This window comes from Alligator mississippiensis, chromosome 10, assembly GCF_030867095.1.
Source record: "Alligator mississippiensis isolate rAllMis1 chromosome 10, rAllMis1, whole genome shotgun sequence".
NCBI lineage: Eukaryota > Metazoa > Chordata > Crocodylia > Alligatoridae > Alligator > Alligator mississippiensis.
The window spans coordinates 34,188,996-34,723,357 of NC_081833.1; the positions used below are offsets into that span (position 1 = coordinate 34,188,996).

The 534,362-nt window shown below is 47.8% G+C and overlaps 6 protein-coding genes and 1 long non-coding RNA gene across 19 annotated transcripts; 3 read left to right on the forward strand and 4 right to left on the reverse strand.

The window, feature by feature from the left end:
- Positions 1–60,907: 60,907 nt before the first annotated feature.
- Positions 60,908–66,491, reverse strand: THAP11 (THAP domain containing 11). Its single transcript, XM_019488978.2, has one exon. It carries the CDS (start codon positions 64,249–64,251, stop codon positions 63,448–63,450), a length of 804 nt encoding a protein of 267 aa, XP_019344523.2. The 5' UTR covers positions 64,252–66,491; the 3' UTR covers positions 60,908–63,447.
- Positions 66,492–66,808: 317 nt separating this feature from the next.
- On the forward strand, positions 66,809–108,041 carry CENPT (centromere protein T). 5 transcript variants are annotated; one of them, XM_019488971.2, is made up of 15 exons: positions 66,809–67,146; positions 68,775–68,868; positions 69,921–70,014; positions 70,990–71,123; positions 74,884–74,917; positions 77,457–77,602; positions 80,117–80,530; positions 80,640–80,837; positions 83,099–83,314; positions 88,065–88,232; positions 96,508–96,723; positions 99,796–99,892; positions 104,918–105,082; positions 106,117–106,221; positions 107,575–108,041. In XM_019488971.2, exons 1-15 carry the CDS (start codon positions 67,018–67,020, stop codon positions 107,696–107,698), a joined length of 2,334 nt encoding a protein of 777 aa, XP_019344516.1. In that variant the 5' UTR covers positions 66,809–67,017; the 3' UTR covers positions 107,699–108,041. The 5 variants fall into 5 exon arrangements, with proteins under 5 accessions (XP_019344516.1, XP_014454765.2, XP_019344518.1 ...); XM_014599279.3 differs by having other exon boundaries at positions 66,811–67,146; positions 70,987–71,123; XM_019488974.2 differs by lacking the exon at positions 66,809–67,146 and adding an exon at positions 67,223–67,296 and having other exon boundaries at positions 70,987–71,123.
- Positions 83,311–177,614, reverse strand: TSNAXIP1 (translin associated factor X interacting protein 1). Of its 4 annotated transcripts, XM_019488976.2 has the most exons (18): positions 177,528–177,614; positions 160,266–160,356; positions 153,164–153,270; positions 151,270–151,393; positions 151,104–151,175; positions 146,778–146,871; positions 135,929–136,125; positions 135,350–135,485; positions 133,165–133,334; positions 128,756–128,915; positions 123,505–123,635; positions 122,970–123,098; positions 121,912–122,073; positions 120,612–120,721; positions 118,524–118,647; positions 116,838–116,944; positions 110,586–110,880; positions 83,311–83,601 (listed from the first exon to the last, which is right to left on the reverse strand). In XM_019488976.2, exons 1-17 carry the CDS (start codon positions 177,554–177,556, stop codon positions 110,625–110,627), a joined length of 2,199 nt encoding a protein of 732 aa, XP_019344521.1. In that variant the 5' UTR covers positions 177,557–177,614; the 3' UTR covers positions 83,311–83,601; positions 110,586–110,624. The 4 variants fall into 4 exon arrangements, with proteins under 4 accessions (XP_019344521.1, XP_019344520.1, XP_059569615.1 ...); XM_019488975.1 differs by lacking the exon at positions 83,311–83,601 and having other exon boundaries at positions 110,117–110,880; XM_059713632.1 differs by lacking the exons at positions 83,311–83,601; positions 177,528–177,614 and adding an exon at positions 154,103–154,128 and having other exon boundaries at positions 110,117–110,880.
- Positions 177,615–178,241: 627 nt separating this feature from the next.
- Positions 178,242–385,502, forward strand: RANBP10 (RAN binding protein 10). 3 transcript variants are annotated; one of them, XM_019488979.2, is made up of 14 exons: positions 178,242–178,529; positions 179,553–179,664; positions 218,070–218,122; positions 323,425–323,592; positions 341,464–341,486; positions 352,869–353,053; positions 359,044–359,156; positions 363,161–363,269; positions 367,207–367,355; positions 370,323–370,518; positions 372,074–372,198; positions 373,370–373,512; positions 373,940–374,051; positions 376,159–385,502. In XM_019488979.2, the coding sequence occupies exons 1-14, from the start codon at positions 178,325–178,327 to the stop codon at positions 376,287–376,289; spliced, it is 1,824 nt and encodes a 607-aa protein (XP_019344524.1). In that variant the 5' UTR covers positions 178,242–178,324; the 3' UTR covers positions 376,290–385,502. The 3 variants fall into 3 exon arrangements, with proteins under 3 accessions (XP_019344524.1, XP_006278149.1, XP_059569616.1); XM_006278087.3 differs by having other exon boundaries at positions 178,244–178,529; positions 373,367–373,512; XM_059713633.1 differs by lacking the exon at positions 323,425–323,592 and having other exon boundaries at positions 178,244–178,529; positions 373,367–373,512.
- A 68-nt stretch (positions 385,503–385,570) lies between these two features.
- LOC109283541 (uncharacterized) lies at positions 385,571–391,462 on the reverse strand. Its single transcript, XR_002090740.2, has 3 exons — positions 390,999–391,462; positions 388,009–388,507; positions 385,571–386,470 (listed from the first exon to the last, which is right to left on the reverse strand). It is a non-coding gene; the product is annotated as an uncharacterized LOC109283541 (long non-coding RNA).
- Positions 391,463–391,616: 154 nt separating this feature from the next.
- On the forward strand, positions 391,617–463,531 carry GFOD2 (Gfo/Idh/MocA-like oxidoreductase domain containing 2). 4 transcript variants are annotated; one of them, XM_019488980.2, is made up of 3 exons: positions 391,617–391,743; positions 429,618–429,959; positions 454,679–463,531. In XM_019488980.2, exons 2-3 carry the CDS (start codon positions 429,701–429,703, stop codon positions 455,575–455,577), a joined length of 1,158 nt encoding a protein of 385 aa, XP_019344525.1. In that variant the 5' UTR covers positions 391,617–391,743; positions 429,618–429,700; the 3' UTR covers positions 455,578–463,531. The 4 variants fall into 4 exon arrangements, with proteins under 4 accessions (XP_019344525.1, XP_059569618.1, XP_059569617.1 ...); XM_059713634.1 differs by lacking the exon at positions 391,617–391,743 and adding an exon at positions 449,751–449,897 and having other exon boundaries at positions 429,879–429,959; XM_059713635.1 differs by lacking the exon at positions 429,618–429,959.
- Positions 463,532–465,276: 1,745 nt separating this feature from the next.
- Positions 465,277–472,826, reverse strand: C10H16orf86 (chromosome 10 C16orf86 homolog). Its single transcript, XM_059713290.1, has 4 exons — positions 472,741–472,826; positions 469,456–469,661; positions 468,009–468,176; positions 465,277–465,628 (listed from the first exon to the last, which is right to left on the reverse strand). Exons 1-4 carry the CDS (start codon positions 472,824–472,826, stop codon positions 465,483–465,485), a joined length of 606 nt encoding a protein of 201 aa, XP_059569273.1. The 3' UTR covers positions 465,277–465,482.
- Positions 472,827–534,362: the final 61,536 nt, after the last annotated feature.

Genomic DNA, 534,362 nt, shown 5'->3' on the forward strand with positions numbered 1-534,362 from the left:
AAGGTGAATCAGGTAAACTGTGGGTCCCTTACTGAATGGGGGAGACAACCTTGTGACGGAGGATGCAGAAAAGGCTGAAGTGCTCAATGGATTTTTTGCCTCAGTCTTCACAGGCCAGGTTAGGTCCCAAACTACTGCACTGGGCAGCACAGTTTGTGGAGAGTGAGCAGCCAATTGGTGGAAGAACAGGTTACGGACTATCAGTGGTGACGTGTAGGAGGTGCACAGGGGTGCACAAGCACCCCCGGAGAATGCTGGTGCACCTGCTGACAGGCTGCGTTCCCCACTTAGGTGATGGGCATGGGGGGCAGGCGGGAGCACTGATGCCCCCCCCCCGCAAACACCAACCAGAAAGTGGGTGTGCTGCATGAAGTGCCGTGGCTGCTTCTTGGTTGGCGTGATTGGTCACGGGGGGACCCCCCCGGTCACTGACTGGTCTTTGGAAGGGCACGTGGTCCCCCTGACTGAGGTGGTACAAGTCATCCATAGGGACTATTTAGAAAAGCTGGATGTAGACAAGTTCATGAGGCCAGACAGGACACACTTGAGGGTGCTGAGAGAGTTGGCCAATGGGATTGCAGAGCCATTGGCCATCATCTTTGAAAACTCATGATGATTGGGAGAGATTGTATGACTGGCAAAAGGCAAATATAGTGCCCATATTTAAGAAAGAGAAGGAGGAGGGTCCAGGGGACTACAGATCAATCAGCCTCACCTCAGTCCCTGGAAAAATCATGGAGCAGGTCCTCAAGAAATGCATTTCTAAAGACTTGGAGGAGAAGGTGATTACAAACAGTCTGCAGGGATTCACCAAGGGCAATTCATGCCTGACCAACCTGATTGCCTTTTATAATTAGATGATTGGTTCTGTGGATGCAGGAAGAGCAGTGTATGTGGTATACCTTAACTTAGGGAGGCTTTTAATATGGTCTCCTACAACATTTTCACAGGCTATCTAAGGAAGTACAGGTTGGATGAATTGCATGTAATGGGGATAGAAAACTGGCTGGTTCATCGGGCTCGGAGGCTACTAGTCTATGGCTCAATGTCTAGATGGCAGCCAGTATCAAGTGGAATGCCCCAAGGGTCAGTCCTGGGGCCAGTTTTGTTCAATATATTCACCAGTGACATGAAAGATGGCATAGAGGGCACCCTCAGCAAGTTTTCAAATGACACCAAGATGGGGAGAATAATAGGGTAGGGCTAGGATTCAGAATGACCTAGACAAATTGGAGGACTGGACCAGAAGAAATCTCATAAGATTCAACAAGGACAAGTGCAAGGTCCTGCATTTAGCATGGAACAATTCCATGCACTGGTACAGGCTGGGAGATGACTAGCTAGGCAGCAGCTCTGCAGAAAAGCACCTGGGGTTACAATGGATAATAAGCTGAGTATGAGCCAACAGTGTGCCCTTGTTGCCAAGGCGGTTAATGGCATACTGGGCTGCCTTGGTTGGGGTGTTGCCAGCAGATCAAGGGAAGTAATTATTCCCCTCTGTTCAGCACTGGTGAGGCAACATCTGGAGTACTGTGTCCAGTTTTTGGACCCCTAATACACTACAGAAAGCATGTGGACAAAATGGAGAGTCCAGTGGAGGGCAATGGAAATGGTTCAGGGGCCGGGGCACACAATTTATGAGAGGCTGAGGGAACTGGGCTTATTTAGTCTAGAGAAGAGCAGACTGAGATGGGATTTAATAGCAGCCTTCAACTACCTGAAGGGTGGTTCCAAAGAGGACGGAGCTAGACCAGTGGTTCCCAAACTCTGACAGATTGCACATCACCAGTTTAAAATGATACAACCTTAAGTACCACCACAAATTTTTCAGTTCAACCTTACATACCACCAGCAAATTTTGATCATATAAAGTAATTATAATAAATCTCTTAACAGTACCCCTGACAGGTTGTCTGCATACCACTGATGGTACGTGTACCACAGATTGGGAATTGCTGAGCTAGATTGTTCTCAGTGGTGGCAGATGAAAGAACTAGGAACAATGGTTTCAAGTTGCAACAAGAAAAGTTTAGGTTATGTGGCAGAGCACCTTTGGGGTGCTCGCCACATGGCAGGGGCTACAGTAGGCTGGGGCAGAGCCCAGCAGGGAAGGCAGCCACGTGTGTGGTGTGTGGTGTGTGGCGTGTGGTGTGTGAGGTGTGTGGCGGAGCACCTTTGGGGGTGCTTGTCACTTGAGGGCTCTCACAGGCTCTGAGGGGAGCCTGCTTTGGAGAAGCAGCAGGGGAAACCTCCCCCAGGTACCATTTTAAGGGGGGAGGTGTGTGACAGGGCACTGTTGGTGCCTGCCACTTTAAGACCTGAGCCAAGCAGTCAGCAGGTTTGCGGCAGCATTTTAGATCCCTGGCTGCCTATATAAACAGATCAGTTCCCTGCTGGCAGGCCAGGTAGCAACATTGCCTGGTTGTAAGGTTTCATGTATCATCCTGGAGGTAAGGAGGAGTTGTAGGGGATGGCTAGGAGGCTCCTGGTCTTGTGAATGACCTAAAACTGCACCCTGCCGGGAATGGGTGGTCTGGTGGGGCTCTCAGTGGTGTGGGAGCCCCCAGGAAATGCCAGTCCAGTGATCACCCTGGTGAAAGGCAGGTAGGAGCACCTTAATCCTAGCCCTCACCTTCAGGTGGGTTTGTATAACACTGGAGGCAGTTGGGGCCAGGCATAGCTGCGACCACCTGAGCCCTGTGGGATGCAAGACCCTGAGGAGGGAGAGTGGGGGCCAGGCACGGCTGTGGCCATCTGAGCCCTGTGGTATGTAAGACCCTGTGGAAAAGTAGTTGTGGCAGGGAATGGCTATGGCCACCTGAGTCCACCGGGGAGGGAAGCCCCATGGCCCTGAGTGAAGGGGGTGGAGAGGAGGAACCCCTGTGAAGGGTGGGGGGGAAAACAGAGGGCTGAGAGCCCAATATGTTTATCTAGAGAGAGCACAATGACCTGCTGCCCCAGGTGGGGAGTCAGAGTCCTCGTGAGACCCTGGAACATCATAGTTTCATAGATGGTAGGGTCGGAAGGGACCTGAGCAGATCATCAAGTCTGACCCCCGGCCATGGCAGGAAAAAGTACTGGGGTCAAACGACCCCAGCAAGGTGTTTATCTAACCTCGTCTTAAACTCCCCCAGGGTAGGAGCCAGCACCGCTTTGCTTGGAAGTTGGTTCCAGATCCTAGCTGCCCTGACAGTGAAGTAGCGCCTCCTGATGTCTAGTCTGAATCTACCCTCTGCCAGTTTGTGACCGTTTTTTCTTGTCACTCCTGGTAGTGCTCGGGGAAACAGGGACTCCCCCAGTGCCTGCTGGTCCCCCCTGACTAGTTTGTAAAAGGCCACTAGATTCCCCCTCAGCCTTCTCTTGTGGAGGCTGAACAGGTTCAGGTCCTTTAGCCTCTCTTTGTAGGGCTGTCCTGCTGCCCCCTGATCATGCAAGTGACCCTACTCTGGAGCTGCTCCAAATTGTCCACATCCCTCCTGAAGTGCGGCACCAAAACTGGATGCAGTACTCCAACTGTGGCCTGACCAGTGCCGCATAGACGGGGAGGATCACCTCCTTGGAGCTGCTCAAGATGCATCTGTGGACACATGACAAGGTGTGGTTGGCCTTCCTGACCGTGTCCCCACACTGCCGGCCCATGCTCATTTTGGCACCAATAATGACTCCAAGATCCTCTTCTGCCTCTGTGCTGATGAGAAGGGAGTTCCCCAGCCTGTAGGTATGCTGCTGGTTTTTCCCCCCAGGTGCAGTATCTTGCACTTGTCAGTGTTGAAACCCATCCTGTTCTCATCCGCCCACCCCTGTAACCTGTCCAGATCTGATTGCAGCCTATTCCTCCCTTCTAGCGTGCCCACTTCCCCCTACATCTTAGTGTCGTCAGCAAATTTGAACAGGGTGCTCTTTGCCCCATTGTCCAAGTCACTGAATAAGATGTTGAACAGCGCGGGTCCGAGGACGGAGCCCTGGGGGACCCCACTGCCCACATCCCTCTAGGTCGAAAATGACCCATCCACCACCACTCTGGGTGCGGCCCTCCAGCCAGTTAGCAATCCGTTTGACTGTGTAGGTGTCGACACCACAGTCCCCTAGTTTTTTAATGAGAATGGGGTGGGAGACAGTGTTAAAGGCCTTCCTAAAGTCCAGAAAGACTATGTCCACTGCTGCCCTTGTGTCTAAGGATTTCATGACCTGGTCATAGAAGGCCACCAGGTTGGTCTGATAGGACCTGCCTCTAATGAACCCATGTTGGTTGCCCCTAAGCATAATCTCCCCTGTTGGTTCCCTGCAGACATGCGCCAGGATAATTCTCTCGAAAATCTTCCCCAGGACCGAGGTAAGACTAACTGGCCTATAGTTTCCTGGGTCCTCCTTCCTCCCTTTTTTTGAAAATGGGAACCACATTGGCCCTTTTCCAGTCCTCTGGCACCACACCAGGGGGCGGTCAGGAAGGCCAAGGTGGAGATGGAACTGGGACTAGCAACCCGGATCAAGGACAACAAGAAGTCCTTTTTTAAATACATAGGGGGTAAAAAGAAGGTACCAAGTAACATGGGGCCTCTGCAAAACATGCTAGGAAATCTGATCATCACACCAGACGACAAAGCTAACCTATTTAACAATTTCTTTGCCTCCATTTTCCTGAGCAGGGACTGGGTCACTGCCCCCCCCCCCCCCCCGGGACTTCTGTAGCCCCCAGGAGAGGTGCACCCAGACCTAGGGTCAGTGAGGATCTAGTCAGGGAACTTCTGGAGGGACTGGATGTATTTAAATCAGTTGGTCCTGATGATCTCCACCCCAGACTGCTGAGGGAATAAGCAGAGGTCATTGCGGGACCCCTGGCATGGCTTTACGAGCACTCGTGGTGCTCTGGTGTGGTGCCAGAGGACACGAAAAGGGCCAATGTGGTTCCCATTTTCAAAAAAGGGAGGAAGGAGGACCCAGGAAACTATAGGACAGTTAGTCTTACCTCGATCCTGGGGAAGCTTTTTGAGAGAATTATCTTAGCGCATGTCCATGAGGGGCCAGCAGGGGAGGTTATGCTTAGGGGCAACCAACATGGGTTCATTAGAGGCAGGTCCTGTCAGAACAACCTGGTGGCCTTCTATGACCAGGTCACAAAATCCTTACACGCAGGGGTAGCAGTGGACGTAGTCTTTCTGGACTTCAGGAAGTCCTTCAGCACTATCTCTCACCCCATTCTCATTAAAAAAAACTAGGGGACTGTGGCGTCAACACCTACACAGTCAAATGGGTCACTAACTGGCTGGAGGGCCGCACCCAGAGAGTGGTGGTGGACGGGTCATTTTCGAGCTGGAGGGATGTGGGCAGTGGGGTCCCCCAGGGCTCGCTCCTCAGGTCCGCATTTTTCAACATCTCATCAGTGACTTGGACGATGGGGCAAAGAGCACCCTGTTCAAAATTGCCTATGACACTAAGATGTGGGGGAATGTGGGCACGCTAGAAGGGAGGAATAGGCTGCAATTGGACCTAAACAGGTTACAGGGGTGGGTTGATGAGAACAGGATGGGTTTCAACACTGACAAGTGCAAGGTGCTGCACCTGGGGGGGAAGAACCAGCAGCAGACCTACAGGCTGGGGAACTCCCTTCTTGTCAGTGCAGAGGCAGAAAAGGATCTTGGAGTCATTATTGATGCCAAAATGAACATGGGCTGACAGTGTGGGGACGTGGTCAGGAAGGTCAACTGTACATTGTCCTGCATCCACAGATGCATCTCAAGCAGGTCCAAGGAGGTGATCCTCCCCCTCTCTGCGATGCTGGTCAGGCTGCAGTTGGAGTACTGCGTTCAGTTCTGGGCGCCGCACTTCAGGAGGGATGTGGACAACTTGAAGAGGGTCCAGAGGAGGGCCACTCACGTGATCAGGGGGCAGCAGGGCAGGCCCTACGAGGAGAGGCTACAGGATCTAAACCTGTTCAGCCTCCACAAGAGAAGGCTGAGGGGGGATCTAGTGGCCGTTTACAAACTAGTTGGGGCCGGGGGGGGGACCAGCAGGCACTGGGGGAGTCCCTGTTCCCCCGAGCACTCCCAGGAGTGACAAGGAATAACGGTCATAAGCTGGCAGAGGGTAGATTCGGGCTATATATCAGGAGGCGCTACTTCACAGTCAGGGCTTGTAGGATCTGGAACCAACTTCCAAGAGAAGTGGTGCTGGCTCCTACCCTGGGGGTCTTTAAGAGAAGACTAGATAACGGCGTTGCTGGGGTCGTTTGACCCCAGTACTCTTTCCTGCCATGGCAGGGGGGCGGACTTGATGATCTGCTCAGGTCCTTTCCAACTCTACCAACTATGAAACTATGATTCCAGTAGGATTTCTGTATTTAAATATTTTCCTGGATCAGGGCTCTAGTAAAGTCACAGATGAAGATTTTTTTTTTTAAATTAATCCATGCATGAAAATGTTCATGTCATAAATTGGTCCAGGTCAGTTTCTAGTTCTGGGCCAGTGTCCAGTTCAGACTTAACATCTGGTATCTTTTTTCATCAGCAGGACCAAGCAGTAGCATCTTGGAACCACTGTTCAAACCATGAAACACTCAGAATTTGCTTATACGTATGGTCCCACCACTAATCATCCAGCTGTGGCATCTCTAGTTTCATACTCCTTTCCTCAGAGGCATCAAGGCAGTTAAATAATGACCCATGGGCTTGGCAACAGAATTTCTTGCATACATTCTAGGCATATCTACACATGCAATTAAAGTGCAAAAACCTTACTGCTCAGTAAAATACTGTGCAGTAAGCTTTCCCTGACAGCATATCTACATGTGCACCTGTTGGAAGCAAATTTATTCCTGATTCATAGATTGTAAGGCTGGAAGGGACCTTGGAAGATCAGTGGGTCCAGCCCCCTGCACCAAGCAGGAAAGATAACTGGGGGTCAGGTGACCCCAGCAAGGTGACCGTCCAGTCTCCTCTTGAAGATTTCCAGGATACGGGCTTGTACCACCTCTGAAGGGAGCTTATTCCACAGTCTGGACACCCTGACTGTGAAGAAGTTTTTCCTAATGTTGAGCCTGAATTGATCTTCCAGGAGTTGTGGCCATTACTCCTGGTTTTCCTCTGGGGTGTCCTAGTGAACAGTTACTCACCGAGCTTTTGATGTACTCCCCTAGTGTAGCAGTAAGCTGCTACCAGGTTCCCTTTCAGCCTTCTTTTCCTCAGGCTGAAGAGTCCCAGATCCCTCAGCCTTTCCTCATATGGCTTGCCTTTTAAGACTCTGATCATACAGGTGGCTCTTCTTTAGACTCTATCAATCTTGTCCATGTCCTTGTTGAAGTGTGGTGCTCAGAACTGGACACAGTGCTCCAGCTGCGGTCTCACCAGTGCTGAGTAGAGTGGAAAAATCACCTCCTTGTCTTTGCTGGAGATGTATCGATTGATGCAGGCCAGAGTATTATTTGCTGTACTGGCTACAGCATCACACTGCCAGCTCATATTCATATTGTGGTATATTATTACCCCCAGGTCCCTTTCATTCATGGTGCTAGTCAGTTTGATGCTGCCAACCCAGTAGGTGTAGTGGGGGTTGCTCATCCCAAGGTGGAGCACTTTACATTCCTCAACGTTGAACTTCATCAGGTTCTGATCCGCCCAACTCGCTAGCATGTCTAGGTCCGCCTGTATCTGCAGCCTACCTTCAAGCGTGACCACGCTTCCCCATAACTTGGTGATGTCCGTGGCCTTAGCCAGTGAGCTCTTCACCCCCACATCCAAATCGTTAATAAAGATGTTGAAAAGTACTGGAACGAGCACTGACCCCTGCGGGATACCGCTGCCCACTTCTTGCCACGATGACATAGATCCATTTACTATGACTCTGTGTCCTATCCTGCACCCTGTTTCTCACCCACCTGACTGTCTCAGAGTTAAGGTGGGAGCAGCTCAGGGAAGAGCTACTTCTCTCCTGCTCTGCTCTCATATGGCAGCCAGGTGGAGCTCTAGGCTCCCCTGCGTGCCAGCTCTGAGCTGGCAGGGGAACTGGGGTCAGGCCTGGGCTCCAGGGGGCAGGGGGAGATATCCCATCTCTAGGGCAGCTGCCAACCACCCTGCACCCCTGCCCAGGCAGCTGCCTGCTCCCTAACCCCCACTCTGATCTCAGCTGGGGCTAGGAAAATGTCCTCTGCCACCATAGCAGGCAGCTGCCAGGACCTGGCTCCAAGATTGTACCTGCGGCTGGGACATTGTCCCTGGCCACCACAGCTGCTTGCCGCAGGGGCTGTCTCTGATCTTGGAGCTGAGGCTGGGATAATGTTCCCTGCCCCCATATCAGCCCCAGATCTGAGATTGGAGCCAGCCCAGGCAGCAGGCAGCAATTTTTTTTGCAAAGATCTTGTTGGTCTAATAAAAGGTATCATCTCTACCATGAGTCCTGATTGCCTTTTCCTCTAGACCAATACAGTTACAACCTGGATACCTGACACATAGAAAATATCGAATTTTAGCTGATTTTTAAAAATGAAATCATATTTTCCCAAGCAGGAAGCAACTGTAACCACCTGAAACCTGAGATCCTGCTCCGCCTTTGTTTTAAGGTAATTTCATAGATTTCATAGACATTAGGGCTGGAAGGGACCTCAGAAGGTCATTGAGTCCAGCCCCCTGCCCCAGGGGCAGGAAGTCAGCAGGGGTCATAGGATCCCAGCCAGATAAAAGTCCAATTGACTCTTAAAGGAGTCCAGAGTAGGTGCTTGCACCACCTCAGGCGGCAGTCTGTTCCAGGCCTTGGAGGCTCGGACAGTAAAGAATTTCTTCCTTATGTCCAGCCTGAATCGGTCGTGGTGGAGTTTGTGACTGTTCGATCTTGTCATCCCTTGGGGCGCTCTGGTGAATAGATGTTCCCCCGGATCCTGATGAGCACCTCTGATAAACTTATAGGTGGCCACCAGATCACCCCTGAGCCTGCGCTTTTCCTGTCTGAAGAGTCCCATGGCTCTCAGCCTCTCATCATAAGGTCTGTTTTCCTGACCTCTGATCATGCGTGTGGCTCTCCTCTTCACCCTCTCAAGCTTCTCCACATCCTTTTTGAATTGTGGAGCCCAAAACTGGATGCAGCTGTAGCCTGACCAAGGCCGAGTACAACAGGAGAATGACGTCCTGAGATTTGTTTGAGAAGCATCTATGGATGCAAGCCAGCATTTTGCTCGCTTTACTAGCTGCAGCATCACACTGAAGGGACATGTTCATCTTGTGGTCAATCATGACCCCCAAGTCCCTTTCATCTGTAATGCTAACCAGCGTAGCACTACCAAGCCTATAAACATGCTGGAGGTTTTTCCTGCCAAGGTGGAGAACCTTGCATTTTTCGGTGTTGAACACCATCAGGTTCTCGTCTGCCCATTTTATGAGCCTGTCAAGATCTGCCTGGATCACCCTCCTGTCCTCAGGTGTGGATGCTTTACCCCAGAGTTTGGTGTCATCGGCAAACTTGGCCAGTCCACTTCTGATACTAACATCCACATCATTGATGAAGATGTTAAAAAGTACAGGCCCTAGGACAGAGCCTTGAGGGACCCCACTGGTGACCGTGCACCAAGATGATTGGCTCCCGTTGACCACCACCTCTGGGAACTACCACCGAGCCAATACCCCAGCCAGCGGACCGTGGTGAGGTCAAGGCCGTAGTTAGCCAGTTTAGCCAAGAGGTAATTGTGGGATACCAAATCAAAGGCTTTTTTAAAGTCAAGATATATAACGTCGATCTCTTCCCCCTTGTCCAGATGATAGATCACCTGGTTGTAAAAGGAAATGAGATTGGTGAAGCAAGACCTACCCACAACAAACCCGTGCTGGCTATCCCTCAGGATGTTGGCATCAGCCAGTCTGTTAAGGATGGCCTCTTTGATAATCTTTTCCAAGACCTTCCCCAGGATAGAGGTCAGGCTGATGGGCCTGTAGTTTGCCGGATCTACTTTCCTCCTTTTCTTGAAGATAGGCACGACATCGGCCCTCTTCCAATCTTCGGGCACTTCACCAGAGCGCCCAGAGCTCTCAAAGATCCATGCCAGGGGCTGAGTTATGATGCTTGCCAGCTCCCTGAGTACCCTTGGGTTTAACCCGTTGGGGCCGGCTGACTTGAAGGTACCCAGCCTCTCAAGGTCAGCTTCGGTGGAGGGCAAGAAATCTCCCTCACCTGGGCCTCCCTGACCCACAGTGGGTAGGGCTGTCCCATGGGACTGGTGAAAAACTGACGTAAAGTACCCATTTAGCAAGTTTACTTTTTCCTGGGCATTGGTTGTCAGTTGCCCCATCTGGTTTTGCAGGGGTCCAATGTTGCCCTTGCTTTTCCTCCAGCTCCCCACATATCTAAAAAAGGACTTTTTATTGTCCTTGATATTTGTAGCTAGCTGGAGTTCCATCACAGCCTTGGCTTTCCTGGTTTGCTCCCTGCAGGTCTGGACCAGAGCAGAGTATTCCTCCTTGGTAGTGGTTCCAGTCCTCCATCCTTTGTAGGTCTTCCTTTTAAGATGCAGGAGGTCTGCCAGTTCCCTGGAGAGTCAAGGGGGCTGCTGTGCCCTTTTGCTGCCTTTCCTCCGAGACAGGATGAACTTTGCTTGCACATCCAGGATTGCTCCCTTGAGGAACAACCACTCGTCCAGAACTCCCCTCTCCTTTGGGTTGTGGCCTTTTAGGGTCTCTCTGACAAGCCTCCTTAGCTTGTCAGAGTCAGCTTTCCTTAAGTCAAGGACTTCTGTATTACTGACTGTCTTGCCAGCTTTACAGAAGATGGTAAAGTTGATCAGCTCATGGTCACTGTCACCTAGCTTCCCTTAGATTGTTAGGTCACTGATTAAGTCATCCCCAGTTGCCAGTACAAGGTCAAGCAGCGCTTTACCTCTTGTTGGCCCGTAGACATCCTGCATCAGATAGAAGTCAACCACACATGAGAGAAAGCTTTGCAACTGCTCAGATTTGACTGAGCGCTCCTCCCATGAGATGTCTGGGTAGTTAAAGTCTCCCATGATAACCATACACTGGGAGTGTGCAGCCTCAGCCAATTCCCCAGTGAACTCCTGGTCAAGGTCTTGACCTTAGGTAGGGGGTCTGTAATAGACTCCCACCACAAAATCCTTGGATGCAGGTGTCGCGGTGGATGTAGTCTTGCTGGACTTTAGGAAGGCCTTTGACACTGTCTCTCATCCCATTCTTGTTAAAAAATTAGGAGATTGTGGTGTCAATGCCTACACAAATGGGTCACCAATTGGCTAGAGGGCCACACCCAGAGAATGGTGGTGGACAGATCATTTTTGACCTGGGGGGATGTGGGAAGTGGGGTCCCACAGGGCTTGGTCATCATCGGGAGATGATTGTTCAACATCTTTATCAGCGACTTGGACGAGGGGGTGAATAGCACCTTGTTCAAATTCGCAGATGACACTAAGATGTGGGGGGAAGTGGGCACGCTAGAAGGGAGGGACAAGCTGCAATCAGATCTGGACAGGTTACAGGGGTGGGCGGATGAGAATAAGATGGGATTCAATACTGACAAGTGCAGGGTACTGCACCTAGGGCTGAAGAACCAGCAGCATACATACAGGCTGGAGAACTCCCCTCTCATCAGCACAGAGACAGAAAATGATCTTGGAGTCATTATAGACTCCAAGATGAACATGGGCTGCCAATGTGGGGATGCAGTCAGGAAGGCTAACCGCACCTTGTCATGCATCCGCAGATGCATCATGAGCAGGTCCAAGGAGGTGATCCTCCCCTCTATGCGACATTGGTCAGGCCACAATTGGAGCACTGCATCCAGTTTTGGTGCCGCACTTCTGGAGGGATGTGGACAACATCGAGAGGGTCCAGAGGAGGGCCATTCGCATGATTAGGGGGCAGCAGGGCAAGCCCTACAAGGAGAGGCTACGAGACCTGAACCTGTTCAGCCTCCACAAGAGAAGGCCGAGAGGGGATCTGGTGGCCATCTATAAACTGGCCAAGGGAAACCAGCAGGCAGTGGGAGAGTCCCTGTTCCCCCAAGCACTACTGGGAGTAACAAGGAATAACAGCCATAAGTTGACTGAGAGTAGAATCAGGCTAGTCATCAGGAGGCACTACTTCGCAGTCAGGGTGGCTAGGATCTGGAACCAACTTCCAAGGGAAGTGGTGCTTGCTCCTACCTTGAGGGTCTTCAAAAGGAGGCTAGACAGACACTTTGCTGGGACAATTTGACCCCAGCATTCTTTCCTGCCCATGGCAGGGGATCGGACTTGATGATCTGCTCAGGTCCCTTCCAACCCTACCTGCTATGAAACTATAGTATCCCCTGAGAGGAGATCTGGTGGCCATCTATAAACTGGCCAAGGGAGACCAGCAGGCAATGGGAGAGTCCCTGTTCCCCCGAGCACTACCAGGAGTAACAAGGAACAATGGCCATAAGCTGACAGAGAGCAGATTCAGGCTGGATATCAGGAGACACTATTTCACTGTCAGGGCAGCTAGGATCTGGAACCAACTTCCAAGGGAAGTGGTGCTTGCTCCTACCCTGCGGGTCTTTAAGAGGAGGCTAGATAGACACCTTGTCAGGGTCGTCTGACTCCAGCATTCTTTCCTGCCCGTGGCAGGAGGTCGGACTTGATGATCTGCTCAGGTCCCTTCTGACCCTACTAACTATGAAACTATGAGACGTGCGGGTGTAAGCCTGCTGCACCCTTGTGAGCCTAGGGACCCCAGCAGCGACCCCAGGACCCCTGACGAACCCTGGCCTGCCCACAGGTAAGCAGGGGCCCCTGGAGGGAGGGAACTAGTCAGCTGGGAGTGGGCTAAGTGGGCCAAGGAGGGTCAGCCCCCCCCACCCCCCCGGCTCCTACTTGGCCCAGCCCCCCAGGGAGCCATGCAACCTGCCTGCAGGCGCGCTGCTGCCCCTGCCTGCAGGGGAAGTGTGGCCAGGGCAGTGGGGAGCTCAGAGTGGCAGGCAATTTTCTGCACCCCACACTGTACCCTGCCATGCCAGGTCCCACACGCTGCTCTGCAGAAGCAGCAGTGAGGGCAGCACAGCAGGGAGCATCACCGGTATCTGCTGCCTCCTGCCATGTAGCCCCTGCCGTCGTTGTGTTTTTCTGCCATGCCAGCACTCTGGCACCTTCCAAGGTAGACATTGTGGTTTTTTCAGCACTCCGGTCAAAAAATGTTGCCTACCCCTGCTCTAAACCAATATGGCTACAACCTGGATACCTGGATACTAACACTTTACTGCATAGTAGATTAGTCTACTGTGCAATAAAAGTTATCACATAGACACACCCTCTGTTTTCTACTTTAAAAGAGGATAAGAGTTGCAGATCTATGATGAACAAACTCCTGAAACTGCCCCCATCACTCTGGTATTATGCCATTTGTCATAGTCTAGGTTTGACCCATCCGTTAGTGGAGGCAAAGCCCTCAAACTACCACATTTGGTCTTCTCTTTCTAGTGATCAAATGGCCCTTTTGACTGGGGAGAAGTTAATTCTGAACCAGTCTCTGCACTTGGTAGGAGAAGCCTGTAACTGCCTGTAAAAGGGGGCAACAGGAGATTTCCTCAATTACTACATGTCAGAATAAAAGAGTGGAAGGGGAAGATAACCCTCCCATACTTACCTCAGGCAACCGGAGAACTGCTGCTGGTGAGCTCACCAGAACACTGCACTTCTGGAGTCAGTACTTGCTCTGGATTAGTCCAGGATGAGCTGTGTTCTGGCCCCAGTAAGGGGCAACTCTGGGAAGAGTCCAGCATCAAGGAAGCAGAGGTATCGGAGAACTCCTCTCACGATGTGTGTCTGCAGCAATTGGAGCTGGAGCAGAACGTCGGAGAGCTAGCAAAGGAGGTCATAGGACTTCTGTTAGTGGAGATACTGCATCTGGAACCCAGAGTGACGAGGTCAGGCTGGGGGAGCACTTCACCTGAAAGTAGGTGGGAACCGGGGAAGGGAAGAACCAGCAAGGTCAGCCCTTTTGCAAGGCAGGACTGCCCCTTGGGAGCTTAAAGAAACAGTGTATGATTTTTTTCCTTTTATTTTGTATTTTCTCTAGAGGATTCCTTTTTTTCCCTTTTTTTCCCCCTTGTTGGTACTTACCTCCACTGAAAGCTTGTGTTTGTGTTTGGGGTCTGTACCTGAATGTGTCAGCCTGACCCCAGAGGGGCTAGATTCATAGATTCATTCATAGATTGTAAGGCTGGAAGGGATCTTGGAAGATCATTGGGTCCAGCAGGAAAGACAACTGCAGTTAGCTGACCCCAGCAAGGTGCCCATCTAGTCTCCTTTTGAAGATTTCCAGGGTAGGCAATTGCACCACCTCTGGAGGGAGCTTATTTCACAGTCTGGACATTCTAGTTGTGAAGTAGTTTTTTCCTCATGTTGAGCCTGAAACAGTCTTCCAGGAGTTTGTGACCGTTACTCCTAGTTTTCCCCAAGGGTGCCCTGGTGAACAGTTGCTCATCAAGCCTTTGATGTACGCCTCTGATGTAGTGGTACGCTGCTACCATGTCCCCTCTCAGCCTTCTCTTTTTCAGGCTGAAGAGTCCCAGGTCCCTCAGCCTTTCCTCATATGGCTTGCCGTGCAAGTCTCTGATAATATCGGTAGCCCTTCTCTGGACTCTCTCAAGCTTTACCACATCCTTGTTAAAGTGCGATGCTCAGAAGTGGATGCAGTACTCCAGCTGCAGTCTCACCAATGCCAAGTACAGTGGGAGAATCACTTCTTTGGTTTTGCTAGAGATGCATCAATTGATGCATGCCAGGGTATCATTAGCTCTGCTGGCTACAGCATTGCACTGCCAGCTCATCTTCATACTGTGGTCAATTATTACCCACAGGTCCCTTTCATTCGTAGTGCTGGTCAGGTTGGCATTGCCAAGCCTGTTGGTGTGCAGGGGATTTTTCATCCCCAGGTGGAGCACTTTACATTTCTTGACATTGAATTTCATCTGATTTCAGTCCCTAACTTGCAAGCCTGTCTAGGTCCACCTGTATCTGTAGCCTATCTTCAAACTTGACCACACTTCCCCATAACTTGGTGTCGTCTGCAAACTTGGCCAGCAAGCTCTTCACCCTCGCATCCAAATCATTGATGAAGATGTTGAATAGTACCACCCCTGCAGGACATCACTGGCCACTTCCTGCAAAGATGATGCAGATCCATTCAAGGCGAGAGAGCAGGAAGACTGGGATTCAGTACTGTTGGTCTGTTAGAACTGGGCTTAACTAGCCCAGTCAGGAGAAGATATTTACACCAACTGGTGTTTGCCATGTGAGATTCAACAACTAAGGTGTGGTTAGGTCGGGGTGAAGGACAGGAAGGAACCCCATTAATTGGTCCTGCCAAGGGCCCAAAGTGATTCTTCAACTGAGAAATATAATCCCAATAATAATCTTAAGAAATATAGAAGACGTGGCAGGTGAGAATAAAACACTAGGGAAGGGCTGAAGGAGGTGGTTGCCACACCTCCTGGCTCGCTAAGAACAGAGAAAATGTCAACGCACCAAGAAACAAAGCCCTACAGCACTGTTGCACGGTACTAAGGTATGCCTGCTCCTTTGAGGGCAGAATCAACCTAGAAAAAGAGCCTTGCAGGCTAGGCAGAGCTCCACAGCTTCAGGTTGCCTGAGTAACAGGCTAATAAGATAATTAGTTGGCACCTGCAGTTGGTCAGCTGACCTGAAGGAGGCAGAACCCAGGGAACATATAAGCTAAGTGCTGGCAGGTTCACTTTCACTCTGGCAACAGCCAGGGGAAGGTTCTCCTGCACAAGAGAGCTACCCAAGACACTGTGCTGCCTGCTTTGCTACCTCCAAATGCAGTAAGACTCTAGGAGATTACAAGGTACCCAGGGCTAAGGGGTATGCTATTCCAAGGGTGGACGTTTGCCCTCTTAAAGGGGCATAGTGCTGCCTTTATTGTTAGCATCATGGTATAGCCCAGGGGGCTTAGGTTTGTGTTACTGTTTGAACTGGTGGTTTTGGGATGAGGCTATAAGGCAGGGATGAGCAAAATGTGGCCCGCGGGCCAGATGCAGCGCACCAGGGCATTCTATCCAGCCTGCAGGACCCCTAAAAAATTTAGAAAATTAATATTAATCTGCCCCTGCCTACCTGTCATGTGGCCCTTGATGGCTTGCCAAAACTCAGTAAGTGGCCCTCCACCCAAAATAATTACCCACTCCTGCTATAAGGGAAGGTGGAGGCCTCATTAGTGCCCAGAGGGGGCACACAATTGTGCCCTAGTGCCAGGCGGGGGTGCAGGTTCAGAGGGCCAGAGAGCCCAATGCTGGGGCGGGACGCAGCTTCAGAGGGCCAGAGAGTCCTATGCCAGGGGGTGCAGCAGACAAGGGCCAGGGGCCCAGTAACAAGGCAAGATTGATAGAGCTCGTGCCCCAAAACCAGGCCTGGAACAGTGGGTCTAGGTGAGATGGCCTAGCTATATAAAAGGGGTGGAGGCCAAGTAGGCCGAGGCCCCAACAGAGGGTATAATGTCTGTGTAACATCTGTGAGGCATGGGGTGCATGGTAAAGGGAAGGATGGAGCCATGCAATTGGCCCATAAGGCCTGAGGTGCCCCATGCAACACAGTACTGAAGAGAGGCCTGGCAAAAGGGCTCTAAGACCAGTAAGCCTTAGTGAGGTTCAGTGGACTGAGACCAGGTGAAGGCCCGTGAGTAGCCTCCCAATTTATTTTACCAACAAGACATAGCAGGAGAGATGAGAGGATGCACTCAGGGCAGAGCTTGCATGGTCACGGAGGCCACCCCTGCAGAACCCCCTCCGTGACAAGTACCTATCCTCGACACTGCACTGGTCATTTCTTGAGGAAAAAGTGTGTTGCAAAATGTTATGTCATTATAAAGGTCTTGCTCAGATGTTTGTAAAAAATTCTTGGAAACAGAATGAGCAACTTGAGTAATGGTTTCTTCATGCTTTGTATGTAGATGTTGCTCTTCATCTGCAGCTGGCACAAGACTGGTTTTATGTTTGGACAGGACTTCTTCCATGGCTTCTCTAAGGTTTTCAGCAATTTCATTCACTTCAAGTCCTGATAAACATCTTTTGTACTTTGGGCTTCTGCTATCAGCTGAACTTAAAAATTTTGAAAGGAATTTACTTAATAGTTTTTTCATAAATGTCACAGCTACCATGGGAATATGTGAGTTTAAAGTTTGCTTTGGTGTCTTCATTATTGTGCCAAAATCAGTAAGATTTTTTTAATGATGTTTACAGCTTCTGGTTGTCATAACCCAATGATTTTTAGTGCCTCGGCACATTGGAATTTTTCCGCCACGTGGAGCTTTCTTTGCATGGTGGATTTCTCAGCTGCAGAGAGAAAACCCCGGTGCAAAAGAGTTCCTGCCACACGTATGCAAATTTGTGTCCCACTATTGGTCAATTCTAAATTATTCCTACCTGGTGGCTAGCGATTGGTTTGCTAGCCATATAAAAGGTTAGAGCAGTTTCCGCCCAAGTTGGAGGACCCCTCAACCATCTCGTGGGGAACTCTAAGCGCGCTGTGGAGCCTAGCAAACTCCGCGTGTGTCTTGGAGGAGAACTTAGGGGCCTGATCAGACTCTAACCACTCCCCGTCATCGTGGAAATATTGATGTACCCCCGTGTTGAGCGCTCGTGGAGTCGCACACCGACAACTCATCTCGGTTCGGTTCGAAGAGAGATCTCACCCCTGTGTGTTTGTGTGCAACTGTAATTCAAGCAAGTTTTCTTCCTGCACTGCGACCATCGGCAGTGTAAGTAAAGCTTTCTTTATACAACCAATACGCTTCCGTGCCTAACTCTATTCCATCGTGGAAAATACCCACCTGATGGTCCGGGCTACTGGCCATAGCCTTAGACCGCCCTCGGCTCCCACATGGCGTCACGAACAGGATGCGGGGAAGACACGATGGAGTTAGAGTTAGTTAGAAACTGCCCTTGGCAAAGTGGGAAATGGCACGTAACAGACGCCGAAGAGCTAGAGGCGCATATTGCTTATCATCAGGCGGCGGAACGGGTGAAAGGCTCATCAGCAGCTACTTTTCGCTGAAGGGAGAAGAGAAGGAAGCACATCTTCACCCTGGAGCTTTCGGGTGTGTGATGGGTGGAGAGCGGGTCCTATTTAGATCCCGAGAGGAAGGGGGCACCGTATCCTCAGTCCGAGTGAAACCGGCGGGCGCAGTAGACCCGACCCTTGACCCAGAGTATACCCACTGCCTGCGATATGTGCAGGAGACGGAAGACCAGTTCAGTTCCCAAGCAGTGTTGTCTAGATTGAGGACCCGCGAGCTCCCGTCTGACCTCCGTGAGAGTTTGGAGACAGAGGGATGCGCCGCAGCTGAAAGGGCAGCCCCAAAGTATGACAGGGGAAAAATGTTAAGTGTAATGTTCCGTACTATGATAACTCTAATGCGGGAAAATGCAAGTTTAAAAGCCCAGCTGCTCGCAGCCGTTCAGGCGGCTAAAGATGCGGCTGTGAGAGAGGATCCTGAGACGCCATTTCAAGATGGCGCCGAGCAAGAAGGGAGCCACGCGGAGGAGCCGGAAAAGACGGGCGGAGCTTCAAAAGAACAAGTGAGAATCCGTCCAGCGGTCCTGCCCACTGAAGTGATGTCGCTTCTGGCGGCCCCGCCTTCTTGCCACGGGGAGGGAGCATCGAGCGAAGGAGAGCATCCACCCCTCCTACCAGAAGCAGTAATGGCTCTAGCAGCAGTTCGCCCTGTGACAACGACCTGCCAGGCAACTGATCCACCGAGTGCAGCTTGTACCACCACCTATCGTGCTTGTACTTGGACTGAGTTGCAGGAACTGTACGAGGAGTCAAAGATCAACCCTGAAGAGACCCTAGCCGTGTGGATGGGTTGCCTAGTTGTGGAGTTTGGGTCCGACTTGCTGGACTTGGAAGAAGCAAGTTTCCTGATCCAGCGGGCCTCATGGAGCGGAGGGCATGCCACTAACATCAACACAGTGACGTTCAACGCTCATTGGCCCGTTCTGCTTCCGGCACTTGCCGCAGGACAAGTTGGTCAGGAATCTCACGCATGGCATGACGGCCGGCCGGAGAAAGACAGCGCGGAGCAACTTTTGCTGGCCATAATCGGGATCTCATACTGCTCCTGTAACCCCAGAGCATGTGTATTGGGACTAACATCATCCCAGCAGAGAGGGCCATGGCCTCACCGCCATCTGCGAAATCCTGGAACTGTTCCAAGAAATCTGAACAGCGTAAAAGCTTGTGTTGAGGTCTATGGAGGAAAGAACACCGTCGTCCTCCGGATTTTCCTCAACCCAATGGTTGGTCAACCTGCAAGCAACCTTTTGCGTCAGCTTTCACAACTGCGCACCCTTATGAAGTCGAAAACACCCAGCGACTGGGAGCATCGATCTACTGCATACCCAATCGAAGCTCAGGGCACAAGCCATAGCGAATCTGATCATCAACCGTTGCTGCAGAGAATGCCCGAAGAGCGAATCATGTTTGGATTCCTCCTAAACCATTCTGGGCTCACTAAACAACAACTCCAAATCCTGGGAGACGCAGGCCAATGGCAACTGGCCTATGAACTAGGTTTTCAGTATTCAGAAAAGCCAGACGACGACTCCTCGACGTTGTCATCGACGTTTTCATCTTGCTGAACATGGATAAAACCCTGCAGTGTTTGCCATCTACTTCCGTGTCGGTCGTATCCACGAGCGTGCGAGAGAAAAATCGTCCAAAGCGGAGCTGTGCCCAAGCACCTGTATTGTGTGCTGTGAAAAAGCGGGAAGCAGTGACAAATCTAGCTGACTGCCCTATCGTGCGTAGTTCCATGTAAATATTGTAATATAGGTTAATTTATCGTTTTGAGGATTTTCTTTTCACAGGTTCAGGACTCAAAGTGCATGGTGGAGGGAAGTCCTGAGAGAGAGAGAAAGAGAACATCATTGGAGAAGCGAGGGCTTGACTTGTGACTTTGCCATGACACCTACTGAAATCCTGATAGTTAAATTTTTTGTTATGAATATAATTATGTGTCTGTGTGTTGGTGCCGGCTATTATTTGATTCGATCCTTAGAGGACGAACTTATTTTGTTGTCTAAATTTGTGTTTAACCGTTTAGCTTATGAACCAGCTGAGAGAGCTTGTAACGACCCAAACGACGCGCATGTGGTTTAAATTCCAGCTGTGCCATCGGCAAGGGGGCATGTCATAACCCAATGATTTTTAGTGCCTCGGCACATTGGAATTTTCCCGCCACATGGAGCTTTCTTTGCATGGTGGATTTCTCAGCTGCAGAGAGAAAACCCCGGTGCAAAAGAGTTCCTGCCACACATATGCAAATTTGTGTCCCACTATTGGTCAATTCTAAATTATTCCTACCTGGCGGCTAGCGATTGGTTTGCTAGCCGTATAAAAGGTTAGAGCAGTTTCCGCCCAAGTTGGAGGACCCCTCAACCATCTCGTGGGGAACTCTAAGCACGCTGTGGAGCCTAGCAAACTCCGCGTGTGTCTTGGAGGAGAACTTAGGGGCCTGATCAGACTCTAACCACTCCCCGTCATCATGGAAATATTGATGTACCCCCGTGTTGAGCACTCGTGGAGTCGCACACTGACAACTCATCTCGGTTCGGTTCGAAGAGAGATCTCACCCCTGTGTGTTTGTGTGCAACTGTAATTCAAGCAAGTTTTCTTCCTGCACTGCGACCATCGGCAGTGTAAGTAAAGCTTTCTTTATACAACCAATACGCTTCCGTGCCTAACTCTATTCCATCGTGGAAAATACCCACCTGATGGTCCGGGCTACTGGCCATAGCCTTAGACCACCCTTGGCTCCCACACTGGTGTTGAAGATGAAGTGGGTAATGTCTCCTTCTCTGCACTGGCTTGAAATTCATGTTAATCAACTTCTGTGGCCATAAAGCTGTTATTCTGTGAGCTAAAACATCTTTCCTACTTGTAAGGTCTTTGCAAACAAAAAGTTCAAAATCAGAATGCTCTACAATACTTGTGCCAACACAATGGACCAGGTCTCCCATAGGTTGTCTTCAGTGTGCAGAAAGCTCTCTCTGATTTTCATTCATCTTCATTTGATTTTTTTGAAAGGAGTACTTGCAATACATACAGTAGTTTTCTGGTTATATTGTTCACTAACAAAGTTATTTTCTGCATCTAAATTCATAATGGGAAATTGGGGGAAAAAATCAATAGAAGATATTCTGCTATTTTTTTCTATGATAAGAGGTGATCTTTTACTAAGATCCAGTGATAAAGGGCTTGAGTGATTCAAGGGCTCAGTAAGGTCTCTTAGCATCTTTTCAACAATAGTGTCAGCTTCAGCATTCTGGTGCAGTGTTAATTCTCCAGAAAGAGAGTATGGCAGGCCCCTGTCCTGCTTACCTTGGTACCATAGCCCTGGTGGCTGGGCTGCAACCAGCACAGCTGATGCTCTGCAGCCAGAAGGCCAGCTCCTGATTGGAGTGCAGCCCGGTAGCCTCACATTGAAAAGCAGCCCAGAGGCCAGGAACGTGGTAGGAAGTGGGGTGCCAGATCTGGAACTAGAATCAGATATAGATGTGCTCCCCATTGCTGGGAGCACCCTGCTGCTGCCTCTGCCAGCTGGCAAGCCAGGAGAAATGTCCCAGGCCCACCTGAGCCTAGAGGGGACCAAACCAGGGGGCATACTGGCCCCAACCAGAAGAATTCCTGGAGGTAGCTGAGCACATTTCCAGTAACTCGTCCAGGGTCAGACCCACTTGTTGGGACCAGGCAATACAGACCAGAGCAGTGTAGCCAGCCAGCCTGCAAAAAACAGAAGCCAACAATGATAAAAGTCAAATGAGGATGGGAGAGGGTGGCCCAGTGGGCCCTGACAAGGGTGCACCCTGGAGGGACAGCCCACCATGCCCCTGCCTCCTCACAGTGCAATCATACACCTGAAGTGCACCATCAGGGGACAACTACCACATCTGGCCTTGAGCAGGCCCAGCAGGGAACACATGGAGCCCCTGGGACACCTGGCTAAGAGGCCATAAAGAAAAGCCCCAGGGAAAAAAGGGGCCTAATAGAAAAGGGGGAACAAAGGGTCAAGGAAGCAGACCCTTAAACTCTAACACTTGGGAGTGAGCAGCTCAGTGTGTAGGCAATTGCGCCCTGTCCACCACTCGGTTTGAGCTACATTGAGTTATGCTGTTCTTTTTGTTTGTTTTCTGGTTTTTGTTAGTATTTTTTTTCAAAGTGTGACAGGAACTCCCTGTGACCTTGGTGCTTTATCTCATCAGTACACCAAATGACTTGTGATGACATCAAGACAGCTTGGGTTCTACAATAACACCAGAGTGGAAAGGAGTGGAGTGGAAAGGAGTGTCCCAGGGGAACACAAACAGAGGTACCGGAGCACCTTCTCATGGTGGGACCCAAGGCAGGGTGGAGCTGCCTGAAGAAAGAAACAAAAAGCCCTGAAGAGAGGGCTCACTTACCTTTTACAGGAAAAGCCAAGCCATGCTGAGAAGAGCCACCGGTGAGGTTCATCAGCCACTTTCGTTTGCAGCTGGGAATGGCGCCGGTGAATGACGTTATCAGAAACTGCTGCCCGGCTGATTTTAAAAGCCAGCAGTGGGGACACAGGGATGGGGGCAGCCACGCTGGAATCAGAAGGAAAAGCTGCTCCCCAGGCTGCACAACAGGATTGTCAGTGCAGCAGGGGGCCAGACAGGGACCCACAGGAAGGGTCTTGGCTTCCCTACAAGGAATACCCACCCAGTTTGGCAGGGCAGCCAGGCCAAGGAGAATGGCATCAAGGGATCCTGAGGACTGCAGATGCCGGATCTGCGAGTGGGGCGGGCTAAGGCCTATACCCTGATTGTTCTTTTCTTCTCTTTTCTTTTAGTTTATCGTTTTGAAGGGGACACAGAGCCCGAACTGGGAAAGGCATCCCCAAGTGCCCCTCCAGGTCAAGAGGAGGCGCAGAGTCGACACCGTGGACTGTGACACCTCAAAAGGAGAGAGCAGACGCTAAGGCAGGGACAATCCCGCACCCTGTTATCACCCAGGGTAAAGAGACATCGAGGGACAGGCAAGAAGAGACAAGAGCAGGAGGAAACACCAAGGAGACAGGCCGGCGGTCCATAATTCGGTTGTCCTGAGAGATGGTGTATGGCTGGGGTGTGAAGGAGGTGGAGCCCCAATAACACCCACAAAGGGCAGCACCTGGTTTGTGAGATTCCGCAAGGGGCAGCCCCACCACTGAAGAAAAGAAGATCAAGTCATGGCAGGCGAGTGTTGGGGCCTCCCTTGGTGAATGCAGCCCAACACACAAGTCCTGGGGACACACCCCGTGGTTGGAACCGGGCGTGTGCTCTAAGGTCACTAGAGAGTGCCTATACAAGACCAGACGGGTGCAAAGTGGTGCATTGGCCGGGAACTTGCAAGGGAACCCATCAGAAGTCAAAGACCTCACAATGCAGGCAGCAGCAATGACCACTCCCAATCTCCTGGGCCAGAATCTGCAGGCCCTCACCCAAATAATACATACACAACAACAGATGATGGACCAGCAACAGGATTGGCTGCCCCATAGTCTAACTGCTTTCAAGATGCCCAAAATGACCTGAGATGATGACCCGGAAGTGTACATCGAAGCCTCCGAGTGCCACACCCTTATGACAGGATTAGAGAAGGGGTATTGGGCCAGTCAGTTGGGGGCACTCATCATAGGTAAGGTGCAGGCAGCATACCGGGCCTTAGCCCGGGACAAAGACTGGAACTACGAGCAAGTTAAGGCTGCTATCTTATACCGGCTTGAGCTCAATCCAGAGTACAACAGGAAACAGTTCCAGGCCAAGAAGGCCCCTGACAAGAAACGACACTGGGTCTTAATGCAATTGCTATGAGACCTTCTGAACAAGTGGGTGAACCCGACCAAATATTATGACCGTGAGGCACTGGCTGACCAAATACTCCTGGAGCAATTCCAGAATGACCTAGATGAACGTACTTAGTGATGGGTCCAACACTACTCGCAGACCAACTGTGAGGAGGCCTTAAGATTGGCAGAGGCTTTCGCCGCATCCAAAATGGTATATAGCCGAGAGAAACTGGTACCAAACCCCAGGAATGCTCACCCTCATGAGGCCAAGAAAAGGTGGAACCCTATCAAGAGTGGACCTAGAGAGGTGGTCTGCTTCCAGTGTGGGAGAACAGGACGCTTTTCACTGGAGTGCCCAAGTAGCCCCACAGAATGTTGGAGACCTGATAGTTCCCTGAAAGGGCAAACAGAGAGACGGAGGGGAACAGACACTGTCAAACCAATGGACTGTAGTTATGCCTCTGGGGGAGACAACTCCGTATGGAGCCATTCCGTTGTGAGGGCATGGGTGGAGAGCCACCCCATTCAGGCCATGTTAGATTCAGGGTGTGCCCAATTGTTACAGTGGGCCGACCTTGTACCACCCCAAATGGACAACTGGATAACCCCGGTGAGGATGGCTTGCCTCCATGGTGAGACAGAAAGGGTCAAACGCCAGTGGGTTTGACTTTGAGTCATGGAATATCGAGGCAAGCTGTTAGTGGGGGTGGCCCCACACCTAGCATGCGATATGTTGTTAGGACATGACTGGACCGATCTATGACGTCCTAGAAAGGGTGCAAGATGCTGAGACCAGGTGGCGGCGACTCCAGGCTCACGACGGATGGCTCGGGGAACTTGAAGATGGTGGGGAGCCAGCAGAAGATGCAGAGGAGGTGGACTTATGATTAGCGGGCCCCAGTTCAGGGAATCACAAGAAGAAGATGAAGAACTTTGAGCAATCAGGGCTCAGATCCTCAAAACAAGGGGTGACCAGCCAGAGACCAACACCAGAATCCCACAGTATGAGGTAAGGGACCAGTTACTTTACCAGGTCCAGAGAGGGAGGCAGGTGGGGGCAGGAAGAAGCCCAGTTGGTGGTACCCGCCCAGTTTCATCAGCAGGTATGGCAGTTGGCCCATGCAAATGCTATGGGAGGGCATCTGGGCCGGGACAAAACGATAGCCAGAATAGCCCACTGTTTTTTTTGGCCAGTACTGGGAGAAGACATTGCCAACCGGTACGCAGCATATCCAGAATGTCAGAAGACATGAGAAGACCGCCCCGCCCGAGCACCACTTCAGCCATTACCAGTTATTGATGTGCCATTCTCTCAGATAGTGATGGACAGAATGGGGCTCCTACCCCAAAGTAGCACAGGACACCAGTACGTGCTAGCGTTCATTGACTATGCTACCTGATATCCAGAGGCGATCCCGCTTTGGGCGGCGACAGCCCCATGAATCACCAAACAGTTAATAAAATGGATCACCCAGGTAGGAATACCCAAGGAAATTTTGACCGATCAAGGGCAAAATTTTATGTCGGGGGTCCTGCAGGTCGTGTGTCGCACACTGCGGATAAAACATCTAAGAACCTCTGTGTACCATTAGTTTATCATTTTGAAGGGAACACAGAGCCCAAATCGGTGAAAGGATCCCCAAGTCCCCTCCAGGTCAAGAGGAGGAGCAGAGTCAACACCGTGGACCATGATGCCTCAAAAGGGGAGGGCAGATGCTGAAGCAGGGACAATCCCACACCCTGTTATCACCCCCGAAGGAGGCATTCACCCCCTAGGGAGGCGGTCCATCATCCGGTTGTCCTGAGGGCTGGCGTATGGCTGGGGTGTAGGGGAGGTGGAGCCCCAAGAATGCCCACAAAGGGCAGTGCCCAGTCTGTGAGATTCCATGAGGGGAAGCCCTACCACTGAAGAAAAGAAAATCAAGTCATGGCAGGAGAGTGTCAGGGCCTCCCTCAGGGGTGAACGCAGCCCAATGCACAAGTCCTGGGGACACACACTGCCATTGGAACCAGGCGTGCAGTCTAAGGTTGCTAGAGAGCGCCTATACGAGACCAGACGGGTTCAGGGAGAAGGCGCCTCACAGAAGATACACCAAAGAGGGTATTCCTGAGCCAGTAAGAACCACAAAGAAGCATCACAGAGGCATAGATAACACCCAAAGTCGTGGTGGATAAGTAGGCTCAGGGCAGTCTTCCTCCAGGTGGCAGGGTGAGGGCCTGTCACACAAGTTATGCAATCAATTCCCAGAAACCTCACAGAAGGCCAAGTAGCAAACGGCTTCAGACACCCATTTCTTAAACACTTCTGCATGCTTGAGACTGAAACTGTCAAAAGCTTATTACAGACCGATTCAGCAATTGTTTGAATAATATCATCCGTGTTAAAATGCAAACGTTTTTGATATCCTAGCTAGAAGAGATCTCATGTTTAGTTATTTTTGCTATAACTATACTGACTAGTTTCATCTGAATAAAGTAAAATTCTGCAAATTCAGTTTCCTTTTCTATAGAGGAAGATAGGCTGGTGGTGGCAGGGAGAATGTTAGATAAAAGTCTGCTGGTTATATCTTCCAAAAATCCACGAGATACTTTCAAAGTACATGGTGTGGAAATTTGGCACCAGGTGCTGCCTTTGGTAACCTCCTCTAAAATCTTATAAGTTCATAGACACTAGGGCTGGAAGGGACCTTGGAAGATCATTGAGTCCAGCCCCCTGCCCCTGGGGCAGGAAGTCAGCAGGGATCATAGGATCCCAGCAAGATAAACATCCAAATGTCTCTTGAAGGTGTTCAAAGTAGGTGCTTAAACCACCTTCAGCAGCAGTCTATTCCAAACCTTGGGGGCTCGGACAGTAAAGAAGTTCTTCCTTATGTCCAGCCTGAAATGGTCATGGAGGAGTTTATGACCATTCAACCTTGTCATCCCTTGGGGTGCTCTGGTGAACAAATGTTCCCCCAGATCCTGGTGAGCACCTCTGATAAACTTAGAGGTGGCCACCAAATCACCCCAAGCCCATGTTTTTCCAGGCTGAAGATTCATAGATTCATAGATGTTAGGGTCAGAAGGGACCTCAGTAGATCATCAAGTCTGACCACCTGCATAGGCAGGAAAGAGTGCTGGGTCTAGATGACCCCAGCTAGATGCCTATCTAACCTCCTCTTGAAGACCCCCAGGGTAGGGGAGAGTACCACCTCCCTTGGGAGCCCGTTCCAGACCCTGGCCACTCTAACTGTGAAGAAGTTCTTCCTAATGTCCAGTCTAAATCTGCTCTCTGCTAGCTTGTGGCCATTATTTCTTGTAACCCCCAGGGGCGCCTTGGTGAGTAAAACCTCACCAATTCCCTTCTGTGCCCCTGTGATGAACTTATAGGCAGCCACAAGGTCACCTCTCAACCTTCTCTTGCGGAGGCTGAAGAGATCCAGGTGCCCCAGTCTCTTCTCATAGGGCTTGGCCTGCAAGCCCTTAACCATACAAGTGGCCCTTCTCTGGACCCTCTCCAGGTTATCCATGTCTCTCTTGAAGCGCGGTGCCCAAAATTGAATGCAGTATTCCAACTGCGGTCTGACCAGCGCCTGATAGAGGGGAAGTATCACCTCCTTGAATCTGTTCGTCATGTATCTGTTGATGCACGATAAAGTGCCATTAGTTTTTCTGATGACTTCATCACACTGACGACTCATGTTCATCTTGGAGTCCACTAGGACTCCAAGATCCCTTTCCACTTCCGTGCCACCGAGCAGGTCATTTCCTAGGCAGTAGGTATGCTGGACATTTTTCCTCCCTAGGTGCAGCACTTTGCATTTCTCCTTCTTGAATTGCATTCTGTTGTTTTCTGCCCATATGTCCAACCTGTCCAGGTCTGCTTGTAGTTGTTCCCTGCCCTCCGGCGTGTTGACTTCTCCCCACAGTTTTGTGTCATCCGCAGACTTGGACAGAGTACACTTCACTCCCTTGTCCAAGTCGCTGATGAAGACATTGAAGAGTATCGGTCCCAGGACCAAGCCCTGCGGGACCCCACTGCCCACACCCTTCCAGGTCAATACCGACCCATCCACTATGACCCTCTGGGTGCGACCCTCTAGCCAATTTGCCACCCACCGGACTGTGTAATCATCCAAGTCACAGCCTCTTAACTTGTTCACCAGTATGGTGTGGGATACCGTATCGAAGGCCTTCCTGAAGTCTAAGTATATGACGTCAACCCCTACTCCTGCGTCCAGACATTTTGTAACCTGGTCATAAAAAGAGACTAGATTAGTCAGGCATGATCTGCCTGCTACGAACCTGTGCTGGTTTCCCCTCAGCATAATTTTTCCTGCCGGGCTCTTGCAAATGTGAGCCTTGATCATTTTTTCAAAGACTTTGCCAAGGATGGAGGTGAGACTGACTGGCCTATAGTTGCCTGGGTCCTCCTTCCTCCCCTTCTTGAAAATGGGGACCACATTGGCCCTTTTCCAGTCCTCCGGGACCTGGCTCTTGCACCACGAGTGTTCAAATATTCCCACCAGTGGCTCTGCAATGACGTCAGCCAGTGCCTTCAGTACCCTCGGATGGAGCTCATCCGGGCCTGCCGACTTAAACGCATCCAGTTCCTCCAAGTGACTCTGCACCATCTCAGGGTCTATGCACGGTAGTCTGGCACCCTGCTGCTGCCTCTCTGCCATCCCAGTGAGAGACTCATCTTGCCCCTCACTTAGGAACACTGAGGCAAAGAACTCATTGAGGAGTTCAGCCTTGTCCCCCCTGTCCATCACCAATTGCTTCTGCCCATTTAGCAGTGGTCCTATTCCACCCTGGGCCTTCCTTTTACTCCCTATATATCTGAAAAACAATTTCTTGTTATCCTTAACTTGGGATGCCATCCTCAGCTCCATGGTAGCTTTGGCCCGTCTAACTGCCTCCCTACAAGCGCGAGCAGAGGAGGTATACTCCTCTTTGGTAATCTCTCCCTGTTTCCACTTTTTATATGCTCCCCTTTTAGCCCGTAGGCTGCTCTGGATTTCTCTGGTCAGCCAGGGAAGCTTTCTGGCCCCTTTCCCTCTTTTTCCTTGCATCAGGATCATCTCCCTCTGTGCCTGAAGGATCATTTCCTTAAGGCACAGCCACCCTTCCTGGGCTCCCATCTCTTCAAAACTCCAACTCTGCAGTGCGTCCTTGACTAATCACCTGAGTTCCTTGAAATCAGCTTTCCTAAAGTCTAGCACTTTCACCCTACTAGTTACCTTACCCACTCAAAGTCTTATGATGAATTCTATTATTTGGTGATCATTGTCCCCCAGGTGACCACCAATCTGTAGGTCCCCTACCATGTCATCCCCCGTTGCCAATACCAGGTCCAGCAAGGCATTCCCCCTAGTGGGACCATGTACCTCCTGCATCAGATGAAGGTCCTGTACACAGGATAGGAACCTGCGTGAGCGGTGTGACTTTGCTGTCTGTGTCTCCCAGCAGATGTCTGGGTAGTTTAGGTCCCTCATGACTACTGCCTCCCTAGTTTTTATGGTCTCCAAGAGCTGCCTCAGGAGCCCCAAATCTAGCTCTTCCCCTTGGTGTGGGGGTCTGTAGCAGACCCCTACCACGAAATCCCTTTCTCCTTGACCTCTATGTAATGTAACCCACAATCCTTCTACTTTCTCCTCCTTTGATTCCGTCTTGATGAGGGTCGATGTATATTGCTCATTGACACAGAGCGCAACCCCTCCCCCTTTCTTCCCCACCGTGTCCTTTCTGTACAGTTTGTAACCCTCAATATGTACCGCTCAGTCGTGGGAAGAATCCCACCAGGTTTCTGTTAGCCCTACTAAGTCGTAGGTGTTTTCTGCAAGCAGGAGTGCTAGTTCATCCTGCTTGCTCCCCATGCTCCTTGCATTAGTGTATAGGCACTTGAGCCCTGTGACTGCGCCTTTGATGCCCCCCGGCTCTGATTCCCAAAGGGCCCCTTATTGCTTACCTGCTTATTGCTTACCTGTGCTGTTCTGCTGGCCGCCCCATGGATTGCAGGTTCCCGATGTTCTCCTTCTTCAGGCTGGGCTGTCCTTGTGGGTGCCACATGGTTTGGTGGTCCATGGCTTCCCCTGCCCTCATCTTCCCCTCCCCCCGATAAGCCTAGTTTAAAGCCCGCCGGAGGAGATTCGCCAACCTAGAAGAGTCCCATGGCTCTCAGCCTCTCATCATAAGGTCTGTTTTCCTGACCTCTGATCACGTGCATGGCTCTTCTCTGTACCCTCTCAAGCTTCTCCACATCCTTTTTGAATTGTGGAGCCCAAAACTGGATGCAGTACTCCAGCTGTGGCCTGACCAAGGCCAAGTACAATGGGAGAATGACATCTTGGGATTTGCTTGAGAAGCATCTATGGATGCAAGCCAGTGTTTTGCTCGCTTTACTAGCCACAGCATCACATTGAAGGCTCATGTTCATCTCGTGGTCAGTCATGACCCCCAAGTCCCTTTCATCTGTAGTGCTAACCAGCGTAGCACTGCCAAGCCTATAAGCATGCTGCAGCTTTTTCCTCCCAAGGTGGAGAAACTTGCATTTTTCAGTGTTAAACTCCATCAGGTTTTTGTCTGCCCATTTCCTGAGCCTGTCAAGGTCTGCTTGGATAACCCTTCTGTCCTCAGGTGTGGATGCTTTACCCCAGAGTTTGGTGTCATCGGCGAACTTGGCCAGTCCGCTTCTGACACCAATGCCTACATCATTAATGAATATGTTAAATAGTATAGGCCCTAGGACAGAGCCTCAAGGGACCCCACTGGTGACTGTGCACCAAAACGATTGGCTCCCATTGACCACCACCCTCTGGGTCCTACCACGGAGCCAATTCCCCAGCCAGCACATCATGGTGCGGCCGAGGCCACAGTTAGCCAGTTTTGCCAAGAGGTGATCATGGGATACCAGATCAAAGGCTTTTTTAAAGTCAAGATATACAACGTTGATCTCTTCCCCCTTGTCCAGATGATAGATCACCTGGTTATAAAAGGAAATGAGACTGGTCAAGCAAGACCTACCCGCAACAAACCCATGCTGGCTATCCCTCAGGATGTTGGCATCAGCCAGTCTGTTAAGGATGGCCTCTTTGATAATCTTTTCCAAGACCTTCCCCAGGATAGAGGTCAGGCTGATGGGCCTGTAGTTTGCCGTATCTACTTTCCTCCTTTTCTTGAAGATAGGCACAACATTGGCCCTCTTCCAATCTTCGGGCACTTCACTCGAGTGCCAAGAGCTCTCAAAGATCCATGCCAGGGGCTGAGCTACGATGCTTGCCAGCTCCCTGAGTACCCTTGGATGTAACCCATTGGGGCCGGCTGACTTGAAGGTATCCAGCCTCTCAAGGTGTTCCTTCACAAGGCCAGCATTGATGGAGGATAAGGAATCTCTCTCACCTGGGCCTCCCTGTCCCATAGGGCAGGGGCATCCCATGGGACTGGTGAAAAACTGACACAAAGTATCTTTTCAGCCATTTCCCCAGAATCTAGAGGTTTATATAAAGATGGTTCTTTTGATAAGGGTCCTTCCTGTTAGTAATCAATAATTTCTCTCCATATCAGAACACTTAAGATCTCTGCTGATGCTCTCTTGTCACTTTTCATGTCTATACAAACTAAGATTTTGAAAGCACTTTCTTGCAGAAGATCAGATAAACTGGGTTGAATATTTTTGGCCACCAATCTGTCTGTGTCAAGGGAGAGAACCTAATCTTCAGAAGGCTGTGAGGGCTGAGACTCAATAATGCATGTTGGCAGGGTCTTGCTGTGAGCTCCCTGCACTGGCTTATGTGGCACATCCTTTTTTTGGGAAATATCTTTTTGCTCCCTCTCTTGACACATCCTGGTGGCCTGGTGGGCATTCTCTTTCTGTCTGTGAAAAAAACCTGTTTTGGCACTGGCCTCCTCCTCTCTCATGTCTCTCTCAGCTGTTTTTCTTTCTTTATACTGTATTACTGCTGGATATATGATGTTTGTTACCATGGACAGAAAGCAGGTAATTATATCTGTAATTTTACCATTCAGTTCTTTGGTCTTGTTCGTGTGTAGTGCGAATTAATGAGGCCAATAAATGTGTTTATTAATTCCTCCAGTCTCCCTTTACATGGCAACAGTTATCTACTGGATGTGATTCAGATATTTAGGATAGACAATAACAATCACCCATGAAAAGAAGCAATGTGTATGACCAGAGGCTTTTGAATAGGGTGATATATAAATCTAACAAAATAAATACAGGAAATAAATAAATAGCCAGTTCAGGAAAGGTCACTGAATGACAAACTAGGAAAAGCATCACTTTCCCTTGAATTTGTTTCTGAAGGGCCAACTGTTGGAGGGGCATGATGTATGGGTGTGGTCCTTGACGTCACAGAGTCCTGTGGGCATGCATTGCGAGTCTCTGTCCTAAATAATCAACCTCTAGCCTCAGCCCAGTTCTCGCTTGCCATGTCTTGATGTAATTTACAACTTGGGAGGTGTTGTTCTGCTGAAGTTTAATTATTGGAGCATGCAACTTGCTCTTACTGGGGCTCCAATCTCCCCTTACACTCCAGCTATACACCAACCAGTTGTTATGCCACAATTGATAGTTGCCAACTATTTCTAGTAATGAATCTCTCCTGTCCAAAATCAGCTTTTGTACCTGTATTTTTCACAGGTTTTCTTCAGTCTGCTTTACCCATCACGCCTTTTGTAAGGAAGCCATCTGCCTCACTGAAAATAGCTTGGAAAGGCACCTTGAGTGACTAGAGACAGGTAAGTATTTATCCCTTGGGGATTCACAGTCTTATCTGATTGCCCCAGCAGTTTACTTCTTTGTATATTTCTTTACTTCTGCAGCTTTTTTGTTTGCATTTCCTGCTTTACCCACCAGGGTTTGGATTTCCAATCAAGCAACAACAACAAAACTCCAAATCAAACAGCATATCCTGTGCTGCTACCGCTAGACGTTTTTTTTTTTAACTTAGGATCTGTCTCTGTTTTCTTTAGGAGCTCAGACCAAACCTTTCTCACTGTCATTAATCTTGTTCACTCACAGTTAAATAAACCTGAGGTCCCCAAAAGAAAGAAACAAATAACATTTTCCTGTCTATCTGGCATCCTTTGGTGGATGTTCCCTCACTTTCAGGTCTCGCTCTCAGGCTGCCGCGCTCTGCAGAACACTTCTACAACATCGGAGCTCCTCCAAGCTCTAGGACTGGTATCTGGTCTTCACCTCGTTCATGGGCTGAGGCTGCCAAGGCTTTATGGAGAGGTCCTGGCATGCTCTGGCTCCCTTCTGTCTGGTAATCCTCCTGCCCGGGTGGACTCCTTCCTGGAAATAGGGAAGGAGCAGTGCAAAGCACCAATGCAGAGAACACAGCGGTTTGATAAGTGTGGTTCTGGCCACACCAGCATTCCCCACATCAGCGTCATTGCTGGGTGTGCCAGTGAGTTCTCCCTTGATTCCCTCTTCTTCTCTGAAGAGGTGTAGGGAGCATCTTCACACCAACATGCAGCCTGGCCTCCTTTAGCTTCTGAAGACCATAGGAAAAATTCTGACCACCTTGAATCCCAAGGGAGGTTTGTTGCTGACTTCAGCAGGGCCAGGATTCCCCAACATGAGCCTAGAGGTGACCTACTTTTGCTGGATTGCCCTATTATGTGTGTCAGGGGGGCTAGGAGTTGGATGCACCTCTGGACACACTATGTGGAATGGATCTTGTGTCCAGAAAATCTGCCATGTGCTGAGTGGGAGATTACAACAAATCTCACCTCCATGTTCCATATTTGAACAGGTGCTGAGGCCTGATGTTGGGACTGTCTCTAATCCAACACACCCCCCCCCGCCCCCCCACCCCAAGAAACCACTTGTCAACTAGCTCACTTCTCCATAGGGAAGAGAATCAGTTCACTCGCAGACATTTCCTTCATCTCATACCAAATCTCAAAGGCTTTGTTTTCTCCCTGAGCAGTGCTGCTCCCTGCTCTTCCACATGGGGCATCTAAACACCCTATATGCTGTGGAGCTTTTATGTTTTTCAAGGACTACATGGGAATTTGCTAATTAGTGCCCCAGCCCTTGGTGCAGGAGGTAAACAGTTTTGTCCCCATTTTACAGGTAGCAGAACAGGCTCAAAGCTAGTGATTTGTGTCCACTGGGCTGTAGTGCCTCCTGGGTAAGTTCCTCTGTTTCCCTTGGTGTTAAGAAAAGAGTATCCATCACAGAACCACTCACAACACAGTCCATCTTCTAGCATTATATCCTGCTCACTTGGCTCAGAAAAGAAAGTTTAAGATTGTGTGTAACAATGCCATCTGGTGACTCCTGCTGACCAATACATGTAATGGCAGGGAGCACTTGCATCCATCATCTTCTTTCGGTTTTGACATCTTCCCATGCCAAGACCTCTTACCTAAGAGGATGATCTTTTCTTTTTTGTGCCTTTATTAGCAATTGGATCAGAGCTCATATACAAAGCTGAAAGGATCTTTTCAATCTCTGAATGTCGAAAAGTGTTAGCTCCTGGAGGAAAGGATAATAAAAATGTGTAAATGTGATGTTCTGTTAGGCTAAAAGAGATTATTTCCATGAGCCTTGCATGAATGCGCTGCTCAGAAAAGGAGGAGCCATTAATGAGCTGTGCAGAATATTCCTAAACTAAGTTACATTTGTTTCTTGAAATACATTACATTCTCTGGAAAGAGATGCATGTGCTCCATGTAGTAATATCTACATCCCTGGACATTTTGAAGTGCAGGTTACAGCCCTGTTTGACCATGGTTTAGTCAGGGAGTTGGACTAGATGTCTTCCTGAGGTCCCTTCCAGCTCTATTATTCTATGCTTCTACAAGTGCAGTGTAACATCATTTGAATATTCATTCAAAATGTATATTGAACTCAAATAGTTTATGTGATGGTTAGGAAGAACCCGTAAGAACAACACACTTCCTGGCAGTCATACAGAGCATTGGTTCCATGCTGGCTCCAGAAGGCAGGCCTTGCCTGCATGAAAGAGTTGCACAAATTTACCTGAAACTGTGATTTTTGAAGCAATGTGCGACCCTGCATGAATTCTCTTGTTTTGATTTAATAATGGCTTATTTTGAAGTAGCTTTAACAAATCCCTACTTGAGCTACTCTAAATTAGAACAAACCACTTCTAAAAGTATATATAATCCATGTGGCTCTGTACTCATTTAAGTAAGCTAACTTAAAAACCAATGCCCCTGCAACCTCTACAGTTTTTTTTCAGATGGATACAGTCTCATTAGCTGCATACTCAGATGCAGAGTAAGGAATACAAATAATATTTTCAAATTTTGACCAGAGGTTTGGGTTCAAGGACATGTCATCTTTCCTCAAGCCCATTTTCAGAAGAGCCAGCTCAAAAGGAGCAGCTAACACTTTTATGAATTGACAAGCTAGAGAGAAAGAGATGGGTTCTGAGAGGTATAAACATACTGCATTTCCTTACTTACCACATGCATGCTCCAACATGCTATAATTCCAATGTGTCAGAGCAGCCTCCATGCTCATATACAGGCACCCTGAAGGAGCAACTGAGCTGGCTCAGGGCAAGTGAACTGCTGCATGCAGTCTGCAGTATCTTGATAAAGCTTGTGGTGTGGAAAAACACTTTATTATCTACAGGCACTTACATAAAGAACTATTTACAGTCAAGAAGCAACAGTCCTGCTACTGCTTGCACAAGGGTCTGGGACCTAGCCTTTATGATGTCTTGCCACACCAAGAAGTTCCTGCTCATGTGGTCTCCTTGGATACCATACTTGAACCACTCATGTGGTCTCCTTGGATATCATACTTTTTAGGCACTCTTTACCCTATGTCACTCACTTGGTGACAACTTCAGAACATTGTTTTTTTCTTTTCATTCTGCCTTCCAAAAACATGGTGTGTGTCTTAATTGGGGTGGGGGACAGGGGTAGTACCTGAGAAAATATGGCAGAGGACCTTGCTCCAGGTTGTGGAGGCAGCCTGGGGAGAAGTTTTACTCCTGTTGTGGAGCAACGAAGAAAATCTGGGAATGGAGAAATAAAACCTGGGGAAGTGAAGACACAAATGAGTATGGGGAGAAGACTGGTTGAGGTGCTGTGCTGTGCTGTGCTGGGTAATGAGGTGCCTAGTAGAAGTGCTGGTATCCCTATGTGAAGATTTCAAAGATGAAGCAGGACACAGAAAGTTGTTATATCACATTTTGCACATATACCTTGCTTTTTGATCGCTTGGTCTTCCAATAATGGCTTATCTCTTTCCCTTATTTGACTTAGTTCTCTGCTTCGATAAGCTCCCTCCTGTGATTTTTCTCAGGTGGAACACCATATTTTCCTCCAGCTCGACTTGTTTCTACAATACTTTTAAAAGACTTTGTTTTATAGACTCACATTCTAGGGGTGCTTTTCCATTTGGACTGCACACAAAGAGAGACTTTCAGGTAAAAAAAAAACTACCTACATCACAGAGGATTGCTAACAAACCAGTAAAATTAGACTGGACTTTGCAATATTCAATACCTTGTGTGAATCAGACTATTTCATAGTATGTAAGTTTAAGCACTTGTGGAAGGCTTTGCAAGATTTGAAGCACTTTGCTATAACAACAGCAACCCATAAAATGCTCTGCCCTCTGATTGGCTGTTTATCTCACTGAATAAAGGCCAAAGCCTTCCTTGCAGTAGGGTTGGAGTTATGTTGTGGCCATAATGGTCCAGGCAATATGCAAGAATGAAAGTGATTTTAGTGACATCTTTTCTTGGACCAACTGTATAGTTGGAAAAGAATTCTTCACTTCAATTTCTGTTTTGTTTGTCATGTTTTTTCCCCAGTCACAATCTCTTTGCCCAGTGTGGCAGGACACCTTTCGTGCCTGCCACTTTAAGAGGCTTGAGCAAGCTGTGGAGCAGCTGGCAGGTGCAGTACAGCCTAATGAGGTGATCACATGACCGCAAGAGGGCTCCTGGATTAGAGGATGGGGCTAGGCAGCCTCAGTATAAGCCCAGACCCTCATTGCTTTAGGGATGCTGCTGGAGTAACATTGCCCAGCCAGAGATCTGCTGCTTGCAGAACACCTGAAGGTTAAGGCTAGGAACTATGGGGATGGAGAATGTTCCTAGTCCTGAGGAATGACCTAAAACTATGCCCTGCTAGGGTAGGATGGTGTGGTGGGGCTGCCTGTGGTGAGATGGTCCCCAGGTAATGTCACACCAGTGCCTCCCTAGTGAAAGGCGAGTATGGGGCGCCATATAGCCTCAGCCCCCATGACCTGGTGGGTTACTCCATAGAGGGGACAGGCAAAGAGGTTCAGGCATGTCATCAGACCTGAGACCCAAGGGGCATAAGGCCTGAGAGCCCCAGTGAGGGGGTGGAGTACTGGGCCCAGTGAGGGAGGAGTGTGAGAAAGTAGTAGACTGTGTAGAGTAGGGTCTGCGTGAGGAGCCCGAAGGACTGCGCATGGGCTGTGTTGAGTAGGTTCCACGCAGGTGGGCCTCAAGGACTGTGCATGGACTGACCCTAAGTAGAGCAATCAAGTGAGTAGGCTGTATAGAGTAGCATCTGTGTGGGCGGGCCTGAAGGACTGTGTGTCGGCTGTGTAGTGTAGGGTCAGCATGAGCAGGCCTGGAGGACTGAGCATGGGCCGGTCTCAGTGATTTAGTGAGATATGTTTGTAGGGGCCCAAGAAGGCAGACCCCTATGGGAGAGAGTGAGAGAGAGCCAATCAGTAACCTACCTGGAGTAACCTTGACTGACCCATGCTGGGGCCAGGACCAGAACAGTCAAAGGGCCAGAGTGCCCACCGCGACGGACGGCCAGAACCAGGGGCCTGGAGTTCTGACTGGCCTACAGACGAGGCCAGGGCCTGTGTGGCCAAAGGTCCTGGAGAGGGCCACTTCTGAGAGGGAAAAGGGCTTAGGGAGTTTTGCAGCCTAGAATGAGGGAAGAGATTAGAGCACCTGGGGAGGAGGGATCCAGGTGGGGTCCAAATGTCAGGTGGGCATAGAGTAAGGTCCATTGTTGGGCTGGAGCCATTTAGTAATGCCATCTTAGATGCACTGGACACCTTGTCCACTAGGGGTGGTATGGAGTTGTGTATTACACCCTTGGCATCGGACGGTAAACGGGCAGCCTCCCACCTATGAGCAACTAATTAGTACAACAAAGGCAAGGCAGGTGGGCAGACTGCCCTAGACAGGTGGGCGAGCCAACAGTTGAACTGGCCTCATGACAGCCCCCTATCATACCAGTTAGAGAATTTTCTACCCCCTTTGCTTTTTGCTTGTACTGTCTTTGTCAGGCACAGAGGGTGCAGACAGACGTGCAGCTCCCTGCTGCAACTGAGAACACTTTGCAGGAAGTGTTCCGATTTACAACAACCCTCTGGAACAAGCAGAAGTTCACAGTTGGTTCCAGTGGGGAGCCTGCAGCCTGTTTCCCCTAGGAATGGCCCTGCTCTCTGCTAGACTGGAATTTTTCAGAATGGTAGGGGGGAAAGGGAGGAGAGGGAATTCATTCTAGGGTTTTCCTAGCTGGCTCTGGCTGGAGAGTGTGGGTGAACTGGAGATCCCCATTCTCAGAGGGAGCTTCAATAGACATGCCCCAGCCTCCAGCAGGGGCTGAAACCCCCCCCCCAGACCAAACTCCCTCTGCTCCCTTTCCTCCTTCCCATTCTGAAAACAGCTTGAGGTTGGCAGGCAGTACAGACAGAAGTTACAGATGATACTTTGTTTTTAAACCTCTTTATCTGACCCCTCATCCAATGAGGGGTCAGATTTTCACTGGATCAGCCATTTTTAAAGCTGTCTGCAGCTGTACATTTGTTTGGTCATGGCTATAAACTGCTTTCTGTGGCCAGATCAAATGAAAATTGTCACTTCTGTCTGAGACCAGAGATACAGAGTCCCTAGCTCCATTCTTGACTTCCTCAAACCCCTTCTTCCTCATACCCCATCCTTCTTTCCCTGGCCCTGGGTCTCTGCCATTCCCTCTGAGCCCTCCCTGGAATGAACCTAAACAGAATCCCAGTCCTTTGCTGACTCTCTCCCAGCTCCCTTCAGGCACAGCTCAGCTGCTCTGAAGAAACAGGCATAGGAATGGAATTGGCTGGAGTAGGGTGGAGGGAAGAACTAGAGGAGGGAGGAAAGGCCCCTGTGAAAGTCAGAGGAGTGGTGGGGGGAGCCCTTAGAATCATACAATCATAGAAACAGAACCAGAAGGGACCTGTAAGATCATCAAGTCCAGTCCCCTGCCATGGGCAGGAAGTTACTGGGCTCCGATGAGCTCAGCAAGGTGCCTGTCTAGCCTCATCTTGAACATCTCCAAAGAGGGTGATTGCACCACCTCTGCTGGCAGTTTGTTCCAGATTCTGTTGACCCTTACAGAGAAGAAGTTTTTCCTTACATCCAACCTGAATTTACCCTCTATTAGTTTATGCCCATTGGTCCTTGTCCTCCCTTGAGGTGCCCTTCTGAATAGTTGCTCTCCTAGTTCTTGATGCTCTCCCCCTGCCCCCCAATGTACTTGTAGGCAGCTATCAAGTAACTTTTCAGCCTTCTCTTCCTCAGGCAGAACAGCCCCAGTTCCTGGAGTCTCTCCTCATAGGGCCTACCCTCCATGCCCTTAACTAAATGGGTAGCCTTTCTTTGTACCCTCTTGAGTTTATCCACATCCTTCTTGAAGTGTGGTGCGCGGAACTGGGCACAGTACTCCAGTTGAGGCCTCACCAACGCCAAATAGAGAGGGAGAAGCACCTCCCTGGATCTGTTGACCACACATCAGCTGATGCATGCCAGAGTTTTGTTTGCCCTTTTGGTAGCCTCGTTGCATTGTTGGCTCATATTCATCTTCCAGTTGATTGTGACCCCCAGTTTTCATTCAGATGCCATGCCAGCCAGTGGACCACCTCCCATTATATATTTGTCGTGGGGGTTCTTTCTACCCAGGTGAAGGACCTTGCACTTCTCTCTGTTAAACCTCATCTGATTTTGTTCCACCCATACATCCAGTGTGTCAAGGTCATCCTGGATTTTTGCCCTATCCTGTGGTGTGCCCACGTTTCCCCACAGCTTGGTATCATCCGCAAACATAATCATTGTGTTTTCCACCCCCTCATCCACACTGTTAATGAATATATTGAGTAGCACGGGTCCAAGCACCGATCCCTGGGGGACACCACTGGAGACAGCCCTCCAGCATGAGGCCATGTTTCAGACTCAGCAAGAGTCTGAAACATTCTGTCTTGATCCCCAGTGTCTGAGACTTGGAGTAGCCCCTCCTGTTTCCAGCAGCACCCAAGTCAGTGACAAACAACTGGGCATACAAAGAGCTGCAGGGGAATGTGGGGATCAGAGAGAGCCCCCCGCCCGGTACAACTGGGTATTTTGTCCTGAGCCCAAACATTTTTGGGGGAACGAACTGGCTGAGATTTTGCAGAGCTCACAACTGGCTTTTATGCTAAAGTTACTACCATGTTGTTGCATGCCAGGGACTGAATTACAGACTATAACTGAGAAGGGCCACAACCTTGAACTCATTAACTACAAGGAGGGGTAGTGGGGACTAGGCAGAGACTGGGGCCCAACTGTACCACTTGGTCCAAACCCAAGAGTTTCTTGAGCCAGAGGGAGGGATGGACAGATGAGAAAAGTGGCCCTGGGACCACAAATAGAAGCGAGATTCTCCCTCACCTGTATCAGCTTCAGCCAGAGGGACCTACCACCATGAAGGTCTGCTCAGGTCAGAGCCTCTGACCTGGGGTTTTGGAACTTGCCCTGCAGGCTGATGTCAGCCCTTTATGAGGTCACTGTCCCTCTGGACTCTGATATCCTGCCAATGTGTCTCTATGGGCACTTGTACACGTGATGTCATTACCATGTACAGATGATGAAAATTTCCTTGTGTGTGACTTAATGGTGTTACGTTGTACATGTGCAGGAATTTTGGGGGTTTAAAATGGGTTTGCATTGTTGCAAACTAAACTATATCACAATGTAGTTTAGTTTGCAACATTGCAAATTGCAACCATGCAGCTGTCAGCTTGCCCCCACAGCTGGGAGAGAGGCAAACGGTTCCTCAGAAAAAAAAGATTGGGCCCCTCACCGCTTCTGCCTTCAACAGGCTCCTGCAGTTGGCAGGACGGCTGGGGCCAGCTGGGAATGGGCTGGCTTACTCCTGGGGCAGCGCAGGAAGGTGGTAGGAGGGCAGCTGGGTTTGCTGGTGGCCAGGGAAGGCGGCAGGGATGGTGAATTGTAGAGGTGTCCGAAGTGGGCCCTATTCAATTTGGATTCAGGTTTGGCCCAAATCAGGGACAGTGATTTAATTTGTTGATTTGGATCGCTGTCCCTGATTCAATTCAGCCATAAACACAGCTTTAAAAGTTTTTTCTACATACCTTGAGGTAGCAGGCGCAGCTCGTGATTGCTCCTGATTGCTGCGATGCTGGGGCGCATGGAGCCCCCCTGTAAGATTTGAAGATTATAACCTGAGGGGTTAGAATTCTAGGGGAGTAGGGCATTGTGATGGGCAGGCCAATGTTTGGGGTTTTTTGCAGACCCCCCACAAGAGTCAAAGTGTAATTTGAACCCTGCCCACGGCCAGGGGCCCCTGCCAGGAGCAAGGCAGGTAGGCCCCCAACTGGCTGGGACTGCCTGAGTGGGACTGATTGCCAGAGTGTGTCCAGCTGGCCCCAGTTCAAGTGCTTGGGTGTGGCTATTTCATATAAGCAACTTGCTCTTCCCTGTGGCTTTGCAGGAAGATGGGTATTTCTTCTAGCTAGCCCCAGTGTTTTTGAGTCCTAGTCCTAAACTTCCTAATCTGGTTCCTGATCCTTTGTTCTTTTTCCCTAACCTGGCTACTGCTGCCCCTCAAACTCATCATCTCCAGTGCTGCATGCATCTTTGCTTAGCCCAAGTGTCTGGGATTCCTGGCTTGTGACCCTTGTCCTGGATGCAAGTGATAATGGTTACTGATTGAGGAGGAAGCTTCTTGCCTCTTGATTGGTAGCTGAATGTGAGCCCCTGCTTGGTGCCATGTGGTCAGTTACTGTTGAAGTTCTGGTCTTCTAGATGTGACAAAGCAGTTCTGCTTAGTACCTAGCTAGTACCACAAGGAACTATTGTGCCTTGAGTTGGTGTCCTGCCCTATCTCCAGCTAAATTTCTCCTGTGCTGTCTCAGTGTTTGATGCTTTCCACCCCATAAGTGAGCAAAGTCCTTGTTCTTTTTAAAGCCTGGAAAAACTCTTATGAGAGTGAACTGTTGTACATTCCCATCCTGGTCTGGTACAGAAGGGAAGCAAGTTAGCAGGGCAACGCTCCCCACACCTACCCAGGCCAGGGGCTGCTGTTGCAGGGTATATGGGACTTGAGCAGGCTATGAACCAGGCTGCAGTGCTACCAAGAAACAAGACTGCTGCAGGAACAGGGGTCTTGTTTGAATGCAGACATTAAGTCCTGTGCGATGTGGGAAAGCCATGGGCGATGCAGCTGTGACCAGCTTGCTGGAATGGCTGCTCTTATAGCACTTGCTTTTGCATACTGCTCTTGCCTGAATATCAGAGCAATGTGAGGGGCTGCTCTGGGCTACTCAGCAATGCTGCAGTGGAAGCAGAAGGGAAGATGGATTCAGGACGTGGTGAAAGTGTCACTTCTGCTGTGATCTCCACTAGCTGGGAGTGCAGCAGGTTGGAGCTCAGATTAGCAAGGCAGCTGTGAATGTAGGCACATTCAAATTAATGGAAACTGAGTGTCTAAATCCCCTTGGCTGCCCTGAGAATTTCAGCTCCACCTTTTGGCACTGGAGAAAAACCTGGGCAGGTGTTCCCAGGCACTGGCTGGGCTGACTGTTTTTAAACTTAGTCACATCAAAAAAATACCAGACATGACAAAAACATTTAAAGGGCCACAGTTGAGATTAGCACCATGTAAATAATAATACATGATAATAGCAACAACAGAAACAAGCTTCCCTGGGTCATTCCCACCCCTGCAATAACCTTCCATCTCAAAAGTTGCTGACCCCTTGAGTAGGTTTATGTATTTGAGTGGTGCCTTTTTTTTTTTTTTTTTGTATAGCCCCTGTTCTCATGCACAATGGAATAAAGGAAAAGCAAACTTGATTAGAATATTCCAATTACAAATAGACCACGTGAAGAGAGGATCATCAAGGTTCTGTGACTACTCTGCTCTCCATAGCCCTGTGTGGTGCCCTCCCAGGAATTTCAATCCAGCATAGACACACAAAAACAGCAAAGGAGGCAGACACATTTTGGGGCAGACTGGCTCATGAGCTTGGAACAGTACTGCTCACCTGTCCCTGCAGTCATGGGAACAGGAAATAGCTCAGACACCAATTGCCTGCTTGTTCTTGCAGTATGTGGCTGGTCAGAGCCCCTTCTGCATGGTGCTGTCCATGAATAAAAACAAACAAAAATACCCAAATTCAGAGCCTTTAGCCTGCAATGAGAGGCAATCTAGGGAGACAGAGCAAAGAGAGGACAGACTTGGCAGCCCCTGCATATCTGCCTCCCAGCTGGTCTCTGCAGTGTGGTGGAAGGGAACCTTGAGAAGCAGTTGGGAGGCTTTGCAGTTGGGAGCTGTACTCTCCGATATGTAAGCAAGGACCAAGCATTGACGCTTACCCTACTAAGGTATTTAGCCCCCACATGGAGTTCTTCCCCCATCTGTCCTGGTGCAATCTATTAAGATCCAAAATGCCTCTGGTAGCAGTGGCTGTGCATTGATTGGGCTTCAAAAGCAAGGAGCCCTCCTGCTTGAACTAAGGAACCAGCCCTACCTGATCCAGTCACTAGAACGGGCCATGTAGTGTTAGGGTGGGGAAAGGCCTGTTCCCCTTGCTGTACAGAGTGGGTGCTATGGGGTAGACCTGACACATGATATGCCTCAAGCCAGGGTGCCTAGAACCCAATTGGGCATAACGTGTTGCCCGGTCTTGCTAATCCACCCTGCCTCAGGCACCCCTGGTTATCACACACAGGAGAAAAGGCTCCTCCCTGCTGCCCAGCTGGGAATGGGACCTGTGCTCCCTAGGACTGTGCTCTCTAGGACTGTACTGCAGTTACTGAGGGGAGGTGCAGTTCAGGTAATTATTGTGTCAAGGATCCATGTGCTGGGCAGGAGCCAGCCTTCCTGTCCTGAGGCAGTGCCAGCTCTGCAGGACTCTGACCAGACTGCAGGACTCTTTCCTGCCTATGCAGGGGGTCAGACTCAATGTTCTATTGAGGTCCCTTCTGACCCTAACATCTATGAATCTATGAATTAGAGGAAAACCCAATTTAGGAGAAGTGTGGGGGAAGGGGGCGCAGGGGAGTGGGCACATAGGCTTTTCCCCACACTGAGGGAGCTGGGTGCTGTTTCTGCAGGCCCTTTGCAGAGTCAAACCTTACAGAAGTAGCAGGGCAGCTCAGCAACTCCATATCCCAGGTGGCAGCACTGCTGGCTGATGAGATCCAGGTGAGTTTTGAGAAGACCAGAGCCCTTACCCCAGGCTGGCTGGGTAGGGAGGCAGAGGCCAGGACCAAGTCTTTTTACCCGTAGTACATCCAGGAGTGAAGGCTGGTGCATGATTTGCCTAGTAGGAGCTTCCTGAGGGCTGCAGGAGGTTATAGCACATGATGAAGGCATGGTGTCACCAGAGAGGAACTTTTGGGGATTAGAGGAGGGTGGTATGGCTGTTCCTGTCCTGGACCATGCAGGATCTCTGGATCTGTGGCCCTCACTTGCACAGCAAGAGCTGGGAAGCCATGGCTAAGAATAAAGAAATTGGGCACCTTTCTTTTCCCTAGAGCTTGAGGCTGTGACAATCCTTGCCCCATGCCAAATGCTTCAGGGATAGGGCCTGAGGAGGCTGATGTCCAAAACAAATGCCATTTGCATTGGTTTTTACTGATTACTGTATACTACTACTACTGACACTTGCAGACTTTAGTAAGGACACTGAAATATTTGATTTTTTTCTGCAGCATGTATTCTTCAGCTGTCACTCTCAAAGCATCTCACCAGCACCCTTTTTATCTTAAAGATCAGCAGTATAACCAATGGTAGTGTTTTAATAGTGAATCTCACAGTATTTGATGCTTTTTCTACCATTCCCAACTTAGAGTCATGCAGCTTAATGAATGAAAGTTTGCTCAATTTTTTTATTTAAGATAAATAAATTCCTAATCTTGTTGGTTGCTGAAGACTAGAAAATCAGTACCTGGCAGGATCAGTCATGAAAAGATGTAGTATCATTGTCCTAACTCTATTCATTATTAGTCAATGAAGTGCCTCTATGCCTCCAGACGTGTTCATTGACAAAGTCCCTGGTTCTGTGCCTTGCCCACATCTCTTTAGTTTGCTTGTTAAAACAATGGAGGAGGAAGACTGATGTGGTAGCTGGAGCATTTGTTTTCTTTCATCAGAAAAGTGGCTTGGCATTGTTTGATAAATATTGGGTTTGTTATTAGGAGAGGTAATTGAACACTTTCATGAGGCTTTTTCTGCCTCGCCCCTGCTCACTTCCCCCAGTCTTAGATGTGCTTTATTTTACTTGTCACAAGTTCCCAGTGTACTGAAACTTATACTGCCTGAAACTTGTCAGGGTTTGCTTAGGGAGTTCTGGAATGCATAAGTAAGCAGGCTGTTTTTGTTGAACTCTATGAAAATTGCTCAGTTGACTTTAAATAGGTAAATAAGAGCTGAGCATGGCTTTCTTAGCCCATGGCACCTCTGCTGTCTTTCTCGCATGCCTCTGAAGAAACTTGCCTGAGTGGTTTGTTGTTATTGGAGCATGGGGTGAACAAGCTTTGCACCTGTGTTAGCAAATGGCACTGGAGCTGCTGATCTAAAGGTTAGTGAAGTGATGTTGTAGGAGCAAAAGAAGCAAAAGGCAGAGCCAAATGTTTGTTGAGTCCTGCCTGAAGATGTTTGAATAGTTGGTAAGCGTGCTGTTTCAGTGGTATATAAGGAGCAGAGCAATGTATTGGGTAGTGGAACCCAAACTTCCTGAAATAGCCAGCTGATCACAATAGTTGTTTACAACGTATCAAATATGGTTGTCTGTTTTGACTTGCATAATATAACAGCTGAAAGAAGCTTCTTTTCTGTCATCTTGCAGGTTCTTAGTCCATCAACAGGTCCTCACGCACAGAATGCCTTCCATCCCGCTTCCTGAGAAACAAACTCAAGTATGCCCTTACAGGCAGGAGGTCAAGAACATCTGCATGCAGAGATTTGTCAAGATTGATGGTAAAGTTGGCCCCAAACTCTTCTACCCTGAAGGCTTCATGGGGACAAATCTTATGAGAGCTGGAAAGAACTGGGGGCAAATGGGAATGTCTCTTAACAAATCATTCTTTTTATGTTTAGAGCTGGATGTCATCAGCATTGAGAAGAGAGGCAATCACTTTTGTCTGGTGTATGATATAAGGCGCCTTTCCCATTCATTGGTGCACAGCTGGAGAGGCCAAGGTGAGTCCTGCTTCCTGGAAGTGTGAGAACCTTTAGAGAATTACAAAGGTTAGTGTAGCCAAGAGTAGATCTGGGTTTTTCTGAGTGTGTTGGAACCATTAGGGACAAGGTTTTGGTTTGCACTTCTTTCTCTGAATGTGGGCTGCCAGGTGTCCTGTCCAAATGACTGATTCAGTATCCACTGTCATGGTCTGATTTACAAAATGGAGACTATCATTCTTTCTGAGTGACAGGATGGGAAGAACTGGGGACTGCTGGTGAAGAGGATGGTGCTTGCAGAATCCCTGCATGTAAAATGGAGCAGCACTTTGCAGTCTGAGAGCTGGTGGGATCCAGAGCACTCTCCTCAAAACTTAGCTTTGTATACCCTGCCTTGGCACCTTCTGAAAAGGCAGTGAGTGCAAATCCTTGTGGGGGTGGTCAGCAGGTGTGTGCTCAAGGAAAAGCACGATATTGGCTGCATTGCACAGTTGTGCTGATGGAGTGACATCGTCTTGGGGTGGGAGAAGGCTGCATGTCCTGGCCTCGAAGTGGCCATTCTGTGGCCTGTGTGCCCCAAGTGGCCCAGGCAGCCTCCATGGGGTTCTGACAGATGTGCATGCCCTGCTCTAACTTGAGTTAGGCAGAGCGGGGGCCAGGAATCAAGCTTCAATTTGGAGCTGATCCAGCTGAGGAGCCTGCCTACAGCTTCTCTCCCTAGCTCCCCCCAAAAGTTCCCCTGCTGTCTGCAGGAAGGGAGGGAGAGAAAGGAGGGGGTGCAAGCTGTAGGCTGGGGTTTGTCCAACTTGAGCTGGAAGTGGGGGGAGGGGCTGGCAGGGGAGGGCTGTGAGACAGGGGGGCTCCAATCCACCTATCCCCCCACAACTCAGGCTTGGCAAACCCCAGCCTGCAGCTCGCTTCCCCTCCCTTCCTGCAGACAGCGCTGATGCAGCCCAGCCCTGATCATGGAACAAAAGTTCCCTAAGCAACTCCAAAGTGGAGTGCCTTCATCTGATCCCCCACTTGATGAGGGTTAATTTGTTGCCCGATCAGCCACTTTAAAGAGCTCTGCAGCCATGCATGTGTGTCACAGCACAGCTGCAGGGCGCTTACAGGAGGCTGATCACATGACAAATAACTTCTGCATCCTATGTGTGGTACACAGCATATTAGAAAGGGAGCAGGCCACACATTATCAGATAAAACAGTAGATCAGGTGAGGAGCATATGGCAGGGAACAGAAAGCAGAGGAGCACATGAAGTGGGGGGAAGGGGCATCTGAGTGGCACTTTGGGAGGGTGCAGGGCTAACTTGTGACACTTGCTAGAAAAGTTGGTCCCCTCTGTCCAAGCCAATGCAGCTGTCCTGGGAAAAGTTCTGATATGGGCTTTTGGGGAACTGCTGTAGTTGTCAGCAGAACACCGCAGCTGGGCCTTGTAAACCTATGCTTCTGGCTGCAAGATCAGCTGTGCTCTTCGGATGCTAAAATGAAATTTTTTCAGTTGAGTTAATGCTTCCCAAACTGGTCTGTATTTCCCTGGTGTTTGTCCCTTCTGGTCCCCCAAGTGGCTGGGCAGTACTATGTTCTCCTGCCTCCATGGCAGACTAGCAACCGTGCAAGAGGAATGCTGCTTTCCACCATGCTCCAAGATAATGCTTTAGGTATAATCTGTAGTCAAAGACTAAAATTTTGCACTAGTTCAACACTAGTTGAAGACCTGACAATGGCAGGAGGACTTAGAAAGAAGCTCTGAGTGAAGGGAGTTGGTGGATGTGCATGGAAAACAAGTTAAGTACACCCTGTGCATGTTCTATTTTATTTTCTTTTTGTTTGGAGTCCATGACCCAGGGGGAAGTGAACCCCTGCAGGATATTGCACAATGGGGCAGGTACAAACAACATATATTTTTTTTCTTTGTTGTTGTTCCTTGGAGAACCAGATTGTGGCTAAAGGGGAGGTAGAGGCCATGGAAAAGGGTGACTGGGGACACCCTGAACCTGAGCTGAGTAGGCAGAGGATTTTTAGGACCAATAGTGGATGAGATGGAATATTATGTATTTTGGAACCTGGGGTCACAAGACATGACCAGTGATGAGTTGGCAGCCCTGAATAGTGGGCCCCAAACTAGAGGGCTCAGCTAAAGCACAAGTGGGATGGGGCCAGGGAGCACCAAACCAGATAAGGGCCCACGTCTTCAAAGTGTGCCTCATTCTCCAGGCAGCCTCCTCTACTCAGTCTGTATTGGGATGCAACAGGTGAGAATGCAAAAAGGGAGAAGAGGACAGAGGATACAGGCAAGAACCTGGTAGCGACACCTGTGGTGTGCCTACAGTGATCTTGTAAAGGAGACAAAGTAAAGGACCCTAATCCCTTGTATTATAGACCTTGACTGAGTGTGGCTGTGCTGTAAAATAACATCAGGTGGGTCCTGTCTTTGTGGTAGCAATTCCTGCTTCATTTGTTTTACTTTTTAAGTGGAAAAGGAATGTGTGTTTTGGCCTAGCATGGCTAGAGGTAGCTGTACTAATTTGCCAGAACTAGCATCAAATACTGAGGACAAATTAAATGGCTCATGTCTTCACTGTTCTGGTTTTGGTTAGACTTCTGAGTATAATGATCCTGTCATGGACACCCACTCTCCTAATGTGTGTCATACAGCCCTTCGTGTGTGTGTCAGGGGTGGGGAGTAAAAGTTGCATTTGGGTCCTGACAAGAAGGTGAAGAAAGAGGTCTCTGCTTAGAGTTTTCAGAATTATGGCCTTTGCATTGAAAAGGCAAATGGAATCAAGCTGTGGGGCTTGTGACTGACCTGTGCTGTCACTATAAACCTCTCTTAAAAATGCAACCGAAGAAACATCAAGATTGACCTGTGACAGGGATTTCTGAAGGTCAGGACCCATCAGGGGACTATCTGTGTTAACTCTTCCCTGGTGTAAATGGCAGTTATGAAAGGCTGTGATGACATGGCCTATGAAGTGCTCCCTGGACCCTCATCTGGTATCCCCTAGAAGCCAGAACATCAGTTAAATGCGAGTAGCTGGCATTGCCCTGCAAAGAGAGAACAGCTCCAGACCTGGTTTCCTTAGACTTGCACAGGGCATTGACAGCTTTGGCTCCATGTGGCATGCTGTCATTGGAAGTACAGAATGAATGTCATGATTTCTTAGACTGATGGGTGTTTGTGGAATAAAACTAGGCACAGCTCCATCAAGCAGGCAGGAAGACTTAGGCTATCCCCGTGTGCCAAGAAGGAATAAAACAGGCACCAGTTTTCCCCAAGGTAAGTGGTGTGGGGGCCACCTCGAGGCCTTGAGAGGCCTGCCTTTGTTCAGGGCTAGTGCATGGAGCCTTCATTGTTTGCCAAGGGATGAGCTGCTGTGCCAGGCTTGCATTGTATTTGCTGTTGAGGCTTCTCTGAGATGTGGCAGGCAGTTCATGTGTTGCCTCTTTCCTTAGCTGAAATGGAAGCGGGGTGTGTGTGTATGGTGACTTCTGCCTATAGTAACAGACCCAAAAGCATGAGCAGGGTTGATGTCTGAGACTTCTAATATCTCAACACTAGTGATAAGTGGGTTGTGCTGGGTAATGCATGTGAACCGTAGAGTAACTAGAGATGGGTGAGAGGGGTACTTGTCCCATGTATTAAGTGAGGATGGGTGCCACAATTGCCCCCACCCCCACAGAGTCCAAGCCCCAGCAACATTGCTATGCTGGGAGTTTCAAAACCATTCCTGGCTGCTGATGTGATCCTCAAAACTGGGTGTTTACTCTACTCAGGGAGCTGTCCCATGCTGCTCTTCTGCTCAGAGAGCTTGGGTCAAATCCCAGCCATCTTATCTAGTGACTCAGAAAATTGTTCCCTTGACTGGCTCTGAGAATGACGTGTCAGCACCTGTGATCCCAGGGTGCTTCTAATTCCCCTGTGATTCCAGGTGGAAAATGCTGCCATCCCCAGATGGCATTGTCTGCTAGCTTGGAACTCCCCACCCTTGCGAGGTGGCACCTCCAAGTTACCTCAAGGAGCTCCTTGACTGCTTGTGGCAATACCTGCTGGCTGGGCAGGCTCCTGATCTCTCTGTCACTCTGTCTCCTCCTGTGGCACAGCCAACTGCTTTGGAGTGAATCTTAATTCCTGAATAACACATCCTGAGAGGAGCCTGCCTCCTCCTTGTGGAGTAAGCCTCTTGTCTATCTCCCCTGCCTACCTTCTCTGAGTTTAACTACATGATTGCAAGCAATCACAAAATAGAATTGACAGCCTGCACCAGCCTGCATTTTTTACTACAACTATTTTACCTAAAACAATTTAGCGTGTAGGTATTATCTCTGGTGTGACTTTCTGAAACTTCCTTTGGTATGTTAGGCAGTTTGAAATAAGAGAAAGCACTTGAACACTCTGGACAGGGCATTCGGTATCTTTAAAAAAAGGAAGACTGTTTTCTTGGAACACTGGCAGCAGCAGCAGCTGCTGTGGAGAAAAGGAAGTAGTCATTTAATATTATAAAAATAAAGCAAGGGTCTCAAAAGATCATTTAATCCAACCTCCTTCCTCAAGAAACAAGGTCCTCATGTGGACAGGATTTGATGCTGTACAGGGAAACACCTTTGGATTTCCAGTCAAGTCTTGTAATCACTCAGCCATTGCAGTTAGACAAAATGTAGTGTACAAGCAGAGTGAATAAGACATATATGCTATGAAGGTGTGTGTCAAGATGGGGTACATATAATCAACTTGGCTGGATCTTCTGCTGTGGCCACGCTCTGTAGAATTTACTGCTTGAAGACCAGTAACTCTCTCTTTACTGCAAGGCTGCATGCAAGATGTTCGGTAAGGCAGCAATGATGGTTTCCAGATAGGTCAATTAATGGAGATTCAGGAGGCCTAGTGTTAGCCCCTGGCTTCCAGTGTGACTTTGGGTACATCATGTAACTTACTTGGTGTGTCAATTCCTCATGCATACCTGTATCACCACCCATGTCCTCTGGTATGGGTGGATCTTTCTTTCTAGCATCTTCGTCTTAGTTTTGGGGGTTTTTTGCCCCTGTGACAGGCTAGCTGGTAGTGATTTACTCCAGGGGTTTTGAAAGGGTAAAAGATGATTGGAGGGCTTGGGATTCCCTTTCCTTACCAATCACTCTCAATGTCCCCTGATTGGCCCCTTGGGTCACCTGGAGGGGGATAAAAGGGGCAGCGTGGCTGACTCAGGGGAGACCAGCAAGGGGACCACAAGGAAGGAGTTTCAAAAAGCTGGCAAAGAGCTGGGCCAGCGGGGTGGGAGCAGTTGCCTCAGAAGAGCCAGAAGGAGCAGGACCTGCGGGCAGCAGTAGACCCTCAGCAGCGCGGTGCGCGGTCGACAGGAGAGGCTCCCCACTGGGCTCCAGAATCCCCTACGAGAGGGTGTGGCCAGCATGAGAGGCTCCCCAGCTCCAGCAAGGATCTGAGCAGCCTTTAGCCTCTCCACTCTTTGGGCAGTCACGCTTCTCTTTCCTGCCACACCTTGATGTATCTATTTTAGATAAAGGAGGCTGCCCACAGGCTTCCTGAACCTGATCTCATCATCATGACCACCAGGTGCCCATGGTCATTGCCTTAAGGGCTAATTGTATGGCTGCATCTGCCCCTATGCCACACGCCAAGCCTTGCAGGTGTTACCACTTTTGGTGTTTATTCTACTCACTTACACTCTCTCTCAACCCTGGGCTCTTGGACCATGTGACTTTACCCTCAGCCCCTCTCTGGGCTCGTGGACCCTCTAGTCTGGCTCCCAGCACTCCTCTCTGGGCTCATGTATCCCTTGGTCCCACAAACAGCCCCCCCTGTGGGCTCCTGGATCCTTGGATTCCCTAGAAGCCTCCTCCAAGTGCTTTTATGTCAGGCTGTGCGGGACAGAGCCGTGAGTCTTGTTCTTAATGAAACAGATTGAAAAAAGGGAGGCTGCCCATGGGTCTTGGAGTGAGTCCTAGTCTATTCCTACCAGCAAATCTCCTCTCTCTCTCTCTCTGACTCTGCTGGTCACACCAATCTCTCACATTCAGTGGGCCCTCCTGGCCTGCATGTGCCCCAAGGCACCCATTACCCTATGGGCTAATCACAGCCTCCATACCTCCCTTACAACTATGCCCATGCTTTGCAGGTGTTTCGTATCATCAAGCGGGACACTTGTTCTCCAACCACCAGGCCACCTCAGGCCTTTACTCCCTTGTTGGGGTTTCAGTCTTCCTGGTTTCCACCCCTTTCCTCTAGCTGGTCCCTTAGCAAAGGCCCACTTTCCCCGACCTGACTTCTAGGCTTCACTTCCAGGGCCTTTGTCTCTGCCCTGCCTGGGCTTCAGGCTCTTTGATCCTGTTGCCTCTCACAGGCTCTTAACTCTCTGCCTTTCTTGGGGTATGGGCCCCCTGATCCCAAGCTCCACCTCTTTCTGGGCTCTCTCTGCCCTTCTCAGGTTCTGGGCCCCTGGCCCCAAGTTCTGCCCCTCTCTGGGCTCTCTGTCTGCCCTTCTAGGGCTCCAGGTCCCTTGACCCCAAGCTCTGCCCTTCTCAAGCAATGTTGGGCTCCATGGCCCTTGTCTGCACCTTAAGTCTGACCCCTGGCAGGGCTCAAGGCAGTCATGTGAGCCTCTAACACTAGTAGGACCTCCAAACCACCCCTTTCTAGTCTCACCCAAACCATTGATGTAAATCTCTAACCCAAAGTAAGCCCTTTGACTATAGCACACCTTTCTAAATGGGTCTAAGGACAAACCCCCAGCTCTTATGCTGTACATCCTACAAGTATTGGGACACTTATACACATACCTTTTTTCCTGCAAGGTACTGGAGATCTGCCGCTTCAAAGCAGACTTGATTCATCGAGTCTGCTCCACATGTGAGCTGAGGCAAACTGCCCAGCATCCCATGCAGTTGTTTAAGCAGTGAAATACAAGTCAGTAAGTACATAGAAAATGTCAGCGGTGTGCTTTTGAACTAAATTGCCTCCAAGGTGTTTTAGTTCAAAAGTACGCCACTGCCATTTTCTCAGCGCTGACGTGCATTTGGCCACTTTATCCTACCCAGACCCATCAGTCTGGGGCTTCAGAACTTTTTGCACACACACACCCCGCTATACCATTACCACTCTGTCTCCTGACCAGGGATCCGGGTTTTCAGTTTCCCACAGAAAAACGGAGTAAAACACAGATTTTTTTCCCCCCTTACTGGAGTAAAACACAGATTTCTCACTTAAGCAGAGAAACCCATGGATTTTTCATTTTTTTGCAATAAGCCTTCTGCAGGCTGGCAGAGTTGCAGTCTGCAAGAGGCTGGGAATGAGCAGGAGGCGAGTAGTCGGAAAGGGGGCACCTCGGTCAGGTAGCCTGGGAAGCAACTCCTGCAGATAAATTGCGGGGGCTGGGAATTGAGGCCCCCATAGAGAGGGAGTCGGGCAGGGCTGGGGCTGCTGCCCAGCCAGGCGGTGCATGGGCCTTGGGGCCTGGGGCTGCTATTAGTGCTGGATTTAGGCTTAAGCTAGTTAAGTTTCGAGCTTCACAGTATGAGGGACCTCTAAGAAAAAAAACCTGACTTGATATCAAATTTTATAATAATTTGTTGGTAAATAAAGGAGATATGGGAAAATGGCACTCTAAATATGGACATTTTTGTTCTAATATGGCAAATGTATACATACATTGGATTATTTTTATTGTATGGGGACTCTTAAACTGGACATAGTTTAGGGCCTTGGCATGTTATAATCCAGCACTGGCCACAATGCATGGCTGCAGGACCCCAGCAGGGAGCGGGATGGGGCTGTGGGTGGCTCATCTGGGGGGTGGCTCCCTGTTGTTACACGCTTTCCCAGGGGGTGGGGAGGACCTGTGCCCCCCAGATCTGTGCAGGGGATGGGGGTGAGCATGGGCTGCAGGCTCGGGTTCCCACCCTGCTGCCCTCCCCCAGGGTCTCCGCAGTCCAGTGGGTATGACCTGGCGCTGTAGGGCACAGTGCAGCCATGCAGAAAAGCTGCTTGCCACTGCAAACTCTGCATTGCTCTGGCAACACATCCCTGCATGCAACCTTGTGCTGCAGCCTCCACTCATACAGGGGATGTGTTGCCAGGACAGTGCAGAGCTCGCAGAGGCAAGCAGCTTTCCTGTGCAGCTGCGCTGTGCCCTGAAGCACTGGGTCACACCTGCTGGGCTCCAGAGGCCCCAGGAGAGGGCAGCACAGTGAAAGCCCAAGCACACAGCCCATGCCCACCCCATGCACAGATCTGGGGGGCCTGGGTCCTCCCTGCACCCCCTGCGTGCATGCACAGTAGCAGGGACCTGCCCCCCACCCCGTTCAACATCATCATCAGCAACTTGGATGAGAGGGTAAAAAGCACCCTATTCAGATTCGTAGACAACACTAAGATGTCGGCATGCTAGAAGGGAGGAATAGCCTCCAATTGGACCTAGACAGATTACAGGGGTGGGCAGATGAGAACAGGATGGGATTCAATACTGACAAGTGCAAGGTACTACACCTGGGAAGGAAGAACCAGCAGCATACCTACAGGCTGGGAAACTCCCTTCTTGTCAGTGCAGAGGCAGAAAAGGATCTTGGAGTCATTATTGACGCCAAAATGAACATGGGCCGACAGTGCGGGGACGCGGTCAGGAAGGCCAACCGTACCTTGTCATGCATCCACAGATGCATCTCAAGCAGGTCCAAGGAGGTGATCCTCCCCCTCTATGCAGCACTCGTCAGGCCGCAGTTGAAGTACTGCATTCCGTTCTGGGCACTGCACTTCAGGACGGATGTGGACAACATGGAGAGGGTCCAGAGGAGGGACACCCACATGATCAGGGGGCAGCAGGGCAGGCCCTATGAGGAGAGGCTACGGGACCTGAACCTGTTCAGCCTCCACAAGAGAAGGCTCAGGGGGGATCTAGTGGCCTGTTAAAACTAGTCAGGGGGGACCAGCAGGCATTGGGGGAGTCCCTGTTCCCCGAGTACTACCAGGAGTGACTAGAAATAATGGTCACAAGCTGGCAGAGGGTAGATTCAGGCTAGACATCAGGAGGAGCTGCTTCACTGTGAGAGCGGCTAGGATCTGGAACCAACTTCCAAGAGAAGTGGTGCTGGCTCCAACCCATGGGGGTCTTTAAGAGGATGCTAGATGAACACCTTGCTGGGGTCGTTTGACCCCAGTACTCTTTCCTGCCATGGCAGTGGGTCGGACTTGATGATCTGCTCAGGTCCCTTCCGACCCTACCTACTACGAAACTGCCCCTTCTGCTAAGCAGAAATGACTCAGGTGCTCGAGTGAGGTACCTGAAGATTGGAAGAGGACCAATGTGGTGCCTATCTTCAAGAAAGGGAAGAAGGAAGATCCAGGGAACTACAGGCCAATCAGTTTGACCTCAATCCCTGGAAAGATCTTGGAAAAAATCATCAAGGAAACCATTAGCAACAGGCTAACAGAAGGCAACACTCTGAGAGATGGCCAACATGGCTTCATTGCAGGTAGGTCTTGCTTGACCAATCTCATTTCCTTCTATGACCAGGTGACACATCACATGGACAAAGGAGAAGAGGTTAATATCATATATTTGGACTTCAGGAAAGCCTTGGACCTGGTGTCCCATGATGTCCTCGTGGTAAAATTGAGGAACTGTGGCCTCGACAACCTTATGGTCCAGGTGCTGGGAAACTGGCTCCATGGACGGACCCAAAGAATGATAGTTGATGGAACCAAATCAACGTGGTGCATGGTGACCAGTGGTGTCCCCCAGGGCTTCGTCCTCGGACCTGCATTCTTTACTATATTTATAAATGATCTGGACTCTGGTGTCAGAAGCGGACTGGCTAAGTTCACTGACGACACCAAACTATGGGGAAGTGTGGTCACTGTAGAGGATAGACAATTGTGTCTCTCTCCAGTTTTCTCTCACCAGCAGGACATGTATAACCTCTTCCTTTATGCTGGCTGCCTCAGTTTTCTCCTTGGTACCCACTCCTCCCTGCAGAGTGGCTTGCTTGCTTTCTCTTCCTCCCTCCTTCTTTGGCTGGTTTGCACCAACCATTTTCCCTCAGGTATTCTTCCCCTGGGAGATCAATTTGGACTTCTGCGGGGGGTGCGGGGCAGGGAGATCTGCTCTGTCCTTTCCCCTGTCCCTGTTTACTTATCTTTTGGGGGGTGGAGTTGATCCCTGCTTGGGACTTGTCCCAGTCTTGACAGCTCCCAAGGGTCTGGTGCACAGATCTTCTTCAGGGCTTGTCCCCTCTGGCCATCTCTGGTAAGGTTTTTCCTGCTGGGGACACCAAACGCCAAGCTCTCCTAGGCATCCTCCCTTCGAACTGCCTGCCTCTCACCACCAGCCAGTCAGGGCTGGTTCTCTGAATCACGTGTTCTCATGCTACCAGGATTGCTGGCAGCTGTGTTTCCCTGTGCAGTGGGGCCATGCTGTGTGTCCAGATTCAGATAGGTGAGTCTCTAGCCAGCATGGCTGTTGCCATGGGAGCGTGGCAAGGGCTGGGACCCTGCCCCTCCCAAACCACCAGTTGTACACGTTCCTTACAGCATAACTCAAATATAGACTCACTATTACACTTAACCAGCTCAAATGCCCCCAACCTGGGGTTCCTCCTTCTTGCCTACCTGCAGGGGTTTCCATCAGAGTCAGTGGGTCACTCCAGAGTAGCCTTCTCCTGCTGCTTTGGTGGCCTTAACAGGACCTTCTCAGTGTCCATGGTTCCAGGTCTGCTCAATCCCTGCAGCCTGCCCAGCATGGGCATGGTTTCTCCCACCTAGGGACCCACGTTCTCTGGGACCACCTCCTGCTGGTACCTGGTATAATACACACCATCCTGCACCTTTCCACAGGTACAGGCCCCCATTCTTGTCTCCTCCTTTTCAGACCACTGGGATGGATTTCTGCCTGTGCCTATACCCCATCCCAGAGTCTCTTCAGCCCCAAGGCAATTGGGGCTCCACCTGGGCCTCAGCTTGGCCATCTCTATCTGGAGCAGGATTCTTGTCCATCTTTACCCCAGCAGGCCTGCCCCACAATATCTGTCCATTAAACATGGCCACCACCCAGGTGGCTTCACCAGGGCCTTCAAATGTAATTGTCCCCATGCCCCTGCTTTTCCCAAACTTGTTCCTCCAAACATCCACATACTTCACTGGTCTTGCCATCTGGAACACCTGTTTAAGTCTACTTCAAAGCAGAGTTTCTTTATAAATACTAAGGTCCCCAAAGTCCCAGTCTTCCCACTTGGCATCCCCATGGGCTGGACACCTGGATCTTTCCACACTCTCTTGGCCAGTGTTGTCACCATTTTCTTGCTCATCTTTGATCTCTTTTTAGTTGTCCCTGAAGTCTCCACCCCTGTCACTGGTTCAGGACTGCTGGTGGCACTGCTCCCTGAACTCTCCAGCATCACCCTCCACACAGATTTATGGCTTCCTGCTTTTGGACCCTTCTTCCACTTCCTTCTTAATTCTCCAAGCTCCAGCTTGTGCCTTGCTTCCAGCTTTTCCAGCTTTAAGTCTAAGCATTCTAGCAGAAGTAGTTTTAAAACTCTAATTGCTTTGTCTGATGCATGTCTCTTTTCCTTTGCTTTCCCTGGAAGCTGTGTTCTCAGCAGTGTCTTCTGGCTGCTTCTGGATTTCAGTCTCCAGGGCAACAAGCTTCTCTTTCTCTGAGAGCTACCACCAACTTTCTTCTAGTATGCTCTCTACTTCTAGTATTTGGATTTTCAACAGCTTGACTTCCCCTGCCTGGACTTCACTCTGCTGGCATCACTCTGTGGGCTGCTGGACTTGGGTTTCTAGGTGTTGGGTCCTCTGGCTCACCTCAGCCTTCTGTTCCAGAGCTTCTTCCAAGGCTTGAGTCAGGGAAAGTGCTTTGACCTCTTTCCTCCATGCTTTGGCTTCTGCACAGTCTCACTCTTATACATATTGAGCATAATGATTCCTCTCCTCTGTCAGGAGTTGGCTAAAATGGGAGACTGTTCAGGGAGCAGTGCCACCAGCAGCACCTCTGCTTGAGGTGTAAAATGAAGTTAGTCCCACTCCTGCTTTAGTTGTGCCCTTAATTTCTCCAGCTTGCCAACCATAGTGGCTTTCTCTTTGACTCTCTGGTGCATAGCCTTCAAGTCTTTTTGTAGCTTCTGCTTGGTTGCCTTCTCTGCCTCCAAGCTGCCCTGGGTTTCACCCATGTGCTTCTTTATATCTGCTAACTCCTTCTGGAGGGCTTGCAGCTTCTTCCCTCTCTGGTCCCTTTCAGCTTCTGCCACAACTACCTCCTGGAACTTTTTCTTATTTCTGCCTCCATGACCAACAGATACCTCTACTCTTTATTTTTATACTCTCTCTTCCCTGCAGTCCTCTGTTGCCTTAACAGACTGAGGCTGTGGTAGATTCCTTCATAGCCATGGTGTTCAGTCTTGAGCTGCAGCCACAAGTGTGCTGCCTCCTTAGCCATCTCATCAGAAAACAGCTGGGCTTCTAACAATTTACCTCTCAGCTCCACTGGAGTCCCAGGGTCAGCATTCACCTTTGCTTCCCCTCTGTATTTCACCCTCTAATACAGGGCAGAGAACTATGCCCACTCACTTAGCAGGGGTTCCACCTCCATGCTGCTATACTGGCAGGGAGGCACCAACATGCCCTACATGGGTGACCTCTGTGGCATTGCAGTGGCCACCCACACCTTCCGCCTCCTGACCTGCCTGGATGAGACGGTGAGCAGCATCGCCACCAGTGCCCTGAAAGAGACTGACTGCAAGAGGTTCATGAAGCAACCCACCAGACATGACCTGGCCATCTTACTGAGTAGCTCACTAGAAAGAGAGCTTGGCCAAGACGGGAAGGACTTTGCCTCACTGTGGACCTGAGCCTTCAATGCCATGCACCACCTTAGGAAGTGCATCTGCTGCAACTGGATTTGGACTGAGGAATGCCAGAAGCTTGGGAGTCTTGCTGCTCCTGGCCCCCAGTGCCAGCCACATCATTGTGACCCCCTGCATGAGGACCCTCCTGGAGAGGTTCCTGAAGGACACCATCCAAGCGAAGTATGCTGACAACCTGAGGGCAAAATCTGACCAGGACAAGGTCTTTAAGCTCACCTCCAAAGTGGGACTCAAACAACCATTTCATGTCCAGTGGTAGCTTCATTCAGTTCATGAACTGGCACTTCATCCACTGTGCCTGCCTCAACAGCCTGCCACTCAATGGAACCGTCTGGTACAGGAACCATGATAGGAGGTGCCAACTCTGTGGCTACGAGGTAGAGACTCTCCCCCACATACTGTGCACCTGTAAGCCCCACACCAGTGCATGGCAGCTGTGCTACAATGCTGTTCAGGACAGACTGGCCAAGGCCATCCTGGCCTCAAAGGAGACAGTGTCCATCAACTGCACCATCCCAGGCTGTGAGAGCCAGTTGTGCCCAGACATTGTTGACTGACGAGGACACGTGCTCTGTGATAGTAGATGTCACCATTCCATTTGAGAACTGGCGATTTTGTTTTTTTGTCAAGGCCCAAAAATGGAAGCAAGAGAAGTACCAGCCACTGGTGGACACCTTGAGGAGCTGGGAATACAATGTGATGGTCGAGGTGCTGATTGGTGGAGTGTTTGGAGCATGGGAGCCCAGCAACGAGAGTGTCCTGTGGGCCTGCCATGTCCTGCTGCTACACCAAGCTGATATGGCACCTCTTACTGTCCAACACCATCCAATGGTTGAGGGACATCTGTGTAGAACACATCATGGGTCAGCACCAGTATTTGGACTCCATCAGACCGCTGGCCAGAAGTGATGCAAAGGGGACTACCTGATGTGTGCCCTCCACCCCCTGCTACACCAAATAGCCTCCAAGGACTTTTAATCCTGGACTCTTCTCCAACCCCTGCAATTGTATCCTGTGTGTTGTTATTTGTAACTGTGTATGTTTTTTTTTCTAAGCATTTCCCTATTACAACGCAGGATTGTTGGGTGGGGTCTCCTATATATTCTCTGCTTTGTAAGTTCCCCACTGCTGCCTGCACCCCCGAGCAAGGCATGGGGGGCATGTGCCCCCTGATTTGTGTATGGGGTGAGGGTGGGCTGCCCACTGTGGGTTTGGGGCCAGTGGCTACACTGGCTTCTTCCCAGCAGGGAGGCTGGGCCAGGTCTGTGGACAGGGCAGGCAGCAGCAGTGCTGGGGGGGGGGGGGGGGGGGGGGGGGGGGGCTACAGGGGAGGGATATAGCCACCCCAAAACCCCCCACTCCTCTTGACTGTATTTAATCAGTTTCATAGTTGGTTTCCATGACTGAGCAGATACTGCTTTTGGTAGCAGTTTAATGATAGATAAGGTGCTCAGTGAGATTTCCTTTTATGCAGTTGTAAGATGAGGAGCTTTTTCCCCCCCCAACCTAACTGGGGGGGAAAAAAACTTGTATTCAAGTAAATACAATACATTGTGGTTTGCATGTGGGGTACATTATAAAAGTATTAACACTACACTAAAGAGGATTTGTTGAATTAACAACTACAGGCTGAACCTGATACTCATGATAGGTAGAGAAGGCTATTTTGTAGTAAAGGATACAGTCCTAAACTTGCATGGAATAGGAAACTTTGAAAGCACATAAACTGGACTTTTTATTAGAAAGGCAGCCCCTATGAGAACTTTCACAAGTAGTTAGCATTGAGAAAAAAAAAACATAACAAAACAAAATAGACTTTATTAAAATTAAGCATGTTAGCACCTCAGTGTAACCTGGAAAAATGGAACAGTCCAGCAGTTAACCAGTCCAGCGAGCCAAATGGCTGAACATCCTGAAGTGCATTACAATGGTAGAAAAAATACCATGACTGTTACAACACGCACATTCTAAACACTCTCAAGCAGCTAGGATGCATAAATAGTCTCATTTACAATACAAGAGTGAAAGAGACATTGTGCTGCCTTTTGCCTTGATGGAAGCATAAGATTTGACTGACCAAACAACACATGTGCTAAATTAGGCACAATATAGCAAGCATGCCTGCTGGTCCTTCCCCCCACCAAAACCTACTGCTGATACGACTTGCACAGAAGTCAGCACACTACACAGCTGTAGTTAGACCCAGTATCAGATTGGGAAAAAAATAAATAAAATGAAATAATGGTACACACTTAATACATGAATAGATCTGTAGCATCCTCATGGTCAACCACCCAAGTCACTACACATTATAAAAAAAGACCCATGCATCACATAGTTAGCTGTATCTATGGAAGTCTCTAGCTGAGCTGGCTGGATACTCAATATAGGAACCTCCAGCTGCCAAATCCCAGATGCACCCTTCAGACTCAGTCATACCAGCTACAGGGACAGAATGAACTGGACAGTTGGCCAGGTAAGAGTTGTCTAGTGTTACAAAGACTACAGTATTTCCAAACTAAAGATACTTTTTACAATTAGAAAATATTTATAAAATTAGTAAAATCTTCAGCTCAGCCTACTGAGTGTAATGCACGCTAGTTGCAAGAGAAAGATCTCAGGAACCCAGATCTGTAGCTGTCCATGTCACTTGTTTCTACTAACTTAGTTGAAACACAAAAAAAGTCTGAGCATTTTCTGGCATAATTATAGGGCACACTGTGGTGAACTACTTTTTTCTAAAGCACATCACTGTCCAAATTCAATGCAGTAAATAAGCATCAAGATGGATCCATTCAGGTGTACCAGATCTCCCCCCCTCAAAACACTGAGCTCCCAATCTCACTGGTTTTTTGATAATCTGGGAACATATGAGGCTGCAGTAATATCACTGTCCCCCTCCACAGTTTCTGGCTTCTTTTGTTTCTGTTTGTTTGTTTTCTGTCCATGGAAATCTGGGACTGATACTGGCTGGAACCAAAAACCTGCAACCATTCTACAGAGATTTGTTACAATGTTTCTCAGTATTGCCTTGGAGCATCTAAAGACACTTAAATTGTTTGAGTGTCTCCTAAACAGAGACTATTGGTCATATAAACTAATTTAGGATTGAGCAGCTATATTAATTTCACTTAGAAAAATTTCATCCCAAGTCTTTCCAAAGACTATTCCAATCAAAATTTCATCCCAAAGCTTATAAAACTCAATATTGCCTATATCCTCAGCTATATTAGATAGAGGCATTTTTAAACCAGTGAGATAAGCTGTAACTAATAAATGTCAACAAGGCAAGACACTGCACCAGATAAAAGCAATCCTTATCAGCACTGAGAGGATCAAGACATTTGTAACAAATATATGTCCAATGCAGAGAGAGAGAGAGAGAGAGACAGAAAGCAAGCCCAAGAGAGTGCACAAGCACAAGCGCAAGAGCGCAAAAACTGTATGGCACATGAGCACTCTACTTTTGGGGATACTCACACTTGAAGTGGCAGACTTACAGCATCATTCGTTTACTGAAGAAACATATTACCCGTAGAGGGTTTTTAAAGCTTTCCTCACACCTCTACTAAAGGAGGCCTTACAAAACACCATTGTAACACTTCTACAGAGCATACAGCGCCAACTGTGGTTTTAAACATGCTTTTTTTTATGGAGTAGAGTTACTGCTGTACAAGCTAGTTTAATTGCTGATAACTGATGCTTGTCACCCTACATCTGCTTAGTAGTAGCCCAAGTCCCATCTACAATAAAAAAAAAGTTGCAAACATTTCCCCGCTGTGGTCAAAATAAGGTTAGCTCATCCTAAAACAACAGCATTGGTACCCCCAGTGTAGGCAGAACACTGGTGCTATAACGACACCTGCTTCAATAACCTGGCAGCCAAAACTAGAGTGCCCAGCGGTGCTAACACAGTTAGAGCTAAAGCAGCCCGGGCAGCAGCAAGAAGGAGAGAGATCTGGTAGTGCAGACAGCACGATGGTGACTGCTCCCAGGGGCAAGGGTGCGAAGAAGCCTTTCTGAGTCCGAGCAGCCCTTCCTCCTCCGCCAGATACCTCCTTGCTTGTCAGACCCTGACCGCAGCGGCACTGGCGGGGGCGGGGCAGAAATCCTCCTACTCCCGGTTACCCAGCAGGGTGTCAGGAAACGAGCTGTCCTCCGGCGCCGGGTAGTTGCTGGGGGCCAAGCCTGGCTGTGCTGGGGAGAGGCATTTCTCCAGGGAAGGGCCCAGGGCAGAGTTCTTCCGACCCGCCACCCTAGGCTCCTTCCCCGGCATGGCAGCGCCCCCGCGGAAGGGGCCGGGCCGGGCCGCGCCGCGCCGGGGGAGTGTCCCAGCTCTCAGAGGCCGTGGCGCTTGCGGGCGCCGGCGCTGGCGGCGTGCAGCAGGCGGTCCTTCTCGCGGATCTCCTCGCGCAGCTGGGCCTCGGCCAGGCGCAGGCGGCGGATGCTGCCCTTCATCTCCTTCATCTTCACCTCCAGCAGAGCGATGATGTCCCGCTGCTCGTTCAGCTTCCGCAGCAGCTCCTCCGACGTGGTGCCCGACGACAGCGAGTACGAGTGGTCCGGGGGGCCGCCCTCCAGCGGGCCGTCCTCGCCCAGCGCCCCCGCCGCCACCAGCCGCACGGGCACCGGCCCGGCCGGCGGCTCGGGCCCGAAGTCCACCTGCACCGTCAGGTCGATGGGCTTCACGTCCTCGCCGGCGCCCCCTGCCGGGGCCTGGCCCGGCTGCAGCTGCTGGGCCTCGGCGCCGTCCTGGATGGCGAGCAGCAGGGCGGGCGCGGCGGCCACCTGGGCCGGGGGCTGGGGCGGGGCCGGGGGCTGGGGCTGGGGCAGGGCCGGGGCGGCGGGGCGAGCGCGGCGGGGGGCGCGGGCGCCCTTGCGCTCGTTGACGCCGCGCAGCGGGAAGATGGTGGGCACCCGCACCAGGTAGGACTTGCGGCCACCCTGGAAGTGCTCGCTGCAGACGCGGTGGCCCGTGGTGGGCTGGAAGGTGCTGAAGCAGCCGCTCACGCCGGCGCGGGACACGTTCTTCAGCCAGAGGCGCCGCAGCTCCTCGTCCTTGGGGAAGGTGTAGAAGTGCAGCGCCTTGTCGCGGTGCGAGTTGTTGTAGCAGCCCGGCACGCAGCACGTGAAGCCCGGCATGGCGGGGGGCGCGCGCGGGGCCCCTCGGCGGCCCCGGCGGCTGGGACGGCGGGCGCGGGGCCGCGCCGAACTACAGCTCCCACAAGGCCAACCGCGGCCTTCGCCGCCGCCAACGCCGCCCGCTCAGGGGAACCGGAACTACCCGGCCCACAATGCACCGCGCGGGCGGGCTCGCCCCGCGCCGGAACTACCCGGCCCACAAGGCGGCGGGCGCGGGCCGGAAGTGGGGGCGGGAGCAGCGCGCCCCACGGCGCTCCAGTGCACGGTGAAACTACAGCACCCACAATGCACTGGGCTCCCGCGGCTTTATTGTGCCGGAGCCTCCTCCCACCATGTACGGGGACGCCCCACCTAAGGAGGAGCCGAGCGGGCGGCGGAAGTGCGCAGTTCCCAGGATTCTAGAGCGCAGGCGCGTGGCTTGCGTCACTACAAGCCCCACAACGCACCCCGCACCGTTCCAAGGCGCCGGGACAACCACCAGTCGGCGACCGCGGCCGCTAGTCCCACAATGCTGCGCACTACGCAGGCGCACGCGTCGTCAGCCTGACCTAGGCGGCTGCGGCCAAACCGTATTCCTCGGCAAGCGCTGGTGGCGGGCCGGCCTCGGGGCTTGTTGGCGCCGCTTCCCCTAGGCTCGGGGGCGTGGGGCACCCAGACCTGCTGCGAGACGCGCGTACGCTGCTGTCAGCTGCGGGCGGGAGGTGACGGGCCCCGGCGTGAAAACAGGCACCTTGCAGCCGTCGGTCTGCTCGGCAGGCTCCTACTCCAGCCGCGTCTGTCCCTTCTGTTACTAGTAGTGTCTGCGTCAGGTGCCTCCTCTCGATTAATACACTGAAAAGCCATGGCAGGCTGTGAAGGCCGTCAGTGCCCAGCCATTATTTATCTATATTATTACAGCACCTTGAAGCCCCAGCTCTGCACCAGGATCCCACTGGCGTACAGTACGTGCTGTTAAGAAAGCAGAGTTCCTAGAAAAGGAATGCTTTAAAACTCGAATCTGACCAGCAGCATCCGTGTTACTTCTCATGATGCACGTGCCAAAAATAAATGCCTTGATTGCCACTTCATACGGGTGGCTGCTAAGGGGGCTGAGGGGCCCTGGACAGCCCTGCTGTTTGCTGCTGACTAGGGGGAGGCAAAAACAAGTTTAAAACCATGGTTTCAGCTTCCCTGCTGATCAGGAGGGGGGGGTTCTCTGTTAATTGGGGATGGGGGGGGAACAAGGTCCATGCAGGGGAATATGCAAGATTAAAAGAGCCACCACACTCTCCTTATGCTGTGAATTTGATTGGCCTCTACCTATGTAGCTTGGCAGTTGCACCACACCGCCATGGCCACCAAGGTGAGGTGCCCCCCCATCCACCCAGCAGCAGTTAGGGCACAACTCTGCACCACCATGCCTCAGCATGGCACCCCCTCCCATGCTGGGTCCACATGCTGGGCTGTGAAGGTAGTTCCTCTGGAGCTGATCCAGTTTTAGTGCAGCCTGATGCCCACTGTGGGTGCAGAAATCTTGGGGGTCACATGTCTCCACTGTCCTCCCAGTTTGTGGCCTGTGCCCCTCCCTGCCACACCTGCGTGGCTGGTGGTCACTGACTTACAGGAGCTGCTTCCCACTGCTGCCTGACCACCACATGCACGAGCTTGCGCACACATGCATGTGGTACCCCCTGCGTTGATTACTCCTCCACCTCCCTGCAGCCCCTTGTAGGCTGGAACTCTGCCAGCCTCCAAAGGGAACCTACCATATTCTGCATTTCTCTTTTAAGGAAGAAAATCTGATTTTTCACCTTTAAAAGAGAAAATCCGCATTTTTCTCCATTACAGGAGAAAATCCACGTTTCTGCAGCAGATGGAAAAAGCTGGATCACTGCTGCTAAACAATATGTCTCTGAACATTTACCAGTACTGTTTTTCAAGTTTCATAGATCTAGTTCAGTGCTCAACAGAGTATTTTTGAAAGCGCAAGGTAGGTCAGGGTCTGAAGAGAGAGCTCTACCCGTTTCTCAGACGGCAGGAGCAGAGGGCTGCAGTGCCTAGGGAAACCCTCTGTATTAAGTCATCTAGACCCTTAATATATCTGGGAAAGATGCAGGGAGCGGAGATTTAATGCATTTGTTTTTCTTTTTCTAAAGTAAGCTCAACCTCCAGAACCCCGGGGGGCGCCAGCCTGGGGTGAGCTGCCAGGCCCCACCTTAACTGGGGCGGGGAGGCCTTTGTAGGCCTCGTTATAGGATGATCCCTGTGGGGCTCAGAGCGGCAACCAGGCCGCCCCCGAGAGCAGGGAGGTGTGATGCGCGCAGGCTGGACCCGCGTCCCGGGAGCGGCCTCGTCCAAACCACGCAGCTGCGGACAGTCCCGCAGCACAGCTCGTCCCAGCCTACTGCGCATGCGCGAGGCGGGCGCCGCTGCTGCTTACACGGCCCTACAGTTCACGCCGAGGAGCGGGAGGTCAAGGGTTCTGGAATCACGTCTCCCATCAGGCACCGCGCTTCTCGCGAGACTTGGCTTGAAGCAGCAGGCGGGAGAGTCGGCTGTGCCGTTGGGCTGAGGCGGAGGCACGGCGGCAGGAGCGGGCCCTTGGCGGGGCTGTCTCTCTCCGCCTCCCGCCCGCGGGCCAGTCCGGGCGAGGCTGTGTCCTGCTGCTCGGGGCCGGGGCTGCCTGGCTTCTCCCACCCGCATCCCTGGCCGCGCGGGGCGGGGTGGCGGGTTTCGCTCTTGCCCCTCGCTTGGTGGCCGGCGCCTCTGCCCGCTGTAGCCGCAGCCATGCCGGACCCCGCGGCTGCCCCCAGGACCAGCGCCTCCGCTGGGCTCGGCCACGACTCTGGCGTGTCCCCGTCCGCGGTCCCGCGCCGCGCAGCGGAGGAGTGGGCCCGGCCGGCGCCCAGGCGGAAGGTGCTTGTCGATCCGCAGCGCCGCCCCCTCGCCTCGTCCCGCTCCGCTCCGCTCCGCTCCGCTCCGCGCGGCGGGGAAGCCGCTTCCCCAGGCGTTTCGGCTCCTCCCGGACCTCCCCCAGGGCCCGACCCAGCTTGGTTCCGACCGCGGGTGAAAGCCAAGCGCGCTCGGGACAGCGGGGGGGCGGGGCGGGCCGCGCGCGGCGAGGGAACGAGTGGGTTGATGAAGTGAACTGGGGTGGAGGCAGTTAATACCTGGGGGCACGAGGGAGGAAACGGCCAGTCCAGGCAATGAGATGAGAAACCATAGTCCCTGCGGAGGCAAAGCTTAACTCAGTCCAGTCTGTGGGCGATTTCTTTGCAGTGGGGTCTAAGTTGCTTTTTCAAGTTTAGTTGTTTAAGTACAGCTGCTCAGAGGCTGGTGAGGGAATGTCTGTGTGGTTACACTGCTCCACCACAGGCTTTTGGCTGTTTCTGAAATAGATGTTGAAGCTCTTCCAGGGCTTTCTTCTCTGGAATTGATAGTTCTTTAGTTGACTTTCCATAGCAGATCTTCTCTGTGATACACGGCTCGTGCTCACTCATGCTGCTGTCTCTTCTGCAGTAATGTACTGAGACTGAGTTCTGTTGTGTGGGCACTGCAGTCTCAGAGATTGTCTTCACCCTGAAAAACTTAGGACGTATGTCAAGGGTGTCAAACATGGCCCACTCACCTGGGTCATCTGGCCCCAAACTTTTGCCTTGACTCTGGCCGCAGTGCTGGGATTGGCATGGCAGCTGCAGCAGCACCTTGGGGAGAGCAGCATGGCTGGCAGAAGCCTTGCTATTGTGACCGAAGCCAGGAGAAAAGACTTGGCTCAGCAGGCACTGGCCCCAGTGCTACTGAAGCTGTCTGCCTCCCAGTGAAAGCCAGGGCACCGTCTACTGCCATAGAAAGCCTTGCCATGGCCAGGTAACGGAGATTTTCCACTCACCAGGGCATGGGCTACTGCCATGGAATCCCATGCCTATCTGTTGCTTGGGCACTAGTTGCCAGTCTGGCACCACAACCAGAGGCCTAGAACCTTGGATCAGGTTGCAGTAAAGGGGCTTCTGCTTGTGATGCTGGTGGAGCTGCTAGTCCCCCAGCAAAAGCTGGGGCTTGGGCTGTTGCTGCAATGGTGCAGTTCCTGGCCACTGTGACGCTTGAGTTGAAATCCTTTTACAGCCACCTCTTCTCCCCTGCCCTCCATGCCTTCTGAGACTGGGGTGATTCCTAATCTGAGGAAGGCTGGGGAGATGTGCCTAGTCATTCCTGATCCCAGCAGGGAGTGGAGCAGCAGGGAAAGACTCCCTGTACTTGCCCCAGACTGGACTCTGGGGGTTTGGGTGGAGCAGCCTCTTCTACTCTGCTTGTAGTTTCTAAGAGCGGGGGGACCACTGGGGCAAAGCCTCTTGCTCCTACCTCAAACAGGGCAATCATTCTGTGGTACAGTATTTTTGTGATTTTCAAAATATAAGAACTCTGGTTCTGGGAGTTTCACAAGCTTATCACTAGAAAATATGTCCTTAGCATGTTACTCTTAAGGTTCTGATTTATTGATGAATGTGAATGCTTAAAGTAGTTCTCTTTTTGCTTTCTCTACTAAGCATCTGTCTGATTCGAGGAAACAGAAACCAACTATGGCCCCTGACCTTGAAACTGCCACACCTAGGTTGCTACTCAGAAAAATCTTCCAGACTCGTAAGTATAACCCCCTTTTCTGGAAAATCAGACATTTCACAGACATTAGGGCTGGAAGGGACCTCTCGAGATCATTGGGTCCAGCCCCCTGCCCAAGGGGCAGGAAGTCAGCTGGGGCAAATGATCCCAGCAAGATAGACATCCAAGTGTTTCTTGGAAGTGTCCAGAGTAAGTGCTTACACCACTTCTGGGAGGAGTCTATTCTAGGCTCTGGGGACGTGGATGGTAAAGAAGTTTTTTCTTATGTCCACCTAAAATGGGCTTTCCGGAGTTTGTGACTGTTAGACCTTGTCTTCCCTTGGGGTGCCCTGGTGGAACAGACATTCTCCCAGCTCCTGATACACACCCCTTATGTAGTTGCATCTAAGATGCAATTTTAAAAGAGTTGAGAAGAGAGAGATGTTCATAATTTTTACTCTGTTGGGGGTGGGGGAGAGAAATTCAGACCTTCTTTTACGAAGACCATGCTTTTATACAAAATGTTAGCTATAAGGTTATTAGAACTGTGAAAGGCTTATACAAGAAATTTTCACTTTCAAAGGTAAATGCTTGACCTTTGCAGAACAGCAAAAAAATCTTGCCTCTGTGTCTCCTGTTATCAGAATTACTGAACAAGTAAATCATTAATGCCTTATCCCACCTACTTCATAGGAATTGCATGAAAATTTCCAACTTATGACCGCCTTGGGGTGGGCATTTATGAGCTACCAGCTGTTTCCTCATTTGTGTGTTTGGTTTTTTTTTTTGTTTTTTTGGTTGTTTTTTTTTTTTAATTTTAGTAACCCTAAATAAGACCTAAGCAGCAAGATGCCTTTCTGAAAAAGCTTATTTTTGAGAACACGTTTCACTTTCATTGAGGAGCAGATCTTAAATGGTTCTCTCCATCTCGACTCCATTGCTGCACTCTTAATTGGTGAATAAATATATATTTAAAAAAAATTTGTGACCACTACTTTGAAAAAGAACTGAAGCATGTTTCTCTTGCTTCACTTGCATCTTACCACTTTTCCTAGGTTCATTTGTGGTAATGAAGTACTTTGTTTTGTTTACAGAGCCAGAGGTTTCACCTGTGGTTCCTAAAATAACTGAGCCCTGGGAACCTAGAGAGTCTGGATCAGAAACCCACTCAGAAAGGCTTTCTAATACGTAAGTACATTTCTGTTAGTCATGAAGTTGTAGAGGAGGCTGTTTTGCCTCCCCTGGCAGAAAGTTCAGAGTTCCAATGTGGTGTGCAAATGCTTCAAAAATATCTGTTTAAAGGTCTGTAATGTAAATCGTTTTAGCTATATGAAGACATGATTTCTTAGGATGTGAGCACCAAGGGTGCTCACTCTTCAGACCACAGACCAGATCCAGCTTTCCATCTAGCCTGCAGGGCCTCCCCATGGGTGTGGTGCCAAATCTCGGGACCCATGAGGAGCCCCAGGCCCTGTGTGCTGGATGGGATGCCCAATTCCAGTGTGCAGGGCTGGCTGGGTTGGGGCAGCACCAAGCCCCTAGTACTCAGTCCTGCACGGTGAGTGGAGGTAGTGCCATTCTTCTGAATGAAGCAAAAAGGTTGAGCACCATTGCAGTAGACAGGGTGCAGGCCTGCAGTGCCAACTCTGGCCAGTCCAGGACTGGACCTGCATGCAGTGCTTGCCCCAGGTGGACTGGGGCAGGCGTTGTATATAGCACAAATCTGTGACCAGCTGGGGTGAGAGCTGTATCTGGCATGTGGAAGACCCACGGACCTATCTCCTCCCCAACTCTGCATGCCAGATCCCATTTTAGCCAGTCCAAGGCTTTACTACTTGCTCCAGAACCTGTACTACACATAGCTTGTGCCCCAGAGTGGGTCGTGCAGTCCCGGACCAGCCAGGTTGGTCACTGGATCCAGCATTGTTGGGGGGAGGGTGTCCTGAACTGGACCTGCACAGGTGCTGCATATAGCATAGGTTCTAGAGTGGCTGATGTGTGTGGCGCACTTCTTGGGGCCTGCGCATGGACCCTGTGTATTGTTTGTGGGAAATTTCAAGACCCAGGGCCAGCACTGGGGGCAGAGGGGGGCAGAGGATATGGCTTCATAGCCTGGATCTTTAACATTCCTGCACTATAAGTTTCACTGCTTTGTTTTAGTAGCATGAAGATACAGCTGCCAGACCTTGTTTCTGAGGATACAGCTATAATTACATTTCACACGAGTAGGAATAAAAGGAAATTGAGCATTTCTGAATTTGAGAGAGCAGTGGATAAGCGATCTTCTCAAAACCTGGGTAAGGCCTCAGTCGGGGGCTCCTTGCTTGAGTCTTCACATCATCATTTTCAAAGAGCTTCAAAAGATTCCTTTTGAACTTCGTAGCTGCAGTAGTTCGCTGCTGAGTGTCTCTTTCCTATGCTTTTCAGCACCAGTGGGAAAATGTTTGCAACTTTTTTTTATTGTAGATGGGACTAAGGCTACTATTAAGCAGATGTAGGGTGACAAGCATCGGTTATTAGCAATTAAACTAGCTTGTATAGTGGTAACAGGCCCTGGTGCATGTTGGAAGTACAAAAAAGACACTGGAGTAGGTCAAAGGCCATCTTTTTTATATTAAGAATATAGGTGGTTAGGCTTTTAAAGCCGCTAAAATTACAAGTACTGTACTTACCCAGATCCAAGACATCTTCAAATTTAATATGACCCCCACCAATAATTGTTTTCCGTACATGGAAAACTATACATTTATTATTATTTTCCATGTATAGTATCTAATTAGTGGAAGGTCATCTTCAGTTTATCCCCCTCATTGCTGTGGTGGGCAAAGCAGTGGCAGGGGGTGAGGGGCCAGATCCCTGCTCGTTGCCCCCTGCCCCTCTGTGCCTGTGCTTTCCCCCTGCTCAGTGGCGTAGTGTGGGTCTCCGGGGGCTAATGCTTGTGTTTGCAGTGCCCCCCCACCCCCGTCTAAAGGAGGGGGGCAGGGGGTCCCCTGGTGGCCAGTCACCGAGCCTAGAAGTGCCTGCAGTGAAACCAGAGGTGCTGGTTGGGGACCAAATACCCCTGGAGGGCCCGGCTGGCATGCCATTTCCTCCCCCACCCTCCCCGGTCACTATCGTACTGCCCCTGCTGCCTTGCTATGGCTTAACTGAGGTAGGAAGGGGAGGCAAATTTGCCTAGGTTCTTGCCTGCATCCATCTGATGTATTTCTAAAATGCGAGAGTTAAAATGCTCATGCTCTGTTATAGTATGAAAAGTCATGACTAAAAGACAAAACTCCAAACTTGCTTTCCCTTTTTCTGGGATTGTATGGCAGGGCACATGTTTTGGTAACTGCTTCAGCAAGGCTTACGGTGTGTTTTATTTTTCCAGTATTTCTCCAAAGGCTCCAGACTTTTCCTTATTTAGAAGGAAAATGGTTATGAAGGAATGTTATGATCAGGCTGAAATTTCAGCAGGTTGTGACTACTTTGGGGTTAATGTGAATGAAGTGGCATTGCCAGTAAGGCTGTGCTAAGCTTCAGTCGCCGATTTGATCCGAAGGAGATCAGGCCCAATTTGGCAGCTGAATCTCTGAATCAAAATCAAATCGAGAGATCCATTAAAAGGTCCGAATTGAATCCGAAGCCTCCGAATTGATTGGGAGATTCAGATCAGCCGGGGAGAGAGAGGCACAGCTGGGCGGCTGCAGGTTCCCCCCGCGGCTCCTCTGGCTGTGCCTGCCTCTCCTTAGGTTGGGGGAGCAATGGGAGAAGCCCCCATGGCTGCCCTGCCTGGCCCCATCCCCAGCCTACTGGCACTTAAAAGCTCCGCACTCACTGGCTGTAGCAGTCTGGGAATGGGGGGGGAAAAAAAAATAAAAAATTAAAAAAGCCCCATGCTCACCAGCTGCAGCAAGGGCTGTGCGGGCTCTGGTGCCATATGGCAGAGCCCCACCATGAAGCCCCCTCTCCCCAGTGTCTGTCCTGCCTGGGCCCAGCATCCCAGCAATTAAAAAAAAGCCCACATTTACCAGTTGCAGCAGCAGGGATCAGGGCCTCTCGGTGCTTGTGGCAGAGCCCACCCCCATGCAGTGGGGGGGCAGCGGGGATTGCCCCCCACTGCCTGGCACCCACGCGGCAGCTGCCCCATGGTGCAGATGTAGCACAGCTTCCTGCACTGCCTGGGAGCTGGGGCTGAGCGCTGCTGGGCTCCGGGTGGCTGCTGGAGCCACCCTAGCTCCCAGACAGCGCATGGCATCCTGCCGAGCCACGCTGCACCCACAATATGAGGCAGGTGCCAAGCGGGGGGGGGCAATCCCTGCTGCCCCCCACTGCCCCGCACTGTGCAGGGGGGCTCTGTCATGAGTTCTCAGACAGAGACCCCGGTCGCTGTTGCTGCTGCAGCCTGGGGGTGTGGAGGGGTTTTTTTGGTGGGTTTTTTTTTTTCTTGGTTGTTTTTTTTTAAGTGCTGGGAGGCTGGGGCCGGCGGGGGATGGGGCCTGCAGGGCAGCCATGGGGGCTTCTCCCATGGCTCCCCCTGCTTGGGGAGAGAGGCGGGCACAGCTGGAGGAGCCACAGGAGAACCTGCAGCCGTCCAACTGTCTGCCTCTCCCCAGCAAATCCGAATCTCCAGTTCGGTGTTGAATCAGCGCTGAAACTCTGATTCTGATTCAGCTGAAATCAGAATTCAAATCGGCCAAATTCAATCAAATACTTCACTATTCACACAGGCCTAATTGCCAGCACCAAGGTGCATATAAAATAAGGTTTATTGCCCTTTCAGTAGAGGTGCACTGATAAAAGGAAAAGTGACATTTATCAGCATTTTTCGGCCAGCATAGCTGATAATGTCATCAATAAATGCAATGTGAACGTGTGCAGCCACAGCATGCACACAGCCAAGAATGCATCCCGGCAGCTTGGAGAACAGCATCTGGCTGGTAAGTCTGTGGGGTGGTGGGGTGCAATTGAGTTCCCCATGGTAAGGCAGGGAGTGGGACTGGGGCAGGGTCAGGGGCAGCTACTGCCCAGCCACAGTGGAGCAGGATGCGGGATGGATCCATGGGTGGCTCATCCAGGGAGTGCGGAGGGGTGAGGAAGGGGGGCAGTTCCCCACTGCTGCATGCAGCCCCGAGGAAGGCATGGGGGGCATGTGCCCCCTGATTTGTGTATGGGGTGAGGGTGGGCTGCCCACTGTGGGCTTGGGGCCAGTGGCTGCATCGGCCTCTTCCAGCAGGGAGGCTGGGCCAGGGCTGTGGATGGGGCAGGCAGCATCAGTGCTGGGAGCGGGGGCTATATGGTGAGATACAGCCACTCCAGAACTCCCCGCAGCCCCCCTCCCAGCACTGCTGCTTGTCCTGCCTTGGGTGCAGCCCATCCCAGCACCCCTGCAGGGAAGAGGCCAGCACAGCCTCTAGTTCTGAGTGCACAGTGGGCAGTCCAACCTCACCCTGCACACAAATCTGGGGGGCACATACCCCCACCATGCCTCCCCCGGGGGTGTGTGCAGTAGGAGGAGCTGCCCCCGGATGAGCCGCCCACAGTTTTGTCCTGGGCCCCGCTCCAGCCCCACTCCCCAACTCACCATGGGAAACTTGATCTGCTCCCAAGCCTTTTTCTTCCCCCATGCCCCTTCCCTCCCCTCTCCCCCCCTCTGCGACTTACCTGCCAGATGCTGCTCTCCAAGCTGCTGGGCTGCATGTCAGCTGTCAGATCAGTATTGGGTGATATGGCTGGTTAATAATTGGCAAAAAAAATCGTTATCAGTGCACCCCTACCCTTCAGAGCTGTAATGTGTTAATCAGCAACTCTGGAATTCAGAGTAGGAATCCTGAAGTTGTCTTGTTACTTTATTTTTCTAAGAAAATAAAATTCCAATGTTCTTCACTGTTATATCTGTTAAGTATTTTTCCTTCCCTTCCCAGCACCATACTGGTGCCTAGATACAAGGTGGTATGCTCACTGTTTTTAGAATAAATGGCTCTGGAAGGTTGAAAGCGGATCTGTTTTCTAGGGTGTAATATCTGTATAAACTATGTCATACATGATTACAATGACCCGTCTTCCACTTCTTTCTAGCCAAGTCAATGTCAGATGACAAATCTTCGACAAGGTGAGTTAAACCTCAGTTTTTGCCTGTTTTGACTACTACTGCTCTGATTCTTCCCTAGCTCTGTGTAGCAGAATGGATGGGCATGTACAAAGTTTCTTCCTCTATATCCAGTGCCTCCCTGGCCACTTTTCTTTCTGTCAGTCAGACGTGATAGAAATTGAATTACAGAATAAGGCAGCCTTGCAGTTTGATATGGGGGTTGTAGTGTGAGGGTGACCACATCTGCTTCTGTTACCTTGAAATTGTGGATATAAAAGATTAAGTTCTGGTTTTATTCCTTCTCATTATGCCCCACACACCTAGGCTGGATCTGCATTTTGCTGTGGTTGCTTTATTTACATTTCTAAAATATGACTGCCTTTCTCCTATCTGCTAACATTCATCTATAACCTTCTGCAGTTTACATGGCATACTCCCTCTCTTCCTCACTCATTTCTTATGTTGCTGTTCTCAAAATCCATAAATTAATGCAATGAAGAACTGTCTTTGCATGTTCATCTTTAGATCTTTCAATCAGTACTTTCTCTTTCACTGTGTCTAGTTCAAGACCTGAAAAGCTCTTCACAGTTCTGCCTGCCTTTGTGCTACGCCAGTGATGTGAACCTGGGATTGTCCCCACCCACACTTTTCTTCCAACATTCCTATGCCCTCTCTCTTCCATGCATACCCCTATATAATTCAATTCTGTGTATTCTTCTTCCTTAAAGTATTTTTTATGACCCATTTCTACTGATGGAAAGAATCAGGGGTAGCTGAGAACAGCTTTGTATATCATTCCCATGCTTTGCATTGTTGTCTGTCTTATTCCTTGCTTTGAAGAGTTTATAAACCTTTTTACATTGTGGGCAATTTCTAATACCTTTTGAGAATTTGCTTTGAGGTTTTTTTTTCCTGTTTTTCCCTTCCTATATTTTGTAACCAGACCTGTAGGTTCCCTCTTTCTTTTTTCAATGTTTAAATATTTTAAGAGCTTAATTTTTTTTTTTCAGGCACATCAGCACTGCAGCCTCCTCTAGGTAGGAGTCTGTAAAAGGGGTCATAGTCATTCTGATTCTTCTGAAATGTGTGCCCTACGTGCTCTACAGAATTTTCACCTTGCTTTTAGCTTGCTTCATTTTGCTGATTAATATCCAGCTATTTAAATTACCTAAGTGTGTTTTTGGTACCCCTTGAGTTGAAAAGAAAGGGTAGATGGTGCACTGGAGAGTATTGTCCAATGATCTGTAAGGTCCCTTCCAGTCCCTAACAACTGTGAAAGGGTCTAGCCTTCTTTTCCGTTTCATCTGTGAAAGGTACAGTTCATTGAAAATATTTATATCGTGGGGTTTTCCTATGCTGCAGCAGTCCTATGGAGGGTTCAGATCACTTTTTTATTTTAGACTGAATCTTGTGCCTTTCTAGAGGTGCCCCTCTTGATGTCAGTTCCTGTTGGTGAACCATTTTGACTTAATACGTGCCACACTATACAAACTGGGAGCATGGCAAGAGACCTCTTCCTATTTCATCCTCTTTCTCTCAATGGGTTTCCAGTACCTAAAGCAAATGTGAAAAGACAAATTGGGATCTTTGCTCGGCAAGCAAAATCCTAACCGCAGATTTTCCATAGTACAACCTAGAGGAATATGTTTTTCTTGTTTATCGTCTTCTTCCCTGAACTTTGAATGTATCTTGGCATGGGTTGAGGAGAGAGTTCTACACGAAAAAAGTATCTATCAGTCTTCTTGGGCTTTCAAAGCTTTCACTTGCATAGCAGTTATGGTTAGACTAGGAGTATGAGCAAGTTGGGTATTATTGCCCATGCTGTTGTATATAGTTATTTCATGACCTAGCTTTTTGACTGTTGCATTGTTTTCCTCTGAGTTGTGTACATTATCTAATCTAGTTAAGGGGCTTAATTAATATTTTAAGGCTCAACTCTTGGCCAGCAGCAGCAGATCTGTAATTTAGGGAGAGAAGAGGAGATAGTAGCTCTACAGCAGCAGTGTTAAATTTATTTGGCCCTGCAGACCTCCCAGCATGCTGAATCCAGTGGCATGCAGCACTCATTCCATAGCTCCCCCGCCCCCCTGTGTGCCAGATCAAGTGTTTGCTCCTGTAGTTTTGGGGCCTGTGCTGCATGTGGCACCCACCCCATAGCAGGTGCTGCAGACTGTGAATCCAGCTTGGTGAGGAGACACTGGACTGGCCCCACATGAGGCGAGCATCAGGGGCTGGCTGGATGATGTGGCTCTGCCATATTTTTGACATCCCTATTTTAGAGCAGGGGTTGTTAACTGGGGATACACATACCCATGGGGGTACTTTGAAAGGTCCCAGGATGTATGCAGGGGCGGGCAGGGACTGAGCACAGCCCCCGCCATGCAGGAGCAGGGTCACAAAGACACTGCGCTGCCGCCGTTCACCACACCCCTGCTCCGCATCTGGCTGCTGCCCTCCCCCCCGGTACACTTACTAAAAAGGGGGCTGCCAGGAGTACACTTATTAAAGAGGTTGAAAACTGCTGTTCTAGAGGGTCGTTATCATCTTTTCCCCTTTTCAGATCCCTACAAGCTTCTTTTTCTACCCCGGTTCCACCAAACACTATTGAAAAAAGAGGCTTACTCCGGAGGCCAAAGAATCGCAAAACTGTCAACGTGGATTCTTTTGAAGGAGGCGTGGAGCAAAATTTGTTACAGATAAAAGATGGTGAGTTTCTCTTGTTATTCTCCTAGTTTGGGTGGTAATGCATCCCATATAGGGTGCTTCTTTGGAAACCAATCTCTGTGCTGTGCTGAACAGGGTTGCCAGGGCACTTTAATTTTTAGTGACCTGTAAGTGATTCTAAACACTGAAATTTAAGAATGGCACAAACCTTTTATCTAAAATCTGTGATGTCTTAACCTGCTTCCAAGGTCTGAATTCACTTCTCATTGCTACCAGATCATTGACTAGCAGTGACTGCTACCAGAATAGGAGTTGGGACCTTGAAGTTGTTTGAATTGCTTCACCTTTTTTTGCATCGTCCTAAGACTGGGTCTTAAGAAATCTTGGACTGTGGGAGAAAGTGGAGAGAATTGAAGTGTCTAGTGATTGTCAGTTTGCTATCTGACAACAAAGCAGCTTATACTCTGGTTCCCCTCTTCTGTACAGGGCTTCCAGGGTGGTTGCGCTGTGGTCAGTGCACATTCATGATGCTTTCACACCGTTAGAAAGTGTTGAGACTACAACACAGCAATTTCAGCTTCTTTCTTTTTGATGAAATCATATGGATGAAATGCAGTTAGTAGTATCACAGGTAGTGCTGATGTCTGAGACCAGAATGAAAGAGTTTTAAATAGTCTTGACTAAAGATTGGGTTACATTTAAATTTTTACCAACAAAGCTGGGCCCAGAGTGAAAAAACAATAGCATCCCTAACTGGTAGTTAGTTCTACCTGCCAAAGCTTTTATGTGAATTCAGTTATACCAGCATAGAGTGTTCTTTAGCTGGCATAAACTGCCTCTGCTGCACTGATCATCCAGTATAATAATGCTGGCAAATCCTTTTGGGTATAGGCAAGCCCCAAAATATTTATTCTGCTCTGCTCCTCAGCCTATACAGGGAGCACTATTGACCTTCTGGCTCTTATGGTCTTTTTTTATTAGTTCTCCAGCTTCCATTTTCACCTACCATGAAGAAGAAGAAAATGAGTGCAAAGCAGTGTTTCATATAAATAAATGCACTTATTTTAGCTATTGCGTGATGTATGAACATTATTTACTAAAAGACCAAATAAAAAAGGGCATCCCTAAAATAGGCTAATTAACTCCTGTCGCCATTCAAGACCATCTATTCTGAAGGCTCCCATTATGTATTTTAATATGCATTTCTTTTAAGTAATGGCTAGAAACTTAAAGCCAGAGAGATCTTGCTGTGTCTTCTTCCTTGTGGCTGATGAGCTTAATTGGGTCATAGATGGTGAATAGAGGGCAGTTGAGGAGAATATGGTAAACTTTGAAAAGTTTTAGCAGCATCAGGTCTGTATCTTTTTATTCTAAGTTTAATAGAACTGTAGCTTAAAAGAGTTGCTGGTCAGGGAATGTAACACTCGAAGTCTGACCTCCATGTTCTTGCTGTGTCAGACAAATGGAGGAAACAAATCTCATAGTTTGAGGGCCTGTCTCTGTCCAACCTGCAACACACTCAGGAATGGCCAAATGTAGAGATAACTGGGTAGGTACCCCAGGTGCTTTCATGATACCTCTGTTAAAGCACCAGTCACCTTAGTGCTGAAAACTCAGGTAGGAAAGGAAGTGGCTAGGACCCAAAGCATTTTAGAGCTTCATAAATATTCTTGGTAAACTGGTGTGACCTTGCATCTGGTGGCTGGCACTACCAAGCAGGTGGACAGCCTGTTCTGTTCCAAAGCAGGCAATTATCCAGGCTTTGGGACAATTGATGAAGAACGCAGTCCTGACAAATGCCAGAGTACAGACTGACTGATTTCAACTTTGTTTGCAGCTGAACTGCATTTGTACCTTTCTCCAGAAGGTGGTTGGTTGAGGTGCTATTAACATTTCTGGTAATTCCTAACATAATTCCACTGAGCCCTCAATTCCTCACCTGGAGTATTTCTGCTTAAAGAGATGTCTGATTCTTGACAGTTCCCATTATAGGCTGCTACTGTACTGAGACTCTGGAACTACCACAAGAGCACTGCAGACAGCTTTCTGGGAATTTTACCTTTCTCCCCACCTTGGTTTATAGGCCATTTAGTTTCTTATCTGGGAGGTTTCACTTGTAAGTTTGTTTGGAAGTCTCCTGTTGGCAATCCAGCTAGATAAGAGGAAGTGCATGAAAGAGCTGTTCATTTGAGTGCAGACCTGAAGGTGAGCTCCATAAGAACCCTTCACTAGCTCCTGGCAGAGTAATGTCTTCCAACAATAGTATGGGAACCTTGGGATTTAGTCGTTGGCTGCACTGCTTTGCAGCTGACATGCAGAAGGCACCTATCTCTTTGTCTGGATTTAAACTGGTAGAAAAGGCTCTTGGATCAGTGGAGTTTTTCTTTTTCTCTTTTTTTTTTTTTGTGGGGGGATGGAAAGTGGAGAAGGTCAGAGTCTCTTTTTTTGTGTGTGTGTGTGTGTGTGTGTGTGTGTGTGTTCCCTGCTAATTTGCATAGTATTTTAGGTCCCTGAATAATTCCCCAAGTTAAACTTGTTTTAAAACTTTTTAAACAGCAGAAAACTACCTTGTGGATTCACAAGCAGTATCCATGATTGGGACAACTGTGATGATGAATGATACCAAAATCGCTTTGAATAACACAGAGCTCTTCGTTCAGCCTCAGCTCAGTGAGAAAAGCCAAGGAAGACTCTCTGCTCTTGAACCACAGCTCTTGGCAAGAAACGTTCTAGAACGAGGGAGTAGAGCTTTCAACACAGCTGAGCCGGAGTCCCAGAAAGAGCACTTGGCATCTAATGTGGATCCAGAGGAGGAAATGGTACCAGAAGACCATGAAGACTCTGCCCTGGATCATGCTGATAGGTCAGGCCCTGCATCTGTGGGGAAAGCTGGAAGCCCACCCAGGGACCATCAAGATTATGCTCAACAGAGCAGTTACGCAGAACAGGTTTCTGGACTGGTATCTGGCAGTAAGTATCATGGGAGCTAGGGTGGGAGGAGATTGAACTGGGACCTGCTGCATAAGCTGCTTCCCACTAAAGGAATAGCTGTTGTAAACTTGTTTCCTGAATACTTTAGTCCAGAAAGAGCCCTTGACATTGAATGTGAATCCAGAGGAAGAAATGGTACAGGGAGATCATGAGGACTCTGCCCTGTATCATACTGATAGGTCAAGCCCTGCATCTATGGGGAAAGCTGGGAGCCTACCCAAGGACCAACAAGATTGTACTCAGCAGAGCAGTTACGCAGAACAGGTTTCTGGATTGGTGTCTGGCAGTAAGTACCATGGGAGCTAGGGTGGGAGGAGGTTGAATTGGGACCTGCTGCATAAGCTGCTGCTTCTCCTTAAGGGATTGCTGTTGTAAACTTGTTTCCTGGATTCTTTAGTCACATCTAGATCCAGTGTCCTTTTTGTCCTGTAGAGAAACATGTTTTCCCTTGACCAGTCATATGGGCTGTCAGACTTTGTCCCCTAAACGTGAGTTTAGGACAGCAGCTACTGCTGTTTAAATTGTCAGTGCTTGCCTTTCTCCTCTCTACCCTAAATCTTCTCTTACCAATGAAGTTCTGCCACCAGTTCCTTGTCCTAAAAAAAAAAGTCTTTGTTCAGTGGGGACCAACACAGATTAGTGGGTTTTTCTGCCTGATGAGGGGTAACCCTGTCTTAGTGAGGGGAAGACCTGCTTACCTGCCCTTTCATCTATAGTTACTCTCTGTACCCTGCCTTTTGCCTGATATTTGAGGAGTAGTAATCAAGTAGGACATGTATGTCCTTACTTCTTGCCAGTCTCTAAGAGAGCACAGAAGTGAGAAGTCCGTGTGGTGTCCTCGTCCTCCCCCCCATGGAGAAGAAAGGGATTTGAAGTCTTCCCCCAAATACTGTAAAGAATTGTGGACAGAAACTATGGTGGCACAGTAGGGAGCGCTACTGTGCAGAGCGACCTGCCTTGTGTGAGACCCAAAAACCTTGCTTTGGGAGTCTCCCACAGGATGCCTACCTCCAGCTGTCCTGCTTCCTGGAGAATACCCACAATCCTGCAGTAACACTGGCACCCCCCTGGCATTGGTCTCTGTTAGGGCTCCGGGGCGCACAGACTCTGCAGGCCTTGGGGGTGCTTTGCCCCCTGATAATATTTCTGGGTGTCTCTTTCAGCCCAAAGCATCCCCAGATAACCTCAGATATGACTGAGGGGAACATAAGCAGACAAGCTCTGAGGCTGGGCTAGGAGCAAAAGGCTTGCCTGTCACCCCTACAGTGAAATAGCCAGGCACACTGTAACCAGATACCTTTTATTGATCAGGGCAGTGGGGGGGGGGATGGGGGGGGGGTAGAACAAGGAAGTCAGAATATACTTTGCGCAAACCTAATCAGTCAGAGTCTTGCACAGTCTTGGATGTAATAGCCTTTTTTTAAAATGCATCCGCCTAGACATAAAGCCTAACTCCTGGCTAATTTCCAAGTGTTTACTTACAGGAATTCATCCAGGCTGCAGCTGAGGGAGAGAAGCTGGCAATTGTTGCCTAGTTCTGGATTTGTAGCTAATGCTTTTGTTACTAGCTTGTGTTGCTGAAACTTTTTTTTTCATCCATCTTCATTTCAAGGCTTTAGTTTGAAGTGGTTCTGAGTACAGAACAGTCTTTTAACCCCTTGCTTAGATTTGGGTTTCTTGAGTTTTTGCCCCAGCAAAACATTGTATGATAAGTTTCAGTTCCCAAACTATTTTTAAAATGTTTACAAATAGGCGCCTTCTTGGTGTGATAATTAAACCAGTCAAATTTGGAACCAAAAGAGCTTAATACCTGTGTTTCATGAGAGGATGAGAGTAGTAACTTGTACTGGAGGCAAGGGTAGAAACAAATGCAGATGGCTGAAATGTGGTCTGTGTAGTGTTCTTGCTGCCCCCAGAAAGTGAGACAGTGATAAAATGCTGAAGAGGAGTAAAAATTACTGCAAAATACTGGAGATCTTGATCAATGTGCCCTCCCTTCTGGCATTTCTCACAGTTTTGAGACCATGACTTGTCAGCCAGTCCACACATGACTTAGCCAGATTGGTACTTACGGTCCTACCAGCTGTGTCCAGAGAAATTCTCTACTCTCTAAATCTTATAGTTTAACTAAGGCACAATGTAGTGCAGCACAGGCCAATAGTATTCCGGCTCTTGAAGGGTTATTGCTAGTGGGCTTGGTGGAAGAAATAGGTTGAGTGGGGAATGTGAATGGACAGAGAGATTGCTGTATGTTCTGAGTAAGAAAATTTCAGCCAAATGGTTGGTGTGGAATCAGAGTAGGGATTGGGTCAAGTGACGGGTGTAAGTAGACGGTACTTGGGAGCATATACCAAGGACACAGGAGTCAATGCTATACTGTAGTCCTGTTGAAATCAAGCAGGGCAAACAACTGTTCTGAGCAAAGTAAAAGACAGATGTTTGGTTTTTGTTCAGATCCCCTTCCCCCTTTATGCCTGAAGTGCAAAAATCAATAGGAAAGGGATACTGGCAGAACTCCCATGTGACTATAGCTTTCTGAATGTCCAGCTTTTCATAGACAGACCCTTTCCACCCCTGCTGTCACCACAAGTCGAGGCAGACATTTGGGCTCCCTGTCAGCTCAGAGATCCACCCGCACATCATTGAGGGAATTTGTTGCCCATGTAATTGAGAAGCTGAACTGTGGAAATGAAGATGGGATAACTGATACAGAGCAGGAAATAGTGAAGGATGGAGCTGAGAAGGAAGGAATTGCCAGGGAAGGTAAGAAGCACTTTCAATGTAGTGATGGAAAGTACGTGGATGCACTGTTCCAGTCCAAGGCAATAGGCTGCAAAGAGTCTTGAGCAAAGCATGAATTTGTTATTCAGCAGGTTGTGGAAATTAGCTCATCCAGGTGAAAACAAAGGCATTGCAGGATATTATTCTTGGTCAGGTTCTCTAATGAAAATCTCAGGCTGGTTGTTGTGGTCCTTTGTGCATACCTGCTTCTTGCATGGTAACTGCGTCTGAGTTTTCTCCTCATCTGCCACTGGCAGATCTGTCAAGCTCTGTGGATGAAAATATAGATCCATGGGAAAGATGGGTAAATTTTTCTTCCTGGGCAAGTCATGCCCCTGCTCCCACAATCCCATTCCTCTTGATTATCCCAGTGATGTAGGTTTGTCATTAGCTACGCATTTGACTCTCCTTTAATTGCCTTAAGGCATCCTACTTGGGTCTTGGGGTTTTACCTGTCACAGTCTTCAGGTGTCATAAAGAAGTAGGGCTAGAAGAGACCTGCAGAGGTCACCTAGCCCAACCCCCTGCCCGAGGCAGGATCATCCCTATCCAGACTATCCCATATAACCATAATCTAAACTCCGCATAAGACTACTCTCAGCCCTGACACAAGATAGACCTAACACCCTAGCCTGGTAGGTAATGCAGGGGAGCCACGGCAGCCAACCTCCTGCTTCTTTAAAATGTCAATTAGGGGTGCACCTACAGGCATTTTTGGGGCCAAAACCAATAGCCAATTTTAAGGAGGCATATTGTCCGATACCAACCTGATTTCCAATACAGCTGCATGCAGCAGGTAAATCTGGTGTGGTGGAAGGGGAGAGGAGAAGGAAAGGGTATAGGGCAGATCAAGGCCCCCATGGTGAGGAAGAGAGTGGGGCTGGGACAGGCGCTGCTCAGCTGGGGTGAGTCGGTGTGGGATGGAGCCATGGCTCATCCAGCGGGGGCAGGGGCTAGGGCTCTCACTGCTGCACGCACCCTGGGAGGGCAGCATGTGTGTGGCCTGCAGAAGGGCACAGCTGCCCTTGCCCCCTCTGGCCCTGCCCCTGGGAGCGGGCACAGAGATGCACTCTTTTCCCCCTACTAGTTGGCCAGCTGTGGAGCTGCAGCTTCTCCTTGCCCCCATGGATGGAGCTGACGCTGTGGACCTCTCCTGTGCCTGGATCCTGCTACTGAATGGAGGGAGGGAGGTGCCAGGCCAAGAACAGTAGTCAGGCAGGAGCTTCCCACCACAGCAGCAAGACTCCCAGCCATATGGTAGATCTGCCCAGCCCCCCTGCAGTAGCAGGGCCCAGGCAGTGTATCAGGCTCCTTGCGCCTTCCATTGCACTTGTGCCACTGGGGCCTGGACCTGAAAGGCTCCTCCATGCTGCTGGGCCAGAGCCTCCCCAGCTCGCTGTAGAGAAAGTATGGGGATCTGGTCCCAGCAGGACAGCCTCTGCTTGGTGCTGGGGCTGTGCAGAACCTGGCCCAGCCGGCTCAGCCTACTGAGACACTACTGCAAGTGGAGCAGGCAGCCCTGGGTTTGAGTGGTTACTGCCACACCCTCACATGGCGAGTGGTGCCCCAGGGCATTCCTGAGTGGCAGCGTCGCAGCAGGGATCCCAGGGAGAACATTAGGGCTCCAACAGTGGCCTCCCAGTCTGAAGCTGCTGAACCACTGCTCCTCAGGAATGCCTTGGGGCACACACCATGTGAGGGGCTGGTGGCAAACCCTCAGACCCAGAGCTGCCTGCTCCAGCTTCCACAGCACTGCCTTGGACTAAATCAGTCACGGTCTCAGCCCCGTCTCCAAGCTGGGCCAGGCTCCACGTGGCCCCAGTGCCATGGGCAGGAGGAGGCGCCAAGGAGCCCATCGCATGGCCAGGAGTCTCATTGCTGCAGCAGGAAGGCCCTGCATGACCCCTGTGGGGTGCCCAGCACCTTCTTCTCTCCCTCCTCCCCCCCCCCAGTTGTTGCAGGTTCCAGGCATAGAAGAGGTTCATAGCCCCAGCCCCTCCCCATGGGGGTGAAGGAAAGTTGCAGCTCTTCAGTTGGGCAGCACCCCCTAATGGTTCAGCAACACCTGGCACCTTCTGCCCATGGCTTCCCACTAGTGGCCTGGGGCCCATGTAGTGCTGGGCACAAGGTGAAGATATAAGCAGCTGGGGCTGGGGCCATTCCTGCCAGAGATGACGAAACTAGGTGTGATCTATCGGTTAACTGTTTAACCGATATAATTGAAGGAGGGTAAATGGATATTTTTTTTATGTTATTTACATCTTTAAGCTGGAGGTGGGCTGGCCATCTAGCCCTGAGAGCTATAGAGAGAGGAGTTCCTGGGCAGCAGGGCTCCTGGGTGACATCTGGGCTGAGGTAAGCAACTCTGGTGATTTGGGGAAGGGACTAAGGGGAAATAAGGAGGTCCCTAGTGGCTCAGGGAGAGAGGGGCCAAAGGACCCAGAGAGAGTGGAGGGCCAGAGGCCCTGGGGAGCAGGTAGGGCTAGGGTGTGTGTAGGTCTCACTGTCCTAGAAGTGGGGCCAGGGCTCAGGAAGGGCTGAAGGCCAAGAAGGGACAGCTAGGGACTTGCAGGGCTGGAGAGTCCATGAGTTTCAACTGGCCCAGGCACAAGGCCAGGGTCTAAGGTGGTGGTCTCCAGCCTTTTTAAGTAGGAGATCACCTTTGGCATTTAAAAGCAACCCATGATCTACTGTGCACTGCTGCTCCCCACCCCCCACCCAGTAGGTAAATCTGTGGGGAGGGAAGGAGTGGGGGAACAGATAGAAGCAGAGGGAGAAAAACTATTTGGGGGCACAGCTTCACAGCAGGTAAGTTCTACCCGGCCAGGGCCCCACTCAACTTACCCCTGCTCCTGCCTCTGTGACACTGTCCCTCATTGCAGGGGCCTCAATCTAGCCCTCACCCCTTCCCTCCCCCATGGATTGACCTGCTGGGCTGGGGTGTATGTGTACATGCATGCGGGCACTCAGCCCCCCACCCCAGCCTCAGATAGACTCTAAGAGGCTCCAAAATCTACCAGTGGATCGAGATCCACTGATTGGTGACCACTGGTCTAAGGGGAAGGACCAAAGGCCAAGAGGGCCACAGCTAGAGATTGAGAGGACCATAGTGCCCGTAGCCCAGAGGGGTTGGTGTAACAGGCAAACAAAGCCAGGAGCCTGTAGCCCATAGGGGCCGTTATAATTGATAAGTATGTGTATCATGTATGAGGCAGGGGCGTGGATATTGGGGAGGACAGAGCCCACATATTTAGCCCTTAAGGCGATGAACAGTGACACCTTCATGGTAGAGAGTGAGATCTTAAGGGAAGCCCTGGGGTAGCCTCCCATTTTCTAAAATCATAACAACATCAAGGTGTGGCAGGAGAGGAGAAGGGGAAATTGCCCAGTGACAGCAAAAGAGCACAGTTTCTAAGGGCTGAGGGAGCTCTGGGGTATCATGGTCACCCGTGGATCGGGACCTTGTTGCAGCAAAATTAAGTATCATGTTGCTTTGTTACGGGTAACAAGCTGGCCAAGATTTTGTCTGGGGATTCCCTTTAAGCTAGCTGGGGAGTAATTATTCTGTGATTCTAAAGCTATATGCTTTGCTGTAGATTAAGGGGGAGATGACTGTTTTCATCCTGCTTCACTTTTGTCTAGGGTGTCTCCATTAAATACGTGCCTAGAAACTGAGGGTGGTGTCAAATGTTATTATTAACTGTTAAAGAGAATCTTGTGAGGATCATGGTTGTGGGCCATGCAGTATTCTGGGAGCTGCAGTGGCTGCCTGGGTGAAGTTTAAGGTGTAGGTTTTGACTTATAAAGCCAAAAATGAAATAAGCCAAGATAGAAATCCCCTCCCTTGTTGTGCCACCTTGCCAAAGTTGTGATCAGCATAGGTGCCTGGTAAGTGGCAGAATGTCCTGCTGACCATGTCTCTGGGCGGGAAAAGCGGCCCCTGCCCACCCCATGGCCCACGCTCCCTGCTGCAGCCGCTCGCAGCCTATGCGGGGCTGTCTGGAGCAGGCATGGGCAGCCCCACGTGGGCTGCAAGCAGCTAGTGTGGGGCACTGGCCATGGGGGGGGGCTCCCCCCCCCCCCCCGCTCCTTCCCTGCCTGGGGTCCCCCCCTGCCCTTCTTCCCCCACCTTACCTGAGGTTCCAGTGCAGGACAGCCTTGTGCTCCCAGGCCAGAAGCCCCTGCTGGGGCTTGGGGCCGGGTGGACCCTGCTGTTGTGGGAGGCCGCTGGGCTTTCCCTGGGTCCTATTGCCCTTGGTTCCTGTCGTTTTTGACAGGAACCAAGGGCAGATAAATATTAATTTTCTAAACTTTTTAGGGGCCTCGCAGGCCTGATAGAATGGCCTCCGGCCCGCAGGCTGTATTTTGCCCACCTCTGTGCTAGGGTGACGAGCAGCAGTGGCAGCAGGGTCCCAGTACCCACCTGGCTGCCTGTATCTGACCCAGGGATTAGTCATTCTGGCCAGTAGCTGGAAAAGGTTTTCTACCCCTGAGCTAGGTAGAACAAACAAAATTAGGTATCCCTTAGCCACTGGTTCTTTTTATATGGATTATACCTGCTTGATTTCTTTGCAGCTTGTGGCTTTTGCTCAATTGTTAGAGCTTCATCAGACATCAGATTTATATGCTGGTGCTTTAAACGGTTTTTTGGGGGGGTTTTTTGCAGGGGGGGGAGAGAAGTGATAACTTAGAGGGAGTTGGCTGGTCTTTTACCCTTACCCTGTGAATCTAGTTACAGAGCTCCAGTCAAATATGGAATATTCTGAAAAGCTGGGGGAGAAACTAAGAAAACAAACAACATCACATATTAATGAAAAAAGGCAAGCCAGAACTCCGGTGACCCCAGTAGAAGAGGAAGTGATGATCGAAGATGCTGAAAACCAAAACTCTGGCAAAGATGGTAAGAACAGCTTTCACTGCAAAGACATAAGCAGCAGAACAGCCCCTGCAACTCTTGTTAATGACTTGTTTCATTTGTGTAAGAACATTAATAATCATCATCTCCCCAGATTCTAGAATGCAGTGCTGGAAAAACACATCCACCCAAATCCTAGAATTGCTGCTGAAGCATTACAAATGTGTGCAGTAGCCTCCAAAGAGTGCCCAGAATTAATTAAAACATTTTGACCCATCACTTGCTCCAACCAAATTCTGGTGCCCATGTTTCCCTGGCAGTTTCAGCGTGGCTCAAGCTGTCTTGGACGTCAGAGTCTGGCCTGTTTATAACTTTTAGCAGTTAATTGGAGAACTATTTTACTTGTAATTTGAACGGTCGTTTAATCACTCTAGGCCAGGGATGCTCAACTGCTGGTCTGCAGGCTAGGTATGGCCCGTGGAGCCATGACACCTGGCCTGCATGGGTCCCAAAATTTGGCAGCAGGGGAGTTGTGGCAGCGAATTTCTTAACCTGTGGGGAACAATGCAGGCCAGAAGCATGCTAGATCATCACATGGAGGTTGCCCAGGGCTGATTTGGGCATGCAGGGGCTGGCTGGAGGTGGTGGGGGGCCAGTCTGGCCTGTACCACCAGGATGGATTTGATCTTAAATCACTGGTCAGGAAGCCTCACTTTAATCATCTTTTTTTTCTACAAAAAATGTATTCTTGTTGTGTGATATAACCTTGATACATATTTTCACAACTTTGGAGAGAGATGTAAGTTTCATTTTTAGAAGGTCACACCTATATATTTTAAAGCAGTGATTTACTTTGATATTTTTTTTCAGGTTATTTTTGCAGCTACATCAGAACTATAATTTGGTTATTTTATTTACCAAATCTAGTTGAAGCAGATACTTATGAAGTCATTGGGAGGTGAACAATCTCCAAGTCACCAGATTAATCATGGCTATTTAGGAGATATTTTTGCCACACTATCTTAAGAGGACATCAAATGAGCACTGCAGCCATATGTTATTAGCTTTGTGGCTTTCTTTACTTTCTTCTAGATTTCTTCTCATCTTTGATTTCTTCTCTCTTTTACGGCTTGGCAAGCCTGCTGCCATGATAGGTTTTCCCTTCTGCCATACCATCACCTCACTAGATCTCAAATAAATGGAGAGGCTATACTCAGAAACTTATCCCTCAAGACTTCTGGAATTTTCTGCTCAAAATGTTTCTCTTTTCTTTTTACTGCCCCTTCCTCCTCACATTCCTCTCTAGGCTCCTCCTTGCCCAGATCTATTCCACCCTTAACAATGCTCTATTCATTTAAGTTCTTGAAACTGTACTTTCAGAGAGAGGTAAGGGCCTGACTCTGTACACAAATTTGCAGAGACACAATAGGGCTGATGGGTAGGTAATCATCAGGGATCCAGGTTTTCTGTTTCCCTGTTTTCTTTGGAGAAAACGCAGGTTTCCCCTTTTTAGCAGAGAAATCCATGGTTTTTCCACTTCTGCAAAGAGCCCTGGAGGCAGGCACAGTTCCAGCCTGCAAGAGCTGATTGCATAAAGGGCAGGAAACTCCCAGCCCTGCCTGGAGGGGGAGGAGAGAGGGAAGGGCAGGACCTGAACCTCTGAGTTGGTCAAGGCTGGGCTTAGGCGCAGGCTTGCCCTTCGTCCTTCGCCCCTGGAGGTAAGTGGGGCTTGGGGGTTGTGGGGCAGGGCTAGGGGTGGAAGGTGGCTGGGTGCTGAGGTAGCAGGTGATGCACCGGGTGCCACAGGCCCCAGACAACACACCGCAGTGCCTCCCTGTCCCCCACCTCAACCTGCTCCTAGGAACAGGGCCAGGGGATAAGGGCAGGGGTGACCCTCTGTGGGCTGCAGATGCACTGGTCGGCTGGTGGGGGGTTCGCACACAGTGGCTGCTGCCCTACAGCTTTTCAGACAAGTGTCTTGGAGCACAGCAGTGGTAGCTGCTGCGTGCAAGCCGCACGCGGGCTGGCTAGCTGGCAGCAGAGTGGGTGTGGCTCACATGCAGCAGCCGCCACTGTACTGCTACTGCTGCCCCACGGCTGGTCACAGCTCCGTGAGCACAGCTCCACGGGCACAGCTCTGCAGTGGTGCAGTGGCAGTGAGGGATAGTGACTTTGGGGGGTGGGGGAGGGCTTGCACATGGCAGCCACTGCCACTTGCCTGCAGAGTCGTGCCAATGGTGGGGGCTGCTGAATGCAAAACCTTTTCTACACTGCTGCGGCGGAGCCATGCCTGTAGAGCTGTGCAGCCGGCTGCAGGGCAGCAGCAGCAGTGTAGTGGCAGCCAGGGCTGCCGTGTGCAAGCCCCTCCCATCTGCGAGCATGGTTCCTTAGACAAGCGGCAGCAGCAGCACGGGATGATGGTGGTGGTGATCGCGTGCTGGCCAGCGGGGGCACAGGGGTTTTGCATATAGTGTCCACCACCACCTTGCACAGCTACTGCCGCTCGTCTGCAGAGCTGTGCCTGCGGACAGAAGGGCTTGCATACGGCAGCCACTTCCACGTGGGCACGGCTCCGCAGGCAAGCAGCAGAGGTGGTGGTGGCCACCACATATGAGGCCACCAGGCCACAAGTGTGCGGATCACACATGGAAGCCACCACCACATGACCACTGCTGTGCCACATGTCATTTGCTTGCAAAGCCGTGCAGCCAGCTACAGGAAGGCAGCATGGGGTGCAGCAGCAGAGTTATGGTGGTGGCCACTGTGTGCAAAATCCCCTATTAAGCTGGCCAGTGTGTGCGGCCCACAGAGGGACACCCTTGTCCTCACCGCTGACCCTGCTCCTGGGAGTGGGCACAGGGGCACGTTCCCTGCCTCACCCTACCCCTTCCTCCCCCACACACTTACCTGCTGGGGTGGATGTCAGTGTGCATCTGTGTGTCTGCCTGTGTATGTGGGGCTGGGGGGCTGTTGCGTGGGAGTGAGGGACACCAGCAGCACCGGGGCGGGCTGTGGTGGGCCTTTAATTTTAATCTCAGATTTGGGGGTTTTAATCAGAGAATTTGCAATTTTTAATTGGAGAAAACCAGGATCCCTGGTAATCAGGACTGTTATCTCTCATCTCCATATACTGCTGTTAACAAGGATGTTATCTCTGGAGACACAAATCCACAGTTTGAGAACTGAAACTAAGCATCACAGAGATGCTTAATGGGATTTTCTAGAATAAACACTGAGTTCCTTTGGATAGAGCGGTTTTCTTTAATCTTTACTGATCTATAGAAGAGCCTCTAGGAACCTCATAAGATTGGGCCCCTAATATAGTCCATTACCTGTTGCGACCTATTTATAAAACTTTTCTAAAAAGGTTACATGAATATATTGTCTCAAATAGTATACAATTAGAAGTTATAATTCTTATTACATGATGATATGTTTGAGATTTTAACATAACCTATATATAGTTTTAATTTGATTTTTTTTTTTTAAAAAGCATCTTAAAAATAAATAATTTGATTAAATAAAAAAATTCCAATTAAATTTAAAAAAGAATGTTTTTTACACACTTTGCGCACCGCTCATTGGACCTGCAGCACCAACAGATCGAGCACCACTGCTTTAGGCTATTGAGTTCCCTTCACCTTGTATATTCTCACTGGTTTTATTTAATTACTGTCTAGGAGCCAAAGCTTAGGTCACAGTCCTTCGTGCTGCATGCTACTATGCATGCAAACACCTGAAACCCTCTCTAACTGTGTAGACAAGGTTCTTTGGGTAAATCTGATATCTTTTATTAGACCAACTAAACAGTTGGATTGTTTTTTTTCTTAGCAAGCTTTTGGGTTTAAAAACCCTTTGTCAGGCTGAGGAAGCATCTGTAGTTGGTGTGCATGCAAGAAAGCCAGTCAGTGAAGATATAAACCATCAGAGAAACAACACCAACACCTTACAACGTTCCAACCTCAAAATTGATGAAACTGAAAGCAGCAGCTAACCCTCAAATATCAATCTCTCCACGTCAGGGTGTCCAACCTTTTTGAATGTGGGGCCAGATCATGAACTTTTTATCACCCAGTGGGCTGGCGAGCCACATTCAAAGACCTCACAGGAAGCGGTATCGCATCAGGAAGTGATGTCATGTGACCTTTGACACCAATGAAGTTGCAGGAAGTGACAGTGAAATAGGTCTGGAAATGTGGTTTAAAATCCAAACTAAAACAATATAAAAGCAACAATTAAATAATACCAAACACTTGACTAAAATAAACATTTTCGCATAATGAAAGAAGCAAAATGCAAGTCAACAGATCAAATGTGGAAAAGATATCAGCCAGAGTGGAAACTAATCAAAGGTGGAAGGATGTGTCTTGGCAGGAGACAGCTGCGCGGCAGCTTGTAGCCTCTGCTGCTTGCTGCCTTGCAGGGGGCAGACGGGCAGGGAGGGAGCGGGGGCTGCTCAGTGTATCCGGGAGGCTGCGAGAGAGACTTGCAGATCAGCTGGGCACGGCCGCAGCTGCAGCTGGACATGGACTGGAGCAGGGTGGGAAGAGTCGCTGCCACGTGCGATAACCCCAGTCTGGGCTCCTCCTCGTCCTCCCAGCCGCAGCCTCCTCGGGATGTGCAGGAAAGGCACCCTCTGCTCCACTGCCACCTGCCTTGCTGCTCTGGCAGCCGCGGATGCCCGTGCCGCCCCTCACTCCCGCCTCAGGCCCACGTGGCTCTGCCGCTGAGCCCCAGCCCTGGCCCTGCACCACTGCCTCGGCCTGCTCTCAAGGATACCCGGTAAGTCGTCCGGGCACCAGGGAGCACGTGTGTGCTCAGGCCCCGCCATGGGGTACTGCGGGCTGCATGTGGGAACCTTGTCCCTTCCCCAGCCCTTCGGCAGCTATTAGGAAGCTGCTGAGGGACAAGGGGTGGGAACAAAAGTAAACAGTTTACTTTAGTTTCCTGTAGCAGCACCTCGGGCCTCAGAAAACAGCTTGGTGGGCCGCATGTTGGACAAGCCAGTGCCACGTACATGATTACCAAAACTGAAAAACCTGTCCTTTCTAAAAGCCTAAATTTCTGTCCAGAAAAATACCCTAATAAAATACTTCAGTGTGGAAAACTAGAAGAGGTCTTCCTCAAGGAATATTTCCACAACCAAAATGAATCTACTTCCAACAACTCCTTGTCCTTTGACAACATTGAGGAAAAGATCAACCCCAAAAAACATCGGCTTGGGCACCTCACAGTAGATGAAACTCTAAACTTGACTGCTATATTAACTGCTTCAGGGAAAGAATGAACAATGAAATAATCAACAACACACAGCACCATAACAGCTTCTCCCTATCGGAGAGAGAGACCATAGAATCTCTAAGATATAACCACCAAATAGTAATAGAACCAGCAGGTAGAGGAGAAGCCATAGTCATTCTAATTGTGAAGACTACATAAAAGAAGCCAACAGACAACTCTCTGGCACCACCTACTATAAAGAACTACAGGAACATCCTATTCCCCTTTTACTTTGAAACTCAAAAATTCCATCAAATCATTTTCATCAGAACTACAAGAAAAACTACAGACCTTGATTTCCGCCCCCCACCCACTACCTGATCCAGGGGCCTTTTACATGCTCCCTAGAATCTACAAATAAGGGAACCGTAGCAGACCTCTCATATCCAACCATGAAACCTCAACTGATGAAATACCAAGTTTTGTCAAATCAATTCTAAAAACGCTTATCACCCAAAGAGCAGGTTCTGTCCAACTATTTCTTGAGTACTCCAGCACCAACATATCCTTTTTAGACACGATCAGTATCCAGAACGATAAAATACAGACCACGCTATACAAGAAACCCACAGACCAGCATGCATATCTGCAAAGAACCAGCAGTTGCCCTACGCACACTCCGAAAGCTGTGACATCAGCCAAGCCCTCAGATGCCACTGAATTTGCACTAAGGAGAACACCTGGATTATCACCTCACAAAATATTAAAAAGGCTCAACAAGGATACTCCTCCAGAGAGATGAATTGCACATTTGAAAGAGCTACCTGGATAGCATGTGAAGAATTGCTGGAGTACACAAGGAAACCCCCCCACGAATCGCACACTGCTGGTTATGACATATCACCCCTCTCTTGAATCTATATGGAAAATCCTCAAACAATTGCAACCCATACTAGAAGGAGACCCAATTCTTAAAGAGATCTTCCCAGAACCACCCATGCTAGCCTTCAAACAAGCACTGAACCTCACTAACCTCATCACCAGAAGGAAACTTCCTGCTGCCCAAAATACACCAAGTGGGTCCAGACCATGCCATGACAAGCAATGCAAAACCTGCCAACATATCTCTACCACCCCCACAACAGAACCATCAGCATTCCTGGATCTTACAACTATGCCTCCAGAAATGTAATACATCTTATCCAATGCACCAAATGCCCTGACGGAAAATATGTAGGAGAGACCAAACAACAACTGTGCACCAGAATGAATGCATACCAGAAATCTATATTTCTGCTGTGACAAGAAAACCCAATTACCAGTGGGCATAGGCGATGTGTGGGGGGCACGTGCTCCAAGATTGGTCCTGGCTGGCACTGAGAAGTGCTGGCGGCACTGACCGGCCCTCCCCCCCGGTTGGCAATTGGCTGCTGGTGCCCCAGCAGACTCTGGAGACCCATGCACAATTCTCACAAGGAAACCACTCTCTCTCTCTCCAATCCTCAAAGTTCTAATCCTCAAAAGGGAATTTACAAAACACTTTTCACAGGCGAGCCTATGAACTTCACTTCTTCAACCTCCTGGATAGAAAAAATCATGGACTAAATATAGACATTGGATTTATGATGCATTATAACCTGCCTGACATGCGAGTCCCCAAGTACCTCTCCACTATTTACCTGCTACATTCCTTCCCCCCCCCCCCCCCCCCCCCCCGAACCTCTCTCTCACCCACTGACTCCTCAGTTTACATCTTCACTGGCTGGCTTTCTTGCATGCATACCAGCTTCTAGCTTCTTTACCATTCATTGCATCCAGGAAGAACACACACCAACTGAAGATACTTCCTCAGCCTGACAAAGGGTTTTTAAACCTGAAAGCTTGCTAAGAAAATTTATTTCCAACGATTTAGTTAGTGTACTAACAGATATCAGATTTACCCAAAGAACCTTGTCTGCCTATGTCCTTAGACCAACACAGCTACAACCTACACCTCTCTAACTATCTGAGATCTGTTCTCATGCTTCCCATCTGCCCTGTACTGCTGCTCGGTCTTCATCCAAGAAATATGCTACGTATATACCAAAATTGGTAGAAGCTGAACTGTCAGAGGTTAGATACAAGAGGACTTGTGTCTAATAAAAGAAAGATCTCTTCTGGCTTGCTTCCTGATCCAGGCCACTGTTCATAAATGACCCATTCTGATTGAACCATAGTTGACCACATAAAGGTTATTGACTTGGAGTCCTGAAAGGGGGTGAGTTGTCTTCCTGTTGTTGCTGGTCTGGTTCCTACTAGGTTACCTATTGCTCCTTGGTATGGTTTAGTCACAGTTCATTAGAAACTAAAATATCAGCAAGTAGCCAGTAAGAAGGCGATACCTCAGACTCATGTATTTTTGCACAACTGTCATGCTAGCACTGATTCAGGACCATAAGGATTATATTTGCTGTGTACAAACTAACATATATTTGATCATAGGTATTAGTTCCCCACTAGGCATTTCTGACCTCTTTTTTGCAAAAATATCATTGGTTTCTAGCTCTATGGGGTCCAGCAATAAGATAAGTAAACCAATTTCCCTCAGTCTTTATTATTGCTTTAATATCTAAACTGCAATGAATGTAGAAAAGGTCTCTCTCTAGTTGCATAAAACTATTTTGGTGTACTGAAGCAGATAAACTCGTACAGAATCTGACATTGAGCTGCTTCTACCTTTTGCTGCAGCTGCTCTGCTGGCATTGGAATGTCCCTTTTTAAATGGGAAGATACTGATGAGAAGCTCAGATGCTTTTGTGAGCTGAAAACCTCATTTGTGCTTTTCCATGTTGTTAAGAGCTTCCCATGTATTCCTTTCAGAAAGCTATCCAGAGCAAAATGGATGGCCAAGTAACTTAGACTGTATCTGTTTACCTAGCCATTAAATTATTTTTTAAAAACTGCATCCTAGACTTATGAAGCATTTTACATCCTTGTTCAGATATTCTTGGTGACCATCTCACTCAAGCGGTAGCATGCACTTAATGCACATGAGGGTTCTGAGATCCTTGGCTGTAAGGTCTGGTACTATAACATGTCTGTTATCGTTTTGAACATGTAGTTGTTGAGTTTCCTGAAAATGCTGGAGCCAGAAGGTTAAGCAGGCAGTCCAGTGCCGCCTTCACTCGGTATTCTGAACCTACCAGGAAGAAGTCCATAGAACCTGTGGAACAGACAGTTGATATGGATGATGGAGCTGTTGTAGAAGACACGAGTGAACTTGAAGAGCACAAAACAGAGGAAGAGGAGTTAAGTGAGGATGGTGCTAAAAGTGAAGGTAAGAGATCTTTGTAATGGCAGAAAGTGGCTGGATTGTCTTCTTCCTAAGGCCAGTCTGTAGACTGTAGAAGGATTTTGGTTAAGACTATTATCAGTTCTATTGTCCTGATTGCACAGAAGAATGACATCCAGAGAGATCTTGCAGCTGATGAATTTTCCAAAAGTAAAAGGGTTTTTTTTTTATGTTGTTGCCATCTTCAGTAGGCTAAATCTTCAAATTTGTCAAGGACTACAAATCAGTGGGAATATTCAAACCACTTTGCTCCACACTACAGAGTTGGAAATCAACCAGAGCTGCCAAACTTTAGGGTTTTTCTCTGAGGCCTGAGGGTTTTGCTGCCACAGGCAGTCTGAACTGTGGGCTCCATGCAGTTCCAGCTGTGGGAAGATGCAGTTTTCACATTTCCCCTGTGCACAGCTCCATGATGCCTTTCTGCTCGAACACTGAATGAAAAATTCTGATGCCTTGCATCTGCTGTGGATATCTAACACCCACTGAGCAGTGCTGTAATGTCAGGGCAACATTCTAATATTATAAAAGTCTCGATTTGTCTGTCTGTCCATAAAACTTTATTTGTGCTTTTATTGGCTGACAAACAGCCAATTAGAGTGTGAAGAAGCATTCAACTAGGAAGCGGCGAAGTGCTGCCATGATGGTGGGGGGGGGGGGGGGGGGTGGTGAGGCCAGCTGTGCTACCTGCAGGCAGCAGCAATGGAGTAGAGGGGAGTGGGGGATGCCACCAGAGCTGGTCTTGTTGGTCGTATGTCCCGTCTTCCCCCACCTTGCTCCTTGGAGGTGATGGGGGAGCGGGGGAGGAGAGCAGGGTCAGGATGCTAAGTGGGGGTGAGGCCACCAGCGCTGGCCTCGGCCCGTCTCTCCCCCCCTTCCGTTGTTTCCACCTGCAGGACCAGTGCGGTAGCGGTGGGGGGAGGAGCGGGCCTGCCACGGCAGTGGTGGTTGGGGGAGGGAAGGAGTGGGCCCAGGCCTGATGTTGGGGGAGGCGGGGGGGGAGGTGAGAAGTGAGCCTGAGCTGGGGGAGAAGCTGGCTTGCTGCGGTGGTGGGAGCGGATCTGGGGGCCCAGACAACATGGCAGTGGCTGGGGGAGGGGAGGAGGAGGCCTCCTCCCCCCCCTCTCAGGCCTGGGCCCACTGATCCTCCCCCGTGTTGGCCCCAAGCTCACTCCTCCCATCCCCTCACTGCTGCCTGGTTGGCTGGGCTTGCTGCTCACCCCCTCCGCCTGCTGCAGCAGCCCAGCTTCTCCCCACCCTTGGGCCCGATCTTCCCACACATCAGGCCCAGGCCCACTCCTTCCCTACCCCCGCCACTGCAGCAGGGAGGGGGGGCATAGAGCTCCATCACCGCCCCCCACCCCCAAATCATTCCTGATGGGCAGTTGGCTAGTAAAACTATAAGTGCCATGTTAGGTCAGACCTATGGTCCATCTAGCCCTGTATCCTGTCTGACCATGACAAATAGTAGTTGCTTTTAAAGGAGACTATGTCTATGGACCGTTATTTCTAGACTAAATCAACTTGTTCCCAAATTTACCTGTGAACTGGGAAAGCAAAGTTGGGATTTTTTAATATAACAGGAATGGAATACTGGTCAGTTTGTGGGGATTTCCTCAGGAGTTAAGTGTAAAAAGAGCTAGCTTCAACTTACTGTGGCATTTCCCCCCACCATGGCCCTAGAATAAAAAAAGTACCAGGTATGCAGACAGCTTGCCAGGCACTAAGTCTAAGTGAGGAGCAGGAAGAGACGGTGATTAGCATGGTTTAAACAGGAGGAAGCTCTGAATGCATTAAAGGTAGAAGACTTCTTGACAACTGCTGCTGTAGGTGTGAAAGACTTGATCAGGCATGAGAGGGGGAAGTGGTCATGAGATGCTTACAGTAACAGTACACAGATGGAGATTTTTGGAGCTGATACCAGTAGCTGGTTTTTAAAGAGGCTTATCGGCCAATACCAATCTGATTTCCGATACCAGCCTGGCAGCTTGAAGACCAGTGTCCAGCTGGTAAGTCTGTTGTGGTGGAAGGGGAGGGGAAAGGGATGAGGTGTGGTGGTGCAGATTGAGGCCTCTGCAGTGAGGGAGGGAGTGGGGCTGGGGCTGGGACTGCCCAGCTGGGGTGGGGCAGGGTGCAGGACAGCCACAAGCAGCTCATCCAGGAGGCAGCTCCCTCTGCTGCATGCACCCTGGGAAGGCACAAGGTGGGGGCATGTGCCCCCAGATCTGTGTGGGGTGGGCTGGGCCCGGGGCTGCACTGGGCTCTTTCTGGTGGGGGTTGGGCCAAGCTGTCCTCAGGGTGGGCAGCGGCTACGCTGGGAGAGGGCTATGGAGGGGGCTTCAGCTACCTTGAAATTTGCCGTAGCCTCTGCATCCCTGCAACCCTCCCTCCCAGCACTGCCACTACCCACCCTGAGTGCAGCGCAGCCCAGCCCCTCACTGGGAAGAGCCCTGCGCAGCCCCAGCTCGCCCTGCACAGATCTGGTGGTACATACCCCTCCATGCCCTCCCAGACCAGCAGTGGGAGCAGAAGCAGGAGGTGCTGGATGAGCGGCTCTTGGACAAATGGCGCACAGCAGCAGGAGCTGCCCCACGGACGAGCCACAGCTCCGTTCTGCACCCGTCCCGCCCCAGCTGGGCAGCGCTTGCTGCAGCCCCACCCCCTTCCTCCCCACAGGGGTCTTGATCTGCCCCCCAAGCCCCTTCTTTTCCTCCTCCCCTTCTACCACACAAACTTACCAGCTGGACACAGCTCTCCAAGCTGCCTGGCTGTGCTCCTTGCCACTTTCGTGTTGCGCTGTGGCTGCGCGCAGCATGGGCCATTTATCGGCCAAATTATCAGCCATATCAAGCCAATTTCTGATACAGACAGTTGTCTTTATATCGGTGCTGATCTGATATTGGACCAATGTATTGGTGCATCTCTAGCTTACAGTGTGGTTTGCAGTGGAAAAATCCTACATAGCATGCCCTGTCTTGGATGCTTTGGCAGCCCGTGCAGCAGGAACTCTAAACTGCTGGAATCCAGAGTTTATATGTGTGTGTTGCTTTCTATCCTCAGAACTTTCCATGGAGATGCCTGCATTTGTCCACGCTATGGCCGACCAGGTCTCTCTTTCGCTATCAACCCCACGTTCTCTAAAAATGGCTGTGCCCAAGTAAGTGCAAAACCAGGCAGCAAACTGGAAGCTGATGTAGCTGCCAGACTGGAGTCCTGAGGGCTGCTTCCCCAGTCGTTGTCTGTTGTAGGCAGGGCATCTCTGTAGGCTGTTATTGGATGCTTTATCACTGGTAGCAAGGAAAAAGAGATCCTGAGTGCAGTCTTCAGTAAGCACATAAAGGGAACTGGCAAATTAATGTATTTAGTTAAATACTTCCCAGAACAGTTCTGAGATCTTTCAGTGAGTGTTCACTGAATCTTCCTTTTGAAGCTGCTGCAAGAACACTGGGTAGAGAGATCTGTGGCCCAACACTCAGGTGATTAAATGTCTTGCATGGGGAGGAAAAATCACAAGTTATCTTGCCTTGCTAAATGAACAGTTCTATATTCTGGGCGCTGCAATTCAAGAGGGATGCGGATAACCTGGAGAGGGTCCAGAGAAGGGCTGCTCGTATGGTTAAGGGCCTGCAGACCAAGCCCTACGAGGAGAGACTAGAGAAACTGGATCTTTTCAGCCTCCGCAAGAGAAGGTTGAGAGGCGACCTTGTGGCTGCCTTTAAGTTCATCACGGGGGCACAGAAGGGAATTGGTGAGGATTTATTCACCAAAGCGCCCCCAGGGGTTACAAGAAATAATGGCCACAAGCTAGCAGAGAGCAGATTTAGACTGGACATTAGGAAGAACTTCTTCACAGTTCGAGTGGCCAAGGTCTGGAACGGGCTCCCAAGGGAGGTGGTGCTCTCCCCTACCCTGGGGGTCTTCAAGAGGAGGTTAGATGAGCATCTAGCTGGGGTCATCTAGACCCAGCACTCTTTCCTGCCTATGCAGGGGGTCGGACTCGATGATCTATTGAGGTCCCTTCCGACCCTAACATCTATGAATCTATTGGTTTGGAAATGTGTTGTAGCTCAGTGGCTCAATAAGAGATGTGCCTGGCTGAAGATGAGGGGAACTTCTTGTCTAGTCTAGTCTTCCTGGCCAGTCAACCCCCTAGCCAACAACGTGCTTTCTGAGAACCTATATTAGCAAGCTCTGGGGCCAGGAGAACCTTTTCTTCAGCCATGTAACTCTCTTGGCTTGGTCTAGCTCGGGTGGGCAAAATACGGCCCACGGGCCACATTCGACCCACCAGGCCATTCTATTGGGGCTGCAGGGCCCCTAAAAAATTTAGAAAATTAATATTTATCTGCCCTTGTTTCCTGTAAAAAAAAAAATAAAAAAAAAAAATAAAAAAAAATGACCAGAACCAAGGGCAGTAAGACTCAGGGGAAGTCCAGCAGGCTCCCACAACAGCAGGGCCCTCCTGGCCCCGCCGCACTCAGCTTTTCCCCAGGCTCCTTCCCAGTGTGGAGGAAAGCGGCCCTTCCCTTGCTCTGCAGCCAGCGCCTCGCGCTGCAGCTACTCGCAGCCCATGCAGGGCTGTCCAGAGCAGAGACAGGCTGCAAGCAGCTGCAGTGCGGAGCACTGGCCACGGGGCAGGCAAGGGGCCGCTTTCCCCCTTGCCCTATGCTCAGCACCACCTTGTAACCTGGCCCCACTGCCAGCCTGGGCCCCGCACCGGCTCTGGGCTTGCCTGTCGGGGCTGCACATGGCAACAGCAACTGCGGTGCCCCCGTTTGCCATGCTGGGCAGTGTTTGCCACTGCTTCCTCAGCTGCCCAGCGCGTGAGCTCTGGGTGGGCAGCAGCAGCCAACACTGCCTGGTGTGGCAAGCAGGGGGGCTGCAGCTGCTGCCACTGACAGGCAAGCCCAGAGCCAGCTTGGAGTCCAGGCTGGCAGCAGGGCCAGGTTACAAGCTGGTGCTGAACATGGGGAAAAGCAGCCCCTCGCTCGCCCCATGGCTGGCGCCCTGCACAGCAGCTGCTTGCAGCCCCTGTGGGGCTGCTTGTGCCTGCTCCAGACAGCCCCACGTGGGCTGCGAGTGTCTGCAGCAGGGAGCGCCAGCCACGGGGTGGGTGAGGGGGCGCTTCTCCCCACACTCAGCACCAGCTTCTTCCCTGCCAGAGAGCAGGGGGTCGGGGCTGTGTGCTGCCCACCACCTGTACCGCAGGGCTGGGGGGCACTGGGCGTGAGGGCACGGGAGCCAGTGGGAACACGGGGCCAACACTGGTGTCCTGGGGCCAGTGCCGGCGGGGCCCAGAGCAGGGTGGCAGGAGCGTGGGGTCCCAGCTGGCAGGGGCTCTGTAGAGCCAGGCCAGCTCCCCCCTCTCCCTGCTGGTGTAGCCCAGCCCAGCTCCACAGACCCCTGTCAGCCTGCTTTGGGCCACCGGTGCTGGCCCTGGGACATTGGTCCCAAGATGGTGGCACCCATCAAGGGGCGGGGCTACCCATGCAGCCCTCCACAGCCTGCCAAAACTGGGTAAGTGGCCCTCTGCCCAAAATAATTGCCTGCCCCTGGTCTAGCTTCTCCACTGAAACAGGGAATGGTACTGAGACTTGTATGACACGCTGCTCTGAACAGGGTGAGTGAACATATTTTGCAGCCTGCCTCTACACTGTATGAGAGGGAGTGATCTAACCATCAGCAAAAAAAGCACAGTGGTATGTGATAGTCATCCCACACCTTGCAGGGCCACAGCTGAATCCCACCATGTGCATGTTTCTGCACTAGGATTGTTCACTGGGATGTGTTCCTTCCACATCCAGACAGTGAATGGGTGTAAATTTTCCAGTAGAGAGAGTTGCCATTCTCCATTGACAAAGGGAATGCAGGTGGTGGATGCAGTTTTTGTATGCTTCTGCAGGTGGTACAGGTAGTTTAAAGTTCACTAGGCTCTCAGCCCTGGGACAGTGCCAAGACTATTATCATTGGTCCAAATCCTGGCTGTTGAAGATTATCACACAAGAAAGGTGTCTTTGAACCCCCCACCCCGCCCCACCCCTGGCAATGAGCCGGCCTGGCAGTCTTCCGGTGTAATTAACAGGGATCCAGGTTTTCTGTTTGCTTCAGGAAAATGCAGATTTTCTCCTTTAACAGAGAGAAACACAGATTTTCTCTTTTAAAGGAGAAAAACACTGGAAACAGCTGGCACAGTTCCAGCCTGCAAGGGGCTGCTTGGGGCTGCAGGGAGCAGGAGGAGGGTGATTTCAAGCAAGGGTTGCCATGTGCATGTGGCAGCCAGGTAGCAGTGGAGAGCAGCTGCCACAGCTCCCTCCAGGTAAGTCTTTGGGGAGAGGAAGGAGCACAGGCCATGTGTTGGGAAGGGGTGGGGGGAGGGGGTACAGCCAGTGCCTGGGGGTTGGGCAATACCTGGGGGTCTGGAGCAGGTTGGGCATGCCCCCTGAGATTTCTGTGCCCACAGTGAGGTGCAAAGCTGCGGCAAGGCTTGACCAGCTCCAGAGAAGCTGCTTGTACAGCCCAGTGCATGGGACCTGGTGTGGGAAGGAGCACTGTGCTACCAAGATGAGGCACTCCCTGCCTGCCCAGCAGCAGCAGGGGACAGAACTCCATGCTACCGCTGCACCTCACCATGGTACTGCAGTGCTCTCTCCAGCACAGGTCCCACCCAGTAGGCCACAGAGGCAACTCCTTTCTGGAGCTGGTCTTGCCCCGCTGCAGTCCTTTGCCCCACTGGGTGCAGAAATCTCAGGGGGCACATGCCCTTCCACCACCTTTTCCACACCCTCACTCTGTCACGCACTGGGGGGGTGAGGAGCTGTAGGTTTGAATTGAGGGGCACCAGTATGGGCAGGGCACTGGCATATCAGGGCTGCTCAGGGCCACAAAGTGGGGCTACACAGCTACAGGTAGTTAACATTTATTTTATTGTAATGATTGAGGCAGTGGTAGCATTCCAGATTGCTTTAAAAATGTAAATATATATCAATAAAATCATGTTCAACTAATACCTAGATATATTTTGTGGTGTTTCACTTTAATTGTGGAAACACATGGGTATTTCACTGTTTTTATCATAATTTGCAATTTTTAAACAAAGAAAACCAGGATCCCTGATCATTAGAATGGCCCCATGGTTGTCAGTCAGCAGATGAGACTCTGGAGCATCTTGTGGCCATGCAATAAGGTAGGGCAGGAGATAGCGTAGGAGCTTGAACTGGCCTTTGAATTCCCATATTGGCACAATTCTCATGTGGCCTCTATGCAGGGTTAGGGGAATAACATCTGCTTTTAGAAATGTAAAATACAACTGTTGCTGAGCTTCAACCCTTTCTTGTCCCCATGAATCAGCATCCATATACCCATTGATGGGTGGGTAACAAGCGTGGTGTGGCTTGGTTTTTTGCCCAACATTACACAGGTTAGAATCCAGGTCGTTAGTTCATTTTCATGCTCTAACTGCTGCATGCACTTCATTCATATCTGGAGCCAAAATTTTCCCAGCTGCATGTACCATCTCCTTATCATACTGCAGGAGTTGTGACCAAAGAACATGTAGATGGGCATGTGAGGGTGAATCAGAGAAACTTCTTGTGTGAGGTCTCTGCTAACCGTGTCCTGAGACTTAGGACACCTTAGGTTCTAGTGTCTGATCCACACTGGCCTGCTGCATGAACTTGGACAGAAGGGGGAAGAAATCTGCCCCTGCTTTACCCTCTAAAATGTGACCAGTGAATTATTGGCTCCCTGGCTAAAGTGTTTTGGGATTTACAGAGAAATGCAATAAAAGAACTAGATGGTATTAATATTGTAGCATGGGGATTCTGTTCTTCATAGGAATCTTTTTGGTATAAGGGCTCCTTCTGAAAAGAGCTATAAGATGGTGCTAGAGTGTAAAGGATGCCAGGCTCTTATGCTCTTTTATTGATAGGAGAGAATTAAAATATGCAGCTTAGGAGTCAGAGGAGGAAAATGAGTACTTAGGAGAGAGATCACTATGTGCTGCCATTAAAGGGGATCTAGTGTGAATGGGTGTCAGTTTCTCCGATACCAACCTTCTAGGGAAGCAGAAGGGATAACACCTGATAATGCCTAAGCTGGCCCCCTCTTGGCCATAACTCGCTTGGGTTCCTGATGTTCCTCTACACATCTTAGCTGGTTTGCTTGGCATTTTGTTTCCTTGAAGGTTATCCCCAAAGCCTCCCCCAGCCAAACAGGCTCCAAAGAAAAATAGAACAGAGCAAAGAAGAAAGCGGGAGCCTGCACTGCCAAGCAGCCTGGTGAAGAAGATATTTCGCCATTATGTGAAAATGCCAGTGGCCAGAGATGTATTCAAGGTTGTGGAAAAGTGGTGAGTAGCAGCAAATTCTTCCCTCCTTGCCCTGTTCTCTCCTCAAAAAAATGCCTGTCAAGAGACAGACAGCATCAAGCTGCTTGGTCCCCTGCAGCCTTTCCTGGCTCAGCTGGAAAAGAGCTGGCAGGAGGGAGAACCACCACAGAAGGGTCTCCTGCTCACTAAGAGATGGTATTGCCAGCACAGGTCTGGCCTGCTGCTGTGTGTTGCGGCTGGTGTAGTGATCAGTGCTTGTGCTGCTGTACAGGAGCCTCTGGCTCAGGGCCCTGTGTTTCACTCTAAACCAGCGGAATTTGTGCCATTTGGTGTCATGTCTTGCCAGCCATCTGGCAGGCTCCTCTCTGCTCGGCTGACAGGTTGGCTGCAGAAAGGGCCCAGGTGTACCAAACCACAGGGGTGGAGGGAGGAGGGTGACAGGAGACAGAGTTCTGTAGTTCAGTATCCCAGGAAAGCTATTCTGGGATAGACCACACAGCAGAGCCAGTGTTTCTCAACCTGTGGGTTGCAACCCAAAATTGGGTCTTAAGAATATATAAAAGGGTCCTGAACAAACTTTTAAAGATGGATTCTCCTTTATAGAAGAAAAATGTGGGAAATGTGGTTTTCCCTTGTAGGCTGGCAGAGGTCTTGCCTGCTTGGGGGCCCCCCCTGTCCTCCTACACACCCATACCCTGCCCCACACACTGGGGGTGGGGTCAGTGGGTTAGGAGTGAAGGGCCCAGGCAGGGCCAGGTGGCTTTTTTCTACTTAAACTATTTACTGGGTCAGGACTGGCAATTGATGTTTACAAATGGGTCCTGGTACAAGAAAGGTTGAGAACCACTGGTCTACCCCATACCAGCTGCCATGTTAGGAAGCCGTCCTTCTGCAGTGGGGGTAGGGAACTTTATCTCTGTGTCCCTGGAAGGCAGTGACCTGAAGTACAAGCAGGTGCAGTGTATGGAGAGATGGTTGAATGGGAGACTTTGACGAGATGGTTATACGGGAAACTCCCTTTGCCCTTTAACTTTCCCCTTATCTCCTTTCCTTAGTTCAGAGCAGTACTTCAAGCAGCTGAGTAATGACTTGGAAGCTTACACCAAGCATGCTGGAAGGAAGACAGTGGAGAGAGCTGACCTGGAACTCCTCATGAGAAGGTAGAGTGGAGTTTACTCTATGCCAGTAGTTACCTGATGTGGAAGCCCCAGTAGTTTTCTCATCTGAACGTTTCAAACCCTCTTCTGCTTCTGGGCTCCCAAAAGTTGGGTAGCTCTAAGGCCACCACATCATTATTCCCCATTGCTTTCCCTGCTTCACCCTCTCCCACCCGGTCTGCTTGATGATGAGCACCATGCCCACTGCTTGGGCCACTCAGGGGATTCTCCAAGTATGAGATCTTCCAGATTACACACCTACTTCCCCTGTGTCCTGAACAGCCTGAGCTCTCTTGCTCCAGATTCCTGCCTGGCTGGGTTCCAGGTATGTTGGATATAGTGTGGGCAGGTTGTGTGTCCCTGGAATGACAAGATGTCAGTGGCCAACTCTGGAGATTCTGCATGTTTACATTTCAGGGCATGTTTTTGTGTCTTTGTCTCTTTGTGCCCTCAGCCTTAGTTCAAGAGCCCTTATTGGCTCATAATGGGGGGTGGGCATGGGGCAGAGGTGGGCTGCCCACTGTGGGCTTGGGGTTCTCCACCCTGCTGCCTTTGTCCCGGGAGCCACATGCTGGCTGTGTGCCTCCCTCAGCTGGAAAGGTAAGGGACACAACTTGCTACTGCTGCTGGATGGGCAAGGGATGCAGTGTGGCCAGCATGGGGCTCCCAGGGCAAAGGCAGCAGAGCAGAGAGCCCCAAGCCCACAGCAGGCAGCCTTCCTCCACCCACTTGACTGTGCTCCAGTTAGAAACATCCCTGTGCTTAAAAATGAAGCTCATTCCATGAGCTTTCGTTCAAGCGCCCCTGCCACCACTTTTAAGCGCCAAAACACTTGATCCCTTGGATAAGTCACCCGTAGCTCTGTCCTGCCCCAGCCCCACTCTCCACACTGCCTGGCTGTGCTCCTGTAAATTGGTTATGATTGGTATTGGCCAATTATGCACAATGAATAATCAGCTATCGGTATCGGCCAAGAAAATCTTTACTAGTATAGCTCTAAAAAATACCTCTTCTGGAATAGCTGCCCTAGCAGATGTCCTTTTTGTAGAATGAGAAGGGCTACCCAGGGAGCTATGCCATAATAACTATTCCATTCAATTTCCATGTAGACAGGTCCTGAAAATGTACGTTTCTGACACATACTTGTCTGCTTTACCTGTAGGGTGCAAATACCCCCATGAAGGCAGCTGTGTGGATCTGTATTTCAGATATCAAGAGTAAAAAATGGCTTCCTTAAGCATGCCCCAAGGAATTCTGGGTACAGCATTCTGAGTCTGGGGGGGTGAAAGCACTGCTTTCTTTACAGGAATCTTGCATATTTGTTTTACTTTCTCTCCCTCTCCTCTTCAATTGAAGACAAGGGCTGGTGACAGACGAGATGCCCCTCAACGTGCTGATAGAGCGCCACCTTCCTCTGGAATATAGGAAGCTACTGATCCCAGTTGCCACAAGTGGAAATAAAGTGATCCCTTCCAAATAGATGTGCGCTGCCTGCAGTGTCACTCAGATAGATAGAAACATTGCAAACCAGGAGAGACTGACTTACACTGTGTGACAGTAACAGTTTGTTTGCCTCAGTATGGTGGTGTTAGTGCCATTCTGGGTTTCTAAAGGCCACATGAGGTTATTCTCTTTTAAGTTGACCCACAGAGGTCTGTTAAGACACCACACCAGTTTATTATTAGTCAAACTGGTCTCCTAAAAATGAACAGTGAAGACCTGCCGTTTTAAATAACTTCCTTTTCCTGCATTTATGTTCCAGCACATCCCTGGAAAGCCATGTCTGTTAGTGTATAAATGGAAATAAAAGGTGGTGCATGTTTTGTAGAGTGTACGTGGTGTTTGTTGCCATGATCAATGTAGTCTCTGTATATGTTCCATTCTGTCGGTGCACTGTACATAATGTTCCTAGCAATTTTTTTTATCTGTGCTGATGTTCTCCAGTGTAATGGTCTGCCTGCTGGAAGAAGAGGGAATGTTCTATGCTGGAATCTGTGGCCTGTACCTAAGTGCCCTGCTTGCCAACACGTCTGTATCTGCTTGAAGGAACTGAGCAATAATCACTGGCTCTGATTATGCCTCCGTTGATTTCTCAAACACAACGAGAACCCTGCTTTATTTTGAATATGGAGCATAGAACACCTCACTGGGTTGCTGGCCTTGGATGTCCCCATACACTTCTAGCTAGAGAGAAACTTCTACTATCTGATCTCCCTAGCAGGGGAAAGAGGGCTGCCTAGTTCCTGAATTAAAGCAACTTCTAGCAGAGGGTGGAGGTTATAGCACTGAGAGACTGGGAAAGGAATATGCATTACACTGAAGGAAAGGAGTAAGGGCCCGATTTCCAACCAGACATCTGAACCAACATAATCTCTTGCAGCTAGATGCAACATTTCACAGCAGTTTAGAACTCAAGCTGTTTTTTAAGGGTTAAACAGAATCAAGATTTTTAGGGACAGAACTTGACCTTTAATGTAATAGAGATAAGGAGAGGAGGAAATACTCTATGTTCTGAATTCCAGATACTCCTTTTAAACCTACAGTTCTCAAGTCCATTGCACTGCAGGATGTACTGAAGCTGTTCTGACTGTTCTGTGTCTTTATATGTCTACTGCTTTCTCTGGTGCGGTGTTAGGTACTTTCAGTGATGGAGCTTGCACCACTTCCAACAGAGGCTGTGATTGTTCATTCATCAAATGTTTTTGCTATTTGCTCCCCCTTATCTGGTGTTTGTGTTGCACCTGCTTTATACTTATTTCATGGTGTTTCTAGAGTTCTTTGCATGTAGTTCAAGAATCAGGGTGGGGGGGAGGTATTGCCTTCAGTCCATAATTGTTCCTTTCTGGCACTGGCCCTTTTTCTGCCATGCAGAACTGAATATGGTGTTTCTAGTATAAGTTTGGTGGAGAGCATTTTCTATGCAACTCTATCCTATGCCATTTGGCTGTGATGCCTCTGCATCCTATAGACAGTCTGTTTCAAGCTCTCCTTTAGCTAATGCTGTTATCTCACCAAGAGTAGTCTCCCCCATTTTTTCAGCTTTCTTCATTCCTCCCATTTATACTGGTCATTTTAGGGAAGGGAGCAGTCTACCTGTGCTATATTTTCCCATGGTACCTTGTCTGCTCCACTGTTTAGCAGTTCAGGTTCTAACTGAACATAACTGTTTCTTACCAGGGTTTTCCTGTCCCTGATCCACTTTTTGCTTTAGAAATCTGTCTGTCCCCATTGATATTGGGGTCAGGAGGAGGAGCGTGACAGTGTTGGAGATGAAAAACACTATAAGCTGCTTAAGGACTAATAAATGACTGACTACGCTTGGAGGATGACTAACTCAGGCACAAAATCATCAGAAGTCTTGGTACTGTGTTGCATAGGACAAAGGTTGGCATATCCAGTTATGGAGCTATAGTAAGCCTGCTGTGTGCTATACTTAGGACCCTACTGAATTAATGACAGAAATGGGCTGCATAGTGGCTCCTTTAATCTTCTAGGTTCCTCTGTGCCCCCCCCCCCCCCCCCCTTGCTAATTTGGCTATAGGGCCCTAGTGGCCCTGCTGCTTGCTGCTGACTGGCCGGCACCATAATTAAAACCATGGTTTTCACCTTCCTACTGATTAGGAGCGAGTGGTTGGGGCCCCTCTCAATCAGCCAAGGGGGGTGAAATCTGCAAGATTAAAGAAGCTGCTGCGCAGCCCACTTCCACCGTGAATTTGGTAGGTCCCTAGCTATACTGCTATAGCTGTGTCTAGAGGCGCAGGTTTGGTGATGCTGCTTTTTTTCTCTCTTTTTTTTTTCCCTTCCCCTGGCTTGGCCTAGAGTGCTTTCAACATGACTGACTACACTGAACAAAACCTGCTTATAGTGGGTGAAGAAAGTTCTCGGGGAAAGACGCACCAAAGTTATTCTAGTGGTTTATTATTATAACTTTCCCTTGTAGGCAGCCTTTCCTTTGAAATTTCTTATAGAATCTTGCCTGACCCCTCTAAAACAAAACAAAAAAAACGGGAGAGGGGACTTAAGGAGGCTTGTAGGCTTTAGCAGTTGCTGCACTTAGGCTATTAGTGGAGTGTTTAACTAGAGGTCCCAGCTCACCACTTGCTTGGCTCCTTGCCTTTCAGCTTGCAGTGGAAGGATGGGCTGCCCCTGCCAGGGCTACAGACTGGACGTCAGGTGAACCTTGCTTTAGTAGGGAGCTGAAATTGAACTATTAATACAGGTATCTTACCTGCCTGAGCTGTCTGTATTGCCAAATACCCAAATCAGTCTAGATTTCTCTGCTGTAACTATAAGCTGGACCCATTCAGGCACAGAAACAACATTACAGTGCAGTAGCCCAGAGCTGTAACTTGTGTAATGTTACATACCAAAGCGCTTAGCTGAATGTGGGGCGGGTGAGGATCTGTTTAATAATAATCATAGTCTCTTGGTTCTCCCTCTTCTGGTGCTGGTCTGCTTGCCTCCTCAGGTAAGGGGCCTGCTCGCCTTATGTCTCCAGCCAGCAGTTTCTCAATTATTGTCTCCAAAGGCAGAGGGACAGCCTGCTCCAACTCTTCTTTTGGGACCTGGTAAGCCAGGTAGATGTAGTTGTCCATTGTCAGGTCGTCAATAGTAGGATCAATTGCATACAAGGCTGTCTTCAGATCATCCACTTTCACCTCTCTGTGTTCAAAACAGATTCCTTTAATAAGGCAGCAGACACTACTGATTAGCTTATCTGCTAATGCAGGCCTGGGAATCCTGGCCTGCAGCTCAGAGACCCTTTTCATAGCTCTTATCTTTATCTTACTTATGCCATAGAGAAACCAAGTAGAAATTAAACATTACCAGGAATGGAATCCCACTGACTAATTACTCGAACCCTGTGTACTTGGGGGTTACACTGGACTGAGCAGTTACCTTCAAAGCACGTTTAGAGAAGACAAAAGGGAAAGTCAGTGCCCACAGCAATGTACTTAGAAAATTGCTCACCGCAAAGTGAACCCAGCTATCGTACAAACCACTTGTATTTCCTTGTGTTGTTCAACACTGCAGAATATTCACGTCCAGTATGGGAACAAAGCTTGTGCCAAGAACCTAGGACCAGTTCTAAATGACAGCTGTCATGAAATAACAGGATGTCTAAAGCCAACACTAAAAGCCTGTACTTACTGGCTGGCATTGCACCACCTGATATCAGAAGAAATATAGTGTGCCAAAAAAGACTGCAGCAGATGGAAGACCCCAGGTATTAACTCAGTGGTCACAAAGAAGTAACTAAATGGTTTAAAACACGAAAGAGTTTTGTGACCAGTGTTGCACCATTAAACATGATGGTTGACAGGGCATAACTGAGGTTATAGACGGAAAGATTACATGCAATCAGGTGCTCTGAAATAGATCTGGAACCCCTGGAGGACCTTCCCAGAGGGGCTGATCTAGGCTGGCCAATATGGCCATGCCTGAATCACCTGCTCATGCAAACTGGAAGTTCAAAAACATGATCAATGATGCTACTCTAATGACATGAATATATGCGAGTACAGCGAAGTGCAGACTATGGAGCACCTGCTTGTTTGCTGACTCCTTGGTGAGACATGTATGAAGGAGGACCTTGCTGTAGCAATAGAAAGAGCCACTGCTTGTGCATGGTTCTGGAAAACATCTAGTTTATGGCAAGGACACAAGAAGAAGAAGATGACCTTTGGCTGCTTCCATATCCTGTGTCCTTTTCAGAAATACAAAAATCTAAAACTCTTGGTTTGGAGATGATACCTTTTTATTAGAACAGCTGAGAAATTGCAAAAAACCCCTATCTTTTTCTGCAAGCTTTTGGGCTCACATGCCCTTCATCAGGCTCAGGGAAAGTTAAAGGTGGTAATCTTTAAAGGTAAACCTTTAACTTTCCCTGAACCTGAAGGGTGTGAGAGCCCGAAAACTTGCAGAGAAATATATATTTTTTGCAATTTCTCAGTTGGTCTAATAAAGGTATCTGAACCAAGAGTTCTAGATGTTTGCATTTTGTCTCACACCAACATGGCTACCAAAACATCCCTTTTTCTTTTCAGACACTTGTGCAAGCTTAATGTTTAATATGCTTAGAAGCCAAGCACTCCAAAGCTGGATGCCGGAATTTGATATGGCTAACTAGTCTTAATTGCCCCTGTCCCTTTTTGCACCTGCACTGTGATGTGACTATTAATGGCATACGCACATTATTTTCCCCAAAGAAACCTGCTTTTCTTGGATAGGATGGACAATACTCAGTTCCTAGACAAACACAATTTTGTGTTATCCTTTTTGGTCAGTGGGTGGCCAAAGGCCCCCTTTACTGCCTGCTGCTCTGAAGCTGGAATTAATTTCCTCAGATACTTTTTATGTGGTAGTCAGGCCAAGTGCTTCACACTAGTGATACCTTTATAGTTGTTATGCTCTTCTCACACACCCTATGGAATAACTCATCTTGCAGGCAGGGGAACTGAGGCAGAGAAAGATAAAAGCTAATTGCATCTGCTAGTTTTAGGTGCCCAGTTCTGAGGTACCCCAGCTAGTTTTTCACAGTATTTGGCTCTCTATAGAGCTCTCTGTGGTCAAACCTCGGTGCCCTTGGTTTCAGCTACAGCTGTGAATGCTTAGTTCTTAGACAAATCAGATCTAAGGGTCCTACGTGGGGCACCCAGAGTGCAGAACACACAACTGCCTACATGAGGAAAGTGTTTTAAGTGACTTGCCTAGTGTTTACAAGGGAACCTGGGGCAGAGGCAGGGACAGAATTCAGTTCTGCCCAGCAGCCTGCAGCCGCTGTAACTGCAGGGGTTCTAGGGACAACTGTCTTTTCTCACTGCATGTCTTGGCTTCTTCCCCAGACCACGTCCCTTTAGGTACATTGGGTGCCACAGGATGGGGTCCTGTAGAAGAAAATAACGTCAACTGTGCGGTACACATTGAGGGCTATAAGCTGCACAGAAAGGATAGGAGTGGGGAGAAGAGGGGGACAGGTTGCGCTCTATGTCAAGGAGCGTTATACATCGACCCTTATCAAAATGGAATCGGAGGAGGAGAAAGAAGGATCGTGGGCTAGGATACATGGAGGTCAAGAGGAAAGGGATTTGGTGGTAGGGGTCTGCTACTGACCTGCACACCAAGGGGAAGAACTAGATTTGGAACTCCTGAGGCAGCTCTCGGAGACCATAAAGACTAGGGAGGCAGTAGTCATGGGGGACCTAAACTACCCGGACATCTGCTGGGAGACAGACAGCAAATTCCCACCATTCACGCAGGTTCCTGTCCTGTGTAAAGGACCTCCACCTGACACAGGAGGTACATAGTCCCACTAGGGAGAATGCCTTACTGGACCTGGTATTGGCAATGGGGGATGACATGGTAGGAGACCTACAGATAGTGGTCACCTGGGGGACAGTGACCACCAAATAATAGAATTCACCATAAGGTGTAGAGTGGGAAAGGTAACTAGTAGGGTGAAAGTGCTAGACTTTAGGAAGGCTGATTTCAGCAAACTCAGGCATTTAGTCAACGACACACTACAGAGTAAGAGATTTGGCGAGATGGGAGCCCAGGAAGGGTGGCTGTGCCTTAAGGAAGCGATCCTTCAGGCACAGAGGGAGATGATCCCGATTCAGGGGGACAGGGGCCGAGAGGCTTCCTTGGCTGACCAGAGATATCCAGAGCAGCCTAAGGGCAAAAAGTGGGGCATATAAGCAGTGGAAACAGAGAGCGATTACTAAAGAGGAGTATGCCTCCTCAGCTCACATTTGTAGGGAGGCAGTTAGAAAGGCCAAAGCTACCATGGAGCTGAGGATGGCATCCCAAGTTAAGGATAACAAAAAATTGTTTTTCAGATATATAGGGAGTAAAAGGAAGGCCCAGAGTAGTATAGGACCGCTACTGAACGGGCAAAAGCAATTGGTGACAGGGGGGACAAGGCTGAACTCCTCAATGAGTTCTTTGCCTCAGTGTTCCTAAGCGAAGGGCAAGACAAGTCTCACAGTGGGATTGTAGAGAGGCAGCAGCAAGGCCCCAGACCACCAAGCGTAGACCCTGAGATGGTGCAGAGTCACTTGGAAGAACTGGATGTGTTTAAGTCGGCAGGCCCGGATGAGCTCCATCCGAGGGTACTGAAGGCACTGGCTGACGTCATTGCAGAGCCACTGGCAGGAATATTTGAGCACTCGTGGAGCACGGGCCAGGTCCCGGAGGACTGGAAAAGGGCCAATGTGGTCCCCATTTTTAAGAAGGGGAGAAAGGAGGATCCACGCAACTATAGGTCAGTCAGTCTCATCTCCATCCTTGGCAAAGTCTTTGAAGAGATTATTAAGGCTCATATATGTGACAGCCCATCAGGAAAAATTATGCTGAGGGGAAACCAGCACAGGTTCGTAGCAGGTAGATCATGCCTGACTAATCTAGTCTCTTTTTATGACCAGGTTACAAAACACCTGGACGCAGGAGTAGGGGTTGACATCGTTTACTTAGACTTCAGGAAGGCCTTCGATACGGTATCCCACCCCATACTGGTGAACAAATTAAGAGGCTGTGACCTGGATGACTACACAGTCCAGTGGGTGGCAAATTGGCTAGAGGGTCGTACCCAGAGAGTCGTAGTGGATGGGTCGGTATCAACCTGGAGGGGTCGATACCGGGCAGTGGGGTCCCGCAGGGCTCGGTCCTTGGACCGATACTCTTCAATGTCTTCATCAGCGACTTGGACGAGCAAGTGAAGTGTACTCTGTCCAAGTTTGCAGATGACACTAAACTGTGGGGAGAAGTGGACACACTGGAGGGCAGAGAACAATTACAGGCAGACCTGGACAGGTTGGACATATGGGCACAAAACAACAGAATGCAGTTCAACAAGGAGAAAAGTGCTGCACCTACGGAGGAAAAATGTCCAGCACACCTACTGCCTAGGAAATGACCTGCTCAGTAGCATGGACGCGGAAAGGGATCTTGGAGTCCTAGTGGACTCCAAGATGAACATGAGTTGTCAGTGTGACGAAGTCATCAGCAAAGCTAACTGCACTTTATCGTGCATCAGCAGATGCATGACAAACAGATCCAAGGAGGTGATACTTCCCCTCTATCGGGTGCTGGTCAGACTGCAGTTGGAGTACTGCATCCAGTTTTGGGCACCGCACTTCAAGAGGGATGTGGATAACCTGGAGAGGGTCCAGAGAAGGGCCACTCATATGGTTAAGGGCTTGCAGGCCAAGCCCTATGAGGAGAGACTGGGGCACCTGGACCTCTTCAGCCTCTGCAAGAGAAGGTTGAGAGACGACCTTGTGGCTACCTATAAATTCATCACGAGGGCGTAGAAGGGAATTGATGAGGCTCTACTCACCAAGGTGCCCCTGGGGGTCACAAGAAATAATGGCCATAAGCTGCAGAGAGCAGATTTAGACTAGGCATTAGGAAGAACTTCTTCACAGTTAGAGTGGCCAAAATCTGGAACGGGCTCCCAAGGGAGGTGGTGCTCTCCCCTACCCTGGGGGTCTTCAAGAGGAGGTTAGATAGGCATCTAGCTGGGGTCATCTGAACCCAGCACTCTTTCCTGCCTATGCAGGGGGTCAGACTCGATGATCTATTGAGGTCCCTTCCGACCCTAACATCTATGAATGTATGTCGGTGTGTAATTAAGTGTGCACAAGGTGACCAAATTAAGTTCTCTGTTCTGGCATTTCCTAGCTTTTGAATAAGTCTTTATGGCCTGTGTGCCACTTGTTACAGACCAGGAGTATACTGTCCTCTGGATGACAGGGGTCTGCAGTAATTCTTTACAATATTAAGCCACTTTAAATGAAAAACTTTTGAAAACAGAAGAGTGAGTCCCATTTCTCTACAGCAGGGAAGATCATTAAGCAGCACCCTTGTGTGCTCCAGTGTGCTGCTGTGAATGTGCTTCGGGCACAGGCTTGATCAGAGTGGTTCCTGCTACTGCCAGCCTCCACCAGAAAATGCATCTTGAGTGTGGCCCAAAATAAGATTTGAGTCGCACATCCTGGTTTACACAGACACACCAAAGGGTACAGGGGTATGTGGAGCAGGGTGAGCAGGTAGAAGCTATGTGCTCCTTATCAGTCATCCCACACATTTGCAATCAGGAGCGCTCTCCTGAAGGTTGCAGTGGTGCCTTTGGCAGCACTAGGCTGATGGCAGCTGGAAAGGTGGTTTGATTGTAACCAGGCAGGTGAAGGCAAGGAGAAAATCTGATTCTAAAAAACATATTGGTTGGGCAGGACCAGCTGTGACAGCTGCTCCCCACCAGCCAGGAATCCTTCTTGTCTTCCTAGGCTGATTGCCTGCCCCAGCACCCTTGTCTGCCTCATCCAGTTGCTGCATCTTGTCTTTAAAACTGTGAGTCTTTTGAGGCAGAGGCAGTTACTTATGTTAGTAATGTGGCTCACACAGCGGAGCTCAGCCTGGTTGCGATCACTGGGTCTTACTGCCACATGGCCTCTGGGTCATGCTCTTGCCAAAGCTGACTCAGTCTTTGCTCCTTCCCTCCCTCTGAGGTGCTATCTTTACTTGCACACCCTGGCTCCCTTCCAGGCAGGAGCTCCCACACCAAGGTTCTCCACAAATAAAACAGCAGTGATGTTGGAATCAATGGCTGCAACACTTACATCACATGTCCCAGCTCATTCTGTAGCTCTCTCAGATAGTCCTGCTTCTCGGCAACGTACTGGTTCCAGACCTTCACAACAAAGGGCTCAGTGTTCCCCTCTGCATCCTTCAAGAGACCAGAGCCCATTAGTACTGGACTATGGCTCTCACGCACTGCTCTACTCCAAGCCCCAGATGGACGTAGGTAGCCACACTGCCATGGGTATACGGAAGGCCTTGGAAAGGGAGATACTTAATGCACTGGTGGTGCATCCTTTCTGCCAGCAGGACCTGTTCAGTTAGCTCTCCAGCTGGCAGAGCCAACCACTCAGAATAACGTTAACAGAAGTTCTTGGCACGTCTGTGCATTGGCAGAAAGACCAAGGCTCCAACAGAATCAAGCACTTAGTTCGCACAGCTATGTTGAGCAGAAGCTCTCTAAGTACTGCTGAGGTACTAATGAATGAAACCTCTTTATGCTCCAGGGCAGCAGACAGCAGCATCCCTGCTACCCAGAAGACAGAAACTAGGGTGAGACTCTGACAGAGGCAGAAGCAGAACTCAGGCTGTCCTTGTCCTTGGGAATGTCAGCTGCTTCAGAACTGCTTCATTTCAAGCAAGCTCTGAGCCCAAGCAAATACTCAGGACAAATTGGCATCTATGTTAGTTTACAGCTCAAACAAGCAGCTTTTGGTAAAAAAATTTCCCTTCACCCATTTGTTTCTCAAATGTACATCTAGGTGTACCATGTGCTTGCAAACAAATGGGCCACTGGTATATACAGCTGTCAACATCCATGTTTTCTGATGCCTTCATTTAAAACTGAGGAATGACTGTGCCAGCAGCATCAGCTTTGGCTTCTGCTACATTATGGCAGATTACCAGCAAAAACCTGCTTCTAAACCTGCTTTTGCTTTGTTCTGATGAACACGGGCCTGGGAGGCATTTGTCAAAATTAATATAAACATTTAAACCTTAGAAACACATACCACTTGTGCTCCTCCCTGGGTTTGTTGGAGGGGCTCACAACAGTTATCACATTGCTCCCAAAGGGGTTGGAATACAGATTCTGTAGTTGGCTTCCATCCCCCATGATCTTAGCTAGTCACCATATTCCAGGAGGTGTAAACAAACCCCAAACAACTTTACACAGGGTGCGTTTACAGGTGCACTTTAATGTGCAGTAGAATATTTAACTGCACATTACAGCATCACATAAAAACTGTGACATTAGGCTAATGCACAGTACAACAGTACTATGCATTGTCACTAAAAAAGCATGCAAATGTGCTACTGTGCATTAGCACAGCCTAATGTGCATGAATATAGTATTTCTCATTGGAGGTGCCAAATTTAATGCGCATTAGAAAAGGTGCATTGGCACATATAGACACATCCACAGTCAGCAGAATCCTTTCCTTCTTGACTCAATGCTTGTGAGGTCCTCACTAGTTCTCTAGGCACCAGTAAGTCCCTCAGGGAAGACAAGGCCTACACTTATAAAGAGAAAAGCCAAGATGGAAAAAGCCTCAAGGCCTTCTTTTCCCATCACAGTTCGGAATGGACCCAAGCCTCTGCAGGCCGCCTTTAGGACATACCTACTCCAGTGGTGACCCCAGTTGCATTAATCCAAAGCAAAATGCTTGCATTCAACCATTCTTCCTTCACTGGTGAAACCTCAAACAGAATGAAAATTTTCAGCTCACCTCATTGAATAAGGCTGTGTAGAATATGAGGTCCTCAGCGCTCTCTGCCTTGCACTTGCTGGCTTCTATTAGTTCTTGGACGTGCTCATTACTTTTCAGTGGGAAAGCTGCCCTCAGTGCCAGACTGTATCAGGAGAGACAGGATCATCGCCAGTTAGTTGTCTGTTGCTATAGACATGTACACAGAGCACTCATCCCCTCCAATGCCACTTGGCCATCTGTGGTAGCACCCACACTTGCCACTATTCCTGGTGGCAGATTTTCAAGAGCTTGGCATTTGTGATCAGGGCCTGATTTCCATTCAGGCACCAAAATAATGTCTGGATTTTCAGCAAGAACTCAGTGCGTTGGAGTTATATTGGATGCTGATATCTTGCAATTCTGGCTTCAGCTGTGAATGCTGATGGTCTGACAGTGCCCCAGTAAAACCAACAGCTCTGTAACAATGTGTAACACTGCACACATTTCCTCCTGAAGGGCTAAGTCTATTCCACTTAGATGGCTATGGGACATCTCTAAGGGATTCTCTTGTCATCTGGCAGTTACCACTTGCTACAGCATGGTTGCTTGACTGGAAAAAATACCCTGTCGCAGAGCACTGAGGTGCTTCTCCTAAGAAGGGAGAAAACTGCTAGGGAAGGAGCCCTAGCAGGGAGGGACAAGCCCAGCTGCTGGTTGCCAGGGCAACCAGAGGAGGTCAGCTGACCAGAAGGGGCAGGGCCTGTCTCCCTTATAAAGTCCAGGGGCTGAGGCCAGGCTAGCACTTTTCTGCCATTGGCCAAGGGGGAAGGAGCTCTCTCAGGGAAGAGAGGGGAAGCCTGACTGAAGGAGCAGCGTCTGACACGGCTGAGGGATGGAGTATTCCCCGGTAGGCTGGAATGTTGTTATAGCCAGGCGGCTTCAGTTTGTGTTATAGCCAAGGGGCTTGCGTTTTGTTTGCTGTTTGTCACTGGTGGTTTGGGTGAGGCTATTAGGGGTTGGAGGAGGCCTCACAGGGGACCCACAGCAGTGTGGGGACCCCAGTGCCGGCGAGGGCGCAGCAGTTGGGGTGCACTGACCCCAGCCCCAGAAAGGGGGGGCAGTTGAGAAGCCCGAGAGAGGGGATGTTGAGGAGAAGCCCCAGTGTGGGTGTGGTGAGCCCCAGGAGAGTGGGGCATAGAGTGAGACTGGGCCATGGAGAGCCCTAGCGCCAGAGAGAGCGCAGCTCAAAAGAGGCAAGGCCTGGAGTGGACAAGGGGGCCAGATTATAAACAAGGCCCTGACCTAGCAACGTCAATTCCAGCTGCGCAGCTTGGGGCGTGGTAAAGGGGTGGTTGGAGCCACGCATAGTCCACAAGGCTAGGGTGCCCCTGAAGCACCCATTGCAAAGTGGGACCCACGAGGGGTCCAGGAAACCACGGGGTCCAAGTGTCTAGCAAGACATGACCAAGAGGACATAAAAGGCAGCCTCCCGAATATATTTTGTCATCAAAGACGTGGTGGGCGAGAGTCGGGTGCCCATCGGGTCAACTTGGCATGGTAAAGGGGGCCTTAGGGAGATCACGGCCATCCTATTGGACCCCGTGCGTGACATACCCCTACAGCAAAAGTGCTTTGCAACCACAATCAGGGCCAGGTTTTCAAAAAGCTGAGACTCAGTTAGGTATCTGATTAAGTGTCCAGACTTTTACACCCCTCAGTACAATGGAAACAAGGAGGTGTGCTAAATGCTTCTGAAAGTCTGCTGTTAACTGTAGGCATGGGCACCTGGAAGTGTGATCTGGAGTTTTTCAAAAATCCTATCCCTCATGGAGACTCATACTGTCACTACCAGGATACTGCATGGTGTTCAGGCTAGGGTAAGCTTGATTCTTATAAAGAGGTGTGTACATAAAGGTAAAAGCTAGGTTCTGCCCTCAGAGTGGTATTTGTACACAACTGTCTGTGGGAAGAAGTTGGCTCTAGAAGGAGAAATGAAAATTGCTCCTAGTGATCTGTGTCCTTTGTCAGCACAGTGCATATGCCAGAGACTTAGGCCATGATTGGAACAGTATAAAAGTACAGCAGGGCTCGAACAGAAGTAGTTTACCCAGCCCACTGGTCTCTCACTTGAACTGTTTACTGGTAACAGCTCCGCTGTTTGAGCTGTCTATTGCAGTCAACTCCTTTAGCAAGTTGGATAGCATCTGGTTCAGGCCATGGTACACGCCTTCATCCACCTGTGGGAAAGCAAGGGTTGGGACTCAATACAAACACTAGCTTCCACCTCTGGACTATCTTCAGGATGCAGAATCAAGGACAAGGCAGTAAAGGGAAGGTGGACCATGACTTCTGCTGGTACCACATAGAGACAGCCTTCCTCTATAACACCTTCAATCTCGGCATTTTCAAGTGACTTACAAATAGTTAAGAATGCTGCGTCGTGCCTCACCAGGATGTTGTTAAAATAATTAGTTGCAGAACACCCCCATGTTCCAAAGTGGTTCACTTCCCATAACATGCAGGTCCAACAATGTGCAACCCATGCTGGGGTGGGCAATGGTAACAGATAACCAGCACGCAGTACAGCACAATGCGGGCATGCTGGCCAAGGGCACTGCAGCAAACCTTCACTCTAATGAAAGCTGACTGGAGCTCTGCTTTTAAGACCTCATGTGAGAGGCCCATGTGAAGTGAATACACATAACTCAGCTTCCTGGCCAGGGACGATAGAGGCCTTTGCTGGACCTGATGGTGCCTGGTAACCATGTCTGATCTCCATTTTTGATCAGGGCACATATAACTTCCAACATGCTGGTTCTCTATAGTACCAGAAGCAGCTGCAGGTACAGGATAACAGTGCAACAGTGTGAAATGCCTAAGAGCCCTGAGAAGTAAAGCCTAAGGCATCCTGAAAGGTAGTAATACTTCTTGCACCTATGGAGTTGAGAGGCAGCAAAGGAGCTGGGCCCCTGAGCTCCAAGCAACACTAGTAGGGAGTTATGGCTTCTGGTAGGGGAAGGGTCCAGGTGTCTGGAATTTCCAGGGTGACCCACCAAAGTGAACGGAGTTGTAACAATATTACTGAGTCAAATATGGAGTCTGACTGCCAAGATAGGAGAGAGATGATGGAAGCAGGGCACCTAAGAGAAGAGAGGCTAGCAGTAACAGCTTGGTTGTGTGTCTCACACTGTAACATAGGACATGGTTGCTCTCTGGTAACTCTGGTTGCTCTCTCAGTAACTCCTGTTACTGATATTTACTTCTCCCCCATCCCTAGTCTGATCCCCAAAGTACTGAGTGTCCTCAGCCCCACCGCTTTCCATGAGAGATGAGGGTGCTCAGCTCCTCACAGGACTGGTCTCCCATTGACCTCTATCTCACATTCAAGGGAGCTAAAGTCTTTCATGCAGGTGCCAGAGCTGCTCACCTTTCCAGTCAGTATGTCATAGGACAAATTCATGACATGATTTGATCGATACAGCTTAACACTTTCATAGATGCTGTAAGCCATCTCGAAGGCAGAGGCATCTCCATACCTCTTCTGGAGGTAGCTAAGGAAGAACTCAGGAAGGCTAGACTGCCACCCTGTCTGGAGGGGAAAAAAAAAAAAAAAAAAAGTTGAAAGCTCCAGAAACCAATGTGAGGCCACTGGGGCTTGATCTCTTCAGAAATGCAGAAGAAGAACCAAACCACCTTCCCACTCCTGTGCTCATCTGCATATAGGCAGAGCACCATAACTCCAGCATTTTCCTGGGTCTGGAAAGTATCTGTCACACCTCACGTCTCAACAAAATAGAGCTTCACAGCCACTTTCCAGATGGGGCTGAGCCCTAAATCTCCCATTACTCCTTCCCCACCCTTACTCTGGTAGGGCTCTCCATGTCCCTGTTGAAGCGTGTTTTCTCCCCGCTCTACCTCCCAAATTCTGCCAGCACATCTGGGCACTGATCTGCTGGTCAGAGACGGGGCAGATAGGATTTCCTTCAGATTTCCACTTGTGTCACACCAAAAGGTGAGCACAAACCTATACAACACAGTCAGTCCCTGCTGGACAAGCAAGGGGAACTGAGCCAGGTCTTTGTGTAATAGCAGAGCACCTTGCCAAGGTCACTCTAAAAATGTCTGATCTGTGCTACTGACTGCAATTAAGCTTGTAGCTTTCCCACAGTCCACAAACCTGTACTTGGGTGTGTTTTATGCCTATTAAGCCTGGGAGAATGGCTGGCACAACAGCAGGGCAGCAGGACACTGCACAATCATCCTGGTGTCCTTGTTTTTTAGGTGCCATCACTCCCCACATCAGTACCAAACAGTCCCCAGCAGTGGCCCTGGGCCTTGGGGCTGAAGGACAGACTCCTACAACCTCCTCTACTGATGTGTTCAGGAAGAGACACTAATGGACTTCCCAGATGGCAGGATTGTCACAGGAACTATGAGAATAGCATCATGCGGTCGTTAGTGGTGGGGTAAGGGGGAAAAGAGAACCTGCTGGTGTGCTGAGATTCTCTCTTTCCACAGGTCCTTCAGGATGTTCACTACATTCTTTTTGTTGAGCTTCCTGTTCTTGACCTGGCCTTCATACCTCAGGTACACAGGAACCTTGTCACCCTTGCCCTACATAACACAAAAGAGATGGACACAGCATGAATTTGTATCAAATGGAGTATTCGTATCAAATGGAGCCAGCAGAGAACCCATGTTCACAGAATACAAGAGCTAGGGCTCATTTGTGAGTAACTTTCTGAGGTATAAGCCATCTGAATTCTCTCATCCCGATAGCTTGTGTTAATTGCTGTGGTTTCACCTGTAATGGGAGTATTTAAGTATTTAAGTTTGTGTTATGCAAGTGGCCTATTTCCCTTGAAGAAGGACTTTACAGAACTGCTGCTTCAGCCATGGAAGCAGCTTTGGAATTTCAAAAAGGAATGGTCTTCCTTACTTGGCTAGCAGTCAGATGTGTATTACCAACTAATCATGGGAGAAAAGTGCTGCCTGTTTGCCACAAGCAGCTTGTCTGTACCAGCCCAGGGAAGAAGTCCTTCTCTCTCAGAACTGCTGCTCCCATTTCCTCCAGAAGCAGGTCCACCAGCTGGTTACTGGTCTTCCCCTCTGCCAGAAATCTCCACCGGTCCACACCACCAGGAACAACCCCTGCAGGAATAGAAACAAACATCTCACCAGCATGCCACAAGTTGAGCATGAAGTTGAACATGAACATACACCAGAACCCAGATCATTCGCATCCAGGTGTTGCAGAGTCTGTGGGGCAGAGCTGTACTGCTACCCAGTACATCCACAGGTGGCAGACAGTGGAATGACCTTCAGGGAAGGTTAGCTGTGAAATAAGCAGGGGCAACTCTGATGAATAAGCAGTTGCAGACTAAGCAGAGGCAGCACCACCAAGATGTGGTGAGGGCAGGAAGTGGAAATATGTAGCCTTTGACGGTGCTGTGACATGCAAGTACAGGTCATCACTATAATAAGCATGCCTAGCCCCAACCTTAGGTCTACAATTCCTCAGTGGTTGAGCAGGTGGAAGAAGATGTTAAAATCTCAATGGCTGCAAAGGCAGATGAAAGTTACAGTGGAACAAGACCTTCAGGTGTCTTGGTCTCCTTGCCACTGGATCAAGGTCCCTGTAACAGGGCAATCTTGGGCCCTGTTATGGTCCAGAGAGCCTCACCAGACCCAGACATGCTGGGGGACCTAGCAGGAGGTGAAGCACCAGCAGAAGGAGCTGAGATGATGACATCTGGGGAGGACATGGCAGCCTCCGTGGCCAACATGTGGAAGAGCCAGGTCATGGGACCCCAAAGCCAGCTCCTATTGGCCAGTAGGAGCCCAGCCATAAGATAAGGTGGTGCCAACCCTAGAGACACTTCCCTGAAAGGTATCAGTTGATTGATTAAACTGCTGGCAAAGTGATTAAGGAAGACACTGATGGACTTTATAACAGGCCATCCCGGGGGGGGGGGGGGGGGGATGGATAGAGTAAAGACTAATTCATGAGTCTAAATAGTAAGACACACCATCATTTTTGGGACGTGGAACATCAGGACCCTCATGGACAACCCTAATAGTGAACACCCAGAGCACCACACTGCAATCATGGCCTGAGAACTCAAGTGACACAACACTGATGTAGCTGCGCTGAGCAAGACCCAGTGAGCAGGAGATGGATAGCTCAAAGAACATAGAGGTGGCTATACCTTCTTTTGGAAGGGTAAACAGGAAGGAGAACGCCAACTCCACAGAGTTGGTTTTGCTATTAAGGAAGAACTCATAAACCAGCTCAGTGAGTTCCCTATTGGAGCTAATGAGTGCCTCATGACTCTCCATCTTAAATTGGTGGGCAGCCAATATGCTTCCATCAACAGCGTCTATGCCCCAACTCTTGATGCCACTGATGAAACCAAGAAGGGATTCTACACCAACCTTAACCAAGTCCTTTCTGACATTTTGGAGGAAGACAGACTTATTCTTCTCAGTGATTTCAGTGCCAGAGTCAGAAGGGACCTTTGGAATGGAACTATTGGCAAAGAAGTAGTAAAGGTCAACTCCAGTGTCCTCCTTCTCTTGACCAAATGCACAGAACATGGACTCATCATCACTAACAACCTGTTCCACCAGAAAAACAGTCAAGACATCATGGCAATACTCAGGATCTAAGCATTGGCACCTGATTAACTATGTCATCGTCTGTTCCCAGGATCACAAAGATGTCCACATCGTCCAAGTTATGTTAGGAGCTGATGATTGTTGGACTGGTCACTGACTCATTTGCTTAGTTATGTCACTCAAACTGGCTCCCAAATGATGGCTGCAGCAGAAGCAATGCTGATGGAAGATCAACATTGAAGGACTCAAGAACCCAAGCAAATGAGACTTCTTTCATCGGTGCCTCAATGAAAAGCTGATGAATTCTAATCAACAACAATGGGAGAATGTCAGCAGTGTGTGGGGTGTCCTCAAGGCCACCATCATCAGTGCCTGTAAAGAGGCACTTGGATTCTCTGCTGGGAAATATCAAGACTGGTTTGATGAGAATGACTGGGAGATCCAAGAGTTGATCAATCACAAGTACAAGGTCTTTTGTGCTTGGCAAAATGACACCATCTACAAGCAAAAGAAACTGAATCTCCAACAAGCCAAGGCAGAAGTTCAAAGGAGGACCTGCAATATGAAGAACAGATGGTGGGAAAACAAGGCTAAGGAGATTCAACATCTTGCTGACAGCCATGATACATGCAATTTCTTCAGTGCCACCAAAGCCATCTACAGTCCAAGTACTCAGGGACCAACCCCTTTGAGATCTAAGGATGGATAAGACCTGGTCAAAAAAACAGGTATTGATGGCTCCTTCCAACAGGAGCCATCAATACCTGTTGGAAGGAGCATTTTGAAGACCTCCTCAATCTAGACTCTGTTGTTGATGAGACTGTTCTCAAGTCCATCCACAAGACCCAGTCAGAGACAATCTTGGAATCCTTCCAACCTTGATGAGGTGAGAAAAGCCATCAAACAAATGAAGAATGACAAGGCATCTGAAGTGGATGGAATCCCCACGCAAATCTTCCAGTGGGGGGAAAGGAATTTGTATCACAGCTTCATGCCCTCATCTTAAGGAACCAGAATAATGAGGAAATCCCAGACAACCTCAGGGATGCCATAATTGTGACAATCTTCAAGAAAGGAGACAAGTCTAACTGTGGAAACTATAGAGGGATTGTCTTGCTGTCCACCACAGGAAAGATCATTGTGAGAACCCTCATGAACTGTCTCCTTCCACTTGCTGCAGAGCTCCTCCTGGCTTCTCAGTGTGGGTTTAGGGTATCAAGAGGCACAACTGACATGATATTCACAGCTTGCCAGCTGCAGAAGAAATGCTGGTAACAACATGAGCCTCTTTACATCGACTTCTTTGACCTCATGAAAGCTTTCAACTCTATCAGCCAAGAAATGTTGTGGAAGATTCTTCTGAAGTATGGATGGCCACCAAAATTAGTCACCATTCTCTACGTGCTCCATGACAGTATGTAAGTGGTGGTTCTCAGTAATGGATTTATCACAGATCCCTTTGAGGTTAAAATGGGAGTTTAATCAAGGCAGCATCATCATTCCAACACTTCTCAGTATTCTTTGCGATGATGCTACACTTGACCACCAACAGCTTTAGTTCCGGAGCGGAACTAAACTACCAGATGGATGGTAAGCTGTTTAACTTCAGCTGACTCGGAGCCAAAATCAAGACCACCCCAACCTCAGTCATTGCATTCCAAGTATGCTGATGATGCTGTAGTGCAGGGGTAGGAAATTATTTGGGCCCAAGGGCTACATAGGGAGTTGTGATGAGTTGCTGCAGGCTGGGTTAGCAACCTCCCTCCCCCTCCAAGCAACAATTCACCAAAAATCCCTATGGAGCTTTAGGCAGGTGGGGAGCAGTGTTCGGGAGGACAGGTATGATCCGCTCATGCTCTGCCAAGTGCATGCAGCTTTCAGTGGGGCTGTTCCTGGTGCAGCTACAGCTGGCCAGGTGGTGTTCTGCTCTCCTCGCCTCCAGTGGTGGCTCCTCCTCCCACTCCTGCCCCTACTGCACTGCTCTGGGCCGGTGGGATGGGGAGAAGTTTCAGCTGGACAGCACCCACTGGAGGCAAAGGGAGCAGAGCAGCACCAGGAACAGCCATGCTGGAAGCTGTATGTGCTAGTTGGGGCCCGGACCAGTGGATACGACCAGGAGTCTGGTGCAGGCTGCCTTGGCAGGAGCGTGTGAGGTATGACCCCATGTGGAGCGCTGCAGGGGCAGCCACAAGCCAGATCCAGTCCATTGGTGGGCTGTATGCAGCCTGTGAGCTGTATTTTGCCCACGCCTGCTATAGTGTGTGCTCACTTGGAAGCAGACCTTCAGGGAATCATCAATGTCTTTACTGTAGCATGCAAGAAAATGGGACTGATGTTTCACATTTGGAAGACTAAGGTCCTCCACCAACAAGCTCCTAATGAACAGTCCCCAGGTCCAGTAATCCATTCCATGGTGAGACTCTGGAGGATGATGAGTATTTTTCATACCTTGAAAGCCATCTCTTGCAGAAGTCTGACATTGACAAAAAAATCCAACATTGCCTCAAATGTACAAGTACAGACTTTGGACACCTGAAGAAATGGGTATTTGAAGATCGCAATATCAGATCTAAAACCAAGCTCATGGTTTATCAAGTAGTCGTGATCCCCATGTTGTTGTATGGAGATGAGACATGGACAATGTATAGGAGACATCTAAAGTTGTTGGAGAAGTACCATCAATGCTGCCTGCAGAAGGTCCTCTGAATTCAGTGGGAAGAGAGATGCACCAATGTTAGCATCCTCCTGCAAGCGAACACCATGAGTATCGAGGTGATGATCATCCAACATCAACTTCGCTGGGCCAGCCATGTAATTTGGATGTCCAACTCCAGACTCCCAAAGCAAGTTCTATTCTCCTAGCTCAGCCAAGGCATACACTCAAGAGGAGGACAGAGAAAGTGCTTCAGAGACATCCTCAAGGCCAACTTTAAAAAATGTAACACTGATGTCAGCTCACGGGAGACTATCACTCAGGACCACCCTAAATGGAGGAAGAGTCTGCTGCAAGGATCTCAGTACTTTGAAACTTCACAACAACAGGAGATGGAAAAGTGGGAGCAGAAGACAGCGTGTCACAGACAAGACCAAGAATTCAGTGCCATCCACCCCACGTGGAAATGTGTCCGAGCTGCAGGAGAGTCTGTTGATCCCAGATAGGCCTTATCAGCCATCTTTGAACCCACAGATAAGACTATCATCCTTGACTGTGGGAGATTGCCGAAGAAGATTCACAACCTACTCAATTTACAATGGGTTGTTGAACTAAGGATGAGCTCACTAGCAGTCCCACACAGCTGATGTGAAAAGTAGTGCCCTTTTGAAATAAAAGCCACAGAAAACATCTAGGGCACCTCAATGGCCTGCTGCAGATGTCTGCTGTGGCTCTGTGCACTTCCAGATGCCTCACAAACCTTCATCTGGAGAGGATATAAGGAACCTAACTTTATGAAGTATCCAGGTTCTACTCTATGAGCCCCCTGTGGGTGCCTAGACCCTGCACTAAAATGTACAAGATAAATGACAACCGAGACCCTCCACTTCTAAGTCCACCTCTTCACTCAAGGTCTGGAAGGAAAAATGGGGTGCCCAGAGGTTAACAAATCCAGCATCTCACAACACATTGAGATGGGACTCCTCAGAGAGCTTTGTACCTGCACACTTTGCCCAGTCAGGCCGGGGTGTTGAGCTGCGCAGAACTTGCTGGAGTTCATTGTAGAACCGGTTTCGCTCTTCTACAGTCTCTCCATGGACTTCCAGCAGAGTGTCATACTCCTTCTGCAGCTGATCAAAGTCCTTCTGCAGGGTCTCTGTCTAAACCATAATGGCAAGCAGAACAGAGAAAAACCTCAGCTCTCTCTTATTTAGTCACTTTGTTTTTCTCTGGACTAAAGTTTTATCCTGCAAAGAGCAGCTCAGATGAGCTATGAATAGTCTGCAGCCCTCTAAAGAAGGGGTCCATTGCTACTCCTCTTCAGAAAGGAGAGGCAGGACAAAGAGGCAGTGTGGCCTGCGTTCAGTCCTTCATGTGGCCACCTGAGACAAGCAGAAAATTGTATGCTGGGGTCTGTAATCTCTCAGGCTAGGGACAGACATTACACACAAACTGGTTTAAACCTGTAACAGAGCAGATGTTCTGTGCCCATAAACCACTTTGAAAGTGGCTGAAACTGGTTTGAGATAAACCTGGTTGAATGTAGTATCAGACTTAACTGATTTGGGACAAACCAATTTATGCAATGACTGTCCCAGATCCCTTGCTGGTTTAAGATAAATCAGATTCCCCCAGTATCCCAGCATGCTCTCTGAGCTGGGTAGGGCTCTCTGCTCCACAGCAGGGCTGGCCCTGCCCCTCTGCTCCCTGGCTGCAGCTCCGGCACAGACTGCAGGCTGCTTCCCCCTTCACCACTCCCGGGTGAACAGGAATTCCCCCCTCCCCTTCTGCCTTGATGAGAGCTGTCTGTGTATTAGCTAACAGACCACATGCTGGCTGCGGTCTGTGCTGAGTCAACAGGTAGACTCAACAGGCAGAATCAACAGGTAGCTGGTAAGGTCCCTCTCTTGTTTTCTTAATGAGGTGATAAACACTGAGTCAGGGGTGATTAAACATTGTTATTGATTCCCTGCTGGTCTAAACAAAGCATCCTGCTGGGGCCTGGCCATGCTGCCCCTCAGCTCAGTACTGTAGAAGGGAAGGGAGGGCTGCTCTAGTGTCCCGCGCACACCGCCTTTCCTCCCCCACCCCACTGGCTTCTAGCCTGAGCCACTGAAGGCATGTGCCTACATGTCTGGGATGTCTTTGCAGCTATAAAGTGATTTAACCTAGCCAGGTTAGACTAACCTGTAAAGATTGAATCAATTCAGGCTCAGGCTTTTTGAATGTCTGTTCCTAGCCTCAAGGGTTTGCGCTGATTCTAAAAGGCAGAATTGTTCATTTTTAAAGATGAACTGCAATAAATTAGGATGTTTTTTACCTACTTTATTTTTATTCTATTGACTGTTTCTAGGAAAAAAATGTTGTTTGATGCCCACTTTTTCCTTTTTAAGTAAAGAACACAGAACAAATATAGAGAATTCCCACTCTAAATATCCCATTTTGTTGCCAGACTTTTCAAAGGACTGGTGCATTTTTGGGATGATGGTATTACAAGAGACAAAACCCCAAAGCCTTGGCAGGGAGGGAAAAAAGTTTTGTTTTAAACTTAATATTTGCTGCCATCTGTAACTCAGACCCCTAATAGCCTCTCAGAGGGTGTGTCTACCATATTAATACACTTGAATAAACACCAGTGCTTCTCACACCAGAGTTTACATGTTCATCTTAGTTCTTTGTTTCACTCAGAGAAGAAGAGGTTAATTTTCAGAGGATCCTCCATTCTCTCCTTTCTGTCCAGCACCTAGGACCCAATGCACAACCCAAAATGACACTCTGAAGGAACCAGTGGGACTGCACTTATGTCTCTTTGGTTGTTTGTTCTCATCCCACCCCCACAGCTAAAGTATCTGAACACCTTCTAGTTGTGCACTAAGTGCTGTGACTCCTGTCTGTTTTATGTGGTTTGTTCTCCCCCTCCCTTGGGGGTGGACTGTGTGACCTCTGGAACACTAAGGGCTTGGGAGCAAAGCCAAGATTAAGTCTTGGACTTCGCTGGTTGTCACCCATCATTCCTGTACTGTCCTGTAGGACAGACACCATTGCTCCTGCATGGGTGTGCTCCCACCCAGGTGCTTAAAATGTGCTCAAGAAAGAAGAGACAAGTATAGCAAAGGCTACATTAGTCATTGCCACCATACAGGAAAATATCTCTAATCAGATTTCTAACATATTAACAGCTTGGTGACCCTTGAGCTGCAGCAGGCTAGAGACTGTCTGCTAGCAATGGGACAGACAGCTGCATAGCCAGGCAGGCACAGAAAATTGCCAGATGAGTGATCATTTCAGTTACATACAAACACAAGAGAGGAAAGTATCACTTGGGTCACTGCAGCTAAGCTGTAACAGGATCGCTTCCCCATTACTGAAGACAGGGGAAGTAGAAAGCTGTGAGCAGGCCCCAAGGCACTACAAAGATTGCTGGGAATAAAGAAAGATGGGACCATTCACTCTGGCACAGGTGCGCAGGAGGCAATCAGGCTTCAGAGCTCAGAGGCTGCAAGGTGGGGTTAATGTGCATAATGGCATAGAGGTTAGTCAGATGACCATAGAGGGTGGGTCTGGGGTCTTGTATAGGGCCAGTTTCCCTAGGGGGACCTCAGTCTGATCCTTGCCAGCCATGGGAAGGAGCTCACCACAGCAAGACTGGCAGACACTGCCCTGTAGTTCAGGGATTTGAGTTGCATATTTGTGTCTATTATTGTACCACCTGAAGATCAGGTTGTGTCTATGGGGATGGGAGGAGGCCGCTGAGCAGCTGGAGCCTAGATACTGAAAAAGGGTGGGCCTGGAGCCCAGCAGGCCTCAAAGGGAGAGGACCTGAGCCCATGGACCTGATAGAGAGGGCCCAGGGCTCCACTAAGATAGGGTTGGAGGATCAGAACAGACTAGTGGCCCAATAATAAGTGGTGTGGAGCAGGCACCTAACTCCAGCTTTCTCTGAAGGCAGCCTCCAAGTGTGTGTGTGTGTGTGTGTGCGTTAAAAATGTAAAAAATAAAACTAAGATCAGGCACTGGCAGGCAAATTGGGAGGTTGGTGCTAGAGCTGAAATAGGAGTGCAGCCCAGTGTGATCACTAAGGGGTGCCGTGGACAAGCCTGGAGGCCTAACAGCCCCTGCAATCACAGGCAACCATGGAATACATTAAACAACACGGGGTTAGTGAGCTATACTGTGACATGCAGTTGCCTGCTTCATCCATTCATTCAGTATTGTGGAGAGCTCTGTGGAAGTCTTTTTGTCTCGGTGGGTGCATCTACATGCGAAACTAGTCAGACACCATAAACTCTGGCACAGTTCATGCCAGAGTTTATTGCTCCCAGGTGCAGTATTTACACTTGTGACCAAGACCACAGCACATTTAGCCCAGGTGGCACAGCCCTGGCTGGCAGGGGGCCCCAGGGGATCAGCCTGCCAACTCGGGGCTGCTCCGACCCAGCTCAACATGCTGTGAGGGGCTGGCTGGGGCATGAGGGTGCTACAGTGCAGGTTAACAGGCAGGCAGCCCCTGTACTAGAGCACCTTCATGCCCCAGCCAGCCCTGTCACCACCAACAAGTGCATTGCAGTGCAGTAAATAGCTGTCATAGGATAGTATTTGTCTCGGGCAGTACTAACCTATGACAGAGCTAATTAGTTTACTCCGGCCTAATAGCTTTGCAGGAAGATGCTTTACTGCAGAGCTAATTAGGCAATTCTGCACTAAGTGTCTCCTACAGCTGCCCCCAGTAAGTAGCTGAAAGAGAGCAAGGAGGTACTGTAGTTTGAACACAGGGTTACACTGTGCAACCTTTATCCTAGAAAAAAAACACACTTAAGTTTGTACAGTACCCTACTTGACCTTGGCCAAAAGGCAATCAAAGCCAGCAGTGGGTGAATCCTCTCAGGTTCTGCTCTATATTTGTTCTATGGCAAGCACATTTACCTAAGAGCAAGGGCTATCGGGGACCTTCTGGATCATCGAGTCCAGCTCCCTGCTATCACAGTTGTGTAACCCTTCCAGAAACATACCTAACATCATTTTAAAAGTGATTGGGGTTCTGCCACCCTCTAATCCCACTGGAGGCTTTTACAGAATCAGACAGTTTTATCAGACCTTCTTCTTCTAACTTCCAGTCAAATCCCCATAGCCAATTTGTGGAGATGAATTACATGCATTAAAATACTGCTATGTTTAAGATACAAACTATCAACAGGGCTAACAGGTGGAAGCTTCTTTGTTACCAATTCTCTTAATTTATGCACACCTACCTATTGTCAGAGACACTATCAAGTCCCAGATGCACTGTGGGATCAACTGGAATTGGAGAGATTACCCTCTAACTTTGTTTTGTTTCTGCCTCAGCCTGAACACTGGGAGTTGGTATTTGCACAGTATGGTTTGAAAACTAGGGCATAGCCTCATGATTACCTGTTGACACAAGTCAGAATATTTTTTCTCCTGTGATTCAAAATCTCTCCGAGGTACAACATCTCCATAGTCTGCTTTCATGGTGTTCAGCTCCACCTGGGCTTTCGTGAGGTCCCGCCGAGCTATCTTTAATGCCAGCGTTAACTTCACTATGTCTTCACTCTTTATATCTTTAAACAACAATTGGTAACACTGTCAGGCAAAAGGTCAGAAGTGCAAACTTGCACTTGCAACTTTTGGAGGGTGGTATTCCCCATCAGTCTCTTAGAGTATCATTAACACGGTCAGACACTCTGAATGGCTGAGCTCCCCACCTCCACAACTTCAAGACAGTGCAGCCTTTCCAGCTCTCATAATTTCTTTGGGAGTCACAATTGCAGTCACACAATTTTCACTGTAGCCAGTGTTACAAGCTAGTGTATCCCTCTGCTTGGTTGACTGTCCCACTTACCTGTCTTTTTGGGAAGAGCAACCAACCAGGGCAGCTGCAGGAAAGGGCCAGAGCCTTTCCCCTCCTCTTCAGAAGATAGGAGGTTTTGTGCAGGGAGGAGAGAAAAGAGGAACCCATACTGTATGCACAGAAAGGGATTGGGAGGACAGAGCAAAAAGAGCTTGGCAGGTCGAGATGGCTTCCTTCCCCCCCACCTTGCTAAGAACAACAGGTCTTTCTGCTCTCTCCTCCCTCCCCACTCTGGATCTCTACACCTGACTTGGGGAGGAGGAGAGGCAGGTAAAGAGCCCTAAGAGCTGCAGGAGTAAGGTGGGAAGAAGGCAGAACTGCTGCAGAACATGTTCAATTACTGGACTGGGGGAGGGACAGCTGGAGGAGTGGGGACAAAACATTAACAAAGAAGGTGGTTTGTGTGGGGTGAAGTGATGAGCGCTGCACGTTCAGGCAGCCAGAAGAGCTCCCGGGGCAGGGAGCTGGCACCACCAGCATCACCTTGCTCAATGCCTTCCAGAGAGCTGGCAGCAAGATTGTCACATGAATGGTGGGGGTGGGGGATGGGCAGGAGAAGTCCCAAACTTTTTTTAAGTTTCATGATTTGGGGGCTCTAACTGATGACTTCTGAACTGCTGGGGTTAGCCCTGTTGCAGGTCTGGGCATTAATTCCCTTCTGTAGTATCATGCAACTCATAAGATTGATCTAACATCTCTCCCTGTTCCCATTTCAAGAGAGCCTCTATTCAGTTCTTTCTCCTCAGCCCTTGTCCATGTGATGTGTTCTGCTGGTTACGGAGTAATGATCTCGAAAGGCAGATCTCTTATGAGGAATCAGAACTCCTGCCTCATTGTACAAGGGCTGTACAAGCATATATGATGATCTGACCCAAAGGATCTTATACCACAATAACAAAGATTGCACAGGGGTTGGGAGTAGGAGGGTTACATACTGATATACACAGCACCTAAGTCATACAATTCTTCAACTGAGCATTATAAATAATTGAATGGAGGTTGGCATTTATTTCCTCTTTATATTTTTTAAACTGTGTGAATGTATATATCTAACAATATTCTTCCCCTTGATAGTGTATATCACCTGTCACCTTCAATTTTAAGTGCATATCTGTCTGTGCAGGAAGTATCTATGTATTTACTTGCCTAGTGCTCAAGTCCTCACTGGCACCCCTGCCTGTTGTTCTAATGCCAAGATTTAATAAATTATAGTTCCAGGCAGGCAAGGAGCCTTTATTGTGTTTAGAGTATGATCCTTTGAAGGCCTATACCTCTACCCTCTTTCTCTCCCATATTCCAAGCCATAGGTTGGATCTTAGATTAGTGACAGGGGACAAATCAGGAACAAGGATGTCTGAAAATTCAAATCCCCTTAGAGGGAGCTCATGGGGACACTATGGCTGCTGGTGTCCAATATCTAGCAGATCAGCAGGTGTAGTAATGCAGGAGCCATTTTACTCAGTGTTGCCATTGCTGGCAGGCAATGTTGCTGTCACAAACTCGAATCAGTTTTGTAAATGCAAGTGCTAAAGACCCTTGAACTCCAGGTTGGTCCATTCTGAGGGTTTGATCCCGCAGGCTGCCAAGTGCCTGACTCGGCTACCTGCTATTGAGTCAAGAGACATTAAGGACACTCAGCACTTTGAAGGGTCTGGCCCCAGTTCACCTACTGCACAAAGAGGAGGAGTGCTCTGTGTTTGGGTCTTACAGGGGTTCCTTCTGTACCTTGTGTTTGGTGGAGTGTCATCTCCAACTGTTGACTGCGCATTTCGTTCAGGTCTGCTAGAAGCAACTTGCGGGCATCACACTCATTACGGTAGTGCAGATACTCCTCAGCCACATTCTTCTGCAGCTTATTCACCTGAAGGAGACAGAAGGCTGCACTGATCTCAGAAACCAAGGACCTCCCAGGACCAGCGTGGCAGCATGATTGGTATAAATAGTTTCTCAGAACTCGCAGGTGACAACCTAAATAACTCATTCATGGCTTTGTCACTGCTGGTCTAATGCCCTCTGTCACAGTTGCAATTAAATGCAGTGGCAAAAGGGACACATATACATAGCTCAGAAGTTCTGACAGTACAGCACAACTGAACACATGATATATAGGGAATATAATATTTGTTAGGAATGATGGGGACCTAGAATCATTGTCAGACTGAGTTCTCCATCATACCACCACATTTTCAAGTAAAGTAAATGGAGAAGTGTCCAATGCCTTCTGTTGGAGCAGGGCCAAGATGTATGTCTCTATACAGCATAGATGGTCTGGGAAATGTCTGGCTGATCATAGACCCAGTTTACCTGAGCCTGAAGGGAAGCTTTCTCTTCTTTCATTTTATCAATGAGCTTTAATAGATACAGTTTCTCTTTCATCAATGTCTTTATTTTAGCATTTTCCTCTTTCTTGAGTGCTGAAATCTTCTGAGTGCATTTATCTGACACAGTTGCAAACATAGATTTCAGGGGCTCCAGGGCACGGATCTTCTCTCTCTGGACATCTAAAGACAGTAAAACATGGGCTTTCATCAGTAAGCACCAAAACCACCTTTTTCTCAGCAGCATTATGGATTTGGGAAAATAATCAATCAAAGAATTATTCTCTAAGATGAATTCTAGACAGCAGGCTTTTGACTCTATCTGCTATGGTGAGTGGCTGAGGTATGGATTTCTTTGGAATTTGATCTTTGGGACTGTATTCTGTTTTAATTACTGGGTACACATACAAACTCCATGTGGACAGCAACTGCTATTTATATGGGGTACCAGGCTAAATGCAAGAACTACTCTGGCTTTTTTGTTCACTCTGAATTTTCATAAGAGGCAGCCAGCCCCATTATGGTCTGCATTATCTCACAGGGTGACCAGCTATCACCATTTCAGGACTGTAGACCTAGAGTCAGCTGGTAGCTGACCCTCCTGTTGCGAAGTGGCAGTCTTCATAACACCCCCTCCACCCTCTTTTCCTAGTGGAGGTATCTACATCTGGAAACATGCCCCTGAAACATTCCTGATAGTCCTACTGATCAAAAGCTCCCTTCCTTTTCAGGTACACTTCTCCTTCTCCTCAGATCTTCCCTTTGGTTTCTCTATAAGATTGTCCCTCATGACACAAGACACCTCACCACCCTGCTCTCTGGATCATTAGGTGGAGCACATAAGTGCTCTTCTTGTTTCCTCTTCTATAATTTGGATGCTTCACCCTGAACAGAATCTCACCTTTGGCTGAAATATATTTAAGTAAAACCCATCATGGTGAGGATAATGATTACACCTGACTTGGTTTCCAACATGCCAGCTACAAATATAGAAGTAGGTGCCAGAGCATTTATTTGATTTTCCTTTCTCTCCTAGGGAGGCCTACTTCTGTGAACAGATGTAACATTGCCAAGAGGAAAAGAACTTGCTCAGTGACAGAGTGCAGTGAGCTCTAGAGAATGCCAAGCAAGGGTTCTTCCTTGGTAACTACCACAGCTACCAAGTATCCACTTCTCTCTTGAGAATGAGAGAGAAGGTCTTAATACCCTGACTTGCTCTTTTTCTCCTCCCAAACAATAATTTGTTCTTGGTATTGATGCACAAACACTATAGGACAGCAGTAGGCAACCTTTTCCAGCTGTAGGCCTACCTTGGGTCTGATGCAGGTAGGTAGGTAGGTGCTAGGACTGCCCCCTCCTCCCCAAGCTGGCACTCCTCCCTCACAGGGAGAGCATCCATGTCTGAAATCCCTCACTGGCAAATGCCACCAAAATCCCATGTCTGCAGGCTGGATCCAATGGCTCTGCAGGCTGTATAAGGCCCACAGGTCATAGGCTGCCAACCCCTGTGACAGGAAGTTACACGTTTTATAACTTGAAATACATGGAATGGCAAATGAGTAGGAGACACATTTTTCATTGCACTTGACTAGACAGCTTCCCCCAGTGGTAGCAAGGGGGAGAATACTAGTGTAGACCAGCCACCCAGGGTTTTGCTACTGTGTGATTTACTCTGCTCATTGGCAGGCTAGGGAATGTTCTGTTAACGGCTAACCCCTACATTTCTCCTCCGGCAAGTCTATACTACCACTCTCACAATCACTGCTATAAGCAGAGCTGTGCCATTGTTACTGTAGAAGAACATATAGGATATCCCAAGTCTACCCATCATCAGATCCAGCTATATTAACACAAATACAGGCAGTCCTCGGACTTAAGACACGATTGGTTCCTGAAAACCGTGTCTTAAGTCAAAATGTTGTAATGCAGAACCAATTTTCTCATAAGAAACAATGTTATAAATGGGGGATTGGTTCCTGAAGCAAGGCCCAATACCCTATTTTCACCAGAAATACCCCAGAATCTTGTACTTGATCAATTATAGATGAGTAATATCTACATTAATGTATTCATATTGTAAATAGCAATCAAATTGATGGAAGGACTTCTTTGAGGTGACTTTGCTGGACTTTTTGAAAGGCTCTTGGCTGGACTTTTTGAAGGGTTCTTGGCTAGAGTCTTCTCAGGAGTCTTGGCTGCAGGTTTTTCATAGATTTCATAGACATTAGTGCTGGAAGGGACCTCGGAAGATCATTGAGTCCAGCCCCCTGCCCAAAGGGCAGGAAGTCAGCTGGGGTCATAGCAAGATAAGCATCCAATTTACTCTTGAAAGTGTTCAATGTAGGTGCTTGAACCACCTCCGATGGCAGGCTATTCCAGACCTTGGGGGTTCAGACAGTAAAGAAATTCTTCTTTATGTCCAGCCTGAAACGGTCTTGCAGTAGCTGATAACCGTTCGACCTTGTCATCCCTTGGGGTGCTCTGGTGAGCAAATGTTCTCCCAGATACTGATGGTCACCCCTGATAAACTTATAGGTGGCCATCAGATCACCCCTGACCCTGTGCTTTTCCAGGCTAAACAGCCCCATATCTCTCAGCCTGTCATCGTAGGGCCTGCTTCCCTGACCTCTGATCATGTGCGTGGGTCTTCTCTGGACTCTTTCAAGCTTCTCCACATCCTTTTTGAATTGTGGGGCCCAAAACTGGACACAGTACTCCAGCTGCAGCCTCACCAAGGACGAATACAAGGGGAGAATGATGTCCTGGGATTTGCTTGAGAAGCATCTATGGATGCAAGCCAGCGTTTTGGTCGCTTTACTAGCTGCAGCATTGCATTGAATGTTCATGTTCATCTTGTGGTCAATGATGACCCCCATGTCTTTCTTCTGTAGTACTAGCCAGCATAGCACTGCCAAGCCTATAAGGGTGCTGCAGGTTTTTCCTCCCAAGGTGGAGAAACTTGCGTTTTTCAGTGTTAAACACCATCAGGTTCTCATCTGCCCATTAGCTGAGCCTGTCCAGGTCAGCCTGGATTGCCCTCCTGTCTTCTGGTGTGGATGCCTTGCCCCAAAGTTTGGTGTCATCAGCGAACTTGGCCAGTCCGCTTCTGACTCCAATGTCCACATCATTAATGAAGATGTTGAACAGTATGGGTCCAAGGACAGAGCCTTGGGGGACCCCACTGGTCACAAGGCACCATGACGATTAACTTCTGTCAATTACCACCCTCTGGGTCTGACCACAGAGCCAGTTTCCCAGCCAGGGGATCGTGGTGGACCCAAGGCGACAATTGGCCAGTTTCACCAAGAGGTGATCATGGGATACCAGATCAAAGGCTTTTTTTAAGTCAGGATATATGACATCAATCTCTTCTCCCTTGTCCAGGAGATAGGTCACCTGGTCATAAAAGGAAATGAGATTGGTCAAGCAAGACCTACCCGCTACAAACCCGTGCTGGCTATCTCTCAGGATGTTGGCATCGGCCAGTCCATTAAGGATGGCCTCTTTAATAAACTCTTCTAAAATCTTCCCCGGGATAGTAGTCAGGCTGATGGGCCTGTAGTTTGTCAGATCCACTTTCCTCCCTTTCCTGAAGATAGGCACAACATTGGCCTTCTTCCAGTCTTCGGGCACTTCACCAGAGCGCCAGGAGTTCTCAAAGATCTGTGCCAGAGGCTGGGCTATGATGCTTGCCAGCTCCTTGAGTACCCTGGGGTGTAGATTGTCAGGGCCAGCTGACTTGAAGGTATCCAGCCTCTCAAGGTGTTCCTTTACGAGGTCCACATTGATGGAGGGCAGGGGATCTCCCTCACCTGGACCTCCCTGTCCCGTAGCAGGCATGGGCGTCCCATGGGTCTGATGAAAGACCAACGCAAACTACCCATTTAATAGGTTGGCTTTTTCCTGGGCGTCAGTTGTCAGTTGTCCCATCTGGTTCAGCAGGGGTCCAATGTTGCCCTTGCTTTTCCTCCGGCTCCCCATATATCTGAAAAAGGACTTTTTATTGTCCTTGATGCTCAAAGCTAGTTGGAGTTCAGTTGCAGCCTTGACTTTCCTGGTTTGCTCCCTGCAGGCCCAGACCAGTGCAGAATATTCCTTCTTGGAGGTGAATCCCATCCTTTGGTAGGCCTTTCTTTTTATCTTCAGGAGGTCTGCTAGTTCCCTGGAGAGTCAGGGACTGCTGTGCCCTCTTGCTGCCTTTCCTCTGAGATGGAATAGAATTAGCTTGTGCATTGAGGATCACTTCCTTGAGGAGCAACCACTCTTCCTGGACTCCCCTCCCCCTGGGGTTGTGGTCCCTTAGGGCCTCACTGACAAGCCTCCTGAGCTTGTCAAAGTCATTTTTCCTGAAGTCAAGGACTTCATTGTTGCTGACTGACTTGCCAGCTTTACAGCGGATGGTGAAGGTGATCAGCTCATGGTCTCTGTCACCCAGCTTCCCTTCGATCACTAGGTCGCCGATTGGGTTATCCCCAGTAGCCCATACCAGGTTGAGCAGCGCTTTACCTCTCGTTGGCCCGTAGACTTCTTGAGTCAGGTAGAGGTCATCCACACATGACAGGAAGCTTTGTGACAGCTCGGATTTTGCTGAGCGATCCTCCCACGAGATGTCTGGGTAGTTGAAGTCTCCCATGACAACCATGGTCCTGGAGCATGCGGCCTCAGCCAGTTCCTGGGCGAACTCGTGGTCAAGCTCTTGACTTCGGGTGGGAGGTCTGTAGTAGACTCCCTCCATTGTGTCTCCTGTGCTGTGTTCCCCACAGATTTTAACCCAGAGGGTCTCCAGTCGTCCACCCTGGTGGTCAACATCAGCTTGCAGGGACACATAGCTTTCTTTAACATAGAGAGCTACACCCCGCCCCTTTTATCTACTCGATCTCTCCTGTACAAGGTATCGCCATATATACCTGTGGTCCAGTCATAGGTGGAGTCCCACCAGATCTCCAGTCATGGGTGGAGTCCCAGCAGATCTCCGAATAAGCAGAGTTCCTCCTGCTTATTCCCCAAGCTCCTGGTGTTTGTGTACAGGCAGGCAAGTGTCCCCTTGGGGGCTCTTGCCTTGCCCACAGATTGTACCAGGACTGGGGCAGGGGTGGGCTCCCTTAAGTGCCTTAGCCTGCTGGCTTTGCAAGGGTTGCTCAGTGGGCCAGCAGTGGTGGTAGTCCCCCCCCCACCCCCCAGCGGGCTTAGTTTAAAGCCCGGTGGAGCAGGTCAGCCAGCCCCAGGGGAGAGAGGTGGAGGCCGTCTCTTCCCAGCAGCTTGCTGCCTCTCTCACCAAAGAGCAGGCTGTGGTCATGGAAGCCAAAGCCTTCCTGATGATACCAGCACCGCAGTCTTTGGTTGACTATCTGGATCCTCCTCTCCCTCCTCAGTCCATATCCCGAGACTGGGAGGATTGAAGAAAATACCACCTGTGCTCCCAAATCCATGTAGCGCCTCATGACCCAGCTGGGAGTGCTCCAAGCCATGTCATTGGTGCCCATATGAATAAGGAGCATGGGATAGTGGTCTGTGGGCTGGAGGAGCTTAGGAATCTTTTCCGCAATGTCTCAGATGCAGGCCCCCAGGAAGCAGCAGACTTCCCGGGCTAAGGGGTTGGAGCGGCAGATTACCCCCTCAGTCCTCCTCAGGATGGAGTCTCCCATGACAAACACTTTGTGTTTTGTCTTGGGGAGAGCAGGGGCAGTAGCTACAGTTGAGCCTGTGTTGCCTGCAGGAGCTGGCAGCTTAGCAGGCTCTGCTGGGGCTGCAAGAGGTTTGTACCTGTTGCAAAGCTCCAGCGGGGCAGGGACCTTGGTGAGGCGGGCCTTGGGGCCCTTGGCCACCTTGGTTCAACCCCCTGGCTGGACAGAATGGGAGGTCTCCAAGTCCTCCCTTGTCCTGGAAGGTGACCATGATCTGCCCTCCACCTCCAGAGGGAGAAGGGCCTGGCAGTAGGCATCTATCTCCTGCTCACCATCCTTGATGGCACGCAGTCTCTGGACTGTCTCCTGGAGCTCCTCCAGCTGGTGTGCCAGAGACCCCAAAAGGCAGCAGATCTCACAAGGGGAGGTGGCCATGCTCCTGGACCCCAGAGCCTGAAAAAGTGCCAGGCAACCCCCGTAGCTGAGAGCCAGGGGCTCTGTGTGCGTGGAGCCCAGAATCATGGGCTCTGTCTGGGTGGAGGCCTCTGAGGCGCCAGAGGGGGAGACCGCAGACTCCAAGGGGACCCTTGGAGTGCGGTGCATGCCCATCCACGTGGTGCTGCTGGTAGGCCAGCTACGGCTGGGACTGCCTTCCCTAGGGTGTACTGGCAGGGCCTCAGGCCCTCTCACTCATCCTCCTGAGCAAACTCCCGCAACAATTCGCGCGCCGGGCCCAGAAGTGCACCTGTTTGTGTAGCCGGATTGCGAGGTTCGGGTCATGCAGCTCCCTGGGGGGCTGGGCGAAGTAGGAGCTGGAGCAGGGTGAGGCCCTCCTCAGCTCCACTCAGCTGCCCTGCAGCTGGGCTATGTCCCTCCCACCATGGACTCTGCTTAACACCAGCAGTGCTGGGGGTCAGCGGGATGCTCTGCCATTGCTGGGGGGGCCTTGAGGTGCGGGGGCACGACAGACTTGCACCCATGCATCTCATGCCACTCCCGGGGCCAAACTGAGGGTTTCTTTCCCGGGTGGCGGGCCCTTTTTCTGGAGTTTTGTCTGCTTTCTTAAAGAAAGTGTCCAAGGAAGTTTGGACAGATGTTCTCCAGGGAGATGAGTGATGCAGTGAACTTGTTCGCTGGCATGGCGTTGCATTGGATCAAGTGTTGTAAAGTTGAAACCGACATCAGAAAGTTGAAACAGGTTGTCAATTTTTAAATGTTGTGTGAAATGTTGTAATTCGAAACGTTGTAAATTGAAGACTGCCTGTAACTAATTGTTGAGGAGAAGGGAAATATCCTGTGCCTGTGTTAAACTGAGAATCAGACAAACTCCTGATAACAGTAAATTAGATATATAGCAAGGAGGTTCCCAACTGGCACCCTGGGCCATGGCATTATGGGGCATGCAATGCTTTAGTCAAATAAAACAAATTAAAATTACTGGAAATCATAAAGCTGTATTTCTGGCTTAAAAAATATCTCTATAAACAGGGAACTTATTAGGTGATGGCACCTGCCTCTTCTAACCTTCATTAGTTTCAGTTAATTCTGATATATAGAAAAGTAATTTGTCCCAGAGGAAAAAAGAATGGCATCTCACCTGGGAAAGTGTTATCCTTACTTTCACTGCAAAGTTAACTTGATTTCTAACTTGAGTTTCCCCCTGGCTAGAGTCCTGCTCACCCACAAAACCCCTTAATTTGATCTTGCTGGGGCTTTTTACTGAAATTAGAAGACATTCATGGTAACACTCCATTGAACACAACATGTGAGTTTCTGAGTCTGTGGGGTGAATGTAGCCAATGTGCTGCTAGAGTACCATTCGACCTTTGATTCCTTCTTACACTTCCTTCCATGTGCCAAGAAAGGAAGACAGGCTCTCCCACATTTTACTGGGCAAGAATTCATAGAGGGTGCATCTATGGTGATGTAGCATCCATGGGCAAAAACCATGATGCTATCGCTACATCACCGTAGCAACGTGCTCCCTCAGTATAGTGCATTGCTACAGCGACAGAGGCTAAAAATAATCATGCGCCACTGACACGGCACAGCACAGGCTGCTACTGCGCTATCATTTACTACTTCCAAAAGGAAGTAGTAAATGATGGTGCAGTAGACACTCCCAGAGTCTCAGTTTATTGCAGCACTAACAACCTTGGGAGAGGCCCCCAGGACTCTTAATGCCAGTGCATGCCTACAAATGCCAGCAAGATTAACACAACTGGAATATTACTTCATAGTGTGATGGTTCTCATTCAATTTACGCTAATCTGAGAAACATAATTCATGTGTAGATAACTCAAGTTAACTCTGAAGTGAAGACATGTCCTGTTACAGAGCCAATCAGGCATTAATGTTGCCAGTACCATTAAATGTTTCTCTGAGTTAGGCACTATCTGTGGCAATCCTCTGTCCTCCACAGCTTTATTTTCTGACTTGCGCTTGAGATCTTCACATTCACAAGGATTTTTTCCTTTAAAAGCAGTTGTTTTTTGAGAAGCAAAGGTCCAACTACCAGTTGCACAAGCCTAGCCTGCTCTAGTTACTCACAAGAACTAAGTGTGAAGAAGACGTAGGGCATGTCTACATGTGCCTATTTATATGTAGCACATGCACCTGGGATCACAACCTGTTGAGCTGAGGCAGAGCAGCCTTGGCTGGCAGAGGGCCCTGGGGGTGAGCCTGCCAGCCTGGGGCTGCTCCCCTTGGTTCAATATGCTGTGGAGGGGCTGGCTGGGGCAGAAGGATGCTTCAGTGTGGGGTTAGCTGGCAGGCGGCCCCCACCCTGAAGCATCCTTGTACACCTGCCAGCTCCTTCAGCATCTACGTATGCACTGCTGTGGAGTTTTTTTATAAGTACTATTTTGCTGCAGAGTAAATTAGTTTACTCCAGCCTAATAGAGGTACATGTGTAAACACCAAGACATTTACTGTGCAGCTTACTAGTCTATTTAGTAAATGTCTCACATAGACATATACATACAGTAGCAAGATAAGCACCAACTGGCTCTTGTCTTAGAACGTGGCATTCAGAGTAGAAATACATTGCCATGTTGGAGGCTCAGATTCAGTTTCAATAAGAGTTGAAGAATTATAGAAATATGTTCATCCCTTAGAGGGGGAAGGCATCTCATTTTGCTCAGCCCATCCCACTCATCATCCAATTAAAGGGTGATTTGAACTTGCTGAATTTACCATATTTATTCACATAGAACCCAATTTTAGAGGACTGATTTTAGGGGACATTGTGTATATGCTATGTCTTAAGTTGGGAAGCTAATTTTTCGTCACTGAAATAGAAGCACAGAGACGTGATCTAATAGCTGTCAAAATGATTGCCACTTCTCTCTGCCCCAGCAAACAGACAGGGCAAAGTTCAGTGTTAACCACTGCATAGCCTCTACTGGCTCAGCACTATAGCTTGTGCCTGAAGCAGCAATTTGAACTAGCTCAGGCCAAATGAGCTACTGCATGTAGTCTGTAATATCCTGATAATGTTTGTGGTGTTGAAATAACACTGCTATTTATAGGAATTTTATACATTTACAGCAACAAACAAAACAAAAACAGTCTTGCTACTATCCTTGCAAAAGATCGAGGCCTAGCCTTGTTGCTATCCAGCCACACCAAGAAGATTTTGCTGTTTTACCCAGCCTGCCTCCTGGAATGCCCACACTTCCTAGACACTGAGTTTCCAGGAGGAGTTATTCTATTTCACATGTCAACCATGACTCTGGAAAAATCTATTTTGCTATATTTTGCCTTCCAAATTTAAGGTGTGGGTCTTATTACTGGTTTTGTATGTGATAAAATATGGTAATTATTTCTGTGAGCACATCAAATGCAGAGCTATTCAACTGAGTTACTCTGACAGCTCTATCAGATGCAACTCATTAGATCCACTTCAGAAGCTAGGACTGCATAGTCTCCTGCGGCAAGAGACTGTTGAGAGAAGGTATAATATCCAGGCTCAGTGGTTAAAAGGATGGTGGCTGCCACAGGAGGCCTTATAGATAAGGTGCTGATTTTAATAGGCACAAATGGGTTAGTCCTCACTATACAGAGAGATGGGAGGATGCCCACCCTAAATAAACATATAACAAAATCCCTGCTCCGCTCCTTTTTTTTTCTGAAAGCTTCTAAGTCCATTTGTTACCATGGCAGCTAGATTCTCCAGTAGTGCCAATGTATTCCAGTTGGTTACCAAAAATAGTTATATAATAAAAAACTCATTGTTATTGGGTCTCTACAGACTCTAAGGGGACTCACAGAGCAATGTCAGACAAGTAATTTATATGCAAGAGCATTGCATGTAAACATCTAAGGATGAGTCACTACAAAAAGTAGCATGGTATGGGCCACATTATGTGGAAACCACCAAACCCATGAAACTCAGTGGAAGTCCAGGCAGACAAGTGCCAAGGAAATGAGGCTGTCACACTACTTGATTCTGACAGTGATTTAAACTAATGTGTAAAAACTGACTTTGTTGATGCTGGATATGAGCACACTCACAACTGTTGTTATAGATATGCTAATATCATGCAGAGTACTGTTGCCCAAAGAAAGATATTTGTCTACAACAAGGGGACTGTTACTAGCTAGTTAAGGGAATGGGACAGAGAATATCTCATCTCTAAGGACACTGCACCAATGGAGGATGAATACTGTGCCCACCTGACCGCTGTTACAGTGCCCAGTGTGAGGTAAGGTGTTGGTTACAGTCCATCTATAGTTGTTTATAAAGTGTGTGTTACAGTGGCACTGTAGCATCTGAATGCAAAATTCAGTGAAATAGCTGCTTGGGAGCAGGCAATTCAAGGCTTGCCCTATCCTGCCCTGCCTTGCCCTGCAGTAATCCAGGCCCCAAGTTCCCATACAATTGCATCCCGGTAATTAAAAATGGCGGCAGCTTCCATGATAAAAGTGGTCCCTCCAGGGCAATTTTGAGACACAGCTTGTGCATGGATTGCATATGTTCTTGAGATAAAGACAACTCCAGGCTATCCATCAACAAGGTATATTCCACAAATTAGCTAGACACATTTTCCATTTGCAAGAGGTAGCAAAAAAAGCCAAATTTTTAAATTTTGACACCGAGAGTGTTCTCAGCTGTTAATCCTGTCAATGTCCAATATGGCTCATCAGCTGTGTAAAGCCACATATTTGGGATGGCTGTTACTACTAGCAAAACAGAATCCAGTATCTTACCCAGAGTAATTTCATACTCGTTCTTTATCGCAGACAGCAAAGGTTTGTAGGTTTTGAAGGCTTCTATGAAGAACTCAAAGATCTCTCTGTAAGGCTAACAGAAGAAAAAGAGAGAGAGGGAATACAATCAAGGAAGTTAATTTTCTTTATCTAGAATTCAGGGCTGGCTGTCCAGGCCTGTACAAGTGCTGTCTTAATGAATGTTTGGATTGTCATGTAGTTGCCTATATACTTAAAATTCAGTAAAATAGGTACTATTTTCGTATATGCATATTAGATCCCAAAGTATCTTAACAAAAATAACTGTAAAGATTCATCACTGATATGCAACCATACCCCTCTGCTTCCCACCTTGGATGGAATGTGATAGGAAGGCATGGGACCAAGGGCAACATACAGTCTTGGCAGCTAAATTATTTGCAGAATAATGGCTAACCTTTTTCCCAAAGCTGTGATCAAGCAGGTTTGAATCTTACATTTAAAGATAACTACAGAATGTTTATTTTCAGTATCTCTAAGCAGAAGTCCCAAATGCAAATAGTTTTAATATCCATGGAAGTCCTGGAATCAGAATTTCCTAGTGACACTAAATTCCAGAAGAAATGCTAAACCAGACCTTGCTGTAATCTAACATTATCTATAGCTTTTACTTTGTTTAACATATACATTTACTAGCTAATGTAAACCAAAGCAGCCTACAGCGATGATAAGTAACTGTAAAAGGAACATATGTCTACAGGTGTAACTGAAACAAACTGCTCATATTTGTTCATTTCACTGTAACTAAAAACTGTTTATAGACAATGCCCCTGAGATTCACTACAGATCCCTGGGTGTGCCTCCAGATTAAATATTTGTGAATGAAGGACTGCATTGTTGTGTCCCCTCTTGGTGTGTTTTTCTATTTACAGCGGTGGTGGCCAACTGGCAGAACACATGCCGTAAGTGGCACAGGCAGCCAGAGTGAGTCCCTATGTGACAAAAGGAGCCTACTAGTAGCCAGTCACCATACCGGCTGCCCCTCTGTCTAAGGCAGTCTGCCCTGTTTTGTCTGCCATGACTTGTTGGAATAAACCTGATGTAATAAGTGGGAGGCTACCCCTTTAATGCCCTGATACCAAGGGGTTTATACATGGCTCCAACCTTCCCTTACCATGTCCCATACCTTGCAGATGGCATCCATATTGCACAGTGCCTCACACCGACCCATGCTGTAGGGTGTTACTTGGGACTCTCATTCTCCCCTGGAGCTCACCATCACTATTCTGCCACACTGTGTATTAAGTTACTCACTATAACTCCCCTGGCCCCTTACTGGCTGCCATCAGCTTTTGGCTCTGCTTGTCCCAGGTAGCCTTAGACAAGCACTGCATGCCCTCTCACTGAGGCCCAGCTCTGCCTCTGGCCTACCTTCTCCTCCACCCCCTCATTGGGGCAACAATTTACTTTCCTCACTGGAGTCCATTCACTCGACCACTTTAGTGCAGCCCTTCAGGTTGCCCCTTGCCACCCTACTCTGCACCCAGCACTGCGGAGCCTTCAGGCCTCCCTCGCAGCCCTACTCTGTGCAGCCCATTCTCTTCCTCTGCCCCCTCACTGAGGCCAACACTCTGTCCCAATGCTGGGGCCTTGGGGTCTTACACCCCTGAGCTCAGGTGCCTCTTCCTAGGCATGCCTGGTCCCACTGCTTTCAGGGTCTTACACCCCATGGGCTCAGGTGCCTCTCTCTATGTATGCATGGCTCCACTGCCTGTTCTTCTTGCCATAAGCTGTGGGGGCTGGGGTTATAGGTGCCCCTACCCACCTTTCACTGGGGAGGCAACTGGCCTGGCATTTCTAGGGAACTACCCCATCATAGGCAGTCCCACCAGGCCATCCTTCTCCAGCAGGGTACAGTTTTCGGTTACACACAGGACCAGGAGCTTCCTACCATCCCCATAGCTCCTGCTCTTACCTGCAAGATATTCCTGAGCAGCTGCTCAGCTGGGTAGCGTCTTTCCGGCTGCCAGCAGCAGACTGCTCCCTCAGCCCTGAGGGCCTGCATCTAAAATGGAGGCTGCTCAGCCCCCTCCTCCAATCCCAGGGCCTTCCTGCAGTTATGTGACTGCCTTATTACCCTGACATGCACTTGCCGGCTGCCCTGATGTCTGCTCTGGCCCTTAAAGTGCCAGACACCAAAGATGCTCTGTCATGAATGACTGGTGCCTCCTGAGACTGGGGGGGCACCATGGCAGTGAGCAGGGGCTGCCCGCAGACATCACATTGGTGTTGGCGGCAGGGGTGGGGGTGGTGAATGGCAAGCAGGGACCACCCACAGATGCTGCTAACCATGGCAAGGGGGGAGGGGGTGCGAGTAGTGACCAACTGCACAAGCCGGTAGTGGCTTATCTCGGGGCAGGGTGGGGGGACACATGCCCCCTGTGCTCCCACTATGTGTTGCCTATGTGCTTTGTCACACCCCAGTACTGAGTTAAAGGGGGTGCTGATGACAGGAATCATGGCAGCACTCAGAGAGGGGCAGGGGATCAAAGCAGCAGTAGAGGAACGGTAGGTGTCACAGGCTGGTGGTAGCTCAATGGTTTGCCCCCCGAGGGTGTCCCAGTGGTGACAGAATTTGGTGGCACCAAATGATTTAAACAATACATTTTGGCCACCACTGATTTAAACAATAAATTCCATAAGGCAGGTCCTGTCTCCCACTCTGTATATGGACAATAACCAGCTCAGTAGGATCAGACTTGGCTGGCAACAGCTTTGTAGTCTTACTGGTTGCAGGATGCATCTCTATAGTGACAGTTGGTAAGTGTTTAATTTAAGACAGATGGGGACATCTTCATGAGTGAATATATTTATGAAATCTCTCTTTTGTCCATTTTCTTCCCTGACCATTCCACCATAACCATTTTCCTTTATCATCACCATTCACCTGTTCTGTTTTGCACAAAGGAGTTCAAGATTCATTGGTGGAGAAAGAAGAAGGGAACATGACTGCAGCCTAATGGTTAGGGCAATCACCTGGGAGGGAAGACATGAGTCCTTGTCCATGCTCCGAGGACTGTGGCTGTGCTTCATCAAATGAGTGTTTAATATAACATACAAAAATATCTTTGAATTAGGGACCACAATTTATGTCACCTTCTCCCAGGTAAATACTTTAACTACAGAGTCATGCTCATTATCTTCCTGCTCTTAGTCACAATGAATCTTTTATTTTTTTATGCAACGTGAAGGGTGGAAATGCATTCATAAAATATCCTATGGTTATGGCACTTTCTAGGAGGCCGGCACTATTGATTTGAAAACCATAGTATGAAGACAGATACCTGAACCTAGATCTCTCGCATCCTGGCCAAGCATTCTAACCACAAGACATTGTATAAAATTAGGGGGCCACCACCTCCTTCATCAGTATATTTCAATGAAAGTGGTGGCTACTATCTTGAACTCCTTTGTGTAGAACAGAACAGGTGTATGGTGATGATAAAGCAAAATGGCTGCGGTGGGATGGTTGTGGAAGAAAATGGACAAAAGAAGAGAGAGATTTCATATATATATATATATATATATATATATATATTCACTCATGAAGATGTACCCATCTGTCTTAAATGAAACACTTACCAGGACTGGGCTTCTCAGGGCAGACAGGCATTGAGACTATGGGATGCCTAGTTTGAGGAGTTTCTCTATCTGGATAAGAGCAAGGTGCCCCCAGGCATGAACAAAGCAGACATCTAAGCACCCAGATAATTTTACCAGTGAGATTTCAGATGCATATGGATTTAGGTGTCTGCAAGGTTATTAAGTGTTTTGAGGCTCACAGTCTTGGACATAAGTACCTAAATTCCACCTAAATCTAAGGGCACCTATACATGAGTGCGGAGGCTGCTCCGACACACTGGAATTCTAGTGCGTCGGAGCAGACTCGATTAATTAAGTTTGCTGGAGCATGGCAATTCCTGTGCTCCAGCAGCCTCCTGTGTCTTGTGTATCAGTGTCCCTGCACTTAAAAATGGTGGTGGGGGCAACTGAACTAAAGCTTGTTGAATGAGTTCAAGCAACCCTGCAGCCATTAGGCATGGGGACACTGATACATGAGACTCAGCGGCGCTTTAATTAAAGTGGCTGTCGAAACTGTTCTAATTAAAGCACCCCACCCCCAACCCCTGGAGCACATGTAAAAGTGCCCTAAGTGCCTAAGTCCTTTTGTAGATCTTTACCCTGGGGTTTTGAAATGTGAAGGGTTAAATGAGATGGTAAGTGAAGGTTTATATGAGATATACAAGCAGATGCACTGATTTCTATGCAGTCCTTCCTTCAAACTACCATGCAAAGTTTGTTCTCTTCCAATAAGGGCCAAAGATGTCTTCTTTTTCCATGCACTTTTCCTTTAGGAACCTAAAAGTGTCCAGATAAAAAAAAAAAATCCATCTTGTTCTATATTGTTGTTTCGAGTCCCCAGTACCCCCTTTCAAGCAGCTCACTATCAGACCTGAAGCTTCAGCTCCTGGGCATTATCTTTGGTGAGGTCCAGAGCCTGCACTTCTTCTCTTAAATAGGATTCCATTTGCTCCAGGTATCGTGGTTTTGCAATTGTCAGGGAAGCCTGTTCACTGCTGCAGAAAGACATAAAATGACAACCAAAATTCTAATACATCTATGAATTTACAACCAATGAGCTTTAGTATCTGGGTTCTTTTCCCATCCCTTACCACTGCTTTACAGTGGATTGTTTTACCACAGTTGTACAGCTCTCCAAAAAGCAAGAGAAAAATCTCGATGTTCCAACTTTCTCAAAGAAAGAGTGAGTAGATTAGAATGCTATCTAAATACCCTTCATCTAACAGCTCAGATTCAGTAAAGCTGTACTTGATGTGAAGGTAGCATTACAGAAGGGGTCAGGTAGTTCCCTAGTAAATATATGTGATAACAAATATTGGGGTCAAACTGTATTTTTGTCTGGTGGGAGTACAGCACATATTGAAGGAGGGGGTAGGTTTTCTTCCATGAGATTTTCTGTATTCCCACCTATGCCAAAAACTGTGGTAGGCATTTTAGTCCTCATTAAGGTAGGAGAAAAAAAATATTGCTGAATTAATTAAGATTCATGTGTGTTTTCCCTCTCTCTCTCACAGCTTCACACAAATCCACTTCCCATTACTAATCTTGTGAACAATCCAAACCTCCAATATCCCACCTGCCTGACCAGGTTGCTTCTTTCAGGAAAGGGATTTAAAAACTCTAAATTGCTAACAACACAGCTCTCAGCTGCAGTCTGCTTTATCCAGTCACTTATCAAATTAATTCTAGGAACTGTAGTCTATTCTCTCCTGTACAGACATAACAGTGCAACCAGATGCCTGGGGCAGCTGCAATACATGGGGGGCAGCTGTGGCATCTGGCTGAGGCCAGCACACCTGTGTTGCTACAGTGGCAGCTGAGCTGTTTCTTTCTGCCCTCTTTTCCCAAAGTCAGTGTCCATGCTCCTTCCTACCATAGGAAAATGGGAGCTGGGACTGTGAAGTTCTACATGGAGAAAGGATTACTTCAGACCCAGATACTAATATTTTTTCAGCCCTCCTACAGTACATGTTCCCATGGGGAATCCTTTTGATATAAAAAGCAAGACCAGCGGTTCTGTGCATGAGGATATGGTAAATGCTAAACAATTGGTTTGAAGTGACTCAGGAAAAAATACCAATTATTTGAAAAGGGCTTCTTCAGCACTGCATGCCCTCTGGAGATCCAGGGAAGTATTCCTTTCCTTGTCCCCTCAAGCACACTGCATATACTGTGCTAATTAAAACAGTTGCGGTTAAAAACCTTCAAGCCTTTTTAGTAAAGTATCATCAGCAATTCTTGGTGGCTTATTGGCCTCATATAATGTGCACTGGGGAATCAATATAGAATTACACTGGCAACTGCAGAACCAATCTGAGGTATTTCCTAACAAGAGGAACAATGAATATTAAATACACCCTTGATACTTCCTGCAGTTGCTGCTCAGGATTGGCTATGCTTCATTTTTTATCTTGAGGGATGCTGCCCCTATCTGAGGCTAGAATTCTCACTGGTGCAATTTAACCAGCAATCACAATGGTGGGGAATTTGTTTTGGAGGTGCTGAGCACAGGGGGGCCCAAGGGCCCTGGCACCCCTCAGGAAAAGGGCTGTCACCTGAAATGTGTAAAACTTTCCATGTGTCCATCATCTTCCATGTGTCCCCCCTAAAAAGTCAGCACCTATGACTTGTTCTGTGATTCCCTGGTGTAAGTAAAACCTCTTTCTGCTGTCCTGGTACTTCTAAGCATATTTCCCAGACCCAAAGTTGTATTTTCTCTTTCATGCTGTAACTCTTCCTGCCTAAAGCTTTGTTCTTACTCGTACCTTCTCTTCTCAGGATCACAACAGGGTTGACTGTTCTGTAGGACTGCTTGCCCAGATGCATAGGCAGGCCATGTGGATAAATGACTACCAGCAGAAAACTGAAAGGGCTGAAAAGAAAGCAGAATTAACTTGTGAATCCCTGTGCACAGGGTTTCTAAAAAAAGGGGATGAAATAATAATCATTATCTTAATTATTAATTATATTGCAGTGTTTGGAGTGATGCTGTGACTGTGATGCTCCAGGAATTATGTGAGAGGCAAAATTTTTGGGGTGATATCTTTTATGGGACAAACTGTATGGTTAGGATAACATTAGACAAGCTTTTGAATGAAAATTATTCTTCCTCAGGTCTGAGGAGAAAAGCAAGTAAACGTGCCATAGAATGCACACAACTGGAGTGGAGCCTTATGAAGGGCACAGAAGGGCAAGCATAGCTACATAGGTTGAAATTAAATCTGAAATCAGAGCAGTCTTTAAACAAAAAAGTGGAAGAAAGCCAGTGGGTGCAAAAGAGCATGCAGACTGGGTTAACAGAAACCCAAAGTGGGACATCCTTCAGATTCAATACTGTTTTGAAGAGAATAGTTGGGGAGTTAGAAGTATAACTGTAGATAACAGTGAGGACAAGCCAGAACATCTAGAGTTCCAGACAAATAGCATGAGCAGTAACAGAGAGCTAAGCAAGGACAACATTTATAACTCTCTCTTTACAAATGCAAAATGCCTAAAAAATAAGATGGGTGAACTAGATTGCCTGGTATTAAATGGTGACTTCAACAAAATAGGCATCTCAAAGTCTCGGTGGAAAGACGATAATCAATGGGATACCGTTCTAGCAGGTTAAAAACCATGTAGAAATGACAGAGTAGGATGTGCAGGTGAAAGAGCAGCATTGAGCGTTAAGGATAGTATAGATAGTAACATCATAAAAATCTTACCTGAAAGGGAAACTACCATAGTATATCTGTGGGTAGAAATTCCATACTTGAATAAAATATATATAGTATCTGGATTGTACTACCGACCACCGAATCAGGAAGGTGAAGAGGATTATGAAATGCTCAGGGAGTTTAGAGAAGCTGCTAAAATAGGACAGGTAATAATAATGGGAGACTTCAACTATCCACATATAGACAAGGTAAAAACCTCATGAGGGTGAGATGTGAAAATAAAAGTTCTGTACGTGATAAATGGCTGCTTTCTAGAACAACTCATCTTGGAACCCGCAAGAGGAGGAGCAGTCCTAGACCTAACCCTGGGTAACACACAGAAGCTGGTTCAGGAGGTACCTGTTGGTGAGTCACTCTGTAATAGCGACCATAACATAAACCCATTCAATATTTGAACAGAAGGGAGTAAGCTAGAAAAGTCCGTTATAGCAATATACAACTTTAGGAAATTAAACAAGAATGAGGAAGTTAGAAAGATGTTTAAAGGAGCAGTCAAAAAAAGTTAAAAGCCTGCAGGCAGCTTGAAAGCTGTTTAAAAATACCATATTAGAGGCTCAGGAAAAGTAAATACCACATACCAAAAAAGGGGTATCAAGTGGACCAATAAAACCCTCACATCATTTAATAGCAGAGGCCATTCAAGGGAAAAAGGCATCCTTCAAAAAATTGAAGGTGTGCCTAAATGAGGAAAATAGGAAAGCTCACAAACTCTGGCAGATCAAGTAGAAAAAGTGAAAGAATGCAGGCCAGAAAAGAATGTAAGGAGTGTCTAGCAAAAGATACTAAAATTAATAATAAAAACTTTAAAAAATATTTCACAAGCAGGAAGTGAGCTAGGGGATCAGTGGAACTGTTGGATGACCAAGGTGTAAAAGGTGCACTTGGGGCTCTAGCATCAAAGGCCCTAGCAGAGAAGCTAAACAAATTATTTGCATTAGTTTTTACAGCAGAAGACACTGGGCAAGTTCCTATGTCAGATCAATTCTTTCTCTTAACCAGAGAAGATTTTAAAGCACTGCCAGAAAATTAAGGATCTTCTCCATCCACTCCTCTCAGTACCTCCAACCTCCCATCCTATATGGACATTTAAGGAACAAGATGCTTCCTGGTTTGATAAAGAATGTGTAGAGCAGAAAAGACCATTAAATAGGAAAGTCAGGGAATTAAGGAAAACTGGGTACATTGGAACAACGTTTTGGAGTGATATTCGAAAGTTATGGAAAGCATATAAACTACTTCTCCAGAATAAGAAAAAAGAATATTATAATCAGCAATGGGATAAATTGAGGCCAGCAATCATTGCTAAAGATAGTAAAAGCTTCTGGCTACTTGCATCAAAGGGAACAGCTAATTTTAATTATAAATTGAAAATAATATTACCACAGACAGTTGGGTAGAATATTTTTCCAATCAGTGTACTTCTTATATGGAACAAATAAATAGAAATCTAGGGGATAATAAACCCCCCACTGATACAATTAAGTATCAGGTAACAAAGGATCAAATAGCACATCTCCTCAAATCACAACAGAAGAATAAAGCCCCAGGTCTAGATAGAATACCAGTGGAAGTTTACATTGATAACATCAAATGGTAGACTCCGATTTTGGAAAAATGGTATAACTCTATAATTGAGCTGAGCCAAATCCCAGTGTCCCAGAGCACAACCACGGGGGAGCTGGAGACCCTCCCCTTGGGGGACCCTGGGATGGGGCTACACAACTCGTGGGAAACCCCCCCCCAAAAAGAAACTACTTACTGGCCACAGGACACCAGACACCAAAAGAACAAAGAGTGAAGCTCCACATACAAGCTGGGGAGCTCCCCCCTTGTGAGCACAGAGGCGGAAAGGGATCTTGGCGTCATTATTGACTCCAAGATGAACATGAGCCGCCAGTGCCAGACTGCAGCCAGCAAAGCCAACTGCACCTTGTTGTGCATCCAAAGATACATCTCAAGCCGGTCTAGAGAGGTGATACTCCCCCTCTACGTGACATTGGTCCGGCCTCAATTGGAGTACTGCATCCAGTTCTGGGCACCGCACTTTAAGAAGGATGTGGCCTGCCTTGAGAGGGTTCAGGGGAGGGCCAACCGCTTGGTTGAAGGGCAACAGGGCAGGCCCTATGAGGAGAGGCTGAGGGACCTGAACCTGTTCAGCCTCAGCAAGCGGAGGCTGAGGGGGGATTTGGTGGCTACCTACAAACTCGTTAGGGGAGATCAGCAGCAAAAAGGAAGGGCCCTATTCCCCCCAGCAGCACTTGGGGTGATGAGGAACAATAGCCAGAAGCTGCTGGAGAACAGATTCAGGTTTGAGATTAGAAGGCACTATTTCACTGTCAGGGTGGCTAGGATCTGGAACCAACTTCCTAGGGAAGTGGTCCTCGCTCCTACCTTGGGTAAATGCAAAAAGAGGTTGGACGAACACCTGTCTGGGGTCGTGTGATCCCAGTGTGTGCTCCGGCCTGTGGTGGGGGGTCAGACTAGATGATCTATTTAGGTCCCTTCTGACCCCTAACTACTATGAAACTATGAAAGTATGAAAGACCCATCCCTTAGGGGACCCCGGGATGGGAGCTACACAACTTGTGGGAACCCCCCCGCCAAAAAGAAACTACTTACCAGCCACAGGACACCAGACACCAAAAGAACAAACAGTGAAGCCCGCGCGGTTCACGAGCTACGCCTATATACAGCTGGAGACAATGGGTGACATGAGGACCAATCACCGGCTGGCGAAGATAAAAGGGAGCGCCAGAACAGCAACGGGGAGAGCGGGAGAGGCAGCAGAGGCTGTGAAGGCTCTCCACACCGGTTACAGACAGCACACAAAGGAAAGAATCCAGACCAGAGAGCAGCAGTGGAGGCTGTGGAGGCTCTCTGCATTGGCAGCAAACAGCCCTGGTACAAGGGGGCGGATTGCACTTGGGGAGAGGTACCCCGAGTGGCAGAGAATAAACCCCGTGCCGGTCATGAGCAGCACCTGCGTCCAGGGGACGACCTCGCTCCCGAAGGAGCCATAGCAGACCCAGAGGCAGCGGAGGCTTCCTACTCCAGGTTCTCATAGGTACCAAGCCATGGAGGAAAGCTGACCTGGGGAAAGGCAGAAGATACCCCAACAAGAGTGCAGAGTGGAGCAGCACCAGGGGGCGCCACCTGGTTCAGGCTCTAGGGCAGAAGGAGGGAAGCAGTAGTGGATCCTGATCTCATTCCATTCTGTCCGCCCTCTTATCCTTTTCTTTAAAAATCCTTTTTTCTCCTCAGTTACTACTGGGCTGTATGTGGTCTTCCATGTGGCGGTTGTAGTCTAGTTTTTTTTTAGTCTTTGGGTGCCTCAGTGGTTAGGTCTGCCTTGAGGGGGAGCTGGCTGACACCATTCTACCTGGGTGATCAGGAGGTTCAGCAAGTAGCCATTGACGATGGGGAAGATAGACAAAACAAGCTTATCCAGTAGGCCTACAGCCTATCAAAGAAATGAAGTTAATAACCAATTCTGAAGACGGCGTGAAGATCAAAGGTCATCTAAACCGGAGAGACAGCCGCATTAGCATCAAGTGGCCCGCCGGAGGTTGGTGTGAGGAAGGGGTGTAAGGGAGGTGGAGCCCCGCAAATATCCGCCAGGAGGAGTGATCAACTCCAAGGGACCTACAGAGGAAGACCCCTCCACTGGAAATACATTCAAAGTCATGGCAGGTGAGTTTAGGGGCTTTCTCCGGGGTGATTGAGATCCCTCTCAGTGGCCACACGAATCCTCACTGAGCCCACCACTAGGGCAGCGCATGCGTGGGTATTTGAAGCGAGGTAGGCACACCCAGATTCCTGGAAAGGAAGTAGTATTGTACCGATTTTCAAGAAAGGTTTAAAAGATAAGCCAGAATCTTATTGCCCTATAAGTTTGATAGACGTTTCAGCTAAAATTTTTGGGCACCACTTGTTATATCATCTCAAAGCATGGGTACAAGGGGAAAACATATTATATGAACATCAGACTGGATGTAGGGACGGATTAATAACATATTTATTCTTAACTAATATTATTATTAGAATGGCAGGATTTTGGTTTAAAATCCTGCCCCTTTTATCATCTTGCCTGCTTAAATTTTGCTACATAAAAGATATTAATAATCCCCCTCCTCTCCAATCACCCTGGTTATAGCTTTTCTTTCCCACACTTTTGCACGTTGCCTGACAAAATAGATTGATGAAGTGAAGTTCATAGGCTCCTCTGTGAAAGGTTTTCAAATCAATCTACTGGATACAAAAAATCATGGACTAAATATAGACATTGGATATGACACATAATGACCCGCCTAACATCTGACTCCCCAGGTAAACCCTCCACTTTTTACCAGCTAGTCTCATCCTGCCCCCCCAACCACTGATTACAGCTACATTCATTTCCCCTCTCCCCAACTGTCTCTCACCTACTGACCATCTCAATTTACATTTTGATTGACTGGCTTTCTTGCATACATACTGGCCTCTAGCTGCTTTACTACTCCATCCAGGAAGAGCACAGACCATCTGCAGACACTTCCTCATCCTGACGAAGGGTATTTGTACCCAAAAGCTTGCAAAGAAGAATTTTTCCAACTATTTGAGTTTGTCTAATAAAAGATATCAGATTTAACCAAAGAACCTTGTCTGCCATGTCCTTAGGCCAACATAGCTACAACCTACACTCTTGAAGGTGTTAACAAGGATGTGGACAAGAGGGATCCAGCTTACATAATATATTTGGACTTTCAAAAAGCATTTGACATGGTCCTTTATCAAATGATTTTTAAAGAACTGTCTTATCACAGGATTGGGGGGAAGGGTATTTTGTGGACTGAGAGCTGATTAAAAGATAGGAAGTAAATGGTAGGGCTAAATTGTAATTTTTTAGGATGTGGGGAGTTCAAATTGGGGTCCTGCAGGGATCATTGCTGGGCCCTATTTTGTTCAATATTTTCATTAATGACCTGGAAATGGGGGTACACAGTGAAATCTCTAAATTTGCAGATGTTACCAAATTATTCTGGGTAGTCAAGCCCAAAGCTGATAGAGAGGAGCTGCAGAAAGTACTCACCAAGCTAAGTGGGCGGGAGAAAAAAGGAAGATGAACTTTAATGTTGACAAGTGCAAGGTAATGCATCCAGGGAAAAATAACCTCAACTACATGTACACAGTGCCGGGGTCTGAAGTAGGTGTTACAACGCAAGGAAAGAGACCTTGGAGTCATTGTAGATAGTTGTCTAAAAACATCAGCTCAATGTGCAGTGACAACCAAAAATTCCAATTCAAAGTTGGGCATCATTAAGAAAGGAACTAAAAACAAAATGGAGGACATCATCATGCCACTATACAAATCCATGATACACCTCATCTTGAAAACTGTGTGTAGTTCTAGTCCCCACATCTCAAAAAAGATGTATTAGGATTAGAAGGGTACAGAGAAGGGCAAGGAAAATGACCAGGGATATGGAGTGGTTGCCATATCAGGAGAGACTGAAAAGGCTAGGACTCTTCAGTTTGGAAAAGACAAGGCTGAGGGGGATATGATAAGAGGTCCATAAAATCATGAAGGGTGTGGATCAAGTGAACAGGTAACTGTTATTCCGCAAGCCCAGAATACTAGAACTAGGGACCACCCAGTGAAATTAGTGGGTGACAGGTTTAAGACTAACAAGAGAAAGTATTTTTATGCAACATGTAGTTAACAAAAAGGGACTGGATAAATTAATGAATGATGGATTTATTGATGGCTACTGAACAGAATGGCTGGAGAAGTTCCCTCTGGCATCTCTAAAACAATAATGGTGGATACCAGGAGGATATTGAAAAGAGGATAGGTTACTCTAGAGATATCTGGTTCAATGCTCTCCCTCTATAGTATCCATTTCTGCCACTGTTAGGAGAGAGAATACTGGGCTAGATGGACCATTGGTCTGACCCACTTATGTTCTTATGTAAGTGCCAAGCCTTATGTAGCTACATTGTGACATGCAAACAGCATTTCAGTGTGGCCCTTTGACCCATGTAAATTCTTGTTGCTTTGGAGGAAAACGCTGGCAGATTAATTTAATTTTATAAAGTTTAGCATAGCATTTGCGTTTCTGGCAAGCTGGCAATACATTGCAAGGGTATGCAAAAGTATGAGCACTCCACTCACCAAAGTTTTCCATTTTCCTGAATGGATGCATTTCAGGCTCCTAGGCTGTGATTGGTAACTTGAACTTTTAGTTGGAGGTGGGAGAGATTCCCTGTGTAATGACAGTAAAAAAAAATATTTATTTTTAAAAAGTGTAACATCCAAAAATTGTTTTGAATGAAATTTGGCAAAAAAAAGGAAATTCTATCACTAATTTTGTAATTCTAGGATCCTTAACACTACAGAAATTGCTGGCTTAGTGATTTGTCACAGTAGGAAGGGGTGACTGATTACAATATAAGAAGACAGATTCCTGTGAGAAGATTGCTTACTTATCATGCCTGTAAACGATTATATCTTTCTTATGTCAAATCTCCCACTTACTGCTACTAGTGAGATTCAGCATTTACAATGCTTTATTACTTCAAAGCTCCATACAAACATTCACTAATCAAACCTCAACATCCAGCTGAAGTACTCTAGTTTAGTGGTTCCTATCTTTTAGACAGTAGCTGTGAAATACAATATTGTCAATTAGATCCACATCACTTGATAGAGAAGTAAGTTAAATGAACTCAAGTTCCACGTTGATGAAACACCTATCTTCCAGAGCTGAAGTCCTGTTGCTTTTGGGCTGTGGCAGATTTGTAATTTCATAGTTTCATAGTAGCTAGGGTCAGGACCCCCTGCCACAGGCAGGAAAGAATGCTGGGTTCACAAGACCCCAGACAGGTGATCATCCAACCTCCCCTTGAATATGCCCAAGGTAGGGGCGAGGACCACTTCCCTGGGAAATTGGTTCCAGATTTTGGCCACCCTAGCTGTAAAATATTGCCGTCTGATCTCCAACCTAAACCTATTCTCCATCAGCTTATTTAATTGAGCAGTTTCTATTTTCTCCCCTTTCACTTTTTGTCACCTCTCTTGACAGAGTTTTCTGAGTTAGACTTGTCGGCTGTGTCCACACAAGCATGGACATTTGTTTCCCCAGGGACAAGAAGCAGTGGCACACCTTGTGCCACTGCTATTTGTGAGCCATGCACCCTCTGGCATGTGGTAAGTTACCCTGGGTGGGGTAACGGGGGCTGTGGCCAGCACTAGGCTAGCCCCAGCAACCTTATCTGGGGTCCTGGGGGTATCCTGGTGCTGCAGCAGTGGCAATCCTGCTGCTTGGAGCCTAGCCAGCAGACGGAGCATGGCTCCAGATGGCCAGGCTCCAGTTTTGGGTGGTGCGTGCTGCCCCTGCATGCATTGCTCCGCTTTTTTTTTGCATGGGTTTTTTTTTACCCTGGGATCTCTGGCTGGATGCGGCTGTGAAGGTTATAATCTGGATAATGGTAACTGTAGATGAACTGTTTTTGTAAAGGATGTAAATATGGCTCCATGCGTATCTTATAGGGAATTAGGGTTGACACCTACTTCGTCCTATGGTACCATATGCTGGACAATACACTGAATTTGCAGTGTTATTTTGTCACACATTGGCACAATTTACCATGTCACTTGGTTCTCTAATCTGGAGGTCATCTTTGCAGGCTTGTTGCAATCTCAGGGTTCTCAGATCCAAACCACGGCTACTTTTTGCTGATTCTTTCTGCCAAACATCTCTAAGAAAGGACCCTTCCAACTCATGTGCACAGCTAAAACTATGCTTTCCTATTTTACATCTCAGTTAGTGCACATTCTTTTCTCTAGCTTGACAAAAGCAACTGTACCATTAAAGAAGCTTGCAAAGATAATTTTCCTCTTGTCACTTTGACCATGTCCTCTATCTTTGCATCCCTCCTCTGGCTCTCACTTCATTATCACAACAGACATCAGCTACTTGTCCTCACTTTCAAAGCCTTCAAAAGTATATCCCATCTTTTCTATCATCACTTCCTCCTTCATCTTCTTTGCCATGATGCTAAACCCTTAGCAATGGCTTGAAGTCATGAGGGTGCTGACACTTAGGGTGGCCATCGTAGAGGACATTCTGGTTTTCTGCTACTTTGTCCTCTATTGATACGAAACCTGATGCCTTTATGTCCTCTCTTTTTCTCTTCAAGAGAAGAGAGAAAATAGAGGACATAAAGGTGTCGGGTTTCATATCAATAGAGGACAGAAAATAACTGGACTGTCCTCTATGATGGCCACCCTACTGACACTATTGCCTATCATGCCAACCAGTGTTGTCTCATTGTTTCCTTATATTCCTCCCTCTGCCTCTTTATATAACCATTGTCTCTGTCTTTGAACATGAGTCTTTTTGGGGCAGGGATCTTCTTATTGTTTTGTGTTTGTACAGAGCCTATTCCTATGAGGTTCTGGTCCATGACCAGGGTTTCTATGCACTACAGTAATACAAATAAATAATAATGAATTTCAGGGCAACAAGAGAATGAGGCTAGTTAACAAGGAAATCAGTAATGTTTGTACATAATTTCCTGTCAGAGCTGAGCCTAATAGGCTTAGATGAAGAGAAATCTGGCTGGTTTTTAAGCTTTCAGGCTGGCTAAGCAAAGTGTGGGTGTCTCATAAAAAAGCTGCTGAGACTCTCCTTTGAGCCAGTTTTAAGTGCCAACTCAACATTTTAAAACATTTAAAACAATAGGATCCTACCAGGTTATCCTTGTTGTCCAGCTGACCCATGTTTGTGGAACACCTTAAACTAGTATCAGTGCTTTCACCTGTCAGTTCTCAAAGGGAAAAGCAGCTCTTCATTCTGGCAGAGGTTTCAGCAATTGATACTGGGGAGAGAGGTGCTGAACAAATAATTGATACTTAGTGGTCTGTGCTATTACATTTCTACTCTTACAATGGAAAGATCTACTGTAGCAGGTTGCTGTAGCTGCCTGAACCTTGCAGGGGCTGCAGGCCAGCTGCAGGTGGTAAGCAACTGATTGCAGGCCTGCCTTGGAGGACTTGGCCAGCTGAGGAAGATAATTGGCTGGCCAGAGGAAGTTAAAGCTCTTAGGGAAGAAAGCTGGGGGAACTTGCTAGGGAGAGAACAGAGAAGTGAGAGCGAGAGCTATTAGGCTACAACACTGAGCTGGGGTACTCTCTTGAGGTCTTGAAAAAGACCTCATCAGAGAGAGAGAAGACTCTGAGGCTAGAAGCTGCAGCACAGAGCCAGAGTGGTCCTCTTGGAGCCTGGGAAAAGACCACAGGGTGAATGAGGGGGCTGTGAGACTAGAAACAACAGTGAGCCAGAGAACCCCTTCAGGGTCTAGGTCAGTGGTTCCCAAACTGTGGATTGTGACCCCAAATGGGGTATCAACATCCATGGTTGGGGTCATGAGGTTTCTGCACCTGCAGCAGGCTGGGGGGCTGCAATGGGGCTGGACCAGTTCCAGACAGGGACTGCCTCTGCAGTCCAATGGGTGGAACCCAGCACAGAAGGGAGTGCCATACCATCATGGTTACCAACGTGAGGTGCAGCAGCAGTGCAGACTTGTGCCCGCTCTGCAGTTGGGTGGGCAGGAGGCACCTCAGCTTGGTTGTCATGGTAGCATGGTGCTCCCTCCCATGTCAGATCCTGCTTGCCTGATGGGAGGTGCGGTCCCTGGGGGGGTGGGAAGGAGGAATGCAACAGGGCAGGGAGCCCTGAGCCTGCAACAGTCAGTCTGCATTCTTTTCCCCCTCTTCCCTCCATGGGCTCTACTCTGGTTGTGCCACCCACAAAAGAAGGGGCAGAGGGAGGAGGGGTGGAAGCCTGTCACCACTTTCTGCTCTGACAAAAGCAGCTGCTGCCTCCTTGCAGGTGGCAGATGGGGCTTAGGCACTGGTGGGGGATGGCAGGGCATTGCGGGCCCTGGCTCTGGGGCACTGAGGAGGAATGGGGGGCTGTGGGTTGGGAGTGAGGGGTTATGCTGAAGAAAAGCTTGGGAAGCACTGGTCTAAGTGATGAGTATGAATCTGGAAACTCACTCCAGAGAAAGAGAGAAAGCAGCACAGAGTCAGAGTAACCTTCTTGAGGTCTGGGAAAAGACCCGAGGTCATGAGTTAATTCTGTACTGGCTATGTCTTTGACTGTTCACAGACTGATGGTTTTTATGATGTGTGTTGTGGGGCAAGTGTTCCCAAAAAATATAAAAACTGTGTTATTTGTACTGGCAACCCACTACACCTACACTTTAAGCCAATCAGGTCAAATAATCTTTATAAGTAAAGATACAAGCAGCCCAAGACACGCATGTGGAAGCACTTTAAAAACCAAAAAGTCAAGTAAATAAACAACTTCAGATAACTTGTTTTCTAATCTGTGAAAAGTTCCAAGCAGAAAACAAGCCTGTGATATTTTGAACTCCTGTACTATGGTAGAAGTAGTAAAGTACTATTGGCTAGTGGACATGCAGTGTAGCTGTATGATGGTAGATTCCTCTTATACCTCTGGCATAGCACAAGCTTTAAAACATAACAATGTTCATCTTTTAGAGACCTGCAGTCATCAGATTATGGAACTGCCATTTTAGTGCATTTAAGCAAAATGGTTCTTGACTATCCAGAAACATGAAATCATGCCAGCACACTTGTGGCTAAATGTGTTAGGAGAGTGGCAATGGCAATGTATTGAGCAACTTAAACACACTGGGCACATCTATATGAGACACTTACTGAAGAGCTGGCTAATTGGCTCTATAGCAAACATCTCAGTATCTACATGTGCAGCCCTATTAGTCCGCAGGAAATTAATAAACTCTGCAGCAGGTTAGTGTTTGTAAATACAAGTACTATTCTGCTGAGGAAGGGTTGTTTGTTTGTTTGTTTGTTTTTGTCCAGCAGTGTACATGTAGACTCCGACAGGGTTGGCTGGGGCACAAGAGTACTTCAGTGCCTGCCAGGTCCACACTGAAGTGCACTTGTGTCCCAGCCAGTCCCTCTGCAGCATGTTGAGCTGAGTCAGAGCAGTTCCAGGCGGGCAGGCTGACCCCCAAGGACCCTTGCCAGCCTGGGGCTCCTCTGACCCGGCTCAACATGCTGAAGGCCCAGGCACACATGTAAACGCAGTGCCCAGAAGCAATAAACTCCAGCATGATAGGAGCCAGAGTTTATTGCTTTGCATTAATATGCAAATGTAGACCCACCCATCATGGAGACTTGGGTAGCTTTAGCAGCCTGGATAATGTGCTTAGGTTATTGCAGAACTAATGTTAAGTTATTGGCAATCCACACAGGTCAATAACACAACAGACAGGAAAACATTAATTTTTCAGAGGCATTGCTGGCTACGTGCATGGAGTATATTTATTTCTGACAAAGGCAGGCTATGAGATGGACTGTACTTTGGTAGGGCTCTGTACCCATGCTCTCGTACATAGTAGAATGTAACCACAGAGAACATAAACATAAGACTCACAGGGAGTCCTTGGCTAACAAGTCCAGTCCCCTGCATTTACAAACAAACACTTGCCAAAAGAATCCCCAAACCATCACTTAAGCTGTCACACACAACTACAAGACACAATACCCAAAACACAAAGGGCATCCTATAATATGCCATAGGGTCAGAGGAGGGAAGATAAAAGCACTGCCAATCCTCTGTCACAACAATGATAGAGAAATTCCTGGTTGGTTGCTCAGAAGACCCTTAAAAAGAACCATGCCTCATGCTGCAGAGGAAGGAAAAACACCCAGAGCCTGTGCCAATGGCTGTGGCAGGAAAATTCCTGCCTGTCCCCAAACTTATTGATTAGTATGACCCTAACTGGAAGAACAAGACCTTATAACCAGAAATCTGTGGGTTTTCTAGGTACTGGCAGGAACTAGTGTACCCCACTCAACACCCCCCACCCCACATGCACACACACCCACAGCCTTAGCTGTGGGTCAGTGGCACACAGCTTCAGCAAGAAGAGGCAACATCACCAGTAGTAATGTTCATGAATGGAAAAAATTCCTTCCTGGCCCCTATAGGTGACCAGCAAAAGCCCTGAAGCATGGAAATTCCATACACTTTCCACACTGCAAGAGAGTTACCTTTATACTCCAACTTTGGGATTATAAATATATGATTTGACATATCATTTGTATGGATTGTTGAGCCAGACCTCCCTGTCTACTATAAGAGATTCAGATCCTTTGCCACTCCCTCTCCTGACCGTGCTTGGAAGACCATTCAAAAACTTCACTCTCATTGTTAGAAATCCTTTTCTAATTCCAAAATGTATTTGTCCATAGACACAGTTTGTACAAATTTGATGTTGCATCAGAACTGCTTTTCAGCTTAAGCATCTTCTCTAATACTACTTGCAAAGTGTATAAAGGCTAGTAAATAACCACAAATCTGCTGGGGGGGAAATTAAATAAAATGTTTAATAAAATGCAAGAAAACCACAAGAACAGATCACTACCAAGAGTTCAAGAGAAGAATCACTTACAGTGGGGCATTTGCAAAATTGGCTGCTTATCTACTGTTTCTAATTGTCAGCATAACTAATGAATCACTTCTAGGCTAGGCCTGTGTGAAGACACTAGTATTCACTTCGGATTCGGCCGATTCAGCAGACAGTGATTCAATATGGTGATTCAAATCACTGTCCCAAATTGATTCAGCCAGATCACCCACACTCATCCCCTGCCCCCTCTTCCAGCCCTGGCAATGGCTGCCCTGCCCACCCTAGTTCCAGGCACTTTGAAAAAAAAAAGCCCCCACTTACCAGGTGCTACCGGGGGGGGGGGGGGGGGGGGAGGGAAGGCGATCCCCACTGCCCCAAGCTGCATGGGGGGGCTCTGTCACAAGCCCCATGACTGCCCCCCCCGCTGTCCCAACCTGCACCCTCCATGGCTAGTCTGCCTGCCCCAGCTCCAGCCCTTTAAGAAAAAAAGCCAAAAAACCCCTGCACTCACTGGTTCCTGCCCAGCAAGGGGCAACTCCCACTGCCCTTCACTGCCCCATGCTGCATGGGGGGCTCTGCACAAGCCCCTAGAAGTCCCAAGACTGCTGCAGCAGCTGGTAAGTCTAGGGTTTTTGGTTTGTTTTTTTTCTTAAAGGTCCGGAGCTTCCATGGGGAAGTGGGGGGTGGGGCCAGAGGAGCTAATGGCAGAGCCCCTCACATGGTGTGGAGCAGTGGGGGGCAGTGGGGATCACCCCCCCCACCTGGCAGCACCTGGTGAGTCTGGGCTTTCTTAAAGGTCCGGGAGTTGGGGTGGGTGGGGCAGCCATGGGGGGTCTGGGGAGTGGGCAGGGGTTGATGGGCCTGGGGGGAGCAGGCAGGGGATGGGGCCTGGCAGGGGTCCCCTCATGGTCCCCTCCCTGCTCCTCCAGTCTCCCCTCCCCCGCCCCCTACTTACCAGCTCCAAGTCTGGCTCCAGCTCCCTGCTGCAGTAGGCAGGGACTGCCTGAATCATTGAAGCTCTGAATCTTTTCTGAATCGATTCAGAGAGCTTTGAATTGATTCAGACCTTTTAATTGGTACCCTGATTTGATTTGGATTTGGAGATTCAGCCACTGAATCAGGTCGAATCTCCTCTGAATCATGTCAGCACCCGAAGCTCTGCGCAGCCCTATTCTAGGCTATGTACAGACTGTCAAAAAGTCCAAGGCTGAATTGATTTAGTCTTTGCAGGTTAGTTTATGATGCAGAGATTAAACTGAGAAACAACTGGACCGACATTCACTTTTGATTCAGGAAATGCAGCCACATGCCTGGAGAAGCTCAGGCCAAAAGCCAGGGGGCACTAGAGCATGGCTCTGGCATGAAGCCAGCATGGGCTGTGTGTTTGCTTTTTCTTCCTGCTACCCCCAAGGTCTCTGGGATTTGCAGTACACAATCACAGTAGCAGGACTCTGCAGGGTAGCTCATTACTTCCTCTTCCTGCCTCCAGGTGCCTCTGGGATTTGTAGTCCACAGTTGCAGCCAGCAGTAACTTTCAGTAAGTTTAGCAGGGCAGAGCACCTCTGTACTTGGGGGAAATGGGGTGTAACAGGGAAGCGGGGGATTAACTCCCCTCCCTGGCCCCAGATAGGGTTTGCCTGGGGGTGCAGTTCCTGCCTTTCTTCTTCCCCCTCACACCTCCAACCCTTCTCTTCTGGATAGCGGTGCACCGATAGAGATTTTTTGGGCCAATACCAATGGCCCATTTTTAATGAGCCATATCGCCTGATACCTATCTGATTGTCAATATGTGGACTGGCAGCTTGAAGAGCAGCATTAGACTGGTAAGTCTGTTGTAGTGGAAGTGGAGAGGGAAGGGGAGTGGGGGGGAGACAGACTGAGGCCCCTGCACTGAGGGATGGAGTGGGTCTGGGGCAGGTGCTGTCCAGCTGGGGCAGGGCATGGGATGGAGCTGTGGCTCATCCAGAGGGTGCGGGAAAGTTGCGGGGTGGCACCTGCTACTGCACACACCCTCGGACGTCACGGGGGCGTGTGCTCCTGGATCTGCACATGTGATGAGGACAGGCTGCTGCTGAGGGCTGGGGCGGCACTGAGCTTTTCCCAGTGGGAGGCTTGGCCAGGCTTCACTCAGAGCAGGTGGCAGTGGCAGTGGGAAGCGAGTTATGGGGGGCTATGGGGGATTTTGGGATGGCTTCAGCCTCCTTGTAAATCCCCTCCTACCACCACTGCTGCCTATTCCAAGTGCAGCCCAGCTCAGCTTCCCACTAGGAAGAGCTCAGCGCAGCCCTGGCCCCAGCCTGCAGTGGCAGCCCACCCTTCCCCGTGCACAAATCCAGGGACACATGGCTCCTATGTTCTCCCAGGGTGCGTGCAGTGGCGGAAGCTGCCACCCCACCTCCCCGTGCCCTCTGGACAAGCCACTCACGGCTCCGTCCTGCGCTTTGCTCCAGCTGTTCAGTACCTACCCCAGCCCACTCCCTCCCTCACCACGGGGGCCTCTATCTGTCCCAACCCCCTGTCTGCCCCTTCCCTCACAACAGACTTACCAGCTGGACCTGACTGCTCTCCATGCTGCTGGGCTGCGCTCCTGGCTACCTGTATGCTGCACTGTGGCTGTGCACATGCACGGGGCATTTATCAGCCACATTATTGGCCACATCAGCCAAAAAAAGCTGATGGCCGATAGTTAGTTTTCCTTGTATCAGTGCCGATCCAATATGGGACCAATGGCACCTCTACTGCTGGAACAAACAGTCCAGCCCAGGGCTAGAAAACATGCTGGGATTCTGGGAGACTCTAATTTAACTTGAACCAGGATGAGGTCTGGGGCAGAGGTTGCATAAACCAATTTGACCCAAATCAGTTAAGTCTGATACTACATTCAACCAGGTTTATTTTACACCAGTTTCGGCCATTTTTAAACTAGTTTATGTGCACTGAACTTATGTTCTGTTACAGGTTTAAACTAGTTTATGTGTAACTTCTGTCCCTAGCCCCAAGGTTGAAGTGAGACTCATTATAGGCAACTAAGTAGTGGTTTGTAACTACCAGTAGATAAAAATACATGAAGGGAGATAGAGGAGAATATATAAACCCAAATGTATCTCTTATGTGTATGCTCCAGCATAGATAAGCGTTTCTTGTTAAGATCTGCTGTGAAACTGTAAGCTTGAGTGCTTTTAAAAATTCCTTAATATTTCATTAAATATATATATTTTTATATTTGATCTATGTTTAATGTTAGATATTGCTTGAAAGTCAAAGCCATTGGAATTCTATATTTTTTGCTTTAGATTTAGTTTCATCTAACATTAACGTCTTCCTGGGTTTTGCAGTCTCCTTGCATCTCCAGGTTTTCACCCATTCTACAAACTTTATGAACTTACTGAATAGTTATTTACTAGGGGTGTGTGAAGTGGGCCCTATTCAATTTGGATTTGGCCTGAATCAGGGACAGTGATTCGATTAATTGATTCAGATCACTGTCCCTTATTTGATTTGGCCAAATCTGAATCTGAAGATTCAATGCTGATTTGCAGAACAGCGATTTGGACACAGACACAACTTTAAAAGCTTTTTCTACATACCTTGAGGTAGCAGGTGCAGCTCATGATTGATGTAATGCTGGGGCACATGGAGCATCCCACAGGAGGGTGGCAGGGGGAGGCAGAGCCTCCATACGCTCAGCAGTGGACCCAGAAGTGGACCAGAAGTACTGGGGGGCCCCCCATGCCTCCCTGGCTCTGCGATTGGCTGCAGGGGGACCCTGGGTGCCCCCAGCACACCCAGGAGGCACCAGTCACCGAGCTGGGGAGGCGCGGAGGGGCACAAAGTGCTTCTGGTCCACTTCCAGGTCTGCTGCCAAGCGTGCCAGGGAGCGCCCCTGTGCTTCTGTAGGACGCTTTATGCACCACAGCATCGTAGCATTCATGGGCCCCTGCTACCTAGAGATATGTAGAAAAAACATTTAAAGCTGTCTCTTATGTCCAAATCTCTGAATCTTTCCAAATCTTTCCAAATTGATTCGGAGGGTTCCGATTCGATTCAGAGAGATTAAAGGGTCCTCGGATTTGATTCAGATATCTGGCCACCAAATCAGGCCGAATCTCCACCGAATCGAATCAGGGACTGAAGCTTCACACAGCCCTATTATTTACAAAATTCTGGTAGAATTAAAATTGGTTGATATTCTGTTAGTTACCTTGTTCCAAAAAAGAGTGAAAATAGGAAGGCAAGTGGTTTTGATTCTCATATTCATGAGAGATTTTTTAGCATTTTTTTCTAGGATCACTTACCAAAATACTGCTTAAAATCTGCAGATGTTTCTTTTCCATTTCAATCACAATCTCACTTAATTTTTCAGGAAATTTAAAAATATTAATATTTATGTTCTTTCAAGGCTACATGATTCTAGTAACAGCTTTATAAACTCCTTGCAACTGTAAATGTACAGTTAAATAGTGCACAAATAGCTCATGAATCAATTGACTCCTCCTCCTGTGACCCTGGAGATTAATTCACATCTCATTATTACCTTATTTACATAGTATGGTCCCTGGGGCAAAATGCAAAAAATCAGGTCACTTTATGATTGCTTATTATCACAACATGTCTTTGCTGTGACATTTAGTAGATGTATATGGGATAACCTGCAAGTTTGTGGAAACATAAAGGTAGTCCATAATTGCCATTTAAAAATCCACACTATTCAAAACAATAATTGGTTCAGCCAAGCTCCCTTCCTAGATATAGTTACAGGTGGAACTTTAATTGAAGGAAATGTACTTACACTGATAAAATCTAGAAAAAAAGACTGTGTTCAAAAGGCCATCACTGCATCTGTAACACTGAAATGGCAGCTGATTATTACTGCACCCCCATGGATCTGCCCCTGGATCTGTTTTATATACTAGCCTTGCAGCTTTCAGATGCAAGCATATGTCAGAGATAAGCTGAAGAAGTCATTTGGGTCCTAGATTAATTATGGACAATATGGGAGGTGCATTTACCAGCTGGTAGTGCAGTGTGATAGAATTAATTGTCTACTTATGTGTAATGAAGCAGTTTAGCCCTTAGGATGGCTACCTATCACTATAAGTAGGTAGGCAACATTCTGAAAGACCTGGTAATGTGTAGACCAGGGGTGGACAATTATTTGGGCTGGAAAGCCATTTAAGAAGTTTTGGTGAGTTGGGGGCTGGGATGCTGACTCAGCCCACCGCAGGGGTGGGGTGGGGTGGGGTGAAGGGCAATTGATCCTGTCCAGCCCTGGGCCTGTCCATCTCACAACCACTGCTGGGGGAGCCAGACAGAGAAAGCAGGTGGGTGGGTGGGAAGGGTCTTCATGGAGAGCAGCTTGGGACCCCTGTGGGCAGGGTGTACTCAGCTAAGTGGATGGGACAGGGCCGCAGGTAGGTACGGAGTGGCAAGCAGGAGCAAGATGGGCAGGGTGGACAAGCTGAGGTGCCCGAACAGTGTGGTCAGGTCTGGCAGCAGCAGTCGGGCAGAGTAAGCTGATTTGTGCACAGGGTGAGGGCAGGCTGCCTGATGCAGGCTTGGGGCTGGGGATCGCACTGGCCTCTTTCCAGTGGAGACTGGACCAGGGCTGTGCTTGGGGTGAATGGCAGTGCTTGGAGAGGGGGCTACGTGGTGAGCTATAGCCACCCAAAAATTCCCCATAGCCCCCTCTCCCAGTGCTGCTGCCACCTTCCCTGAGTTCAGCCCTAGCCCAGCCCCTCCGCTTGGAAGAGGCCGGCACAACCCCCAGCCCCGAGCCCACAGCCCGCCCTTACCCTGTGCACAAATCTGGGAGGCACATGACCCCCATGGTTGTGTGCAGAGGCAGGGAGCTGCCCCGCTACTTCCCCCCCCCCCGCACCCTGGATGAGTTAGTTGCCCATGGTTATGTCCAGTGCCCTGCCCTGGCTGGGCAGCCCCTTGCTGATAATGTCAATTTTTCTTTTATCGGTGCCGATCCAATATGGACAGATATATCAGCGCACCTCTAATTACAGATTTCTGTTTGAAATCTCTGGCTTTATCTTACCACCATAACTAAAAAAAAAACTTGGGGGTAATGACTGACCACACAATGAATATGAGCCACCAATGTGATGCCGCACCTGGCAAAGCAAATAAAATCCTGCCTTGCATCTACTGATGCATCTCAACCAAGACCCAAGATGTCACCTTTCTGCTTTATTCAGCCTTAGTGAGGCCGCAGATGGAGTATTGCATCCATTTCTGGGCTCCACGCTTCAAAAAGGATGTGGAGAAGCTTGAGAGAATCCAGAGGAGAGCCATACGTATGATCAGAGGTCAGGAGAGCAGTTTTTATGAGGAGAGGCTGAGAGGCATGGGACTTTTCAGCCTGGAGAAGTGAAGGCTCAGGGGGAACTTGGTGGCAGCCTATAAGTACATAAGGGGTGTGCATCAGGATCTTAGAGAATGTCTGTTCACCAGGGCACCTCAAGGGAAGACAAGGTCAAACAGTCGCAAACTGCTGGAAGGTCGTTTTAGACTGGACCTAAGAAAAAACTTCTTTAACGTCCAAGTCTCCAGAGTCTGGAATAGACTCCCCCCAGCAGGTTGTAGTGTGTCAGAATTCTAATGTCTATATTGAGTCCATGAGTTTTTATATCCAGTAGATTTATGAAGTGAAGTTTGTAGGCTTGTCTACAAAAGGTGTTTTGTAAATTCCCTTTGAGGATCAGGACTGAGAGACTGGAGAGCAGTTTTCTTATGAGAAATGTGCCCTCACTGGTAATTGGATGTTCTTGTCTTTATAATAATGTCCAGTGTACATTCATTCTGGTGTACAATTGTTGTTTGGTCTCTCCTACATATTTTCCATCGGGGCATTTGGTGCACTGGATGAGAGAGATAACATTTCTGGAGGTGCAGCTGTAAGATCCAGGAATGGTGATGTTTTTGTTGTGGGGTGTAGTAATTGTGGGGGTACTGGAGATACGTTGGCAGGTTTTGCATTTCTTGTCATGGTATGGTCTGGATCCATTTGGTTTGTTTTGGGCTGTAGGAAGGTTGGTTCTGGTAATGAGGTTAGCAAGGTTCAGTGCTTGTTTGAATTTCCAAACTACTTTTCACAGACAAGCCTAAACACCTCACTTCATAAATCTACTGGATATAAAAACTCATGGACTCAATATAGACATTAGAATTTTGACACACTACAACTTGCCTGACATCTGACTCCCCAGGTACCTCTCCACTTTTACCTGCTACATCCCTGCGCCCCCATCCTGTCTTTCACCCCCTGACACCTCAATTTACATTTTCACTGACTGGCTTTCTTGCCTGCAGCCCAGCCTCTAGGCTTCTTTACTATTCATTCCATTCACACCAACTGCAGATGCTTCCTCAGCCTGATGAAGGGTTTTTAAACCTGAAAGCTTGCTAAGAAATATTTCTCCAACTATTCAGTTGGTCTAATAAAAGATATCAGATTGACCCAAAGAGCCTTGTCTGCCTATGTCCTTAGACCAACACGGCTACAATTTACACCCCTTAATACACACAAGCGATATGAGTTTTGCTTTCAACAGGTTGAGCAGCACTTTCACAGAAACATCTGCACCTATCTCCTTGGGACTCAGCAGGCTTCATGCCCTCATAAGGGTCTACCATCCCTGCTGTGTTAATCCAAATTGGCAAAAAAATGACAAAATTATAGGTATTTTAGTGATTCCCAATTATAGTCTATGGCTGAATCTCCGAATCCAATTCGGCCGAATCAAATCAGAACAGAGACTTGAATCACCAAATCAAATCACTGTCCCTCTGAATTGGCCGAATCCGAATTGAATAGTTAACACTTCACACAGGCCTATTGAATTTGTCAGCCTTTTTAACATGTTTTTCATTGATTATCAAATTTCCAGCATCAAGTGCCTCAGAGAAATCACAGTGTATATAGTCCGTTTTGGATAGACTAATCTTCATTGCTCTTCCCTCTAGCACTTCTCTCCATTGGTCCAATCCAGTTTACACTTCCTCTAGACTCTCGTTACAAATGACCACATCATCTGCAACCATCATGTTCCAGGGTGGTCTCCTTCTTACTTGTTCAGTAAACATATCCATCGTGACTGCAAACAGGAACAGGCTCAAAGCTGACCCTTAGTGTATGCCCACCTTCACCTCAAAACTCCCTCTCTCTCTCTTGAACTGCTCCTCACTTTCAATGTACATTTCCAATACATGTCCTTGACAGTTCTGGCATATTTCTCTGGCACCTCCTTAACTCTCAGACACTCCCATATTTCCTCCTTGGGTACATGATTGTAGGCTTTCTCCATATCAATACAAATGAAATGGATATCTTTATCACCTTTTCTGTATTTTTCCATCATCTGTTTTATTGCAAAAACCACATTCATGATACTTCTCCCCAGCATGAATCTGTACTGGCCTTCTCCAATGACTATCTCAGTCCTTAGCTGATTCTCCACCACTCTTTCCCATGCTTTCAAAGCGTGAGACATCAATTTGACTCCCTGACAGTTGCCACAGTCTTGGACATTACTTTTCTGCTTGAATATCGCCACCAACACACTCCCTCTCCATTCATTTGGCATCTTCTCCATTGCAAATATCTCTTTAAACAGCTTACACAATATATTGATTCCTTCTTCCCCCAAGACTTTCTAAACTTCCACTGGTATATCATCAGGTCCTGTTGCTTTACCATTCTTCATTTTGTTCAGTGCTCTTTTCACCTCCATTCTGCTGATGTCAGTCACCATGCCTTGGTTTTCTGTGGCATTTGCTTGCAAACTTCTTGGGTTCTCTTTGTTCATCAGATCTTCAAAATAGTTCTTCTACCTGTCCTTAATCTCTTCTTCGTTCGCCACCAGTCTCCCAGACTTGTCCTTGATCGTTCTCACATTACATCTCTCATCAATTTCTCTTCTCTTAGCATTCCTGTACACTTCCTTCTGTCCCTGTTTTGTTTATAGCCTTTTATACATATCATCCGTTGCAGTGTTTTTGGCCTTAACAACAGTCCTCTTTGCACTCTTCCTCTCTACTTTGTATACTTCAAAGTCCAGAGGGTCCCCTGTATCTTTCCATTTCTTACACTTCTCCTTTTTCTCCTGTACCTCTTTCTGGACTTCCTCATTCCACCACTATGTTTCCTTCCTGATAGGCATCTTTCCAGATGGCGCTCCTCAGATTTTTTTCTTGATCTTATCCACCACCTGTTGCCACTAACTTTCAGGGTTTTCTATTTCTTCAACCTACTTCTTCCAACACTCCTGTTCTGAAGGCCTCTCTTAGTTTCCTTTTCCTGCTGCAACCTCCAGCACTTACTAAATATCAAGGAGTTGAGAAAATTATGTCTTACAGCTTTCACCTTCATGTCCATGACTACCATCCTGGGATCACCTTACAGTCTTTCACCTCTTTCCAACCCCATTTCCTCACTAGCAAATAATCCACTTGAGTTTCTCTAAGTCCACTCTTGTACACGATCAAATGTTCTTCTCATTTTTGGAGGAATGTATTTGAAATTGCAAGACAGTAAGATACTGCAAAATCTACTATCCTTTCCCCCTCTGCATTGAGGTCTCTGAATATATGTCCCCCATGTAGCAATTTCTACTTTGCCCAACTTATCCATTGAGGTCTACCCCCTGCCCCTATTTCACTGTCTGGAACCTGTTGCGTCATCTCATCCACCTTTTCCCAGTTCTCCTTCTCTACTGGATTCCCTATTTGTGGGACATACATGCTCGTCACGCTCATCAATTGGCCTCCATTGTCCAGTTTCAATCTCACAATCCTGTTGTTCTTCCTTTCAACTTCCAACATTTTGTCCTTCAGTTCTTTGCACAGGATCATCTTGACTCCATTTCTTCTGTCTCCACTGCTATAAATCCTCCACCAATCTCTCTGTTTCCTGCACACATACAATATGTACTTTCTTCCTTTCCAACAAGAACGCCACTTCTCTACCTCTTCCTGTCATACTCCCCACATTGAGTGTTGCAACTCTCAGATCCTTTCTTTGGACCAGCTTCTTTTGCTGCACCCATCCTTGGTGCGGTAGCAAAATTTGTAGATTCATTGGAATATGACAGGATTGCACCATAAGCACTTCTACTATAGCCTCAAACTTGCAACCTTTGGACTATCAGCCATGCACTTTAGCACCCACACCACCCCCATCCCTGTTCATGGGGCAACACAGCAAAATAAAACTGCCAACTTTTATACTAAGTGGCCCTGCTTCAAGATGTCAAGTTGAAAGATGCCATTTGTATGAAACATGAGGGTTTATCCTTTAAATACCAGAATGCAGCTGAAGCTTACCCAGGTTGTGACCTATGGCTGAATGAGGAAAGATACTGTGCAACTTTACCTTTTGTTACTGGATGTGTCCCAGCACCAACAAGGTTAGGCTGACGAAAGTATGCAGAACCTGGAGGCAACAGCCAATGCCAAAAACAGATAAATTGCTATAGTATCCTACTAGCTCTTATGTTATGGCCTGAGAAAAGGGAGAGGATCTTGATAAGAAGAATCCTAAACCTACTGGGGTTTATACCTTTGGGATTTGATAATTCAGGGACATCAATTGGATAATGTCTCTCTCATAGCCAACAGGTTTGGACAAACTGTGAATCATCTGGATAATAACGCTCTCAAAATATTAACAGTTGTTAAAACTTGTCCATCGGCTGCCGACGCACCTCGCCCTGAGCCACCACCCGCGGCCCGAGAGCGGGGAGCGCAGCGCTGCAGTGGGCCCGGGCCCGCGTGTCCCCGTTTCCCGCCCGGCCCGGCCGTGCCCACGTGCGGCCCCGCCGCCGTCAGACCGCCCCCCCCCGGTTTCGGCAGGTGCTGACGTCAGCAACGCGAGGGCTCCTGGCCGAGCGCCGCAGCCGTAGGGAGCCGCAGCCGTAGGGAGCCGCCGCCGCCCCCGCCCGCGCCCGCCGGCTCCTACCCGCGCGACGGCCCCCGGGGCCAGGCCATGCTGGCTCAGCAGCGGCGCGGGCTGTTTACACTCGGTCTCCCTAGAAACAGGCCCCGCCCCGCCCCGCCCCCCGCAGGCCCCCGCGCAGCTGCCCGCGCCGCGCCTGAGGAACGAGCTTCCCAGCGGAAGCAACGGCACAGCCCTGGGCGGCGCAGGGGGCAGGTCTCCTGGCTGAACCCATTCCCCGAGGGGGTCCCGGGGTCTGGCGCCCCCGGCAGTGCCGCCGTGCCCGGGGATGACGAGTGCCTCAGCCGCGGCCCCCTGCCCCGCACCGGCGTGGCCCCTGCCTCCGCCGCAGCCCCGCAGGGGAGCGGAGTGGGGAGCCGCGTCCTGCAGGAGAGGGGCGAGCGCACCCAGGGCGGTCCTGGCGGCGGGGGTGGGGCAGCCCGCGGTGCAGGACACCGGCGACCCATCGCCCCGCGCCCGAGCTGGGGAGCCCCGAGCCGGGCTGTGCGGAACAGTCAGTGACTAGCTCACGGGGCATTCTGGGACTCGTAGTGCAGGGCCCCCCTGGCCGATGCGAGCCGCCCCGAGAGCGAACTCCTTTTCCCAGCATGCTGCGCGGCGCAGGGATGGGGCGGGGCTTGTGGCGCGGAGCCTATCGGGAGCTGCAGTCCGCGCGTGCGGAGAGCGGCGCGTGCGGGACGGCCCGGGACTCTGTTTTCCGGCAGGCACTGCGGCCCCATTGTGGCCGGAGTCGCGGCCCATTGGCTGGCGGCCGGAGCCGGGCCTCGCTCCCCGCCCGGTGACACAATAGCGAATCCAAGATGGCGGATCCGGGCGCAGGAAGCTTGCACGGGGGGGACGCGGCGCTGCCGTGCCCGCCCGAGGAGCAGGAGCTGAGCCAGCGCCTCCGCCGCCTCTACCCGGCCGTGAACCAGGACGAGACGCCGCTGCCGCGGTCCTGGAGCCCCAAGGACAAGTACAACTACATCGGTCTCTCGCAGGGCAACCTGCGCGTCCACTACAAAGGTGCCGGGGGCTCGGCCGGGGTCGCTGCTGTCGCCGTTCTCGGCCGCGACAGCCGCGGGGGCCGCTGGGGCGCGGCGTCGGGCCGGATCCGGGCGCCGGGCTGGGTCGGTCGAGCGGCAGCCTTCGCCCCGCCGCTAGAGGGGGCCGCGCCGGGGCCCGGCAGCCTCGGCCTCCCTGCCCGCAGGGGCTGGACGGCCCCCGGATGCGGGGCGCGGCGGAGGGAGCTCGGCGATGCTCCTCCGCCCCGGGGGAGGAGACAGTTTCGGGACGGGGGGGCCTCTCGGCTCAGGCCTTGCAGCCGGCTGCGCGAGGGCCGAGCACCCGGCCCGGGAGCTCCCCTGCCCTAGGGAGAGCTCGGACGGCTCCGAGCCCAGCTCCCCGCCCCCCTCCTGTGTGGAGCCTTATATAACACTTTGCAGTGTCATTAGCTTGGGCTCCCGCTGCTCCCCCATGCTGCCTGGCCCTGTCTTCGTTCCCCAAAGGGCTGATATCTCGTCTGCTGCTGCTCCTAAATACAAGCTTGCAGGGGCCGGGGGTTGTTTGCACTGAGGTGGGGCCCCTTCAGCACTTGAACTAGTGAAATTGTCAGGTTCCCAGCTCCAGGGCCCCACTGGGAGCTTTAGTTGTTCCTTCCTCATTATGCTGAGGGCTGCTTTCTCCAGTATCCACAGCGACCTTCTTCTTGTTAGCCAGTAAACTGCTGCCGCTTGTACCTTGAGCCATTTGCTCGTTGGCTGTTTGTGCGCTGAGGCCTCTGCGTTGGAGGGAGCCTTGTGCTTCTGTCTCAGAACCTTAAGAGTGGAGACAAAGGAAAAACTACAGAAGCACGTACTGTAGGCCATGTACATGGTGGCAGTGCAGGATCGTATATTTTAAGTGACTGAGGAATCCCTTTTATTTCCCTGCTTGCAGAATTACTTTTGCTGTTGCAAGTCCTTTCCTCTGTTCAGACAGTGTAATTTCAGAACACAAGGCCTTGAGACCTCATAGCCCTTAAATATTCACTTTTCCATTGTTACTTAGGTCATGGAAAAAATCACAAAGATGCTGCTTCAGTCAGGGCCACACATCCCATACCTGCAGCTTGTGGCATTTATTACTTTGAAGTGAAGATTGTCAGTAAAGGTAGAGATGGGTAAGTACACTGCTCCAATTTGATTTTACTGGTGGTTACATGCATCTTCTGTGCTCACTCTTGTTTGCTGAATGGGTTAGAAGTTTATTTGACAGCTGATGTTTGTAACAGACAGGTATGTGTTAGTGGGTTATATCTGCATAGTCAACAGGTGGCACACCAGTAATATGTATTGGAATGAGGTGCCCTTATGTAGCTGCTCCCTACATAGTTCTATGTGGGCAATAAGTACTACTCAGGAAGTACTAATCCTTTAAGACAATTTCAATTTCACCGGTGTTTACTTTGTTTCAGTGATGTCTGCTTGGTATTCAGACAGCTGGAAATGGGAGGAGAGGAGGGACCTGAGAGAAGAATATTAGATGTCCTTGTTAGGGAACATATAGGAAACCAGTCCAAGTAACTTCACACAGCATGGAAAAATTCTCTATTTCTAAGGTCTGAAAACAGACAGTCTATAAGCCTAAGAATTTCTTTTCATGATTTTTTTCATCAAAATGTGTGGAGGCTTTTTTTTTAAATGGTTATGGGGACAGGGCTAGGGTTAGGGTTAGTGAATTGAGGGATCAAGAGGAGCCATTAACTAACAGGGAGTAGCTACTGTGTAAGCTACAACTCAAGAGTTAGATCACTAGCTCTGTTCATCAGCCCAGTCAGTCTTCTGAAAGACCAAATTGAAAAGTTAGGACATCTTTGAATTGGTTGAGTGACTATACTGTTTTGATTTGGTTCCTGCTTTTCAGACTGGCTTGAGGCAGCCTTGATGTTTTGAAATGAAGTGTAAGAAGGTGCTTTTAGATTTGGAGGAGCTGTGAACATTATGTTTTGACTGTCATGCTTTCTGGATGGACAACAAGTAGCAGTAATTGAGCTCTGGAACATTAGCTTCTCTCATCTTGTCTGGAAACTGCTTATGAACAGCCAGGGAAAGGATTATTTAAAATAGAGAAAAAGAGGCCTTTGTAAATGTATGCAGGATCTAGGTGTTTTCTATCATTAGTTGAACAGGTGCTGGCTTATGACAGGCAGCAGTTGTGCAGGCTTGGGAAATCCTAGTGTTGGACACAAAATACAAAAAATTGAGTTCTTCCAATAGATGTAACTTTTGATATACTGTAGGATACTACCAGCTAACTGCATTTATTCTCTAATCCAGGGGTTTTCATCTAGGGGTACACGTATCCCTGGGGGTACTTTGGAAGGTCCCAGGGGGTATGTGGCAGTGCATTTGAGGAGCCACTGGCACTTCGGTTTTGTCGCTGCACAGGGGACCCTTCCCCCTAGCTTGTCAACTGGCTGCTGGGGGACTCCCTGCTTCTTGCCTGGCTGCTGGGGGTACCCCGACCAAAAAAGGTTGAAAGCCTCTGCTCTAATCCATTCTCGTGCAGAGCAGCTAGAAGCACAACAAAGGCAGCATATCCTGTCTGGTGCTAGAAGCAGAATATGAACCATGTCACTTTGCAGTATCCACAAATAGGCAGCTCACTGAGTGGTGTTGTTGACTGCTTAGTTTGGCTTCTATCCAGCCTTCTACTTGATTGTGATCCCTACATAAGGTAATGCTCTGGACGAAAGTCTAAGAGTGTATGAGAGTGAGGGGAGTTCTATATTTTTCCAGGGATGTTGGGAGGAGAGAGGAAGAAATAGCGTGTTTAGCAAGTTTAGCAGTAATATTGCTTCTGATCCTCATGACCTGGCTTGTGTAGATGTTAGCCATAAGGAAACAGATGCATATTTTCTTTATATGTATACCCTATAGCAGTAATTTATAGGATTGTGATGGAAATTAAGGAGCCATCTTTACCAACTCTGTCATCTCAAAGGCTAAGATCCACTAGACCCAGATACCCCACTGGGCTAACACGGTTAATGCACACCAATTTCTGTAGCCGATATTACTCAGAAATGATGTGGCTGGCATCATGTCTGGTTGCCTTTGACACCTGAGCCCAAGTTACCAGGTACCATTGACAGTTGGGGCAAATGGGAGAGGTGCTTTGTCTGAGCCCAGAGTAGGGCTTGAACTTGCTTCCACAGTTGAAGGAAAATGCATTGATTGCTCTTCCACAGTGCTTTGCTACCGACTTGCAGAAATGTAGAAATCAACTTTTGTCATTTCCAGGCTTACAATGCCATCCTACTAGAACAATGCAATGGCATGTCTGCAGTGATCTTGTTCCAAAGTCAAAATCAAGCCTATGCATTTTGGAGGTTTTTTTTTCCTGGTGCTGAAAGAGGGAGAAACTAGACAGCTGCTGGGAGTGCTGAGGCTGAGACATAAAATCATAAAAACATGTACGTTCTGTGTTATGGCTGCCATAGCACTCGCAAAGAAAGCTTCTCATCATGGGCATTGTAGTAACAGGCCCTGTGTTGGAGGTTCTGTAGCACTTACGCGTGCTGTGTTAACAGTTTTCTCTTATCTATTCAGAGTGTAACTTCTCTCAGTTTTGGGACTTTCTTTTGCTCAATTATATGCTGCAGGATCTGGCAACAGTTAGACTGCTACAACCCCTTTAACTTAGAACCTGCTTTTGTAGAATTTGTGTCGTCCTTGATGTTTTGTTTCTTATCCTACTGATTTAAGGCTCAGTCTGTTGGTTTATTTGTCAGGCAGGTGACTTACTCTGCTGCTGAGTTTGCCAGTGCTTGGGATATTGGGATGCTAATGACTTCTGTTTAAAAAGTGAAAGACCAGAGTTGGGTTGGGGAGAGAGAGGGAGTGCTCCAACATTAGAAGGGGTTAACTTGTATCTCCTGGGATTCTATCTGTAATGTCCTCTAAAGGGCATCAGGAAGGCTTTTTGAAATTGTTTCCAAGCTGTTTGCATCAGATCCAAAGTTTCTACTTTGTAGCTTAATAACTATTCTCCAACTATTTGGGTTGGTCTAATAAAAGATATCAAATTCACCCAAGGAACCTTGTCTGCCTATGTCCTTAGACCAACATGGCTACAACCTAAACCCCTACTTCGTAGCTTGTTGCTCTGAACCTAGAACTGTTTCTTGCTGTATTAACCAGCATTTAGCCTGAAAACTGGGAGAAGACTATTTAATATTGCTTACCCGCTCTGTATTGCTTGATGCTGTGTTGCTTACTTTAACATGTTTTGAAGTGGCTATGTGATCAGCCTTCAAAGGAAGGCTGGAATTGATTAGGTGCTGGTAGAACCAATTTTGCTAAATGTGTGGTGGGGATACCTGAACGTGATAGTGTTCAGCATGAAATAGATAATTTTTTTCTAAATCTGTTCTTTAAATTTCAAGGTATGACATGTGGCATTTTGACAAGGCTCATTGACCAGGCTCAACTGAAATGTTGGCATTTGCCAGTACGTAAGGCAGTTTAATTTTGTGGGTGAAGAAGTAGGGTAGAGGCCAAGCCACTATTCTGCAGTCCCCACTGACAGCTCTTTCTGGTTGTAGGAAAATAGCTGGAGGCTCACATTTCTAGCTGTTATTTCATAATGTGGTGTCAAATTTTGCTTTCCTAGAATATAGTTTTATTCTGTGATTTTGAAGTAGGATCAAAGACTGTGCTGTTTTAATGCTGCCATTGTGTAAAGGTTATCTTATGTCAATGGTATATTTCCACAGGGAAACAGAGCAAACCTTCTCTTCCTAAATGCCCTTTTCATCAGGACAGTTCTTTTTTCTTGATCCTAGACCCTGAACTGGAGATTCTGGAGTCTGTAAGAGCTACAAATTTGTTATGTACCTTGGTGAACAGCTACAACAGCAATATTGCCTTTACTAACAGAGCAGCATCTCACCACATTGTTTTCTTAGCTCCCCTGCTGTTTAATGCCACTGCTATCTGAAGGTGGTTTTGTGGACCACGCATGCACGGACCTGAAGTCACTTAGCCCACTTGTTGTTCAGCTTCCCTAGGCTGCTTTGTCTGAGCATGGGTAAACGTGGGCTTGTCTCCCAGGTCAAAGTTTCAAAACAAAGTGCAAGATCCAAAGAGCACTGTCTTGCAGGAACTACTTTTCCATGCAAGAGACTTTAGGATTCAGCTATGCTTCTTGGTTTATTCCGTGTGCCTTCCAGGCTTTGGCTCATAACCTCTCTTCTACTGGCTGAAGAAAAATGAATGGGATTCACTTTGGTGCTACTGTTCTTTGATTATTTGGCCAATGTTGGTTCCTCGCTTTGGCCTGGGGAGGGGTATACTGCAACTGCTACTGGCTTGATGTTAAAATATTAAGACTTGAAAAGGAACCAAAGTGCTTTACATGGTACTTCAGATGTACCATAGGACTGCACATTCTCTGTCATGAGTGTAAAGTTTCTCTCCAAGAATTGTGCACCATCTTGTCTCTTAGGTCAGCAGGTTGGTTCACCTACCAAGAGGTCCATTTGTGATTGGGTGCATGGTAGAGTGTCACCAAGTGCATCAGTCCTCTGTATCTCAGAAGAAGTATAAGGGGGGGGGGGTAGAATGGGCTGATTTGCTTTCACAGCTCCTTCTTTCAGAAGCTACCATGCTTCTCACTTCTGAGAAGCAGGAGATAATCTGAATTCATTAGCTTTGCACCATGGATATTTTGTTGCATTTGATTCCAGCCCCCCACCAAGATTTACTGGGTCTGAACTTATTGTGACATTGCAGCATACTCCGAGCAGTTAGAATTACTTGAATCCGGATGCATACCAGGACTGATGCAGTTGAGGAGAGTGGGCAGAAGTATTGGACTATTTTTTGTTCGTGACTAGTCCATAGATTGCTTATGATTTTATCAGCCGGTTGTTTGTAATTGTTCAGTCTGTAGTTTTTATAAACATGTTTGGCTTTTAAGAACCGTTTGAAGTCAGTGCTCTTGCTTATATTTCCTGGTTTGTGTAGTGTGATTTGTCACTGAGTCTTACAGCCTGTTTCCTACTAGATCATCTACCTTCTGAGTACAGAAACTGTGCCTGAAGGGATCTTCAGAGCATGGAACTTATCAGGGAGCGTGTTGGGGAGTTCTTTGCTGGCTTAGTTTTAGGATGCTTAAGATCCTTCCCAGTGTTTTCTTGTACAAGAATGATTATCATATTTGGTTAAGTACATTATACCCCAGATTTAAAAATAACTATGTTTCTTTCTGGCTAAAGAGGAAATATGAAGGCCAGATTTATTGGCTGTCTAGCATTAAGTAATCTTTGCCCCCTTCTCCCTGATTTACTTTGCAGCTTGCCAACTTTCCATTGCATTTTGGCACATAGTGGGTCTGATGTTTCTCTCCCTCTCAGTCATCCTTTGACAATGTAACAATGGGTTCCAGATGCCAGAGGCCCAAACACATAGCATTCAGACTCCCTAGAACGAGTTTTATGTCTTGGTGGTTCTGGAGCATCTTTATTGCCTGGTCATACTGCAAACACACTTCGTATTTCTGGATGTGCTTGAGACCAGGGACTTTTATTTGGTCTCTGCACATTCCTCACAGCTGCTTGTGCTGAATGATTCCTTACTTGTATCTCATTAGTTTGTAAGTTACTGGCTTTCTCCTCTTAGCTTTATTTTCTTGCCTCTGATGCTGTCTGGCTTCCCAGAAAAAGCCAGTATGTATAGAGATGGCAGGGTAAGCAGCACCAGAAGGGGTGCTCTTTTGCATGCTAATAACTCTCTTTGCTTGAATAACAGTTTGCCTTAGCCTTTTTAAGAATTAATTGGATCATTGGCATTTGAGTAGGCTCCCCAATTCTACTGGAGCTTGAGGTTGATTAGTTGGGGTAGGAGGAACCCAAATGCAAGCACTCTGAGGGCAGTTATACCCATGTTTATTGTAAGTAAAATGAACAACATTGCAATTACAGATCAAGAAGAAAAGGAATATGGGGGCAATGTCAGTAATTTATCTAGTGTTACCCATAGTTGTACCAAAGAGATCTGGAGTTGGCTGGACACACAGCAGTTGAAGACCTTTGCATTTGACTTCTCCCTCTATCTCTACTTTTGGAAACTCTTTTATTATGCTTTCTTTCTGCAGTTTTTGTACGTACAGGTTTCCCTTGCCACCCACAGGTTTAAGTATCCATGGTTTTGCTCCTTCAGCCCTGCCAAAGGGCTATGGACCTGGGTCCACAGCCCCCTGTCCCAGCTCCTACTCTGCTGCTTGCCACCATTTGTACTCCTGTGGGGCGGGGGGACCAGATCTGTATGTAGGGCAGGCGCAGGTTGTGGGCATGGGCTCCCGCCCTGCTTTGCTCCTCCCGGGCTTCCACCACCTGGCGGGCGCAGCTGGGGACAGCAGGGCCATGTGGGGATCTCACTGTTGCTCCCCTTGGAAGCTCCAGGGGAGTGAAGCAGGGTGGGAGCCCACAACCTGTGCCTACCTTGTGTACAGATCTGGAGGGTGTGGGTCCCCCTCTTTCACCCAGGGAGTGCGTGTAGTGTCAGGGAACTGGTCCTCCCTTGGATGAGCCACCTGCAGCTCCATCCTGCTCCTCGCTGGGGCCCTGCAGCCGCTCATTGCAGCCCCAAGCACTGTCTGGCTGGCCAGCCGCCTCAGCCCTGACCAGCTCCCTCCCTACATGGGCCTCAGTCCTCCTCTCTCCCCCTCTTACCTGCTGGAGCTGCTCTGCAGGCTGCCAGGGGTCATGTGCATGTACTGTACGTGCACGTGGCACCTCCCATCTCGCCGCCTTCCCTCCACTCCCTTCGAGCTCCCTGCAGGCTGGAACTCGTATTCAAGTCCCTAACCCCATTTTTCCCATAAGCGTTATGTTTTACCAACCACCGTTTTGCCAACCACGGGAACTTTCTGGAACTTAATCTCCATGGTTGGTGAGGGAAACCTGTATTCACGAGCACCCAAGCCGTTAGAGATTAATACCTACCATTCTTTTACTGGTTAGTACTAAACTTTAATTTATACATGTATCATTAAATTTGTCACATGTTACTGGGACAGGTATACTTTATACCACTTGTGAGTGTCTGGGAGTTGTTGCATTCTAATAATACGAAATTATAAATTCTGATCCTAGCCATTTGTGAGGCCTGAAGTTAAGGTTTGAGGTGGATCAGCTTCCACTGGAGGCCTGAGACACCAGTTCTTCTCTTTATACTTTTTCAATTGTAAGACCTTTTTGACCTCAGCCTTGTGCCTGACTTCCTCCTTGCTATGCTTTGCTTTGGTTTAGTTGTGATTCCTGGAGTACACATGGAGTGTGGGATATTTTCCAGGTTTCATGCTGGATTAGTTTCTCCCCTCCCATTGAGGATTGCCTGTGCCTGAACACACCACTCCATCATTCTTTTGTCGGAAGAGTACCTACCTCTTCCTGGATTAGGCCTGTGACACAGCAAATTGCTAACTATAGACCAGGAAAACAGTCTCTCTGTCTCTTCAGAGAATCAGGTAAGCTATCCAAGTAAGCAGTGATGGTAGCAGAGTGTATTTCTCTAATTCCACGGTCACTTTTGCATTGCTTCCATGTTTGGATGGGGAGAGCAGTGATCCTGTCATAGGTGCAACCCAGACATGGGAGGTTAGGGGAAGCAAACCAGGAGTCCAGAGCCAAAGGGTCAAGGCAGAGGGAGCAGGTAGGAAAAAGACAGGGAATGCAAGCTAGGAAAAATTTCAGGCAGGAACAAGGCAGAGAAAACGGAGCCAAAGATCATGGAACAGGAATCCGGAGCACTGGGGTGAGGCAGAGGGAAACCTGTCTTGTTGGAAACCCTCAGAGTACTGCGAGCGCTATTGCTTATATGCAGCTGCTACACCAAAGCACCCTAATGCCAGCAGCAGTCCCATCTAGACTGTCAGAGCAGTTGGAGCTTGTCTGGGCAGCAAGCAGACTCTTGACACTACCCCGCTCTTTCAAAGTGCTTCCCAATGCCCAAGGACTAGGGTTCTTGGGTTGTGCTTGGTGTAGGGTCCTGAGGAGATTGGGGACATATACATCTTCCCCTGCTCCCCCAGGACTGGTCAGCCAGGCTATGTCCTTCCTACACTCTAAGTATTGTGTTTTCACTCTGTGGCACATGAACATCTCTTTTTCTTCTGAAAGCCACAGTGGGCAGGGTGCAGAAAATTTCTGTAGCTCACCAGGGAGGACAGGGATAGACCTGAGGGCCTCTGGAGAAGGAGCTGGTGCTAGAGTTGACACTGGATTTTGAAGCTTCAAGAGTGGAGCAGGCATTGGAGCCTGGGCTGGGCATGGATTCAGAGGCACTGAGAACAGAGCTAGTCCTGGAGTTGAGGCAGGCTTTGGATATTTCAAGAACAGAGTTAGAACTGGAGTCAGTACTAGAGCTGAGGAGGGTTTGGGAGGTTCCAAGAATGGGGCTGGGGTTGGAGTGGACTTCATATGTTCCAGGAGTGGAGTGGGAACAGAAGCCAGATGCAGAGCTGGATTTATATGCAAGAGTCAAGGACTTCTTGATTTCATAATTTCTGGACTATCATGGCTACAACATAACTCTTACACTACCAATATTGTCAGTTTCACTAGCAAGCTTTTGGAGTCTTCAGTGAACAATGTGTTCCTTTTTATTTTAAAGTCTTCTTCAGAACATTGGCTTGTCTTTGCATCCTTAATATAAAGGTGTGTTTTTGTTTGACAGTCTTCGGGCTTCATATACGCTAACAAAATTACTTGTTTCTGACACTGTTGATCAGGAAACACATGGGACTCTCTTGAGCTGATGAAACTGGTTGAACTGCCTATAGTACATGGGGCAAAACTTAGTATGTCACTAGGACCAGGCTTTGCTAGTCTGCAAGACAAATTGGATTTTAAAAAAATGTGCTCATTTGGCCTGCCACCAAAATGAATAAGCAGTGAATGAATGTGGTTTGCAGTAATCAAAGTGCTGGGGCTATTTCTGAACCTTTAATGTCCCTGACATGGTTCACGTGAACTTTGTTGAATACCAGACTTTTAAGAAAACAGTTTAGCTGCCAAGAGTGGAAGCCCAAAGCAAGAACCTAGTTAATTTGATAGTTGTAGCTCCATATATAGCTTCAGCATGATGGAACTCAGTTACTGTGTCCCTGCTGTTTTGCTCTTTCGGGTGTGATGGTACCAGTGGTTTTAACCAGTGAACAGAGAAGAGACTGGAGTGCTGTAGTCATCTTAGGCAGGTAGTAGCTGAGTCACTTACATCAGTATGGGTTTGAACTGTGTCCTGATCTAGCTAGATGGTACCCAGGCAACCCCGTATCTCATCTTGATTATAATCTTTCTGACTTTAGATGCATGATTCCCAAATTAATATACACCATCCAACCCTTTCCTAGCAGATGGGCTCTCCTACTTCCTCTGCCAGAGAAGTGCCAGGTTTGACTCCTAGACTACTGGTGGTCAATTTTTTTTTTTTTGGCAGGTGTGCCACAAGTTAAGCCCCACCCCATCCTTGAGTGCTGCTCTGATATTTTATATTTATTTTTTTTTCCCCTCCCCTCCCCTCCCCAGAGGCCTACCTGTTAATAAGAGTTTGCCTTTTGGACACCAGAATGGAGGCAGCCAGGTTTGGTATAGCTGCATAGAGCAGTATGAGGCCAGGACACTGCTATGAGAGGTGTCACTGCCTGGAGCTAGGTTAACCCTTCCCTATTCTGCAACCACCACAGTTTTATGTGGTGAGCAGGGATCCGAAATCCTAAATATGCCAGCGACTGCAGGTCCAAGGATAAGGTTTACCTGGTTCTTGATGGTGCCACGTGACACCAGCTCTAGTAGCAGGCCTGCCTCTAATGTGGCATTTTCCTTTATTGCATGCACAGGGCTTACATGCCACACAAAGCAGCTGCCTGTGCTACTTGTGGCATGCATGCCATGAGTTGGCCACCCTGTTCTAGACCAAAAGATAGGTCAGTCCTTTTGCTTTCTACATGAACTGTCTGTGGTGCAAATGATTCTGGAATTTGTAGGAGGTTGGGGGCCTGAAGGGAAGAAAAGATGTCCATTTCCTGAAAACAGTTTTGTGGTGCTGGCAGTATTCAATCAGTCTGTTGGGAACTGAGCAGATATGTTGTGCTTAATTCTGAATGTAATCCTTCACTGTACATTTACTTTGGGTTTTTTTTTACTAAATGTTGGGGTGTTAGCAATAGGGTTCCTCCAACCCTTGGTCTCTCTCTCACCCATCTTTGTTCTTATGAATTCTCACCCTTCCCTGCCTTTCTGCATTTTTCCCTATCTTGGGACTTAACTGTCAAAGACAGTGACAAAGTAATCCATGAAAGCTAAACTTGGATTCTTCTTGAAGGCAAGCAATGCTAATCCTGGTTATACAGCAGCACAACACCAGGAAATAAAAGCTACGCTGCCTTGAGACTTTCTGTACTCACTTACGGACCAGAGCAAGAAAATGGCACTGAGGGGCCACTAACAAGTTGAATGTCCTGTATTTCCTGTACCATTGGTGCTGAAACATTGTCTACATTTGGAAGGTTGGCATTCTGTGTTTTGCTGGTATAAAGCATGCCTGTAGCACTGGCAGGGTGTTAAGTTTCAGAACTTATGCCATTCTGATTACCATGTCATTCCTCACTTGAAGTCTGACCTGATTTCAGTGACTAACTCAAACAAGATGAATTAAAAACCAAAGCTCTGCACCCTGTGAAAGTAGTGTGGGTCCCAGCATTCTGACAAAGCATACCACTAAGCTTCAGATCTAGCAATTCGTGAGAGCAGTTTCAGCTGAAGGGGGGAGAGCTGTAAAAACAGACTGCTTAGAAAGGCAGGATTTTGAAGTTTGGTAACTTACTGTTTGTGGAGGAGTACTGATGCTTTTGAGGCCCATAAGCTTCCCAAGCACTAGACCAGGGCTGTCCACCTGGTGGTCCAGAGGCCACATGCTGCCCCTAAGGGTTAATTGGCAACTCCCAGGCTTCCACCCAGCCATTGTCCTCCCTGCTGCTCCAGCTGCACAGCAGCACCCAGGGTCTCCAGGCTTGTCTTCCTGTCCCACCTAGAGGGCACTGTGGTGTAGCACAGCGTAGCCCACAGCCTGGGCCCCTGTGTGGTGCAGTGTTGTAAGGAAGCATGCAGTGGGAGAGCTGTGGGTGAGGCTAGGGCACCTGTATGGCATGTGGCTAGGGGAACCTGTGGCTTGCACTATCCAACCCATGCAGTGTTACGGCCCCCACTGCTGTAGCCCAGGTGTATGTGGCCCCTGGCTGCTTAGAAACTGGATAGCTCTGCACTAGACTACTTCAAATAATCAGTTCTTGTGTTGAAATTGGTGCGATGTGTGTTAACAGGCTGTTGTGTCAATGTAATACTGGCAATAGAAACAAAACCCTTAGGCCCAGAGCAAGAAACAGTCGACAAGAAATAAGTGCACATGTTTTTCCACCTATATTTCTTTGTCTTTAAAATGAGTGTGAACCTTGCCCACCTTATAAAGACTAAGGCTATTTTAGCATTTGGAAAATAAGAGAAAGGTATTGCTTATTTCATCTGTTAGGCCAGTGATGCCTTTGAACAGATTAAGTCCTTGTCTGTAGTTATGTGCATCTCTCAACAGACGTTGAAGTGGCAGATTACAGCCATCAGAGCATGGGCATGGGCATGAACTTGTCCATATGCTTCTGCTGGCTCCTTGGGGCTCCTCTCTGCAGCTGTCTTGCCATCATACAAAGTGTGCCCTGGGAAGGCTAACTGAAGGGATGGAATGACTGGCAAAAAGCAAGGGAGTATCTACATGCATCTCCTTGCTCCTGGTTTGTGGGAGAAGCCTCACTCTGCTCAGCAGAGATGTTGTAACTTGGTTTAGAAGAACTTTGAGTATTGCTGGCAGTACTAGTCCTAAGAAATTAACAAAAGGGAACTGTGTGGTGACTCTGTCTGGCGAGAGAGACTGGAAAATAGCTAATTAAACAACAGTGTACAGTCAGCACATATCCTTGTTTTAAAGCTTTTTAGAGACAGAACTTCATGTGCTGAAGAATAAAGAAAAACTTTTTTTTAAATAACTAACTCCAGGCACTACAATTTTTAAGAGCCAGATTGTTCATGGCTATGAATTAAGCCCCACTGTATTATTATTTTGCTGATGATAGGCACTAGTCGCATACAAGGGCCTTCACTTCAAGGACCTGAGAATCTGAAGATAGCCACGGCCATGCCTTTTTGCTAATAAGTTGTCGAAAGAAGTTTCTCTGACTCCCTCCCACTGTGGCAGCATGTGCCCCTGAACATGAGAATGTTAATAAGAGGTTGAAATCAGTGGACTTTCAGGCTGTATGTTTAGCATCACAGGGCAGGTTGGTTGGTTGTTTTTTTAGCTTCCATGCTGTGCTCATGTGACACTGTGGGTAGCTTACCTGAGTGAATGTTTTGGCTGGTCTCTGCAAGCTGTTTTCCTGTTAAAGGCAGAGGAGCTATTAATACAATAATATGCTGCAAGTGGGGAAGTTGCACAGTAATTTAATATCCATATATATAGCCTGGACTATGTTTGTGATTGAATGGTTGAACCTTATAATATCCCCTGCCAAGTCCATTTTAAAAGCATCTGATCTATTCTCCCATTAATTTTTTTTCCAAAGGGTCAGTGCCAACTACCAGATGAGGACCTTTCTATGTTCTAATATTTTGCTGTGAAAGCAGGTTTTTTGTACTGGCATCTCTGCTTCTGTTGGGCCCCATGGGAAGTTGTGCTAGCTTTTATACTTGTCTTTTAGCTGCTGGGGTTGCCTGTCACATGGATAGGAGGCTCTCAACTCCAGGTGACTGTCTTGCTTTGACTTCTCTTGAGGCCTTACTTGTTGGTCACTAGTGGTTTAAAACATACATTTTTTAGGTGTATATATAGATGTTTAAATAGGCCATTGGGAATATCCTGTTCTGGTTCTGCCATGGGCTCCAACCTTGGGCAGAACGAAGGCTTCAGAGAGGGCAGTTGAGGCAGTGGAATTGTATAATGTGCAAAGCGAGTATAATTTTATTTTTTAGGAGCTTGTCAGGCTGACGGGCATGAGAGAAGAGAGAAGTGAATTACCGTCTATGAAGCTTCCAAGCTTCTTCCATGAGGTATATTTCCATTTTGTTAATAGGAACCAGATAGGCTGTATGACCTACTTTAGAGCTCTTCGAATGTAAGTAGTTTCTTTTCTGCTAAAACCTGCTGTGTCAGTCAGGTGTTCAGGTCACGGAGGTGATACTGAAATGCCATGGTGATAGGCTCTGTATGTTAACTTTCATTCATTATGATGGTTTGAGGCAGGGCTGTCAAATGTATGGCCTGCGGATGAAGCCAATCCATGCGGTTTGTTGCAGCAGTTGCTGGAACTGCTGTGTTGGTGCAGGCCAACACCCAGGGAGCTAATACTGCTGCTGCTTGTCCTTAAGCACCCTCACCTGCTGCCGAATTTCTGGTTTTGATGACTGATTGGTGATTTTAAATCAGAAGCAGTTGGCAGCGAGAAGAGGAGGAAGAGGAGTGAGCACCAGTGGTAGTAATCCTTTGGTTGCTGGCTGAGCTGACATAGTGGGTCTGAAGGCAAGAGTGAGAAGCCCCATGGACTGGCTTCCAAGGTAGGTGGTTTGGCCTACAAGAAGCCCTGTGGGTGGCATGGCTCTCCTCCTCCTCCAGCTGCTGGCAGGGAATATGGCATACTAACTCACTTGAGTTTAGCACCTCTGGTTTAAGCCACAGCTGAAACTGTTCTTGGTTTCTTTCTGTTCCCTTCATGGATATTTGTCTGCCTACAGCTGCTGTTGTTGCTGGGGTAACCTTGGCTGCTCTTGCTGGTGCTGTATGTCCTTACTATGAGAGCATGTGTTGGTAAAAGACATGGCAAACCATGGTCAATAACTCAGGTGTTTATACCTGCAGAAATTGTTGGGCTACTGAAGTATATTTGTGCTGTATATTTGTGCTGCATAGTATTGACAGCTACATATCAGCTGAGTGCTTGTTCTTCAGGAAGGTGGTTCTATTCTGTGATAGGCTGAGATTTTGTTGTGGTGTGTGTGTGTGGATACAGGCATTCCTGTGGTCATTAAGGGCAATACCTGTCTGCAAGACCATAGTTGTAGGTCAGGCCTGTGAATCTTTGGCCTGCAATATTGTCTGTCTTGGATTGAGAGAGCAGCAAAATGTCAATGGATCCTAGAAGTGCTAGTTGAGCTCAGTGCTCACTGCCTTCTTGTATATGCATAGATTTTTAGCTAGTGTGATCTAGTTTCAGGCATTCCATAGACCAGCTAAATTACAACTTCCCTTCTTAAAGCCCTTAGCAAACCATATGCAGCCAGAAACTTGTCCCACTGGTTATATGACTGTGAACAAAAAGCAAGGATTGGAAGCTCTTTGAGTGGTTAGAATTAAGGAATGTTTTATATAAGGTGGCACAAAGCATGCTGGGGATGCTGTTCTTGTTGAGAAGTGGAGTGGAGTGAGAGGGCTTTAGGTGCTACAGGAATACAAAACAATTCTGAAGCCTCCACTACTGTGTTACCTGTGTAGGTTATAGGTATTATAAAGGACTACGTGGTTTCCAGCACGTATTTTGACTGAAATAGTTGTTTATAACTTCTTTGGCTGTCTTGTGTGCTGGAGCTTTGGAGTATGGCCTCTTGGCAAGGTGAATGGAGAAGCTTGATTTGACATTTGTGGGACTCTCCTGGAGTGGGCATAAAAGACCTAGAAGACTCAGCTATATACAGTATTTCTCCTCTCAGTCTTAAGGTGTTTGTCTTATATGGCAAAGGTTGTAGTTCTGAATAGCACAGTTCCTTTTGAAGACTCACCCCACTCCTTCCCACTTCTGCCTGCTGTCAGACTACGCAATAAAGACATCTTTGTTGACTGTGAAGGGGAGCTGCAATGTGATTCTTTGGCCCATCCTCATCTGCTGTACTGACACTCCTGCCAGCCACATTCTCCCTTTCATATAGGACCATGAGAGGCCCAAGTAAGGGGAACCTAACTCATGGGGAGCATATTTTCTCACATATAATCCAAACCTTTTTTTCCAAATATAAGCTGCTTAAAATCTGACTGCATGTGGTATGCAAGCAAATATGGGAATGGTGTTTAGTTGCCAGCCAAGGCAGAGAGCTGTGAGCAGGGCACTAACCTCAGTGCGCCCTGGAGTGACCACACCTCAGGGCTGCTGCCGGGAGTCTGTCCTCAGCTTGAGTTCACAGCATGGCGCTCACAGCAGCCTGGGTCAGAGCAGGCAGCCTGTCTCTTGTCTGGATTACCCCTTGCTCACAGAAGCCTGGGTCAGAGCAGGGAGCCACTGCTGAAGCAGATAAGACTACCCCCAACCCCCTCCAGTGGTCACGTGATGCCATATTTCCCCCCTCCTTCCTCTTTACCCTCTGCCCAGGGTACCAGACAGTTGCTTCACCTCTGATTTCTCTCCCATGCCTACTCTTTCTCTAAAGAGTTACTCCTGCTGCAGCGCCTGACACTAGCAACTAGGGGGTTAATGGAGCTAGTCACTACCAGCCGGGGGAGTTTAATGGAACAGTGACAGGTTCCCCCACACCCTTGCAGCTGCTGGTGTTTCACTGCTGGCTACAGTAGGATGGCTTCTGTGGTAGAGACATGCCACAATATTGTCATGGGGGATGTGAAGTATATGGGAAGCCCATGGTTTTTGAGGCTTTTTTCATTTTATAACCTATTCCATGTAAGGTATTTTGTGTTTTAATGATTTGTTATATTAAATTACTTACTGGTATTCTAATGGAAAAATCTTTTTTTCCTTTCATTGCACCTTCCCAAAACAAGATGCATGTTATATTTAGGAGTGTGTTATATGCAAACATACATGTTATTCTACAGCAGGGAAGGACCAATATGTGCATTTGTCCTCTGTCTTTTGGAACTCTCAAATGTGGCACACTTGCATATACCTGAAGTAGTATTTTTAGTGAAATTACTTAAAAGAAGCAGTACAGAATCCCTTTTCTGTGTTGCCTACAGGCATTTGGTTTTCATTGTTTCATAGTTTTGTACTGTATACGCAACTGCATTGGGGAGTACTGAATGTTTTGAACTTTTGGCATCTAGGAAATAAAGAACACTTCTGTTTTTTTCACATTCAGGAGGCAGTTGAGGCTTTAGGTAATGGAGAGTTGATACTGCATCCTTGTAATCACACTGGGGTGGACAGAGGAAGCTCTGAATTTTGGGGGTATTCATGTCATGAAATTACTTTCCCCCACCTAATGTCTCGATAGCCATTAACAAAATAAGGGAATTAGCTGGCTTTTGTTGAAAGACTCTGCAGTGAAACAGGTAATAATAGCATTGACATTTTGATTATGGCCCTCAGGCTATGTAGATAATATTCACTGAGATGAGGCTACCATAGCTTCATTGTAAGAAACTCAGTCTTGTCAAGTACTTGGAGTAACTAGGGTGGAAAGTGTTGGTATTACAGGGAGGGAACAGGGTTTCCATGGAGACATTGTCCCATGTGTTTCATAGTTTCATAGTAGTTAGGGGTCAGAAGGGACCTGAATAGATCATCTAGTCTAACCCTCCGCCGCTGGTTGGAGCACACACTGGGATCACATGACCCCAGACAGATGTTCATCCAACCTCTTTTTGCATTTACCCAAGGTAGGAGTGAGGACCACTTCCCTAGGAAGTTGGTTCCAGATCCTAGCTACCCTGACAGTGAAATAGTGCCTCCTAATCTCTAACCTGAACCTACTCTCCAGCAGCTTCTGGCCACTGTTCCTCATCACCCCAGGTGCTGCTGGGGGAATAGGACTCTTCCTATTTGCTGCTGATCTCCCCTAACGAGTTTGTAGGCAGCCACCAGGTCCCCCCTCAGCCTCCGCTTGCTGATGCTGAACAGGTTCAGGTCCCTCAGCCTCTCCTCATAGGGCCTGCCCTGTTGCCCTCCAGCCAAGCAGGTGGCCCTCCCCTGAACCCTCTCAAGGCAGGCCACATCCTTCTTAAAGTGCGGTGCCCAGAACTGGATGCAGTACTCTAGTTGAGGCCGGACCAATGTCGCTTAGAGGGGGAGTATCACTTCTCTGGGCCGACTTGAGATGCATCTTTGGGTGCACGACAAGGTGCGGTTGGCTTTGCTGGCTGCGGTCTGGCATTGGTGGCTCATGTTCATCTTGGAGTCAATAATGACTCCAAGATCCCTTTCCGCCTCTGTGCTCACAAGGGGGGAGCTCCCCAGCTTGTATGTATGCTGTGGATTCCTTCTCCCAAGGTGCGGCACCCTCCATTTATCTACATTGAAGCCCATTCTGTTACCATCCGCCCACTTCTGTAGTCTGTCTAAGTCTAATTGCTACCTCTCTCCCTTCGAGCGTGCCTACCTCTCCCCACATCTTGGTGTTATTGGCAAACTTGGACAACGTGTTTTCCACCCCTTTGTCCAAGTCGCTGATGAAGATGTTGAACAGTGTAGTCCCAGGACCAAGTCCTGGGGGACCCCACTCTTCACATTCCGCCAGGTCGAGTACGATCTGTCCACCACCACCCTCTGGGTGTGCCCCATCAGCCAATTTTTGACCCATCCAACTGTGTAGGCATCAATGCCACAACCGCTCAGCTTATTAATGAGCATGGGGTGAGAGACAGTGTCAAAGGCCTTCTTAAAGTCCAGAAAGACTATGTCCATGGTGACACCATCATCCAGGGATTTAGTTACCTGGTCATAAAAAGCCATCAGGTTGGTCTGGCAGGACCTGCCTTTGATGAACCCATGTTGATTTCCCGTGGGCATGATCTCCCCTGCTGGCCCCTCACAGGTGTGCTCCTTGATAATTTTTTTGAGGATTTTCCCCAAGATCGATGTCAGGCTTATGGTCCTATAGTTTCCTGGGTCCTCCTTTCTCCCTTTCTCATAGATGGGGACCACATTAGCTAATTTCCAATCTCCAGGCACCTGACCCGTGGACCACGATCGCTTGTACAGCTGGGCCAAGGGCACAGCAGTGACCCCTGCCAGCTCCCCCAACACCTGTGAGTGGAGGGCATCAGGGCCCGCAGATTTAAAAACATCGAGCCCTTCCAGAAGATCCCTAACTACTTCTGCGCAGACCCGAGGCTTGGCAGTGCTATCCTCAAGATTGCCCCTACCTGTGGTGGGAGAGCTGTTGATACTGCTGGTGCTGGGAGAGGCAAGTATTTGGGCCAGAGGGCCACTTGAGTTCAGTGAGCTGTTGTGGGCCAGGTGGGAGGTGCTGACCTGGCCCGGCATGGAGGGCAATTGATCCTATCCGGCCCTGGGCCAACTGCCCTGCACCCACTGCTGGGTCACTGGGTGGATGGGAAGGATCTCAATGGAAACTGGCCTGGGACACTGCAGGCAGGGTGCACGCGGCTAGTTGGATTGGACGGGGCTGTACGTGGGCAGGGAGTGGTATCCAGGAGTGGGACAGGCAGGCAGGTCTGGCCTTGTGGGGCAGTGACAGTGTGGAGCCAGGACCTGGGGCAAAGTCACGATCTGCTGCCCTCATGTCCCTGCAACAGGCACGTTTCACAGGCACGGATGTGTGGGGAGTGAATCTCAGCACTGCCTTTGGCTGTGGTCCCGCACTATCACTGTCCTGTGATCCTGATCCTGGGGGGCCCTGCCTGCCCATCCTGCTCCCAGACACTGTTCCCCAGTCACCTGCAGCCCCATCCCATCTGCCTGGCCAAGTGCAACCTGGCTGTGGGGGTCCCAGGCCAGTCTCCATGGAAACCCCGCCCACCTGCTCCGTCCAGTGCCCCAGGCAGTGGGCGTGGACTGACAGCGGCAGCTGAACAGAGTGAGTCACTGCAAGGAAGCTGAGTCCAGCTGCCACATCACCCCTTCCCCACTGGGCATGCCATGGCCCTGATTACCTCCTGCATCGGGGCTGGGCAGGACCGAGTGACCCACAATGGGCCAGATAAAATCCCTTGGTGGGCTGGATCTGGCCAACGGGGACCGCATTTTGCCTGCTCTTGGGCTAGTGGGAAGTTTCTAATGTTAATGTACTAGAAACTCTACCCTAAACATTTTTAAAATAGGGGAAATGTTTTTTAAGAAATGACTTGAAATGTATCTGTCTTAAACTTTCACAGTACCTTGAATTTGGTAATTTTGTAAGTGTGGAATCTGGGAAAATTGAAATAGTCTCAAATTAAGGTCTTATTTAAAAATGCAGTTAAAGTATGGAGCTGAGACCAATGCCTATAACTTTATTTATGTGATTATAAAAGCTTTGAGGCTTGTGTAACACTTGACGTTAATGTAGTTTAGTGCAGAGATGTTCTTACTCAGCCTGTGCCCTTTCATGTTGCAGTGAAAACAGTTTGGGCCTAGAGAAGGGAGTGAGTACTAGGAAGGAAACCAAAGGATTACTGCTTTTGATCTACCACCGATATAACTGAGAGTGGGGGAAGAGTTGTTATTAATTAGTTCCAATTGAGCTACTTTTGTGTTGCAGAAAGCCTCACATTTAACTTCTGTAAAAGTTAGAGTTCAGTTAACGTTGCGGAAGTTCAGTGCAAGATGTCATTTCTCACATGTATAAAATCTCAGTTAAGTTGTGGATGGTTTTGGATTATGTCATCTGCCTGTTAAAACAAGAAGTCATCTTTAGTTCTCACAGGGTGCATCTACACATGTGTTTTACTGCAGAGTAGACTTATTCATAGATTCATAGATGTTAGGGTCGGAAGGGACCTCAATAGATCATCGAGTCCGACCCCCTGCATAAGCAGGAAAGAGTGCTGGGTCTAGATGACCCCATCTAGATGCTTATCTAACCTCCTCTTGAAGACCCCCAGGGTAGGGGAGAGCACCACCTCCCTTGGGAGCCCATTCCAGACCTTGGCCACTCGAACTGTGAAGTTCTTTCTAATGTCCAATCTAAATCTGCTCTCTGCTAGCTTTTGGCCATTATTTCTTGTAACCCTTGGGGGCGCCTTGGTGAATAAATACTCACCAATTCCCTTCTGTGCCCCAGTGATGAACTTATAGGCAGCCACAAGTTCGCCTCTCAACCTTCTCTTGCGGAGGCTGAAAAGGTCCAGTTTCTCTAGTTTCTCCTCGTTAGGGCTTGGTCTGCAGGCCCTTAACCATACGAGTGACCCTTCTCTGGACCCTCTCCAGGTTATCCACATCCCTCTTGAAGTGCAGCGCCCAGAATTGCACACAGTACTCCAACTGCGGTCTGACCAGCGCCCGATAGAGGGGAAGTATCACCTCCTTGGTTCTGTTAGTCATGCATCTGCTGATGCACGATAAAGTGCCATTAGCTTTTCTGATGGCTTCGTCACACTGCCGACTCATGTTCATCTTGGAGTCCATTAGGATTCCAAGATCCCTTTCCACTTCTGTGCCACCCAGCTGGTCATTCCCTAGGCTGTAGGTGTGCTTGACATTTTTCCTCCCTAGGTGCAGCACTTTGCATTTCTCCTTGTTGAATTGCATTCTGTTGTTTTTTGCCCACTTGTCCAGCCTGTCCAGATCTGCTTGCAGCTGTTCCCTGCCCTCCGGCGTGTCCACTTCTTGTTTTGGCTTTGTAAACAGAGCATTGGATCATGGGCGCGCTTTCTTTTTTCTCATTGCATGTATGATTTTATTCCATTACAATAGACAGGGTGGGCATAGACCACAGAAGAAATTCATTCGTGCAAGAAATATGCCCAGGAAGGGTGTAGTAGCTGTTGTTAATAATAGTAATAATAATAATAAGGGTGTGGAGAAAAACTAACCACTGTACTGGGGAGTATGTAATTATATTACTATTATGGAAATATTTAGACTGATGATGGTTTGGGAGTAGATACTATATTATTACCTCTGCCTGGCAAATTTGGTTGTAATTCATTTTTGAGGCAGCTTCCCCAACGTTAGAGCTATGGTGTTGATGGGACTTGGGTTTTTCTAGCAGTGCCATCTAATCTTGATCAGGAATACTTAAAAATAGTGTCACTTTGCTGCCTGATGCTGCAACCGGGAACTTTTGGGGCTGAGCCCCTGTGCCCTCTGCCAGCCTGGGCCTGCTCCAGCCTGGCTCAAATTGCTGCTGTCCCAGGCACACATGTAAATGCTGTGCACAGGAGCAGTTTACTTTGGCTTCGCCTTAATTTCATGTGGAGATGCACCTGGTATATGCTAGATTTCCAAACACTTATTAAGAACCGTCCCCTCTCAGAAATCTCATAATTCAAGAAATCTCTATTATCTAATTTGGTCAAAGTGGGGGAGGGTGTTACTCATGCATAAATCTCTGCAAGATACCATGTGCCCTCTCCTTACATGAGTTCCAGTTGGAAGAACTAAGGGCATTTATACACATACCTTTTCATCCCATGATGCGCTGGAAATGTGGCGGGTTGGATCAGACTTGATTAATCAGTTCTGCTCTATGAACGAGCTGACGCTCACTGCACTGTGCAGTTGTTGTGTAAGTGGCGAAATGTGCATCAGCCCACAGAAAACGGCAGTGGTGTGCTTTTGAACCTTTGAGGTGTTTTAGTTCAGAAGCACACCACTGTTATTTTCTGTGAGCTGACGCGCATTTCACCACTTGTACAACTCTATGCGCCACAGCACTGGATGCTTTTAAAAGCGTCCAGTGATGTGTCACAAGCATGTGTACAAATGCCCTAAATGTTTTCCTGGGTTAATGTTTGTGCAGCCAAAGTAACTGTTCCATGGCATTTAAGCCACATGTATCTGTTTTGCAATACAAGGTAATACGTGGCTGTGAGGACTTTAATTGATGATGTTAGGAGAAGTTGAACCAGCCCTGCTGTGTTTTCCTGCAGCACACTTGTACATTATTCTTGGCCATCAGGTATGCCAAGCCAGGCAGTTGTTTGTGTTTTATTGAAATCATGGAACTGGAATCATCCAGAATTCAGGGGTACCTTAAAATGTTGATCTTGGTGTATTGCCATTCCACAGGAATGATCGTGTGATGTTAGTTTTCTTACCAGTGAATAACCACTGTGAGTTTGTAATTAATGTATGGCATAACTACTATCTAATTTGTGTTTTGACTCACTAAGCAGAAGTTTGCTCCTTGTAACTGCGTTAAGTTGAATCTTGCCTATGTGTGGATAAATGTTAATCTAATTTGTAATATGCTAAATTGCATTCCCACGTATTTTATTTTAGGGAAGTCAATGGAGTGGTCATCGTTCATTCACTGGAAATGATGCCCCCAAGGGAATAGTAAAACATGGATGGATCTAACCTCGTAGGCAAATGCATTAGCTGGTGGTTTGTCTTTCGATGCTGTGATTAGCAGTGAAATAATTGTTCTAATGCAGGGGTGGGCAATTATTTTGGGCGGAGGGCTGCTTACTTAGTTTTGGCAAGCCATCCACATTTTGCCCATCCCTGCTCTAATATCAGTACTGAGTTTGGGATAACAAGCACGCTCCCTTTAACTTAAAGGTGATGGGAAGTTTTACATGCATTTTGGTGCTGTTGTTCATTGTTGCAGACTTTTCGTGATATATAAACTTGACAGTGGTCATTTGCTACCAAAAGAATTAATAACTTGACAATGAACATTTACGTTCTACAGGTTCTGACAAAAAGCTTTCATAGCTCACTAAAAACCCATATTCCCAACTTTTGGTACCAGAGGATGCCTTTCAGTTGTGAACAAGTAAAATTTGATCTTACCACATTCCTCAGTTTTAAGCTCTCTTGGGGCAAGGATTTAATTATGTGCTAGCATAATTTGATACATGACCGTGCACCACATTCATGGGAGATTTGCTTTTCAAAAGAACTTGCATTGTTGGGGGTCACATTATGTGCCTTGTGCCTCCTTGTGTTCTATGCAAGGGCACATAGACAGGAGTGACTAGGAAGAGCCTGGAGAAGCCTCCCAGCCCCAGCGGTAGCCCGCCCTCCCCCACACTCAGAACCTGGACTCATGGCCCCCATGCCCTTTGAGGGGGAAAACTGTGCTGGGCTTTTCCTGGAGTGGGGGGGCTGGGCCCTGCTGTGCTTGGAGTGGGCAGCGGTGGTGCTGGGAGGTGGCTGCAGTCCCCCCATAGTTCCACTGCCTGTGCCGCTGCTGCCTGGCCTGAATGTAGCCTAGCCCAACTTCCCCACTGGGAAGAGCCCAGGGCTCCCTGGCCCCAGCCCACCTCACCCCACGTGCAGATCCAGAAGCACACACCCCCCCATACCCTTCTGGGCTGTGTGCCCCTGGACGAGCCGCTCGTGGCTCCATCCCGTGCCCCACCCTGGCTGTGCCGGGCCTGCCCCAGGTCCACTCCCTCCCTCACCACTGCTTCAGCTGCCCATCCTGCCCTGCACTGGGGGGCGCGCAGTATGTGCCCCCTGAACTGTGCATGGGGCAGAGGCAGCTGCCATTGTGAGCTGGGCTTTGTGCCCCCAGCCCTGCTGCAGTGGGGCTTGGGGTGCAAAGCCCAGTGCGCAATGGCAGCCGGGGGTCACGTGCCCCCCCAGGCTCACCCCCTGGGGTGTGCACAGCATTGGGAGCCCCCCCCAACGCTCCTGGATGAGCCGCCCAGGCTTGATCTGTCCACTACTTGTCCAGCCAGGGCTTTACTCACCTTACTCCTGCTCCTGCCTCTGCTGCAGTCTGTCCCTCACTGCAGGTCCTTGATTTGGCCCCCACCACTTCCCTTCCCCACAGGCTGGCCTGGGGGGAGGGGGTATGTGCACACACATGTGCATGTGCTCAGCTTTCTGAAATTTCTAAAAATTTTTTATTTAATGGATGAGGAAGTGCTGTTTACTTTTTATGAAAGTGCCCTTCTGGGTAATTTTTACAAGACTTTGGTTCTCGAATGCATTTATGAAAAAAAGTCTCCCCCCCTTTGTTTTTTTTTGTTAACTGCTTACTGTCCCTCCCAGCTCTGGCTGCTACTCTAGCTCCAGCTGCTGGCTTGGCCATATAGCAGTGGTGGAGGCAGCTCTGGCTCTGACCCAGTCACAGTCCCAGTCTTGGACTGGAGCTACTGCCACCTGGTGAAGCAGGGGCCGGAGCCACCATGTACTCTGTGCTCTAGACTGGAGCAGGGCCAGAGCTACAGCAGCAGGAAGTGGTGAGCTGCTGCTGGGTGCCAGAGGGTGATGGTGATGGTAGGGTCACAGGGGGATGGCAGGCATAGGAGGGCAGGCAGCAGGGAGGTCAGTGCCAGAGGGCAAGCAGACAGTGGGAAGGACAAAGGGGCAAGGGACAGGCGTCAAGCCACCTGACTGCGGCCCATGCCGCCGCCCACCCCCGCCCCTCCCCGGGCGCGCCTTCCCTCCTGCCATTGCTTTCCCCTCTGAAGTCATGCAGGAGATAAGGGGGTGGAATTTAAGATGACCCTCAATTCAATTCTTTACATGGAAAATTATTACAATTTTAGAAATTTTCCATGGATAAAAACTAATTATTCAGGGGTTGTCTTAAAATTAGAGTTGTCTTGGATTTGGGTAGTTAAACCCTTGAACAATAGCCCACACTGTTCTTTGCCCACCCTGCTGAATATGCTCAGTGAAGCTTCTGGAGAGGTAATGATTTTGTTCAAAGACAATACCTTTGTTCATGAATAGGTTGGATGGGAGAGGTGCAACCGGCATTGCGCTGCCTTCCTCTGGGAATGTGGCTCGAAATTATATTCAACCCCCCAAGCAGTGAAACCCTGAGAAATGAGCCTCTTCCTCTCTTACTGCCTCTACCCTAGGTCTCTGAACGCCCCAGGCAAAATTTCTAGACTCTTCATAGTAGTCCCCTTCCTCCTGTCCTCCAGCAGTGAATACTGGGCACAGAGCAGGCCTTGGTGCCTGTTGCTGGTTGAAGAAAAGAATGGGGTTAGTCAGGCTGACCAGTAGGTGTAGTGTCCAGGTGTTCAGGTGACTGGTGCCTCAGTACTGGGACAATGAAGTGAGGGTGATCCCCAAGGTCTTTGCCACCTGTCCTGTCTTACCCTGATGGCTTATATATCTCCTGCTTTGCAGTTCTGAGCAGGAGTTACTTCCTAGCTCCCTTCTGGGATTTGTCTTGGTTTGTTTTGGGTTGGAGCCTCTTCACAGTCCTGTTGTCTGTGATATTATTGTTATTGGATGGTTCTGGGTCCACCTGTGAGGCAGTGATGAAGCAGGGCTCAATGATGCTATCTAAGGCTCTGGGATGGCTCCTCCTGAGAAGAGGACATTGTCTGTCAGGCACCCAAAACCCTGTTGACATCTTGAGCCCTTTAATTCTGTGCCTTCAGGACCACTTCTGCTTTGGCCTAGCACTGATGCCAGTCTCAATTGTGCCCATAATAAGCTGCCATCTCTGCCCTGATCTGCATGCAGCATTTATCGGTGACATTATTGGCCACATCAGCCAGAAAAAGGCCGATTGCCGATGCAGTCATTTTTCTTTATATTGGTGCCTATCTGATATGGGACCAATATATTGGTGCACCCCTACCTAGCATGATTCTGTGGAGAGGATAAAGGTCATCCAAAGATCTTTGCAGTGAAATAATCCAGAATTATCTCAGTTTTCCTATGCATGGTTTATCCACTCACTCTTTGTTAGTGCTTTTAAGCTGCTTAAAGCAGTATAAATGTTATGGCTGTGCACATGTCTGTTTTTTTGTGAAAATATTTAGACCTACAGAGTTCTTGAGCATGTGGTATGCAGAAGGTCAGAATAAATCATTGCTGCTCAACCTTTTTGGCCATCAGGCTGGTTGGGCAATGTCTGATCCTTCTGCAGGCTGAATCTGGCAGGGCCCCATCCAGCTGCTCAGAGTGGGGAGAGGAGCACCCTGGCTCCCATTCAGTTGTGTGGTGGAAGAGGGTTTGTGGCAGCCCCAACCTGGCTGCATGGGTGGAGAAGACGGCATGGCTCAGCTTTAACTCATCTGGGCAGAGGGAAGGGTGCATGGCCCTGTCCTGTGGGGGGAGAGGGGCATGGCCCAGTCCCAACCTGGACAGGCAGAGGGAAGGTGGTGCGGCCCGGCCCTGCAAGTAGAAGGCGGCCCGCCCTGGCCTGGCCCCACCCTGGCTGTACAGAGAGAAGAAGGTGTGTCCTGGCTCTGATCTGGCTGTGCGCAGGGATGCAGGTAGTATCTGCCCCAGCTCTGACCCACCCTGTGGGGCTTGGTATTTTGGCAGTGCAGAGAGGTGGCAGTGCTGCCACTGCTCTCCCACTGCCAAATTTCTCAACCCATGGGTAGCCTTGATGGCTGGATTCCAAGGCCAGAGGTTGAACACCCCTATCTCTGGATTAGATGATCTTTTGTCTTTTTTTTAACTTAATTTCTGTGAAGCTTCTTATACCCACTGTCCTGAAGGATCCTACTTGCCAGTCCTCTATAAGAGGATTTACCCTTATACACTTGAAAACGAGAGGTCTTCACTTACCTTAGACCAGGGGATGGCAATGGCAATTATTTGAGTGCAAGGGCCATATAGAGTTCTGATGAGTTGCCGTGAGCTGGATCAGCACCCCGCTCCCTTCCCCCCGTGCCACAGCAACTCATCAAAACTCCATATAAAGGATGGGGCCGTAGGTGGGTGGGGAGTGGTTTTCAGGAGCAAGGTGAGCAGGTGAGGCCAGGGTCACAGGGCGGGGACAGCGGGCAGCCCTGTGTGGGGGAGGAGGGGAGCTGCCTGGGTACTAGGGGGAGTTTGTTGGCCAGGGGTGAAGGAAAGATGGAGGGGGCAGGGAGCATGCACAGCAAAGCTCACCTGGGTGGTGCAGTTCATGGCGGTCTCCATAGCACTCCACATGGAGCTGATACCTATCCAGGGCAGCCTGCAGGAGCTGGCTGGGGACAGGCTGGTGGGTGCAGGATGCCCCTCATGGGGCAGCCGAAGCCAGATCCAGTGAGTTGGCAGGCCACATCTGGCTCATGGCTTGTATTTTGCCCACCCCTGCCTTAGCACCTGAAGCAACATTGCTAGTCTATAGTCAGTGCTGATCCTGTCATTACCCTCATCTTCACATTTTTATAGTCCTTTGCTTACACAAGCTTGACATTTGAGGGACACTTAAGAGATGGTCGGTGGTACAAGGAGGCAGGAGTTTGTACATGGTCCTGACAAATGTTGCATTTCAAAAGAAATCCAATTACATGTATGCAGCATGTAAGTCCAGTGGGATCCATGCTGACTGTAATGTCTCAGCAAACCACAGTTATGATAGAGAGCATAGAAGTATGTATGTTGTGGCAGGGGGCTGGTAGTAGTGGTTTTGTTTTTTGTTTCCTGGACACTAGCTTCTAGCTGAAAAATAACTTTGTTTCTCCAGTATCTCTAAGATGCAGCTTGAATAACTTTTAATATGGAGTCTGGACAACGGTGAAACCATCAGCATACATTTAATTTGGAGAGACATAAAGGACAAAGACCTAATTCTGGCAATCCCTGACTTTTTATTAGAAGGGAAGCATATTTGTATTGCTTTGGGTTTTTTTGGGGGGTGGGAGTAGGGAGTGTATTAACCTACTAGGATGCTTGCCAGCCAGTCTGAGCAGCCAAACTGAGGTTTTCAGTGCAACTGTGCACTTAGAGAAGAGGAATTGGTTGGCACAGACCATTCTACTTGTTGCTAAGCCTTTTTCCTGTACATTTTCATGTACTGTGCAGCTTTGATCACATTTGGTGCTAAACTAAATTAAAAAATATTGAAAGAAAGTTCAAGTCTTTCTGCATATCACTAGGTCTAAAGTCTTCACTCTTCCTGCAGAATGAACTGCCTTTCTAACAATACTTAATATAGAAGGCTATTTCCTTGATAGTTACTCAAAATGCATCACTTCAATAAATAAAAACCTATCCCACCCCACCCCTTCAGTTGCAATAATACTGTTCTGTAGCATATTAGATTGAGTGCTTGAATATCTCAAACCATTAACAGTGTGGATGTGTAAGCAAAGGTAGTGGTGGCCTTACCTTGTTTCTTTTGTCTTGAGATTTTTGAAGAGAAGTACTCAATTTATCCTGGTTTAGGGCTGCACCAGCAATCTGCCAGCCATCTGTAGCAAGCTCTTGCTTTTAAACACTTGTTTCACTTGTGTTTTTTCCTAAAAGGAGCTGACTTTTTACTCATCTTTTACAAGTTTGTATTATTTTATTGCTTCTTTTTATTTGTCACTTTCATTTATGTGTTTCCACTTTCCCTGAGCTTGTCTATGCAGGAAACTAAGCTGAATTGACTACAGTTCTGAATGTTTGCAGTACTTTTGAAGTGAATTAAGTTAAGGTGATCTACAGCCTTTGTACTTTGCATGACAGTGTCTACAGCTGGGAGCAATGCCATTTCAATACATACCTTTCAAAGTGGAGTAAGCTAGTTACTGTGTACTAAAAATGTCCTCAGGGGGAGTTCCTCTGGAGAAGCTAGTGATCTATAAATGCACAGTCTCTGCAACTTACTTGGTGGTAGATTCCCTATATAGACAAAGCTTTAAATCGGGGTGGAATGTATGGCTCATGGGCTGGATCCACTCTGTGGAGCTATGTCATCTGGTCTTTGGGACTTGTAGAGAGACTGGTTATTTTGGGGTCGGGCCTGCTGCCTAAATTCAGGGCGCAGAGCCCCGTTGGGGTGCATGTTAGAGGCGGGGGTGAGTGGCAGCTGTTGCTGTTGCTTGCCCTACCACCACTGCCATGTCCAGATTTGGCCCCCACAGGGATGATTTTGACACCCCATAATTCATCTTCACTTCCCATATAGACAAGTCCCTAGTGTTTCTGTTGCAGCAGAAACCTACATGGCTTCTTTGTGTTGACATACATTTCAGGAAAGAAGAGGGTTGATAAATCACTGCTACTCCAAGATGGAAATATTCCACTAAATTGAGACTATATTATAGGAATCTTCAGCCATACAATATGATTAAAATGGAGGGTAAATCTGAAATGTTGATCCAGACTTTTTAGGAATGCATACAAAGTTGTGTGCAGAATGTTGTGTGTACAGCCATTGTATAAATGCAGTCAGAGAAGTAGACTGGAAGGGACCTCCAGAGGTCATCTAGTCTAGTTTTCTGCCTGAGGCACTAACTGTGGATACAAAACACAGACATTGAGCTGTTTTACTTAACATGTACAAATCATATTATAGAATCATAGAAAATTAGGGTTGGAAGAGATCAGGAGGTCATCTAGTTCAATCCCTTACTCAAAGCAGGACCATTCCTAACGATATTAACCCAGCCAAGGTTATGTCTAGCCAGGTTATAAAAACTTCAAAGGATGGAGATTCCCCAGCCTCTCTGAGTAACCTGTTCCAGGGCTTTACTACCTGCCTTGTGTGAGAGTTTTTCCTAATATCTAACCTAAATTTCCCTTGCTACAACTTGAGACCCTTGTTTCTTGTTCTGTCATCTGCCACTACCTAGAACAGTCTAGCTCATGGGTAGGCAAAAATATGGCTGGCAGGCTGGATTCGGCTCACAGAGGTATTTTGTCTAGCCCGCAGTGGGTCCCTTGGTTCTTCCTGGCCCAGGTGCCATCCGGCCCGTGGTGTATCCTACCACCCCTTAGGCATGCAGTAGGTCTGGGGTGGCAACACAGTTGGACTGCTTTTCTAGGCAGTCCAGGCGGTGGCAGCAGCTCCTTCCGGCTGCCGCTGGCTCCAGCCCCGTGGCACTGGCAGAGACCCACACGCACAGCCCCAACCCCAGCCCACTCTGCGCCTACTCTGGACTCAACTCGGCGGAGCAGACCAGCTCTGGACCATCCTGAACTGATGAGTACAGCCCCGGCCTGCCCCATACCTGCTTCAGACTTGACCACCCATGCCAAGCATCAGCAGCTGTAGTGGTGGCCAGGCAGAAGCTGCTGCTATGTGTGGGGGAAAAGCAGCCCCTCTGCCTCCCCTTTGCTGCAGCTGAACCCTTCTTGTTGCAGCCACCTGGAGCCTATGCCTGAGCTGCCCTGTAGCTCCTCTGCACTGACACTGCTGCCCCACTGCGTGGCCCAGAGGTGATGGTGCTGGCAGATAAGAGGAGCCTCAAGGCAGCCTGGGTGTGGGCTCTGGGCAGTTGCAACAAGAGGGGCCCAGCAGCAGTGAGAGGGAGGGGCTGCTTTTCCCCCACACTAAGCAGCAGTTTCTGCCCAGCTGGTCCTGTGGCTCAGCATGGGTGGGCAGTCTGGAGCAAGCGAAGGGTGGGGTGGGCCAGGGTCAGGGCTAGGGCTGTGCTCTGTGTTGGTGGTGGGGAGGAGCTGCAGCGTGTGTGGGCTCCGAGCTGTTGTGGAGAGCGGGGAGAGAGGGTACTGACTGGTCAGCTCCCCAGAACTGCCTATGTGGCCCATGGTCCCAAATAATTGCCCACCCCTGGTCTAGCTCCATCTTCTTTGGAGCCACCCTTCAGGTAGTTGAAGATCTTATCTCTTCTCCAAAATAAATAAGCCCAGTTCCCTCAGCCTCTCCTCGTAAATCATATGTCCCAGCCCCCGAACCATTTTTGCTGACCTCTGCTGGACTCTTTCCAATTTGTCCACATCCTTTTTGTAGTAGGGGGTCCAAAACTGAACACAGTACTCCAGATGTGGCCTCACCAGTGCTAAATAGAGTGGAATAATCCCTTCCCTCGATCTGCTGGCAACACTCCTACTAACGCAGCCCAGTGTGCTCTTTGCTTTCTTTGCAGCAAGGGCACACTGTTGGCTCCTATTCAGCTTATTGAATCATAAGATCACAGGTTAGGGACGCCCCCCATCAATTCTTCCCTGTTTCTGAGCAGCAGGTCAAGAAGAGCACAGCCCCTAATTGGCCTTTCCAGCACTTGCACCAGGATCTTGTCCCCAGTGCTCTACAAAAATTTCCTGGATTGCCTGTGCATTGCTGTGTTGCCCTCCCAGCAGATGTCAAGGTGATTGAGGTCCCCTGTGAGAGCCAGGGCCTGTGATCGGGCAACTTATGTTAGTTATTTGAAGAAAGCCTCATCTACCTCATCCTCGTGATCTGGTGGTCTATAGCAGACACACACACCACAACATCACCCTTGTTGCTTTCCCCTCTGACTTTAACTTGGAGACTTACAACAGGCATATCGCCGTTTTTATAGTGGAGCTCTGAGAAACTGTACAGCTCTTCTACATAAAATGCAACTCCTCCTCTTCTCCCCTGCTTGTCCTTCCTGAGCAGTTTATATCCATCCATGACAGTGCTTCAGACCTGCGAGCTCCCGCCAAGTCTCTGTTATTCCAGTCATGTCATAGTTCTGTGACTGTGGAACTTCCAATTCTTCCTGCTTGTTTCCTGGGCTCTGTGCATTCATGTATAGACACCTGAAGTAACTAGGTTACTTTCTCAGCCCTACTTCCTTAGGAAGGATGAGAAGGCCTCCCCTGTTGCCCTCTCCTGCTTGTGCTTCCTCCAGGTCACTCATTTCCCCACTTAGCTCAGGAGGGCTTTGGTTTCCATCCCCCAGCAAACCTAGTTTAAAGCCTCATCACTAGGTTATACCTTTCTTCACTGGGGATGAATGGCTATATTAAAATATTCCTGAAATGGCTTCATAGCGAATGTCATTGTGTGGCTGTATTTCTGAAAACAGACATGGAACAGAATATAGCGACTTCTCACAGATGTGTCTGAAGCATAGATGTCTAGGGTGAGACCAAGCTACTTAAGAATGATCTCAAATTACTGAGTTTGTACTAACCAAAGATTTGGTGTTAACTGAAAAAATATTAGATAGCTTGGACAAGCTAACATCATTCACTTCACTACCAATAAAACCTATCATGAGCCAAAAAAGTAGAAAGGGAAACAAACCTTATTCTTCACTTGGCTATCTACCACATATACCCTTTGGTGAGTATAGATGGAAAACATTTCAAGGCTGTAAGTTCTCAAAATCTGTCTAAGGTCAGGTGGATGTTTGTTCCTGACCTTGCTTATGTTAGTGGGAAGGAAGTGCTGTAAAGTTAGGCCTATAATGAGGCTTTAATGAAACTAACAACTTGAAGCATACTGTATTTACTTGAATCTAAGATGGACTTGAATTTAAGATGACCCCCGAATAATTAGATTCTTTACATGAAAAAATGTATAAATTTGTTAGAATTTCCCATGTATAGAATCTAATTATCGGAAGGGTGTCTTTAATTCTACCCTCCCTCCCCCAGGCTGCAGCAGAGCAGACAGTAGACAGGGGGATGACAGATGATGTGGGGAGGTCAAGTAGTTTGCATCCTGCCTGTGCTTATCTTCCTGCCATCTCTATTTCCTGCCTGTCCCTGTCTACCTCTGTCCCACTTCCCCCACCCCTCCCAACCTCTGCTCCCCCCCTACCCTCCTCAGCCTCTGCTCCATGCTCTTCGACCCCCTGCTACGTGGAGGAAAGAGGCTGCAGGGAGGGGGAGATGGTGGTGGGGGAGGAGGGCAAGCAGCAATTGAGGCTGAGCCATAGCAACTGCATGTCCTCTTCACCCTTGTACTTGATTCTAAGATAACAGGATCCCTCCCATGTTAAATGGGGGGAAAAAACCCTCATCTTAGAATCAAGTGAATACAGTAATTGCTGCACAATATGCAACCAGCACAGTTTTTGGCATAAAGACTTTAGTTTGTTCATTCAAGCTTCTTTGGCCTTGTAGCCACTGGGGAATGTTTACTGGTATTAATAAATGTGCCTATCCTGATCTCTAGGTGCTGTTATAATCATTACATTCAGTAAATTAAAATGATGACAGACTTCCTGCCCTACCAAAACAGAGTGTAAGAAACATCTCTGCATATGCAGAGAAATGGATTAGAAAGATTACCTCATGAACCTTTTTCACCTTTCTGTTGTACAAGTCATAGCTACACTTAGTACCTGAAATAGAGTACTGGAGTAGTCATCTTGCTCCACATGTCAAAAACAAGATAGATAACAAAGTGGTCTTCAAGTGGAGATAGAAAAGTGGCACATTGGCAGGGATAGTCAGTGGGTGTTTGTGTTCATAGTAAAAGATTAACAAAATGACTGTTAAGTAAAAATAACTTTGAAGTGTTTCCTTTTAACTAGAGGTGCACCGATACATCGGTCCATATCGTATCAGCACTGATAAAAGGAAAATTGACATTATTGGTAATTGGCTTTTTTTGGCTGATGTGGCTCATAAATGCTGCATTGGGGGGGGGGATCAAGGCCCCTGTGGTGAGGGAGGCAGTGGGGCTGGTGCAGGGGCAAGTGCTGTCCAGCCAGGGTAGGGTGCAGGACGGAGCTGCAAGCAACTCATCTTGAGGGTGTGTGTGTGGCGGGGATGGCTTCTGCTGCCCTGCGACTTACCAGCTGGACACTGCTCTCTAAGCTGCTGGGCTGCAGATCAGCACTTGTGGCCCGTCAATAATTGGCCATCAGTATCGACCCAAAAAAATCTTTATCAATGCACCCCTACTTTTAACAAGGGAACTAGCACCCCACAAATGGTTTCTTTTCCAAGATGAGCTACCTAACAACACTGCCATTTTTGCCAGGCATTGTGACAGCACCAACTTAGTAATATAAATCTGGAGGTCTTCAACAAGCCAAAGGTATTTCAGACAGTGCCACTTTATCAGTTCATTTTTTCAGGACATAGAAAGATGATGGCAAATGGCCCATATGGGACTTTCCCAAGGATACTGAGGTTCCAGAGGTAAAATGTAATACTACTAAATGGAGCCAGTTCCAAAGCAGTCTTATCTGTTTGTTCAAATCAGAAACATTATGTGATTCTTGCAGTACAAACAGATGCTTATACTGGCATGGAAGACGCTTCCATCACTTAAGGTTTGTCTTCACTGCAGAGTTGTCTTGAGTGTTGTGATCTGGGTCTTAAAATCCATCTTGATTCTGTCCAGTTGTGAACAGCCACACTGCAGGTTTTACCTGAGTTACTTTGTCCTTACTAGAGTCAAACATGGCTGTGCATGTGTTGCTAGGACTCATCAGGCAAATCTCGTGATATTTTGTTATGAAGCAACCTGAGCTATTCTGGTTTTTAGGGAGTTGTGGGAAAACTTGACTGTCTGGAGCACGTGAGAAAGGTTTTAGGGTACTCTTGGCACACAAATGATTTAGCCTAAGTCCTCACTGAAAAATTAATTGATTACCAGAGAGGATAGACTCGCAAAAGAACTTTAGTACAGGTGTCAGGACTGAATGTGTCCTTTGTCCAGATTCAGTGGGATAATAGCTGGCTCCCAGCTTCATAAGCCAAAGACTGCAAACTGTTGTTGTGGACTGAAATGCTATCAGGATTCAACCAGGATATAGTTATGTGTTGTGTACTCCTGTCCCTTCTCTGCCTATTCATGAAAGATGCCTTTATCAGTGCTTAAGGGTTTTTGGTAGGTTCTGGAAAAATAGCTTATCTGCTGATGTGCCTAGGTGTGTCAATGTCTCTACTAGCCCGAATAATTCTTCTGAACAATTTTGTGAGGGTCTGTGATTAGCGGTGTTTGGGCATAGAACCTCTTACACTCATTTCTTTACCTCCAGAATGACCATATGCAAACTTGAACTTGTCATTGTCTTTACCTGCACTGTCACCTTCCTCCCTTTATTCAGTTAGCAGTTACATTGCTGCCTGCTCTGGGAAGGAGATTTTAGGAGCTGACCTAAATAGAAGGAAGCTAGTTGTCACAGTTTTTGAACAGAACCTGGAAATTCTCACCTTACTTGGGCTGGAGGAGTTTTCTTATTCACTTGGAATCGGTTGATCCCAGATTCTCTGAGGGCAAACATGAATATCTACTTTTGAATGGTTAAATTGGTGTTGGGTTGTCCTGACCTCAGATTATTATGGTTTGATTGGGGCTTTTGGGGTATCTGTATATGTGTTCTGGGGTGGGTTGGGGGGCACGCTTTAATTAGAGCAGTTCTGAGAGCTGCTTCAATTAAAACACCTGCAGCATCGTATGTATTCAGTGTCCTGAGCTTCAAAATAGCAGCAGGGGTGCTTTAACTAAAGCTCATTGAACAAGCTTTAAAGCGCCCTTGCCATTTTGAAATGTGGGGACACTCGATACATGTGTCTTGGAGACTGCTGGAGCATGCTAATTAGCATGCTTCAGCAGACTCATAGCAGATTTGATTAATCAAATCTACTCCAATGCGTGTATAGGTGCCCTTGGGTAGCATAGAGACCCTTCTAAATTCAGATCTGTATTGAAGATGTAACCCACTTGCATGCATTCCATAAGAAGTGGAAAAGTTGTTGATTCTATAATATGTAAAGGTGCACCGATACATTGGTCCATATTATATCAGCACCGATAAAAGGAAAATTTACATTATTGGCTTTTTTGGCTGATGTGGCTGATAATGTCACCAAAAAATGCTGTATGCATGTGCGTAGCCGCAGCATGCACATGGCCAGCCTGGCAGCCTGGAGAGTAGCATCTGGCTGGAAGTCGGGGGTGGTGCCTGACTCTTCCCTGTGGTGGGGCTGGGCTGGGGCTGTGCTCGGGGCGGGCAGTGTCAGCACTGGGAGTGGAGTCTGTGAGTGGGCTACAGCAAATTCTGGGGTGGCTGTAGCTCATCCCATAGGCCCTCCCCCTCTCTCCTAGCACTGCTGCCGTCTGGTCTGAGTGCAGTCCTGGCCCAGACCCCCACTAGGAAGACCCTGGTGCCACCTGTAGCGGCAGCCCACCCTCACCCCATGCACAGATCTGGGGGGCATATGCCCCCATGCCTTCCCCTGGGGTGTACACAGCAGTGGAACAACACCCCCCCCCCCCCCCCCCCGTGGCTCCATCCTGTGCCCTGCCCCAGCTGGGCAGCGCCTACCCCAGCCCCACTCCCTCCCTCACCATGGGGGCCTTGGTCTACCCCCTCATGCCCCTTCCCCTCCCTCCTGCCCCCCAACAGACTTACCAGCTGGACGCTGCTCTCCAAGCTGCCAGGCTGCATATTGGCAATCGGATCTGTATCAGCTGATACAGCCATTGGTGTTGGCCCAAAAAATCTTTATCAGTGCATCCCTAGTAATGCGCACGTGTCTTGCTAATTATTTGTAAATGCCTGTAACGCTCACTTCTGCAGATTTCAAGAGCTGTGCAAAGAAGCCCATAATTTGAAAGGTACCTTGGCATACCAATGTGGACAAAAGCTCAAAAACTTTTAGCCAGTGGTCTGCCAGAGAACACTGCAGACATGTAAAGGATTTAAAATGTTGAACTGAATACACATAATGGCTTCTTAAACACCATTAGTCACTTGTGTCTTGCTTACATCTTTTATTACGCATAAGAAGTTAGGGATTACTATTGAGTCATAAGGGAATTCATTTTGCTATACAGAAAAACTGAAGTTTATGACCCATATCAGATGCACCATTGATTGTGGTAAGGGATGATGGCACGGGAGGGACTGGGAAGGAGAAGCTGCAACACCAAAAGATTATGAGATACTTTTTATATTTAAACTTGCTTGCCTCTTCTGTTTTTAAATAATTTTTATTATGTTTAAATTTGGTTGAGCTAGGGGAAAAGGCAGTGTGCTTTGTTATAGCTGGTGAGCATCATAGGAACCTAAGTAGTTGGATGATTCTAAGTTGATGTTATAGCTACTTAATTAATCATATTTTTACTCTAAGGGTCTCTATACACAAGTATGGAGGCTTTAGTTCAAGCACCCCGACTGCCATTTTGAAGTGCAGGGACACTGGGGCTAGGGCCCAACATTACACACAAACTGGTTTAAGTGTTCAGAAACTGGTTTAAACCTGTAACAGAACAGATGTTCAGTGCACATAAACCAGTTTGAAAATGGCTGAAACCAGTTTGAGATAAACCTGGTTGAATGTAGTATCAGACTTAACTGATTTGGCTCAACAGGTTTTTGCAGTGTTTATCCCAGACCCCTTGCTGGTTTAAGGTAAACCAGATTCCTCCTATCTCCCATAGCACAGACCCTAGCCCCGTAGACCCTAGGCACGTGGTATGCTAGCTAATGCTGAGAGGTGTCTGTGTATAAGTGTCTCTAATTTCACTGGGACAGGCAGATAGAACAGTGACTGCTTTGGGCTTTTTGGAGCTAATTAACGGGTCAGCCAGTAAGCTGTTTAAGAAGTGTTTGAATTAATGGAGAGAGGCTGTTGTTTTGCTATGAGGTGATAAACACTGTTACTGGGGAGGGTGGGGAGGGCCTGGGCTGGCTTGCTAACTTGTCAGTTTGCTGCAGTCAGTATATAGAAGCAGGGAGGGAGACTGAAAAGCTCGGTATCATCAACAGCTGCATGCACTGCAACCCCTCTCCCCCATTGCTTCAGAGTGCTAGCAGGGGGCTGGGGTCTGGCAACACTCCTGCCCCTTGAGCAACAAGTGGGGAAAAGCCTGGGATGGTGCAATTAGACCTCCCTAATCAGAACATCCTGCTGAGGCTTGGCCATGACTCTAACCCTAAGCCTAGCGCCCCCCCCCCCTCCCCCCCCAAGCTCAGTGTTATGCAAGGGAAGGGAGGGCTGCTCTAGTGCCCCCTGGCTTCTAGCCTGAGCCACTGCAGGCATGTGCCTGAATTTCTTCAGTCCAGAGAAAACGTCTTTCCAGTTATAAACCAGTTCAGCCTAGCCAGGTTAGGCTAACCTGTGAAGATTGAATCAGTTCAGGCTCAGGCTTTTTGAATGTCTGTCCCTAGCCTGATGCACAAGATGATGTGGTACTTTGATTAGAGTGGCTCTTGGAGCTGCTCTAATTAAACCACGGCCTTCCTCCCCCACCTGCCCAGACCACGTGTAAAAGTTCCTGAAGAGCCTAATTTAGTTTGGGTGGATTATTTCTGCCTTCATTTTCTAATTTATGCGTGCCTGCCTTAGAGAATCACACTCATGTAACTAGGTACACCCACACAACTTTTATAGTAGTCCAGGTCTGAGCCTCTTTGAGAGAATATTGTTATCCTTGTTTCCCTTTTGTGGCGATAGCAGTAGGCAGCCCCAGCAATAGAGCTTGCTGTAGGATCCATCTTAATTATGATGTAGACTTACATTTGGTGAGAAGCAGTAGCCAGTCCATGAGGAAACCTGTATGGGCCTAGTATGCAAGAGGCTTAAAATTCTTGAATGCTTGTAGCTTGTTCGCTCTCTTGTCAGTTGCTTGTAAGTCGCCACCTTTTCCAGATGTGAGAAAACCAAAAGACTTGCTGCTGATAAAGTGAGCTGCTGGCTTTCATACCATTTAGGAATTGTAGGGATGTAGTTGCACTTGGTAAGCAAAGGGAACATCTGTTCCCCAGGCAGATTAGAACATTTTCTCTCTGATTCCAGAAAAGAATCAAAATGCTATAGGGCTCCTATACATGTGCATGGAAGCTGCTCTGACATGCTGTAACTATAGCATGCCAGAACAGACTCGATTAATAGAGTCTGTTCTATTAATTAACAGAGTTTGCTCTGTAATTACCGTGCTCTGGCAGACTCCAGCATGATGTGCATCAGTGTCCCCCTCCCCCACTCCGCCTCCTGGAGCACACTATAAGTGTATTTTAAATGGTTACTTGTTACCCTCTGCTTCTGTGGGTGGCAGGAGGAGGGGAACTCAGGTACCTGGATCATTTTGTGCATAACTAACAACATTTTGTTTGTTTTAAGGTACATGGGAATAGGCCTCTCAGCCCAAGGTGTCAACATGAACAGACTTCCTGGTGAGTTGCTGTTAAGAATTGCTTGTACACATGCTCTGATTCCCACAATAATGCAATCTGTTGCCTGTTTATAAATCTGGAAAAAGGAAGCCACAGAGAAGAGTGTATATCTGAGCTGCAGCTTGTGTATTTCCCAGAACAAATGAGTATAAAGGCTGTACTCATTGGTATGGAACTCATGACAGTAAGTGGGAAACCTGCCCAACACTGAGGTGACCCTGGTTGTACACTTCAAACTTGAACTGTTCCCTGCTATTGTAAAGCCTCTTCAAAAAAAAGTTATATCTCCCTCCTTCCCCAGAGACTAAGCCTTTGATAACAAGCAGTTGTCACAACTACATTGCCTCCTTACTTTTTTATTATATTTATATTTATTTTTTATCTTTATTTATTAGATTTATATACTGCCTTCCCCCAAAAGCTCAGGACAGTTTACAGTAAAAGACAAGAACTTATAACAACATATCACATACTAAAATAAGAGGTTATATATTAAAACACACCTCCCAAAGAATATCCCAATTTAGAATTGTTTGCTAAATGCCTGTCCAAATGAAAAAGTCTTACATCGTTTGCAGCAGATGTTCAGGCTCATGCCCTAGTGGGCCATGAAGGGAAGGGAGTTCCAGAGCAAAGGCTCCCAGTTGACCATAGCGATTAAGGTGGGACATAAGGGTGAAGGCAGTCCTTTAGGCACTTGGGGAATTTCTACACGTGTAAGTGTTGCAGCACTGGACGCTTTGAAAAGCGCCTGGCGCTTTTGTAAGTTGTATAAGTAGCGATATGCATGTCAGTACTGAAAAAATGGCGGCAGCATGCTTTTAAACTAAAACACCTTAGGAGGTACTTTAGTTCAAAAGCACACCACCACTACTTCCTGCGTGCTAATGCGCATTTCGCCACTTATACAACTGCACATGGCACAGCACAGTGCATGTCAACTCTCATGCAGAGCAGACTCCATTAATCGGGTTTGTTCCGAAGTGGCAGATCTCTGGCGTCGCTGAACCAAAAAGTATGTGTATAAATGCCCTTAGTGCCCAAACTGTTTGGGGCCTGATAAGTTAAAGTTCTATTGTGTCCAGAAATATATTGGAGCATATAAGTAATGAACTGCTGGCAACCCATCCCCATCAGAAAGTGGACCACCACATATTACACCATCTGGAGCTTCCAGGCAGTCATCAAGGGTGTTCTCAATTAGAGCATATTGCAGTAGGCCAACCTCAAGGCTAGACTTCTGGAAGATGATAGCCAGATCCAAATCTGAAAGAAGGGATTTTAGTTCTTAAGACTGGAGCTAGTGAGACAAGTTGTGTGCTTAGAAGATGTAATTTAAATGAATTATTATAATTGAGGGCATTAAATTTCTAGAATTTGTGCCAACAGAGTAACTTCCAAAGCTGGAGTTCCTTTTCAGCTGGCTGCTACAGCTAGTGTTTTGGTGTGTGAATGCTAGAACGTTTTGGTATTTAGCAGAAAAAAATGGATACTAGCAGAGGAAAGGGGGAAGCATTAGACAGGAAGAGGAGAGGTAATCGCAGGAGATTAAGGAAGTTTAAAACTCTGGTTGCCTAACTAGTGGGATAAATGTTGCGGGATAACCATTTGGTTGATAGAGACACTGCACTTTTAAGTAATTGCTTACAGTTGAAGCACACAGATAGGAGAATGGCAAGAGTCTCAGGTAGTTCCCAAATTTGCTAACTTGCTCAGGGACCAAATAAAATTTCTGAAAATTGCGCTTTGTTTCAGGGGATGATTTGAAATTTCATATAATCCAAAGTGTGCACAGCTGACATTTAATATAAGTGATGCTGCCTTTCTACTTGTTGCTTGTTTGAAAGTTTTTTCTTGTTTGGCTGGGATCCTTCTCAGACATTCAGAATTGTCAGTTTTCTCCCAGAGAAGAAAGATGAAGGTAAAGCAGTATAAAATTACTAAGTGGACATAGCATTCAAGTCCTATGGGGGAAAAATGTGTTTTAAAGAAAAATATTTTGTCTGTTGCAGTAACTGGAATGTACCAGATAAAACAAATGCATATAGAACATGAACGAGCAGTCAGAATTATAACAGCCCTTAATAAACTAGTTAATTTCTAGGTGGCTAATGCCTTTTTTATTTGTCTGCATGAGAGATTTTGCCCATTTACTGTGAGGGTGGTAGGGTGGGGAACATGAAAGGACTTTGGCCTGGGACATGTTGTGGTTCCTTCTTTTGCTGCCATAAATTTGCACTGATTTATGTCACAGTAGTCCAGACACAGCATGCTCTCAGCCAAACCCTCTACTTATGAAAAATGATGGATAACTGAAAATTAATGTCTGAATTGATATGCAGAACTGCATGCAGCCAGATTGTGGGCAACGTGCAGAAGATGGGTGGGTGCACAGTGTAGCTGATTGCATTGTTGAGCAAGGTGCTGGCAAGAATTTGGAAGGGCTAAAAGAGATGGAAAAATCAGCACTGTGAAGGTGATAGGAAGGGAAAAGCTGACTGTTTTCTCTGTCTTTAAGGGTGAAGTCAAAAACAAAAGAACATTTTGCCAAACCTTGCTTTTTTGCTCCAAATATCTTTTGTTTAGGCAAAGTTTCAGAAGCTAATCAAATGTTTGGCACTTTAGATCTGTGCATATTGAAGTTTGCAAAGTAGCCACAGTGACTGGCCCTACAGATTGCAGCTGCCATCTTTTATATTTCTCATCACTGGCTGAGCCATCAGGAATGCTGGGAGGGGGTAGAATGTGCTTTGCACTGCTTTGCAGTGTTTCACTTTAGCTGACCCATGAGTGGCCTTGAAGGGGTTTAAAGAGAAAATCTGAGGAATGAATAGTGATGACACATGATTAATGCAGCAGGTAAATACCGAAGTTACGCGTTGCCAGAAGTAAGCAGTTCCGGGGTCTCACTAGTATCAATGCTACTTAAGTTACTAAGAAATTATACCTGTGTGTATGGGGCTGGGTTAGTGGCATTAGCATTTTTACCAGGCACTGTAATGCTTCCTTTCTTGGTTATACACAAGGGCTTCATGTACTCTGTGGTGTTCTGGAATTTCCTATAGAATCTGCTCCTTTCGGTAGAACTGTGCTAAGATTTCATTAAATCGTTTCCTCACCTTTTTGGTTGCAAAGATAACCTAACATGAACAAAGTGCATGAGGATGTGGTAATATTTGCTGATAGACTGCAACAATGGTTCTAAATTATGAATGGGCTTATTTATTTCAGTGAGGGTTACTGTTGAAGCATAATGATTTAAGTGCCAAGTGGACCGATACTCTTCAATGTCTTCATCAGCGACTTGGACGAGGGAGTGAAACGTACTCTGTCCAAGTTTGCCGATGACACAAAACTGTGGGGAAAAGTGGACACACCGGAGAGCAGGGAACAACTACAAGCAGACCTGGACAGGTTGGACATATGGGCAGAAAACAACAGAATGCAATTCAACAAGGAGAAATGCAAAGTGCTGCACGTAGGGAGGAAAAATGTCCAGCATACCTACTGCCTAGGAAATGACCTGCTTGGTGGCATGGAAGTGGAAAGGGATCTTGGAGTCCTAGTGGACTCCAAGATGAACATGAGTCGGCAGTGTGACGAAGTCATCAGAAAAGCTAATGGCACTTTATCGTGCATCAGCAGATGCATGACGAACAGAACCAAGGAGGTGATACTTCCCCTCTATCGGGCGCTGGTCAGAACGCAGTTGGAATACTGCGTGCAATTTTGGGCACCGCACTTCAAGAGGGATGTGGATAACCTGGAGAGGGTCCAGAGAAGGGCTACTCGTATGGTTAAGGACTTGTAGGCCAAGACCTATGAGGAGAGACTAGGGCACCTGGACCTCTTCAGCCTCCGCAAGAGAAGGTTTAGAGGCGACCTTGTGGCTGCCTATAAGTTCATCACGGGGGCACAGAAGAGAATTGGTGAGGTTTTACTCACCAAGGCGCCCCTGGGGGTTACAAGAAATAATGGCCATAAGCTAGCAGAGAGCAGATTTAGACTAGGCATTAGGAAGAACTTCTTCACAGTTAGAGTGGCCAAAATCTGGAACGGGCTCCCAAGGGAGGTGGTGCTCTCCCCTACCCTGGGGGTCTTCAAGAGGAGGTTAGATAAGCATCTAGCCGGGGTCATCTAAACCCAGCACTCTTTCCTGCCTATGCAGGAGATCGGACTCGATGATCTATTGAGGTCCCTTCCGACCCTAACATCTATGAATCTGTGAATAAGCTGTTTCATTGCATATATTTGTAGCAGAACCATCAAACAAATGTGGGAGTGTTTTTGGGGGGGGTTGTTTTTTGGGGGGGGGTTTTACCCACAATCCCAAAAAGGCTTCCTACAGCTCTCCTGGCACAAAAAGGCCTGGATGCCCCTGCACCCAAATGTCAGAATCTCTCAGGTTTCTCTAACATTTCTGTCAGACAAATGTTTTGATCATGAAATTCAGCCATGTATTTACAGTGAAAAATGTTGGGCACTGATGAGGCCTTGTAAAATTGTATTATTTCAGAAGACATTCAAAGTCACTGTTCCCATTATCTTAGTTGCCTTCTTAATTTATCTGTGGCTGCTGCAGAATTTCTTATCTGCTGCACAGGAGTGACTTTGTAAGGAATTCAAGTCAAGCATGCTATGGAGAGTGTACAGGGATTTGGTTTGTATATTAGGTCTGTGTAATGGTAAAAAAGTTTTGCTTCTTGGTCTCTGCTTCCATATTCAAACTTCTGTATTCCATGTTCTGAAAGACTCCCTTCTTTGAACTCAGGCAAAGTACTTGTGACTGTTCTTTGCTCAGTCATTCTGTGCTGGCAGTATTCTGGACAGATAACTCAACAGGCCTTTCATAGTTTACTGGTCCCTAAAACTAGTTACCAAACTAAAGTGTTTAGCCTGTTTTGTCTTGCATTTTCATCTAGCTCCCCTGTTTAGGTTTCATGCTGATTGCCAGATAGTTATCATCCCACTAGACTGTGTACTTAGTTTACTTCATAGCATGCACATTTCCATCAAGATTTTAATACATTTCCATTGACATCAATAGGACTATTCTCACTGCACAGATTAATTATTTTAACACCTCTTTCTAACATTCCTTTTCCAGTAGGCTTTGAGTACTATTATCAAATAACTACCAACATGGACACCAAGCACTTTTAAGTAATTTGTTAATTTAATAAGGAAGACTGGTCACCCGAGAGTGTCTGTATGTGGAGTTCCTATGGTTCCTAACCTTATTTTAAGCTTAATTACTATAGTGAAGGCCTGAGACACATGGCAAGTTAATGAATTGTACCTGGAATGTTACATTCAGTTCTGAGTACTGAATTACCACAAGGATGTTAATTAGTTGAAGGAAATCCAGGGAAGGGGAGCAACAATGATCAGGATGGGTCTAACAGGGTAAGAAGATTAAAAGCTAAATGCCCACAAACTGGCTGCTAATGTGGGAAGTAGAAGGTGATGTGTAGGTACCAACACACAAGAAGTGGCATTATTAGGCTGATGCATAGTATTAAAGCAGGGAGTTACTTGTTGAAATGAAGAAAAGGCAAACTCGGTTTGACTGTCAGGAAGAAATCTTCTAGACCGTAGCAGATTTCAAATGTGGGTGGTGGGATCCCCATGGCACAAAACATTTGAAACTAAACTGTAAAATTCAGAGCTGCCCTGGAACTAAGTGTTTTCTATCAGTGGCATTTGTGGCTCTGCAGAAGAACTAAAATGCCTCTATACTCACTTTTTGGGATTTAAAGGATCTGTGGGATGCCAATGAAGGTGTTTTGGAGAGGGAGGCAGGGTGAGTGTTGAATTTCTGCTATTTCTCACTGTTTTTATTGTTGTCAGTATTATTTAGCATAGTGTCTAGAAACCCTAGCCTGGGGATGAGACTTTACTGTGCTAGATGCTATACAAGCACAAAATAAAAAGACAGTGCCTATCTGGAACAGTTTATCATTAATGTATAAGCCAAGAGACAGCTGATGGACACAATCAAGACTGACAAAGATGACCCCTTTGATCAGCATGAGAAGCAAAAGTCTCAAAATAGCCTAATCATCATCATGGTTTTGTAGGTGTCATGAAAGATGTGTTTTACAAATGTTTCTCCAAAGTAGAAAGGGCAATATGGAAAAAAGCATGAAGGTACTTTTTTGAAAGTTAAAAGGTGCATGATGAAGGCTGGTGTTGTTGGTTAATTAGAGGTAGAGTCAAGATTTTGATGTAGGCATTTTAGCATCAGGCACAGATTTTGTTTTGTATGGAAGAAGATGGATGAGGAATCTGCATAGGGATAATAGTTTATTTCACTTGTGGATGAGATTTACCCAGAGGGTAAATAACTGTATAGAGAAGAGAGGCCTCAAACCAGAAGCTTTTGAAACCTTGACAAAGTTGGGGAGTGAGAAGGATGATGCAAAGTAGTGAAAATCAACATTTTTGGAAAGCTTGTCACAAATTAAGCCCTGTGCCCTCTCCTAGTGCTATTCTGGTCCCTTTCTCCTGCCTAATTTTCCACTCTGCTTTCTGCTCCCAACCCTGTGCTTCCTGCCTGACATGCTGCTCTGCTTTCTGCTTCCTGCCCTATCTCCTTCTGTGCTGCATGCTGCAAACCTGATCTGCTGTGTGCCTCACAGGCTGCTGATGCCACTTGTGGCATGCATGCCACAGGTTGGCCATCCCCGATCCAAAGGATGTGATAAAGAAGTCATAGAAGCAGAAGCAGGAAAGGACAGCATTTCCAGAAGAGCAGCTGACAAGCTTAGGAGGATGAGGATGGGAGCATGGGAGGATCAAGGATTTTGAAAAGTTGTGGGGGAGGGGATGTAGATGTGCCTCATCACATATAACACAATGCATATTTTTCTCCAATTAAACTAGAAGCTTTACTTGCATGCTAGGGATCCGGGGTTATATTAGTCAGTTTAAGATTGAATCAAAAACAAATATAACTAATGGAGTGTTCATTAACTTGCTATGTCATGTATCATGTGTATAAGCACAGAGAATTAAGCAAAAATAGTCAAAATATGTTGTTTCATTAGTCATGAAGTCAACAGAATTAAATGTACATCTTTTTCATATTTATAAAATACAATCTAGCCTTCTTGAGTATCTTGACCATGCATCCAGTACTTCACTGAAAGTTATTTCCACACCTGGTTTAATGTTTTTTTTACTGGAATTAAAAACAGTCTGCAGGGCTGTGAAATTGGAGCTAGTTTACCAGGAGCAGTTAAAAGACTGCAGAATTGCAGAAGAAAAAATAGCTCAATTAGTGAAACATTAAGACCATTAAAATGGAGAGAGGGTTGTTAACACTTGTGGAATGAAGAGTTTAGTAGGAATCTCCTAGATTATAAGGGGCTGTTAAGTCATCTGACTCCCTCACTGCTGCCTGAGTAGAAATGGTGCAGCCACTGCCAGGCAGTTGTTTCTAAATGTGGGGCGGGCCAAGAATCAAAGCGTGCCACCGCTGCATCTCTCCTGTATCCGCTCCTGGATGGGAGTACTAGTTTTGAAATTTGACTAGGGAAAAGTCATTGGAGACTATAAAGAATGGTTTCAGTGGAATGCAAGGAGCAGAAGCTAGGTTGGAGAGGAATTCCAGATGGAATTGGAAGAGATGACCTCCAGACCTCAATTGTAAACTGTCTGTTCCTCCATTAGTAAGATCTGATCAGGTTGTGGACGCACAGGATTCCCTGCTACTTCAAGCAGCTTCTCCTGTCAGGCAGGTAGTGTCTTGTCCTCTGGGGAGAGCTGGTTGGACACCAGGGATGAAGGAAAGCAGCTAAAGGAACAGAAGCAGTTTCTTGGTGTTTGCGGCAGCTTCTGCTATAAGGGAAGTTTGACTTAAAATCATAGAATCATAGAAAATTAGGCTTGGAAGCAGCGTTCCCTCTAAGCTGTGCGGTATGCACAGCCACGGAGGTGTGCTCATGCTGCGCTGCCAGGCATGCCTGCGCGGCTGCTCACGTCACACAGCTTAGAGGGAACGCTGGTTGGAAGGGACCTCAGGAAGTCACCTAATCCAACCTCCTGCTCAAAGGAGGACCATCCCCAACTACATCATCCCAGCCAAGGCTTTGTCTAGTCAGGTCTTAAAAACCTCCAGGGATGGAGATTCTCCCACCTCTGTAGGTAACCTGTTCCAGTGTTTTACTACCCTCCTAGTGAGAATTTTTCCTAATATCCAACCTAACCTTTTGTTGCTATAATTTGAAACCATTGCTCTTTGTTCTGTCATCTGCCACCACTGAGAACAGTCTAGCTCCATCCTCTTTTGAGTCACCCTTCAGGTAGCTTGAAGGCTGCTATTAAATTGTCCCTCAGTCTTCTCTTCTGAAAACTAAATAAACCCAGTTCCCTCAGTCTCTCCTCATAAACCATTTGCCCCAGCCCATAATCATTTTCATTGCTTTCCGCTGGACTCTCTCCAATTTGTCCACCTCCTTTCTGTAGTGGGAACCCAAAACTGAATACAGTACTCCAGATATGGCCTTGCCAGTGCTAAATGGAGGGGAATAATGACTTCCCTTGATCTGCTGGCAACACTCCTACCAATGCAGCCCAGTATGCTGTTAGCCTTCTTGGCAACAAGAGCACTGTCAGTTCCTATTCAGCTTATTGTCCACTGTAACCCCCAGATCCTTTTCTGCAGAGCTGCTGCCCAGCCAGTCAGTTCCCAGCCTGCACCGGTGCATGGGATTGTTTTATCCTTATTGAACCTCATGAGATTTGTTTTGGTCCAATCCTCCATTTTGTTTAGATCTCTGATCCTAACCCTACCCTCCAGTGTATCTACTCTCCCCAGTTTGGTGTCATCTGCAAACTTGTTGAAGGTGTACTCTATGCTGTCTTCCAGGTCACTGATGAAGATACTGAGAATTAAGTGTGAATTTACTTGAGAGAATTTCCTGTCTTTGCCTCTGATCAGTCAGTCTGAAATTTTTGCTTGAACTTTTCTGCTTGGATTTAAGGCAGACTCTTATCATCATTTGGACTTATCTTTTATATGTGAATAGTGTATCAGTGATGGACTAGTTGGTAGCAGTCTGTATTAACCCAGATTAAAAAGGCCTTATAAATATGGAGGCAATGAACTTGGCTGAGGGAGCCCTGCTGTGCATTTATGTAGGCTGTCTTTGCCAGAGGATTTTTGTATAACTGTCTTGAAATCCCCGTGAATGTAGTGTGTAGAGTTAATTTCCTGTAAATTTTTAATTAGTTCTTGGTCTTTATCTGTTTTAATTGTCTAGGCCTCTTTGTGGGCTAAGATCAAGTGTAGCAGCATTTTCCTTTCCATGCACTTCTGTAAGCTGGTCTTCCCAGCCTGTTATCAGAGGAATGTAATTTTTAAGGAAAAAACAATAAACTGCAGGAACTGCAGTAAAAACTACCCAAATCAACTTGCTGTATTAGCTGAAGAACTATGAACGTAGCATGCAGTATTATACCGTATTAACACAATATTGATTCAGCCTACAGCACACAGCTGTAAAGGGCCTGTCACTATTCTTGGCACTATTTCTGCTTGAGGAGTTCAATGGTGAAATTGTCCTTTTAACTACTAGATTAGAGCAAACAAAGGTCTTTCATGTGGACACTCTTGTTCCCTGCTGCAGAGTAATCAGTTCTCTGGTAACCTGAGCTTCAAGTTGATTGATGACCTTTTTGTGAATTGTTCATACATATGTATTCTAGTGTAATCCAAATACTTCCATGGGTTTCTTGGGAAGCCCTGTGTCACATAAAGAAGCATTCAGAACCACATGCAGAAGTCAGAATTCTATATCGCTAAATGATACTTTGACAAAAACTGATAGGGTACGGTCTTTAGGAGCTCTACTGCCTTGGCCCATTCCAGACAGGGAAATTATATTCTGTTTTCCTCAAAATTGATTAGTAAAAATTTACTACTTTTCTTTTGTTTTATACTTCTCAGCTGACTGCCCAAACAGCCATCTGGTTAAGCTAGGGGCGGGCAAAATTTGGCCCTACAAGAGATTCTCTCCAGCCCATGGTGAGTCCCTCAGCCCAACTCAGGCTGTGGCACCTGCAGCCTGTTTGGCTGCCCCTGAGTGCACGGCAGGGCAAGGATGGCATGGTGGCTGGACTCTGCTTCCCAGCAGCCCCTTCGGTGGCAGCTTACTCTGCCCTGCTGGTGCTGCTAGCATCTCTCTCACTGGACCCAGCCTGTCTGCCCCCTGCTCACCCTTGGGGGCACTGGACAGAGTGGGCAGGTGGGGTCTCTGTGGAGACCGCCCCAGGACCCCGCAGGCAGGGCATGCACAGCTGGATGGATGGGATGGGGCCGTAGGTGGGTGGGGATCATAATGGGCGGGCAGGACCAGGGCCGGAACCATGTGGCGGTCACCACACGGGGCCCTGACTTGGGGCAGAGCCATGACCTGCTCCCCATGTGTCCCTGCCCACAGAACTGGTGCCCATTTCGGTGACGTACAAGAAGCAGATCGCAGCTTGGCCCTGGCCCTACACTGTCACCTCCTTGCAATCCTACCCCCCCCACATCTGTCCTGCTCCATCTGCTCCCCACCTGCAGACCCATCTTATCTGTCTGGCAGAGTGCGCCTTGCCCATAGGAGTCCTTGACCTGTCACCATGGAGACCTTGCCCACCTGCTCCTTCTGGGCCCCCCAGCAGTGGGTACAGGGCAGACAGGCCGGGATAGCACCAATGCACTTATAAGTTTTAGTGAGCCTGCGACAGCTCACCAAAACTTAAGTGACCTTTCAGCCCTAATAATTACCCACCCCTGGTTAAGCTATGGTGGAGAATCATTTCCAAACATCAGCTTTCCATGCTAAGTATACTTTTTATCATTTTGTCTTTGAAATATATTATTAATCCAGTGTATTAGGTTCTGTACAGACTAAACAAAACATTGTTCGTGCCTTGAAGAGTTCTCAGTGTAAATATAAGACAAGACGAGATGATCATAGACAGCTAGAGGTAAAATGAAGATACAAGACAAAACAGGATTGTTCAATATGATAGACAGTGGTCGTGGTCAACCAGCAGACCAGCTGTTGTTATTTTATTTTTGCAGGCATAGCAAAAAAAGAGAGTTATAATGTATTTGAGTTCAGTTTCCTAGATCATGTTAACCTCTTGAGGTTGAGGTATACTAAAACTTATAAGATGTCTTTATGCTGGATAGTGATATTAAGTGACAGTGGAAGTCGGGACTAAATCTTAGCTTAATAGTACTTTTTTGAGACCCTGTCTACAAACCTCTGCATAAGCATTATTTCTTCATTTTTATATAAGTCACTTGGGATCTTACTTAAGCTAAACAAAAATAAGCCACTCAGACTGAAAATTGCTGTTGACGTGAGCTTGCAATGCTTTAACCATTTTTATCTTAAAACTAATAGGTTGGTGGTGCAGCATGTCCATGTAGACCAGACTTTAAGCTTTGCGTGCAGAGATTTTGTCTGGGTGTAAGTCTTTTGGTTCAGAACATTCTCTTTCAACCAGAATTACATCCTGCAGGCCCTATATTCTGGGCACAGTTATACATAGTACTTCAAAAGTGTCTTATACTGGAGCTGCTTTAGTCCAGAAGCCAGTGGGACTGATACGTGAATATAAGAACCAGTAAAATGGGATACCTGCATCCGTGGTAAGAGGTTGTTACCTCTTTGGCTATAAAAGTATACAAAAAGCAGTATAATTTGTGTAGACAAGGCCTTAGTGTTTCATTTCCTTCTGTCATTTCTTTCCCTATAGGGGTTATTTTGATTTTAAAACCATGAAGGTTCAACTGAAAAGCACAACTTCATGTAAGTGGGAGGTTTCATTCCTTTAACAGTGGACACCATAAAAATTCATTCTTCAACTTGTGTCTAGGGAATACTGTACCATGCTCTGAACAGATTTCTTACGTCTGAATTTTTTTCTGTTACCATGGGTGCTATATGCCATTACGGACTTAACAAAATGACCAGCTACAGGGGAAATTTTCATTCAAACTCAAAACTTTTAAAGTTTCTTGAAAATGTTGTGCCATTAGGATCTTACCAATTATGTAAATGTACCATCACTTTTTTAGATAATGTTGTGATTCCCTGTTTTACGAGAGTATGGGTGAAAACACTTTTCTGGGTAGTTGACCTCTTAAATGTTTTATAAATCCACATACCCTTTCATGTGAGCATCTGAAAGAGCTTGACAGACGCATCACTCCTCAAGTGCCCTGTGAAGTAGGTGTCAGTTATCCTGGTTCTGTGGCAATACAAACTGAGGATCTGATGCAGGCTTAGCCCCACCAACCTGGAATTTTGTTAGGGAGCACAGGATTGGAAGGGCCTTAGCAGGCCGTTGGGTCCTGTTACTTGTATTTGCAGGCAGCCATTTACTCCAGGCATCACTTCAGACCCTCAAACGACTACAAGGCACAAAACCAGCAGTAGTTGTTATCTGGAGACTGACTTTTTAAATACTTCTCTGAGATTATTCATCTTGGACGTCTGATGTATAATGTCCTGATTGAAGGTCTTTTGGGCCATATCTGTATCGACTCCCTTCCAAACCTGAGGCTGCTAGCTAGGAAATATGTTCCACCCACTTGCCCAGCTCCACATGCACCAAAACGTGGCAGCATAGACATCTTGGAGCAGCCCTGAGTGACTTGGAACACATCTGAGCATGCACTTCATAGTTGCTCTTAAGCTCTCTCTGAGGCTGTCTCTGCACTTGGGGTGGGAATGAATGGGCAAGGCATATTTCCTTGTGCCAAACAGAGAGATGGTATGAACATGGGTTTTGTCAGCACAGAAAGGCCTTTTTCTTCCAGGTGTTGAATTAACTGATCCTACTTCTGACAGCAGATGAAACTAAACCCTATGGTGTTCATGGGAATTCCTGCATGTGACAGGCTTTAGGCTGAAAAATTGATTGTCTTGTTTTTTTAATGTCTTTAATTTTGGAATCTGCTTGTTTAATGGTTAGGGCTTCACTTTTTGAGCATGGTAGCTGTGATGTGAAGTCAATGAGTGTTCACACCTTGTAGCAGTTTCTCATTTGGTGTAGAACTGTACAAGCTGAAGCCCATGATCCTGCTGTTATGAGAGATCACATGCAAATTGCCATGTCAGGAGAAATCTAGACATAATTAGAGTGAGCCCATGTGAGCTACATTAAATGCATTGCATGGTAATGAATTACAGGTGTATTTTTACTATTTAATGCTTTCATGGCTGTTGAGAAATCCACCTGACAATAATTTTCAAAAGAATATCCAGTAGAGTGATTTGAGTGTCTGGGTATGTGTCAAGTTTAAGCCATAGTCAGCTGTTGGCCAGTGAAAGACATTGCTAGGGCTCACTTAGAAATGGCAGACTCTGTGCCATTTAGAGGCCTGAACTGATTTCCAGCCAAGATGAGCTTTTGCCTGTGGTGGATTCACACTGGCTAACAAATTTGGCATGACCAGATATTTCTAAAGTTTTTTGTGCTGTTTGTAGCATGACTTGAGCAGCTGTCCTGACTAAGCTCTCTAACAAGATAGGGGATAGGCAGCAAAGTGGCAAATACAGGGCAGGGATCAGAAAGCAAAGCAGGGAGTAGAGTTGGGAGCAGAAAGCAAAGTAGCAGATTGGGGAAGGGCAAGGAGATTCGAGCGGTACTGGAGGAAAGTGCAGGCCTAATTTGTGGCACATCTGCCAGAAAAGGCTGCCCCTTCTGATCGCCCATGGTAGTTCTGGCATTTAGAGCCTAGTGTTGGGACTGGCCTCTTACTTTCAGTAGCAGGGAGGATCTCTGCAAGGCATCCGGATCTTCAGTCCTAAGTCAAGAGGCAGTTTGCCTGCAAGATTCCATGTCTGTTATGATTTTCTGTATGAATGAATAGTTTGGTCATTCTAGTATGAGGGTAGAGTGTCTACTTCATGCTGAATTTGCTTCGGCTTCAGCTCCAACCAAACCAGGGCAGTGTGGAATGGCTCTGAGCAGATGGGAATGTGCTTTGGAAGGAAGCTGAATGCTTCCCAAAACAGTCCACTTCCCAAATACAAACAGAACTTTTTGTTGAGAGAAAATATCCTTATTTCCTAGTTTAGCAGGAGGTTTCCATTGAAGATGGGCTGTGCTGTGAAACACAGTCTACAAACCCAGATTTAGTTTAGGTTCCTTAAAGTGTTGAGTATATTGCCCTGGTATTCCTGGGTGACTGGTGATCTTTAACAGACCCTCCATGACATGTTAAGGAGTTTTAAAGTACTGGCATCTGTTCAAACCTATCTAGTGCTTACATTCTTCTTTCCAGGTTATAGTTTCTGTTTCAGGTGTTTCTAGTGTGATCACCACTGGTATCTGAATACCAGGTTCAGTTAGGATAGTTTGCACAGATCTGCTTATAGTACCCTTTATTCTTCTGTGAACCCGGGTGTTTGACACCTTTTGCATATTGGGTTTTTATCTGTCTCTTCTGTTCTTTATAGAACACTCATGATGGCATCCACAACTAGAATATGTTGCGTATGCAAAGAAAATACTAATGCTTTGCAAAATGTAATTTCCCTCTCACTGGATTTTGAGTCTCCAAACTGAAATTGACTGCAAAAGATAAGCAATCCTATTCATGAGATGCCTGGAGGTGTATGAGTAACACTATTACAGTGTGTTATTTTAACACTAAACCATCTGAACCTGGCCTGGTTTATAAAGATTGCACTGAAATACATAGATTTCATAGACATTAGGGCTGGAAGGGACCTCGGAAGATCATCGAGTCCAGCCCCCTGCCCAAAGGGCAGGAAGTCAGCTGGGGTCATAGGATCCCAGCAAGATAAGCATCCAGTTTCATCTTGAAGCTGTTCAATGAAGGCGCTTGAACGACCTCCGGTGGCAGGCTGTTCCAGACCTTGGGGGCTCAGACAGTAAAGAAATTCTTTCTTATGTCCAGCCTGAAACGATCTTGTAGTAGTTTGTGACCATTCGACCTCGTCATCCCTTGGGGCGCTCTGGTGAACAAACGTTCCCCCAGATACTGGTGGTCACCCCTGATAAACTTGTAGGTGGCCATCAGATCACCCCTGAGCCTGCGCTTTTCCAGGCTAAAGAGCCCCAGGGCTCTCAGCCTGTCATCGTAGGGTCTGCTTTCCTGACCTCTGATCATGCGTGTGGCTCTTCTCTGGACTCTCTCAAGATTCTCCACATCCTTTTTGAATTGTGGAGCCCAAAACTGGACGCAGTACTCCAGCTGCGGCCTCACTAAGGCCGAGTACAGGGGGAGAATGACGTCCCGGGATTTGCTTGAGAAGCATCTATGGATGCAAGCCAGCGTTTTGGTCGCTTTACTAGCCACAGCATCGCATTGCAGGCTCATGTTCATCTTGTGGTCAATGATGACCCCCAAGTCTCTTTCTTCCATAGTGCTAGCCAACATAGCACTGCCGAGCCTATAAGGGTGCTGCAGGTTTTTTTTCCCCGAGGTGGAGAACCTTGCATTTACCGGCAAGGTAAAGAATTTTATCAGATTCTCATCCGCCCACTTGCTGAGCCTGTCCAGGTCAGCCTGGATCACCCGCCTGTCTTCTGGTGTGGATGCTTTGCCCCAAAGTTTGGTGTCATCGGTGAACTTGGCCAGTCCGCTTCTGACTCCAGTGTCCACATCATTAATGAAGATGTTGAACAGTATGGGTCCAAGGACAGAGCCCTGGGGGACCCCACTGGTCACAGGACACCACGATGAGTGACTTCCATCAATGACTACCCTCTGGGTCCGACCCCGGAGCCAATTTTCCAGCCAGTGGATCGTGGAGGACCCAAGGTGACAATTGGCCAGTTTCTCCAAGAGGCGATCATGGGACACCAGATCGAAGGCTTTTTTGAAGTCAAGATATATGACATCAATCTCTTCTCCCTTGTCCAGGTGATAGGTCACCTGGTCGTAGAAGGAAATGAGATTGGTCAAGCAAGACCTACCTGCAACAAACCCGTGCTGGCTATCCCTTAAGATGTTGGCGTCAGCCAGTCCATTAAGGATGGCCTCTTTAATAAACTTTTCTAAGATCTTCCCCGGGATAGAAGTCAGGCTGATGGGCCTATAGTTAGCCGGATCCACTTTCCTCCCTTTCTTGAAGATAGGCACCACATTGGCCTTCTTCCAGTCTTCGGGCACTACACCAGAGCGCCAAGAGTTTTCAAAGATCCGCGCTAGAGGCTGGGCTATGATGCTCGCCAGCTCCTTGAGTACCCTGGGGTGAAGATTGTCAGGGCCGGCTGACTTGAAGGTATCCAGCTTCTCAAGATGTTCCTTCACGAAGTCAGCATTAATGGAGGGCAGGGGATCACCCTCACCCGGACTTCCCGGCCCTGTAGCGGGCATGGGCGTCCCATGGGGCTGATGAAAGACCAACACAAAGTACCTATTTAATAGGTTGGCTTTTTCCTGGGCGTCAGTTGTCAGTTGCCCCATCTGGTTCAGCAGGGGTCCAACGTTTCCCCTGCTTTTCCTCCGGCTCCCCATATATCTGAAAAAGGACTTTTTATTGTCCTTGATGCTCAAAGCTAGCTGGAGTTCAGTTTCAGCCTTGGCTTTCCTGGTCAGCTCCCTACAGGACCGGACCAGTGCAGAATAATCCTGCTTGGAGGTGACTCCCATCCTCCATCCTTTGTAGGCCTTTCTTTTTAGCCTCAGGAGGTCTGCTAGGTCCCTGGAGAGCCAAGGGGGCTGCTGTGCCCTCTTGCTGCCTTTCCTCCGAGATGGAATAGACTTAGTTTGGGCATTGAAGATCGCTCCCTTGAGGAGCAGCCACTCTTCTTGAACTCCCCTCCCTGTGGTCATGGTCCCTTAGGGCCTCACTGACAAGCCTCCTGAGCTTGTCAAAGTCGGCTTTCCTGAATTCAAGGACTTGCGTGTTGCTGACTGACTTGCCAGCTTTTCGGCGGATGGTGAAGGTGATCAGCTCATGGTTGCTGTCACCCAGCTTCCCATCGATCGCTAGGTCGCCGACTAGGTCATCCCCAGTAGCCAGTACCAGGTCGAGCAGCGCTTTGCCTCTCATTGGCCCATAGACTTCTTGAGTCAGGTAGAGGTCATTCACGCACGAGAGGAAGCTCTGCAACCGCTCAGATTTTGCTGAGCAATCCTCCCACGAGATGTCTGGGTAATTGAAGTCACCCATGACAACCATGGTCCTGGAGCAAGCTGCCTCAGCCAGTTCCTGGGCAAACTCCTGGTCAAGCTCAGGACTTTGGGTGGGAGGTCTGTAATAGACTCCCACCATTGTGTCCCCTGTGCCGTGTTCCCCACGGATTTTAACCCAGAGGGTCTCCAGCCGTCCACCTTGGTCGCTAATATCGGCTTGCAGGGAAGCATAGCTTTCCTTAACATAGAGCTACACCCCCGCCCCTTTTCTCTACACGATCTCTCCTGTACAGGGTATAGCCATCTATCCCCGTGGTCCAGTCATGGGTGGAGTCCCACCAGGTCTCCGTGATCCCTATGACATCGTAATTGTTTGCACTGAGCAGGAGAATGAGTTCCTCCTGCTTATTCCCCAGGCTCCTGGCATTAGTGTACAGGCAGGCAAGTGCCCCCTGGGGGGCTCCTTCCTTGCCCACAGATTTTACCAGGGCTGGGGCTGGGGTGGGCTCCCTTGAGTGCCGTGATCCGCTGGCTTTCCAAGGATTGCTCAGCAGGCCAGCAGTGGCGGTCGTCCCCCCGTCCCCCAACGGGCTTAGTTTAAAGCCCGGTGGAGCAGGTCAGCCAGTCTGGCTGAGAAGAGCCTCCTCCCTAGGGGAGAGAGGTGGAGACCATCTCTTTCCAGCACCTCGCTGCCTCTCTCTCGCCAAAGAGCGGGCTGTGGTCATGAAAGCCAAAGCCTTCCTGACGACACCAGCGCCGCAGTCTTTGGTTGACCACATAGATCCTCCTGTCCCTTCTCAGCCCATAGCCTGAGACTGGGAGGATCGACGAGAACACCACCTGTGCCCCCAGACCCTTTAGCCCTGCTCCCAAATCCCTGTAGCGCCTCATGACCTGGCTGGGAGTGCTCCGAGCCGTGTCATTGGTGCCCACATGAATAAGGAGCATGGGATAGTGGTCTGTGGGTTTGAGGAGCTTGGGGATCCTCTCCGCAATGTCCCGGATGCGGGCCCCTGGGAAGCAGCAGACTTGCTGGGCTAAGGGGTCGAGGTGGCAGATTGGCCCCTCCGTCCCCCTCAGGAGGGAGTCTCCCACAACAAACACCTTAAGTTTTGTCTTGGGGAGAGCAGGGGCGGGAGCTGCAGTTAGGCCCATGTTGCCTGTGGGGGCCGGCAACTCAGCAGGCTCTGCTGGGGCAGCAAGAGGTGCGTACAGCTGAAATACAGGTGTTTCTCTGTTCTTTGTTGGAGTTTCATAGATTTTTGTGAAATTTAAAGTCCATTGGTGTCAAGTATACTGAAACCAGCTGTGGCTCATGAGCCTACAAGCACCATAGCTTATTCACTGAGATACTCACTGCTGAATACTTTTGTGTGCTTGAGAAAGATAGGAACCTTGGGTGCCTATACATGTGCTGTGATGCATTCTATTTATTATGTGTTGGAGCAGACTTGATTAATCTTATTTCTTGAGGAAAAGTGCAAAGCCCTGCACTTAGGACAGAAGAATCCCATGCACTGGTACAGGCTTGGGACTAATTGGCTAAGCAGCAACTCTACAGAAAAGGACCTGGGGGTTACAGTAGACAATAAGCTAGTTACGAGTCAACAGCATGCCCTTGTTGCCAAGAAGGCTAACTGCATACTGGGCTGCATTAGTAGAAATGTTGCTGGTAGATCGAGGGAAGTAATTATGTCCCTTTATCCTGCACTGATGAGGCCGTGTTTGGAGTACTGTGTCCAGTTTTGGGCCCTCCACTACAGAAAGTATGTGGACAAGTTGGACAGAGTCCAGCAAAGGGCAGCAAAATGGTTAGGGACCTGGGGGGCATGACTTCCGGGTGAGAGGCTGAGGGAACTGGGTTTATTTAGTTTGCAAAAGAGAAGACTGAGGGAGGATTTGATAGCAGCCTTCAAGTACCTGAAGGGTGGTTCTTAAGAGGCTGGAGCAGACTGTTCTCAGTGGTGGTAGATAATAGAGCAAGGAGCAATGGTCTCAAGTTACAGCAAGGGACATTTAAGTTGGATATTAGGAGTAACTTTCTCACTATGAGAATGGTGAAGTACTGGAACAGGTTACCTAGAGAGATGGTGAGATCTCCATCCTTGGAAGTTTTTAAGACCTGGCTAGACAGAGCCTTGGCTGGGATCATCTAGTTGGGGGTGGCCCTGCTTTGAGCAGGGGGTTGGACTAGATGACCTTCTGAGGTCCCTTTCAACCTTCATTTTCTATGATTTTACCCATTTCTGCAATTGGCTTTAAACATCCTGGAAAAGCTGTTAAAGTCGGCAAGTCAACCTTACCCCAATGGAAAGATTTCAAAACTTTTCAGACTTAAAAAAAAATCTTTTACTAATTTTGAGAGAGAATGAAAACTTGATTCCATTTTGTGGTTTTCATGCCCACCGTATGGAAGTGCAGTGTTTGAATTTCTGGTTCTGGCACTTGATTAACGAGTTTAGAGCAATTGGATTCTTTTGAAGTTTGCCTTGCTTATTTACTTGTAATACTCCTCTTCCTGTTTCTTGTATATGTACTCACCCTAGGATGTACTTTGGGCTAAGTACAGGTAGTCAAAAAGCCCAAGACTGAATTGATTCAATCTTTGCAAGTTAGTCTAAGCTGCATAGATTGAATGGATAAGCTAGTGAATAGATGTTCACTTTTGATTCCAGAAATGTAGCCACATACCTGTAGTAGCCTAGGCCAGAATCTGGGAGCACTAGAGTATACCTCCCTGCTGAGCTGGAGCAGACTGCTTGGTCCATAGCTACCCTGCGGGGGTGGGGGCAAGGGGTTGTGGGGGAGGTGCAAAGCATCCTGGGATGCTGGAGGACTGAGAGTTAACTGGAACCTGGAGATGATCTGGGACAGAAGTTCAATAAACTGATTAAATCAGTTAAGTCTGATACTACATCCATCCAGGTTTATCTTAAACTAGTTTAGGCCATTTTGAAAGTGGTTTATGTTTACTGAACTTCTGGGCTAAATACAGACATTTGGGGGATGTTAGGGGGAAGTTAAATCAGTTCATAATGACTTCCCAATATCAGATGTCAGTCAGGATAGGGGGTGAAACTAGCAGAGTGTTGAGGGTCCAGCAGGCTTGCAGAGTCCATGGAGGGGGGCGGAGCTTTGGGAGTTCAGGGTCTACTTTTAGCCCTCCTTCCCTTCCCCTCCACCCGGCATCCCCATCCCTCCTGTCCCTTCTGCACTGGGACTTATTTGCTTGTCTTCGGCAGCGGAAATGCTGATAATAGTGGCTGTGCCTTGCGCGTCTTGTGGCATGGGGGTTGAGGGGGGTAGCTGGGCTAGGTGTAGGGTGAAAAGAGCAGCCCCGGGGTTGGGGCCAGTGGCTGGGTTTTCCCAGCCCCAGGACTGCACAGGAAAGTGTACAGAAGTTCCATGTACTGGTTTCACATAAATCAAATTAGTTTGCTACTGCATAGATCCAGATTTATCTTAAACTGGATTCTGCAATTTTTAGGCTGGTTTGTGTGCATGGAACTTTTGTATAGTTACAGGTTTAGACTGATTGCTGGTCACTGAGACCAGGGTTGTAAGTGTAAGTCCAGCACCAGGACAAGCTAAGTTTAAATCGGGTGGCTATTTTGAACCTGATTTAACTTCCTGAATGTCTGTACTTACTTAGCCCGTTTATGTTACAGATTTGAACTGGTTTCCAGTCACTTATACCAGTTTATATGTAATTTCTGTCCCTAACCTTGAAGTGCAGGTGAACCTGGGTTAGTAGCTTACCAGGAATTAAATGTTGCACTATGCCCGTGAAAAATGAGACGGGAGACCTTTGTCCTCAATATGGAAAAGAGATGTGATTTCTGGAGACTACAGTTCCTCATGTGTAATATTCTGTCTTTGTTCAAGAGGCCATGCTGCTATTAAATTAAATGAGGTGGTTTCATTTGCTGTACCATAAGGCTCTATGGAGGTAACCCTGGGCTGTGTTCTAAGTGTCTCTTTTTGTGGCCACTGTTTGGTAATTATGTGACTTAGGTTGCAGATCTTGACTTTTTTTCTCTGATGTGTTTGCTCAAGTCCCATTAATATACTTAGTATCACAATCTCTTTCACAGATTATCATCAGGATAGTACCAAAATTGTGCTGGGGACCTTTGGATAAGTGAGGGGCATGTTCCTTATACCAGAAAGTTGAGTATCTACAAAGAACAATGTAGGAAGTGATGAGAAACAGGTTATCTGGACTCTGCTAATTTGCACATGTTCAAACTGATATATAACTAAACAAAAATTTCAAGAAGCATCAAAGTGTAAGTAAATTTTTCAGATTAAGAGAGTCTGGTATTAAGCCATACCGCCATTTAAACCTCTTGGAAACATGCACATACGTAGACCAAGCTTAGGTTAGCATAGCTCTGAATGTGTAGCATAGGCATAGTAGTTATTGCACTACAGTAAACAATAGGAGTGCAGCTGTAGTGAATTGACAGGGTCAAGTAACTTTTATGACCCTTTTTCATTAGAATCTTTAAAATTTCCAGAGGTCAGTGCTGCTTATCCTTTATTTGCTTTGAGCCTTGGAAAGCCTAAGGGGCTTCTTTTCCCAGTCCCCTCCTGTTTTATCTGTTTCAGGCACAGTGTCGAGTGTTCCAGCACCTGTTCTAGGAGGTGGTGAGATATTCATTAGGCACCCATTGCAGTAAAGGACTGCCATGGTTACAGGTCTGAAACCATGGAATTGGTGTCTAATTTATATTTATTGATTCAAACTTTAGCTTGAAAGCAACAGCCAGTCATCATTAGGGAAAGGTGAGAGATCCTCTCCTCACAGTTGCTTGGCTTTATTGTGCAAAGAATAAAAGTGGACAGTGCCTTCCTGACTCAGACTACAGACCTCCATTCATTTAAAAAAAAAAAAAGTATATGATTTTTACCTTTAAGCTTTACATCAGAAGTCCATGTGGTGATTTAAAGACTATGTGAAGGAGCATGGCATTCCCTTCTCTTTGTTCTAAAATTGCCCCTCCTAACCTTTTCTCAGTATAACGCTCTGAACCACTCCGACTCTGCCCTTCATAATAAACATCTCTGAGAAGGCCCTTCCAAACTCCTCGTATTCCTTTGCTAAACAACCCTGGTTTTTACAATACATTTGCAGTTTTCAGGTTGGTTAACAAGATCTGTTCTGCGAGTGAATTCTCCTATCGGGTAATACAGACACAACTCCTTTTCTGTCATTAGGTGTGAGTTGTATTGGAAAAGAGATCTAGAAGACCGCAGACAATGCATCTAATACCAGATCTCACTCTGATCATGTTTTCATTTTGCAGTGAGGTAAAAACCAAGCCATAATGTGCTAGATCGGATTGGTGTTGGAGTGTGCATTAAGGACCCTGTGCACTCCAGAAAATCCTTCTCTCCCCAGTGGAAGACCCTGATAAAGGGGCTGTTTGCAGTTTTGCTTATGGTAGTCACACATGGAGTCTGTGTATATTCCTTCCTGGAGATTCTGCAGAGGTACAGATTGTAGCCATGTTGGTCTAAGGGCATAGGCAGACAAGGTTATTTAGGTAAATCTGATATCTTTTATTAGACCAACTCAAATAGTTGGAAAAAATTCTTTGTAAGCTTTTGGGCACAAGCATCCTTCATAAGGTTGAGGAAGCATCTGCAGTTGATCTCTGCTCTTCCTGGATGGAATGAATAATAAAGAAGCCAGAGGCTGGTGGAGGTTCTACAGTGAGGAGAGCTTACTATGTAAGTTTTCAACTGGAGATTGCATCCATTCCCCCTCTCATTTCACACGTACACTCTGCTTGGCATGAGTTTACCAAATAAGGAAGTTAGGGCTTGGCTAAATGTGGAAGTTATTCTGGAATAAGATAAAATACCTTTAGGAAAAAGGCATACTTATTCCAAAGTAAATGTGCTACACATGGAGATAATTCAGTATAATTCTATTTTAAATTCACCACCTGCCTTATTTTAGAACACCTGGCATGGAGAATTAGTCCCTCGGCTAAAGCAAGGATGTCAAACTCACCTGGGCCTCTGGGCCGGGCAGCATCCAAGCAGCCACTTGCCATGGTGAAGGCAGCACAAGCATCAGTTGCACAGGTGGCCACAGGGTGACCAGGGGCTACAGCTATTGCTTGTCTGCTTGGTGCCACAGGCCAAGAGATGGTGCTTATGTCCAGGCCTGGGATTCTTCATCAAGCCACGCCTACCATTAGCCATGCCCCCCAATTTCCAGTGGCCTGGTGAACCAAATCTTTGGCACCCCTAGTCTAAAGTCTTTATCAACAGCTTTCTGAAACTCCTTAACTGAAGTTCTAAAATAAATGTTCTGCCAGTGAATGAGGCTGGTTAAAGGGGCCCCTGCTTAAAGCACTGGGCAAGTGAATCCTGGCCAAAAACTCACTCTGCTGTAACTGAGTTTGTCGTAAGCAAATTAGGCTAGGTACAGACATTATACTTTTACTAGTATAAGTGATTGAAAACTGGTCTACACCCCTAATGGAACAAAAATTCAGCACACACAAACTGATTTAAAAGTGGTGGGACCCAATCTAAGATTTGGCTACCTCCCCTCCCCTCCCCTGGCAAATGTTTGTTCGTTTTGCTACCAATCTAAACTATGCTGCTTACAGAAAACCATGTAACTTAGATAGATTCCGCCTCAAGCTTTTTTAATGTCTGTACTTAGCCTTAGAGTACAGCTGGGATCAGCACTCTGCTCGCTGTGTCTGGTCAGTAAGGGGGCCTGGAGAATGACCCCTGCCCATGGTGATGGAGATGATAGTGAAATGATTGCTAGGACACTGATGGAAAGGAACATCTCTTGGCTTCTCTTCCTCAGTTAGCTGCAGAGATGAACCATCAAGTCTCTAGTTTTCCTCCCCTATACTTCTGTTAAAGTTTGAGGCCTCTCTTCTCCCCTGCATGCCCCCCCCCCACAAGGACTGTTTCTTCATTAAACAGCAAAATCAGATGGTACCATTCTAGCTACCCTACAGACCAGCCTTCAAGTGCCCCTACCATAATAAAGACAAATGTATTTGAGGTTAAACAAAAAATATCAAGGAAACAGATTTTAGCTTCTTGGCTCTGGATTATAAACAGCATGGGGATGATATTTAAAAGGAAAGCCAGATTTACAGTTTCCAGTGTTGCATGTTTTCCTTCTGACATTGCAGTGAAATGCCCAGTGTTACTGGGGGACAGCATCCTATATCCCTCACTCCGGTCTGCCTTTTCATCGCTTTAAAATGGCCTAATGTTCCTTTTAATGACTGTGAAGCAGAGGCAGCTGTATTGGGACATTTGGTGGAGAGCAGATCTGTTGAAAAAACAGCTGCTACCTCCCTGCATCTGTACCAGGGGATGGACTTATTGCCTAAGTGTCATTCTCCTCTCCCCTTGGCAGTTTTGCTAGTGTGTTAATGGACCCCTTGACATGAGTCTCTTCTCTCCCTGACAAAAAGATGTACCCTTCTAGAAGATGCATTAGTGAACATGATGTAAAGAAACTCATTTAGAATCAGCTTGTGTTACTTGCTTGAGTCACACTCACCAGAGCTAATTGCTGCCTTACAAACAGCTTGCTATATTCCATACTTTTAACATTTGAACTACAGAACTCATCTATCTGGGAAGGAAACAGCAGATTTCAGGCCTGAAGTGCTTTCTCAATAGTACAGTGGCAGTGTAAGCCTGCTGCCCAGCATGACATCAACTGAAAGAATGCCAGTCAGTTCTTAAGTCAAGGAACTCCAGTTTGGGGTATTGATGATGTCAGTTTGGTAATGGACTCACTGGCCCTGCTTTTTGTGGAAATACCTGCCCTGTTTTATCCCTGAGAACTGTGGTGTGGCATTGAGCCACTCTTGTCTTTGTGTAAATGCCTAGAGTTCCCTTAAAGCAAAATGAGCTGCTGTGGCAGAGCCGCTAACAGATGGCAGCTGTTGTTTGAGATAATAGGCTCCCAGTTTTCTCTTTGATTAGTTTTTTCCTTAAATAAAATGCTTCCAGTAAGTAAATGATTCTTTGTCTTGTTCAGCGACTGCTTTGGTATTATTATTCCCCTTTCTGTGACTGCCCTGGGAGTCTGCAGCAGGTTAACACAACCAGCACAATTTAGTGCTGCATACAGAAATCACCTGCTGCAGAGTAATCTTGGACACCCTTTTGAGAGAGCCTGGAGCAATATCTGCAGTATAGGGAATATGTTTTTAGCAGTAATGGTTAAACCTAGGTGATGAATACAGGAACTGCTAGAAGACTGTAGTGTCGTACTTTATTGAGATAGCATTGGACCTAGACCTTATCGGTTGCTCTAACAATAATTGTGGGAAGCCAGCAGTGAACAAACAGAGTTCCAGTAAGGTGCTTTGCAGTTCACCTGACTGAAATGCAAGTTGACACTTAAGTAGGAAAAGGTAAATAAGAAAGACTGGTTTGGCACTCCCTTGCTATTAATCCTCTTACTGAATTATTTCTAAAAACCCTGGCAAAACTCAGACTTCCTTATGGCTGGGGTGGGGGGAAGATCATGTTTGGAAGTGAATGTTCTATGAAGAACATGACCAAATAAGTGATGGTTGTTGGGCATGTTTTCTTTTCTATTCTACTTTAAAGATCTTATAGTACTTTGAGAGTATTACGGCAGTGCTGGGAGGCTTCCCCCCCACAAGATATGGGCCTCTTTGTGCTAGTGGATACTTAAATATAAAGACCATGCCCCAGCCATAAGAGTTCACAATCCTAAAGTAAATAGCTAAAACAGAGGCAAGGTGCAGGAAATGGTGGAGAGATGAGGAGGAGCTTTTGGTGGGGGTGGGCAGGGGCAGGCTTAGGTATGGGGGGGATGACAGGGGGCAGGCACAGGTACAGAGGAGCAAGTGGGCACATGGAAGAGGGCAGGCACTGGGTGGGGCAGATGGTTGGTGGGACAGGCACTGAGGCAAGGAGAAGTAGGGGCAGTCAGGAAGTGGGGGGTGGCAAAGAGTGGCGATCTATCTGGTCCCCCATCCCCCTCTGCTGCTTTCCCTGCCACAGCAGTGAAAGGGACAAATTTAAAATGACTTTCTACTAATTAGATTCTATACATGGAAAATTTTAACACACTTATAATTCAGTTATTGGGAGTTATCTTAAATTCAAAGTTGTCTTAGATTCAGGCAAATAAAGTATGTTATCTGTTTAGACTGAGGCAGCAACTAAGTGGTGTCGGCCGTGCCCAGCACATTGGGGCTAAAACCTGCTAGCAGCCTTCCAGCATTACTGCAATGCAAATAAAAATGTACTTGGAAGTGTAGCAAGCATTTAGGTATACCATGTCAACATCTATAGCTGGTTCAGTCTTTTATGGTTTTATGGCATATTGAGTGCAGTATTTAAATTGAAGAGCTGCTTTTACTGCATTTGTTAATTGGCTGGACAGACATCAGATGACTATACCTTTTAAACATTGTAACATCCAGTGGAATTTCCCATATGTAACTTGACTCCAATGTGGCCCAGCTGTATTCTACAGATCAGCATTAAAATCTATACTCTTGCCAATGGGAGGAGATTTGGCTTTGCTGGATTTGTTTTATTTATGCAACTTCAGTCAGGGCATCTCTCTGTAACTTTTCAGAATTTAATGGATCCCTATTTCAAAAATTAATGTATTTATTACAGTGGGTTAAAAAATATGACTGAAAACACATTTTTAAACATACTGGAGAAACATGCATGATTCACAGATTGTAAGGGGCTGGAAGGGACCTCATTGGAAGATAGTTGGGTCCAGCTCCCCTGCATTAGGCAGGAAAGACATCTGGGACCCCAGCAAGGTGACCGTCCAGTGCCCTTTTGAAGATTTCCAGGGTAGGTGATTGTACCACCTCTGGAGGAAGTTGATTCCACAGTCTGAACACCCTAACTCTGAAGAAGTTTTTCCTAGTGTTAAGCCTGAAATGATCTTCCAGGAATCTGTGGCCATTACTCCTGTTTTTCCCCAAGGGTGCCCTGGTGAACAGCTGTTCACCGAGCCCTTGTTGTATTCCCCTGATATGGTGGTAAGCTGCTACCAAGTCCCCTCTCAGCTTTCTCTTTTTAGGCTGGAGAGACCTAAGTCTCTCAGCCTTTCCTCATATGGCTTGCTGTGCAAGTCTTTGATCATATGGGTGACTCTTCACTGGATTCTCTCGAGCTTTTCCGTGTCCTTGTTGAAGTGCAGTGCCCAGAACTGGATGCGGTACTCCAGCTGCAGCCTCACCAATGCTGAGTAAAGTGGAAGAATCACTTGTTTGGTTTTGCTTGAGATGCATCAATTGATGTATGCCAGAATATTGTTTGCCCTCCTGGCTACAGCATCGCACTGCTGGCTGATGTTCATACTATGGTCCCTTTCAATCATGGTGCCGTTCAGTTTGGTGCCACCGAGCCTGTAAGTATGTTGGGGATTGTTCATCCCCAGATGGAGCACTTTACACTTTTCAATGTTGAACTTCATCTGGTTCCAATCCGCCCAACTTGCCAGCCTGTCTAGGTCTGCCTGCCTTTTTTCAAGCGTGACCACGCTCCTGCATAACTGCGAATTTGGCCAGAATGTGATAAATAACCATATTATTATAACATTGTAATTTATGAGACACTTGACCCTGGCGGTTCTTGCAAATGTCTATCAGGTAAAATTTATAGCTTCTCTCATTCCTTGGAGTCTCAGAACAGCAGAGACTCCCTATGCCTAAAGAAGGGTGACTGCACCCGAAAGCTTGCTAAGAACTTTTTTCCAACTACTCAGTCGGTCTAATAAAAGATATCACATCTATTCAAAAAACTTGCCTCAGTTTCATAGTGTTTAGGGGCGGAAGGGACTTGAACAGGATCATCTAGTCCAACTCCGTGCGTTGGGCAGGAACGAGTGCTGGGATCATAATAACCCAGCCAGATATCTATCCAACCTCCTCTTGAAGACCCCCAAGGTAGGGAAGAGCACTACCTCCCTTGGGAGCCCATTCCAGAGCCTGGCAGTCCTAACCATAAAGTAATGCCTCCTGATATCAAGCCTAAACCTGCTCTCAATCCATTTGTGGCTGTTATTCCTTGTTATCCCAGGTGGTGCCTGGGGGAACAGAGCCTCACCTATTTTCTGTTGTTCCCCCCTTGTGAGTTTATAGATGGCCACCAGATCCCCTCTCAGTCTTCTCTTGTGGAGGCTGAACAGATTCAGATCCTTTAGTCTATCTTCGTAGGCCCTGGCCTGCTGCCCCCCAACCATGCAAGTGGCCCTCCTCTGGACCCTTTCAAGGTTAGCCACATCCCTCTTGAAGTGTGACACCCAGAACTGGATGCAGTAGTCCAACTGCGGCCTCACCAGTGCCGCATAGAGGGGAAGGATCACCTCCTTGGACCTGCTTGTGATGCGTCTGTAGATGCATGACAAGGTGTGGTTAGCCCTACTGACCACTTCCTCGCATTGGCGGCTCATGTCCGTTTTGGGGTCAACAATGACTCCAAGATCCCTTTCAGCCACTGTGTTGTTGAGAAGGGTGTTCCCCAGCCTATAGGTATTTTTCAGGTTCCTTCTCCCTAGTTGCAGCACTTTGCACTTGTCTGCATTGAATTCCATTCTATTCTCATCCGCTCACGTGTGACCTGTCTAGATCTAGTTGGATTCTGTCCCTCCCCTCCAGTGTGCCCACTTCTCCCCGCATCTTTCTGTCACAAGCAAATTCGGACAGTGTGCTTTCCACGCCTCTCTTTCCAGGTAGCACGTAAGGGGCTAGACTGGGAAGTGGCTGAAACAGGAGGGGGTGGTTTTGCATGCATTAGGTTTATCTGATAAATCTGTTCAACCTGGTTGCAGTGTTGCTGGTGGCAGTGGCAGCGGCAGCGGTGGTGCTGACCCTGGGTCTGAGGTACCCTTGAAAGGATCTCATGGCACCCTAATTAAGAGCTGCTCTTCTAAATCAATCCAGCCTGATTAAATCCTCCACTCTTCCCATGCAAGGAGAGTAAGTTAGAGGTAGTAAACATGGGGAAGTTTTAAAGACATGCTTTATACTTACGGCATATTCAGACAAAAGAATGTGGTAGTCTGTCTTCATGTGCAAATACAGACAGGAACAATGGTGGGCTGTTGTTATGTATTGCCCCACTGGATACTTTGGAAATCCCTCTGAAAATATTAATGGGAAAACAATCTTGGTCAGGTTTAATAAGAGATTATTTCAGAATGGGCAAGAATCTGGGATTTTAATACATGCGAATGAGATCTTTTTATATAGGAAATCTGATGTGATACCAAAAATGTGCCTTTTGCGATTGCTCTGCAGAGAAATGTGTTGACTTAAACCTTGTATCAAATATTTATTCTACAATTGGGAGGGAGCAGATGGGGAGAAGAGCCAACCAACTTTAAAACTGTCACATGGCTTTGGAGAAATGACAGAAAACCACAGACTGAGGCATGTATTAAGCCCTTGTGTGCTAGTCTGGCACTGTATTGGGCACAAAAGTTAGGGAGTGTCTTTCTAGCTGCTGGATAAAAGGTGGAGATTTATAACTATCTTGCTCTATCCATATCTCGCTTTAAGCTAAGTACGCTACCTGCCACATGGGCATTAGGAGGCCTAAGTGGTGGTTCTGTGGGGCTTTGAGCCTGCTGGTGGCTGTGGCTTATACTTCGCTTGGGCTGTATTCATAGTGGAACTGCTGTAAGTATCAAGCTGAAAGAACTGGCCCTCAAATATGGTATTTGAAGGTCTCTGTTACAAACTCTGTCCATCGTACTGAGATTACTTTTGACAGATTAAAGAATGATTTTACCTCTAAAGTTATTTGGTAAATGACTTAAATTAGTAGATGTTTAGGATTGTAAATCCAAAAAAGCTGGCAAAGCCGATAGGGAAATACATAGCGCCCAGGCGAGGGACTAACAATAGAAGGATGGGGGCAAGGAGGGGAACGCAATTAGGTTACAGGCGATATAAAGTTAGCCAACTAAGCCCGGGGGGAGGGGGAGGGGGGGAAGGGGAGGGGAGGGGGTACGTGACGCTGAGAGAAAAAGAAGATAGATACACACAAACCTGTTACAGTCGTCCACAATGGTGGAAGAAGTGGTCCAAAGAAAAAGTGTCTCAGTCCATATACAGTCTCATTGCGGGGGTCCTCTTCAGGTGGAGCAGGGTTGTCCGTTGCTGAAGAATCCTCTTGAAGTGAAGGTCCGTTTGGTGCGGGGGGGGGGAGTTCAGGCGGTCCCCTCTGGGTCCGGTCCGGCGGCTGTTCTTCTGGTGGGGTCCATGTACTGGCAGTGGCCCGTGATGTGCTCGACGTAGATGTCACGGGACCACCGGATGGTGTCGGCCACCATGAGGCAGCGCATCAGCTTGGCGTAGCGGCAGGAGACACGGCAGGCCCGCAGGATGCTCTCGTTGCTGTCTCCCAAAATCAAGAGTCCAGCTGATTTGTACAGATTGTGTACTGCTTGGCAAAGCAATCCTCTGGGCTGAATTTCACTCAGTTCTGTACCCTAGTCACTGGCCTTTGGTTAGTCATCCCCCTAAAAGGAGTTTTATTCTTAGCTTTTCTACTGACTAGTTAGGGCAGGTTACTTTCTTTCTTTTCTCTAGTTCTCTCTCTCTCAATCGGTAAAAAAGGATAATGATACTTGCTTGCTGTTTGAAGGTCTTTGAAACCTTTGAATTCAAAAGCCCTGTCTGTGCAAGTGCCCGGTAAAACAAAATAATGGAATTGAACATGTTTGGAATTTTTTTTTGGATTGTGTTTAAAAATGGGCAGACATGCTTTTTCTGGTAGCGTCTGATGTCTAACAATCAAAGTTAATAGATGGTAGAATATTTGGGGTACCTTTATTGTTCATGAAATGGACAGCTGGTTTGATGTTAATACTTGGCGTGAATCACTGTCTGGTGTGCTTTACTGCTCCCAGCCAGATGTTGGCCTGCGTGCTTTTGTTTTCCTAGCCCTGCGCCTCCATTGCACACTGCTGCCCATGTCAGATGCCTAACAATTTCCCTTTTGATCAGGATTTGATCCCCGTTTTAATTTTCTTTTTTAAATAGAATTTGTGTGAGATAAGCATAGTGCTATCAGATTGTCTCAAAGACAGAAGCTAACACTGCTTGGAGATGTGGAAACTCATTAAGTTGGTTCTGTTCTAGGATTTTGGTTTCATTGCAATATGTGCTAATTCAGCAGGTACATTTATTGATACATAAAGCTTTAATAGGTGTTTTTCACCACATCTTGTGCATAGTAGTGCGAAGCTGGCGATTACTGGAATGGACCTTGGAAGCATTACGAACTACTGAGAACCTAGGAGGTTCAGTGATGATTGAGGAGGGAGGATGTGATGGTGAGTACTCTGAGTACTCTAGTCTTTTCACCACTAAAATTATCTGGGTATTGGTTTCAGAAAATAGATTGTAGCAAAAGCTGCTTTCAACATCTTTAAATGAGATGATTATGAGCTAGACGTGTGTTTAGAAATCTAGTTCACTGCCCTGCACAATGGGAGGTTTGGTGAGCTTTCGAGGGCTGCCTGGGTAGCCCTGCCCCTTGATGGTTGCCCTGCCTCCTGGTCGCCATCTTGGGACCGGAAGTCCCGCCCTTAACCCCTGACCTTTGCCACCAGAAGTCTCTCCATTTGTCCCCCAGAAATACTTCTTTTGGGAGGGAGCGTTGCCATTTTAGAACTAGAAAAAAACCCAACTCATACACTAAAAGTCGAACACCTACTATAACATACTTTAATTTTACTTCAAAATTGTTTTTCATAATTTGTGTTCGTGTAGTGTATATAGAGGTGATTTGCATAGTAACTCAAAATAAAGTCTTGTATATTGCATGAGTGGGGTCTGGAGTGCGTGTGTGTGTGATGGGGTTTGTGAGGGGGTGTAGCTGTGGGGGGTAATAGGGTATGTTGGGGGAGTGTGTGTATGTGGGAGGGTTATAGGGGCAGACTGGGTGTGTGGCATTTATGGCATGTGAGGGAGGATGGGGGGTTTGGGGAACCCCCCCTCCACGACCTCCCCCCCACTTTCCCCATGGCGCACAGTCCCTGCAGGCAGAGACGCTTGTGCCTGGTGCAGACCCTGGCTCTGGCCAGCGCTGCACATTGCGGCGAGGAGCGCAGTCCAGCTGGGCTGTCTCTATCTCAAGGGCTCCCTGCTGCGCACCTGCAACTCCTGCACTGAAGCAGGGGACGGGGCTCCCCTGCACTTCTGGTGGAGTCCTGGAACCTGTGTTGTGGGGGCGGGCGAAGGCAGCTGGCTCCAGTGCGTGGAGCTGCACTCTGGTCGTGCACAAGTGTGGGAGTTATTTGTGCATGGCAGGGAGCCCCTGTGATAGGTGGCCCGGCCAGGCTGCATTCCTCACCACGATGTGCAATGCTGACTAGAGCCATGCACCACTGGGAGCCAGCGCCTGTGCCAGGTACGAGCACCCCTGCCTGCTGCTTCTGCTGCCACCTGTGGGAGCTGCATGTCATGGGGTGTGTGTGTGGAGGGGGGGTCCCACATCCCCCCACCCTCCCTCGCACCCTGCATACCGGAGCTTTGCACTGCCGCTGCCCCCCTGGGCATGGGCTCTGCATTGCCGTCAGCCCCTGCCCCACGCTCTGCTCTCCTGCCCAGCTGCAGCTTCCCTCCCATCCCCACCACTTCTCTACTTCCTGCCCTGAGTAAGTGGGATGCCAGGGAAGCTGAGCAGGTCCCCTGGTGGCTGCAGCAGTGGCCTTTCAGTGTAACCAGAGAGAGGCTGCTTCTAGTCTATAAATCACTTATGGTCTGCAGCATCAAGGCTCCAATTTATCAATCTACTTGGAAGCTTGGGAATTGGAAAAGGCACAAGGTAATTCTCAGTCCATTCTCCTTCAGGGCTGAACTGCTGTTTGGTTTCAATGCCCATTTCTTTTCTCTGTGCCCCTACCATGCGGGCGGTGAAAACATGGCTTGCAGGCCGGATCAGGCCTGCCGATGGGTTCCGTTAGGCCTGTGCAAGTTGGCAGCGATCTGATCCGGCTTCGGATCCGGCCGCTTTGGATGGCAGTGATCCGATCTGGAGCTCCAGAACGTGTTTCCGCCTCGATCCGGCTAAAGCAGCTTCGGATCTGCCTCAGAGGTCTGGCCATAGGGTATAATGGGGGAATCAATGAAATATCTGTAACTTTGTTGTTTTTTGTCCGATTTGGATGAAACTTGCAGGGATGGTAGTCTCTGCTGAAAGCATAAAACCTGTCAAGTTTCAAGAAGATTGGTGCAGGGGTTTGGGGGGAACTGTACCCCAAATTCTTGAAAGCCAAACTCATGTCACGGCTGTGTGTTACACCACAGGGGGGTGAAAACTGCAGGGATGGTGGCCCCCAGTGAGACCACGGAGCCTGCCAAGTTTCAAGAAGATGTCTTGGGGCAGTTGATTGTTTTTATTGATTTTTTTTCCTCTCGTTAGTCTGGTTTTGTAGGTGCCAATTGAGGGCAATTAACTGGCTACGTTAGCTAGGTCCTGTGTATTGAGCTGGTCCCTGAGTGAATTATGATTGATTGGTAACTGGTAACACAGTACCTTAGCAGCCAGGTCTGCAGTATTGTTTTCCACCCCAAGACAGAGACAGTCAGTCCCACAAGCACCCATGTCATGAGTTTTGCCTGTCAGTAGCTAGGTGTGCAGGGCCCTAGAACCCCCCTGCACCTTATCTCTTCGACAGCTGGCAGGCTTTGTGATTGCATCAGGGGCCACGATCCCTGCAGCTGTCACCCCGCTGCACCTTAACACACACAGTGTTACCTATGGCACAAGTTTTGCTTGTCTACAGCTTGAGGGGCAGTTCCCCCAAACCCCTGCACCGATCTTCTTGAAACTTGGCAGGCTTTGTGACCTCAGCAAGAGCTACCACCCCTGCAGTTTTGAGTCCCCTGTGATGTAACACGCAGATGTGACAGGAGTTTTGCTTTCAAGAATTTGGGGTGCAGTTCCCCCCAAACCCCTGGACCAATCTTCTTGAAACTTGGCAGGCTTCATGCTCTCCACATAGTCTACCACCCCTGAAACTTTCATCCAAACAGGACAAAAACCAACAAAGTTATAGATATTTTATGTTTCCCCATTATACCCTATGGCTGGATCTCCCAGGCGGCTCTGAAGTGTTTCAGAAGCTCCAAACCGCTTTGGGAAGCTGAACGAGGCCAGCACTTCAACCCAGACATGCTGCTTAGGACCCTGAAGTGTCCAAAGCTTCTCTGGATCCGAAGCTCTGTCTGAAGCCTCGCATAGCCCTAGATTTTATCCAGCCCATGGCAGGTCCCTCAGTCCCACCCAGCCCAGGCATGGCAGGCAGCCCTGGCCATGACACGTGCGGTCAGTCCTGCCACCCCTAGGTGCACAGTGGGGCAGGGATGGCATGGCAGCCAGACTCGCTTCCTGACAGTCCTTTCAGTGGCTACTCCTTCCAGGTGCCCCTGCCAATCTCCACTGTTGCCACCAGACCTAGCCCCACTGCCCGCGTACCCTGACCTGTCTGTCCTGCACTCACCACCAGGGACGCTGGATGGAGTGGGTGGGTGGGGTCTCCGTGGAGACCGGCCCAGGACCTGCTCGGCTGGGCATGTGGAATGGGGCTGTGGGTGGGCTGGGAGTGGTGGCTGGGAGCAGAGGGGAGCTGCAGTTGGGATTGGGATCAGGATTGCAGAGCAGTGACAGTGCAGGGCCAGGGCCCATGGCAGATCTCTGATCTGCTGCCCGCACATCCGTGCAACAGGCATTGGTTCTGTGGGCAGGGGTTTGGGGAGTGGATCATGGCACTACGCTGGACCCTGGCCCTACGCTGTCATTGCTGTGTGATCCTGATCCCAGCCTTGCCCGGCTGGCCTGTGACAGCTCACCAAAACTCCCTAAGTGACCCTCCCCCAAAGTAGTTGCCCACACCTACCATACCAAAAGCTTGCTCCTTTACAAAGCTCTGTCTCACCCTGGCTTTTGGAAAACGTGTGTTCCTTCAGGACCTTTGAAACTTGACTTTGTGCCCTGCCTTGCCCTGCCCCACTGCCAGCCACTGACCACTCAACCCTACTTACTTGCCCACCAGCCTCCTCCCTGTACTTCTCACTTCCCATATAAATCTATGACTTTTAGCTTCCTACTTTGACATTTTTCTAAAAAACCCAGGGTCTTCCTACACAAACTTCAACTCAAGTATTAAGGTTTGCTTGGATCCATTTCCCATGCATGATTTCACTAAAAGCAGTTGTGAGGGTCCCACCATCCACAGTTCTCATACTGTACTTCCCATCTGGATTGAGATCCCCCCCCAACACTTACTTTTACTTCATCTTATAGTTCACTTGTATTGTGCTCAGACATCCTGAACCATGGCCTCAGGCTTTCAAGGTGGAAAGTTAGAAATCTTCAGATATTTGTATTGACAATCTGAATCTTAGTCGTCTTTGTAAAGACGCACTGGAAGGTGATTAGAAAAATTAAATGATAGATGTATGGTAGGTGCCTGCGTCTTGGTGTGGAAAGACTGTTGTGGAGTAAGTCTGTGTGGGTGGTTGTAAGAATTGAGATTGAGGTGGGTGTTGAGGCTGCCTCAGCACATTCAATTCCTTCCATTTGTAGAGATTAGTTTGCATTCATAGTAAGTGCTCCTGAGCAATCTGCACTCAAAATGAGCCAAATTATTTGGTGTAGGTTTATGTAACCTTCATGAAGACTATAGCTGAAACTAGAGTTTGTTAGTTCCTATTACCGTCCTCGGGACTCTATTTCCATTCATTCCTCTGGGGCAGGAAGTGGTACATGTGACTGACTGTGAGTGTCCTCCTTGGCTGTGAGCTCCAACTGAGTTGGGTAAAGGATGCCAGCCGATGTCTTGTTACTTTCCTGACGGCAGTGAGAGAAAAGCTTAATACATGTAGCAGTTAATGGAGACATGATTATAGAGGGTTTTTCATCCTTGAGTAAGACCCTCCTGAATCTCTACCTCAGCAAAAGGTACCTAAATATGTTTCCGTGTAGAGCTTCCCAAATGCCACTCAGTCTCATGCTGTGAGTTCTGCTTACAGTCTAAGGAGATTTGTCACTCGCAGCTCAAATGTGTTGTCTTCATAGCAGTTCCAGTCCCTAGTGGCCTTGGGAGCTTGGATATTATATTGGGTAGGTCCTGAATAGATGGTCTGCTTCCATAGTGTCTGTGCATCTTGTTCAGAAAATAAGAAATACCTGGCACTGTGTCTTGGTGCATCTAAAATCCCCTTTCCTAGCTGGGAGCATTTCATGGTCCCCAAGACACAAAGCTGAAAAAGTCCCCTTCCCTATGTTGGTACTAAGCAATATGGTTTCTCTCAATTGTTATAAGCTTTTTGACAAAAATAAAGTCTAGATTTCTCTCCTGAACTCAGCCTGCATCCTGGTTCTTTTCACTTCTCTTGCAGTTCAATTATAGGCCCTTCTTTCAAATTACCTTCTTTCAAATTAGTTTTTGAAGGTATAATTTTAAAATGGTTACTCTGCTAGCCAAGCAGAGAACCTCGTATTTGTGTAAGCATCTATAGCTTCATGTTTGCATTCCTTATAGGTTGTAAAAGTACCAAGAATTGGAGGTACGGGTCCCTGTACACTTCTGGGCTCTGCTGATTACATGTGCTTCCCCTAATTGACTCATCCTATGCACAGCTGGGTAAAATTTTGTTTAGGTGGGGCACTTAAGAGTGAGCCTTCTGCTAGCACCTGATAACATATGGCTTGGAAGGGAGATGGACAGAAAACATAGACCAGTGTTTAGTCCTTGTCCTTGGAGCATGGAGTTATTTAAGGACATTTATTACTTTTGTTTGACCTGAGCTAGAATGCACTGACATACCCCTGAAATAAGATTGAAGAGATTTTGAATTTGATTCAATTCTATCTCATGTTTAATTTATAGATATTTGTTTGAAAATGTGACCCTTGAAAGGTAAAAGCCCTTCTTTTCCCTTTCACCTTCCAAACTCATCCCAGTTCACATAACCATTTGTGTTGGCTGCATCTTCTCTGCTGTGTAAATGGAAGGTTAGAGGGTCTCTCTTTCCCTAGTGAGTCTGTGGTGCATTCAATAGTTCTTTAGGACTGTGGATTTTATTACAAGTTGCCATATTTCACCAGTATTACAGGTCCTTTTTTGTTTTTTGCTTTTTCACATCCAATGCATTATGTCATTGTTAGTGGATCAACTCTGGCTCACAATTTAAAACACATAGTAACTAATACAAAAAGCCCAATTTAAGAATTCTAACAGCCAACCCTCTAGACAGCAGATCACCCTAGTGCTTTGTCTTGCCACGAGACCCAAACTTCCTTCACAATCAAGTTTCTTTTAATATCTGGAAAAATAGAAGGGTCTTATGTGTCCTGAAAATCAGTGAGTTTGGGATATTTTTGAGTAAATGTCAAAGCAGAGAGTCTTTCACAGAAGATACCCTGCCCTCAGCTATCTCTTTAAACTATAGGGGTGGTGGCTTGAGTGCCTCTGCTAAAGTTGCAGATACCAATATCTTAAAGAGAATGATTCTCAAGTAGGGAGCTACCAGGCTACTTGGAGGCAGATTTTCAAATTTAAATGTTTTTAGTCCTACCTGGAATATATTGCAGTTTTCCTTTTCTTTGTGACAAAGGTACAGAAAACATTCAAACTAAATGGGTTTAATCTTCCCAAAAGGTGCATATCTACCCTGCCTTTAACCTTCTGGCCAGAGGGATGTTCTCTTAGCTTTTGTTTTTAGCTCACCTAAAACCAGCTCTGGGGTTAGAACAGGGGCAGGCAATTATTTCGTGCAGAGGGCCGCTTACTGAGTTTTGGCAAGCTATTGAGGGCCACATTACAGGCAGCCAGGAGCAGATAAATATTAATTTTCTAAATTTGTAGGGGCCCCGTGAGCTGGATAGAATGGCCTGGCAGGCCGCATCCAGCCCATGGGCTGCATTTTGCCCACCCCTGGGTTAGAATGATTCCCCAGATTACAAACTCAAGCAGTAATGATCATGATGCCTCCTTAATCAAGGATTTTATCTACAGAGGGAAGTTTCTGGACAATGAAGGGGATGGATTTATAGCTCACTAGCTGCTCCACTAGTAAGCTGTTTTATATTAGTCAGTACAGAGTAGCTTGTGCACTGTAGATCCACACCCTAGTTTACTGTGTGCTGGCTTTTCTGTGTGGACGTATCCAAAGAAGTCAACATTATCTCCTTTCCTTCTCATTGCTTCTGCAGCCTACCCACCTCATATCAGTCTCTTCTTGATTAAACTTCTTCCAGGTGGCTTTAATTTGTGCTTAGTCTTAGCTAGATGCTTGTTAATAAGGTCAGCTTGAACTACTTGAACTAAATACTTGACCTGTCTTGTCGTGGTTAGGTTTGCTATCTAGATTACAGGTAACCTTGCAGGCTGACTACTGATGAAAGAGGCAGAAAAAGGTCTACAGCCTGATCTTTTATTTGCTTGTACTAAAAAATACAAAACCAAACATTTTCCCAAAGTCTGTCTGGCTACCCATGACAGCACCACATAAATAATTGCCTGGCCCTGATCTTGGGCGGAGGGCCGCTTACCAAGTTTTGGGAAGCTGTCGAGGGCCGCATGGATAGCGTTGCCCCTTGACAGGTGCCCTGCCCCCTAGTCGCCATCTTGGGAGCAGAAGTCCTGCCCCCTAATTAATCCCTGACCATTCATAGTTGACTCCAAGATGAGCATGAGTCATCAATGTGATGAAGTGATCAACAAGGCTAACCGCACTTTATCATGCATTAGCAGATGCATGATGAACAGGCCCAGGGAGGTGATGCTTCTCTTCTATGCGACACTGGTCAGGCCGCAGTTGGAGTACTGTGTTTTGGGTGCAACACTCCAAGAGGGATGCGGAGAAGGTTCAGAGGAGAGCCACTCTTATGGTCAGAGGCCTGCAGGCAAGGCCCTACGAGGAGAGACTGAGGGACCTAGATCTCTTCAGCCTTTGCAAGAGAAGGCTGAGAGATGATCTTGTGGCTGCCTATAAATTCATTGGGGGAGGGCAGCAGGGGATAGGAGATGCTCTATTTACTAGAGCATCCCCTGGAGTAACTAGGAATAATAGCCACAAATTGATGGAGAGCAGATTTAGGTTGGACATTGGAAAGAACTTCTTCACAGTAAGGGTTGCCAGAATCTGGAGTGGGCTTCTGAGGGAGGTGGTGCTCTCCCTTACCTTGGGGTCTTCAAGAGGAGACTGGACAAACACCTAGATGAGGTCATCTGCTCCAACGCTCTTCCCTGCCCAGGGCAGGGGGTTGGACTTGATGAGGTCCCTTCTGACCCTAACATCTATAAAACTGTGAATTAATTTAATTTCAAAAAATATTTTTGTCGTGCTTTACATGTATTTGGGTAGTGTACATAGAAGTGATGGTATAATAGCTTAAAATGAAGTCTTACTCTTGTATGTTGTGGGAGGGTGTGGGTAGGTGGGTATAGGTTTGTGGGTGTGTGTGGATAAGCATGGAGGATTTGTGGGGGGATGGATAGGCATTGGGGGGTGTGGGTAGGTGTGGGGTCTGTGAGGGGCTGTGAGTGTGTGGGGGGAGGGTGGCTGGGGAGGATTGTGGCATGTGTGGAGGGGGAGGATTTACTCCTGCTGCTTCTGGTGCAGGCCCTATGCTGCCGCTCGCAGCCACTTCCCCTCTGTTTGCCACGGCTGCCCTTCTCCTGCCACTTCCCCGCTTAGTGCTCTGGCACCACATCCCAGCTGCTCCTGTGATCCCGGTGCTTCAGCCAGGAACCATGTAGTACTGGAGCAGCTGGGAAGTGGTGGGGGATAATGGCTGTAACAGGCAGGGGGAAGGGGCAGCGAGCGGGCATGCAGAGCACAGGGCCCATACCAGTACACCAAGACCAGCACCAGCAGGGTCCAGGGCGGGGTGACAGGAGTCTGTGTAGTCGGGCTGGGTTGCACCAGCAGGGAGAGGGGGAAGCCGGCCCGACTCCATAGAGTCTCTGCTGGCCTGGGCCCTGCGCTTCTTCCACCCCTGCAGACCGGAGCAGGCCCCATGCTCCTGCCCAGCTGCTGCTGCGCTCCACTCACCTGCTTGCTACCCCTTCCCCCTGCCTGCCGCAGCCATTTCCCCACTCCCACACTCTGGCCAGCTGCTCTGGCACCACGTGGTTCCCGGCTGCAGCACCAGGACCGCAGAAGCCAGCCTGACCCGGCCCTGAGGACTGGGGCAATCACCCACGGTCCTTATCTGTATTTCCCTCGGCACGGAGAGGCAGGAAGAGCCGCAGGGTCCCAGGTCAGAAGGCCTTGGTAGGCAGAGGCTTTCAGCTGGGGGGGTGCTGGGGACAGGGTAGAGCTGGCCTTGCTGCTCTGACTGCTTAATCCTGCTGTTGACTCGCCCTCCCCACCACCCACTGGCACTGGCTCCTGTCATCTTTGACAGACAGTCAGGGCAGATAAATATTAATTTTCTAAATTTTTTAGGGGCCCCGCAGGCCGGATAGAATGGCCTGGCAGGCTGGATGTGGCCCGCAGGCTGTATTTTGCCCACCCCTAACATAGATTCTCACTTATACTGGCTGGGGAGACTTGAGGTGAGAGGAGGGTGGCAAATAGATTGGCAGCAGGTCTTCTTGAACTTACCTGAGTTCTCCAATTTTCCTTCAGGCCTGTACCCCATATTTATAGATGGGTGGTTCTAATATTCTAATAAATTACCTTTGATTGGTTTTATTTACATTTCTTTCTTTCACTGAAACTTTTGGAACTGGACTGAACCTGATCTTTTGTGAACTAGGAAGGTGTCAGTTAGTTAGGATTTAAATCCATGGGAAAGTAAAAGGGAGGGTTTCTTATCTCCTTTCTTTCCCTATTGTGAATTCCTGTTTAGCACTATCCCATTTCTTTACTCTAGTTTATGATCTTCTCTAACAAGGCTGTTTTATTTTTACAAATTATCTAAGCATCTTAACAAAACCGCATCTGTTATAGGAAAACAGCATGTATACATTTGATTACATCAATTACTATAAACCAAAGCTATGATATATTATATTTGGATTATTTAATATATGGTCTTTCATTATAATGTCTCCTTATTTAAGATGCTTAGACAAGGCCTTCTGCTTTGTTTAATTCTAACTCATTACGTATTTAGTTGGACATATTGATGACTTTTTTTACTTTCCTGACCAAGCCAGTTGTAACATCTGCAAAGGTTTATGCTATGGTCACTCCAAAAACAGACTTTGGGGCCTTCTGCTTAGCTACACTTCTGCAACTTGGCCTAGGTCCCTTGAAAATTGCCAAGGCTAGCAACAGGTGGGAGATAAGTGTTTAGGTTCCCGCTCTGCCATAGATCTACTTTGTGATCTCAGACAAGTCACTTAGCCAGATTGTCTCAGTTTCCTGGTATTAATGGGAACAATACTCTGCCTGTCTCCCAATGGAGGGTGTGTGGATAAAAGCCACTAAAGATTATGAAGCACCTTGATGCTAGAATGTTGGGATCAGAAAAAGTGTCTTAAGACACTAGTGCTCTTAACTGTGTGACCAGTGTGAGAAACAGTTTCTGTCCATTCTTTGGTCTGATCTTAGATTTATGCAGGGCAGAGTGATCTCAACCAGCCAGACAATGAACTAGCCCTGCAACCTTCTGGAAAGGCAAAATCCCCAAAGCGGTTCACTGGTCAAATTATTAGGATAAGGGAGTGTCGTGGGATGGGGTCCCCAGGGATGGCTGTGACACCCCTAGGGCTCTGCGACCATGCCCATGTTGCCCAATGGGCACCCTTTTCCTCGTCTGCCAAGTCTTGTTGGTAATTATAAAAAATAGGAAGGTTGCCCTCAAGTTTGTGCTTGGACATGGTCCTTATGGACCCCACTGAACCCTGTGGGTTCTTGGACCCCTTTTTAGGTCCCGTTCAAAATGGATGCCTCACAGGACACCCCCAGCCTTATGGGCTAAATGTGTGGCTCCAAAGCCACCTCTTTACCACACCCCAAGCCTTGCAGATGGTATTTAAACGTTGCCTCTCTGGGGTCCTTGTTATAGCTCGGCCTCCTGTCATCACTGGATTCTCCATAGCCCCGTCTCTGCTGGCGCTGGGCTCTCTGCAGCCCTGTCTCTGCCTACGCTGGCACTGGGCTCTCCGCACTGTAGTGGCCCCCCCAATGAGGCCTCTTCTTCCCCCAATAGCCTCTTCCTTGTCCACCAATTTATAAACAGCAACCAAAATATGAGCCCCATGGGCTATAACATAATACAAGCAATTCAGGGTGCGCTTTGTCCCTTTAAAAGAGTCAAACTTCCCCCCAGCACTAAGTGCTTTGTAGGCCAGTGTACCTGATGAGCTCCTGGAGCCCCTTAATCCTACCAGAAGCAGAACAGGCAGTCAAGCCTCTTCAGTTAGCTTCCTCTATGAGAGCTCCTTTTCCCCTGGCTGCTGACAGAGAACTAACCCTCTAGTCCCAGCCCTGGAGTTTATGTGCCTGCCACCCTGCCTCATCCGGTCAGCTGACCAGCTGCAGGAGCAGGCTAATTCCCTCATTAGCCTGCTGCCACAGTAACCTGCACCTGTGGGGTTCCTGCCTGACTGCCAGGGCCCCCTCTCTCGGCAATTTAGTCATTCCACTGTTTTAACAGAACTTAGTAGTTAAGAACATTATTGAGGTCTGGATCAGTGCTGTGTTTTTTGGACTTTATCCTTCACAGTAGTTAAAGTTAAGATATTGGATATTTTGTATGATGAGATTAATGTGAAACAGAGAGAGTTTCAATACAGTGTGCTATCTATCATGGGTAGATAGCAGAGGTCATTTAAACTGGTTTTGTAACAAGTTGAGAAATCTTGCTTACTGGCAACTGGAAGTTACTACCAAGCCCTCTTACTCAGATCTACCTCTCACTCACAGTAATGACCTCAACAATTAGAATAGGTTCAGCTCTTTGCACACAGAAAACTAAACAGATCTCATGGCAACAGAAACACAATTGGCATGCTAAAATATGGCTAAAGATATTTTTTGTCCTCCTTTGTCTCAAGTACTCTTGAAAAACTGTCTTTACTACATCATCCTTTTGCATTTGACAAATAATGAATTTTCCTTGTTACCTCTAAAGACTTTTCTATACTTGAAATTTAATTCTGATTAAGATAGGCTGCGAAATAAGAGAGACATAGCTATTCTGGAATAACTCCATGTGGATGCTCTCATGCCTACACTACATAGTTTTTGCAAGTAAAATTCAAAGTTCATCCACTTTCTCCTAGCAAAGTAATACTACATTTCCAATTGACAGGAGGTTTTTGTCATGATTCCTTCAATACCTAATGCCTTCCTAGGATTCATTTTACCCCTGCTGGCACAGCTGCTGAGATGGAGGTCTAAAGAGCTGTCAGAAGCTGCGTGGATGGACCAAGTAACTAAATCCTTGGATGATGGTGTCGCTGTGGACGTAGTCTTTCTAGACTTTAAGAAGGCCTTTGACACTGTCTCTCAACCCATCCTCATCAATAAATTAAGCTACTGTGGCATTGATGCTTGCAGAGTTGGATGGGTAAAAAATTGGCTGATGGGGCGCACCCAGAGAGTAGTGGTGGACGGGCTGTACTCAACCTGGTGAGATGTGAGCAGTGGGGTACCCCCGGGCTCGGTCCTTGGGCCCGCGCTGTTTAACATCTTCATCAGCAACTTGGACAAGGGGGTGGAAAGCACGCTGTCCAAATTTGCTGATGACACTAAGATTTGGGGCAAGGTGGACATACTTGAAGGGAGAGAGAGGCTGCAACTAGATTTAGACAGGCTACAAACGTGGGCAGATGAGAATAGGATGGGGTTCAACGTAGACAAATGCAGGGTGCTGCACCTTGGGAGAAGGAATCCACAGCATACATACAGGCTGGGGAGTTCCATTCTTGAAATCACAGAGGCTGAAAGGGATCTTGGAGTCATTATTGACTCCACGATGAACATGAGCCTCCAATGCCAGACCGCAGCCAGCAAGGCCAGCCATACCTTGTCATGCATCCAAAGTTGCATCTCAAGCCGGACCAGAGAGGTGATACTCCCCCTCTATGTGGCACTGGTCAGGCCGCAGTTGGAGTACTACATTCAGTACTAAGCGCCGCACTTCAAAAGGGATGTGGCCAGCCTGGAGAAGGTTCAGAGGAGGGCCACCCGCTTGGTGAGAGGGCAGCAGGACAGGCCCTATGAGGAGAGACTGAGGGACCTGAACCTGTTCAGCCTCAGCAAGAGGAGGCTGAGTGGAGATCTAGTGGCTGCCTACAAGCTCATCAGGGGAGATCAACAGCAAATAGGTAGAGCCCTTTTCTCCCCAGCACCACCAGGGGTGACAAGGAACAATGGTAATAAGCTGATGGAGAATAGGTTTAGGTTAGAGATCAGAAGGCAATATTTTACAGTTAGGGTGGCCAAAATCTGGAACCAACTTCCCAGGGAAGTGGTCCTCGCCCCTACCTTGGGCAAATTCAAGAGGAGGTTGGATGATTACCTGTCTGGGGTCTTGTGAATCCAGCATTCATTCCTGCCTGTGGCAGGGAGTCAGGCTAGATGATCTGTTCAGGTCCCTCCTGACCCTAGCTACTATGAAACTATGATGTGAATGTGCAGAAATTCTGGTGACAGAAGCAGCCTAGTATGGAGAAGGCCTTAGTATGCAATATAAGACTCCTTGATCTGCTTCAGTTTAACCCACAAAGTGGAATCAGTTGCAATGGAACAAAACCCCCTTCTGTACTGAGTGTTCATACATGGAATGGCTCAGGAGTAGTGTACCCATCTGGCTTCATGAAGCCTCTCCCATGCGGCCTTGAAGCAAGAGCTCAGAGACTGCTGCAGCGGTGGCTCCAGCTGCCTCAATGTTTGCTCACGTTCTCCCCAAGGAAGGCTTTGATGCACCTGCCATGCCTTGTATGTTAAGTTCAGTTGTGCCTTTCCCTCCAGGAGGGAACCCCATATTGGGCAGCGTTGCCAGCAGATGCTCCTGGGGCTTTACCTCCCCTACACTCCAGCTATGCGCTAACACGTTGGGATGGCCAGATCATAGAATCATAGAAGTAGGGTCGGAAGGGACCTTGTAGATCTTCGAGTCCGACCCCCTGCCTGGGCAGGAGGAAAACTGGGCTCAAGTGACCCCAGCCAGGTAGGCATCGAGCCGCTTCTTAAAGACCCCCAGGGTAGGAGCCAGCAGCACTTCCCTTGGAAGTTGGTTCCAGATCCTAGCCGCCCTAACTGTGAAGTAGTTCCTTTGGATGTCTGATCTAAACCTGCTCTCCAACAACTTGTGGCTGTTATTCCTTGTTATCCCGGGGGGCACTAGGGGAAACAAGGTCTCCCCCAAATCCTTCTGGTCCCCCCTAGTGAGTTTATAGACGGTCACAAGGTCCCCCCTCAGCCTTCTCTTGTGAAGGCTGAACAGGTTCAGGTCCTGTAGCCTCTTATTGTAGGGTCTGCCCTACTATCCCCCGGATCATGCGGGTGGCCCTCCTCTGGACCCTCTCAATGTTGTCCACATCCCTCTTGAAGTGGGGTGCCCAGAACTGGACACAGTACTCCATCTGTGGCCTGACCAGTGTCGCGTGGAGGGGGAGGATCACCTCCTTGGCCCTACTTGAGATGCACCTGTGGATGCACGATAAGGTCCGGTTAGCCCTGCTGACCATGACCTCTCATTGTCGGCCCATGTTCATCTTGGAGTCAGTGATGACTCCAAGATCCCTTTCTGCCTCCGTGCTCTCAAGAAGGGAGTTTCCCATCTTATAAGTGTGCTGCCTGTTACTACTGCCCAAGTGCAGCACCCTGCACTTGTCCGTATTGAAACGCATCCGGTTTTTGTTAGCCCACCCTTGCAACCTGTCCAGGTCTTTCTGCAGTCTTTCTCTCCCTACTAGCGTGCCCACCTCACCCCAAATTTTGGTATCATCAGCAAATTTGAACAGGTTGCTTTTCACCCCGTCGTCCAAATCGCTGATAAAGAAATTGAACAGTGCGGGCCCAAGGACCGAGCCCTGGGGGACTCCGCTGCCCACTTCCCCCCAGGTCGAATATGACCCGTCCACCACCACCCTCTGAGTACGACCCTTCAGCCAATTAGCAATCCATCTGACCGTGTAGGCATCAATGCCACAGTCGCCTAGTTTTTTAATGAGGATGGGATGGGAGACAAGATGATGGACTGTCTGACCCTGCTTGGGTGCCGTGATCAGTGGCATCCCAATCTCACTCTCTCTTGCCCTTGGCTTTTGTTGGAGTGTCAACTTGGCCAGCCATCTCTTTCTTGATGGCTCTGGCCTACAGCCTGTAGTCTGTGGACTGGCTATTGTTCAAAGCATCCTGCCCCATGGGTTTACATGGGTGGGATAGTGACCCCCGTGATGGATTGGCTTAGTGTTGTTGGGAGTCCCTGAGCAGCCCCTGGGCACTCATCTTCTGACGTTGAGTCCTGCGGCCTTTCTCCCAGCCTCTGGGACTTCAACAGAAAATCAAGGAGTGGCCTCAGCCTCCTCCCTATTCACACGTCCCATGTTTGTGGAGCCTGATGTCTTTCGACATGTTCCTGGGACCCAGCTCCCTCACCAGTCTGGGTTCCTGGTCCCTTTAATTGGTGCCTGGACCCTCTGCCAGGTCATTTGCCAGCCCCTCCTCTGGGGGATTGAGAGGCTGCTGGTCGGCACAGGGGGAGCTCTCGCAGCTTCCTCCCTGATGTGTGTCCCCCCAGCTGTTTCCCCACTGCCAGCTTTTATCTCAGCTGGGTGGCGGTTTTCAGTGACTTCATCTCCACGCTGGTTCCAGCTACACAGAAAAGCGGCTGATGAACCACGTAGGGGCTCCGCTACTCTGCAGCTCATCTGGGCCTGCTGCATCTGGGAATGGTGAGTTAGCCCTGTTACAGGGTTTTTTTTCTTTTGTGTCGTGGCAGGATGTCCCTGCTGTGACCCTAGCCAATGGAGGGGTTTTCCACCCCTCTTATCTCCCTGGGACGAGTAGCTATTTTTTAATATTGCCATATATAGATGAGTCCTAATGCAGCAGAAATTGATTTACTCCCTGGTTATGTGCTTCAGCATCACAGATGAGACCAACTTTGGGAGTAGCATGTAACCACTCCTGTGGACCCAGCAGGCAGAATGTTTCCATTATTTAATTAGTCAGCACAGTTTGTGCAAAATGAGCAGGGGTGGGTTATCTGATTTTTGGTGGCAGAGTCTTGTTTGCACTTGGCAGCTGGGCAGGGAGGAAAAGAGGCATTGGCAGCCAGCTTGGAAAGACTAAGCTGCCTCAAACCAAGCTGGGTTATTTCAGCCCATTGACCTGAAGCATTGCTGCCCCCTGGTTTAGAGGATGGTAGGTCCTTCACACCACTTGATTAACTTTTAAAAGTCTATAACAATTTTGGTTTGTACTCTTTGAGCATTCCCCTTGTTGTAGTTATACTCCAGTCAGTGGATGCCTATCATCTTTGTAGTGTCATCACCATACAGCTCTTATGGAGTAATTTCTATTATAATCGACCTAGTACTTCCTTAAGACTCTCAGATTAATGCTTGTGTCATCTTTAGTTAAACATCACAACACCCTTTCAAGTTTAAACCATTTACCACAGGAATAAATCAAGACCCCTCTAGAAAGCTCCATTATTTAACTTGGGTTAGAGAGATGTAGTTAGCCATGTTTATCTGAAGTCAGGCAGAAGGAGGAAGGGTAGATGCACACCTTATAGATTAACTAAACAAGATGTATATAGAGCACAAGTTGGGTCAGGTAGCAATTGGTCAAGCTGGGTTTAGAAATGAGGAGGTCTCATCCCAGCCTCCTGTTCAGAGCAGATCACCCTGTATGCTCTTTCTGGAATGCTTAACTCAATTAGATGACTGTGTGCAATGGTTGCATACATCTTATTTCTCATCTGTAAAGACTTTTTTCTAGGCATTTGTGTTTAGCAGAGACTGGAAGCAACAGTTCTTGGGTTCTGTGGTATTTTACTGAGTTACCGGGTGACCTAGACCAAGTTGTTTAATTGCTACCTATCCATCTGTAAAATGGGTAGTGTCTTTCTGGTTTGTTGTGAAGCTGGCTTAATGTTTTCTACAGTAGTTCTTGATCTTCAGTTAAAAGATGCCGTGGTGCAGCAGTGTATTGTTACATATTTGGATGAGACTGGGGGCCTGGCTCCATTACAAAGGCTTTGTTACTTAAGCTATGTTAACCTAATGCCTTTGCAGATGCTTTTTATTTTAGGAAAAGGAGTTTTTCTTTTGTCATAGGTAAATTGCTTATTTGAACAATACACACTGGCAGCAGGACTCTATTCCGGTGCAAATTTTTGGAGAGGCCTACATGAGGATTTTGCCATTATAGCTGTGTTAGCTGTGGATGGGTCTGTTCAGTTTTTTTTCAGTGCTCCTGACAGTGTAGACCTCACAGTACTATATTGTAAAGAATTAATATGATCATTAGCTAAATAACAAACCTCCTGTACTGTTTTTTAGTTTATACATTTTAGGTTGGTTTGTGCATTGTTTTAAACCCGATGTGTACAAGGAGGGTAAGTGAGCTGGCTATGCTTGAGTACAGCTTGGCCTTGTTGTGATAGAGCCAACCTTTTTGTAACTTTGCTTTTGAAACGTGCTGGAATTTTTACTGGGCTGTCAAATGTCTTGTGTGTCTGGGCCTAATCTACATTAGGAAGACCTAGCTCATGTTCTAACTCTGGTGGGGTGTTTATTGAGTTATACCACAGCTTTCTGACACACAAACCCATAGGTTAGAAATGCTTTTCAGCTCCAGTGATTTACATAAATAGGATCATCTCTGTAGTTGCTGACAGAAATTGCATTCAGTGGTGGGCTGAACAATAACTGGCTGTAGAAATGGGTTTAAAACTGTTGACCATCTTGGGATGAGTCAATCAGGCTTACCTGTGAGTCTTTGCCTGTTGTTTCAGTGTATTGTTTTCACTGTCTCAACCATTTGGAGTGTTCCCTCCTCGTATTTTCTCCGTAGGTCAGGGGGTAAGGTAGTTTTGTATAAATAAACATAGAAACCATCATAGTCCATTTCTTTACTGCAGTTTAGCTCAAAGCATTGTTTTCTTATGCTTGAATAAAATTGTTATTAGTTGCTCATGATGTGGAATCCATGTAATTTGTGACCTATCAAATGAAGGGAGTTTTGTATATTTTTCTGTACAGTACTTGAACTAATCCTTCTTCCTTGCTGACATTAATGGGAGAAACAGAAGTTCATTTTGGTTCTTAACTTGTAAAAGTGTTCCTGGCAATGTCAGGGACTTCTCTTTTCTCCTCTGCTTCCTTTCTCTTTGACTGCCAACCCATTGCATAATCTGGGCTGTTGTTTGACCATTTTGCCAAACAGCATTACCAAAATAATGTCTTTCTCTGGGTGGCTATCTTCAGTGAAGCACCAAAGGACTTGATTGGTTTGATTCTTTTCTGGAGATGGCTACATCTTTGTGCCCAATGACTGTTGGGACTGTTCAGTTCCATAGATGGTGTGAGTGTGCATGCCCAGGCTCACACTCCCTCACATTCTTGCTTTCAAAGTGTGGACCAGCTTGTGTACAACCTATCTCCTACCAAGTGGCCTCAGGCAGCATGATCTGCCTGGCCAGTTTCTTGCAGGCTAAGATAGTAACTAAAAAGCCACTGGGGGTATCTCCAACGATACCCTCTGTATCTTCTGCTACCTGGTGTGGGCAAATGCCACATTTGAATTTGGACACTTCACCTTGCAACATGGACTAGTTTGTTGCTCTGGGCCACCAAGGGGGTCCTCTGTAAGACGACAGAAGGACAGCTGATAACCCTGTGAGGAGTGAGGGGAGGGGTTTCAGTCTCCAGTGACAGTGTCTTTTGTTGCTAACGAGTATTTCATGCTCAGCCCCTGGGGCTACACACTTTTGCACTTTCACCATTTGTTTTTAATATTTGTTTAATAAAGTTTTTAGAAAAGTAAAAAACAAAAAATGGTTTTCCCCACCACCACCACGTTTCCGCCTCTCTGTATTCCCTTGGCTTTCAAAATGGAACAAAGTGAAGACAAATTTAGAAAGTAAAGAAATATGGATGTCCAGCCCTCTCAAGTTATGGGAACAAATCCTTTGAGGGATTATTGTGTCTGTAAAGATCTCTGAAAATGTTAAAGGAAAATGTCTAAAGAAGAACAAAAATGGTTAGTACTCTAAAAACACAGAGCACCTTGAAAGTTAACTGAAAGTCAAAGGCTACTTGTGCTCAAATATTCCTGAGATCTCTTTAAAGGTTTAGGTAGGACAAGGTCTTGAATCATGCTGGTTAAGAATGGACTCTGCTCCAGTTGCTGGCAGTCATCTGTAACACTCGGTCTCACCTACTAAGATAATGTTGCGTAAGTAGTCTGTAACTCCTACTGCCCAGGGCTGAAAAATAGCCCATGTGTCAGAAAAGGAAGCAGTGTGACAGTGAGATGACAGCAGCGCCTCTGCATAGAACAGCCGCAGCTGTCTGTTCTCAGAAAGTTGTTCTCTCTTCCTGGATGATAGATATTGGTCCAGGACAGCTAAGTACAGCACTAAAGCAAATAAGCCTTCCTTGGTCCAGGAAGGTTGCTACAGAAGCTGAAAATTACAAACATGAATTACATTAGAGTGGGCAGTGTGTGCAGGGTAGGGTGATGTACGTGGCTTCTTAGGGTTAGTACCACCAGGTAGAAGCCTGTTGAGTTCATTGTCATTTAAGAATCCAAGTGCTGCTGCCTTTGGTATTTCCTAGTATGTGAAACTAAGACATTACCAAGAAACTGTCTCCAGACTGTTTGATAGGGTTCAGGTTGGAAGTAGCTGGTGCATACAATGGCAACAGTCTTCACTGTTCACTAACTTCTGTTTAAACTGGGAACATGGCACTTGCATCCTAGTTAGAAGACGGAAGTATAGGGCTTGGTAAGAGGATGTGAGCAGGTTACAGAAGCGATATGTATGTTGCCCTTATTTCATGCTGCCATGTGCAGATGATTCTGGTGTCAAGGAAAAGCTGTTGAATGGGGTGCTGTGACTCAGCAGACTGGGAAAGCAATTTGGGCACCTGGCATTTGTTTGTGGAGTTCAGCTCATGTAACATGGATCATAGTGAAGCAGTAAGCGCTAGCTTTCTTAACTCTGAGTCCTTCTAGAATGGGTGGGCAAAATATGGCCTGTGGGCTGGATGCAACCTGCCAGTGGATTGTATCTGGCCCACAGCTGCCCCTGCAGCCTTCTGTGTGGGGCCAAGCCCTGCCTGTACCTGCCCTGCACCCATCCCACACCCACCCTGTGCCCACCCATGGCACTGCCTCAGCCCCAGCCTAGCCAGCTTGCATAGCTTCCCAGCTAGGCTGCTGCCACTGCTGCTGCAGCTGCTCAAGTACTGCTTCACTCCCCTTGCCTCCAGTGGCTCCTCTTCCTACTGCTGCTGCACCATGTTGGGCAGCAGGTTGCATAAGGAAGCTATGGTGGCTGTGGGAGCACATGCTGGGCACCACACACCCAGCTGGGGGGGGAGAGGGGTGGTAGCCAGGTGGCTTCTGCCCCAGCATGCAAGGCTGTAGCTCCAGTTCCAGCTCCAGCTCCTGGCTGCGTTCCACTGATTCAGCTGCCCAGCGTTTAAGCTGGGGGGGATCGTGGCTCTTCCCTGCACAGTGGTGGAACCCCTTGGGGGGCCGCCTGGGCAGGCTGCGGGCAGGCTGGGTACTGCCCCAGCTTGGAGCTAGCACCTGGCCCGCTAATGGCCCACCTGGGCAGCCCCAAGGGATACCACTGCCATGGAGGGAAGAACTGGGTCCTCCCACAGCTCAGGACCTGCTGGCAGCAATCCCCCCCCCCGCAGACGGTTGTGAGCAGGCTCCACTAAAAAGAAAAAGGACACAACAATGATAGAAAACCCTCAGTTGAAATGGTGGGGTTTTAATTGTCACAAGTAAAAACGCACTATTTCAATTTAGGGGAACTAAAGCCCTGTCACATGTACATGTGACCCTAGAGGCACAGTTTGCCTTTTTGCAAGTTTAGACTGTTTCAGTGTATTACTTTGGTGGAAATTAGTCAGAATAGAACTTTCTAATGCCATGGGTGCTCTGTGTGCATGAGGGTTAAGAACTTGTACTCTGTTTTAGTGAATAGTTTGGGATACCTGGGACTCTTCTTAATCCCAGAGCAGTTTCACTAAAGTCAAGCTATTCTGAATTTATACTGATATAAAAGATCAGAATCATTCTCTGTGTACAGGGGGACATTACAAAATGCTAGATTATGGTTCAGTGAATGGAGTGATGAAATGCTCCTGCCTGGCAGACTAGGGAGGGAGAGCAGCTCTTCAAGTTCTCTGTGAAGTTCTGGATATTTGCAAGAGTCTGTCTGGATAAATATGAGCTCTGCTTTTATCCGCAGTAATGGAAATCTAGGCAGAGGCAGAAGCATAATTGGTCTATACTAGGTTTTGTTAGTGCGGGGATAAATTCATACAGTTCACACATAATGATACTTGCTGAGAGAGCTGTGTGCTTGGAATCAGCACTGGATGAAACATTTCCACCAACAACATAATTTGCATTGGTTAAAACTTCTTGAAAAATTGTTTTTTCAAAATTATTTTATTTAAAAAGAAAACTCTTAAACAGTTTGGGGATTCCATCTTGACTTTTTTTTTAATTAAATATTTTACATTTTCAAGCAACATATTTCATTATGATATTTACTTCAATTTTAATAAAAACAATAAAAAATTTAAAGGTGCAATCAATTATATGTTTCATAGATTTCATAGACATTAGGGCTGGAAGGGACCTCGGAAGATCATTGAGTCCAGCCCCCTGCCCAAAGGGCAGGAAGTCAGCTGGGTTCATAGGATCCCAGCAACATGAGCATCCAGTTTGCTCTTGAAGGTGTTCAATGTGGGCGCTTGAACCACCTCTGGTGGCAGGCTGTTCCAGACCTTGGGGGCTCGGACAGTAAAGAAATTCTTCCTTATGTCCAGCCTGAAATGGTCTTGTAGTAGTGTATGACCATTCGACCTAGTCGTCATCCCTTGGGGCGCTCTGGTGAACAAACGTTCCCCCAGATACTGGTAGTCACCCTGATAAACTTATAGGTGGCCATCAGATCACCCCTGAGCCTGCGCTTTTCCAGGCTAAAGAGCCCCAGGGCTCTCAGCCTGTCATCGTAGGGTCTGCTTTCCTGACCTCTGATCATGCGTGTGGCTCTTCTCTGGACTCTCTCAAGCTTCTCCACATCCTTTTTGAATCGTGGAGCCCAAAACTGGACGCAGTACTCCAGCTGCGGCCTCACTAAGGCCGAGTACAGGGGGAGAATGACGTCCCGGGATTTGCTTGAGAAGCATCTATGGATGCAAGCCAGCGTTTTGGTCACTTCACTAGCCGCAGCATCGCACTGCAGGCTTATGTTCATCTTGTGGTCAATGATGACCACCAAGTCTCTTTCTTGCATAGTGTTGGCCAACATAGCACTGCCAAGCCTATAAGGATGCTGCGGGTTTTTCTTCCCAAGGTGGAGAACCTTGCATTTACCGGCATTGAACACCATCAGATTCTTGTCTGCCCACTTGCTGAGCCTGTCCAGGTCAGCCTGGATCACCCGCCTGTCTTCTGGTGTGGATGCTTTTCCCCAAAGTTTGGTGTCATCAGCGAACTTGGCCAGTCCGCTTCTGACTCCAGTGTCCATATCATTAATGAAGATGTTGAACAGTATGGGTCCAAGGACAGAGCCTTGGGGGACACCACTGGTCACAGGACACCACGATGAGTGACTTCCATCAATTACTAGCTTCTGGGTCTGACCCCGGAGCCAGTTTTCCAGCCAGTGGATTGTGGAGGACCCAAAGCGACAATTGGCAAGTTTCTCTAAGAGGTGATTATAGGAAACCAGGTCAAAGGCTTTTTTGAAGTCAAGATATATGACATCAATCTCTTCTCCCTTGTCCAGGTGATAGGTCATCTGGTCATAGAAGGAAATGAGATTGGTCAAGCAAGACCTACCCGCAACAAACCCGTGCTGGCTATCCCTTAAGATGTTGGCGTCGGCCAGTCCATTAAGGATGGCCTCTTTGATAAACTTTTCTAAGATCTTCCCCGGGATAGAAGTCAGGCTAATGGGCCTATAGTTAGCCAGATCCACTTTCCTCCCTTTCTTGAAGATAGGCACCACATTGGCCTTCTTCCAGTCTTCAGGCACTACACCAGAGCGCCAAGAGTTTTCAAAGATCCGCGCTAGAGGCTGTGCTATGATGCTCGCCAGCTCCTTGAGTACCCTGGGGTGAAGATTGTCAGGGCCGGCTGACTTGAAGGTATCCAGCTTCTCAAGATGTTCCTTCACAAAGTCAGCATCAATGGAGGGCAGGGGGATCACCCTCATCCGGACTTCCCTGTCCCGTAACAGGCATGGGCGTCCCATGGGACTGATGAAAGACCGACGCAAAGTACCTATTTAATAGGTTGGCTTTTTCCTGGGCGTCAGTTGTCAGTTGCCCCATCTGGTTCAGCAGGGGTCCAACGTTGCCCCTGCTTTTCCTCTGGCTCCCCACATATCTGAAAAAGGACTTTTTATTGCTAGTTGGAGTTCAGTTGCAGCCTTGGCTTTCCTGGACTGCTCCCTACAGGACTGGACCAGTGCAGAATAATCCTGCTTGGAGGTGACTCCCATCCTCCATCCTTTGTAGGCCTTTCTTTTTAGCCTCAGGAGGTCTGCTAGGTCCCTGGAGAGCCAGGGTGGCTGCTGTGCCCTCTTGCTGCCTTTCCTCCGAGATGGAATAGACTTAGTTTGTGCATTGAGGATCGCTCCCTTGAGGAGCAACCACTTTTCTTGAACTCCCCTCTCCCCGTGGTCATGGTCCCTTAGGGTCTCACTGACAAGCCTCCTGAGCTTGTCAAAGTCGGCTTTCCTGAAGTCAAGGACTTGCGTGTTGCTGACTGACTTGCCAGCTTTTCGGCAGATGGTGAAGGTGATCAGCTCATGGTTGCTGTCACCCAGCTTCCCATCGATCACTAGGTCGCCGACTAGGTCATCCCCAGTAGCCAGCACCAGGTTGAGCAGCACTTTGCCTCTCGTTGGCCCATAGACTTCTTGAGTCAGGTAGAGGTCATCCACGCACGAGAGGAAGCTTTGCGACCGTTCAGATTTTGCTGAGCGATCCTCCCACGAGATGTCCAGGTAATTGAAGTCACCCATGACAACCATGGCCCTGGAGCATGTGGCCTCAGCCAGTTTAGCTAGTTCCCAGGCAAACTCCTGGTCAAGCTCAGGACTTTGGGTGGGAGGTCTGTAGTAGACTCCCACCATTGTGTCCCCTGTGCCGTGTTCCCCACAGATTTTAACCCAGAGGGTCTCCAGCCGTCCACCCTGGTCACCAATATCGGCTTGCAGGGACGTGTAGCTTTCCTTTTCATTTGACCAAAAACATTTTTTGTAATTTTTTGCTTCTCCAACAACTTTAATACTTGGGCTGATTCAAAACAGTTCTTTCATAACTTCAGGGAAACCAAACAATCAACAATTTCCATAGTCCTACATGGTATACAGCAGCAGTTCTCAACCTTCTTAGACTTGATGCACCTCTCAGAAAATGGCAGCTTTCCAAGAAAAATCAAATGTTAGTTTTCGCTCCTTTTCCACTGTGTAACACTTTGTGGCACCTTGAAAGGATCTTAAAGTACTCCATGGAGCTGCAGCTCCCTGGTTGAGAATCATTGGTGTAGACTCTCAGCAAGTAAGACTCAGATCTTACAGAAGGCAGGTTAGATATGCACCTTATATCTTAGTTAGTCTGTTACATATAGAGCACAGGTTTTGTGAACTCAAGGTCACTTCATAACATGCTGTAATGAAATGAACTGGAGTTCATGAAAGCTTGTGCTCTGTTGCTATAGACCAAGGGAGACCAGCCAGATCCAGCCCACAGCACCATGTCATCTAGCCTGCATGGTTCCCCATGGGTCCAGAAGTTTGGTGGTAGAGAAGTGATGGCACTGGTCCCCTGCTGCCAAATCTCCAGACTCATGGGGACCAATAGTTGGATTGGGCAACCAATCCTAGCGAACAAGGTAGGGCAGTACCAGGCCTTCAGGGCCCAATCTTGGCATAGAGGGGCCGTAGAGAGTGGCTCTGGGTCCCTGGGGCTCAATCCTGGTGTATGGGGATGGGTCCCTGTGCCCCAATCCCAGTGTATGGGACAAAGGAGCAGGTGGTGCCAAACCCCAGGATCCAATTCTGGTGTGTGAGGCTCAGTCCAGTCTGCATACCAGTTGACTGCCCCTCATTTGACCCATGGGGCCAAAGGTTGAGTACCAGTGATTATAGACTAAATAAGATATAAGGTGCCTATCTACCCTGCCTTCTGCCTGACTTTAGTCTATTTAACTGCCTTTTTCAGATCTTACAGTCATGGGGCGTGTCCAGAAGAGCATGCACATGCCTCTTGCCCCTTCTTTGTGCTGCAAACTTGCAGCGTGGGGAGAAAATTAGACCCTTGGTCTAAACAAAAAGGAGTTTTAAAAAGTGGGGGCTGGGTCCTTTTGCTGCCACAGCATCTCTGTGGTTGGCCCCTGGTCCTGGTGCTGAAGAACGCAGCCTGCCAGGCAGCTGCTTCAGCAGCAGGGCTCCAGTGCCAGTAAGTAAGGGGTGGGATGAGGCTGCAGGAGGGGGGAGGGGACCCCTGCTGGCCCTGCCCACTCCCCCAGCCCCCCATACCTGCTCTGCCCCCCCGCCTGGCCCCAGTCCGCCGCCGCCGCATCCCCATAGGATAAAAAAACAACTCCCCCTGGCACTTAGCAGCAGTCCTGCTGCCATCTGTATCACTGGGACCCTGCCTGCACAGTGCAGGGCAGAGGGACAGCCTCAGTGGCCCTCCTGCCCCTTGTTCTTCTCTGCTGCCCAGGGGGACTCTGCTAGGAGGCCCTGGAACCCCCCAGCCCCTGCTTCTAGGGTAAGTAGAGGTTTTTGGTTTTTTTTTTAAGTGATGGTGCCTGGGGTTGGGGGTGGGGGGGAGCCATGGGGGCCTGGGAGTGCATGTGGATGGGCAGGGCAGCCATTGGGGGGGTCTGGGGGAGCGGTGGGGATGGGGGTGGGGCTGGGTGGGGCAGCCATTGGAGGGGGCTGCAGCAGCTGGCGGGAGATGGGGCCAGATGGGGTAGCAGTTGGGGGGCTGGGGTGGGGCATGGGGACCTTGCAGGGGCGGGGTGGTAGCCCCTGTGTGGGAGCCATAGCCCTTGTGGGAGAGGGCAGCAAGATATATATTCATGTATTCATGAAACATTTATTTAGAGTTCACGTTATTATTATAAGAGACGCTGGTAGAATTCCACATTGCTTTAACGCTGTAGATATATCAATAAAACATTACCCAACTGATCGCTGTCTCTGTCTTTCTCTCTCTCTTTATAGTGGTCTTTTGTTTTTGTTGTGGAGGAACATGGATTTTGAGGTAATTTACAGAGTGACTTTGGGATTTTTTTTATCAGGGAAACTCCTGCTAGGGAGGCCAGTGGCAGGACCTTGCCTGCTTAGAGCTGGCACCTTGGACCCAGCTGGCTGTGGCTGACCTTCTGGCCAGTTGGGCCAGGAGGACATGCTTTGACAGTTCAAAGCAGGCCACTGCATGTGGAACATCTTCCAGGCGCTGGCTGCCCAGATGGTTGGGCAGGGGGCACGCATGGCAGTAGTGCCGCACAGAGGCCAACTTGTTCTGCTTCCTTTGTAGTGGAGTGCCAAGTTTACCTATCATGGGCTGTATCCTCCCAGGACATTAAGTCCAGCTTGGCAAACTGTATGTACCACTTAATGCAGTCCTTGTAGTGGAGTTTGGGATGGCCAACCTTCCTACTGCCTCTTTCAAATTCACTGTACAGAACTCTTTTTAGACAGTCAATTGTTGTCCATACATATGATGTAACCAACCCAGGTCATTTGTCTCTGTGCTAGCATGGCTTCCATGCTTGTCATGCCTACCAGTTATAGTACTTCATTGTTGGTGATTTTGTCAGACCATTTAATTCCCATTATGCTGTGTAGGTGACGTTGTTGCAGACAGTTAAGTTTTTTGATATGGCAGCGATAAAGGGGACAGGTCTCTAATGGGTATAGGAGACAAGGGAGCACAACAGTGTCATTTTGTAGACACTTTGACACCCCCCCCCGGCGCCCTGTCTTGTCCATGGTCTTTTTGTAGGCAGCTGACTTCAAGCGTGCTGAAAGTTCTTGGTCAATGGCGGTGTCATTGGTAATTGTACTACCTAGGTGGCAAAAGGTCTTGACATTGTTTAATTGGCTGCCATTCCATTTTATTTCTGGTAGTGATAGGTTTCTGCCAGAAGGTGGTTGGTACAGGACTTCAGTTTTCTTCACATTAATATAGAGGCCAAAAATGGATGCAGCATGGGCAAAGGAATTCAGTAAATGTTGCAGGTCATTCTTAGAAAGGGCGACAAATAGTATATTGAATATATTGAATTGAATGAAATTAATCATAATAAATGTAATTATCTGAATGGAACAGTCTCTTGGACACTGATTTACATTCCTTCCCTCTCAAAAGGTTTTATGTGAACTTTAAAAATCATAGATGAGGCAAGACCTGACTTTTGTCTTATCCAAAACTTTACATCTTCAGCAGTACAGTATTCCTGACAGTATTGCTTCAATACTGAATTGGAAGGTGATGCCACTTTCTTAGAACTTGGCTGTTTTATGGATGCCAGTCAAAATACTGATCCAACTCAAGCTTGCTTAGCATGAGAGCTGACAGAATCCAAAAGGGATGATTTGAATCATTCATGGAATATAAAAATACTAAGAAACTTGGACTTTTAAAAAGTCCTCAGTAAAAATGAGCATGAAGACTCACCTTTCGTTGGTAAGAAAGAAAATATCTTACTATCAGCCACCTCACAAATTGCACATCATGTCCAAAATAGCATCGATGTCTGGAAAATATGCCTGTGCCGCATCAGAAGCCATTTATCACAGGTGCTTGTAGGTGTTGTTAGAAACATTTGAAGGTGGTATTCTTTGGGATTATCTACAGACAAAGTATTTGCATTAGCTAAGTGGCTAAAAGTGTTACTTTAAAGCAGATTAGCTGAACCTCATACATTCCTGGATGGACGCTCTTATTCAGTGGCTTAATTCACCTTGGAAGTAAATTAATTTAAACTGCATTAAGGGCACTGTAATTTAGAATAAGTTGTGTCCACACAGCGATTTTAATGCAGTTTGGTTTATTCTCTCCAAAAGCTAGTTCAAATTAATTTCCCTGAGTGTCCTATAGATAAGCCTTAAAATCCTCTTGTATTTACCACTTAGTTAAGAAATCAGTTCAAAGTCTTTGGAGATTCCCTCCATTTGTCCCATGATTTACACAGCTCATATGATGCCCCAGCAACAGAGGGGACTCTATAGTTTAGTCAGTAACCAAGATGAATTTAGACTATTTTGAGGACACTTTGTCTCAAGACTAAAATCTTGACCTGCCCAAGCACTGGTTCTATTAGTAACGGTAAATAAAAGGCCTTGTTGTTCTCCATGCTTGGGTACACCCTCCAGGTCCTCTGAGCTAGAGCATTTAATCCATACAGCACCAGCGTTGTCAAGCTCAACACAAACATAGGTATTTTTTAGTTTAAAACTTGACAGGTCCTCAGAATGAGGGCTGAAGGATCCTAGTATAAAAGAAATATAGCCTAATCCAGAAAGAAAAAATTAACCAATTGAAATTTCTTAAATAACTTTCTGAAAGTCACTGACTTTCTGTCCCCTTTTTTTATTTAGGTAATTGGTCCCTGTTATTCACACATGCCATATTGGGCCCTTAAACATCAATCTAGATGCCACAGCTAACTGTGGGCACAGAACCTACTGTATTCTCACAACCGTAGAACACGTGGTTGCAAATTAGACATAGGCCATGGACAGACATGCATTTGAAGCACTCTGAATCTTGGAGACCTTCAGACATGAGACTCCACCCCCACTTACAGAGTGCCTCAAAATGTCCATGAAGGCACACTGCAGTACTGCTCCCTAGCTAAGATGCTGAAGAGTAGGAGTCCCTGACAACCTTTTGGCCATTGGTCTCTGGAGGTTCCTGAGGATAATCAGGTACACAGGAGATCACTCCTTGGCTGTCTGCCCCACTCTCTGGAGAGCAGAGCAGAGCACTGTGAATTGCTGGAGGGTGCAGACATTTCAGAAAGTGCTCAAAAATTAAGTGCTTCAAAAACATTCCTACTTTTTGGGGATAATATCTGATGTGCTTTTTTGGCTGTGCACATCTGCACCATAACTGTTTGGAGTACTTCAAAGGTACTTGGAGCATTTCAAACAACACATCTGTCTATGGGCATGCAGTTGCACTTATTTTATAAATTTCAGGCCTTAAATGTTAGGGCTCCTCTGTGTTCTGATCCTCTCTGTTGCTTCTGGAACACTTCCATGAAAACTTAGCAAATTAGTAAACTACTGTTGCACTTCTCCTGTTGGGAGTTCATCCGCATCCTTTAAGTTGGGCCTGCAATGTCCTTTAGTCGTGAATTTCTGTATATTCATCTGAATGAGAGTCAGTGCATTTAAAAAGCAGCCTGCCAATGGAATGTAATTTGGATGTTCAATTCAAAGGATCTTTCTCCCCATCCCTTTGTGCTAAATTTCACTTCTTTGTTATCTGCCTTCTGGTTAGTGATTCGGAGAAATGAGGGAGGGAGTAGTAGCTCCTTCCCAAAGTGTGACCTCACCAAAGCTCAGTGAATGCACTAATAACCAGGGATCTGGGTTTTCCATTCCCTGTGGAAAAATGCAGATTTTCCCTTTTGAAGGAGAAAACAGCAGATTTTCCTCTTTGAAACATGAAACTTCAGGTTCCCCCTTGCAGGCTGGCAGTATTCCATTTTAATCATGGAAAAACACAGGTATTTGGGGTTTTTATTAGGGAAGTTGGGATTTTTAAATGGAGGAAACCAGGATCCCTGCTAATAACTCATCTGTTACCTTGAACAGATGTTAATGGAAAGTCATCCCCTTGGCAGCAGTGTGTTTAGGTTGGTTTGACTGGACAAATGAGCAATTAAAATAAACTTCTTCTGGAAATGTCTGCCTCAAGAAGATGTACATTGGCACCACAGTAGAGTAGATATTGTAAACTAAGCGTCTTTGATAACTGAATTGGCATGTTGTCTTGCAGTCACCCTAGTTACAAGGGCTCTGACCGGAAATGTTTGCAGCCTGCATGTTCCACACAGTAGTTTTGAAGGGGAAAGTTTTGGCTCTGTAATTTGGAGAGCAACTCATGGCTGTGCTAGTTTTTCTCTCCTGTAATTATCCTGGTTTTTTTATTTCCCAACTTCCAGGACATATCTTTTTTGATTCCACTGAGCATTCTAATATTATAAACGCCTAAGTCTGTCTGTCTGTCATGCTTTATTTGCGCTCTGATTCGCTGATGGAAACAGCCAATCAGAGTGCTCCAACCGTGGGGGTGTGCTGCCATGATTCTGAAGCCGCGCCGAGGACCAGACGGGGTGGGGGAGCTGCCTCGGCTTCCCCACCCTGCTCCCTGCAAGAGGCAGAACAACGGCAGCATGGGACATTAGGTGGCGGCACTCCATCCCAGCCCCCTCCCCCTGCCCCTGTCATTCTTGACGGACAGTTGGCTAGTTCTAAGATAATAAAAGCCTTAGTCTGTCTGTCTGTCTGTCTGTCATGCTTTATTTGCACTCTGATTGATTGTCGTGGCAGCCAGTCACAGTGCTCTGCACAGACGGACACATATGGTGGAGTGCCATCATGATGGCAGAGACTGAGGGGCTGGAGCAAGGCTGGTCTTGCCCCCCTGACTCTCCCCCTGGCACTGCTCCTTGGAGGCAGATGGTGGGGACAGAATGGGACTGAGGGGCCAGAGCAAGGCTGGCCTTGCGGGCCCCCCCTCCCCTCCCCTCCCCCCCCACGCAGCCCTGTTCCTGGAAGTGGTGGCAGCACGGGGTGCTGGTGGCATAGCATTGGCCTCACCACCGCATCCAAGGGGTGTCTATGCTGCCCCCAGCAAACAGACAGGAGCAGGGGGGAGGGGGGGGGCACAGGGCCAGAGGTGGAGCAGTGGCACCACCCGCCCCTTCCACCCCCATCATTCATCACAGGCAGTTTGCTACTTTACCCTATAGAAGTTTGGGAGTACTAAACAACATATAGGTGAGCTGGAGGATGCACAACCTGTAATAATATAAACCAAAAAGGACCACTCTGATCATCCAGTCTAACCTGTCGGTTTAGTATCTGTTAGATCCTCTAATTAGAGACAATGGATTCTTCAACTTACTACTATGGGACTTTAAAAATAAATGTTTGCAGCAATGGACAAGTCCCCAGCACAAGCATCTAGGTTCCAATTCTATAATAGCTTGGAGAAGTGTAAATTTTCTCTAGCCCTGTTTAGTCTAAGTGTTAAACGTCGGATTTAGTCCAAGGAGTTGTCTTCTTCATCCCAAAAATTTTGGCCTGGCCTTGGACACACGTGTGATTATGCATAAGAGAGAAGAAACGTTCTCTTGACAGTTTTCCCCCAAAATGCAGAGCTTGTCCATTTCCAGGTGTATGTAGGCCCCTGGGAACAGGGATGATTTTTTTCTAGGCATGCCATTTCTTGCCAGTTCCAGCCTGCCAGGGGCTGCTTGGGGTCCCCCATGTCCCACACACCCACCCCCTGACCTCACACACTGGAGGGCTAGGGCCTGGGGGCAGCAGGTCAGGAGTGAGGGGCACCAGCAGCGTCAGGGGGCTGTTTTCTTCTTAAACTATTTACTGGGTCGGGACTGGCTGTTGATGGTTACAAGTGGGTCCTGGTACAAAAAAGGTTGAGAACCACTGCTGTAGACTACAGTTTGTTTCACAGATTTATCTCCAGGCCATACATTTGTACCAGAGAAGTGGTACGTGGTGTCTGCTTCTTCCAGAATTTCCTAGATACCGGACTAAATTCTTCTATTCCCAGGTAGTTCTCACTTCTTGTGAAGTTATAGGCCTGCCATCTGCCTCCCTAAACCTTTTTTTTCAGTGAAAGTTATTGTTCAGTCTCCCAAAGAGAGATGGCAGGATAATTTTGCCATATAGCACCAAGCAGAAAAGCATTGCATGACTCCTCAAACTGACATGCAAAGAGAGTATGCAATAGCACTTGGTGGGGCAGAGGAAGTGTGCTGAGTTCCCAAAAGGCTAAGATTAACTCCTCAGCTGGAAAATAATTGGACTATGGGGAGGGCAGTGTACCTACTTTTAGGGGTGGAAGGAAGGGAGTGTTAAACAGGAATATAAATTGGGATGCTGAATATGCTAATAGGAAGACATATGTCCATCAGAGTAGGATTTATTCTGTTCGCATTCTCCAAATATGTTTCCGAGTTGAAAGGCTATAGAACAGTGGTTTTCAGCCTGCGGTCCACAGACCTCTGGGGGTCCAGACTTGTGTCTAAGGGGTTTACAAGAGATTACTGTGATCAGTCAAAAGTATGTGAATGCTTACACTTACTATTCATATTTTCATTCAGAATTTCCAAAGGGTTCTGCACCTCCATTCAAAAATTTTTAGGGGTCTGCAAATGAAAAAAGGTTGAAAAACACTGCTGAAGAACTTACATGCAGCAGAAAAATGCCACTCAATGCCATTGAAGCCCAGACTATATCCCATGCTACTGAGGTCATGCACTGAGTAGCTAATAAGAATTTCTGCTGTAAGGTGGGAGCTCATCAGTTAGAAATGAGAAGATGAGAAAGACTTATGTGTATTAATCAATTTGAGGATGGTTATGTAGTGGTCAGTTGTGCCACAGCTGTGAAAATTAATGGAATTCTAAGCTGTATCAAAAGTGGTATTTTCAGTAGGGTTAGGAAAGTACTAATGGCATTATATAAGACCTTGGAAATATTTCATTTGGAATATGTGTATGTATCTGGTGACTTGGGTTCAAGAAAGATGAATGTAAGCTCAAGTAAGGTGCAGAGAAGGGCACCTAGGATGATCAGTGAGCTAGAGAACTGGTCTTGGGAGAGTAGGTTTGACTTGCTTAGCTTAGAACAAAAACTGAGAGGAGATGTGATAGCAGAGGACTGGATTTGATGACCTATGACAGGAGTAGCCAACTTTTGGCACAAGTGGCATGGGTAGCCTGTGTGCACCACAGGGGTGGGTGAAATACGGCCTGAGGCCATTCTATCTGGCCCGCAGGGCCCCTAAAATAATTTTGAAAATTAAAATTTATCTGTCCTTGCTTCCTGTCAAAAATGACAGGAACCAGGGGCAGTAGGACCCAAGGGAATCCTTGGTGGGCTCCTGCAACAGAAGGGCCCAGCTGGCCCCGCCTCCCCAGCTGGAAGCCCCAGCAAGGGCTACTGGCCTTAGACCACGGGAAGCTCAGGTAAGGGGTGGGGAAGGGCAGGGGAGGAGCTGGTGCAGAGCACAGGGAAAAGCAGCACCTCCCCTGCCCCGTAGCCCATGCTCCCTGCTGCAGCTGCTCGCAGCCTGTGTGGGGCTGTCCTGAGCAGGCGTAGGCAGCCCCACTTGGGCTGCGAGCGGCTGCAGTGCAGGGCGCCGGCCACAAGGCAGCGGGGGTTGCTTTTCCCCCACACTCAGCACCAGCTTGTAACCTGGCCCCATGCCAGCTCTGGGCTTGCCTGTCAGGGCTCTGCCATGGCTGGAACAGCTGTGGCCCCCCTGCTTGCTGCGCTGGACAGCGTTTGCTGCTGCTGCTGCCTGCCTGGAGCTTGTGCCACAGAAGGCTGTGGGGAGGCTACTGCCACCGCCTTTGGGCTGCCTTGCACGCAAGATCCAGGCAAGCAGCAGCAGCAAACATTGCCTGCCGCGGCAAGCAGGGGGGGGCGGGCGCTGCAGCTGCTGCTGTCCTGTTGTGGCGCAGCCCTGAGGGGTGAACCCAGGCTGGCAGCAGCTGTGGGTTACAAGCTGGTACTGAGTGTGGGGGAAAAGCAGCCCCTCCCCTGCCCCATGGCCGGCGCCCCACACTGTAGCCGCTCGTAGCCCACATGGGGCTGCCTGTGCCTGGTCGGAACAGTCCTGCGTGAGCTGCGAGCAGCTGCAGCAGGGAGCACAGGCCATGGGGCGGCGGAGGGTTCACTTTTCCCCATGCTCTGCATCAGCTCCTTCCCTGCTGGTGAGCAGGGGGTCGGGGGCTGTGCGCTGCCCCCCAGCCTGTACTGCAGGGCTGGGGGGACACTGGGATTGAGCAGGTATGGGAGCACAGGGCCCACACTGGTGTCCCAGGGCCAGCACCAGCAGGGCCTAGAGCAGGGCAGCAGGGGTACAGGGTCCCAGCTGGCAGGGGCTCTATGGAGCCGGGTCAGCTCCCCCCTCTCCCTGCTGGTGCAACCCAGCCCAGCTCCACAGATCCCTGCCAGCCTGCACCCTGCTCTGGGCCCCACCAGTGCTGATCCTGGGACATTGGTCCCAAGACGGTGACCAGGGGGCAGGGCACCTGTCAAGGGGTGGAGCTACCCACAGAGCCCTCGACAGCTTGCCAAAACTGGGTGAGCAGCCCTCCGCCTGAAATAGTTGCCCGCCCCTGCCCTAGACAAACCAGGCATTTTATTAACAGTGACTGGCAAACAGTTTTCAGCTCTTAGATGCAAAGACTGATGGGGTCAGTATTTGGTTCTGTTTCTCTGCTGACTTGTTTTCCAGAAGTCTGGGCAGAAGTGATGTGGTTTCCAAAAAGATAATGGGACTTCACCTAAGGGTGGCATTGTGAATGAAAAAATTGTAGATGTTGTCCACCCACCCTCCGCAACACAGGTGTTACAAAAATTGCTGAATGAGCACGAAGACAATACACTGTGGGCTGGATGCTGCCCTGCAAATATCTGCTTTCCTCTACTCCAAGAAAGCAGGTAACTAGCTAATCTTGTAGAGAAGCTCAGTGACCATGTGGCTGGAAGGTTCATCGCCAAGGACATCAGACTAATGTAGTTTCACTACAGACATTAATAGCTACTGCTGACCCTCTGTAGATTTCATAGACTTTAGGGCTGGAAGGGACCTCGGAAGATCATCGAGTCCAGCCCCCTACCTGAGGGGCAGAAAGTCATCTGGGGTCATAGGATCCCAGCAAGATAAGCATCCAAATTTCTCTTGAAGGCGTTCAATGTAGGTGCTTGAACCACCTCCGATGGCAGGCTATTCCAGACCTTGGGGGTTCGAACAGTAAAGAAATTCTTCCTTATGTCCAGCCTGAAACAGTCTTGTAGTAGTTTATAACCATTTGACCTCATCATCCCTTGGGGCGCTCTGGTGAGCGAACATTCCCCCAGATACTGGTGGTCACCTCTGATAAACTTATAGGTGGCCATCAGATCACCCCGAGCCTGCGCTTTTCCAGGCTAAAGAGCCCCATAGCTCTCAGCCTGTCATCATAAGCTCTGTTTTCCTGACCTCTGATCATGTGCATGGCTCTCCTATGGACTTTCTCAAGCTTCTCCACATCCTTTTTGAATTGTGGGGCCCAAAACCGGATGCAGTACTCCAGCTGCGGCCTCACCAAGCACCAACGCCGAGTACAAGGGGAGGATGACGTCTTGGGATTTGCTTGAGAAGCATCTATGGATGCAAGCCAGCATTTTAGTCGTTTTACTAGCCGCAGCATTGCTTTGAAGGCTCATGTTCATCTTGTGGTCAATGATGACCCTCAAGTCTTTCTTCTATAGTGCTAGCCAGCATAGCACTGCCAAGCCTATAAGGAAGCTGCAGGTTTTTGCTCCCAAGGTGGCAAACCTTGCATTTTTCAGTGTTAAACACCATCAGGTTCTTGTCCGCCCATTTGCTGAGCCTGTCCAGGTCAGCCTGCATCACCCTCCTGTCTTCTGGTGTGGGTGCTTTGCCCCAGAGTTTGGTATCATTAGCGAACTTGGCCAGTCCGCTTCTGACTCCAGTGTCCACATCATTAATGAAGATGTTGAACAATATGGGTCCAAGGACAGAGCCTTGGGGGACCCCACTGGTCACAAGGCACCATGATGATTGACTTCTGTCTGTTACCATCCTCTGGGTCCGACCACAGAGCCAATTCCCCAGCCAGCGGATCGTGGTAGACCCAAGGCCACAGTTGGCCAGTTTTACCAAGAGGTGATCATGGGATACCAGATCAAAGGCTTTTTTGAAGTCAAGATATATGACATCAATCTCTTCTCCCTTGTCCAGGTGATAGGTCACCTGGTCGTAAAAGGAAATGAGATTGGTCAAGCAAGACCTACCCACAATAGTCCCGTGCTGGCTATCCCTCAGGATGTTGGTGTTGGCCAGTCCATTAAGGATGGCCTCTTTAATAAACTTTTCTAAGACCTTCCCCGGGATAGTAGTCAGGCTGATGGGCCTGTAGTTTGCCAGATCCACTTTCCTCCCTTTCTTGAATGTAGGCACCACATTGGCCTTCTTCCAGTCTTCGGGCACTTCACCAGAGCGCCAGGAGTTCTCAAAGATCTGTGCTAGAGGCTGTGCTATGATGCTCGCCAGCTCCTTGAGTACCCTGGGGTGTAGATTGTCAGGGTCAGCTGACTTGAAGGTATCCAGCCTCTCAAGGTGTTCCTTCATGAGGTCAGCATTGATGGAGGGCAGGGGATCTCCCTTACCCGGAAACAAGGAAACAAGTTACAGAATAAAATACATTTCTGCTCTTACTAACCATTTTGCCAACTCAGACATGGTTACGGGGCAAGAGCTTTCTTTTACAAATTGCTTGCATGGGTCTCAAGCATTTTGTGTATTCCTAGTATTTTTCATTCTGTCTAAAGTAGAGGCGTGCCTCTCACTGTCAGACGGACGGGGGACATAGCGTGGCCAGCGTGTGGCTCCCGAGGCAAAGGCAGTAGGACAAAGAGCCCCAAACCCATAGTGGGCAGTGTGCCTTGCCCTGCTCGGCTCCACTCCTTAAAGTGTCCGCGCACTTAAAAATGGTGATGGGAGCTCTTCATTTGGTGCCCCCACCACCATTTTTAAGCAATGGGACGATGATCCCCTGGATGAGTCATCTGTGGCTCTGTCCCAATCCCTGTCCCAGCCTGAGGTGCCATTCACTGCCCTGGCTGGGCAGTGCCCACAGCTCCTGCTCCTGTCGCTGCCCCTTTCCCTGCCCCATTCTCTCCCTCACTGTGAGGACCTTGATTTGCCCCTCCACACCTCTTCCCTCCCCCTGTCCCTTTCCCTCCACAGACTTACCTGCAGGGTGCTGTTCTCCACACTGCCTGGCTGTGCTCCTGTAAACGATGTAATCAGATTGGTATCTGCTAATATACCTGGTGATTAATTGGCTATCAGTATCAGCCATGAAAATCTCTATTGGTGCTTATATACATTAGCAGTGTGTGAAGGAGTGGTAGATAGCAAAAGCCCCAAGGTGCCTTACATGCTGGTCAGGGGAGGTCAGGAGAAGAAAAGCAGCTAGCAGCAACAGACAGGAAAAGTGAAAGCAATCAACACTTACAGCATGGAGGGCCGGTGTGGCTGCAGCTGGAGACTGGAAGGGAAGAGAAGCAATCACCACACTTCCAGAGCAGCATCTCACACCGGATTGGAGGAGGGAGGTTGCTCAGAGGTATTTCTGGCCCCGGAGAGGGGAAGAGTGGCATTGATTCCCTGCAAGCTGCAGACAGAGGAGTGGCTGAGGTTCCTGGAGGCAGGCGGAGGCCTGCACACACAAGGCTTCTGATAATCCCTGGAGCGGAGTGACAGCTGAGGATCCAGGGGAGAGGCCAGAATTGCTGTTTTAAGGATAGAGCCTCGCTGCACATGGGAGAGATCCCATTGGGACTGTGAATGCTCACAAGTAAACTGGGACAGGCCTGTGCAGAGCAGTGACTGGATTAACTGATGTTTTTTGTTGTGATTTGGACAATGAGAGCCTGGCCCCAGGTGAAGGGGACATGGACTGAGTCTGAAAAGAGACTGAGAGCAGTCAGGTTTTGTTTTCTCTTTTTTTTGTGGATATTTGAGTGCAGGCCAAGGCCAGCCCTGGAAGGGTGTGTGCCTAAGTAAAGCCGATGGTAGTGGCTGAGGGTGGAACAATAGACCAACAGGCAGCATTAAGATCTGGCTGCAGAGAACTACAAGTGCCATCTGGAGAGGCTAGGGTGGGGCAAAGGGGAGGTTTGGAGCCCCACAGAAGAAAACAAAGATTGAGACTGGGTAGGATCACCTTGGGCATTGCCTCCTGGCAATATAATATCATAAAAGTCGTGGCAGGCGAAAAACTTAAGACCAACTTCCTGGCTGACCAGGTGATCCAAAGCCAAGGTCCACCCTGTCACTGCCTGTAGGAAAATGAGCTCAGGGCAGTGGTAGCAAGCCCTAGAACACCTACAGTCATCACACAGTGTTAGGTCAAATTACTATGATCTGACTTCTCTTTTCTAATACAGAAGTGATTAAACTATGCTTGGCTTTCAGTGCAGCCTGCAGCAGTTGTCTTTATTATTTTGGTGAGGTCTCTGGAGGCTGAGTCTCAGTGTGCACTTAATTTCTTATTTTCCATGCTGGAGCTTTAGTCTCTGCATACAACACTGCCATGTTAAAGAGGAGGGTTACCATAATCTGCTCCTTTCAGCAGATTAGAGATGGTCCTGCAGTTTCTAGTAAATAGTCGAAGTGGCGTACTCTTCGGTGTTCCTGAAGTAATGGAGGTTAAAGTGAACTTATCTTCTATTGGTCACTTTGTCATGGAAGTTGTCACAATTTAAGGCCTAGCTGGAAAACTTGTATTGCACAGCTGGCTGTGGTATTCAGATTGTGAAAAGGCCAAAAGGCAGTGATGACTATGTCTTTGGCTGGCACACAGTGATAGGCTTTCTTTGATTATGGGTATAGAATCAAGAAGCTCTGCAGCATATTATAACAATTTAAAGGTGCAAATCTTAACAATGCCAATTATTATTATTATAACAAAATTTAAATCCACTATTACACAATTTTTCCCATCTACCCCCCCAGAGATGTCTTGTGTACCACCAGGGGATATACGTACCACAGTTTGGGAACCCCTGCAACATAGCATCTAAAAGTTCAGAAAGAGTTTAAGAATGTAGGATCACATATGTGAATGTATTTATCTGCCTAACTACCACTGAAATCAGTGGAAGTTGGATGCCTAAAAACCTAAACATTTAAAAAACTCAACTGCTAGAAAAATGCTACTTGTTTGGAGGGTAACCCTTAGTTAAAGGGACTTTGAAAGTGACTTAGAGAACTCCAGACCTTTCCACCACAGCTTTGACTTACAAAATAGCCACCTTAATCATGCTTGAAAAAGCAGGTTCTAAATTGACTCCAACAATTGCAGCTGGTCCTTCCTTACCCAAGATTTGGCTTCTTGTTAATATCTGCTGAAATTGTCCTTTTAGTTTGTGTGCAATGCCCTGTATCATTTAGAAACTGGATGGGAAGTGAGGAACAGTGGGCATTAAAAGGCAAAGAAGCTCTTCTGGCTGTAGACTGAATTATCAGTTTGGATGATGATCCAGGCAGCCTTTCCTCCTTGGACTTCTCTAGATGTCCCTTACACAAAGGGTATTATAGACAATTTACCAAATTTATGGTCAGTGACGCCACAAAATCTCACAAATCCCATTTGCTACAACAGCCTACCAAGTGCTCTGGGATGTAATTAAGGATAAGTCCTCTAACCCAGTGCAGAAATTTGTGCCTACCCAGTTGGCAGAGGAAAACCAAAACATTAAGCACCTCACCCTGATTGATGCTGGATTTGAAACACTAAGGCTAGGGACAGACATTACTTAAACCAGTTTAAGTGATCAGAAACCGATTTAAACCTGTAATGAAACAAATGTTTAGTGTACAAAAACCAGTTTGAAAATGGCTGAAATCAGTTTAAGATGAACCTGGTTGGATATAGTATCAGACTTAACTGATTTGGGTAAAACCGGTTTATACAATGTCTGTCCCAGACCCCTTCCTGGTTTAACTTAAATCAGATTTCTGCAGCATTCCAGATGCTTTGCTGCTCTGCTACAAAGAGCTGAGCTGGCCACTCCCCTCTGCTCCCTGGATGGAGCTCCAGCAGAGACAGCAGGCACAACAGCGTCTGCCTGGCTTCCTCTTGCCCCTCTTCCTGCCCACTCCCTGCTTAAGCAGGGATTTCCCCACCTCCCCTCTCCCAGAGCACAGACTGCAGCCAGCATGTGGTGTGCTAGCTAATGCTGTGAAGTGTCTGTGTAAGGCAGACAGGACAAAGGCAGATGGGGCAATGTCCGCTTAGGGCTTTTTGGAGCTAATCAACAGGTCAGTTGGTAATGGTCCTCTGTTTCTTCCTTGGAAAAAGTTGTTTAAGAAGAGCTTGAACTAATGAGAGAGGCTTTTGTTTTCTTGATGGGGTGTTATCAACTCCCTGCTGGACTGGTCAGGAACAGCAAGTGGGGGGGGGAAACCCTTCCCTAATCAGAGTGTCCTGCTGGAGCCTGGCCACGCCCCCTTCAGCTCAGCATTGTGGAAGGGAAGGGAGAGCTGCTCTAGCGACTCCCAGCTTCTAGCCTGAGTCACTGCAGGCACGTGCCTGCATTTTCTCAGTCCAGAGGGGATGTCTGTATGGTTACAAACTGGTTTAGCCTAGCCAGGTTAGACTTACCTGCGTTGAGTGAATCAATTCAGGTTCAGGCTTTTTGAATGTCTGTATCTAGCCTAACTGACTGGAGAGAAGTCTCAGTACCCCAGATTCAGGCTCTAATGAAGCAGGGATGGATTGTAGCTTCTGTTATTAGTTAAAATATAAAATGTATGCTGGTGGGGATACACATGCAGCTGGTAAATCTGGAATGCAGTATGCAGTAAAAAAAAGTTTGAGAACCTCTGCTATGTCGTATGGATCTGGGTACTTCTTTATATTTTTGTCAGCTTGCTTCAGGATCTCTTCTGACACCTTGATCGCTAATCTGTTAAATATTTTGCAAAGTTTTCATTATTGGAGCGTCTTGAGTCCTTATTAGCTTGTTCTGTAGGACTGCTTGCATATGTTAAAACACGCTTTATTGGAAGTAGCAGAGCATTATTTCAGTCTGGCTCTGCAGCGTCTGTAAAGATTGGGCGCTTCAGCAGGGCTTTTTGGCACTTTTAGCGAAAGCTGATTCAATCAGCTATTAGGTAAAAGGGCCAAAAGAGCCCCAGTAAAGCACCCGATCTTTAAAGGTGTCAAGCAAGCCAAGTTGAAATAACACACTGCTTCTTCTGGGCATGCACAGGGCTTGGCACAAGAACGCATCACATTTAAAGTAAAGTGCTGTTTTCTGGGGGTGGGGGGGTGGGTTACATCTGCAAGCACCCTAGATGTCTAAAGTTCTGTTTCTGCACATACATTGTTTACTCAAATACAAGACAAGGTTTCTCCCACCAGTCAGCGTAGGGAAGAAAGCTCCTTGTCTTATATTTGCATACCAGCAACTCTTCCCTCCTCCCCATTAAATACATTGTCTATCATTAAACTGCTGCTAGAAGCAGCATATGCTCAGTCATGGAAACCAACAATGAAGTTAATTGAATGTAGCCTATGCTGAGCATGCCCATAAAACGTATGGGCCATATTGGGCACTGATGGGAACCCTTTTTGTCTCGCCCTAAAAAAAAAAAAAAAAATGGCAGTTGCTCCCCCAGAATAGAGCAACCACTGGGCCTGGAGGTACAGGTCGGTTGCATCTTATGCGGGGGTTACGTTCTAAAGGCAGCGCGTAAGGCGAAAATCGCATATAGTGAAATCACATATTACTGTATCAGTGGTGACTGCCTCTGCCTCCAAAACCTCCTGCCGCTGCCGTGGAGCCGTGCTTAGAGCTGTGCGGCTGGCGGCAGCGGTGCGGGGTGGTGGTGGGGATGGCTGAGTGCCGCCCAGCCACCACCATGCTGCTGTCCAGCGGCCGGCCACACAGCTCCGGGCACGTGTGCAAACTCAAGCCCCGCCCCCCCTCCCACCCCGCGTATAGTTGAATTTGCGCAAGTTAAATGTGCATATAATGCAACTGACCTGTACTTCAATACCAGACTGGCACTCAGAGTTGCTGGAACAAGCTCAGACACCCTCTTCAGGTGCCAAACATGCAGTTTGTTTTGTTTTAAATAAAATTTATTTTTCAGGGCCACATCAATTCTGAATTGAAATCCAAATTTTGACTGAGCAGAGCCCAAGTGTTAAACTGTGTGGTGCTACCATTGGCAAGTATTCTACCTCCCAGACTCATCAGTCTGGGGTTTCAAATACTTCCAGAGCTGTGGCAGGCATCCTGCATGCTAGCTGCAAGCCTGGAGGCCCTGGAGCTCAGATGCCCCCTAGTTTTGCTTGCCTCTAGACAGAAGACCAAAGGAGCAAGCTAGGGGGAAAGCCCAAAAGCAGTACCCCATCGCCATAAATTGTGTAGCCAAGATCCTTTAATTTGGAGGCATTTGTAGACTCTCAAAGGGGTCAGCCTGCCCACAACACAGGGATCAAACTATCCATGCTTTTAATTCAGAGTCAAAAGACTCATGACTTGTCATACAGTTCATTGGGCTGAGCCCCAACAGAGTCAAAAGTTTAAAAGTATGGCAATCCCATAGCCCAGCACTGCTCAGTATGTGTTTGCTCCAGCTACTCCCCACAAAGGATCCATGTGCTAATTAGTAGGGATCTGCTCATTCACAATCTTGCAATTTTTATGGAAACTGTGAGAAAAGGTAGCTTCTGCGATCACCATAAAAACTGGCATTCCTTGCAATTTTGCATGTGATCGCTTGGGGTGGGGAGACTTGCTAAAAATAAAATGCTGGCTCCCCAGCTAGAGCCAGTGGCCACTGCAGTCTGGCCTTGCAACCTGCTGTGGGGTGGGAGAAGCTGCCAGCATGAAGGGGAGCAGCCAACATGGCGTCCACTCCTCCTCCCTCTGCTTGGCTGAGAGGACTGCAGCCCTATCCCTTTCTGCCAGTCAGCAGCAAGGTGCAGCGTCGCATGAATGGCAACCCTCTCAGTCAAACAGTGGGGAGGGGTGGGGCCCAGGGGTCCTTCAGCCAATCAGTGGCAGGGGGCAGGATTGCCATGAAAAAAAATGGAAAATGGCACCAAGTGCTTCAAGTGGTCTGCAATTTTTATTCCCCCCCCCCCCCCCCCCCCTCATGCTTTAAGTAGAGCCCTGCTAATTAGCCCGTCACTTACAACAGGAACTTGTCCCATGCGACAGGCTGAGAGAGAGACTGCAGAGCCTCTTGGCTACGCATAAGTCTGGTGTTTGCCATACATTTAAAGCACATGAAGAAACAGGAATCATTGGAAATGGGGAAGAAAGACACTGCTCAGCTGTGGGAGTAAAGAGGAAGTATTTGATGTAGTGGTTCACCGTGACTATAAAAGAGTTTCTGCTAAGGGGGATTGAACACAATGGGCTTTATATCTTATTCAAATGGGCTGCAATGACTTATCCTTGTGGTAGGCTTCCATCAGCATTGCAAAAGTCTACTAAAGCCTCCTCATGGGAGGATCTTGGCTGCACGATTTATGGCAATGAGGGATTGCTCTTGGGCTTTCCCTCTAGCTTGCTCCTTTGGTCTTTTGATTAGGGGGCACCTGAACTCCAAGGCCTCCAGACTTGCATGTAGGATGCCTGGCATGGATTTGGGAGCATCTGAAGCTCTGGGCTGAAGAGTCTGAGAGGTAGGATACTTGCTGGTGGTAGTGCCTCACAGACATGAACGCTTGAGCTCTGATCAGTTGAAATTTGGAATTTAATTCAAAACTGATTTGGCCCTGGAAACAAAATGTTATTTAAAAAAAAAAAAAAAAAAAAAGATTTGTACTGTGTATAAGTACATAGAAAAGTACTACCCAAAAGTCTGTTTATGTAGTGCCTGTGCTGAAACTTGCAGCAATTTGCAATAAATTAAAATGCATCAATTCTAGACAAACTAAATTACTTTGGGTATGTTTATTTCAAAGCAGTGTTTTTTGGTCCATTGCATTTCAAGTTTTCAAGGGGGGGAAGGGAAGGTATGTACCTGCTGCGGATCTGTGTCTGGGCCCACAGCAGTTCCCTGCCACGCTCTGCTTGCTCTCTGCAGCTTCTGCTTTCCCTTCTGTCCCTTCCTCCTTCCCTTACTGTTGTACAGCTTGCTTCCATGTTGTGCTCAGGGGAGGAACAGGTTGAGCAGGGTCTGACAGTAAGGGAGGAGGGGGCTTATAGGCTATATATTCTAATATAGAATCTAATTATTGAGGGGTGTCATATATCCAGGTTCAACTTATATTTGAGTAAACACGGTACTTACAACTGTTGCCATTTTGGCAGGATTGAGCAGTTTATCACCTATCTTCTAAGTCTGTTTGTGATTCTCAGGTTGTGCGTTCTTCCACCTGTCTTCCCTGAAGGCCCATCAGCAGGCATGCTCTGAGCTTTCATAACATATACCAACAAGAATGAGTTGTATGCAAGACACAACAACCATAGTCACTTTCATTAAAAAAAACACTTGGCTGGAAGAGAAGAAGGTGTAGTAATGGTGACACCTTTTAACAGTGCTTTAGTGGCTAAAGCACTTGCCCAGGGGTTGGTACACCTGGGTAGACCTATGCATGGGGAGATTCAGGAGGGTTATTGGTTATTGAGTGCCAAGAGCTAACCAAGAATGTGGCTTACTATGCTGGCCACTGTATTAAGACTGATCTTGCTACATCCAAATAGACAGAGACACAGGACGTTGATCTTTCAAAGGCTTGACATTGATCTTTCAAAGGTCAGTGATTCTTCAAAATTGTATTGTTTTGTAGGATGCCTTTTAAAATATTCAAGGCTATTCCAAGTAAAGTGGCTGAGCACTGTAAAATGGGGAAGCTAGAAAGTCTCTCGAAAGTCTGTGATAAAAGATCTGGACAACTTCCCATCTTCACTACATCTACTAGTTCAGCAAAGTTCATGTATCCCTGCAGCATTGCTAGTTAATTAAAATTGGGTGTATTTTGGGTGACAGTATAAACCACACAAACTCTCCTATTCCTTTTGCTCATATCACTGCCTATCATAATTGTATTCATTGGTTCTGATTGCAGTCTGGTATCTTTCAAGTCTTCAGTGTGTTGCTAGGCTTTCAGATGAGCCTTGTAGTGGATATGACAAGTAACCTGCTTTCTTCAGTCAAAATTAGCCTACAGAAAAGTGAAACTGGTAGTCTGGAGAAGGATTTTATTCTCTGTGGGTACCTGTGGTGCTGCATTTAGGGCTCATCCTAGGAGAAGTAATTGTGGTTTTGGTCCTTGTGGAAGCTAGCCCTTGCCTCAAAACCACTGATAAGTGTTTCCTGTGAACTGTCTCAGAGCCCAAATGACAAATGATGCAAAATCTAATTTATCTTGTACTTAAGCTGTAAACAGTAAATAAATCATTGCTTTATAGTATCAAATAAAGTGGAACTACACCACAACAGAAATCAGATGTTTAGCTTCAGGTGAATAGGTTTCCTGGTCAGCTACCTGGATGTTAATAGTCAACACTTCTCTAATGCTTGGCATATCAAAGCATTCCAAAGAACTGTGTACTAATGTATGAGCTTCCAATAAGTACATGCATACCTGATAGCTCTGCTTTGTCCTCCAAGAGCCCTGCTGTATCCCTGTTTTATAGAGAAGGAAAGGAATGGTCAGAGAACAGATTACATTTTTAAAGATTGCATAGTTGGAGCAAGAAAGAACCCAGCAATTGTGACTCCATCTTCTTACCACTACACTGTGTTCTGGGATGGCCACGTAGCTTTGGGGATATGGTGCTGTAGCGTTAATACTGATATGGATTGGAATGTCACCTCATTTGAGATTAAGACTCAAAAGTAGTTTAACTGGTTTCTTGAGTCTATTCTCTTGTATCTGCTAAGAAAAGCCCTAAGCCAGGATGTGACAGAGCACCACTGGTGTCTGTCATGCTAAGAGCCTGATGAGGCAACTGGCAGGTGCAGCTCAGCTCTGAGTGGCCATTTTAAGAATCAGGCCGGCAGAGCCAAAGGCAGCAGTCTGTTGCCTCGCACTGAGGAAACAACATCTCCCAGTGGAGTTGCTGCTCCAGTAACACCAGGAGGCAAGGGCAAGAGCTGATGTAGCTGGTTAGGAGGCTCTTGGTCCTGGGCATGACCTAAAACTGCATCCTGCTGGGGATGGGTGGCCTGGTGGGGCTGTTCATGGTGGAACAGTCCCCCAGAAATGCCAGACCAGTTACCACCCCAGTGGAAGGTGAGTAGAGGCACCTAAACCCCAGCCCCTGCCTTTGGGTAGTTCATTTAACATCGGAGGCAGTTGGTGACCAGGCAGGGCTGCAGCCACCTCAGCCTGTGTGGGGTGCAAGACTGTGGAGAGTGGGGTCACACACATGGTGAGTGGCACCTGAGCCTGGGGGGGGAAGGGGGGGTGTTTGACCCCAGGCCCCAGCCTAGGGGGCGCAGTATGTGTCTCGGTGGAGGTGTAGAGCAGGGTGCAGTGGGGCTAATGGCCTGCACCAGAGGGGCAGTTTTGAGGCTTGGAGAGAGGGGTGAGTAGTGAGGCCCTGTGAACGGGGGGACCTGAGATGAGGTCCTGTGAGGAAAGGATATGAAGTGGGCCCCGGTGACCAGGGGGCTTGAGGGTAGGCCCTGCTAACATGAGGGCCGAGTTTGGGTCCAGGTAAGCCTAGGGCACCTGAGGCTGCAGGTGGGCCAGAGGCTGATTGGGTGGGGCGGCTGAGGTAGTGCTGTGAGTAAACAGTGGGGCGAGTTAGGAGCCCCTAATTTAGAGCAGCTGGGTGAGCAACCCGGTGAGAGACCAGAGGCAGAGTGACTTTAGTGTTCTGCAAACCGTCCCAGTGCTCGCTTGGATGAAGGTCGCGGGAGAGGCCCAAGAGGCCGCACACTTGCTGGCTGGGGAGTGCAGGGAAACAAGCCCCAGGACCTTCCAGGTGAGGGCAGGGTGAGTGTGGCCCTGGGAAGAGGTGGGACAGTATGAGAGTGGCCCAGAATGGGCAGTATGAGAGAGACCGTGTGAGAGGTGGTGGAATGAAAGTCCTCAGTGAGAGGGAGGCATTATGAGTGTGGCCTGTAATAGGGTGTGTCCCAGGGACGCTGGTTTAGAAAAGGGGGAAGCCGGGGTTACAGGAAAACCCCAGTCCAAAATAGAAGGGAAAGAAAGCCCCAATCTACCTTTCGCAGGGGCCGGAAGGAGCAAGGGAGCGCGCGCCGAGAAACCGGCCACGTGGTTCATTAGCCGCACTCATATTCAACTGGGCCCGGGTGACATCAGAAGGAGACACCACCCAGCAGAAATAAAGGGCAGCCCCGAGGGCGCAGGACCCTGGCCAGTGATCGGAGAACCTGCAGGGAAACCCCAGGCCAGAGATGCGCAGCCGTGGACTCTGACTGCCTGGGGCGGCGGGGGCAGCTGCAGCAGTGGCGAGAGCCGCAGCGGTGAGGGGAGTGGCAGAGAGTCCCTGAGCCAGAGAAGACTGGCAGGGATCAGAGAAGCCAGCAGTGGGAGCAGCAGAAGCAGTGGGAGCAGCGGAAGCAGCGAGAACAGGAAGCAGCGATAGCGGAGGGAGCAGTGGAAGCAGCAAGAGCCACGGGACCAGAAAGGGCAGCGAGACCCGCAGAAGCAGTGAGTGTCGGGAAAGCCGGAGTAGCTACGGGGGAGCTCGGAGCCAAGGAACGGCAAAGAGCGAAGGCGACGGAAGAGAGACCAGCAGGAGCCCCACATGTGATAGCTGCAGTAGAAGTGACGGGAGATCCCGAACTGGGGAAGGCCAGTGGGGATTAAGGGTGCCAGCAGAGAGGCCCACAGTGTCTCCAAGAGGAGTCAGCCCTAGCGATCGGACCTCAGGTGACTGTAACTACATCCCCGAATAAAGGCTGAACCTAGGGGAGAGAGAAGAGTCCCGATTGGGGCAAGCGCCCAGGTCTTGAAACACTGAGGCACCGGGGAAGCACAGGGTCCCCACAGGCTGGGGCACTATTTTCCTTTAGGGCTCCTTCTTTTCCGACGGTTGCACCTCTTCGGCAGTCACGGTGGTGGGTATTCATGTTGTGTCACAGCTGGTGTTGGAATAGGGGTAAGGGACAAGGCAAGGGTCATGGTACCTCTTGTTATGAAAGGTCCATAGAGCTCTCGGCTCGGGGAAAGGGGCGCACGGGGAGCCACTGCTGGTGGAGACTGAGGCTAGGGACACTGGATAGTTGAGCCAGAACCTGAGGGCCTCTTAGCCTTCACGCCAGAGCCCAGCCCAGGACACCAGGGCCGGTGTAGGGGAGGTTGGAGCCCTGTGAGTGCCTGCCAAGAGGCGTGATGACCCTGGAGGCTCCCTCAAAGGGGACCCCCTCCACTGAGGATCCATTCAGAGTTGTGGCAGGCGAGTTAAGGGGATCCCCTGACATCAGCTGAGGTACCCTCTGGGGTCCGCTTGCAGGCCCGGGACAAATCAGATCAACCGCTCGGGCAAAGGCAGCTCCGGAGCACCTAATAGAGCAAAGGCAGGCACAGGGCGGAAAGCGAGAGGCCTAATGCTGGGATGAGTAGAGCCTGGCCCAGGCTGGAACAGACCTCAGCTGTTAGGAACATCTGCGAGGCTTGGGATGCAGTATAGGGGTGTTTGGAGCTGCATACATAGGCCCAGGAGAACAGGGCATCTGAAGGGCAATCTCCTGCCTAATTAAGACCTTAGTTTTTGAACAACAAGGTGTGGAAGACGAGAATGGCAGGAGGCGTGTTCAAAGGTGGGTGGGAGACTAGCACTGTGGCTGGTCAGGGAGTTCCCACTTTGCCACACAGGACTGTTTAGTTGGCAGTCTGTGGGCTGCATCCAGCGTGGGGCTCCCACCTATCTGCCACTGCCTCTGTCGCTCTGGCTGGGGTCTCAGGACTCCCCTTCCTCCTGCCCCTGCTTTAGGTGTTAGAGCAGTGCAGCCCTCAGTGCCAGGGGAGCTGGTGACCGAAGGCATATGTATAGAGGGGGACTCTGCGGCCGAGGAGCTAACAGCGAGTTGGGACTTCCGTGCAGGTGAAGGAGTAAGGTCATCGGTTTGTGCGCAGAATGTAGCCAGGAAGGCCTGAGTGGCCCATGAGTCATGCAGCCTCTGGCCACTTAGAAGTTGAATAGTTCTGCCCTAAGCTGTCCGGTAAACCATTGTCCAATCTGTGTAGAAACAAAGAGATGAAATTACGCAACCTGGTTATTACTAGCATAGTTTGTCCAGGACTGTTGAGGGTGGCTACAGACAAGATCACTTTAGGGAACATTTAAGGTAATGAATGGGTCAGCAACGTTTTTGGGCAGAGCAGAGAAGTGGGGCAGAAAATTTTCCAGCGCTTAATTTTTCCGTGGGAAATTTTTCATTTCTAAAAATTCATTGCTTCATAAAATTCTTTAGTAGCAATGAATGGATGCCAATACAATATTAGGCAAGGTTGGCAGTTTCAAAGTTGTAATTAATGTTTTTCAGGTGATTATCCCTAGGAAGTGTGTGAGGGAGTACAAATATGTTTTATTGATTTGTAAGCAAGGGGCGTAAATACACTCACATAATGATCCAAGCCAAAAATCAAGTTATGAATTCACCTAATTGGCTGTGCAGGTCAAATCAAAACCAAAGCTAAAATTCTTATTTCATCTCGAACTGCAAGAGAAAGCAAAACCAAAACTAAAACTGATTAATTTTTGTTTCACTTTCAGTTCAGCAAATGCACAGAGCAGCGTCTCATTTCTTTTTTTGAGTTCGGGAAGTTGGAAGTTTTTTGCATAAGATCTATTAGTTTTTTAGTGCTTTTGGTTTGAAGTAGACATAATAATACCTCATCAGAAAAAAAACAAGTGCGTGCCATCATTATAGTGAAGTTCAAGCCACTGAAGGAAGGAAGAAAGTTGGTAGATGTCAATGTTGCAGGCAGGAGTATGCTAACAATGCAACAAGAATGGAGAAACATTTAATAACAAGTGTCCTGAAAGAGTACAAGCCATATACAGCAAGCTAATACAATGAAGTGGTGGAACAGCATAATCTGAGAAAAGTCTACTTCAGGAATCCTATGTAAGTAAACAAATTAATATGCTAAACAACTCACAGTATAGACTAGCATTTATGTTGTTTTAAAACATTGTATTTTTAAAAGTTGTTAATGCAACTCTGGACTATTATTTATTTATTTATTTATTTAAAATATTTGTATCCTGCTTTTCTGCTTGTACTAAGCGCCCAAAGTGGCTTAGGTTTAACAATATTTTAAAAAAAATACATAAGAGATAAATAGTTAACTATTTCAAACCAGCAGAGCAAGCTTAGTCTCCTGGCCAATGGCAGAGGCCAGACTGCAGTCACAGGGCAACAGTTGAGCAGCAGAGTGTTCTTACTGGCAGAGAGGGGGGAAGCAATCTCCCTGCTGCTTCTCCTTCTGATGGATTAGGCCAAACTAGAATAGGCTAAAATAAAAATCTTTTCCTCCTTTTGTTGCAGGAACTTGGTAGCTCAAGTGAAATAGCAAATTTGCAAAAATGGAAAATTAAAATATTGAGCTGTCAGGTATGGGGGAAGAAGCAGGATTCTCACTTTCCAGATCATTGTCACCAGATATTCGTTGTCATGAATAGCTGTTTAAGACAGTCAAGTATTTAATCAGGCTTTGTGGACAAAATGTCAAAAGAAGATCAAGAAAAGCAGATGAGGCATTAACTTGAGCTATATTTGTAAGTGCTACACCTCTTTCCATAAGTGAAAATCAATACTGGAAGGACCATTACAAACTAATTCACCCATCATCTAAGTTACCATCACATTATCGCTTATTACATTCTCTCTTAGATAGAGAGTATGACAGAGTTCAAACAATGGTTATTCAAAGGATTGGTCAAGCAGAATCACTGACTCTGATGTCAGATGGATGGACTGATCTACAAGGAAATCCTTTATTGAGCATTATGTTAGCAACACCTGAACCAACATTCCTGAAAGCAGTTGCTACCAAATGTTCTCGTCATACAGGTGAATACATAGCCAAATTACCGAGTGAAGAGATTGGAAGTGCAGGTCACTCCAGGGTACAAGCCCTTGTAACTGATAATGAGAGTAACGTGAAAGCTGCATGGCAAATATTAAAGGGAAAGTATCCTCATTTAATAGTATTTGGCTGTGTTTCTCATGGGTTGAATCTTCTGGGAAAGTACATAGTAAGTGTGAATACAATGAAGACAATATTGGCAAACTGCAAAGTGATTGTGAAGGTATTCAACAATCATCATGTTGCTAATCAGACTTTGAAGAAATGACAGAAAGAGAAGCAGGGGAAGGAAAGTGCACTCTTATTGCCAGGAGTACCTAGATGGGGCTTGGCTACAAAGTGTTTACATAGTTTGCAGCGCACAAAACTGTTTGCAGTGTGCTTCAATAGGTGACACAATATCCCAGATTATTCCCGTGAACATTCGGAAGCAGATTCTCGACAAGGATGCGTTCTGGGTTTGAGTTCAAGGAGCTTTCAATTTGCTACTACCAGTTTCAGTGGCTATCAAGAATCTTGAAGGAGATACCCCAGGCCTTTCAAATATTCCAGAGATATTCAGACAACTGAATGAAAATCTAATTGAGCTTTTGCCTTCACCTCTATCCAAAAACAAAGTAGTAAAAACAAATGTTTACTAAGAGATCTGAGTTTTTATCTCATTCAGTTCATCTGACAGCAAACCTTTTGGATCCGCAACGTGGAGGACAACATTTACCAGAAGATGAATTACCTACTGCTCTCAATACAATTATGGAAGTAGCTAAGAATGTCCCCAACATGGACCAAATAGCTGTGATGACAGACATCGCTGGTACTGCTCAAAAGAAAAAGGCTGGAGCAAAGACATCTTTTGGCAGGCAGCAGAGAATGTCTCCTCTCACATGGTGGAAGGGATACTGTACCACCCAGCTGTTGTCCAGGATTGCTCTGAGGATCCTAAGTATTCTATCAACAGCAGCTTCTTGGGAACAGAACTTGAAGGCTTCCGGCTCAATCAAGACAAAAAAGAGAAATAGACTAACAAATGAAAGCACCACTAAGCTTGTTTCTATTTCTCAAAAGCTCTTGCTTCTGGTGAATCAGTCAGAAGCACAATTAGTGAAGAAGATGCAGCATGATGATAAGTTGCCCTTGCCCATAGACTCATTGGTAAAACCATCCTTTAGCAAAAGAGAATATGGTTCAAGTAGTTCTGAATCAGATTTGCCTCAATCTGATTCTAAAATGGAACTAACAAGTAGTGCAAGTGATTCTACAGATGGTGACAGTAAAACTGGAGGTGCTGCAATGACCTCAGTGGAAGAGAGTTAAACTGTTGAAGTAGATGATCGGACAACCACAGCATATCATGCACAGTTCTTTGGGTGTGCTAAAATTAGTGTGTCAACAGTTTTCAGTGCCTTCATTTTTTTTTCCTCAAATTTAAACAAATAATGTAAGGGAAATACATGCTATTGTGTATTGCTTTAGATTTTTACAAGTATTCCAACAAAAATAATTTCTTTCCACATAAAGCTTTGGATTTGTTTGAATATAACATTTAAACCACGTTGTGTGCTGTATTTAATTTTTCTCCTAATCAAATATTTCAGTTCAAATACTTGTAGCTATTAGGACATAAAATTAACATGGGGGTACTTTTTTAGTTTTGTTTACTGAATACAAGTCAAATAAACATGTTAAATCAGATCACACTCTGCTTAGGGCATTGGAAAATTTTCCAGAAAACCCACATCTCTGGGGCAGAGTGCCAAAAATACCCTCAACCTCGACTTTTAAGATGCTGGCATGCCAGGGGTGGATGGCGGGGGAGCTGTGAGGGGCCCAATCCTTATTGTGGCAGTGCAGCCCTTGCTCCTTCCCTACCGTCTGCCCTGAGGCTCGCATGCCAAACAAGCAAAATATTTTTGCGTGCCATGCTCTGGCACCCATGCTGCGGGTTGTCTACCCCCGAGGTAATTCATTAAGCAAGTTTTCTTTCCGTTCAATCCTTTAGCCTTCCCTTTTCCTCAGTGGTTTTCAGGGCAAAGTGTCTCAAACTCTGTGGGATGAATGCTCCTCTTTTCTGATTTATGACCATTATCTTTGTCCTTCCCTCTTGTGACGGAAGATATTTATTTTAACAGCAATTGTTTCCATGATGCACTATTTTCCTAGTGTTATTGTATGTATTTTTAGTTGTATTTCATGTAATTTTGTAGCTGTAAATGATTAGAGCTAGTATCCTGTGAGTGACCAGGGTTCCTGGACCCATGCTCTGGAAATCGTGCCTTAGCAAAAGACTATTTGCTTTTGGAAGGGGAGTTAAAGAATAGATTAGATCCTTTTCTGCACTAGAATACAGTGTTATAGGCCCAAGTGACTTTAGTATATCTGGTAGTGTAAAAGTGAGGATGGTAGCTGTCTGTGTCCAGAAATTCTGTGAGTGGCAAGGTTTTCTTAAGGTGATATCTTTAAGCCCCTCAGTTGGTCCAATAAATCAGTAACCTAATAATGCTACATAGTAGTGTGCCAGTCAAAAACCATGCTAATACGCTACTGTGCTATTAGGCTACTGCACAGTAAGCATCTCAGAAAACCCATGCGCTAGTGCTACTACACAGTAACTGTAGTTGCTGCGCATTTAGCTAATACTTCATTAAGCAAGTATGAAACTAAATGTGCAGTAACTATTGTGCATTAATGAATATGTAGATGTGACCACTGCATCATTGGGATAGCTAGACAAGCTTTTGAATGCATAGGTGGCCCAGCAAATATCACTCTAAGAAATCCTTTCCTCTCGGTGTATCTGTAAATAGTACCTTTGCTAAGGTCTGTGAATGCCTTTTAAAGTACTATCCTTCTTGTGCAGAATTAAGAGTTTGTGCTAACTCAAGCCAACTTCTGTTGTCCTGGTGACAGTCTGTTACATGTCTAAGCAGAAAGGTGAGAGATCGGCTGGGCGTGGCTTTTAATACCCTGATGATGAGGCTTGTGCTTCCTGCTGTAAATCTTGGTGCCTGTGTGGTAGTTTGGGGGAGGACACTGGATGGAAAATTAAACTCTTTCCTTGTTTGGGGCCAGAGCTATTTTTAGCTGTTACACTCTGTGCCTGTGGAGCTGGGCAGAGTAGGACATTCTTGTGGATCTGCTGAAATTGTGTTGTTTTTGTTTAAGCCTATAGAATTGGATGTGCTTGTTGAACTTGTTTGAAGAAGGTGGAAAGTTCATTCTTTCACCTGTTTAAAAACTGAGTGAATCATGCAGGTGGGAAGCCAGATCATTTGGTAAACATGCAAATTGCTGAACCTTTGAAATTCAGTTGTGCAATAAGTGGGTGCTGTGGATGCTGTTAAAATGTTACCAGGATTTTTACAAGCCAAGTAACCTGCTCCCCTACAGTAGGGGTTGGAAATTCAAGCTGCACATGCAAGTAGTAGTTGGAAGAACTACCACTTAGGTTTTCCTTAAACCACCTTTAGCTGTTTTACTGAGCACTTGTGTTTACATCCTCTTCATCCTGAGTGGCTTCACTGTAGGACAAATTTTTTGAATCGGCAACTGTAGCTGTGTATCTTGTTTGGAGTAAAAGCTGGGCAAACAGTTTGTTGTGAAAGAAAAGAATCCAACATTCTGGATACAGACCCGGGTGCTTAGCTGATTAGATAGAAAAAATGGTATTGCCAGCAGTTGCTCTGGTTTTACTAGTCAGTTTTCCTTGGCAATAAATGAAATCAAATAGTAATATTGATTTTTGTAGATCTGATATTCACCTTTGATACTGTTAATCATGAGAAGTTGTCATGTCTACAGGCATCAAAGGGATGCACGGAGTCTGCCTGGTAGGAAGTTTGTCACTTTAGTTCTTACATGTTTGACTGTCTGCCTGCTTTTCTTTTGGAGAGAAGGTAGAATCAGCTTAGACAGGTGTTTTCTTGCCAGAGAGGGTTCCAAATAATGTGCAAAAGATGTCATTCCTCCTGTGCATCTGCCAGGAAGTTAGTAGGAGGGTATGGGTTACAATACCATCAGTATGCTAATCCACTTATGCTAAATTTGTTTGCATTTAAAAACAATTTTAAATAGTAAGTATTGGATTGTTTGTTTGTTTTTTTGTATGGGTGGGCTAAATGGGCACATCTAGTTCCAACATTTGGTTGAGTCCATAATGTCAAGGGAGAGAAGGAAGAGAATAGATGATTCCTTTGTGAACTTCCTTAGAACTCATGCATTGTGAAGTTTTTTTCTTTTTTCTGGTCTGTTACATTAACTTGTCAAACACCAGTTGCTAAAATCATGGAAGGGAAAAAACTAAACTAGGCATAATTGACTCTTTAGTTAATTCCTTCCACTCTCAAAAAGCAATGATGCATTGCTGAGTCCAATGGAAAACGGACATCAGTAGAGCTTCCCCGCTTGCTGTTTCAATTCTAGGCCTGTGTCAAAAAGGAATGGGTTGGTTGAGGCAACTTTTTATTTGATATCCCATGTGGCAGCAGTGTGGTCAATGTATACTGCCTAGTGCTAGTTCTTTTCAACAATCAAAAGCCCAGTCAGGTCGCAGGCAATCCAACTATGAAGTCACGTCATTCTAATTCCTGTCTTTTTTTTAACATGATTCTGATGTTACTTCAGCAATTGCCATGTTGAGCAGCTAGGGCTAGCAACCAGTGTTGATACAAAGCAATAATTCCTAACAAGCAGTCTGAAAAGAACTGCTGTAAAAATTGCATTGCAGTTCGATAAGTGAGCATGCTGGCAGTTGAAGTGCTATTCAGGCAGTCCTCGACTTACAACGTTTCAAGTTACAACGTTTTGCACTTACAACCTTTATAAATTGACACCCTGTTTCAACTTTACAACACCAGTTTCAACTTACAATGCTTGATCTGATGATGCAATGCTATGCCAGCGAACAAGTTCTCTGCATTGCTCATCTCCCTGGAGAACATCTGTCCAAACTTCCTTGGACACTTTCTTTAAGAAAGCAGACAAGACTCCAGAATAACCTGCAGCTAAGACTCCTGAGAAGATGCCAGCCAAGAACCCTTCAAAAAGTCCAGCAAACTCACCTCAAAGAAGTCCTTCCAAATCAATGTGATTGCTATTTACAATATAAATACATTAAAGTAGCTGTATTACTCATCTATCATTGATTGAGTGTAAAATGCTGGGGTATTTTTGATGAAAATAGGGTATCGGGCCTTGTTTCAGGAACCAATCCCCCATTTATAACATTGTTTCTTATGAGAAAATTGGTTCCAAGTTACAACGTTTCGACTTAAGATGTGGTTTTCAAGAACCAATTGTGTCGTAATTCTTAGGATTGCCTGTACTTTGAGCTGGGGGACAGTCTCATGATTTGTTGGGGCTGCCACACCATCCAGCCCCATGGACTACTAAAACAAAGGATTTTAGCACCAATAACCTCTTCTAGTCACTGATCCTGGATCGGTGATTGAAGAGCAACTTTGGGTTCCTGGCATGACTAATGGAGACATGGTTAAAACCAGACTGCATCTGTACTCTTCATGATGTCCAAGACACCCAAATGGTATCAGGAATTCTCCACACGTGGTGATAAACAGACATGCTGTAAAAACCACAGAGGAAGTTAAATGCACAGCAAAAGCCTATTCAGCATATCCACCAGTCAGAAACAGCCCACAAAGTTCTACCAAAAGGCAGGTGCCTGTCCAACTTTCACATAGAACAAGAAGTGCATGAAGGGTCAGATCCCAGCATAGAATGCTGTCTTTGTGCAGGTGGTCCACATGGTTGGCAGCTTTTTGTTAAAGATGAGAAAGCTGGCAGGTCTCACTGTTGTAGAGTTTCATGGTTTGCATGTTGGCACGCGTGTGTTAGAGCGCAGGTTGGCATCCTTCTGCTTGTAATCTGGCTGTGGCTGGGGTTGGATGTCTCACCCCATTTCGCCCCTCCCTTTTCCCTTCCTCCCTCTGCCTTGGCTGCCTATATTTAGGCAGCAGGCTCTGTAGCAGAGCGGAACACTGCAAAGGAAATGGGAGGCATGGTGCCACCTCCATGTCACCAATCCCCCAAGCCATACTAGATCTCTGCGGGCTGGATCTGGCCTATGGGCCATAGGTAGCTGATGCCTGTGTTAGAGTTCCCACTGAGTGAGCTGCATCCATTACAGGAGTGGTTCTCAACTTTTTGGACCTGAGGCACATCCCTCATTGGACTCGAGGCACTCCTTCATAACTTCTGTGAATTGAGTGGCACCCAGTTTCAAAAACGAATTTATATATTGCAGTACTACTTACCTTCTTGCAGTGGGACCAGGGCAGGGGATTGGCCAGGCAAGGACAAGCCTGAGCTTGTGCTTATCTGCTTAGTTTGTCTACTTATCTCCTCCATTTTGGGGCAGTCTTCAGAGGATCTAGCACAGAGGTGGGCACTTATTTTGGCTGGAGGGCCATTTAAGGAGGTTTGCTGAGTTGTTGCGGGGGAGTGCTACCCCAGCCTTGGATCCCTGCCATGGGTGTTTATGCCTCACGGTGGGAGGAGGAAGTTAGGGAGATGCCTATCTCCAACCCCAGGCCCATCCACCCCGCACCCACTGCTGGGAGCACTGGACAGAGTGGTCAGGCAGGTGCGGTCTCCAGAGACCAGCCCAGGACCCCCATGGGCAGGACACGCTTGGCTGGGTCGGTAGGATAGGGTGGTGGGTAGACAGGCAGGGCTGGGCCTAGGATTGTGCGGTAGTGACAGTATGGGACCGGAACCTGGGGCAGAGCTGCAGCCTGCACCCTACGTGCCCTGCAACTGGCTCCAGTTCCATGGGCAGAGGCCGGCTGCTGCCTGTGGAACTGATGCCTGTAGTAGGGACATGATGGGGGTGGATCACAGCTCCAGCCCAGGCCCTGACATGACACCGTTACTGCTCCATGACCCCAGCCCGGCCCCGTCCACCCATTCTGCTCCTGAATGCAGCTCCTTGGCCACCTGCGGCCCCATCCCATCTGCCCAGGTGAGTGCACCCTGCCCATGGGGGTCCAGTGCAGTTCTTAATGGAGACCCTGCCTGCCCACTCTGTTTGGCTCCCCAAGTGGTGGATGCAGGGCAGATGGGCCCAGGGTTCCTGGGCAGTAGGGCCAGGTCTGGTGGCAGCAACGGAGACTGTCAGTGGCAGCTGAAAGTATGAGGGCAGGGCAAGCCACTGTCACAGGGGCTGCTGGGAAGCAGTGTCTAGCCACTGCTCCATAGTCACTCTGCTGCCACACCATCCAGCCCCATGGACTACTAAAATTCCTGGTGTGCCCAAGAACCATGTGGGGATTAGGTGGGCTACGCTCTGTGCCAGGTGGTATCTCTGTATCAAAGGAGTGGGACTAGCTGCATGCTCCATGGCTTGGGCTGCCCCTTGCACCTGGGCCTGGTGTAGCAAAGGGATCCACTTTGGGCTGAATACAAACACTTGGCAGGCCGGGTCTGTCCTGTGTGCCATATTTTGCTCACTCCTGATCTAGTGGCACCGTAGGATGGCCCTGCACCCTGGTTGAGAAGCAGTGCACTGCAGCATGGAAGCAGAGAGCTTTGCTGAATTCCATGGTCAAATCTTGGCGTGATGACTTGTTGGATTTAGACACTGCCAAAGCCAAAGTTTATGTACATACACCAGAATGGTGGATAGATCCAGGCAAACAGGCAGTGCCGAAGATAAGTTTCTGCTTTTGCTGAAGAAGCAGCAGAAGCCTTCACAAGAGCACCATATTGTTCTGGGGGCTGTAGTACAAACTAATGGTGGCTTTTCTGTTCCTTGGCAGTGGGCTGGTAACTTTTATGCATATGCATGAATTCAGGCCCAAAGGATGTTACAGTTTAATGGGAAACAAACCATAGGAACCCAAAGATTATAACCAGGCAGAATGGTGTTGTGCCATGCACTTGGAATGAGGCATATGTTTCATTCTCCAGGCTCTAAGCTTCTGGGACTTTTTGTTTTGAACAAGCTGCTGGTTATTTCCGTAGCTCTCTAACAGGTTGGAGGATTCTGCTCTTTGGCCAGCCTCAGTGATCCACTGGAGCATCATGGTCACAGGGTATATTTAGCTCTTGCTGTTTGTATGGGGCTTGTGTAACATGATGCTTCAATACCTCCTTGATTGGAATCTCTGGGTGGTTTATATAAAAAAGGAAAAATGCCTCTCCAGTGTTTGTCTGAACATAAATCTGCCTAAAGCAGCAAAGAGCCTGTTCTGTGAATACAAGGCTCTTCTATTCAAATGGGGCCTTCTCTCCAGCTGCTGAAAGAGGGGCTTTTAGATGCGCCTTGTGGCTTTTTTTCCCCTTAGTCCAGGGCAGGTGCTTTTCTTGGTTCTGGCTGGCAAGGATCTAGTGCTTCAGGCAGGGCTGTAGTCAGCCCAGTCCAAACCTCTTTTGTCTTGAGCCTTCAGCAATCCATTTATAACTGTGGATTTAGAAGGGTACAGCTACCCCACTCCTCACTCTGGGCTCTTATTGTAGGTGTTAGACCCAGAGTCCTTGCCTGTCAGGTTGTTGTTCCCTTTCTGTTTAATAGGTGAAAGGGAGGAGGGGATTAAGCTCTCCCTGTATTGCCTTCTTCCTACCTTCTGTGTGGCTGTTTCCCTGTGGTACTATTTCAATCTTCTATCTGCCTTGTGTTGTCAGCTGCTGTCTCTACATTTGCCACGGTGCTTAAAAAGCAGCTCCATCTTTGTCATTGTGCAAGTAGCAAAGGTGCCTTGGGAGAAACTGTGCTTTGCCCTCAGACTCCATCCCTATCTTGGCTGGGCTTCTTTTTCCTCTTCTCTTACCACACGTGCTCTCATTCCCATTTTGGGTAGTGAGTTATGCCCAAGCACTGTTGTTGTTTTGTGAAATACTGGTAGGGATTTGGGTCTTTAGGAGGATAACCAGGGCTTGAAGAATATACTGCTTGTTCCAAAGGTCTTTGTTTTGAATTTGACTGTGGAGGATCAGCTCTAATACTGTTAGTTGTTCTGTGATCCCTCAGAGGTAGGAGAGGGGGAAACTTTGGCAATCCACCTGTATGGAGTGTTTCACATGTGTATTTTTGTCTTCGCTTGCCCTGTTGCCAGTAATTGCACCAGTGTTCTGTTAATTTTAATAGGTGAATACATCTCTTTGGATTTGAACCAAAAATATTTAGGTCATGCATCACTGATGTGCAGGGGCCTGTGCTCTTATCACCTCAATGCTTGCTTTGTGCTGTATTTATCCACTGAAGCAGCCTGATGATATAAGACTCATTGTGCAACATCCCATAACACTGTGGTGGTGGGGGGAGGGTTTTGAACTTGATGCTTTGCATTCATGTTGGTATTTCTTGAAGTGGCTGCTGGAAGCAGCCATGAGCCTCGCCTTAGAGCTGGCTATACTATTTTCAGAAGTAGAATTACTTTTCTTTATTTTGATCATGCTTTGTTAAGCCAGTGGAACAACTGACTGAAAAACTTGTTTTTCTCTTATTGGGCTCCCTTCCTGCCATGTTGCTTCTTACTCACAAGTTTTGTTGTCCATGCATACCCAACTAAGAATCTTTCTTTTTCAAATTCCTGTCCTGAGTCTCATGGTGATGAGACCTCATTATGCCTGTTCTATGAAGGGTCATTTTGAATTAATGTCCCCACTCCAAGCAACCCAAGTGCCTGTCCACTGTTGCAGAAGCTTGAGGTGCTTTTTTCAGTTGCATCCCATGTGACCTTCCCAGAGTATAGCTGTATTATTTATCTGAGATACCTCTGCTCATTTTAACCCCAGAGTACAGTAAGACTCGTGTCTTACTGTACTGCAGTTGAAATAACAATGAAGCAGAGAAGCAGAGGAAGGAGATATAGCCTGAGTTTAAATGAAGTACAAAATTCCCACTCCCTGGTTTTTGAAACAAATACTTTAAACAAGAGAATCCCGCAGCCTGAACACACTCCTGGGCAGTATCAATTACCTTTCAGGGTCAGATATAATCATATAAAAATGGGTCATTTTTCATGCTGCTAATCTTTGCTAGTTTCCAGGTATAGCAGAGCAGTGGAGTTGTTCTGTTGCTTGGCCACTCCATTTAAAAAGGTTGGGAGGAAAGAGAGGGGAAAAAAAATCTAAAGGAAACAAGGGAAGTAGAAAGCTTATAAATATGAAGAGAGAGGTGTGAGTAATAAGAGCATAGGGAGACAACTTTTAGCATGTCTGTCTGAAAGTATATGTAAAGAAGAGATTGTGCCAGAGAAATGAAATTAAAAGGGAGCTGGTAGCAACACCCCTATATAGGTTGCTTAAGTCATCAAGGATTTTGAGACCTTTCTTGAAAAGCTTTGACATTTCAGGTGCTTGTAGCAAGTTATGAAGTTTGTCAGGAAAAAATCCCTTGGGCTAGTGAAATGCCCTTTTTTGTTTCATGGTATTCTGTTTAGGATTGGCTGAAACCACAACCTGTTTAAAAATATCATTTCCTTCCTCTCACACTCATTCTTCAGAAAATGGTGGCCTAATAAAATACCTGAGCACAAGGACTTCCCAAATCACTCAGCCTGCCCTACAGCAGTCACTGCACTGGGAGCACATGGGACCTACCACAGCACCTGTAACAGGGGCTGAGGGGAAGGCTGGGGTGGGCAGGACCCCTTCTGTTACACTTGGGGCTAGGATGTGGGCGGAGCATCCCTTTCCTATCTCTGAAGACACCACATTGAACATAGACCCTCATTTCACCGGGGGAAGGAGGCAAAGAGAGGACTTGGGGTCCTTCCAACTACCTCCTGAACACATCACATTGTGCCAGTAGTCTATTGCTTCTCCTAGAGAACAGTTTTTCCTTGCAGCTTAGCTAATGCAGCTAGTTCTGTAACACAAGCATTATTAAAAAAATATTGTAGAATTTAGGAGCCCCAGTTTCTGGACCAAGAGCCTATTTTGTTAGGCATTTTACAAACACAGAACAAAAAGACTGATAGTGGGGATTGATGGTTCAAGCCCTAGTAAATGAAGCACATGACAAGTAACATAAAATACAGTGCAAACATGATTTAATTTTATAGTTGAACACTAGAAAGTTACAAAATACTAGAATGAATTTCCCATACAACTAATTTTTTTTCCTTTTGGGTCTTTGAATTAGGACACAACTTTTTGGCCTTTAGTTTCATAGTTTCATATTTGATAGGGTCGGAAGGGACCTGAGCAGATCATCAAGTCCGACCACCTGCCATGGCAGGAAAAAGTACTGGGGCCAAATGACCCCAGCAAGGTGTTCATCTAACCTCCTCTTAAAGACCCCCAGGGTAGGAGCCAGCGCCACTTCGCTTATATCTTGGTTCCAGGTCCTAGCCGCCCTGACTGTGAAGTAGCGCCTCCTGATGTCTAGTCTGAATCTACCCTCTGCCAGCTTGTGGCCGTTATTTCTAGTCACTCCTGGTAGTGCTCGGGGGAACAGGGACTCCCCCAATGCCTGCTGGTGCCCTCTGACTAGTTGCATAGTCACAATCTGTTTCTTCTCCTAGGAGCCTTATCTCATTCAGTACACAAGGTGGATGATGCACAAGGGGACAGATTTCTAATATTTTAAGTCTTTGTCTGTCTGTCTGTAATGCTTTATTTGTACTCTGATTGGTTGTCTCGATAGCCAATCGCAATGCTTACTGAAACAACCAATCGGAATACTCTGCACAGACAGAAGCGCCTCCATGACAGCGGGGACTGAGGGGGCAGGGTGGGGGAGGCCAGCGCTGTTGGCCTGCCCCCCCACCTTCCTCCCCACTCTGGCCCCTAGAGTCCCTGCTGTCATGGCGGTGCCATCCCCCAGCAGGGCCAGAGCAGAGGGGCAAGGCCAGCAGCACTGGCCTCTCCCCGGCCCTGCTCCTTGGAGGCAGAGGCAGACGGAGGGGATGGGAAATGGGCCCGGACCTGATACGGCAGGGGGAACATGGCTAGATGAGAAGTGGGGGGCGGGGCTGGATGTGGGGCTCTGTCCCCGTCCCTTCCCTCCCACCCCTCAGGACAGCAGGGACTAAGGAGCTGGAGGGGTGGGCGAGGCCATCAGCGCTGGCCTCTTCCCCCCAGCTCCAGCCATGACAGGGGGACTAAAGGGCCAGAGTAGGTTGGCGAGGCCAGTGGTTCTGGCCTTGCCCCACCCTCCCCCTCCCCAACCCCTCAGTCCCTGCTCTCATGGGGACGGCCTGGGACAGTAGAGCACCTCCATGATGGTGGGGAGGCAAGGCCAGTGGTGCTGGCCTCTTCCCCCCCGCCAGCCCTGGTCCTTGGAGGTGGCAGCGCGGGGTGTTGGTGGTGCATCACTGGCCATGCCCCGCACCCGATCTGGCGTATGGGGCTGGACGTAGGGGGTTGGGCACATGGGGCCAGAGGTAAAGCAGTGGCAGCTCAGGGCGTTGGGTGGTGATGCTCTGTCCCCACCCCCCATCATTCTTGACGGGCAGTTGGCTAGTTAGTTATGTCAACCATAAATCTAGTGTTTCCTGACTTTTGAGTGTTTTTCTTTAAACCTATATAACTTTTAACCGAGTTTTTTGTGCGTGTATTACACACGCTGCCTGTCCTGTACTCTGATGTTTATCCTTTCTAACTCAGAAAACATGGGAAATGTCAGAGTGAGTCATCCCTGTTTACCTGGGTGCCCCTTGGGGTTACTAGGAACAACAGCCATAAACTGATGGAGAGCAGATTTAGATTAGACATTAGGAAAAATTTCTTTATGGTGAGGGTTGCCAAAATCTGGACTGGGCTTCCAAGGGCGGTGGTGCTCTCCCCTACCTTGGAGGTCTTTAAGAGGAGACTAGACAAGCACCTAGGTCATCTGACCCCAGTGCTCTTTCCTGCCCAGGGCAGGGGGTCGGACTTGGTCTATGGAGGTCCCTTCTAACCCTACAAATCTATGAAATCCATGAAGTCCCCAGGTCCTTTCCCACTATGTCATCCTGGTTTTGGTATGAACACCTACCACATGGAAAAATTCTTTGTTCTGACTTTATCAGTTCCAACTTATTGACATTTCTCATTTGGCCTTTGCCTTAAAAACATCATCGTAATTCAAGATTGGTCTCTTATTCTGTTGCCCCTGTTGTATTTAAAAAAAAAAAAAAAAAAAAGTATTCAATATGTGAACATGACAAGGCTGTGACTTCCTAATTTAGTGAAAACCACTCACTCTTTAAAAAACAAAACAAGCAGGAAAATCCAGTGGAAAACAAAACACATTAAATGCTCTCTACGGAAAGCTCACAATACTGTGGGTAAGACTCTGACATGATATCTGAGTCCCACATGTGTGTCTACACATGCATTAGATCCAGGAGCAGTTTACTCATGAGTACATTACTCGTGAATAAACTCTCCTAGGCAGATCTCTACACATGGAGGAAAGCTGGAGCAGATTTGCTACTAATAGCAAGAAATTGCCCTTGCTTTCTGGGGCCTTGTAGTGGGCCCCTGCTGCCACCAGGCTCCCCCTGGTGCTAGCTCAGGGGCTGACAGGAAACACCAGGCCAGGAGACAGCTGTCTCCTGGCCAGAGCTGGGACATCGCTCCCTGCCCTCGGGTGGCTGCCTGCTGCCAGAGCAGAGAGCTCCAGGGCCGGGGACTTGGTAAGAGGTGTAGGGGAGGGGCAGGTCCCAGCGCTGTGCCCTAATCCACTGGTGGGGCAGCTAGCACTGAGCCCCCAGCTGGGCTGGAACCCAGCCAACCAGGGACCTCTCTGTTAGCTGCCACACCAGTGGATTGGAGCAGGGGGTTGGGACCTGCCCCACCCCTGCACTTCTTTCCAAGGCCTGCACTTCGATCGCCTGATCAGGGTGCTGTGCTGGTACCTGGTCCTGACCGGGACAGTTCCCAGCCCCTGCTCCACAATTGCAGGGCCGGGACTGGAGAGCCTATTTCCTGCTCAGGTCCACGAGCACAGAGCTAGGTGGAGAACAGGCTGGGGATCTTGTGCCCCACTTAGCTGCGGGAGTGCAAAATTGAGTGGAGAACAGGCTCCCCAGCCTCCACCAGCAGGGAACTCCCAGTGCCAGCTCCTCAGTCACCGGGCCACAGCTGGGAGATCCTTATTTCCCAGCACCAGCCCTGTAACTGTGGAGCTGGTGCTCGGAGATAAGGATCTCCCAGCCCCCCAGTCCCAATGATGAAACAGGGGCTGGGAGATAAGGGTCTCCCAGCCCCTGTTCGCGATCTCAGAGTGGGGGGATTGGAGCTCCCTGCTGCTGGGACAGGGACATAGTCCCCCACTCGGGCTCCAGTGGCAGATCCTGCCCTAGCAGCAAGCAGCTTTCACGGACAGGGAGCAGTCTCTTGCCCCCTGGTGGCCAACTGACTGGGAGCAGATTTGCACCTGGTCAGGTGTCTAAGCACTACTGTGCAGTTAGTAATTGCAAGCAAATATAGTACTTGCATTTGCAGGTAGGAAATTTTACTTGTGATTAGCAAGGTTTACTGTGCAATAAGCATGTGCATGTGTAGACACACGTGCTTACTGTGCAGTAAGCTACGCTACTTTGCAGTAAAGCGTCTCATGTAGATGCACCCACTGAGTAGTTGTCTGCTCCCACACACTTCTGCCTGCTTTAGACATTGGCATATTTTTTCTACCTCAGCTGTTTTCTCAGCATTCTACCCATTATGAAAGTTTGACCTGGAATTACCATAAACTGCTCTATTAATGCTGAGCAAGCTAGACAGGAGTGGGCAGCTTTAAAAAAAATTGCTATATTCCTCTGGGTTTGACTTGTGTGTGTGTGTCCTGTTGTCTACAGCTGGTTAGCTGTGTTAGTCTGAATTTAGGGAGGCTTCTGATGAAGTAGGTTTTGCCTGCAAAGTTTATACCTCTCTGAATCAGTTAGTGTCTTAAGTGCTACCCTGCCCAACCTTCTGCCTGTCCGGTTGTCCTTGATTTTATATCTAGAGCTTGCTGCATTTTGATAACCCAGCCTCCTTCATTGATGGACCTGGGGTACAAGCCTGGATCTTTCATTTTAAATGCTAGGAGAGAGAGGACAGAATTGAGCCGAGTTTCAGCCTCTTCTTTCTGGTATGGGCTTCCCTTACAAACTCTGTTCTTGGGTTTGGTCATGTGGGTTAAGTAATGGAAAGATTCCACAGCTTCTCTGAATCACTTTCCAATTTTTCTTTTTGTGGTTCCTGTTTTTCTTTGTAAATTAGATCAATCCAGATTTCCATAGAGACTGACAGGAAGATCAGTGACTTATGATCTGCCTTACCCTTCTGTTATGTTTGGTAATATTTATATCTCTGTGTGGTTCTTTGCTTTGTTGTGTTTGGGTCAGTGTTGCCATTCTGCCCAATTCAACATGCTGATGGTGGGAGTTGGCAGCAAATGTGAAGACATTCTTCTTGAGAGTTCTACCCTCTGTGATTTGTGAAGTATTCTAACTGTGAAGCATTCAAGCATTTATTTCTAACCAGTGAATTGCCCATCAAAAATGATGAGGTGGGAGTGGGGGTGGAGGGGAAGCTTGCTAATCCTAACCCCAACTCCTGCTCCGCACCGTCTCCCAGGAACAAGGGGTGGGGGAGAGAAGTGTGCTCCACCAGCCCCTCTGTTCCCCTCTGCCAGCACCCTGCGCAGCTGCCGTCACCAAGGAGCAAGGTGGGGGGGGAGGCCAGCAATGCTGGTCTTGCCCTCCACCCCCCACTCTGTCCCTGCTGTCATGGCAGCACTCTGCCGCGCTGCCACCACCTCCTGTCCGTAACGCTTTTGGAGCACTCTAATTGGTTGTTTTAGTAACCAAATAGAGTGCTCCAAGAGCGTTACAGACAGACAGATGGACTAAGCCCTTTCGTATATTAGAATTTATTACGTTAGAATACTTTGACCTGGTGAGGGTTTTGCAGCAGATGCTTACCAGCTCTAATAATTCTAGCAAGTCTACCCATGACAATGGGCCAGGTCCTCCATAATCACGCTTGTAGGTTTATTACACTCATCTGTTTTCTGCAAGCTCTTCAGTAACAAAGAATAAATTAGACATAGCTTTGAAAGAGCCAAAAGCTGCTAATTGGTTGAGGTGAGCATTAATCCTTTCTTTGTACAACTAAATGACAAGTTTATGGGCAGCATTGCATGTTGCCTGCAATAGGAGGGTCCTCGACTCAATGACCCAGGAAGTCAGTTTCAGTCATATGTTTCTATGACTCCTGACAAAATCATTAGGGAAGCGAGTCTCTCAGTAATTCTCAACCATCCAGCCTGCTGCCTATTTCCTTCCCAGCCCTTTACCCTGCCCACCTTCAATCCCCTGTCAAGGCCCAGAGCCTACTTCACTCATGGTCCTCTTGCCAGATATGTTAGAGAGACACTTTAGCTAGCTCTGCATGTGCTAAAACTGGAACAAATGTAGCGGAGTCATCTGGATGCAACGCTGTACCTGGGCTTATCAACTGTTCTTGTCAGCAGCATTAATTAGCTTGCTTGGAACACCAAATTAAGTAGAGGTGCACAGATACATCAGTCTGATATCAAATTGGTACCAATATAAAGAAACCTGGCTGTATTGGATATTGGCCTGATGAAGCTGATAATTTGGCTGATAAACACCCATGCTGTGCACAGCTGCAGTACAACACTCAAGCAGCAAGGACCAGACAGAGCCAGCAGCATGGAGAGCTGCCTCCAGAGGTTAAGTCCAGTGTGGTGGAAGGGGAGGGAGGAGGGAAAGGGTGCGTGGGGGGCAGATCAACGCTCCCGTGTCAAGGGAGGGGGCAGGGGCAGGCGCTGCCCGGATGGAGAGGGGTCTGGAGCCGCAGCTCGTGGGGTGGAAGGTGGAGGCAGCTCCTGCTGCTGCTTGCACCCTGAGAGGGCAAGTGGGCGGAGAGTGTGTCCCACTGGATCTGTGTGGGGGTGGGGCAGGGGGGCAGAGCAGGTTGCAGCCAGGTTGCTGCCGCTTTGCTCCCAGCGCTGCTTCTGCCAGCTACCCAGCGTGGCCCCAGCTCTTCCCAGTGCATGCGTGGAGGCGGGGCATTGAGCCGGGGCTGCGACTGGCGGTGGTGGCACTGGGAGCGGAGCAGCGGCAAAATTTGGAGTGGATGCAGCCCCTCCCAGTGATTCTGGCCTCCGCTCCGAGCCCAGCCCCCACTGAGAGGAGCCCCATGCAGCCCCGGCTGTAGCCTGCCCCACTCTGTGCAGATCCAGCACCCCCCTGCTCCCCCGCAGGGCGCAAGCAGCGGCGGGAGCTGTCTCCCCACCCCCAAGCTGCAGCTCCGCACCCCCCACTCCACCTGGGCAGTGCCTGCCCCCTTTCTCACTGCAGGGGGTGTTGACATGCCCTGCCATGCCCTTTCCCTCCCCTCTCTCCTTCTACCACACAGGACTTACCAGCTGGAGGCAGCTGTATTGGAAATCGGATTGGTATCAGCCAATATGCCTCAAATATTTGCTATCCGTATCTGCCCCAAAAATCTCTGTCTGTGCACCCCTAAAATTAAGGGGTTTCTGCCACTTTCTTTTCAGCAGGTAGCATGTATAGAGCAGCCTTCATGGATGCTTGTGTTTAGGAGTGTTTCGGTTTTTTAGTTCCTTGCTCTCCCAGGTTGGCAGGCATCACCTTAGGAATTCTCTTGGCCATGTGGATTCCTTGTGGCTGGTACTGGCCATGATACCTGTGGCAGTGGTGAGTGTAAAGTTTGGTGGAGGGATGGGGGACTCTGATGCAGTAGATTCTATTCGTGTAAATGTTGCTGAGACCTACCATGGACGCACTGAACAGTCTCACATTTTAGGTTATTTTTCAGAGGGAACTCTGTCACAAGGGTTATCAACAAGTTTTCTTGGAAGGATGGAAAGAGGGTGGGAAACTGAAAGCTAGCAGGCCTGTCTTGTTAAGTAGGGAATTCAGGAATTGATGAAAGAAAATGTTCATCTTGTGTAGACTTTTCTTTGTTGCAGTGTCCTTCACACCTTTAAACTTAGACCTTGCTCCGAAGCACAGATAACCTTTGACCCAGACAAGTTTTAGAGCTGGTAAAGGACCTAACCTTTCTGTTGGCATTATTAGTGTGTTGTGTTAGAATGAGAGAGGCAGTTCAGGGGTTAGGAGCTCCTTTAATGTTGTCAGTTACCCTAAGAATCTCATTTTGGGGAGCTGGAAGGTTTGTCTTTTCTGAATCAAAAGGTGGGCGTGGGGACAAGGAGCCAGACCTTATGCAGCTGTCAGTACTGTGGGACTGCAGAATAGTCCCAGATCTAATCAGGAGTGAGTGTGCAAAGCACCATTTCACAGAAACAAAATAGTCAAGTCATCTTATCGTTATTTGTGTGCATGTGCATACTATGGCAGTGTCCTACTCCTGATTCCATGGTTGCGGCCTGCCCACAGCAATATGTCTTCCACTCCCTTGGGGCAGGAAGTTTTTTAGTCTGACCATTCCTCTTTTGCACCCTTTTCCCAGGAACCTTGCTCCAATCTTGACTTCCTTTTTCCCGTCTCAATTCACTCTTGTGAAGGCTAGTAGGGGGTAGAAGTGGCTTCTGCTTCAAAGAGTTTGGCACAGGTCACTGTGAAATGTCTGGGTGAGATCCAGCCCTGTCTCTGTAGGATGAGGCGGTTTATTTTTTTGGCTTGGGCTTTTCAACACATGGTCTGCTCGTGATGGTTGTGGTTTGGATTGTGTAATTCTTATGGAGCAAAATTAGCCCCAACCTTCTCCTCCCCCCAGCACCTCCCCTGCCACATCCTGGGCAGCTGAGAGCTCTTCTCAGGGCTTTGCCCTTTTAAAGGGATTCAGGCTTCTGATAGGACCAAGTCTAGTGTTGGCAGTACAGTCCTGCCTCAGTGCTGTTGTGCTGCCCCACAGAAGCGAGCTCCATTTCAAGTGCACTTGTTCCTCCCTCCCACTGCAGAGGCTGGGAGTATGCAAGACAGGGAGAAAATAGCTCAAACCTGATGGACTCACCGTGCTTGAACAGAGAAGTCCCCCTTGAAATTGGTTCTTAGGAGGACTACAGCAGAGGAGGAGGAGAAAGGGAGGAAGTGTCTGGGAGCAGAGAGCACTATTAGGGACAAAAGGCTTCTGAACACCAGATTCCAGTGTGTAAAAGAAAGTAGCCCCCATACTGAGTCTGGCTTCCAGAGCAGCTGGGACGATTTACAGCCCTTTGAAGTGTTGTTGTTATTATGAGACAGGGATTTTGCCTGAGTTGCAGGTTATTTGAACTGGGAAGAATTAGACCCGTTTATCATGCTTTGCTACAGAGCTTAGTTGGTCTCCAGAGCAAAACATCAAGCCCTCTTGAACGCACAGAAAGCTTGGGCTTCTACTAGGTTGGGGTGAAGGTTAGATGGTGTTGCTGGATCACCGTGGTGCCTAGAATGTGAGGTTTTCTGGTTCTGTCTCCTTTGCTCTGTATGTTAGAAAAATGCAGCCCTGAAAAAAGTGGACCATTGTTGCTGAAAATCACTTCAGATTTTCACTAGTGGCTTAGTCTTTTTTGTTTAGCAACTTGGTGGTTGCGTTTTGCATTTTTAGATGCAGCGAGCCAGTTTGGAAACTATTCATGGCTCAGTTTGTCATTAATTGTTTTAGTTGTTTTAATCTTCTAATTGGAATCATTTAAACGATGTGTAGTGGGCATTGTGGGCATTATGTGTGTACCTACTTGTTTCTGTGCCACAAGTGTAGTAGGTGTAATTAGCACCATGGGCATCAGGGTAGGGAGCAGGAATGCCACGTGCTTCTTCCATGGTGGTTGCTGCAGCTGCTGCAATGGTGCGGGCCATTCTGGGTCTCCCTCTAAATCAAGGCTGTGGGGCTGGTGCCATGCGCAAAACCCTTGTTATATGGGGTACTGGTCACAGGTTTCAAAATTCCTGCCTCTCCTTTTCTTGCCAGCCTTTTCCTGATGCCTTGTGCATTACGAGCAGGCTGAGGAAATGAAGCTACTTTGACAGCACTAAATGAATGAATCTCAAGCTCTGGTTTCCTGTGCTGCCAGCATTTTTGTGTCCTGATGTAAGGTTTAGTGTCTGCTTTCTGCCCTGAAGACAGACAACACATTTGCAGGGCCCCTCCTAACAGTGGTTTTTCCTTTGTTCTTTTAGAAGATGCCATGGCAGCACGTGCACTTTAACAGACCTTCTCCTTTTCTTAGACTGGTCTGGGATGAGTTTCCTGGGGGAGATGCCTCTTACCTTTATTCACAAACTATGGCACAAGATGCCTAGGGGTGCTGCGGAAACTGCTGCGGAGGATGCCAAGTCCATCTGGCAATGTATGCAATACTGCATTTTACTGACAAGCCACCTAAACTGGGGTTTTGGTGAAGATGTAAAAATAACCCCACAAAACTCAGAGTATTCGGTAAAAATATTAAAACTTGAAATATTTCAGAGAAGCGCTGAAGCGTTTTAGTTCTGAAGTGCCTTCATGGTGCCTCGTGTACTAATCCTGTCAGTTGACTAAAAAAAAGCCTATGGCGTGCCTCAGTTTTCCCTCAGCGGGTGAGGGAGGGAGAGGTGTGCATCATGGGGGATGAAGTTCAGTAGGGCAGGTTAGGACTGTGAGGCACCTCATTTACATCCCCACCGCCACAACTCTTGGTATTCCCAGACTGAAGAATTTAATTTTTCAAGTGAATGTCTTTTTCCGTGGAAAGCTGACACTTTTCACAAAAATAAGCAATCAAACAAATAAGTCTGTTTACTCAAAAATCCAGTTTTCTGTCAGATCCAGTAGAGAATTTTTGACCAACGTACTCAGGGGCCTTTTAGGTATGCAGGAGACTCGGGGTACAGGGGCAGGCTCCCTACTACATCTGATGGAGTTTAGGTTACTGGGTGCAGTGTGCTTGGGCATCTGGACAACAGGAACTTAAAAACAAGGGCATGTCTGTAGTGTTGTCAGTCTGTCTCATCTGCTAGTCAGGAGAGCAGTAATATTCTCCTCCACTTGGAAAGAAGGACCTGTTATTGAGGTATATGTATGAGGAGGTGATAAGTATTGGAGATTCACTGCCTGCTTGAATCTTTCATGTGTTAGCTAGCCTCGTAAGTGAAGGGGACACACCATAGTTGGAGGTACAGGATTGACACCAGCTCTTTCTAGGATTGATGTTCTCTTATTCCGGCTCCCCCTGCAAATGCAGGTAAAGGCACAATGGGATCTAATGTGTGATTCACACATTGGCACCTCCTGCCATGCCACATGTGCATGGCAGGAGGTGTGATAGTGGGATCACATGTTAGATCCCATCCTGCTGATTCCAGACTGCCCCTGCACCTGCAAGAAGCAAGACCCTGCAGCTGGAGCCCTGTGCATCAGTCAAAGACTGATAGCAACCAGCTATAAAGCTAGTACACATTTTTGGAGCTTTTTATTGTGTAATAGCTATTCTGCATGTGTTGCTGGTCTCCAGTTAATTGAGCAATACCTGTTATGTATGGAGGGGCCTCAGAGTTTGGGTGAAAAAGCAGGGATGCAGGAGGAAGGGAGGGACATTGCACCAATCGATCTAATCCTAGCCACTGCTCCCAGACCCAGAGATTCCAGTTTTCTATTAAATCATAACCAGCAAAATTAGCTATGTTGATGTTATAATTGAGCTTTGTGACATAGGTGTGCACGGATATATTGGTTGGCTGTCGGATCAGCACCGATAAAAGGAGAAATTATGTTATCAGCTATTGGCGTTTTTTGGTCATTGTAGCTGATAATTACGGCTGTGTGGCTGGAGCACCTTGGCGAGTGTAGTCTTGTCCCCGTGCTTCACTGCTAGCCCAAGCCTGCAGCAAACTACAGGTCCTGGCAAGCAGCAGGAGGGGGAGGGGACACTAACAACAAAGGGACCCTTACCAGCTGCTGCTGCTTCCATAGCAACACTGTGCGCTCAGCAGCAACTTGAGTGCCAGAGCTGCTGCGGAGACCCTGGGTTGTGCACAGGTTGGGTAACGTACTGTCTGCATGAGGGTCCTCCGCACCTGCCCAGGACGGCAGCACAGGCTGCTCTAGGAGTGGGGCCATGGGTAGGAGCCATGGATGAGAGGGCAATGTGCACGGGAATAAGGCAGTCACTGCCTTACTCATTTAGGGCAGGCAGGAAGAATGTATGTGTGAGTGAGTTATACATAATGCCTTGCATTATTACTAAATATTGGTGATTGGATAGGTATTGGTCAAGAAAATCTTTATGGGTGCACCCCTATTATGAAGTATCAGAATGAACACCGGTTAAGATGGCAAAAATGTTCTCAGGCCTTGGAGCTATCCCACCCTTTGGGTTGCCTATAAACTGGTATCTCTCCACTATTCATCCCCCTCCCCCCACCGCCCTCCCCCGGTCTGTCTCACCCATTGACTCCTCAAACTACATTTTCACTGACATGCATACTTGTCTTGTATGCAGACCAGACCAGCCGCTGGCTTCTTTACTTTTCATTCCATCCAGGAAGAGCACACACCAACTGCAGAAACTTCCTCAGCCTGACAAAGGGTTTTTGAATCCTAAAGCTTGCTTAATAATTGTTTTCCAACTATTTAAGTTGGTCTAATAAAAGATATCAGATTCACTCAAAGAACCTTGTCTGCCTATGTCCTTAGACCAACACGGCTGCAACCTACACCCCTATAAACTAGAAGGTATTTTTGCCTTAGAAGCATGAGATTTCTTTAATTTAGAAGTACTAGAAGCTTACATTTAGGGATGCAGAAATGCCTCTGGCCACCCTGGTGTTCCCGTGTACTACACTGAGTCATCAGTGGAGCTGGTTGAGAATTGTTCAGTGAAGCATACCAATCTGTTTGAAACCAACAGTGTTTACAGGAAAGTGCCATATTCAACAAGTTCCTCATTTTAAAAAACGTTGGAAAAAGGTTTTGACTTTTCTAACAAAGAATTCCACTTTTGATTGACACTTGTTTTGAAATTTAAACTAATTGATTAATTTTTCGTATAAATAAAAAAAAATCTAAATTAAATGTTTTCATTGACCAAAACAAAATATTTAAATTTTATGTTAAAAATTTTAGAATTAGGCTTTTCATCCCAATTGGGCACTAGAAATTATTTCACAGTCTTGGAATTTTTCCACCCAGCTCTAGGCTGGGAGAATTGTTTCCCACCCAGCTCTAGGCACTATATACAGCCCCTTCTAGACTCTTTACTGACTTGTTCTTCTTTCATTCTGCAGGCTGGGATAAACACTCATATGGGTACCATGGTGATGATGGGCATTCCTTCTGTTCTTCGGGGACAGGCCAGCCCTATGGTCCTACGTTCACTACTGGAGACGTGATTGGCTGCTGTGTCAACCTCATCAACAACACCTGTTTCTACACAAAGAATGGCCACAGCTTAGGTAGGCAGAGGGGGCATCTCCCAGAGAAAGTATGAGCCACCCATTTCTGCTGTTCCTTCTGACACTAGCTATGCAGCTTTTCAAGAGGGTTTGATGTTTATTCTCTGAGTTAATACACATTGCAATTCTATTCTGCAGTTGGGAGCAAGACTTTAAAAACAAGTGAGAACACAGTGACAACCAGGAGCTGTAAGGTTCGCTAAAGCCATGAGCAGTTCCAGTACAAATAACAGTTCCTGTAACTGCAGGTGCCATAGTTCTTTAACCAGATTATAAATGTATGCCTGGGTCCCTAAACTGCTGGCTCTCCCCTGTGCTTCTGCACAGCCAAAGTTAATGGGGGTGAGTAGAGTAATTAGTGGCTAGGTGGCACTGCCCTGGGTGAAAGGGCAATATAGTTACAGAAGTTTTGGCTTGTGTATTACCTAACAAACTACAAAACCACTATATGGCTTTTAAAGGGACTTCTTTGAGTCTCACTCTGGTGAGCCAAGAACTGAAGCTCTGTGCATTAGCCCAATATTATGTTTCATTTTAACGCTGTCTTATATTTTGGTTCATTCCTTAATCATCTCAGCCAAGGACGTTCTAGCTTTACCCAAGTCACTGTTGGTTTGGGAGCTTATGGGAGCTTGAGAGCTGTACCTGATTTGTATAAAATGTGTGTTTGTAGGCACCTTCAATATGTTTCTCATAGAGGCAACAGACCCAGTGTGCAACGCTCACTCATTCTGCTGGAATTCACTGTAACTTGATTGGTTAGAATAAAGTGTTTAGCTTATTTTGATTAATTCCTCAAACTTTCTCAGTCATAATGGTTTTGATTTGGCTGAGCACAAACACTCCCTGTTTCCTTTGCTTCTCTTTGCTATGTTGATCCTACTTTGTTTAATTTAAGCTGAAGAGGGTAGCACAAAAATGCTCCCCCTCTCAAAAACTGTATAAGGACACAACCAATACTGAGGGAAGAGAGCGTTTCTTAGCAAATAAAATTTTGTGAAAATTCCTGTTTTCTGGCAGCTTGTAACCAATTTTAACTTCAGCTAATGATCTTTATGCATTGTCCTCATCAGGTCTGTGCTATGGAGACAACCAGGAGGTGTGTGGATGTGACAGCTGATGGTCAGAGAGTAGAAGCTATAATTTGGGAAGGGGATGGGTTCAATAAAAAAAAAAATTACTGGGACATTTGCTTTTTTGTCAGGAATTTAGGCAACGCAGAAACCACCTGGGAAGGAAAACCATTGACAGTACTAGCCTATGATAAGTTAATTATTGAGCCTGTCATTTCAGCCAAAGTTACTATAGCAATTTCAAAAATTTCACAAAGTCTGTTTTTTAATCTTTTTTTTATCAGTACATGTGCACTGGAGTAATGTAATGAGGTAGCTAGACTGGCCCCTCTAGATTCATATTGTGTCTCTTTGTGGCTGTTAACTGAAGAGCTATCCCAGCTTTCCCCACACTCTCTGTTCAGAACTGGGAAGTGAATCTCACCTCATCAGCAGCTTCCCTCTCTGTCCTTTTGTGCTGCAGCATTATTTTTTCATCCTTGTTTCTCCTTTGCTTAAATTACTGGGGTCCCATTTTTGTATTTTTCCAGTTCGGCAACATCAGTTTCCCACCAGCACATCTTTGGTGTTGCTTATAACAGCTGAATTCAGAATTGGGTTATAGCACACACCAGTTAGCTTCAGAGTAATGAATCAAGGAAAGCAAGGAAGCTACAGAAGCCCTTGTTGAGGGAGCTATTTGTGTAAGCTACAGGTAGTGCACTGCAGCTGGGGAAGGCATTTGCATTCACTTGATGCACCTGTAGCAGTGGTGCTGCTTTCTTCCATAATGAAAAAGTAATTGCTAAAAAGAGTCTGAGTCTATTTAATGCTAAATGTCTGTGGTAGTTCCCATACTTAATTTGCTTGCCTCTGTACCATGATGTGGCCATGTTGCTTTTCACTATCTGAGTAGATATGACAAAACAAGGGGAAATAGATCAGCAAAATGTTGTGCATCTACAGATGCATCCCAAGCAGGTCCAGGGACGTGATCCTCCCCCTCTATGCGGCATTGATCAGGCCACAGTTGGAGTACTGCGTCTAGTTCTGGGTGCTGCACTTCAAGAGGGATGTGGCTAGCATTGAGAGGGTCCAGAGGAGGGCCACTCACATGGTCAAGGGGTAGCGGGGCAGGCCCTACGAGGAGAGGCTAAAGGACCTGAACCTATTCAGCCTCCACAAGAGAAAGCTGAGAGGATCTGGTGGCCATCTGTAAACTAGCCAAGGGAGACCAGCAGGCAATGGGAGAGTCCCTGTTCCCCTGGGCATCACCCAGGGTTACTAGGAATAACGGCCACAAATTGTTAGAGAGAAGGTTCAGGCTGGACATCAGGAGACATTACTTTATGGTTAGGGCTGCCAGGCTCTGGAATGGCCTTCCATGTGAAGTGGTGCTCTCTCCTACCTTGAGGGTCTTCAAGAGGAGGCTGGACAGATATTTGGCTGGGGTGATATGACCCCAGCATCTGTTTCTGCCCTGGGCAGGGGGTCAGACCTGATGATCTGTTTAGGTCCCTTCCAACCCTAAGCACTATGATACTGTGAAATTACATTAGACTCAGTCATTAGAATCTCCTGGCTGTGTCTCATATTTTGCCTGGAGTTCTTTATGCTCAAGATGCATTCAGAGGTATTTACAGTGGTGGTGTACTTTTTTTCTCCTTTTGTTGCCATTTTGTTTTAGTGATAGTTTTCTTCCATGGAAAGCTTGTGGGAGTGTGGGCTGCTTGTGAGTACCTCTCAGGTAAAAGTTGAAAAATTAAGTGAGTAGAATTCTCTTCATAAAGGAGTTCTGTGGACTAGTTCATCAGGATTTACTGCATGCTATCTCTTAGGAGATACCCTAGATCTCCCTAACCCAGTATCTTACTGCTGGCAGGAGAGATGTGGTATGTAGGACAGAAGTGTGTGGGGAAAAGGTTGAGCCATGACTAGTTTCCTGCGAGTCTTATTCATGTGTTTAGATCTCTCTCATCTGGGGTGGCAGAGTGACTGTGCTTCCAGAGCAGGGGGAAGAAACCCTTAAAAAGGCAGATGAAGCGATGCTTTGTCTAGACAAGGATTTAGAGAAGTACTATATTCAGAAAAACAGAGGATTATAGCACTTCAATCACAACATTTGATCTCCTGCCATCAGCTGCCACCTCTTCTTGCACTAAAGGTGGCAGAACAAACACTTCACCCTGCTCTGTGAAAGTGCAACTACAGTCTCATCCAGAAGGTGGTGGCTAATGGCAAGTGGTGTCTACTACTTCATAAAGGAAAGTAGCATGGGGCCATGTGGAGAAGTTTCCATAATTTGAGCTGGGGAAAACCTTTCTTGGCCCAAGTGATCACAAACCCTTGAGCAACCCATCAGCCGTGCCAGAGTTCTTCACTGGAGATGGGCAGAGTGATTGCAACAGGAAGGTGCAGAACATGCAATTCTGCTGTGCAGCTGATGCCAGAGGACAGCAGGAGTATTAGTTTACTTTCAACCCAGGGACCTCTGAACCCTGGGCATGCATCTGAATGAAAAACCTAAACATTGCACCTCTCATCTTAATGATAGACTGAGAATCCGTTGTGGGTGCATCCAGATGAGCGCATACGTGCATCTTGCAGGCCTTTGAGACACTGCAAGAGGCAAATGTGGGAACAAAAAGATATTCCCCCTGTTGCAAATCTGCAGTGCAGGGGCAAAATTACATCCCTGGATATCTAGGGGTCAAAAAATGCCCCAGTGGAAAAAAGCAGGAAGCAACCAGAGGCTCTGGTCCTCCACAGAGACACTCTGGTAGTCAGCCAGAGTATCTCTATGGTTGGCCCACAGCCAGTGCTGAAGTATATAGAGAGTCATAGAGCCATAGAGAGTTGGACACTGGCTCTGTGCTGGTAAGTGGGGGGGAATGGGGGGGGGGCATGGGGAGACTCCTGGTGGCCCCATCCCCTGCCTGCTCTCTGCGCCCCCAGATCGCTACCCTGCCCCGCCCCACCCCCGCCCCCGATCACTGCTTCACCTGGCCCCATCTCCCACCTGGCCCCCAAGCCCCCTGATGGCTGCCCTGCCCGGCCTCATTCCCTGCTTGCCCCCTGAGCCCCTTGATGGCTGCCCTGCCTGGCCCCAGCATCCCGGCAATTAAAAAAAAAAATAAAAGCAAGCCCCCACACTCACTGGCAGTAGCAGCTGCCATGGGGGGTCACTGGGGCCTCTTGGCAGAGCTCCCCGCCCGGCGGGGGGCAGCAGGGACCGCACCAGGCACCTGCACGGCCACTGCCCCATCGCGCATGTGCGGCCTGGGTCAGCAGGGCACTGCGTGACTCCACACGCTGTCAGGCAGTTGGGGTGCTTGGGCTGAGTGGTGACAGGCCCCAGCTGACAGACACAGTGGCCCCAGCTGCCTGATAGCATGCAGAACTGTGCGGCGCCCTGCTGACCGAGGTCTCACCCACACGATGGGGCAGTGCCAGTGCGGGTGCCAGGCAGCCGGGGCTGGTCCCCACTGCCCCATGCTATGCAGAGGGGCTCTGGAAGGAGGCCCCAGTGAACTGCTACTGCCAGTAAGTGTGGGGCTTTTTTATTGCCGGGATGCTGGGTCCGGACAGGGAGGCGACTGGAGGGGCAGGGGGCAGGCAGGGGCTGGGGCTGGCTGGGGTGCTCCGTGGTCCCCTCCCCTCTCCTTCAGTCGTCTTCTCTCCTTTCCCCCCCCGCCTTACCAGCCAGGAGGCCTCAGTGACCCCCACAGCTGCTGCTACTGCCAGTGACTGTGGAGGGTCTGGGGGTGCAAACAGGGGATGGGGCCAGGTGATGGGGTCTGGGGGTGTAAGCAGGGGGTGGGGCCGGGCAGGGCAACAATCTGGGGGGCTGGGCAAGCAAGTCGGGGTGGGGCATGTGCACCTTTCATGGAGGTGGTAGCCCCTGCAGGGGCCATGTGGCCCTTGTTGGGGGGGCAGTCTGTGAGCTGTGCGGGGGGGCTGCACCCTGTGGGTGGCAGGGACCCACCCCTCCTGAGCAGAATTCATTTTATGGTGATGATAGAGATACTAGGCTTCCAACTTGCTTTAACACTATAAATGTATCAATAAAACATTGCCCAACTGATCGCTGTCTCATGTGCGTGCTCTCTCTCTCTAGATATAGATATATATCTGTAGTGGTCTTTTGTTTTAATTGTGGAGGAATGTGGATTTTGGGGTATTTTACAGAGTGACTTTGGGATTTTTTTTTATCAGGGATTTTTCAGTTTTCAGATAGGGAATGCCAGAATTCCTGCTAGAGAGGCAGGTGGCAGGACCCAGGCAGGGGAGCCTGCTCAGAGCTGGCACCTTAGACTCAGCTGGAGGTGTCTGACCTCCTGGCCAGTTAGGGCCAGGAGGACATGCTTTGACAGTTCAAAGCAGACCACCACACTGAGAACATCCAGGTGATAGTGGTCCAGATGGCTGGGCAGGGGCACACATGGCAGTAGTGCCACAAAAAGGCCAACTGAAGCCACAGCCCACTGGCAGCTGGCGCAGAGGGGCAGATAGATGCCTCTATTGGCTGTGCATTCCCCATCCGGCTCTGGCAGGTGTGCAGCAGGTCACCGCAAGGCAGCAGCCCCCACTGCCAAACTGCTGCAGTGCCAGACTGGTGGAGGAAACTCTCAGGGCTACTTCAGCAGTCCAGCTTGCACAAGGAGTAGTGTCCCCAGGTACCAATTGGCCAGGCCTCAGAAGCTCCTGAGAGCAAGTAACCCTGAGCTACTTGCCAGGGCAGCTTTTTGAACTGATGAGGCCATATCAGGGCAGGTTTTTACACAGCTGGGGCCAGCACAGGTGCTGACCCCAGGCTCTAGCTCCCTGTGACTGCAGATCTGGGAGGAGCCAGGCAGTGTTATTTTGCCCAAAGTGGCACAACTTGCACCACACCAAAGTGCATGTCTGGGCACATCTGCTGAGGCAAAAAACCCCGGGTCGAATTTGCACCGCTTCTATTTGAGCTGCTGCAAGTGCATGTGCCTGCCTGTGTGGATGCACCCCGTGTGTGTTGTGAAAGGCAGAGATTGATCCAGACAGAAGTAGCATGTCTTGGTGTTCCCTATCATAAAGTTTCTTGAGCCGTGGAACCTCTAGATCCCTGCTCAAATGAATGACAACACTGCATACCTCCCATGTGGACTCACAAATGCTTTGTGGAATATTCAGACACTTTGCATTTCTACCGGGAAGTTCCTTGTTGCCTCCTGGGGCAGACAGCAGTCTGAAAGCCCTGATGCTGCACCTGACTTGGATGCTTCTTGCAGCAATTGCTCTTTTTTCCTCATATCCTGGTCCTGAAATGTAAATGCTCTCATTCTTTGCTTTCTTGGAAATGTTTTCGCGTCCCTGGTCTCCCTTAGGCTACAAACAGACATTGTTTCAGGGTACAAACAGACATAGTTTCTTTGGTGGCATCAGCTGTCCTGGCACAGTTTATCTAGACTGGCAGAGACAGATGTCACCTGGAGCTGTTGTTGCATAAGGTTGGGCCCCTGCTACTCCTTGGGTTTCAGAGGCTTGATTCTGTAGGACAGTGGCCCAACTAGGGGCACTCCAGGGAGCTCCATGCATTTCCTGCTCCATGCTTGCAGATGCACACCCCAGGAATTCCCCTGCAGAGAATCCCAAGGGATCCTGTGGTGTTCACTTCATGCTGCAGATTCTGCAACATGATACACATTGCCCAGGTAATTCCTATATCTGCAAGCATGCAGCGGGGAATACATGGATTTACTGGGTTACTTGCTGAGTTGGGGCCTGTCACCTAGGGGTGTTGTCCTGAAGGAACAGGCCCCTAAAGCCTCAAGAGCACCTGTCCAGGTTGACTGAAGAGCACAGTCAACCCTAGGTTGCCTCTTCTCTTGTGCCATAAACTAACAGATGTCTGCTTCAAATAGGTGGCACAGACTATTACTAGGAATCATAGCACTGCCATTTATGGGCGCTTGGGGCATGACAAGGGGCAGGGATGTCTGATTGCTTGGGTTTTTTATAGCGGCACAAGGGCAACACCTGCTTGCAGCTATAGTCTCTTTAGCTTTTCATGCTGTCTCTTCTATCAGCAATAATCCATAAGAGCTAGTGACTCAGCAGCATGTTACAGTAAGAGACTCTTGTCACATTTATGAATCTCACTAATTCTTGGCATTCCCATGGAGGTTTGAAATTGGAGCAGAGAGGCCTCAAATTTACATTGGGAGATTTTGGATGGAAGGTTTGCTTTGGCATTTCATTCAGCATTACTTGGCCCTGGGATATGACTTGCATATCTTCTTCTGGCTCTTGAAAGAGCAGCATTGGAAAGTTCTGAAGGGGGTCTTGGCCAGAAGGAAGATGATTTTGCTGTCTTGGATTCCCCGAGTGGTAGGTGTCCATCAGTGAAGATAAAGGCAGAAATAGGTGTCATCCAGAAAGAAAAGAGTTTGTGGAAAAAGGGGATATGGCTACATAATATGGCCCAGTTAAAAGACCTTTGTGTGTTTGGTTTGCCATTTTTGCTACAAAATGCACGAGATGTTTAGGAAAAGTGTTTTAGCTCTTTTACCCTTTTAAATGGAGGAGTGCTCAGGTTCCAGCTGAACAGGTCAGTGGGGTTATAAAACATTGTGTAATCCTTGAGTGGTGCAGAACAAGAAACCTAAAGTCTATATAATATCCAGTGCAGGTACTTGGAAAGCCCAGGTTCTCTTTCTACCCATTCTTCAATGTACTTAAAAAATTATCGGGAAGTTGGTGTAATGTGCCACTTGGTTGGCTTTCTGCTGTTTGCCAGATGCAGTGCGACAGGCAACTCAAGCAGACCAGGGAGATAATTCATAGTATATTATACAGCTGGGGTATACAGCTAGTGAGAATTAATATTTACAGACCTGATTTCCTGGCTTTTCTTATTAATGCTTTCATCTGAAGACATTGGTTGTGAGTGATGCCTGTTTGTCATAAAGCCAAACAAACCCCCTGCCTTGTGACTTGACTTGGGTTTGGCAGGCTGGCCCAGAGCAAAGGCAGCTTATGGAAAGCAAGGCCAATGAGAGGTTTTGTCCAATCAGGCAGAGAGCTCTATACTTCAACCATGGCTTGAAAATTGGACTGTGTATAAAATTGGTAGAGAAACATCACTACATTTTTTTTTTTCTGCACGATGGCTTTCCTTGACTAGTTGGATGGAGCTATAGCCATCTGGCCATGCCGCAGCAGTTTGACAGCTCACAGAACAAGTGCTTGTCACCAGCAGCAAATTGTAGGATATATATTTTTTTTATTCAAGTAATTACAGAAGACTGTGCTAAGCTTATTCTCTCGTGTACCCACCCCGCCACATATGTTGGTACCTGCTATTACAGGGGTGTCCAACCTTTTTGAATGTGGGGCCGGATCATGAACTTTTTATCATCCAGTGGGCCGGCGAGCCATATAGACGTCACAGGAAGTGGTATCATATCAGGAAGTGATGCCACGTGACCTTTGACACCAGTAAAGTTGCACGGGGTTGACATGGTGCTGGTTGACATGGCATACATGCCTGGGTTGACATGGTGCTGCAGGAGCCGCTTGGCTACAACTGGGTTGACCTGGTGCTGGAGAAGCTGCGGGGCCAGGCCAGGGTTAACCTGGGGCCCACCTGGCCTGCCGGTGCCATGCCCAGGTTGACATGGTGCTGCAAGACCCGCCTGGGCAGAACCGGGTCGGCACCGGCCGGAAAAAGCAGCATGCAGCTGAAGCCAGCTTTCCATGTGCTGCTGGGAACAGGAGTAGGCTGGCCAGGTCTGCACCGGCCAGCAGAAGTGGCGGCGGAGCCGTGTGCCGTTCAGGACTGACTGGTGTGGGCTTGTCCCGTCCTGAGCAGCACATGACTCTGCCACCGCTTCTGCTGGCCAGTGCAGATCTGGCCGGGCTCCTCCTGCGCCAGCAGCACATGAGAAGCGGCCCCCTCGGGGCCTCACCCACGGGCGGCCGGGCCCGGAGAGCTGCAGCGCCCGGGGAGGGAGACTGGCTGGGGGAGCAGACATCGCCTTGCTGTGGGGCAGGGCAGCGGGGCTGGCTTGAAGTGGGCGGGTGAGGAGGCAAGCAGCCACTGCTTGGCCTCCCGCACAGGGCCGTTCCCCCAGGCCCTGCGGGAGTAAGGAGCTCCCCTCCCCTCGCTGCCGGCTGGGGCCCGTGGGCTGGCCCTGCCTGCCTCGCCGTGGCCCCGCCGCCACCATGGTGCCACCGCAGGCCAGATAAAATGGTTTGGCGGGCTGCATGGCAGCCAGCAGGCCGTATGTTGGACAAGTCTGTGCTACTGGTACCTTGTGCACTTTCACCTGGTACTCTGAGGTACAGATGTCTTTGCTGTCAGTACGATGGCCACCTGACCAGACATCAAAAGAATTCCTTGACACCTTACTTTTTTGACACGTTTTTGGACATTCTGTGTAAACTCTGGAGCCTTGCCTAGTATGGAGGAGAATGGGCTCAGGTTATTTGGATGTGAGCAGAAAGGAAGATGTAGTAAGGCACTGAGGTTAGCTGTGTGCAGACCTTGTGCAAAAGTCTTTTCTTTCTGCTTGTCAAGTTGTGGATGAGCCTGTGTGTAGGAAAGAAACCTGAAACCAACAGTGAAGAAAATCACTAAATATGGGGGTCATGCCATGGACATTTGGGACTATAATGAGGAAGGAGAGGGGGATTTGGCTTAGAAATCTTCTGGACATTTTCTATGTGACTGTAGAAAAGAAAGTCCTTCATTAAAATTTAGCTGTGAAATTCTGTTTATAAGATGTTCAGACCTACCCTGCTAAAGAGCAGGATAGTTGGAACTGTTCTTATCTCAATTCTCTTCCCAAAAGGTATCTGTTCCCTCACCTTTGGTGAAGGGAATTGGACACTTTTCCCATTCTTTGAGAGATCACACCAGCTCCAGAAAGGGCTCATTGTGGGGTGTGAATAAATACATAGTCTGAGGTTTTAATGGAGGGTTTGATTTTTATTTTAACAGATAATGCAGGTATAAAAGTGCCATATTTCACTTACACTGCAGCTGGAGCTCAAGTAACTATTCCCAACTTTTAACAACAAGTCTGTACTTAGCTTGTGCATAACGAGCCTGCCTTCTGGGGCAATAGGCAAGTGTATGGAGGCTGTATGCACATGCATTTGATTTTCCTAGTTATTATAGTTTGCATTGCTACTGCCTGTATGTGGAGAAGATGCTGCTCTCATCTGTGTAACTAGGAACTCTTCTGTCCTGAGATGCACTGTGACACAGTTTTTAAAATGATTCAAGGAGTAGCTGTGCCACAGGGGAGTAGTGTCTTCATGCGCAAACCACAGTCCATGCAGTTATGTGCATGGAAGGATGTTCCAGGCCTGGAGGCAAAGCTTTTTTTATGTCATATCTTGTATATTTTCTTGTACTAGTCCTTATGCTCTTTCAAAGGCTTCAGAGAGACATCCATTCTTGACACCACCACTTCCTGATGTTTTGGGGAGTTCCTGTTGGATTATTTTCTGTCATCTGCTAGGAAGGGAGTTCTCAAGGAATCTGCTAATCCTATATGAATCTAAGAGTGGCTTCTAGAAAGCCCAGCCATCTTTCTGTGTGTTTATTTAGTACTTGGCCATCTGCTCAGCTTGACTTGTATAAAAATGTGGCTGAAAGAAGGTAACTTCTGTTTACCAGTTTTCCAGTCTTCATCCCTCTTGGTCATTTTCTGTAGTCATTCTGCTAGCTAATTCCTCTCATTTAGATAAAGGTAGGTATTTCTGCATTGAACAGCTAGTATCAATGCTGCCTGGAAACTACTTGGTTATCTTTTAGTGAGGCATCAAACTATGCTGGGGCACTTAAAATGTGATTAATAATGACTATAGTAGATATGATGGGGAATGAACCCTTGATCCTCCACAAGGACAGGACAGCCAGTCCTTTCTGGCTGATTCTAAACAGATTCTGTTCTCAACATTAGCTAGAAGACAAATTGGATAAGGCAAGATGAACTGCGTGAGCCACACCACCCATTCAACATACAAAGTGCATTTAAGCAAATAAGACATTTCACTAGGGCAGGGGTGGGCAAAATGGCGGATCCAGCTGGAAGCTGGACTCCATTTCCCAGCAGCCCCTGCCTTAATTACTGTGGCTAGTTTTCATGGAAACCCCAGGAATGGCGGGTGTGATGGTGCAGGGCAAGGGTTTCCATGGAGACTGGCCCCAGCAGCACTGGCAGGGCACACAGCTGGGCATGGAGCTGCTCTAAGACCAGGACTGGAATATTGTGGCATTGATGGCGTGGTCTGGAGCCAGGGCCCTTACCTCTGCCCCCAAAAGTTTTACCAGCCGGACATTACTCTCCAAGCTGCCGGGCTGGCTGTGTGCATGCTGCAGCTGTGTGCATGCACGCAGCATTTATCGGTGACATTGTTGGCCAAATCAACCAAAAATGCCAATTGCTGATGATGTCACTTTTCCTTTTATCGGTGCCAGTACAATATGGATCGATGCATTAGTGTATCTCTAGTCCAGTGGTCACCAACCAGTGGATCTTGATCGATTCATCAGTTGTGGAACCTCTGACAGTTGATCTCAGTCTAGGAGGGCTGAGTGTGCACGCACTCAGCACCTCCAGACTGAGATCGACTGTCAGAGGCTCTGCGGTCAGGAGGATGGGATGCACTTCTGCAATGGCTGGGATGCAGTCCAGGAGCGGTGGGACACACGTGTTTGGACTGAGCTATGCCCCCTGCCACTGGGGCCAGGCTGAGTGAGCTGTGCTCTTCTGCCATGCGGTAAGGGAGGGAGTGTGGCAGGGGTGAGTGGGGACCCGGCCAGGGAAGGGTTGGAGCCCAAGTGGCTTGTGCAGGGGCGCTCCTTCACTGTACGCACTCTGGTGGAAGGCCGGGGACCACGTGCCCTTCACATCTGTATGTGGGCAGAGGTAGCTGCTGCTGCATGCTGGGCTTTGCGCCCTGAGCCCTGCACACAGATCGGGGGGACATGTGTCCCCCAGGCCTCTGGCAGGGTGTGTGCAGTGGCGGGAGCTGCCTCATGTGCCTGGATGAACTGCCCAGGCTCCAAACCTCGCCTGCCCCAGCTGGGCCCCTACTCCCCAACTCTCCCAGTGGCAGGGGACACGGGCATACATGGTGGAAGGGCAGGGGGCCAATGGGGCTTAGCCCCAGTCCCCCCCCCCATGTGGGGCAGCAGTAGGGCTGCAGACTTCCTGCGGCTGCAGCAGGGGTGGGAAGGGGCCTGTGTGCAGTGGTGAGGGGGGGCACTGGAGCAGGGGCCGACGCTTCAGAGCCGGGGCGGGTGCAGGATGGAGCCGCAAGTGGCTCGCCCGGGGTGCAGGGAGAGGGGAGCATGCAGCCGAGGGGCGGCAGATTAAGGCCCCTGCGGTGAGGGAGGGTGCACTTGTCCCACCACCCAGACCAGCCAGGCCCGCTCCCCCCAGCCCCTGCTCCTGCCTGTGCCCTGCTCCCTCCCTCACCACTGGGGCTTTAGTCTGCCCCACCTCATGGCCCTTTCCCCTCCCCCTTCCCCCACAGACTTACTTGCTGGGGGGGGGTGTGCCCCCATATTATTTTTTCTCCCTCTGCCTCGATCTGCCCCCACTCTTCCCTCTCCACAGACTGATCTGCACAGTGGGGAGGGCAAGTGGCGGCAGTGCAGGGTAGATCTTGGGTTGCTTTTTAATTCAAAAAGTGATCTCCTACCCAAAAAGGTTGGAGACCACTGCTCTTATCTTTTTGGAAACTGGCCACAGTGAGGTGGGCTGGAGCTGCTGGGCAATGGAGTCTGCCATGGGCCCAATCCAGCCCGCGGGCCGGATCTTGCCTACCCCTGCACTAGGGGCACTTAAGGGGTTGTAATGGGGCACACTGTTTAGGAGAGATCACATCTTGGAATTCAGATATGCCATTCTGTTTCTTGCGTTACAGTGGAGGGGCTTGATTCTAGACCTCACTGTTTGTAGTTTCAGCTGTTAAGCACTGGTGAATTTCACAGCAGTTTTTCATTATTTGCCATACTTTTTTGTGCCAAATTGCTCTTCATCCCAGTAAGAGATTTATGCGGCCCTTCCTGATAGTAAGTTTTTTATTTGAGTTACTAAAAATGACTTAAAATAAGTCCCTAATATATAAACTTTAAGGAAAAAAGTAAAATTTTGGCCTTGGAACATCTCCAACCCTTCCTTATTCTATTGCATTTTTCACATGTCTAAATGGAAAATGTACCAAGGACTGGGGAAAAGAAGCAGAACCTTTTTTATATGATGTAAAATTATTTCATAAAATGAGTCACTGTCTTGACAAAGCAATATTTGAGTAATTTAAAATTACTTCTGTCCTCCAATGAACGTTCATTGTCTTAAAGCATGTGGCTACGCTAAGATGGAAGATGTCTTCTGATTTCCTCCCCACCCCATTTCAATCTTTAGCCTTTCTTCTCTCATCTCTTGCAAATTTATCTTTAAGAGAATAATTATAACTGATCTCAGGCTCTCCCTGTAAGAATCAAATCATAGGTTTATTCCTTCATCTGGGATTGTTTGACACTTGTGAGTGAAATAGGTTGCTTATGTACTGGGTATCGTCTTCCTACAGCATACAGTTCCATAGACTCTTTAATGTATACCCGAGAAGGGAATAATTTAGCTAAAAATAATTTTCTAGTGCAAGAAAAAAATATACAATGAAGTGGAAAGCTGAGTACTTCCGTCTTATAACTTCACACGATTGGTTTGCAGGGGGCTGCACAATCCATCTGTGATCACATCCTTCCAGAATCTACCAGGATCCTTTTTCTAGTGCATAGAAATGATGGCTCATTTTATCTCAGCAGCTTCCTCCTGTGAAAGGTTAATGAAATGCTGGGGCATTGCAGTCATCATTTTGATTGCTGGCTAAGTGGTCCTGTCCCTTGAAGCATCCATTGATTTGACTCTTCATTTGGCCCTGCAGCCAGCTGTCCCATAGCTAAACATTTTATTAATCTGTGCTGGAAATGCTGCCTTTCTCAGCTGAGGAGGACAGCAGCTAGGAGGGCCCAATATTGTCTTTCAAGCACACTGTCAGTGCAATTGAAAAATGCTTGTGTGCAGAGGCTGCCTATTTACATCATTCTTCCAGGATAGAGTCACTGTGTATGGTATCATTCTGTGTCCTGTTCATGGTTTGGCATTCTCTGATGAGATTGCCAAAATTGGGATTCTGTGCAAGTGCTGTAGTTATACTCGCTTTCAGTACTCCCTTGTTGTAGACTGGGTGTGTAATTCCATTTCCTGTTGAGAGACCTGCTCTACAGCATGTTTTGAAGCAGAACGTGAGCAGAGATCTAGCTACCTTGAAAGCTGTAGTACTGCCAACCTGTTGGCCATAATTTCTGCTTGTGTGGCTGCTGAAATGCTATTAGGAAAACCGTATGCACATGTAACTGACATAGCCCTGGTGCAGCCCTGGAGTTCAGCCCAGCAGGTTAATTGAATTTTGTTGTAAGGGTGTGAACAAGTTTTCAGCCAGCTGGCCAAATCAAATGGGAAACCAACCAAATATGGTGGAGGAAAAACTTGCAGAAAGCAGTTAAAAGGGACAGCATGTGAGTGGAGAGACGAGTGGGGGGATGGGAAGGGAAGGAGAGAGGTAGGAGACTGACCATACACAGAAGGGAGAGTGGGCAGACAGCACAAGGCAAGTGATCAGATGGGGGAAATCTTCATTTAATTTTTCCCCCACCATGTGTTCAGATGTGTTTTGCATATAGAGCCTTAATTTTGTTAGACTGCAGTGAAGCTGTCTACTAGAAAGACACTTCAAACTGTGTGGTGGTGTTAATTAACCTTGTGGCCCACTAAGCTGTTCAGCTTATTTCAGTCCAAGATTCTCTTAGTTTATTTGAATCGTGAATCTGTTTCTGCAAATAGTCCCTGCATCCTTTTTTAGATGGCTGGATAAAGTATTCTGCAAATAAATAGTTAAACCTTAAAAGTAAAAAGCACAAAGACTCTCTTGCTCTGTAACAGGCTAAAATGTGTTTTCTTGTCTCTAGAACGCTTACGTTTGGGATCTGGAAGCAACAACTTAAGTAGAGCAGAGCAATCACTCCTAGTCTTGATTTCATTTTTTATAACTGATCTTTGGAAGTATTACAATTCTGTGTCTGCAAAGCATGTGGTATTTACCATATCAGGATGAGTTCGTAGTGGCTAGAAACCCACCCACCCACCCATTGTTTCTGAGTCTAACCTGTCTTTTCTTCAGCAGGCAAATGGGAAAACTTGTGATTTTTCCTAAATAAGTGTATCTAGTTCTGACATGCCCCAATCACTGAGGCATGCTGATTCACTTTTTCTTTATACCAGTAGTTGGGTTTCTCTGCCATTCCAGCAAAGCAAGTCCCCCCTCTGCAACACTAACCATTTTCTTGATTATTACTGGGTGTAATCAAAGAGCATTGCTTACTAGAAACATGGCATCCTGTGGCCTCAGCTACTCATAGCTGTTGGGCCTTGTGGGACCAGAGTCCTACCAGGGCTATGATTGTGGTCTATCCCTGAGAGCTGTTGCCATAAACTTAATACTGAAGACCCAAAAAGCAGTCTTGAACAGAGAAGTGCAGCTTAGATGGTTGGGGCTGCTACTCTCAGGAGTGGAGGAGATTTTTGTGTCACAGTGGTTGCAACTTGTTGAAATGTCTAGGCATGCTTTAGGAGGGTTTAGGTGGTAGCCGTGTTGGTCTAAGGACGTAGGCAGACAAGGTATGCTTTAGACATTCCATCTCTGGCTTTAAGGGAAGACATTAGCAAAGGAGAAATTTGGGGGCATGAATTTGGACTCTTGTGGGGTAGTTATACTCTTAGAAGTTTTAATAGCGTTGATCACGGAAGAGTGTCAGGGTATCTTGTCAATCCCAGATATTCGAAAAGGTGGTGAACAGTTTATAAGTAGGGACCTACCTAAGTTGTGCCAAGACAGGTTTTTTTGCAGCCTGCTCAATGCATGCAGAACCGATCTTGCAGCAGTCCCATCCCTCTCCTCTAATGGGTGGGGGGCGCCTTCACTCAGTCTACATTACTACAGCTTTTTTAAGTGGTCCTTTCCTTGTGCTGTTGATTTGTTTTGTCCTAACACTGGAGCGGGGGCTGTTGTGGAAGAAGTGAGTTGCTGCTGCATTTAAAAGACACTTGTTTGGATTGCTCAGTAGTAGGGGGTACACCAGTCAATATATTGGTTGTCTGTAAGATTGGCACTGATAACAAGATAAATTGTATTATCGGCTATTGGCTTTTTTGGTTGTTGTGGCCAATAATTATGGCCACGTGCCTGGAGCACCCTGGCGAGTATAATCCAGTCCCCGTGCCCTGCTTCCAGCCTGAGCCTGTGGCAGACTACAGGTCCTAGCAAGCAGCAGGAGGGGGTGCCAGGGAGCAGTCACAGGGCACTGCATTCAGCAACAAAAGGACCATTACTGGCTGCTGCCATGACAATGTTGCATGTGCAATGGGGGTCTGAGCACCAGGGCTGCCACGGAGATATTGGACTGCACGCGGGTGGCTGGGGTAGGGCACAGTGTGAGGGATATTCTGTTCTGCTGGGCACTGGGAGCCTTTGCAAAAGTTGCTTCACCCCAGCGGCCGTGGGAGCTCAGCTGTGTGGGGCCCATCAGTGGTGTGCTCGGGGGCTCCAAACATGCCTGGCATCACTGTCCACAGAAGGGTCTGCCCTGTCTGCCCAGTACAGCAGCATGGGCTGCAGGTAGGAGCCATGAGTGAGAGGGCAACATGTGTGGGAATAAGGCAGTCACCGCCTTCCTCATTGAGACCCAGAGTAGGCAGGAGGCATGTGTGTTATAAATGCAAAACAAACAAACAAAGGTTTATTTATGTCAGTAGTTTAAAATATCTTGCGCTATTACTAAATATGAGTTATCGGATCAGCATTGGCCAATATGGTTGGTTAATCATTGGCTACTGGTATCAGCCAAGAAAATCTTTATTGATGCACCCCTGTTCAGTAGAGCTTGGAATTAGTTAACAATATGCCTCAGACACAGGAATGTATGGTGCAGATGCCTCAGCCTTTTACATGTTCTCTGCTCCCCTGATTTGGTGACTTGTAACTTTTGATGAAAACCAGCAGCTCTGGCTGGATATACTTATAATCCTTTCTTAGCAAATATAAGACATTTTGTTTCTGCTTAACTTCTGCCTCTTTTTTTCTGACTTATCAAACTGAATTAAAAGAATACACAAATTTTATTTACCCTGTTACAGTTGTGAATATTACATTGGTGTGGAGAGAGAAGTCATTCTTTCCATGACTGCACATCTGAGAAACTGTTTTAGGCTTTAGCCCAGTATTGCTGCAAGGTCTAGTTTCTGGAAACAGTACTGGGGAGTTTAATGCTCAGCTCCACAACTCTGTCTGGTAATGAGGAACCCCAGGCCAGACCTTGGCAATATTTAGAGCACTTCAGTTTCCAGAGCCAAAGTTTGTCTTCACTGGCTTGCTCTAGTGGATTCATAGGTGCCATAGTCTTTTATATTGAGAGGGTGGAGAAGCAAAGGAAAAAGGGGCTGCTTTGGTGAAGCTTAATACACTGAAACTGGTGGGAGAAAATGTCTGAAACGCTGTAGATGTTTACCTGAATCTTTCCCAAATCACACGGTCCAAGCAGTGGGCAGAAGGGGGAGCTTGTATTAAAAACACTAAGTGGCTAAATCTGGAAACAGAGCTAGGATTTATTGCTGTGTGGTACTATTTTTATAGCATGTTAAAGCTGTAGGCAAGTGGGGAAAATCCTTTGTCTTCTTAATTCTAATATTTTTTCCCCCCACAGGTATAGCCTTTACAGACCTCCCTGTAAGTACAACTATTTTCAGTATTTTAACTAAGGATGTCAGTTTAAGGGAGGGGGAAAAGTTACAGGGGTGTTTGATGTCTTCTGTTTTGTGTTATGTTCAAGCGGTAGCACATGTTCCTGAACAATGTATATTTCCTGCTTTACCTCTGCTGCCTCTGGATAGAATTGCTCCCTATAATGTGGCTTCATAGTCTCATGTCTACATGTGTAGAGTCATCTCGTGCCCTGTTGGGATTGCAAGGGAAGAATATATAGGCTTGGTAGGATGTCATTTTTATCAGTAAATGTTGATAAACATTAATTTCACCTCATGCTCCACAGACTGACAAAAAGATATATCCATTGTTAATAAGCAAAATTTATAAAAAGAGAACATAAGAAAAACGATGGCTGATGAAGTGTGTGACTACAGGGGAAGCAGTCCTACAGAACTGTACTGACTGTATTTTGGACTGCAACTCCCAGAAACCCCAAGGCCAGGGACAGAATTTGCGCATAAACCAGCGTAAGTGATTGGAAACTGGTTCAGATCTGTAATACAATAGAAGTTCAGTGCCCATAAACTACTTTCAAAATGGCCAAAATTAGTTTAAGATAAACCTGGATGGACGTAGTATCAGACTGAATTGATTTAGGTTAAATTTGTTTATTGAACCGCCCCAGATCCCCTCCTGATTCAAGTGAACTCAGTCGCCCAGCATCCCAGGATGCTTTGCACCTCCCCTACAAACCCCTTTGCAAAGTCAGTGAGCTAGCCTTGGCCTAAACTGTCTGGTCCAGCAGAGCAGGGTGGTGTGTTCTAGTGCTCTCCAGCTTCTGGCCTGGGCCACTGCAGGCATGTGGCTGCATTTCCAGAATCAAAAGTGAATGGCTGTTCAAATGCTTATCAAGAAAATCTATGCAGCTTATACTAACCTGCAAAGATTGAATCAATGCAGTCTCAGGCTTTTTGACTATCCAGGAGACGGGGAGCAAAAGAAGAAGTGACAAAGCAGACGGGGGAGCTACTGATGGCAGCTCTGCTGCTCAGCTGGCAGCAGTTCTACAGTAGTTATGTTTGCAGCTGGTGGTTAAACTGCACTTTAATAATAGTATATTGCCAGTCTGGGGTAAGAAAAAGGTTGGGAACCACTGGCTTAAAGTTCAGCTTACAAAAACGCAATGACCACTGTAACATCTCACAACTTGTTGCCAGAAAGCACATTTGTGTTTTTACCATCCTTGACTCTAATGTCGTGTTGGCTTCCCCCTGCTCTCATCTTAGTACTATAGCAAGACAGGGAAACGGGCTAGGGAATGAGTATTGTAGAATGGTTAACTACTCCTTTGTTTTTTGGGCCATCTCATCCTCCCTCCCTCCACCATCTCCTGTATGCTCATTACAACTCCACAAATTTTCAGCAAGCCCTGTACTTGCCTTCTGTAACCAACTGCTAGAGTGAATCTGAGCAAGGCTTAGCTCTCTAGGGTTTGATGGTCCCTTCTTTGTCTCTGCCAGTCTGGAGTGTGTCAGTTGCTTTCAATTTTAGATCTTCTCTATGGCATTGTTTTAGCTACATCAGAGACTGTTAAAATGGTTGGCTAATCCTGAAAACACAGCTGTCTCGATGATTAAGGGAGTCCAAATTTTGAGCATCATGTCTCTCATGATTCTCTGCTTGCTCACTGAATAGGCAATTCAAATATAACACATTAGGTTGGACAAAAAAAAATCATTATATATTGGCAAGGCATTTTCATTAGAAGCTGGAGTGTATACCAGTTCTACACTTGGAAGGAGCAGGGTGGACTATGTATGTTCAGAACATGCCATAAGCCTCCTCATGTACAGCAATAATAGGATTAAATATCCAACCCAAAGTCCCTCATTAGATAGGCAGTTATACACCTGTGTCTCAGCAAAGGTTGTTTTGAGTTCTGTGTTTCAGTTAGTGCAGGGTTGCATTGCTCATTTCACAGATCTCAAGGTGTTCCCTGAAGAACTCCTGCAGTGACCCTCCAGAATTAGAAGAATTCTCCTCCAGATTCTTCTCCAGAATGGGGAGATCTCAGAACAGCAACAGAGTCTTCCAATGCCTGAGGAGGAGTGTTTGTGCCCGAAAGATCGCAAAGAACTTTTTTTCCAACTACTTAGTTAGTCTAATAAAAGATATCACATCTACCCAAAGAACCTTACCTGCCTATGTCCTTAGACCAACATGTCTACAACCAGCAACCCTGCAGTATGTGTTTAAGTAGTAATAACTAGTAGGGTGGGTAATTATTGGCTATAAGTGCCAAACTCCAGGAGGAACCCCTCGGTGGTTTGGAGACTGTGACCCAGAGCAAGGTGGTCATTGCTTTGAACAGTCCAATAGAACACTTTCCCTTAGTGTTTTTGACATTGCACCCAGACCACCTTGCTGCTAGTCATGTGGTGTGTTGTGCATGGCATCTATCTCTTCCAAGGAATTAATGCTCAGGGTAGAAACTCTGGGAAGGTAGGACTTCACTATGATCAGCATTAGAATTTTGTAGATTTCAGAGTTTTGAGGACAAACGAGACTTGGCAGTGGTGCAGACTGCCAGTTGAAAAGACAGTGCTCCTTTCTACTGTGAGAATGTGATGGCTGCATCACACAGCCCTCATCCCCTTGCCTGTGACATGTCCAAAGCATATTGGCACTCAGCATGCATATATTTCATGCTTTAAATCAGAAGTGGCCAACCTGCAGCATGAGTGCCACAAGTGGCACAGGCAACCTCTTTGTGTCACATGCAGAAGATCAAGGAGGGGACAGGCCCTTGCAGCAGCAGATAGGGCAAGAAGCAGAAGGGAGAACAGGAGGTTGGGCAGGGTAGAGAGCAGAAAGCAGATTGGGCGGAGGAAGGGTTTTGTAATGTCATTCCAGGAGGGTCCCTGGCTAATTTGTGGCACACCTGCTGAAAAGGTTGGCCTTCATTGCTATATGTTATTGACTTATTCCCTTCCACTCCTTTCATAGCCCTGAATGAACAAATGGAGAATTCTATGTTCCCACACTAGTGACTGTTGAGCAGATGATTACTCCTCAGTAAGTAGAGCTGGGGCAATTCGCATGCCCCTCTCTAAAGCTTAAGGCTGATTTGAAAATGAAGTCTGCTTGTACAGTTATGGGGGTGGAGCCTTATCTGCAAGGGGCAGTGACCAAAAATTGGTTCTAAAACTTTCTCAGGAGAAGCAAAGATTAAAAATGGATTTATTTCAATTCCTGATTAGTGACAGGCAAGGTCTCAGCTCTTCTGATGCTTGAAACCACTCGATATCACTCTATAACTTACAAAGACAATTGTATATAAAACATAATCCTACATTTCAGTGGGTTCCTCCTACTTATTCCTTCCATACAGTGTCAATAAATCCCAAGGTTTAGTTTCCTGCTTTCACCTTTGCCTTGGATCTGGTTTATCTCCTGATATAAACTTCTCTAGAATTCACTCAGGCATATTAGTATCTTTTTTGCTTATTGAGTACATTCAATCCTTTCTGAATAAATGCATTTTGTTTCTTTCCTTTTTTCGTCTGAATATCTTTATCTACAGATCATATCTCCTGCGGTGTGTACTCTTTGCCTGCATGCAGAATTTTTTTTTTGTGGGGGGGGAAGGCTTCTGTCAAAGACCTCTGCTTGGGCCACTAAGAGTCATCTTCCTTCCACTGAAATGAGATCATTGGGGCTTTTGTAGACAACAAAGATGCACCCATTTAACTGAAGGTGTGATGTTGAGCTGATGTTAGGGAAATTTGGTGCAACTGTGTGTGCCATTTATGTATGTCAGAGTAAATTCTGGCGTAAGTTCATTTAGCTTATTCCTAATCAGTATAGCTCTGTGTGTACAGTAGGTCTTTCACCTTGGAGCTTTACTCCTTCAAATTTGGTAAACTCAATGTAGTGTATGACATGATACTATAGAGCAAAAATCTCCCTTTGTGGAGTGTTGCCTGGTATTTTATACTAAACGTTGTGTATGTTAATGTAAAGGATAAACAAGTGTTACATATCTGTCAGTGTAAGCCTAATAGTGACAATGCTAGAAAGTTTCAGATGTAACTGATGCAAAGATGACACTTCTATTATGTGTCCCTTTTAGTAGCATTCTTTTATCTGCACCCATGGGTCTAAGCTTCCTTGATCATCAGAGTTCTGTCGGACCAGCTTATCTGCTGCTTTAGTGTCTGATGGCTTTTGCACCATTTTTTCTCCTGCCTTTGGTAGAGTGCTCACTCCTGCTTTCAGGGCAGTGTTCATGTTGGATAGATAGGTCATTACTATTCAGTCTCTCCTCAGTCAATGCAGGCTTCAGAGTAAAACACATACTATTAACTTATAAAACATGCCACACATCAGAAGTAAAGTCTGGCAATATCCAGGGCAAAGTCTTTATCCAGTATGGGTTTAGGATTTATACCTACCTGAGTTAACTTGACTCAGACTGTGTGCCCTTTCAGAATTGTACCAAGGTGATGAAGAGCTAGCGTTTTGCCCGATAGCCTAGTGATTAGGCCACTTCATACATGAAAATGTGAGGTAGACTTCTAAGCCTTTCCCACCCTGAGAACTTGGAATTCACATTTTCTGTTCTCAGTAAAGCAGCCTAACCTCTGAGCTATGGGCTGGGCCCAGCTGGCTTATGGCCTCTGGTCTTTTCTCCTAGAACTGTTTATATGTTTTGTATGAAATAATTATGGGATAAAATGCAAAAACAACATTAGAGCCAGAGGCCAGAACCCAGAACTATAAGCCTTGTTGAATTTACAATTAGGCTTCCTCTTGCTTGATATCTTTCTGGCTCCATGGTTCTTGTACTTTGGCTGTTCATTGAGCCAACTTCAACAGGAGAGTTGAAGAGTGCCATAAGCATAGCGCAGACTAGAGCCTGGGGGTTAAGCCACTTTCCTGCGAAGTGGGAGATAAGACTTTAAACCTCAGACTGAAAAAGGTCTGAAACCCATATCTCCCACTTACTGGTTGATGGCTTTAGCAACTAGACAAGTGGTTTTCAACCTTTTTTCATTTTCAGACCCCTTTGGAAATTTCAGATGGAGGTGTGGACCCCCCTTTGAATTGTAAATATGGCTATTCACATACTTTTGATTTATCATAGTCATCTTTCATGGACCCCTTAGACATAGTCTGCGAACCCTCTACAGGTTGAAAACCACTACACTAGACTTCTGGGCAAAAGGTGACTGCTGCTGCTCTTGACACTGCCACCTCTGTTAGGCATACTCTGTGTAAGTGTAACAGATTAGGCCCTCCAGGACTTTACCTGTGCCTGAACTTTAGCCAGGACTTTGCTAAATCACACATTAGTAACAAGCTAAATCTAGTCACTAAAAAGTGATCTGGTCTAATATGCCATGTAGATGGACCCTTACAGTACTGACGCAGAAGTGGGTGCTAAAATTGAACAGAGAAGCCAAAAAAAGGAAAAGGTCAGATGGCTGCTTTGGCAATTCTCACATATCTCTTTGCTGAGTGCTTGTATAACCTGAGACCCTGCAGACTGTAAAACATGGTTGACATAGCTTGATCAGAAGGAGCACAAAATAAATTGTTAGATAAAAGGGTCTTTGGCATAATTTAACCATGTCCTGAGCCTCATGACATCATAATAAACATGCTAGGTGGAGTCCCTAGTAATGCAGCAGTGGGGTCCAGCAGTTTTTCATATTTCAGATTCAGAGCCTTGCTGAGCCTAACCTTTTACCCTTAGCCCAGTTGCTTAAGATGCTTCCTTTAGAGCCTGAAATTCCTTGTGTTTATTTTCAGCACCAAGAAAGATTTGGGTTTAGAAATTGTAGGAAACATTTTCACTTGTCTTTCAGGATCAAAGATTCAGACTAATCCAAGTGCAGTTTCCAGGGTTCAAAAGTGGTTTTGTCCTTTTGCAACCAGCATACTGCTCAAATTTACAAAGTTATTTTTCTCTGAAACTTGTTCTCCCTGATTCAGTACCCTTCTTTGAGCAGCAGTTCAGAAGGCGATTAGCTGTTTAGCCCCTTCTCAGTTAGGATTTAGCCCTTCTCAGTTAGGTGAGAAGTGCTGCTCTTCTCTGCCACTTGGGTGCATTGGAGTTTGGAACCAAGGCCTCCCACTATTGGGAGGTGGCCTCCAGAAGCAGGGGGGCACCTAGCTGGGGCCTTCCAAGTTCAGAGTCCTGAACACAAGTAATGGCAGCAGTCTGCTGATCACAGTTTGAAATCTGAGTGTTATCTCTGTCTTCTGAATGGCTACCTCTCTGACCTTTTGCTTCTCAGTCCCTGTACTGCCAGCCTCACCTACTGTCCTCCATCATGCTCATCCTCCTTTCAGAGACCCTCCTTCACTCCTCTAACTCCCTCATGCTTGTTTATTTCTGCCATTCCTCTTCCCAATGCCTGGTTCCCTAGTAAAATAAATAAAATAACAGCATCCATCAGCATAGAACTTTTTGCATGGCCTTTTAGTTAGCTTCTCAGATGGTAAGCTCTGAAGAGACAGCTTTTTTATATATATTTATCTTCTTTTTTTTTTTTTTAAGTGGTATCTATCAGACTTAGGCCCTAGTCTGGGTTGTGGTCCTTGGAGTCTACTGCAGATTCAGTTATACAGTATTTCTTCAGGAATTGTAGCAGTGTTGAAATACAACAGAATACTGAGAAGCCGTACAACTTACAAGTGCTTTTGACATTACATGCTTGTATATTAATATAACAAATATGATACCATCCAGAGCAGTTGAAACACACTGTGCATTCACATTGAGGTATAGCAAAACGAACATAACAGAATAAAAAAATGTTAAACATTAACCACATTCTGCAAGTCTCTCTCAGGACTGCTAAAATTATGTTCTCAAAGGTTAGCTACAAAAAGGGACTGGAAACAGAAATCCTGAGTGACCTTTATAAAATTCATAGTTCCCTGTCCCCAAGTTGCCTATAACATTCCCAGAAAACAAAAGTTTTTTCTGCTGCTTTTGACCATGCACATCATTGTCTAATGCCCTTTTTGAAAAATATTTGTGCACAGAGGGCTCCTTCCAGCCCCTAAGTTAGAGCCTATTATGTGAGACACTGTTGAATGCACCATTTCCTGAACTGACTTTGAGACAGTTTTTGGACTGACTTCACTTCCGGGGGGTAACTCTGACTTCAGTGAGTTTACTTCAGAAACCAACATACTGCTGGTCTAGAAATTATTTCCTGGAAGAGAGTGTGGTAACTATTTTCCTTCACTTTTCCCTGTCTTACCCCTTCTTAGTGCTGCTCAGGAGTTAAGTGATGAATGCAAAGATTTCCAGTCTCAAGAAATTTTTTAATGGATACTATTTCATTGAAAATCTCTGACAGTTAATATTGATGATACATGGTGCTTGTTATCCTTGACAAATTTAGCCAAAGACCATTTCTGTTTCAGTTTGCTTTTCAGTTGCATAAACTTTCGTTCCATAGGAAAGTTGCACCAGTTTAACTAATGGCTTGAATTCAAATTTAGTGCAAAAATCCACTTAGTTGGCTAGGCACAGGTTTACACTAACCAAAGCAAAAAGATGTTTTTAATCAAAAACGAGTATCCCACAAAGGAGGTTGTGAAAGCATAATTTAATATAAATTAACACAACGGTTAAACCAGTACAGCTTTCTTACATACTATATAGGTCCATACCGAATCAATCTCTTTCTTCCTGAAAAGACCCATATAAATATCTCTTCAGGAACAGAAAAATCCCCTTAAAATGCTCAAAACCATTTTTTAATGTCAGCTATGTTGTTCTAATGTCCTCTAACAGGCATGACTTTTTTTGTCAGATTTTAAAAAGTTAACAGTGGCAGCATCCATTTGTGGTGTTCCGAGTTGGGAAAAGTAATGTGGCCAGAAGATAGAGCACTGAATTTGGACTTGAATCTGGCCTCTGTTCCTAACCAAACTCTTGGCCTGCTGAAGTACCTTACCCATAATGCCATTTGCCCAAAGCTTTTGCTACTTTATATTCCTGGTAGCTTTGCAGATAGCATGTGTTTTCATAGGTCTGAAGCCAAACTACTCTCAGGAGGGTGGTGCCAGGACCAGGCTATGAACAGGAATGTCGAGGCATGAGGAATGGGGCTGTAGTATTAATGAGAAGAAGAGTTTGTTAGGAATCCCAGAGGGGCTGGGAGTGTCAGGAGCAGAAGGCCAACAGTGGGAAAAGGAGAGAAGGTACAGAATGTAGGAGTGAAGGCGGGAGGGAGGGCTGGCACACAACATGGTAGGGGAGTAGGAAGCAGGGTGCGAGGCAGCAGGCACAGCTGGTTCAGCAGTCAGGAAGGAACCCTTGAGGGAGGCTGAAATGGTGCTTCCCTACAGTCTTGTAGTACAGGAGGCAACAGGTGAAGAGGCTTTTGATCAGTGAACAGGAAGGCTGTATTTGCATGAAAGAGGCCAAATTTTAACCCTGAGCTGGTTGCACACAAATCAGGAACAGGCAGATGGAAAAAAATTGGGGGGTTGACTTGTGACTTTGAAAGGTCTTGGGCTAGTGATACAAAAATCATTCAGAGGCCCAGTGTAAAGATTGTAGAGATTTGCCCTCTCATAGTATTATTTTTTGTATTATCCCTTATATCTGAATGGAAGGCAAATCATTAACTGTCACAACCTTACCTAGTGACTTCAGTTTGCACTGATAGTAACCTGTAGTGATGAGACACCAAGTAGTGTGTGCTGCATCTTGATTGCCTGCCACCATGCCCCAAGAGTTCCTCCAGTTTGTGGCTGTGATACAAAGGGGTACAATGAAACAGTCAGCAGTCCAGTTAGCTTTATTTCCTCTGTTACTCTCCCAGCCCATATTGTGGGTTGCTCTCCCACTCCCTGCCTTGGCATTTCAGATTTTCAAATTGTACAGTACCAACTGCTCACTTCTCAGGCTGCTGATCAGGTGCCAAATGCAGATCTTTCAAACCAGAGAAGGATGCTGCAGTTCACTAGGTTTTAAGCACCAGGTTTGTTGGAAGATTCCTTTGGGAAAGAAAAAGCCATACCGTGGTCTCATCTGCACAGCATACAGATCACTGTTGAAACCTTGGATTAGAAGGCAATGGTTTGTTTCTTCACTGTGGGAACATTTGAATGAGGCTTCTTCCCAGTGAAGAATGACACTTGTACCATTGAACATCTCGAATGCATCCTGACATTACCATAGGGTAGTCATGTCCTCAGATGTAATGCCATCTCAGTGTATTCTGTGTGGCTTCTTGGAAGAGATATGCTATTTAACATTTGTTGGCAAGGGAATCAGATGATGAAGGCAGAATTGTGGCTCAGGTTTTACTACGTGACCCAGAAAATTCAGGAACCTCCAGGTGGCATGCAAGAGGTTGAATGACCACATCTTCAGTATTCTCTCTGGTTGTATTCCTTTAACTGATAAGGCTGTTGTATTGCAAGGCAGTATCACAGCTGTCAGCATAAGATCCCATACTTATGGCCAGTTTGGAAAGAACCACTTGGCACTTGTACTTTACTGCTGTATATCAAATAAGAAAGGTCCTCTCTGCATTTTTCTGCAGTTAGTTTCTTGCTTATCCTGGGACATGACTGCCCTAGTAGCTGTGCTGTTTCTATTGTTCTATGGATTTCATACTTGGAAAGAAAGCTCAGCTGTTCCTTTTATAATTTGAGCCCATCTTATTCCTTGTTTTACTAGCATGTGAAAAGAGCTCTTTTGGTCTAATGTAAATGGTTTTCTTGCCTTTTGTATTGCCTTGTAGGTATTCACTGGGTCAGTGGTTCCAAAAATGTGTGGTCCTCAGATTAGCTGGTAGCCCCTGCTGGTCACATGGAGTTGTCTTTTGTTTCTTGTTTCTGATGATAGTATCATATTAACAACAGCTACAATTATGTTTATTATTGTCCTGCGTAGATGCCCTAGTGATATATAATGTGACACTGTTTTCTCCTAGCCATCTTTCCCCCAGTTGTACTCTTAGACTGTGGTCCACACAATGGAATTAATATTGAAGAATCCCTTGTACTGTGTGATGCCTTTTCTTATTTCTCTAAATTTCATGGAAATCGGCATCCTTACTGCAATGTTCTACGGTTTTGATGAGGGGGAGGATTGTGTTGGGGTTACTTGTGTGGCATCAGTTTGCTTTTCCTATAAATAACATTTTGTGTTCAGTGAACCTCTCCTCAGATTTTGGTCATATATATTCAACCCTGCAGAAATTGAATAATGTATTGGGTATTTTTCCTGGGGGAGGAATTCATCTTTCTGGCTCAACAGCTTGAAAATGAAATTTAGACCTGGACTTGCTGGCTTGATTGAATTGATGTCTTTTTGACATCATCAGAGATCTGAATGAATCATAGTGCCCTAACTCTATGCTGGACAGTTCTGTGGCTTGTGCTCTTGAAAGAATTCACACCTTTGGTCAGAGTTGTAAGAGTTTTGATAGTGGCTGCTTGTCAGGAAGCAAAGAAAGTGAAGGTGAAAAGATGGTTTAGAACAGGGCTGTCCAAATTCTACAACCCCATGGTCACATGCCCATAGGCCACACCAGGAGCACCACAGGGACATACCTGCACCCCTCCACTGCTGCACCCTGTACCTTTGTGTGCAACCCCCACCCCTCTGTACCTGCAGGTGCATGAGTATGATCCTCTTTCTCCCCTTCGCCACTGCTGCACCACATAAGTGCAACCCCCCATCGCCTTCCAGGCATGGCCCCATCACCGTCAACTCCCCATGCTGTCCTGCACCCTGAGATAAAGGTAGGAAGCAGCAGAGGAGGGAGGTGGGGAGCCTGGAGATCCTGGCTGCTATTGCAGCAAAAGCAATGAGGGGAAGCGGCAGCCAGGTGAGACTCTGGGGTGGGGGTGGCACATATTAACCTCTCATGGGCTGCATGTGGCTCACAGGCGGCCAGTTGGACAGCGTTGGTGTGAAATAAAAAGTTGGAGAGCCCACCTAGTTCTTGGTAAAACAGACATGCCTTCTAATCCTTGTTACTATCCAGGATCCTGAGCTGTGTAAGAATCTAAAAAAACCCAACAAGGACAGACTGGCTTGTCACAGATGCTGGTTGTGAGAGAGATCACAGTCTGTTGGGTAGAGTGCCCACTGCTCTGGGTTCATGCAATACCTTTCCCAGTTGCATGTTCGTGGTGATAGGTAAGGCCTGAGCTCCTTAAGATCTAGAGGTTGTCCTTACACTACAGAGGCTATAGTTGTCTCTTGCTCCCTTTGTAACAAGTCACAGTCAAAAAAAAACTAGCCACCTACTCCTTTGAATGCTGTTACAAGATATAGAGAAAAATACAGGTGCTCCTCTAAGAGCCCATGAGGAAGCACTGAGAAGCTTTAACATGGTTGTTTTCTTTTGTTTGCAGTCAAATCTATATCCCACTGTGGGGCTCCAAACACCAGGCGAGATAGTCGATGCCAATTTTGGGCAGCAGCCATTTGTGTTTGACATTGAAGACTACATGAGGGAATGGCGAGCAAAGATTCAGAGCACCATCAAGAGATTTCCTATAGGAGACAGACTAGGCGAGTGGCAAGCAATGCTCCAGAAGTAAGTACAACTATTTCACTCTTCCTCTTCTTGTATAAGTTTTAAAATATCACCTAGCCAAGAGTTGCTACAGAACAATCAAAAGGCAGCGTTATTCCCTCACCTTTCCCTGTTCGATTTAAGTGTCTTTTTGCAGTCCATGAAATCCTGTTGGTACCTAGAGGCAAGCTATTTACACTATCATCAAATGTTCCCCTAGGAAGGATTCAGAACTTGGTGTGTCATTACTGCCTTCCCCTGCTTAGGCCATTTCCCAGGCTAGTAAGTGGAGTTCATTTCAGCAATGATGCCATTAAGGCATTTTAGTGAACAGGGTATTCATTTCAGGAGAAATGTGAAGCTGATGTGCTTCTCTGTCCTTCTTGATAGTGGTCACAATATGTGAGCAACTGAGCCAGCCAGTTGTTGTGAAAGTTTGATAATAGTTGAAGAATGGACAATGAATTCAGTTCTACCTCTACCACTGAGCACAGAAGGGAAAGGGAGAGAAACCTCAAGTTTCTCCCATGGTAACAGACTTGGTGCAGTTGCATGTTGTCAGTGTAAAAATCTACAAGCTTGAAAATTTATGGGAAGAGAAACGTATTGATTATAATAATCAGAGAAACTCCTGTAGTAAATTGGACAGTGTTGTGGGTGGTGTGATATGTGCTGTGACACAAGCGATCTCAAAGGGCAGTGGCGGATGATGGGGATATAATGTAAATGTGTTGCATCTGACTTGGAGCCTTGTCACAGTGTAAGCTGCCTTCTGTATGGTCTTCCTCACAGGAAGCAGAGTAATCTGTAACAGTACTTCTTCAAGCTCCTTTCAGTCCAGAACGTTTGCTCACAAAGGCCTCATCCAAATGAGCCCAGACATTTGGTTTCACAGGGACAACTAGCAGTGAGACACCTTGTGTTGCTGGTACTTGTACCTGGGAAATGCCCACGTCATGCACCGTCTGGCATGTGGCAGGTTGCCTTGGATGGTGTAGGGGAGGCTGGAGCCAGCAACTGTGCTGGCTCCAGCAGCCTGTCCTAGGGGCCAGGGAAGCTTCATCCAAATCATCCCTGCAGGTTGGAGCATGGCCGGCAGCTGGAGCATGGTTCTAGCTTTGGGCAGCGCACACTGCCTCCATGTGTACTGCCCTGCTTTTTTTTTCTGCGCAGGTTTTTTGGGGGGTTTTTTGTTTTGTTTTGTTTTTGACCCCTGGATCTTCCGGGGTCAAAAAGCCCCCTGTACTGCAAGGTAGCAATGTGGGAAATGCCTGAACATAGGGTGTGTGGCGCCGCAGATGGGTTTGTGGTATAACATACCACACGGCCACACTTGTTTGGATACAGCCATAGTACCCAAGCTCAAAGCACCGCACCGCACCGCACCGCACCGCACCGCACCGCACCGCACCGCACCGCAACGCAACGCAACGCAACGCAACGCAACGCAACGCAACGCAACGCAACACAACACAACACAACACAACACAACACGTCTCATCAGTTGGAGAAGGCTAAACCAGAAAACCAGCCGAGGGCATTGGGGAGTCAGTATTGATAGACATATTCAGTGATTTCTGAGGCTGCTGTTCATCTTGAGAGAAATCTGATGAAAAGGGAAGTAGATGTTCTGGCTTCTCCTCCAGTGCCTGACTTGAAATTTGGGAGTTTACAGTGCTACACACAGTATATAAGGGCTGCCTTGTCCGATGGTCTTAAGATCCTCAGTTTTCATGCATCTCTCTTGGAGTTCAAAAGGGCCAGTCTTGGAGAACTTGTCTCTGAGGAGCATTTGCTGTTGTGTTAGCAACCACAATTGAGGGAAGAGTAAGTAAGTATGGCAGTAGTTTGATGGGAATTCCGTATCTATCTGCAAGTAATGCTCTCCCACACTAACCAGGTATCAATAGTAAGAGTGGATGGTAAACTAGTATAGCTACCTACAAGATCTGTGAATCAATAAGTAGTCTGCCCTTTATGTTGATACAGTCCCTAGTGTCCATGTGCACTGGTCTTAGTTTTGCACTGGAGAAACTGAAAAGGAGTAGTATGAAACCTGTATTTTAGTTAGTGTTGGTGACTGGAGTATGAAATTCCAATACCGCTATTGCAGGAGTGCCTGAACTTTGCCTAACTGAGATTTCTGCTAGTGTCTTGTCAGAAATTGGAGAGCTGCACCTAATTCACAGAAGATTAAAAGGGAACTGCCCTGTCCTCCAGGAAGAAAGTACAGGTCTACCAGAGAAGTGCCAAATGGTGTAGGTTGTGCCCAACTTCAGTCTCTGCACAGACTCTAACCACCTTGTGGTTACAGCAAGCAGCCCTGAGTGGGGTGTATGTTCTGCTTCTGCTGTTTGTTAGTAGGAGTTTGTGTCTGGAATGCCATTAGGAGGTTCTCAACAGGTTCCACAATTGGAAAATGCTTTTAATTTGGCCTTGGAAAGATGCTTAATAGACTGGCTCAGAGACAACTCCCAGGATAACCTGAGTTTGTGAAAGTCATTAGCTTGCTGTGCCTTAACAATGTGCATAAATCAGTGTGTCAGAAAAGCTAGTATAGGGTTATTTGATGCATTTTATTATAGACCTTAGAGGATAAATGTTTCCCAGAGACTTGAGGAGAGCTGACCCCCCCACTGGAAATATGATACCATGCAAGACAATGTGAAGCATTTTGTTGTGGTTAAATACCAGAGGCGTCTAACCTACAAGTCAAAGTAATGAACTGTCACAAAGAACAGGGCACTGTACTGCTCAACAGCAACTTGTTGGCTGTTGATGTGGTGTCAGGGACAAAAACAGAGTTAACAGGGAGACTCTTGCTTTTTATTTACCTTCATAGTATAGTTCAGGCTTGTCCAACATATGGCCCGCGGGCCGCCATGTGGCCCACAAAGCCATTTTATCTGGCCCAAGGTGGCAGCGGTGCTGCTGCCACCGCCACAGAGCGCAGAGCTGCCACGGTGGCAGAGCACGGAGCTGCGGTGGCAGCGGAATGCGGAGCCGCGGTGGCAGTGGCGGCGGTGCTGGTGCTGCTGCAGAGTGCAGAGCCACGGCGGTGGCGGGGCTGCAGTGAGGTGGTCAGGGCCGGCCCGCAGCCAGTAGCAAGGGGAGGGGAGCTGCTTACCCCCGTGGGGCCCAGGGGAGCGGCCCCGTGCAGGAGGCCAAGCAGTGGCTGCTGACACTGCCGGCCCGTGCCTGCGTCCTCACCCGCCTGCCCTGCTGCCCTGCCTAGCCCCACAGCAAGGCAGCGCCTGCTCCCCTGGCCAGTCTACCCCCAGGCGCTGCTGCTCTCCGGGCCCGGCCGCCCATGCGCCAGGCCCCGAGGGAGCTGCTTCTTATGTGCTGCTGGGGGCGGGAGGAGCCCGGCCAGGTCTGCATCAGCCAGCAGAAGCGGCGGCAGAGCCGTGTGCCACTCAGGACGGGACGAACTTGCACCAGTCAGTCCTGAGTGGGACACGGCTCCGCCACCACTTCTGCTGGCTGGTGCAGACCTGGCTGGCCTCCTCCCGTCCCCAGCAGTACATGGAAAGCTGGCTTCAGCTGCATGCTGCTTTTCCTGGCTGGTGCCGACCTGGTTCTGCCCAGGCGGGTCCTGCAGCACCATGACAACCCGGGCATGGCACTGGCAGGCTGGGTGGGCCCCAGGTTAACCCCAGCCTGGCCCCACTGCTTCTCCAGCACCAGGTCAACCCAGTTGTAGCCAAGCAGCTCCTGCAGCACCATGTCAACCCGGGCATGCATGCCATGTCAGCCAGCACCATGTCAACCCCTGCAACTTCATTGGTGTCAGAGGTCACATGACATCACTTCCTGATATGATATCACTTCCTGTGATGTCTTTGAATGTGGCTCGACCGCCCACTGGGTGATAAAAAGTTCATGATCCAGCCCCACATTCAAAAAGGCTGGACACCCCTGGTATAGTTTAAAGATCTTCAGGAAGGAACTGGATAGTTTTAGCTACTGATTTGAACGTAAATGAAAGCCAGCTCATTTTTTGGCTTCCTTCTGACTACTAAGTTGAATTGTTGTATTCTTAGTGTTAGAGCCATTAGTGAACTCAGGCACTTAGTAAGAGAGATTTGCCCATTATGTCCCAGGTTCCCGTGTTTAACAGGAAGAGATATGAGCTTTCCTCATCCTGTCGATATTTTAGGCTTAAGCTTTCTAAGCCTGAACCTTCTCCTATCAGGCATTGGGCAAGTGCAGTATCTGGAATGGATTCATTGGAGCACAGTTTTCTTAATTGCTCTACACATCTGATCAGGAATCTGAAAGGACAGTGCCCATATAGCTGTTGGGCTGTTGTATGACAGATTATTTCTGTGGCAGATGACAGAACAAGGAGCAACAGTCTCACGTTGAAGCAAGGGAAGTTTAGGTTAGATATTAGGAAGAATTTTCTCACTAGGAGGGTAGTAAAACATTGGAACAAGTTACTCAGAGAGGTGGTGTGATCTCCATCCTTGGTGGTTTTTAAGACTCAGCTAAACAAAGCCCTGGCTGGAATGATCTAGTTGGAAACGGTCCTGCTTTGAGCAGGGGGTTTGACTAGATGACTTCCTGAGGTCTCTTCCAACCCTAATTTTCTATGATTCTGTGATTTCTGATTTTAACCTTGAGATATCTGCAGATTACAGTTTTGTTGCAAACTGGTTTTAAAAAATCTTGGCATAAAATGACTCCTATTTCTCCAGGTTGCACCAAGACTGCCTACAGGAGAACAGATTGCTGCTTGAGGAGTTTGAGATTGAGTGCTGGTATTGGTTTCCAGCATGGCTATCTTTTTGATGCACTTTGCTGTAGTGAAGCAAATGGGAACAAAAGATTGATAGCAAATGAGCTATTAAAAATAAACCATGTTTTGGTTGCAGTTTGCTCCTAAAATAAGGATAGAAAATAGACTCCAGATATTTTTGAGAGATGGGAAGCTTTTTGGAACCTAGAACAGCCCATTTGTTTGCTCCCTATATCCCAAGCAACTCGTTAAAGTAGAGTATGTTTTGTATTTGCAGTAGAGAGCTCACTGCAGGTGTTCAGATACTTAAGGCAATGAATGGTAGTAGTCCTGTTGCAATTGACCAGACAGTTTTTAAAAATAACAAACCTGTTAATCAGATTTGAACTGCAAATGTGTTGCTGATTCCTAAAAATATGTCCCCCCTCTAGAGAAGATTATTAGTTTCACACTCCATTTGGACTCCATATTCTCTTTGGTCCGTCCTAATCAGCTGGTAAGCTAAGTCAGTTTGTGTGCCAGTTCTTTAGGGTTTTGATGAAGTGTGAGTAGGACTAACATTTAAATTAAAAGGTACAAAATGGAATCAATAGGCAAAGGTCTCCACAGTCACTGGAGAAATATATTTCTACTACATACATTTTCTGGCACTATCATGTCAATATTTGTTTACCTCTAACACTTCATGATGAAAACACAGTTAGGAAAGCATTGAAGTATGTGTTAAATAACTGTTCAAATTGTAACTAGATAGTAAAGCACCTCCTGTTGGTGTCTGGGAATAAGTGTAATTGTTAAGAAAGCCATACAGTTATCCTTTGAAAGAAACATTTAATAATCAAAACACAGGATTCTGGAGTTCTTCCAGCTATCCCTGATTGTTTGGGCAGGTCGTTATGCCTCTTCACACCTTAGTTTTCCTGTCTATAAAATGAGGAACCTGCTTGCTTCATTTACAGTAGCTCAGAGCATTGGTAATAGAATGCCAAGTGATCTAATATGGGAGATCTCACCCTGCCCAGCCCAGGTTGATTATAACTAAGAATGGAGACCTAGTTATTGGGAGTCTTTATTTGGCATTTCTATCCAGTTCTTAGTAGACAGGTGTCTAGATATAAGTTAGAAATAAGATACTAGTTATGTTCTAACAGGGCTGAGTTTTGTCATTAAAACTGCATTTTCTACTGTGTTGATGCTTTTTCCCTTTTTTGTTAGAACTTCTTTGTTTTATTGATGTATATTGTGCTAGTTGCATTTCGTTTTTTCCTAGCATGGTATCTTCCTACCTGGTTCATCATGGGTACTGTGCAACAGCAACTGCCTTTGCCAGAGTGACAGACACCACAATCCAGGAAGATCAGGCCTCCATAAAAAATAGGCAAAGTAAGCACTTTTCCTTCACAACCATCTCCGCACCCCACCCCTTTGTCTGTCTCATTCACCATAAGGGCCCTTACTCCCTGCAAACTCTGAAATGACCCAAACTCCTAAGTGCCTAGATCAGGGGTGGGCAAAATACAGCCCATGGGCCGTATCTGGCCCACGGTGGGTCTTTGTCTGGCCCACGGCAGGTCCCTTGGTCCCCTGGCCTAGCCACAGTCCAGCCATGGTACATCCTGCCATCCCTTAGGCATGCAGCGGGGCTGGGGCAGCTCTGCAGCTGGACTGCCTTCCTAGGCAGCCCAGGTGGGTCCTTCTGGCTGCTGCTGGCCCCAGCCCCACAGTACTGGTGGGGATCTATGCTACAGAGCCCCAATTCTGCATGCCCCTCTCCTGTTCCAGGCTCGCCTGCCCACGCTCAGTAGCAGCAGCATGGGAAAAAAGCTGCTGCTCAGTGTAGCAGGAAAGCAGTCCCTTCCCCTTCTGCTGCCAGCAGTTCCCTGCTGCAGCTGCCTAAAGCCTGGACTAGGCTGCCCTGCATCTCCATTGCCATCATCTCCATCTCTGATTGGTGCAGCAGGGAACTGCGGGGAAGGGGCAGGGCCATTTTTCCCACCCCAGTATGGAGCAATAGCTGGTTTTCCATGCTGCTGCTGCTACTGAGCCTGGGCGGGTGAGCCCAGAGTGGGTGCATGGGGTCAAGGCAGGTCCCAGCCGGTACCATAAAGCTGGAGCCAGCGGTGGCAGCAGCCAGAAGGAGCCACTGCCACTTGGGCTGCCTAGAAAGGCAGTTGTGGTGTGGAGATGCCCCAACCCCAGGGGGCAGCAGGATGCACCATGAGCAGGCAGTGTGGAGCAGGCCAGTCAAGGCTGCTCCTGGGTTCTGGCTGATCCACTCTGGTGGAGGTTAGTCCGGAGTGGGCGCAGGGAGTGCTAGGGCTGCGCAGTCCTGGGAGTGACGGGGAGGTACCGCAGGGTGGGTGGGCTCTGAGTTGTTGCGGGTGGGGGTAGGTGCTGATCCTTCTATGGGGAGCGTGCGTGGGGTTCCCATGCACACCCCACCATACCCACAAACCCTCCCCCACAAACCCCATAGTCATATCCTCCTCCACAAAATCACGCACCCCACAAACACTGCACCCACCCACACCCTCACCTATACCTCCTGCAAACCCTGAACTCCCACATGCACCCCCCCCCCCCCACATGCATGTCTCTGGCGGGAGCCCCACTCACTGCTATATGCACACACCCCACCACACACAGAGTACCATGGCAAGGAAGTTTGGGGCCTGGGGCAAAGTCCACAGCAGCAGCCCACCCTTGCCCTGCACACAGATCCAGAGAGCACACGCCCCCCCTATGCTTGCCTAGGAGTGCTTGCATCAGTGGGAATCGCCACTAATGAAGCAAATTTGACTCATAGCAGACTTTGAGTTCATTTACATTCTCTGCATCTTGCAGTGCTTTGTAGGTTCATGACACAGTGCATGGGCAGAGGTAGGTGGGGGAGAATTGCACACACCACCTGTTTGCTCTACCTGCTACTTCAGCTACTGTAATACAGTTCTTAATCTTTAGTGCTTTAGATGCCACCAGAGTTCACATGCATAGGATTTTTTTCTTCTTTGAGCCATTCTAATTCATTCCCTGAAATGGACTCTTAACCCTGAGATGAAAAAATGGGTGTATAAAGATGACCTCTTTGTTGGCCCACTAAGGAATTGGAGGGCATTTGGAATATGATATCTTGATTTCCCCTAATATTTGGTGTGTTGGATTGAGTGTTGATCTTTCACCATCCTGTCCTGGCTGTTCAGAGTTTAATTTTTTACCTGCAGCCCACTGACATTCTGACTTCCTCTGTCTGCTCTCTTTTCCTTGTGTTCTGTATGCCACATGGTTGTCATGTTCCAGCTGCATTGCATTCCTTGTTGTCTGCTACATACAGTATGTGTACTCTTAAAGAGTGTCCAGGCTGAAAGATCTTCTGCCCAGCAGCCTAGAATGACTCGCAGCTGCTGCCTAGCAATGCTCTCACATGTCAGTAGAAGGATTGTAGTTCTGCCCTCCTTGGTGGACATGCCACAACTGGAGAACAGCAAAGCAAAAACAACTTGAACTGGGCAAGACTGCCCTTGCTGCTGCTTTTGATTGGAGAAGGGAGTGGCTACAGAACATTAAGTGTGTTGTAGGTTTCAGACTGCTTTCACGTCACTGCTTTTATCAGTAATAATCAGGTTACCCAGCAGACCTGAGGGAGGAGTGCCCAAGGTGGGACAGCACAGCCAAATGCAGCTGGTAAAAGAAGACTAAGCAGAAAAAAAAAGTAAAGGTCTGATATTTTGTTGAAACTGGGGCTAATTAAAAGAGATCAGGAAAAACAGAAGAAAGAGATGGGTAAAGGAGCAGCAGAGGCAGGGAGACAGAAATAGAATCAAAGGAGGAGGGAAGCATCAAAAGCAGAGAGGCAGCAGTGAAAGCCTTTAAACGAGAAAAGAAAAAGGTATAAGGAAGTAAAGGAAGATAAAAACTGCTATGGAGGGGAACAGGAGGAATGTAGGGAGCAAAATGGAAGAGACCCCAAAACACAGACCTTGGGTATTAGTGTTAGAAAGCTTACTTTCGTGCAGCGTCTTAAAGTGGTGTTTTTTAGTTAATAGGCAGTTGTTAATGTCCATGAAGAAAGGGTGCTTCTAAGAAGTCAATACAGCATAGTTCTGAAGCAGGATACTGGCCAGCAGAACTGCTGGGGTCTGTTTCCATCTCTGTCACTGACGTGTATTATGTTGGGAAAGCTTTAACCCTGAAACCAAGAAGGTGACAAACAGGAAGGTTATTGCTTCCTTCTGTTACAGGCTTATGGCCAGTCTCCAGTTGTTTGTAAAGTACCTTGAGATTATCACAGGAAAATGCAAAGTATTTTTGTTTTTATCACTTAAACTTAGAAAAAATACCACCATCTACAGTGCTGTAAATGAGCAGCTTGTCCAGGTGCATTGGGATGGGGTTGGTGAATGGAAGTAACTCACAGGTGCAGAGATAGTCCAAAGCAGTTTGTCAGCAGAAGCTGCAAGGGCTGGGCCAGAACCAAAATAGTGTGGTGACCTGCAATATTATCTTGGTAGCTTTTGTATCCCTGAGCTTCCTAAAAATGTCCAGCTTATACCAATTCATCCATTGCGGTGTTCCTGGAGCCACCTTACAGAAGCTGGTTAGGCTTTGCCAGTATAGCTGTGTCAGCTCAGGAGTATGGTGGGATGCAGCTTGTGACTGCCACAGCTATGCTGACACACATCTGTTGTGTGCCAGCATACTACACACGCGCACAATTACACTGCAGCAGCATGGGTTTGCTGGCACAGCTCATTTTCTTTTGGAAGGGGGTCTGGAATAAGCTGTACTAGCTAATGTGCAGTTTTGTTTCTAGAAGCTGCTCCACTGTAAGAATGCCCTGCCAATCCTAGTATTTTGAGGCAGCCATATAGGACAAGCCTTCCAAATGTAGGCCTTGCCTGAGTCCTTGATGTGAGCCTCATTTTGGGTTATGTCTTTCATGTGGAAAAACTGAGTGGTGCAAGCTGTCATTTCCCCCTTCAGTCTGATTGCCCTGCCTGCTGTCTCCTGCTTAACATCAAAGACGTGCTAACAGCTTAACTACAAGAAGCCTTTCTTTCACATTAAGCACCCCACCTTCCTTTATCACGATGTGAAAGGATCACAGTACATGTCCCTTGTACCTCCCATTGGTTCTCCAGCAGAACATAGACCCCATATACCTATTATCTGCTGGGTTTGGCAGATCCTATCCTCCACTCTCTCAGATTTTTTCTACCCATCATAAATATGCAAATAAGGCATAAACCCAACTTTAAAATCCTTTGTGGGTGACAGGGTGGGGGGCAGAGGCTGAGCTGTGTGGGACTTTCCAGAGGCCATCTTAGTAAGTGTGGTAGCTGTTCTTGCTGGGCTTTCCTTGGTACCAATAGGTCTCTTCTTGCTTTCAGGAATACAGAAACTAGTATTAGCAGGCAGAGTGGGAGAGGCTATAGAGGCTACACAACAGCTCTACCCTGGCCTCCTAGAACACAATCCTAACCTGCTCTTCATGTTAAAGTAAGTATGCTTAGCTTTATATCCTTTGCATAATCTTGGGCAGATGTCTTTGAAAGTGGGAGTTTGAGGAGCCTAACCAGTCAGTCCTCATGCCTGGATGTGTCACGAACTAGCCTAGTTTTTAATTCATGCTGCTAGAGGTTGCTGATGAAAGCAGTTGATCTGGGAGTGAAGGGGGAGAGGGCACTGGCCAACCTTCTTACCACTACTCAATGAGTAGCTGCTGCTGGGAGGTATTTGCCATGAGTAGACAGTCAAAGGTGGATGAATGAGGCATTAACCCACCTGACTGAGACTGACTCCTGTATCAGCAGCCTTTTCCTGTGCTAGAGATCTCTCCTTCAGCAAAACAAAATGCCAGGGATAGCTCTGCAACCCAACATTCCTAACCTTATGTCAACTATTTCTTTGATTTTTCCAGCCTGTCTGTTTATTTGGACGTCAAGTTGATAAAGTTCACTTTGCTGCCATTTATCACCTTTTGGGATTTTTGAGCATCACTGTGGGAGTTCTCAGAAAGAGGTTTATGTGAACAAAGGGGGATTATGGGTAGGCACCAAGGTGATCAAAATCCAGCTGAATCCAGCCCATGGAGGGACTTGGTCCTGCCTGCGACAGGTCCCTTAGTCCCGCCTGGCCCAGGCACTGTCCGTTCCATGGTGCATCCTGCCACTTCCTGGGGATGTAACAGGGCTTGGGGTGGCTCCACAGCTGGACTGCGTTTCTAAGCAGCCCAGGCAGTAGTGGCTCCTTCTGGCTGCTGCCACCGCTGGCCTCAGCCCCACAGTACTGGCAGGGACCCATGTGCACAGCTCTGACCCCAGCCCACCCTGCGCCCACTCTGGACTCTGCCCAGCAGAGCGGATCAGCTGTGGGCCAGCTGGAACCTGCACACGCAGCCCTGCCTTGGCCTGCCCCCTGCCTGCTCTGGATTGCCCGCTCACGCTGAGCAACAGCAGTGGCCAGGCAGAAGCTGCTGCCCAGTGCAGGGGGAGAAGCAGCCCCTCCCCTTCACTGCTGCTGGGTGCTCCTTGCTGCAGCTGCCCAGAGCCCATGCCCAGGCTGCCCTGCTGCTCCTCTGTGCTATCACCACTGCCCTGCTGGGTAGCCCATAAGCAGCAGCAACAGCAGTGGGGAAGAGTTGCAGGGCAGTCCAAGTGTAGAATCTGGACTGCTGCAGCAAGAAGCACCTGGCACCAGTGAGGGGGAGGGGCTGCTTTTCCTCCACTGCTGCTGTTGCTCAGCATGGGTGGGTGAGTCCAGAGCAGGCACAAGTTGGGTCAGGGCTGTGCGCATGGGTTCTGGCTGGTAGGCCTGTGTGAAGCGGCAAGCATTAGTTTTGGATTTGGCCATTTGGAGGGACAGTGATTTCATTAACAGATTCAAATCACTGTCCCAATATGATTTGGCCCAATCAGATCTGAAGATTTGGTGCTGTTTTGGAGATTCGGCCATAGACTAAACAGATGGCAGTCCTTACCATGCTGGACACAGCTGACTCCGGCTGTCTTTTGGGGTTGGGGGAGGGGGAAGGGAAGGAGCATGGGGGAGGGTGGGGCTGGGAGAAGCTGCCCAGCTGGGGCGGGGGACATGGGACTTGGGGAGGGGGGCTGGGGGGTGCAGGATGCAGGGATGGCAGCACTCAAAGTGGGGGCTATGCCCCGCTGCTGCCTGCCCAGCCAGGGCCGGGGGGGGGGGGGGGGACAGAATGTGGGAGCGGCTTGTTCTGAGCGGAAGGGAGCAAGTGGCAGTAAGGTATAGCCCCCCCTCTCTGTGCTGCCATGCCCGTATTCGGTGCTGACTGGCAAGCAGCAACAGTGCCGCGCCCCCCCCAGCTGCAGGCGGCAACAGTGGCCATGCCCTCTGCCCCGGCTGGCAAGTGGCGGCAGTGGCTACCCCCCTGCCCCCCCGGCTGGCAAGCGGTGGCAGCAGTGCCTGTTCCCCTGCATTGACTCCTATATCAGCAGCCTATCAGGGGCAGTGGCAGCTGGAAGGAACCATTGCTGTTGCCTAGAAAGGCAGGGCAGGCTGGAGGCTGTGCACTGTTGGCACTGGCATGTGGGATCCAGGCTGTTACGGGGGGGGAGGGAAGGAAGGAAGGGGTGCTGACCGGCCCACAGCAGCTCCCCAGAACTCTTGATCCAGGGTCTGTAACAAGCATACCTACCTCCTAATAGATCTGAATGGAAAATGGAACCTTCACTATCCTTCCCTTGTGGGTGTGTTTTTACAATTCCCATTTTGCAGTAGCACCTCAGGCATTTCTAGACCTGCTAGATCAGGCATGTTCAGCCTGAGGATAAGCTCCACACCACTCATCTGGCCCATTGGGCCAGGCTGGATTGGGCCCAGGGATGCCCTTCCCCTCCCCCTGCCCCAGCATACCTGATCCAGTGCTGCTTCAGCTGGTCTGGGACTCTTGCTGCATGTGGAATGGATCCCAGAGTGGCTGGAATGGGTGCTGTGTGGGGCACGGTATGGCCCATTCTGGCCTCTCCAGGATCCGTGTCATGCATATCAGGAGTCCTAGACCAGTTGGAGTAGCCACTGGATCAGATATGCTGTGCGGAACGGGAAGGTGTCCCTGGGCTCAATCTGGCCTGTAGACCAGCCCCATGCCACAAGCATGCTATGCTCTGTGTGGGTCTGATCAGACCCAAGGGTAGCACTGGGGGACAGATGGTATGGCTCTTGGCTGGATCTAGCAAAACCAACATCCCCATTCTCCAAAACCCCAAAAAGAAGTCCATGTCATTCCATCCCTTCTCACTCCTGCCTTTAATTAAGGGGATCATCTCCTCCAGCCAACCCAGCCTCACTGCTCCCATAGGAATAAAGTAACAAATTCCATCCCCCCACCTATAGTATGTCCAATCTACTCACAGCCCCCTACCTGACACAGAGGAATCCCCTTCTTCCATAACTGTCCCTCCCAAGCCCATACCTTCCTTTCTCATAGTGGGGCTGTAGCTGTCTCAAAACCCACTTAACCTCTCTCTTCCACTCCCCCCCACCAAGAAAGCATGTTATTCAAATTTAAAAAATAACAAGCAGTGCAATACCCCCTTCCCCTTTCCTTATCTCCGTCCCTGTCAGAGTGCAATGCTAGAGGGTGCCCTTGAGTGTTGCCCTTCTGTAGTGCACTCTTCTGGGTAGGCTGCAATCCTTTTGAAGCCTTTAGAGCAACCCTTCTTCATCAGGACAGTGGAAATAAATCTACCACCCTGGGGCTTAGAGAGAACACTTGAGAGGCAAGAAAGATTAGCTTTGCAGTACCATCCAGTTCCCCAGCTCCTTGGCTTGCAATCCTGTGAGAATTCCTTTGGGTTCCGATCAATCCAGACATTGATGCATTTGGTTAACCTGCAGGAATATTATTTGAGCAGTTCAGGCTTCCTTGCCATAGAAGCAAAATGCCGTGTTTGCTCATACTGTTCTAAATTAATGAAGCTTTTCATCACCTAGAGCCTGTGGTATCTTGTGCTTTCATAGCCAGCACTGTGGATCCTATAATATGGTCTTTTGCATTGTCTGGAAATGTGATTTGTGGCCTTGGCTGATCCAAGCTGAGGCTGCAGCATCTTGTCAATTGCATGTAGGACTTGCGTGATCACCTTAGAGGAGGTGGTAAACTACAGAATAGGTATCCACTGCTAAAATGACAATTTTTATGTATCGTTACTTGTCCTTCCTTATGCAGGCCTCAGTGCCAAGGAACATCTCTTTCTAGGCAGCAATATTTCAACTCCCTTCCTGCTTCAGCATTGCCCAAATCTTCTCAGCAAGAAGATGTGAGGACTTGTGAAATCTCTAGCTTTCTCAAGGATGTTTGATTCCAGTTTGCTTTTGCTCTAAGACTTCACATAGAGCAACAAACAAAGCATTAGTGCAGAAGCTTTACCCATCCCTTTCTCTTTCTTCCTCTCTATGAAATCAGGTGCCGGCAGTTTGTGGAGATGGTGAATGGAACAGACAGTGAAGTGCGTTGTTTCAGTGCCCGTAGCCCCAAATCCCAGGACAGTTACCCGGGGTCCCCCAGCCTAAGCCCTAGACATGGATCAAACAACTCGCATGCTCATAGCACTGGTAAGTGGCATCCTTTCTCCATCTCCACATTGAATGGAGCTGGTACTGGGGATGGGTCATTTTGCTCATTACAAACTGGTTTTTATATTTTACTCTTTGAAAAACATCTGTCCTTCCTACCACCAGCAGGGAGGATGTTCAATTATTGGAGGGTACTCTTTATGACAGATACGGCCTATAATTAACTTCTCATCAGTTATCTCTAACAGATAATGTGTTGTACAACAGATTTTTTCAGGATAATGTACTAGAGAGAAGTTAAAAAAAACCCAGCTGTATAGTGCATGATGGAGATTGATGGAAAGCTTCAGGGACAGAGCTGCCCTGGAAGCAGGACTCGGTAACTGGAGAGCCAGTGAAACGGTCATAGTTGTAGTCTCAAGCTTTGTGCTCCCAATGGAAAAAGCTTTAACTGAGGCTGTAGTGCTCTCCACCTGGCAATCTTAACTCCTCTGGCTGCAAGGCTCCTGCTGCTCCGTGTGAAAAAGCTGCAAGTGTTAGATAGAAGAAGCCAGAGCATTGTTAAATATTTTTTTGCTTTTGGAAGACTGCTCCATAGCCCTGCTCCCTTCAACCACTTCTCCAGCCCTGGGTTCTCAGTGCACATATTTACATATCGAAACAGGATGTTTCTCTAAAAATATGCTCTAGCTCAACCACAAGATGTGAGCATATTAAAGAATGCCTCTCTAACTAGATGGTCAGCATCATCCCTTCTGGCAGTTGAACTGATGCATCCCTCCCTGTGGCAATGACTGTATTCAATTAGAAAATTTCTGCATCAAATACTTAATACAAAGGGTGGAAAGAATTCACATGTACTGATCTCTGATTTGTGTCTGTGTCCAGTTCTCAGTGGACAGATGTCTAAATCTAATTTAGCACTGATTGGACTTCAGGAATAAGATACTAGTTATGTTCTAACAGGGCTGAGTTTTATCATTAAAACTGCAATTTCTACTGTGTCAATTGTTTTTTCTCTGTCTTGTTAGAGCTCCTCTGTTGTATTGATGTATATTGTGCTGGTTGCATTTTGTTTTTTCCTAGCATGGTATCTTCGTACCTGATTCATCATGGGTACTGTACAACAGCAACTGCCTTTGCCAGAGTGCAAGCCCCTCAATCCAGGAAGATCAGCCCAGGCCGCCATCAAAACATGTTCCTGTAGAGGTGCACCGATACATCAGTCCATATCATATTGGCACCAATAAAAGGAAAATTGACATTATCGGCAATCAGCATTTTTGGCTGATGTGGCCAATAATGTTGCTGATAAATGATGCCTGCATGCGCGCAGCCGCAGCATTCAAGCGGCCAGGAGTGCAACCCGGCAGCTTGGAGAGCAGTGTCCAGCCGGTAAGTCTGGGTCTGGAAGAGGGGTGTGGGGAGGGGCAGATAGAGGCCTCCACGGTGAGGGAGGGAGTGGGGCTGGGGCAGGCGCTGGTCAGCCGGGACAGGGCGCAGAACAGAGCCATGAGTGAGCGGCTCATCCAGGGAGGGGAGGAAGGGGAGGGTGTTCCTCCGCTGTGCACACCTCCAGGGGAGACCTGGGGGGAATGTGCTCCCTGGTTCTGTGCGTGGGGCTAGGGTGGGCTGCTGCTGTGGGCTGGGGCCAGGGGCTGTGTTGGGCTCTTCCCAGCGAGGGGCTGGGCCAGGGCTGCGCCCAGGGCAGGCAGCAGCACTGGGAGGGGGGCTACAGGGTGGGCTACAGCCACCCCAAAATTCACCGTAGCCTCCCCTCCCAGCACTGCCGCCCATCCTGAGTGCAGCCTGGCCCAACACCACCCACCCCACCCTCCGCTGGGAAGAGCCCAGCACAACCTCTGGCTTCGGCCTACAGTGGCAGCCTGCCTTTGCCCCCCACACAGATCTGTGGGCCACATGCTTCCCATGCCTCCCTTGGGGATGTGCACAGCAGTGGGAGCGGCCCCCTCCCCCCCCAGCCCTGCTCCCCTCCCCGGACGAGCCACTCACAGCTCTGTCCTGCACCCCGCCCTGGCTGGGCAACGCCTGCCCCAGCCCCACTCCCTCCCTCACCATGGGGGCCTGGATCTGCCTCCCCTGTGACCCTTCCCACCCCCCACCCCACCTTCCCCCTAACACTCACCAGCTGGACGCTGCTCTCCAAGCTGCCAGACTGCATATCGGCAATTGGATTGGTATCAGCCAATATGGCTCATTAATAATCAGCCATCGGTATCGGCCCAAAAAATCTTTATCGGTGCACCACTACTTTCCTGCACCCACATACTCAGATCTTCTTGATTTCATTCACTTTCAAAATGACATTGTCCTCATCTGTGTAGACTTCAGAAAGCTGAATGTTTTACTGCAGTACACTGTCTTTTCTTGAGCTTGTTTATGTTTTAATGTGGCATTAGCAATAGCCACATGAAGCAGTGCATTTATATTCTTCACTTACGTGTATGTGATATGTAATACAGATTTCTTTGAAAATGCTAATGCCCACATACCTAGTTAGTGACAAGCTGATGATTTTGAATACATAACCAGTGTTATCCCCTTTTGTATGTGGCATGTGATTATATAGTTTTGGGCTTGGTTCTCCTTTCACTTATGTCTGTTGAGTAGGAATTCTTTTAATTTTATGGTAACCATCATTAAATTATAATGCTGTTAACTGTTTCATCACGAGATGAAATTTGATGCAGTTTGAGGAAAATTTGTTACCATTCCTTCTGCTCACTTACTTTTCGCAGCTGTTGAATTTTGATTGAGTTCTCTCCTGTACGTTGCTTGTACACCTTTTTTTCTGCAGGGATGAGTAAGAATTCCAGTCTCTAAGAAAAACAAGTTATTTGTGATGTCTTGTGTGCCCAACACTTTGTCCCATTGGTTCCTTTAGTGTCTGAGTTCATTTATGCTGATCCTTATGTACAGCCTGTGGTCTTGTTTCAGATTAGAGCTGCCTAGGCCATCCCCTTTGATACTTGTTTCTTTTTTCAGGAGCAGACAGTCCAAGCTGTAGCAATGGAGTCATGTCCACCAAAAGCAAACAGAGCCACAGTAAATACCCAGCCCTGAGTTCATCATCTTCCTCCTCCTCATCATCCTCTCCTTCATCTGTGAACTACTCTGAGTCAAATTCAACAGATTCCACCAAATCCCAGCAGCACAGTAGTACGAGTAACCAAGAGACCAGGTATTCCTCTTTAAGATGCCTGAGGACGACCAGATAATGGGAGTAGGCCTAGTCCTTCTCTGTGTGTTCCTTCCATTGCCGGGGCTACTGGTAGCAGCTACAGGAATTAATGCTGAGCAGCAAATGGCTACTTCAATTCCATACCCCTGCCAAAACCAGGATTTTCTGCCGCCCACTTCTATTCATTGGGTTAAACACTAGGGATAGGGATAGACTTAAGTTAAATACTCCCCAAATACCTCTGCGGCCGATACTCTGCCACTCCAATGTTTTCACTGCCTGGGAAATGATTTACAAGGGAGAAGCCAATCTAACTCTGCCTCTTTTGCTGCTCTCTCAGCCAAAGTAATTGCTGTTGGACACCACATAATCACTTACCCTCCAGGAAGCTGTGTGTTCCCCCCATGAAATGAGCTGGAGTCTGGATGCACTAGGAGTTTCTCCAGGGCCTCCTATTTTTGCGGCTGAGTCATTTCCCTTTTACGTGAGATTACATTCCAGGGCTGGGTGTTCATTCTGTGGGTGAGTTAACAGCAGTTTATGTGCCCATGCCAACCAATAAGAAAGGCTTTGTGAATTTTGGACATCCATTCACCATTGAGTCATAGGGAGTTTTAGGACACCCAGGGATTCTGAGCCTCGACGGTTGTGCCTCCTTTATACTATGGGATTTAAAATGCACTAATGAAGGGTGAGAATCCAGTTCCCTCTGGGTGGCTATTGCAAAGTGTCTGGGGCAATGCTGGAACAGAGGAGTTCTTCATTAGAGGGGGCCTCAGTCACTGCGAGCTAACACTGCTCACTAGTAGCATGCTAAATAAATACAATTGCCAGGAAAGCTTGCTACCAGCTCTGCCGTGACTGCCACAGAATCAAACTGCATGTAACTATAAGCAGGGAATGCCATGCAGGAGTCATACAAATCCTCTTCAGAAATGCTTGGCACTGCTAAATTCATACCAAAGGAGATGGCTCTTAGTCTTAAGCTTTAGATCCAAAAGGCCAATTGTCTTTGAAACCTTGAGGTCAAACTGTAGCAAAATCATCTCACCATTTTAGCTTTCTGTGCTAGACAAATCCAGATCTTAGCAGTTTGCTGTGTTGAGGTAAAAAATAAAGAAATTCATAATATCCCTGTCTGTTATGTCTGAATATTAGAAGATTTGGGGTGAAGAAAATTTTGTAGTACACAGTTTTGTCTCGCTGTCCTTGTCTAAAAATTCCCCTTTGTGCAATGTGTTTTGCTGCTCGCACCCCAAGGATAGCTGCTTTTTTTAAAGTGGTATCTTTGGAAGTTCTTTGCACCTTCTGTCTTGAAGGATCCCATCAGGTTGGGAACTTGCTTGGCAGATTGCAGTTCTCAGTGTTCTGAAACTTGGTTTTCTTGGACTTGGATCAGTTGTCTCATCTTCTGTGGACTACTAGATTCTGCTAGATACTGTGGGTATCTAGCTCTGAACCCTAATTGCGCAGCCACTAGGTATACACTGTCTTGGGAATATTTCCATTCTTTATCACTGTTTTATCTGGCCTTTCTTTCTCTTTTTCACTCTAGTGACAGTGAGATGGAGATGGAAGCTGAACATTACCCTAATGGAGTGCTTGAAAACTCATCCACCAGAATAATGAACGGCACCTACAAACATGAAGAGATCCTACAGACTGATGAGTCCAGCATGGGTAGGTTCCTGCTACCACATAAAAATTATGAACAGAAAAAGGAGCTAACATTTATAACACTTTCCCTTTGGGGGTGGGGGGGCTTATTCTGAAATCTGTGCTTCAGCCTATGGCGTGAATGAGTGTTAGGTTCCCTAGTATGGAGGGAAAAATTGACCCATCTGGGTATTTAGCATGAACCCAGGCCTTTTCTGGGGCCATTTGGAGCCAAGTGCCTGGTGCTGTGCAGCTTATTCACTATTTTGGTGCACTGTTTGGCTTTGGAGAAAGGTCTCTCTAGAGTGGACTCAAGTAGGTCTAATTTTTCAATGCACCTCCTGTACAAACCACAAGTGAATTACAGACAAAGCTGATTTCTATTAAAAATTATCTTATACCACATGAGTCCTGCTGCTTGAGGAACTGCAAGGGAGCAGAGGGCAGTAGAGTGGAGATACCAGGCTAAAGAGCTTTGTTCAAATCCAGCTAAGAACTGTCCTGACCATTACCACAATCTGATCAAATGAGTTGGGGTAATGAGGGGTCTTTCTATTTCCTGGGTGTTGACATAACAAAAACACATTTGTTTTCCTTTTGGCAACCTCAGCCAAGGGGAGCAAGGAGTGAAAGGATGGAAGGACAGTTGTACTCTGGACTGTGGGAATCCATCCAGATCAAGCCACATCATATGGAGAGGCTCAGTTCTGGCACTGCCACGGACCATGCAGTAACTGTGCTGCATGTAAAAGGCTTCAGTGCTTGAGGTTGTCCTTTGTATGTCTCTGACATGGAATGGGTGATAAGACTGCAAATAACATTCCAAACTCTTGTGACTGAATCAGCAAACTTGCTTCTAGAAGTTTCCTGTTAAACCCAGTGTACGTGGTCGCTAAATACAGGCAGCCTTTACTGTATTGTGTCTGTACCATACCACGCAAGCACCCCCTGCTGTCAGACAGCTTAGCTTCCCAGATCAGAAGTCCACTCTGTGAGACAGTCCTTCAAATAAGGAGCCAAATGAGGAGATCCTGCCCATTTTCTCTAGAGTGAGGGGCATCTGGCTGTCCCTCCCCTTGCTCAGAATTAGGAAGTTGGGGAATGGCTGGGTGCTGGGATTCCCCTGTTTGTAGTGGAGCAGGTGGCAATAGGGAATGCTGCCCAGCAGTTATTTCTCTGGCCCTTGTTTTAGAAGATGGCTGCCCCCAGAGGCAGCTCTGTGGAGGGAACCATGCTGCCACAGAGAGAATGATCCAGTTTGGGCGGGAGCTGCAAACCCTGAGTGAGCAGCTATGCAGAGAATATGGGAAGAACACGACGCACAAAAAGATGCTTCAGGTAAGGCTGGACCTCGTGTGTGCTCACAGCAGAATTAGCATCTAGCAGCAGAGCTGTAACTTCACATGCAGAATCCAAGGAGGCTGAGGGGCAGAGGTCTGCACAGGGGACAATAGTGATGTGATCAGCAAATGAAATTCATTTAACCTGCCCTGTCTGTGCCTAGCCCTCAACAGAGAGAAGATGGGGGGTTGGAGTTCCTGCCTGCCCTCTCAGGGTAGCTACCTGCTCCAAGTGATGCTCTGCATTCCCTCCACTGTTGGCTGCCTGCCCAGGTGTGAGCAGTGTCCTTTCTTATCTAGATACCTACTACCTACTGATTTTGCAGAGATGCCTTGATTGCCAGTTTACTAGCAGCCCTCCCCACTTTCCTGTCTATTTGCAGGCCTGCTCACCTTACTACTGGTGCCTCTGTTCTCTCCCCCAGGATGCTTTTAGCTTGTTAGCGTATTCTGACCCTTGGAACTGTCCTGTTGGTCAACAGTTGGATCCGATCCAGAGGGAACCTGTGTGTGCTGCACTCAATAGTGCTATATTGGGTAAGGCAGGGGCTAGATAACTGTGTGACATAGTACCATGTCTGTCTTGCTTATAGGAATGGATCAGAGGGATTAAGGGTGGTGACAGTGACAGCTTAGGGATGACCTAAGTAAGGGGTGAGGACAGGGGAAGGAGAAGGAGGGAGACCAGATAGCCCAGCCTGCAGCCCTGCAAGTAGTCCTGGTGTTTTAGCACCTACAGGATTGCAGGTATCTACCAGGGACATCTTCTCAGTCTCTGATAGGGAAGGTGTGTTATGGTGTCACATCACTGGGATTCACATCCTCTGCAAAGTAGGTTACAGTGGGTTGTTTCATGGTATGAGAGTCTCCAGTCCATAGATGGCTGCAAGAAGGACTGGAAAGCAGGGAGGCAGAATTGTAATTGCTGTTGATTTTTCACTGACCATTGGGACCCTCAGCTGTTTAAATGAGAGCTCTAAGAACATTGCCTCTGCATTCTCCCACGTGTGAAGGTAGAGCCTCACAGAGCCTTATAAGCTTTCTGGAAAGCTGTGTCCTCAGGTGTACAGAATAAATGGAGCCAAAGTTATGAAAGGGCCATCTGGCCCCATCCACTGCTTCTTGTTCCTTTCCATGCTTAGCTACGTGGAGGGGGTTTTGCTCTGTGTTTAGGTGCTGTAATAAGCATTTTCTGTAGCCAGTTTGCTTTCTTCTCACTAGCCTCTTTTGCCATTTGTACATCTGTGCATTTCAGCCACTTGCCCCAATTTTCAGCCCTGAGTTTGTGCAGTTTCTATCTGGTCCGTTTGTGTCTCCAGACAGATGCCCACAGCTGCTTCTTTATTTGCCTTACACATGCTTGTTTCTTAGCCCAGCAGTGGTTCAGGACCCTAGTCCCTGGGTGTTCTCCAGCAGATGCAGGCATCTCCAGCCTTAGGACAGAGGCTTGTCACTCCAGAATCCCCTGAGGGAAGCCAGTCCAGAAAAAGCAAGTTTTGGACCACCCACAGTGTGTAGTTGCCACAGGGCAGAGACCTTTCAGAAGGGAACTGGCCAGTTCCAGAAACGCATTAGTGCAGAAACCTTTGCTACTGAGCTTGCCACTAAGCAACATAAGGCCCGTGTAGGAAGAGATAGCTTGGAACTAGCTCTTCTCTGATAGAGCAGGACAGGACATGTATGGCACCAGGGATGCTAAGAATTAGAGCAGTGATTTTTCAACCTTTTTAAATTGAAGGCACCCCTCAGAAAATGCCTACTCTTAGCTCTCACTCATTTTTTGAATACAGAAAAATAATAGAGGAATTCTTGTGTTGCAGAGAACTAAGAAAGACCACAAGAGGCCAGAGTGTTTTTTACACCATGGATTCCAGTTTGAAGTCTCTGGTTTATCTTGTAAAGCACTTGTGGGTGTTTGCACCCCTAATAGTGCTAATTTTACTCAGCACCCCTAGATAAATTCATGAATGATAGCTCAGTTAATAGCTATTGAACAGAACAGTTGGAGGCGTTTCCTCTGGCATCTCTTAACTTAAAATGGTGGATGGCAGGGAAGGTATCGAATATGTATTGGTATAGGTATAGGGAGGGTATTGAATAGGTCGCTCTAGATTTGTCTGGTTCAGTGCTCTCTCTGTAGTCTATAGCATCCACTTCTACCACTGTTGAAGACAGGGTACTGGTCTGACCCAGTATGGCACTTCTTTTGGTTTTATTCCCCATCCACCTTCCCGTTCTTCTCCCAGTTCTGCTTTCTTGCATACCCAGGATTCAGTGGTAGCAAGAAGGCAGCACAGCCTTTTTCTTGCTTTGGCTCAACATTTGGCACCACAATGGGGCACTCACATGGCCCTGAGCAGTGCCACTTTTCAGAGGCTCCTGAAGCTCTGTGGTGCCAGGAAGAGCATCTGGATGGGTGGGTATGTGTGGGTGTGTGAGCCTGTGCAGAGGCAAAACTGTTGCACAAGCAGCCTTCTGAGTGGTGAGTAATTTTTTTCTCAAGACAGCATGCTGCCCCTTGGCACTGTTTGCAGCATGTAGGTGAGGGGCTGAGAGGTCGCGGGTGTAGCTCACTGTAGGGGCAAGGCCCATGCATCGCTGCAGTACGTCCATTCTAAAGTGATATTTTCTTTCTTCCCCACAGAATCTCAGAACCTGCCAAAGCAGCCCCCCCTGATGCTTGCCCTGGGCCAGGCCTCTGAGTGCTTGCGGCTCATGGCTCGTGTGGGCTTGGGTTCCTGCTCCTTTGCCAGAGTGGACGACTATTTGCACTAGCCACCAGAGTGAGATGGAGTGATGTCCTCCAGTGCTGCCCTTCACCCTCCATTGCCGCCACCAACACCACCTCTTCCCTAGCCTGACCTCCCTGCTGCCCAGTGAAAGGACAAAATGCTGGTTGAGTTAGTCCCTCATCACCAGTGGTCCCTCAGCGCACAGCAGTTTCCAGCCCCAGAAGTGGCTGGCAGACCTCTCCCATCTCCCCTGTCACTGTGGCTGCAGCAGCACTCAGTATTTGCTGGTTAATCTAATGTAGCGCCTTCCGATTTAGGTTTTTATCTTTATTTTTTTTCTGACTGAGCCACCAGTATTTATATCTGGAGAGTATGTACTGAGCTGGTTTCTGCTAATTTAGTGATAAAGCTCATCCAAGTTGGTGACAGCTTGTTGTTTTCTTAAGAACTGCATCTCCATCTCCACCCTTGCCCACCCACCACTGCACGCACACACACAATATTTATCCCATTCTGGTTATCTGAGCTCTTCCCCAAGAACAGTTTAGTGTTTTTATTTAAATCCCACTCATTAAAAAGGTCTCTTCCACCTTGGCAAAAAAGTTGTTCATGTATTTATTCTCCACAGTCCAACACCACTTGTGCCCTTCCTACCCACCCCTTCCTGCAGTTATTTTTAGGCTCTCTCCTGCCAGGTACTCAAAATGGGAAGTGATTCTTTTTCCAAGAACTGTTTCATCACTTAAGCATGTTTGTCCTGGTATTGGGAAAAGCGAGAGGAAGGGATACCTCTACCTTGTTCTTGGCAGTTGCACTAAAAAGTCCAAACACCAGAAGGATACGGATCAAAGGCACAGGGCTTTGTGTTCAGTTACAAACCCCTCTTTTCTGCAAGCTAGGCCCCCTTTCCATAATAAGGCTAGGGGCTGAAATGCTGCCTTAGTTAGAACTGTCTGCCAGGAATCTTCATGGTCACATATGAAATAAATCCACAGGGCTGTTCCTAAAGTGCAAAAGCTTGGTGGAAGCGCTGTACTTGAGACAGCAGCTGTCCTGTTTCTATTCCTGCATCTTGCAAACGTTTTTAATTTTATAGGATCAGGCTATGTACAGCATCCTTTTAATGCAAATTTTTATGTAAATAGGGGCCAAACCATTATATTACATTAAAGGCAGCAGGTATGTTTTCTGGAGGCTTACTAAAAAGTGTTTTGAGTTTGGAAACAAAGCAAGCCCCAAATAGCTATGACTACTTAACCCCAAACAAGAATTGATGCTTCAGTTCTGTAATATGCTTCAATTCTGTGGAGGCAAGGATTTCTTAGAGTGATAACTTTTACTGGACTAACTGCATAGTCAAACTTTAAAATACAAGATGTTCTTCATAAGCTAGAGAACTGTCTGATGAAGAATGTCTTGAATTTGAAAGCTTGTCTAACTCTAGCCCAGCTATGCAGTTGGTTCCATAAAAGATATCACACTACAAAAGCCTTGGCTCACATAATTCCTGGACCATCACAATTACAATGCAACTCTAACACTATCAATACTGTGGGCTCATGAAAGTGCTGCCATGCATTTTGGATTACAAGCGCACACTGGTTATAGTGTTTAGAGCAGTGTGTGTGGCTATGTGACTAATGATACATGACAGGGCTTTATGCATTTCATGTTACAGCCACATGTCATTGTTCACACATAAGATGATACAGTATGATTGCAGGTAAAAAACAGTACACCTGATCTGACTGAATCCCAGTAGAACTTTGGTTGTAAGATTGGAGTTGTTGCAGAAGTGCCAATGCTGCATGTACCTCTGTTTCTTTAAAAAAAAATGTAAATCACTTATTTAGAAGGACTAATGAGAAATTGAAAGTGTGTGTATTACGATTCACTTGCACATACTTGGTGTAAGGTATAGGGCCCTGATGCTTACAATTTCATTTGTCCCATCCTTTCGGCTCAAATAGCAAGGGAATGTATATACCACATGAAGGAAGGACTGGCTAGTATCTGTTAGCGCCTGTCTCTCTACATGTTGAGTGTTAGCTATGTTGGTTTGGAGGAAACCTCCTCACTGAGCTAAGCACCATGAGCAGAGGACTGAAGCTGTAACAGGTGACTCTAGGGCAGGGGTGGTCAATTATTTCAGGCAGAGGGCCACTTACTGAGTTTCAGCAAGCCATCGAGGGCCACGTGACAGGCAGCCCAGGGCAGATTAATATTAATTTTCTACATTTTTTAGGGGCCCCACAGGCCGGATAGAATGGCCTGGTGGGCTGCATGCGGCCCACCCCTGCTCTAGGGCACCCCTCTGCTGAAGCCCAGCCCCCACAGTCAGAGCTGCATTTGCAGACTTGTCTGCCTGGTATTGCACACATGCCATGCTGAAATGCTATGCCTATTCCACACACTAGCTCCTAAACGAAAAGTAGTATGCTTGCATAAGTGAGGTGCTGCGTGCAAGCCAATAGGTTCTGCCTCTCAATTAGAGCTTCTTGGCATGCACACGGTACTGCACTGACCTGGCTACACTTCTAGCATAGGAGTCTAGCAGCAGTTCATGTCTTAGCATTGTGCTGCTTTGCACTGCTTAGACATATCCAAGGAGTCCCTAGCAGCCCATGCTTGAGGCCAGACAGGGGACGGGTAGAGGGGCTTCCTGCACTGCAGAACATTCCTGTCCATGGTTGTGGTGGAAGACAGAAGGCAAGCCTCCTCAGACAGCTGTTTGGTGGAGGCAGGGCAAGATATAAAGATCCCCTGCTAAGATGCAGCTGCCATGATTGTGTGATGTGAAACTGTAGCCTGTATGTAGATGGTGATTGCCACCTATTGGTGAAAGTGTAGAACTGAAAGTGTTCCTTGAGTAGGCAAAGGGACTAACTCGGGCGGAATCCTCCATTCTGGCGACTTTTCACCTGTCTGCTCCTGCCTGTATCATCCAGTAGAAGTACCTCACTGGATTTGCTGCATTAGCATCTGCTGAAAGCAGGGTAATGTGATCTTGCATTCATAGTTGCTCTTCATTGTGAACCATCTGGTTTTCAGCCCTCATCAGGCTAGGCTTTGCTAATTTGGGGTTGATGGCCTAGGTCTATACTTAGTAACTCACTGTATCCCTCAACCTTGAGTACTCTCCCAAGTGCTTGTCATCTCTTGTGTTTTCTTGGTTGCATGAAGCTATCCTAGCTTCAGCCTACTTAATACCACTACTACCTCCTTCTTTGCAGAATTTTCTTTGGGGTTGTACTTTTTGCTAGTACATACAGTGGTAGTTCTTGCATCTTTTTAAGCAGAGCTGTTTCTTTCATATAGTGTATTAATGTGCCCATTGCTTTCTGTATTGGCCTTGCAGTATGGATCATTTTCTTTCTTGGCAAACATGTCTGAAAACTGCTTGCTTCATAACTCCACTAACTTTTCTAGAGCACGGGTAGGTGGCTTCTTGCTGGCGCTCGCCAGAGCTTGCAACCTGGGCATCCATGAAGGTTGAAAGTCTCTGCCTCTTCGAATAACTAGCTGCTGGATTCCCAATCCATCTGCAGCAAAGGTAAGTTCAGGTGGTGCAGAAAGGATGGGCATGGCACACCTGTGTGATGCCATTCCCCCATCAGACCTCTTCATGGGCCAGATCCGGCTGCGGCCTGTGGGCTGCCAGTCCCTGTTCTAGAGCAGTTTGTTTATCTTCAGTTTCCCCTTTGTTATAATAAAGCATCTATGAAATGTTCTTGAGCCAAGGCATCTGGAAGTCCCTTTGAGACATCTGGCATTGTCCTATTAACTGCTATTTTGCTGTCTTCACCCAGTTCTCATAGGGAGTGTTCATGGTATGGAGCTTACCTTGGTGCTCAGTTCTGTTCTGGTTAATGAACACTGTTGCTCCTCTGATCTATTGTTTATTCTGTTAAACTTGTTCAAAGAGTGCCAGGTTGATTTTTTTTTTTTTTTTTTTTTTTCCTCCTGAGCTGACCCAGCTTTGAATTGGCCATGTAACCAGAGCGACTGCAGGTACTTCTTTCAAGTTCTTGCAACTAGAATCTTGCTTCTGGCTCCTTGGGTGAAAGGAATACTATCTTTTCTGCTGTGACAACAGTTTTCCTAATGACTCGAGTTCTTCAGTTCTGTTCTTCAGTTTCTGGTTGCTTCTGTGCCTTTCCTAGCTCTTTTGGTTTGTGATGAGCTCTTGATAAGAGATCATTGGCCATTGGTTCTTCCCATTTCTTGGATATTGAATCATCATAATTTGCAGGAAAGGATGTATTTTTTGCAGTGGGTTTTTTTGAGCTTGTTCTCATTATTCCCTGTGAGATCTTTCACAAAGTGTGGGGCTATCAGGGCTGCTCCTGTAACCTTCATGCTTTTGGGGAACCCAATACTAATACCAGATAGGAGGCAAGTGGTTGGACACTCATTAGGAGCCTGTTTTGGAGACATCTCAAGGACTGCAATCTGCAAAGTTGTAATGGTTGGTAGCCCCATAAGAGGATAGGAATTACCAGATCAGCCTAGTATCCTGCCTTTGTAAATGTCCACGAGCTGGTAATTCAAAGAGAGAAAAAAAAAAAAAAGGCACATGGTATTTGCCTGATTGTGAAAACCCCCCCTGATTTGCACCACCCAGTTATAGCCTAAAGCATGAGACAGATTTCCTTGTGACATATGGAAGAAGAGATGTCCAGTGAAGCTAATGGTGAGACTCATGTGTAAAGGTACCAAGGAAAATAGAAACTGAACTCCAGCCTGCATCCTCTTTTCCCTTGTGTCCTGAGCCCCAGTTGTTCATGCCTTCAGGAGTCTTAGACTTCTTTACCAATACTCACATTCTGTCTGGAGCTTACTTGAGTCTCCTGTTCCTTTTTTCCAATTATTTACCTTACAGATAACAGAAAATACAAATATAATGTTTCATTTGCACATGTGAACCAACAGTCTAGTCAAATTACCATTCTCAGTTATTTTATTTCATTGCAACTATTGGCAGGCTAACAAAGAGCAGGAATGCTGCTTTCGTTCTCCATTTTGCCCAGTGGCCGTTTGTTTCATCCCATCTGCCAAGCTTCAGCTGCAATATGGTGCCTACAGCCATCTACAATATGGAGATCACTGGCACAGCGGGGTGTTCCTGAGAGTGCAAGCCAACCCTGATTGTTTTCTCAGCATGTTTTAGAGTCCCATCCCGTTTTTCTATGGCAATTATAGCAAACATCAAACAACACTAGTCTGTCATTTAACTACACATGAAGACCATACTTTTCTATATTATTTCCTCACTGGGCCTTGATGACCTTCTATGGGTCATAAATGCCATGTGATTGGCACGTTATGAAGTTACAAGTAGTCTGACATTTAAAAGCACAAGTATTATTGATTCTATTTAAATGTCTATTGTGATTGTGTAGATAACGTTATCCATTCTCTCTCTCAGTCGCTTATCCCACCTTTTGCTAGAGCACTGTAGGTCTCCATTATGAACACTTTCAAATATACCTTAGATTATTATAAGAGCACCAAAGCTCTGTATAATCTACTGGATCCATCTCTAATTTTCGAGATATAACAACCGTTATTGAGCATTAAAAATTCACAGATAGCTTTGTCCTGCTGCTGCCTCTGTATGCTGTAAATTGTATTTGAAGTGTCCCATGATGGGCAAACAAGTTGCGAATATTCAGTGTAAGCATTGCTGCTGTCCTGCAAGCAGCTGAAATGAAACAGACTCAAGCCAGATTTGTTTTTTTCTGTCAAAACTTCCACAAATGTATGGTGTTACTCTGTACAGAGACAATAATGTAGCCTATGTTCTGATCCTGAGCATTTGGAAGAGTGACTGTCAATCTGTGGGCTTGTATCCAAGTTAGCTAAACGTGACTTCGAAGTGAGTTACATCATTAAACTTCTGTTGGTTTTCCTTTGTTCAAGGTTAGTGGCCTTCGTTTGATTTGATTTTCTTGACTTTGAAAAGGGAAGTAAGCCAAACCAAATGAAGGCCATTTTAATTCTGAACAAGAGTTTGAATGCAGTTGAATGGATCAGTTTTAAGAAGTTTTCGTGAGTGTCCCCATGCAGACAGGCCCTCAGGAGTGACTATGGAACGGGCCTTCCTGAGTCCCTTTGTTTCAGCAGGACAGTCAGGCACATTGTCCCCTGCACTTCTGTTTTGCTCCTTCTTAAAAAAAAAAGAAAAAAAAGAAAAAGTCTGCTCCTGGCATGTTCCTTATGCACTGCTCAATAAGAATCTGTGTTTCCCCACGTGGCAGCACAGGTAAGGAAACCTACTGCACATGGCTCGGGAGAATCCCAGGAGTAGAACAGCAGGGCTGCAGGTCAGGAGCAAAGGACAGTAGTAGCTGTGGGATAACAGGAAAGTGCTACCAAGCACAGCTGAAGAGCATTGCAGACTGAGCTCTGGCTGGCTGTGAGCTGATCCACTCACATAACCACCAGCTTCCTCTGTGGGTTCTGTCCATGCCACAGACCAACTCGGCCCTGCTACACTAAAAATCAGGAGTAATGTAATTGTCTTGGATGCATGGCAGTAGTGTAAAATCACTGAGAGACCAGTCAGCCCTGTGGATCAAGCAAGCCAGGGGGAGAGGTGGGGGGTGTCCCCACAGCAGCCCCAGGTCTGGATCAGTTAGAATTGTTGCTATCCACTTGGGAATCCAGCTTGACATTGAAAACAGCCAGACAAGGGTTCTCCCAAGACTGTCTTGTCAGGATGGATATGGGCATGGCAAAATGGTTGGGGAAGGGAATTGCTTTGGCTGCACTTCCTGTCCCATTCCATAGGGGGTGCTGAAATAGCGCTGTGGCTGGCTTGTAGGGAGCACATGTTTATTCTTCCTCTCTCTCTAATTGCCAAAAGAGGATTTCTGGTTATTTTGTGCCTCATTATACTATTTCCAGCTCATTTAGAGTTTTCACTTCCTACCCTCACAATCACATAGCTATTCCCAAATGCTCAGTGTGCCTCCATCCAACTGTGGCTCCAGTTCATGTGCAAGGAGCTGCACATGCGGGGCATGGGGGACAATGAGCTCCTCCACAAGCATCTTTGCCAGAGTAGTGATCCCACTAGCTTGCAGCACTCAATGCATAGAACTGTTTTACTGTACTACCTGCGTGGTTGTTTCTACTGTTCTGACTGTCAAGGGGAGGCCTTGTCTTGGGTGACACCTGTGGTTGTTCTGGTTACTCTAAGGCTTTGCTTAAATGAGGTTTAGCTAATTGTTGTTACACAAGTGTGAATAGAGAAGAGTATGTCAACCCAAATGTGGTCTGGTGACGCATCACAAAATAGCCAGTGTGCTGGTGAGACCAGGCCAGGGAAAGAAAGGCCTTTTGCTGTGTGATTGTACGTGAATCAGATATTCTAGTCTTCTCCCTCTTGGGGGGGCAGCAAGATAATGGGTCCAGTTCCACATTTCTGTTTTTGGCCTTTAGCAAGACACCTTGCTTTTCTTTGTCTCCAATTTCCTATCTGACATGGGAGAGGCCCTCCAATGGAAAGTGTTTTGACATCCGTGGTAGAAAGAGCCAAGTATCCATAGCATCCAACTAACTACCCAGGTGCACCCCAGACTCCTGTGCTGTTGAAGGCAGTCTGAAAAACTGACCATGCATAGCCTCTTGGTCTCCTTCTTGGCAGGAAGTCATCTTTCCAGACTTGGTTCTTGATGTCTGAGCTGATAGGTGCTTTGAACAGTGTCCTTCTTCCTGTGTGAGGAAATGGAGCCCAGTATCCACCACTAGCCAGGTTTGTGATTGGGTTAGAAAGGGAGTTTTAGAGCAGGTCTCCAAGAGACAGAGTGCTTAGAGCCTTGTAATGAGGAAGCACTGGATCACCCTGTCTAACCATTCCCCTTTGTTCCCCCGGTCTCTCACTGAAAACAGATATTAGTCTCCTGCAGAAGACAGATACCTTGTGGCCCCCTCTCTCTGCCTAACAAGCCAATGTTATCATTAGATTGATGGTAGTTTAGTATACACTGCATCCCAACCAGTAGCTTGAAATGAAACCAGAGAGTACTCCTGATACGTCTGTGGGGACAGGAAAGGTGGTGGGGGTGGTGTCGTAGTTTAGAGCTTCCTGCCTTGGGGGTGGTGCTGTGAGTTGGATCTGGCTCTGGCTATGTGCTTGCCAAACTGATAATTTGGGAGTGTCTCACTTGAAAATAAACATTCCTTCACTGGCAGTAGTCTTAAGCACCTTATACCTTACACCTTTGATGACCTGCTTAGGTCCCTTCTGACCCTACCAACTATGAAACTACCCACAGCCAGTTTATAATGAGGGCTTTGCACTGCAGAGATATTCCCAAAACCTATACAAACCCCATTCCCTCCCAAACTGAGATGGCTTCCTACAACTGGCTTTCCCTCTCCCTGCCCCCATCCCCACCACCAACCATTCAGCTTCCTTTCCCCCCTCATTTTTGGTCCATCTTCCACACACTTGACAAGGTGAATTCCACAACCTTGGAGGGCTTTATCCCAAATTAGTAGGAAGTGCACAAAGTGTACCAGTGGCTTTGGCTTGGTGGGCTCCCATCATTTCAAATTCTGAAATGAAAACCAACGAATGGCTCTGGGGGGGTTGGATTTTTACAGAAAATTTTAATGATACAAAATGGATGTGACACTATTTAAGGCTATTCTGTTTAGTAATTTTAGTTGGGATTTTTATTTTTCATATGTGTACTTAAATGTGCTCCTCTTGACTCTGTAGACACCATCATGTGGAAGGCTGCGAGTAGGAGGCTGCTGATGACATCTTAAACTTCTGTATACAGTATATAAGGAGAAAAAATTCAATGAAGTATACATTCTAATTTAATTTTCTTCTGGTTGCTCAAAACTCAGGTATGAAAAGTTCAGCTCTAGCATGGAATGTGAGGACACTCTTGTTTTGTTTCTTTTTACCAGCCATGTCAACCATAAAAAAACTCACAATACAAATAGTGACTGAGCAGATATTCTCTCTGCTCCTCCAGACTCTACAGCATCTTTCAAGGGTTTTTCCTCTTTGTTAAGAACATCAGCTAAATGGACATCATACAAGTTGTGCACATTGGTTCAGTCTAAGCTTAGTATTTGTGAATTAAGTTACCCAATGCTAGCATGAAACCTTCAGAAGGAGGAAATTTTAACTGAAAAAACCTATTAAAAATGTATTGGAAATATGGTAAAGAAAACCCACATTCTGTTGTATTTTGACAGAATTATTTTTATTAAAATACACATCCATGTTCAAGAGCTGGTGTGGAGCTGTGCGTTTTGTGGGTCTTCTTTCTTCATGCAGCTGGCGTTATCTGTTATTTCCCCAAGTTAGTTATGTGCAAATGTTTTACTCTCTGCTGTGTTAGAGTCCACAAAGATCAGATTCAAAGTCATGCAGAGGCACACATGTTGTGGAGTATATTGTCAAGTGATTAGCATCAAAGGGGGAATCAATAATGCACAGTACTGGACTTTGCAGTGTGAGTATCCAGCCTCCCATGAGGGGTCTAAGTGTAATTGTACTGCCACTGAAACAACTACATGTGTAATTCATACCTCTTGGTATGTTGTTGCAGTCAGTGTGAGCACTTAGTTCACAGAATGCCCTATTTTGATGTAACTGCACTTTAAAATGTTTCTGCTTCCAAAGTACTGTCCACACAAAGACTTGTACAAGAAAAAGGGTTGCAAGCCTTGGAATATTTGATGTTTTAAGAAAAATGCTCAATGCTCCTAGCATTGAGAGAGTATGTGAGTCATTTGCTTTTTAAATAAAAAAAAAAAAAATTCTGTGCAGGCCAGCCCCAGATAGCAAGGTGGATTTTCATGGGGCTATGGCAAAGCAAAGTTGATCTTTCAGCCCCATGCTAGGTTGCGACTGCTGCATCTAGAGAAAGTGCTGACTATAGCCCCTTAATGTACTATGTGTAGGAACTGCCTTTGTCTCTTTGGGCTGGTTACATGACTAGAATTAAAAGCAAATGAGGCCACTCGCTGTAATCAAGGGAGTCATCCAGCATTTTCCTTTCTCTAGTCCATTCCTTTCTCCCAGTTCTGCTTGTATCTTCCAATGAAAGGCTGTTTAGATTTGCACCTGAGTTGGAGCTTCCTCTTTTACTAGTTGGTTTTTGCACTGTTGTCACAGTCATCTTGTGTTGCCATGACAATGATTACTTTGTCCACATTCCAGCATCATGACAGGTTGGGTAGAAGCAGCAGCCGCTGATGTCACAGAGGGGGAAATGACAGAAATAACCATTTTAAATTATCTAGAAGGCTTAGCTGTATAACAATTCCTGTGAATCATGTAACAGTCACTTTTTCTTCAGGATCCCTGTAAAATAGGGTAGCTATATTATGTGATGGGGTGATCAGGGTGGTATAGAGTGAGGTGAGGCCAAAAATCAGTATACCTGAAGGTGTATACCCAAATCAAGGGCCAAAATCTTTATCTTCTGGTGGAAAAGAACCTGAGTGATTAGAGGGGATCAGAGCCAGCCAGTCATATCCTCTCAAGCTTCTACTTCCCGGTGTTGCTGGAAAGACCTGCCAGCTGCTGTGTCGATAGTGTGAGTACAGTCACTGCACCGGGGAATTTTAGGTGTCATGGCATCAGAGCCAGCTGTGGGCTCAGCTACTCTGGTACAGGTTTCCCTTGCTTTATGTGTGTTCTGAATGTGTCAATTCACTTTTATACGATGACCCTTTTTATACCACAGATTTGTTATATGTGAATCAATGAAGTGCAAGAGAACTTCACTAAAACTTAGCACCTTTCCCCACCTTCTCTTCACACCAACTAAATATTCACCAGCACCCCATGTTTGCTGTTGGTGAGTACCAAAACTGTGTTGTAAAAGTGGTAGAAATGGGCCTGGGGTCAGTACAGGTCTTGGAACGTATCCCTATTTGTTACATTGTAGAATAGGTTCCCTTTATGCCAATTCGAGTTACCTGGCGTTTTCCAGGAACACATGTACAGCATAAAGCGAGGGAAACCTGTATTTCACCGCAAGCTGTGGTTAGTAGCTGATGTGCACTGAGGCTGGGGGAGAGGGGCTCTTTAATTAGAGTGGCTCTTAGGGCTGCTTTAATTAAAGTGCCCTCAGTGTCTCATGTATTCAGCATCCCACACTTCAAAATGGTGGCAGGGGTGTTTAACTAAAGTTTGTTCCACAAGCTTTAGTTAAAGCGCCCCTGCCACCATTTTGAAGCACAGGGATGCTGAATACATGAGACGCAGAGGCTACTGGAATGTGCCAATTAACATGCTAATTATGCACTTAGCATGCTAATTACACACTTTAATTACAGTGCATTTGAGCAGCATCCTCACAAGTCTACAGGCACCTTGATACTTTCCAGAGAGGCCTAACCTTTTCCTCATGTGCCTGGTGAATTGCAAAATGTTTTCCTGCTCCCCTCTGGTGATCAGATTCCCCCTCGAAACATGACCTTTGCTTTCCTTTCTCAGCCTAGCGAAGGGGAAGTTGTTATTGAGACTGCTGTGATGCCCAAGTCAACATAGGGAGATGTGACCCCTCTCCCAAGTGTGGATGATTCAGTCATACCCTTCTATGTCACTACTGCTTGGCACCACACATACCCTATGTGCGAACCAACAGTCTAGTCAAATTGTGAATCCCTGCTCTGACAGGAAGTTACTCAGTCTGGTCTGAGTGCCTGGTGCTCGTACCAATGTTCCCTCTAAGGAGTAGTGGTCCGTGAGCGCGCTGCCTCTGTCCGGCATGGACACTTACCAAAGGGGGCTGGAGGCTGGGGAAACTGCTCTGTTCCACCTCTTCGATTCGGGGAGCGAGGAGGTACGTGGCGTCAGGGCCAGGGAGTGGAGCACTTCCATGGAGCCCACAGAGCAGTTCGCCGGAGCTGGCAGAGCCCATACCAGGCCCCCACCTCTGCCCCCGCCTCACCTTGGAGCTTAGACTTCTAGTTGTGCATGACTGTACATGCATGCACCTTAGAGGGATCTTTGGCTCCTACCAGAAGCCATAGCAGGCAGACACCTGGGCTGGATGAAAGGGGGAGTGAGCCCTGTCACATCTGCTCCCCAGCATTTTGCACTCCAGTATATGCATTTTGCACTCCGTAAAAGTGATGTATATCAGCTGTAGGAAGCCCTCTCCCTTGACGTCACAAAATCATAGAGAGGTAGCGCACTTCCACGGGAGAGTAGCAGTGTTCTCTGGAGTACGAGGAATCAGCAACAAGTGGAAACAGCTAGTAGTACCCACTACGGACCTGCAGGAAAGTCAAGAGCATGATCAGAACTCCTGAACCAATTATCTAGATATTCAAAAACCATGGACTAGATCTTGTATTCACCAGGGAAGGGATTCATTGTCTAGGCATGTTCAGGCAATATATCCAGCCAGATGTTCACCAGAGTATTCTCAGACAATGAATACACTGGAATTACACCTCAGGATGTGGAAAATCCAACTGTAGGAGGAGCCAGTACTTCACAAGATAGGCACTGGGAACTGAATGAGAACAGGGAATCTGTTATCATTAGCATGAATCAGGGAGTTCAGTTTTATTTTTCTCTAGTTTGTGCAAAATGTATCCACCTGAGAATCCAGTGCCAGCAGTATGTGTTTGTCTCTGTATTTGATTCCAAGAAATGTACTGCTCTAACTTGTGTAGAAGACTACTCCTGTGGTTGGTTAGCCCTTGCGACAGGTGAATGAGTACCCAGGGGTGTGTGTTTAATACCCCCTGACATGAATGACTGGTGCCTTCTGGGATGGGGGGAGGTTGGGGGGGCACCAAATGTTGGCAGTAGCATCAGTGGCAAGAGGGGACTGCCTGCAGATGCCAGCAGCAGTGGCGGGACAGGAGTGGGGTGGCAAGTGGTGAGTAAGGGCCACCTGCAGATGCTGGTGGCAGTCAGTGGCAGTGAGCGGGGACCACCTGTAGATGCCTTCGGGGGTGGTGAGCGGTGAGAGGGGACTGCCTGCAGACACCAGTGGCGAGTGGCGACTGCCCACAGAAGCCAGCGTCGGCCAATCTCAGGGGGATCACGTGCCCCCTGAGTTCCTGTGCACCCTCCTGAGCGTTGTCCAGAACAGCATGGCCTGGACTCAGGACATATGCCCTTGTTCTGGAGGTGCTGAAGAAGAGGTTGGACTGTGGGGGATTTTGCCTTCCTCTGTAGCAGGGGGCATAGCCCTCTATGTGGGATCTCTTATATATTAATACCTTTTTACAGAAGTAGGATGTTGGCTTCCATGATCCCTCTACTTAACTTGTGGCAGGTTAGGATGCTATATTTTGTGTTGTGTCAGGGTTGATGGTAATTTTACTGAGACGAGATTATGGATTTGTATAGGACAGCGTGGATAGGGAGGATCCTCCTTCAGGCAGGGGATTGGACTAGCTCAGTGTTTCTCAAACTGGGGGCTGCAACCCAAAAGTGGGTCACAAGAATATATGAAAGAGTCGCAAACAAGCTTTAAAAATGGATTCTTCTTTAAAAGAGAAAAGCATGACAAACTTACAGCCTTCACAGGGCTGCTTCGGGCCTCCCATGCCCCACACCTACCCTCCTACCCCACACATTGCGGGGCTGGGGCAGGTCAAGAGTGAAGGGCAGTGGGTTGGGACCGACCATTGATGTATACAAATGGGTCCTAGTACAAAAAAGGTTGAGAACTGCTGGACTAGATGACCTGTGAAGGTCTCTGTATTAGCCTGCTGCACTGCACGTGGTGGAAACAGAGAAGCATGGCAGTGCATAGTGAGATTAATTAGGACTAGGAAACCTATCTGTTCCCTAAATCTGTAGAGCAGGTGTGTCCTTTGCTCTTTACACAAAGGAAGCCAAATGAAGGAACTGCCTTGGTGTCACACTAAGCTAATAGTTGTGTTTACTGAGCACAATCAAAGGTAAACCTTGGCCCAGACACACCCCTGTGGGTTGGGTTCTGAAAGACTGGAACGTACAGCTGTGTTACTAGAGACCACCCTGTTGCTGTGCGCTACATTTGTGCTTCCCAGCCAATGTCCTAGTCCTGGGAAATCTGGAAATCATAAACCTCACTGGCACATTCTGAGTTTATCTAGACACAGAAAAGTCTGGGGAATGGAAGGCTGGATTTAAAACGAATCGGGTGGGATTATCTACAGTACTTGGGCTACATCACCACTAATTCACCGCACCTCATCCTCTTCAATGAACATGCTCCTGCAAGTATGACAAAGGCCGTTATCTCTGTACAGAAATGGAAGGAAGCAGGATGAATGGCAGGCAAAATGACTTCCCCAAGGTCTGCAGGAAGCCTGGGGCCGAGCACAGAATTCAATCTAGGCCTCCGTCTGGTGCTGTACCCGCACCTCCTTACAGCAGCAGACGTTGTCTTCTGCTGATGCTGCTAAAGGGAGGAAAAGCTGAAAGGGGAATATGCAGCTGTGAACAAAGGCAGCCCCCAGCACAGGCCCTGTGCTGATGCTCTTGAAGTTTTGGTGTTTCCCACCCCTCTTGCCTGCTGCAAAGGCACATCTGGAAGCAGCAAGTGATGCCCCTATTCTGAATGAAAGGTGGGCCACAGGTGGAGCTTGATTTTTTAAATGTTTTTTTTAAAAGAAATTTGTTGCGTTTCCAGCCAAATCAAGTCCAAATAAATCCGTGAGTCAGTCCAGAACCATAAGTGGCCTAACAACCAGCAAACATCCTCTCTCTCCTGCCCCCGCAGCTTCAGGTATTTCTAAAGTCTTTTGGCAGGTATCCTACCTGCAGGCCCAAGTCTGGAGGCTCGGGGCTTGGATGCCCCCAAGTTTCCCCAGCCGTCAGCCACATGGCCGCAGGAGCAAGCTAGGGAGGAGCCTCCCGTTTCCATGCAGCGGGCATTAAGCCCCAGCACCTTGGCGGCTACTAAGCCAAGCCAGAAGAACAGTTATCCCGGAGAGCTTAAGGAAAGCTGCCTTCTTGGACCCAGCCAGGTGGTGGTGTTTCCCCTGCCAGGATTTCAGCGCGGCAGCGGGCAGACACGCGGTGCAAGCCCAAGACGAGGGGCTCCGGCTGGGCCGGGGGTCTCCTCTGCGGGGTTCGAGCATGAGGCGGAGCCGGCGGCCCTCGGGCGCCCGCCACCCGCTCGCTGCAGCGCGGGCCCGAGGCCCCCGGCTGGACGCCGGCGGACTAGGGCCGCCGCGGAGCGGACAGCGCTCCGGGGCGGCGGGACCCGGCGGAGACCTGCAGCTCGGCCGGGGCCGGAGCCTGCCTACCCGCAGCCCCGCCCCGATCCCTCGGGGGGCGCCACCTCCGCTGCCGCAGGCGGGGCCAGAGCTCGGGCAGCGCCGGGAGCGCCGGGGGGAGCGGGGCGGGGCTTTCCAGGCCCCGCCCCCTCCCGCCGCGCAGGCGCAGTTGCTGCCGGAGTCGGCGTCTGAGCTGGGTCTGCGCCCGCCGGGAGCCGCGCCCGGCACAGCCCGCCCGGCCGGGGATGCGCGCGAGGAGGCGGCGGGGCCGCCCCCGCCCGCAGGTGAGAGCCGCGCCGGTGATCGGGGGATCGCGGGTCCCGGCGGTGAAGCGAGGGCTGCGGCCTGAGCCGAGGGAGCGCCAGGGCCTGCGGCCGGGCTGCACCGCAGCGGAGCGCACCGTGTTGAGTGCGGAGGCCCGCGGGAGCGCCCGTGCGGCCCGGGAGCTCTGGAAGAAGCCTCCTCACGGAGCAACACCCGGGCTGAAACCGCTCCCCGGGTCTGGGGCCCGGCAAGGCTGGGGCGTTTCAGCTTCTCCCAGCCGCCCCGAGAGCTCGGGCCCAGGGAGTCGTCCGCCTTGGACGGCCAATTTCCAGGAGCTTAGAGAAAATAGGGAGGTGACGCAGCGCAGCAGTCACGTTTCTATTTTGCGTTTCTGCCTTAGAAAACTGCCGTGAACCGCGGCCCGAAACTTGCCTGGAAATGCATAAGAGCGCACTGTCCGATGCTCTGCCCTCTGCTGCCGAAATCAAGGTGCAGGCCTAAACCTCGTTGTTGTAAAAGGGAGCAACAGGACTGAGGGGGCTAAAAAGCAAACAAACCACTGACTAGTAGCACTGCTTGAGGCACTGTTGCAAGGGGGTGATTTTGGAGCTTGAGTGTGTAGGAGCGTTAGCTGTGAAGGCGGGTTTCTCTTGTGTGTGGACAAGGCCCATTGCAACCTTCCAGACAGGTTTTTCCCTCCTTTCCCCTGTGAGAATTTAGGAGTGAGATTCTGAACAAACTTGTTTGCCAGCAGACAGATCAAGAGAAAGTGTTGTATCAGTCAGGGATGGTTACAGCTCTGATGCCGTGGGAAGAGTTTTTGTCCTCTGACTACAGTTGCCTTGGCAGGCAGGTGGGCAAAGAACACTTGATACATATCAAAAGTGTATTTGCAGCCCAGAAAAGGAAAATCACAGTTGTGTGTCTCACGTAAAACATGTTTGTTTGGATGGGAGTGCATGTCCATGCTGTGCCATTGAATCAGTTCTGAGAAATGGAACGGCTTTTCGGTGCCAGGTAAGTCTGAGTCCGAAAATTTTAGCTATTTGACTTGTGCCAAGGATGTAGCAGGGTGTTAACAGCGTCTTCTATGAAAATAGCATTATAACTGCTTACATTCGTTTAACTATGCTGAGATCTAAAGATTGGTACTTTTTCCATCTTGTATAACTTCACCTTTTCACTTTAGCTGTAGTATGTCTGCGTGACTTTAAAAAAAAAACAAAGTAAATTCTATGCTGCTGATGAGTGACAGTCAAGCAACTCTGGAAAACCTGTAATATGTAGAACTGGTACAGCATAGGTTGCAGAAAAGCAGGCTTTATTTCTCCCTCCCTGATGCATCTTCCCTGGATCTAAAAGGGCCTCTCGCAGGTGGTAGATACTAGTTGTAAAATCCTTCCGCTTCATTCTTCAGAGACAAAGACAAACGTGATGGTTTCTGAGATCTGGGTATCTGTTCACGAGGACCTGGACTAAGCATCTAATTTTTATTTTAATGGGCCTCTAAATATTTGTTCCTTTTTAGTAATTGAAGACTGTGAACCTAGAAGTGAAATAGTTTGAATTTGATATCAGTCTCCTGAGCCATCCAGTCTTTATCTTGACACTAGGTACGTGCAAGACACTGATATATGTGGTTGAAATTCTCTCCTGAACTCCAAGAAAACATCATAAATTCATTAGATGCTGTTTTCAAATGCTTTGCAACTCATTAGGCGCATCTACATGTTGTCCTGCAGTGTCTGCACTTGATCACCAGCTACATTGCCATAGTGGCATGCTCCCTGGGCATAGCGCACTGCTACGGCGACATAGCGACAATATCTACCTGTGTGCCATGTGCACAGTGCAATAACCACCCATACTGCACCATGCTTTAGCACTTGAAAAAGCAAGCACAGCAATGTACAGACACTTCCATTGTGTCTGAAGCTCGCTTTTCCAGGGTATTGGTGTAAACAAATTATAATCTGTTATGCCTTTCACTTATAGCATGCCCTTCCTTCCTTTATGAACAGTATGCCCTAATCATTGGATGGATCTATACCTCCTCTTAATGAGACTGGAAATTTGCCACCTCCAGTTTAGTCCATTAACTCCGTTGAGAGTTTGATTTCTTCAAATCTTTTCTCCTCATTCAGTCTGTAAGAGCTGTAATAACTCACAGACATAAGAACATTCATGTATAACTTAACAAAGTTGTATGAGTATCTGTGTTCTAAAACGTAGAACTCCTGGGTTGTAGTTGCCGGCTAAATTGACGTTCTTTTGAATTAAACCAACACAATGGAATGGGTCCCTTGGAATTAGCATAATCTGCTGTATATAGCAGTATGCTGCAGGCAGTACAGGTTATACTTTTCAGAGTGACTTGATTTTGTGATTTAAATCCACAAGTGGAAAGCTTTTATTTAATGGAATAGTTTATTTAAAGCATCAGTTATATGTCAATCTTTTTCGACCGGAAGGTGCAATCTGGTTGTTATGACCATGAAGACATGCAGATTTAGAACTGGATGAGGCATTTATGCTAGATTTTAAAGCAGTTATGTACCTTAATATATTTTAGCTTTTATTTTACATTTTTACTATGTAAGAAATAGTGATTGATATATTACTTTCCACTAGGTTATTATCTCAAGTTTTTACTCAGGAGTTCTTAAGCAGCTGCACTAGGTTAATTGGCATTTATTGAACATATAAAGTTGCTTATAACATTTATTCATTTTTAAACAAACATGTTTAGAGTACACCAACTTTTATCAAGTCATTTTTCTCATTTACAACTAAATTATTTGTTAATTATAGAATTATCTTTATTTGGTGAACTTTCCTGATTTTTTTTTCAGACTAGCCTAGGAAAAATTTCAAATACGCTTCAGTAAAAATGACTGTCCTTCTATTCCTGTTGAATTTCCATGAGCTGTGGATTCATCCTATTTGTTTTTAAAGATGTTTGAAGATGTTATAATAAGTTTTGACCTTACATATTTCTTAATAAAATCAGATGTCATTTGAAACAGGTTTTAGATTTATAAAAAACCTTAATAACAGCTAAAAAATCCTTTTTATTTTTAAAAAACATCTTTTTTGCCCCATGTTCATATACAGTAATATGGAATGTTGTAAGCATACTTTTAGCATAAATGCTACATAAATTCGCAATAGTTAGGATGGAGCTCAACTGGGGCAGGCAATTATTTTGAGTGGAGGGCCGCTTACCAGATTTTGGCAACCTGTCGAGGGCCTTATGGGTAGCCCTGCCCCTTGACAGGTGCCCCACCCCCTGGTCACCATCTTGTGACTGGAAGTCTCACCCCCTACCCCCTGACCTTTGCCACCAGAAGTCCCTCCCCTTGCCCTGGGAGTACTTCTTTCAGCAAGGGGTTTTGCCATCTCAAAACCAGAAAAATACCAAATTATATTCTAAAAATCGAGCATCTACAACATTCATTAATTTGATTTCAAAAAATATTTGTGTTCTGATTTACATGTGTTTGTGTTGTGTACATAGAGGTGACTGCACAATAATTTAAAATGAAGTCTTACTATTGTATATTGTGGGGGGGGTATAGGTATGTGGGGTGAAGAAGCGTGTGGGTGTGGATATATGGGGTGTAGGTGGGTGAAGCTGGCTGGGGTTTGTATATGGCAGTACAAGGGAAAGTGTGGGTGCTTGTGTATGGTGGGGTGTGCATGTGGGACCCCCCCTATGAACACATGCACGTGCGTGGTCTGTCCCTGTGGCTGCAGGCGCTCATGTGGTCTGCCCCCGTGGCTGCAGGCCAGAGCCACAGCCAGGTGGTGTCCGAGTAGGGCAGGAGCAGGAAATCAGGGAACTGGCTCGGGGTGAGCAGGGCTGGGCCGCTTAAACCTGCAAGCCTGCTGAGGGCTCCCTCTGGGTCCTACTGCCCCAACTTCTGTCTGCTTTGACAGGCAGCTGGGGTGAATAAATATTAACTTACTAAATTTTTTAAGGGCTCCACAGGCCAGATAGAATGGCCTGGAAGGCCGGGTCCAGCCCGCAGCCTGTATTTTGTCTGCTCCTGAGCTAGACTCTTCTCAGTGGTGGCAGATGACAGACCAGTCTCAAGTTGCAGCAAGGGAAGTTTAAGTTAGATATTAGGAACATCTTTCTCACTAGGAGGGTAGTAAAGTGTGAAACAGGCTACCCAGAGAGATGGTGGAATCTCCATCCTTGGAGGCTTTCAAATCCTGGCTAGACAAAGCTTTGGTTGGGATGATCTAGTTGGGGATGGTCCTGCTTTAAGTAGGGGGGTGGACTAGATGACCTCCTGAGGTCCCTTCCAACCCTAACTTTCTGTGATTGTATGATTCTAAGATTGGATAGTCATATATTTTATATTTAACCATTACCAAGTCAGAGGTGACTAAAAATTGTTACTTTTGATCTGTTCTTGGGCAAGTATGAAAAAATACAGATAAACAAGTAACACTGAAATTTTTTAAAGACAAAAGTAAGCATGCAGTTTACCTTCCCAGTTAGCATTGATTGGCCCTCTGTTGGTACTTAGAACAGTGAGGTTTTGGATCAACATGAGAAATAATACTTTCCATTTGCTATCTGTCTTGCTCCATGCAAATCAAGGATGAGGCGTACAGAATAAATTGCAGGATGTAGGAAGGGATTACACATGTTAAGCACAGCCATCTGCTGATTATACACCAAGCCTTTTGCACAATGGCTGTTTTAACCAACTTTGGGTCTTCAACATTGGCCAGGTACAGATGTTCAGTTTCTACTGGGAAAATTGCTGTTCTGGTAGAAACCAAAAGTATACAGACGTTCAGACTTTTTCTTCTGGAGCAAAAATGGCCACTTCAGGAGGAAAAATAGGCCAGCAACAACCATGGTTAAATCACTCTCAGGAGTGTTTCTTTCAGGAGAGTGAACATTTACATGCTTTCCCCCAGCTTATCTGCTTGTCTTCCCAAGACTGGGGTCATTTGAGTCTTAAGAAGGTGTGGGGGGACAGCTTCTCCGCTCCCCCCAAACTGGGAGGAGTGGGGAGCAGCAGCCACTGCTCCTTTCCTCTTCCCTAAACTAGGCATTCCACAGGATCTGGAAAAATCTTCCTGACCTGTTTCCTGCCAGCTCCCCCTTGCTGCCTTGCCACCAAGCTAAGTGGCAGAGTGGCAAGGGGAAGCTGGGACAGGGGGGCTTTCCCCAACCCTGCTCATGGAGATCTGCTTTTAAACTGCTGCTCTGCCACTGAGCTCTTCGGGCAGGGGGAGGAATGGGGGCAAGGGGAAGCTGAAGAGCCTGTGAACTGAACATGTGGGGTGGTTATAGACGTGCTTTGGGGGTGGGGGGTGCATTAATTAACGCGGCTTCAAGAGCCGCTTTAATTAAAGCGTTCGGAGCATCATGTGCATCAGCATCCTCATGCTGAAAAATGGAGGTGGGGGCGCTCTAACTAAAGCAAGCTTTAGTTATTGCACCCCTGCTGCCATTTTTCAGCACAGGGATGCTGATAACACTTGATGCTGGAGTCTGCTGGAGCACAGTAATTACCATGCTCCAGCAGAATTGATTAATTGAGTCTGTTTTGATACACTATAATTGCAGCGCATTGGAACAACCTCCCTGTATGTGTATAGGCACTCATAGAGGCTTTCCCCAACCCAGCTTCTGGCCTTTCCCTCCAGCTGACCTGGGGTACTGTGGGATGTGTCAGGCTGCTGTGCCACAGGCTCCCAAGCTTTGCCTCACACTGCCAGAACCTTTCCAGGTTGACTGAGTGTTCCCTCCTCTCTTTGCACTTCTGGGTCAGCCGGCGGGAGGACAAGTAGCAGGGGCTATTCTCTTGTGGGGCAGAATGCCCACTTCCTGCCAATCAGCTGACTGGTGGGATGGGAAGTGGGTGCATACTCCTGAGGCAGGAACCCTCCCAGGACTGCCTGTGGAAGCTGCTGCCATCTGTCATTTGACTGATTGCCCCTTCCTGGGTAGGGGAGAGGGCAAGCTGTCAATTCGTGGATACTTCTAAGGTCAGGAGTGGTCTAGGGAGGAGCCCTCTAGTTCCTGGCCCCCTCTGTCTTCTCTTTTCCAGCTGACCTGGAGTACTGCAGGATGGATGAAGCAGCTTGCCTGAGTAAGTTCTCCAGCCATGGGGCTGGAGGAATATCAGTACGGTCTAGCTCCCAGGCTGTTTTTGTACAGGAAGAAATCTCTTTAGGTAGAAATGAACATGTGTACACAGCCATTAGGTAGAAATGAACATGCCATTAGGTAGAAATGAACATGTGTACACAGCCATTATCGGCATATTGTAGGTCACTGAAATATAAATTTTTTAAAGAAGCCTAATCACTTTCTATGAGGTTTTGGAAAGTAACTTAACCCCCCCCCCCCCCCCCCCCCCCCGGCTCTTGGGCTAAAAAGTCAAACTAGTGATTAATAGAAGGGGAAAATATCTTTCTTAACGATGACCTGTAATTTTTTAAGGGGCAGTGGCATACCAGTGTAAGTACACTAAATAAGGTTGATGTGCTGAACGTCTCAAATTACAGCTGGAAATACTGCTGTATGGTACAAAAAGGGAAATGGAACAATGACTTTGGATCTCTCAAAATCACCTAGGCTGTTGCGTATTTAGCTGAGTTTAGCATGTACAAAGGAAAGACATGGTCTGAGCAGAGGACAGGGAACTAGATTCTGACTCACTACTTGTCCCTCCCTTAGCTCTTCTAGCATTGTACACTGCAGTACCACTTGTCTCGGAGCTGTGGGCTTGTTAATTTTTTAAAAGCTCTAAGTGTTATGCTTAGCATTACAGCTACTATATAACTGTTTGGGGAGAGCAGAGGGCAAGCAGCATTTATGAGTATACACAACTTATATGAATATTTTACTTGCTATAGCAGTCTTTATACTAGTAACTTCAGACTTCGTAAAGGGACATCCTTTTCCCCCACTTTTGTATTCGGCAGCAGTGTGTGTAGTTAGGTCCCTTTTTGCATGTTTGGGTCTATAACTGTGTTGTTTTAGGGCTTATGACAAATCTGTGCTTGGATTTGAGTAGAAGACTATAAACAGAGTTTTAAGGCCAATCATTGCCTACCTAGGGTCTAAATGAGACAACTGTAGCAAGGTTGTGTCTGTCGTCATCGTCCCGTCCCGTCCCGTTGTCTCCTTCCCCCCCCCCCCGGAAAACAAAGTAGAGACTAGAATACTCCTGCTCAGTTAGGGAATGCAGGCCTAGCTCACAAAGTAAACCTAAGAACCCCCCCACCAGGCTTCTCTGATACCAGACAGACTGGTACCTAGCAATCTCCTGTGAGTTACTGGCCTAAGTTACATATTCCTTCAGGGTGTTTAATATGCAAACTCCATTCTGCCTCTGAGATTCTCTCAGCTGAGCTGGCTCTACCTCAGGGGTGTGCAAGTATTTGGGCTGGAGGGCCACTTAAGGAGTTTGGGTGAGTTGTTGCTTCTCCATTTCCATCATCCCCAGGGGTGGCGGGAGTGGCTGCATGCACCATGGCCTGGGCTGCCCTCCATGCTTGGGCCAGGTCAGGCTGAGGGACCTGCTGTGGACTGTATTTTGCCTGCCCCTGCTCTACCCACTTAGACCCCTCTTGGGGTTGAGGTGGGATTGGACTCATTAACACTTTTGTAGTCAGTGTGGGAACTATAATTTGTCAGGGAGATTCTAGGATCAGTATAATTCCTGTAAATATTCTCTTCTGAGTTTTTAAAAAATAACTAGCTTAAGTTGCTTGCATAAAATGCATTTCTGCAACTGCTGCAGTCTTCAGGATATAACACTTCTAATTTGCAATTGCAGAATTGCTGTCAGTGCTTTCTCTTCACTGATGTAGCTGCCTTTCTGCTGTAACTGGGAACTGAACATTTAGAGCAGTGGGGTCCAACCTTGTAGGCAGGCAGGCAGGCAGGCCTTGCATCTTACAGTGCCACTCTGATCCCTTTCCTATACCTGATCTGCTGCCCTGCTTTCTGCTCCCAGCCCTTTCTGCAGCAGTGCTCCCTGCTCCCTCCCTGATCTGCTACATGCCACATAGAGGCTGCCCATGTCACCTTTAGCATGCCTGCTGCAAGTGGGCCACCCTTGGTGTGGAACTTCATCAGCTTTGTAATATTTAGGTTTCTGCAGTTTTAAACTTTTTAAAGGTGAACTAAGATCTTTTAACCTGGTTAAATTTGCATGAGGTAAGCCACAGCATTTCACAAACTAATCCCTGATTTAAACCCAAGGAGTTGTGGTTGAGCTATAGCATATCTTTTCAGAGTGATGTCCAGTATTGGTTTAAATTTTCCGTCCCCTGCATCCCTCAGTAGGCTATACTTACTGAGTTGAGTATGAGTAGCTCTCCCACTGCCCACTTGGAAACAGTGTTCAGCTGAGAGCAGACAAACCGAGACATCCCAAATTAAATGGAAATCAGGGCTGTAGAATGGGAGAAGGAACTGGAAGAATTAATGGAGGTTATTTTAAGCTCCTAGGATTGGAAGCAGCAGCATGGTGCGCTTGTTTGTCACTGGAGTTTGCAGGGGACAGGTATGCTGAAGGCTGCTGTTTTTCTTTCTCCATTAGGCTAATAGACTGTAACTGTTCTCTGTTCAGATGTGAGATACTTTCATGACTCTGCATCTTCATCACATGAAGTTTGGCTTGCAATAAGAGTCAGCATCCTAAGATTCATAGATTGTAAGGCTGGAAGGGACCTTGGAAGATCATCGGGTCCAGTCCCCTGCACCAGGCAGGAAAGACCCCAGCAGGAAAGACTATCCAGTCTCCTTTTGAAGATTTCCAGGGTAGGCGATTGCACCACCTCTGGAAGGAGCCTATTCCACAGTCTGGACACCCTAACCATGAAGATGTTTTTCCTAATGTTGATCCTGAAATGGTCTTCCAGAAGTTTGTGGCCATTACTCCTGGTTCTTCCCAAGGGAGTCCTGGCGAACAGTTGTTCATGGAGCCCCTGATATACTCCCCTGACCTAGTGGTAAACTGCTAACAAGTCCCCTCTCAGCCTTCTCTTTTTCAGGCTGAAGAGTCCCAGGTCCCTCAGTCTTTCCTCGTATGGCTTGCTCTGCAAGCCTCTAATCATACAGATGGCCCTTCTCTGAACTTTCAAGTTGTACCATGTCCTTGTTAAAGAGCAGCACCCAGAACTGGACTCAGTGCTCCAGTTGGGATCTCACTAGTGCCAAGTAGAGTGGAAGAATCACCTCCCTGGTTTTGCTGGAGATGCATCAATTGATGCATGCCAGAGTATTATTTGCCCTGCTGGCAAAAGAGTCACATTGCAGACTCGTATTCATGCTGTGGTCTATTATTACCCCCAGGTCTCTTTCATTCGTAGCGCTGGTCAGGTTGGCGTTGCCAAGCCTGTAGGCGTGCAGGGGATGTTTGCCCCCAGGTGCAGCGCTTTACATTTCTCGACGTTGAAGTTCATCTGGTTCTGACTTGCCCAACTTGCTAACCTGTCTAGATCCACCTGTATCTGTAACCTATCTTCAAGCATGACCACGCTGCCCCATAACTTTGTATCATTTGTGAACTTGGCCAGTGAGCTCTTCACCCCCTCATACAGATCACAGATGAAGATGTTGAAAAATACAGGACCAAGCACCGACCCCTGCTGGACACCACTGTCCACTTCTCACCAAGACAACTCGGATCTGTTCATTAGGACTTGCTGGGTCCTACCCTGCAGCCAGCTTCGTACCCACCTAACCGTATCACAGTTTCAAGCTGCTCTTTTTTGGAGCTGATGTCGGCCTCCAAGTAGATGTATTGCTCCTTGACAGACAGAGCTACACCTCCACCTTTCTTCCCTACCTGGTCCCTCCTATGCAGGGTAGCCCTCCATGGCTACGTTCCAATCATGTGAGGAGTCCCACCAGGTCTCTGTAATCCCTACTAGGGCGTACTGCCCATCAGAGAGCAGGAGGGCTAGCTCCTCCTGCTTGTTCCCCATGCTCCTGGCATTAGCATACAGGCACCTGAGTCTTCCTGTTGAAACCTTCAGTTCCTTGTCATGCTGAAGGAGAGTTATTCCCTCACCTCTCTCAGGATTGGCTCTCCTAATGTCCCTATATATGGAGCTTTCTTGTACGTTGGTCCATGGGTAAGCTCTAGTTAGTGTTTCCCTGTCTCCTAGCGAACTTAGTTTAAAACCCTATTTAGAAGATCGGCCATCCTGGCCAAGGACAGGGACTTACCTCTCTGTGTGAGGTGGATGCCATCCCTTCCCAGGAGTCCTCTGTCCCTGAAGTGTGCTCTGTGGTCAAGGAAGCCGAAGCCCTCTCTGACTTCACTGTCGGAGTCATTGGTTGACTTCCTCGATGCAGCCTTCCCTCCTAAGACCATGGCCTGCAACTGAGAGCACAGAAGAAATGACTACCTGGGCCCCGATCCTTTGAGCGCAGCCCCCAGAGCTCTGTAGTCGCTCATGATGTGGCCTGTGTTGCTTCTGGCCATGTCATTCGTTCCCACATGGATGAGGAGCATAGGGTAGTAATTGGAGGGCTGGACTAGCCTGGGGATCCTTGCCACAATGTCTCTGATGCAGGCCTCAGGGAGGCAGCAGACCTCCTGAGCTAGGGGGTCCGGATGGCAGAGGGGGCCCTCTAAGATTGCTTGGACATGTGAATTAGTAAGACGGGAATCTTTTCACATCTGGGGTCTGGTGTTTGCCCTGTTTTGTTTTAGGGTGAAATTTAAGGTTTTGGTTTCCTCCGTGCAATTTTACTGGTTCAAGTTCCCTCTCTCTTACTGAAACCACTGTAGCAGCTGATGGCCTACAGAGCATTTCAGGGAGGGGAACTCACTTTACTGTTTTGCTCTGGACAAGCTTAATGCTGACCTTCTAGGTATGGCAAAAAGTTGAACTGTCTCCCCGACATACTTTCCCCTCCCAGGCTTCCGAGAAGGAGGGTTGTTGAAGAAAATTTAAGGAGCTATCAGTTGCTTGAAACAGTTGACCAGAACTTAAATAGACCAAAGTAATTGTTTTTAATATATTTTAACAGCTTAAATACAAATAATGCTCAGCACTTCCTGGGACCATAGTTGTTATAAAGAAAGAAGTAAAGAGCCCTGCACTAGTTAACATGGCCAGAAGAGTCCATAGATAAAGAATAGGTTTACAGGTAGATTGGTGGTTTGTTGTCCCCTGTTCAATCTTGTGTTACTCTAAGTATGTTAAAGGCATAGCTGGGTAGCTGTGTGATGCTTGGGGTAGCGCTGGCTGCTGTGGGGATGATTGCTACAGCGCAGTCAGCTGTGATTGCAGCTGTTTTTGTGCATCCATGCCCCAAAAGCAGTTCCCAAGACTGTTGCCCCTCTCCCCCCCCTTTAGTTATACTACTGAAGCATATATAGTCATGCCTGCTCTGTTCAGAGACTCGTTTTCCCTTTTCAAGTCTCTCACAGCAGAGAAGAGAGGGACATTTAAAAGGAAAATGTGGTTGAGAAATTGCAGAAATGAGTAGTTACAAAACAGATTGCAAGTCCTCATGTCTGGGGTGCGTGTCACAGGGGCTCCTGCAGTACAGAAAATAAATAGCAACTATCAGAGATTATACTCCTGTTGATGAAAGGTTTGGTCTGCTTGTCATTATAACCTACCTCATGTGACAGCTATTCACAGTTAATTATAGTTGATAAAGTTTGCTTCCCAAGGCAGAATGGATGGCCCTGTTATAAAATGTCTAAGGTGGAGCAAGTCCAAAATTTTGGTTAAATACGTTTGTGCCCAAGAGGCTGGTTATTGGATGCACCTCATAGTTAAGCCTTTCTGTTGCATTGTCTCAAGGGTTTTGTGCCAAATCCTTCTGCATCCCCTTGCTCCTGGTCTATCCATAGTTGTTTTTTATTTTTATTTTTTATTTTAAGTCTTTTAGGTGTATTAGCTGCTTGAACACTTACATAAGTGCATTTAAAAAGTCCAGATAAATGTGTTGCTTAACTTGAGGAAAAAACAAAATTGCAAATCACCTTTCAAGAATAACCCAAGACATTTATTTGCACTTAGCTTGGTGCCTAAAAAAAATAAAAAATTAGATATGCAAGTTAACTGGAACCTCTGTTTGCTTGCATATGTGACTTTTGCTAGTCAGATGAGACTTGCCGACAGATAAATTCATGTTTTGATTTAGCTGTGGTTGCACTTTGATTCTGGCAAACCTTGGCCACAAAGATATGATGACTTTGAAATGAAATACTGGTGAACAGGAGATGAAAGGGATGTAATAAAATGTTTATTCCCAGTAGCTGAAGTTATCCTGAGAAACTTATTCCTTTTGCCCTAAAGTTCTTAAACACAAGAGTTACAGAGCAGGGAGTAAATTGGCATTGTGCATTTCTAATATGAAATTACATGTTCTGGTTTGCAGAGGGAGTTTGGGAATTTGCTACCTAACCGTTTCTGTGAGCAGCACTGTGGTGTGGGGAGGGGGTTGTTTGGGGTAGTTTTTGCACGTGTGCTTTTTCTTTGAGGGATCAGGTAGAACAGGGCTATCCACCTAGTGGCCCATGAGGGGTTAATGTGTGGCTGCTAGGTTCCTACATGGCCTTTGCTTCTTGTATTGCCTGAGCTGCTGTTTCAGCTGGGGCCTCTAGGCTTCTGTCCCCCTGCTCCCCTGCCGTCACTTCCACGATGCCACAGTCACTGTGTAAAGGGGGAGCAGGAGATTGCCCACATGTACAGTACAGGGGAGGGGAATGTATGTTGTTGAGAAGTGGGGAGCTGCAGCCCTTGCTGGTGCAGTTTGCATGGCAGCTCCTTAGTTTGCCACCAGCTCCTTAGAAGTTGGACAGCCCTGAGGCAGAACATAGAGAAGTGTGTCCAAAACAAAGGCAAGTGGTCATGATGTCAGTAGTTGGTCATGCAGCCAAACATGGAAGTATGATTTGGAACTGGAACAAATAAAGTCAGCTTGGAGCAGTTGCTGACATTCAGTACCTTCCCAGGGCAGTTTGCACTTGTGTGCACTGCCTGGCTCAGCTCAGACTGTTTACCTGTTTACTTCAAGCTTAAAATATGTAGATGGGATAGTAGCTTAATGACATACAGTATTATTTCAAATGTAATTAATGTGAAATTTTATTTGCTTTTAAGTAATGGAATCATTATACCTTGTTCATCATCAAAACTTGTATCCCTTTAAGCCAGGGGTGGTGGGTAAAATATAGCCCCTGTGGACTGGATCCAGCACATGGAGTGACTTTTTTTTTTTTTTTGCCTGACCCCTGGCAGATCCCTTGGCCCCACTGGGAGGTGCTGGACACCCCAGTCCCATGCCAGCCCACAGCTTGCCCTAGGATGCCCACGTGGCAGCAGCAGCCCTCCGGCCCACTGGCTCAGTGTGGAGTGGAGTGGAATGGGTGCAATGATGGGAGCCCTGGTGAGGGCACTGTGTACAGGGCCAGGGCTGGGCCAGTCTCCATGGAAACCGTGTGTGGCTAGTTGGGGCTGGTCTCCATGGAGACCGCATGGGGCCGGGCGGGGAGTTGCATCCCGGACTGGGGGCCGGTCTTCATGGAGACTGGCTCCTGGACCTGGATGCAGCACCCTCATGAAGGCTCCTGCTGCTATGCCCCACACCAAGCTGGCGGGTCTGGGGGCTGCTGCCACTGCTGTGTGGGCATCCCAGGGTGAGCTGTGGGCTGGCATGGGATGGGGTGCCCCAGTGCCACCTGCCTTCCCCAGCCTGGTCCTAGATGTTGCTTTCTGGGGGGTGATGGGGTATAGAGTTGCTGCCAGGTCCACTCCCTTCCCTCCCCTGCCTGTGAGCTGAGCATTAGGGCTATGCGAAGCTTCGGTCCCTGATTTGATTCGGTGGGGTATAGACACAGCTTTCGGTGGAGATTCAGCCTGATTCGGTGCCAAATCGGAATCAGCAGACCCTTTTAATCTCTCTGAATTGAATCGGAGAGATTCGGAAAGATTCGGTGATTTGGGTATAGATGATTGCAAATTTAAATTGACACGCTTGCATTTCCTTCAAGTGAGGAAGAAGATACATCTCCTTGTAGCAAGGCAGTTAATATTTTTGTAACTATACCTGCTCAGGCTTTTAGCTGTAACCTTCTCAGAGAAATAATATCATCCCAGCCAGGGCTTTGTCTAGCCAGATTTTAAAAACCTTCAAGGATGGAGATTCCACAACCTCTCTGGGTAATCTGTTTCAGTGTTTTTACTACCCTCCTAGTGAGAGTTTTTCCTAATATCTATCCTAAATTTCCCTTGCTTCAACTTGAGACCATTGCTCCTTGTTCTGTCATCTGCCACCATTGAGAGCAGTCTAGCTCCATCCTCTTTAGAACCCCCCTTCAGGGAGTTGAAGATTGCAATTAAATCCCCCCTCAGTAATCTCTTCTACAGACTAAATAAACCCAGTTCCCTTAGCCTCCCCTCCAGAAGTCATGTGCCCCAGCCATTTTTATTGCCCTCCACTAGACTCTCTCCAATTTGTCCACATTCTTCCTGTAGTGGGGGCCCAAAACTGGACACAGTACTCCAGATGTGGCCTCATTAGTGCTGAATTAGAGGGGAAGAATCACTTTCCTTGATCTGCTGACAACACTCCTACCAATGCAGACCAGTATGCCATTAGCCTTTTTGGCAATAAGGACAAACTGTTGGCTCCTATTCAGCTTCTTGTCCACTGCAGCCCCCAGGTCCTTTTTTTCAGAACTGCTGCTTAGCCAGTTAGTCCCAAGCCTATATTGGTGCATGGGATTGTCCCATCCTAAGTGCGGGACTTTGCACTTGCCCTTATTGAACTTTGTGAGCAGGGATCCTGGTTTTCTGTTTCCCGCAGAAAAAATGGGAGAAACTGCAGATTTTCCTTTTTAAGAGAGAAGTACAGACATTTCATTTTAACGGGAAAATGTGGATTTTCCACTTTTGCAGAAGAGCTCTCTGCAGGCTGGCAGACTTCCAGCCTGCAAGGGGCTGGAGGGAGGGAAGAGGGTGGTCAGGCAGGGAGCGCCATGTGCATGTGCACACGTACACATACACATGGCCACCAGGCAACCTGGAGAGCAGCTCCTACAGGCAAGTCTGGCAGTGGGGAGGGGGGAATTGAGGCCCCCATAGGGAGGGAGGGAGTTGGGCAGGGCTGGGGCTGCTGCCCAGCTAGGATGGTGCATGGGGCTTGGAGCCTGGGGATGGATTGTAGGGCCACAGGGAGTGGGACAGAACTGTGGGCAGCTTGCCCCAGGGTGCGGGGGCTGACATTCTGCTGCTGCATGCACTCCTGGGGGAAACAGGATGGGCACATGCCCCCTGGATCTGTGCTGCAGGATGGTGGTGGGCTGTCTGCTGCAGGTTCGGGGCTCTCTGCCCTGCTGCCTTCCCTCTGGGGCCTCCGGAGCCCAGTGGGCAGGACCCAGTGTGGCAGAGCAGGGCCAGGCAGGTAAGTGCCTTGCCGCTGCAAGCCCTGCACTTCTGTGGTGAAGCACCCCCTGCCTGTCTGGCAGAGTGTGAGTGGTGGTGCAATGTTGTGCCCCTTGCTGATGCCAGGCAGGCATGGTGCATTGCCATGGCAGGGCAGGGCTGCCAGCAGTGGTAATGAGCTTCCCCACCTGGCCCTGCTCTGACCTGCCATGCCAGGTCCCAGGCGCTCGGCTGTGGGGGAGGGCAGCAGGGTGGGGAGCCCGGGCTCCGCTCAGGTTGTGTCACCCATGGGGGAGGGGGTGCCAGGCTCTGCTTCACTGTTGCAGCAGCTGCTGCCTCCCACGGGCAGCACCTGGAGGTCAGGCACTGTTGTGGGTGGGGGCAGGGGGCTGTAGGCCTGGGTCCCTGGCCTGTAGCCGTGGCATCTGGGAGCCCCCTCCAGCAGGGCTGGGGCAGGGTGCGCAGGGCTGTGGGTGGGGACTGAGGGTCCTGGACCTGCATTCTGGTGAGCAAAGTGGGCAGCAGGAGCTCTGTTCCTTGATTTAAAAAAAAAAAAACAAAAACAAAAAAACCCAAAAACCCAACCCCCAAATCAAATGCCAAAATTGATAGGTATTTAGAATTTATTTTATTACAGTGATTGAGGTACTGGTAGGCTTCCAAATTGTTTTAAAATGATAAATTATAATATTATAAAAGCCTTAGTTTGTCTCTCTGTCTATCCATCCATAATTCTTTATTTGCACTCTGATTGTCTGTCTCAGCAGCCAATCAGAGTTCTCCAAGAGCGTTCAGACTGCAGGTGGCAGCAGTGCTGCAGCGGAGCACCCCTATGGCAGCAGGGGGAGAGGGGACAGGGAGGGGTGATGGAGTGGACAGAATGGGGGGCAAAGCACTGGCCTTACCCCCCGCCCCCTACTTCCTGGGTCCGGCGGCGGCTGGGTGGTGATGCTCCATCTGTGGTGGTGCTCTGTCTGTGCTCCCCACCCTCGTCATTCATGTGGAGAGGAGGCGGGCGGGGTGGAAGCAGACCCGGACACAAAACGGCAGTGGGCCAGGGGAGAACATGCTGAGCCTGGCCTGGCCCTGCAATGGCAGCAGGGAGGTTGTGGGGGCAGGCAGAGGAGGGGCGGGAAAGAGGGAGCGGGCCTGGCCCCAAAGATGGGGGGGGGGGGCAGACACAGGCCTCTGCCCCCGCCCGCAGCCCCCACTGTCGTTCTTGATGGGCAGTTGACTAGTATATCAGTAACACTAGAGGTGCACCAATACATAAGTCCGATATTGGATTAGCACTGCTATAAAGAAAACTGAGTGTATTGGAACTTGACCTGATGTAGCCAATAATTTGGCCAATAAATGCCTGTGCATGTGCAGCATGTGCACAGTGCAGCATGTAGGCAGCAAGGAGTGCAGCCCAGCAGAGCTGCATGCAGCTGGTAAGTCTGGTGTGGTGGAAGAGAGGGGAACGGGGAGGGAAGGTGCATGGGGGGCAGATCAAGGCTCCTGGGGTGACGGAGGAGTGGGGCTGGGACTGGCTGGGGTAAGCGCTGCCTGGGTGGACTGCAGAATAGCTCCTATGAGGGTGGTCAGGGGGTTGACTTCCACCCCTGTGCGGACCTAGAGGGCAGGGTGGGAAGGCATGTCCTCTTGGATCTGCATGGGGCGTGGGTGGAGTGGGCTGGGGCTGGGACTGCTGGGCTCTTCCCAGCATGTGGGGGAAGGGGTTGCTTGGGACAGGCTTCACTTGGCATGGGCGGTGACAGTGCTGCGAGGGGGCTATGGGGGGGGTACAGTTACGGCTGCAGCCCCCTTGTAGCCCCCTTCCAGTGCCACTGCCTGCCCCAGTCCCAGGCTGCAGCTGACTCATATTCAGCCCACCCCACCCATGCCCTCCCTGGGTGCATCCAACACCCAGGAGCCTTTGCTTTTATTTATATGTATAGGAGCTGCTGCCGCCACCCCCCCGGCAGATGAGCCACAGCTCCATCGTGTCCTGTCCCACCCTGGCTGGGCAGCACTTACCCCAGCCCCACTCACTTCCTGTCCGCAGGGGCCTTGATCTGCGCCCCCCATGTCCCTTTCTACCGCCCTCCGCTTCCACCACAACACACTTACAAGCTGCACGCTCCTCTCCATGCTGTATCAGAAATTGGAGCAGTATCGGCTGACATGCCTTCTTAAAAATCCGCTATTACTATTGGTCCCCAAAATCTCTATCTGTGCATCCCTAAATAAAACATGGTGTTCATTTGATACATACATACATATGTTCCTTCACTTTATGCAGTACATGTGTTCCTGGAAAGCTGCGCGTAACTCAAATTCGCGTAAAGGGAACCCAGTTTATAAGGTAACAAATAGGGATACGTTCCTGTGGCAGCGAGGGACAGAGGGAGTGAGGCTGGGGAGGGGTAGGGCACAATGCAGCTCAGTGACTGCAAGCAGGTGGCATCGTCTGCTCCCAGGGCTGCATCAGGGAGCAAAGTGGAGGGAACTGTCAGTGGCTGTGGTGGGGGGGGCGTGGCTCTTGCTGCTATGGGAGGGCTGAGGGGCTGTACCAGGCTCTTCCTGGGGTAAGCATGCCCATGGAGCTGCGTGCAGGACAAGAGCAGGCTGCTGCTGGCAGTGGCACCGGGCTCTTCCCAGTGCTTGGGGTGGGCAACAGTGGCACTGACAGGGGGGCTACAGCCTCCCCAAAATTTACTATAGCCTCCCCAACCTGCCCTCCCAGCACCACCACCTGCCCTGAGCACCGAGAAGAGCCTGGTGCCACTGCCAGCCCCAGCCTGCACCCACTTAGAGTTCCCACCTGCCTGCAGCTGCTAGGCTGTGCCACACCCCTCCCCCTGCCCCTTACCTTACAGATTTACTTCGCATATAATGAATTTTGGGTGTAAAAAGGGTCATCGCATAAGAGTGAATTCGCATATACAGAACCTGCATAAAGTGAGGGAAACCTGTTTAGTGATGCATGGCTGTGATATAAATACCAAGCCTTAAGAAGTTGTATCATTAGTTTATTACACTTGGAAGGTAATAGATGCCTTGAATATCTTTAGAAAGATTAAATAACAGCAAAGGCTGTCCTGTTTTTTTTTTCTCCCTCAGCCAATGTTTTACCATGCTTCTGAAAATTATCTGGGTGTTTGGGTGTTGTAAGGATTTCCTGAAAAATCTCAGCCATCAAAGCAAGACATCTCCTAACCACTTCAGAATAAAAAGTATAGAATTATAAGGAAGTAGAGCTGGAAGGGATTTACAGGATCATCTAGTTCCAGCCCTGTGCTTGAGACGGGGGGGGTCCCTGATTAAACCTTATCAGCTAAGTGTCTGTCTAACCTGCTCTTGAAAATGTCCAAGGATGGAGATTCCACAATTTATCCAGGTAGCCTGTTACAATTCCAGGTTGTTCAGTAATCCTCATAGTCAGAAAATTCTGCCTAATCTCCAGCCTAAATTTCCTGTGCTATATCTTGAGGTCATTGCTCCTAGTCCTGTCCTGTATAGTCACACAGAAAAGCCTATCTCTATCCTTTCTGTAATGGCCTTTCAGGTATTTGAAGACTTATCAAATCTCTCTTCAGTCGTCTCTTTTCCAAACTAAATAACCCTAGTTCTTTCAGCCTTGCCTCATAAGTCTTGCTTTCCAGGCTCATAATCATTTTTGTTGCTTTGCACTGGACTCTTTCCAAACTGTCCACATTTTTTTTTTTAAGTGTGGGGCCTGGAACTGGACATTGTAATCCAGGTGAGGCCTTACCAGTACTGCATAAACTACACTTGCTTCCCATGATTTGCAAGTGACATGCCTGTTGATACAACCCAGAAAGATGCTGACTTCTGCAACAAGAACACATGGCCCATATTCAGTTTATGGCTACTTTAACTCCCAGGTCCTTCTCTGCAGTACTGCAGCCTACACTCATTCCTCAGTCTATATTTTGGTGTAGAGCTGTTCCATCCCAAGTGCATGACTTGTCTTTGTTGAATCTCATCTGATTGATTGCAGACCATTGTTCCAGTCTGTCCAGGTTAAAGGTCTGCTGATACATTGATCTCATATCAGACTGGCACCTGTATAAAGAAAATTGATTGTATTGGAAATCTTCCTGATATGGTCGATAATTTGGCTGATTAAATGCCTGTGCGTACATGCAGCTGCAGTGCAGCACATAGGCAGCTAGGAGCACAGCTCTGCAGCTTGGAGCTGCATGCAGCTGATAAGTCTGGTGTAGTGGAAGGGGAGGGGGGAGGGAAAGGGTGTAGGGATGCAAATCAAGGCCCCTGCAGTGAAGGAGGAGTGGGACTGGGGCTGGAGCAGGGGCTGGGACAAGCGCTGCCCAGCTGGGGTGGGGCAGGAGTGGGATGCAGCCATGGCTCATCCGGGGGGATGTGGGGAGTCAGGAAGGCAGCTCCCACTGCTGCACGCTGTATGTCTGGGAGCCGCTGGTTCAGCTTTTGTCTGGTGGCTCCCACCACTGCTCCCGCTGCTCGTCTGGGGCGGGGGGCGTGTTCCCCATGATCTGCGTGGGTCAGGGAAGGCCAGGAAGAGCTCTGTGCAGCCCTGGCTCCAGTCCACCCCAGTGGACAGATCCAGTGGCACATTCCCCCCCCCTCCCCAATGCCTTCCTGGACAAGCAGTGGGAGCCACCAGACAGGCTGTCAGACCAGCAGCTCCTGAATGAGTGGAATGCAGCAGTGGGAGCCACACCCCCCCCCTGCGCCACGCTGGACGAGCCGCAGCTCTATCCCACGCCTGCCCCACCCCAGCTGGGCAGCGCTTGCCCCAGCCCCACTCCTCAAAGAGCCTTGATATGTGCCCCCATGCCCCTCCCCTCCTCCCTCCCCTTCCACCACGCCAGACTTAGCAGTTGCACACAGCTTTCCAAGCTGCCAGGCTGGTATCAGCAATTGGATCGGTATCGGCCGATACGCCTACTTAAAAATTGGTTGTCAGTAGCAGTCCTCAAAATATCGGTGCATCCCTAACCTAGGTCATTCTGTATCCTTCTCCTGCCCTCCAGAGTGTCTGCAGTTCCACCCAACTTGGTGTCATCCGCAAATATTCTAACCATGCATTCAGTCCTGTCATCCAAATAATTAATGAAAGTGTTGAATAGTACCAGACCTAGAACCGAACCCTGGGAAACCCAAGTTGAAACTTCTTTGTAACTAGAAATTGAGCCATTGATGAGTATTCGTTGAGCACTATGATCCAACCAGTTATGTATCCACATTACAGTACTGTCATCTCATTTAATAATCTCTTGCCTGAATGTCTCTGTATTGGGCAATTAGTCAGCATGCCAAAAGCTAAACATGATTCTGAAATAGTTTCTTGCTTAGTTTTCAAAAAGCAATCTCAATGGATTATGAATGTTATGCCAAGTGAAGTGTTTGTTTCCATGTACAGTAGGAATGGAGTATAAACACTTACCCCTGTTTGAATCTCTCTTAACATGATTTTGTCCAGCTCTGTATGGATGGGCTTAATGGGCAGCTGTTCCTCCACCTGTAAAGACTTCTGGGCGTGCGTTTTTTGTGATGATGGACCCAAGCCATTTTCCCTCCACCTTACTACTTGCCAATAAGGGGACAGAGCAATGTGTGATCATCAGATGATTAAAGGACAGTTCAAGACAAGAAGAAGGCTGACTATGAAACTACCACCCGGTGACCAAAGCCTTTTGGAAGGAGATTTCCATCTACCTTTCATTTAATTGATTGGTTGCTGAAAGGAAAAACTAAACATTGGCTTGTCAGAACCAATTTAATACCTGTTTGAATGCTGATACCTGTTCATCTTAACAAGGATGCTGAGCTTTCTTCTTTAAGCCTAACAAGGGTCTGTTTCCATGTTATTGTATAATAATTGCATAAGGCATGTAAACAAGTACTTGATTTTTATGTGCTGTTTTCAGATGTACCTAGTTACAATCAGTGGCACATTCAAGGGTGGAAATGCCTCTAGTTTGAGAATAAAGCCCAGACTGTTAAGTAAAATACTGACCTTAACTCTGCATCAATAGTTCTTTCAGGCTCTTTCTGCTTAGGGAGCTCTTCCCATCCACAAGTTGTACATTAAGATGAGTTGTGGATGATAAACTTCCTGTTTTTTGTAATAGTCTCTGTAGTAGGGTCCCTTGAACCAGTGTTTCTCAACCAGTGGGTTGCAACCCAAAAGTGGATCCCTGCCCCATGTCCATTACTCCTCACGCTGCTGGTTGTGTGGCTAGTGCGGTGGTTGTGGCAGCAATGAATCTTGCCACCCTGCTTTGCCCTCCCATGCTGAGTTGTTGCACAAATGACCAATTGTTCAAATCACGAGCAAGACCTTATTCTCTCCCTCTCCCCCTCTGACATTCAGTCTGGTATCTGCCCTGGTATATGTTACCAGTCTTATCAGTGCTCAGATCAAGTTAGTGGACAGCCAAGTTAATCGCAAGTGGGAGCTGAGTTCCTGCCGGTCCATCTCATCAGACTAACCGATGCTCCAAAATCACATGCGGAACAAGACCCAAAATTAATACGTCTTGCCCCATCTTTTTATAGCCTTGTCAATTCACCCAGTTGTCTGGGCTTTTGCTGTTTCATAGTAGTTAGGGGTCAGAAGGGACCTGAATAGATCATCTGCCCCTGCCACTGGTTGGAGCACATGCTGGGATCACATGACCCCAGACAGGTGTTCATCCAACCTCTGTATTATCACTGTTCTTCCTTGAAGGTCAATTGATGTTGTTCTCTCGCTGTTCTGGAGCGGATGATTCTTGTTTTGGTCTTTTATCTGTTTGCATTCTTCAGCCAGTCGCCAGCTGATGTTTTCCTTTTCCACAGGCACTCTCTCACATATACAGCATACAAAAGTCGAGCACTTACGTCAGTCTACAGAGCAATGCAAAATGGAGCTTCTTAAGGCAATGCAAAACTCAAGAAAATAGACTTTTGCCTATTGCCTTAATCTTATCTCCATGTTATTTACCTAATATAAAGCTGGTATTTATGCCATTTGCATAACAGAGTCCCACCCATTGGGCTGCGGAGGTGGCTCCTGCCCATGTCCAGCCAGCCTCATGCTCGCTGTGGATGTACAAATCGGGGCGGGCACATGCCATACCCCTGCCCCATACACAGAGGGGCTGGGGATAGGGGGCAGTAGGTCAGAAGTGAGGGGTATCTGAGAGGTGGAGTCTGTGGGTTGGGAGCGAGGGAAACTGGCAAGACCAGGGGGCTGTTTTCTACATGTACTATTTACTGGGTTGAGACTGGGCATCCATGTTTACAAATGGATCCCGATACAAAAAAGGTTGATGATCACTGCCTTCAACTCGCTGTGTCAATTCTAATATTATAAAAGCATCTGTCTGTCTGGCTGTCATGCTTTATTTGCACTCTGATTGGCTGTCTCAGCAGCCAGTCAGAGTGCCGTACGCGGACTGGGACAGACAACGGAGTGCCACCGTGACAGTGAGAACTGAGGGGCGGGAGGGGAGGGGGAGAACGGCTCCGGCCCAAAGCAGCGGGGACAGGGAATGGCCCAGGCCCCAGCCCTGGCCTGAAGCAGTTGGGGAGGCCTCTGTCCCCTCCCCCCCCCCCCCCCCCCATTCTTGCTGGGCAATTTGCTAGTGAGATTTTTATTAACTGAGGAAGCATTTGCATTCAGACCTTATCTATAGTTCTGTTGGAAGAAGTTAACTTCTCAATTCTCAAAGCACCATGTCTTAAAGCGAAGTGGTGTTGGCTCCTACCCTGTACTCTTTCCTGCTGTGGCAGGGGGTCGGACTTGATGATCTGCTCAGGTCCCTTCCGACCCTACCAACTATGAAACTATAAGTGGGTTGAATATAGAGTTATGAAACCAGTTGATAAAGATCCAACACATTTTTAAAAAGCATATTATTATCTCTGAAATTTAGAAGAAGCTGTACATTTGCAGTGTGGGAGCATCATTAGCTGGACACAAACCATGTGCTCAATGTCATGCAAAGCACAGGATACAGCCCCGCTGTATCATTAGCTCTGGGGAGCTAATGATCCATTTGGAAAACTAGTGTAGACCATACTAGGAGGCTCCTTTTCTATTTACTTGCAGAGCCCTAGTGTTATTTATTTTTCTCTGAGGCCCTTTCAAGTAGGCTTCCCTTTCTTTAAAACCTCTGAAAACTGATTCCTTTTGGGCAGCTTCAACCACATGACCTCAGTTCCTAGTGGAGGTTTAGTGGGAATTACCTGTCTGAGCCCTTCATCTCTATAGGGCAAACAAAAGGCAAAATCATCTGAGGTGATCCACAGTTGTGTCAGTAATTCTGTGGTCCTCTCAAAATAACACAGATGGTTAACAAGCAATGAAAAAACCCCCCAGAAGTGGTGATTTAAGTTTAAAGCTTTGTGGACTATAGACTTTTGTATAACAAACCAACTTGAGCACTTCTTCAGCAGGTGAAGTCCTGTGCAGAGTTCATCTTGGATGTTTTTCTATCTGATTTTGGCAAAATGCAGGCTAATATCTCCATATAGTTGGCAGCTATGCTTTTTAAGGGTGTTGCTTTGGATTGAAAGAAGTGCTGTAAACTTGCTTAAAGATGAGGCATCATTAGGCAACCATTGATAGTAGGCAATTGTTGATCCTCTGGATCACGGTGTATGCATAAAAGGGTATAGTCAGGTAATTACACAAAGACCTTTGATGCATATACCTAGGCAAAAGTATGGAGGAGTGAATGCTGCCCAAGACCTATCATCCTTCCCTGTAGACCACTGAGACAGAATCCAAAGGCCAGACTGAGTCCAGACCGTCAGTGTCTAGATGGTTATAGCTTCTGCGATAGAGCAACAAATAAAAACTGCTTCTGACTGCCTAGTGCCTCAGCAAGGGCATGTTTCTGTCAGGGTGATGGACCTCTAGCCTTTCTCCAACCAAGGTGCCATCATTGGCAGTCCCTCTCAGCTGACAATGATTGTCTTTCATGATTGCCTTATCTGTGGGTCTGATAATGGCCAATCCTGTGCCATTTTGAGCCAGATTGCCCATCTGGGATCAATAGGTTTTATTGCAACTCTGGCACGTTTCTGTGCAGGGTGGGTGGCTCTAGATTCTTGGTTCAGTCCGTGACACGCTGTTTCTCCCACTTTCACTTTTCTGTCTCCTGTTGTCATGAGGTTTTAAAGTACTTCTGAAATCTTTGCAGCAGACTCTTCCTACATTTGGGGCGGTCCTGGGCGATGGTCTCCAGTGAGTTGATGTTGATTTGACATTTTTTCAAGTTATCCTTGAGGACATCCTTGAAGCATTTTCTCTGCCCTCCTCTTCAGTTTATGCCTTGACTGAGCTTAGAGAATAAAACTTATTTTGGGAGTTGAGAGTCAGACATCCAGATGAAGTGACTGGCCCAGCAAAGTTGATGTTGGATGATCGTTACCTCGATGCTTGTAGTTGCTACACCTGTCTTCCCACTGGAGTCAGAGGATCTTCCACATGCAGTGTTGATGGTACTTTTCCAGTGAGCTTGAGGTCTCTCCTGTCCACATGGTCCACGTTTCAGCCCCATACAGTAAGGTACAGATCACAACTGCTTGATCAACCATGAGCTTACTTTTGAATCTGATGTTGCAATCTTTGAACACTGGTTTCTTCAGGCATCAGAAGGTTGCATTTGAACATGTGAGGTGATGTTGGATTTCTTCATTGATATCAGCTTTCTGTAAGAGAGAGCCTCTGAGGTATGGGGAATACTCACCATTCTCCAGAGTCCCACCGTAAATCTGAATTACCGGAGTTGGGGACTGCTCATTAAGATCTTGTTGATGGAGGATGTTAGTCTTCTGAATGTTAAGCTTCAGTCCCATTTCCTTGTATGCCTCAGTAAAGATGTCAATGATTGCTTAAATATCTGCTTCTGAGTGAGCACACACTACAACATCAGTGTACTGGAGCTCCATGATTTAAGTTGGGGTAGTCCTGGTTTTGGCTCGAAGTCTGCTGAGATTAAACAGTTTACCATCCATTCAGTAATTTAGCTTCACTCCAACTGGAAGCTCATTGGTGTTCAGATGTAGCATCACAGTAAGGCATATCAAGAAGAGTGTTGGAGAGATGATGCAGCCTTGCTTAACTCCAGTCTTACCCTTAAAGGGATCTGTGATAGATCCATTTCTGAGAACTACTACTTGTCATGGAGCTGACAAAGAATGGTAACAAATTTTGGTGAACATCCATACTTCAGAAGGATTCTCCACAGTGCTTCTCAGTTGACAGAGTGGAAGGCTTTCATGAGGTCAAAGAAGGCCATGTAGAGAAGCTTGTTGTTCACAGCATTTTTCCTGTGGCTGGTGAGCAGCGAAGATCGTATCACTTGTGCCTCCTGATGTCCTAACCCCCACTGAGATTCTGGGAGGAGCTCTTCAAAAAGTAGAAGGAGACAGTTCAGGAGGGTTCTTGCAGTGATTTTTCTTGTGGTGGACAGCAAGGTGATCCCTCTGTATTTTCTGCAGTCAGACCAGTCTCACTTCTTGAAGTGTCACAACCATGGCATCCCTGAGGTTGTCTGGGATTTCCTCATCATTCCAGATCCTTAAGGTGAGGGCTTGGAGCTGTGATATGAACTTCTTTTCCTCCCTGTTTGAAGATTTTGGCAGAGATCCATCTGCTCCAGATGCCTTGTTCTTAATCTGCTTGATGGCTTTCCTTATGTTGGGAAGGGTTGGAGGGTTTCCAAGATCGTCCCTGACTGGGTGTTGTGGGATGGAGTTGAGAAAATTCTCATCAACAGTCTTGACTGAGAAGGTCTTCAAAATGCTCCTTCCAGCGGGCGTTGATGGCTCCCCTTTTCTTAATCAGGTTTCCTCCATCCTTAGGTCTCAAGGGGGTTGGTCCCTGAAGGCGTCTTTACATGTGCTTCAGGGTGGGGGTGAGGGCGCTTTAATTGGAGTGGCTCCAAGAGCCACTGTAATTAAAAAGTGCCAGCAGCATGACTTGTATTCAGTGTCCTGCACTTCAAAATGGTGGCAGGATGCTTTAACTAAAGCTTGTTAAACAAAGGCTTCTTATTCCAGAAAAATTCAAGGAACCCATCACCAAGTATTTCTTTCACAAGCCCCACTGTTGCAGTTAGACCTGTTTGTATTTCATAGGTGGAAAATGTCTTTTAAAAGCAGGTAGAAATAAAGTTTCCCCATTAAATGGGAAACTGTTTTTCAGCCAGCTTTTATTTTGCAAAGTGCCTTAAGGTCTAAGGGCAAAAACCTCAAAGAAGTTCTGGATAGTGTTATTTCTCCAAGTCTGACTTGAGAGGGTTAGAAACCAGCTGAGTCCCTGGCAGGCAGATGCTGTGATCTGGGGGCCTGTCCACACCTGCCCAGCCAGTGCTGACCAGCAGCCTGTTGATGCTGAGTTTTGGAAGTAAACAGCTCCATCATGTGACCCTTTATGCAGGTTGCAAGCAGTGGAGGTGAATGTGGGTTGTCATTATAGGGTGAAGGGAATCAGAATCAAGGCTGTAACATGTTTTTCCCTTTTGAAATTGCATGCGTTTGCTTTGCCATACATACATTTCTGTAAAGAATTGTTTTGATCGTACTTTTGCTAGGAATGGGAGTTGGGGGTGTTGTTTAAAAAAGTAATCTCAGTTACAGTACACTGTCTGGTGTCATGTTAAAGGATAACAAAATCCATTGATGTTCCTCCCTTGGAGTATTTTTGAGCTACTTCATCACCAAGTGGAATAGTGCAGATGGAACTTGGCTTTGAAAACAGGATGATCAGTAATGTGTAAACTTAATTTTTTTGAGGCTGTAGCTGTCTTTGATTATATGCCAACTATCTTTCCCAGGAGGTGCTGACATGTCTCTCTTGGCTTAAATTGAAGAAGCAGCTACCGTTTTTAAGATTTGGCAGGTGTGGCGTTGGTCTCAGGGCAGGCCGCAGGGATCCTGGTTTTCTCTGATATAAAAAAAAAAAAATTGCACATTCTCTAATAAAAAATCACAAATTCTCTGATAACCCCAAAATCTGTAATTTAAAATTAAAGGCCCACCACAGCCCCACCTGGCCCTGCTGGTGCCCCTCACTCCCCCCATGACAGCCTTGCAGACCTACTGGTGCCCCTCCTTCCTCCCAGCAGTTTCCTGCTTGTGCCCTTTGCCCCTCACCCACAGCCCTTGTCCCCCCGCCCCAAGCCCTGTTGGAGGGGGCCCCCAGCTGCCAGGGATACAGGGCCAGGGACCCAGGTCTGCAGCCCCCTGTCCCCAACAGAAGGGAGTTGCTGCAGAAGGAACATGGAGCTGGCACCCCCCTGCTGCCTGCCTGTTGCAGGCTTGGGCAGGGAAAGGGCCAGCTCCCAGCCGCAGCGTGCACTCCCAGGAAGTAGGGGGGACCTGTGCCCCCCACCCCAGATCTGTGCTGAGGGCGGGTGCATGCTGCGGGTTTGTGCTCCCCGCCTTGATGCAGTCCCCCCTGGGGCCTCTGCAGCACAGCGTGTGTGACCTGGTGCAGCAGGGCACAGTGGGGCTGCGCAAGAAAGCTGCTTGCCCCTGTGAGCTCTGCTCTGCACTGGTGACACTTCCCCAGTGCATGCAGGCAGCAGTGAGGGGGCACAACCCTGCGCCACTGCCCATGCATGCTGGGGAAGTGTCACCAGGACAGCATGGAGCTCATAGGGACAAGCAGCTTTCCTTCGTGGCCCCCGCCTGTGCCTTGCCGCGCCAGGTCACGCACATTGCGCTGCAAAGGCCCCGGGGGAGGGCAGCAGGGTGGGGAGCACAAGCCTGCAGCATGCCCACACCCCCCACACAGATCTGTGGGGCACAGGCCCCCCTGTTCTCCAGGAGCGCATGCTGTGGCAGGAAGCCGGCCCCACTCCTGCCCCTAAACAAGCCACCCGTGGCCTCATCCTGCTCCCTGCCAGGGCTCTGAGGCTGCACATTGTGGCCCTGGGCCCCAAGCCCCACACACTGCCCAGCAGGGCAGCAGCCCCAGCCTTGCCCAACTCCCTCCCTGTGGGCGCTTCAATCCCCCACCTAACTTACTTGCTGGAGCTGCTGTCCAGGCTGCCCAGGGCCATACGGCACCCCCTGCCTGACTGCCCTGCTCCTGATCCTGCGCCTTCCCAGCCCCCTGCAGGCTGGAACTGTGCCAGCCTGCAGAGGGCTCACTGCAAAACTACAAAATCTGTGGGTTTCTCTGCTAAAATGAGAAATCCACATTTTACTCGAGTAAAGGGGGAAAACAGTTTACTCTGTTTTTCCATGGGAAACTGAAAACCCAGATCCTTGAACATGAGGCATAATGAGAGTATTTGGAGACTAAAAGTTTAATTTATAGAACTGTATGTCCCCAGCAATGCCATGCCCTTTAGCAGGGTGGAAGCATATAATTCGGTGTTTACAAGTAATCAGCCTTTACAACAGCCTGTGGAGAAAACAACATGAATAAAGCTTTGGAGTATCTATTGTATAGTTCACAGTGGTGTTAGATATGCTACCACATATTCATTTAATCAAAGATGTTTTATAAATCAAGCAATGAGACATTAATGGTGTTGGGCTATCCCCTGTGGTCTGAGACTGCAGCATAATTGCATTCTCAATGAATGTGTATATTTGGCCTCGTGTCATTAATAAAGTTTGCAGATAGTTTAAAAATGCTAAAGAGTGTATTTGCTGCATTTCTTCTTTTTTTCTCCTGAGTTTCCACTTATCAACTTTTATCTGAAATTTTGTCCCTAGGTGTGAGGAAAGTTGGGGTCTGTAACCTATACAGGCTGCATCTCTCCTAAGGAGAAGGGCAAATAGTCTGTTCTGTTTTACGCAAATTATTGTGCATGTCTTGCAAAATAGACAAATTGCCATCATAATCCTCACTTGGGCATAGCCTTAAGCCGTTGTTTAAATAGTGAATACTTTGGCAAAGGTGAAAATGATTCTCTCCTGTATTTAAGCAGGTTCGTCAAATTTTGGTTCATAAGGAATACCAGTATCTTATTACATTAAAGGTAGTTTATTATTTGGAATGAGTTACAACTTGAAGAGTAGATGGATATAGTAACTGCAATACAGTGAATAGTACATGCCAGCTCTTCTTCAAACCCTGCTTTTCACAAACTCCTTGTAAGAAACAGCCTCTGCCACCAGGTTAAGGCAGGTGTAACACTGGTTTATTTATCAGGGTGTCTTTTGGCTTCAAGCCTCTTTTTACTGTTCTATGGCTTGTCCACTGGGGACAGACTAGGACGGGGCGGGCAATTATATTGGGCAGAGGGCCACTTATTGAGTTTCAGCAAGCCATCAAGGGCCGCATGACGGGCAGCCCAGGGCAGATTAATATTAATTTTCTAAATTTTTAGGGGCCCCGCAGGTTGGATAGAATGGCCTGGTGGGCCGCATTTTGCCCACCCCGGACTAGGATTTGCCCCAGGACAACTTTACATCCCTGCAAGTCTTGGTTCTACTTGCCCAATCCAAGTCTTGCAGTACCAGCAGAGGAAGTTTTGCCAGTTTGAGACACTTCCCTATGGTTTGTGTAACATTAAAGGTCCCCTCTTCTGCAAAAGAAGCAACTATAATTTGTTTTGAAAATTACCTTTACCACCAGAAATCAGTAAGATAAAATAGAAAAAGGGCTTATTTACACAGGCAATGTAAATTGCCTAAATGAGCAACTGTAGGATGTAGAGACAGAATACATGAAAAATAACCAGAAAAAAATAAAGTTAGATCTCACCCTACATTTCTTAGTAAAACACAGCACGTAACTTGACCAATGGGACTGTCTCACTTTCTGTTGCTAGTTTCCCACAAGCCTCTTTTCAGCTTGCAATGCTGGTTGTTCAAGTTTATAGTTCCAGGGTATAGATCATCTCAAGGCTAGGAATCTCTAGACCATATTTGCCTCAAATGGCACTTTTTCAGAGCCATAACGTTATCTACCCACCTACATTTTTCTATTCAGTTGTCAGGAAGCATGTGTACATTATGCAGAAGACTCTTCTCTCTTCAGATGTGTGTCTGTGTGTCAAGCTAGATAATATTCCTAGTTTTATAGGTATATTCAAAACCTATAGAAATACTTGCATCCTTTCATAAATATTGATCCCTAATTGAATTTTTTTGGTTCACAGTTATACAGGGGTGAAAAATACAACCTCTGCATGTGATTCTTTCCATGTATTTGTCTCCTGAAAATGCATTCCTTTTGCTAAGGACTTTCCCTATAAACTATAAGCAATTGTTTAGGATGTTGCCTCTATCCAAGTATACGTTGTCAATGTTTAAAGTAACTTTAGGTGCATTTTTCAGAGATTAGGACTTTCTCTGAAGTGTGAATCAGAGAGAAGTCTAGTCTGGGGACATTCCTGGCATATGAGTTAGCAATTACTTAACTATTTCCAATCACACTATAACATTACAAAAAGCATAGTAAATATTGTAGTTCATATAAACATAAAAATGGATAACACTGAACATAGCTTAATATTAGGTGTAAATAGAAACCAGACAATATCTTAGTAAATTAGATTCAAAGAAAATACTATACCTGACACTATCATCCCCAAAATGAATCTGGTTAGGGAATGGTTCCTAACTGTAGGCTTCTCTGCTTCGTGCTTGTCTGCTGATGCAAAAATCTAGCGTCACTTCTCATCAGTTTACTTTAGAAATCATCATGTGATTTTTAAAGGTAGTCAGGATGACAAATAGAAAAATCAGAACTGAAGGGATTAATAGTGGGCACATCTACACAAGGTGCTATGGCTCTGTGGCATCCATTGGCAAAAATCAGTTTTATTTAAAAAGCATATATTGGGGTTGCATCTTAAGTTTCAAGTAATATAAGCCTTCCTAGATATTTGTAACAAGCTTTATTAGTTTTTGCTCTTTCACTACTTAATCATCAAAGGTTGTGATGTTCTTTCTACCCCATACTACTTCTCTACTTCAAGCCACAGCCCTGGCAAACATAGGAACACGGTTACATTCCTCCTGTTCTTTGTATTTAACTACCAATTGGATACAAGGCATTTTTGACCCACAAAAGTTAACGGTAAGTAATCATGAAATGGATGGTGTTTCCTATCAATAAAATGAAATCTTTATAAATATCCTTCAAAGGCCTTTGTTGCCAGACTCTTCTGGCAGGCATATATTTAATACTGGATATCTGTCAACTCTTGAGTGAAATTACAAGTAAGCCTTGCTTCTTTCCGGGGAAAAAAAGCAAACCAATATGCTGCTGCAAGAACGAGGTGACTTTTCATACTCTTCATAGACATTTATGTAAGTCTAACAAACAGTTTCTTTGGTGCTGGGATTACTTTGCTATTGTTCTGAATTATATTTTACCTTTTTATAATGGACATACCCAGAGACTCTAGTCAGAACTGAGCCAGTCATACTTGACAATATGTAACGGGGCGGGCAAAATCTGGCCCGTGAGCAGAACCTGGCCCACCCCTTTCTACCTGGCTGCAGGGCCCCTCTAAAACAAAATTATTACCAGCCTGTGGCTGCCTGTCTGAAATCTGATGGAGGGGGGGGTATCAGCTGCAGCATCACCTCAGGCTCTGGCTGTGAAGCAACCAGCTTCAGCCCCAGCCTGCCCTGCCCTGCCCTGCCCTGCCGTACAGAAGCTTCTGCCTGGCAACCCTGTGGCTGTTCCCCTGCCCTTCCTCCATCTGAGAGTGAAGCTTCAGGGAAGAAGGGCCCCTGGGACTCCTGTGGGGAGAAAGTTGGGGCAGTGGGGGAATGCAGGTGATTGTCCTGCTCCATGCAGCTTTTGTGGGATTCTTGGCAGAAGCCAAACACCATCAGGCTGAGTGCTAGGAGCCCCACATAGAGGCACAGAGCCAGCTTAGCCTGATGGCATGGGACTCCCCACAGCTGTTGGCACTCCAGCTGGGAAATGAGTGCTGCCAGGCCAGGCTGGCTGCATGCCACCATGTGAAGCTCCTGGCACTGCAGCCAGGAGCTGAGGGGAACCGTGCACCATCGGGCTGAGCCTGGCAGGCTCTGTGCCTCCATGAGCAACTCCCCACTGCAGTGCCATGGGCCCCACATGGAGGCACAGAACTGGCCTGGCCCAGTGCTGGGAGTTGCGTGCGATTGACTCAGGCTGGGCTGGCTCCATGCCGCCACGTGCAGGTCACAGCATTGCAGCTGGGAACTGGATGCCACTGGGCCAGGCTGGCTTCATGCTGCTACGTGCGGGTCCTAGCATTACAGTTGGGAACCGTGTGCCATCTGGCTGGGTCGGGCTGGCTCTGCTGCCACGTGCAGCTCCCTGGATTCATCTGGAGCCGTGCACCACTGGGGGGCTCAACCTGCAGTGGGCCAGAAGCACCCTGAGGGTTTGCTGCTGCTGCCACCAGAGAAAGGCTATGCGCCATGGAGGGGGGCCCCACACCAACCCACACACCTCACCTAACCACATGCACTGCCACACCCTCCTCCACAAATCGTGCACACACCCCCACATCTATTCCCCCCCCCCCCGCACACAGTGTGCAAGAGTAAGATTTTATTTTGAGGTAATATGCAGTCATCTCTATATACACTAAACTAGAGGTTGTCAGCCGGGGGTACTTGGACTGGTCCTAGGGGGTACGCATGGGAGGACGGGGACAGAGCAGTGCCACCTCCCAGGAGCAGGGCTGGGGCAGAGCTAGGGCAGCAGCGTCCCTCTGCAGGGCGGGGAAGCTCTCATGCAGCGATCGCTGCCACCACACCAGGCCAGTGAGCTTTCCCCCCCTGCTCCTGGAAGGCAGTGGCACTGTCCCCACCCACCTGTGCGCTGTCCCCGCCTCCCCGCTCTGTGTGTAGCTGCACACCACCTCCCACCCCCCAGCTCGGTGTCTGGCCGCCTACTACCCCTTTCTCCGCCCCCCCCCCCCCCTTTCCCTTTTGGCATCCAGAGCCGCCGGGGTACTTAGGCTAAAAAAAGTTTGAAAACCCCTGCACTATGCAAACACACGTAAATCAGGACACACACATTTTTTTGAAATAAGATTTTAAAATGTTATAATAGATGTTTGATTTTTAGTATGTGGCTTGTTTTTTTTCCAGTTCCAAGATGGTAACTCTCCTTGCCCTGCCCCACCCAAAGGAGGCAGGGGGATGTCCAATGGCACAGGGATTTCCAGGGGCAGAGAGATGTCTGGTGGCAAGGGTCAGGGGTGGGACTTCTGGTCCCAAGATGGCAATCAGGGTTCAGGGCACCTGTCAAGGGTCTGGGCTACCTTTGCAGCCTTCGACAGCTCAGAAGTCGTTAAGCAGCCCGCCAGCCGAAATTGCCCGTCTCCTATATGTAAGCTTGTATAGCTATCCAGTTCCTACCCTGAAGAGCTTAAGTGTTGCATAATAACATACAAGAACTTTGAAGTCTGAATGGATTGACTCATTTACATGTTATCATACTTCATAAAACTACAATACCTTTCTCTTTTACTTTCCTAGATATTTTGTAACTTACAGCATAATTTTTTTTTTAGGAGGGAAGGTCTGTACTGTACATTGTAAGTGGTGCTTTACCCAGTTTCTTACCAAAAAGATTGGGTTTTTTTGTTGGTGATAGAATAATTTGTGTTCATTTTTTCCCCAAGACCATAATTATAACATTGCTGTTTGACCTGTTGGTATTGTTAAGCTCTAGCAATAATATTTTTGAAAACCTGTTTTCTTCTTAGAAGTAAGATCTCTTTTGCTCTTTGAAAATTGAAAAGTGAACTTAAATATTCCTTTTTATAAAGCTAAATAACCTTTAGGAACTTATTTTAGTGCAGACTGGGATAATTTTCTAAAATGAGAGAAATCCTATTTCTTTTTGTGACTTGGGAACAGTTTTCCATTGGCTCTTGTAGAGTCAATTACAGAGATGATGTAGAAGGCTTCCTCTTTGACTTCTGAGTCTTTGTCTCCCTAGCTTAATAGTAAAAGGAGAGATATGTTTCTTGATTTTTGGTTTTGTTTAAAAAAAGGAAAGCTTTCTAAACAAACCGTGAAGAGAGAACCTAGATATAATGAATTTTATTGATAAGAGAAACACAAATACACACTTATCTTAACTTTGAAAGCCAAGAATGTTGCAAATTAGTAAATCCATATTGAAAAGAAGTCCCAATGACAGCCAGGTGAACTAAAATGAATTTAATGTAGTAACAAGTATAATTAGGAGCCTACCCGACTTGAAGGCAGGCAACTGATTTCCTGGGCAGATCACAGGGCTGGCCACCATTTTCACAGGATTATCACAACGGGACATGCCTCTGGCTGCAATGGCCCATTGCCCCCCACCTCTGGTTAGTGGAGAGGCTGCCTGTCATGCAGCCATGTCCCTTGCCATCAAGTGGTGGAGAAGGCAGGCCACATGGCAGGCAGCCTGCTTGGCCCATCAACAGCAAGGGGTGGGGGCAGCAGCCATCTTGCCTGCTCCCCTTCATGCCAGCAGACCCCCTCCTCCCTTACCGCTTGGCAGGCTGCGTGGCTGGGAGGACTGCTGGCTCCCACTGGGAAGCCAGCATTTTATTTTTAATAAGTCTCTGCTCCCCTCCCCCCCCCCCCCCCAGTGTTTTGCAGATATCCAATTTCGTGATTTCTGCAAAATCATGATTTGAGTAGGTCCTTAAGTTTAATGCAGTAGCATGGGAATCAAAGGAAGTGGTCTCAAGTTAGAATTTTTCTGTAGAGGAAATTTCTTGAAATTCAGATAACAATGACAATAGGGGCATAATTGATAGCCTTCCTTACACTATGTAGAGCAGTAGTTGGAAGCAGTTTGCTTTATGGTTTTTTTTAGCAAAAGATTGGAATAAACCTGCTGAGGTCTGAGGAAGTCTGGTACAGGACTCAGCTGCTGTCATTGCCAAGCCTGCTTCTCGTGGCCGTGGCACAGTTGAAGCCGTCTGTCACTAGAATGCCACCAAAGCCCTCCAGCTTTGTGAGTCAGATCCAGTGGCTGTTATGGCCTGTGGGCCATAAGTTGCCAGCCTCAGATGTACAGGTTTCCTTCACTTTATGCTGTACATGCGTTCCTGGAAAACGGCACATAACTCAAATTCACATAAAGGGAACCCACTTTACAATGTAACAAATAGGGAGGGATATGTTCCAAGACCTCAACTGTACTGACCCCCAGACCCATTTCTGCCACTTTTACAAGACAATTTCGGTACTCACCAACAGCAGACAGTACACATAAGCACAAGGTGCCATAATGGGGATGGCAACAACAGAAACAGGTGTTGCAGACACTAGACGAGGAGCACAGATCCACACAGGAGACTGTATTTTGGCACGCATCACTCCCACAATGCACCACACAAAGCAGCTGACTGCGGACTTCTACCACACCAATCGCATAAAAGTGAATTTACCTCGCATGTAACAAATTTTTGGTATAAAAAGAGTCATTGCATAAGAGTGAATTTGCACGTAAGAACCCACATAAAGCAAGGGAAACCTGTAAAAGAATTTTCTACACACAATCCCATTGTTTTCATTGGGAATATGTAAGGAATAAGGTGTTACTCAATGCGAGTAAAGGTTGCAGACTATCTGTCAATAAAAATTTGCTCTGCTTAGACAAGTCTTATGTATTTTTTAATATATTTAAATAATTTAATAAAAATATAGCTACAAAAGAGGGTTTGGGAAGACCATCAGTTTCTAGGTTTGCTTCTACTTTGACTTTTTTAAAGTCACACAACTTCTACAAAAAAAGCTGTGTTCCTTAAGTAGGGCCACAAGATAAAAGTTCAAAGGACTTATTCACAGCTGAAGTGATTTCTTCAAGGCCTTTTTTTTTTTACTTAAGATTAGTTAATGTCTATAAACAGTCCAAGGTAGAAAAATCATGAAGACAAGGCACTGTAATAGCTTTACCAAGTAGTAAATTTATCGATCTACTGGTATCTTGATGGAAAAGTCTTTTCTGTTTCTTTTAGCCGTGAAGGTAAGTCCCTAAAGAGTAAACCCATTGATTGGTACATTGCCAGTAATCAATCGCCTCTTAGAAAGCAGATGTCAGTTCATGAGGAGTTTGCAAAAAAGGAAAAAATGGTGATCAAATGAATTGTTTATGGTTAATGTATTAATATTCTGTTAAGATATAGCAATGGAAAACTTAGGCTACAGTGTATGTGAAGAAATTAAAATGTGGCAACCTTGTATGATATAGGTAGGTACCTACCTAATATGCAGAGGCTGCCCCCAATTTCACGGGCAGAATGCAGGCCAAGCAGCCATTTCACATGCAGCATGGTGCCTCCCTCCACCTCTTATTGACTGAGTGGCCCCACCCCTCACTGTTGATTAGCTGTGGGGGCTTCCTGTTGTGGCCCCATCCCCACTAATTGCTTGCCAGGACTCTCCATCATGCAGCCCTGCCCTTCACTGCTGATTGGTGGGGAGGGGCCACATGACAGGCAGCCCTCACAGCCAATCAGTGGGCAGGGGCAGAGAAAACAGCCATCTTGCCCACAGCCCTTTGAGTGGGCAGCCCCTCTTTCCCCCTTCCCCACTGCTGCGGTGTGCTGAGGACTGTTGTCTCTCTCTGAGGAGTTGGCTTTTCTTTTTGGTACGTTCCTCCCCCCTGCGCTGTGTATTTTGCAGGCAAAATCGCAAATTTGGTAGATCCCTAGAAGTAGGTTGTTGCTGTTCATAAACTGGAACTGTTTCCAGGACTGAGGATGAACAGTTTGGATTTGATTAAACGCTTGTATTTAGTGAATCAGTAATATTAATTTTTGGTAATTAAAATAAATGTTTAATTAATAATAGTATGTGATTTGTTTCTCCTGTTTTTTAACTACTTGTACCCCAGCAGATTAAGTGTATGAATAAAAAAATCTTCTGTAAAAAAGTCATGCAGTCTTTGCAAACAAATACTTTTAAAAAATTATGGAAAGTATATTGAATAAAATATTCTCTGTGTTCTAATAAACCTAAAATTTAATATACCTTGTTACCAATGACACTGGAACAAATTTAAGAGATGGTCATGGGTAATGTAAAAGTTTAAGAATGAACATTGTCAGAAGTCAGTTTTGGTGTGAAGTATTTTGCCATAGGTAGATCTCAGGAATAGAGATTATCCATTAGGTTGACCATCACAGAGAGACCCAGTCTGACGTTTCCCAAGATAACTATTTGGGAAGTGTCATGTTCAAAAAAGTGTTAACTTTTTTGTGGTCCTAGAGGCCTGCTTTGATGCTGAAAACCAATGTTTCACATGTCTAAACTTCACTCAATTGGCTCCCTTCTGAATCAAGATGGAGGGCCACTTGCAAAGACATATAGCCTCTGGCAATGCACATTTGCATCAAACACAAGGGCATCTATAGATCTTCTAGCACGCTGTGCTTTTACTTCTCTGTCTTATGTTTAGTTCATGTCATGAGTATTTGAATGTCTAGTTATGACACTACAGTGATAGAGAGGGTAGTGTTTGGTAGCATGCTTTGGATGTGGAAACATACTCTTTGCTAATGTCCACTATTAACCTTTGTTTTAGAAGCTGTGGTTGAAATGGAGCACTGAGGAGCTTGACCTTCTGTTTGTGGTCTGCATGTGGACACTAATGCTTGAATAAACACAATGAAAATGCTACCTGGAGTGGGTGTTTTTGGGACTGGCAGCACTGCCCGAGTACTGGTACCTTTGCTAAGAGCTGAAGGTTTCTCCATTGAAGCACTTTGGGGGAAGACTGAAGAAGAAGCAAAGCAGCTGGCAGAGGAAATGAACATTTCCTTCTACACAAGTCGGACTGATGATGTCTTGCTGCATCAGGATGTAGATCTGGTTTGCATCAACATTCCTCCACCACTAACTCGGCAGATTGCTGTGAAAGCCCTAGGTACGGTGTTTTCTTCTTGGAGTCAGAGCAAAAGTTGTTTGGACTATGGAAAAATGCTCATTTCAATGTGAAGCTATTATCTTGTTCCTGTATTAGTCACTAGTACTATAACACATTATTCTAAATGGTATTGTATTTGCTACTGATAGTTAAGGTTATCCAGCATTTCCTATTACAGACTTATTTAATAATAAATAGGGAACTACCAAAATCATGATTTCACAGATTTTGTGAAATCGGGTAATACCTGTGAAATCCACTTGAGGGGGGGGAAAAAAACTTACTGAAAAGATAATGCATGCTCAAGAACTGCCAGCAAGATAGCTGCTGCCTCAGCCCCTTGCCACTGATTGGATGCGAGGGCTGCCTGTCATGTGGCTTCATCCCTTACCAACAAGCAGTGGTGAGGATGAAAGGATCTGAGGGTCCCTTGCCACATGACAAGCAGCCCTCACAGCCAATCAGTGGTGAGGGATGGAGCCATATGACAGGCATCCCTTGCCACCAATCAGCAATGAGAGGTGGGGCCACAGCCCCCTCGTCCACGCACATGGTGCCCCCTGGCCTCACTGCCTTTCTTCTGCTCCCTCCCAGCTCCCTGTAATGTTATAACCAAACATTGCACAACTTGAAGTTAATATGTTCTCTAATAGATCAGCGTCATAATAACGAAACGTTAACCAGGACGATGTTAAGTGAGGCGTTCCAGTAGCTGTATGCCACTTTTTTTATCGCAGAGGATTTGAAATCACTTCATAATTTCTATTTTATCATCTAGAACTGAAATGGTGTCATCTTTTCAATGGATAAAAGCTGTTCTAAGAGCCTACAGATGTACCTCAGTTGAAACTAGGAAGTAGAATCCATCCTATTCTGGTGATACGATTGGGTAACTTAAAGTACAAACATATATAGCCCTTGTGCTGCCACAAAAAAATTATAGCAGCATAAGATGGAAGTAAACAGACATTGTAGCCTTTTTGCTGCTCTCCAAGTGCCCAAAAATGTTTCTTTTATTAGACCAGCTAAATAGTTGGGAAAAATGTTCTTTACTAACTTTCAGGCACAAACACCCTTCTTCAGGCATAGGGAGAGTGCTGGTGTTTGTGAGCTCTCCTGGGTGCGTCTTTTCTACCCAGGAGAGCACACAAACACCAGCAGACTCTTCCCATGCCTGAAGAAGGGTGTTTGTACCTGAAAGCTTGCAAAGAATAATGGTTTCAACTATTTAGTTGGTCTAATAAAAGATATCACATTTACCCAAAGAACCTTGTCTGTCTATGTCCTTAGACCAACACAGTTATAACCAACATCCCCAAAAATATGCCTGTCACCAAAGGTAGTCACAGTTTGTGAGACCTTAGAGGAGATTGTCTGACCAGCAGTAATGCCTCTTTAATAGCATATTGGTAGGGGCTCTTGGGATATGGAAGTAGAGAGTTGGCTTTTGTATAAAAAGGATAAACTGTTTGCAGATAAAATTCTAAACATACTGAGTTGAGGCAGAAAGCTAAAAGACAGCTGTTCCTAATGGGAAGAAACCCAGTAGCTTTGAGATCACAGGACTTGAGAGTATGGGACTAAATGCATGGGAAAGGGACTTGTTAATATATAGGTCACTGATGACTTTGATCCCACAACTGTAGTAGCTCTGAAGTCCCCAGTCCATTGCTGGTTGTCAGGAGCAAACTTTCTTTAGGAATCCTATGCTATAGAAGTTAATGAGAGAGGCTGAGGTGAAGAAAGGTGCCATGATACAGGGGAGAGGAGAAGATGGTGTGGATATAAACAAGTGCGTTCCAAGATTTCTAGAAGTGCATCGATGTATCTGTCTGTATCATATTGGCACTGATAAAAGGAAAATTGATATTATCAGTAATTGGCCTTTTTGGGACAATGTGGACAATAACATTGGTGATAAATGATACGTGCATGGGCGCAGCCACAGGATACACATGGCCAGGAATGCAGCCTGGCAGCTTCGAGAACAGCATCCAGCTGGGAAGTCTGTTGGGGGGGAAGATGCAGGGGAGGGAAGGGAAAGGTGAGGACCCCCACAGTGAGGGAGGGAGTGGGGTTGGGGCAAGGGCAGGAGCTGCCCAGCTGGGGTGGGGTAGGGTGCAAGACGGAGCTATGGGTGGCTCATCCAGGGGGTAGAGAGTAGAGGTGGACCAATAGATCGGTCCAATACCAGATCAGCACCAATATAAAGAAAACTGACAATCGGAAATCGGCCTATTCTGGCTGATAATGTGGCCAATAAATGCCTGATGCATGCGTGGAGCTGCAACGCAGCATGTAGGCGGTGAAGAGCACAGCTCGGCAGCATGGGGAGCTGCATCCAGCTGGTAAGTCTGTTGTGCTGGAAGTAGGGAGGGGCAGATCAAGGCCCCTGCAGAGAGGGAGGGAGTGGGGCTGGGGCAGGCGATGCCTGTCCAGGGCAGAGTGCAGGAGAGAGCCACAGCTCACTGGGGGAGGTGGGGCAACTCTTGCTGCTGCATGCACCCTGAGAGCGCACGGGTGGAAGGTGCCTCCTGGATGTAGATGGGGCGGGGCAGGCTGCAGCTGTGGGCTGGGGTCTGGGCTGTGCTGGGCTCTTCCCAGCAGGGCTTGGGCCAGATTGTGCTCAGGGCAGGCAGCAGTGCTAGGAGGGACGTTTGGGGGGGCTATGGCGAATTTTGGGGTGGCTGCAGCCCCCTCCCCCATAGCCCCCCTCCCAACGCCACTGCTGCCCACCCAAAGTGCATCCTGGCCCAAACCCTACTGGGAAGAGCCCAGTGCCGCCCCAGCCCACAGCTGCAGCCCACCCCACACATCCAGGGAGCACCAGCCCTCTATGCTATCTTGGGGTGTGCACAGCAGCAGGAGCTGCCCCCTCTCCCAGCACCTCCCGGATGAGCCACAGCTCCTTCCCATACCCAGCCCCAGCCTTATCCCTAGTTGTGGCCCTAGCCCCAATGCCTGGCTCCTACCCTGGGGGTCTTTAAGAAGAGTCTTGATGCCTACCTGGCTGGGGTCATTTGAGCCCAGTTTTCTTCCTGCCCAGGCATGGGGTTGGACTTGAAGATCTACAAGGTCCCTTCCGACCCTACTTCTGATTCTATGCCACTCTGTCCCTCACCACGGGGACCTCAATCTGTCCCCACCCCTACACCCCTTCCCCCTCCCCTTCTACCACAACAGACTTAACAACTGGACACTGCTCTTCAAGCTTCCAGGCTGTGTATCAGAAATCAGATCAGTATCAGCCAATATGACTCTTTAAAAATCAGCTATCGGTATTGGCCCCCAAAATCTCTATTGATACACCCCTAGTGAAGAGTGGGGTGGCAGCTTCCGCTGCTGCACAGCCTCCTGGGGGAGGCACAGGGAGCATGTGCTCCCTGGATCTATGCACAGGGTGAGGGCAAGGCTGCTCCAGGCCAGGGGCTGTGCTGGCTTCTTCCTGGGGGAGGGGGGTGGCTTGGTGGGCAGTGGTTCTGCTGGGAGGGGGTAACTACAGGGAATTTTGTGGGGGCCATTGCCCACCCCATAGCCCCTACTCCCAGCACCACCTGCCTGCGTGCCCCAAATGTAGCCCCAGCCCAGCCCAGCCCAGCCCCTGCCAGGAAGAGACCAACACAGCCCCTGGCCCCGAGCAGCCCTACCCTTGCCCTACACACAGGTCCAGGGGGCACATGCCCCCTGTGCCTCCCCTGGGAGTGCGTGCAGCAGTAGCAGGCACCCTCCCTCCTCACCCACCATGCCCCCTGGACAAGCTGTCCATGGTTGCATCCTGTGCCCCACCCCACTCCGGCTGGCCTGTGCCTGCCCCAGCCCCTCTCCTTCCCTCACAGTGGGGGCCTATATTGGAGGATCCCCCACACCCCTTCCCTCCCACAGACTTGTCTTTGAGACAAGGAAGCGGGGGCTGACACAACTGAGATTGCAAGGAGAAAGCATGTTTCATAGAAGCATAGAATGATAGAAAATGATGGTTAGAAGGGACCTTAGGAGGCCATCTAGTCCAACCCCCTCCTCAAAGCAGGGCCATCCCCAACTAGATCATCCCAGGCAAAGTTTTGTCTAACCAGGTCTTAAAAACCTCTAGGGATGGAGATTCCTCCACTGCTCTGGGTAACCTGTTCCCCTGCTTCACTGCATTCCTAGTGAGAGTTTTTCCTAATATCTAACCTAAACTTCTTGATGCAACTTGAGACTGTTGCTCCTTGTTCTGTCATCTGCCACCACTGAGAACAGTCTAGCTCCATCCTCTTTCAAACCCTGCTTCAGGTAATTGAAAGCTGCTGTTAAATCCCACCTAAATCTTCTCTTTTGCAGACTAAATAAGCTCAGTTCCCTCAACCTCTCATCAAAAGTCATGTGCCCAAGACCATTTTCATTGCTCTTCATTGGACTCTGCAACCTGTCCACATTTTTTCTGTAGTGGGTGGCCCAAAACTGGACATAGTACTCCAGATGTGGCTTCACCAGTGCTGACTAGATGGGAAATAATCATTTAATCTGCTGGCAACACTCCTACCAATACAGCCCAGTATGCTATTAGCCTTCTTCACAACAAGGGCACACTGTTGGCTTCTATTCAGGTTTTTGTCCACTGTAACCCCTCAGGTCCTTTTCTGCAGAGCTTCTGCGTAGCTAGTCAGTTCCCAGTTTATATTGGTGCATGGGATTGTTCTGTCTAAGTGCAGGACTTTGCACTTGTCTGTATTGAACCTCATGAGATTTCTTTTGGTTCAGTCCTCCAAATTGTCTAGGTCTCTCTGAATCCTAACCCACCCTCCAGCATATCTACTACTTCCCCCAGCTTGGTGTCATCTGCAAACTTGCTGAAGGTGCACTCTATGCCATCTTCCAGGTCATTGATGAAGATATTGAAAAAAATTCACTTGATACTGGCTGCCAACTAGACATAGAGTTTCATTGACTACTACCCTCTGAGTCTGATGGACCAGCTAGTTTTCTATCCACCTTACAATCCATTCATCCAAACCATACTTCCTTAGCTTGCCTGCAAGAATGTTGTGGGAGACCATATCAAAAGCCTTGCTAAAGTCAAGGTACACCGTACATACTGGTGTCCCCGCATCCAGAGCCAGTCGTCTCATCACAGAAGGCAGTGAGGTTGGTCAGGCATTAACTTGCCCTTGGTGAATCCATGTTGATTGTTCCTAATCACCCTCTTCTCCAAGTGCTTAGAAATGGATTCCTTAAGGATCTGCTCCATGATTTTTCCAGTGACTGAGGTGAAGTTGACTGTGACCAGTGTGTAGTTCCCTGGATCTTAAATATGGGTACTATATTTGCCTTTTTCCAATTAGCTGGGACCTTTTCCAATCCCCATGAGTTTTCAAAGATGATGCTCTGCAATCACATCAGCCAACTACCTCAGCACCCTCTGGTGTATCCTATCTGGCCCCATGGACTTTTATATGTCCAGCTTTTCTAAATAGTCCCTAATCTGTTCTTTTGTCACAGTTGTCTGGTCACTTCCTCCCCAAACTGTGCTTTCAGGTGTAGTAGTCTGGGAGCTTACCTTGCCTGTGAAGAATGAGGTGAAATAGGCATTTAATATTTCAGCTGTTTCTACATCTTCTGTCACTAGGTTGCCTCCCCCATTCAGTAAGGGACTCACTTTCTCTGATCATCCTCTTGTTACTGACATACTTGTAGAAACCCTTCTTGTTACTCTTCACTTCCCTTTCTAGCTGCAACTCTGATTGTACTTTGGCGTTCCTGACTTCATCCCTGCATGCCTGAGTAGTACTCTTATACTCCTCACTAGTTTTTTGTCCAAGTTTTCACTTCTTATAAACTTCCTTTTTGTTGTTTAGTTTACTGAAGAGTTCCCTGCTAAACCAAGCTGGTCTCCTGCCATACTTGCTAGTCTCCCTGCACATTGGGATTGATCATTTTTGCGCCCTCAGTAAGGTTTCTTTAAAACACAACAGCCTCCCCTGTTGCCCACTCCTGCTTGCATTTCCTTCAGGTCAGCCACTTCCTCACTTACCTCAGCTTTGGTCTTCATCCCCCACCAACCCTAGTTTAAAGCTGTCCTCATTCAGTCATCCAGTCAGTCTCACCTCCATCCTTGGTAAAGTCTTTGAAAAAATTATCAAGGCTCACATTTGTAAGAGCCCGGCAGGAAAAATTATGCTGAGGGGAAACCAGCACGAGTTCGTAGCAGGTAGATCATGCCTGACTAATCTAGTCTCTTTTTATGACCAGGTTACAAAACACCTGGACGCAGGAGTAGGGGTTGACGTCATTTACTTAGACTTCAGGAAGGCCTTCAATACAGTATCCCACACCATACTGGTGAACAAGTTAAGAGGCTGCGACTTGGATGACTACACAGTCCAGTGGGTGGCAAATTGGCTAGAGGGTCGTACCCAGAGAGTCGTAGTGGATGGGTCGGTGTCGACCTGGAAGGGTGTGGGCAGTGGGGTCCCACAGGGCTTGGTCCTTGGACCAATACTCTTCAATGTCTTCATCAGCGACTTGGACGAGGGAATGAAGTGTACTCTGTCCAAGTTTGCAGATGACACAAAACTGTGGGGAGAAGTGGACACACCGGAGGGCAGGGAATGACTACAAGCAGACCTGGACAGGTTGGACATATGGGCAGAAAACAACAGAATGCAATTCAACAAGGAGAAATGCAAAGTGCTGCACCTAGGGAGGAAAAATGTCTAGCATACCTACTGCCTAGGGAATGACCTGCTGGGTGGCACAGAGGTGGAAAGGGATCTTGGAGTCCTAGTGGACTCCAAGATGAACATGAGTCGGCAGTGTGACAAAGCCATCAGAAAAGCTAATGGCACTTTATCGTGCATCAGCAGATGCATGACGAATAGATCCAAGGAGGTGATACTTCCCCTCTATCGGGCGCTGGTCAGACCACAGTTGGAGTACTGTGTGCAATTCTGGGCGCCGCACTTCAAGAGGGATGTGGATAACCTGGAGAGGGTCCAGAGAAGGGCCACTCATATGGTTAAGGGCTTGCAGGCCAAGCCCTACGAGGAGAAACTAGAGAACCTGGACCTTTTTAGCCTCCGCAAGAGAAGGTTGAGAGGCGACCTTGTGGCTGCCTATAAGTTCATCATGGGGGCACAGAAGGGAATTGGTGAGGTTTTATTCACCAAGGCGCCCCCGGGGGTTACAGGAAATAATGGCCACAAGCTAGCAGAGAGCAGATTTAGATTGGACATTAGGAAAAACTTCTTCACAGTTCGAGTGGTCAAGGTCTGGAACAGGCTCCCAAGGGAGGTGGTGCTCTCCCCTACTCTGGGGGTCTTCAAGAGGAGGTTAAATAGGCATCTAGCTGGGGTCATCTAAACCCAGCACTATTTCCTGCCTATGCAGGGGGTCAGACTCAATCTATTGAGGTCCCTTCCGACCCTAACATCTATGAATCTATGAATCATTAGGTTAGTGAGCCTGTCTGTGAAGATGTTTTTCCCTCTCTTTGTCAAGCGGATCCCGTCTCTTCCTAGCAGTCCTTCTTCTTGGAACATCATCCCATGGTCAAAGAAGTCAACGCCCTGCTAGCACTAACATCACCTGCATAGTCATGCATTAATCTGCAAAACATGCCCACTCCTATCCAGGCACTTTCCCTTGACCAGAAGGATCGATTCAGTACCTTTTAATCTCAAATGGCCTGCTATTGTTCCTGCTTGCCTGTTTTGGTGCCTAACTAAATCTTATTTCTGTAGCAGGAAATATGCTGGTATTTCTGTCTTATCTCCTGGTGTCAGCGACAGGAATTGTTTAAAGCACCAAAGCTCAATACAGGTGCTCTTTCTGGGATCTTGAGCATTAGTGCTGTCTGCTACACTTCCTGTGTGTAGAGGCTGTCTGAACTAGGAGACTTTACTGTGATAGGAGGAAGGAGACTAGATGTGCAAAAGATGATCTTGTTCGCAGGTTGGATTTGGGTGATACAGTGGAAAGCCCAAGGAGGGAGTTTCTGGGTAAACCCTTCTCCATTTATTTTTCCCTCATTCATGAATCCTTGCATGTATTTCCAAATTGTTGTTGACTGTGAAAAATCAGTTAGATCCCTTGTGGATACAGTCTGAGGGGTCTAGGAAGTACAACTGAATGGGTTTGGAGCATCTTGTACAGTGACTGTTCTGGGTTTACCCTTGCAGCATGCTGCGTTAATCATTTTGACATTCTCTCTAATTTTTTTGATAATGTCTTGCTATCGCTAAGTGTCTGTGAAATAGGGAGCAGATCAATTTTGACATCAGATTTCATAACCTCCCTGAAATTAAAAGGTTTGTTTCCAGACATTTTCTTGGTCTATCTCTATTTCAGGCAGCTCTTCTGTATATGGAACAATTATTTCCTGCAACTTTCTCCATTGAACCTCAGCTGAAACATATTCATTATTCATTTTACCAAGATACTCTATCTGCAGTGAGCCACAAAACTTACACAAACAGAGCCAGAATAGCTAAACTCTTCAAAGCATTACAAAGGAACTGAATTCTTTCTAACTGTTGCCACAGATCAAAGGAAGACTAATTATTTTTGTTATTCTTTTGGGAAAGGATCCTCTTACATTTTTGTGTGCTGACCATATATTTTAATCAAAGACCAGAGCAAGTAGAAACATAGCTTCCACATGAAGATCAAATGGGGCTCTGGAGCTGATTTGCTGTGGTTTGCCCTTTGAGCAATTGTGCCTAGGTACTTTCTCAGTTGGTACATATGCTTAAATGTGTCTGAAGTTGGGGACTTTTAGCTAGCTAATCACAAATATACCCTACAGCTATTAGCTCTGCACTGAGCGGTGGTGTGTACCTGCTCCACCTCAGTTGCTCACATCTACCTCTCTGGTTAAAGAAGTAGTTTGCTATATATGTTTAGACTGCAGGAAGCTGTTGCTCCAGCTGCTTTTACTACAGTAAAACTTATGTTAACTGGCATTTTACTAACTGGAATACTCTATTAACTGAAATTTCCAATATCCCCCAATACAAATCCTCACTTCAGCAACCGGAATCTTTGCCGAGTCTATCGGCATGCGCATCAAGTATTTACACTACAAGTATGGCACTGTCTTCCGTATAACTCTCAGATAACCAGAATTTTTAGATAACTGGCACCCCCTTACCCCATTCATGCCAGATAACAACGCTTTTACTGTATTTTAGATAGATTTGGTAGTTAATAACATGGAAGTGGGAGGGACTTTCTGGGTCACTGAGTCCAGTCCTTTCTTCTGCAGGCAATTATGTAATAAAATCCTGTTTGCATACTTCTCATTCACCATAATAAAACTAGTTAGGTTCCTTGCCCAAGCTTGCTAGCCTCACTGCTCTGAGGGTTAGAAAAGCTCTAATTTCCAGCCCAAATTTTATTCCTGACCAGTTTTTATTAATTTGTTCTAGTGTCAACATTCTTCTTATGTGGTTCTTTGCCATCCCTGGCGTTTACCTCTGATGTTATTTCTAAATAGCAATCATATTCCCTGTTAGCCTTCATTTTGGCAGGCTAAACAAGACAAGCTCATTGGATCTCTACTTATTCAATAGACTGTCCATTTTCCTAATCATTCTAGTCCAGGGATGTGCAAAATATAGCCCACGGGCCGAATATGCCCTGCCAAGCACTTTCATTCGGCCCGCGGCACCCAGCAACAAATTGTGCCCCACCAAGCCCTTCTGTCCACAAAGGTGGGAGCAAGGCACCCACGTGTACACACCTGCACCCCCAAACATACCCTATTGTACTTCGCTCCCACCCTTGTGGGCAGAAGGGCTCGGCCAGCACGCAGCTTCTGGGTGGGGCAGTGGCGGCTGCTGCTGCTGCTGCTGCAGCAGCCCCCAGGGACCTGCCCCACTTCCCTGGTCTCCTGCTGGATCCAGGCAGCAGGTAGGGAAGCAGTGGGGGTGGAGCTGCACCTGGGTGGGAGCATGGAATGTGGGGCTGGGGCTGATGGCAGTGCGGACCCCGTGCCCAGGGGGTTGGTAGCAGCGCAGAGCTCAGGTGGGCAGTGTGAGGGGGTGGGGGTTGGGAATTCTGGCAGGCAGTGGCAATGGCAGCAGCGGCAGGTGGGAGCGCTAAGGGTGCTTGTGCCCAGCACAGACACCTGGCAGCGTGCAGCTCTGGCCAACACTGCATATCACAGCGAGGGGTGCAGCATTCACCAGGCAGTCTGTATTGCCAGCACTCCCTGCTGTGCAAGTGCAACGTTTACACTCGTGCTGCACAGGAGGGGAACCCCAGGTGCCTTCCCCTTTGGAGCAGAAGAGGCAGCCAGCTCCAGTGGCTGGAGCTTCTCTCCCATGCTTGGCAAGTACGGGGAGAGCCGGTGATACAGACTAGTGGAGGCTGCGCCCCTCACCGTGATATGCAGCATTGGCTAGAACTGCGCCCTGCCAGGCATGAACACCTTGAGCGCCTCCACATGCTGCTGCTGTGCCATGGGAGGAGTGTAGGGGGTTCCCCACATACCCCCACCCTCCCTCATATACCCCCACAACCCCCCACATATACACAACCCCCAACATACCCTATGCCCCCCAACACAGCCACACCCCCTCACTGTACCAAAGATTCATACCCACACCCCACCATACGCACACACCTGTACATCCACACCCTACCATACACCCCCCACAATATACAAAACTAAGAATTTTATTTGAGTTATTATGCAATTCCTTCTATAGACAGTACACGAACACAAATCATGATAAAAATAATTTTTGTAATAAAATTAAAGTGTTATAGTAGGTGTTTGATTTTTAATGTATGATTTGTTTTTTTTCTAGTTCTAAGATGGCAACCCCCCCACTCCCAAAAGTAGTATTTCTGGGGGGGCAAAGGGAGGGACTTCCAGTGGCAAAGAGCAGGGGTTTGGGGTGAGACTTCTGGGCCCAAGATGGTGACCCAGGGAGCAGGGCAAATGTCAAGGGATGGGATTACCCATGTGGCCCTTAACAGTTCATGAAAACTCATTAAGCCTCCCTCCACCCAAAATAATTGCCCACCCCTGTTTTAGTGTCTGCACCTGTTGAAAGTAGTACTATTTGCTGCATCTCCACTTCATAAACCCCCAGGATATGGAAGTGAGACTGCAGATCTGCCTGTTCGGGAAGTCCATGGCATGCCTTGGACATGCCTTCTAGGAACATAAGAGCACAGACCAAATTTGCAGATCTTGAGACCTGTCAAACTGATATGGAATCACCTTTTCATGAGGTAAAGGGAATTCCAGGGCAAATCCTGAATGAAGTCTTCCTCATGTCTAAGGCTTCACAGGGCCAATGGTTCCAGATGAAGCCCATTCATGCTCAGTGCCAATAACCTGATGTTGAGATACCAAAGAAAGAAAGAAACTGATACACATTGCACTTCAGAAAGCCCTTTCCTTACCCCGGGGCTCTGCTTCCTCAATTTCTGGTGCTCTGGCATACTGATTACCAGAAAGACTGTCTCAGCATCAGCAGGCTTGTTCTACTGTGCACCACTGATTGGGATGCCTGAGCCTCACTCACATGCCTCAGAATAACCTACAGCCCTTACAAGTTTCATGTTGTTGGCAGACCTAGTTGCAGTGCAGGAACTGCTTACCACAGGGGCGAGTAAAATACGGCCCATGGACCCGATCTGGCCCACCAGGCCATTCTATCTGGGCCATGGGTCTCCTGAAAAATTAATAAATTGATATTTATTTGCTCCTGGCTGCCTATCAAAGCTGACAGGAGGCAGGGCCAGCAGGACGAAGGGGTAGCTCTTAGCAAACCTGAGCAGCCCAGTCCCACCCCACCTCCAGCCATTTCACTCTCTTCCTGCCCCCGCCCTGCTCTGGCACCACATGGCTCCTAGCTGCATCGCCAGGCTGGGTAGCATGGGTCCCGACTGGTATATATATATGTGTGTGTGTGTGTGTGTGTGTGTGTGTGTGTTCGTTTGTTCATAGGGCGAGTCCCGCACACACACCCCACCATACATATGCACCCCTCCTCGTACTGTCATAGATGTAGAACCCCACATCCATACCACCTCTTACACCCAGCCTCCCTCCCCCATACATGCCCCCCACAAACCTCATATGCACCCACACCCCCAGAGCCCCCCATGATATACAAGAATAAAACTTAATTTTAAGCTATTGTTCAATCACCTCTGCGTACACTACACAAACACATGTAAATCAGGACAGAAATATTTTTTTAAATCAAATTAATGAATGCTGCAGATGTTTGCTTTTTAGAATATATTTTGGTATTTTTCTGGTTCTGAGATGGCAAAACCCCTTGCTGAAAGGAATACTTCCAGGGGCAAGGGGAGGGACTTCAGGTGGCAAAGGTCAGGGGCTAGGGGGCAGGCCTTCTGGTCACAAGATGGGGACCAGGGAGGCAGAGCACCAGTCAAGGGGCAGCGCCTACCCATATGGCCCTTGACAGCTTACCAAAACTTGGTAAGTGGCCCTCTGCGTGAAATAATTGCCCACCCCTGGCTTAACAGATCACCATCACTGTCTGCCTCTATTTTGATGACTGTACTGGACCTTCCAGCAATCTTCAGCACTGTAATCCTTAGTAGTCTTGGTATTTGAGGAGAAGACTGTCAGCATAGCTTCCAGATATCATGCACTTGCTTCCATCCATTTCTTTGTTGGTGTTAGAGAGAGTATTCACACAGATACTATCAGAGTCCTGTCCACCTTCCTGGATTGCCACACAGTTGGTTGTAGACTCATCCTAGATGGGGACTGGAATATTGAGTAGCCATCCCATGGTTCCCATCATGGCTACAAGGGTGCTATCTGTTGATGCCATTGTAGCTATAATGGGGCCTCCAGAAACTCTGCTACCATAAAATCCCCTGCTCTGTGGTTTCATGTCTGGTAGTGACAATGGGCAATGAGAAGTCCTGATGGAACAGAACCACTTCAAGAGACAAGTAGCCAAAGAGACCTGATTTATTTGTAGGTGGGATAAAAATCATATGTTTTATTTTAATCAGATTTTTTTTATTTAATCTTATTTTTTTAAATAAACTTATATAAAATAGTTTTAATTTAATATATGTTAAAGCTCAAAGCTATCATCATGGAATATGGATTATAAATTCTAATGATGTACTATTTGAGAAAATATATTCGTGTAACTTTTTTAGAAGTTTTATAAATAGGTCACAACAGGCCATGGACTATATTAGGGGCCCAATCGTATGGGGTTCCCAGAGGCTTCTCTGTAAATTAGTAAGGATTAAAGAAAATCACTCTACCCAGTGGGACTCAGTGCTTAATCTAGAGCAGCATTTCTCAACCTGTGGATCATGATCCAAAAGTGGTTCGCAAGAATATTTGAAAGGGTTGCGAACAAACTTTAAGAATGAATTTTCCTTTAAAGGAGAAAAACAAGCAAACCATGGCTTTTCCCTTGCAGGCTGGCAGAGTTGCAGCCTGTGAGGAGCTGCTTAGGGTCCCCTGCGTGCGCCCTCCCACACACACACACACGAGGTGCTGAGGGGCAGTGGGTCGGGACTGGCCACTGATGTTTACAAATGGGTCCTGGCAGAAAAAAGGTTGAGAACCATTGGTCTAGAAGATCCTGTTAAGCATCTCTGTGATGCTTAGTTTCAGTTCTCAAACTCTGGATTTCTGTCCCCAGAGATCATAGGCAGACAAGGTTCTTTGGGTGGATGTGATATCTTTTATTAGAACAACTAAATAGTTGGAAAAATTGTTCTTTGCAAGCTTTCAGGCACAAATGCCCTTCTTCAGACAAAGGGAGAGTGTGTTTTCTCCAGAGATAACATCCTTGTTAACAGCAGTATATGGAAATGAGAGATAACAGACCTGATTACCCACCTATCAGCCCTATTATCTCTCTGCAAGTTTGTGTACACACAGTCAAACCCTTACCTTTATCTAAAAGTGCAAAGTTTCAAGAAGTTAAATGAATAAAGTATATCAAACAACAAGAATGCACTTTTTGTAGAAAACAATGATTAAATCGATGCACAAAACTCTTGGGTCAGGAGTGATATCTCGCAGGGGAGGTAGAGGGTGGAGGTTTATTGTCTTGGGTGTATCAGAGTCCTTTTGCAAGAGTGTTGCTCTGCGATGTGCAGATTAAGCAGTCTTCTTCTGTGGAGATGTCCAATGTCATTGCTAACCAAACAAGAAGGATTTTTCTCTTTCCTGTCTGATTTCAACATTGGACATCTCCAGGATAGAAGCCAGCCTAATCTACACATCACAGGCCAACACTCTCACAAAAGGACTCTGAGATACCCAGGGCAATAAACCTCTACCTCCCCTGTGCAAAATGGAGTTTCTTTTCTACCTAGGAGGACTTCTACAATCTTTGAATTCTCCTCAGCCTGAAGAAGGGTGTATGTGCTCAAAAGCTTGCAAAGAAAGGAGTTTTTTTGCTACTGTTTAGTTGTTTTAATAAAAGATATCACCTCTGACCCAAGAGCTTTGTGTAGTCTTTTTCTCAGACCAACACCAACATGCCTACAGCATAGATCCCTGAAATGCTTATATTGAGGCTTCCTGACCAGTGATTTAAATCATAGTTTAAATCAAATCCATCCTGTTTATTTGGCAGTAAGGCATAGTCCTCCACAAGCATGCAGTTCATGGCTTCAACTTATGACTTACAACTTCTGCATGTTTGGGAAATTTCCTTCATAAATGAATTGCAACCTGACTTGAGGCAGGCATTTGTCTTGCTAATCTACCCTGGTAGACAAACAGTAGTAGAGGCCAGTCTGCAGGCAGTTATAGGTGCAAATGACATAAGTTCTGTGGCAGAGATAAAGGGCATGCACTGACTATAAGGGTCTGTCTCCCCCTGCATCCTCCAATATAGGGCACTAGGGGGAATTTCATTCTAGGAAGCTGAGGAGTTCAGCATCAAGATGAACAATACCTCTCTTACCTTGAAGGACTCGAGGGTAACACTTTGCTTACTAGATGTATAGACCCCATGCACTTAAATACATAAAGCTGCAATTGTATGCCCATCAGAGACTAGCTCCATGGTCCTTTTTCTTCCACTGTAGTCTTATGGCCCATTAAAAAAGACATTATTTTCATAGACAAAGACAACCCCACCCCAGTGTCCTGGTTCTCTTAGCCTGTCATGGGATATAAAAGGTGTATTGATGGGACTGTCAGACCAACTCATCAGATTCTAGAACTGATTAGATCTCCATTTGGGGATCTGCCTGGCCCACTCCCAGCACATATGGTATCATACCATCATGGATACCATCACAACTAACTACTGTACTTTGTCCATTTCCACTTGGTCACTACGCTCAGCTGCCCTTCTGCATCCGTATTCATGGACTCTTCTGTCCTTTTAAAATCAAAATTTGCCCTGCCTTTCTCATTAAGGTCACTAATAGAAACTCACTATATGTATTGGTCAACAGAATTCAACAGCAGTTACTTTCCAGTCATGAAGAAAAAAGGAGGGCTATGACCCATCTTGGACCTCTTGAAAAATCATTTCATTCATATACAAGGTGAAATTCAGGATGGCTGCATTTGCCACCATAATCCCATCCCTGAAAATGGCTACCAGAATCTAAAGGATTTGAGTGTTCTAGGCTAGGCGACTAGGGCACTGTAAGGATCTGATGGAGATGCAAGACCCTTTAAAAACAGAAAATCAATCTGACCCATGAGCAACTGGTGCCTCCCAAGTCTGGGGGAGGTACCAGCGGAGCACAACCTTGGGCGGGTGGCAGTCCCCCAGCAGCCAGTTGCTGAGCATGGCGGCAGCAAAAGTGCCAGCACTTCTGCATGTAGCACGGCAGCAGCAGAACTGCTGGGACTTCCGCTGATGATGTCTTGCCAGTGGAGCCAATTTCAGGGGGGGCACAAGCTCTCACTGTGCCTGCTTCCCTCCCTTCCTCCCTCCCTCCCTCCCTCCCTCCCCGCCCCCAAGCCAGAGCACTTGATCTCAGGGGAGGCACATGCCCCACCCTGGACCCCTCCCTATGCATCACCTATGATCTGACCTAAAATCTGAAACTGTCTGATATGTTTTGATTACTTAAGAGGGATGTAAACATCTTTTAAATAGGAAGATTTTTGGTGGGAGTTATATCTTAACCACATAAAAATTCATTCATAACATTGTTTTGGAACTTCTTGAACCCTGGCTTGACTTTTGGTTCCCAGTTTCTTTTTTCTCTTAGTTTTATAGTAGCTAGTTAAAATTGTTTTGCCCATAAATGAGAATAATGTTTTTCTTATTCATTGAGCAGTGTTTTAAAGTGTTTATTCTAGTTGGAAATGTAACTAGAAAAAGACAGTCTCTAACGTACTGAGAACAGACTGATATTGTTTGGAGTCAGATTTCTCACTAAAGGTATTAGAAGAATGTTTGGATTGTTTCTGGCCTATTGTAGACTGGTACTGTCTGAGGGAGAAACCCTTGCGATTGGAATAGTCCTGCAGGTACCTTGCCTCAGTTTCCTTACTAGTTCCCAATTACACAAGTTTCTGTCTTGCATCCTTGATCCTGGACCCAGTTTCTATAGCCTGTAATCTTTCCCTTCCAAAATCAGTATCTGCAGTCATCCTCCTTTGGGGCTGCATTTCCTAGTCAGAGTCTGTAAGCTCCCCCTTCTCCCTAGTTCAGGATTTCCACATCCTTCCTTTTTGGACTTCTAGCCCTGATTTTCCCAAGCCAGCAGATCTCTTAGCGGTAGCTGTAAACTTAACTTTTCCCAGCTGTTCTGTTTGTAAGTAAGGCTGAGCCAAGCCATGCCAGCAGGTAGCTGCCTTTCTTCTACTTGGGGTCCCCCTCAGATTATGAAGGATAGGATCAGGGCATTTCACCTTCTGTGTACCTCTGTTTCCCAGAGGAACATGTGGGATTGGATCAGGAATTGCTACAGCAGGACCAGGCACCCCAGCCTGTTTTAGGCTTACCTGGCTGTGCACAAGGTCCATGGGGCAGTTCCACTTGGCTGTTGCAGCAGCAATATCCGTGCCATGGCACCCCTGAAAAGGTCTTGCAGCACCCCAGTTGCGAACTGCTGATATAGAAAATGATGTCTACTAGGCTGAAATTCAAGACAAATAATGTCCATTGCAATGTGCGTAGGTTTCAGGCAGATCTCTCAGATCGCAAAATACAGGCGAGTGTTTCATGAGATTATGCAGTGGGGTAAGAAAACTATGCTAATGGATTTGTCAGCTTCATCTTGGCAAATAATTGATTTGAGAGCACTGGGCTGAAGTTTACAGTGGCACTGTATGTGCTGTTACACTACTCTATGATCTGTGAAATGTAGTTGTGGATGAACACGAGAAAAGGAATAGGAGGAAGGATCTGGTGTGCACTAAAAATGTTGGCTACTAGTGGCTACCTGCAGAGATCCTGATTATTAGTATCAAAGAATTATCAAATACTTTTAAGGGCTTTGTGGACTGGTGATATCCTATAATGTTTCTGTACTGAAAAGAGACACTGTAAATGGATTCATGGGGCTGTTTGTTTTGATTTGCTTCTCACATTTGCTGAGTTTTAAAGCATGGGTTTTATAGATGCCTCAGTGGCAGGTAGAATATAGTGCTGTATTCTTTCTGGATTTTGTATTCCTAGTAATAAGATTTTAGTTTTAAGCTAAAACATTTTGATTGTACCTAGAGTCGTAGCCTCAGACGAATTGGGCTGGAAGGTATCTCTAGAGATCATCTAGTCCAGTTCCTTATTGAGGCAGGATCATCCCAAGTAAATCTTTGTTGAAACTGTTAATAAAACTACAAAATCAGCCCAGTCACGCAAGGCACAGCAACCTAACCTGCCATAGATAAAGCAAGGGGACATCTGTTATTAGTGCCCTGGTGCTGTAAGGGTTATTAAAATGTGCTTGAGGGATCCCAGGAAGAGGGCACTCCCCCACAATCTGCTACAAAAGCAGGCAGAACCCCTACAATCCATAGCAATCTGACCGTGGGGTAAAATTCCTTCTTGACCTCAAATGTGGCGATCAGTCTGACCCTGAACAGAGGGGCAGGACCATCAAGCCAGGCACATGTTTTAGTCCCAGCAGGAGCATTGGCACACTCCAGTCAAAATTCCCAGCCTTGGCTGTAGCCAACAGCCACTGCTTTTTGAGGAAGGCAAAAAAATACCTCTGAATCTTGTAGCAACTGGAGGGGGGAAAAATCCTTCCCAGTCCCATGTAGTAACCAGCAAAGCCCAGAATCATGGGAGTTACTAAACACCTTCCACTACTCTCTAACTTGGGGAGAGCCAACATAACTCCATACATCACACCCTCTAACTCAGGGGCAGGCAGTTATTTTGGCTAGAGGGCCGCTTAATGAGTTTTGGTGAGCAATCGAGGGCCACAAGGATAGCCCTGCCCCTCAACAGGTTCTCCACCCCCTGGTTGCCATCTCGGGACTGGAAATCCCACCCCAACCCCTGACCATCAGAAGTCCCTCCCCTTGCCCCCTGGAAATACTCCTTTTTGTCATGATTTGTGTGTGTTTTGTTGTGTACAGAGGTGATTACATAATAGCTCAAAATGAAGTCTTACTCTTGTACATTGTGGGAGGCTGTGGGGGCATGTGGAGGGGTGTAGCAGGGTATGGGTGGATGGGTATGGAGTTTTTTTGGGTTGCTGTGGTTGGGTGTATATGTGGGGTGTGGGTGGGTGGGTATGGGGTTTGTGGAAGGATATGTTTATATGTCAGTGTGTGTGGATGTGGGGTGTTGGGGAGTGCACCATGTGCTTCCCAGCTGCAACATGGGGCTCGTGGGACTCTGGCTCTGTGCCTCCATGTGCAGGTTCTGGCTAGAGTGCCAGGAACCCTGCGAGCCAGCCCAGCCTAATGGCATGAGACTCCCCATGGCTCCTGGCACTAGCCTGCCACTGGACCGGGCTGGCTCTGTGCGGGTCCTGGTGTTACCGCATTCTGCAGGACCGGTCCAGCAGCTGCGTGCCATACTGCACAGGTCCTGGGCATTGCAGCTGGGAGCTGCATGGTGCCTAGAGAGGACAGGCCAGGTCGGCTCAGTGCCACACTGCTGGGAGCTGTATGGCACCAGGAGGTGCCCGGCTGGTTCCATGTCGCACAGCATGGTTCCCTGCTACAACTCTGGGATTCTTGCTTATTCTGCCATCCTGGCATTGAAGCTGAGAACTGCGTAGCATGGCATGGAGCTGGCCAGCACAGTGCATAGTTCCCAGCTGCAACACGGACCACAGAACACAGCAAAAGCCAGCCGAGCCCCCATGGTTCCCAGATGGCTCTTGCTGCTGCTGGCCCTGGCCCCGGGGCCTCGCACTCCTACCCACTGCTACTTTCTGCTCTGCTTCTGCTGCCGCTGCCTTTCCCCTGCCCCTTCCCTTCCTTCCCCCATACCGCCCCTGCTGCCTGCCCCTCCTCCCTTGCCCCAGCTGACCACCCGCCACTCCAGTAGCATGCAGTTCCTGACTACATGACTGGGACTGCACAGCGCAGCAGGAGCCAGCTGGGAACCGTGTGGTTTGCACTCCTGCTGTGCCAGCGATCCTTCCGCCCGCTCTGCCCATTCTTATCTGAGTCTTCACTCTTGGGCAGAGAAGCTGGGAACAGCGCCAGGGTCCCAGGCTAGAAGCCTCTAGGCAGAAGCTTCAGCTGGGGGTTGGGGGTGGGGCAGCGTGGGGTGGGCCTTGCTGCTGCTGCTGCTGCCGCTGGGTCCTACTGCCATCTTCTTCTGGGTTCTGCTGCCACTGGTGCCTTGTCATCTTTGACAGGCAGCTACAGGAAGATAATAATTGATTTTCTAATTTTTTTAGGGGCCCTGTGGACTGGATAAAATGGCCTGGTGGGCCGGATCCGGCCCATGGGCCGTATTTTGCCCACTCCTGCTCTAACTGGACAGCCAGAACTCCCCTTCCTGTATCTTCTCCATAAACTTATCCCAGCTCTTTTAATCTTCTACCGTAAGTAAGCCAGACTGTAGAGTAGTTGTTCATTCTCCTGTTGCTGTGTATGCTACTCTGCGATAACCACTTGCTTCAGATTCTAGAGCTCTTCTCATATTTCTCAGCAAGCTACATGAAGGGATCAGCTGGTGGCTCCTGAGCTTCTGACTGTTGCTCTTTACAGAGCACTCCAGGTTTCTCCAAGATCAGAGCTGTCCAACTTCTTAGCCTCTGGCAACCACGTACCATGTGGGCTGCACCAGACTAGCCATAGGCTGCCTGGTCACATAGACACTTACCATCCCCTTCCCTCCCCACACTGCAATGCATGCTCTTGCATGCAGCCCCACCACCATTGCACCCCACGCATGGCCCCAGACTCACCCTCAGCACCTTGTGCCACTTGCCACGCTGCAAAACATCCCTGGGATAGAGGCAGAAAGCATCAGCCAGGAGAGGTGGGGAGAATATAGAGACTCTCGCTGCAGTTTCAGTCAGAGCGATTGGGGGATTGGCAGCCAGGCAGGAGTCCGGTAGCCACAACTTAAGCCAGTGGTTTCCAACCCTTTTTTGCTGCTACCCCATTGTGCACAGTGGCCCTACCCCCCCCCCCCCCCCCGCCCGCCGCTCCTGCGCTGCATGCACAAGTGTGCACATGTGTGCGGGCCCTTCACAACCCTACTGAGGACCCCTCGCAACCCTGATTTGAGTCGTGCCCTGAGGTTGGAAACCGATGACTTAACCTCTTGGGGGCTGCCGGTTGGACAGCTCTGCCCTAAGTCATCCCTGGTTAATGCTTATCCAACCTTTTCTTGAACATCTCGAGTGATGGAGCATCCACAACTTCCTGGGCAGTCTATTCTGCTGCCTCACTGTTCTAACAGAAAAGAAAATGTTCCTCATATCCCATCTGAACCTACTTTACTGCAGCTTCGAAACATTGATCCATGTCCTGCTCTCTGCAGCAAGGGAGAAAAGGTGTTGTCTCTCTTCTTTATGGCAGCCCTTCAGGTATTTGAAGACTGCTGTCTCGTCCCATCTTAATCACCTTCTCTGCAAGCTGAACCTCTCCTCATGTCTCACCTTCCAAACCCTTCATCATTTTTGTTTAACACCTCTGAATCCTCTCTAACTTCTCCACATCCTTTCTAAAACATGGAGCCTAAAACCTGCGCAATCCAGTTTTCTGCCTCTACGATCCTCTTGTCCAGCACCCATGTGCCCAGCTCCATTCTAGGTGCAACAAAGTGTAAAGAGTGCTCATGACAAACCACATTCCTTCCATTAACTGCTGCTGGTCCTCCTGGTTAAAAGTATTGTTTACATTAGGGTCGGCAACCCCTGTCACGCATGGCATGCAAGGCCATTTTCCTTGGCACGCCACTGCCAGCCTGGGCTCTAGGCAGCTGCTGCCAGCTGGGAGCCCAGGCTACTCCCAGCAGGTGGCTGGGAGGCTGCAAGCCCCGCTGCAAGCAGCCCAGGCACCATGTCTGGCAGCAGCTACCCCAGAGCCTGGGCTGGCTGCAGCTGGGAGGCTGCAAACAGCTGCTGTCTCCAGGCCCCAGTCCTAGCTGCCTCCCAGCCCTGGGCTCCAGGGAGGCAGCAGGTGCCGGCGATGCTCCCCACCGTGCTGCCCTCTCTGCTGCTTCTGCAGAGCAGCGTGTGGAACCCAGTGTGGCAGGGCACAGCAGGGGTGCATGAAAGCTGCCTGCAGCTGCGAGCTCCCTGCTGCCCTGGCCACACTTCCCCTGCAGGCGGGGGCAGCAGCGAGGGGCACAACCCTGTGTGCTGCCCATGCTGCTCCCGGGCACGCAGGGGAAGTGTGACCCAGGTAGATGGAGCTTGCAGCAGCAGGCAGCTTCCCTGTGCAGCCCCGCTGTGCGCTGCCACTCTGGGTCATACGCGCTGCACTCCAGAGGGCCCAGGGGAGGGCAGCATGGCCAGGAGCGCAGTGTGCGCGATCCAGAGCGGCTGCGCACAGAGGGGCTAGGTAGGGGGCAGGCGGGGAGCTGCAGACCTGGGTCCCTGTTCTCATAGCCCTGGCAGCTGGGGGCCCCATCCAGTAGGGCTGGGGGGCAGGGGCTTTGGATGAGAGGCAAGGGGCATGAACAGGGCTGGGGGCAGGGGCTTTGGGTGGGGGGGGCAAGGGCTTTGGGTGGGGGGTAAGGGGCACGAGCAGGGCTGGGGGGCTGTTGAGGGAGCCGCACAAAACAAATACACAAGATCAAAGGGAGTATCAGAAGCTTTATTTATTGTCACTAGGTTTACAATTTTTAGAAAATCTGGTATTTACCCTAAAAAGGGGCAACATTCATGATGATTAACTATACTAATATGCAGTGCATCCTGCCATGTACCCCCTGCCCTCGTTTTGTTTACCTGCCGTGCCGGTACTCCAGCACTTTCCAAGGTAAACGTGGTTTTTGCAGCACTCTGACCAAAAAACGTTGCCTACCCCTGGTTAACAAAGTAAATATACAATTCTTTTGCTTCTTGCAGCCCGTGAGGAAGGCGGTGGGGAGGTCATAAACTAACTGGTATATGCCCACTGCTGTCTACATTTTACAGCAAATAAAAATAAAATCTTTCAGAGGTGCACCAATACTTCAGTCCAATATCAGGTTGGCACCGATATAAAGAAAATTGACTATATTGGAAATCGACCTGAAGTGGCCAATAATTTGGCCCATAAATGCTCATGGATGCGCGCAGCCGCAGTGGAGCACACAGGCAGCGAGGAGCGCAAGCCCAACAGCTTGGAGAGCGGCGTCCAGCTGGTAAGTCTGGTGTGGTAGAAGGGGAGGAGGGAGAGAAGGGGCATGTGGGGGGCAGATCAACACCCCACACAGTGAGGGAGGGAGGGAGTGGGGCTGGGGCTAAGGTAGGTGCTGCCCAGCCAGGGTGAGGCAGGCACAGGACAGAGCTGCAGCTTGTCCAAGGCCATGGGGAGGGTGGGGAGCAGCTCCTGCCACTGTGTGCCGCATGTCCAGTGGCTCATCCCACTGCTGCTCCCGCCACTCGGCCCCAGCCCACAGCTGCAGCCCACCCTGCCCCACCTTGTGCAGATGCAGGGGCACACGCCTCTGCCTTCCCCCTTCCCCCCCCCCGGTGCCCTCCTGAACACGCAGCGGGAGCGTTTGGATGAGCCGCTGGACAAGCGACGTGCAGCAGCAGGAGCTACACCCCCTAGATAAGCTGCGGCTCTATCTGGCACCCACCCCGCCCTGGCTGGGCAGTGCCTACCCTAGTCCCACTCCCTCCCTCACTGTGGGGGGCATTGATCTGCCCCCCCCATGCCCCTTCCCTCCCTCCCTCTCCCCTTTCACCACAACAAACTTACCAGCTGGACTAAGCTGTATCAGAAATCAGATTGGTATCAGCCAATATGCCTCCTTAAAAATGTGTTATCGGTATCAGCCCCCAAAATGTCTATTGGTGCACCCCTAAAATCTTCCCTTCTCTGCAGAGTACAGTGATCACTAGAAGTCTTTTCCCCAGATACATGCTAAGATGCATGTGTCCCCTTCAGTCATATCTCCAGCAAAACATGTTCCAGTAAGGCAGAGACCACCAAGAACCTCATTTTCCAAAGTAAAAAAGACAAGACTATAACGCTGTGTATTGTATAGCTCAGAGTTGCTCGCCTCTGGCCCATAGGTCAGTTCTGACCTGTAGAGCAGTGTTTCCCAACCACTGTGCTGCGCTGTGCTGTCAGAAATGAACAGGTGTGCCGTGGAATGTTGCATGGTAATGAGCTACAATAGGTATGAGGATGGGGAATGCCTTAACAGGTGTGCTGCAGAAAATTTGTGTTACCTTAAGTGTGCCTTGGGCTGGAAAAGGTTGGGAAACACTGTTGTAGAGCCATGCCATCCAGTTTTCAGGAACCCTGTAGGCCATAAAAAAATTGGTGGTTTGGAAGTAGCAACAGTGTTAGTTGCCTGTCTGGTTTCCTGCTGCTAAATTTTCAGACCTGCGGAGAGCCCCTTGGGCCCAATATCATGGTGCTGCATACCAAATTGGGCACGCTGGACCAAGTCAGTGCAGGGCCCAATCGAGGCACTGACCCTGTGTGGGATCCAGCCTGTGAACTGGGGCCAAAAGGTCTCAACCTATTGGCGTAGATTGAAGAATAAAACCCGGAGAGAAATCGCTATTACAGACATGATGCTGCATAAAGGCTAATACACAAGACAGCAGGGAGTTTCTTGAACAGAGCTCGGGTTATTTGTGTTAAAATTAATACTTTTCTAAGGCTTTTTCTTTTATCTTTTTTTTTTTTCAGTTTACCCGTAACTTTGAATTGCCTGGCTTTCAAAACAGCGCTAGAACCCTTTTTAACTGCAGTAGTCCAGCAGGTTTCAACCTCACTCCTCCCTCTTCCCTTGGCGGTTGACTTCATAGCCTTAGCTTGGTCCTAAAGTTTCATTAGGTCTGAGAAGCATGAAGCACATGAAATAATATCTGGTGATCCTTGAGAATATGCTGTATGTTTCATCTTGGCAAATACTTCTAAACAAAATAGTCAGCATATTAAAATGCTTGCTAATTTAAAAAAAAATGATATCTGATTGGCTAAGCGTAGCTGTACAGCCATGTTGCCTACAAGGTAGTATTGTTATGATTGAATGCTACAGTTGAAGCTCCCGTTGTCTCCTGCTGCATGTGTTACCTTACCTTGACCCTGACTTCTCAAGCAGTGCCAGAGTAGCCTGGCTTTGAGAACCTCCCCTTGCCATTGCCTGGAATTGTTCAACTTCCTCGCTGCATGTTCATTGAATATTTTATTTTGCCTGCAGGTATAGGAAAGAACGTGATTTGTGAGAAAGCTGCTACTTCTGTAGATGCCTTCAGAATGGTTACAGCTGCCAGATATTACCCCAAGCTCATGAGCATTGTTGGCAATGTCCTCCGTTTCTTGCCTGCCTTTGTCAAAATGAAGCAGTTAATAGAAGAACACTACATAGGCAATGTGATGATCTGTGATGTACGTGTGTACTGGGGAAGCCTGCTTAGTCATAAGTATAACTGGATCTGTGATGAGCTAATGGGAGGAGGTGGACTGCACACCATGGGCACCTACATTATAGACCTCTTAACTCATCTAACTAGCAGGAAGGCTGAGAAAGTCCATGGCTTGCTTAAAACATTTGTGAAGCAGAATGCAGCTATAAGCGGAATCCGTCACGTCACTAGTGATGACTTTTGCTTCTTTCAGATGCTTATGAGTGGTGGTGTCTGTAGCACTGTGACTCTCAACTTTAACATGCCAGGATCATTTGTTCATGAAGTCATGATTGTTGGGTCTGCAGGTCGCCTTATTGCTCGTGGGACAGACTTGTATGGGCAGAAGAATACAGCACTTCAGGAGGAACTGCTCTTTACAGATTCTCTGGCCATCAATGCGGGCCTTCTGGAAAAGGGGTTTAAAGACATCCCATTGCTCTACCTGAAAGGAATGGTATATATGGTGCAGGCACTGCGACAGTCTTTCCAAGACCAGGAAGACCGTCGGACGTGGGATCACAAACCAGTCTCTATGGCAGCCTCTTTTGAAGATGGACTCTATACGCAAAGTGTAGTAGATGCCATAAAGAAATCCAGCAGGTCTGGGGAGTGGGAAACTGTGGAAGTGATGACTGAGGAACCAGATGCCAATCAAAACCTTTGTGAGGCACTTCAAAGGAATAACCTATAAATGGAAACGTTCATGTGGCTATTTTGGAAGGTGGAATCATTGAAAATGTCCAGCTGTAGCTGTAAAAGTTTCTCCGTTTTCAAGATATGTAGATTCTTATTTAATATTTGTGTGGTTTTCATGCTTGTGGGTGAAACATGTCTTGCTCTAATGAAACTGTTCTCTGGCAGATTGTTCTGTTTTAAACTCCTTTGAAGAGGTTTTTTTTTTTTTAATATTTCTGTTTTTTAGAGCTCAAATTCTGTTTTGGGGACTGTTGGCAAAACTTGAATTGCCCTTTGCACTTGCAGTAACTAAAGTGACACATGGAACCTTTGCCATTTTATTACTGACAGATGGGACACGATTCGTCTTGCACATAATTCAATTATTTTAACAGTTTTAACATGTGAGCAAGCCCAGGAAGCCTGTCTAACTCACCAGCCCTTGTCCTCTCTAATAGGACTGTTTACAGATTTTTTTTAGATTTATTCCTTTGCTTGTAAAATGGTTTGAAAGAGAAGTGTACTGATGTGGCAAATCTGTTCCTCACAAAATTTGAGCTTCAGAAGGGGAAAAATAAAGCTCAGGCTTAGTGTTCCTCACATAGCTAGTGTGTTGAGCTTTTTTTTCAAATTTAATTTCAATTGGTATCCACATTTAAAAATATCCTGTGGATTCTCTATTGCTGGTCTCTGCAGTCTGTCAGGTTTTGGAGTGCTATGGTTATGTTGGCTATTGTTCCATCCACATGAATGCTGTTCTTTCATACCAGATACTTGGAAAAGTAATATCTCCCATCATTTTTTTTTTAAATCTCTACATCTTCCTACCCCCAGAGCAGTTGTGAATTGTGTTTGCTACTGGGCAGCACAGATGCCAAATTTATTCTGAAATGTTTTCAGCCCTGTGTTCTTTACTAAAGTCCTCACTGGCTTATTAGGTGGTGTATATTGTTTGCTTAATGTCACATACGTTTGTTTGTTAATGTGACAGAGAGTAACCTTCCAGGAATTTAAAGGTGGATGAAAAAAAATAGAAACTATTTCATTGCCATACTTTAGTGATCCCTTTGCCAGCACAGTACACAAACCTTGCAAGCTAAATAGTGGCAACTGAACTGCTAAGGTAGTGATGATCTTCAGTGTCTAAGCTTTTTAATGATGTAGACTGGATATTACCTCCTGTGTTCCCACACCCCTTTATTTGTATTAAGGGGAAATTTTTTGCTGCTGGCAGATTTTGAGTAGAATTTGACTCCATTCCAGTAATGTCTTTTGGTTAAGCTGTCATTAAGAAGGGGTAACAACATTTTAATTAAATGCATTTTGTTTACTTGAATGTCTTTATTGTTTTCCCACTAGATTTTAACCCTTTATATTTATGTAAAGCACTAACATGCAAACATATGTTTCATAAACCTGTTCTTTCTGAAGTGTCTCCTTTTATTTCTACAGAAATAACTGTTGTGTTTGAGGGCATTCCTTCTTGCAGTTTGCTTGCTTGTTTTTAAAGACAAAATGCACTCTTCTTCCCTCCTGCCTCAGGACTGTAGGGCAGGGCCTCACCCACACATTACCAGGGATGCACCAATAAAGATTTGCTTGGCTGATACCGATAGCTGATGATTAACCAGCCATGTCAGTTGATGCCAATCCAATATTTGGTAATAGTGCAAGCCATTTTTAACTACTGACATAAATAAACCTTTTTTTGTTTATTTTGCATTTATAACACACATATGCATGCATACATGCCTCCTGCCTGCTCTAGCCCTTGACAAGGAAGGTGGTGACCACCTTATTCCTACATACATCGTCTCCTTGCCCACGGCTTCTACCCGCAGCCCTGCTCCCCGCACAGCCTGTTCTACTATCACAGGTGCACCAGGCAGACCCTCATGTGCACAAAGGTGCCGGGCATGTTTGGAGCCCCAGAGCATGCTGCTGCCTCAGTGCTGGTGACCTCCGCACAGCCGAGCTCCTGCAGCCATTAGGGAGAATCCACTTTTGCAAAGGCACCCAGTGCCCAATGGAGTGGAATGTACCTCGCACGGTACCATACCCCACCCACGTGCAGCCCAACATCTCTGTGGCGGCCCTAGTGCTCAGGCTGCATGCACGATGTCATGGGAACATAGTCCCTTTGTTGCTGAGCATGGTGCCCTATGACTGCTCCCTGGCAGCCCCTTCCCTTGCTGCTTGCCGGGACCCGTAGTCTGCCGCGGGCTCAGGCTAGCAGCAGGGTGTGGGGACTGGACTATGCTCACCAGGGTGCTCCAGGCACACGGCTGTAATTATTGGCTATAACGACCAAAAAAACCCAAGAGCCGATAATGTAATTTTTCCTTTTATCAATGCTGATCTGTTAGCCAACCAATATATCAGTGAACCCCCACACATTACATATGTTAGATAATTAAACTGGTAAATCATGCAATAAATTTAGCCTGGTCATGTGCAAAATAATTACCTAGCCATAAAAATGGCTATCCAGCTATAAAAAGAGTCAACCAGCTTACAAATTTAGCACTTAAAAATCTGTAACAACTTTGTAGCTGGTTTCTATCTAGCTTTAATTTGAACATGTGGCATGGCCCTAGGAAGTTACTATTTTCAAATTGCCAGTATAGACTTCTTTGCAATGTTGTATTTCATGACAGTGAACAACACTTAGTTGTTACATTGCAGAGATGTCCAAGGAGATCGGCTAGTTACTTGTTAAGAAACATCTGTCTTTGTACTGCTGTGTTTAGTCTGAAGTCGGGCAGAAGGCAGGGTAGAGTGGCACCATAGGCACTAACTGGTTCAGAAAGGCTTGAGTTTTCATAGTCAACAACTTACTTTGGCAGATACTAGGAATCTTGCTATGAAACCTCTTGCTTCTTTGAGCCAGTTAGCCTGAAAGGCCACACTGCCCTACCTTCTGCCAGATTAGTAAATAGAATATGGAAAGGGAAGAGGTTCCTTAGAAAGATCAGGAAAAGGGACTAATCATAGAGTTGTTACATCTCATCATGTTCGTAGGTATATTAAATTAGAGAGAATTCCAGTCTCATCTCTCTTTCCCTGTTGTTCCCTTGCTCTTCACTGGGATTGTGTGCTTTCACATGTCATTTTCCTTAGGCCATGAAGCTAGAGAGCAGCTGGCTTTAATGTAATCACACCATTCCTGCCCTGCTTTACGCATCTCCTTTTGCAACTAATGGGTTCTCTGCTTCCTCTCTACCTTCGTGCAACCTTTAGTGGAAAAACAGGTGAGAAGGAAAAATGCCACATTCTTTGTCCAAACTGAATTCACTGTTCAGTTCATGAATTTAAATAATCCTGTGTGCTTCTGACATGTTAAAGGTCTGATATGTCATTTTAAAGTTGGGGTGGGGTTGAACTGTTTTTCTGGGCTACTAGCATATGCAATATCTTGCAGTGTCAGGAGACACTGTTTTCTTTCCTTGCAGACACTTATTGTATGTAGCTTGGATGAGCCACCCAGATGGCTTGCAGTCCCCCACGCTGTTTCCACTAGACTTAAGAATGCTTAAATTGAATGCATATTAGATTCCATTTATATAGACCAGTAGGTTTCAGTTGAATCAGAAGGAAAATGAACTGTGCTTTGGTCTTAGGAAATCTATTTTCATTTGGGAGAAAAGTCATTCTAATTAGAAGATACTGAATAGAAACTTTGTTTTTTATATCATTTACCCTCCAGAACATAGGTCTTTTTATTTTATCTGTTGAGCCTTCAGTCTTTTTACAGTTAGCTACATGTAAACAAGCCATAACAGCAGCTTTGTCCTTGAAGGTCTAACATTATTTCACTGATGTATTTCACATGTTATTTCACATTATGTCACGTTAGATGTATTTGAACCATCAGAATCATCCCCAAACTCCATTAGAGATGTCTAGTTCTGCTCCTTAATGAAAGAGCAGCTCTGCATTTGAAGCCATCATCTGGGCTATTTAAACATAATTCCTCAGTGTTTCAGTCCTTTATAAATGTGTTCAAATAGAAAATCCAAAGCTTAGCACCAGTTACCTGATGGTTTCTGTTTAATTGTAGTCTTTCTAATTTCATGGTTAAACTGAAAGAACTTGACATTATGTGAAGTGGGCTACTTTCATCTATCCAATCTTCTCTAAATTTAGCCAATGCAAGGATCGGCTGAGAAAAAGGAAAGGGCCCAGAAAGCAAGGTGAAAAAGAATTAACTAACACCTGTTTTCTTGACTACATCTCAACATAATTTTGGAAATTGATATTCCATTGCAAATGAAGCTTTGTGCCCCATGGGGAACATGGGAAAACTGCTTTCATAGCACTACTTACTTTCATAGCACTACTTTCATAGCACATTCAGGAATGCGTGGTGCATGTCCTCTAATAGGAATTGCGTCGTACTTGGGCTCTGTAATTCTCATTAAAGAATTGCAAGTAAAGGAAATAGTTAAAAACAACAAAGAGTTGCCTTTTAAACCTATTGTACAGTTTTGCTATTGAATAGTAAAAGAGTTTTTCAAAAGAATGCACTGGCCAGGTTAGCAAAGCTTGGTCCTATTTAGGGAAGTTTTCTCTGCTTTTGGCTGCATGCAGGATAGCCAACCTGGACGTGCAGTTATAATGTTTATTCAGGATCTGTGCCCTAGAGTAATGACTACAGAATAACTGGCATGTTCTATTTAATTCTGTAAATCATTGCTCTGTAGCAACCTCTGCTGGTGAGAAAGCAAAGGATTTTTATAGGTTTTTGAACAAAAGTTTATTCTTTATCAGGTATGGTTTGAATAGTTCTCATTCAGATTGGGAGTCGGTGGCAGCAACTCACACTTTTTCCAGACTGAAATTTGGCACCTTACCATCTGTCTAAATATGAAAATGATCCAGAATATGGTGGAGTTTAAATGTTAAGTGGAATATGTGTCCCAGATTAGCTGTGTGGATGTTCTCATTCTAGAATACAGCTATGGTTTTTACATTTTTTTCCCCTGGTGTAGCTTAGTGCATTTAGTGGATTAACCCTACCTCTGCTGTATTCTGGATTCATTTTCATATTTAGACAAATCCGAAGGCACCAGAGCTTGTGAAACTCCAGAGCTACAGCCATTAATGCCAAATGTGAAATAAGCATTCACACATGTAGTTAATCTGGAATAAATCTATGTATAAAAAACTCCGAAGGCCTTTTTGTTTTACATAAGTTTAAATGAGCTTTCAGAAAAAAAACACGTGTGTTTAGCAAGCTGGGTTTATTCAGTCCATAGAGTCATAGAAAGTTAAGAGTTGGAAGGGACCTCAGGAGGTCATTTAGTCCAACCCCTAGTCCAGTTCAAGAACTTCATAATGTAGCTATATAAGAGAGATCTGCTGTCAGATATGTAAGTCTGAATTCCTATCCCTTTCACCTACTTTCTGAATAGATGTGAAAGTTACCAAGGATTTCCTGTCCAAATGTAGCTGCTGGTAGCATGTACAAATGGTTGGTCAAAATTGGTAGAGGCAAAGCATTTCCATGGCCACTTACTTGTCTTCCTGGTGGGTTTCCTCCGTCTCCAGCTACACTGCTGAAAGCAGCAGCATCTTTTGCTTATCTTCCTTCCTACAGAGCTTCAGAGCAAGAAGAACTAGTGAAGGAGGAAAAGGAGGAGCTCCTTCCCAGGAAAAGCTAAAAGGGAAAGTCTGAAAAGGCTGTTACTGTGCCGCTCTCCTGAGGTGCTGGGGTGGTTGGCCCACTCTGCCCTACCCATTCCAATGGGGCCATGTGCCCATTTACTATTGCCAAGCTTGAGTTAGGACTGAGCAGCTTGGAGCCAGACAACCTTTTTCAGTCTCGTTAGCCCTATATCATCTCTAGAAATGAGCAGGACAAAGTCCCACATCTCCCAGGCATTAAGGAAAGGATCAGGCTCATAGAGGTTCACAAGGTGACACTGGAAGCTTGGTATACTCTTGTGTCTCTACTTCATCCAGAAGTCTTAGCTTGGCTGAACAGGGTTTTTTGCAGCTTTAGTATATTACTCTGGAGTTGATGCTTCCACTTCTCTCCCCTCCAGTGTCTCCAAGTACGGCTGGTCTTCCCTTGAATTCTACAGCAAGCTTCTTGGAGCTCAGGGTTCTCAAACTGGCTCACAGGTTCTCAGAGATTTTCTCTCCTCCCCCAGGTCCCATCCTACTCAGCTCATGATAGCATCAGTCGTGCTGACTGATTTGAATGGGCCTGGTAGACCTGTAGTATTTTTGCTTTGGCAAGAATCCAACACCCTCTTGTACTTGGTGAGCTTGCCAGGTCCTGCAGGCCTGTGGCTGTCTGAATTGCCCAGCATACTGGCTAAGCCAGAAATTTTCCCTTCCCAGGAAAGTCTGTCTACTAAAAAATGTTCAGTTGTGACATTGCCTGGTCCTGCCTTCCCTCAGCCCACCTATTTGTGTGTAGTTCACAAGGCAGCATCCAGGTAAGTCCTTCCTGTGATATTAAGGTCTGCATCCAATACTTCCCTGCCCTACTGGCTGCTTTCCCCAGTGAAGCTTCATGCTCCCTCTTCGCTCATCCACTGGCCCCTGACTATAGGGGGTTTGTACACTTCCCTATATCCATATGGCCTCAAATTCTGCAGATTCCAGTCACTAGGAAGCCTTAAATAGGGCAAAACACTGCATATTTAGGAACACTTGCAGATTGATTCGTCTTGCCTATGTGCCAGAACCTTAGCTCAGGCTTCTGTATTTCCTCCCCAAAAGCTGAAGGTGTCTCAAGCACTTAATGTAGAACAGGGAAGTAGGCTCTGTACCTTGCTTTGGGGCAGGGCTGGGTAACTTATGGCCTGCAGGCTGGATCTGGCCTGCAGTGGCATGGGGGATCAGTGGCACACAGCTTGCCCTGGCATCTCCCCGCTTCTCTGCTCCACACCCTACTGCCAAGCCCCTAGCAGTGTCACCCCTGCTGCCCCCTCTTTGCCCATTGCAGCTCCCTGTCACGGTTGAATCTGGGCCTCCCCACTGCCAGTGGGGACAGGGATTGGCAGCACACAACAGAGGCTGCAGCAGGTGGCTTGGCCTCTCCAGAGGGGGGTGGCAGCCCAATGGCCTCCTGCTTTAAAAGGTTGCTGACCCCTACTCTAGGATAAGCTATGACTGGATTTCTGGGAAAGCCCAGAACTTTTCATGGTTAAAAGGTTGCCATCCCCTTCCTAATGAAACTATTCAGCACTGATATTGGGGAGAGCAGTTAAAGCCTTGAGAATGGATTGCAAAAAGCAGTAGAAAAGTTCAGTGGTTTTCATGCGGTGCATCAGGATCCTATGTCATGCTGTGTGAATCAGACTACTGTACTCTGTGTGTGTAGAGGGGGGAGGCAAGAAGGATTTTTTAAACCATACTTCCTTTCTAGGACTATGTTCTTCACACTTAGTGCTTGGTAATGCTGGAGGTGCAGCCCCTGAACTGATCTAAGCCTGCCTTTTCCATACCAAAGCCTATTAAATGAGAGCTCTGGATCAGCCAAAGGCAAAGGAAGCTGTGCACCTTTCATTGGAGGTCTCCCATAGGGGTCCTTCAGCAGCAGCTCTTGTGACTTGCATCTCCCTGCCCGCGGTTTCTGATGTCACTCCCCAGGCCTGTGATGCATCTGTGGCATGGCACTGCACAGCAAGGGCTAAATTAACATGAGTGTTTAATCCTTATACCTTTCAAGCAGGCACTACTACAGTGGAGCATGGCAGGACTGGCAGTGACTTGTTTAACCTCCTCTGCATTCTGGATTGTTATATTTTATAGGCCTTGCTCTGAATGCTAAAGTGTAGCTCGAATCTGTTTGCAAATGATCTGATCTACATCTGTTTACTATTTGTGTGATCTGTAAATAGGGGATGGATTGCTACTGTATTTATTTAGCTCAATGTTTTTTACTGGCATTTTTTATATTTAATTAGGACTGTTGTGAAGCATATGAACTCTTCATTAAAATAGTTCATACCTGGCTGAATTGTAATGGTCTCTGTTGGCTGTAGATACAGATCAATTTGTGTTTAAGACTGTCATGAAAAGTCAGCTTGAGCTACTACATTAGTGTAACTTGACCCTTTGTGTAATTTGGGGCTCTGCAAAACCTCAATAAATTTATCTGTGTGGATAACCTTGTGAGCAAGTGTGAGCTGATCTCAGGCCTGCCAAGAAAGTGAGCTCACCAATTAAGGGAGGGAGTAAGCAGATGGGAGACAGTGGGTGCATCTACACGTGTGCTTTACTGCAGCATTGACCAATTAGTTCTGCTGTAAAACATCACAATTTACATGTGTGCCAGTATTAGAGCACAGTAAATTAATTAACTCTGCTGTAAGATAGTAGTACTATCTTACAACGGAGTCATTTACTGTGCAGAAACACATGTGTAGATGATGACCAGTTCTGCAGTAGTTTGAGCCAGGGCAGAACAGCTCTGGGCTGGCAGCAGCCTAGGCAGGAGCAGGGAGTGGGTCATCCATATGGCTCCACAGTTTCAGTTCTCTTGTGTCCTAGCCGGCCCTGACACTTGCTGATGCTGCCACTGAGAGCCGGGGGCTGACCCCCCGCAGACTGCTGCCAGCCTTGGCTGCTCCACCCCAGCTCAAACTGCTGTGGTCTCGGGCACACATGCATGCACTGTGCCTGGGAGCAGCTGACTCTGGCACAAACTGCTGGAGTTTATCCCATGGTCTTAATGGCATGTATACTTGCACCCTGTCTGTCTCTCTTTGTACAATACCTGGTGCAATGGGGCTCTGATCTTGGTTGGTGTCATGGTGTGACTTTAAGACATGAGTCTCAGGACCTGCAGAGTTTACCCAAAGCTTACCCAGGTGTGTTCATTCAGGGGTGATCTTTTTGGCATATTTCCTGCTAGGTTTATGCCTGTTTGGAAGATAATTCTTGAACTGACAAGGCTTAAAGATGCCAAGATTGCCTTGTGCAGCAAAAGATATAAATGTAGAGTAGGGTGGGCAAGCTTAAAGACCACAGTGCTTCTGGTGGGGCATGAGAGATGGGCACCAAAACCCTTCCCGGTATGTTCCAATGATCCCGGAAGGACAGGAAAGACTCCAGGGAGGTAGGAACAAACAACAGGAGTGAGAAAAGAGGAGAAATGTGAGCTGGTTAACTTTAGGCTGGAGATGGTATTTGGACTCCCATCTCTTGGGGGCAGCTCTCTAGGACACTGGCTGAGAGCTGATTTAGTTTAATTCCCCCAACCTGTGTGACTCTACCAAGCTCTGTCATTGGGAGATTCCCTCTGCAGCCCCTAGCCTGCCTTTTCCAAACATGAAGTATCCCACCCCTCTGCTATTCACTGCTCCCATCTGCAACACGCTGTTGCATCTCTGAAACTGTCTCCTGACGAATAGTGATGCTGGGGCTGTGGGAGTCCCTGGCCAAGTTTCGCTTGGGCTGAAGAGCTTGATTTACCTAATCATGTAATAAGCTGCACTGAGTCCTGCTCCAGGCACAAACTCAGGCAGCTACAGTGGTGCATTCAGGCTTCAGACAATGCACAGTCTATCTTCCCTTTCTGAATTTTAATGTGAAGTGTTTGGAATGAGCTACTCTCAACCTCAACCTCCATTGTCTTGCAGGCATGAGAGCACTCAACTGAATGACTGCCTTGTACCTCAGCACTGTCCATCCATTAGTCTGTACCTCCAGGCACTATGCAGTCACCACTTTTACAAGCTTTCTTTATTTCATAAATGAGTAATGAGGGCATGAATGTAAATACTCAGCTCCAGCCACAATGAGCAGGGGTGGGAAGATGCCCTGGTATTTGATAAAGAAAAGGAGCTTTTACCAGGAGTGCTCAGCCAGCTTCCTAAAGCATTCGCTCTAGCGCCAGACAACAGCCCATCCCATGTTTGTTTTATGCTGAGCTAACATAGTGGGAAACCTGAGTCTGTGCAATTATTTATGCTGTGGTGAGAGTGGAGGCACCAAGTGAGCTGCACAGACACTGAGCATCTTGTCGATGGCCACTTGAGTCGACTTGTCCACCTCGGATGGGGCTGGAGTTCCCAAGGAGCAGGCTGCTGGGTTACTGCCCTTCTCACCTGTAATGGGGAGAGGGGGAGGAATCTGTGTTGACATGGACAGCTAAGCTTACATCATTGTGCTTCCTTCATGTGGGGGAAATGAGGAGGGAGATACTTGTTTGCACCAGTTGGTGACCAGAAGGGTGAACAGAAAGACTCTCCGTTCTGAGAGAGGTCTGTTCAGGCCTCCCACCATCTGTGATGACTGATGAGACAGGCAGACTTTTGGTGTGGTCTGTCTACTTGGTGTAGTCAGTCAGCTGGAATTAGCTGATCCTGTTTCTTGGCAAATGTGGATGGGACACGTAGCTAATGGGGAGGGACTGGGATATAGGGCAGCTGGTGTCTTGCTGCCCTTGGTTGCGAAAAGGGCAGTCTGAGCTGTGCCTGGGGACCCTCTTCCTCTCTTGTCTTAACTAATTTATGGCTGGTCACCAACAACTGTGAGGGGAAGGACTCCAGGCTGCTGCTGAATTTGAAATAGTGTCAGACTCAGGTCAGGCCCTAGCAGCTGGACCTTGAGCTGGAGCAGAGCCAGAGCTGGGGCAAAGCTAGAGCTGAGAACAAAAGCTAATGGCACAGTGCTGCTTTTCCTAGCTGAGGCTGAACAGACACTGACCCGGGCTACCTTGAACCTGCTGACTCAAGCCATTGGACTTTGCAGATGTTTAAAGGACAGCTCTGCTCTGCCATGTCAGCAGAGCAGCCTGTGGCCAGGGGGTGCTTAGCCCCTCCTCTCAGTTTCGTCTATGAGATGTCAAGACAGGGCTTGTAGGAGGAGCTGCCTGTTGAGTTACTGCAGGCACTGAAGATGTCTCTTCTTGAGTTTTGTAGCTTATTCTGCCATATGTGTCCTTGTCACCCCATGGTTTGCAGAGCAGACCTCCAGGAAGACCAGCTCAAGGCAGAGGTAGGAGGGAAAAAATGGAGCATGGCAGATCTAATTGTCTGGGACAAGAGTAGTCCCTCCAGTGTGAAGGAGCAGGCTGGAGAAATACAGCCCAGCCCAGCTCAGCCCACCAGGGCTTCCAGGCTGGCAAAGCTTGCTGGGCATATTTCCTGTCTAGAGCCTAGGCACAGGCCTTGCCCTAAGCTCCCCCTAAGTAGCAGGCTGTGCTCCCAGAAGCAGCCAGGGCACAGTGATGCTTATGGTGATAGAAGCCAAGGTCCAGCTCCACTCCTGGGAAAGAGCTCCACCCAGCAGCAATGACAGTGCTGGGAGGGCACCTGTGCTGGGTGTGACTCAGCCAGAAGCAGCTCTGCGCTTTCAGGCCTATCTTGGGGTTGGTCACGCATCAACCCCCGCTACTCTGTGGGAAAGTGCGTCAGTGTTCACAGAGGGGAACACTGAGGCACAGATGCTGTGAAACAGGGCTGTGGCACAGAGCTCTGGGCCCCTTCTTTGACACAGCTGAGCTCAGCCCAAGACATCTTGATCTACTTGACAAGGGCAGAAAACAGACCTACGTGCTTGCTGTGCCCAGGGCACTTCCACCACTACTGCCCACAATATTGCCACGGCTCTGGAAACTGCAGTGCCACCTTCCACTGCCACAAGCAGCTACACCCAGCTGTGTCACGTGCAGCCCAGATGGCAGTCTGCCCTCTTTCTTGACTGAGGGTCAGTCCTCAACCACCTGCCTGTACCTACCACTGAGTCCACAGTGCAGAGTGGGGCAGGATGGGGCAGTCCCCAGCCTCTGGCCTGGGAATAGGAGGCCTGGTGTCTGTTCCCAGCTCTGCTGCTGGCCTGCTTATCACTGCAGGCAAGTCTCTTCACCATCCTGTCTCCAATTCTCCTGTGACTGGCTAGGGACAGTGCTTGCCTGGCTTTGTCACAGCCCCCTGTGCTGCACAATGCAAGGTCCCATGGCAGAGCTATGGATGATGATCACAGGAGCTGCCTGGTCCAGGCCTGGCCCCAATCAGTATCCAAGCTGTCTTAGCCCACAGCTTGTGTAGCTGCTGGCTCTTCAGTGCCAACCAGTGCTGAACAATCAGGCTCTCTCCAGCTGTCCCAGACTCAGCACTTTGCTTCCATCAAAGCCAGAGGGATTTTGCCAGTCCTCTCCAGGTAGGAGCTTCCCAGGCATCTGAGGCAAGTGTTTAGTGCCCATTGGCACTTATGTGAGCACACGCAGCTGAAGACAGCTTTTTGGTGTGGCAGAATGTACATGCGGGGGTGGTGACTGCACAGGCACACGCCATGCACACAGCTGCTCGTGGGCACTCATCAGTTTTTGGTGCTGGGGCATCTCTCTCTCTCTCTACTCCCCTGAGGAACAGGCTCTGCCCTCCCTCTTTCCATCCCTCCCACCCCATTATAGACTCTGGCCAGACAGCTCCCATGCCAGTTGCCACATCTCTGACAGCCCCATCTCAGCTCCTTCTCCATTACCTGTTTGTCCAGATTCCTCCAGCACGGCTGTTGCCTTCCCCACCCCTGTGGTAGCCTCTCCTGGGGCAGCTGTCTCTGGTGTGTCCCCCTCCTCCTCCGACAGTCTGTTCATCTCCGGGTTGTCATAGTTGATGTACTGGTATAAGGGTCGCAGGCGCTGTGGTCTCCCTGGGGCAGGTGTAACAGCAGCTCTGACACTGTCCCACCCCCTCTGCATTTTACCAGCAGGGTGTAGCAGTGCCTCAGCAGGCAACAGGGCCTAGGGGCTGTCAGCCCTGAGCCACAGAGGGGGAACTGGAGGTACAGTGGGCACAGGAATATACCCCAAGTCCCCCACAAATCACTATCAGAGCCAGGAATAGAGCAGACATCTTGAGGAGGTGATGGCTTGTGCTGAGGCTTTAGAGGGCCTGGGGGGGAGTTCCCACAGATGTCTGAGTGACCCCAGGCAAGTCTCTGTCTTCACAGTGGGGACAACTGTCCTGCCCTCCACACCTTGTGTCCATCTCATCTCATTAGACCCTCTATGTGGGGGCTGTCTCTCACTGTGCCTGTGCAGCACTGGGCACAATGTGGCCAGGTCTTTTGGTGCTACTGTAAGACATGCAATAATAATGCCAGTCCTGAGGAGATAGGGAGTAGGCTTGGACACGTGATTCCCTCCCTGGAGCTGGGGCTCTCTGCCATGGTGCCCTCCAGGAGAGAGGCAATTGGGGCTTCTGCAGTATAATTCCCCCAGCTGGGCAATCTCTCACTCCCCTCAGTAGCCCCAAGCTTCCCCCATTGTGGTAGCGCCAGCAGTGGAGGAGCAGAAGGCTCCACTCCTCCCTCTGGAGTGGAGATATGAAAGCAGCTTCTATGGGTCTGACCCTGCTCCCCTCCACAGAGCAGGGAAGCCTTCTCTCAGTCGCAGGTAAGGGAAGGACATGAGGAAGGGGCGTAAGCAGAATCTGGCCCCTGGATTTAGCCCCTGGGGTATCTTGGTGGGTTCCTACCCATGTGCTTAATGGGAAGTAGGACTTCTCCCAACTGCAGAGGGTCCATTTCTAGGAGGACATGGTGTCCACGGTACTGCTCATTAGAGTTAGGCGTGCATGTAGTCAGGCCCTGCAAGGACCATGTAGTCAGGGGGCAACAGCTACCTGGACTTGAACTGACACTCGCCAGTGCTGGGGAGCCCAGCCTGGAGCCTTGCCCTTCTGCACCAAAACCACTACCTTCCTCCGCTGACCTGAGCTGCTGCCTTGGCTGGCAGCAGTGGCAGGTCTCTTTCTTTTTCTGTGGACTAACCGACTGTGCCTCTAGCAGTAGCTTACGCTGCCATGGGCAGTACCTGAAGAGGCACAGCCAGGCACTGGGAAGCATAACTGAGACTAACATGTGCTTTCCTCCTCTGCCCAAGCCCAGGCCCAGGCCCTGTGGCTGTGGTGACATTGCCTGCACTTACTGTCTGCACCTGGGGTGTCTGAGGACAGAGCTCCTGCTGCGCTGCCTGCAGAGGCAGTAAGATCAGACATGCTCTTCCTTTTCTTGGCTTTCTTGTGCTGCCTGGGGCTGGGTCCAGGCTCGGCACTGGGACCATCCACTTCCTCTGCCCTGGGAGGCAACTTCCTGAAGTCGGAGTGCTGGAAAATGAGTACGTCAGATTTGGCCCTGTGGGACAGAAAGCAAAGGCAGGGAGTGGTGGTCGAGGGAACAGGGAAGGGCAACTCAAGGCAGGAAATGCCTCTTGCTGTCCTCAGAGGCTAGCCAGGTGACCTGCCAGTTTCATCTTGTGATAATGCAAAGCTGACCTGCTTCCAGCCAGGGTGGAGCAGCCCCCTGGAAAGTCCCTCTCAGGTAGTCAGTGCAAGTCTGCTGAAAGCCTTCTGGCACAATGGGCCTGTCTGTACTACCTCCCTGCTGTGCCCAGGCCATCACTGATAGTCAAACCCTGCCCCCACACCCCTCCCCTGCCCTGGGCCCAGCATGTGGGCAGAGATGTCCTGAGCGCATGCCCCAGTCTGAGAGCCTGAGAGCAGTACTGGGGCAGGCACTCAGGACCCTTAAGCTGCCTGTTCCAGCCAGTTGCTGGGCTCAGGTGTGCACAGGGCAGGACTGGGCAAAGCTTAATTCTCAGTGACCATCCTGGGCTCAGCAAAGCTTCAAGCACTCTGCCCTTTGCCTTCTGGCCACTACAGCCCCCATAAGCTGGCAGCCCTTGATGAAGAGGGATCAGCAAGCCCCTCCTCCATGTGCAGACAGGAAAATTGAGGCACAGAGCTGGGACGTGAATTGCCTATGGGCAGAACTGAGGCAATTGCAGAGCACAGAGAACAGAAACCTGTAGTCCCCTCCCTGGGCTCCTGCTCTGCCCTCGAGGGAGTGTGTTGCTGCTTTGATTTCCCAGCTTCTTCTGGAGCTCTTGTTCAGGTGCAAGTGAATGATGTGGTGAGTGATTCTTATTGTATGCAGCCTGAGGAAAGCAGCCCTGGTTCTGATACCCCCTAGAGATCTGCTGCATATGTCTCCTTCCTGGCACGTCCCCTGCCTCTACTGATCTGTCTGCCCCTTCCTTCTCCAGTTTACCCCTCCAGCTGACTGAGCAACACAGTGTGGGGCCAAGGGGATTTGCTAGGCACAGCCAACACAAGCCCAGGCAATGCTGACACAGCAGCTGCTGTCTCCCGGGCTGCTCAAGGTGAGCTCTGAGGGTCTGGGGTGGCATGGGCACTATGCTGCCTGGTTGATCGTCCAGAGCTCACAAGTTCAAGGCATAGCAGAAGTGCTCATGGTGCAGCCTGTCAGATTCCAACAAAACTGTAAAATGTGTTAAGTGCAGGTAATTATTTTGGCTAGAGGGCTGTTTAACCAGGTTTGGTGAGCTGTCAAGGGCCACATGGGTAGCCCCGCCCCTTGACAGGTGCCCTGACCCCTGGCTGCCATCTTGAGACTGGAAGTCCCACCCTCTAACCCATGACCTTTGTCACCAGAAGTCCCTTCCCTGGCCCCCAGTAATACTCCCTTTGGGAGGGGAGGGTTGTCATCTTAGAACCAGAAAAAGAATAAATCATACACTAAAAGTCAAACACCTACTATACCGTATTTTGTTTGTTACAAAAAATATTTTTGTCCTGATTTGTGTTTGGTACTGTATATAGAGGTGGTTGCATAATAACTCAAAAATAAAGTCTTAGTCTTGTATATTGTGTGGGGAGGGGGTGTGTGGGGGGGGTGGAGTGTGGGAGCCCTGGCCCCTGCTTCCCTACGGGGTCCCAGGACCTGCGTGACAGGGAGTGGCAAAGACACCTGTCTCCAGCGTGTGGAGCTTCCCTCCAGTGGTGCGTGAGTGCAGGAGCTCCATGTGCGCAGTGGAGAGCCCCTGCGATAGAGGCAGGGTGGGCAAGTTGCGCTCCTTGCCCCCACGTGCAGCACTGGCTGGAGCCACTTGCACCAGGCACTAGTGTCCCCTGCCTACTGCCTGCGGGGGCTGCACACCATGGAGGACATGTGCGGGGGCCCCCCCCCCCCCCTTCCTGACACCCACACCCTGCCCACCCGAGCGCCGCACTGCTGCCGCCCCCCTGGACACAGGCTCTGTTCTGCCGCCAGCCCCAGCCCCAGACTCCATGCTCCCCACCAGCTGAAGCTTCCTCCCGCCCCTGCCACCTCCCTGCCTGTTGCCTGGAGCAAGCAGGATGCCAGGGAAGCCAAGCAGGTCCTACAGTGGCTGCGGCAGTGGCAGCAGCAGCTTCACCTGGAAGCTGCATGCTGGCCAGGCCCTTCCACCTACAAGGGTGGGAGCGAGGCACAATAAGGTAGGGTTACCATACGTCCGACCCCTTGTCCTCCATCTGGGCAGGTTTTTTAAAATGCAAGCTAATGTCCAGGTTTTTGCTTCGTCTCTGCTTTTGCTTTGGGCTGGGGGCAGCGAGGCAAGCGGAATGGCTGTCAGGAGATCATGTGCTCTGTGTGTGGGGCCCTGGCAGCTGCTGACAGGTGAGTGCGTGTGTGCGTGCATGGGCAGCAGAGCTGGGGGGGCAGGGTCTGCAAGTCAGGAGTGAGGGGCACCAGCAGGACTGGGAGAGAGCAGAGGACTGCAGGTCGGGAGTGCGGGACACTGGCAGGGCAGCGGGGGGGGGGGGGGGGGGGGGGGGCACATCACTGTTCCCTAATCATATACAACTTCCCCCTCTCCTCCCTCTCCCTCCCACAGATGTCCTCTTTTTTGAAATTGGAGAGATGGTAACCCTAGGGGGTGGTTATACGTGGGTGCCTTGCTCCCACCCTCTTGGCCAGAAGGGCTATACAGAATACAAGTCACTGGTGAGTGCTGCGGGCCGGATGAAAGTGCCTGGTAGGCCGGATTTGGCCTGCAGGCCCTATTTTGCCCACCCCTATGCTAAATACCTTATCCCATATGGACACAGGAAAGGAAAGGTGAACTCCCAGGCTGTAGTGCAGGTGGCTGCCTCCTCTCCTGTGCAACAGCATGCCTGCACAGTGGTCCCTGTGGGGAGGCTGGGGTGGGGGCCTGGTCTGAGTCTGCTCTTTGAGTGTGATTATCAGGAATGAAACTGAAACTAGTATTTAATGCAATGGCCATGCTGCCTCTGCCTCCTCCTGCCCGCAGGTATTGCTCAGCTATGTGCTGCAGGGACAGCCCTAAGGAAGTGCTGTTTCTCCCTCTCCTTCCCATCTCCACAGCCTTTGGCTGCTCCAGTGAGGCTGCCGGCTGTGGTGATGTCCTTACCCCATTGACACCAAGTCCCCTGGGGCCTGAAACTGCAACACAGTAGCCCAGCATGGCTCATCTGCCTGGTAGCCCTGAGGGGTCATGGTTCTGGGTCACATCTCGCTTGGGCTGATTTGACTGTCTTGGAGTGAACATCCTCAAGCTGGCCAGGGGCTATCTATGTTCCATTGTGCTAAACAGGCACATTGTGTGACCTGGCTTCCCTCCCTCAACCTCATTGCTGGCTCTGAGTGAACTCCCTTATCAGAGATAGATATGTAACATTTCTGGAAATTTTGAAGCCATGGGAAAAAAATGTGTTTTTTCCCATTTTTCCAGAAAAAAATGGAAATTTTTGGAAAAAGTAAAACATATGCAATATTTATCTTCCTTATCTATCTACATTTACTTTATTACTTTATGAACATACAGTATATTATGTATAACTTAATTAGCACATAAAATTGAAATGTTTGGTATATTTATGAAATTTAAAAGTATAAGTGCCTAATTATTATTTGAATAAAACTAAGGCATTTAAAGTAATTATTTGTAATTATTGTTACAGATGGAGCTACAAGCTGCTGCACCCTAAGGTACTTAAGCATGTCTTGGTTTTTGCCAGTTCATGAGAACTAGGAAAATAATTAAAGTTGAAAATAGAAACCATCAACATTGTAGTAAACAAAAGGAAGTTTTTATTATCTGGACTTAGAAAATCTCCTCCATACAGTCCACACTCTCCAGAAACAGAAGAAACTCACATTTTTAGAAAAAAAGCTCAGAAAAAACAGCCCTGTAAGGCTGGAAAAAAAATTCAGCACATGAAACCAATGTCTTTTAAACAAACAAGCATATCTTTGAACATATTAGCATTGCAAGTTTCTTTGTCTAACCAGAGTCAGACTTAGTTTCTGAAATATCAGTATTTTCTGATTCTGAATCTGAACCTTCACTTTTATCTTCATGGACTTCAGAAAACTGAAGGTTTGCATGGATTGAAACAAGCTTCTCTACTTGTTCACAAGGTAGTTTATTTCTTGATTTGATGTGTATCCTTCCAAACACAGACCAGTTGCTTTCATGTGCTGCAGAAGATGGAGGAATCTGAAGCAGGTGAGAAGCAAGGGGAATCAGAGGCTGTTGTACAATGGCCTTGCAAGCATGTTGCAGGACGAATATGCTTGGCAGAGTCCCAGTTTGCACTCCTGGTCCAAATACCTGATGATGTTCTGTAGTAGCTGAAAGTACCTTGCCAACATCAATTCCTAAGTGTGTTGCTTGTTTTGTAATTCAGTCAAATGCAGTAGCAATGCTGTCATCACTAACATTTTACCTTTTAATCTTGGATCCAAAAGATTTGCAGCAGCGTGAATTGGCTGGCAACAAAATTCCTCCCGCCTGTGAATAAAGTCTTTTACTTTTCCATCTTCTGCATTCATAAGTGGAGATATACTTATATTGCCAAACACAGTTGATTTTATCTGGGCCACTAGGTAAAGAATGTCTGTCTGATCCAGATGCAGGGATTGCTGAAAAAATTGACTTTGGAACAGGGGTGGGCAAAATGCGGCCCATGGGCTGGATGGGACCCCTAAAAATTTAGAAAATAAATATTTATCTGCTCCTGGCTGCCTGTCATGCGGCCCTCAGTGGCTTGCCAAAACTCAGTAAGCGGCCCTCCGCCCAAAATAACTGCCTACCCCTGCTTGAGAATCTTCAGGGAATTCTGCAGCTGGACCCAGAAGACATCCTCATCAAGTACAGTGTTCCTTACGCTTCGGACTACTCTTCAGTTATCGCTAATTCTTGAACAATTTCTTTGTTTTTTAGTAAACTTTCAAATGAGTTCACCACCCCACCCCATCTAATTTTACCACAAAATTTGTCTCACCATTTTATTCTTCCCATTATTTTCTTCCTGCTTCTTCTTAAAGATTGCAGTGACAATATGAGTAGATTTTACATATTTTATAACTTATTTTGCTCTATTATAGATCTTTTGCAGTGTGTCCAGCTTTATGAAATCATTAAGAAGCAAGTTTAGGCCATGGGAAGCACATCCTAGTTCAGTAATATGTGGCTATTTGTCCATTATGATCTCCCAAGCTGCTTTCATATTACTTGTGTTGACAATCAGCAAAGCAAATACTTTACCCCTCCCAATCTTCTGTAGGATTTCACATATTTTACTACTGATATACTCTTCAGTATATCTGTTTGCTCCTGTTTCAATGCTTTTATAAAAAAACTGGTTGAGGTGTTGTTATCACAAGGTTTATGATTCCTTTTTCCCATACATTTGTCTACCTATCACTAAGTACTGCAGGACAGAGTGCTTTGTTGACTTTTTTGTGCACAGATGGCATTACATGTTCAAACTCTTACTATAGACTAGGCTAGCTCAAAGAATGTCTGCTGGACAAATGATATGATGGTCTTAATAATTTAAATGCTGCCTGCCAATGTGCATTTTCAGTGATTGATAATGGCATCCCAGAAGCATAGATTGCTCTTGCAAGAGCTTGGTCAATTTTTTCTTGGTTTTCAGGTGTCATCTTGTCTACAAATGAGGTTATTGGGAGTCTTTTGGATACAGTTGGTTGAGATATCTGTTTACCTGATAATGTTGACTGGGCAACATTTTGTGAAGCTGATTTTACAGGAGAAGCAGGAGGACTTCTGGATCAAGAACGTTTTCAAGTGCTACTTCCACTATCATCATGATATACTTCATGCTCATGAAAGATTTTTTTTTAAGTCTGCAGGACACTTCATACATTCAAGGAAGTGTTTGGTCATCCTGGTAGCATTTAGAAATGCATATTTAATTTGACACTATTTGCAAAACACAGGGGTTTTTCAGAATGACTTGCAGTTACAGTGTGGAAATGCTTCCATATGTTAGAACATGGTCACACCATGTTGCTAAAGGAAAAAAAAGGAAAAAAGTAGTTTAATAGCTAGGTTACATATACAAACACTAAGCTACAGCATGTGAAAAATTTAGTAAATGATGGAGGGGAGCCCTCAATAAGATAACTGTGAACCACCCCTTCCCTCAGACTTTACTGCACTGTTGAAGTGAGAGTAGAGGGTGATTTGCTTAGAAAGCATCAGATTGGTAGGAACTCCATTATGAATTACATTAATTATGAAAATATACTAACTTAAAATATAGTTTAATATACCGAACTCAAAGAAATTGAAACCTCTTACCTTTTAATAAACAAGAAGTCTACTTTCAGCTCCTTTGTGTTATTAGCTGCAGTTTGTTAGGTACTTTTGTGGATCTCAGGGTCACCGGGTCCAGGAGGAGGCAGGTTCCATTCCACCACCAAAATATTTAGGTTTCTTTTTCCTCTGAGGTTTTGCTACCCACAACAGGCATTTATTGCCATTCTTGCTTGTGTGAAGAAACTGCTAAGCTGCTTGTTCCCCTTTAGCAGGGAGCTACAGGGAGTGTCCACTCCCAGTCCTTTGAGGGGAGTGGTGACCAGGTTGAGTGGCCTAGTCAGGACTCAGGAGGAGGACATATTTATGGTGGCTATCGAGGTACCTCAAGAATAGAGGACAGTTACGGTCCCCACCACCATGAACATTGCATGCCTCCCAAGGCTGGGGGGTGAGCGGGGAGGGGCAGCACAGTGAGCTCCTGCAGGCAGCGGTGTTGGCAGCGGGGGCATGGCGGCTAGCGGGGAGCTCCCACAGGCAACTGTGGCAGTGTTGGTGGCGGGCCAAGCAGAGAGCTCCCATAGGCAGCCATGGTGGTGTCAGCGGCAGAAGTGGGCCAAGCAGTGAAAAATAGAGAACATAGAGGCATCCGGTTTCATATCAATAGAGGACAGAGGACCAGAGAACCAGACTGTCCTCTATAAAATCAGACGAATGGCCACCCTACACATATTACTCTATCTCCACCAAACTCTAGAATGGTCAAAGTCACTGGAGGAAGGAAGGCTCCAAGCAGTGCAGAAGTACGAAAACAAAGGCAGCCCTGGATCCTTCCTTCCTCCTGTGCAGATGGCAGTGCCCTCTCGGGGAAGAATTTAATCTTAGATTTGAGAGTTGTATCACCTCTACCATATATAGTAATTGTAATGATTTAATACTATAGATTTCCTTACATAAAGCATCTTCCTATTATACAGTTATTAGAAATCATTTGGAGTGAGTAACGGGCAGCTGCAATGAACAATATTTGAAAACCTTGTCTTAAAAAGCATTTCATTCATCACTCTAAAAGAAAACATTGCGTAATAGGGATTTTTTTTCAGTTTTTCCCCAAATTTCCAGTTTTCCCATTGGAAAAAAAGTAAAAAGGTCCTTGGAAAAAAATGGAAAAAACCCAGTGGTTTTTCCAAATGTTTCCATTTTTCTTCCAGGCTTTCACATCTTTAGTCAGAAACCAGCTGGCTAGCCCATGCCACCGCTCCCCTGCCCCCTGCAGATCAGAGGCTCTGCCCTAACACCTTTAGACCAGCCAAGCATGGCACAGCCCTTGCATCAACACCATCTCTGAGCCTGGGCAGTGCCCTGCTAAGCTTGAGCGCTCCAAGACTGAACAGTGGGGGTTAAATCCCACCACAAAGGGCAGGGCAGCCTCAGAACAGGTGGCTGGTCAGGCCCTCACCACAATGCTCACACCACACTGAGCCCAACAGATTCTCTTCCTGCACCACATCAGGAGGAACCTGCATAGCGTGGCACTATGCCCCAGTTTCCACTATCTCCTGCTCTCCTGCTACTGATTTCCTTCTCTCAGCCTCTTGAGGTCCTTCCTTCCTTCCCTCTCCCATCACCTACTTCCTCCTCTCTTAGTCACCTCTGTTCAGCCCCTAAAAATTGAAGAGCCTTGTTTCTTATTTCTAAGCAGAACAAAGATCTAAGCAGGTATAGCAATTCCCTAGCACTGAGATGCCATGTGCCAGCCTCTGGCCCAGATTCCTCCCTTTCCAGCCTTTGTGTTGGTCTCTGCAGCCTGGACATTAGGAACAGGCCCGTGTGTGTGGCCCCAGCAGGATGCTAGTAGCTGTCTGCTTAGGAGTGCAGGGGAATCTGGGACTTACTTTGCCACCTTGGCTCTGAAGCCAGCAGTCAACAGCCAGGTCTGGAGCATCGAGACTGACCGCAGGGTCTTCAGCTCTGGGAAGAGCTCCTTGTGCTTCTGAACCTCCTCTTCATACAGGTGTGGATGGACAACAACTCCCCGCCCATCCTCATGCCACTGGGGAGAGACATAACAAGAGGCCATGGTCAAACTACTCCCTTAGGGAGCAGGAGGAAGTGGGCAGGGCTTGAATCCCAGTGACCATCCTGGGCTCAGCAAAGCTTCAAGCACTCTATCTTTTTGGTCCACTACAGATGTGATGAGCTTGCAGCCCTCAATGAAGTGGGGTCAGCAGGGCTCTTCCATGTGCAGACAGGGAAACTGAGGCACAGAGCTGGGGAGTGAACTAAACTTCCCTCTTCCAGCACACAGTGTGGACACCAGTTGCCTGGGACTGTTCATTCAGTGCAGTTCCTGGATTCCCCCAAACCCAGATTTGCATTGAACAAGTGCACTAGGACTAGGTATTTCTTGATTGTGCATTATATCTGGAACCCTCTCCACTGTACAGGCATTTGCATGGGCCTTGGGTGCCATTGGTTTGTGCTGGGAGGCAGTCAGCCACTTCCAAGTCTGGGACTGGGTCTCACCTCATAGTTAAACTGGCCTGTTTGAGCTTTGCTTCACCAGGCAGCAGCTCAAGCAAACTCTAGGATCTGTGGTGGTAGTTGTCAGTAAAATGAGCATAAAGCCATGTCATGATGGCTCTGCGCTTCAATGAGAAACAAAGCACAGAAATCCAGGCTGCTGTTTTCCAGGCCCTGATCAGCGGTCTGGTCCCTCCATTGGCCATACTGAGCCACATCAGCTGAGCTTGGTGTACTTATGAAGTGGCATCCCTGGAGCAAGATACAGCAGCTTTTACTGTTCTGCACATTTAGCTAGTACTTTATTGAGCAAGTACTAAACTAAATGTGCAGTAACTACTGTGCATTAATGAATGTGTAGACAAGTCCACAGAGTCATAGGGTGAGAAGCTTTTAGTCCAGTCCCTTGCACAGTGCAGGGTGCACTATTCCTATTACCATCACAGAGGCTGATCCATCCTCTTCTGAAGCCCCCCTGTGAAGGAGATCCCACAGCTTCCCTGGGCAGCTTGTCCCACTGTCCTACCTGCTTACCACGACAGAGCTTTTGCTAGGGCTATTGAGAGAAAGACACGATGGCAAAGCACTGGGCAGATTGCTTTCTGGGAAGCAGCCTCTGCCCCAAGGGAGCTGACACCCTTCACAAGGAGCTTTTTCAACTCCCAGCCCAGCACCTCAGCTTGAAGAGGTACCAATCCCTCTTCTTTGCTGATGGAGCAGGAACGAGGGGCATCCCCCTCCCCAGTAACACCCTGAGCTCTATTCATGTGGCAGACTCTTTTAGCACCACCCTCTGCCCCAGACAGCCTTACCTCCAGAGCCCTGATGGCTGGATTGTCCAGAGCTGCTGCCAGTTGGGAGAGGAAGAACCCAGGCATTGCCTTCCCACTGTGCCGCCTCTCACTCAGACTCCTTACACCAGTGGCCATCACCTGAGGGTACAGGCAGACACGGACTTCAGATGCTTCACCCCTTCAAAATCATCCATTGCACTCCAGGCATACACGGCAGAGGGACAGACTGCAGAGCTCCCAGCCTCAGGAGCACCATCCCTGCTTGCAGGTGGGGACACAGAGGCCTGGGGGAGAGGGGTGTCAAGTGATATGCCCCAGGCCAGAGCTCCAATGTCCCTGCCACTTTTCTTCTTGAGTATTCTCTACAACTGCCGCCGTCCCCCCCCCCACAAGCTCGTGTAGCCCAAACCTGGAAATGTGTCAGAAAAGGCACTTCAGGGAGCTGGAGCTGCAGCTAAAGTTGAGGGAACCTAGGACTCGCCTTATTTGCCTCTTGTCCTTCATGTACTTCTCAAGGCAAACACATCACCAGCTTTGTTCCCTTCCTCCTCCCCAGCAACCTCATTCTTCTCTTTCCCGTCTCCACAAGCTCTCAGAGTACCTCAGCCATCCCCATCCTGCACTCTTCTGCCACTGGCTTAGCCCTCCTCATAGATGCTCTACTGGTTCCCAGACCCTGGCTTGATGGCTGGTGCTGCCTGCCCCTCCACTGAGGGAGGGGACAGACCATGGCAGGAGTATCAGCTGGGGAGACTGAGTCCTGTTTACCCCCTGCAAGAATAGTCCCTGCTTTTTCCTTTCCCTTCCACTGGGGGACCTGCCCTGCTCCTCAGCACAGCACCCTGACAGGTCACATGTGGCCATCCAAAATGTCCTCCAGGAGAATGCAGATGGGCCCTGCCCCATTAGCTGAGATCACAAGGGTGCCTCTTCCCAGCATATAAGACCAAAAGCAAACACTGGGGTCATGCTATATGGCTCTGTGTACAACTCAGGCCTTAAGACTACCCTGCATCCATTCCAGGGTGAACTAGCACTTATTTGTTAGAAAGACACCTATTCTCCAGCAATGAATAATTCCCCCCCACATTCCCCACAACCCTTAGTGAAGGGCTCCAATGGTCAGTACCTGAATGCCTGTGCTTGCTCTTATTTCTAGTCTGAATTTTGTAGTTCCAGCCCCAGCCAAGGAATCCCCTTATGCCTTTGTCTGCCAGACTGCAGAGCCCCTTAGTAACACATTTCCATTCCCCAGGTAGGTGCTTTGGTGCTGTGACTAAGTCCCCGTTGGCTGGAGCTCCCAGGTGTCTCCCTGTCAGCTTGCTTCCCCAAGCCTATGGATCTTCCTCGAACCCTCTCCAGTTTGTCACCAGTTAACAACCCCTGGCCTTGCTATGACTGAATCAGAGCCCTACTGTCTAGGCTGTAGCACAGGCAGAGCTCATGACAGTCCTGTTGACTTGAATGGGAATACGACTGAGCCGTACTAGAGAGAATAAGCCCACCCATGACTGGGAGTTGGCCAGCACATGGGGGTTAAATGCAGAACTGGGCTGGGGCTTCAGCTATGGGAGAGGAGAGACATTTAACAGAAAAAGCCAGAGCATCTGTACTTAAAACAGCAAGGAATTAGCTGTGGTGTTTCAACCCTGCTTTCCTGTTCCCTACTGCTCAGCAGCCCCCTCCACGCCTCTGACATTAGCTTTAGTCTCTTTTTGAACGGCTCTGCGCAGGTCTGTGTTGCTTCCCTCCTGACAGCAGACTTTGGCTAGACAACTGTTAGGCTCCATTTGACTCTCATGCACTGAAGCCTTAAGACAAAGCCTGGAGCCCGCTGAGCCTGCGCAGGCTGAGACACGGCCTTGGGAGCACTCACCTTCTGCGCCCCCAGCAGAGCCAGGCCCTGCCCCAGCCCAAAGACCAGGGCACTGGGCTGGCGAAGAAGGGAGACTCTCAGGGCAGGTGGAGGCGGTGTGCGGGCTCTGCCTTGTCCCTGAGCTGTCTCTGCCAAGGGATTTGTACTGGGGGAGGGGCTGCAGCCTCTGGCCTGTGTTATGCTGCAATGAGGCCCAGCAGCGGAGGCTGGGAAGTGCAGCCCGTGGGGGAGCATGGCCAGCCCATGGGCCTCGCCAGGTGGCAGGGCTGGTGGCTACACCCCCACATTGGCTGCAGACCCTGGAGAGGGGGGACATGCCCTACTCTCCCCGCAGGTATACTCCAGACCCAGACAAGGGGCCACAGGATGGATGTGCAGGTGTCTGTGAACCCACCAGCGCACCTGGGGCCTCGCGACCAGGGCCCCCAGCAAGGCAGGATGTGAACGAACACACTTGCTCCGGGGAGCATCACTTCTGTTCACCCACTTCCAGCACCTACCCTGGCGCGCCCTGGGAGACGTCCCCCTGCTCCTGCCCCTGGGCTGCAGGTTCCTCCTGGCTTGCAGTGCAGCAGCCGCACGGTCCCCCTTGGACCTGCCCCGAAGCAGGGAGTGCATCTCCAGTCCTCATAGTCCCCTCCTTCCCCTCTCCCCAGCGCACCTTCCCAGTGACTTCAGCCCTGGCATCTCCAGCTTGTGTTAGGGCGCAGGTTCCCATTGAAGTGAGTGAGCAGCGACCCGGCCCGTGGGTGGGGTCACTGTGACCCCTGATCCTGGAGCACAGTGGTCTTCAACGCAAGCACCAGGGCCTGCTACCAAGAGCTGGCAGGGGCAGGGACAGGGAATGAGCAGCCCAGCAGTAACAGGCCCAGCAGGGCACACTGGCAAACATGCGCTGGGGCTCCCAGCAGGAAGCTGGGGGGAGTTCAGGCCAACAGCATGATCCCCAAGGGACTGGCCATCCCCAGGGTCATTGGGAATCACATGGAGTTTCAGCCGGCGAGCTCTAGCACTCTGCGTACAAAGTTGCTGGTGCAGGTAGATTCATAGATGCTAGGGTCAGAAGGGACCTCAACAGATCATCGAGTCCAACCCCCTGCCTGGGCAGGAAAGAGTAGTATGAGAGTGAATATGATAATTACTACAATGATTATTAGCATTATTACTAATATTATTTGGCGTATCAGAACTGGGGATTTCTGAAAGGGCAGGTATGAAGTCCAGTAAGTGCACATGATTTTTATGACACATTTCGAAAATGTCCGCACAATTGCAAATAACTTTTCTAAAATGATATGCTCCAGTTGTATTAATTTGCTTCAGCATATTGTAAGTGTCTTTGACAACCACAGCTACTGAGCAGGCAGCTAGAGCACTCTGTGCATGCTTGCTCCAACCCGGCCCTGACAACCCACTGAGGAATACGGGGCTGGGCCATCAGCAGGATTTCTTCGCCTTCAGAGAACGGTGAGGTCTGTTTCTCGTCTCCACTGCTATGGACAGTTGGGGTCAGGGTGAAACACAGAGTCTGCTCTGTGGCTGTTTCTGGGCCCAAGCATCTCTGAAATCTCCCTTCCACATGCTGATGACACATGGCCATGATTCATGGTGCAGACTGATGACATGGGTTCAGGGTGTGGGAGGAATGTGTTTTGCCTTATCTGACTTCATAGGCCCTTGCTGATGATGATGGCTGTGGTTCATAAACTACCCAGAGCACGCTCCAGCAGTAACGGACATGTGGCATAGTGATGCTTCCTTAAATTCCCTGGAGCAGATGAGCTGTACCAGGCTTGCACTGTGCATTAGCTGCTTGCACTAGTGACAGGTCTCAGGTATATTCTCTATGACAAAATGAAGGCATTAAGGCTGACAGTGTGATGTGCAGAGATCTGCAACACTTGTGACTTAAGTGATTTCCCCATTACAATTTGTGGGAGCTGGTGGATAGGGGCAGCAGTATCACAAAGAAAGATGCTTCCTGTTGGGGGTCTAGGTAATACTTGCTGAATGTTCTGTGATTCCATCCAATGTACTGGGGGCATCTTTTCATATGAAGTCTGCCACTGTGTATGTTGATACTCTACAACACGGAGCAGTAACCTAAGACCCCTAGATCCATTGAACCCAACCTGCAGATATGGGGCTTTGGCAGTGTTTGCAATGGGGGACATTCCTCATGCCATGGCATGGAGAATTGATAGTAGCGAGGGCTTCGGTTAGAAGCAGTGGCAGCAGCAGATGGATCCTAGTACCCACCCACCTCTGACCTGAGCTGGGTCATTCCAGCCTGCAATCTGACAAGGTTGTTGACTGCTGCGCTACAGCCATGTCACCTAAAGCTGTGAAAATATTAGATCTCACACACTAGGAAGACTTGAGTTGTATACATTTTAGCTGTTAAACTTACCAACAATACTTCTCAGGAAGAAGGTAGGAAATAGTGCCAATAAACCAGCAGAAGGAGCTACAAAGAGTTATTAAAAAAAATTTAAACCCCACAAGTGCTATTGTCCCCACTATTGCTGTTCATTCCTTTCCACAGGACAGTCCTCCAGCAATGTGAAGCTAGAAACAGATGAGAACAAACAGTTCTAATGACAAATGCAGTGCATGGATTAAAGGCAGCACAGACAGCAATTCCTATAGTGAAGTGGTTTGCCATTGTCAATCCATTGCCATTTGCTATAATATCACCAAACTTTAAGTGTCCAAGCTGAAATTGTCCATTCCAAGTGTCTGCCTCAGAATGATAGTTGGAGTTTTGGGGGGTTTTGTTTTGGGGTTTTTTTTTGTTTTTTGGGGGGGGTTGCAGGGGGTGGAGGGTTGAAGTTTAATCTAAAGCAGTTCAGTTGCTTCCAAGAGGCAGAGGCTTCCAAGAGAGTAGGTAAAATATGTAATCTTGCTCATATTGAAAACATTCGTCCAGCTGTTTCATTGAGAAGCTCCAAAACCTCCATACTTTGGAGCAGGGGCTTGGAAGTGGTAGGGATTTGCTCAAGTGTCTGCAATGTGTTTTTGTCACTCATGAAAATCTGCCCAAATTTGACCTTTCAGTATATCATCTCACACATTCGGTAGAGACCTGTTCAAGTTTGGCAGCTAAATTCTCAGATGAGTCACTGCGTGCTCTATTACTTTGTCCCCCCACCCCAACCCCACTTCTTGTGTGTGACTGGGCTGCATGTGTGCCATGCATGCAGAGTGAGTGAGCTTGCTCCATCCTGGGGCTGAACAGGACTTCCCTTGGTTTTGGGCCTGAGGTGGTTCTGGGGACAAGATCTGAGAACCTGGAGCTGGTCCCTCCTGTGCTTTTAGTTCTTGCTCTGTTAGCAGGGAGAAATAAAGCAATATAGTGGATGCAGGATCTAGTACCTGGGAGGAAGCAAAGTACAAGAGACAGCAGTAGCTAGAAAAGTTGTGAAGGAAAAAAGGAGACAGGACTGGGGTTGGGGGTAGTTAGCACAGTAGAGTAGGGACTCAGGGATGGAGGTTGTGTAGGAGCAAAGGAAGACAGGGGAGAAGAGTCTGGGGATATATTAACATGGACAGTGGAAAAGAGAAGAGCAGAGTGGGAGGGACAAGAGCCAACAGGTGATGTGGAAGAAAGGCAGAAGCTGGGGCAGGGGGAAATGGGGAGGGAAAAGGACAGAGGCTGTGGTATGGGGATTTAAGTGAACTGAAACATTCCAGCCTTTGTTAAATTATTAATGTTTGGCATGGAGCTGTGGTCCTCAAAGCCTGGCTCTAATGGTCTAGGTGCTTTATTCAAATGGCAACTTGAAAGTAAGCAAAAAGGCACCTGCCCCCATGAGGGTCAGTATACATGGGAAAGAGATACCTGGAAATGTAACTTAGGAGTATATTGGGTCGACCCGAACAGTCTGCATCAGTTTCAGTTGCTGGTAAATTAGCAATGCTGCCATAAATCACTTTAAAACAAGGTGCATCTACACCTTATGTGAGAACTGTAAGCACCAGGAAGTAAAGACAAAACAGCCTGCAGTGATAATTGCTTATATTATTTGTCACCTGAGTAAGGAACTAGCTGAAGGGGAGATATCAGTAGATTGTGCTGAAGTCTTGGGATTAATCTTTTTTAATATTTCATTAATGACTTTGGCACAAAAAAGGCATGTACCAGGAACATTTGCTGAGTACACAAAGCAGAGGCATTGTCAACATAAAGAAGGACCAGAATCTTGTGTAGGAAGAATCAGGAGGCCTTGAGGACTAAGCCATCCTAGAAACAGGATTCAATTTAATAAAACAAGTGTGGCGGGCTTGCCTATCTTTGCCTGGTTCCTCGGGCTTAGAGAATTTCCAAAGCGACTGGTGGGGCAAACCCACCCCAATCAGAGACCAGTAGGGGAGGAGCCTCAGGAGGAGTCTGCCCTGCCCCTACGTTGGGGCAAGGTGAGAAGCAGACCTAATTGAAGACTGCGCTGCACCTCCCCTCGATTGAACAGTCTTCAGTCTTGGGGCAGAGCCCCAAAAGGGTGTATAAGGAGCTGCATGCACAGCACGTGGAGGAGACAATGAGGGGTGGATAAGAAAGAAGCCAGGGCTGAGGAAGAGGTGGGCAAAGGGGCACTTCCAGCTGCCCTGAAGAGCCTGAAGACTGCACTGGTGGATGGGAGCAGCAGGCAGCCCCCGGCCCCAACCCATCGCCGTGAGAGATCACGGCGAGCCGGTGCAGGCATTGCTGCACGGAGGGTCTGCTAGGGACTGGGACCTTGGGAGCCACTTGAGGCGGCTCGGGACCCCAACCCCAGCAAAGGCCGGACAGTGCAGGCATCGCTGCGCGGAGGGTCTGAGAGGGACCAGGACCTTGGGAGCCACTCGAGGCAGCTTGGGTCTCCAACCCCAGCATGAGGCTGGATGGTGCAGGTGTTGCTGCACAGAGGGTCTGAGAGGGACTGGGACCTTGGAAGCCACTTGGCCATGTGAAGAGTGGCTGCGAGCCATGGGACTCTTCAGCCTGGAAAAGCACAGGCTCAGGGGTGACATGGTAGCAGCGTATGTGTGTATAAGGGGTGTGCATCTGGATCTGGGGGAACACCTGTTCACTAGAGCGCCCCAAGGGATGACAAGGTCCAAAGGTCACAAACTCCTCTAAGATCGTTTTAGGCTGGACATACTTCTTTACGGTCCGAACCCCCAAGGCCTGGAATAGACTCCCTCGAGGGCTTGTGCAGACACCTACTCTGGACTCTTTCAACATTTGTTTGGACACTTATCTTGCTGGGATCCTTTGACCCTAGCTGATTTCCTGCCCCTGGGGCAGCGGGGCTGGACTCGATGATCTTCTGAGGTCCCTTCCAGCCCTAATATCTATGAAATCTATGAGGCGACTCGGGACTCCAACCCCGGCACAAGGCTGGCACCAGTGCAGACACCGCTGCACAGTGAGTCATTGTCAGGTCGAGGGCCCTTGGAGGGGGCAGGGGGCGGTTCGGGCCCCAATCTCCACTGCCAGGCATGAGGGCCCGTGGGCAGCACAGGCTCTGCAGTGCGGTGGGCCTGTACTGGTGCCCCAGCCCTGGGCACTCACAAGGTGGCCCAGGCCTGCAACCTGCTGAGAAGGCCGAGCCATCTGGGCATGTGAACAAGCCACACACCCAGCACAGGGACTGAGACAGAGCACCTGCTGTAGGAGCCGCTTGCTTAGCTGGGGATGAAACCCTTGCTGGACCCTACTCACCAGGAAGTGTGAGTTCTCAGGCAAGGGGTTTCTCACTGGGGAGGGACACAGTGGATAGCTCTATCAGAGGGGGTTTATGATAGAGAGGGTTTATGATAGAGAGAGGCTCCTGTAGAGATGGGGGGTATTTGGGATTACCATGCATTTTGGAGTGTTTATTAATTGCTTGCTGTGTCTTATATTTTGGAGTGTTTATTAACTGTTTATTGTGGTTTATATTTTGGGGTGCTTACCCATCGATTGCTGAGACATACCATCTGGGGATCTGTGAGCGAGGTTTCTCTTGTGGGTCTTGGGAGACTGCTATACTTACCTATTCTGTTATTTATTGACTTGAATATATTATATGTAAATATTTATCTTTATCACCTATCCAGTTTATTCTATCCCCTCCCCTTTTATTCTGCTCCTGAATAAACCACGTATATAGTTAAGATATTGTGTTCTGGTCTTCCTCTATAGAGACACCGGAGAAGGGGAAGCTGCAAGCAAGCTGCAGTTTCCATCTCCAGCACGTACGTCCTACTGACCCTCTCCTTCTACTGGAGAGGGGAGTACATACTCTGGTACATCTGGGTTATACAAGTTACAAGGCCATGCATGTAGGGACCAATAACAGGATTTTCTGCTTTAAGTTTAGGAGCTCATCCTTGGAAACAAGAAATAAGGAGAAAAACACACCTGAATGAATTTGGAATCACAGGATGATTGTGAGTCACTAATATGATGCACCAGAGAGGGAGATAAAATATGGAACCTATGGGACAATGTTGGCACAAGAACAAATTGGTACAAATTTGACATGAATACATTTAATCTGGAACAAAACTGTGTCATCATCAGAGCCATGATGGTCTGGAAGAGATTCCAGCAGTAATAGCAGAGGCAAAAACATAACAGCTTTTAAGACAGATCTTCATCCATTTCCAAAAACATCCATGAGATGTGGTGGCTGCGTTAGCAGGGACTAGACATAATGACCCAGGAGGTCTCCCCCCGCCCCGCCTGGCATCCTCCCAACAGTAATTATACATCAATTTTCATCTTCAAAGCATATAATTAAAACCTCCCTCTACCCACCTGATGGGCTTTAAGTAAAGTATAAACCAATAGAGACATATTGTCTCTTGCAAACTCAGGTCAGCAGAACTGATTGCAGTAGCCCAAAGGTCCAAGGGGAAAATCCACATTCCCAATACCTTTTGCTGTTTTGCAGAGTCAGCATCTTGGAGCCCCCTCCGCAAAGTACTGGGAAATTCTTCGGCCCAAATCCACCAAAATACTTTACCATGTGAGAAGTCCATTAGAAACCAATGGGACGATTTGCATCCTTAACTTCAGGTGCCTGCTAAATCACTTTGCTGGGTCAGGCTGGAGTGCTCAGCATCTTGCAGGATTAATCCCAGGACCCTAATTCTAGAGCTTGGGAAACTGAGGCACACAGCAACAGGATTTGCCAAAGGTCAGACACAGAGTCCTTGCCTGAGTCCTTCTGTCCTCCCCATCAGCTCATCAGCAGCGATGGAGACAAACAACAACTTGTCTCTCATTCATTTTCTCCAATCCACCATTTCCCAACTATGCAACCACAGCTCCTTAGTGAGGATCTGCGGCACCTGGGACTGCAGCATTCTCTCCCACCAGTTATTAGCCAAAACCAAGACTGCTTAGCTCCAAAGATCAAATCAAGTGCCTGCAATCCAGCATACCTGTCTAATATGTGTTTTAGTAAAGCCAAATGAAAGCTCAGACATCCAAGGACCAATGAGGAAAAGCCAGCCTTGGTAGACAGCAGACCATCCTGGGAAGCTATGACTCTGCAAGAGACCTGGGGATCATGGTGACTAATCAGTAGGGCTGTGTGAAACATCCTCGTTTCATTTTGACATCTGTTTTGCCATTTTGAAGGGACAGTGTTTTGTTTCATCATTTTGTTTCATTTCAAAGCACTGTCCCGTTTCATTTTGTCAAAACTGTTTTGCTGTTACAACTCGTTTCGACGTCTCATCCATAGGCTATAATCATGAAAATGCCTAAAATGTTGTCGTTTGTTGCCTTATGCAGATGCAACTTGCAGGGATGGTAGCCTCTTCTGAGGGCATGAAGCCTGCCAAGTTTCAAGGAGACAGGTACAGAGGTTTCTAGGAAACTGCACCTCAAATTCTTGAAAGCAAAATCCATGAGACTTGCTGGTAGTGGCAGCCTCCTGTCATCTGGCATGCAGATCTGGGGGCTTGAACCCCTGGAAGGTCTGCGGGGCTGTGCCGAACTTCTCTCAGGGGTGTGGGCCCCCAGACCTGTGCTGGATGACAGGAGGCTGCCATTGCCACCTGGGACCAGCGTTGGGTGCAGCCCGTGCCAAGCACCAGGCTCTATGTGCTCCGTGGGGATGGTGGATCCTATTGAAGCACAGCCTGGCGGCAGGAGGCAGGCAGAGCTGGTGCTATACTTTGAAACGAAACACTTGGCAAAATTTTGCACAGCCTACTGATCAGCAGTACGTGATCTAGAAGCACATCCTGCAGGGCTAATTAAACCTTCGTCTGCATGTAGAGAGGGAGTCTTTAGTTCTAGTGGGAGGTTCTGTTCCCTCTTTAGTTGGCATTGGTGCAACCATCACTGGAATACTACGTCCAGATGTGGTGTCTGCAGCAGAAACAGGAAGCTGAGAAACCAAAGAAGGCCTAAATTAGGAAAGAGCTACAGAGCTGGAAAAAGGACCTTAGAGTGAAAGACTACAGAAGCTCAATCAATTTAGCCTTTCAAAGAAAAGGTTATAGGGTGGAAACTGACATAAAATGTTCAGACTCTACATAGAGAGAGGGTTTTTATAGAGCAGCTGACCAGTGGTTGTGCTAGAAACGTTTAAAGCAAGACTGGCTGTTTTTCTAAGACATTTCTAGTTCAAGCAGGGATGAATGCAGAGCGGTCCTCTGGTCTGTGTGCTGCAGACGTTGGCATGGATAATCGCAAATGGTGCCTCCTGGCTTGATCAGTCTCTTGCAGCCAGAGGAATAAAGAATAACCACTGGTTGAAAGCAGCTGTCTCCAGCAGTGCTGCCTTGCAAGGCAGATTTTTGGAGGGAATATACTGAGCATCCTGTCCTACTACCTCAGTGCACATTGGGACATTGGAGGAGGTTGGATTGGATGAGGTCTTCTTCAAACAGCTAGCTTAAGTTACCTGATCACATGCCTTGGTTCTCATGGGGAACTTCAGTCACCCTGACATCTGCTGAGAGGTCAATACAGCAGAGCACAGGCAATTCAGGAAGTTTTTGGAGAGTGTTGGGGACAACTTCCTGGTGCAAGTGTTGGAAAGACCAACTAAGGGATATGTTCTTCTTGACCTGCTGCTCACAAACAGCAATGAATTGGTGGGGAAGGTAGTGGTGGATGGCAACCTGGGCATCAGTGTCCATGAGAGGATTGAGTTCAGGATCCTGAGGGAAGGAAGGAAGGAAGGAGAGCAGTGGAGTATGGACCCTGGTGCTGCATATGAAAACTAAAAGCTTGGACAGTGTCTCTTGCACAAAAATGCAAGGCACTGGCTGGGGCAAGGCTGGGTTGTGGTAACAAGACTGCCATAAGAAAATCAAATTCAGCTAATGGCTTGCAACCCATTAGGCGTCGAGACAGTGGAGTGCTTGCTGGTACTCAGTACCAGATCCATGCCATTCTATATATATAAAGGGCTTAGTCCATCTGTGTCTGTCTGTCTGTAACGCTCTTGGTGGGGCATGGCTCCTGGCGGGGTGGGGTGGGGCTCCAGCCAGTGCTGCATCAGGAATGCCTGTCAAGAATGACGGCAGGGCAGGGTGGGGCTCCAGTGGAGCGGGCCAGGAGGACACGGAGGGGGGAGTGGCGCAGGGCCAGATGCAGAGTGGCTGGGGGAGGTGGTGGCATAGGGATGGATGTGGAGTGGCGGGGGGGTGTGGCATGGGGCTGGAGGCAGAGCTGGGGGGCGGGGGGGTGGCGAGGGCCAGACGTGGAGGGGGTGGCATGCGGCCAGATGCGGAGCAGCAGCAGTGTGTGGTGGTGGCTGGCGGCAGCAGTTGCTGCGTGCAAGCTTCCCCCCTCCCCTCCCCACTCCTGGGAGACTGTGACGGTGCGGGGTGATGGGTGGCAGCACGCCGTCCCTGCCTACCCCCCCCCCCAAATCATTCTTGATGTCATTTCACTAGTAAAATAATAAAAGGAATGGTTAAAATTGTTGGCAGAGACCTAATGCACTCATCACATGTGTATTTCCAAGCTAAGAAAGCCAAAGAAAAGGCTGAGCCAGTGTAACTAGAGAAAGCAAGGAAACTACATATGCATTTCAATTGAACTAGCAGCTAAAGAAATCAAAAAACTAAATATGCATCTCAAGAGAAACCTTTAAAAGGTATAGGAAAGATGTCCTGTATGTGACATGCTCAGATTTCTCAAAACAGGCATCCGATGTTTAAGGTGTTACAAATGTCTCAATCATTCAATGTATGTCTGAAATTCTGTAAACAGACCATCACCGGTACAAGCTATTGCAAATTTGCTCCATTGATACACAAATACCCAAAGCCTGGTCCGGTAACCAATACCTCTAGGTATCCTGTTTGACCACTCAAGACTCATCACCTTTTAATTGATCTATTATTGCAGGGCCTGCAGAAAAACACAGCCTTCACACCTAAAGAAATCCAAAAACAAGAGCTAGGCAATTTAACAATTGTAATATGCTGGTTACCTTTTTCCTGTCTGTTTTGTTCAGACACGAATTGGCCAACTATCAAGGAAAAATGCTTTGAAGCTATACAATTAAACAGTATAAGAACTACGTAGATTTGCCAGCAAGGTGTCTGCAGTCCAGGGAAGACCAAGAAACCGTCCTGCCATCCGCTGTACAAGAACTGCTTCTTGCCTGCATTGGGTAAAGACTTCTTTGCAGCTAAGTTAATACAAGGACTAACAGCTAATTTTATATTGGGAAAGAGTCTTTTTCTGTCATTTAGTTTTGTAGCTTGTTGGTAGTTATTAAAGCAAGCCTTTCTGCTATTCATCAGCTGAGTGTTGTGTCAATTCAGGGCGCCCCTACGTCACAGTCAGGGCAGGAGGTTTGATAACTATCCAACTGGGGTCATATGAGCTTAACTTAGCGAGGGTCATATAAGCCCAGTATTCATTCTTGCCCAGGCCAGGGGGTCGGACTTGATGATCTGCTTAGGTCCTCTCCGACCCTACATCTATGAATTCTTAGAGCACTAGGTTTAAAAACCTACATTCTAAGTGCAACACCTGCAGTTCATAAAAGCAGACACTAACTCACTCAGGAAACTCATGGGCAGGATCCCCTGGAAGGCCAGTTGGAAGAGGAGAGGAGTCCCAGATTGCTGGCTGTACTTTAAAGAAACTTTACCGAGGGTGCAGAAACGAACCATCCTGGTGCTCAGGAAGACTAGCAAGTATGGCAGAAGACCAGCTTGGCTTAGCAGGGAGCTCTTCAGCAGTGGCAATGCGTAGGGGATGCACGTGCACCTCCTGAGAGTGCTGGTGCACCCCCTGACAGCAGCATTCCTGGGCAGGGGGACAGGTGAAAGTGCTGGTGCCCCACCTGAGAGCTGGGGAGTGCGCCAAGAGAACCGGTCCCCCTGTAGCCAATCCCACTGACCCAGAAATGCCAGCGGCATGCCCAGAAGCGCCAGCAGCGCGCTGCTGCCAGTTGCATGTTGTCAGGATCGGCCATGGGAGACCCCCTTCCCCAGTTGCAGGATCGGCTGTGGGGGACACCCCCCCAGTCTGCAGGATCAACCATGGGGAGACCTCCTTCTCCAGTCGCTGACTGTCCCCTGACTCAGGAGGCACCAGTTGCCCATGCTCTTCAGTGAGCTAAAACACAAAAAGGAAGCATATAAGAAGTGGAAACTTGTACAGATGAGGAGGAATATAAGAGCTTATATATTGTTCAGCCATTCAGGGATGAAGTTAGAAAAGCCAAAGCATAATAGGAGTTGCAACTAGCAAGGGACATGAAGGGTTTCTACAAGTATGTCAGCAACAAGAGGAAGATCAGGGAAAGTCAGGATCCTTTACTAAATGAAAGAGGCAGCCTAGGGACAGAGGATGCAGAAAAGGCTGAAGTACTCAATGCCTTTTTCACCTCAGTCTTCACAAACAAGGTCAGCTCCCAGACTACTGCACCTGGCAGCACAGTTTGGGGAGGAGGTGAGCAGCCAACTGTGGTGAAAGAGCAGGTTAGGGACTATTTAGAAAAGCAGGATGTATACAAGTCCATGGAGCCATGAGGGCTCTGATCAAGCGTAGTCTACGTTTTCCTGGCAAAGGAAACACTATGGCCACGGAGATGATCTTCCCAGCCATACCGGGGAAGACTGCTCTCCTGGCATGGGATAGTACCTTCCAAGGTAATGTATAGTAGACCTCCCACTTAGCTAATGGAGTGGGAAGGTCTTGGCTTTAAGCCCACCTTATGGAAATGAGAGACTTCTCCCTGGCTTGCCCCTGGTGCCTTACAACTGAGGGCAAGTAAAACTTGGGGGCATCCAAACCCCAAGCCTCCAGGCTTGGGCCTGGAAGTAGGATGCCCACCAAAGGTTTTGGGAACATCTGAAACTCCAGATGGGGGTGGAGGATGTTTGCCGGTAGTAGAGCCACTTATGGTTTTGGACTCTTGGATTTGGAATTAATTTGGACTAATTTGGCCTGGGATACATAAAATTAAAAAACAAACAAACAAAAAAACAAGTCCATGGGGCCAGGTAGGATACACCTGAAGGTGCTGAGGGAGTTAGTTGATGTGATTGCAGAGCCACTGGCCATCAAAACTCATAGTGATCCAGAGAGGTCCTGGATGATTGGAAAAGGGCAAATATAGTGCCCATCTTCAAGAAAGGGAAGAAGGAGGAACCAGGGAACTACAGACTAGTCAGCCTCACCTCAATCCCTGGAAAAATCATGGACCAGGTCCTCAAAGAATCCATTTCATAGATTTCATAGAGGTTAGGGCTGCAAGGGACCCCAAAGGATCATCGAGTCCAGCCCCCTGCCCCAGGGGCAGGAAGTCAGCTAGGGTCAAAGGATCCCAGCAAGATAAACATCCAAACGTTTCTTGAATGAGTCCAGAATAGGGGCCTGCACCACTTCTGGAGGGAGTCTATTCCAGGCCTTGGTGGCTCGGACAGTAAAGAAGTTTTTCCTTATGTCCAGCCTGAAACAGTCACGGAGGAGTTTATGACCATTGGTCCTTGTTATCCCTTGGGGCCCTCTGGTGAACAGACATTCCCCCAGATCTCATGCACACCCCTTACGTACTTATAGGCAGCCACCAGGTCATCCCTGAGCATGCACTTTTCTAGGATGAAGAGTCCCATGGCTCTCAGCCTCTCATCATAAGGCCTATTCTCTTGCCCTCTGATCATGCGCGTGGCTCTCCTCTGGACTCTCTCAAGCTTCTCAATATCCTTCTTGAATTGCGGAGCCCAGAATTGGATGCAATACTCCAGCTGCCGCCTCATCAAGGCCAAGTACAGTGGGAGGATGACATCCTGAGATTTACTTGAGAAGCATCTATGCTTGCAAGCCAAAGTTTTGTTCACATTACCAGCTGTGACATTGCATTGGTTGCTCATGTTCATCTTGTGGTCAGTCATCATCCCCAAGTCTCTTTCAGCCATGGTGCTAGTGAGCATAGCACTTCCAAGCCTATAAGCATGCTGCGGGTTTTTTATCCTGAGGTGGAGTACCTTGCAGTTTTCGGTTTTGGATGTCATCAGGTTTATATCTGCCCACTTACTAAGCTTATCCAAGTCAGCCTGGATCATGAGCCTATGCCCCAAAGTTTAGTGTCATCGGCGAACTTGGCCAGTGCTCTTCTGACACCAATATCTACATCATTGATAAAGATGTGTAACATTTGTAGCATTTAGTTAAACATTTTTCTTAGTATAGTTAAATCTAGCACAAATGTAATAATTTGATTTCTGTCTTTTAAAAGGTAGCTGCTTGACTATATTCTATGATGCTTCCAGCTTGACACAAGTGAATAAACTTTGTATGCCCTGGGCATGAGAGAGATATGGGGAAGGGGTGAATAAAGAGTGAATGGGAGCTTGCATGAGAAAAGAAGAGAAAATGTAATTGTTTATGTAAGCAATAAGGCGCTAAAGGTGTAAACCACTAGCCAGCAACTAACAAACTGATACTCTTTAATGTCTTCATCAGCGACTTGGATGAGGGAGTCAAATGTACTCTGTCCAAGTTTGCAGATGACACAAAGCTATGGGGAGAAGTGGACACGCTGGAGGGCAGGGAACAGCTGCAAGCAGATCTGGACAGGTTGGACAAGTGGGCAGAAAACAACAGAATGCAGTTCAACAAGGAGAAATGCAAAGTGCTGTACCTAGGGAGGAAAAATGTCCAGCATACCTACTGCCTAGGGAATGACCTGCTGGGTGGCACAGAGGTGGAAAGGGATCTTGGAGTCCTAGTGGACTCCAAGATGAACATGAGTCGGCAGTGTGACAAAGCCATTAGAAAAGCCAATGGCACTTTATCGTGCATCAGCAGATGCATGATGAATAGATCCAAGGAGGTGATACTTCCCCTCTATCGGGTGCTGGTCAGACCGCAGTTGGAGTACTGTGTGCAATTCTGGGCGCCGCACTTCAAGAGGGATGTGGATAACCTGGAGAGGGTCCAGAGAAGGGCCACTCATATGGTTAAGGGCTTGCAGACCAAGCCCTACGAGGAGAGACTAGAGAACCTGGACCTCTTCAGCCTCCTCAAGAGAAGGTTGAGTGGCGACTTTGTGGCTGGCTATAAGTTCATCACGGGGGCACAGAAGGGAATTGGTGAGGTTTTATTCACCAAGGCACCCCTGGGGGTTACAACAAATAATGGCCACAAGCTAGCAGAGAGCAGATTTAGATTGGACGTTAGGAAGAACTTCTTCACAGTTCGAGTGGCCAAGGTCTGGAACGGGCTCCCAAGGGAGGTGGTGCTCTCCCCTACCCTGGGGGTCTTCAAGAGAAGGTTAGATAAGCATCTAGCTGGGGTCATCTAGACCCAGCACTCTTTCCTGCCTATGCAGGGGGTCGGACTCGATGATCTATTGAGGTCCCTTCCAACCCTAACATCTATGAATCTATAAATCTATAAACAGCTGAAGAATTCCTTTGGAGCTTGAGGGCACAAAGGAGATAGAAGCAGAAATGCTGCCATGTGAGCAACAAGAAAGCTTCAAGGCTGAGACCCATCGTTTACAACTGTAGTGGCCTCTATGTAAGATAAAGAAAAGACGGATGCGGAGCAGCTGCTAGAAACACAGACTAAGCATGGAAAAACCCCAAGAAGTAAAACAGAGACTGAAAATCATATATAAGGAAAACACAAATGATGCCAAGTTGGGTGAGAAATCTTCTGTCTTCCTTCCAGAGCACAGGTGCGCCTGCTTCTCACCTCGCTCCAGCTCACCACCATCATCAGCTACAACATCTAAGCTACTCAGTGAACACAGGGCCGGCCACCCTGTGTTAACATTGAGCCACTATTGCTGGTAACTATATCTGGTGTCTGTCTGTATGCATAAAATGGTTGTCTTGTGTGTATGTATGTCTGTGTGTAATGATGTGAATGGTGTTTTCTGTGTGTTGTATAAATGATGTATCAAAACCTCTGTGTCTAACTCATGTAATCAATAAACGTGGCATTCTGCCTTATCCCCCTTTATAAAGTCTCGCTTGCAATTTAAGCAATTGGCAATTTGTGTAACAGATGTTAAGGAGAACTAGTCCAAGCACAAAGCCTTGGGGGACACCACTGGTCACAGGGCGCTATAATGATTTGCTTCCATCGACCACTACTCTCTGGGTCCAACCTCAGAGCCAATTTTACAGCCATCGGACCATGGTGTAGCCGAGGCCACAGTTGGCCAGTTTTTCCGTGAGGAGATCATGGGACACCAGATCAAAGGCTTTTTTAAAGTCCAGATATATGATGTTACTCTCTTCTCCCTTGTCCAGGTGCTATGTCACCCGATCATAGAAGGAGATGAGATTGATCAGGCAAGACCTACCCGCGACAAAACCAGGCTGGCTGTCCCTCAGGATGTTGCCATCAGCCAGCTTGTCAAGAAGGGTCTCTTTGATAATTTTCTTCAGAATCTTACCAGGGATTGAGGTCAAGCTGATTGGCCTGCAGTCCCCCAGATCTACTTTCTGCCCTTTCTTGAAGATGGGTACTACATTAGCCTTCTTCCAGTCTTTAAGCACTTCACCTGAGCGCCACAAGTTTTCAAATATTTTTGCCAATGGTTGGGCTATGACACTTGCCAGCTTCTTGAGTACTCTAGGGTGTAATCTGTCAGGGCCATCTTCCGCTGACTTGAACATGTCCAGCCTCTCAATGTGTTCCTTTACAAGGTCTACACCAATGCTGGGTATAAATATGCCCTCATCCTGGCTGTCCTGCATCATGCTAGGCAGGGAGATCACTTTGGGCTGATGAAAGACCGACATAAAGTACCCATTAAGCAGGTTGGCTTTTTCCTGGGTGTCAGTTATCAGTTGTCCCATTTGGTTCAGCAGGGGTCCAATGTTACCCTTGCTTTTTTCTGACTCCCTACATACCTGAAAAAGGACTTTTTATTTTCCTTGATATGTGAAGCCAGATGGAGTTCGGTTGCAGCCTAGGGTTTCCTGGTCCACTCCCCGCAGGCACAGACCAGTGCTGAGTATGCCTCCTTGGCAGTTATTCCAGCCTTCCATCCTTTATAAGTCTCTCTTTTTGGGCATAGTAGGTCCTCAAGTTCCCTGCTGAGCCCTTTTGCCACCTCCGAGATGGGATGGACAACGCTTGTGCTGTTAGGATCGCTCCCTTGAGGAGCAACCACTCCTCTTGGACTCCTTTTTCTGCTGAGTCATGGTCCCTTAGGGCCTCGACAATGAGCCTCCTGAGCTTGTCAAATTCAGCTTTCCTAAAGTCGAGGACTTCTGCATTGCTGACTGACTTGCCAGCTTTGCAATGGATAGTAAATGTGATCAGCTCATGGTCACTATCACCCAGCTTTTCATCGATTCTTAGGTTACATTTCTAAGCACTTGGAGGAGGAGAAGGTGATTGAGAACAGTCACCAAGGGCAAGTCATGCCTGGCTAACCTGATTGCCTTCTATGATGAGATGGCTGGCTCTTTGGATGTGGGGAAGACCAGTGGATCTGGTATACCTCGACTTTAGCAAGGCTTTTGTTATTGTCTCTCAAAACATTTTTGCAGGCAAGCTAAGGAAATACATGTTGGATGAATGGATTGTAAGGTAGATAGAAAACTGGCTGTATCATCAGGCTCAGATGGTAGTAATCAATGACTCTATGTCTAGTTGGCAGCTGGTATCAAGTGGAGTGCCCCAGGAGTAGGTCCTGGGGCCAATTTTCTTCAATATCTTCATCAGTGACCTGGAAGACGTCATAGAGTGCACCTTCAGCAAGTTTGCAGATGACACCAAGCTGGGGGGAGTAGTAGATATGCTAGAGGGTAGGGCTAGGATTCAGTGAGACCTAGACAAATTGGAGGACTGAACCAAAAGAAATCTCATGAGGTTCAACAAGAACAAGTGCAAAGTCCTGCACTTTGGACAGAACAATCCCATGCACCGGTACAGGCTGGGAACTAACTGTCTGGGCAGCAGCTCTGCAGAAAAGGACCTGGGAGGTTACAGTGGACAAGAAGCTGAATAGAAGCCAACAGTGTGCCCTTGTTGTGAAGAAGGTTTATAGCATACTGGGCTGTATTGGTAGAAGTGTTGCCAGCAGATCAAGAGAAATAATTATTCTCCTCTAGTCAGCACTGGTGAAGCCACAGCTGGAACACTGTGTCCAGTTTTGGGCCCCCTACTACAGAAGGGACCTGGACAAAGTGGAGAGAGTCTAGCAGAGGGCAATGAAAATGGTTAGGGGGCTGGGGCACATGACTTCTCAGGAGAGGCTGAGTGAATGGGCTTGTTTAGTCTGGAGAAGAGAGGACTGAGAGGGGATTTACTAGCAGCCTTCGATTACCTGAAGTGGGGTTCGAAAGAGGATGGAGCCACGCTGTTGTCAGTGGTGGCAGATGACAAAACAAGGAGCAATGGTCTCAAGGTGCAGCAAGGGAAGTTTAGGTTAGATATTAGGAATAATTTTCTCACTAGGAAGGTAGTAAAACATTGGAACAGGTTACCCAGAGAGGTTGTGGAGTTTCCATCCTTGGAGGTTTTTAAGACCTGGTTAGACAAAGCCTTGGCTGGGATCACCTAGTTGGGCACCGTCCTGCTTTGAGCAGGGGGTTGGACTAGATGACTTCAGAGGTCCCTTCCTATCCTGATTTTCTATGGTTCTATGAGGTTTGAAAGGAAAAGAGGTCAGGCTCAACATGCAAGTGCAGTGCAGTAAGGTGAATCCACTTGAGTGGGCTTAATACACCCCCCCACACACACACACACACACAAACATGGAGAAACAATTTCTCTGAGCAAGCAGCCTGATGACAATGCTACACAGCTGCAAAATAACTTCAAATGCCTGGTCCTGAAACTATCTGGTCTGATATCCAGTGTTTGAAGAAGCTTAGAGCCCAGGTAACTATTGCAAAGCCCCTGATACCCGTGGCTCAAGAGAAAGTTTCTGTCTTTGGGAAGTACCCAGAGAAGCTTAAGACAGGGGTGTCAAACTCACCTTGTGCCTCAGGCTGGATCTGCCTCAGGGCACAAGGAACTTACTGGGGCAGCAGCAGCTCTGGGTCTAGGGTTTGTTTTTTTTTGGAAAAATGCTGGTGTCTTGCTACAGGACTCAGAGATGTGAGTTCAAGCCTTGCTCCATGTGTGTCAGGTCCATGTCCTGCTAACCCAAGCTGTTACTGGACATTTGGTTGTCCTCTGGGCTGAGTAGGTAAATGCTGGCTGGATGTGACATTAGCTGCACTGCTCTTGTGTGATGCTGGCTACAGAAAGTGGTGTCTTAATCATGCTGCCCTGGTGGACCTTTGACCTTTTGTTTCTCTCATACAAAGAGCCCCCTCTGGGACTGCTTGTGGCAGGTGAACAAATGGCACTGCTGGGTGGGCTGGAGATTAAATAGGAGCAAATGCTCCTTGTGGTCTAATCTGTAATTGGATTATCCCTCCCAGTTAAATTAATTTAGAATCTAGGATGGGGTGGTCTGTCTGGTTCAGACTCTAGATTAATTGCTAAAGCACAGAGGTTATCAATAGATTAAGCCACTCAGGTCATGCAAGTAAGATACCACAACTGCACCTCTATTAATATGCCCAAGAAAAACAGATCAATAAAACAGTGCAACTGTCATTGTACAAGGGATGTTACACAAGGTCTTTGGGGGACAGTCAAAGTAGACAAGGGAGATGATGCTTCCTGGGACCATCCTGATGGTTTTCTCCCCAACAGTACCAGGCCCAGAAACATTACTCACACTGTTACCCCCCTGCCCATTTCCCAATCAGTGGTGGGCTCCTCTTGTCTTTATTTAAATTTATACATGCTACTTTTCTTCGGTCTCCACTTTTAACAGATTGTCTGACTTACTTGACAATAAATCAGCATTTCTTTCAGTTCGTTCCTATAGCATTAGTGCAGTTACTGTAGTTTCTTGATTCATGTTAGTGCTCTGACCCCCCCATGCCTGTTTATCAATTAGACAGTTGACTGAAGCATTCAGTAGGCCCTTCACTTTGTGATTTACGGTTATATGACTGTCATCTACTCATAAGAAGCTACACACAGGTCTTTGGACCACGTACGCTAAGCTTACTTTCAGTACAGGACTCAGGCGTGCAGGGCCATTACTCATTACAGCAGAAGTTGCCAGAAGCTACACCTTCAAGTGTTTCCTCAGATTTTCCCATTGCTCTACTCTGGGTCTTTTTTTTTGTAGTGCTGTCCCCTGCCCAGCACAGGAGGACAGTCACACCAGATGAACCAGGTCAACAGCAGTGCCAGTACAGCAGTGATAGGACAATAGCCCTTTTCCAAATTTACATCTGACTCATCCTTGCCAAGACTCATATTGAGGGGCTGCAGCTGTTGTCCTTGGAGTAAAGGTATCTCTTTATGCATCCAGATGTGTTAGAACAGGGCTGTCTACCTGGTGGCCTGTGGACTGCATACAGCCTGCAAGTGACTAAAGAGAGGCCTGCAGGGCTTGTTGGTCTGGCTGCTGGAGCTGCTGTGTTGGCACAGCTACAGAACCCAGAGGGAGAAACACTGCTGCCCCAGGTGCCTTACCTGCCACTGAATTTGCGGTCTCTGGTTGCCACTGGTGACTAAAAAGAGCAGCAAGGGGAAAAGGTGGCAGAGGGCTGGGTGCGGCAGGTAAGCAGCAGTAGCATTCATTCCCTGGGTTCTGGAGCCATGCCAAGAAGCCCTGCCCTGCTGCTGGAAGTGGGTCATCTTGCCCATGAGAATCCCTGCAAGCCAGATCCAACCAACAGCACCAGGCAAGCTGGATACAATAAAAGCTGTTTGCTACAGGAGGTGATTTCCACAGCTCATTTGAACCAGTGAAAGCTAGTTTCAGTTCTGTCATATTCGACCAAATTCTGTCCTCTGAGTCCCCCAGGAGGGTGTCACAGTAAGACCTTTTCACCACTGGAGCAAATTCCCATTGCTCAGTTGTGCTTCAAAGAGAACACACACCTGCTGGTGAAAGCACTGACCCGTGAGATACTCAGCCTTAGCTAAAAATAGCCAAAGGACCAGAAGAAGCCATGGGCAGCGTGGGTGTCCTGCTGGACAGCGGAAATGTGCAGAGGCAGAGAAGACCTGGTTACTGCAGGAGCTAGGGGCTGCCAGGGGAGTTGTGCTAGCAAAGCCCCATGTGATGCTTCAGCCATTGCAGGCTCCTTTCCCTGCTCCTAGGAGGCAACATCAACTGACAAAGTATTTAGACCTAAACTGGTCAGAGCAGAGAGTGTGTGAAACCATTCCTATCTCAGCACAGGAGCAGGGGACAGTTGGTGACTTTGCTGCCTGCTCTGCTGCATGAAACCCACAAACAGGTGTGGTGCATAACACTGAGCTATTGAAGTAGGGTTTATTTTCATGAATTGGCTAGAAGGTAGAAGGAAGGGTCCTGGGGGCTCTGTCCTCCTGCACCTGATGGCCAGGGATCTGGGTTTTCCATTTCCCATGGAAAAATGGAGAAAAATGCAAATTTCCCCCTTTCCCAGAAGAAAATGTGGATTTTTCCTTTTAGCACAGAAACCCGCAGATTTTGCAGTTTTGCAAAGAGCTCTCCACAGGCTGGCAGAGTTCCAGCCTGCAGGGGGCTGGGAGGGAGGGAGCAGGAGGAGAACGGTCAAGCAGGTGGTGCCATATGAATGTATATGCACAAGGCTGCCAGGCAGCCTGGAGAGATGATCCCACAGGTAAGGGGGGGGGGGGGGGGGGGGGAGGGAATGGTCCCCATAGGGAGGGAGTTGGGCAGGGCTGGGACTGCTGCCCAGCTGGGCAGTGTGTGGGGCTTGGGGCCCAAGGCCGCAATGTGTGGCAGCAGGGCCCCAGCAGGGAGTGGGATGGGGCTGAAAGTGGCTTATCTGGGGGAGTGGGGGTGCAGCCGGCTCCCAGCTGCTGTGCACGCTCCCAGGGGAACAAAGGGGACCCATGCCCCCCCAGATCTGTGCACAGGGCAGGGGCAGGCACAGGGCCTCCACAGCTGGTGCTGTAGGGCAGAGTGAGGGCATGCAGAAAAGCTGCTTGCCACTACAAGCTCCTCACTGCCCTCACGATGCGTCTCCTGCATGTGGCAGAGGTTGGCAGGTTTCATGCTCTCCACAGAGTCTACTACTCCTGAAACTTTCATCCAAATCAGACAAAAAACAACAAAGTTATAGATATTTTATTGTTTCCCCATTATACCCTATGCCCAGATCTCTGAGGCAGCTCTGAAGCACTTTGGAAGCTCTGAACCGCTTTGGGAAGCCAAACGAGGCCAACGCTTTGACCCAAATGTGCTGCTTCAGTCCCTGAAGCATCTGAAGCTTCTTTGGATCCGAAGCTCTGTCCGAAGTGTTGCACAGCCCTAGTTAGAACTTCAGTTAGCAAAAATCACATACTGGTCCCCACAACCAGGAGGTTTCACTGGGGCTGCAACTGCTGCTCTGACTTCTCCCTTCCAGCATCTGTGTAAGAGCTACCCAGAAACAAATGAATCCTGCTTTGCACAGCTTTGCTCCCTGGAAGACCTGACCAGGATGGAATCAGTCAAATGGACATACACAGCCTGACAGTGCAGAGAGCTCACTGCTTCCCAGAGCCTAATGCTCCCATTCTTTCACACTGTGCACCTATGCCCTCCCCATGCTCATAGATCTTTGCTCCTAGCCAATCAATTAATTCTGTCCCCTAGCAGGGTGGGAGCCTCTTCTGCCCTTTGAGACTTGCTCCAGCAGGGACTAAAACCTATTATCAGCAGTAGCTTTCGTATTGGTTCTGATGTCATGAGAGGACTGTCATACCCAGGGATGATGTCAGAGTCAGAGGATACATATCAGTTAAAGATGTAGGCGAGGAACAGAGCCTGCAGTCAGCTTGCAGTACCAGATTGCTATGACTCACCTCTCAGGGGGATCCCAAATCTGGTAATGGTTGTTCTATAAAAATGTCTCAAACTCAGTGGGAAAAAATAACTTTTATAGCCTTCTTGCTTCATAACCCAGGAGGGAGCAGGCTCCCAGAAGTCTGATTCAATGTACACGAACATGCATGTTTCTGACTCTAATATCATCGTGCCTCTCTCTGTCACTTTCCATCTGAAGATCCCAAAAGCTTTTTCTAAAACTGAATGAAGCACCAGCTCTGTGGAGCTGAGAGGAATTACTATCTTCTGTTACAGTTGGGGAAATGGAGGCACAGAACTAGGACTTGGTTAGCTTGAGGCATTAGCAGGAGTCAGTGGCAGGCACCTATCAAATGTACAAAAGCAATAGAGATATATAAACTAACCTCTGGTCTTGGTCTCTTGATTGGTCATGGGAGCCTCATAAGAGACCCGTGCAAAAGTTTGGTATCAGGTCCTTGCTCTCTACTGGGCAGCCATACTCACCTGAAAGGTGACACGGGCAATACAGTGGCTAATGCAAGGGAGCTTCTGACCAGTTCCAAGCCTGGAAAACTGCAGAGGCACACCCACCCTGGCTCCTGCTTTCCCTTCTTTGCCTGATGCCAGAAGGTATCTTTGGAGAGGAACATAGTTGGTGTATGTAGCTTTTCTCTCTTAGTTCCACCTTGTAGATGGAAGCCCAAACTTGAAAGCAGCCCCACTGCAGAAAACTCTGACGCCAGTGTCTTGGAAACAGCAGTTTTGTTGGCTGTGGCTTAGGGTTTCCAAGTGCCCTGTTTCCTTCTCTCTCAGCAGCAAAGCCCTGGGAGCAGAGTTTTGCTCAGTGCTGCCTATAGCATTAAATCTACAAGCATCAAACAGTTCCAGCCAGATTTTATAAGAAGTCCAGTAGGCCATTAAAGTAAAACTCAGGCAAACCCTGAGCAAGATCAAAGGAGCAGGATCCAAGGGCCAAAGATACTGGCTGCTCACAGCTTCAGCATATCACAGATCCACTTCCTCCAAAGAATCCAAGCTTTCAGCTTGTTTCAGACATCTTGGGATACTGGAACTGATTGGGAGACAAGGTAGCTATTCAAGTCTGCCTGGGCATGTCTACAGGTACAATTAGTGCACGTGAATAAACTCTGGAACTTATTGCTCTGGAGATTTTTGCTCCTGAATGTACACCCGGGAACAATTAACTCCAGAACAATCACCTTCAGAGTTTATTCATGTGCAGCTTGTGGAACCCTGTTGGAACAGCCCCAGCTCAGCCTGCCAGACCAGGGGTACTCCAACCAGACTTAATGTGCTGCAGGGGGGCTGGCTGGTGCACGAGGGTTCTTCAGTGCGGGGCTAGCCAGCAGGCAGCCCCTGCACTGAAGCACCCTTGTGTGCCAGTCAGCCAGATCCATGTCTACACATATGCTGCTGTACACAGAAAAACTCTGCAGCAGGGTACCACTTGTATTTACAAGTACTACTCTGCTGCAGAGTTTATTAATTTCCTTAACCCTAATAGAGGTGCATGTGTAGATGCTGAGACATTTACTGTTGAGCTAATTAGTCAGCTCTGGAGTAACTGTCTCATGTAGACATGCCCCCTTTCACTTAAAATCCTGGGGTTAAACTATTGCTATATAGAGGGCTGAAAGAAGCCTGGGTGAAGTGGGTGGGTGTAACCACCAGTTTGGTGAAAATACATGCAAGAACCATTAAGTTCTTCTTTGGCGTGGGGAACTGAAATATTAGGAGCCACTATCCAAACCCAGGCCACATGCAAGCCTGGTCAGGAGATGAGCTATGGGGGTGATGGGTTTCACTGAGGCAGGGCTGAATGCAAACACTGAGGGCTGAGTGTTGCTTCTGGTAGATCTGTGTATGTAGGTGGGTGGGCACGAGCAGTTGGAAATAACAGAGACACACATATAGGGTGACCCCAAGAAGAACAAAGACAGAAAGAGCTGGCTAAAATGGGCTCAGACCTGTGAGAAACAAGACTGTCCCCCATGTGCTCTGGGAAACACGGCTTTATGCAAGTTCTTTGGAAATAAGATTGAACTGAAGACATACTACATTCCATCCACAAAGCCTCTCCTAGCAGGGTCAATTTGTAGGACCCTGGGTATTGAGCATATTCCCCAGTGTAAATGGTGAAGACAATGACGACTGCTACCCATTGGCACATCCATGCATGTCAAGGCAATCAACAGACTGACTCTCCAACACCTTCATACCGGAGTTGATGAAATCATTCTGCTATTACTTATTCTAGTGAACCCCCTGAAAGGCTCCCAATGAGATTATGGCTCAATACTGTACAAACACACAGTGACAGACCCTTCCCCAGAGAGTTCAGCCTAAATAAACAAAGCACAGGTGAAGGTCACACAGCAAGTCAGTGAAATGGCTAGGAACACCCCCCCCCCAACAGATTTTGAGTTGTAGTCTAGCGCTGTACCGCACTGACTTACTATAGCTGGAATAACCAGCCAGCTTCTGCACATATTTGGACATATTAGGGAGAAGGACAGACAGTTTCTCTTGACCTTGTTGGTACATAAGCTCTTTGCAGCAGGAACATTGGCCATGGGTTTGTGCAGGATTTAACACAGGGGTGGGCAATTATTTCGGGGAGAGGGCTGCTTACTGAGTTTTGGCAAGCCATCGAGGGTCGCATGACAGGCAGTGAGGGGAAGATATATATTAATTTTCTAAATTTTTTAGGGGCCCCACAGGCCGGATAGAATGGCCTGGTGGGCCGCATCCGGCCCCTGGGCCACATTTTGCCCTCCCCTGGTTTAGCATAATAGGGTTGTGGCTGGAGCCATCTAGGCTGATAACAAGTCTACAGCTGCTACCAGCTAAGGGCTCTGGTACTCAAGGTCTGTGCATTGCTACCAAAGGTCCCTGCTGGCCTGATCTGTGCTGGGGAGATGGTTACATAATACTGCTGTTTGTTCTAAAACTAGTAACTATATACTGAGTTACTTTAACGCAACTGCTTTACCCTAAAGATGGAAAATAACAGTAGCCATGTCTACACAAGATGCTACTGCACAGTGGTTATTGCACATTTATTTAGTACTTGTATAAACAAGTACTAAATAAAAGCACAATAACCTGAATTGCTGCTCAGTAGTCCCAGCAAAAGCCTTTTTGTGACACTGACTGCACACTAGCCTAACACTACTGTGCAGTAGCATTGCATCACAGTTTTCGGCACGTGATGCTACTGCACAGTAGTATCAAGTACTGCGCAGTAAGCATCTTGTGTAGACATGCCTAGTGAGAGGAACAGGTTTGTCAGGCTGCGGGGTGGTCTTCCCCTCACTTAAGGCTGCATTTAAAACTGGAAAACTGCATTAACTAGCATTAGATGCCAGAACTGGCCACTACCCCTAACAGCTCCTTTTGCCTTGCACTAAACTGAGGCATCCTGTCTCCTCTCTTGACACCCTAGGTCAGGGCTGTCCAACTTTTAAGTAGCCAGGGGCTGTGAGCTGCATAGTCAAATGCTCCAGTTATAATCAACAAAGCTGACAAATACCCAGAAACAGGGATGGATGCAGGAACGTGGGAGGGGGAGCTTGCGGTTGTACCTCCCCACTCCCCATGTTTTATACCTGCTGTACCCAAACTTTAAAAACTAACTGCCTGGGAGGGGCAAAAGCATTTCTATTCAGACAACACAGAGAGTCAATTGACTTCATGGTTCATTATCATCTCCCTGATTCCTGCTAATCTCTCCATTCCACATGTGTTAATATGTTGTTAACATGTCTTGATGTTTCATGATTGAAACTATTCTTTCTTCTGCATTTTTGCTGTCTGTTAGCCATTTCTGGTGAGGTCTCTTGCCTATTTCACAGCCCTGCAGACTGTTTTTAGCTCTAGCTAAAAACTGTAACTCAGGTGCAATAGTAACACAAATGTCAAAACAACTGACAGCAAGGTATTAGAGGCACTGTCAAGATGCTCTAGAAAGCTAGATTTAGTTTTGTGATTCTGAACAAGAGACATACAATTAACTATAATGACTACAGGAGTAATGATGACACTGTATCTTTTAACTATTTTTTACCTAGCTTGTTGTCTTTTTTAAACTCAATACATTATCTAACACATTAGTGCACATTCCATTAGTTATATTTGTTTTTGCTTAGATGTTGAACTGAAGAATATAGTAATAGCCCTCTAGGATATTAGTAAAACTTCTCGTTTCTCTTTAACAAGAAAGTGTGTCATATTCTACATGGTGGTGTGTCACATCTTCTGCACCCTACTTCTCAAAATCCTAGATCTGCTCTTGGCCAGAAAGCATGCTGTGTGTTCCAGCCTGGACCTTTGCACTCAGATGGGAAGGGAGAGAGGGGCAGGCTTAAGCTCCCTGTGGGTAGGAGGGTTGAGGCTCTGAGCTTCCGAGTACTCAGCCATGAGAGCAAAGCCATGGGAGGACACATGCAAACATGCATGCACAAACTTCAGTCTCTGATTGAGTTCAGTCACATCCAGAGAAAATCACCAGGGTGTGGTGCCTGCCCATGGAGATCTCCCCTTTGCCCTCCTGTCAGAGGTCTTAGTCCCTCCCATGAACAGCCACCCCTGTGCAGCCAGATCCCTGCAGCAGAAGGCCCAGACATTTGAGGAAAAGACTTTGGATAGTTCAAAGCATGTCACCTTCCCTTCAGACAGGGAAATATGTGTGTGTATGTGTGTGTGTTGGGGGGGTGTGGGGCACGCACCACATCTCCAGACATCTGGAGTAGCAAAGTGACTTCGGCACCTACCTAGAAAGCAAAGAGCCTGGATTCTAGACCCACCTTCCCCCGAAAGGTGGGTCTAGATGTCACCTACATCTGCACTCAGCACTTCAGGCCCCACACCACCAGGCATGCATTCCTGACAGTGCTCTCTGGTGCTGCCTTAGGATTTCATAGATTTCATAGACATTAGGGCTGGAAGGGACCTTGGAAGATCATTGAGTCCAGCCCCCTGCCCAAAGGGCAGGATGAGGGATGTAAATACCGATTAAATAGAAATTAATTTAACCTGTTGTAGTTACAACAGGTTAAATGATTAATAACCTGGGCACAGGGATGGGGATGCAGCAATGCTGGGATCCAGCCTGTGGCTCTATGAAATTGGTGGGGGGCGAGGGAATAGGTGCCTAACCCCAGGCCATCGCCTACCCTGCCCTGTCCTGCCCTGCCATGGAGGAGGGGCTACACGCCGTTTTGCCAGGTCTACTATAATTATCATATTTGTACAATAAGTTCAACCCTTGTACAATATATGATAGATAATATTAAATGTGTTCAAAATGTATGATCATTTTTTTATGTCATTTGACCCAGTTCTTACTCACATTGAATTGGAATTTGACAGGGAGTAAAGTGAGGGTGAGTAATATTTGCCATTTATCTTTAACTGGATACTTACAGTAAGCAATATAAAGTAACTGCATAATGATCACATAAATAAATCTCATTGTATAATAATACAAGAGCTTTATCTTAAATCAATAGAAAGTCAAAGGGGTTTTGTGCTTGCCTCGTTTGTAAATTCCAGGCATGTACCTAATACAGTAAGTTGTAAAATAAAGTGTAGAAGGTTTACAATACACAGACCTGAATAGCAAAACAAGGAGAAAAGAATAATTATAGTAATAAATTCAGTTTAACCAGTCAGAGTGTGGAATCAGAAAAAATATATGCCTTAAACTTTGATTATTTTAGTTATAAGATGACATAACCGCTTTGTGTAGAATTGCTGGCTCGGTACAGTAGAACAGATAAGGGCAAGTGTTTGTTCTTTGTAACTCTTCTGCAAATGCTTCGCTCACCGCGGCCTTGAAGGTAGAAAAAAAAAAAAAAAAAGTATGTACAAAGTAGATTTCCAGGTGCAAGAAGGAGGTTTGTGAACTAACCCTATCTCCCCCATAATTCCCATCCTGATAACAGCAAAGAAATAATGAAGTAATATTATAGCCGCTTTTCATGCTAATTTCACTATATGATCACGTGAGTTGTAAGCGACTGTTAAAAAGTATATAAGCCTCCTGATTTTGCTCTTGGGGGGGGACCCCTTCCAAGTGCTTGGGAGATCCATGTCACTTTGGAACTCCCCCTACAGCTGTAGTTTCTTTTGAATAAAAGCTTCTGCTGACCTGACCCAAAAGTACTCTGTGTGTGTTTCCACGACAATTCCTGGTGCCGTGACTCGGATCCAGAACACAGGCTGAGGAAGGAGGACCGCAGGCTACCCCCCCCCGAACCCTGAGGCGCCAAACTTGAGAGGTAAGAGACCTAATTCAAAATCTCTATTGGGGTTTCGGAGGAGGACTGCCTGTAGGCTCCCAACTTGGCCGTGGTAACTGGATCTGAACCTTGTTAAAACAGGTCAGTCTGAACCTTACTGCTGGCTAAAATTTTCTGTCTGGTAAAGGATCCCATTTTGTGTCTGGTAACGTACGTTTTAGGGAGAAACTGTTTGAGGCACCTTCATCCAACAGCACATCGGGCTTGTAGTTAATTAACTAAGGCGGTGTGGGTTAGGAGGTCTGGCTGACTGAATAAATGTGCATGTGTGTGTGTATTTAGAAATATGAGCCACTGACCAGGACTAAGACTACGGTTGGGCTCAGCCGCCCCAATTCTGCCTGACAGGGCAGTTTTGAAAGCAAGGGGGCCCAACTGGAACCTCGTGACCCAGTGGACAGGGCTTATTGAATGAATGTGTGTGTGTATTTAGAAATATGAGCCACTGACCAGGACTGAGACTACGGTTGGGTTCAGCCGCCCCAATTCTGCCTGACAGGGCAGTTTTGAAAGCAAGGGGACCCAACTGGAACCTCGTGACCCAGTGGAAAGGGCGTCTGAGTGATTTTGTCTTTTCCAAACCCCTCGTCCCAGTAGCTTCTGCCGAAAGCAGGAGTGAAAGGATCCCTCTAGTGTTTCCCTCCCCATTTCCATTTTATGAGCCGGTGTCGGGTCAGAAGCCTTTTGTCTGGGCAGTGAAAAACTGCGGGGCAAGGCACTGAGCGGCCCGGACATCCTAAATAAGCCTCTCCTACGTCTCCCTGTGTGACTGAAAATGGGAACAAGTCAGTCTAAACAGGTTCCTGTCCCCCCTAAGGGGACTCCGGCGTACTTTATGTACACACACTATTCTCCCGAGACTTGCAAGTACCTGGATAAGTGGAACTGGTATACTAGGGATGATCCTGTGAAACATTTTCCACAGGAAGGAACATTTGATCAGGATAAAATAGTGCACTTGAGAGGGGCGTTAGAGTCCCGTGGATCCAAAACACCACAAAACCAGTGGGACGCGTTCTTTTATTGGTATGATGAGATGTCCAAAAGGCGGACAGAATCTCAAACTAGGAGCCTAAAAGACTCTCAAGAAAAATTAAAACAGCAGTTAAAAGCTGTTCGGGAGAAATTGGCTGCTCCCCCAAATTACACGCTGGCCACCGCTCCAATGTATCCAGCATTGCCCGGGGCGCCCCCACCACCGGAGCCAGCAGAGGATATCCTTGACCTTTGTTCGAACCCCGCTCTCCTGGGACTCCCACATCAGCAACAACCGGTTCAACATCAGGCTGCAGCCCAGGCTAGTGACCCATTAGCTGAAGCTCCTTCAGTAAATCCATCCACGGAGCTTAATAGTCCGGACTCATCCACCATATCTGCCACTCAATCATCACCAGTGTGGCAATTTACTCCTGGGTCACAACCCACCACAGGTGTATTTAGAAGAATGGGAATAGGCATGGAAAGATCTCCCATCAATCTGAGATCCCGAACTGCACAAGTTTACCCCCTAAGACAAATGCCAGGCATTGGCACCGATGGACAAAATATAGTAACTGTGCATGCACCCTGGACTCCAGGTGATCTCTACAATTTAACTCAAAAGTTCCCAAAAATCAGGGAAGACCCAGAAAAATTTCAGGAAGAATTGCAGACTGTTATAAATTGTTATAATCCAACATGGGCTGACATTAATCAGCTCATGCGATCCATTTTGCCCAAGGAGACTATGCTACGTCTGTACGCTGCCTGTACTTGGCCAGATCAAAACCCAGGGATTGGCCAAGACTTTATTGACAAGAGAAATGCTTTGGTTCAGGCAGTTCTCACAATTTGCCCAAAAAAGGCAGACTGGACCAAAATAAATACCTGTAAACAAAACAAAAATGAACACCCCAGTGACTATTTAGAACGCCTCAAACAGGCATTTGAATGATACTCAGGAATGGATAACCCAGTCGGAAATGCTAAACAAGCAATAGTGGCAGCATTCGTCCAGGGACTTAACCCTAAAATTGCTGAGAAAATTCAAACAGTAATTATTGGCTGGGAAACTAAAGATTTGACCGAAGTCCTTGCTGCGGCTAACCATTTTCATAACAAATTGGAACGGTCTAAAGACAGTGCCGAGTTTAAGTTAATGGCCTTACAGATTTCTCAGTTGCAGGGTCCAGGTAGAGGAAGGGGACGAGGACGGGGAAGGGGAGGCCCGGGTAGATTCAGGGGAAGAGATAGATCCTTGAGCCCACAAAACCCAGGCTATGGGAACCAATGTCATTATTGCAAGCAAGAAGGACATTGGAAATCAGAATGCCCCAACCGCCCCGGCCAAGGACCCAGACCCCAGCCCCCACCTCCACTTCCTGTCAATTTTCCCAGTGTTGAATAGGACAGCCTGAGGGACAGTGACATCATTGCTCCTTTGCTTGCTACTGACCAATCTGGTCCGTTTGTTGAATGCCTTATTTCTGGTAAACCTGTCTCCTGTCTTGTCGACACCGGAGCGTCCCGCTCCACGCTAAAGGCTGCTGAGTTTCCTTTTCTACCTTATTCTCCTGAAACTGTAAATGCTGTCGGTATAGGCGGACAACCTATCCCACATCCCGTCTCTGAACCTGTCTCCATCTCTATTGGCCCTTTGTCTGAAAATCATGCCTTTCTTCTTAGCCCCTGTGCACCTGTCAACCTTCTTGGTAAGGACTTGCTGTGTAAACTGGGATGCGTGATTTATTGTAGCCCAGATGGTGTTTACCTTGAGGTACCGGAACATAGGGAAACCGAGCTTGTGGCTTTGCTAACCCAGGAGTACTCTGATTCTGACACTTCCTTCTTGCAAGAGGAACTGTTGGCACGAGTACTTCCACAGCTGTGGTCCACCCATGCGAATGAAGTGGGGCACATGCTGAGTGCTGAACCAGTGCGTATCATCCTGAACCCTGCCAAGCCACTTCCTCGTGTCCCACAGTACCCCATCTCAAAGGAAGCTGAGGAAGGGATCAAGCCTGTCGTTTCCTCACTCCTTGAGCAAGGGATTATTGTCCCAATACGCTCCCCTTGCAACACACCTATCCTACCTGTCAAAAAACCTGGTAAAGATACGTATCGCTTTGTGCAAGATCTTCGAGCTGTAAATGCCGCTGTGTTACCCGCTTTCCCCGTGGTCCCTAACCCTGCCACTATTCTTTCCTGTATCCCTTCAGATGCTACATATTTCACAGTAGTGGATCTTTGTTCTGCTTTTTTCTCTATCCCCGTTCATAAGGATAGCCAGTATCTGTTTGCATTTACTTATCAGGGATTTCAATATACCTGGACAAGACTCCCTCAGGGATATACAGAGTCCCCAACCCTGTTTTCCCAGATCCTAAAAAAAGATTTGGATCCTATCACGTTCAAAGGGGGGTCCACCCTTGTTCAGTACGTTGATGATCTATTGTTAGCCTCACCCACTTTAGAGGCCTGTGAGCAAGATACTTTGACACTCCTCACAGCTTTAGCTCAGAAAGGCCACAAGGCCTCAAAATCTAAATTGCAGCTCTGCAAGTCTAAGGTACATTATTTAGGGCATGATATCTCAGCAGGAGAACGACACCTTTCCCCTAGTAGAGTTGAAGCTATCCTCAACATTCCCAAACCTATGACTAGAAAACAGATGAGGGGATTCTTAGGTGCAACGGGTTATTGTAGACAGTGGATCCTGGGTTATGCTGCTTTCGCAAAACCCTTGCAAGCATTCACTCATGATACCACCCCGGAACCCCTCCCTTGGACTCCTGAAGCCGAACAAGCATTTGTGGTCCTTAAGCAAGCCCTCACTCTTGCTCCTGCTCTTGGACTTCCTAATTATAAGAAACCCTTTACCTTGTTTTGTCATGAACGAGAAGGAATCGCTTTAGGAGTACTCACTCAGCTGCATGGTGAAAAGCATCGCCCAATTGCATATTACAGCTCTGCCCTTGATCCCGTAGCTGCGGGACTTCCTCCTTGCCTCCGTTCAGTTGCAGCTGCTGCCTTGTTGGTTGAAAAGGCAGATTCTCTAGTTTTGGGACACTCTTTAACCGTTGCAGTTCCACATGCTGTGATGGCCCTTCTGCTCAAGGGCAAAACTCAGCACATTTCCAATTCCCGTCTTACTAAATATGAGAAACTTCTACTGTCAGCTGCAAATGTAACCTTAAATCGCTGTTCAATTCTGAATCCTGCGTCACTTCTGCCTATTGCCTCTGATGGTGAGCCTCATGATTGCCTGTCTATCACAACTCAATTGTTAACCCCTCGAACTGACCTCACGGACATTCCTATCCCGAACTCTGACCTTGTTTTGTTTGTTGATGGTTCCTGTCTTAGAAATGATGCAGGCAAATTAGTTGCGGGATATGCAGTATGCACTCAGTATGCTGTTTTGGAAGCCTATTCTTTACCCCAAGCTCGTTCTGCTCAAGTTGCTGAACTCATTGCTTTAACACGTGCTTGCATTCTTGCAAAAAATCAAACCACAACCATTTATACTGACTCTAAGTATGCTTTTGGTGTTGTTCATGATTTTGGACAAATCTGGAAACAAAGAGGGTTCCTCACTTCATCAGGGACCCAAATCAGTCATGGTTGTTATGTAAAAGCGCTCTTAGAAGCTGTTCAATTGCCTCTTGCTATTGCTATTGTTAAATGTAAAGCTCATGAGAAACCGTTTGATGATGTCACACGAGGAAATGATCTGGCAGACCGTTCTGCCAGAAATGCGGCCCTTTCTGGCCCACAGGCTCCTAACTCTGTTTTTGTTTGTTTTTCAGCAGACCAGTCTCCTTTGGCTAGCCTTTCAAGTCTGGCCCTTCTTCAAAATCAGGCCCCAAAAAAGGAAATAAATGACTGGCTGCGTGCAGGATGTTCACTGCACCCCGACTCTCTCTGGCGCTCCCCGGACGGCCGCCTGGTGGCGCCTAGAGAGCTTTTGCCACATCTTGCTCGTTTAACCCACTCTGTGGCCCATACGAGCAAGGGAGGAATGATTGCTACAGTACAAAGAAATTGGTTTGCCCCAAATTTTCCTTCCATGGCACAACAGTACTGTAGCTCCTGTCCCATCTGCTTAGCTCACAACATTGGGCAACGGGTAAAAACGACACCCACAGCCCATCCCCCTCCATGGGGACCGTTTGTAAATCTGCAAATTGATTTTGTGCAGCTACCTAAGTGCTGTTCTTATGAGTACATTCTTGTTATTATTGATGTGTTCTCTGGATGGGTGGAAGCCTACCCATGCGTACGTGCTGATTCCATCACTGTAGCAAAGAAATTGCTCAAAGAATTCATCCCTAGATTTGGATTGCCCCTCACAATAGATAGTGACCGTGGCACCCATTTCACAGGACAGATAGTAAAAAACATCTGCCAAGCACTCAACATACAGCAACACCTACACTGTAGTTATCATCCACAGTCAAGTGGTGCTGTAGAACGTAAAAACTCTGATTTAAAAACGCGCATTTCGAAGATTTGTGCTGAAACAGGCCTCAAATGGCCTGATGCACTGCCCATTGCTCTTATGCACATTAGAAACACTGTTAACAGAAAACATGGCCTAACCCCTTATGAAATACTCATGGCACGACCCATGAGGATGCCAGCTACACCACCTGTTGCCCCTCACCAAACAGACCTACAATTAACTGATGAAACTGTACTAAATTATTGCAAGGCATTAATGAAGTATGCCAGGTCTGTTCATTCACAGGTCCAAGAAGCCTTACCTCAACCACCGGATGTTCCCTGTCACAACCTCGAACCAGGGGATTGGATCTACGTAAAGGTCTATCAACGGAAAAACGCACTTCAACCCAGATGGAAAGGACCTTTCCAGGTACTTCTAACCACTAATTCTGCTGTTCGTTGCCAAGGTCACCAAACGTGGACTCATGCCTCGCACTGCAAGAAGGTATCACCTCCATTGGACCCCGAAGCAGCTGTATTCCAACCAAGGTTGGGATCTTTCCCTGAGGCCAAGGACAAAGACCCTCAGGACCTCACTCAGGCAAGTGAGGAGCATCAGGGTGCAAGTGCTAGTAACCTCTCCCCTGCACCCAACACCTCAGCCCAGCCGGATTCATCAGTTGAAGAACGAAGATATCATCTTCGGCCTCGAAGAAAGTGAATGCTCCCATTCGGAAGATCACCACCTCGATCAAGACCAAGAGCCGACATTATCAGTCCTTTAGGTAACTTGAGCCCAGAGGACGAAGAAAGACTTTGGCTGCCATCCTGGGTTTGGCTGGTAGTGTTCTTTTTCTTACTGGTGCTGGTTATGTTTGTTGTTAAGATTCTTTGTCCCTCCTGTATCTAAAAATGGCACTGATATCCTTATATATCACACTTGGGTATCTCAGTATCACCCAAGGGGGGTGGGAGAAAAATTTGTATTTGCAGATCTCCCATGCGGTGGCTCAAGCTGGAAATAAAAGTGACTGCTGGATATGCTCTCACAGCCCAGCACACCTACACCAAGGAATCCCAATGATCGGAGTACCAATATCCCTCCAGCAATGGGGAACAATAAACGGCGGCTTCGTTAGACACTACTCATTAGCTGCCCATCGGTCCGCTCCTAAAGAATGGAGGGCCGCCCCTGCTAACTGGATAATCTCCCCAAGAGTAGAGGCACCTTTCTGTTACAGATCCAACAACACCGGAGCTTATAATAAAGCCACACCTGTAGGACACTACCCTCATTGCCTAACTACTCTAGATTATAGCCCTAGTAGCACCAGTGGAATCCTGTTGGGTAACGTACCCTCTCTCAATTGTACAGGATTCATGGTCTACAACTTTTCTAAGGAACCTCATGTTGCTCTCATTGCAAACAGATCAGAATTTTACATTCACTCCAATTTTACTTCTTGTAATATATCTCGGTCCAGCAGAATAACAGCTGAACGTGGACCGTCCTATACGATGCATATCAATCGAAAGTGCCGGATAGGGCACAACAACTGCCGAGATTTGAGTACCCTTTCTGCCCCAGGCCTTTACTGGCTCTGCGGAAACAGGGCTCATAAAATCTTGCCCTGGAATTGGGTGGGGGCATGCACTCTTGGACGTGTTATCCCTGGTTTCAAAATGCATAGTGCAATATATCTGGAACAAGTAAAAAATTTCAACCATCACATGAAAAGGGCGGTTAACCCCTTAGCTACCAGAAACACAGGGTTCCATCGATTTGTGAGAACCTTCATACCGTGGCTTGGAGTAAGAGAATTGGAACTAGCCATAATTAACATTTCAGCCACAATGGAAGTTATGGGAAATGCCACTGCGGATGCAATTCAGGCTCTGCAAAAAGAGATCTCCCAGATCTCACAAGTAACTATACAACACCGCATAGCCCTAGATTACCTATTGGTATCCCAGGGAGGAGTATGTGCCTTAGTAAACTCCACCTGTTGTGTCTATGTCAATCAGGACATGCGAATCGAAACTGACATTCGCAAAATCCGAAATCAGTTAAGGGTCCTACATCAAGTGGCCTCAGAAAATACTGACTGGGGTCTAGAAGAAATGTGGTCTTGGCTAACCTCCTGGCTCCCAGATTTTGGGGCCCTTGGCAAGAAAATCCTGTATGGAATATTGTTTGTCTTGATAGTTCTGATAATGTTCTATGTCTTAATGCAACTGATCCTCTGCTGCGTGAAAGCCAGCAGGGGAAGCTTTAGCAAGGCAAGAAAACCCACAGCAGAGTCTAGAATAATGGTGTTACAAAAGTGTGAGCAGATTGAAAGAAAACATGAAAGGCTGCATGATGAAATAGAGGGGCTCATGAGAATGGAAATTTAAGGCTAAAGTGAGACTAAATAGTCTCAAAGGGGGGGGCTGTGGAATCAGAAAAAATATATGCCTTAAACTTTGATTATTTTAGTTATAAGATGACATAACCGCTTTGTGTAGAATTGCTGGCTCGGTACAGTAGAACAGATAAGGGCAAGTGTTTGTTCTTTGTAACTCTTCTGCAAATGCTTCGCTCACCGCGGCCTTGAAGGTAGAAAAAAAAAAAAAAAAAGTATGTACAAAGTAGATTTCCAGGTGCAAGAAGGAGGTTTGTGAACTAACCCTATCTCCCCCATAATTCCCATCCTGATAACAGCAAAGAAATAATGAAGTAATATTATAGCCGCTTTTCATGCTAATTTCACTATATGATCACGTGAGTTGTAAGCGACTGTTAAAAAGTATATAAGCCTCCTGATTTTGCTCTTGGGGGGGGACCCCTTCCAAGTGCTTGGGAGATCCATGTCACTTTGGAACTCCCCCTACAGCTGTAGTTTCTTTTGAATAAAAGCTTCTGCTGACCTGACCCAAAAGTACTCTGTGTGTGTTTCCACGACAAGAGTTAAACAAAACGTCATAGTGGGCTGTATCAAGTAGAGTGGTGCAGCCATGATAACAGGATGATAACAGTAAAAGGCAACATAATGTTATTTTAAAAAGACTTATTTGCATACTTATTTTTTTCAGTGTATAATAGTTTTCCAGAAAATATGATAATTTGAGCTTTCAATATCATAATTTCATATTTAAGACCTGGCAACACTGCTGGAGGGGCCAAAGCAGCTCCTCCAGGCAGCCAGCACAGCCCCAGAAGGGGGGGAGAGTAAGGCATGCACTGTGTTCCAGCCTCAACCTTTGCACTGTGGTGAGAAGCGAGAGATGTAGGGTCAAGCCGCATCTTGGTGAGGAAAGCTGAGGCCATGGGTTTCCTGTGTCCTGGGCAAGTGCTCTGTAAAAGAACCCACCCCTGAAGCAGGTGTTGACCACTCTAATCCCAACTTCCCTCTCCTCTCTGGAGAAGCAGGGTACCTCCCTGTACTCATGTACTCCATCTTTGATATTATTTTAAATTCTCCCAGAACAGGTCCTCTTGGGCCTACTCACACTTCTGCCACACTCCAGTACTGCTTCTCTAAGTGTAAGGAGCTCTTCCAGCTACCACAGGCTGACTACTCTGAGCCTCTGCCCCAGGAGCCAGGCTTACATGGCTCTACGTTTTACCCCGCTTCTGATCACCTGACTTCTGATCCTCAAGGTCAGGCTCAGAGGTTTCCCTTTCTACAAGTTAGCAGGCTTATTGCTTTGGCCTACCTGTTTACCTCCTGCACCTGGTCCCTGTCTCTCTTGCTAACAGGCTCACAGCCTTGATTGCAGATCAGCTCTGTGACATGGCAAGACTATGTTGGGTTCATTCTCTGACTGCTGTCTCTCCAAGCTGCTCAATAACACAAAGGGCACATCAGTGCTTAGACTGGAGATGAGCTCTCTGATGTTGAGGAGGCTTCTGCTCTTTATTGCCTACAGCTTCCTGCGTCCCTCAGCTCTGAGGATTCTTGCTGAGATTTTATCTGTGCCTCCTCTCTCCAGCATCCACTTTGTCCTCTCTTCTCTCTCCACAGCCAAGAGCAGGGAGTAAATTCCATCTGCCCCAACATGACAACCCGCTAAACCCTTGCTGCTCTAGTGTTGCTGCCTTGCCCCTCTAAGGCCATCCTGCTCCAGTGTCTTTTCGATAGCAAGTGGCTCAAACTGACTGGAATAATTCCTAGTGACTTGTGCTCCATGTCAGGGCTCAGCTGGCCCTAGCTGGGGATCCTGTTCCCACTACCGCTTGGAATCAATGTGATGTGATGCTAATGAGTGGGATTGAGCTAAAGACATGGGAGGTGCCCAGGTGGGCAAAGGGGAAGGCAGCACCCCACTGAGCTCCTGCAAAGCCAAAGCAAAGAGCGGCTCCAGCACCAGGTGTGGCCACCCCAGCAGCAGTCCAGGGACTTGAGGAGGAGCTTGGCATATAGATTTTGCCTTGGGTCTGTGCTACCAGAGGCAGTCACAGTCCCCAGTGCCAGCACATCAACCCTGTAATTAAGTCATAAGGCTCTATGGGTAGGAGAGGCAGCTTTTCACCCCTCAGCTCTGCTTGAAGGGATCTTATTTTCTTCTCTGCTTACCCCCTCACTCTGGGTGTAGTTATCTCATGGTAACGAACCTCCCTGGAATAGCCTCATTAAACATGGGCTGCCTCAGCCTGCATGAGGGTGAGGAGAGCGCACGCAATGCAAGCTGCCTGTGCCTCGTGCTGGAACCTGCTGGAGTGGAATAGTAAGCAGCAGCCTCTGCCACTGGGATTCACACGGGCTGAGCTGGCCACGCAGGCACTCATTCAGGGACAAGCCAGGAAGCTGGCCAACTCTGATCACTCTCCTTCGCTGGCAGCACAGGGGGAGGTGATAAGGCTGGCTTGTCCAACATATGGCCCGCGGGCCACCATGCGGCCCACCAAGCCATTTTCTGAGGCCTGAGGTTCTGTGATGGGAAACAAAAGTAAACGCTGTTTATTTTCATTCCCACCCCTTGTCCCTCCCCCAGCCCCTCAGCAGCTTCCTAATGGCTGCTGAAGGGCTAGGGCAGGGACAAGGTTCCCACAGCAAGCAGTGCCCCACAGCAGGACCCGGGCGCACATGTGCTCACAGGTGCCCGGACGACTTACTGGGCATCCTTGAAAACAGGAGGAGGCAGCAGTGTGGGGCCGGGGCTTAGCGGCGGAGCCGCATGGGGCTGAGGCAGGAGCGGGGGGCGGTGGCAGAGCAGAGGGCGCACATCCCAGGGAAGCTGCAGCTGGGAGGACGAGGAAGAGCCTGGACTGGGGCTCCCGCAGGTGGCAGCTGCTCTCCCCACCCAGCTCCGCTCCGTGCCCAGCTGAGCCGCGGGGGCGGGGAAGGAGCAAGCGTCTGGGCTGGGACAGAAGGCTGCTGCCGGCTCTTGTCGCCTGATTCCCAGGATGAGCAACCACTACAGAATAAGGAAGCAGTGGCAGCAGCAGCCAGGAATTTCCTTTCCCTGCCAGCTCTGCCATACCTGATTTCTCACCCACACTGCGCTTTCCCCTCTCTCCCCTTCCCCAACCACCTGCTAGGGAGCTCCCTGCCACCTGATTTACCGGCTGGCACGTGCCCCTATGTCCTCTGGGTGGGCTTAAGGGAGGGGTGATGGGGAGAAGGGGAGATTCACAACCCCAAACCCCCCTGCTTATTCTCAGGAGGAATAAAAAAAGCATAGCCACAGCAGCACTGGAAGTGCTTTGTATCATCAGCTCGCCTGGTGCTGCTGCTGTCTGCTCGCTACTGGTCTCAAGAAGCAGGGCAAGGGCACGTGGGAGGGAAGCAGCTACACTTCTCCCCCCTAACCAGCAGGTAAAAATCTTTGTAAAAATACTGTCCAGTGTTTGGATTGTGTTTGTTTGTGAGGGATTGGGGGTTCAACTTGTTACTAGTTGTTAAAGATGTGTTACTAACAAGTTATTAATGCAATAAAAATAAATCTTCTTGAAGATTATTCTAAAAAATGCCCATATTTTGTTGCTTTGATTAGTTTCCACATCATTGACTCCAAGATGAACATGGGCCGACAATGCAAGGTCACAGTCGGCAGGGCTAACCAGACCTTATCGTGCATCCACAGGTGCATTTCAAGTAGGGCCAAGGAGGTGATCCTCCCCCTCTATGCGACACTGGTCAGGCCACAGATGGAGTACCGTGTCCAGTTCTGGGCACCCCACTTCAAGAGGGATGTGGACAACACTGAGAGGGTCCAGAGGAGGGCCACCTGCATTATCCAGGGACAGCAGGGCAGGCCCTACAATGAGAGGCTACGGGACCTGAACCTGTTCAGCCTTCACAAGAGAAGGCTGAGGGGGGACCTGGTGACCATCTATAAACTCACTAGGGGGGACCAGAAGGGTTTGGGGGAGACCTTGTTTCCCCTAGCGCCCCCCAGGATAACAAGGAATAATGGCTACAAGTTGTTTGAGAGCAGGTTTAGATTAGACATCCGTAAGAACTACTTCACAGTTAGGGCGGCTAGGATCTGGAACCAACTTCCAAGGGAAGTGGTGCTGGCTCCTACCCTGGGGGGTCGTTAGGAAGCGGCTTGATGCCTACCTGGCTGGGGTCAACTGAGCCCAGTTTTCCTCCTGCCCAGGCAGGGGGTCAGACTTGAAGATCTACAAGGTCCCTTCCGACCCTACTTCTATGATTCTATGAAATGCTCAGTGTGCTATTCACAGTAAATTACTGCAGGGGGTGCCACGTAACAATCCACCCTGCTGATCTCTTCTTACTAAACTACAGCAGGGGGTGTTGCACACTGCTAATCCCCACTACAGACTGGTGATGTCTATAGCTCACAGCTCATTTGTACAGATGACCAAAAGTGGCACAAATTCATTAATTAATTAAATTTAATTAATTGCTATTTCATTCATTTTATTAACTTTTACGCACTTTTTCATTTTTCTGAAATGTTTCACACCAATATTTTCATTTTTTTATTCTTATTTTATTCTTTTCATTCCTATCTTTACTTTTATTCTTATTTTTTATTTTCCTATTCCAATGTCATCAAGTAAACTTTATTTTCTGCGCAAATCCACTTGCTTATTTTATTTCACTCAAACAACCACCCCTATGAACAGGGTACCAAAATTCTCTGAGCACTTATAATATGTGAACAAATCTGCATACCACGAATGTCTTATATATATATATATATATATATATATATATATATATATATCTTTGTGTGCATATTGGAGTGTTGTGGTACGCTAATTGGAACGCCGATAATGTGCTCCTTGCATTATCTCACAGGGGTTCCCAATCCCGGAAGATGCCTGGAACTGCCCCTTCTGCACCCACAGTCCTGCATTCACATTCCTGCACTGCTGGGGGTCATTGTTTCATTTAATGTTTCCCTTCCATCCCCAGACACTGCTCACTATGTCTCTGTTTAGGTCTCTGTTCCCACAGCTCCCCAAGTCCCAGTTTCCTTGGGCTGTATCCCATGCTCCGCCTGCCAAATTCAAATCCACATACCAACCATCCAAACTCCCCCCACCCAGTCTAACAAGAGACCTTGGCCTTCTGACTGGACAATTCCCAACCCCCCCTCCCAAGACAGGAGCAGAGAACTGCTTCATTATCAGCTCCCCACCCTCCGAACAGGGCACTGAAATTCTCTGAGCACTTATAGTGCACACTAATCAGCACCCTGTAAATTTCTTATTTCTTTGCATGCATATTGGGTGTCAAGTTAATATGACCAGCGGTAGATAATGCATTTTAATGTCCTTGCTGGATTTCACTCCCCCCCCCCAACACACACACACGGAAAGCAAAGAAAAACCTGTAGACTTCAGCCCTCTCCAGCTCCCCCTCTCCCCACCCATCACCACAGCCTGCCCCCCTCCTCCCACTAAGTGACTAGAGACAATGTACTTATGAGACAGACAGAAGTGTTGCAATGAAATTTTTTATTTATAGAAACAATGGTAACTGCTGAATGGTTTAGTATTCAGCACTGATCAATTGGTGGCCTACAGAGCACCCTCTCTATCTGCAGCAGCCAGAATGTGTGGCCAGGCAATTCTGCACAATGGCTCCCCAACCAGCATTTGCATGATGATCATAGGTGGCACTGTGCCCTGCCTGCCCACGTCTCTGTCTGGTCGCTGCCTCTCACACTTTCTCAGAACAGGGCTTGCTGAATGCCTCCCCATCGGTCTTGCAAATATTGTGGAGCACACAGGCTGCCACAACAAATGCTGTAATGTTTTCTCGCTCCAGCTCAAGACCATAGTTCAGTGACCTCCACCATGCTTTTAGACTGCCGAAGGTGCATTCAACAGTCATCCAGCATTTGCTGAGGTAGCAGTTGAATACCATCTTTTGGTGGTCAGTAACTTGTCCTCCATATGCCAAATGTTGGTGAATGACTGAGTCCCCTGGGATGGGGATAGGGCTGTGCTGTCCAATACACCCACCCATTTAGGGAACCCTGTGTTCTTGAATCCTTCAACAACTTCCCTGGGGTTATGGAGGCAGATGAAGCTGTTCTGTGCAATGTCCTGCAGCAGCTGGCATACCTCATGTATTGCCACCCTGGCCGTGCAGGGAGCCACACTGAACTGAAGCGGAGGCTAGTGAGGGTGGCCAGTTTCATGGTGGCCATGGCCACTTTCTTTTCTGGTGCGACAGGGTGATGCATGACAGTGTGCTGGTGCTCAATGTGCAGTGACAGCAGTGACACTATGCACAAATGTGTCCCTGCTCATGTAGAAGCTCTCAAGCCACTGTTAATCATCTCAACTGACAGTACAACGCGCTTCCACTAGTCAGAGCTGCTTGTGTGGGCCCAGACCTTCTGATGGTTGTTGCTCTGTAGGCTGATGCACAGAACCCTGTCAGCCTCGAGATCCACGGTTTCCTCTTGGTTCTCTGACTCCAGCTCACAGCCCATTGACTGGTATAGCAAGGCCGGAGAAGCTGCTACCCTGCATTGGTGCCTCTGTAGAAGGGCCATCATAGCCTGCATTGTGTTTAGTAGCAGTATCTCTGCATTATTGCGTGCCTCTATTCTCTGGTTGGAACCTCCAGGGCATCCAATACATCTGGTTCTCCTCATAGATTCCAGCAAGATTCATCAAAGCCATGTTGTTATGCAGGACACAACAGTTACTGTTTTGCTCAGAGCACTACCTGCTTGCGCTAAGGGGGTTTCATAGGTAGGGCTGTTGAATAGGGTTATTAACATTATAACAGCCCTGCTCTTTACATTTCAGTTCCTATGCACCTCAGGTTCCTGTAACCACCCCTCCTTTAAAAACTTAAGGGTGCCCGATGACCCTAGAATCCCGTGATCCACCCAGGCCTGCAGATAATAGCACTTAGCAGAACAATGAATAGACCTGCCATGAAGTTGATCACGCCAGCAAACACCCCTAATCTGGCAAAAGCCGGGGAAGAAATGTCGGTGAGAGGCCCCCCCTCCGCACTCTTTTTGAATAGGACCCATTAGCACATCAAGAGCTATGCCAGACATGGAAGCACCAGAACCACTAAGTAATATCACAGCCACAAATGCCCCAAATCTTCCTATACCTGGTTTTCAATGACATAATGCACTCAGTGGAAAAAAGGCAGGCTGAACCCCGAATTAAGGATTGTGGAATAGGGACACTAGCTTTAACAGCGTTAACAGCCCTTCTCTTTACATTTCAGTTCCTACACACCCCAGGTTCCTGTAACCACCCCTCCTCTAAAAACTTGGGGTTTTAGGTTTTGGGGGGATTACCCCTGAAATCTGTTAAGCGCTCAGCAGAAAAAAGGCAAGCACTGAGCCAAAGACTGAATGGATGAACTCCAAATTTCCCCCCTTCCCCAACCAAATAGACTCCCCAGGAGCACAGTTGAGTGATTGATATGTTGGACAGTGTTGCTGGTGGGGAGAGGGGGTATGTGCTTGAAGGAATAGCTGCAGTCCTTTCTAGCTGCATCTCAAGCTGCCAGGCAAAGAATTTTGGGTGCGTGCAGCAGTGAGCCATTAACAACTAACCTTCTGGACCATGGGGGATTGGGGGGACATTTTGAAGCAGGCTATGGTAGATGTCACAGGTATTCTGTTAGGAAAGGCTACAATACCAGATTTCCATGAGTGCTGGTATTGAGACAGTTCACACCTGCATAGTTAAGCATATGTGGAAACTCAGACCTGCATGAAAATATTCCATACACATATCTATATAACTGCTCTCAGCTGGGAGCAGAAAGCATCCCATGACTGGTTACAATATAGTGACCCCTGTCTCAGTGACTCATTTTGGCTGCAAAAACATACTCAATGGAGGCACTGAAGAACAAGCCATGTCTTCCAGGCTTGGAGCAGCAGGCAGATACATCCCTAAGCCATGGCCCCAACTGGGCCCAGGAAGAACTGGCAGATTTGATTGATATTTGGGGGGAACAAAATGTTCTGGAGCAGCTGGAAAATTGACAAAATAAGCCAGTCCCTGCAGCCATTGCCCAGGAAATGAAGGTGTGCGGCCACAACCAGGACTGGGCACCATGCCACAGCAAGATGAAGGCCCTGAAATGAGCAGCTGTTCTGCATTCTCCCAAAGGACACAGGTGACGTTTGCCTTTGATCCTTTGGGGCAATGGGTGCAGGAGGCCACAGCGTTACCTAGCTCTCAAGAGTCCACAGACTGTCCTGCCACTGCAGCGGGCAGTGCGATATGCACTGTGCAGCCTTCAGGCAACCAGTTGAAGGCGGGGGGTGAGTGCCCGTAGCAGCTGGAGGATGGGGACAGCCGAGACATCTTGACCATGACCCCAGTCTCTCTGATGCCTTGCCTGAATAACCCAAAGGGGGATGCATCAGATTCTATGATGGTACTGTCCTCAGGATTGTGGGACACCCCAGAAAGTCCAGAGACCCAAAGATCAGTGTTGGTGCTGGAGATGCCCAAGGATCCACAGGGACTTGTAAATTACGGGGAAGGGGCATTGGATTGGTTCATTCCATCTTCCAGATTGTTAATGAAGATATTGAACAAAACCAAGGACCACTTGATACCTAATCACATATTAGGGAACCTATTAACAGGCTCAACTGTCCCCCCCCCCCCCATCAGAGAAATAACTTAAAAATGAATACAATTAATACTGTAAAGAACTGCAGTCCAGAGCAGTGGGCACTGAACCCACGGGAGATTGTATATTTGAAAGAGATCTGGGGTTTGCCACCATCAGTCCTTGCAAATGGGTGGTTTCCATTATGCTTGATTGCACTGCCTGTATGTACATACTAGACCAATGGAGGCCAACCTTTTTGGGAGGTGTGCCACAAATTATCCCCATGCCATCCCTGAGTGCCTCTCTGATTCCTTTTCACTGTCCAATCTGCTGCTCTGCTTTCTGCTTCCTGTCCTGTGCTCCCTGCCTGATCTCCTATTCTACCTTCTGCTTCCTGCCCTATCTGCTCCTGTCCCCTCCCTGATCTGCCATGTATCACACAGAGAGGCTGCCTGTGCCACTTGTGGCATGTGTGCCACAGATTGGCCTCCCCTGTACTCAGATCATAGGCTACTTCCAGAGCCAGGGATAGAACCCAGCAATCAGTGTGCTGTATCTTGGTCTATGGGTTAAATTCAGGTGCTGGATTTAGCTACTAATCATGTCTGAGGGTGTGGACAGAACAGCAATTAAACCATTCTAAAGAGGAGGAGGGGAAAAGCTTACTGTTTTTCAGCTGATCTCAACACGTGCCAGATCATAGGTGATGCGTAGGTGGGGCACGTGCCCGCCCTGAGATTGGCTGCTGCCGAAGCTGCTGCTGGCTTCTGTGGGCAGTCGCTGCTTGCACCTGCTCCCTGTCGCCGGTGACACGGCTGGTGGTGCCTGCAGGCAGTCTCTGTTCACCGCTTGCCACCACCGACACTGCCGGCAGCAGCTGTGGATGATCCCTGCTCACCACCCCCAGCCCCGCTCCACTGCCCACACGGCCAGTGGCAGCTGCAGGCGGTCTCCACTCACTGCTGACAACACCGATGCCAGTGGCTGCAGGCGGTCCCTGCTCACCACTTGCTGCCATGATGCCCCCCAGTGCCCATCTTAGGAGGTACCAGTCGTTCATGTGTCAGATGTTCGGGGCCAGAAGCTGACCATCCCCTCTCACTAGGTAAGTGAAAAAACAATAAAAGTCACAGTGTTTCACCCACTTATTCTAGACTTTTCATGTCTCTTCACGGAGTCAGGTTTGAGTCAAGATCAATAAAGCCTTCTTGCCCTACTGATTCTGCCCAGCCTGTTCCCTTGGCTCTGGTTTCACTGGGGAGCACAGGAGGAATCTCATTCATCTATTCATCCATATTGCTATTTAGATGATGAGGCATGTTGTTATTTCTTTACCCCAAGGTATTTCTATTTGGGGCCTGGCCACCCGAGGTGGCCCATCAGGCCCATGTTTTTTGTTCAGGCGACAGCTGTCATAAATAATTTGAATCATGAAATGCCCACTGGCTCCTGGGGACCTGGCTGATGCACTAAGAGGCTTGGCCACTGTACAGCCTGCCTCTCTTCAGTACTGGGAAAAGTGTTGATAATTTTGGAGAACAGGCTGACAGCTTGACCTGCCTGTGCAGTGTTGGCAGCCGACTAGTTCCTGTTGCACTGTGGGGGAAAGCCAAAGCAGAAGGCCTAGCACGCCCGAGTTAGAAGTTTTATGCTGTCAGTCAGAGAGCAGAAGGACACAGGGCATGGGCACTTTCTCTGCAGTCACTTCTGTAAAACCTTTGGGATTATCCTCAAAGGGAAGTATGATGTCCATCACTGAGGCTTGTCCACCTTTTTTACAAAAGAGTCCAGGTTTTCTGAGATTGTCTTTGCCACCTGTGGTCACCTCGGGGACAGTGACCACCAATCACTCGAATTCACCATCTGGCGTAGGGTGGGTAAGTTAACTAGTAGGGTGGAAGTGCTTAATGTCACAACCCAGTGATTTTGGTGCCTCGGCACGGTGGAATTTTCCTGCCACATGAGAGCCTCTTGCAAAGCAAAGGTTTTCTGTTGCAGCAGAAAACCCCTGGTGCAAGAGAGTTCCCGCCATTCGAATGCAAATTTGTGTCCCGCTATTGGCCAGCTCTAAATTATTCCTACGTGGCGGCTAGTAATTGGCTTGCTAGCCGTTTAAAAATTCGCACGACTTCTGCCCAAGTCGGAGAACTTTGAGCACGCTGCAGAGTGCTTCTAAAAGAGATCTGACTTGTGGCTGAGCTGATCGATAGACTGATCACCTATCGATTCTTCTCCCCGTCACTAAGCGCAATCCCAGATGTACCCTATTCCCGCCGGCTTGATTTGTAGACGGATGAGCTAGCCTGAGCCTTATTAGGTGGAACAACTGACATAGTTGTTCAGACGACCGGACCGTCTTCGTCGCAACCACCAGCGATGTAAGTAAAGTTTTACAACCATAAGGCTTTCTCGGCCTCTCTATTCACCATCCCGCCCGATGAACGAGCAATTATTAGATCACCTCGAGTCGTCTCTGGCTGTCCGAGACATGGTGATGAGGATGGGATCTAAGGGCACAGTGATAGAGAAGAACCTAATCGGGTGTTGCCTCTGGCGCACCGGGACCCGCCACGTAGAGAATGCCAGCGATCTATGGGCGCATATCGCTTACCACCAGGCGGTAGAAGGGGATGAAAGAAATATTGATGGTTACTTCTCCGTAAAGAGAGAAGAAGCCGTAGTGAAGGAATGGAGAACTAAGCTATCCCTTGGGGAGTTCGGATGCATAATGGGGAGTGACCGGGTCTATTATCGACCCCCGGAGGAAACCTCAACCATATCCTTAGCCGGGGTGAAAGCGCGGAAGGCAGAAAAGCTGACCCCCGCTCAAGAGTTCGCTCAATGCATTCGATACTTAAGGGAAGGAGGGGAACCCACCCCCACGGACTGGTTCAACTGTCCGGATTTGGTGCCTGAGTCGCGGGGCCATGAGCTCCTCATTCAGCTCCGGGAGGATTTGGAAACTAAGGGCCGTCATGTGCTGAGATGGGGTCTAACTAGATGGAAGAAGGGAAAAATGATGAATGTGCTGTTCCGTACAGTAGCGGGTCTACTAAGGGAATACGCAAATTTAGAGGCTCAGATGCATACGGTGGGTAAGGAGTCGCTGAACTGGACAGCAAAAGGCTCCGGAGCGGCGCTTATCAATAGCGCCGGCTGCATGATGCCGCTGGCAGAAAATGGTGCCGAAAGAAGCACGAGCCATCCAGGAAACCCAGAAAGGAGGGGCAGAGTTTCAGAAGACTCGGCGGGGATCCGCCTAGTGACTCCGCCCCCTGAGGTGACGTTGTTCCCAACGGCCCCACCTCCTTGCCATGGGGAGGGGGCAATGGGAGGAGGGATGTACCCAACGCTCCCAGATGAAGAATTTAACTCTTCCTCTACCGCAGCTCACCCGATAGCTGTGATGAAGCATACTGCAGATGGAGATGGTGCTACGCGTACCACTATTATCTCATGCACACGCACCCAACCAGAAATTCAAGAACTTTGCAAGGAATCTAAAATAAAACCAGAAGAAACCGTGGCCATGTGGTTAGGATGATCAATAGTGGAATTTGGATCAGACACCTTAGACAAAGAAGAAGCGAGTGCCTTGACCCGACAAGCGGCATGGAGCAGAGGGCGTGCTACCGACTTGAATGTGGTCACAGATAGTGCCCACTGGCCCATCCCGCTCCCAGTGCTCGTAGTGGGACAGGTAACCCACAAATTTCACACCTGGCACGAAGGTCGTCCACAGAAGGCTACTGCAGAGCAACTTCTCCTGGCTATAGTTGGGGTGTCATATCTTTCATGGAGCCCGAGAACAAATCCAATGGGACTAACAGCCGTGCAACGCAAGGAGAGATGGGCTCATCGCCACCTATCAGACCCTGGGGCAATTCCAACGCCCCTGGAAGCTATAGATGCCTGCGTGGAAGTATACGGAGGAGCAAATGCCGTCACACTCCGACTCTTTTTGAACCCAATGGCAGGACAACCAGTAGGAAATCTCTTAGGCCATCTCCCACGTCTACAAGCACTTATGAAGCAAGGTGAAGAAGCTCCTGATAATATAAGGGACCGACCTTCAGCATACCTAGCCGAAACACTGAGACCCAGACGCCAAGAGTTTAACCCCCAGCAAGGGCCATGGTGGTCACCTCCAAGAACCCCGAAGGAAAGAACTACAAAGGAAAGGAACATGTTTGGTTTTCTTCTCTCCCGCTCCGGACTTACAAAGACTCAGTTACGAATTTTGGGAGAAAGAGGCCAGTCTCGTCTGGCCGAAGCATTAGGATTCAGATTCGAGGACCCATCAAACAACGAGTAATGGCTGTCGGCTCCGCCAGCGGCCTTCTCCAGTTCAAACCTGACCCTACTGATTCTCAACCATACGCCGAACTCACTGTTTACAACCCTACCAATCCGGATGACCAACAACAAGCATTCTTCCTTCTCGATACTGGAGCTCAAACCAATGTGATTACCTCAATGATACCTCATCAAAAGACCACCAAAATGATCAAGGTACAAGGGCTTAACGCTATCGCTGTCACAACGAAGGTCAAATTTTGGGTCCAAGGCCACCGATACCCCCTAGAGGCGGTTCTAGGGGGCATCAACATTTTAGGGATCCCGGGGATAAGAGCGCTTGACCTTAAAGAACAAGTGCTGCAGGCATTACCCGTTATTATCCCAGAACAGGATTGGCATCGACCAACGCTTCGTAACACCTCCACCTGGCGATATCGACCGATCCCAATTAAGGGTCCTCTAAAACAGTCCCTTACTGACCTCCTGTAGCGACTCGAGTGACAAGGCTGTATTAAGACCGTAACAGCCAGCACCTACCTGTCATCAGGATGGGGGGTAGCGAAACCTGGAAAACCTAATGAAGCCCGGTTGGTTGTAGACTATAGAGAAGTCAACAAAAGGTGTCAGGTACTTCAACAACCTAATCCTTCTACTCTGCCACAATGTATGTTTGAGATGGCACAATTTCAACAAAGTAAGTGGGTCGGAGTCACATTGGATCTAAAAAATATGTTCTTTTCCATCCCGATAAATGACCCGGAAGGAATACTAAATATGTGTATTGATGGCATTATGTACAGGTGGACAGTCTGTCCACAAGGATATCGTAACGCTCCATCACTAGCCACTGGTGCCAAGAATAACACCCTGAAGAATTTTAAAGCTTCATACTCTCTACCCCCAGAGAAGGAATTAAAAATTTGGAGTTACGTCAATGATATCGCCATCATGGGTTGCGATAGTTCCGTAGTTACTAGTATAGTCAATCAACTAGTCACTCATCTTCAGAGTGAGGGATGGACAATCAACGAGGAAAAGTTGTGTTTACATCCTGTAGATGACATTACTTTCCTTGGTACCCGATACATCGGTTCCATCCGCCATGGAATTTCGCATGAGGGTCCTAACATCGATCCATTAAAAACATTCTTCCCTACTACTAAGAGGCACTTTCAACAGCTTTTGGGTCATTTGAATTGGTATCGGCGTTATATTGGACCTAGTGATTTGGCACTCCTCACCAAATCGCAGCGACAGATCCGTAATAAATCCCGAAAGTCCACGCCTTGGACTAAAGGAGATCAGCGGAACCTGCTTCGCCTGCTAGCCACAGTTAAAGATACACAACTCCATGCCATCGATCTAGGTGAGTCACTAACCATAACCCTCGGGTTCACCACCAACCACGTGTGGGCTGTCGCACATAACCCTCACGATGAGCTAGTATATACAGCCCATAAAACGCTTCAAGCGGCACAACATCGATATGGAGCTGTAGGAAAAAATCCTCCTAGCCGAAAAACTGGTGGAGCCATTAGCAAGGGGGCATGGGATGTTACGCGCTCCCGGTGCCACATTGTTACCCTTGGTGGATGAGGAAAGAGTTGACCCACATTTTCAGGGGGAATCTAAGACCTGGAATACGCTAGTGCTTACCCACCATTACAACTGGCATTGTTGGAGGTTGGAAGACACGACACCTGATCCAAGCCCAGAAGATGAGGAGAAGGTCCCTACACTGTATGGAACTTCTGCCCCGGCGTGGATGGCCTCAGATGGAACCTCCCGACATGGCGGAGACTATGGGCATTATTGCAAAGCTTGTAATGATAGGGAAATATTTCAAGCCGACCCAGATGATAATTCGGCCCAAAAATGTGAATTATTAGGATTCCTCAAGGTATTAGAACATTGTTTGACACATCATAATGATACACTCCCCGTTCCAATTATCGCAATCGATTCACAATACATTTATAAAATTCTTACGGGTACAGCTTTTCCCTCCGAAAATTTTAATGATTGGCAAGACATCTGGAAATAGTTAACTAAATTTGTGCATCTTCCGTTGATTAGGCACACTAAGTCCCATTGTCCAGATACTGATCCAGTACATGAGGTAATTGATAAGCTCTTAGAAGATCCACTCCGGACCGATATAGTCTTGCCTGTCACATCTACCTCCGGTCCTGAAGTAAATCCATTCCTCGCATAGCTGCATGAAAATTGGGGTCACCCGGGACCATGAGCTTGCCATCAACGTTGGTGCCAAACCCTTACGGAGCCGGCCTCATACAGAGCTCAGCGCAATTGGGAAAAGGTAGCTCGGGCCTGTGAGATATGTGCTAAAGAAAAGTGTCATAGAACTAAGCACCAACTAGGAGCTTTCGATTCTTCACAGTTTCAGGCAGGAAAAGTTTGGCAGGTAGATTTGCTAGGACCCCTCCCAGGGTCTAAGCCGCCAAATAAAGGATTAGTTGTTGTCGACTTGGGAACAAGACAGTTACAAGTTATCCCCCTACAGAAAAGCAATGCCACTGCTGTCATTTCTGCTTTGACTGCTGTATTTGCTACCTGGCAACCCCCTCATGAGATTCAATCTGATGGGGGACCCCCGTTTAACTCAAACACTCTGGACAAATTCGCTCGTCTTCACAATGTAGCATGGCACCTTCATTTGCCGTACCACCCGCAGTCCAACAGTGTTGTGGAAAGACACATAGGCCTATACAAAGAACAGCTTCGCCTCAGGGGAGGAGGGACGTTTAAAAACTGGACTAAATTCAATCATGATGTTCTCATTTCACTAAACACTGCTAAACCGTTATGGGACGAAGCTAATGTCCAGAAACCTCCACCATGGGAACCCAAGTTCCAGCCAGACGAGTTAGTGTGGATCTCAATACTGCACCCCCATCAATCTCATCCACAAGTTCATAAAGGAACAGTTCAATGATCAGGACAATATCCTAATACCTATTCTGTCCAATTAGAAGAGAAGCCTGATCGTCCTCCTATTATTGTTCATCACAAGTGGATGACCCGCCGTTCCAACGTTCCCCCAGTATCCTTACAGTAAATCCAATTATGAGTCTTTTTGTTTTGTGTTGTTGTTTTCTTTCTTCACAGGTCTACCCCAGAAAAGTAGTAATCCACAACCGCCCGATTGTGAGATTCATCAAGCACCAGACTGCAGTTCGTTCGAATCAATAGAGTGATGGTTGTGAAGGAGACGCTGAGACGGCGAACGTCTATCCGCTTAGAACTTGCTATAACACTATTTTCTCATTTTATTAAGTATTTTATTGACATTGTCTGTTAATAGGAGAGGATGGACTGACTACCAGACGAAGGAAGTTCCAAGCAGATGTTCTCCAATCAGACGATGATCAACAGTTGTTGTTATATGTTTAAAGTTATTGTATTTTGTAACTTGTTGAAAAGACCGGTCTATCAAATTGTTTGTTTATATATAGGTCACAACCCAAAGTTGTGATTTTTGTTTGTGTGCTTCGGCACCGCTAAATTATTTTCCCGCCGATTGTCGCTTTCTTTGCACGGTAGAGCTCTCTGCTGCGAGAGAGAACTCTGGCGCAATGGGGGATTTCCCGCCAAATTACAGCTTCTTTGCAGGATGCATTTCTTTTGCATACGAGTGATACACGCTGCAAAGGAGTTCCCACCATTTGTATTCGGATTCGCGCCATATTATTGGCCAATTCCAAATGTAGGCACACGTGGCGGCTAGCTATTGGCTTGCTAGCCGTACAAAAGGCTTGGGTAGTTTCCGCCCAAGTCGGAGGAGGGAGGAAGAGAGAGAGATTCTGTGTGAAGATCTCCAAGCGCTGCGGACCCTTGCGGACCCAACGTGCCTCCCCTAAGCAGGCAATAGAGGCAATAGAACCGAGCCTACGGAGCTTTTGCTA

Excerpts from the sequence above, each read along its gene's own strand:
- TSNAXIP1 (XM_019488976.2), bottom strand. The coding sequence starts at position 177,556 with ATGGCCTGGCCCCGGGGGCCGTCGCGCGG. Across the intron at positions 123,636-128,755 it reads TGACTGGGCAAAGTGTGCAG|GGGTTGTTCCTGGTGGTGTG; the intron begins GTACAAAGCTCT and ends CTATTCCTGCAG. Across the intron at positions 122,074-122,969 it reads GAATCTCAGCACACCAGCAG|ACAGGGTGGCAGTCTAGCCT; the intron begins GTTCTCTTTTCC and ends TTTCCCCTCCAG.
- C10H16orf86 (XM_059713290.1), bottom strand. The coding sequence starts at position 472,826 with ATGACCCCTCAGGGCTACCAGGCAGATGAGCCATGCTGGGCTACTGTG. Across the intron at positions 469,662-472,740 it reads GGGGACTTGGTGTCAATGGG|GGCCAAATCTGACGTACTCA; the intron begins GTAAGGACATCA and ends TCTGTCCCACAG. Across the intron at positions 465,629-468,008 it reads GGAGGAATCTGGACAAACAG|GTGAGAAGGGCAGTAACCCA; the intron begins GTAATGGAGAAG and ends TCCCCATTACAG.
- GFOD2 (XM_019488980.2), top strand. The coding sequence starts at position 429,701 with ATGAAAATGCTACCTGGAGTGGGTGTTTTTGGGACTGGCAGCACTGCC. Across the intron at positions 429,960-454,678 it reads GATTGCTGTGAAAGCCCTAG|GTATAGGAAAGAACGTGATT; the intron begins GTACGGTGTTTT and ends TTTTGCCTGCAG.
- THAP11 (XM_019488978.2), bottom strand. The coding sequence starts at position 64,251 with ATGCCGGGCTTCACGTGCTGCGTGCCGGGCTGCTACAACAACTCGCAC.
- CENPT (XM_014599279.3), top strand. The coding sequence starts at position 67,018 with ATGCCGGACCCCGCGGCTGCCCCCAGGACCAGCGCCTCCGCTGGGCTC. Across the intron at positions 80,531-80,639 it reads TTCTGGACTGGTATCTGGCA|TCCAGAAAGAGCCCTTGACA; the intron begins GTAAGTATCATG and ends TGAATACTTTAG. Across the intron at positions 88,233-96,507 it reads CCAAAACTCTGGCAAAGATG|TTGTTGAGTTTCCTGAAAAT; the intron begins GTAAGAACAGCT and ends TTGAACATGTAG.
- RANBP10 (XM_006278087.3), top strand. The coding sequence starts at position 178,325 with ATGGCGGATCCGGGCGCAGGAAGCTTGCACGGGGGGGACGCGGCGCTG. Across the intron at positions 373,513-373,939 it reads CGCACAAAAAGATGCTTCAG|GATGCTTTTAGCTTGTTAGC; the intron begins GTAAGGCTGGAC and ends TCTCTCCCCCAG. Across the intron at positions 374,052-376,158 it reads ACTCAATAGTGCTATATTGG|AATCTCAGAACCTGCCAAAG; the intron begins GTAAGGCAGGGG and ends TCTTCCCCACAG.